Here is a 576,716-nt window from a genome sequence, read left to right as displayed (position 1 = left end):
GGTAAATAAAATATTATATTGTTAAAATATTTATTCTAATGCTTAGTGATGAAAATCCAGTGTATTTTTTTTTTTAATTGTAATCTGAAGAATGAATTTACTTAGCTTTTGGAATCACTATTTAACTCCTGAGGAGTTAGAGTAACACTGAGGATTTGTTACGTAGGTTTAGATGTAAGTTCTTGTTGGCTTTTGCCAAAGGCCTTGTTTATTTATTTCTCCTCCCTCGACAAAGCCGATTGTAAATGATATAATAAAACGTCATGACATCAAAGCTTGAAGAGATCAAATGGTGGAGCGTTTGAATATTTCTTCGCAAGATGTTGATTTTCATATGATTTCACTCAGCTATCTATCTTACTGACGTGGATAATAAATTTATTGTTATAACATAATCTTCTACTTTTTTCTATTTCTTTGTAGCCTCCATAAAAATGGGTATTTTATCCGGAATTGGATATTGTCTACGGAATTTAATTTTGATAGAAGGATTTTGAACATTCATATCCACTTGATTTATTGACTTAGATATTTGGTTGGGTTGAGCAAGGAATGAAGAGACCTCTTCAGTATCCTTAGATAAGTGAATTATGAAATCCGTGTTTCCTTGAAATGGTCTCTTGCTCCCATTCTATGTCAATATATATTCCTCATCTTTGTTTCTGGTACCCAGTCTTCCCATGGAGTTTGATTAGTGGGGTACTCGAAGTTTCCCTTAGAAACTATGTATAAAGAATTTTTCCATATAAATTTGACTTTAAATACGGTATTATACCAGTAGCTTGCAATGCCTGATGTGTCCATACAATGTTTTAATATGCATACATTCTAAGTAAATACTAAATAATGATGCACAAGATATCCAAGTTAATAAAAACTAAACTAAAAAGTGTTATTAGTAAACCACTGTTGAAATATATTAAAATTGTCAAATGTCGATATAATGTTATAATTATTTATCATTGAAGACTGATACATTTTACATCTTGTACTGAGTATGTATGTTGAGACAATTCCCTTTCATGACAATACTTGTATAATGTGAGTATCTCTTAAAAAATGTATCTAGTGAAACTGATTCAGTAATCATTTCTGTGTATTCAAAGTTTGTCTCAGAATTTCATAATTTGCAGCGTGCATCTTATAATAATTTTGGAAAATGGAATAGTAAACTTATAATAATTATCCTTTTGGTAAGGAGAGGTTCTGGGACTAAAAACTAACATTTTCATAAAATTGGCGTATATTTGGATCGATTTTATCTGTTTCTATGAAATAGTCTCATTCTATTTTTTGGCTTAACCACAGTCCAATAGCCTAGCGTCTTTTAGCTAATCTAATTTACCGTTGCCGTTCCTTGACAAGAGAAAAAGGGAAAATATCAACTTAAAGTTTTGAAGCGAGATTAATTCAGACCAATTCCAGTGTCAATAGAATATGTCTCAGTTATCCCATAAACCTAAAACAGATTCATAGCACACTTTACATTAAATGCTCAGGGACGAATCAATCAGATAGACTTATCTATGCTAGAGACATAAATTTGGAAATGGCTCCTTCATACTTATGCATTGTAAATGATCCAATGAGCCATCTGAAGACATTCGACATAACTTAGAAATACAATGTCCAACAACAGGTTGAAAAACTTGGTTATTCTATCAAAAAGTAGAATTGAACTGGGAGCATATCAACTATGAGTTACGGATGGTCACAGGAGGATTAATCTATCTAGTGATGAAAAAATTGATTAATATTATTGTAAGTGATGTAATTAGCATTTATTTATAACTTAACTAAGACATAAAATAGGCAAAATATATATATTATTCAGTTCAAAAAATCCAAAGCTACTCTTATCTTCTTTAAAAAACTTAATATTGCACTCATTAATGCCAATATTTAATACTTTTTGTTATAAGTAAATAAACAATTACTCCTCTGCGGTCCTATAAATATAGAAATACACATATATTTAATTTAGAATTTCATAGAACAGTATGGATAAAAATGTCAATGAAAGAAAGCAAATGGGAAAAAAGGATAATTAAATAAATTGAACAGATGAGTTTTCTTTAGTGTTGTCACTTAAATTAAATTGTACCCATTCTGAAACGGTAATAACTGCCTTAACTTTTAATGTATTTTCATTCGAATTGGCCGTCCTTGAATATCCCAGTTTCAAAATTTTTAATTTTTTACGAGTAATGCACATGACATAACAATATATGAAGAGATATCTAGGTTTTCAAAAAAGATATTTTGGTGAGTGTAATGCCGTGAACAAAAGTTTTACTTTCCAAGTACATATATATTAATAAAGCAAGTTTGTCCATACATAGATATTTGGGTTAGACTGTTTAAGTTTGCTGGCACCTCATACTTTCTATTTCTATCTTGAAATTGGAAACAGAGAAAGCAAAAAGTTGAAATTTAACTATTGCAACCTCCTAATAAAAAGAAATGACGTTGCTAAGTGATACTCTTCTAAACTTCTAATTACTTTAAATATAGATATATAAAGTACAAACTTTAATGATTGTTTAATCGTACAAGAAAACTTTTTCGAGCAATTGTGATCGATAAAATCAAAACAAAAACTAAGTGATACTTTATTACATTAAGTATGAATATAATTATTTCCGAGTTCCTTGATGTCCAAGATGAAAATGCCGATATAGACGGATTTGCTAAATTTGACTATTGTATAAGTTTGGGATACGTTTTTAACAACGAGCGAATCTATATGGGCGTTTTTGAGGAAATCGATATTTATTTTAAGCAATTTGTATTGTGAGACACGTCTAAAACAATGGGGCAGGGCTCGTTCATAGCAGCCACCTAGGATCAATGAGCTCACTTCCACAGTATCCACAGGCCGGGACTTTCCTCAAAAACAATAAAAGAAGATTAATGAGAGAATATCGGAACATTTTTTTCGCTAGCTGACAATATTTACGAGGGATTATATCTTTTTTCTTGCTACTGCTGCTGATGATTTGAATCATTTACCTGAGTGACCAAGCTTTTTTCTTAAGAGTTTGATATGAGAGATGAGTTTTTACAAAACCCATTTAACTTGAAACTTCATGAAGACCTATTTCATGAATGGCTTGAGATACAGATGATATTTTGATGCAAAGCTCCTTATAAAAAAAGAAAAGAAAAGGAAAGTACCTTATTATTTTTTTTTAAATGCATGTGACTTTTGATGACTTTTAGTAGGGAGCATATGCAGCTGAAGCTTACTCAGAAAGTGTCCCTGGCTTATCAAGTCATGTTGAAAAATGAAATAAAATGAGAGGATAAATATTTAGTTTTGAAAATAGTATTTCTTAGTATATGAGCTTTTGTTGTTGGCAACCTGAACAATTTTATTTTTTCATGCTTTATTTTCATTATTGAAGAGAGATCAACAAGTATTGAATAACTAGCTGTGAGTGTGCACATATAAAATTGAGAGTGCCCCTGAGGATTTGTTGCAGAGTTATCTTCTATAATAATATTAAAAAAATGGTCTGCCTGTGGACGACTTATTACTCCTGGAAATGCCATTTACTATCGCTAGAATATAATATATGTATAATAATTTCCTGAAATTGAATAAATATGTATTCCATTTCAGATTGTCTAAAAATTACTTACTGTTCATTCCATACCACATTCAACATGATGGTGCAACAAAATTTATATCCATACTTCACAATCTAAAGGTATTTCAATTTCATATAAACTCGGGAAAATAAGGGGAAGTAGGTCACTAATGTGTAGTCTTGGATCTGAGTAAAAATGTAGAATTTAGAATTCAATTTTTTGCAAATTTAAATATACATTATATATATATTATATGTCATGTGATTTCTCTTTTTTTCATTCATCAACTCTTCTTTAATACGAAAGAAGGGGATGTAGTAGCTTTTTTTCTCCTTTTGAATGATACTAGACATTTAACAAATCATTACACGAATGTTTCAAGTATTAATTATTTAAAACCAAGGAAAATTGATTTTTTTTAAAGAATATGAAAGGCAAATTCAAATAACTTTCAGAAAATGGTCGTTTTCGTTAAAAGTCGAGGTTTTTTTTAGCTCAAGAAATACTTGAATCCAACTCATCGAAAGTATGAAGAAGAATTCAGTTAAAGTTTAGAATAACATAATTAACAGCATAATGTTTATGGAAAGTAATTCCTGAAACTAATTAAAAGAACGTGCTCCGTTTTTCTAAGTTTACTTTTAATATTGTTGTTTATAATTTGTTCCAAATACTCCTGTGTACTTTAAAAAAATATATAAAATGCTATGTAATATAAATAAGTAATACCCCATTCCAAATATATTGAAAATTATGTTTAAAAAGTCGGGAATGTGATATTGTTTTTTTCTTTTTTGAGTAATTTAGCTAAGTAATCACAAATCTAAAATAAATTGTTGTACAGATATTTGGTTGTTAATTTCTAGTATTTTGTGGACATTTTAAGGACCCTTCAATTCAATTATTAACTAAATTGATGTTCTACCAATCAATAAAAGTAAAATTTAAAATAAAGAAACTACAATTGTAAATTTTTAAAATGCATAATAAAAAGAAAAAAGCCCAAAATTGTATAATAGCTGACTAATTATGCTATTACATAAATTTGATTTGTACAATAAAAGAAGAGTCATTATTATTTTTAAGAGTCTAATGTTGTGTTTCACTTGTTTTTCAATGGCAAGAGACTGGTAAGATATAAGGAAGTCGGGAGTGAGGTTTGAAATGTTCAAAATATATGTTTTAATTTCCCCTATGAACAGTTTACTACAAATAGAAGAAATGGAATAAAATTAATATAAGTGTGATAAAAACTAGTCAGTCGTCATTCGTGCAAATAAGTATGAAGAAAACTGAAAGACTTAGATCAAGGATATCATTTTTGTAGAGTAAGAGACAAAGTCAAACTGGCTTTAAAATAAATGGACTCAAGAGTTTTATTGAAAGGAGAGTACAATATATGAATGCTCAGATCCTTGCTGGATTTTCCATTATTATTTTCTTTTTTAAGGATCTCTTCAGTTCTTATAGAAGTATATGATGGTTTCATTCAAGATCTTGAGTGATTGATGTATTCTTGAGCACAGAAGCAAAGAACTACAAGATCAGAAGTAACTGACACAAATCTTGATGTTAACCAGTATCTTAAAATAAATGATTCTTTCCTTAAAGGAGAAAAGATCAACCCAGTGAGGCATACGAACCTCTTGAAAACGGAAGATATTCCTGAACATCCATTAAGTCTAGGATATTAACCAACAAAAAAAAAGAGACATTAATTAAATTAGAGTAACAGTTAACATGAAAAACACGTGGTATGAATTAAAACAAACTTACAAAGAATTAGTATTTTAAATTTTGTCTTTAAGATCTTAATTTGAACCAATTGAAAATAACTATGTTACAGTAGTTTTTTGACGTCGAACAAAAATAGTTTGATTTAGCTCTGCTTCAATACTCTATATATATATTACATTGACAATAAAGTAGACAAATCCACAGCTGACAAAAAAATAAATAGGAGTTATTTATGTTTTGACTGTGCTATAGACATTTTTAAAAGGTTGAAATGAAAAGCAAACTATTTAAAGGTTCAACGCTGTCTACCGCATCAATTTTGAAGATTACTCGAAGTTTTGTCATTTCCATAAATAAAATTAATTCAACTCAAATAACTAGAGGATAACTTGAGGAGAAGTGATATAACGTGAATCATATGTAGACAAGTTGGACTAGAGTAAATATTTTATTAGATTACATTTTATACGGGATATTTTTGAAGATGTAACATCCATATGTAAGTCGATTTATCTAAAAATAAGAAAAGACGATAATTGTAATATATATTTGCCAAGAGCAAATCTCATTCTTTTGTGCAGAAAATATGAGACATAAATCTTGAGAATTTCTTTTTTTCTTAATTTCAAGTTGAGTACATATTTTACCCATTGCTATTCTTTAATATGATATTTGTATTTTTCGACTTAGTTTTTTGCCTTCTTATTACAGGCAAATTTTTATAAGTATAAGCTTAACATGGGATACAAAAGAAAAGGGTACAAATATTTGATATTACAAATCTTACTCGTAAGAATTGTTTAACATGCGATATGTTTTTATTGTTGGCAATTTGAACAGCGTTTATTTTATTTTATCTAGCTGTTATCATTATTATTTTATTCTAGAGCAGAGAAAAAAAAATCCTTACAAAATTTAATATCTTTGAAACTGTCTCTAAAATTTTATGAAAAGTAAGATATTCTCTATATACCTACAGGGAGCGGGGATCAGATTGTCGCCTACTTTAAACCTTGATAACTTGAAGACGACATTATCAAATAAAAAACCGGTTACCAAATAGGAAAGCTATTCTCGCCAGCTGACGATACGAAGTTCAGTTAGCATCATGCCGTCATCATATGACGAGATAAAGAGCTATAATTGGAACGAGGAGCTTTCGAGGTCCGCCGTAGTCATGGTATTTGTTAATAATGGAGGTGAAATCTCCAATTCAACGATTGCTTCAACCTAAGAAGTAAATTTACGGTCTGTTCAGCGTATCCCTAAGAAGCTAGAGGACACCTGGGATGTTGATGCCACCATAAAGAGTTCATTTTTGCAAGTGAGCTCAAAAAAGCAGTGTTTAAATTTTGGGTATAGAATATATAAGCTCCCCTTCTGCACCAAAAATCGGGATCCCCGTCTTTGTTTGACCATGTTCAAAAGAGGCACCCAAGCAAAGTTTCAGCTTCTTAGGTACAACGGTGTGGGCACCATTAAAACACACACACAAAAACTCTATTTTATATATATAAACTATATAGTTTAAGACAACAGATATATAAAAATTAATTCATAAATGTCCCATATAGATTGAAAAATCTATACTGAATGAGTTAAAACACCTTGATTCTAATTATATTTTGTACAGTTAATAATAATCATGTTGAATTATTGTGAAATTCAAAAAAATTCCTAATAATTTCTACATCGTTATTGAAAAATGATTGTTAATGCACAACTACTTTGCTCATAGCTTCAAACCTTCTTTCTCTTTAAAAAAAAAAGATTTTAAGTCTAAAATCCATTTGTTAAAATTATATTCATTCATGGTAAAATTTTATAAGCTTTATGTCCTCCCGATTTTAATGTACAGATCTGATGTATGGAATCCTTCCAGAAACTATCTGATTAAATCCTCTGAAAATGTGCAAGCTAGGTTTGTGTCGTTTTTTGCTTCATTGGGAGACAACGACAAATATCATTTCAAGATCAAAAGACATGGCCTCATCACTTTGTATCATAGACGCGCTATTAAATATAGCATTACTCTTCACCGAATTTTAAACAAAAAGATAAACCTATTTCCCCTCCATAGATACTCAATAAAGGCTGACTCATCTCCGAAACGAGCCTCTCTGCTCACAACCCCATCTTTCTCCCAAAACAAAATATTGACATTTTAAAGGGTAGTTTATATTAAAGATTGACTAGTCTTTAGAATTTAATACCTTTAGGCTTTCGCCAGGGAAGTGAGGCTGACAACAAGCGATTTCTAGTTAATTCATTTTTTATGTGGCACACATATATATTTAGTGTTTATTTTATTATGCTAATTTCTGTTTTGCACTCTCACGTTTTTTTCAAATTTTAATATTTGTACGTTAAATAAATAACTTTTACTAAGAACGATAAATTTTATATTCTATAAACAAAAAATAATCGACCTTTAAAAGCTTTGATTATCACTGCTGGTCGAAATAAATATGTATAGTAAATTTAATCAATAGTACTGAGAAATTGTTGTTCTATAGTTAATTGGCTGAATGATCCATAAAATAAACACATATGAATTATAATTTTGTAACATTATTAAATGAGTTTATGTTAAGAAAATCCAAATGATTAAAATATATGAAAAACTATTTATCTACGAATATGATTTGACGTAGCAGAGTCAAAACATAGTCATGCAAGTATTAGGCTTTTGTCTCCCTTTTAATTAGTTGGAGCGAGTTGCATCAACTTTGTGGAAGTAGACATTATAATACTACAACTATACCATTAAACTTAGGAATTGTCCTTGAAGTCCACATTAGGAGCATTTTGGGAATGCTAAAAAAAGAAACCGAAAATCGACATGGTAAGCTCTGACATTTGAAGAATATTTTAGAGGAGAGTAGCTTAGCTGCCATGACGATTAATTGGATCAGCAACTAGCAGCTGTGACAAGGGAGGAAGGAGTAGGGGAAGTAAATAAAGAATGACAAGGGCAATAATTACTCCGACGTTGATCCATAATTGAGTCAAACAAAGAGTTACAATTAAAACTCCGCAACAAATCCTCAGGGTTAGGGTCTTTGATGAGCACAAATGAATGTCCAATCCAGTTTCCTATTTATCAATGATAGGTTGTATACAGTAGATAGAAAAGGAAGTTCCCTCCTCAAGAATTAAAATACAATGACAACTGCTTAAGAAAAACAAATCCCTCTTCTAATTGACAAAATTAAGAAAAAAAACTGGAAAAGGGAATAAATACTCTCATTTTTCATTACTATCCAAAAGTAATAATAATTTCCTTATCTAGGATCGAGGGACTATAAATGTAACCTACGCACATTGGATACAAACTAATAATTTCTCCCCAGTGTGTTTTATACTGAGCTACGTCCCTCCATTAAGTTTTTTTTTTCTCGAACATAAAAAAAGCAACAACCACTTTATTTCCTTAACATTGCATAATATAATTATAGCGAAATTGCGAAGAAAAAATATAAATAATTTAAATGAACTTGTCTTCTGTGTATTAGATCAAAACTAATTTGAGGGGGGTAAAAGTACTTTTTTTACGATGATCAATATATTTGTAGTAGTACATTCAGCATTTTTTTGTTTTGTTTTTATATCTTTTTATAATGGCACTAAAAGAGATGATTGGTACAATATATAACAATTAGCGAATATGTGGGATATTGGTCGGAGACATATAGGTAAAGACGTAGATTTATACCGACAACATGACCGTCTTTGTACCTATTGCCAGAAAAAGAAGCCTCAATTTTCGAATTAACGGAATTGTTGGAAGGCTTTGTAAGAAAAAGGGGATCAGAAATAAATACAAAGAAGACTGATGTGATCACTATGGGAAAGTAAACCGAATAAAAAAATTCCTAACAAGGAAACAATACTCATACTAAACTATTAGGTTAAGAGGTCAAGCGAACATGTGACCTAAATTTTGTAGGAATGGAAGGTAGAATCAAAAATATGTGCTTTCCCTTTCAAAATTACCACTTGAATTAGACTGGAAGAATACTTATTTGTAATCAAATGATCGTGTCCAAATTAGTCTCTTAATGTGCTTTGTTCCATACACGGAAGAAAAGATAAATAATTGACCAAATGAAGTTGCGTGGCACAATATCATGGACTATGAAAAAAATTATTCTGGTGGTCTTGGACTAGTGGATACAAAGAAACTTTGGTTTATGAGTAATGTCAGATGGTTTAGAAGAGTGAGTGGGAGTCAAAGACCATGGGCATGCATAATAAAGGTGGATATTAAAAGAATATATGGTTATGATCTTCATGACTAGCCTAAATATGGTAATGCTTACCATACAAAACTATTTAAAAGTAAGGGAACTTTTTATTGGGTATGAAAGGAACATGACCTCTAGTTTAAAACCCAAAAGTATTAAAGATCTTTGGAGAGCATAGTCAAAAGAAACTGACCCAAAGAAGATGTCCAGAGCGGAGGGAGATATAAAATTGGAGGATTTACAAAATGATGGTCTCATTTTGATACATGTATACGCATTTTTTTTTAAATGCCTCGTTGAAATATCCGTGCATGCATTTTTCCATTCACTAAGAAGTATGTCGAAAGGAGATGATCCAGAACCACATCACTCCACCTACCTCACCTGGTTTGAGGCTTATTGAAAAAATCGGTAAGAAATGTACCAAAGTGATTTTAAAAAGCATTCAAAGCCCTCTGATTTCCCATTACACATGGGAGGTAAATTATATACTCATTAGAAATTCGCTTCCTATAAATAAATGTGTGAATAAGAACGTTACAGTATTTTTAGGAGAAAGAAGATAATGATATTCATTTGTTCCTAAAGGGTCGTTATTCACAAAATAGAAGAATGATAATTAGACAATATTTGGGAATGGTATATGAGGGGGTTATCTACTGGTCGTACATTCTCACAAAGGGGAGTGGTTATGGCTAAAGATTGGACAGATTTTCCTTTTCTCGGTTCCGAGTTAGTTCGGATCTTTGTATATTTGAGAACTTTCGGATCCAGATCCGAAATCCAGATGATTTTGACATTTGTCTCGAATTATATTAAAATTTTAACCGACGTTTGGACCTTAATAAAATATAATATTGATTAAGGATATACTTAACCCAAATTTATTACTATTAGAACATAATTTTATTCAAGATTATAATTATTGTTATAATGACATTTGACACGTCCTTATCTTCTTTGCCTATACTGTATCCTCTCGCAACCTCTTCCCCAAAAAGAAATAGAAAAAAGGCCCAAAATCATTTAGTAAATAGCCAATTCTTCTAACTATCGAACTATTATTCACAAATTTCAAATATAACTTTAATTCCTAGTGTTAACCATTTGTAAGTAGGATGGGACAATAAAGATGCATCTCCTTCGTTGTTCTTAAGATTGTCAGGCTTCAACAAATTATATTAAAATTAGTGCAGAAAAAATCTTTATTCATCGTGGGCTCTTATTTCAGATTTATTACCAATAGCTTAGTGTAAAAAACGAATATACGTTTTTATTTATTTACTCTTACTATCTATATTAGACCGGTTTTATTTTCAGCTATTTTCGAATTTCGATTACAAGTAGTGGGGAAAAGGTTCAATGGTATGAAAGATACCAATGCAAAATTGCATTGTCCTAGGTGGTGGTGATCTTTAAGTATCACATCCCAATCAAATTATGAAAAAGAGAAAACTCTTTACACTGTTTTAGCCTATAAAAAATATAATTAAAGTTAATTCTATAAATTGTACTATGGAACAAAAAAAGAGAAAAACAGTTAGGAAAACTTAATGATCTGTGCATAACGTGCATCCTTCTTTTTTACCTTTTCAGAAATTAAGGATCAATTTTTTTTTTGTTATTCGCTCTATTTGCTTAATGGGTAGCTTTAGAAAAAAAAACTTTATTAATATTTTTTATAAGTTATAATAATGTTCATCATAATTAATGAAGGTAAAATAATTATTAATGCTGTATTTTAATCCTAATTGACAAAGTTAAGAACATTTGTCTCCTTTCAAACTTTGAACGGGATGTGTTACCTAAAGATGACAACGTAGGGCAATGAAATTTTCCATATTCTAACCATATGATAACTTTTCCGCCCTACTAGTAATCGAAATTTGTAAAAAGTTGTAAATCAAACCGGTCTAATGAATATGTTTAAGAAATTATTAAAAAAAAATACTTTTTTTTCGATTGAAAAAAAAGAAAAGGAAAAGAGAAGTGATCCATTAAGACTCTAAGTTTCTTGAAATTTCAGTAATAATCTTTTTATAAATTTTTGGAATAATTATAGAGAGCAACAACAACCCTATTCATAAATAGCTTTTTGGTATTATTATGGAATCCATGTAGCTTTGATGCAATAGCTTATTAAGCCAACAATGTTCTTATGATAAGATAGATGAAGAGGCAAGGACTAAATCGATTAGCCAATTTTTCTTACTAATTCTCCAGGACACAATGTCTTCCGGGCTCGAAACTCTAATGACGTCTTCAAACTCAGTTTTGTTATGGCCATAGATAAAATTTTATCGATGGTCTCATATTGTGCTGCCCTGATGTACATTTTCAATTGAAAAATTAAAGGAGGAACATATGCACAAATATTATCTGAAGAAGTGTACCAGTAAGAAAGTTTGAGAAGCACTGGTATAGTCATAATATCGCAGAACGTATCCAAAATTTCTTCAAGGAGATCCTCTTACCTTTGCTTCACCAAACATGGACAGTCCATTTTTCTAAATTACTGTTGAAATTAAGATTAGAATTGCTAAATATAATCATAGATCCCAAATTTGTTCATTTTGCTAATGATACGTTCAATAATGTTTCATACACTACTATTGATAAATACTGAAGTGACATATACTCGTATGCACTAATCATTGGTAGTAGTTTTGTGTCAGTCCTTATATACTTGATCAAGTCGAGTTCAATGTTAGGACCGGTCCTATCAGTTTTTCGGGACTGGTCTTAAAACTATCAGTCCTTCGAACTGTCAGTACTAGAGCTGATTTAAAAAAGGATAAATAAAGTTGAATGACGTTATCAAAGACTATGTTGATAAGTTTTAGGACTGTACTTGACCGAGACTGAACTAGACGGGACTACAGTTTTCAGTCCTAAATAAGGACTACAACATTAACCATTCGTGTTCTAGAATACTTGATATTTTTTTTTTTTTTTTTTGGGGGGGGGAAGAGAGAGATAAGCAAAACTCGGTTCAAAGGTTTAATCATGTTGAATAAACCATTATATTTTTAAAGTTGTCTAATCCTATTAATATTTAAATTAAAAGTTTTCGAAATAAGAACAGCACTTTTAATATATGAAAAAACGATAATAGTTACTGTATATTCATGAATGTTACCAATTTTACAAATTATTTTAAATTTATGAATACATCAATATATATATGATTTAATGAAAATCTTTGTAATGCTCGTGCGAGATTTTAATATGAACTCATTAGAAGGGATTTTAGTAGGTCATGTATGTATCTATTCATCAATTAATTGGATTCAACTTTAATTACACTGCACGTAAAGGTATTTTTCAGAGATGCAAAAATAAATGGAAGAAACCTTGAATTATATCGATGTGAGTTAACTAAGGTATGAGGAAATACCTTGCGGAGTGTGCATATTATGTAGGGCGTAGATAGATTTTAAAAAAACACATTATTTCTTTAGTCAATGAATACATATAGATATTTTGTGTGTGAATTAATATATCCGTTGACAAAAATGCATTTGATTCAAAACGTGGGGATAAAAAACTCTAACCCAAAATTGATTCATTTTTCAAGAAGTAATACATCATTTTATAACTGGAGAATAAAATGAATGATGCATTTCCACTGTGCGTATATGTGCAAAAAAAAAAAAAATGTTTTACTTAAGAAAAGTTGGATATCCTTTGATAGAATTGTTACTGTTTAATACGGAAATTGCATTTCTTCTAGTTCTACGAGGGTGCAAGTAAATTAATTTTACACTTGCACTTTACTACATTTAACAAGCTTTATTTCATTAACAATAAGTCATAAAACTATTATTCATGAGACATATATAATTAAATAAGTTATTGGTAATGCCCTCCAGGCGCTTAGAAAAATGCCACAAAACCGAGTTACATTACAGATCCGGGGTGTTTGTGCGGAGGTCTTGTCCACCTTGCAAAAAGATTAGGCAGTGGTCGTTACACTTAATCTTGACTGGATCCACAGCCCATATTTTTTATCAGTGAAAGTATTCCATCAATCAGCTAGAAGATACTTCATCATATTTACTCTAAAAATACTTACTTACAGTCCAACCTGTATTAACTGGTCAAGGAACAGAACTGAAAAAGCAACCACTTATTGTAAGTGTAATACCAGGTTTCCTATTATGTAGCAAATCTGAATTTGAAAACTGGATATGACCTCTTAATAGAGTGGCGCTCTTAAGAAACGTGTTTGTTAGACCAGGTTTGACGTATACTAATATTGAGACTCTGTCAGAAACCGATTTATTTTTCTTCAGTGATTTTTCTTGACTAATTTGTTACATAACGTGATTTTTTTTTAAAAGAGGTTATTATATTGGCTTTCATATCTAAAATAAAAACTCCTTGTGTTTTCGATCAAGGCCAAATTTTACTTCGAGATCGGTACATATTGAATTTCGACCATATGAGTTAGGTCTTACAAAAATAATAACAGCATCAGAGTGCTCTAGATTTTTCAAGAAGTAATTATTATTACTATATATATTTATGTATATATACGGGGGAATACTGCCAAATGCCCTTCAGAGCAGTCAATCTATAAAATTTCTAATACAGTAGTACTTTTAACTTTATTTATATTGTCAGGTGAAATGATTGTGGGTAATTTGATTATTAAACAATTCATTGTAAGAAATTTGATCATTAAGGATTTGATTTGGATACAATTTCATTGCAAGCAATTTAATAATCCAGTGCAGGGATGGCCAACCTGTGGATCGTAGGCTGCATTGCAACCCGCATAATGTTCAGATGTGGCCCACTACTCATTCTCACATTAAGTGCTATTTTTTAGCAATATTGTTGCAATATCATCAAAAAACGTAGAACGCTCAAAATATTTGACAGTATTTCGTATATTCTGAGACCCTAACAGGGTTGGCAGATTAGCTTTTTTAAACAGTTTGGTCTTTGAAAAATAGATTCGGTCTTTTTTTATATTTGGTCTAAAATTGAAATATATTTTTATTTAATAGTTTTTTTCATATAGCATTTTTTCAAGAAATTTAACTTACTAGTAATAGGTTCTGCGTCCCATTAAAATATTTCAAGTGGCAATGTTAAAAAGTAAGAAATCCGAGTTGGATGAGGGTACATCGAGGGAGATTGATGCTTCTCCCAGGAACAGGCAGGGCCCTTGTTCCTAAAAACCTCTGTAAGGGTGAATGATGTTTCTCCCTGGAACGGGTAGGGTTCTTGTGTTCCTAAAACCTCTGTAAGGGTGAATGATGTTTCTCCCTGGAACGGGTAGGGTTCTTGTGTTCCTAAAACCTCCGTACGGGTGAATTATGTTTCTCCCAGGAATGGGCAGGGTGCTCGAGTTTCTAAAAATTATGTGAGGAGTGTGGTTCTCCTTTCTCCAGTGTGCGTGCTGGGAGCACGGCACAGCTATGGAGATAAATATAATAGATAGAAGTGCCGCTCGAGGGCGTGCTTTCAAAGGATTTTCCTTGTCGTGGTGCAAGTTTGTATGGCTATATGGCGCCATTGTATATATAGGTATAAATGGTTTGTCCACGTCTGGTTATGGATGGAGCGGATCAACAGGCTTCTATTCATGGAGCAGAACCTGGTTAATCACCGGCATCATTGTCATGATTTAATATATCATGAAAGTAAAATCCTCATTATTATTCTTATAAATAGCCTTGTATTGTGTATGTTTGTCATTGTTGTATGTTGTATGAGTAGCAATGATTATGTATTAATAAGAATATAAACGTGTTTCTATTAAATTACATTGTTGCCTTATTCCTCCAAGTCTCTTCTCTCCTCATTTCTCTTGGTCTACCTGGATTTCTTTATTTATTTTAACCACGTCAAGACACATTAATAAGAATGTCTTGAATGTCTCCATTTCTTCCCTCATATTATTCCCAAGATTGTAAATGATGAGATATCCATCAGACCATTAAAAGGGGGTTTTAATGCTCAATGAAGCATTGGCTATAGCTTATGATCAACCTTTTGACCAGAAGTTCACTTGCACAACCCATGGCCTGGTGTGTATTATAGGATATTTCAAGGGTTCCTTGATACTCAGGGAAGCAGTGGCGGTGGGCTATGATCCACTTCTTGAGCTTGGAGTTCTTTTGCATGTTTTTCGCCCATGTGGACAAGCGGTTCACTAGTGTAACCTTTGAGCTAAGGTATATTTTAATATATTCGAAGGGGTCCTTGATACTCAAGATAGTGGTGGCGATTGGTTTTGATCTACCTTAGGGACCAGCTGTCCACACACACAACCTGTTGTCCGAGGTACATTTTGCAAAATAGAATTGAGTCTCTCGCGATAATTTATAATCAAATAATAGTTTGTTTTTGTGAATACATTGTAAATTTTAATGAAATAAACTAGTGTATGAAATTTATTGCAATGAAATTATATCATATTCAAATCCTTAATGATCAAATTGCTTAGCAATGATTTTTTTAATAATTAAATTACCCACAAACATTTCACTTGACTATGAAAATCAAATTTTAATTACCATTGACCACACTATTGGAAATTTTATAGATTGCCCGAGCATTTTTCACATTGTCTGCTCTGACGGTCATTTTGAAAAATGTCGGATTTTCCACATTGCCCGTAACATATATATACTAGTAGTAGTACACGACATTACTCTGAGTAATATGGCGTCGATCAACAGAGAAAATTTCCTTCAATTGTATTGAGTAATTAGGCGTATTTAAATACTTTACTTTATTTTAGTTAAAAGATAACTCACCTATAAATTCATCAGTATTACTCCCCGTTTTTCTGAATGACACTCACACATAACCACTTATTTTCTTAGATATTCTTTCATAAAGAATAATAATAACAGCTTAGACACTTTTTATTAATATCATGTTATCCGCCAAGAAGTACTTTAGTCTATAGAGCATTTACTGACTAAGCTCTACTTACACAAGCTCGTTGCTAAACCTCATCCAAACTCAGATTTATCATTTTATATTGTTTACTACGGGAAGTACTTTGCACTACCCGGAGTTATCAGACGTTGACAAACAGACAAACTTGGCTTTAATAATATAGAATATAACTTTCAAAAAATCTTCCGTGTTACTTTCCATTTTTCAAGAGCACACGCACACATACTTACTCAATATTTAAATTATCTCCTCAAGAATAAAAAAATAATAATAACAGCTTGAGAAAAAAAAAAAGTAATACAACATGATGATCCCGGAAGTGATTTAGTCTCTAGAGCGCTAACTGGCATAGCCTTAGCTACACACTCAGGGTTGTAAATCCCGTGATTTTTTTAGCTGGCCCAGTTTTGTAGAATAAGTGATTTGAAGAATGAATTTTCTTTTCCTTAGCAGTTATAATTATTATTTAATCCTTGAGTGGGAACATCTTTTTCTACTAATTCAATTATATTCAAAACCTTTTTGAACCTTCGTGTGTGCTCATAAAAGACTTAGATTATTTGCAGAAAAATAATTGTAAGTCATTGTTGGACTCAGAGGGGAATTGAGGATTGACATCTGAGTAATTATTGAAAAAGTTCTTGTTATTTTCCTTCCCCCCTTCCCTTGTCACAGCTGATGGTAGCTGATCTAATGAAACGTCATGAGTGTTATTCTTTCTTTCCTCCGAAACATTATTCATAATGTTTGGGTTACAATGTTGATTTTCCTTTTTTTTTTTCTTTCTATTTTTTTAATATGCCCATTAAACGCACAATTTTTATCACTCCACACAATACACATGTTTGTTGCTAAGCCTCATCTAAAGTCATATTTATTATTTAATGTACTTCTTTTTATTTTGATACAAACTTTATCTACTCACGCTTGAAGTCAAAAATAAGTCCTCAAAGTATATTTTATAGTATAGAGTTGTAAAAAATATGAGTTGACCTACACACTTGTGAGATTTCATTCATTTTCATACCGTTTTTGTACAATGCATTAAGTGCATACTTCTTTTTTTTATTACAATATGCACGTTCGATGCTACATGCAGCATGCCTGTGATATTTCATTTTATATGACTAACTTGTTATTTCTTAGATCAAAAATGACACTACGGATTACATACATAATTATTTCTAACTCGCGAGATGGCGCTTAAGTTGTATCATTGTTACTTTTTAAAGACTTATGTTTAATAATTACCAAGGGTTTTTTGTTGTTTTTTTTCAAAATTTCACTCATTTTAATCAAGGTATATCAACTCACTCACTACTCTAATTGTATCTCATGGTTGCATAATAAAATGCCCTAATTTCCTTAATGGAGCATCCTTATAGATTAAAGGAAGGACGCATTGATGATATCTAAATGCCCAAGAGTGTTTGTACATAAGTGTATGCAGACAAACTTTTATAATTAATATGTAAATGTACTTAACTTCACTTTTTTATTTTTTAAATAAGCTCGTGTTTACTAATGAGTCCCCTTCCGACACACAAATAGATAGACGTACAGACAAACCTTGTATTATGAATTAAGTTGTATTTTATTTTCAGATTTAAATTTAATTTTTAAGTATATAAATTATGCCTAATTATTAATGCAATGTACTGCTTTAAAGTTGTAGACCTTCAATCTATCATGTATGCAGAAATATAACATCCAAAAATATAAATATTTACTAATTTCAAACAACCTCAGCCGGATTTGAATCATTTCCTTGATCTTGTTGGAGGCAGTGGTGTAAGAGATAGTGAGAAAACTTGATTACTTAAAGTATTTTATTTAGCTTGTAGCAGTGAAAAATGAAGGGAAATGTTTTGGAAAGGTTTCTTCGTTTCTAAAAAAGTGAAATCTTTTGCAAAAAATATTTTAATTTTCTGTTTCCCGATCATTTCTATGGGTTTATCAATAGATCCATCCATGGAACTCTAGATATCTTGAATAAAGACGAAATATTTCTCATTCCAATGTGTCAATTTTTATTTTATATGTAATATCTATATTAATCAAGCAAAGTGTTTATGTCCTTCCATTTGCTTGCCTATTAGAAAAGAACTCAATTTATCAGCGAGCTTATAATTAAAAAGAAAGGAAGACTGAAGTACATATAAAAAATACTGAATGTTAAATGTAAACAGCTTTAGCTAAAGGACTCATGGGAAAGAGTAGACACACAGTAGAAGAACGTCATCTTTTTTCCTTCTCTTTGCTGATTGCTTTAAAATAGTCAGTCGACATAAGCTCTATTTTAAAGGTCTTGAAGGCAGTTTATGTACTACTTTGTGGGCTTGATTGAATTATTTGTTATAATTAGCCAATACTGATTAATTGCAATATATTTTTCACAATAATGACGTTTAGTGCAGTGTATTGTTATAATAAATCAACTTGGAGTAAAAAGTATGTAAACTTATCGCCCATGAAAATGTTTAATTTACCAAAAGACATCCATAGTGGGAAGTTTTGGAGCAATACCATAAAATGGGCGAATTAGACTCCCCAAAGACTCAAAAGTTTGTCAAGTAATATAATCAATTATTTTTTACTATGAGGGACGTAAAAATTAAATGGGTGGGTTGTTTTATTTGGAAATTTCTGCGAAAGTCTTCAAAAGAACGGTTCGTTTGGTATATAATGCAATTCGTCTTTATTCGAACATTCTAAGATTTAAAAAAAGCAAACGGACATTGTAGTCTGTTTGTTCATGTTGTTTTAGTGTTGTTATATGGACACTAGTGATTATAAAAGATTATACCTGCCAATTTTTATGCCACTGTATCAAGGAAGTCTTCAAAAATAATTACATTACAACCGAGAAGCGATTTCATAACCTTATTAAAACTCAAAAATTTATTGATTTACGAAATATGACCAAAATCCTGCAAAATTCAACTGCAAAAGAAACAACAAATATACCCGTACGAAATTGTCATAATATTAAGACAAAAGTTATTCGAAAATATTATTGCGAAATTTGTGTTAAGATTACGCAAAAATTTCTCGAAAGATACGAGCAGAGAAAGGAAGAATAAGGAGCAATGTTCAGGGTAGTAAAAGTGCAAATATACATGAAATTCTTCAACGTATGTTTAGATCATTGGTCATATTAAGTTATAATTAATTATTTAAATGTATTATTTCCGAGTAATATTATTTAAGTGTATAGTGTAAAATTCACTAAAGTATATATTATCTAACAAGTAAATTTGGTTCTTTTTTAATTTAATATTCATTCTTTTAAATTAAATTTTTAAGTCCTTGAGTCATAGCCAACAAGTATGCCTTGGTAAAGTACACCCAGTGAGCTTTCTAGAGATACGAGAGTACTTCCTGGATCATCACATCCTATTGATTTCATTTCTCAAGCTCTTACTTATTATTTTTCCTTTATTTTTGAGGTGAGCACATCTAACTATTGAGTAGCTATGCGTGAGTACCTATGAAAAAAGAATAATTACCTTTTATATTTTTCAAGTTAAATTTTTCTTTCAGTCTACAACTAATAAATCCGGGTAAAACTACGACCAACCGTTTTTAATAATGAATAAAGAATATAATTTTATAACTTTTATCAAAAAAAACTTATTACTTACCTTGATTATACACTAAGAGCTATATATGTATAAAGTTTATAAGTTTATTTAAGAAGAAAGGTGTATGACTCAAGTAGGGGGAAAGGATGACAAAGCTACAAGAAATGTTTACAAAAAAAAGAGTCAAGGAAGATTATTGTGTAATGCAGAAAGATAAGGACTGCCTCATCTTATGTCTCCAGAAGTTTACAAAAATATGAAGATAGAGTACTTAATATCGGTATTTATTCTCAATGCTCACAAAAAAGATACAACAAAATAAAGCCATAAACCAAGTAGCGAAACACGACCGTTGGCCTAAGGAGATACAATGGTGCAGCGTTTTAACATTTTTTTGCCAGATGTCAATTTTCATATGACGTCTCTTATTATTTTTCTTGCTTACGTAGACTGGGATATAAATGAAGTATGATTGATGAAGCATGCCTCACACTCTAAAATTGCTGTAGGGAAAAAAGAAATTATTATATTCCTTAATTTTTCATTTTTAGAATTTATTTTATTCTATTTTATCATTAGTAGACAATATTGGACTCTTTTTTTAGTCACAAGTCAAAACCAACCAAATAAATAAATAAATATAAACATATACTTTTATAATGTGTTTTAATCCATAACCAATTATTATGAATGCAGATGGTAGTTAACAAAAAGCCCTGAAACAATAATAATCTTCTAATTTCTTGTTTAGATTATAATATGTTTTTTGTAAAAATAAATTTCTTGCACGATTTTTTGTAATGTTTTTAAAGCAATGTGCAATATCCACATTTTCCTATCTCCTTTTTCAAATATTTACTGTGACAATTACGTCCATCACATGACTAGCTAAAACATTTTATTCATCGTGATTTAAACACCTCATATTTTGATTTATCCGGAAGTTCTTGATCCAGATCAAAAGATGTGGCTAAATCCGTATTTGTGCTATCAAAGTTAAGTGATGTGCCTTATAAAAATAAAATAAGTAGAATGAAATTTTAACAATGGTCAATGGAAAATGATTAGTTATTCCTTCTAATAAAATACTCAATGATGACGAAGAAGTATTTTTGTACAAAATGATACGTTGTGAAAGATAAAATTGATCAACTATCTTAGGTTAAATTGACAGATATTGTACGAGAAGAAGTTGACAGATAAATGAAATCGTTCTGGTTAGAAGTAGATGGATACACAAAATCGTTATCTTGAGAAGAATGAAATTAACTAATTTTGTGTTGTATAGGTTGGATTCGTTTCTTATAGACTTTAAGAAAAGCTTCTTTTTTTCCATTACATTAAACCAAAGGAACGAGATTCTTCATTTCATATTCCATTTTTTCTTCTGGTAGTTTATTTTTTGTCAAGATATATTCTCCAGGAATAGGTAATGAAAAATCAGAGTTTGGAATTCCAGGTATTAATAAATTTATAGGAATAGCTATGTAACTATCGGACCATTTTTTAATATTTATAACCACAATAAAAGCAGATGTGAGGGTAGATATGTGATAATTTTATATTCCTTTTAAAGGACTGAAATAATTGTCTAAAAATGTCTGCCAATTATTCCACTGAATTATTGGGCATCCACTCTTCTGGGATGATATCACACTAAATTTAGTAGATCCATTTTCGACTTCTTCCATTAAACCTACAACACAATCAATCATTTGATGATTGTTGTATGATTTTTAAATGACACAAAGCTGCGGTCTAGCGGGAACTTTAAATGATTTTCACCAAGAAAGTGAATAGAAATTTCATCAAATGCATCACAAAAAACCAGGTATGCCAAAAACGCCATTAGAATTTAATTTTTATTCTGGCCCCTGTAAGGGAAAATCAAATGTGGAGAATGGGGAAAAAACCTATTACAATTTTCTCACTCAAAATTATCAGATTGAGTTACAAAACACAGAATTGGACTCATACTCTGTAGTTCATAGTATATCAGAGATTCTACACAATTTGAGCCTTTCTTCCATGTTTCCTATAAATATTTTAGAATAAGATAATAAAGGTTGAGAACGTTCGAAATAAAAATGTAAATGTTCAGCCTCATCAAACATATATATATATATTGGACGCTCTTAATCCTGCATTCTCAATAGCAAAAAGAATAACTTTATCAAGAGAAATAAAATGAGTTTTTTTCAATTGTATAAGCAATTTGTTTCCCAAGTCATTTGACCTTCCGTGAGAGGCTATATAATAGCATTATAAAGGTATTTTCTACATATGGATTGCCTACTAGTCTTTTGTTTAAGAATGCTACCTTTTTCACCGCATAGGAATCCTGAAATGTTAATGATATAAAATACATTTCTCCGAGTCCCTATCATATTTCGAGAATTCTGTTAAAAATAAAAAAAGTTTTTAATGTCGTGTTCGTCGAGTACGTGGGCATATCGACTCATCACATTCATTTCAATGACGAATCACTCCCATATTGCTTCAGGAAAGTCAAGATCTGAGCTTTTGTTGGGAAGAACATTGAGGAATTGTATAGATTTAATTAATCATTTTTTTTAATATTTCAGATAAAGTTCAATTATCCCAAGAAAAGCAGAAAATTTATTATGACTCATCCTCTTCGAAAGTCTTGGATCTCAAAAGTGATGAGAAAATTTTAATGAAAAATTATTCCAATATATGGAAGACCAAGGTGGTTTCGGCCAAAGTGAAAACAAAAACAGGTCCTTTATCATATGAGTGTCGAAATAAGAATAGTACCATTCATAGAAGACATCAGGATAAATTTATACCCATAGTGAAGTAGAAATCGATATCTCCTGAATATATGATAAATAAATATGTTACAGAGTTGTTTCCTAGACGGTCATCAAGAGTTTCCATGTAGACTTCACGTGGGAATTTGAATTCTTTGATTAATTGCTAAATTGATTTTTATTTTAATTGTATTTTTGTTGATGCTGGTAATTAGAAGGGAGGAATCTTATACCGTTGATAAAATTATGTCACTCTGTATATATATATATATATGTACATATATATTTATTGTTAGCTGTATTTGACCATTCCTTTTCTCAAATATAGAATATATTAAACTACCTATCGGAGCGGACGCGTGCATTTTTTTCCTTCCTTTCTTGTCACAGCTGATTGTAACTGATCTAATGAAACGTCATGAGCATTATTCTTTCTCTCCTCCAAAACATTCTTCAAATTGTCAGGGTTACCATGTTGATTCTCGGTTTCTTGTTTTAACATGCCCATTCTACGTTGAACCTTCATCATTGCATATTATGAATGACGGAGTGTAACAATGAGGGCCTGTTCAGGAGTTTAAGTTCTCGTTAGACTCAGAGTAGAATTATTGAGGATCGACATCGGAGTAATTTCAGCTATATGTCCTTGCTATCTACAGAGTGGGATTTGTGTATATTTTTGTTTTTCTTACAGTTGCTTACAGTTGGTATAATGGAACATCATGACAGTTTAACTGTTCTCATAAAAAACATCTTCAAGTTGTTAGGACTTCCAGGTTTATCTTTTAATTCGTTAGGACATATTTATGTATCACCAGTGAAGGTAATCGGGCATTTAGGCATCTTACAAAAAGAAATTTGAAAATCAAAATGTGAGTGACATAATGATTAATAAGAAAACAGCTTAGTTGTCCTCACGCTTCATTAGATCATCTATAAGTAGCTATGACGAAGAGGGAGAATGAAATAAATGAAGACGATCCTAAATTCTACTTCAGGTCCAAAAAGGACTTACAACTCCATAACATCTACTAAATACATCTAAAATTCCTTCTCTTGAAAATATTGCCTGGAATACAGCCTGGCAAATGTTTATATATTATTAATGTATATTCAATACAAGTTTGTCTCTGTTTTTTGTTATTCCAATAATTGCAATTTAATAATTATTTATCAATATCATTAAAATATCCATCCAGATATACAATCAAGCATGAAATTCGTTTTTTTATATCTTCAACCAATGAATTAACCATAATTTCAAATTTAATTATAAACTGAATGACATCCATATCAACTTAATAGTATATCTATTTCATTTATATTTGACATCGCCTCAACACGAGCTTAATTAATTCAAAAAACAAATAAATTATGTACATTTATTATAATGTTATTCTTTTATTACTAGTTTGCTCTTAACAAATAATAACAAGATGTAATTAATTATTTACTGTAATTCGTTATCACTTTAATAAATCCATTATAACTTAATATATATACGTGTATAAACATTTATTAATCGAATCCAACAAACGTTGTCCTTTGGCTTTTCATTTCTTGGGAAATTGTTGCTGAGTGGGATCCCGTCAGTAAATTAATAAAAACTGTAAAATTCAAGTGTTTTTCTAGATACTTTAAAGAAAGCAGAAATTTCAAACTTGTCTTATCCATAATATATTCTCAATTTAACATTATTATTAATAGTGTTCAGGTTAGTTTTTTAGAGCCCATTATTCCAGTTTTTTTTTTTTTTTTTTTTTTTTTTAAATTAAGTAACCCAATCAAACCAATAACAATATTTTGCTGTAAGTATGAGGTACAAAAAACTTATTTTATGAATCAGCCCAGCGACTTTTTTTTTTTTGTTTTTTTTGCTTTCGTGTCGGTCTTATCTAACTTTTTTAGACCAATTTTTCGTGGTCTCGGAACGTGGACCGATAATTTTTGTCGCACTTTATAAACAATATTTTTTTGCTCTCTCTTTTATTAGAAGAGACTGAATTTCTTCTTTTTTAGCCCAACCATTATTGATGTCTTGTTTAAATTAAACAAAGATATTTTATAGATTATAAATATATGGATAATCTTGATAATCTAAAAAGTACAAGATATGTTCCAAGCCAAATATTACTTCCATATATAACAATTTGTAATTTAGATATTCTTTAAATTCGACAATTACTAAGGCTTATGATCATTCTTAATTAATTAAGACCAGTTTCAATGGAACTTTTGTGTTATCCAATAGTTAGAACCAAGGGAATCAAACCTTTAACTTGATCATCCATCTCAAGAGATACTCCAACTCAAAGTTCTATATTCCAGGATGGAAAACAAGATAAAAAGTCATCTAACTTATCCCTATGTTCACAACTTGAAAACACATAGATATGTTATCAAAAATTATATTTTTATAAAATCGATCTCGACCAAATTGTTCTTATGGGCCAATCTATAACGATTTTTTTTTTACCGGACCAGATGGAATTATTCTATGATACCGGTTTAGAACAAACTTTTTTTAAATAACCGAATTAGTTTGGCCAACAAAAATAGAGAGGGAGAATAAGAGTATTTTTTTGATACCAAGCAGATCAAACTGTTTTGAAGGAAAAAATAAGGTATGTCCATTACAAAACAAGGGTTTCTGCAGGGTTATATTTTCGAAGGGGGGTTGCTTTGTAGATTAAAAAAGATAATAATAATAATTTTTTTTTCAAAAAAAATTATTTTTAAAATTAAATTTTTTGGAAAAATTGTTTCAAAAATCCAGAATTGTTCACAAAACATTTTTTTAAAAGTTCAAAAAACAATAAATTTTTGGAGAAAAATTTCAAAATCCACAGCTATTGACAAAAAATTAATTTTTAATTTAAAAAAATTTCAAAAATCTGTGGCTTATAAATAATGAAATTTTTGGGGAAAAAATCAATTATAAAAATTTATTGTCAAAATCAAAAAATCCTTAATTAGGATAAGGAGCCCTCCAGCTCACCCATTGCAGACGCACTTGGAAATTGTAGTGGCTTCATGCCGATCTAGGATCTACAGACCGAACCTCCAACACTACTAAAATTATGTTATAGATGACTTTTCTGCATCATTTGCAAAGAATAATTTGTAAAAGCTTCAAACTGACATATATTTAACGTTAAATTAATTGAACTATACAATTAAATTAAGTTCATTATAACGTTTATTTATGATAAATTTTAACGTAATCCCTTTCCATGTATTTTATTAGTATTTTAATATTTAAAGCCCAACTTAAAAAAAAATTAAGCTTATACTATGAAATAATTCAATGTCGTATTTCCCCAAATCTAAGAAAAAAAACTTTTTAGATTTTAGTGTCTTCCTTATGAACAAAGTAGTTCAAAGGAAATAAATATTCTAAATACTACACAATTTCTACCTGGTTAATACTAACTTAGTATCAATAGTTTTATTAAAATCTTTTGTTTTTTTACTTAATCTAAAAGATTGAAGAACCCCAAAGCAGTTTGTGTGTTTTATGGGTTCCCATACCCTTGGTCCTAAGAGACTGAAACTTTGCAAGGGTGCGTTTTGAACATGCTCAGTCTAAAACGGGGTGCCGATTTTGGGCGGAGGGTAAAAATAAGGAATGATTATTTTATAACCAAAACTTAAAATTCCAATTTATAAAAAAAATACTCTTCCATTTATTTTTTTAAGTGCAAAAAAATGTACTCCCAATTGAATATTGTATTCGTAAATAAAATAAAGTTTCTATAAATTTGTGTGGAAATTCGTTTGCATTTAAATTAAATAAATAACAAACGATTTTTAACTAAAATATCTGTCATATTCTTAATAGAATATTTATTTTTTTTCTGTTTTTTCATCAAACGTCAATTTTCAATTAGAAATACCACCAAATGATGTATATTCAACATTAATTTTCAACCTTAGCGTTAAAAAATAGTATTTTCATTTTCCGGATTATTTTTTGATATAATATTTTCCAATATTTTCAAAAATGAACCAGTAATCAAGGATTATATATTTAACGACATTATTCTCGATGACTTTTTTTGTTTGTGCAAGTACAAAAAAATCTTGGGATTTGGATGTTCCTCTTCACAATTACAATAAATCCTACTTACTACTTTTTTTGTAAAAGTAGTGAAAAAAAGTTTTTTTGCAAATTTCGATTTGGCAATTTTTTGACGTAAATAAAAAATGGACTTCTCCTATATTTTTTTTTTCATGCATATATGTAGGTATGCTATTGGAAGTTTATAACACATTTTTTTATTCATAATAATACATATATTATATGTTTGCCCGCACCGAAGGGGTCTAAAGATTATAAAGAAATAATATTAACCTTTGTCAACGTGTTTTCCTTTTGCCTGCTCGGCCCCAGCAACGCAGGATAACCCTTTGCTAGTAATATATAAAATGGTAACCCTGACCATTTAAATAATGTTTTAGAAGAGAGCAGCTTAATTAGATAAGCTACATGCAGCTGTGACGAAGAGGGACATCAGCAAGAGTTACACCCATGTCGACTTTTAAGATGAACAAAGACTTATAGTTATAAGTCTGCAACAAACCCTCAGGGTTACTCTACGCCTATATTGAGCACATGCAAATATTTTATCCAGTTCTATAAATATCAATGATAGGTTCCACACAGTAGAAAAGGAAGTTAGCAGCTACAAAGAAGAAAATTAACTCTTCCGTTTGACAGCTCTAAAAGAATACAAAATTTAAAGTAATCTCCTGTACGTGAAATACGAAGTATAACTCCGAGGATTTGTTGAAGAGTTATAAGTTTAAGTCTTTGTTAGACTCGGAGTAGAATTGAAGATAGATATCGCTGTAACTCTTTCCTTAAGCATTGCTAGATACAAAGTGGGATTGGTATTTATTTCCTCCGGCTCATCGCTACTTGGAGCGGATCTAGTTCAACGTCATGACAGCTAAGCTTCTCTCCTTCCAAAAATTCTTCTAATTGCCAGGGTGACTGCTTAAATTTTCGTTTTTTTTTACATAACAGACTTTCATATAAATGGACTGTCTGCTCATGCGCATCATTAGACATATCTTAATTAATAAAGCAAAGTTTTCATAAAAGTTAGTATACAAATTTCCCATCCTTTTTTATCTTTTAGACACATATATATTGGCTCTGCTATAATTTGCTACTTATCTTCTGTAGGGGTTTCAGAGGCTATAATTAATTTTGTAAGTGAGGAATTTACTTCGTCTGTAATATTTTTTATTGCAGGACTACGTACTCTTTTTCTAGTACTCGTCCCATTCTTCTAAACAAAGGCATAATTAAAATTGCCTCAATTATCTTACTAATTTGGGTTTTTTGTGTGACTAACACACCAGGGCGGACCTCCCACTATAAGTCTATTATCGGAAATCATGTCTACTATTTTACGTCTTTTATCGTAAAATTGAAATTTTGTACACCAAATTCTTTTATTTCTGTTTGTACGATGAGACTCTACAATTTTCATTATTGTATCCACATTTTCGTCAATTGACCTCCCAGAGCATAGTGCATCTTTAACATCAAAATTACAATATCAGAACCATCAGCGCTATTCACATTTTCAGCCGCCTGGGAAGCGTTTAACCCTTTATCGAAGAAAAGTTATAAAATATACCGTATTTTGTCTTTGCTGGTGCCTACCTTTGACGACCCACTCAAACAATGCTGAGTCAAATAATCAAAAAACTGTCATAAAGTTTTTTTAGTGCGAAATCTTATCCTTCTAACACAATCTAGCGTAAATCCATCACATTAATACAACGCAAGATATACATTAGTGAAGCCATCTATTGGGAAAATAATGGATTTACGTTTACTATGTCCAAACTAATATTAACATTGAAAAGAAAATTTTTATTCTCTGATGAACTGGTAATTTGATCGAGACGTTGACGTTGTAGGACAATGCAATTGTGGAATGAGAATTTTCATACCATATGACAACTTTCCTGCACAAGCCGTAAGCGTGCTTCGAAAAAGTTGAAAATTAAGCCTATCTAATGTATACCATTAGTACTACTTTAAGCCTAATATATACCTACATACTTATATACACATACATTATTATTATAATAGGGTGTTACTTATCACTATCTTAGTCTATATTATTATGAGGATGTACATAACAAACATATATTCCTAGAAATCCAAAAAGGATGTCATTTTTGTTAAGAAAAAATGAGCGCAATGAGAAGTCGAGAGCAAAACTTATATGTTTCTGTGGGTAGAAAATTAATTACTGCTACGAAGAAGATCCACATTTAAAGTAGCATTATTGCAGGAAAAATATTATAATTCCCTCTGAATTCATATACATTGATTTTAGCATGCATTTTAAAACAATTTATACCAAAGATTGGCAATAGTATATGCATCAGAGGAAGAAGTTTACAGCACGACGACCGATAAAATATGATCAAAAAAGAAAAAAAAGCAGATCCGAAAACAGTTTTTCCTTTTTAATTCTGATCTTACTTTTTTCATTACAAGAAATACATCCTTTATTATGTATGTGGACTTCAAAGACCATTCCTAGGTTAAATCTAAGATAAACAGCAAGAAATCAAACAAAGACCACTCGATCAATATTTTTGCAAAGTTATGGTCGTATGTATCTCCTTTAGTCTTATGAATGTACCCTTTGAACTGAATTAACCAAAAAATAACCATCAATAATAAATGTTAGAAAAGTGTGTCAACTACTTCAAAGCTAGTTATATCATGCTTAGAAAATACCGTAATTGAATTTATGAGACGGATGTAACCATTTTTTTTTTAAATAAAAAAACTAAATTTGATGCAAAATTTCAAGCCAATATATTTGAGCGTTTAAATATTGGAGTATTTGAGTCCGGGATCTGAGTAAAAATCCCATCCTGAAAACGTACTCTCACTACAAATCCCAATAGAGTTTATAAATTCATAATACTTGAATATTATTAAGTGAGAACTTATTTACTGAACAAAAAGGTATCATATCAATAAATATTGTTTCTGATTATCCATATTCAAATGGAAGTTTTTTTATTAAACCCATTATACATTATTACAAATAACACACTTCAAGCTATCAGAAAATGTATGTTTAGTTTTGTAATATAGCACATAGAAAAAAAAAAATTATAATGGTTAGAACAAATATAAAGATCATTTTTCATTAATGTACCCAATAAAATAAAACTGAGAAAGTCAGAATACAAATGTAATTTTCTACCAATTTAGATCAAAAATATATTAATAAAAGACAAAATATAGTGCATAATAACGTACAAAACCGTCAAGAATGTATCTTGCAAAAGTGTGCCAACAACAAAAGCATTTGACTAAAGTATTATTAACGTTATATCAAACTTATAAAATACTTCTGTTAAGCAATTTATATTTCAAAAGTACAATGGACCGAAATATAAATTTGTTTTTATTATATATTTATTTTAATTTGTGATAAAATTCATTTTATTTATTATTATTTTTAATTTGTTCTCGATATTGGAAAAATCTAATACATTCCTAATTCATATCTCTCTTTAATCATGTTAGATTCAATAATTGCATTTATCTCGAACAATGAAATCTGGAAAAAAAAAATTTGCTACTGATATAATAGGTTTTCTTCTATTTTTATATTTGTGTATATGAAATATTTTTGGGTATTTTCCTATGATTTAATAAATATTTCTGTCATTTTTTAACATGTTTAAACTTTAAAACCTGTGGAGTAATTAAAAGTGTTTCCACTATCATCTGACTAAATTTCATATGCTTGAGAAAAACTATATTACCGTTAGTCACTTACGTAGGTTTTTAATATTAAAAATAATAACTAAAATAATAATTTCAACAGTCTCAGTAAATGTTTAAAACTCATATAAAATTGAATTTATGAACAATTTTTTTATATTAAATATGTATCTGTATATGACTGTACAATTTTTGAAGAAAATGAAAAGGCCAATTTATATATTTTTTTATAAAAAGTATTTTATATTAGATTTTTAAACAAAGGAGATGTTAGTTAGATAGTTTTTAATTTCCAGACGAAGGCCATAGGCCAGACAACCACTATGGATGTAGTCTTCTGTCATAGTGACCTACTGCTAGCTGACAGTAGCTTTGAGATGTTTGAATGACAGACACTGCCGCCCTTCCCCCTAACTTGCACCCAAAAGGTGTAGTCGAGGGGATTAGCATCACGGTTGTAGATGAGTCAAAAAATGTTTTAAAAGAACTCAAATGAGTGTTGCAACAGAGGAGATGGGTTTCTTTCATTTCAGGTGTCAAAATTGGCCTCTCCACCATTACAAGGCTTTTCTACGCACTTTTAGGTAGCTCTCTAGACAGTCTGGTGTGAAGCCCCAAGATCTTTTGCATGGGCCCTCTAGGACTTGAGGGGATTTACCTGGGATGTTTTCTTTAACTCCTACGGGTACAGTTTGGCCTTTTTGATAGAGTCCTTCTTCCTTTCCAACGTTACAGACTTTCTGACGGCGTAAATGGTGTTCCTGGAGACGCCCAACTACTGGGAGTGCACTAATTCGTCGATCACGTTCAAGTGTCATTTTCTGAAGCAAGCCAGAGAGTTTAGGTTTATTTTGTTTTGTAACTTATTGCTTATGGTTTAATATAACGAAATATGAATTAATTTCAATCACTCAACTTTTTTTTTTAATGATTAAATTGGTAATTTTTCTGATTTCAATGAACCACCTAGTAATACTCAAAAATTAGTTTAAATAATATTATTTAAAGATTTTTTTTGATTGGATCCAGAGTACACACTTGTTACAAGTTACAGCCAAATCATACATTGTAGGGATTTCTTCACATTCTAAAAAAGAAAAAAAATGACAAAATTACTTAATATCTATTTTACGGAAATTAAGTAAACAAACAACATTTTTTAAAGCGTTTGTCTAGTAACTAATTAAATTAATTTTTAATAACTAAATTAAACTTTTAAAGAGTTATGACAGTTACATATTGTTTGTTTTTTTCTCTTTAAATTACTTTTTTTTTTATTTATGACGTTAACTCTTTTAGAACCAACTTTTTTTTGAAAATAAAATGTCTATCAACTTTGAATCTAAAATTTAATTAACCCACTTGTAGTGAACATCCTTTTTTTAGATGTAGTCATTGAACTTGGATTCAATGTTAACTTAAATATTAAACAAATTTTATTTATTGATACACATTTGACATATAATCAAAATGACGCTAATTAATCAGCATAACAACATTACATTTGAGCTTCAACAAGATATAATTTTTGATTATTATAGTTGAAATATTAAAATTTATACTTTGATAAAAACTTGTATGACAAATTAATTACTTTTCACAAACTTTTGTTTTTAAAAACGTGCTCATTTACTTTAATGAGATTGAGCGTGATATATTGGACAACAGCGGATGTAACATTTGTAGTACTATGAATACCTTAAATGGAATCAAGGGAAATAGTCAAAACAAAAGAAAGACTTAAAAGTGAACAAATTAATCAAATTAACCACCCTTGAATATAAATTGTATAAAATATGAATATTTCCAAGGAAATGCATTTTGCATCAACAAAAAGTTGCATTTATTCTTAAAGATGTTTTAGGAGCATATTAATGCTGTTTTGAGTGAATAAGAAAGAAGGCTAATGAAGAGACGAAGAAAATTGTTCTCATCTCTTTATTCTAATTCTAGGTTGCTCCAAATGTACTGAGCTGTACAGTTTTCCTCGCTTACATCCCTCAGTTCCTTCTGCTCTGCAACAACTTGACCAATGAATGACTCCTCGAATCCTTTAAGTAATTTGCCTAACTACATCCAACCACCTCTTCTACAAATACATCCTCGCTCATACCAAAGAGTCGATTTTAAAAAAACCACCCTACTTTCCAATGCTGATTAATCGTTTCATCACTGTTATTAACATTTTTGATCAGATGTGATAGTGAATCCTTTCCTGTAACTCTCTATACTTTTGATAGAGATGTGTATAAACTTCAATTTACATTATTCATTGTTGGTAATAATAGAAAGAGAAAACGAAGATAATGTATTCCACATTTGTAACACCACATCCCTACATTAATAGGTAAAGATAACTTTATGCTCAAACCCATTCTGTACTATAAAAAAAGTATAAACTTTCAAAAAACCCTGAAATATCAATCTTGTCATTATTTCTTTTAATTAACTAAATTTTTTTGACCATTGTATTGGATAAAAATGTGTCAGAATATTCTTATTTTTTTATTATACAGTATTTTTTTGAGTGGTTTATTTGAAATAAAAATAAACTTTTTTTTTTTTTTTGTCATTGTTATTTGGGTAATTTTTATTGATCATTCTTTCTAAATATATTATGTAAATTGTAAACTACAAATTAGTGTTGGGTTTCGATCTGGAAATCCTAGACCGATGTGAGATCGTTATTTCAACACAAATATCTCGGTCTGGGCCGGTCTTCTGTAAAAATTGGGTCTAGTTCGTTAACAAAAAATTTTACAAATAAATTGGTTATAACATGACATCAGATGTTTTTTTCAAGTACAACAACGTTACGCGAAGTTTAAACAGAGATAGCTCGGATTAGTTTTGATCCTGTCGTCTCTTGTTGGTATACAGTATTTGTTCTAGAACTAATGCTATACTTTTGAGATTTTTTTTGAAAAAAATGAATGATAGTTGATTTAGAAAAAAATGGTCGCTCATAATATATGAGACCGAAAAAAATCGGTCCATAAAGTGAGACCAAATCAAAATTTATGTACAATGTGAGACGGAAAAAAAATCGGTGCAAGGTCTGAGACCGCGGTCAGGACCAAAAAATCGGTCAAAATCGGTCTAGAAAAAATCAGTTAAGACCGCACCAAAAAAAAATTCGGTGCTGGACCGAGTTTCAACACTACTATTTAAAGGTTGTTTTTTTTTACTTTTTATAGCACATGAACGATTAATAATTATTTGTTCCGAAATTTTAATTATTGTGTCTTCAATGTTCAATTTTTTGGTTATGTTAGTATCGTTATATTGCTTTTATCAAAGTACAGTTAGGGCACTACAAAATTAAGTTGAATGATGACAACTTGCAAAAAATGGAATGGTCAAATTAGAAGACTCCTGTTTTTAATAGGTAAGTAGGGAAGGCCGGTAACAGTTGCAACAGGCACCTCTTGCAAGCATGAATATAGCTACATTCACAAAGTTTACATCAGAGTTGTATAAAATCATGGTAATTATTTTGGAAAGAAATAAATAATTTTTGCCAAATTTTCCTATTTTAAGGACTGAAAGTAATTTTTTATGACGAATATTATTTTTTAATAATAGTATTAGTTTTGCCTTGATTTTACTGTCTCTTATAAATTTTGATTTTTTTTTCCTAGCTGTGTACAACTAACTTAATTCACCCATTTATCATATTCTTAACTGTTGAAATTATACTATCTGACAAGGAAGGGGTTTTTGGTACATCTAAATTTATATTTGATAATGATAAATTAATTATCCTTAAATGCGTGCTAGGTAATTTCATTTCCATTAAATTCATTCCCTGTCCTTTTGTTCCTAGTAATTTCATTCCCTGTCAGATCCATTCCCGGTTATTTCATTCCCACTTTGAAGAGGGATATTTTGTGACCTCATACGGTTTATGTTTCTACACTAGTTAGTAGTTTTTTTTTGTGTATGGCTGTAGAGGGAGGGCGAGACAGTTGGCAGTCAGCACTGGAGATGAGTGAAGATTGATGACTAGTGATGTATGGGAGACGAATATGAATGAGTTATGGTGTTTATGGATTAGAAATGACGTCATGATAAATCCTTAATAGTGAGTAGAGATGGAATCTCGATCCGGGTATGTTATTTATACATTGGGAAATAGAAGTAAATGCCGTCGTTACTCTTCTTCTTGTTCATCGTCTATCACAACTCGCTCCTGCTCCTTCCCATCCATCGACAATTATCCACTTCATTCATCATCCCCTTTTCTCTAAAATTCCAACTCTAATACATAGGTTTCAAAGCATTTAGAAGGAATCACAGAATAAAATTGCTCAAGTCCCATGCGAAGAATCATTAACATTCATATGCAGTCCCTTTTTTCATCAAAATACCATGAAGAGGATTGTACTAGAGTTATAGAACTACATCAAAATGGGAACCTCGTCCTTGAAAGACTGCATACATTTCTGAATATGATATATATATATATATATATATAATATAATATTAAATATATTTAATTACTTCATTAACTAATCACAAAAATTGATTCTGTTGGTTCGCTTCAACCCGTTCACTTGTGCTTCTCTCTCTGTGCCCCGGGAGTAAATTATCTTGCAATATCGTATGTTTATATCTTATTCATATTTTGTGATTCTATGAGTGAACCAACTCGTTTCTTTGTAGCAATTAACCATCTACCTATTACTGGGAGGATTTAGCACCCTAACGAATGAATGAAAAACATGTTTCCAAGACCCTGCCGACATAAAGCCTCCTTCTTTGTGGTTGATCAATACAGGACCCGATTGATATGTTGAGTTGTCGAGCTTTGAGGATTTAATAGGATAAGGGTATTCTCACAGTTTGAGGCTTAAAGTTGGAATGTCATTTACTAATGTAATAATAACTCTAATTAGTACTCATTTGATTCCACTTGGAGGTCAAGGCAGTGCTTATGATCTTTTAAGTGTACCAAATAATTCGTTGGGGAAGAATTTTTTTTCATTATAATGGCAATTCAGGATTATATTCAATTAGTATCACTTGAGAAATGAAACTTTTATAATTTGGTCTACTTTGGAGTTATTGATGGATTACGAAGAGTGGTGAGTCTCGCCAATTAACTTAAAACCTTAGAGTTGGAGACTGAGAGGCATCAAAGTATTTAACTTTTCTTTATTAACTTTTTCAATGACAGTAGCCAGATATTCGGTTTAAAGAAACCTATATCATTTAAACTTATTTATCGTCAAGGAGTATTCCATCAATGCCAGATAACTCCACTATAAAAATGAAACTTTTTTCTAAAAATTTAATTTTCTGTAAAAAACTATTGGTTTTTGAAAATTTGGTTTTATGTAAATCATTCGTTGCGTGCAGACGTGTTTCTGTCTGCTGCATTGATAGTATTTAGTGTTAGTGGATAGTGACTATTCTATGGGGACTTATTTATTTACGGTGAATATCGAGTGTATGTTCGGCACTGGAGAGGACTTCTTTTTGTTTTTTTAAATCAAAGTTAAGACATCTTGGAGCGTGATTTGGAATTCACCCCTCTTATCCAGATAATCAAGCCAAGGAATAATTTAATTGATATATATCACTATTTTGTTCTTCCTATTGGAAAGGCAGCGTGTGTTAGACCTCGTCTCGTTTTTTCCTTCTTTTTCTTCTTTCAATCTTACAAGTTTGAAGAAGCGCCTTCTGTACTTCATCTCTCATTTAGATGTTCGATGAACCAACAGACAAACCCCCTGATGAAAACCTTTGCTAAACTATTCATAAAGGCAACATGCCACTGTCCTTAAACGAGGAAAGATCATTTATAAAGATGCAGATACTCAAATGAATTTGAATTGCGACTTCAAGTGGGAAATTTTTGTTCTTATACATGAAGATGTTGATGGAAAGGCTTTCAAAACAGACAATGTCAAACATATTGATACATATGATATTGCTATGCAGTTTGGCTTCAAAGAGCCCGAAATTGCAGGGGACAATCCAAGATTTGGAATGGGACAGGCTTGTACGTATACAAGGTTCCCAATTGATATTAGAGGAAGACTTAAGGAGTTACAAAATACTCAAAAGTTGAAAATTAAAAATATGGGGGGGCATACTCGAGGAGTTTATCTATAAATTTAAAGGAATAGACAAGTTCTCCCACGACAAAAAGAAAAATATTGTTGTTACTCATGTCAATACGTTCAAACAGGTTGCTGAATCAAAAATTGTCTCATTCTTGCAGCAATATGGTGATGGGCCGAACAACTATCCGAAAAAGAACCCAATAGATTTAAAAAAATTAAAAAAAAGTATTTAAATTACTGAGAAATTTGAAGAGATAGCGATTATATTTGAAATAGTTGCAGATCCGTCCTCTATCTATATTATATATTATTATCTATATTAAGCAATATTGTTTTGACAAAAGCCTCATAACATTTTTTCTATTATTAATAATAATACCCTTTCCAAGGAACCTGATTGGGTACCTCAGGGGGACGGAGTGCTTGGTGTTAATAATAAGATAGGGTTCGAACGCCCTGTCACTTATCCTTAAGACAAAATCCAAGTCCCAATTAAAGATCCTAACGCTGATTCTATTAGCCCCTCTAAAGAACCATCGTCGGTCTTTGAGGAGGAGGAACTGTCTAAAAATATAGGCAATGCCCCACAAGATGGTGAGGTTGTGAATAATAACCCTTCTAGGTATCTTATCATCAATGAGAGTGATGTTAATAGTCATCAAATTGAAATTACACAGAGGGATGTCCCCATGGGTGTTAACATGTCCAAGAATAGCCTAGGCCGACAATCTGATGGAGTCCTTTCGTATGAGATATGCAAAAGGAGAATAATTTAATAATATTATAATATTTATTCCTAAAAAAAACGAACAAATCACATCTCAATTTGTCCAAGGTATTGGAACATTGCACAAGAAATAAGCCTGATACAGGTCACTCCTATATGGAGTGGAAAGCAATTAAAGGACTCTGAATCCTCACATCAGGCATCATAGTCTTAGTAACTCCTTTATTTCTAAATCTATCATTAAGAATAAAGAACTAGAACCTTTATATTCACTTAATCAAAAACAATCCAGAATCCCGGACTTTTATTTGGAACCATTATCACTTCAGATTTTTTTCAGGAAAGGAAAAAGGAAAAACGAATATATCACAACGAAATAGAAAAATTATTGAATTCTAGCTCTTTATTTACTCAAACCTTTACGGCAAATACTGTTAATTCATTTATAATAGCAGAAATAGCCGAGAAGGAGATGAATTACAAAGTTATGGATGAGAGTGATTCAAACAGAAGATATAGAAGATAAGATGTATAGAATGGGTTGTACGATGGGAAAGACGGGTATAATGATTGCATCATTCACAAAAGGAAGAATAGCTATGATTCCTAAAAAAGGAAATGGGTTGGACATCAATCACTAGAGGCCTATTACCGTATTTCAGAATGTTTGGAGTTTTGGATGTGCAAACGGACCCCATATTAAATAAAAATATTTTTTTCCAAACGCCCCTTAATAATGAATGTATCATTGAAGAAATATCCAATTTCGATATAGCTTTGAAAATAATAGTAAACCTGTAAAAAGTTAAATATTAATAAAGTCGTTAAGATGCCATTTTGTTTTTACAAATGCATTATCCGGAGTCGTCATGTAATTACAATTAAAAAGAATGTTTTTCGCAATCAACATTGGATGTGGACACAATTTAAAGTTAAGAACATACTAAAAAATGTTTTTAACTTATATATATGTAGAGTATGTATCACATAAGAGCTTTTAGTTAATAATTTTTTTAGTACTGTTCATATATTATTCCATGATTTTTATATTGAATGTGTACTTATGTATAATATTTATGCGTAAATAATTTTTATAAATTCTAGGGCAGAGAGAGGTCAAACTCCTTAATATCTTTATTTATTTGACAGGTATTTTATTTGAAGATTAGAGATCCTCAAGGTTATACGTCAATCCAAGAAAACACGCAACATAATATTGTAATTATATTTCTTAATGATATAATGAGGATTATGAATGTTGAAATTAACTAATTTGATGGATATCATTCAAACACACTTTTTATTTACATTAACGATTTAATCGATAATTTTTTGGAAGATATATTTTTATATACGGATGATAAAAAAATCATATCCTTTAATTTAAACTCTGTCGATGATGTTTATACCACATTTCGTAACAATAGTGTTACTTGGAGAATAGCTATAAATGTTTTCTGTTTTTTTTTTTTCTCAAAAAAAAGAGTTCATCCACCCAATTCTTAAAGTGATTGATGATTACTTAGACTTAGGCAAGTACATCTTCCATGTTCTGATATTGAAGAGGGGCGTACCCTATATTATAATGAAGGCCAACCAAAACTTAGGAATCAAAGCCAGAAGAGAGCGTGGATGCCGACAGGTACTGTAAACTCCTGTCTGACTAAGTGATACCTAGAATGAAAACTGAAGCTAATAGTGTCGAGTTCCTAAGTTCAAGAATCGGCTCCTCTCAAATAGCTAGTAAGACACAAAAATTTTCGAAGAAGAGAAGGGGTCATATTGGGACTCCCAGATCCGGCCCTTTAACTCTCCCGATTTGAATCCCAGGGATTAATTCGTTTTGGGGGAGTTAGAAATAAAGGCTTCTACCAATTCACACTACACCATCAACTCCTTGAAGCCCTACATTATCAAGTACTTGCACAAAGCCTCCCCAAGGAGGTGGTCAAGTCCTGCAAATGTTTCCGAACTTCTATTTGCTTCCCTTATTGATGAAGATGCAGTTAAAGATGGTCCAGATTTATCTAAACGACTCTGTATATATCATTTACATTTATGATTATTTTATTTTTTCTTTGCAATATTACGTTACTTTTAAAATTTTAATATTTTTTTATCTTAATTGTATTACTTTTACTCAGAATGATAATGTCGATATTTTATAACGTCTAACTATAGGTCGATATTTTATAAAGTCTAAATATAAGTCGATCTTTATAAGCTTTGACTATCATCGCAGGTCGAAAATAAGTTAAACAAAAATAATATGTTGAATAGCATAAGACAGGAGTTTGTTCAACTTTTGAAGAAGGATCTTAGATTATAGATATGGTATTATGATGTCTAAATGACCTTGAAGAAGCTCATTTATCTTTGCCTCAGCTAGAAGAGAAACTACATGTGTTTTTATTATATATACACAAAAAGAGGTCAAATGAAGATTTGTTTAAGTATATAATTCTTTATTTTAGATTTCATAATTACACTAGTTTTAATGGATATCTTCATGGATTCTGTGTTTGAGAACCGGAAACTATTTAGTCATTAACATAATTGTTCTATTTTTTTTATTATTATTATTGAATTCGTTCATAATATGTAACTTAACATTCCCTCAGGTTTGATTTAAGGATTATATTTTAGGGATGAGTGTTCCATAGCAACGATTTCCTATTGTTTCACAAATTTCTGCGTATTTTTTGCCTATTTACGTGAAATAATTTAATGTATAACAAGAATTTGTAAATCGGGATTTCACCCTTTTTATGTGTATAGAAATATATATACATATAACTGAATGTATTTTGTTTGTATACTACCAAGAGTTAAATATTTGTATATGTAGGACGTAGATACTTTGTTTTCACTCTCAGGATCACGAGATTTATCGGGTTAAAACACCGGGAAACATCACGGATAAATATTTATTTACTTATAAAATCCATCATTGAATTATTTTGTAATATAAGTAGCATATCAATATATAATCAACCAAAAATTAGCTTGTTTATCACATACTATTTTATTATTTTTCTTAGGTTGTGTCGAGTTATGGAATTCAAATAAGCTGGAGCCACAGGCTTTAAAAATGAGTAACATAGGAATTGATAATATATTGGTAGGACCGAAGGTTAAAAAAATATAAAATTTGAAGATCGTGCACTTTTTGTTATTGCTACATAAAAAAAAGGGTTTTTATTTACCAAACGAACAGTAATAATAAAATAATCACACGTGTGTGAAAAACGAAAAGTACATCGGACGATTTGTTTTGGAGTATTTAGTGCTAGTCCTTGTTGGTCTTGGAGTAAAATTGAGCAGTAATTTTGGCCTACATCATTGCTAGATGCAGAGTAAAATCTTGATTTTATTTCCTTTATTTTATAGCTGATTACAATTAATTCAATCAAACGTAATGACAGCTAAGCTAATCTCCTCCCAATTCAAATTGTCGATGTGGCTGTATTTTTTTAGCTGGCCCGTTTATTTCTTAGCTGGCCCGTTTTTTTTTTTGGAATTGGTAATCTGAAGAATTAATTTTCTTTTCCTTAGCAGTTGGTATTATTATTTCATTACTGAGTAGTGAACAATCTTTCCTAAATATATTCAATTATCTTGTTAAAACATACTCATAGTTAAGACGATTAAAAAATAAGGATATATTTATTCACTGTGTCTTATATTTATACAAGTATTTTAAGCATTTTAATTGATATTTACGGGTACAAATGGATAGAATAGTTAAACACAAGGATAACAAATCTTAATGACGTAAATATTATAATCACTTAACTATTTATCATGTAATTAAATATGTTTTATTTTTGTACTCAATTCAGAAAACTGTGAAATAAAAATGATGTTCTCTATAGAAGGTTTAATGGGTTCGACTCTTAAATTAATAGATGGCCACAACTTAGGATATTATTTTCTTCCAAAAAATATCAATATTCCCAGAAAAAACTTATTAAATGTACATAAAAACCATCATTTCGACACTGTCTAGGAAAAATAATTAAAAAGTTAAAAAATTTAAATAAAAGCATTACTCTCAAAACAAAAGCGTCATTCGATCAAAAATGAACCGAATTATTTATCAAAAAGGTAGTTTATTATTGACATCCCTTGTACATATTTCAAACTTCGTCTATGACTTTAATGTACATTATTTATCAAAACATTATTCCTAATGCTTGAAAGGGTTATTCTCCTATCGAAAAAACAATCTTAGAAAATATGCAAGAGCAATTAAATGTGTATAATTTCCGGCAAAAAATGACTCAATATTGGGATCCATTTATGTATAATTGTTAGAAGGAAAAAGTCATAGTATTCAAAATCTAGTTATATTTGTAAACAGTTGAGCCCTGTAATTTTGTTCTGGAAGAAGTGTTATTTAGCAATACCATTCCTTTTCCCCGTGAGAAACAACAGCAAGTTTTTACTCTAGCATTAGGTTATATAATTTAAACTGGTTACCACCTTAGCAACACAGGCACTTCATCCTTTTTTCTTCAATAATGTACTGATGGTTGAATTCTGTCATTTGAATTATAATTCTAAGTTCGTCACATAAATACTATCATCGTCTTAATCTTCTGCTTTTCTATTTTTTTCCCCTTAGAATCCTTGATTTTGTAATAAAGGAATCGGAAATTAGCCATATTCAATCCCAAACAGGTGAATCATGACGAAGGTGTGGAAAAGAGAAGACAAAACTTATCAAATACGTAAGTCCTTTATAAAAATCCAAAATTGCAAGTTTATCAAATCTGTAGAGATCATGGAGAGTAAAGATTTTGGTTAAATAGATTATAGAATATTAATGTTTTCTCAAATAACTATTATAAATACCTTTTATGAAGATTGTGGTCTTTAAAACGATGTGTAAAAAAATATTTAATCACAATATTAATATGTAAGAATGTATATATTCACTAAAAGGTATGCAAACTATAGTCTATCCTTTATCTAGATCGGTCCAATCTCCAGTTTTTTTGGGTTTTTTTCCTGAAGTAAAAAAAAAATGACTTGTCACTGTTTTGTGTCTCTGCAGGAAGTCAAAGAAAATTGGGAGAGCGTTTTTTAAAGTATGAAACAAATGTCCTTTATTGAAGGCTTTAGCAAGTGCAAAAATTGCTGGAACAAATCATTATGTCAAGAAATGCTGTTTTTATTTCATGCCTTTATTAAAATAAATAAGTCACATACTTATTGAACTTTGCTACCATCGTACATACTGTAAAATAATGATTATTTTATAGTGTAACCGTAAATACATATATTTTATGTAAAAAGCAGAATCTGAGGGCCAAAAATTAATACACTTTTTTATATATATATGAACTGCTGTACCAAAAATCCTCCAATTATGTGGTTGTGGTTCTAAGACACATCACTGAAAAGTTTTAGTCGAAAGCCACTTTGCCAAAAAATAATTAGTATATTTAATCAGGATTCAAAGTACACCACTAAGTAATTATGATTCTTATTTATTTTACTCCAATTTTATAGGATACACTATTTAATTATTTGTCCAACATACATTATTAAGTGTGTATTTATTAATTTTTTATCTATCCAATTTATTTATTCATTGTCATGATTAATTTTACATATAAATTACCTTCAAACATTTACAATCCAAATATCTATTAATAATAATGTAACGTATCATCTAAAAAAAATTGATTAAAGCATATCCTATAAAAAAACGAAAATTAAAAAGGCTAATCAATTTATGAACACTTAGCGATTACAATTCGTGACAAGTATTAAAGGTTTGATCTTTTAAAATTGGAGTCACATGAATAATTAATTACATAGAATTGCAGCATGACTCATTATCAAATTATATATTTATGATTTTTTGGTAAAATGGCAATTTGGCAAAGTATTCGTGCATGGTAATGATCATATTGATAAAGAACGATCCACATATAAACTTATTGCAGAAATTTGACCATCATTATTTTCATTTACTAAATGCAATATATATACCTATGCATATTTTAATACACTATATAATGATTAATGATATTAGAATAAATATTCTTCCAACTGTCTTAGCTTTATCAATTTATTTAAAAGCAGCAAAATATTTTTCAAGAGAGAAATAATGAGTTTTTTTTGTTGAGAAATATTTTGTTGTTATTTATATTCATTAATGATCGTTAAGGAGAACGCAGGAGCATATTATTCGAATCAAATTACCACTTAAGTAAAATCAGGAATAAACAATTACGAAATAGAAAAATAACGAGAATGGGACCTTGAAAAGATTACAGTCCAATATATAGTCTAATGAGTAAAACGGACAATGAAGGATGAAAAGTAATAGTGCTGTATTGGCCCTTATTTAGGACCGTGGTTGAGTCCAGTACGTTCCCACTCCTCAGTTACTAAAAAAGGTAAAATCAATCGCTCGTGACAGAATTGAGTTGCAATAATATATGTTCGTTATTTTAATGTAAACAGGGATATTTTTTGCAAGATATGTGCAATGCTCATAATATATATCTCATATATCTAATTTGGATCAATAAACAACCGACAATTATAAGAAAAATTATAGGGCCTTACAATTGAGAACCGTTCCCAAGGACTGAAAATCCACAGGACCGGTCCTATGACTAGACTCGGCCAAATAAATAAAAACTGACACAACACTAATAACTGGGACACGGAAAAATATTTTTATAGATTTTGATCATAAATAATATAGTTTCTTATTTAAAAAAAATAACATATTTTCTAATTTGTGTGGAGAAAATAGTAGATTTTGCCCTCAATAGGGTTTTTTTTTACATTTAATCTGTTAAAAGGAATTTTTGGCCTGTATTAGCTAAGTTTATTATGTCTAATCTACCGAGCATAACACAGCCTGCGTTTTTGTAAGATAATACTTCTTTGCCCACTAAAGGTGATGAGAGTACCATGACTTACTCTATAAAAAACTAGTCTACTTCCATAAATTTTCTCTTGTAATTGAATTCACAATAATAATTCTGAGAGGAGAGGAAAAATCCTTCGTTCTCGAAGTTTATAAATTTAATATGTGAAATAATGGGCAAAAAAAGCATATATAATATTTTCCTCCTTTTCTTCACGGGATGTATCTTAATTTATTCAGAATATATTTTTCCTTTGATGGCCCTTGGCAAAAAACTTTTATTTCTCCATTCTACCCAAAAAATTATTTGAGTAATAGTAAGATTCGAACGACATACAAAGGTGTTATATTAATGTATTTACCACTAATGAATATAATTAATAAAAATGAGTCTTAACATGCAAAACAACACACATTAATATGACAAGAAATACATATATTATATAAACTTTATATGCCCTAGAAGATCAACATTTTTTTTAATCTGATTCCAAGTAAGTTTTCGTCAAAAGATCTATTATTAGAAAAATCAAAAATAAATTTGCAGATCTGTAACTCAATCAAGTTTTGAGCTCTTTTTCATAATTCATAATGAATTTGATAAAAATCATATGAAAAATCCTTGTGTTTTGGATTTGAGTTTGTAACCCAATCATTGATGAATGGTGATCATATTTTTGACCTCAGGTATTTTATACATTACAACTCACTTTTGTAAATAAAAAATTGAAGTAGTATCACATATGCACATGTATATCAAAATATTTACTTAAACTGATAAGCATAACACTTTTAGAAACTATATACCAAAAAAAAACCTTTTATATAACTGAATTTATATGAACTAATTTAACTTTTCATATCTCCAAAGACTTGACAATACCATAAAGTCCTTTACCTCTTCCTAATATATGACTTTAAAACTTTAAATAAATATGCTCAAAGTCGACTGTACTTTTTATAACAGGATGAAGAAATATGTTAGAATATTTTGCTGCATAACTCAATAGCTATCAAATAATCAATTAAATGCATCCATCTGATGAATGGTTTATAAGCTGCAACCCAAAATATAAGGGTCTTTTATACCATTTTCTTACAAATTTATTTTGAAAAAGAGCTTGGAGCAAAATTGAGTTACAGATCTGAAATTTTATTTTTAAGTCTACAAATAAAAAATTATCTGATATACCACATTTTATTCAAATCTATTTTTAAAAAATTGAACTTTTTTTTTTCTAATTATATAACAATTAAAATTGGGTCGAAAATTTTTTCAACGAACTCTCTCCTCAAGATATATATGGACACACTCTAAATTATAATTCGATAGAGTTAAAACACAAATAAATCAATACATTTGATAAGCTGAGTATCTATTTTTTTGAACAATATTAAGATTGTTTAACTTGTTAAAGATATGTAGACCTACATATATACAAAGCCTTGATACGTCCAACAAGTCATTATATCCTTATAAATTCCAATTTCATGGTTTCAATCTTGACATAGGTAGATACAATATTAATATTGTGTACATATAGTAAAATTATACTATATAGTTTTTTTAATGAAAATATTTACTATTTATTTTCGGTCAATTCTTTCTTTATTTTTCATCAAGGAGGCATTTTTTTATACGCCAAAGTATTTACCATCAAGTGACACATGCTTTATACTTCTTGTATGTACTCTTTGTAGAAGAAGAAAGAAGGAAGGAATGAACGAACGGAAGGTAGACATTTGGTAGAGGATGTGTTTTTATTAAACATACTTATTAGTTGGATACTAGACCTTTCTTAACAAACGTCTTTTTACATCAATATACCTACTTTATTGTGAAATAAATAAATAGAATCCATTATCAAATCCATTGTTGTATAAACAACATTAAACAATATTATTCCTGAAGACGCTCATTCGAAAATATCTTGAGGCGAAGCTAAAGATACTCTTCAAGGGGAGAAATACTCTAAGAGGTAAGATTATGTCTACTCATTGAGTAATTAATTGATTGTAAATAGTCATTTACTTCTCTCCTAACATATGGGGCTTGAGCTAAAATAAATTTTACATTTGTTCATGCCATGAATACATATGATTTCATGCAGTTTTTATGAGACATTAAAATTATTTTCTAACTTATGCAACGAAACAAAAAACTTTCATCTCATGGTCTAAGAGTTCCGTAACTATGAAAATTTGACGTTTATTCTGTAAATACATTATTTATGTAACATCTTCCATAATATGAGAGTGTGAAATCTGAACATGCTAATACATATAAATTAATAAATTTCTTCATCTGACACTTTCATCATATCAAAAACATACTAATTAATATTATTAAAATTTATATATTATATGCAATATTTTAGATACAAGATGTCCAAATAAAGTTTATAAAGATTGCCCGGAGGAATAATGCCCTCTGTAGTATTGTCACCGGAAAATTGTCCGCAATTAAGCTATATATATTGTGTTTAATCTAAAAATCTGTCGAATACAAGGATCTGTAGATAGTTGAAAAAACTGTTGAACATAGATATCAGTCGTCGAAGCAACCATTATAGTAAAGTATTGGAAAACTAGGATGGGTGTTTAAGTTTTTGGAAATGGCAGTGGTGGTTTTGAATCTGCCTTGAGGCATCAAGTGTGTACTGGTCAACCCGTTGATTTGGAGCATATGCGATTTTATAGTTCTTTAAAGTCGCAGCGTTGGTTTTTAACCTATCTTGAGGTCTCACAGTTATTTTAGACAATCTCGTATGCCTGGGATGTAATTGGTGAAATTAGGAGGTTTATTTTATTGTTGTCAATCTGTAGATGGGAAAACTATGAACAAATCCTTTAATAGGTTAGACCCATCGTTAAATGTGACAGATTATTAGTAGATGAATCATTATAATATTAGTATAATTGAAGGCAATTTTCATTTGATGGCATTATTGCGGAGGGAAGTTTTCTTGCGGTCAATCCTCCGTGCACAATTAAAATACTAACAGAATAAAGAAAAAAGAAGCTGTCCTTAATGTACTAATTACGAATCTGCAGTTTCTTCCCCATATTACGTGAGATACATGGAAATTTAAATTTTTGAAAAATAAGAGCAATTACTTACTGTTGAAATGATTTGCAACTAATAAAACTGATTATTTACTTATTAGCTTCTCAAAAGTTTTTATATTTATAATGGAGGGTTTTTATGTGATGTCAGCATTGTTGATTTCGTGTGTTTTGGGACCTTAACAACTAAGTTTAATTACAAACTTAAACCTTTTTTAGTGAATATTATGGAAAATGTTAACTAATAGGTGTAAAAATGGAATCAACCAATAAAAAACTTAAACTTTAATATTTTTAATGCATAGTTTTATTATCTAACAGGCCCTAATATGTATTTAAGATATGTTATGACATCGTTATAAAACCAAATTTATATACTGTAGGCAATAAATTTACTAGTATAATGGAAATAATATTATATTTTCTTTAATTATCGACTTTTCTCGTACCTAATTGAAGAGAAAAAAAGAACAACTCTAGCCATTTTTATGGATTTTTAGTTTATATTGCATTGATTTAATTCAAATATCACTGTTTATCATAGACATGTAGTAGTATATAATAAGGGTATGAAGTTCCTTTTTATTTTAAAGTCATTTGATGCAGTTTCATTAAACCTTTGTAAGTGAACATCTTTTTTATATTGCGGTGAGTGAACTGGCTAAAAAAGAAACCCCTAGTCATTATAAAGTACTTAATTTTTTTAATTAAAGTTTTATATCGTTTTTTTAATCATTCCATCCTTTTTCCACTTGTAAATATTCATTAAAATGTTAAAAATACTTGAATGAGTAGAAAACATAAGAAAAAAATATCTTAAATTATAATAATCTTAACAACATATGTTTGGAGTATCGATTTAATATAATTTCTTATTCTTTTTGTAAACACATCATTTTATGTTTTATTTTTTTTTTTTTTTTTTTTTTTTGATAAAAATATCAAAAACTGACTAATATTTTGTGCAAATTTTAAAAATCAAATTGTTACCCTTCTTTTTTTTATGAGGTTGCGTATAATATATATATATATATATTGAACATCTTAAGCAAAATAGTTAAATTAATAAACAAAACCTCTACCAAAATTCCTAAATATACAAATAAATCCTGAAAAAGGCACTATCAAGATAAATAAGGAATTTTAGGTAATTAAATTGAATTTTTCAGGATTTTACAAAAAATATTCACCATAAAATGTAGATTCAAAGAAATAAGTTGTATTTTTTTTTAAATATCGGAGTAGTATAATATCCCAGTTCACAAACAATGGGTTTAGTTTTATTGGAAAAAATTTCTATTTCTTTGTAGTAAAAATTCCAACTATGAGCCCTCAAGATGTTCTTCTTCTCTTCAAACGTCACTGAAAATTGTTTTATACACTCTGTTTACATATTTTAAAAAATCTTATTTTTACACAAATACCCAGCAATTAATATGCCGGTAAATAATCAAGGGCTGTAATAAAATACACATTTGGCGTTATTTAAGTCCATTCTTTAAAATAGAAGACATTTTTATTGAAAAATTTCATTTCTCTATTTTAAAAAATTTAATAAGCGTTACTTATATGTTATATTGTTCTTAAGTATTTCTTAACGTGTACGCACAAATAATTTAAATCTATAAAAACACAGAGCCCTTTATGTAGTTCTTGAGTTATTTGATTAAATTTTAAATTTACATATTTTTATATTTTGTTTTCTGTTGAACTTGTTGCCTCAAAACTTTAAACAAAAACAAAAATCAACGCCATGATGTTACCTATTTTGTAATGAAATACCTACCTTTACAATGAAGGCAATTATCCTGATAATATGCCCAATTACGGTGAAACAAGGTCATATCGTGATGTTTAATGATAATGAACTTATGACCACTTTCATAAAACTACTCATATGTCTGTACACACGATGAAAAACCAATTAGTTTCAATCTCAAAATCATGAAAAAATTTTATGGATATATCCAAACAGTAAAAGACTTTGTAAAAGTGAAGAGTCCTATGGTTAAATTAATTAATAATATTAAATTTTTAAAACTGCAGATATGAGTCAACTTTATTATTTAAGATAAAAGTTATTCATCAAGATGTTACTTGATTGTATCTCCCACCATTTCCACCAAAAAGAAAATAAAATAAATACTCAAAATTAATTGTCTTCACTAGGTTAATAAACAGTACCAAAGAAAGTTTAAGCTTTGTTGTGTTCGAGTTATAATTATCGAGTTCGAGTAACTAAATATTGAGTCAAATTTTGAATCAAATTTGCGTAAAGGCATCTAGAAAAAAAAATTGACAAACTCAATAAGACAGTCAATTATTAATCAAACATTGTCGATTATTTTAGAAAATATTTATTTCTAGTAAGTTTTCTCAAAAGGTTGCATCTATACCGTAAATACAAAATATAAATGAAACTAATTAATGTTGTTAAATAATATTGGAGCTACATCATTATCAATTCTGAGAGGAGTACTTTTTTTTCTAAATATAAGATAGACGAAAAACTAAACGCCAATTAGATTTTTTTTAAATTTCATCCAAAAGTATGACTACAAATTTTATAAGGAATTACTCATTAAAAAAGCAGAAACAACTGGAGATGAGATTAATCTGTGTTCGAATATTTTGAATTTTGATCGTTTAAGTTTGAGTTCATTCCAGTTTTCAAATAATATTTTGGGCAATTTCGAGTAATTTTCAGAAAGTTGTAGACTTAAGTAAAGCCGAGTTTTTTTAAAGTTTAAGTAATACTCAAATCAAATACTAAATATGATTATTATCGAATCAGAACTATGATAAAATTATAGTTGATAAAATTTCCATTAAAATTAGTTCTAGGTAAATAAAGTGATATTCAGCTCATATATTTTTGTTTTTACAAAGTGTGAAACATTTGCCTTAAAAATGCGATTAGCTGCCAATAATTTAATATTTTTCATAAATTATCCTATATGTGCCTGACATCTCTTTAGACTTGATATCATTAACACGGTTTTATCCAACTTAGTTTTTAAAAGTTTAAAATTTAGATAGATTTGAGGGGGGAAATATTAATAGATGCTAAATTATATATGTAATAATATTGATTGTCTACTAACTAAGGCAATAGACATGAAACACATTAATGTGGTAATTTTCAAGATTACTTTTATATCTATTGGATGATGTAAAAAGTATGAAAACAATTAATTTTTTCATTATAATTATCAATGTTCTCTAGTGGATTCCAATTAGTTGAAATAGTTCATCCAATAAGTTTTATTTATTATGATCCAATTACTTTTGCAAAATACGTATGAAAGGAAAACATACGTAGGTATTAGAAGCTTCTATAAAGTAAAAAGTTCTCTCTCAATAAATATTATTGCCTATTTTTACGTAATCAATGATTTAAATAAAATTGAATGGATAGAAATATTGATAATATTATGTCCCATATTAAGGATTTGAATATATTTTAGGGGTAAACTATGTATAAATAAATATACACAATGCCTTCATAATTTCATTACAATATAACCATACTTCTTAGTATTTATTGTTCTTAAGTAAATATAAATAATTATATTCTTATTACTTACGTCTAGAATTTTTCTGTAACCCAACTAAAACGACTTTTATTTGCGTTCTTTAGACACTGAATAGATCCAATTAATTCATAGAAAGATAGTTTTTATTATTTTATTCGTATAACACGGCGCAATTCCACTGACGAATCATTGGTTGGAGCTTTTTTGGAAAAAAAATCAAATACTAAATTTTTTTAAATATAATTTCTAATATACAATTTGATAATTAAAATTTTTTCAAAAATTAACAGCTTTTCACAAAAAATTTCAAAAACCATGGCTATTCTCAAAAAAATAAATTTTTGGAAAAAAGATTTAAAATCCATAGTTGTTCTCAAACAATTTGTTTTTTTGCAAAAATATTTCAAAAATCACTTTTACTCCGGAAAAATTAAATATTTTTTTAAAAAAGATTTCGAAAATTCACAACTTTTAAAAAAAAACCTTATTTTAGAAAAAAAAAATTATATTCCTAAGTTTTTATTTTTTGGAAAAAAAAATCAAATATTTAATTTAAAAAAAATCAAATATTTAATTTATTGAAAACAAATTCAAAAATAAATCATTATTAACAGAAAATTAAATTTCAAATATTAAATTTTTTAAGAAAAATTTCAAAAATACCCAGTTATTAACGGAAAATTAAATTTTAAATATTTAACTTTCTTGTGAAAAGCAATAATCATTATTTTGTTTTTGTTTTTTTGGGGGGAGGCTATTTTTTTATAGCTTAGAAATGTAGTAAATAGTTAAACACAATTAATAAATCGCAAATTATGCATTATTTTCATGATGTCGATCCCCATTCCAGAAAAAACACCCGTTCCTCCGATTCCGATTAATCGTCACATCACTAGTTTTAAATGTAATTTCTAATTTTTCCAATACGCTTTAAATTCCTTCTGTGAGCTCATCTCCCATATAAACACAGTGGCCTCACCTAGTTTGTCTTTAGTGTTAACCTCTCCAGACAGTTTGTTTTGTTTTATTGTAAAAGATATCAATGCAAGACTTTGGGAGGGGGAATGCTTACTGTGTGAGAGGACAAAATTAGATCCAAATCCCTTGTTTTTATTTTCGGCTCCAAACTGACCTGAATGCACTGCCAACCAGTTAAGAAATGCATTTCTTAGTATGAAAATAATGCAAGAATATTAACAACTATACATATGTTCGTACAGTTGTAATGTTTGTAATTTATTTTGTAACACTTGTCTAAAGCTTTTGCTTTTTACATAGTTCAAGTTTATAATTTTGTATTGTATTGACACAAGACACTATTTCCGTTCGTACAAAACTGCAATTGTGTGTTAGAAATGAAATAATTACATAACCTCCATTGTAATATAGGGGCCTCCGCAGGATTATATATATATATTTATAGAGGGTGGCTAAAGCCAACGGCCCTGTGATACATTATTCTGTTCTCACAATGTGAAAGGGAGTACACAGAAGAGTATGATGGCCAATATTGTCATAGACAATAAGAATAGGAACATCACATATACGCCGTCTATATTTTTCCCCCGTTCATTGTTTATTTTTTTCTGTTCGTTGTTCATTTGTTCATTTTCCGTTCAATGTTCCAGCTTGCCTGTTGGTAGGAATGAAAATGTCTACATTTTTGAATTTTTGAATGGACGAAAATGTCTAATATGGGATTTTCTCTCCCTAAACAAGAAAAATTTTGAATCACAAAACCTCTTTCTTTTCACAGGAAAAATTGTTGAGATTATAATAAGAAACTAGTGTTGTGTTGGTCCTTATTTATTCGGTCTAGTCCAGTCTTAGGACCCGTCAAATTTTGGGACCGATTCAGGGAATATTTCATAAAAATATCGATGGTTTATTAAGCCAAATAAGATTGATGAAATATGCATTAAGATTATTACATATATCTTTCAAAAAATATGACAATTTTCCTTATAATACAATGAAATACGAACATATTATATTGTTACTTGGCTATATAGTTGATTATTATATAAGGGAATAATTAAAAGGAGGGAAAACACCCTCATTGACGTCACTAGGGATAGATTTTACCTTCTTTAAGGACTGACAAGTGGTATTGCACTGGACTGGATGGTACAGGACTTGACTGTACTCAGATGAAAGAGTACTAATAACAGACTTAGACTCGAATGGATACTCGGGAGAATGTAAAATCTCCGTCGAAAATCAAATTGAGTTAAGTATCTCAATTTGTTTCAATTTGTCTATTATGCTTATCTTTTATTTATTTTTTTGTGTTAGAATGGCATTGTATTCATAAAATGTAATGGCCTCAAACTGTGATTATAAAAAACCTTCTTATTATTTTTGATCAAAATCAATTGGTAATTTTTGCTGTAATCCTGCGAACTAACAAACTAAGGCAAAAAAATAACCTCCGTTTAACTTCGTTGTAGAGGTAAAAATAAGAAACACTCTTTTTGTGTTGAAAACAAATCAGACGCTAATCAATGCATAAGATTTACAACCGAAAGCCTGAATAGACCACACGCTCGGAAGAAATTATTCTCTGCAACTCAATGTAGTAGGTTCGCACCCCGATTATTCAAAGAGAAAGAAATATACTTTATCTATCTTGATTTCACACTAGATTCCTAGGTAAGATGGAGCCAATTTAGCTTTATTTATAATTAATCAGTACAACTCCATCTGACCAATTAATAGAAAATGAAAATAAAAATTTCAATATTTCATCAGTTTTGTGCTGTAGGTGAATACTAATATAATTCATTGAAATAGGTTATGAGTAAACTTAAATACATATATATATATAAATATATACTATCTGCGAGATAGTGTTAAAGTTTGTAACTAATATTTAAACTATTTTTTTTTAATGGGACATGATGAGAATAATTTGCTAGTGCCATCTATTTAAGTAAGTTCGCGCCCAGGCGATTCCTAGAAAAAGAAATAAACTTTCTGTATATGGATTTACCCAAAAGATTCCTAGTTCAGATGGAGTAAATGTAATAATATAATGTTTACTTATACTTAATCAGTGCTACTCCATCTAAACAATTAAAGGAACATTAAAAAAAAAATTAAACAAATAGTTTTTTGTTTTTGTTCGATGTTAATAAAGGAAAATCAGTCTGTATCAATGTTATATGTATGTATCCACGCTGAAAGAAAGTCCTTTTTTAGTGTAAATACTTGATCTAATAAACATCAATACCATCGAGAGTGCGCGTAACATCAAAAAAAAAAAAAAAAAAGAGTATTTGCATAGAATTGTATTAAACATGAATTAAATCTTGCAAGAGTGTAGGTCAACTCATATTAAAAAAGAAAAAAAAATAGGAAGAACATTATATAAAATAAAAAATAGTTAATATGAATTTAAATTAGGTTTAGCAATAAGCTTAAGTACTGCCTGGCTCATCATGCAATAGTAAATACTACTTTCCGTTAGCTGTTACCCTTATTCCTTTATTATAGATGAGATAATATCTAATTATTGAGTAACTGCGTGTGAGTGTACCCATGAAAAACAGGGAGTAACACAAAGAATATATCAGGGAGTTATCTTCTATATTAGTAAAGCAAAGTTTATCTTTTCGGCGACTGCCTAGAAACTCAGAGCAACGCCGGGTAATTCATGAAGTTCTATTATTTTGACACGGTACAGTGCCACTCTCTACCGAGTTGTTTACAAACTTAAATAAGTAAACAACGACCATCCCTTATTTCAAAAATTTATTCATTAGGTCCATAGAAAGTACCAAAAAAAAGGTAGCTGTTATTCATCAAAATTTTATGATTTGTTCTGCATTTGCATCAAACTAATGTACATGTGTATTTTGACTATTGATATGTAAGGATCCAGTTTTGGTTTGTCGAAATGTATATTTTTCATTCTTTTAAACCAGTATCCTGATATATAATTTTATCTAAAGAAAATATAATTCAATGTACATACATATTTTTATATTCTTTATAATATGATTTATCTTTTCATAAAAGTATAATAAAATGCAAATCCTTCCGTCTAAATATAGTATAAAATAGTTATGATTAATATTTTTTTTGTCTGTAATTAATCATTTAAATAAATCATTTTTTGTTTATTTAAGCAAAAGTTATTTTTAATTAATTCAATAGCAAATAAATGATTCCGTCTGGTGGTTATTTTTAATGAAAAACCATTATCATTTAGATCTATATCTAAAATTGGATATTAATAACAAATTATTTATCAAAATTCTAATCTTAATGTTCACCTGCAATGGTATATGACCATTAATAAAAGTATTTCCTTCTTTAATCATAATTTTTTTTATAATGGACTTCATCCATGTCTGTTCTATAACTTTTCATCAATGAAAAATTGATGCAGTTAATAATTATTATAACTATTATTCAGTGTTTGGCAATATTTTTATTTTATGATGGATGAGATAATTAATGTCTTTCATTTAGTAAAAGTTTGTATTACATTGTTATAGATAGGCTTTTAACTGTAGTATACCTAAAAAAATAATGAAGGAACATATAAAACGCTATGATGAAAGATTTAAATCTATCATGCAACTTTTGGCTTGACAATGTTACTCATAATATGCAAAAAAAAAAACACCATTTTTTTAAGAGGAGAGGGGCCGAAATGATCAATTTTCACTTACCTCTATTATTGAATTATGTTTAACAGCTGCAAATTTGATGGAAATGCAAAAAGCCGAAAAATAACTAAAAATATCACATTTAGTGTCATTTGTAAGCTTTGATATACAGGAGAAACTTGAAGTAGAATTTAATCACTATTTTATCCTTGTTATTATTAATACAAAGGTTTCATTGCTCAGCCAAACAACAGCTGAAACAGAGATATTCAATTTTTGTTTTTATCCCATATCCCTATGTGTAATCATGTCTGAGCAACAATAAAGGCAACGTGTCTGCAATCTTTCCAGGGCCTGTGTTAGTTCTGAGAAGGCAGTAAAGGAATTACGCATCTCCATACGAACTATTTATAATTTTAAGAAGTTAATTAAAGTTCTATACAGCCAAGAAGAACGAAAACTTCTAGAGCAACAACGTGACTGACTTCTGGTCTTCCTTCCTGTGGCTCTCCTCCAGCCTTCATCTGATTCCCCTGGAGTTTGCACTTTGGAGTGTCTTGGAGAAGAATTAGTGTTTGATCAGTCTGGACTGAATGAACCGGACCGACTATCCATCCGTCTAAATTGAGTGAGTCGATGGACCGCGGTCTGGACCGATATAAATTAGAAAAAGAAAACATATGACATCACAGACCTTGTTTTAGATAATATATATTAATGATGATAATTTATTTCGTTCCTATTTCCAAATAGAGCATTCCTGTGTCTCTGCAGGCCGGTTATATAATTTTAAAAGCTTCTTTCTTTTGTGGTCCACGTTTTCATTCCACAGACCTATGCAGGATCGAGTCACGTGACACGAGTTTTATTATTAGTTCATTTTTTGGACAGGCAGAGTGAGTCGATCACGTGATCGACTCAGGCCGATAATGGGCCGATCCAACACTAAGAAGAATGTCTGCCACAACTCTCATTCAAATTTAAATTCGCTAGTAGCTGCCATCATAACAACCTGGTACGCTATGGACACGTCAAAAGCTACCAATCTGTTTGTGGGCATATCGAGTTTGTTATTCCTTGTGAGGAGGATATATTGAATAATTTTGTTTCCTTGATTGTATAAAAATTTAATTTTTTTCTTAATCTATTCATGCTACTGCAAGTTTTGTGTCACCACTCTGTGGAAGGGGCCCACATTTTAATTTAAATAGGTGTAGCATTAAATACTCGATTTGTAAAAAATAACTATCTGGATTAAACGTGTCCGATCCGATTCAAACTTGTCAATAATACAGTCAATCCATTGGTGTGTAATAGATGTGAGATGCACATGCTATGATTAGAGAAAAAAAGTAGTTTTACTCCCTCTCTGCTGTAAATTATAATAAGTTGTTTGAAGGACTAAACGTTTAATTTTGACTATTTCTTTTTTAATGATATTACCAAAATATATTACTTATTTAAAGAAAAAATTTATATACTGGTAGTTGTATAAATACGCGGACTATTTGTGGCAAATAATTAAATGTGTAATAAAATGCGTATGACGTATTTTTTTGAAAATTATATAATCGAGAATTTATTCTGGTATAAAATTTAATATAATTACTGAATATAACCACCATCAGCTGCTATGACACCTTCCAAGCGCCTGCGGAAGGCCTTGCACACATTGATGATGTAATGGGCTTCCATGGCTGCCCATTGCTCATTGACACTGGCCTTCAATGAGTCCATATTCGGGTTGAGGGTAGCACAGGCCTTCTTCTCAATTTGCCACCACACACTGTAGTCAAGGGGATTCAAATCAGGTAATTGAGGTGGCCAAATGTTTTTGTGAAGGCCTCCTTCACCTCATTCACATTGATTTTCCGTGGTCTGCCTGTCCGAACACCCTCCTTCAAATCTTTTCCCTCCTTGACAAGCTTCTGGGCCTTGAACACAGTAGTACTGGATAGTCCAGTGTCCTTGATTATCTCCTTGACAGACCTACCGGCGCGGAGGAGAGTGGTAACCATATGACGTTTGGCCTCGTCATTCATCGTAAACGACTTTGTTTGATGCGAGTAAGAAAAACAAAAACAAAGCCAAAAGATTTACCGAGTTACTTGTGCGTGAATTTTTTATTTCCAGTCACAGAACCTCGAGATATAAGCGTTTAAAAATTAGTCCGCGTATTTATGCAACTACCGGTATATGGAGTATTATTGAGTAATATATAATTTAAATACTAGCGTGGTGCAGAGATTTAAATACACTAGCTATTTTTGGACAAAAAGGAATTGACCAAAAAATTATAAATATGACTTTCTAACAATACTAATTTAGGAATAAAAATTAAAATAAAATAATTAAAATCGAGCCAAGAATTATATACGGGGGCATTGATGGTTTAAATATTGAAAAGTAGCTGATTTTTATGCTAAAAATATTGAGCATGTTGACCTTATTATACAACAGTTTGTTTATTTAGATAACATTGACAACATTTATTTTAAATAATGTGGGTAAAAGGACAATGACAGTGAAAAAAAAAATATTCATGATTATATGTAGTAAAATAATTTTACTTTAGAATGATAAATGAATGTTCCATGATTCAAAGAATGTGCAAGTGCCTCCACCTAATTGGTTTTCCCAAATTGTTTTTTTAATTTCAAAACTCTTTTAACACTTTATTTGTGAACATCCTTTTTATAAGGCGGTTAGTGAAGTGGATGGCAAAGAAACCACAAAAATAAACGTAGTAAACTACACGATAAGCAGTTCATAATAATACATCATTTAAGTTTTGTTTCGTTTTTGAACAATTTGCACTCTTAAATATCAAATAAAATACTAAAAGTACATGTAGAAATACAAAACATCGCAAAGAAAAAACAAATGGTTATTCTAAAATAATCCTAGTTTTGATGAGGTTGTGTGTTCCATATAAAATAATACCCATAATATTACATTTTTGTAGCTTCTTCCTGTACGTCTTAATCCTCACATTAAAAAGAAGAGTTCGAGGAATCACAAATAAAAACAAAGGAACGACTTTTCAGCGATACATTTAGGATTATAAATATATAATCCTAAATGACGTTTCAGAAGCATACAGAAAACTATCGGCCTTAAAATGTAGATTTAAAGGAATAAGAAGTATTTTTGTATATCTTTGGGTGAATGATTATGATCATGGATTCATGCCTTTCAAAAAACACAGATTGTACAAAGTAATTTGTAATTTTAATTGTCAAAATTTATTCTGAAGGGAGCGTCATAATCTAGAACATTTGTTCTAAAAACTTTTTTGAGGTCGACCCTTAAAAGAGTGTTTTGTAAAGCAATGTGCAACCCCTGCACCTCTCATTGATTTTATTCAAATATATGACTTAAAAGCCATATATCAACTCTATATAATTCAACTACGAAGCAAATAATATAAGTCATTTGACTAAATTGTTAATTAAAAAAATTATTTTATTTTATTTTTATATGTACTACTTTGAATCATTTCTATACTATCAATTCCCCTTCTTGCGGTAAATAAAGTCAAAATTGAGACTCACAGAGAAATAATATTAAAGGCTGTGTATCTGAAAGCATGTTTTTAAACTAATCAAGGTCTTAGTATGACATTGAGCACAACTGGCCTATTCTTTTCGACAAAGCAATACGAAAATCCCTCTCCAGGTTAAACTGCGATCTGTAATTATTCGTCATGTAAGTTCATATGAAAAAAAAGTCAAACCAAATGGTATACGTAAATCCTTAGCCAGCAGTGGGTACTCATTCACAGGAATCCTAAATTCGTGAAGTGTTCTAGAATCAAAATCTTTTTAAGTGTTTTGGTGACTTGAAAGTTCGATAGGCGCATCTGACGACCAAGGATTAGCTGTGGGGCGTATCCAGTTATGTTTTTCTGGGGCACCTTTTATGGGAAATACTTTTTAAAATAATCCAGAAGAGACGTATAAAAATAAGTACATTCATCATTTTCAAGTTTTAATGCCACTCAAATTAATGAAAATTTTAAATTATATATTTTTTTTTTTTTTGGAAGGTGTCTCACAACACCTCCTTTTTCCTGCAACCCCAACTTTGGGAAACACTAAGAGACGTCTAATGAAAAGAAGATATGAAAAAACCTTTCTTAAAAGAATAAAAGATCCGGCATTCACCTAACAAAGAGTTATTATTTTAAAGCATACTTTTTTAAATCTGTATTGTAGGAGTGGGAAATTTTACAACTAGCCACACTTCTGAAATTTGTGCCACTCTACAACTGATTGGGACTTCAGAATGGAGAAAAAATAATTGTTTAAGAAATCTTTGATCTCTTAATATGTTTTGAATTTTTGAAATCTTAAAGCTAGTTTTGTGGCAGTCCTTATAAATTTGGTCTAGTCAAGTTTTAAGAACGGATAATTCTTGTGACTGGTCCTTGAGACTGTTGGTCTTTCGAACTGTCAGTACAAAACTGAAAAATTAGAAATAAAGTCAAGGACCGAACTTTATACTTTTTTCGGACTACTATGTAAGACTGAAATGTACCGAATAGAGACGCAACTAAACGGGAATAGAGTCTTCAGTCCTAAATATGGACCAACATAACAAAATGTTTGTATAATATCCCAATTTACTAACGAAAGGTTAATAAAATCCACCCAAAATGTCGAATTACATATATGAATAATGTTCTTTCCGCTAGACTTATTTGGAACCAATTAACCAAACTTTTCCCGGTGTTGTTGTATGTAATTTCATCAAACTTCATCATCAACCAACTTTTACATCTTATTTCACAAGGTTTTCATCATGGACGGAATCGCCCAAAACATGACTAGTCCCCATTAGGTACATACGTCATACCTATATGTACTCGTATAGTACGACCACAAACAATTAACAAATAATTAAGGAAAGTTATTAGTGAGATTCTTTACTGTAATTTAAGGTAAAAATTAAGGTTAAAATAATTACATAATGGTCCTTTTAAAAGAGTTAAATTACACTTATTAGAGTTCTTTAGATATGCACAATATATGAGTATACACAGTATACAGTGGGTACAATGTAGGTAAATTTAGGAAAATAGTATATATGTATTTAAGTCAATAATGACATTATCTCTTATATAATTTATGTTCATAGGAAAATAAATAATTATTGCTATTCATAACGAACGTTTTTATGTGACGTCAGCATTCTTAATGTGAGCCATTTTAGGGATCTAAGCAACAAAGTTTCATAACAATAAAAAACCTTTTTCATTAATATAGAGAAAAATAGGAAATTTTTGAATACGAAAATGAGATCAGCAAAATACAAAGACTTAAGCCGGACTGTCGATCTAAATTATCTATACTCCTATAATGGAACGGTTTTATCATATTATTAATTGTATATTATATCAAAACAGAGCTTACAAACCAAAATTGCTCATGATTGGCTGTTTCAGGACTATAAACACCATTTACGTCGAATAAAACTGTAAAATGGCCTAAATGTTATTTGTTGGTGGGCATCTTTGACGTGCACTCAAACAATACTGAGTTTAAACAATCACAAAACTGTTTCAAAAGTTATTTAGTACTAAAACTTATCTTTCTAACTCAATTTAACGTAAAATGATGGCACTCATTTAACAACACGATATAAACATTACTAATAACGGATTTTTTTTATTATCCTTATAATATTAGACACTAATTTATATTAAAAATGAACTGTTGCATCGTTCCATAACCTTATTTCCATAGTGCAGACTATTAATTATCTATTACAATGAATAAGATCAAATATTTGTCTCAAATTACCCAACGTCAAATATCTGATTATTTTCTAACTTTTTATATAGGCATTTTCAGTACCTCTATAACATTGATTTAATTCAAATGTCCCTGTTGATTGCATGTATCAAGTAGTATCCAATGCAGGTGTCAAGTTTTTTTATTAAATCTTAAAGCATTTTGATTCAGTTTCATCTGGGTTTGTTGAAAATTTGTTCCCTCTAAATATGAACAATGAGTTACCAAGATGGCGCCTCCTTCAATTTTAATTTCACTTCTGACGTCAGTAAAAACGTTTTAAAGCACATAATTACCTCATTAACAAAAAAAATCGGCTTATTTTCCCTAATCAGTGTTTTGATATTTGATTGGTTGAACTTGAATCAGCTTTTGTTAAGGTCCGAACAATTTTTAGCAATTATTGAATATTATTATTATAAATATTACATAATTGTAATTTGTAAATACTATGTATGATTATATGGCTGTAATTTAGTTTTACAGACGTACATATATTTATCCTTTCAGAATTACGTGTTATAATGATGAAATAAATCACATGTTGGTTGAAATCATTATTTGTCTATAAATTCCACATCCAATAAATATAAAATATGTAAATATAATCGTTCGGCTCTAAAAAAACTTCAATAAAAATTATAAGGAATCCACAAAAAATAACTTTTGAATATTTTTCTAACAAAGCTTCATAACTGCTTTGATGTTTATCTTTAAAATATAAGGAGAAATTTAAATTAAATTATTGATGTAAAAAAAGTTATACATACATACCTGGTGTAGAAAAAGTACTGAGACCTGTCTCTAAGTAGTCATTAAAATACTCATAATTGATCAGAATGATGTTGTACATAAAAAAATTATTTTTTAATATAACAATGCACATTAATTATGAATCTGGCCTACATCACCTTCAATGAAAGCCTCCAAACGCCTCTGGAACCCCTTACACACATTGAGAACGTAGTCCTTTTTCATGATCCTCCTCCACTGCTGGTTAACGGATGTCTTCAGGGCATCAATATTGGGGTGCTAGATTTTTTTGGCATTCTTCTCAACTTACCACAAAATGGAGTAATCCAGTGGATGTGTCCCCCTGGGCTCTGAGGGAGACAAAGGTTCTCAGATCAGAAGTTCATGTTGCTACCTATCCATTCTTGTACAATATTTGCAGTATGGGCTAGAGCTCCGTCCTACTAAGATACGAAAGTGGTCTTGTTGGACTTGTTGGAGGTCTTGGTGATATATGGGACCCCATTTTCCTTCAATACCATCAATGATTCAGCTGCAGGTAGCAACACCTCTGTACAAGTTTATCATATAATGCAAGTTTGAAAACTTGAAAAAAGGAAATACCGACGAACGAAATCAACCCATAAAATTCAGACAATATTTGTAACTATTTTAATTTTATTTCTCAACATTTTCTCCAAAAGCAATATGTTTTAATATCGCTTTAATACTTTTATTACCCAATCAAATCAGTTAATTAATTTATTAATACTAATTTTACAAAATTAAAAAAATTAAAACTATCTGGAATAAGTTAAACTACATACGTAGATTATTTTCTATACAAATGGACATCTCCACACTATTTCTTAACCTTTTTCACCCTATTTTATCGTTAACGCAGAGAGCTGTTTAGGCTACGTGAATGTAGATTACAATAATATTACGGGGGGAAATTGAATCGTTTATTATAATTTGCACAAAGATAATTAATAATTTAGATGTAAGGAGTTAAAACAACTTTATAAATGCTTCATATTCAAAATAATTGATAATTTATTGCTCATAAGCGATTCATTTTTCAAAATTTATAAAGCGTCTCAAAAGAGAAAAACCAGTACCTTGTCCAACAAAAAACATTTAAACGTGCCAAATAGATACTTGAAATAACACAAGGGTTAATAATGGACCCCGGAATTAGTAAATCGACAGTTGATTTTTTTGGGCGAAAGTACTCTTTGTCAACTTTTAATTACCCAGAAAGATACAAATTAAAAGCATAAACTATTAGTTATGGCTAGAAATAGACCGATTATAATTATCGTTGTCGATGTTTGGCATTTATATACATATTAGCATGTAAAGTGGAGAGAAAATACAAAAAGCATAATTTTATAACATTTAAAAACTTAAAAAATATATTTAACCTTAAATATATTTGTTTATTTGATTTTTTTTTTTTTTTAATTTTTATGAAGAAGTCTATCACAAAAAATAGAAAAAATAATGATAATGGTGACATCATCAGGGGCCCGTAGGATTTCAGGGGGCGGAAGGGAGGGCCTTGACAATAATATTTTTTTTAAGAGAGCGTGTTGGGGTTTTCAACCATTTGGATAGGATATTTTTGTATAAATGCCAAATTCGACAAATAAATTTCCCAAAATTATGACGCCTAAAATTTTGGAGTATACAAAAAAGAATATTCTGATAATTATAAAAATTTCTCAAAAGTAGGGCAATGGTCTCTTGTACCCTATGGCTCTGGCACCAATGCTTGTGTGTTATATGTATACAGTAAAACTGATGATTTGTTAGGGTCAAATTCTCAACTATAATTTTTTAAAAGACCACATCCAAAAAGTTCTGTATTATAATTAGACCATTACAATATGATTTTATAAGATCAATTTATTAAATTAATCATTCAAGGGGCAAAAGTAGAAGAAGAAAAAGGTAGAGAGAACAAAAAAAGCGACAGTAGAACTCAAAAAGTGTGCCAGTAAAATGTAAATATACACTCCTAATTACATTTAATATATAGAGATGTTCTCCCATCAAGAATGGAAGAAGAATCATAACTTGTGGTTTCGTCTTTATATAGGACTGAAGACTGCAGTACATATCAGTTCTAAAAACTTATAAATTTCGATCCTTGATGACGACACTCAACTTTATTTCCTCTTTGTTTAATCAGTTCTGCTACTGACAGTCCTAAGGACCAATAGTCTGAAGTAAAGGACTCAAGGGAAAGAGTGGACCCTCAGTAGAAGAAGAGCATGTTTATTCCTTCTCGACACTGATTGCCTTAAAAATGCCACCTACCATAATATATATTTCAAAGGTCTTGGAGGAGTTTCATTTACTATTTTGAGGACTTAAATAAGTTATTTGTTATAATGAGCCAATAATTGCAATATATTTTTTATAATGAATGTCAAATGTGTATTGCAATGTATTATAAAAATACATAAGCTACAGATAAAAAGTTCCATTAAAATGTTTATCTTTCCAAAAGACATAAATAGAAAAATGTCATCAAACGTGCTAATTGAAATCCAACCAAAGGCCCAAGGGCTTCTCAACTAATATAATAAGCTATTTATAATGTTTGAGGGAATCTGTCTATTCTGTGACTAAGGACTGACTCACAAAGATAACGAAGACCTAACAGTTTTTTTGAGAGAATATGAATATGTCTATTCATAAATTTCCCTTGCCACGTAGTAACGGATGATTTATTAGAATAGAGTTCTTTGTATGACAGTATTTTTATAGAGCTTTGAGGAAAGTGATATTTTTTTCTCTAAGTTAGAATTTCAAATAAATTAAACATATTCAATCACTTATGTAAATATTATAATATTAGCAAAGATTAGGTATAATGATATCGATGTAATTTTTGATTCCCACACTATGCATACAAATTCATAATTTAAGAAGATAAAGTACATCAGAAAAGTAACGATGAGGCCTTCAACAGTATTTCACAAATATTAGATTATTTTTGAGCTCAAGATTGTGAGTGACAATGAGAATTTAAATGATATCTTTAAATAATTATCAACATAATTATCCCATGTCAAAAGTACAACTAAGTGAGTGTTTGTTCATATTGTATATTCCTGAAAATCGTTATACCTATTATAATAGTTCTCGCTGAATGCGTTTTTATTTTTGTCGTTGAAATTGATTTTTTGTCTTTATGCGTTTTTTATTTTTGTCGTTGAAATTGATTTTTTGTCTTTATGCTCTTTCCCTCGAGTCCTTTAGTCTGAAGAGCCGATAGGAAAAGTTTTAAGACTGGACGGAACTGGACCAAATAAATAAGGACCGACACAACACTAATAATAACAGCTTGTAATATTTTTTTATAGTATAATGTGAGAAACCAAGGAGTACTTTACCTACAAACACTCGTTGCTAAACCACATTTAAAGTAACATTCAATATTTATTTCAATTTTCCTTTCATTGGTCAGATGGAGTTAGTTCTATTGATTAAGCATAAGTAAACATTATAGTATTACAATTACTCTATCCTACCTAGGAATAGCCTTTAAAGTCCATATACAAATAATATATTTCCTTCCATATCTTGATATAAAAACAAACTTTTGTTTAGATGATAACGATTTTTCGGGAAAATCACATGATACTGAGATAAATTTGTGAAAATAACCATTCCTAATAGGATGAATATACAAAAAATAGAATAGTTTACATGTGTATTTTATTAATAGTATTTTGCCAAAAATATGTGAATATTATGTCAATGTTAAAAAAGTTGTACAATGGACTTTTGTATCATTTATGTAGGTATCACACTTTGACAGAGAATGAGGCTTAGTAATTATTTTACTCTTTGCATGTCAATACTATTCATGAGAGAGCTAAAAGGAATTTAAAACAAAGTTCGAGCGTTTTGTATTACTATTGAAAAAATCAATTAATATTTCCTTACATAGTCAACACTTTTTTCCACATTATTTCATTTATCTTTCAGGAGCGCAAAATGCAGCATCATCGTTTTATTTTAATACTATATGTGACCATCTTCTGCCTCTTGGGTGTATCAGGATATAGACGCCGTCCTCCAAAGGGAAAGTTTTCAATGGCAAACATTGTATCAGGACTTAGAAAAGGAATAAGGGATTTCATTCCAAGCTTTCGTGAGAGTTATCGCGTACGACAAAGACTTCCTCGCAAAGCCATTCCTTACTTAGCACAAGAAAAGCCCTCTACCTCATTTAGAGCACCCAAAGAATATGTTGCAATTGACGAGCCGATATTTTCTCCCTATATTCAAAGAGATAATTCACCTATTCGGATCCAAAGGCATCCTTCACCAAAAATTCCTGCAAAAAACCCATCCTATGCACCAATTACCTCAGAGCATTTTGCAACTTTAAATGAAATTAACTCAGGTGAGTCCCACAGCTCAAAACCGCGGAATCCATTCCTTCGAAACCCAAGAAAAGAGAAGTTTATTTATCGTTCATGGAACCCTTTGGATACAGAAATTTATCCACCATCAATTTTTGCTCCTGTTGCGAGATTTTCTCCTTAAAACGTGTTACTCTAATTATTTTACTTTATTTATTCATTGTTGTATTTTTATGTATGTAAATTTACAGTGTACATCTTGCATATACAGTATACATCCCTATATTTACTTATTTATTTTTAAGAACACTTTTCAATTTGATTCTATTATACTTTCCGTCTATTTTTTTCCTTCTTTAAATCTCAATACAATAATGTATTGAAAGAGAGTTTGATTGATGTCGTACCTAAAATAAATAATGTTATTGCTATTTAATTGAAAAACACGAGATAATTATACCCTCGTGAATGATTTATTTCTTTACTTCTTTTTAGAAGTACTAAAACTAATTTATTTACTAGAAAGTGTCAATACACTAACAGTCATTCACAAACAACTTATTCAATCGGATAATTAATGGGCCTTATAAAGGTATTTAGATATATAACGCTGCTACCTTTATTAAGTGTAGATCAAAACCTTTCAACCACAAAGACAAAGAAAAAAGGGAAGCATTATGGAAATTGTCCAAAACTTAACAATTGCTAATTTAAGTTGAGCCAATCAACGTTCAGAATACTCATAAGGGAAAATAAGCATGAACGCTGACAGCAGAATACAGTGCAGATTTTTTTGTAAGTGGTATAAGTAATTTATACAGTCCAGGCGCAAAAGTCCTGATGAAGAATTGGGGGAGAAAATATACAATATGATTTTAGATAATAATACCTGGAGAGGTGAAAACCAGTGCCAATTTTCAAAATATGTGGGCCCAATCAAAGAAGGGTGTTCCAGGTCTTTTTTATGCAAATGGACTTGGTTGTATCATACATAAAATATTAAATCCCTCCCATTTTCCCCTGATTAAATTTGTACAAGGATACATAAACTTTAAGAACAAAGACAATGTAAGGGCATCCGTAGGGGGAGATAAAGCCCCCAGCCGTAACAATTTCATGGAGGAAATATTGATATTGATTGACTATTTTTATTTGAGTAAAGTGTATAGAAAAAACTACGTATAGCGATTAAAAAAGAAAAAAAAATTAATGTGTGAGTTCTTTTTTTCTTATTTTTTTTGTACATTATTTAATAAGTCATGTGTGTGTTAACATTTTTTCTTAAAGAAGAATTATTTTCTATCTTTGGGGTTAAATTGATTTAAAAATGCATACATAGTATATATGATTTTAAATAGAAATTATAGTATTTTTCGTGCACTAATGCTATTTTTAATGTAGAAAGTTCTTCTCTTAAAAGCCGTAATTTATTTTCTTCCCCAAAAATAATATAACAGGCTGTTGATATTAACAATGGTCTTTATTTGATAGAACCAACCTAATGCTCCTTACAAAAATCTCAGCTATGGGTATGAGACAACCCCGTCAGTAGTCATAGGTAGGTTGTTACGTTTAAATGGGAGTGATAGGGGAATCACTCCCATCGGGATTCGGAATCGGATTATCTCACAGTTATCCTACACAAATCCCGTGTGTCTGGGGTACAAGAAATAATAAACACTAGTGATTTCACAAATATTATGTATATGTATATATTTGTGAATAAAAATGACATTTTCATCTTTAAAAAAAATACAGATGCTAAGGAATTTCTATATACAACCCTCCATAACTTATTACATAAACAAATAATAATATTTTCTTCCATAAACTTTTTTTATTTCAAAAATGTGATGTAAGAGACATCCGTTTATGCGAGCACGTTCCTACTTATTTGAACTCTAGACATAACTTTCTAATTTAAAAAATACTATGTATAAACATACTTTTTCATAGTAATTAATCTATTCAATAATTACATAAGGGCAGAAGCTTGTAATGAGTTTAATTTAATGTGATTAAATGAAAAAGAGACAGATTATTAAAATTATCAAAGAAATAACTAGAGAAAAATGTGGTAAAAGTGAAGAAGGTTATATATATTTACGAGATTTTAATTAAAATTGAAACTTTTTTTTTTTTACCCTCGTGTAAATTTTTCTTCTTTAAATCTAAATTTGACATAAAAGATATTAACGGCTATACATTTAAAATTTAAATAATCATTTTGATTTAAATTATATCAAAACATTTATAACCATATGTATACGGCAAATTAGGTATTCATCTCCCTAAAAAGGGCTGTTTTTCAAAAAAAAAAATATTCCCTTTAAACGATATTTAGATTAATATTGATTTACTGGAAACAAAAAAAGTTTATCTTTGGAAAATCAATATTGAGAAGAAGAAAAAAAGTATCAAATGAAGGAATTATGCCGTAAATAAATAAATACTTGAATTGTACGTTGCAGGATTATTATTTTTTTCAGTTGAATAGTCAAATGATATTTGCATTCATCAGTTAAGTGATCTACGAACTAACATCTAAAACTCCAAGATGGACTGAGTTACAGATCTTAAACTGTATTTTTGATTTTCCCATTAATACGTGATCTAAAAAATAAATTTCTATATATATCTTTCTACTTCATGTGAGTAAGATCTCCTCTTCCACAAGAAAATATTATCCAGAACTGACAATGGTTAGCAACTACTTCATAAGTTAAATAAGTCCGTATGTGTTTAAGTGTCTATAGGTTCGTCATATACATTTGCTTCTTCAAAGGGATCATTAGAAGCAATTGACTGCTTGATTTTTTTCTCTTTGTAAGCAACTTTCTTCATCTGATCCATCGCATACAAATCCTTTTTTGTACGTTCCAAGATTTGTATCCATTGGTAATCCACAAAGACTCCACAGTACATTACTCTTTGATTTTTCCGTGGGCCTCGAGAAATTCCAACACATCATCAAACCGATTTTGATGATTTTGGGTTAGGGCCTTTACCCCAACAAAAAAAACCCTAATTCTAAAATTTTAAACTTATGATAGCATGAGAGCCTGTTTCGGAGTCCCTCAAAGTTTGAACCTTTTCGAAGTATACACAGATTTCAGTGGGACATAACTCCGCTCAGACTCAACTGATTTTAGAAATGTTTATTTTAAAATACTCACAATAGCAATAGCCTTAATTTAAATTTTTTTTTTTTAAATAATATTTGCGCAAAAAGTATCATTTAAGCCTTATTACAAAATATTAAACGTGGCCCCCAGCGATGTTTCAAGTTTGATTTTGCCAATTTTTGGTTAAAAGTTGAACCTACTCATAGTATTGTAAAAATTGAGCGGGATCTTAATGGAATCATCGTCATTTAGCATTATAATTGAAAAAGGTCATATTTGTCATTAAAAAAATTCCTTATTTTTCTTGACAAAATAAATAATTCCATTTTCTATTCTTCCTTCCTAACCCTTCGAACTTATAAATATACATAATCATGTCACATATGTATTTTTATCATACAACCTTCTTTCTTATTTTTTAGAGAGTACAAAAGGAAATATTTCATTATTTTATCAATATAGGACCCTATTATAAGTCTAGCTCAATATCTTCACAAGACATATTATTACAAGCAAAGTTTTTAACATATTATTTTGCAATTTTCTTTTATAGGAAACATCACCTTAAAACTTTCATTTAAATCAATTATATTACAGTTGCCCTAGGGAGATTCCTTCCGTAAGGCAGCCGAAGGCTTAGTGTTCAGCACTTTTGGAGTGATGTTTTTGGGGAGCAACTGGCTCATAATGATGAACCCGGCATTGTAAGAAAATATGAAGCTGGAGTGCATCATAACAGACTTCCTACTATTAATTTATAGGCATAAACAGGGAAGCAGCTGTACCATGCCACTCTTAGTAAACACATAGAAAATGATATTAACATGATGACATTTCTTCTTTGATACACAACGCTTGTTAGGTCGTCTCATTAATTTTATAATATTTATTTTACACACACCCTGTTGTTGTTTTTTTTAATTATTATCTCACACAGGAGTCTTTGAAGTTTTTAAAGTCATGACGTATTAATTACTATTGTGTTTCCACTTTTAGTATAGTTATAACTGTTCTATTTATTATTTTATAATTATTAATTTAAATATAATTGTTTTATATCAAGTTAAAGATGTACCTAAAGAAATGGTAGTTATAAAAACAATATATATATTACAGTTGATCGTAAAAATGGCTCTCTATACATTAGATTTTCCTTGGAAAAATAAACTTAGGTATTAAAGATACTCGTTTCGGATACTACAGACATAAATCTTATTTGATGTTCAAAGAGAACAAAACAAGCTACATTACATGGTCACTTAAGGGACTCAAATCCTCGAATTTGTATATATAGGACTCTAAATACATACAATGATATATGAACAGTGCCGTATGTCAGGAAGATTTTTCGGTCCGCTTTACAAGGGTGAACGGTTGATTTTCAGTGGTGAACGTGGAATATTTAAACAGGGCAAATGCTACAGCATAGATTAAATCTTGCAAGAATATCGTCCAATGGACTGGCTGACCATTATTTTCTTGAGGCAAACATTTGGAAAAATAAAATGAAAAGGAAAACTCTAGACGGAAAGTCAATGCCGACCTATTCATAAAGGAAGGGTATAATGGAGTATAAAATGCACGGTGCAAGAATGAGAGAAAATTTTTGAACTATACAATTAAGTCAAACAATTTAAACCTCCTTAAATATTTTTTAAATAATAACGGATGAAGATAATGAACGAGATTATAATATACCATGAAACGGTTACATCGACAGAAAATAAATTATGTTCACAAGTCTTGATGTTCTTAACTTGCATGTATACGTGGTGATGTGTCTGAAAAAAGTGCATGAGTTCTTTATCATGATTAGAAGAAGAAGTTTTTCCTCTCTTTCCTTGACGCAAAGGTGTCAATCAAACTGTCCATGTCTTCATGGAGCACCTTGTCCACCATCACATGGTGGTCCTCATGTGGTTCTTGAGCCTTCTGAGACAGGAGAATGACCGCTCCGCCTCACAGCTGCTGATGGGCATTGAGGCCAGGATAACGATCACCTTGTATAGCTCCGGCATCAGGCGGAACACTCCCGAGCTTATTAACTCCGCAGCAATTTGTGACGAAACCATGTCTTCTATGTAAATATCTGCCTAGAGAAACATAAATTTTAAACATATAATGCAAAGTGAAACATTATAATATTAACCTTGAATTGCTGGAAGATTGCATGGTCTGACTGGAGCTGCTCGAGTTCAAGTCTGTAGTGCTTGGCGACATGCTCAATGACACAGGTCTCCACTTCACTGTCATTAACGATTGCAATGAGATCCATTGGGATGTTTGTATCGTCGGTGGCAAATCTGCTCTCAAGCTCTAATACAATCTTATTGATTGCAACATCGAAATGTGTTTCACGGAAGTAGGATTCAGTTGTTCCTTTCCACCTTATTCTCCTTGGAATCTTCACCTCCTTGAATTCCAAATCAATTGAGTCCTCCTGGTCTGATTTCATCTCAGACGACTTCAACTTAGCAAGTTTCCAGATTGATTCAAAGATTTTCTCATTCTTAAGATCTTCAAGAGTCCTAATCACTAGGTTGACGTGTTTCCGGGACTTTGTTAGGTCAACCTTTCTGTCTTGAAGTTCATCTGACAAGCTAGATGTGTGTCTGAGGAGTGTCTTCAACAGTTCAATGCCGAAAACAAATTCGTGACTAAAGATGCTGTTGAAATCGACAATGTATCTTTATCTTTTCTCATTATTATGAGGGTCTTCATGATTCTGACCATCCCAAGAGATACAGCGTGTACAGCATCGTAGCCGAGACTCCAGCAGGTAGCAGACTGGTTCTTCAGGGTCATCACCTTGGCATGCTCCTCATCTTTACTTGTTATCTTCACCGACTTGTAGATTGCTGACCTCTTGGGTGACCCTTCAATAAAGTAGTATAAAATTTGTACTGTCCCCATTGTATTTCTCAACAGGGTTATATCTGAGAGAAGATCCTTGACTACAAGATTGAGGACATGGGCGTAGCAGTGGATGTAGACACACAGTGGGGCTGCTTCCTTCCACCTGGCGGCAAGACCCTTCTTGATGTCAGATATTTTGGAGGCACCGTCCGCGGCCAGGGAGACAGTGCGGGTGGGGTTAAGGCCAAGATCCTTGACAGCCTCGTGAAGCATCTCAAACAAATATTTCCCGTCAGTCTGGGTAACTTTTACAAACTTGAGGAAGCTCTCTTTCTTGATGCCTTCACTCGTCAGATATCCAAGTGACAGACTGAACTGCTCCGTGTTTGACATATCTGATGTCTCATCAACAATCACAGAGAACCAGTAGTCATAATCGCCGGCACAAGTCTTGACATCTTCAATTATATTTTCCGTCACTTTGGATGCTATAATCTCTATCAGCTCATTTTGGATGTCAGGTGAAGTCCATTTGGCAAAACCTGCCCCAGCTGAACCAAATTTTTTGACTTCGCCCTCCATTTTATCTTTGAGAATATGATTGTCGTGTGAACACAGGGACAAAAGCTCCAAGAAGTTTCCTCGATTGTTTTTATTAGATTCCGTCAACTTTTCTCTTGTTTCGGAATCGCCCCTAAAAGCCAATCCTTGCTTTGCGAGGAACCCAACAGTTTGGAAAAGATACCTCAAATAAGCTCACCACTTCACGACTTCCTCAGCATGTTGAGACTGAACATGGCCGAGAACCGAGGTATTCTTTCTCTTTGATGTGAGGAAATTGATCCACTTTTCCATCGACAGTTTGTGTTTTTTGTTGTTAGAATGAACTTTCAACGAGGAACTGTTTTTCTATGTTTTGAACTCAAATTTCCCAAGGTTGGAAATGAAAAATTTGGAACAGGCGAAACACTTGGCTGACTTTTCAACCTCGTCATATTCTAGCCACGGGAACTTACGGAACCAATCATATTGAAAGTCTCTGGAGTATTTGTCATCTATCTGAGGACTGTATGTTTGTAACTTGGGCTGTAGAGGATGATCTCTCTCGACTTAAAGCACAGTTTCCCGCTCTGTCTTCACTTTGGTTCTGGTCTGGATGTCCTTCCGCTTTGGCTCCCGCCCGGTAAGTATCGGGTCACCAGCTGGCTCGTGAAGACGACAGGGTACTCTGGGCCTCCGTCCACAAACTCCATCTCCTCAGTCTTGCTCTTCTCACCTCCCTGGACATTGTCGCTAGTCTCAGAGTCCTCTGCAGAGGGAATATTGTTGTTGTTGACTACAGAGAGCTGCTCGGGAGAGAAGATTGGTCCGATATCGAGATTAGGAAGTCTTATTCCATGAGAAATCCGTCCGCTAGGGTAATTTGATGAGTTGCCATTATTTTCTGTGTCTGCAGTAACTTTCTCTTCAGCAGAAACGGACTTTTCAGATCTTAGTTCAGGCAGTAAGGCCTCAACTGGAGCAGGGTCATTGGGACAGGAGGAGGCAGTGACTGAGGATGTAGCAGAGGAAGTTTTCTTAACAGCAAAGTTCAATGTTTTCTGCTTCTTATGATCAATTTTCACTTGATACTTGCAGCTAGGGTCATTCTTATGGAGTTTAACTTTGTGATCATTAAAGTTGTCCTTCTGTATTTCCTTCTGACAGATAGAACAAATCACCAACTCTCTGTTAAAATGCGTTTTCCGCTTCCTGTGATACATTTCTGATAATTAATAAATTACTGCAACAATCCACTCTAAAAAGTACATAACTATTATTTATGTCCTTTTTAAGCAGTAATAATTTAATTTATCTTGTATTCAATGAAACAAATTCTCACGCTCTTAAATATTTCAAGAGTACTCCATACGAAAAATGTTGTGTGCGTCTTTTTTTTTTTTTTTTTTTGGCTGTAAAGTACTTCACATTTGCAACCAGTAACGTTAAACGTAATATCTAACTCAAATATCCACTCAATGTGAAGTACTTTAAATCCATACGAAAAATGTTGTGTGCGTCTTTGTTTTTTATTTTTGGCTGTAAAGTACTCTTGAAATAATTGCAGTAATTTATTAATTATCAGAAATGTATCACGAGAAGCGGAAAACGCGTTTTATATTCAAAGGTTCAATAATTTATATTTATAAAATGACAGGCAATATTTGAAAGAGATATTACGGTAAATTACAGGATTTGAATTCAAATTTCTGCGATGAATTGAGATACCCGAGAGTGTTAACTGTAGTTTAAAACCTCCGTTTTATTTATCTGACTTAATTTGGCCCCAATATTGTCTTAGAGATATAATTTATTAATTTACTAATTCTATAAATGTGCCGGTGAATTTTGGCTACTTTAAGTACAATTTGTGGTGCCTCCAAAGGATTAATCAGAATCATTTTTTCATTTAAATGAACTATAATTCGTTGGAAAATGTATTCCATGTTCAATTTTGAGAAAAATTATCTAGCTTCCTTTTGGGTGGACGTGCTACAAATATGTAATTTTATTATAATGACTCAGTACTATTATGAGTTGGTCATAAGTTATATATATATAATAGATTTTAATAATTAATTATGACTTAATTCATCTATATTTACATACCTATATGATTGGTGAACGGTTGAGTAAGGTTGTTTTTTTTTGGTCCGCTGAAGCGGACAACGCGCAATACTGACGTACGGCCCTGTATATCAACACTGAAGGTATCTTAGCAATGAAATAGTTTTCTTTATAGTGGGAGACGAAGCAGAGTTTAACTCTCTCTGTTCTTTACTAGGTCTTTCAGTCAAGTATTCTGTCTCTTTATAAAATTCCTTACTTCATAAACAAATATACAATGATTAATATTAAAAATATTATTTTATATATATATATATTGTCAAAAATGATTTTACAGAATCATTTTTATCAAATAAAACTAATTCAAATTTAGCTCATAAGTATTTATGGATGCCATTAATTAAAATCGGTGAATTATTTCAAATTCTAATATTTATAAAACGATTTTCCAATTTATTTAATGACATAAATTGTACTATTTTATTTATAACTATGATTCTTTGATTGAAAAAAATGATTTTAGAGGAACGTTTTATTATAGGTTATATTATGAATTTTAAACTGTTTTGAATGAAAAATGTTTATCAGTATTTGGGTTACTACAATCTTTGTATTTATATGCTGAATAAAAAAGTGTGTTGAACCGTTTTAATTCAATGTATCACAAGAAAGTATATATTGTATGTCCTACTCTTACCATTCAAATGATTATGGCACAATTTCCTTCCCTCAATGATGTTCAGTTTTTTTGAAAAAAAATTATATTACATTTTTTTTTTCAAAATTTTAAAACTTAATTGGTAGTGTGGTGTCATTTGAAACCATTGGTATTAGTGACTTTTTATCCCTGTTCAAATATTTTTAGTGCGATAGACACCAGAACTGGAATATATTTTACTACAAACATTAATTAATACTACATTAAACCCTAAATATTGGTAAATTAAAAATTGTATGCAATTTATTTGCTTACATTATTAGACACCTAAAATTTTACATGAACACTGCTGACTATCTAAAAATAAGTAGCAAAAACATTATTCAAAATGGTATCCTCTTGCTCAAATTACAGCCTTGAATCTGTTAGGGAAGGATTTGAAGCAAGCACGGACAATTTCCATTGGAATGATGTCCCATTCTCGAATTAAGGAAGTTTTCATGCAATCAAATTGGGATGAGATTTCTTGCATGTCTTGTCCTCCAAAATGAATCAGATTTCAAAATCTATCAGGTTCAAATCCGGACTGAGTGGATGCCAAATGGCACCGCTACAAACCCCAGTGGATTAGTCATGTACAACCCCTGCATCATATGGGACATATAAGAAGGAGTATCAACTTGTTGGAAGTTTTAAGTCTCTTTTTGAAGTGGAAAGTTTCCCATTTAAGAAAACATTTCTCTAAGATAGTGCTTAAATACTCTATGTTGTTAATTTTAATTCCAAGGGTACAAAGACGAGGGTTGCTTCAATGGATCTGCCGATGGTTCCCAGGTCAATCACTGGCTGAGTTATTGCGTCCGATAGATCCTGTTATAGCCAAAACGTGATCCTTTTGAGAGTTCCAATTAGCCTCGACAGAAAAAACTTTCTCATCACTTAAGATAATGTTGGAAGCCATCCCCAAGATCCTCAGATTGAGAAGTTTCTTGGCTCGTTTGAGCTCTCTTTTCTTTGGTTTTGATTGAAAGGAACTGTATCTTCAGATGACAGTGAAGAAGGGCGTTAAGATGTTCCCTTACCGTTTGTTTATTTTGGTGTGGCCTATGCCTAGCTCTTTGGGCATTTTACAACTAGGACTTTGGATTAAGCCAAATTCTCTCTTGTACGGTTATGAAGTTTTTCATAGTCGACAATTTCGAGGACGTTTTTTCAATCTATTTGTCTTCTTATATCTGTCTACGTTGAGTTTATAAAAAATGTTACATTAATCTTCTTGACATTTATGGCCATAAAAATCTCTGAGTTACTCTTCCCCAAAGAGTGAAGCTAAACGACAGCAACACTTTTGAATTCCATGTGCGTAAATGAAGGATCACAAAAAATGTTTGTTACAATCTATGTTGACAATTGATCTCTTATTTACCATCGGCACGTTTTATAAATTTTTGGACGAATCGAGTAGTGTACCCAACTGCTTTAGTCAAAAAGGTGTCGTCTATTTTACAATTAAAATTCTACAAAACTTAACAACGTTTTTGTTCCTGATTAAAAGAACACGAGACTATGTTGTCGTAAGGATAGAAAATGAGAAACTGACGTGGTAATGTGACATTCGTACCGGACTTACTCTACATTAGTTATTTTTTATTATTATTATTAAACCAGTTTTATAGGGAGATGGGATGAGGTTAGAAAAAATTGCAAACGTTTAAAAGAAATACTTTTTAAGTTTGAAAATTTGTTACAGTATTTCAGATCCATTCTGTATAGTCAAACATTCCTTGAAAATCAAGTTAAAACCTATAATTATTACCTTTATTTTTTTTTTAAATTAATTTACAATTGTGAATAATAATTTTAACTTATTTATTAATCATAGGATTAATTAATTAATAAATATATAACTTATTTAAACAATTCAATTTAATAAAAATATTTGACTATACCATTCAAATTTAATTATACAATATAAAAAAACATTTTAATGCAAAAAAAAACTATAATTGAATTTAAAAGAAAAAAACATTTGATTAAAAACATAACTAATTAAAAACAATTTAAAATGCATTTCAACACTAGCTTTTAATAGGAGACCGTATTTTGTCTTTAATCAGTCTGACAGTGAGATGGTCTAAGGAATAATTATTATACTCCTCATTTTGTAGAGCTTCCTTTCATTTCACTATATCAAACTATCGTTTTACCATCTCCTCTATATAATTTTAATTATACTTTTTATTGTTGACTTTATCCTTTCTGTAATCTGTAAATAAAAAGCAAACATACTTTAATATTATACATAAGGTAGGTTTATATGCTTTTTCACCTAACAAGGATCATTTTTTGGATTCATTTAAGAAAACTCATCGCTGAACACGTCTTCTAATGTAGCAGGGTTATAAGACGAAAAAAAAAAAAAAATGTGATAATATCTTAGATAGTATTTAAATAATTTATGTGTGTATGATGCAGTGATGGGCAAGTTAATTTATATTTTTAAGTTAAAGTTAATTATTAGTTTATAATTTAATAACTAATCGAGTTAAAGTTAATTTCGATTTCTATAAAAATTAACTAGTTAAGTTAAAGTTAATTTTGAGGGTTTTTTTAACTTGTTAAGTTTAAGTTAATTATCTTTTGAGTAATTTAAGTTAAATTAAATGAATCCAATTGAATGATCAAGAAAAAAATACAGATTCAAACTCCCAACAACTTCTGTTTAGAAGCAAAAAAGTAATGCAAAAGAAGCTTGCTTTCCATGATAACTACCGGAGGATGCTAATGTGGAATGAAACACGTTCAACGACGTGTTTGCTGATTTTCACTTAACCTTAAACGTAATCAATTTAAGTTAAAGTTAAATTAACTAGTTCAGTGAAAAGTTAATTTTGATAAATAAAAAACATTTCTAAGGGTTGAATAGAGCTTGCATGAACATTATGGAAAAACTTATAACATAAATTTCCTATCCTCATTGACAAAAATGAGAAACTCTATTTTTAACTTTTCCCATTTTTGCGAGTGGCCAAGAAGATCAATATATTGGTGACAAATTTTCTTTGACTATGTCCTAAGGGAGGCTGAAGTAACATTATTAAATACCAAGGTATAGGGGAATTATGAAATTTAGCTTCTCTAAGCAAGGCTAATAAAAATTTTCAGACTTAATCCTTGACTCTTGTATAGTTAACATATCATGGATCGTTAAAATTTCTTTGGAAAGAGCCTCAATCTCAAGACTTATTAAGCTATTAAAAGGTCCAAAGAACGCATTCTTTTTTGAAAAATGACGAATAATGTTCACAGTAGAAGCTGAGCCATGCGTCGTAGAAGCTTTCCACAAGATTCTTTGGGAGGCAGCCCAGGAAGGAGATATTTCGTACAGAAGCGAATTCCTATCAAAATGTATTCATAGATTTTACAATTACAAATGACAGACCACCATTCTTTTCTGGATTACAAGATAAATCAATTATAATTTTACTGTATATCTTAGGTAGAAAATCACCTAACTGAACTATCCCTCCCCTATGTTATCTCCTTGGCATTTTTAGAGCCGGGAAATGTAGCCAATCTTCTTCAGCTTCAATCACCCAATTGGTCAATCTTGGCTATGCAGTAGCTAAATAAAGCACTGAAGGAATCAACTTTACGTTGTAAATGTCGACACGCCTCTGCAAGTTTAATCTCCTCCATTCAGCTATCTTAAGGTTTATAAACCTTTCTAAATAGTTTTTATTTGAAACAGACTCTCCATATCCTTTCCAATCCATTCCAAGAACCTTAATTATATGATTAATTGAGCATCCCTGAATTTGAGAATCCTTCTCTGGAGTCCACTCCCCCAATAAGAGCATTGCTACTTTCTTATTATCTAATTCCAAATCTGAGATTTTCTTCTACTTCTTGAAGAACAAAAATAAAATTTCAATCTACCATTCCAAACTCCCTTCCTCATGAAAAGTAATATCATCGGAGTATATATGTCTAAAAGATGTGTTTTCTGTAGAGAATTAACTCCAAATCCAGAATACTTCATATCGTGAGCAAATTCCTAGAATACTGCAATAGTCAAAGTTTTTAAATGAAAGTCGTAGTCCATGGGCATTGGCAGTGTTGAGCTCGAGAGGCTTGAGCATGCACACATAAATTAAGGAACTTTTGTCGTTATCACCGAAAATATATGGCTTTGTGGAAAAAATTTCAAAACGTACAACCTCCTCAAAAAAAAAAAAAAAAAAAAAAAACTACGGAAGCCCCTCGACTCATCTCTCACTCAACAATCCAATTTTGAGATGGCCAAAGAACTTTTTACGAGACTACTCCTGAGACACGACGACGAGTTCCTTTAAAGTAATCTATGTGCGAAATATTTTTTAACAAAAATACCAGAGGCGCCTTGACGATGTGGTGAACCAAGTTACTGTAATAATATGTTGCGAAACTGCAATTATTTCATTAGGTCTTCACATGGTCATTTTCATAAGTTATAGGTAGGTTTGTCTCTCAAATAAATAAAAAAAATTAAATTCGGTTTACATTTAATAAATACCCCCACAAACTAAACTTCAAATGGCTCACAAGGGTTCCTTATACTTAATTTCTAAAATTAACGCACTTTTTCTGCCAGAAAGCTAATACTAATAGATTCTCACAAACGCATTTCCATTTATAACCCCCTCCTTACCCTTCCAACCCCTGCCAATATCACCTCGGGCTGGAACTTTGGCTCGTTATTAAGGCTATGTCTTATCACTCAAATCTTAACTGGGATCTTTTTAGCAATGCACTATTCCAGGGAGGTGTCCACTGAATTTTTGTCAGTAGATCATATTATGTTAACTACGGGTGAGGGATTCGAGCTATTCATAGAAATACTGCAAGACTCTTTTTTATTTGTATATATACACGGGCCGAGGGATTTACTATTCCTACTATAAGCTTACGCTACTTTGAATAATAGGTTCTTTAATTTTAATCCTAATTATAGGCAGGATTTTTTTAGGGTACATCCTGTCTTGAGGGCAGATGTCCTTCTGGGGGGCCACAGTGATTACTAACCTTTTTTCAGTAATTTCTGGGATGGTGGACGAAATTGTAGTTTGAGTTTTTTTGGGGTATTTAGGGTAGATAAGGCTACTTTAAGGCGTTTCTTTGCCTTCCATTTTTAATAAACTTAAAAAATAATTAATTGGAACAAAGAACTTCCTCATATTTTTTTTTTTTTGGTTTTTACTGACGCCTCTCACACCCACTCTACTTCTTGAACAATTTCATTTGGCATTTCAATGGTTCCTCTCCATTGTCAATTTGTTTCTCTGGATCCCATCCAAAATTATATGCATTAATGGATTCGTCTTTTTTCTTATCTTGCTCAACGATATTTCCATTCAAATTTTCTACAACTTTAAAATCACTGTTTTTAAAATTAAGTTGGATTTTCTGTATTTTGATAATTTGTCAATTTTCTGTCTTTCATAATTATCTAAATTATTTTTGAGTTTTCCATTCATTATTTTCAAAGGAATATTTATGAATAATATTTTTTTTTTCATATTCATGGATCATTTTTTTTATCATTTCTATTGCCTTACACTTTCTCAGTATTACATAATTTTTCGGGTTTTTTATTTTATTTTATATTTTTAATTTCTTTATTGGTATCAATTTCGTGTATCCTTCCTTTTTCAATTGTTTTATTTCATTGAATGAATTTATTCGATCTCTCCCTTTTTATATTCAATTTCTTTGGTTTCCATTGACTCATTCAATAAATTTTGTACAAATTCTTTGTATTTAATCAGATAATAGTGAAAGTCGACTTTTTTTTCCACCATTTTTTCGTCTACTAATGATATTTCTCTCGTGCCATTTCATTTCTTCTTTCTTGTCTTTTTTTCAATACTAATTTTTTTGTTGAAATGTAAGATATTTTTTTGATCATTTTTTTTTTAGTATAAAAATACTTGTTTATTCTTCGTACTTTTTGACTTATTTTGATTTGACATAATAGTTCGTGTTGTTTTTAAATCTTCATTGATTTGTCTTTCATTTAAATTTTAAAATTATTATTTATATATTTTTTTGGTTTTTTTCTTTCTGTGACATGGATATAGATATCATTGCCCCATGACTCTGGGCCCTTCACATCTTCCTGGAAGCATTTAAAAGACTCTTCCATAGATAAAAGGTTTGATTTTAAAATATAAGTTAAAAACAAAAATAATTCTTAAAATATGTTTTTAAATCCATTTTAAAAGCATATGCTAAGTATTTCATTAAAAAATTAATTATACACAATAAATAATTAAATATTTATGAAAGCTTTGTATTCATTGTGTCAAAAAATATATAAACACAACGCAAATATGTCGATGGAAATAACATTTAATGGTGAAATATAATAAGTTTGCATAAAGAAATACTCATTAATGTATATTTACTTTTCAAATACTAAAAAACATTTGTATTTACTAGTAAAAGGTAAAGGCGTTGATGTCACTATCTACTTGGGTCGTGGTATCAAACCCCAATGTAATATTACTTATAATAACATTAAACTCTGTTTCTTGTATTCTTGGTATGTTCACCTTAATATCATTTTGACTTAAAGAATATTAAACTTTCCCTTTTTTAGGAATCCAAGAGTATCGTCCAAAAAATAAACATAATGTTTCTTGGGCCTAATAGCATTTAATCCTTTCAAGACTGGACTCGAAGACCGATGTCTCTTAGTAAGATGAGCTTCGTCTTTGCTGTCTCTTCAGCTATGTATATTATCCTCATAGGCCTTCTTGTATCAATAAATATCTTCTATAAAATGAAAACAAAAATACTAAACCAAGTTTCTAGAAGTCTGCAACAAAGTCCTACTGTCCTTCTAGGGTAAGAGACTAGCAGAGATATATGAACTTCTAGACGAATAATCGATGTCTGCAAAATGACCGTTGGTATGGTCTAGAACAGGAGTTGGTAACCTATGGCACGCATACCACTGCAAGCACGCCCAAATTATAATATATTCCCATAGTTTGTGTGTTTTTTTTTACCATTATTGTTGATAGTGGCACACTCATTGATTATAAATGTTGAAGTTGGCACTCCGTGTCTCAAATGTTGCCTACCCATGGTTTAGAAACTTATTTGATCCCTTGAATGAAATGGAATAGAGCTTACATATTAGAAATTCCTCAGAAGACTCCAAGACATTCTATCTATAACTGGATATCTTAATTCTACTGTAAAAAAAACAGTTTGATTTAATCATTTGACTCATTTATAAATTCTAACAAAACTAGAATCTATAACGTGATACTCTCACGAAGCTAGAAACAAAAAGACTAAGACGTAATTCTTATATTTGGCGGGTAAACAATAAAGGTAGAATAATAAATCTATTCATATTTTCTTAATAAAATAGTAGCATTAATACAATGGATTTAGTTCATGTCCACTGTTAGTGTTATCTTCAAGTTATATTTTAGTTTTAAATGTCGGAACTTTATTGACAATAATGTGATTGACTATAATGCTTATCTTTTTATAAGAAGTCTATGGCTGGGACAAGAGTTACATATGTCTTTAACGATAGTTTTAAACTATCATTAAAAACTAAAATTAAATTGGTACTCGAGTTTTATGAAGTAAATAAAAAAAGACATCAAAAACTCGACTCGTGAGCATACAAATCTGAGTGTTTCTTGGAACTAGTCAAAAGCTCGTAACCCGTCAAAAACTCGGAACTCGACAAAACTTGGGATTCTCTGTTTTTCTTTTTTGAGTGCATTATAACATGTAAATCTTCCTAGACTGACTTCCTTTCTCTGTTAAATTTATAATTTATGTTTTCCAAGATGCAACACTATGTTGACTTTTGTGACATGTGTACTCTTATTCCCAGTTTGTTTTAAAAGTAATCTTTGTTTGAATGTTTTAAGTCTAGCGGGAGTACTCAAAAGGGCTTTGAATTACGCAGTTTATTAAGCACACACACACAAAAGTCCTCCACAGACCAATAGACACACGACAAAATAGTATGGATTAATATAGATTAATGAAATCTTTAAATGAATAGATAGATTAATTTTTTTGATGTGTATTTGTATTCAATAAATAATAATGAATTGTAAATAAAGAATTATAATGAGGAGGCAAGTAATGGTGAATCTGATGACCTATGTGACTCCAACAGCCGTTGTATCTTTTGGAATCTCTAGTTGAACCACAAGATTGGGAAATTTTCAACCTTACATATCTTATAACAGTTATACCAGGTTTTAATTCAGATTATTGAAATCATTCCTCTCCATTTACCCAGAACTTCTCCAGTTAGAAAAAGAGACAGGCAAAAAATAACAAAGTTTAGATTTTTTTTTACTAGATCTAAGAAGGATAAAATATAGGGATTTATTGTCAATGCACCAAAAATATAAAAGTTTCTGGTGTTAACAGCACGACATCAATCAAATGCCACTTGGAAAACATCCATCAACTTGCTTTATATTATTTTATCAATAATCATACTTTACAACTATCTAACTGTGATTGTGTCCAATACACGTCATCGAAAATTGGATCGAAAGAATGGACCATTTAAAAGCCAGTTGCAGCCAACATATGAACGGGATTATTTTCTAGAAATTATTGTAAAGGATGGTTTTTTTTGGTTCATAGTAAAGTTTAGACCATAATATAATATTTTATGTGTTTTATTTCTACAATCCAAAAACCGCTCGTTTTGAATCACCCCTTATATAACTAATAACTACCTATAGCTATAAATTAAATCTATATTTATAGTCTCTAGACTCAAATGACTCAATAGTACTTATAAAGAATGTAAAATGTATTATTAAATATTTTATGTTGGAGTCGGAGACGGTGACATTCAAAATACTGGAGTTGGAGTCAGGCATTTTATCTACCGATTCCGCAGCCCTAAATACTATGCTTACATGGGATAACTTTAGCTAGTAATATAATTATTATTGATTGGTCTTGGTTTTGAACCCCTTAAGGTATGGAAATCTCATAGTCCAAGACTAGAGTAAGTAATGGTCTACTTGTTTTATAAAATATTCACTGTTTTTATTCAATCAAGAAGGAGCTTGGTAATATTAAAATAAAACAATAAAACTTAAGTTATTTATACCTCCAAGATTATTAACATATTATGTCTGTGACATTGCTCTATACTTGACAACAGAGGTATCAATCTTAAAATATGTATAAAATGTCTCTTTTTAAAAATAAATAAGCTATCGTTTTTTTGATCAATTAAATACCATGAAATTATATATTTATACAATCCTACATATCAACAGTGTCGTGACTAGTGGCTCTTTGGGGGAAAAAGTTTCTTAACCTGCTTGAAATGTAATATCTTATAATTTATAAACAAAAACATAATAAAACTTTCATTCTGAACTGTGTGTGCTTAGTAGTCCCCCAAACTTCTGATTTTAGAATCATCTCTCCCCCACAATATAATATATACAAAGGAACAAAAGACTAAAGGCGGGTTACCACATCTATCGTGGTGTTCATATTATAAAACTCTAAAAGTTTTTTGTGAGAGTCTGATTTAGAGCTACTCTTCTTCCGATATCATATGTATACACGTATATGTCTACACACACACACACGATAGATGTGGTAAAGTACCTTTAATTCGTCTTAAATTATAAATCTTTATGAAGATTCTACACTTGAATCAAATGGATCAATTCCAATATTTTTCATCAAAAAAAAAAGAACTAAAATATCATGCCCCAAATTTTCATTTCAATTCTATTTATTATATTAAAATCTGATTAATTATAAAAAGAAATGAATTAAAATTATTTTTAATATTTTCTTTTTAACTTGCTCGTCTTTAAAATGAGAGAAAATATTTGATATGCTTATAAGAAATATAAATACATTGTGAAATGAAATATGCACATCAATGATGAAGAAAGAAAACATTATTTTGTTGAATAAAAAAACCTTTAATATTAAAATTTGTGAATGTTCCATATCAATATGCTATTTCTACTCGTAATATAGTAAAAATGTTTGTATTATATATATAACTGGGGTTTTACAAATTAGGGGCAGTAGAGATAATACTGTGAGGTGCACAATTATTTATCTGAAGAGATCAGCTGGAATCAGCTGTGGCAAGGAAGTTGGGGGATAAATAAATAAATAAGGGCATTTACTAGAATTACTCCAATGCCGATCCCCAATTCTATTACAAGTCCAAAAAGGACTTGTATTTATAACTCTGCAACAAATCCTCAGGGTATTTTATGAGCACACACAAATCTTCAAACAGATTCGGAATATAATTGAATCTATTTATGAAAGGATGGTCACAAATCAGAAAATAAATAATAATGACAACTGCTCAGGCAAGGAAAATTTGTTCTTTAGATTAACAATTTTTTTTTTAAATGACTTGATTTACATCAGTAGATATACTTATGCTTACTTCCTCGTCAAACTGCACGAAGATAATTTTATGCAAAGTCATGACAGCTAAGCTTCTCCTGTCTGAAACATTCTTCAAATTGACAGGATTATCATATTAACTTTTGGTTTATTTCCTTAGGTTACCAAAAATGCTAACGATTTACAATCCCAAATATCCAACTAATAACTACCATACAATTTCAGGTATTCCTTTTTACTATTTTATATGGAAAAGTTGAAAGATATAATAAAAATTGTTATATTTTATATCAATTTATACTTAAAATTATATCAATATTGAAGCTTTAGAAAAACATAATTTATAACGCTATGGAGGGCCACAAAACAGTATTTCCTTGACGACATGTGACCCGTGGGCCGTACATTATGCACACCTCTCTTAAACGGTATGAGCGAGCTTGATGATGGTAGTTTTTTCTGATCGGCTATCAATTGTGAGATGGTGATGTTATATCCCAGATCCATGTATAGTAATCGGTCCTGACCTTTATATCGCAACAGAAATAGCAACAAAAAAAAAAATTGTGATCCGATCAATTGGTACAAAATAACTTGTGCTGTGGTTCTCGAGACTGGTCTTTGTCTTCAGTCTGTTTTTGTTTTTTTATGGTTTTGGTATTGTCTTGGTCCCGACACATCAAAGTCTTGGTCTTCATCTCGAACTCAAAATACTGGTCTTGGTCTCGGTCTTAATTTTCTTCATTTCAATTATCGTAGTGCAGTTTAGTTCATTCTTCTGAATTATAAATATATATGTGGAAAATTGGGGATTTTGCTAAATGCCCGTTAGAGCAGAAAATGTACAAAATGTCCTTCAGAGCAGGCAATCTGCAAAATGCCCGGGGAATCTATAAAATTTGTAATAGAGTGGTCAATGGTAATTTTAACCATTAAGTTAAATTTCTGAATAATGGCTATATAAAACAAAACTATTGAATACAAAATTCAATTTTAAACCAAATATAAATAAAATGCCAAATTTAGTTTTACAAGGCCAAACTGCTGCAAAATAGCTAAACTGTCAAACCTGTACGAGATAACGTCAAATATTTTCCAATGATTGTTCATATTATAAGCGTTATTTGCTTTTTCATGATATGGATAATTTTGCTAAAAAATACTACTTCAAGTGAAAATAAGTAGTGGGCCTCACCTAAACATTCTGTAGTCTGCAATGTTTCCAATTATCCAAAGTTTGAACATCCTGCACTATATTAATATTTTTGCTTACGATGAAATATTATCTTTATCAAATCTATAATGATCAAATTGCTTGCAAACTGACGGACATTTTGCACATTGCTAGTAACATAATGCATACCTTATTAATAGGTATGTTAACAATAGAGAGTGCACTTCAAATATTTTAACCTCATGAAGAGAAGGGAAGTTTTATCTATAAATTTTAAGATTAAAATGATATTAAGAATAAATTTCTATCATTTTTTAAAGTATTTCATTTTTTTAAATTTTCTCACATATTTAAATATATCATTTAAAAAAATTTCATGAACCTTCTATGGGATATTGTATGTCAAAAAATCATACTATAGAATTAAAGAAGTGGAGAAAAGGAAATAGTAATTTCGGGGAAAAATTCAAATTACTCCGTCACTATCGAATAAATATACCATATTATTAGCATCGCTGAAATCAGAAGAAAAAGTTACATCATATAACGGTTGTTATTCACTTCAAATATGATTTTTTGGAATTGTTTAACATATTTACAAATGAAGCTTCATCATTACGAATGAAATTAGCATTTAAAAACAAGAAGGCATGACAAAATCGTAGGAGGAAAAATACAGATAAATTTAAAATGAAATACATATATATGTAGGTTGTGTTGATAAGTATAAAATGTTCCGGTAATTGTTTACAATATTTCTTAATCGTGGACTATTATAGTCACCTTGTAAGATAATAAGGTTATTAGAATAATGTTAAGTAACATGAAAATCACAGGGAAAATAACGAAGATTTTTTAAATAACTTTCTCTCTCTTTCTATTTTTTTTGACATCATCGGGAACCTGGCTTCAATTAATATAATACATAAAAAGTCAAAAATGTAATTTAATAGTTGTCAAAGAAGCGGTTGCTAGACATTAGACGTATTTATCTATATTTTAGCTCATAATTATGAATTTATTAAAATTTGATTACTAAATAACTCCTTATTTAATACTCCTTGTAAACCCTTAATTTATTATTGCATTTTACAACATTATTGATAAGTAATATTATAATACTTAACACATACGTAATTAGATTAAATATTTGTTCTGTATTAATTGACTAAATTGACACTTCTCTAAGCAATATAAATTGGCATATTGTTTCAATTTTCATGAAAAAGATCGTTACTCCAATGCAGATTGATTTTTTTTTTTTTTTTCATATAATCTTTCTTTTTTTCAACTTAAATACTTCTTGCTCCAATCCTAATTAAAGATATTTTCTTTTTTGTAATTCAATGGGATTTTTGAATTCCGACGTACATTAACATACCTTAATTTGCTTCCTTTAATTTGGTCTTCGATTTGCTTTTAACATTGTATGAATTTTATTTCAACCATTTATTTTCAGATTTTAATATTCGCATTATTAGATGATATCTCGCATATGCCTTCTATTGGCTCTTTAAAACTAATCATTGCTAATATATTTTCAAATTTTTCATATTTCAATAACTTATTATATATATATATTTTTTTTTTCATAAGAATTTTATCTAATGGGTTTCACCCATTTCTTTCAATTAACTAGCCTATATTTTGATAGTCTCTGAATAATTATATGGACTGAGATTATCTCTTCTATTTAATTTCTTTCAGTATTATGTTAGTTCTTAAAGTTATACATCCATGAACCAGAAAACAGTTTACCAACTAACCCAAGAAGTCATTAGCAATAAACTTCCTAAAGCCTGATCAAAACCAAAATGACTTCTATCTGTTGGATAGTTAATAAGTTAGTGACCTTTTTCAAAGGCGAAAATTGAATTTTCTTCTCATACCTCCACAAAAGATGAAGTCACTTGTTTTATTGAATTTTGTCTTTTTTTAAGTAGATACACCATCATATAACCCTCCCCATCTCTATATGTTTATTTTACTATTTATATTCCAACGCAACTTTTCATTCAATAAAAAGGTTATAATTCAAATTATAAATATGCTGTTTTGTTGAACTTAAATATATATAATACAGCTGTTGATAACACTTTTAAATTTAAATTAAAAAAATATAACATAAAAACACCCTTCCTCATAACATGACATCACACTTTCGATTGAATGGGTTTTTTTTATTTATAGATAAAGTCATAACGTTTCTTTCTTATTTAGCTTATCAGTCATTGAGCTTAGAAAACAAAATTTCAGCAGTCCGATAATGGCTATATCAGTGGATTTAATATTATTAAATTATGCCACTTGATAGATATAAGTATAAAATTTACTGAATTCTGCCTGTAGTTTACCGGAGATGTCCGGAAGTTGCCAAAAATTTCATCTGTTTTAAAACACAAATTTAAAAGGGAAATTTTGATTGTATTAGAGCTATTTAAAATGACATTTTTCTTACACTTAGTAGTAGATGACAAAAAAATTTATTCGTACCCATAAACAAATGCATTTTCTATGTCTTGTAGCCAACAAACTGAATATGTATTAAAAAATCAAAAAAAAATTCAGTCCTACAATGTCCATTTCAGCTGACATTTATAGACAAAAGACTATAACTTTCTAGATCATACCTGTAATTTAACAGAAATGTCTGAAAGTTGACGAAAATTAAACATTTTTAAAACGCAAATCTTAAAAACTCAATTTTAGATATATTATAGTTATTTAAACAAAAACAAAAAATTACTCAAAGTTATAACTGACATAATATTATAATCGGAGCTTGATAAAAAAATCTGATTGATATCACTTGTAGCTTGCTAAATTTGGGATTACGAAAAAAATATTTTGCAAGTGCAATATTGTCTATGCCAGCTGAAAGAATTTTATAAAATTTTGCAAGTTGACTGAAAAAAATTTAAAATATACTGGATCATGACCGTATTGTACCAGAAATATCCGGAAGTTGATGAAAAAATATATATGTATTAGTGTTGGGTTTGGCTCTGTAAATCATAGACCGGTATCAGACAGATATATTCTTTGTTGGACCAAATTAGTTCGGTCCAACAAAAAGCTCGGTCTGGACAGGTGTCATATAAAAAATTCGATCTAGATTGGTCCAAAGGAAAAATTCGGTCTAGTTCGGTACTCAAAAAATCAGTCTAGAAAGATTTTTCACATAAATTGAGACCAGAAAAAAATCGGTCCATAGAGTGATACCGAATCAAAATCGGTCTACAATGTGAGACCGAAAAAAAACGGTCCTCAGTCTAAGACCACGATTTGGACCGAAAAATCGGTCCAAATCAGTCTAGAAAAAATTACTTAAGACCGAACAAAAAAAATTGGTTCTGGACTATGTGTCAACACTAATATGTATGTATTTTTTTATCAAGAAAACAAAAATTTCCCAAACATAAACAAATAATTGGTAAATAAAATATTTTTCAAAAATGCACCGTCTTCAGAAATATAGCTAATATTAATTACATCCAGCCAGTAAAATCTCTCAGGTAAAAATTAAAATTTATTTCTTTGATTTTGATTCATAATACCCTTTTTTTTATATTAATTAAAGTGAGAGTTTCTCTCTTAAGATCTCATTTTCCCGCTATATATCGGGGTTTTACATTTAAGTGAAATTCTAGCATTAAATTATTTCATAATATAAGATTCATTTCATTACATAATCCGCCAAAATTAGCTTGTTCATCCATTAGTAATTAATCACTTTTATTGCAGGACAGATATGGCTACGGAATTTCAAAAAGCTGGACCAGTACACTATTAGTGAAAATGATAAAATGAGAATCGGTAGTATATGTGTAGGACTAGCCTCAAATGTATTATTTGTCCATTAAATACTGAAATACTTGAACTCAAGAGTATTTATTATATGCCAACGGGATCCCGAAATTTAAAAATGTATTTCCTAGCTTCTCACTCAAAGACCATTTTGGAGAAATGAGAAACCCTACGTCAAATGATATAATAAATGGCTTATTCTAATATATATTTAAACTAGATTTAGAAAGAAGAAACATTGACAAGTGATAAAAAAGCACAAATGATTTATTTTAAGGAATGTAGATTCAATATATTGTTACAAGTTGAAATTCCTGAACTTTGGAAATTAAAACTACTAATAATTGTTTTGTTTTTTTGTTTTTTTTTAAATAAACTTTGATAACAAATGACTAGTACGTATGATTTTAATTGGTGGTAACAAGTATTTGTTTTAATTTGTTTTATTTTGTATATCGTTTTATGTCTTCGTCATGAAAAAAAGTTTGGTTGACGAAATGATTTCGTCTCGTCATGCTTGACGAAGTTAACACTGAAAGGTAGTTAGGATTTTTAAATAAATTTACTATTACTACCTATCCTATGATTTTACTACTCTACACTTTTTTAAAGATTTATAAGAGTTCCATCTTTAAATGATTTAAAATTACAAAAAAAAAAATCCAAGACTACTAACCTTAAAATATTTAATGTCAAAAACTAAAATTTTAGTAAACTTTACTTTTTTCATAAGAAAATTTAAAAAAATTATAACATTAATACACTCGACAGTCCAATCGTCCGTCAGCTGAATGGGGGACACGCGATTCTAAAGTGTGGTAAGACACAACAGTCGGCTGACAAGGTTATGGCATTAGTATTCTGGGATGTGGAAGTTTTAATATTTTTGGATTACCTCGACAAGGGACCAACCATCAACAGTGATTATTAAAACAAATAATTGAAAACGATGGCAAAATGGCCTGTGTTGGAATCTAAGTCTTATGCATATCTGGCCATATACTCAGCCATTGGCAACCCTGATTATATTCAACAGTTTTTTCCCTCCAAAAAGGGAGGCGGGTCTTTCTGTTCTTTTTATTATTCTATTAAATCGAAAAATAGAGCTTAAACTATACACATGTCCGTTGTTATTATTTCGTGTATTATACTTAATTAGTAATTTATTACAGTCCACTTATTAGCATTCTTGGTTATTGAGATTTCTAGATCCTCACGGTATGGATTAGGCTATTAATTGCTTCCCGATCCACCGTATTGCCCAAATCTGGTCCCAATGACTTTTTCCTATTAGTACACCTCAAAAGAATTATTGCTGGAGAAAAACTCCGCTAATGAAGAGGTTATTGCTGAAACAGAGGGATATTTTGAGACATGAACACGTTGTTACTTTTGATCGATTATGAGCTTCTGTGGAGCCCAATTTACACACAGCTTTTGCGAGTCCAAATATTCATACACAATATGTCCAACACATTTCTTTGATACCTGTAGAGTCTTACCTATGCCAATCAACTCCACTTTCGGATCATTTATTCATAATAATAAAAAATGGCATCAAAAATTGTATGACCTCTATAATCGATGTATCACCTTTGAAAGTAACTACATTAAATAAATAAATCGAATTTTGCAAAATAAATGAGTTGTACTATATTAGCATACGAACTTTTTAGCCACCCTGTTATAACTTCTAGAGAAATTTCAGTTAAGTTTTTTTTTTTTTCAATAATGTTTTCAACATTAGGCTTCAAATGATGAAATTTCACCACCTTTATTTAATAAAAATATTAGCTACAAGTTATTTATGTTCCTCAGGAATTAAGTGGATTGGATCTATTAGATAAATTACTCCTTTACTTTCGTAAGATTCCTACCTGCGTATTGTCGAGTAAAAATCTTAAACTTATCTATTTAAAGAAAAATCCAAATATTTACAAGGACACTGGATTCTAAGCACATCTTAGCCTTGAATGGCATATGCAATGAACTAAGGAAAATTTTGGGTTTTGTTTTTGGCTATAACAAATAAATAAATAAAATAATTTATTTTTAATGAGGACTGACCAATATTGTTTTTAAGTACGGAGATTGATCAATTACTTGTGTTGAAAAAACCATTTCACTCATAAACCTGTCGATTTTTATCAAATTAACTCTCCAAAAATTGATGTATTTGCTCATATGTATAATAATGAATCCATGTAGGATTTGTTAACTAGATCTATTGAACAAGATTTTTAAAAAAATATAACTTTATTGGTTGATATCTTATCAAATTTTTTTAAGATGTAGTCATTGGCATACATTTTATAAAAATTTGATCTAAAATATTTTAGATATTGGATTTTGATTATAGTTACAATGCATCTAAAAGTCAATACAAATCCAAGCTAGAATGATTTTTCTCCAAATTAAATGTAGATTTACATTTGTATTCTAAGACAAATGATCGTCAATTTCAATCAATTAATTACTCTTAATAACCCTGTGAAGGAACCACAAATTCCACTTAAATTAGCCACCACTGATCATCACAATAATAATAAAAAAGATTTTGAAATGCTCTATTTGAAAGTGTCCATATTGGGGCTGATATACGTCTCTTAAATCCAATAAAAGTTCAACACCATATGTAAAATTATTGGATATCCCAACTCAACCCGCAAATTTGAATACAAAGTCTAAAATAAACTCAAAAATGTCTATGAAATATTGGAATTTATGTATAAATGAAGTTAAAAAAATAGGATTTGCTCTTTTTCTTGACTATTGTTCAAGATTGCTTTTATGTTGTCGTACTGCAAATAAAATTTTGTCGAGATAATTGTGCATTACATTAGAAAAGTGTATTTATAGAGTGTGCATAAGTAAAACAAGAAAAAAAATTCTTGCCTTGAACTTCATCAAGATTAACAAGAAGTTCACGAGGTAGAACAATGATACTTAATTTATTTATTGAGTAATATATAGTGAATTAATTTTGACTCAATAATGGACTCGATCCTGGTCCTTACGGGTTGGCATGTTGCACCCCCTCCTTCTCAATTGCAACCTTGAGGATCATTGATATTGGCATGGGGGGTTAGCATGCCTACCTTTCAACAACGCCCCAAATGGCATTGCCAACGGGGTTAAAGTCTGGTAATGATGGAGGTCGCATTGACTGTGGGATCATCGGCGAAGCTAGCCAAGTTGGAGTTGGGCAATCCTTTTTCGTCGACGGGAAGACTCCTAGTCCATCTCCGAAAGTCTGAGCAGTACGGGCTGTTCTTCAGTTTGGCCCTCGTAGAGGATGGAAGATAATCATAGGCACTGACAAGAGGGGAAGTGTGTGTCCGCGTTAGGGACCACATCATTCAATGTGAATTTTGTTCGAAGAAGTTCCGATTCTCCAATGTGACTTCTCTCCCGTTGCGTGGGGAATGTCTACAAGTGGAGAAGGAAATGGTTTCTCCCCAGGATCATCTAGAGTTGGATGATGGTTCATCGAGAAAGGTTTTGTATCTCCCAGTGACGAGCAGGGTGCTCGTATCCCTTTAACCTCGGTATGGGTGAAATTTATATCCCTCGTGTTCCTAAAAACCTCTGTGAGGAGTAGTTTTCTCCTTTCTTCGGTGCGTGTGCTGAGAGCATCTGTCTATGGAGACAAAAAGTATTGTATATATAGGAATAAATGGTTTTCCCGCGCCTGGTTATGGATGGAGCGGATCAACAGGATTCTATTTATGAAGCATAACCTGGTTAAGCACCGGCATAGATTTGGTGCTTGGGGGTGGTGTAATGTATTCGTGTCTCCTTTCCTTCCCTCTTATTCTCATACTTTTCTAGCATTGTCGTGTATATACATATATGTGTGTATGTAAAGTACAGTCTTTACTTTTTATTAGTATAAATAGCCGTGTATTATATATATGTATATATCAGAGTAGTGTATTATGTATTAATAAGAATATACGAGTTCCTATAAAACAATCCTTGCCTTATTCCTTCACGTCTTTTCTCTCCTCATTTCTCACTGTCGTCCTGGATTCCTTTATATAAATAGTTTCTGTCTCTTCAACTCTGTCAACACACAACGTTGACCATAGCCCAAAATCAGCAAAGTTGTCTTCATACGTATTTCTGCGTATTTTTGGGCTTGTGCCAATGTGCACTGTTATGTTAGAAGACATATAATGTCCTGAGGATAGTTTGTCTTCTGGCCTGATAATACAACTGTCTCCATAACCTCCAAGTACTCGTTGTAACTAATTTTTAGTTGGAGTTGTCAATGGCAGTTATGATGTGAGCCAGGAACTCCACTGTTCTCTTCATATTGTTCCCACCACTTCCAGGCTTCCTTTCTAGGACCTGGTTCTCGTCCTGGAGCTTTATCACCTTGTAAATGAGGCCCAAGGAGCAAGAGACTAAGTTGGCTATTTCCTCATAACCCTTTCCCTCGTAAAGGAGTTTATACACCCTATTTCCTTTAGCCTCCCTCTCCGACATTGTTTTTCCAATCAAAAAACTTATCTTATGAAAATTGTTTATTTATGTTTATGAAAATTGGGCAAGGAAGCTGAATAACGAAATATTTTGTTAATAAGACTATTAGAAACCTTGAAACGTTTTCTCACGTACACTGTGGATTTAGTTATTTTTCTTTAAATTTTATGTAGTTACTGTCATAAAAATAATATTATAAAACCGGTATAGTGTACAATTGTTAACAGATAACTAATTATTCTCAAGTAGCTAGCTCGTTAATCCACAAGTCTAAATAGACTGATAAGGATATTCCTAGTTTATACTGATTTCACATTTCTACACATATATTCCCTGTTTTTCCTTTGGTTTCTTTATTTACTCAGAATTGCTTAAGTCATTTACCTTATCATTTTCCAAAGTATTTTATCAAACATATAAACTTATCAATCACAAAGTACAGGATTTGAAATTCAATATGTTTATATCTATGATCAAAAGGAAACTCTTGGTCAAATTTGGGAGGTCCTGTCAAGGGTTCCCCTTCTCTGTTGATATCCTTACAAATAATATTTTCTTATTAAGTATCAAGCAGACTAATATCGAACATATTCTATATATTTTGTGTCTTCAGCTAAACGAAATATTCATAATACACACACAAAGACGTTATTGATGTAGTGAGAACAATGTTATACTATTAACATAGGAGCACTGCATAAATTAAGCAAACATACATAGAAATAATCTATTTATTTTACCTTAAGTTATTGTTTGATATATATGAATGCAATACAATATATATTTTCAAGCTATGAAAAATATAATATGGAGGACCATACTAGGGTTTATCAATTCCCGATCTCGTTAGTAAATAATAAATACATTCAAATTTAGGTATGTGTTTATTTTTATATTTCTGAAGAAATAATAAATAAATTCTGGCTTGTCTTTTTTAGCCTGAGTTTAGCTTGTTTAGACAAGTTTTAGCCAGACGGAACTGATGTGGTTCCTCTGAAAAAAATTATTATTACTGACCAATATGAGAAACTCCGTGAGGTTGTCTACAAAAGAAAAAATTATGTGAAGGAGCGTGCACAGGATTTTTTTTTTCTTTAAATTTTTTAGAAGAAAAGAAATCTTAGGACATTGATGACAAGATTATTGTAATTACATTTGGGCTTTCATTTCATAGCTATTCTAATCTAAAACTAGCCCTTAGTGGTGGATCAATGAAGGTAAGAAAAATACTGATTTTTGTATTTTATGTATAGAATTATTCTTGGTCTAGTATACAGACAAGATTGTCCTGCTTTAGATTGATCCAACCCTGGGTGTACTGTGAACTATTACATGTATACTTTAAATCTGAATCTAATCAATTTACATGGCCTAAAACTATACTTTTATATTTATATCTCTAACATTAATAAAAATCTGCTAAACAATTAGAAAGATCAGCTAAGATTTCCAGCTATCACTTAAATGATATTTTATCCTACTACAAAATCAAAAAACAGCTAGCATGATAACTTGCTAATCTAGTGTGCAGATTGGTTTTTTAAAGCCCGTAGTTCCCAGGGTTGTTTTTTTAATTCTGAAAACCCAATCATACCCGAGATAAAAACTTAAGTATTAAGTGATGAAGGACCTAATTTTTCGATTAAAGTTGTATAATTGGAAAATAAACAACCCAATACGAGCCCTAAAAGTAAACTCGATGTATAAATATAATTAGATGATACTTATATTATCAAAAGTTAAAAGTAGGATTTCCTGGAAATTTGCCGTAGATGTAAAATCCCGGGGCAACAAGATTCCAGTAGAGAAATCCTAGTACGAATATATAAATACATAGTCAACATATTATTATGCAATGAAATTCATTAAAATAAATATTTACAAATATTATTAAGCGATAATTAATTAATTATTTATATTAATTTAAAAAAAAAAGTTACATGGCCAAATCAATGGAGTTCATGTTTTATTTTTTTGACATGTAAACGATATATTACTGGATCCATATTTGAACAAGGAAGAAGTACGTTAGACTGTTTCTAAGTTTCTAAATTGCAGTAACAATAAAATTTTATATGTAAGACAGCCTTTTCTCCTTACTTAAGTTTAAGGGGACATTCACAAATTGTGTTATCACATAGAGAAATGGGGAAGGCCTAAAACTACATCCATTCTCATTTAGGAGGGGGCTCAACTTATAACACCGTAGACTTAAATAATATGTAAGATAAGATAACATAAATGACGTCATACGGAGTAGGGTACAAAAGTTTTGTGAAAAAATAACCACGTGGTTTATGAAGGACTCCTAATGTAGATAAATAATATCCTGAGATTTAGATATTGACATAGCGAATTTGGGTTAAATATTTAGAAATTGGGAGATATGAAGACGACATTTCAGAGTCTCATTTTGTAGCAAAACTGAGTAAGTTCATATTTTCCTTTGAACAACTCTCATAAGTAGAGTTGATATTTTTGTAAAAGAAAAAACTATGTTTACAAATGAGTAAATGAAAAACGTTTTTTCCTTGTGCTCTTTATTTTTTGAGCCATTATTTAATAGGTAGCTGGGGTGTTAGCGTCTTCCTCTGATTTTAGCATTCATGCCCATCTTTGGTATATATTGTTTTAAAAATAAATACTAAAATAAATAGAATTAGCTTACTTTTTCTCCACTAATGCTATTTCGCTCTCTCCTTTTCCAAACACTCTTTTTCCTTACAAAAATGTCAACTCTATTCGTTATATAAGATGTAGGGTGTATACTGACAACTGAACTTTATGGGCATTTTTGATTTATAATTAGTTCTCTTATTCAGTTTTACAATAAAATAAGCCCTAACCTTATAGGTTATAATTAAAACATTTACATGATTTTAGGTTTAATACATTTTAATTTTTGAATCCTTAAATGTTCTCTTCATCACTCATAATTTCCCGAAATTTTTAATCCCAACACACTCCATAAATAGTATCCTACTATTAAGTAGGAGCTTAAATTGACCCAAATAAGAAAAAAAAAAATACTGTCCTAAATTTTAAATTATTTTTTGACGGAAAAATTCAATTATACCACAGTCTAAAGTACATATTAACATAATCATTAAATACAAATACATAATATTTATAAAATATTCTTGCACATGAATAAATTCATATGCTATATTATAATTAATTAACTCAAACCAATATTTTCCTTTGTAATTAATAATTATTCTCTATTAGTGTTATGTTAGTTAAGAACAAAACAAAACTAAAATTTTGAGAGGTTCAGAATATAGAAAGACTCCATGTTTTTTTGTAAAACCATATTTGAAAATGCATGAGTTGGTATACATAAGGGATTTCCAACACATCCCTTGGGATCTACTAGTAGCTCACCAAAGGGCCATGCCAAGATAATACTTTATTTTTATATCTTTTAGATATGAAGTACTTTTAATAAAAATATTTGTAGCTATATAAATAAGAGCAAGTTCAAAAATGGTGCGCCTCACATTTTGAACCTAGTGTAACGATATTTCTTACTTTTTTTATGCCATGGCCTTATAGCCTATACGATATCTTAGAAGAATAACAAAGGGATATATGTACAAATTTTGAGACTCGTAAATCCATTTTATTTTTTAATATCATTTTGATATAAAGGAGGCATTATCAATTTTTTTCTTGTTTGGACAACAATTCTCTTTTAAAAAAATTCTGGCTTACCTGTTTGCATTTTAATACTTGAGTCAGAGAAATATTTCAATAGAAAGAGTTGCTCAAATTCGAAAAAAAATGTTAAGCTTTCGGCCTTAATGGGTAACTAACAAGCGGATCAAAAAGTACCATTTTTCAACAAGAGTGGGAGACATAATTTTGTTTTACCAACGTCAGCGACAGACAACTGTGTGTGTCTGATCCGTAGGGACAGTGTGTCGGTCATTAAATAGGTGCAATGTGGAGCGAGATTTTACCAAAGTACGCGGCAACTTTTCACGGGATTTTCCTACGGTTAGCAGTCAAAGGAATGACATGATAGCGGAACTGGAGTAAGCGCTTCAACGGCAACAGGCCAATTCAGCAACCTGTGTGACATTTATGACAAAACCTTTCATGGATGTGGACATAAGTGAAATTTCAGGACAGATGAATGAACTTTCCTATGTTGATCCTGTGGACATGGAGGTCATAAACCTTCAAAATACTGTGCAGTTGAAGTCTTAGCAACATTCACAGCTCTTCTGTAGCTTGGTAGTAACAATGAAAATCTTCACCAAGCAGCCTTATTGAACTTAATTGAGCTATTTTTTTAGAAGATGCAATTATTTTCTTTATGTGGATTTCGCCATTTAGAATATATTGATTATTTAAAAGGTTGTGTTGTGTAAAGTTTTTGATTCTTGAAATAGAAATTGTAATTGTACGTGATCCATGTTAGTATTTTATTTTGAGAAATCTTGGTGTATGTCAATAGTTTTGTGAAGCGTGAGCCGTGACATATTGGACATATATGTATAACATGTATTTTTAGTAATAATAATAGCAATACTAATAATATTTTTGTAATGTTTTAATACAAAATGTGAGATGTGAACAGTAACATATTGTAAATATTCATAAAAAGAAAGCTTATTCATTTTGACGTTCATGATGTTTTGTTTTTAGTTTTGACAAATGAAGAAGAATACATAGAAAAAAAATCATATGACTCCAAGGGATGCACAACAGGACAGACCAGAGGTCCTCTAACTTATTTACAATTAAAAATTATTATTATTAAATAGCAGTAAAAAAAGGTTTCTTTTTAATTTCAGCTATCGGTTCATTTACCGCTCCACTTTCAAAAACGTTGTACGGAACCTTGAAATTCGGATAAAACATTAAACTGCATTCTTGGGCTTATTTTGAGGTACTTATGAAGGAATTGGGTGACTAAGTCCCTTTTGAGACATCGTGATTCTAAATTACCCATATTTTATTGTACTATCACGATTGATGTTTGAGTTAAAATGCGTGAGGAATAGCATATCTTGTAAGAGAGTGTGACATTGAGTAGAAATACGTGAGTATCACGCTAATTTCATGAGACTTGAGAGCCCTGTTTTAGTATAGGACATTATTTGGACTATTATTTGATAGACTGGACTATTTAGTATTTTTTTATATTACTTGAAAAGTAGCTTACTGACTTGATTTACTGATATTATTGCATGATTTATAGCGAGATGTAAGTAGATTAATGTCAAAAAAGATGCAAAATCATAAGTATCTATAACTTTTAAGAAAATATAATAATTTTTTTTTGTCCAACTCCTTTACCTTAAGGACAATCAAGCTTAGACTCGTGTTAAGAGCTACGTACATCACTAAATCCTACTGAGTACATACCCAATACAAGTAGGGAATAAGAAGTGTGGAATATATAAAAGATGATATGAAAAAGAAATACACCCTCGTAGATCTTCTTCAATTATGTACGACTAAGCTAAAATCCATTAAGATAAACTCATTTTATGATTTATTATAAAGATTATTATCTTAAAAATACTCTGCTTAAAGCAATTTATAGTAATTTGTTTTGAAATTTAAGTATTCTATGTGAATGAGGTACATTAAATGTAATATTTGCGACTTTTAATTAATAGAAAGGTCTCTGTTTGTTTTATTTTATTTGTGAAATATGTAGGCATAATATAATTAGTGTATCCTCACTGCATATTTTACGTTGATAATTGCATTTCTTTGCTAAATATGCTAATTTAAAATTACTTTATACTTTACTGTAATAAAATATAGCAAATGATTTCATGCAACTTATCTGCGAGAGGAATTTGTACTCAAAAGTTTTTAATGAGAAAGTCTACTCCGCATCTTATTTATGAGCCATACTTAAATGTCGTAGTATCGTGGGTGTAAGTTTATATATTATATAAGCTATTAACTTCAACTATCCATATATTTTTATTTAATTTGGTGTAAAGGTTTTCCAATTAGAGGTATTCTTTTTGGAATAACCCACTATTGCGGTAAATGTCACTTTTGAAGCTCTTATTTTTTTTTATTTGAAGGGTACAAACTACGCCATTAATAAAATGGAACGATACACGCTTTAACAGCGTATTGAAATTATTAAAATTGACTATAAAAATGGGGAAACCCAGGCAGAGACGGTTCGTAAAACTAAAATATTTTTGAGTTGTTGAGAAGAACCTTGTCAGACTGCAATACAGAAAATTGGTGGGAAAATGAGAACTGTTGGGACAGGTTAGTGATATGAAGAATAAAACCGATGCCCGTTGCTCAAGAACAACTGAGAATATTGCTGTTGTAGCCCAAATTGTTGAAGAAACCCCATGTTTGTCTATTCCTCGTTGTTCTATCGAATTGGGCATACCACAAACGTCATTGCGGCGAATTTTGCATAAAGGCTTGGGTCTTAAGGCTTATAAAGCTCAGTTGACACAAGAACACAAGCCAGCCGATCATAAACAACGTCGTGTATTTCCTGATTGGTTCCTTGAAATGCATGAAAATGATCCAAAATATCATCGGAAAATTATCTTGACTGATGAGGCCCATTTCCACCTCGATGGTTACGTCAACAAGCAAAACTGTCGCATCTGGGGCTCGGAAACCCCAAGATTTATTCTTGAAAAATTATTTTTTCTGAAATAAAATTTTTTGGAAAAAAATTTCAAAAATAAAATTTCATACATTCATTTTTTTTTTAAATCAAATATTTTTTCAAAAAAAAATTCAAAAATCCACAGCTATTCACAAAACAATTAAATTCTATGGATAAAATTCAAATATAAAATTTTTTGGAAACAAAATTAAAAAAACCAAAACTATACACAAAAAATTAAATGTTTTGGGAAAGAAACTCAAAAATCTACAGCTGTTCAAAAAAATAAAAAACATTTGAAAAAAATTTCAAAAATTAAATTTATAGTAAAAAGCAAAAATTCCTTTATTTTTCTTGGGGGGGGGAGCTATAGCTTATCCAGTCCACCCCCTGCGGATGCCCCTGTATTAGAGCGAATACATTCATTTATTTTCACAATACAAGTTTATCTCCCGGGCCATACCAAGCCTCCATAAGGGCGGCCGTATGTTTGACACCTCTGATTTAGATAGAACTTTTCGACAGAACAGTCCAATATATGGATCCAATGTTCCAATGAATTCATATCTTTTCAAAAAAATACTTTTGCCAATATTTTTATATATAGCACATCATCAATAAATAAGCACATTTAGGACGTTATGGAGGGATGTTTAGTGGGAGCACTGATATATTATGTATGTACATTAAACACTTAATGTAATGTATACTATATTAAAAAAACATTTATATTCTTTTTTGTAAATGTTTTATTAAGTAAACTACTTTTTGTTTTTGTAAAATACAATAAAACCCATTTATGGCTTAATTGATGATCATAATATATATATTTATCTGTATTGTATAAATATTGATAATGATTATTATACACTACAATGGAGTTTTGTGAGATAATATATCTCAGTTCAGAAATAAAGTACTATATACTTAAAGAAGGGGTATGTGTAAAGAAAAAAGGAACTTTACCGATCAGAGAAGGAAAAACGATGAATGCGTGTACTTTTTCTTTTTTTCTGTTCATAATTTAATAGCAACTTCTCCTTAAGGATTCGAGGGTTTTCAAAAACATATTTCTTCACTCCTTCAAGATTTTAATCATGGACGTCCAGAGTGAGGCTCGTCATCGGCATCTTCCAAGCCATGTTGGAAAAGTTTGTACTACTTGTAACTAGTTTCACCGTATGCCCGTCTCAACATTTCAAGTGTTTTGGAGCACTTAATTTCATTTTTTACACAAAATTTGATACAAATTCTTAGCTCACTGTTCTTCAATAGCAAAAAATCGCCAAACTCAAGTGTTTTATCTAAAGCTGTTGTTATTATTATTCTTTCATTCTTGAAGAGAGAACATCTAAGCATTGAGGAACTACGTATGAGCGTGCCAATACAAAGGGAGAGTAACACTAAGGATTTGTTGGGGAATTGTATTCCATATTATGAAATCAAAATTTGTCTTTAAGTCGACGCCCAAGGTAAATAGAAATACAAGGTTAGACCATTATGTAATCAGGCTTGCTGGAATTTTCAATTTGATGTATCGTACCAACTGCTGGAGAAGATAGACAGATTTTGACAAAACAAACAACCACTCATAGTCTATGACGTCACTATTGCTAGAATTTTCAACTTAATGTATCGTACTGATTGCTGGGCAAGAAAAACAGATTTTGAGAAAACACGGAACCAATAATACACTATGACGTCAATATTAAAAATCGTGGTGGAAGTCAAACATCAGTCTTACACACCTTATCGTATAGCCTTGTATTTTTATTAACCTTGGTCGACGATTAATTACTCAGGGCAATGCCAGGTACTACTGCTAGTTATCAATATTTTACACTATTGACTAAACAATAATTGTAGAATTTTTGACTTTTTTCAAACTTTGAACGAGATCTGCGATCGCATAATTTCCCTTTTTCTTTCCCATGGCAACTTTTCCGCACCAGCCTCAATCAAATTTGAAAAAAGAAAAAAATATTAAACCCCTCTACTCTAAAGAATAATCATACTTGCTCTGGTCTACTATACATCAAAGATCCTAAAAATACTTTTTAGATAATAAACATAGTATTTTTAAATAGTGTTGTTTCAGTCTTTATTTATACAGTCCAGCATGGTCTTGGGAATGGTCCTATCAGTCCTTGGAACGGGTTATTGGGACTGTCACTATTAAAACTGATCAATAAAAAAAAAAATAAAGTGGATTGACATCATGAAGGACTGAACATTTTAAGTTTTATGACTGATATACATGACTGAACTGGACGGGACTGCACTCTTCAGTTCTAAATAAGGGCCAACACAACACTATTTGTTCATATGAACAAATAGGTTATTCTATAATTATTTTCCTAGTCTCTTACATAAATATGTATGTAAATTGTAATTTATGGCTATTTGCAAATCATCAAATGCATATATTATGTGACTTTGATTCATTTTTGTCGTAATCAACAAGATAATGCATTTAATTAAAAATCATTTGCATTGCATTTTTATTACCTATAGCCAGTGATGAAACTAACGCGTTCCTCTAATAATACGACTACATTTTTTCAATAGTGAGTAATCTAACGCGCTACTATTTCCAAAAGCAGTAGTCAGATTAAAGTTACTTATCAGTTCATAGTGCGTCACTGTTCTTGACTTTTTCCTTCGAAGCAATCCTCTTCCGCTTAGATAGTCGAATGACTCCTAGACCATTAACCATCAAAGTGCAGCAAAACGCAAAACATTTCTTTGACATACGGTGCATACGGTGCATACACCTTATCAGTTATCACTTATCACTCTACGGCACTCAGTATTATCTGTCATGGTGGTGATGATAGCTGCGTAACTGCGGCACACTGCAATGTTCTAATTGATTAAAGTGCATTGCTACCCGCACACAAAAAAAAATCAAATTTTATTTTATGTGCAGCATAGATTTTCTTGTGCGCTGACAATGTTTGAGTTATGCACTATTAGGCAAGCGCGCACCTTGGAGGGAATATTGGCTACAATATACTATTATAGAGTGCATTTGCTTTTTTTTGCGTCTTGGGATCAGGTGTGACAAATCGTTCCCGCCTGAGGTAAATTCACGTGTACCAGACACATTTAATGGAGGCAAGAGAGAGATGCGTGTTTTTCGGTTGGAAATACAGCCACTATTTTAAATTTGTGTAAGCTAAAGATGGCAATATTAAGGTATGTTGTACACTCTGTCTTTATGACAAAGTACTATCTAGAAACAGAACGTCAAATTTCAAGACACATTTGGATTCGTAGCAATGCACTATCAAATAAGCAAGTCCCACCCAGTGCAAAGCAGAGAGTTGCTAACGCAGAAGGTCCCTCACCACCCAAACAACGAAAGCTTTACTTCGGTTCAAGACTAATAAGTGAATGTAACTAATAAAGTAATTTATAGTCTAACTTAGTTAGTTTGAAAATCAAGTAGTCAGTAAAGTAACTAAGTTACTTTTTGAATGAGTAATCAGTAATCGGATTCCTTTTTCCAAATAACTGTGGCAACTCTGTCTATACCATAATGTTATATACTTACATAAGTATGTATGTACGTAATCAAATTAATCTCAGTATCATTATAATCGACTTAATGTATCAAAAGGCAAAATATTTGATTAAGGGAAATTTAAATTGAATTAATACTTAGTTAAGGTCGGTTTAGAGAAGGGGTTCTCGACAGTTTTTGGGTGTGAAACAAAATGAGATGAAGAAATCATCTTGCTAGCCATACGAATGAAACAGAGGCTTTCATTTTAATTGAACGGTAAATAATATAAACATAATAAATGAGACAAGATATAAGAAAATGAAACAAGATGATAACGACCTTCTATTTTCGAAAAATTTACTAATATTGATAACAAATCAGTGATTTGTATCAATATTAGTAAATTTTTTGAAAATAGAAATAGATATAACTAACTTTGCGTAGTTCCAACTTAATTATTTTTGAATTTTTGCGAAGAATTTTTGCAATATAATTTAAGGGATTTATTTTTGTAATGAAAAACTTAAGTTTAGAAATTAGAAAAGGAAAAACGGTTGTTTTGCGTTTGCTTTTTCTTGTTTTTTGAAGAAAATAAAACATTTTTGGAATGCTTAATAAAATAATTTTATATACTAAATCATGGACTAAATGAATTAATTCCTCCTATAATAAAAATTCATACATTTTTCGCCAGATGTATGCAATAAATAATCGCAATGTTATTATTTCGTTTTTTAAATGTATTTTTGGGTTATCATTTACTCAAAAAATATAGCAAATACTATGATGCGTATATTTTCTAAATTTAAAAAAAAATATTAAAAAATACTAGTAATTATGAATATTTTAGAATCAGCCCTTCAAAGACGCATAATAAAAATGCTACTATTATATAAGGGAAAATTAATTCATAATATTCAGTGAAAAAGTAAAAGGTACAATATTGTACAATAAAAAAAGAATTATATTCTACAAAGTCAATCAGGTTTTGCCATTTGATTTTTAACTCTAAAATAATACACTTCCCCCTAGATGAGGTTAAATGATTAACCCTTGGTCCACTCTGTATATTCGAACAACTCATTGCTTCCGCCCTCTTAAGGGCGGACAGACAAAAATCAACAACAACGACATTAATATTAGGCGAAGAAATAAACTTCTTATCTACGCATTCAGAGAGCACTAATATAAATTATTATATACATGAAGAATGAACGATCTTCAGGAATATACAATACAAATGAAAAAGAAGTTGTATTTTTGACATAGAAAAATTATAATAATAATTATTTAAAAATTGCTATCATTTAAATTATCATTCTCAATATTAGGTTCAAAAATGGTCATATCCAATTCTAATCAAATATTTGAAGAACTATTGGAATCCTCATCATCTCTTTTCTGGTGCACTTTATCTTCATAAATTATAAACGTGTATGCATAGTGTGGAAATCAAAAATAAAGCTGATATCATTCTCCCTAACCTTAACTAATATTATAATGTTCAAACAAGTGATTGAATACATTTAAATCAACTAATTTTAGATTATCTTCAACCCATGGGTTCTAAAATAAATAATTACAATTATAACTTAATTAAAAATAAATAGGCTAAATCAATAAGTTAAAACGGATTTCAATATATAAAAATAAATTAGAAAAAGACTATCTGGATGTCATCATATATGTATTGACATTTTATAAAGAAAAAAATAATAGTCAAATTGAAACAAAGTATGAGTCAATAGTATATAATACAAAAATGCTTTATAATTAACGATAAATTATTAAAACATTGACATTTCCTTCCATAGCAAGGGATCAGAGGTCTCCGATAAACATGGCATTTATATTTTTATAAACTGCATAAAGCTAAAGTCTTGATAGATGTTCGTCTGTTGTCGTTGCTTTTAATTATGAGCTAAAAAGTAATCATTTTTTTATAAAAATTATCTTGACTTTCATGAGAAGAAATGTTGGTAACTTTTCTCAAAGCTAATAGAAATTTCTGTCGAACTTTACTTAAGTCAATAATGTTTTGCTATGTGTAAAGTACAGTCTTTTACCTCGTTTTAAGTATAAATAGTCGTGTATTTTATGTATGTAGCAGAGTAGGTCTTTGTTTAACTAATAATATAAATGTTCCTATAAACAAGCTTTGTCCTTATTCCTCCACGCCATTCCTTCTCCTCATTTCTCCGGTCGTCCTGGATCTCTCTTCCTTATAAATAATGGTACCTCCTCACCTTCGTCATGACGCAACAGGGGGAGAGGTGTACTTGGTAAGGCGATAGAATATTACAACTCTATATTCTCATTCATTCCAATTAAAATCCGGCTGCAACTTCATTAAATTGTAAAGCAAATAATAATGTAAATTCCTAAGTTAATGTATAATTCCATCATTTTTTCAACTTTAACACTTTTCCTCTTTTTCTTCATCATTTTTTTTCCAACTGCCATTTTTTCTAAGTATTTTTTAGCCTTTAAAAATATTAATGATGGATTTGGGAGATTATTCTCCCTATAATTTAATTCAGGAATCAATAATTATAAAATCTTAAGATAATTAAGATTTGTGAATATGCTCCGAACTTTGGTACCTTTAATCATCTCACGTTTACCCTCTTTCAAATGATTTATAATTTATACGCTTTTAAGAAAAAGCGTGAGATTAATTGGACTATTTATATCAGACTGTAGTCCAAATTAATTATCCTTAATTAGGATATATATCTCTTCTTTGAATAACAAACGTGTGTAGTAATGATGGGCAAATTGATGTGATGTAATGACCAATGAGATGCAAATTATGTCTTTAATTTTTTTTAAATGTGGAATCTAATAGCGGGATATTCTATAAATATTTTGATCAACTATCAATTTTATCTTGTCTGCTGTTGCAGCCTTCAAAGAATTACCCTTGCTATTCTATTTTATTTCTTTGTTTCAAACGGATATGATGTCGAAATTATGAAAATCAATTTTGATAATAGACTAATTAAGTGACGATACTTGATTTTGATGGAATAGGATGTAATGAGAAAATTCTATTTTTTTAATGCATCAGAATATTAAAGTGCTTCAACTTTTTCCATTGCATTCTTACTTTTAGTTTTCCAAATATCATTGAAGTAGGATTTCATTATCAGGATTTTTAATATCAATGACTACTTGAACTGAGTTATGTGATTTGTCATTCAGACTCCTTTATAAATTATAAGATTACCTTCGTTGAGCAATTCATAAAATGTTTAATTCCGCTATAGATATATTTAACCTAGCATTATCTATCCAACTTTGAGTTTGTTTACTTTAATTTAAGATCATCCTACGAATAGTTCTCTGGAGATAAGCAATTGAACCTTGTTTAACATTAATATGATATAAGAATAAATTGAAAGCTCTAATAATAAAAATAAATGCTAATGATACGCTTCTATTTTAAAGTAAATGTGACTCTTGAAATTAGAATCCCATAAATCATTTACTTAAAAGTAAAAATAAAAGTGCATAGTTATGGATCGTACTCAACTATATTCCATTCTCCTATCCATTTTTTTTATCCTTTCAAATTATCCTCTTGGATTCCATTGCTTTGGACCTTTCCAAGAGTATTCACGTATATTACCCTCATTCAATATACGTCAACATGATGTTGTGAACAATGACGAAGTCATTGATATTAAAAACGAAATTGCACTTGATGACCAAGCATTCGGCTACGAAGATGACGATGACTACGGTTCACGAAGTGCTATTCCACCAGGGTCTATCTTTGCAAGCCATGGAAAGAGAATCAAAGATGGAGGCCCTACAAAGAATCAGATAAAAAATCAATGGGTTGTGGAAAGCGATGGAAAACTTAGAAATGTTGGTAATATCTATATATTTATTCACTGATTTATGTTTACTTCAACTTTAATATATGGTATTTAATTATATTTGATGATGATAGTAGGTTTAGTTGTTTGCCAATTGAAAATTCCGCATCATTGAGTCTCTGACTCTATTTTGACTTGTCATTTCCTGCGAACTGAAGTACTCGTATGTTATATGTATTTATTTTATGTAGTAGATACAGTTCAATTTTCGTTCAAATTTTGAGATTACATATAATGTGAACAATATAGTCATTAATTCTGTTTTTTGTTTTTTTTTTAAATTTGTATAGACTTAACTACAATATCAAATGTCACTTGAAAAGCAAATAAATATTTATGTCTGATATTTGTATGTTTATACATTGTACTTACACATATTATTAAAATTAGAGAAGCAGATAGTTAATATTACATAAGAATGTACTCATCAATTACATAATAATTTATTCCAATAAAAATTTTAATTAACATGACTAACTAATGGTCAATTTGTTTTGTAATAACGAATGGTCATTTTGTTTTGTAATAACTAATAATTATTCATGAGAATTGTATTGGACTTAATGTACATATCGTGGAGTTAGAGAATAAGTAATTGAACAAACAATTTTCTCAATTTGAGATATGTTCATTATAAGTTTGTTAAATGTATATTAAATCTTTTATGATACAAAACAACATTAAATGAATAATGTCCCTCACAGAAAAAGTCAAAATGCGAATTATATCCCGAACTGTCACTTATGACGTTTTTACGCCGTAAATTATATTCTGGTCTTATAGTTTTTACACAGTTACGTCGATTTTGCATCTACTTTTCTATTTTCTGGGTTGTGACACGCAACTGATGCAAAATTTAAAAACTCCATTTTACATAGTATATTTTTGAGACCGTGGCAATTACATCACTTTACACTGCTAGAATCAGCCTAAAACTTAATGGTCATTAATATGTTCTGTATTTCTTATAAGTAATATAAAATAAGGTTTTGTTAGTTACGTCATTTTTGCACTAAGCCCACAATATGTATATTAAATCTACAGTTGTAGCATTTGTATTGTAGTGTGTATTTTTTCATTGACAGGAAGAAGACCTCGCCGTCATCAAAGAAGACCAAAACTTCCCAAACTTCCCTATCCGTATATCGCCGTTCCCTACCCCATACCCATAGCCATTCCTTATCCTTTAACCTTGCCTGTGAAGCAAAGAAATCCACACCACTACAGCAAATAATTTTAAATAATATCAATAATATACTAAATAAATTAGGAAGACAAGTACAATCGTTCCGAATGATTTTCAGTATGTTTAGGATGAATTAGATATAAGTGTTTTATATTCTATACAAGCGAGATAATAACAATATTACAAATGATTTAGAAATACGCAAAGTACAAAAAAAATATATGGAGAAATACACATACGACAAATACTAAGATATTTGAAAGTATATCAGAATATTTTTCAATAAAAATAGCAGAAATAGGCAGTAACAATAATTATGATGTTTTTTTAATAACTTTTTCATTTTTAATTAGTTTTGAATGAGACTAGAGAATACAAAAAGAAAGAAATGATGTAAAGTAAAGTTAAGCCCATTCAATGCCTTTGTTTTGTAAATATTTATAAAGGGTTGTGTGAGCTTCATTTTGGGTTTAAAATGACGAGACTTGAATTAATAAAATAGTTTTCCCCCAATTTCCCCCCTATATATTAGTATCATCTTTAAAAAAAATGAAGCTACGATAACACTAAAGCCCAAGTTGCTAGTCACAAATAAGTTACACATGCAACAATTAACAGTTGGATATATAAAAAAGAAAAAATAATACACACATATACATTAAAAAAAGGCCTCAACAACTCATTGACTTCTGTAGGTTTGTTCAGCAGAGTTGATATAAAAAAAATGCTCTTTAAAAAAATGTTTGTTTGTTTTTTTCTCGAAAATTTTCTTAAAAGAAATCACAGCAAATTATCACTAGACATCGTAAGATAATATGTATCTTAATATAAAAAATCCTTGTAGTTTTTCTCTAAAAGTAGTCAATAAATATGTCTAAAAAAGTCCCCTCTCCTTCCGGATTTCAATTTGCTTCCACTTTGGTGCAGTTTGAAAATCCCTTTTGGTCAAACCCAGATGTCCCTGAAAAACACAAAACATAAATAAAGAAATTGTGTCATTTACAAAGAGTGAATTGCACATACTTCAAAGTCTTTATCATTAAGATATTTTTCAAGCTTAGAGGGGTCGACCCCATCTGGTAATGGTCGTTTGCATAAATCTTCCCAAGAGTATTCACACCGACTCAAAGATGATAAAACAGACTTCAAATCCGAATTTCTGGGAAACTGAAAGTAACAAAGAATTCAAGTTATAAAAAGAATGAATCTATAAGAGCTTTCAAAACTACCGATTGATTAAGAATTTCAACGGATTCATTATGTTTCCAAAATGGGAATAAATTTTTAAATTCTGTGGACTCAAAACCCGCCCATACAAGTTCGGCTACTAATTCCGAATCTCCGTGCGAAATTTTCCACAAATCAACCGCTGTTTGCATAGCTGCTCTACGTTCTGCATGCCATCGTACTGATCCATCTTTATATCCATCAGAACCTGTTTCAGACTCTGGCCACCATCCTTGCCACAACCATAGTTTTGTTCCAACATCCAGTAGAAATAATGCTATTATATGGAGAAAATAAATGAATAATAATAATTAGACCACAAAAAATTAAAAATATCTTACCTGGTTGTTCAGAATTGTATAAGTCTGCTTGATTAAAAGGCATAGAATACAAAGTTCTAACTTCTCTATGGGGGCAAAGGACTTCATTAACTAAGAATTTACCAGAAACTGACGTCATACTATATAACCTTGGAGACATTGTAGGAATATGCTCAAGGCTATATGGTAAATTAGAAGAATATCCCAAAGCTTCAAATAAAGGACCAGAAGAAATTCCATCTTCACCATGAGCTTCTTCAGTAACATTTATTGTGTTGCCCTCAGGGAATCCTAACTCAGAAGGGGGACTGAGCTTAAATTTAGACACGAATTTCCTTGCTAATTCTCTACTAATATCTGGTGACTTATGCCCATGCCAAATGTGAATATAGGAAGAATTTGGGTTAAACAGTACAAAAGTTCCTAGGGCGCGAAGACTTTCCTTTTTACACTCAACCTCAACTAAGTGAGTCTCTGAGGAAACACAACCACGAACGACATATAAGCGATTTTCATGATCGTTCTTCTTATTTTTTTTACCAAAGTGGATCATCATTTGACCTTGCCATAAATTGAGAAAGGCTGCTTCCTCCTTACCTTGGTCAACACGAATTTGAGGACCTCTTTCTCTATCCAATTCTACTGTTTTTAAGGCCGATGCTCCTTTTTCATTTATTCCTGACTCAGAACCTTGCCAGAAGAAGAATGCAACTCTTTCACGTCCAACAGCACTGTGTTTTGAGGGATTCCCTTTCAAATCACGGCCTAGAAAATAATTACATAAGACATGAGAAACCATGTTAATGTATGTAAATAGTCATTAAGTACTGTACACAAAACGAATTATATAGCATAATGATCAATTTAGTTCTGACTAATCTTATGCTATATAATTTATGAAGCTCAAATAATAACTTGAAACGAATCAATTTTTGTAAATTTATTGAATAGGGAGGAATGTTATTCCTCCCTAATCCAAAATAAATTTTCAGGATTAATTATATTATCTCTATTTACTCATATTTATATTCAGAAATCTAAAACATTTAATATAAATTAATGATAATTACCGGTCAGGGAGACTTTATATTTCCATCTAACTACATAAGCATCTTCAAAATGAAACTGGGATTTCCAATCATCAAGATCCAAGGATGCGACATCAAATTCTTGTATATACCAAACCGCTATATCCATAGTTTCTATCTCATAGTTTCTACGTTCTAAGGAGTCATAGTAACCAGTGCCTCGGCCTAAATGACTATTTTCTAATTCCATATCGGGATCTTCAAGAGGAAAAGACGCAATCTCATGAGCATCATAGCTAACAATATCGAAAATACTCCTTTCTGTATAATCAATATCTTTGTTATGGTTATTGCTTTGAATTATACGTTTCAATCGATCGTCTTCCTTAGGTTTGATGACTCGAGATGACTCATCTAGAGGCCAATCTTGAAATTTTTCTCTAAAGAGCACAGTTTCCATATGAGAATTAACTCGACCAAAAATACACCAGTTAGGACGCTCTGATGCTTTGTGAGGTATATCCTTTCCTAAGATAGGATTTACTTTTCCATCATCGAATTCATAGCCCTCCTCTGATAGTTCTTTAATAGATTGAAGTCCAGCTTTTCTTAGTTCAAACCCTGCAGTTTTTCCACTCCATAGGTATAACTCACTTCCAAAATCTAAAACAAGAACCTTAGCTGGATCGAGAAGTGAATATCGAGGCACGGCTCCCCAGAATTCTTTTACAGGAATAAGAGTTCCATCTAATTCAGATACCTCCCATATAAGATTAAATTCGTTAACTTTAATTTCATAAAGTTCATCTTCATCTGATGGACCAGCCTCAGAGGGCTTTGCAAGTTCATCATCATCAGAATTAAGCAAAATTCTCCAAAATTTTCGATTATAAGATGGGTCCTCGATAGTAATAACTTTAGAGGATCCCTTATATCCAAGATCTCTTGATTGCTGAATATGAAGCGCAACTTCAGCTGAGCGAGATCTTTCAATTACATTTGAAAATTGACCTATCCAATTAAAAATTTCATGAGGGGTGACCAATACATAGCAATCTCCAGAATTGATTGAAGAGACCTTCGGTTCAACAAGTCTAGTTTGACATAGACGTCTTCCCTTGATTTGTAAGAGCATGAGCTCTTTGAATGGACTCATATCTTGATTGGGTACAGCAGTATTACCTGTCTTTAATTGTACAGTACTAAAGTCCTCTTTACTAGCTAAACCAGCCAATGCCTCAGCTGCAAGATGAGAATGCTTTGAACCTAGAAAATTCGAAATGTTTCGAAAATTATTTTAATAAATTTCAACACCCATTACAGGTCACTTACTTGGACTAGGTGTTTCATATGGCGTTGCAACCTTCAAATGCTCTGTATAGTTTTGTTGGATATCTTGGCGAGCTGCTAACTTTTTAATGGGATTACCGCTCGTTGGCTTTCTCTTATTTAAAGGCCCTCTGGCTTTTTTAACGGCAGTAAGAGGCTTAAATTCGCCTAAGACTTCATCTAAGTTAGTTTCACCTACAGTCGTATCATCACTAGGAGAAACGACATCATCCATCTTACTATAGAAGTTTGCCAAATCATCATCAGTTGTCGAAGGAACTTGCACAACTCTTCTGGATTCAATGGAACTCTTACTCCTTGAAACTGGTGTGGAAAGCTTTCTTGTGTGTGAATTTAAAATTTTAGAATCATCCATAATACAGGATCTTGGTCTCGGTGTTGTCAACTTAGGAGAACCAAAGGCTCTCAATTTTGGAGTATTTTTGATTCTTTCGTCGTCTCCACTATCTCCACTGCTACTATAGTTATTAATACCTAAGTGTGACATTTTACCAGCGACTGTAAATTTTTTGGCATCCTTATCCCCAACTTTGGATTGCCATGAATTTTGGGCACTTTGCAGCTGTGAAAGTCGATCAGTTAGACTGCTGGGCCGAGAAGGGATTATTTCTTTTTTGCTAGGTAAATTAACATTTTCTATAACATCCATCTTTTGAACTTTTTTCTTCCACCCTTCTTCGCCATTTTTTTTCAAGGCAGCAAGTCTGTAATTGCAAAATCTAATTATTTTATGTTGATAAAGACGTAGAAAAAGTTATCAAATTTTCTAATAAATTTATTGATTAGAATGATGATGATATGAACAGAAATGATCTTACCTGTCAGCTATTCCCCCTCCATTAATTTTAATTTCAGGCTTAGGCCTTTTAGGCACATTGTTTTCTTTTTCGAGTATTTCCCTCATTTTAGCCTCGGATTTTGAGTCTTCTTGATTATTTATGTTATGCCTTTTAGTTTGTACAAAAATTTGATAATATTCGTCCGCAGAGACGTCAGTAGTTAGAGAGCGATTATTGACTTGGTTGATTGAGGTGACTCTTGAAGACGATGATTCTCTAAATGATGCGGATTTTTTAACACTGAAAAAGATGAAATCACATAGAGGTAGTTCCGTGAACATTGGCCAGGTTGCATCAACTCGATTTAAATTTAAGTCTAACTTAAATATACTATTGAAGTCCTCAGTTCATAGTTTAGATTTAAGCCGGGGTTGATGCAACGGAGCCTAACACAGTGTTTTGAGTACAGGAAAGATGAAATACATCGAACAAAGAGGGAAGGAAACTATGATTTGGTTAAAAAATATCTAAAATGATTAAAGCATACTCGGTTGATAAAAGTAATTACAATTTACGAAACGCAGGAGGGATGAAGTATAATATCAATATCATATAACTCGTATTTAATTAAAAGCAGTGGATAAATTTGATCTCACACACACACGCACATACAAAAGAAGTGTTGTTTAAATCAATCCCTTTCCCTCTTCTCCTTTGAAACTGATTCCAAAAGTATTGTACATACATACATGCATTAACTTTAAGTATATTATTATATTATATTATTAAGTATTAATTTCCAAGCCATGAGTTGTGTAGATGAATCATAACTTTGAGCAGCCTTTATGAATAATGGATTTAATGTATGTAAATGCGTATGGGTACGTTTTTCCTCAACAACACACCTTCCTCATATCTAGGTACTGACTTCCTTCATAACGTGAAGAATCATCACCAATGGCAATGAAGGGTTGGTTGCTAGCTAGACCCCCTCCCCTCTTCACTACTTTGGTCATCATTATCTTACTTATTTAAATAAGAAGAAGAATACGGAAATGGAGTAAGAATGAAGTGTGACCTTTATTAATATGAATAAGAAGTCAACAACACACTTACTAACTTATGCATAGAACCAAGCAACAACAAAGGAGAAGGAGCGGCAGCAAGGAACGCACGTATATCGTGAGAGACGAGTTTTGTCAACTCACTGCATAACATTATATTATTCTCCTCTTATTTCATCCATCCACAATAGTAGATACCTATTATTTAACTGTGGAAGTATCATCGTCTACATATAGTAATGAATTAGTCATTCTTCTTTCAAGTCAAACCACCCCAATGTTGTGTTTTACACACTCATTGGGCACAACTGGCTCAAAGAGTACATAAACAACACTACTCATAGTAAGAAGAACTGTTAATAACATTATAGAACTCAATTATAAAAGATCAGTAGGAATACGATTACAATATATGGGAAACATGGGATATGATGACTAATACAATATTTACTATACTATAATACTCATACAATATATAAGGCGCAATACTTAAGTATATACACATGTATTGTATTATATACATACAAATCAGTTCCAAACATTGAATGAATACTACACAAGTGTAAAATTTTCGTCCATCGATATGTTTGTTAGTTGGACACGATAGTAGTATACATAATTAAATATATGTCTTATCCTTTTCGGAAGAAGGTGAGCCCCCCTGCCTACACAAGTTTCATCCGCCTATTATTATATACCATGTACATCAATATCATCATCCAGGATTATAAGCAGTTGTTTACATCATTCTTTTTTCACAATATAATAAAAAAGTGAAAATATATATATGTATTACGAATATAAGAAATAATATGATTTCTAATTCGGATGCATCTATTTTGGTCGATAAGAAGTACACACACATATTATATTAAAGATGAGAGATCGTGATTACAAACATACTCATAGGGATCAAATATTGAAGGAATCAATGTACATACATAGTCCAATGATACAATCTAATAATATTTATGATTATATTATACTAAAACGGTACATTGCCACAAAAACCCGTCAGTTGGTCGTCTGTCTACGCACACACACATATACACACATCACATAAATGAAGATTAACTTTCATTCAAAACAATTAAGAATAATACCAATACGATAATAACTGTAATGTCTTACTTAAGAAAAAGTCCTTGTTGATTGTGACATAGTCTTGAGATGTTTTGAAGAATCAAGAGGCAGGAGGAGTAAGTTTAGATGACAACTACTACCACTATTACAACAACAAGGAGGGTAAAAAATAATCAAAAAAGTCTTTGAACCCCCTTTTCTTCTATTTCCTCCTTTTCTTCCCCTTTCTACCAACCAACCAATAAATAAGTAAGTATGTCTAACAAAAAGACGACCAAGAAAGGTAATGTACTTCTGTCAGTGGAAAAGTATTCTGCAGGACGAGAAAGCCAACAAGGATGATTTTTGTTCTAGGACACGAAGCTCTTCTAACTTATTATCTTCTTTTATGCACATTGTCATGACGTTAACTCCTCGAAAACCAGAGATTATTGAATTTATACAAGTAGAACAACACACGGGTTAGCCCCTGCCCGAACAGGTCAGAGGACACGAACAAACTGTGTTATGTGTGTGTGTGTGAATTAATACATTTTTCAAAGCAGTAGATAGAAAATAATAAAAAGAGGGAGGCTGACAGTAGTACTAGTAAGTAAGTAACAACATGCTAGAGAAGAGCGCGCGTGCCTCAAGTCCCCTTTCTGGCTTAATATCCTCCGAAAATTCGTTGCTCTGCAAGGCGTTGAAATTTCTGATAACGAATTCTCACTCCTCATAGCTAACTGCTACCCAAAAAGATAACGAAAATAATAAAAACAACAATAGGCATATGCAAGCGTTGCGACAGGGGGATTCAAAAATATTGGATCAAAATGATGTAAAGTTATGAAGACTACAAAAAATGTAATGTGCAACCTTGAAATTTAACTGAACCTCCCCCAAAAAAAAATGGATAGGTAGACTACAAACTACAAAGAAAAGAGAATAAGGAAATAGTGATGGTGATGACTACATACTATCTACCTTGAAAGAAGGCCTCTTGTTGGAAACCCTTCTTAGTATAAGCATACAAGAGAGAGAGAGAGAGAGAGTCCATATGATGATGAAGAAGAAGAGTTGAGTGCAAAAATGGAAAACACTTGTGGGTAATTGTGTGAGAATAAATATCCAACATGATTGTTTATACATACGTAGAGGTAAATTGACGTTGATGACGCATCACAAGTCAATCTACAGCATGTATGTAGTGAAGGATATAATAAATACTTGATCACAAGATAAGTAATTAATTGATTCCACAAAAGTAAATACATTTTGTACATACAAAACCGCAGTTTAAACAAATAGTGTATAAGATTATTTCTTCTCGTAGAATTAGTATTGACCTTATAATTATGAATGAATTAAATGACTACTTTTATATCCTTCATTGATTATTATGTTCAATTGCGAAAAATGAAATGAAACAAAAGTAAATAGCAAACTGTAAATGATTGAAATCCCCTGAAGCTCTCGATGACCTCCTCTACTTATAGGTACATGACTTATGTATGTATAGCAAACAATAGGTTAGACATTTCAAATAAATATATTTTAATTAAAAAAAATCATATACATACTGATTCATGTAAGTATATACATATTATGTAAATAGAAAAAAGTAGAGCCATAGATCTTGCAATGCTAATACTGATATTGAATACTCCACCAGTTCACTTCATCGTTTAGTTCAGGCGAGTATAACACATCTATCAGGGAATACTCTACGTAAAATAATAACAATCTCTCAATGCAAAATCCTCAAATAAAACTTTTTTTAGTGTGTGCAATTTAATATATCTTTTGATAATGATGGTATTCGAAGAGAAAGTGAAAATGGCTCCTTCAAGAAGAGTAGGAGGAAGGAAAGGGTGGGTTTCTCGTAGGTACGAGTACATTTCAATACAGATTAATCTATAATATCAGGAAAATATAGTTATTTACGTAATTGGCACATTTGATACATTGTTATTGAACTTTTCAGAGTCATTCAAATGACCAATATACTTGTGATGGGACGATTAATCGGAATCAGAGAATCGGCATTGGGAAAATAATTTTTAATTTGTGATTCCTATTCTGATTTATTACTGGTATTGAACGCTTTATTACTTTTCTAAGTTATGAAGAGAAAAAAAGGTGACTTCCCCCCCCCCGACAAAATAAATTTTCTTTTGCTTTTTACTTGAAAATTAAACATCTAATTTAATTTTTCTTCAAAAAATTTAATTTAATTTGAATAACTATGTTTTTGAAATTTTTCTCCCAAAAAATTAATATTTGAATTTTTTTTTATTCAAAATATTTTGTATTAGAAATTTAATTTTTGATTTTTTTTTTCAAAAAAATTTATTATTTTTGATAATAGCTGGGGATTTTTTAATTTTTTTCCCAAAACATTTTATTTTTTGTGACCACCTGTAGAGTTTGGAAATATTTCTCAAAAAAATTTAATTTTTTGCGAATAGCGATGGATTTTTGAAATGTTTTTCCAAAGATTTACTTTTTTGAGAACAAATGTGGATTTTTGATTTTTTTTAAATATCAAACTGTATATATGAAATTTAATTTTTTTTTCCAAACAAAAAAAAAATATATATATAGATATATATATGGATATGGAGTTTAAAATATTAAAGAATCGGATCGGAATCGGCATCGGGATTTTTTTTTAATCGTCCCATCACTGCTATATACGTTGGTAAAGAAAGTACACTATCTACTTACATAGGTCTGATGTCTCTTATATCAGATTAATATGATCAAAAACAAGCTCAAACTAAATTAAAAAATTAATTGATATTAGGGCCATACTCAAATATATAATCAATGAAGAAATAATAATTACATGAATAGCTAAAAAGTAGAATGGATGTCATCTACATTATTTCTAAAACAGTATATAACATGTAGAGCCTCGATGTACATATGTACTACATAATTGATAAACTATTTCTTCATGGATTGATTTCATGTCCAATTAAAAGCATTGAGCTATGTATAATTATTTGCACAATCTAATTTTTAAAAAATAGTTAAGTAAAAACTAACTTAAGAATAACTAACTAAATAAAACTTAAGGAAATCAATACATGCGCTAAAATGAAATTTTTAAAATAGTAAAAACCTCTACCTGTTATGTTCTTCGATAAATGTATTATTTCTATATTTTTTTGCGATTTATCATTATTTAGAAACAATATATTATGTATATATGATTATTTTCGAGCCCAGGGCAAGCCACTGGGAAAATTGGTTAACGTTGTTCCCTCAGTTTTTGATTGAAAGTGATGAACTTGACTAGAAACAAATACATGATATATATGAACATACCTTCATTCATATCCGAACCACTTTGGGTCAATAACAATAATTATTATTATGTAATTAGTCTAAAACCAAATGTATGACTTTTTAAATTGCAAATATGCTGATAAAATAAATTGATTCAATTGTATTATTAAAACCGTAACATAAAGAAATTTCTTAGTTTTATAATAATAATTATGAAATAAAGGAAATGATTACACAAAATTATCAGTCTTACCATTTGTTAATGGGAGGTGTTTTTGCGTTAACAGGCGTCTTGTTAAAACTAGAGTCATTTTGATTAAAATCATTATAACCGTTGCTATCATCTTTTCTGCTTTGTTGATTGACTTGAAAAGTCTCCGTAAAATGCTCTTTGGATTGTTCTTCTTGAAGTTTTTGATCTCTGATAGCCTCAGCCTTAACAGCTAATTGTTGCAATTTAGAGGCAAGGTCTCCATCAGCTGATATATTAACACTGGATGGAGGAATAAGTGAATCTGCTGGGGCTTTGAAAGTACGATGAGGTTGAATGTCATCCTCGTTTTCTTTTTCAGAGTAGACATAATCCTCCTCCTCTCCTTCTATGTTGTTATTCGGAATGGGATCTATGATAACATCATTAAATGTTCTGACAATGTCTTCAGATGAGCAAGAAGACGAAGACAACTCAAGCTCATGAATAGAAAGATTCTCTTCTCCTCCGGGGTTTGATATGTGCTTCAAAATGGGTTTTAACGTTTCTTCATAGCTAGAGTCCTTTTTTAAAACACCTTTAAGCTTTTTAGAATGAGAAGAGTCATCTGTAAGGAGATGATGATGAAGATGATGACTAATACTATGATGAGATGAGCCCGAAGTTGTTGACGACTCTCCGTAATCCTGAGAGTCGTGCTTTAGAATACTCTTACGAGGAGTAGAATTGGCAGATGACTGTGCTGACTGACTAATAGACGTTATTTCTGGTGATGAATCAAAATCATACTCTTTTCGAGAGGATCGGCGCTTAAGGATACTAGAAGGTTCATCCCTACTACGACTTGAAGATCCGCAGCTCCCATTATCTAAAAATTAAAGTATGGAAATGTAATTCTTATATTAAAAAAACAAACATAATAAAAATGAACTTACTGCCGGTGTTCTCTGAGCTGAGTCGCTTTTTGGATCCTTCATTATTTGAAGCCTTACCTCCAAATACCACTGCACCTCCAAAAGAAAGACATCCTATGATGGCAACCCAAAACAAAAAGAAAATTAACGTCATCATTCTGCTGAGTTGTAAGTATTGTATCTATTAAAAAGTGTCAATGAGGGAAGGCAAATAAGTACATTATGAATGTATTTAAAAAGTCACTTTTGCGTCTCGTTTCACAGCTATGTATATAAGTTATATTATTAAATGTAATAATATAAATAATAGTAGTATAAGACGTTTGAATGTTATCACCGCAGCTATATATATAAATATGAATTCCCACTTTCAGTTTATGTATTAAAGAGTTTGTGATTACTAAGCAGCAGCACGTAGGGGAATTTCTCATTCTCTTGCGTTAATGAGTGAGAATGTGTAAGTAAGAACAAGGAGGAGGGACATTAAGAGACCTATATCAGTGTTAACACGATACCCCCAATCAAGCTAAAGATAGATACACCGTATTTCTACATAAATTATGTATTCATTGATTAATAATAATAATAATACAGCATCCTTAGAGGAATAAAATAAATCTTGTTAAATGTAAGTGATGACTCAGTCAATCGAGACGCATATAGGCATTTTTTTTTCTTTTAGGCTTTACACTACTAATAGTCAATAGAGCAGAGTGCTCCAACAGAATATATGAATGTGCGTACAAACTTTAATATGGTTAGCCAAGCGCCAACTGTTTAATATTGTACAGGATATAGGTACATGTTATGTATTGCTAAAAAAAAGAAGAAAAATACCATATTGCAAAAAGATGAGAATGGTTAGAGTTAGTTTGTTTATCTACAAGAATCTGAGTCAGTCTCTTTTTTCCTTTCTTTCGTTCATTTAAATCTAACCTCCAACATTTAAAATCTGAGTTCTCATTTGAGCTGCCATTTGAACTTCATCTATTGTAATGGGCTGAGTACGGAATCGTCGAGTTATATCCCTCTTGCTTCTTTTATTTGAAATTGGAGGAAGAAGGGTTCCTTTTTTTACTGTGTCATTAAAACTCTCGGGGTGTCCTTAAAATTAATTTGTAAAATACAAATGAAATACATAAGTAATCATGCAAATAATAAGACACATTTTTGCTTTTTTTTAAATCTTACAAAATATGAAATTAAATCATTAAGGAAGTATTCTATATAAACAAATTTTATTTACCTCTTTCAACTTTATTCAATTCATCTTCCCGATTCAGATCACATTCATTAACAGATCTCAAACTTGAGGACCGTTTTGGATTATTAGCCGCCTTTCTAGAATCGATTAATGAAACATAAACCGAGGATCTCGATGGAGATCGATCTACGCGTTCACTATCAGCCCTTCGAAGTTTATTCCACTTTTGCGAATGTGATGACTCTGTGCGAGATGAATATAATATAGATTCTTCTCTTGGAGATCCAAGTGAAGAAGGACGGGGACGAATAAGTATACTAAAATAAAAGAAGACATATTATATATATATAGAGAGAGAGATTCAATTAGTAAAAAAAAAAATAATGAAAACTCAACTTGCAATTCAGCAAATAGTTTGATTACTCTACAGTTTACTATAAAAAAACAAATTAATACCTCTTGTGTTCGATATCAGGCGAACGAGACGATCTTTCACTAAGTCGATGACTAACAGCCATAAGCAGTTCTTCCCTGGATTCTTTTCGTTTTAAAATCGGTCTAATACCCTGTCCATATTCCTCTTGATGTTCCACAGAAACTCTTCTATTATATGTATCACAGGGATCACTGATAGGACTCAAACTTTCTTCAGATTTACGACTTTTAAGAATAGATTTGGGGGTATGGCATTGACTTCTTCCAAATTCCTCATCATATTCATCATCAGTGGAGGCTCCTTTCTTCTTTAATATGGATTTGACGTCTAATAATTCATCCATACTACCTTGTTTCTTTAATATAGAAGATGGAGGTCTAAATGACTCACTCTCCTGGAGGCCTTCTATACTACTACTTCCAATCATTCCTACGGATGATGAGCGTCTTTTGAGTATACCATGAGGAGAAATATTTTCTTGAGAAGAAGATGGATCATACGTTTCATCATCAAGACTACGTTTCAAGATAGAATGAGGGGAGTTGGGATCCTCACCAACAGAACTATTTCGACTCCTAAGTATGGGCCGAATTTCTGATTCAGGAGATGGGGTACGGATTCGCACATGATCATACTCTGAAGATTTTCTCTTTAAAATTCCACATACAGCTCCGTTATCCTTGAGCAGATCCTCTGAACTTTTCTTTAAAATGGGTTTAGGATATAGATTCTCAGTTTGAGAAGTAATTGGTGGACTGCGCTTGTCGTGAATAGTGAGAGAGGAAGATCTATTTCGCATTCCTTTGGGACTAGAAGGTTCATCATTGATTACTTTTTTCTTCATTAGAGATTCTCTAGGCATAGGAACAGGTGGCGTAGACAGCCTACGCATATCATAATCCTTAATAAAATCTTCACATGTTTTAATAACTTCTTCTTCATTAAATTTAACATGACCTGGTAAATTGGACGAAGATTCTGTATCACTTTTATGGAATTCAATTTTATTAACAAATTCTTTCCTAATAATCACGGCACTTTGAGGCCGGGGAGTAGATTGAGAAGGACTCACAATCATTTCATTAGGATTAAATCCTCCACTTCTTCTTCTAAATTCTTTGACAAATTGAGGAGTACTGTTTTCATTCGAAGAGGGCTCGGCAGTACGTCGACTGAGGAAAGATTCGGACGGTTTACGTAGGGAGACCATTTTAAGGGGAGATGAGTTGTATGAGGAACCATTATTGAGCAAAGGAAAAATTGGAGGTTTAGATGCAGTTGAAGGACTAGTTGTCGGTGGAGTTTTAGGATTATTGTCTGACAATTTCTTGGTTGAATGTACCTCTTGTGTCGTCTGTTTCTTAGGTCTTCCAGGCCAGTTTTCAAGTAAAGGGTCTGAAATAAGTTCAGGTTTAGCCGTTTCAGAAGAAGTTGGAATTGGACGATGATGAGGGGAAATAGGTGGTGTAAGAGTTTTGCTCAAAGATTTGACAATATCAGGTGAGCTAAGAGTTTTGCTTGTGGCAGAAGTACCAAGAGTTGAGTGAGGAGTATGAGGTGATGAAGAAGTGGACGATACACTTACTTTAATTTCATCTAAAAATAGAGATAAAACGTATAATTATAACAATACTAGTGAGTCACTCAATATAAGGGATACGTTACCACCAAGTCCATGCAGTGAATTAACAGCTTGAATTAAAATCTCTTCACTTGAATATGATGTATTCAAGAGAGATTTTCTTTTCATGATGTGCTCTGTTTCTGTGGGAGATAAAGAGGATCTGGAGGGGCGAATTTTCAAACTTGGAGTGCTTTGATTGAATGAACTCCCATCTATGAAATAAAGAATACAAATGAATTTATACATGATAGATATATAGAAGTAACAGACATCGTAATGTCTCTGCAAAAATAATTAATGAAGACACACCTTGATAGACGGAAAATTCGGATTTTGCTCGACTTGCTCCACAAACAGATTCAATGGTATGATAAATATGCTCTGGAGAATTGTTACTAATGTGTCTGGATCGACTTGAAGAGGATCGATCCGAAGAGGATCCGTTTTTACGCTTCTTTCTGCGCCTATATCGACTATAGGACTCATGTTGAAGGACAGAGGAGTCCTCATCTGAAGAGGAGGAGGACGCAGGGCGATGAGGGGGAACAGCTCCGGGGGAAAGGAGCTTCTGTCCCAACTGTCGGCGCCGCTCTTCTTTATATTTCGTGATTCGACGTTCCGAATCGCTCTTTTCGGAGGGCATCCTTCGGGGAAACGGATCTAGAGATGATCTGTGTGATTGCTTTGAAGATGAGTGCCGGCGTCTACGGGAATATTTCGGAAGGGAAGAGGAGGGAACCACCAGGAAATCATTGGCGTGTCCGTGTTGAGCAAGACTCTTATCTGCAAAACCAAAACAAACAAGTTTGAGTTTGAGTTTCTTAACAATCTTGAGGAGAGTTTAGATCAACTTCAGAAAGTCAGGAACTGAGTGCGTGGATCATCATTCAATTTACATTATTTCATAATTAAACTATCAATTTCAAAACAATGGATTGTTCTATTATTTTATTATTACAATAATAACAAAAACAATCCACAAAGAAGTAATAAGTACAAGAAAAAAAATCCTTGAGTCTTTCTCTCTTTTTATTTATTCCTTCATTTGCTTTGGATATTTAACTGTGACGTCAGAACAAGTGTAGTCCAATGACGTATAACATAAAGAATAAACACTTGTAATATTACTATGGTGGTGGTATAATAATAGGGAAGACCAGGATAGATTTTCATATTTATTAATTTTTATATTTTCAACTAGTTTGATTGATGAATTATGATCATAAATTCACTTAATTCCGACTGAAATTGAGCCCAGTCATATTTCAACGTATTATCTATAAATTTTAATGCATAACAATAGAGGAGCCCTAATTTTAAGTTCAATTTTTTCCTAATGCGACACACATGATTATGGATAAAGTTGTAAAAAATATGACACTTTTTGGCAGTTACAACCTGAACATGATTTTTTATTTTGTAAAATTGTTAAAGCTAACATCTAATTCTATGTATTAAGTGTAACCAAAAGTGTGTGTGCTCATGAGTAATACTCATGATTAATTAAGTAGTTATAAATACTAATTAGGGATGTGAAAATTGTCGATATCCTTATGAGCATATAATTTAAAAAAATAAAAAGGTATTTGTTGGTAAACTGAGAGATACTCGTGTTCTTATTTAATTATTTCTTCTTATTTTCAAAATTCAAACGTATTAGTCAGTAAATATTTCCTCTATCAAAGTTGTCAACATTTTCTTTTCTTTTTAATTTACCCTCACGAGAATTTACACAACTTTTTAGATCGCTTGTTATAATTGCAAGTCCTAGTTGGACTCATAGTAGAATTGAGGATCAACAACGAAGTAATTCCTACCTATACTTCTTCCTAAATATGTGTTTATAATATTTGTTCTTATAGATCCTCGCAGCTAATCTAATAAAACGTCAAGATAAATAAGCTTCTCTCCTCAAACACATTCTTCAAATTGTCTGAGTTACCACATTAATTTTCAGTTACTCTTTTTTTAGCATACATGCAGACATATTTTAAACAACTATAATTATGGATGTGGTATTTGCAAACAGTGGGACAAACTGTCATCATTGAGGATACCAGGAGCGTTGCTAGCTTTAGATAGATATGAATAGGTTTATTTTTGAAATATATTTAAGATACTTTTTTTTGTAGGAGGGGGGCTTGAGTCCAAAAAAGGGGGTATCGACCCCACTGGATCCCGCCATTATTGAATCTCAATTATCAACACATAAATCCTCATATGAATGATTCTGAATTGATTTATGTTCATGCAATTATATATGAATCCATTCATCATCTTAAGATCTGAGAGAATCCCCTCCGATTGACAGTAGTCGATATAATTTCAAATGAATCGATGGCCATACTCATATTAGGTACATTGAAGTACATATTTAGAAAGTTATGATAAAAAAACAAAAAATTGAATAATTAGAAATGGTTTTGAAAAGAAAGTGATGAGTAGGTAAATTTAATTCATGCTTTGTCAAAAAAATAAAAGTGTGACAACCTGCTCCATTTGAAGCGTCACGATTGGCAAATATACGTAATGACAATTTGGCTAATTCTGAACAAAAAAGGATTCGGCGGCATAGAAAGAATATTGGCTAAGCTATGAACTTAGAAAAACATCAATGTGAATTTGTTAAACTAAAATAATATATATTCTCCCCCCAAAGGTGGTGTGATAGTAGAGGCGTCCACAGGAGGTGGGCTAGATGGGCTGTAGCTCCCCCAGCCCAATGAAGGAATTTTTGTTTTTTTCCCAAAAAATTTAATATTTTGCTGAATAGCAAACGATATTTGAAATTTGTATGAAAAAAATAATGTTAGGGTTTAAACTAAACCTTAAAAAAAATGGCGTATGCTGGGAAGATTTCCACAGCTTCCTATAGATGAGAAACATAAACCATGAATTTCCTAGCACTTCTAATTGAGAAATCCATACTTACACCAAGGTTAATAGAAATACAAGGTTAGACCATCATGTAATCGGGCTTGCTAGAATTTTCAATCTGATGTATTGTACCGACTGCTGGGCAAGAGAGGCAGATTTTGACAAAACACGCAACCACTTATAGTCTATGACGTCACTATTACTAGAATTTTCAATTTAATGGGCTCTTGGGTAAGAAAAACAGATTTTGACAAAACACGCAACCACTCATCTACTATGAATTCAATATTAAAAAGCGTGGTGGAAGTAAAACATCGTCGTACAAGCGTTATGGTATAACCTTGTATTACTATTAACCTTGACTTTCACTTATATTATTTTATAATCATTTCATCATACAGGGAGTTGAATTATTTTGTCACAAGACGGCGCCACCCTCTGTCGCTTTGTTTACACACAATTATGAGTAAACAACCTTATTTGAATACAATGTATTTTATGAATAGTATTTGTATAATGGAGGTATTAAATTTATTTTATAAAATATGTGTCCAAAGCAAGTTGAGCCACCACACCTAGGTCTCCCCTAGATATAAATTCATTTTTCATGTGATAATAGTCAAATTATTACATTTCCTTGGATAAGTATAATTAAATTAAATTATTTACAAACAGATCAAAGAAGAAAATGATAATAATTACTCTACTTCAATAATAATCATAATGAGTCGCTCTAGTCTTTATTAATTTTTTAGAATCCCACGCAATCCCTCGCATTTTATGACTCACAATTACTAATCAAAGCTAACCAGGCTTTGTATGTAATTAAAATAAAAACACATTAAATGACCGAAAACGGCCAATTGAAAGGATCACAAATACAACAATAATAGTGATAATAATATTCTTAAAAGGCGTTTTTTCTTTGAAATGAGATCAACTTGTTAGAGCGAGATGCTTCATATTTTTTGCTGAAAAAAAATATAAAATAAAATAAGAATGAGGTATCTATGCGTGGGATAGTTATTTAATGAAAAAAACCTACTATGTTTTGTTTTTTGTTGTGCTCTTAACCACCATTGTTTCTACATCATCTACAACAGCAAAAAATTAAAACAACGAACACTCCAATGGATTTAGAACGAGGACCAAGGATTAGGTGGGTATAAAAAAACAATCCCGGGCACCAGCCAAGATATTATTTAGGGTGGGAATTTCGGAGAGCGGGAGGAAAAAGTGGAAGCGATACATATGGTACTAATGTACAAAACCCCATGTAAACATCAGCTTCCTGCTATATGATTTTGGCAGAGAACATGTATTACTGCTATGAGAGGAGAACCTTTAACAATTATAGTAGCATTAGACCCGGGGAAATATTCTCAAATTATATTTAAACATATCACGTTGTTTAAATGTTATTGTATCATGCAACCTTTCATCCGAATGACAGAAGAAAAAGAGACCGAAACCAGTGTATAGTTAACCTTTTTATCCCAACTATAGAAATATTCTTTAAAAAAACCATCAACGTTCCGAACACTGATTTGGGGAAAAGAATCAGAAACATCGATAGCCGACACCAAATTACTCTACATTTCTGTGCTAGCAATGTAACACCGTAATTTACAGCAGGAAGAGCTATTAACGAATGGTAAATAAACAAAAAAGAATGATAAGACCTTTTTTTTTTCTTTTTCTCAAACTGTTATTTTTCTCTACATTTTGTCAATCCCTGGATATGATTTATGAATGAACATAGTAGTATATAGTTGTACTTAGTAATGATTGAAGGAATTAAGGTAAAACTTATAACATAAATATAATAGTTCAAGTGATTGATTACCTCAGTAAAATAGAGAGATTGGCCAAATGACGTCATGTGGGGGTTTGTAACTAGTGACGAATAGAGTGTATTTACCTCCTTGTCGACCCTTTTTTTCAATTGATTAACATTCACAAATTCAACACGTACAAGAGATAGCTGTAGTTCGTATACTGTCTATTAGATTAATCGAAGGAGCTCTATGGAGTCGTATTGAGAGATGTGAGTTGATTTTTAAAACAGTCTTACTACTCAGTTCACTAATATTTTGCTTATCTTTCATCGTATGTACTTACATCATCATTTATTTCAGGGAATAATACAACATAAACACAGAAACTTGCACACCTTATGAAAATGAGTAAATACCTACTAAAAGCTGCATCCACTACTACCTTAACAGAAATAACAATTATTATTGTTATTATGAAAATCACTATATTATTATAAGAAGGGCGGGAGCGCACACACGCATAATACAGCCGGTTAATATTGCAAACAAACGCCTTGCTTGCTAGCTAGCCAGCGATCCATGGTTCCAAAAATAGGTTTCGTGAATAAGTGGTATTAACTTATTTATAAAACGAACGTCCTCATTCGCTCCCTATTCAAAGAAGTCAGCTCTTTCAACGGATCTCTTTATCAAAAGGAAATGAAATTACCTCTATGTATTTTTACTACTAGAAAAATGGGGGGGAGGGGGTAAAGAGGGTATTGAAAGTATGTATATATTTTGACTTGATCACAGAACAAGAATAACAATAAAAGACGAAACCGGTTTGTGCTGATGACGCATCGAAATAGACTTCAACGAATACATAATATGAATTATGTATGAACGAAATTAGTGATACATTTTTTATATGAATACTATTTATGTTGTAGGATTTTTCTCTCTGGTCTAAATGATTGTTTAGTAACTACTGATGTAACAATCAAGAAGGTAAGGTTGGGTGAATCAGAATCAAAAGTTCCTTTGAATGAATATATATAAAATGACTTTTCTCAAAATTGAGTGGAGATTACATTTGAATTCTTCGACAAAATATCCTAAATTTCTATCAATATTTCTAATGAATCTTTCTTAGAGGGGCTGCAAATTGCCCAATTGATCGTTACAATAAAACAAAAGAAAAATATATATTTTTTAAACGACCAATATAAGTCTCTTAAAGCAAATGAAGGTTCTAAACTATGCTTAAAATTCTTTGGTATCATAAACAATCCTGCAAATTTGAATAATGAACCTATAATTGACTCAAATATGTTTGCAAAAAAAATAAATGAAATTTACAAATTATGAACTTACATATGTGGCCCGTCAACATAAAAGCAAGTTTGAATATTTTTTCTCAAATGGAGTGGGGATTATATATATATTGTTCGACAGATAATTATCAATTTCTATGAACTAATCATTCGTATCATGCCTTTTGGGTGCATCGCAAATTGTACTTAAAGTAGCCAAAATTGATTGTCCCAATAAAAGAATTCAAATAAAGGTTTTGTTAGTTATAATGAACATTCTTGGATATCTTAACTCATTCCATAAATTTGAATACAAAGCAAATAATTGACTGAATAGGACTATGAAATAAAAAAATAAATTGGGACTTTCTCCTACGGTGGATTTTTGTTTAAGATTGTTTTTATGTTAACACAGTACATGTGTATAGATTAGAGTCTTATTGGAAGACAATAAAATAATTTACATAGAAACATATCTTATTTCAACACCCACCAACCATTTTGTTTGGTTGTAATTATCAAAGCAGTTTATGAGTAAATTGCAATGAATCTACTGATGTTGTGGTTACCTATAGCTCTTCTTGAAGAAAAACTTTACTCCTACGTTAGCTAAGTCAACAATATAGTACATTATACACTATCCTAAAAATAGTATCTACCTATTATTTAACGAGTACTCTATTTCTTCATTAATAAAGTAAAGACTACACTACGTACATTCCAGAAGTTGTATCTGTGTATTTGTTAATTACAAGAGTGCAGTACATAAATATATGAACTGGGGTCAAATAAAAAATTTCTATCCCCCTGGAAATAAAGAAAACACTCCTACAATGTCATTACCCTTTAGACTTGAGATAAATAAGTATGTATAGTGAGGGGCGTCCGTGGGATTAGATTTTGGGGAGGGATTGGTTTTTGGATTTTTTTTTCTGAAAAGAAAATCAAAAATTAAATTTGTTGTAAAAAAATTGAAAAAATTAATTTTGTAGGAAAAAATATTATATTTACTATAAAGAACGAATTTTATTTTCCTTAGCAGTTGCCATTATTATTTAATTCCTTAGTAGTCAACATCCTTTCCTGAATAGATTCAATTATATTCAAAAATTGTTTGAACATTTGTTCATAAAAAAATTATTTTTCAAATATAATATTTTTGAAAAAAAATATTCTAAAATTAAATTTTGGGAGAAACATTTCTAAAATCCATAGCTCATCACAGAGAATTCTATTTTTTGGAAGAAAATTAAATTTATTTATTGGCAAAAACAATTCAATGAAAATTCAAAAAATAATTTTTTAAAGATTTTACATTCAACTCAGTACATAATTGACACTCCCGCATAGTCAATGACGAGTTCAGTGACTATTTGCATCCGGTTAATCATCTGAAAAAGAACATGAATGGAAAATCTCTCACCAACTCTTTTTTACTTTATAGAAAATGATAGTGATCAAAATAAATTTATTGTTGTATTGTTCCTTAATATGGGACGTCCATCCGTCCTTGTTATTGGTCCTTGAAACACGTTCTAAATTTTAGAACACCCTCTAAAAGGAATTATTTTAAATTGTAAGAAATATGACCCTAAATGAGTGCAAGACTGTTTTAGTTACTACATGTACAGGGTTTTATATTTTCCATAGCTGTTATAACTACTCATTAACTATTGAGGAGGTAACATTTAACTATAAAGTGCATGAGCTCATGGATAATGGAGAGTAACGCTGAGATTGGATGGGGATTTATAAGTGTAAGTTGTTTTAAACTAACTAAAAATATAATTGAAAATCGGCGACGCAGTAATTCCTGCCTATATCACTGTTAGATACGGAGTTGGATTTCTGTTTATTTCCTTCCTCTCAATAGCTGCTCACAACTAATTTAACGAAATTCCATGACCAGAGGTGAAACTCCAGTGTGGAATGGGCATCTTAAAAAAAGGAACCGAAAATCAAAATGGTAAACCTAACCATTTGAAGAATGTTTTGGAGGGAGAAAGAATAATGCTTATGACGTTTCATTATATCAGCTACAATCAGCTGTGACAAGAGAGAAACGAAAAAAGTATATAAACAATGACATTCGCTGGTATTACTCCGATATCGATCCCCAATACTACTCTGAGTCCAACAAGGACTTATAATTATATCTCTGCAACAAATCCTCAGGGTTACCCTCCGTCTTTTATGAGCACACACGAACGTTCAAACAGATTTTTGGTTATAATTGAATCCATTCAGGAAAGACTGTTCACAACTCAGGAATTAAATAATAATGGCAACTACTAAGGAAAATAAAATTTATCCTTTATAGTACCAATTACAAATTAACTAGCTAGCTAAAAAGACACACCAGATTTGTATGGTCATGACAGCAAAGGTGCTCTTCCTAGAAATTGTCAGGATGACCGCGTTAATGATGTTTTGTTTTTTTAAACATATTGACATATCATATTTTTGACATCTTTAAGTTTACCTCTTTGCCTCAGTTTATTTACCAATTGAAATAGATAAGTAAAGTTAAAGAATATTTTATTCACGAGAATAGTTTGCAATTATTTAACTTAATATTAAATATTAAGTTAATGATGATATCATCGCCAAATATCTATAATGACATCATTTATCAAAGAATGTTCTATAAGATGGCTTTTGCATCGGATTGGTACACATCCTTAAGAATTAAGATCGGACTGGAGGGGACGTAAAAATTAAAAATACCTATTGTTCATCTATGGTCAACAATTATATAAGTGCCGAATTAGTTATTTAATAGACCACATCACAATCTTTGTTTAAGTCAAACTGTCACCGACTTATTTTCGCTATAGTGGATGCATGTTTTTTATTGAATAACTTTTTGGAAATGTTATCCAATATAGGTATACTCGTAGATATATATAAATTTGTATTATTGCATATTTAAATCTTTTTATATTAAGATCCGGACAGAAGGTAAAAAGTGGACACGTCCGGGGGAAAAAAATAAGGTTGGTCATTAGAGTTAGGATTTTAGAGCGACTTTTTGAACAAAAAAATGAGCAATACATTTTTGAAAAATGATCACTCAAAATATCAAAATTGAGGAGTTTGTATTTAAAGAAAGATACAGTTTTATAAGGATAATTATAGTAATTATTAGTAATTTATATTGTATTATATTTATCATAATTTATTGATAAATTTTGCTACATTATATTAAGATTTTCTTCCGTTAATTTTTGCCTTCGATCAGTACAGTATCCGTATTGATCCCTCAAAAATCAGAGGTCTATTCATCACCCTAATAAAAAGACGTAAAGATTGAAATTGAAGCATCCATATATGTGCAAACAATATCTTACATATATCATTTGTTTGTTCCCCATTAGTTCATGCTTAGCTCAATATCATGAATGCTCCTTATAACAAAGTCAACCCATTTCATGATGAGTATATTAATAACCCGTTTATTACTCACTAATTTAGAAGAAGAAAAAATCAAAGCATGAATAGTTATCTTTTTTATTTTTGGAAAGAATGTGTTCTAATTTCATGGATAGGCTAAGGAATAATGCTTCTTGCTCCTGCACAATTAAGCTTTTTCATCAAGAAAAAATGTCAAAATGTTGAACTTAATGTCTACATATGTGTATATGTTTTAAATATGCCTACACTTTTCCTACCTACGAGTACATAAGTGGTTTTGTTTTCAAGAATCCATTCAAGACCCTTCAAGTTACACCAACCCTAAAAAAAAACACCCATACTTTTACTATCAAAATAAAATGCAAAATCTTTAAGGTTATATATATCTTATAAAAATATCTTCAGGGTTTTTGCAGCTTTATAAATTCTATTAATACTTTCATACATTGAGATCGTCAATCTTCTATCGCAGCAAAAGCAACAGAAATAGAAAAAAATATATATACCGGGTGATGACTCAAAAATTAGAAAATTTTAAAAGCCGTTTTCACTTCTACATATTTTTATTTTGTGTCATTATTATGGCATTCCTAAATATGAAGCGATAAACCAATAAAAATTACGATTTCTACTGTGGTACGAGTAAAAATCTTGCCTTGTACTAATCAAATATAGTTTCTTTATATACAATCAAATCCAGATAAGAGAAAAATTAGCTTTTATGACAACTTTTTCTCAGACAACATTTTTTTACTCAATAAACTACTTTGCATATAAGCAATAAGAAAAAAGTCCGAATAAGACCAACTTTTCAATGGAAAATTCTTAAAAATTCACAGATAGAAATACAGAAATATTTTTTGATTTCCCCCGGGCCTTTTTTGATTCTCTCATTTGTCTATAACATAAAATAATGTCGGAAATAGATAGTCAATCCTACTATCTATGAGGAAAAAGGGCAATGACTACGGAGGGAGGGATATGGAGACTAAAATCTTGTCGTCAAAATTGTCGGAAAGACAACGATTTTGTATGTTGTGAAAAAAATAATTATAATTTCTACAAATCTATCTTTTCTATAGAAAAAAAAGGTAAAAAAACATGTTGAAATTGTCAGAAAAAAAAATCCTATAAAAAATTGAATATAATCATAACTAACCAATCTTTTTTAACAAAAAAAAAAAAAATAAGAAAAAATAACTTAATATATAAGATGGATATGATTTGAAATTAATAGAAAAATAATTTATTTTTCATTCTACAGGTCACGGCTTTGAGCTTTTTCATGAAGCTTCTTTTTTACAATTTAAGGACTTTAAATTCGTTTTTTTTTTTTAAATTAAAGCCAATCAACTTTTATGTTTATCATTATTTATTTAATTTTGATCATACACTTAATAAGTCAGTTAACACCGGGGCTTCCGCGTAACAAATCAAGTATATTTGCTAATATAATTTAAGGAGCATAACTTAATTGATTATTTTTGCTTACAGATGAATTTTCAAGAAAACTATTACAGCCTATATTTATGTTGACAAGTCACATATATACTTCAATAATATTATTATTTTTTTTTTTTTGCTCTTCTGTTCAGATAAAAACAAAAAACAAATTTGACTGTATCTAAATCTAAAAATAGCATTTCATGATAAGAATAATGTATATTATTCTAAGATATTTCAACCCGGATTTCTGAAAATAAAACAATGTATATCAAGACATCCTAGTTTGGTCATTTAATATACAGAGTTCACAGGTAATGAATCAATAAAATATATGCATGCATACGTATAAGTTGGTACGTAACCTGTTTGAAAATAAAATAATAAAATATATTCATATATACATTCAAATTGATCCAATTTTCCAGATACTTATATATATATAAGTCAGAAATTGCATGGAAAAACTACGACCCGCCGTTCAAATGTATATATTAGTGTTGGGGTTCGATCTAAAAATCCTAGACCGGTCTGCCACCACGTTATGATTCTTAATAGACCGAACTAATTCGGTCCTTTAAAAAAGTTCAGGTCTCATTTAAAGATCGGTTCTATGGATGAATTGTTGATGACGTCATGCGTTTTTTCAAAATTATCAGAAATTTCGAAATTATAAAATATTCCAAATCATTATTTTTATTATATAACACAACCTTTCCTCTAAAAAGTCACCAAAAAAGGCCCAAAATCAGTTGGTAGTTAGGTAATTTTTCCCAACTACGTCGCTATTGTTCAATGATTGTTTACAGAAAAACTAATGATAATTCAAACAATCAACGTTCAACACACTGATTAGGAGGGAAAAAGCTGAAACATCAACAGGTCACAAAAAAAAAAAACATTCTATACAATAACATTATATGAAGCTAAAAGTGTTGCACAATTATATATGTACAAATCATAAATCAGGAGTGGGGTCCATCAGGAATTGGTCCATCGATTGAGACCGAAAAAAATGGGGCTATATGTACATATATCTGTCCTCGACTTGAACACAATTAAATTTCAGTCTGCAGTGGGAAATTGCCGTAGAAATATTGGACTAAATCGGTCTAGAAAAAACCCTTAAGACCAAACCGAAAAAAATAATAATAGCACCGAGTCCCAAAACCTAACATGTATGTAATCATTTTTGTAATAGACTTTGTAAACATTGTAATATGACCTGCCCATGCATGTGTTAAGACAATAGTATAATTTGATAAGAGTTGCAATTATTGCCTTTTTTTTATATTTTATTTTGAATAGTCATGTTCATTATTCACGTGTGTTTTGTCATTCACATTTGAATCATGGAAAATTTATACTTATCAGAGTAACATATGTTTGTACAAGGGTTTATCACCCTAGATCCCATTTTCCTGGGGTTTATCGGGGTAATAAACTTAGGAAAAATCTTGCATTTAATCCTATAAGCTTCATTTAATTATATCTAATTCATTAAAATAAACCTCAATATATATTAAATATCTGTTTACAGCTTAAATGATTTATGCTTTGCAAATTTCATAGTATTTAAGTTTTTTATTTGCGGTTCGGATCGGGTTACAGAGTTCCAAAAAGCGAGACAACCTGCGCACAATTAGTGATAATGATAAATTGAGAATATGTGTAAGGCTGGCTAAAAATGTATTCCTTCTTTTTAAAGTACATACAACAAAAAATAGTTCAATAGTACAGTTTTCATTATTTATTAATAGGATCCCGAAATTTAAGAAAAACATTATTACTATGGATCCGTCTCAGCGACGCTTTCCCGGATATTGTGAAAAACTAGTTTGCACTTTGATAAATGTTGATTCATACGAGTTAGTTACAAGTAGAAGCATATTTTGATTATCATTAATAAAGAGAATTTGCAGTTTGTGTAACAACTGCTTTTGATGCTTGATTAACCATGACTAAGTCATTATCGATGATAAGAAAATAAAATAATGTATTAACGAAAATTGTAAATTGTAATACAGTTATACGTATCAGATGGAAAAGTTAGTGGATTATTAACAAACACACATAGAAATCAATTTTTTTTAAAGTAAATGCGACAGGTGTAAGAACCAAATAAGAAATAGTTGTAATCACATCTTCACTTCCGTAAATAACATAATTTTGACGATTTAACAGGTGTTGGGAGATTTTTTCAAATTAGTTTTATAGAATTGCAATATTTCTTTAATTAATCATCGCAATGTGGGATGGAATGCAAGGGAATGCAGCTGCCAATAGAATTCGACTATTTTTATGTACATAAATAAATAAAATCATTCATTATTAATATTATCAGTAGTACTACTAAAATAGATTGAGATTTAACACCATTTCTAACGGATTTTATGACGCAATCCCCTTAATATTTATACATAAAACATTTTTTATTACAAAAACTATACAGAGGCAGTTTATTAGATGTATAATTGTTCAAAATTCATTTATTTATTTCATAAGAAAAGAAAGATCAAAATTTGATCGTATATGAGCAAGCAGATTGGACAGCGGTGACTGACAAAAATTTAGAATATTTAATGACAGGGAAAAAAATTAATGGAACAACGTAGCTCAATGGACAACGCGCTAAGGCGAAATTATTTTATAGAATTCAATGTGCCTAGGTTCGATACTCGGTTGTTCCTTAAGAAGAATTAATGTATATTTACTTCAAAGACGATTCCTAAGTCGGATGGAGTAATTGCAATGCTATAATGTTTACTTATATTGAATCTATGCATCTCAATCTTAAAGGAACATACAAATAAATAAATAAAAATTAAAAAAGGTCATCAAAATCATGTTTTTATAGAAAAAGGTCATCTAAAAATACAACCAGAATTTTTTAAATTCTTTTAATTCCCCTCCCCCCAAAAAAAGAATGAAAAATTAGTGGAACGGTCTTATCCCCAAGGTGGCGCCATTGTATTTAGACATAGCTAAAAAAACTCTGAGGAAAGAAGAGACAAGGTGACTGGAATAATAAGGAAAGGGGAAAAAAAAAAAAAAAAAAAAGCATGCATCTAAACCATGATCACGAATAGGGATGAGATTTATGTAGAATGCTAACCTAAGCTATTAAAAATATGATCTTTCTCTACAAAAATCCCATCCCTAACAATGAAGAGAGTCAAAAGATGACCATGATCCACTTAGTCAATTTTAAATCTATTAGAATTCAACGTGATAATTTTTTTTTATTATTGTGAAATAATTTAAAAATATGACCATTCATTTTTTTGACAATTTCTTATGCAATGAACGAATATGTATATAGAAATTTGATAAAGAATTATTTCTTTTATTTGAATACAAAAATTTAACTTTTCTCAAATACTAAGAATTTGACAACAGCAAACAATTTATTAACAAATGGATTAAAATTTTGACAACAACCATTGTTTTTATAATCTTTTTTTTTTAAATTTGACAGCCAAAGTTCCCTCACTTAAAAATACATGTCTCAAAGGCCTCTAAGACAAATAATGATCAGTGATACAAATCGTAAGCATTTTCTTAGTTATCTTGTTTTTTAAAGTTGGCAACTTGATCATTTGTTTTTTATTTTCCTAAGCTGTTATCATCATTATTGAATTCCCAATAAATTTTAAAATTTATTTTAAAAATTTTAGACATATACAAAACGCTAATAGTTTTCATCACTAGCAATACTATAAATTACATTGTAGATACACTTTCTTAGCAGTCCAACATTTGTTTTTTTTATTTTCTTTGTAAGGCTAGGGAATCGCTATATATATTCAGTTTATTATTTAAATCTGAAATTTTTCCAACTGCAATATATAACAGGCAATAATTTTGAGTTCAATCATTCTTGCTAAATATATTTTTTGTGAACAAATAAAACAATCAATTATCCAAATTATAGCTAAATTTTAATACTTATATTGATTATAAATAGTTGTTTTCTAGTCCTACTAATGAAATATAATTCACACTCTCTCAGAAATTGTATTTTATATGTAATTTCTAGTATTTTTTGACTTAAAAAGATAATATAAGAAATATTGAGATAAGTAGCAAAATCTACATACAAAACAAAGCATGAATATGACTAAAAATCTCCTAAGGAAAGACGCCACAAGCCTACCGATGAGGAAGGGGGGGGGGATATCACCTTGAATTCTGATAGGTTTAAAAATATTTAGTGGGCTAAGTTCATCTTTAATAATGCGTGATTGTTAATGATGGTAGCTTTAAATGATGTATTGGTCATTGAGCTTTTGACAAATCTTTAACGATTTTGACAAAATGTTTATTTTAGAAAAGCCAAATTTTACAAATAATATTTTTTAGGTGAGACAAATTTAACGGAAATTAATATTGTTCATTTCAAAATTGTAAAAAAAAAAATTGACAAAAAAACACATCCGAATAGGACACAAATCCTGTCCCAAAAACAATCTGCCTTATATGACATCATCATAGATATCAGCCAGTGAAAATTCATAAATTAATTTTTACCAATTTTTGAAAGAATAATACGTACTTTCACTAGGGATAAAGACGGAATAATACCAAACTATTCTCGTCTATAAAAGATACATAAAACCTTACCAAAAACAATAGTAAACTAATGTACTTTACTATAATATTTGTGCAAACGATGCATTTTAGAGGGGGTAATAAAATTTGGGACGTTTATCAAGGATCGATACTACGGATGGTTTGACTGGACGGAAACTAGTATTTAAAGGTGTTTTTTTTTTAAATTACAGAAGAATTTTCGCCAAACTTGACATAAATCTGCTCTGCAGTCATGATTCTTCTTTAATGTATCGAGGTTACGTGAATAGGTGAACTTAATTGAGGAACATGCTTTTTTGTTAGAATATTATTTCAAACATCTTGTCACTTTAGATTTTCTTTAAATATAACTACCGGTGTACGTATTTAAGAAAAAGTAACCGATCTATAATTTCATTAGTCAGACCCTAATTATCAGGATGTCTTCATAGTATCTACAGACATACATATGTTGAAAATAACATTTTGTTGATGTTAATCAATTGTCACACTTGGATCACAAATCAATTTATATGTAATAACAGAGTTTCTAATCTAACTACAAACTAAATACACCCTGTTGGAGAAAAAACACATCTACAAATAGCTATCATTGAGTTAAAGGGAATATTCCTAATATGTACGTGTGACTGATAGCACACACATATGTACGGATCGAATAGGAAAGTGACTGATAATTTTGTGTATAGAATACAATGGATATGTTACTTATATGTAAGACTTGTACTCCATTAAAGAATTTAATCTGTTTTTCAAAAAAGTTCATAGAGTAATTTAAAAATAATAGGTTAATTTTTAGATGTCTTTAGAAAATAAATGAAGCTGATTCTGAAGCTGAATCCCTTCTACCATGACAGGAACATCCACAGAATTATATATGTATATATATATATTTTTGGTCAGGGTGGAGGCGCTTGGTTTTTGGAATTTTTTTGAAGAAAAAAAATCAAAAATTTTAATTTTAAATTAAATTTCAAATATTAAATTATTTCGAATTTTTTTTAAAAAACTCCATAGTTATTCTGGAAAAAATACTTTTTTTGGAAGCATTTTTTAATATTCAATCTTTTGGAGAAGAATTTCAAAAATCCATAATTATACACAAATAATTAAAATTTGGAAAATTAAATTAAATTTCAATCATTAAATTTTTTGAAAAAAAAAAATAAAATCTTAAATTTCTTGTAAAAGGGAAAAAATTTTAAAAAATCACTTTCTGTTATTAAGTTTTTCGGAAAAAAAAAATCAATAGCTGTTCACAAAATATTAATTACATTGTAAAAAAATTTCAAACATTAAATTTTTTGGAGAAAATTTTCAAAAATCCATAATTATTCACAAAACATTAGATTTTTTGATAAAAAAAATCAAATATTAAGTTTCTTGTAAAAATACAAAAGTCTCTTACTTGGTAGGAGGACTAAAACCCCTCAAGCCCACCCCTGCATAAACACATCATAATAATTTATATGTATGTACTCTTGTGTTGCATTCGTTATAGGTGGGAGGATGATTTCAAAAAACTGACATTTATCGAAATACTAATTGGAAGTAGGGGTCATATTTTCATGTTTCTCTACGTAAAAGAAAAAAAGTGTGTTACCATACTAAGTTCCCACGCCGAAATTTCATCAAATAAAATAAACTGTTTAAAGCGTGTTTTTGCAATCTACAGCTTGCTTTTAAGTTGACAAGCCACATATAAAAATCATAAAAATTGTCAACAAAATACCATTTTTTATATTTTAAGCAGTATATATTTATTAAATTTTTTTTTCTTAATATGAACCAAGCACAAAAATTTCCTTCCTGGAAAACTTGGCAACATGATTGAAAATGAAGTACAATTTTGGAGTAACTTTTAATCCCAATTTCAAAAATGTTTGTTTCTTTTAATTATGCATTATCAGACTCTTTACAAGACAAAAAAAACTTTCCTGACCTTATTAAAAGCAATAATTATTAATTTTTTCCATAGTCGAAAGAAACAAAACAAAAACAGTTGGTACTTAATAATACTCATTTATACAGTAAAAATGGCTCATTAAGAACCACAATGTTCAAATGAAAAAAAAAAAAAACTGTTACAAAGGTCTAAAAAAAATCCAATAATAAACTACTTATAATAGACCCTTTCATGTTTGATCTCAAGCCAATTAATTACTTTTGATAACATACATGGCTGTTTATTTGGAAGAACTTATTTCAAAACTTGAGAACCCGATTGAATAACATTATACGATTGATGAAACGCTGTAAGGTTAAACTAACTTTAAACTTGGGAACCCTGCAATTACTGACCCTATCATAAGATCTAGCCTATGATTTTTTGACAAAACATCCCCACTTTTAAAGTTTTGAAAAAACTCCAAAACCCTCAGAAGCTTTCGAATATGAATTCAAGAGTAAACGCACTTTAGTGAAACGTCCACCTGTTCTATGAGTGTTTAAGATATTACCTGCACTAAGTAGTCTAGTGTCAGTCCTTATTTAGGACTGAAGACTGCAGTCCCGTTCACTCTTGGTCTCGTTCATTTAAGTCCTGTATATCAGTCCTAAAAACTTTTAAAGTACGGTCCTTCATGACGTCACTCAACTTTATTTCTTGTGTTTTTTTGTTTTTTTTAATCAGTTCTACTACTGACAGTCTTAAGGACTAATCCAAAGACTGGACTAGACCAAATAAATAAGGACTGACACAACACTAGTACCAGGTCTGTTCAAACAGTAAGGTAACTTTTCAAATTTCGTGGGCAACGTATATTTGGTATGCTAGATTTTTTTTATTTTTTTATGTTATTACATATTTATTGTTTAAAGCGATATAATATGTTTACTTTGTTTGTGAGAGGGATAGCGGGTTGAAGTATTTTGCCTGAATGGCGATTTTTGCTATTGAAAAACATGGATCAAAATAATTTGAATAAATTTTGTGTAAAAATGAAATTAAGTCCTCCAAAACACTTGAAATGTTAACAATAGCATACGGTGAAACTGTTCTGACAATAAAAAAAATGTTTACAAGTGGTACAAATTCTTCCAAAATGGCCGGGAAGTTGACAATGACAACCTCTGCTATGGACGCTCATGTACGTCACCAACAGATTGAGGCAGTGAAGAAAATTACTATCAGAGAAGTTGCTGAGGATATTGACATATCCGTTTGCTCGTGCAGTATTTTTTTTCCGAACGATTTGGGCATGAGAAGAGTGTCAGTGAAGTTTGTCCCGAAACTGCTTAATTTTGCCCAAAAGAACCGTTGCATGAGCATTGCTCATGAGCTGTTGACGGACGTCAATAATGATCCTGATTTGCTCGAAAGGTCATAACTGGTGAACAATCATGGGTATATGGTTCTGATATCGAAACAAATGGAAGAGTCCAATGGAGATAGCAAGAAATTGCAGAACACACAGAAGACTTCTAAAATACAAGCTATTTTTATACTATATAGCGGAAGCAGTAAATATATGTTCGTGGCAAATGTACTAAGATTAAAAAAATCAAAAAAAAAAAATTGACGTTGCCCGCGAAATTTAAAAAATCATCTTACTTTTTTGTACAAAAGAAACTTGATTCGTAAGAGGATTTCAACGTTAATTATCATTTAATCAGCTTTTGTGAGTTCTTCTTCTTATTAATATACTTTTTTAAATCTTGTCACTATATCAAAATCCTCGTGGTAACAAAATACTGAAATCTGTCTTTTTAAGCCTCTGTACACATATGTACATTTTTAAAACACATAGATAAGTAATATTGTAACATGCATGTCATTTTATTACAAAGCTAGTATGTCTGGTTCCCTCTCCCCTTGATCCACCTTCTCACCTTTATCAAAAAGTTCGTTTCATGTTGCTATTTGTTATGTACAAGTTGCGAGCTAAAAATGAAATGACAACTTTTACACAATACTTGTGACCATACAATGATTGAAAAGTTCAATATAAATAACTCCAATATAATCCTTGGGATATCAATATGATTACTTAGTATTCAATAGTACACTCGAACATTCAAAGGTAACTACTGGTAAATAGTCTAAAATAAATAAGTAATAAACCTTAGTCAAGATGATTTTACAGCATCAATGAATATTTATGGTATTATATTCAGGGCCATGTCCGGGATCTTTCCCTGAGGGCACAAAGCTTAAAATTGATGTTGCGTAAGAAATACTTTTATTTTGCTTGTGAAAGATAAATCATTATTTGTCTGTAATCAAGTATTCTTAATTTTTGACTGATATATTAATGTCTGGTTAATTTAAGCCCTGTATATTAGTCCTCAAAACTTTTAAAGTTCGGTCATTGATGACGTCACTTAACTTAATTTATTCTTTATTCAATCAGTTCTAGAATTGACAGTCTTAAAGACCGACAGTTGTAAGGATCGGTCCTCAGACTGAACTGTACTAGACCGAAAAAATAAAGACAGAGACAACACTAATTGCAAATAACTGCTCCTCTTTTTTTAAGCCTAAAAAATGTAAAACAACCGCAACATTTTGTTTAAATTTGATTCACTAAACCTTCATTACTGCAAAAAAAAAAAAAAATAATAATAAAAATCATCCAACCATATATATATATATATATAGTCGACTTTTTTTTTTCTTTGATAAAAAACAAATCCAAGGTTAGTTGAAATGATGTTTGTACACACAAACGTAACTATTTTCTTTACCTTCGTCTATGAAAGAGTTGTCGTCTTCCAAGTACTCTCTTCGGAACTCTGTTTCTTTACTTTTAAGAATGATGATGCTTTTCTTAGAGGCAGAGGAGGGGAGGATATGACGGCCTTTTTTATGGATTTCATTACTGGAACTAGAGGATGAAGTGGTGTGATTGGAGGAAATGGATATGGAGTTTGTCCGTCGACAATTAGCACTGACATTGAAGTTATCATTATTGTTGTTGATACTACTACATCTGTTGTTGTTGTTGTTGGGAGGTGTAGTGAATGGATAGTTATTTGTGCTATTGGGATGGGAGGATGAGTTCTCTGAAGGATTGGTTCCTAAATCCTGTGATCCTCCTTTGTGCCTCAAAATACTCTCACTTCTTGGGGGATAAGATGAAAATATAAAAGAATCATTCTCTTCTTCGTAATTAAGAGACTCATCCCTGGATACACGTCGTTGCTTTCTCCGATACTCTCTTTGAACTTTTTGGACATATGCTTTGGTATTAGAATATTTTGAGGGATATTTGCGTCCATATGTAACACTTGGAGGCTTTGTTTTATAAATAGTGCGGTCAAGGATGCGCCTAGTCCTTATTTCAGGTTGGACAACCCTTGTTCCAAATAATTTAGGGAGCATGGAGAACTGCTGGTGGGAAATGAGGGTTTTGGGTTCATCATCCTCATTGTCTTCCACTTCATCCTCATAGCCTTCTTCTTCGGCTCCTCTACTATAGAAAATGGCTTTGCTTCTTTGAGGATAGAGTATTTCCCCACTTTTATCGTAGATTCGAACATTGCGTGTGACTTGAAATTGAGACTCTACAGTTCGGGCTTTACGAGATGAAGAAGAAGATGTCTTTCGACTCTTCCGAATATGCATTCCGAATATATATGTTAAATGTTAAGAGTATCGACGAATACAGCAACTAATAAATCAATTGTAGCACTACACATACACACAGTCAACTAACTAACTTGTCTTTTGAACGACTGATTGCAATAAATGACGCGCGTTCCTTTCCTTCTTTTTCTTTTTGAATTGTGCTCGCCATCAAAGGTGGATAACGCGCCGAATAACTCAAAATAAAGCAACAATCTGTATGTATTATGTTGTATGTAGATAGCCGATAAATAAGGTAACCAATATGAAACATTATTCTAATTCATCATCTTAGAGATAAAAATATGTGTACAATTATACACATATTGTAGACATATGGATGAGAAAACGGATTGCTTGTGCCCTTTACTCGAGTTAAAAAAGAAAGGAAGAAAAACAGTTCATTTTTAAATGCACATTCAATCAACAATAATTGTGCACTTGAATAAACGAAACAAGAGAGACTCCACAGATGCCCATGGAGCTATGGAATAAGTGCATTTTGACTAATAAAAGATGGATTGATGTATATAGCACGTATGATATCCATATTTTATAGTTTTAACTTATATAATATTTGAGACTGCATTGGAATACAAAAATAAATTTGCCAACGACAAAGATACGACCTTGTTTATACCTACTTACATATATGACTTAAATTCACAACCACAGGGATATGCTTTAATCAACAAGAGAATAACAACAGAAGCATTACTCAAGGCAACAGCAAGGGAAGCAATTATGCATAGAATGCACCATTTGTTTAAAAGGACTAATCATAATTAGGATACCTCAGATCGTCCATCATAAGGACTAGACGGAAGAAATTATTTACAAAATATTTGGAGTAACTAACCTGGTTCATCATCAAGGTCAAATCTGATGTAACTACGGAGGTGTATTAAAAGGCGGTGCCTTACCCAAGACCATGTGTATGTCTCCCAGACAACTGGACACAAGCGTCTTTTGACTGTATAAAAGCCCGTTGATAAATTTCGACAATAAACAAATAAAAATGTTATCCAAAGCTAATCCACAGGAAAATCCTAGACATGGCCATTGATCCTCCTTGAATTTGGAGTCCCTGTTATTGGATATATACTGTAGTTAGATGAATAATTGTAAGCCTCGATCCCTAGCACAAATGCAGGGGCGTCTTCAGAGGGTGGGTTAGAGGGGCCGTAGCCCTCCCCAAATTAAGGAATTTCTGTGTTTTTCTAAAAAAAAATATTATTAAATTTTTTTGCCAAAAAAATTAATTTTTTGTCAATAGTTGTGGATTTTTGAAATTACCAAAAGTAAGGACCCCCTTCCAAACATATTTCTACTGACGCCTCTGAAAGGGGTTAAACATGTTGCTCGAACCTGTCAGTGAGGAAAAACATACGCATAAGTGTATAAAAATAGCTGTCCATCGACTTGCAATTAGTGATTGATATATTTGTCACATTTTATACATCAAATTAAGAAAAGCCACCCCTCATTTCTATGCAAAATGGTCCAAAGAAGTCAATGAACCTCAAACTTACATCATTTCCCCTACTAAAGTGTATATTGAGAGTTTGATTACTCTACACAAAATATATGTTTCACATGTTCTATGATAATTTTTTTTAAAAACCCCCAAAAATCAATAACTTATTGGCAAAAATTATTATAACTCTTGTTGTTGTTCTTTGCTATTATCTCCTCTAAAGGTCCAAGAATGGTCTATTACAAAATATTTTAGTAAATAAAACTACTTCTACCTATAATAATAGTAAGCATACATGGCTTGAGAATACGTTTTTGCTATGCGTGGGTGAACGACTCCGCTCTTATTGAGAATAATTTTTTTCTATACCCAAGAACTTTTTTAAACACACATACATATGTTCATACGCAGACCGGCCTTGCCTGACGGTTAAATATTTATTATTAATATAAATAAGAATAATAGTAATGATAATTGTTATTATTATTAGTATACTAAAGTTAACATGATATTAAGGGGCTCATAATTCATCATTTTGCTCTTCTTCATAGTTGCGAGTACATAACTTAAATTACTACCACGATGCCATAAATTGCTAGGCAAGAAATCACATTATAAATATGTAATTATTTTGAGGGGGTTATTTTTTGTGGCATATGGGAAGACCTTGTGATATTGTAGGTATGAATAAACATCAATTTGGGATCACATCATTACGGAAGTTCTTACAAATGCTAGTAGAAGAAACCCAAAAATGATGAATATTCCCCCTTAGGAATCCCATTAGTCTTAGGATTTTGTATGGAAATCCTAGAATGGTCTAAGAGTCTTTAACATTGTTGTAAGACCAAACTAATTCTATCTAAATTTGGCCTGGAAGGGTCTCGTAGTAAAATCAAATCATTCTTGATCGGTACAAAAAATATATCTTGTTTATTTTTTTTTTTGACACGGAAAAAAATTGTTATCGATGAACTATATAAAGAAAGGTGGAGGACTAAGTCAAGAAAATGGAAGCATAAAAACGAATTTTATAGTCAGTTGTCACATGTAGGATGGCTTATGTTCTATTACAACGAATTAAAATTTTAGAGAAAATAAAAAAAAGAAAGAGAAAAACCTCTTTAAAGGTTGAAAATTATTTATTTACCCATCTCTATTATACAAATTTTGAGAAGTATAAGTTCATTTTTTTACATTTTCCTAGGATCAATGTTGTAGAACTATATAATTAGCTGTCGATTGCTAAGAAAAACACTGTCCTAGTCACAACCATGAGCACACAGTAGGATAAGAAGTTGAGATAGCAGTGCTCCTCCGCGCGGAATTATTCCAGAATGCCATCTGGGAGCAGACTGGGGCCTCGAGGAAGACAATAATCAATGTGTTCAATGGATATGTATTATATATATCCTACCAGCAGTTGATGATCTAAATATACGTTACAATAGCGCCTTCAATCAGTCTATAGTTGTCTATGTTAAGAGTAGAATTAACATTTTTGAAAGGAAAAAAAGGAGCGCGAGAAGAGGGTGAGAGGGATACATGTGGTAATACTGAATTAAAACTATTAATATATCAGCTGCCTGTCAAATGATTTTGGGAGAGAGAAGGAATTACTGTAATAAAGCGGAGAACCTTCTACATAAATTTAAAATAACATCAGAGCAGGGAAAATATTGTAACTATATTCAAATTCATATATATTTATTTTGAATATTTAAAAATAATTTACATCAAAAATAGCCCATAATGCATACTCCAGAGGAAGAATTTAAAAGTATGAGGATCTATTAAAGAATAAAAATAAAGGAAGAAAGAACCCACCCAACAACCATTTTTCCTTTTCTAACTTTTAAATGTAATTTTTTATTTCATTAAAAACATCTCAACTCTAGTTATAACCCATAGCTATAAAACAAAGAGGTGAAAGGAAGGCCACGTGATCAATATTTATGCAGTTACACTTTTTTTGGGTTGAATATTACTCGATAACTCACGTTGCCGCCTCCATTAGTTAAACTTTTTAATAGAATTAACAAGATCAATTCTGCAAAAGAAAGAAAAAGTTGCATAGAGGGCGGGGGGGGGGAAATGATAAAGTGACGTCAATTGTGGTATCATATTAAATTAACTCTTGCACGGGGGAAATATATAAGAACTCGCAGGAGTCTGAATTAGCTTACAAGCGTGTTTCGCACCACTTTCTTTCAAGGCTAAAGCTATGATGTCTTTTTTTTTTTAGAAAAGGATAAGCTATCGGTTACGACCAGCGGTCCGGACATAAATATCAGAAGAAAGAACTAAAAAAAAATCCACGATAAGCCATGCATCATTACTACGGAGATATCATCAATGACTGAATAAAATTACATAATGAAAGAAAATTATTGCTCTCTGCACTCGTTAAAATAAAAAAAATAATGAATCTCCATTTAATGCATACAAAAGTCTCTGTTTGCTATGTTTTCCTTAGGTGTGCTCACTGCACAGCTTAGGATTTATGTATTTTAATTAAATTGAATAGATTGAAACGCTGCATTTGATTTTATGAGGGTTTTATAGCTTTATTCAAGAACAGGGAAAGGAGGGAGCCCTTATCATCAATTTAGTCAAGGCCATAAAAGAAAAATTACTACCGATTGTATACTAAGTATCTACATTTAGAGCCTCTTAACATTTTGTCTCTTTTGTCCAAATGAACATTTGGATATATTGCAATTCAAAAGACAAAAAATAATTCAAATCTTTGATGCTGAATTATCAAATATTCAATGAATCAAACATCAAGAGATAGACTAGGGAGTATTTGATTTACATATTTGATCACTGATATGCCTAACAATATTATATAATATATAACTATATTGGGTATTATTTTTGAAATGAAATAAATCCAAATTTTATTTTTATTTAATATAACAATCACAAATAAATACCAAATTTTGATTCCCAATGTACATATTTAATATAATACCTAAAATAGCCAGAGATGAAAAAAAAAATGCGCGCGTTTTTAAGTATTTGAACTGTACAATCTATTTATATTTATGATTCATGGGTCCTTGTACAAGCAGATTGTACAGTTGTCACAGCGTATCCTCACTAACGCAAAAGTTTACATGGTTTTTGTTGTCCGCTGTCAAAGTTTCTTTTCACCTGATCATTCTTCTGAAGGTTGATTAGTTGAGCTATAATTAGCAATTGCTAGCTGTAAACAATTCCTAACAATCATTGAACAATAGCAACATAGTTAGGAAAAATCGGCTAAACAACAAATGATTTTGGACCTTTTTTTTCTTTTCTTTTTGTATAAAAGGTTGCAAGATACAATAAAGGTAACGACGTTCTGTATCTTCACACGCTTAAGAATGCGTGCACTATCACTTTTATTAAAATAATTCATTTGCAAGGCCGTCGCTAAGATGTTTTCCTGGTGGGGCAAGGCGATTAAATATCTTTAAAATTCGTGTTTTATGACCTTTTATATTAGAAAATACATTTCAATTTCTCGCAATAATTAATTTTTTTAATTTTTCACGCTAACTGCTACCTTTTCCACAGAATGTTACACATTTATTTCGACTTATAGTTCCTTTTGCAACGGTCCTTGATTTACTAATAATAAGTTACCCACCAAAAATCCTTCACAGAGTAAGTGAGAGAGAATGAAGAAGTTATCACTCCAAAGAATGGTTTCATACATACCTAAAAATGAAGTAAAGAAATCATAATTAATTATAGGTAATTAAATATCGTAAAATGAAAAAGGTAGAAATGAAAATGTATCCTTGATATTTGTCACTCCATCTTCATTCCTCATTAAATATATGGTATATATAATGATTAAATGAGCTTAATGATACATTTAATAAAAAAATAATAACTGACTGTTATTCTTACTGTGGTGAGGATGTATAACTGAGGCCCATCCCCTTAGGAATTATCCCACTAATCGAATCATGTTCCTACTTAAATTACTTATAAATGTAAGAGCAATCAAATGAGACAATGATTTAATTAACTAACCGCATAAAAGGAAGGTTTGTCTGAAAGATTATTATTTTTCTAATAATTTGTAATAACAGGACTACTAACGGCTAAATAGAGGAAGCCAAATAGATGTATGTATGTAATACTAAAACGTATTTCCTACTTTGCAAATGCAAATATCTTTAGATTCGTTCATCTATTTTATTAGAGCAGTTTTTCAAGGGTTATTTTAAAAAAAGAAAAGAGAAGGGAGGTCAGGGGGTGTCTGCAAGTGGGTGGGTGGGGGCTGTAGCCACCTTTTTGAAAAAAATGTAAATTAAAAAAAAATCACTTCTATGGAAAAAAAAAAATCCCCCCCCCTCTTAAAAAAAAAATCAATATAAGGATTTGTTTTCAAAAAAAAGGTCATTAAGAAATTTTTTTGCCGATTTTCCTATATAAAAAAGTCATTGATGTAAAAAAAATTAAGGACATTGTTTCTCAAAAAATAAAGAAGGTTAATCGAGGAATTTTCTAAAAAAAAAAGGTATTTCGTTTAAAAAAAAATCATGTAGACGCCCGTGAAGGTAGTCTTCTGTTTGTTTGCCGACGCCTACTAACTTTGAACAATGTCATATTTTAGCAAGTATTGCACATGTTCAAAATTCAGTTGTTTATAAAAATATAAAGTAAAATAGATAAGTAATTCTTCAAAAATATAAATTGATTACTACTTTTTTAGTTACAAATGAGAGTAGTTACGTCATGGACAGACCATTGTTTTAATAGATTTATGGCATATACTGATTTCAAAAATTGTTGGGCAGTCCTAGTCAGTCTTTTGCCCTCCAACCCTATACCCACACTCTTTCAGTCTTGGGACTAACAACAGGACTAAATGCTAGCTAAATCAAATAATAATAGAGTGTTATATGGCTAGATAGATGCAAATTAATAGAAGACTTAATTATAAAAGATGTTCTAGGATCGCAGCTATTGATAAAAATTAAACTGCTGAAACGACGTAGTAACATTAATTGCAACACCATTTTAGTATTAAACAGTTATAAGTGAGTCCTCAGGGCCGTGACTCAGATTTTGATTCTTACTTTTTGATAAAAAATTTAAAATCTATTGTTTGAATGTTATTTATTATTTAATCATCTAATACAGGGGTGAACAAACTTTTTGAAAGGGCCACATTTAGGAAATTGTTATTTTTAAAGCTTATATTAAAATATTTAATATGCAAAAAAAAAAAAAAAGGCAAGATACAATATTTATATATAAGAAGAAAAAAGATTTTTTGCAAATCATGAACAACTTCTATGTTTGATTTTTTTTTTTAAGCTGTCGATTTTCTACTTTTTTTAGACCTTATTATAAGTGTTATGAACGTTGATTTCTGGAATTGGAATGAGGTTTTGTAAGCTATGAACAATTTCTTATTAATAAATGATGAATAGTACCGGCTCTACTAGGCTCTTTTAAGTATAAACTAATTGAGAATCACATTCAAAATGTCTCATAAAAGCTTTTTCGCAGGCATTTTTTTTTGTCGGTTCACATGGAACATAGTTTGCCCACCTTTGATCTAATACATCTTACAACCAAACATTTTTTAAATAATAAGGCATTGATAAGAAGATAGACTATTTCAAATCACAAGTCTATTTATTCACATCTAAGTAAATAATCTTCACTCCTAGATGGAAAATTACTCCTTTTGAACATACAAAAATATTATATGTACAGTCAACCCCGGACTAACAGTTGCCTAATTTAAGCGTATCACTGCTCTAAGGGGTCATATCCAGTTCCACACAGGAATTTTATAAACTTTCTAAACGGTATTAAGCGTGATCCTGCAATCCCTGGCCAGTGGCATTATACCTTTTTACATAGGATCATACATGAATAGTAATGAAAATCGCGTGTATTTGTGCATGTTTAAAAAATAAAAACGGAAATCAACATGGTGACCCTGACAGTTTGAAGAATGTTTCGGAGGAGAGAAGTTTAGCTGTCATGCCATTTAATTAGATCAACTACAATCAGCTGTGACAAGGAAGAAGGGGGAGAAAGAAATGAACAAGGGGGTTGGCGGGAATTACTCCGATGTCGATCCCCAATTTTACGTTGTGTCCAACAAAGACTTGTAATAATAACTCATCAACTAATCCTCAAGGTTTCTCTTCGTCTTTTATAAGCACACACTAATGTTCAATTGGATTGTTGAATATAGTTGAATGTAGTAGGAAAGGACGTTCACTTCTCAGAAATTAAATAATAATGACAACTGTTGAGGAATAGAAAATTCATTTTCAGATATCCAATTCCAAATAAAAATGGGCCAGCTAAAAAATACTCACGATTTACATCACTATAGATGCACCTGCTTTTACTGCTCACTTTTTTAAACTCACATAGACTGCTGTCTACGGAACAAAGAAGGAGTGCCCGGTTATAGCCTTATAAATAATCAACCCTTTCTTGACGAGTTAATAAATACAATATTATGCATTCATAATTCTTTTCCACAAAAATGTATATCTTTCTCTCTCTATCACAGAATGAATTAATTGTGTCCTTTAAAATACTCCTTTATCAACTTTCGAATTGTTCTAAAATACCAAACCTGGCGTAAGAGGTCATCTACACTATTCCCTGACCGTTTAATATGGGTTTGACTTTAAGTATAAGTATGGAAACTCAACATTGATGCTCCATTATGAAACTCACGATTATTAAAGGTAATGACCCCAAAATATATGCTTATTTATTTTCAATTACCTATAATTTTCATGCATTGTTCAAATAATTCAAATTATGCACCTACACTAAATTGAGAAGGAGAGAAAAAATAAAGAACCTTGATCGACGTACTAAGTAATAAGGTGAGTTGGTATGTATGTTTGTAACTCTTGCATTCTTTAAAGGTCAAAAATCTAACTAAATCGATATCATTTATGTTTGAGTAGTAGCACAAAATCCCAAATAGAGAGACAAAAAATAGAAAAATATATAATCCGCAGGATTATATTATTATTATTTTTTTGGTTTTTGAAAAAAATTTCAAAAATCCGTTGCTATTCACATAACATTTCAAATATTAAATTAATTCCAATTTTTTTTATTAAAAAATCCATAGTCATCGAGAAAAAATTAAGAAAAAACTTCAAAAAATAAATTTCTAATATTAAATTATTGAAAAAAAACAACGAAATATAACATTTTTTACAAAATTTATAGTTATTCGCGAAAAAATGAATTTTTTGGATTTTTTTTTTAAAATCTACAGCCATTCATACAAAATTAAATTTTATGGAAATATAAATCAAAAATGAAATTGAAAATATTAAATTTTTTGGAAAACAATTTCAAAACTCCAAAGCTATTTACAAAAAATTAAATTTTTTGGATTTTTTTTAAAAATCCACTGCTGTTCACAAAAAATTTGAAAAATTATATGGTTTGTATATAAGTAATTGTAGGACTAACTAGTTTTTGTAAATTTGGATGTTGAGGAGGGGCCACATCCCCTCCAGCCTACTCCCAGTGTATACCCCTGCAAAACCATTTTGTCCATCAACAAAACTATGTACAGTACTCAAAATGAAGCGGATATAGGAACGTACTAGTGTATATCCACCAATGTTTGAGTTATAAATAAATACAATAAATTAAAATTTGCACGTGCCTTTTTGAGAAAAACACCAATAAGGAAATCCACTACTCTAACTACGGCTTCATAGCCCTATCACAAATTTGAAAGCAATAAACGGCGGTTTTTGCAAAGGTATAACCAGCGTCTCCATTATAATTTTTTTCGTATATGTCATAATTATCTATTTGAGGCCGTAGTAGTGTCTTTGATTTCGAGAATGGACCACACCGTTTTGCCATCCTCTCTTTTTCAATATTTCTTATTCATTTGATTGAAGTCATCGTCCTCATACTTTACAATGTAGGGATTATTTGGTTTTTGATAACTTTTTGGTTCTCAACACGGCGTTATTTCCCTTACACAAAAAATTATAATTGATGTTTTTATTAGATTTTGATGTTTCTGATCTTCTTTTAATTTAATCAGTGTTATAGACGTTGATTATTCAAAATAAATCTTAAGTTTAGTTTTGAACAATTTCCCACAATATACTAATGAATAGTTGTGAAAAATCATCCCAGAATTGCCTAACTATCAACTAATTTTGGGCCTTCTTTCTGATTCTATTTGGAGGGAAGGTTGCATTATATAACAAAGGTAACGTGTTAAGTGATTTTTTAGAACAATCTGAAAGGATATGTTTATATAAACAAAATTGTAAACAGAAAATGTAAAATGGTGGACCCAAATATGAAGATTTTTTTTTATAAAAGAGGTAATATATAAAATTGTTTTTTTCTGTTAACAAAAATAAATTATTTTAAAACATTTTTTTTTTGTAGACCGAACTTGGAAATAATTAGTTCGATCTTAGTAGAATTATAATGGTCGCACACCGGTCTAGGATTTCCAGACCGAACACCAAAACTTGTACGGAAATTCATGAGTGTAATATTGTTCAATATATGAGTACCATGGTGGTACCAGAGTAAATCCATAATTAAAGTGGCCCTATACTAAAATAGTATTATAATCGGTACTTGCAATGAGGTTTGGGAAAAAATTGACCTGCTAATGAATTAACAAACAAAATGGTTCCTTTAATTGTAAGAACAAACAATAATTACGTTTGTATTAAAAAAAAAAGTCATTCATTTTATTTTTATAGAATGAGTTATACATTTTTACCTCCAAAATGAAGTTGAAGCTTATATTTTTGCCTCTGTTTGTTTGTTAGTCATCAGAAGTTACAGATCACTTTTGATCAAACTTGTTCAAAGATAGCATATGGTCAAAGTAAAAGCCCAATAAATTTTGAGAGGTCGAGGTCAAAGGTAAAGGTAACACTAAACTTTAATTAAAAATGCATAATCGACCATAACTTTGGAACCTATTGAGGTACAGAGTTCAAATTGGGGTCCTTATGTAGGTTTGACACTTCCCCATGGAGTATTAGAGTTGGAAAAAATTGGATGTCGGTTGAAAGTTTTTGAATGATTAATGTAGTCATTTTTAAAAACATTAACTTATAAATAAAAATGTCATTAAACTAAATATCGGTACAATTTAGGAAAGGGACACAAAAAAGCCATGACTTTTTTTTAAAAAGTCATTAAAAAACTTAAAAAAAGTTAAATTAAAAATGAAATAAATTATTTATGAAGAAAGCCCATTTGTAATTTTTGGAATAAAAAGGGCGATATCTTAGTTCGAAAAGAAAATTCCCCTCATCTTTGAGTAGGAAAAAAGGAAAAGTCAATTGAAAAAAAATGAGATGTCAGTCGGAAAATTAAAAAAATACAGTGTGCATCAGCGAATTGTGCAATAATAATTCCGGTGTAGAATTTCGCCAAGATTTTCGAGAATTGAAATGTTTCCTGGTTTATTGAGATGTTATAAGCTATAGGGCCTCGATCCTGGGGCAGAAGGCTGAGTAAGTCTTCCTCACTATGTCCTCGCTCATGTTCTCCCCTCCTTGTCTACCGCAGCCTTCAGGGACTCCACATGGGGTGAGAGGTGTAACAAGCCTTCCTCTCAATAGCACCCCACATCCCATGGTCCAGGGGATTCAGGCCCAGCGAGCTCAGGGGCCACATCTCCCACGCCCAGCTTTTTTTGTTCTTATTGGATTATAGAATAAGTTCATGTAACTTAAAATAGTTTAAAATAAGGGATATGAGCTCTAAAGTTGTTTAAATCCTACTGCATGATTCGTTGCCCCATACTGTATATTACGCACCTCTAATTACCAAAATATTATGAGCCTGGTGAGGATGTGTGATCCATTCTTTCACAGCCAGTTCCATCTTACTCAAATAGTTATGAAGAGAGCCCTTTGTTTTATCTATGGTGGGGAGAAATTGTACATATTTTGTTTTTTTATTTGCAAATGCTTCCAGCATTAAATTTCACCTTTTATTATTTCCTACTTTTGAATGGTCATGACTCCTTTATTCACATATATTTACTTATGTATGAATAATATCTATTGTTGCTCCTATCTAGATTCTTTTAATTCACAAATTATATATATACCTATGTATGTAGATAGTAATATGAAAGTTCATGTTTGCAAAGGCGAAATTTGCTTTTATTATTTCCCGTGGTGTTTTTAGTGGATACAAGTTCATAATATGAAAGATATAGTTTTGGATTGGTCAAAAAAAAAACCAAAAAAAACTGCAGTCCATTTGGTCTGGTCCTAATAAAATTTGTGAATCCTATGACCGGTCCTTATCGGTCTATTATGGTAGCTACAACAGCTGAAATGACGTAGTTACTATATGTGTTTTCAACTTAACTTCTTTCAAAGAAACGAGATACCTAATATTTAAGGTAGGAAGTGTGTGCTTAGAAATTATTTTTATACGTTCTAGCCATCATTCATTAATTTCTTCGTTTTTATATTCTTCTATCCTAGGTAGGAGAGAATATAAAAAAAAAGAAGATAGAATCGTAGGGCGGAAGGACCGACGTATAGGTCCTTTGGACCATTTAACGATAAAAAGATCAGAATGATTCAAATGAAAGACTGAAAGGGGTGGGGGTAGACTGATTAGTAGTTCTGACCAACACTAAAAAGAGCCAATCGTTTCAAACAACATAACCCTTTATAACTTTGTAATTTAACAGAATTCAAAACAGTGGCCAACCAATGTTTGCCCTTGGATTAAAATGGCTGTGCTTCAGGTTGTTTTTATCACAAGGAACATGGAAATATGGAAAATTTAAAGGCCGAAATTACTGTTTTTGTTGAAAGAGCAACATTTATTATGCTGTCAATCAGTTTTGTGTCAGACCTAATTAATTTATTCTAGTCTCAGAACCAGTTCTATCAGTCCTTGGGACTGATTCTTAATACTATAGGTCCTTCAGACTGTCAGTACTTCAACTGATAAAAAAAAGACGAAATAAAATAGAGTGACATCATCCAGGTCCGAACTTTATAAATTTCGGACTGATATACAGGACTGAACTGGACCAGTACAGATACTAAACTAGACGAGAATGTTGTTTTTAACCTGTAATAAGGACTGACACAGTACAACTATAATAAGCCTTGATAGCTTAATAAACATACAAAAAATATATTTTCATGGAACAGATCTTAAACAACTTTTAAATTATTTCTTTTTTTAAGATGTTGTTTTATTAACTATAAAGTTCTATGTCATCACTTTACGACAAAATATTATTTCTGTCATCTTGATCAAAAATAAGGAATTTGTTAGACTATGAAAGAAAATACCCATTTTTTGTCACTTTTTCGTCCTTGCAAGGTATTTTTTTACACTTCAGAAACACACATAACTAAAGCCTCATTAGAATGTGGAAACCTGTATCTACAAACTATATTTCATGCTTATTTCTATTATGTGCCATTTTTCAAGGTGAAAAATGGCACATAATTTTGTAGATGTTGGAAAAAACATATCAATAAATAAATCATAAACCCAGAAATTTTGGATTATAAAGTTAATTTTCATGTGTTTCGGTAGGTAAATACGACGAGAAAAAACTATCTTAGTCCAAGCGCAAAAAAGTAGCCTTTTTGTTAACAAGTGTAATTAAATTTAGATATAAGAGGCATCTGAAGGGGATGAACTGGAGGGGTTGTAGCCACCTCCAATGGACTATTATTTTTATAAAAACAAAAACAAAAAAATATTTCGAACATTTTTCTAAAAAATTAAATATTTAATTTTTGAGATATTTTTCTAAGAATTTAATTTTTCTGTCAATAGATGTGGATTTTAGATTTTTTTTTTATCGAAAAAATTAATCTTTGAATTAATTTCCTAAAAAATTTTTTCGGCAAATATCTATCAATTTTTCAATTTTTTTTCTAAGAAATTTAATATTTGATATATAAATTTTGATTTTTTTTTTCAAAAATTTAAATGTTTGTGAATAGCCTTGAATTTTTGAATTTTTTTCCCAATAAAATTAATATTAAAATTTCATTTACAATTTTTTTTCCAATATATATATTTTTTGAAAAAAGATATCGATTTTTGAAAATTTTTCGAAAAAATTTAATATTTGCACTTTAATTTTTTGTGAATAGCTATGGATTTTGAAATTGGAATACCAAATACCAATGTTTTTTTAGGGACGGCTCCCTAAAAAACCAAAAGAACAATAATAATAATATAACCCTACGGACGCCCATGTATATAGGTATATAGATATTTATGCTCAATTTAGCTCTCAATTTATATTCTGAGTAAATTTGTCAACTGGAATTATCAAAATTCCACAATATACGTCCATTTAGACTAGGCAAGTTATGTACTTCTTTTGTGAGCTTAAAATAAAACCCATGTCCGTTATTTGGAACTCCTTTTTCTAAATATAAATTGAGCAAATTCTCCATGAGTGACAAATCAAAACTTATTCTGTAGAAACAACACACTAATACACATAAATGCAAAGTGTTACAAAGAATCTGACATTAACAAAGAGTCATTCAACAACTGTAGGTATCTCTCCATCACTTTTGTCTGAGTGTTATCACATTACATAATACGTTGACCTGTACAAGAGACATAGAGAGAAGAGGGAATGAAGATGAGTTTACCTTAACTTAACAACGGTTTGTGTAGTTATCAAACAAGACTATGTCATTCATTTCACTCTAACTTGTAGATAAGAAGAGCTTCAATTCTAAAAATAAATCTCATAATATAAATAGATAAGAGTTGTATAAAATATGACCTGCTCGTAAGTACTAAAAATAGAAGGAACCGACAAATAACATAACAATATTAATTATGTTTAGTAAGGGAGCAGCTTCGCTCTCAAAACGTTCTAATAGTTTAGTTGCGAGTAAATAAGTAGACATCCGATGTCGATCCTCAATTCTACTCTGAGTCCAACAACAGGAGCTACCTTATCGAGTGGACTAGATGGTCTTTTTAATAGAAGATTTAATTTAATTTTTCAAAAAAGAAAAAGTTCTGTTCATAGCTATTAATTTTTGAAAATTATCCCTCCTAAAAATTTAATTTTTATAATTTTTTGTGTACAACTTAGAATTTTTGGAATTATTTTACAAAAAATTTAACATTTCAATTTTTTTTTTGAAATGTTTATCCAAAACATTTAATTTGCTGTGAATAGCTGTAGAATTTTGGATTTTTTTTTCCAAAAAAATTATTTTTTTTGTCAATATTTGAAATTTAATTTTTGAATTTTTTTTCCAAAAATATACCTTTTCAATTTTGTTTAGAAAAGTTTAAGTGTACGAATTTTTTCCAAAAAATGTTAATTTCTGGATTTTTTTTTTAAATCCAAAAACCAAGTTATAAGTAAAAATCTTTGTTCATCTTCTCAAATAGTTAAGGATCGACATCAGGGTAATTTGCTGCACATGTCCTTGAAAGATGCAGATTAGGATTTGAGTTTATTTCCTTTATCACAGCTAACCTAATGAAACGTCAAGACAGCTACACTACTCTCCTTCTGTAACATTTTCCATTGTCAGGTTTACCATGTTCATTTTCGGTTTCTTTATTATGCATACAGGTGAAATACCTTCTTCAATGCACACTACTAATAAATGGTCTTTATTGAATTAATACAAAGTGTTAAACACACAAAAACAAGAGTGAGGAAGTTGAACTTAAAAAAAATTAGCATATTTTTAAAGGAATTAAATTAATTTACAAAATGAGTAAATTATACATGTGAATCTAAAAGGAACTCACTGATTCGTTCCATATTCATGTGATTGGATTTAATCCATGAGGAAATTGCTTAGAGCGAGTAATCATTATTTTTTCCTTCTGTTATCTTTTACAAATACATACATAATATTCGATGTATCTACAATATATCCCCCGTTTTGTAAAATTCTTCCGCCTATAAATCTAATTTTATAAAAACAAATTACGAATTAGAACACATAAATCCTTTCTATCAACTTCCATGTTCGGAATGGACTTGTAATGGGTATGTATGTACCTACCTATGTATATGTACTTATATGCAGTACTAATTAAAATTTGTACGTCTCATTTAATTATAACAACAGGCATTTTAATTACCAACTAGATATAATTTCATTATAATCTATTAAAATTATTTATTTATTATCTGTTTAAATTCCTTAAATATATTCTTAGTACGTTCATTCCCTGCAAAATTCATCCCCGGACAACACATTCCCATTTTGAAGTGGGATATTAATTGTTTCTGAAATTGTAAGTAGTTTTTGTGTAATACAGTACAGTACAGCAGACGGCACTCTAGATGACCAGTGATGGGCCAGAGACGTCATCATAAATCTTTAGTGCTGAGATAGAATGGAATTCGGGAATATGACTCATATTTTGGGATATCAAATTAAATCCCGCCATTGCATTATCCCTTTTTCTTTTATCTCCCTCAATTCAAATCTACGTAAGCAATGAGGTAGTTCCTCGGGCCCCTCTCTGTAAAGCGTTACACAAAAACTACTAACTAGCTTATAAACATAAACCACTTGACGTCACGTAATATCCCTCTTCAAAATAGGAATGAAAAGTCCGAGGATGAATTTGCAGGGATTGTATTTACCTAGCACCGTTTAAGATTAATGTAACAGTATGCATTTGAACTATATAATGTCCCACAGCAGCAGCATTGTAATGTTTTTACAAGTGAGGAGGGTAAATTATAGAATGGTGACGTCATAGTCACGCAAATTGAAATTTTTATAAAATAACTATTAAACAAACCATATTCTAAAAAAGTTGGGGGCACCGGAATGTCTATGGGGTAAGGGGGGATTGTATAATGGTGACGTCATCAGAGGAGGGTAGGAAGGCTGTTGGGCTTATTTAACAATTTGGGGAGTAATTTTTTTATAAAAAAAACTGTTAAAGTTGAAATTATGGCAAGAGACTAAACTTGAACGAATTTTCCAACAAAATGATGATATTTTTGTTTGACATAATAACAACATTAACATTCTGAACATCTTATGAAATGTCAACCATTGCATCATTGTACTTATCACAAGTACTAAATATTCTTAATTTAAAACATTCCATCTTCTTTTTGGAGTACAATTTGTGCAAAACCCCAAATTGTAAATTAGTCATGAGATAATTAAAACCAAGAATATTTTCTTTATGAAATACTCGAAAATGCTCGACAATCTTTTTAACTGTCTGAATTATCTAACTCCCACATAAGACGAATGAATGTTTTAAGTAAAAAAAAAAAAAGAAGATTAATAATGTAACAACTTTGGCAGATTTCTGTACTTTACTCATGTATCTGCTTAAAAGGCTTTTGCATTTGCCAAACTTTTAAAAATAGATTTCCTCAATGATTATAATAGAAATAATAATGGCCTTTTGTTAAAAAATGCTAATTTTTTTGCATTCCTTGCGAAATATACTCATTAGACATTCATAGCTACATATGAAAGTTATATTTACATATGTATGTACAATGTATATGTGTTGAAACCCGGTCCGATCTTAAGTTTAGTTTTCAAGGCCAATATTTTCTTTTCATAAAAAAAAGGGCCGTACACCATTTTATTTATTTTCCAATTTCTAAAATTTACCCATATTTCTTTTTGTTCCCTCAAATTTGCTTAAAAAAGATTAAGCAGAACCAGATCAATACAGATTTTTTTAGAGCGTTTTTTTACTACAAAACCAGTCCACACCGAAATTTGACCGAGTGAACTAAAAATATACTGGTTTTCTCTCTCAAAGTCATTTCTTAAAACAGTGTCGCGGAATCGGACCAATATCAATTTTTTAGGACAAATTTTACTACAATACCAAACCAGACTTAAGTTGGATAAAATTAGTTATAATTACAATGGTTTCAGACTGGTCAAGGATTTCCAGACCGACGCCAAACACAAATATGTATATACATCCCTAGTTAAGTACGTGAATCTCTTCAATTAATGTCAGACCGGAAAACATGATCTAATCAAATTTGAACTCAAAATTTCATCAATAAAGGTTTTTATCACATGTATGTATATTGTTACTTCAATCCTAGCCATTTATTCCCTCTCTTTTCCTTCCTAGTAATTTCATTCCATGTAAAATTCATCCCCAGAGATTTCCTTCTCACTTTGAAGAGGGATGTTAAGTGCCCTTATACCTAGCATGATCCTGTGAATGATGATGATTGTTTTAGGATTCAATCCAGAGTGAAACTTGAAGCAGTGGAGAGTAATTGATCCTGGAGAAGGGAGTGAGGGGCCAGAGCAACTTGCTCATTGATCACGAAGATTTGAATAGAATCCGAAAAAAGGAAGGGAAGAGAAAAGGGGATGATGATGAAATTGATGATTGTCGATTGATGAGAAGAAGAAGGAGCAAGTAGTGAGAGACAATGAAGAAGAGGAGGAGTAATGAGGGGTTTTTCTTCTATTTCCCAAGGAATAAATAATATCAACGGATGGGGATCCATTCTTACTCACTATTAAAGATTTATCATGAAGTTATTTCTCATACATAGACACGATCAATCATTCATATCAGTCTGCCATTCATCACTAATTGTCACTCATCCCGAGTACTGACTACCGTATTAATTAACCGTATGACGTCACTTAACATATCCCTTCACAGCAGAAATTAAATGGCTGGCGATGAATTTACTGGGAATAAAATTACCGGTCACGATTTATATTGTAAACTATAAGAAGTTTAATAATAATATTAATAATTTTTAATTCTACCAAAAATAAAAGTAATTGCAGGAACAAAACCCAGGATTAAATAAGCCCATAGAGTTAAAATGTAGCCCACGCAATACCGTCTAGGTATTATTATGATAACTATGTAGGATTGTCTTCTTTTTTTCATGCCATTTCCTTTGCAATAATATGAAATACTATCTCTTATTATACATGTCTATATACGTCATATAGGTACATTGAACATAATATTACTTAGAATTCAATTGACGTAAACGAAACAACAGCGTATATCTTAAATAGGTAAATTGCATCGAATATTTAATGTAATGTTACATAATATGATTTTTAGCAACAAAAAAAAAGAGTTACAATTAACCAAAGAGTCCTTTTTGAGAAATTGAGAATCGTAGGGGGAGGGGTGATGAGAATGGAAAATTCTATTTTGGTAGCATGAGGGGTCATTTTGATAAACTTGATTCCTAACACTCATATATGTATACCAACATAGGTACGTGGGAGTGTAGACAGTTGGGAAATATTTGACTTGAGTTGATAATAAAATAAATATTAGTTTCAATTAATGCAAACATCGTCATTAGTAATAATACTTATCTCATCAGGAATTAATTAGCAGGTAGTTAACTATATAGATATTTTTTTTTAATAACAAAAATATAAAAATACAGTTTTTGCCATCTAAATAAAAATTGTATTCAACAAAAATCTTGCCCATAATTTTACTCCAGGTATGTACGTACACTGAGTGAGGATTACACACTATTTTTTGTTATATTATGAAACCCTCTACCATCTCTTTTTTTGGGTGAATCTCCGATGTCTTTTATAGCATAAGCTACTTCAAGCACCAGGCTATTAGTAAATCAAGTTTTGGTTCAACTTCAACTCTTCAGGTACTAATTTCATGCTAGAAGCCAAAAACTAAAAGATTTTAAAGGACTGGATGAGTTGAAATAATTTTGAGAAACTTCTTTTAATATAGGTTATTTTTGTGATCAATGTCCAGTACTATGCCCAAGAGACTCACATGTAAAAAATCAGCTGTTTTGGAGTCTATACATAGCAGATAGACTTAATTATACTCAAAATTTTATATATTTATAAGTTTATGAACTCGTAAATAAAAGCTAGTCAAATCTATTTAGTATCCATTGACTTTTACTAACCAAAGTTTCTGCCATTTTGGACGCGCAGTTGTTATATAACAGTCGTTTGAGTGATTTGATGGGAAATGTAAACTTTATTGTATAATCCAAAACAAATAGAACATTTTAGCACTGAATTAAAAATATTTTGGCTGCAACAATGTACTTTCTGATAATATATTGGTTGATATTTATAACAGGCATTATTAATTAAAATAAACTAGAATCTTGTGACTGGATTATACTAATGATGATAGCAAAATTTGAATCTCCTAGCTTCAATATTGGCGAAAATATAGTCACCCAAATATTGAAAGTTAAATATATCAGTTCAATCTTGTGTTCAGATGTAATGCTTTTGCGCTAGGTTAACGATTTATACAACTCATAAATCAGGCAGGTAGGGGAGAAAATCGGTCTATATATTAATACCAAAAAATCAGTCCGCTATTTGAAAATAATTACATTTTGATGAAGGGTCTATGATCGTGGTGTGGACCGAAATATCGGTTCGAATTGATCTAGAAAAAATCATTTAAGACCGAACAGGAAAAAAATCGGTCTTGAACTCATAAAAACACTAATAACTAAAGATTACAATTTACAAAATAAATAATCAAAGATTTAATCATCTGATTATTTTTTTAATTTAATGGTGGAGAGGCCCTTTTAATTGATTAATAGATAAGGATCGAATGATTTGGCAGTGATTCTAAGTCAATACACAGCAAATTTTGATAAATTGATTTAATAAAAAAGTAATGGAGTGTTACATATATGTATTTACGGTGATAAATTGCAATAAAATGATCAAATCAGATATAAAAACAAAGTAAACTAAAACAAATATACAGCATAAGGGACTAACCGCCCACAAAACCGCACGCTCTGAGCAAAAGAATCCCACACTCTTGAAATTAAGTATTCCATGCAGAACGATATAAAGGGATTTATTTTTGCCTATTATTTATGTATGTATATGTGTCTTATGGGAAATTGATAATTTAACATCCAGAGCCTTGCATATTTACAATTTATCATTAAAAGGTATGCCCCTAGATGAATATATTGTTCCTTTCTATATCTTGGTTATATCGAGAGGCAAGAAGAAACTTTAGGGTAACATATTTTATGTGATACTATGTACCTTTTATGTACAAATCATAAAATTCTATAAACTCTAACATCCGATGCATGTCTTGAATTGATACCCTTAATTTGCGTTTATCAATCGGTGAGAATGCATAGTACCTTATTATGCTTCTATAAAATGCAATAACGTAGACACAGCTTTAAGTACCAGTCTCCCTGGATACTTACTATTAACAGTAGAAATGACGACATTGCACACACTCAAATTATGATTTATTTCTCCATAGAGATAAAATACATAGAGTGAAGATGTGAATAACTAGTTGACGTCGTCAAAAAAGAAGAAATAGTTGACCAAGATATTCTAATTGTGATAGGTATGTTAAAAACAAAGAAGGCGCTTCAAATATTTATATTTTTTTAAGTGTATATTGTAATATAATAATTTATTACCTTAATTATACCAATTTAGATACATCAATAGGTTAATAATGTGTTTTTAAACATATCATTTTATAAAGTATATTAACATTTATTCCAACTTTTAAATTTAAATAGAACTTTATTTAATCTTTTTAAATATTAATAATGGATTTGGAATATTATTCTGAGTATAATTTAATTTAGGAATAAAAAATTATTGATTCTTAAATTAAATAAGATTCGTGAGTACTCTCTAATTTTTGATCCTTTGAATCCTCTTAATTTCCCCAATGATATAATTTGATACCTGCATAACATTTTGAAATAGATTTTATTAGTGTGAATATATGGCTTGATTAAATGATGGATCAAAAACATGATCATCAATAGATTAAAAGGCCTAATTATTTTTATTAAACCCGATATTTTTTATAAATTTTTTCTCGTCTGCTGTTGCAACGTCAAGGATTTCCCTTGCTATTACTCAATGCATTCTATGTATTTATCATATATATATATCACGCATAATTTTAAAATCAGGAACTTTTTGCCACCAAATTATCTTCAACGGCCAATGTAGGACCGGCACTGTTTATTTTCTTTCAAACTGGAGTAGAGTAGATTGTGTAGCCAATTAATTTGTTCCAAACTAAAAACTTACTATTACTATATCTACATAGGTAGTTAGGTGTTATATAACTACAGTTATAAATTTTAAGTACTTTCAGGGGCATCTGCAGGATTACATTATATAAAATTTAAAAATAAAAAATCAAAAATCCATAGTTATTCCCAAAAAATTTATTTTATTAAAAAAAAAAAAAAATCCATTACTATTCAGAAAAAATTTAATTTTTTAGAAAAAAATTCAAAAATCCAAAGCTGTTCACAAAAAATTAAATTTTTGAAAAAAAATAATCAAAAATCCATAGCTATTTATAAAAAAATTAAATTTTTCCGAAATAAATTACAAAAATCCAAAGCTGTTCATCAAAAAATTAAATTTTATGGAAAAAAGTTTCAAATATAAAATTTCTCGGAAAAAAAATTCTAAAAATAAATTTCCATTATTAAATTTTTAAGAAAAAAATTTCAAAAATCCAAAGCTATTCTCAAATGTTAAATTTTTTGAAAAAAAATGCAAAATACAGGCTGTTCACCGAAAAATTGAATTTTATGGAAAAAAAACTTAAATATAAAATGTCTGGGAAAAAAAAAATCAAAAATTAAATTTCCAATATTAAATTTTTTGGAAAAAAATTCAAAAATCCACAGCTATTCCCAAAAAAATTCAAATATTAAATTTTTTTTTTAAATTTATCCCTATTATTGCGTTAAAATTTTTCATTCTGAACAACAACAAATTCTAGAAAAAACCAAACATTCCTTTATTTTACCTTGACACCCTTGACTTTCAGTATTTAAAAACAAAAAATGACATTGTATAATTTAAAGAATGTTTGGGAGAAAGTGACTTAGTTGTCATGACGTTTAGCTACTAACAACAATGAAAGGAATACAACAGTCACAAATCCCACTATGTATCTAACAGAGTCATTATCCGGTTGTTAGTCATGAATTCTAATTTGAGTTCAACAAGGACTTACTCATATAACTTTCCCAAGAAAATTATCAGTGATACTATACTACTCGTGATTAATTCATATTTATTGAAATAAAAAATAATAATAACAGTTTTGGACAATAAACACTGCTCAGATTGTCAACTACAAAACATTTGGAACACAAGAAAATGCTTAGAATTTACAAGTCTAAGCATTCCATGACCAAGAGGGCGAATTAGCAATATATAAAGGGGCGGGAGAAGATAATTTAGATTCTCTTCTACAATCACACAGGTCTCAGTTAAAGAAATATGTATGATGGAACAATGCCACCTTTGTCCATGGGCCCGGTTCTTGGAAGAGTCATCCCTTCCAGATTATTGATTATGAACTATTATTGTGTGGCCCAAATCTTGCGACTATCAAAAGTTTGTCATAAATATAGAGATGTGAAAATTTACAAAAAAAAGTTCCTCATAAAAATTAGGCCTGAGAAAATATCATTAAAATATCATGTATGTTTTAGAGACGACATATTTGCTGACAGAAATCAATTACTATATAAATTATAGTGATCCTTGGCTGCTTCTTGCTCACTAATACGTTTACATTTTCATATTAGGGAGGAATAATTAACAAGATTACTAATGTGTTGCTGGTTACTAGTGCCGGGCTTTGGTCTAAAAATCATATACCGGTCTCAAACTGTTATAACTTTTGTTAAACCTAACTAATTCGGTATACACTCAAAAATCTTTATTGATCGGTCCAAAAAAACAAAAATGTAATGTAAGACCTTATTGGTCTACGTTTTCAGGCCACGGTCAGGACCGAAATGTCGTTCAAGATAGATCTAGAAAATGTACCTTGTGATGGAAACGGAAAAAAAAGTACGGTCTCGGACCAAGTCTTAACACTACAAGGAACCAATATCCCAAGAATATATATATGTAAGAATGTATATACTCCTTTTTTTAAATTTACGCTCACAATGATTTCGACAATTCACATCTGTAGAGATAAATTTCTTACATTGAGAGAAGTGATGATGCATCAGTTGAATCAAACTTGAAAGAAAAAAAATAAATACACTCTAAACTTGTCAATGTTCAATATCCAATGGAGTATAAATTAGTAATAATAATATTATGTACTATTTATATACATATCACGTAGGCATACTCTTGGTTCGATTGATATCACTCCATCTACAAGGTAAATTGGTTCCAAATCAATTCCGTGTACAATGTACCTATATAGAGGGACATTGTAACTTCATGTTTTGCCTTCCAACCACAGATTATAAAGTGGAATATAAATTTGAGTTAGAAGCCAGTACCTAAAAGGTATATTGTCTATCTGTACATGTTACATCTATAGGGTTATATAATAGGCTAGATTAACAAAAATAGGAACAGATAAGACTCAATTAAGTAGGGTCAGTGCCAATAGATTGTTCATACAAGTATAAGATAATGTTCAGTCATTAGAATAAAATTTGAATAAGATACAATTGATATAAATTCAGTTTACTTTCAAGTAAATCCATTCTTGAGTAGGCATTAGGGCTTCTCTCTTGAGATCCCGTTTCCCCGGGAATTTTCAAGCTGTAAAACCTACAGCAACTATCCAGGACATATTTATTTCCCGGAAAATTATTTCATCATATAAAATCTAATTAAATATAATTAATCTACAAAAAAAAACCGGATAGTTCATCACTTAAAACTTAATTGATTTTTTTTGCGGGTCGGATTGGGTTACAGTTTTCCAAAAAGAGGGACCCTTGAGCTCTAAAAAATAATATGCACATTATTAGAGACTAGCGGTTGTATCCGGGATTGTCCGTAGTTATTTGGAATCGGCTAAACAACAAATTTTGCTTAAATAATATAGAAGATAATTTCTTAAGAATTCTCAACGTTAATCTCAATTTTGCATGAGCACACTCACACGTAACTACTCAATACTTATATCAATTCATATGTGTTCTTTCCTCAAGTATCAAAGAATAATAATAAGAGGTTGCGAAAAAAAGAATATGAAGCCTGATGAGTACTTTAGTCTCCAGAGCCCTCACAAACAAACCAGAACTCCCCATGTGCTACATACAAAATCCCATTTTTACGAACCAGTGATTATATTTTATTCAAATCTTAACATATATGAAAATCAGGGGGTCCTCAGGATTTTATATATATATTATTTTTTTTGTTGGTTTTTGGAATTTTTGTGGAAAAAATCCAAAAATTTCAAAAATTCATAGCTATTCACAAAAAATTAATTTTTTTGAAAAGAAATTCAAAAATCCACAGCTGTTTAGAAAAAATTTCAAATATTTTTTTTCGAAAAAAAATTCATAGCTATTTGCTGAAAATTAATTTTTTGTAAAAAATATTGAAGAATTAACTTATTTTTTAAAAAATATTGAAGAATTAACTTATTTTTTAAAAAATACAAAGAAGTTAAATTTTTTAGAAAAACCTCTCAAAAATCCATACTATTCTGAGAAAATTATTTTTTCCCAAAAAATTAACGTTTCTATAAAAAGTTAATAAAAAAATTTTAGATATTAAATTTTATAGACAGAAAAGTCAAGAATTCATAATATTCAGAGGAAATTTAATTTTTGAAAAAAAAAAAAAAATCCACAATTAATCACCAAAAATTTCAAAATTCATAGCTATTTACACAAAAACTAAATATTTGCTCTGTTGAATAATTTGCCAGAATGATTTTTTTATAAACAAGTCATTGTTTAAAAAAAATACTCCTAAAAATTTTTCATCCTTACCAAAAATTTTTTTAGTAAAAACAAAAATTCTTTAATTTGGGGGGTTACAGCCCCTCCATCCCACCCCTGCAGACACCCCTGAAAATGCATATGAATTATGAGAGACAGAAGAGAGCAATAACAAAAACAAAAAGAAACAGAGCTTCACATTCGATGGTACAGGCTCACACCTGCAATATTTCATTAATATGACTACATTATTATTTCTTAGATAATAAAAAAATATGTATGTATATGATATTATTATATACGTCAGGAAGTATATAAATAGTTCCCCATTTATACACGTTTGATGCTATATGCTTTGATCAAAATATTTTAATGATAAACATCAGGGAGCACCATATATAGTGTACCATGTGACTGTTTTTCATATAGAGAAACTTTGCTTTATTAATGAGATAATGATAAAAATAAAGATTAAATTAATATTTAAATTCCTCAGTATTAATTACTAAATAACGGGATCCCGGTATTTCCCGGGTAATGAGAAACCCAAGTAGGCTTAAGAATGAGTTTCATTGAAATTTCTTTTCGAAGTAAAACGCATCCAACCTACGCTTTTTTCTCACAATCAAGGCTATGTCTTTTAGGTGGAAAGGAATAATTATTATTACTACTTAAAATAAAACGATGGTTATAAGGTACATTTAACAACCATTAGCTGTATTATTTGTGCATATACGTGGTATTTCTTACAAGATGCATACTCCAATAAGTTTGCATATATGTTATTACTTTTAATTACAATTCAATAAATTATTCGGCATTCAGTGAAAATATTTGAGAAACCTAATTTAATAAAAATATAATTTCCTTGACTATTTGAAAAATGTGCATTTTCGTTCAAGTCTATAAATAGACTTTGAACAAAATGAATAATAGTCTCACTCATTAAAATAAATCTAGTTAGAGTTAAATTTGGCCTAAAATTATGTTTATTATTTTAATAAACCTTATTTTCATTTACTTTAAATGATAGTTATATGCAATTACGACAGTAAAATATATTCAAGATTACTACAAAGAAATCTTTAGACTAGTAGTTCTCAAACTGTGGTAAACATGATCCCACTAGTGACACGTGGAGGCACGTCTTAAGTAGGTTAACTATCTGCTATTGTATATTCATTTTCGCAAAACATCATTTTAGAAGAGCAATAACATACATTTTGTTATTAATTTTTCTGTTTACACTCAGCTATCGGTGCCCCGGAGACAGAGCCAGCTCCTTCCTTTGTGGAGATAGAGTTGGAAGTTATACCTTTATTTTTCGTAAACGTATTTTCTGAACTGAAATATGACTTTTTAATATTTTATGTAGTAAATTGACAGAAGATCTCAAAATTTAACGGAAGCATAAGTTCAAAACTTGACCAACCTTCCTAAAAGCTCACGCTAATTATCAGGCTGAACTAAATGATATAACACGAAACCTCGTAATTAAATGTCTCCTATGACTGTGGTTCCCAAACTTTTGCACACAAGGCACATCTAAAGACAAATAAAAATTTCTTGAAACACCTACTTTAATTAAACTAATCATTTGAATTATTATAAGCTATTGCAAATAATATGGTACACTTGAACTTGCAATATAATGAACTTAATTACAATTATAAAGAGTAGTCGAATTGAAATACAACTATACAAGCAAAAAATGAGCGCCGCTTATTTTTAATTGAGTGGGGGTGCTCTCAAGATTTATCGAGTGGACTAATGCTCTGCAGTTTAGTCATATTTGTAGTACTTTTAGATCCTGATATATTATCCGGTGTACCAGAATAGAAAAAGTTTGAGAACCCCTGCTAAAGAAAATCCAATTTTGATTAATTAAAGAAAAGTTTGTCTACCTATCATATTAGGGTGATCAACTGCTCTTTATTTGTTTCTTTCCGGAGCGTCCGGAGACTTTTTTATAAATTCATAAAATGTTGAATTTGTATGAGTGAAGTCGATTTTCATATTCTACCGTCAAACATAATCTCAGTTGTTTCTAATATGTTAAGTACATTTTTCTAAATTTGTATATAGTTAGATATGTACATATATCCAATCATGAGATCAAGAAACATATCACTGACAAATCAAGATGCGTACCTTCATAAATGGGATAGTCGTGCAGTTAGATACATATATATTAGGTACACATTAGTGTACTACTTGGAACCATTGTAAATTTTAAATAATTCGGTTCAACTTCGGTCTTATAGTAAAATTTCCTTTTCCCTATTTTTAAGGGGAAAAAATGGGGATTTTTTTTTTTAGAAAAATCTTAGGGGGTTGCAAAACTCGGTCCAGATAGATCTAGAAAAAAACTATATAAGAGCAAATAAATATCGGTCTCGGACAGAGTCTCAACTCTACTACGTATATGTACATATGGACATGAGCATCACGTTAAAAATATTTTGACGTTCTTGAACCTTAACAGTTAAGGTATAATCCCCAAAAGAAATATACAGAATTGGGCGTCAGTAGATAATTTTTACATATATATGTAAATATGTACATTGTACAATGCAGTTATTTACAAGAGTGGTGGTCATAATGAATCCCACAAATAGCGAATAAACATATATAAGTATGCAAATTTGTTCCTTTATCGGTCTAGCGGTTCCGGTTATTTAACGGGAACCGACAAAGTCGAACTGAAACCGGAACCGAGACCTCAATATATTGCTTATCGGTCTTGGTTCATGTTCTTTTGTTCCTATATAGAATATATAAAGAAAATATAATATATATTAGCTGAGGCCCCCTTTATACGAAACATGTGTACTATGTACGTGTAGACTGAAAGTAATTCTCTATCTTCCTACAACCTCACCTCACGCCCATCACTTTAAGAACCATTGTCTTAAGCAATCTTAGTCTTCCGAAACCCCGCTGGATCTTGGGCACAACGCACTCCGTGTATAAGGTAGCTGCATCCCTGTTTGTATCTAATATAATTTCCTAAGCCCAATTTTTGTAGCAAGGCCTCTTGTTTTAAGTGCCTGTTACCAAAATGAGCCTGTATAAAAAAGAGCCGGGACCTAAACCGTTGAAATGGAATGAACCTGAACCGGGCACAACCTTTTAAGTATGTTGTACATATTTTACTTATATTAGCAGTAGCAATCTTAGCACTTGACAACTCACTATTCAAGCTTGATAAAGGACCAAAATAAGATGGAATATTAATTATTATTGTACATAGATATATGGATATTAAATCTTTTTATGGTAAATACATTGTGATCCCTAGGCTTTGAAATAAAAATCCACAAAAGGGACATGACATTTTAATCAAATACATATACTGAGATAAAGAATTACAAGGATTTTATGTCAAAATAAAATATATTTATAGAAAAATTATAGGTTTATACATTCCGAATAGAACATACAATCATAAAAAAATCCCTTTACTCGAGAATTAATGTATGTACGTATATCATTAAAAAGATACAAATTCAAAGTGGAATGTAGCCATGATGTGAAAGAAAATATCAATGATAATATAATTGTCTTCATTCCTTTTATAGTAAAAACAACGACGATTGCATGTATTCATTGGAGACGAGAGGCATTAGATATAACCTGTTTGATTATACTCCACAAGGCACCTCTAATCCCTCAGCATCGATGGTAACAACAAGTAAGTGTGAATAGAATAGCAACAGAAGCTTTTGAAGTATTCATGGAATACATAGATTACGGATCCAATCAAGCAACTTCGAGGTACATAAAATTGTCAACTTAAGACATTTAGTTAGTTGCGTGGATATTTACCATCATCATCACTTGATAAACAATGTCAATTGAATGTCAAATACACACAGTGATAGGTATTCGCACAGAGTGTGTAATACACACCCAATAATAATCATAATTATTCTCAAGAATAATATCAACTCTAATATGTACGTGCCCCTCAAAAATGTTCAAGTATACGAAATATTACGTAATGCTCTCAAGATTTTAAGGAATGAACAGTGCCCTTATTATTATTAAAGAACCCTACTTAAGTGACATATTATGTATTACTGTCTATAGGTATGATGACTGATAAGTTTTCTAAACCATGGGATATGTATTCTCAATCATCATTTTATGATAATTCAATGGTGTATATTACATATCAATATCCCGAAGAAGTAACCCTACCTCTAAAAGTGACTCGAAATATGTTCATTCTTCCTCTTAGATTTCTATGTTTTTTTCCCCTCTTCAGTTTTTAGAACGTTGATTAATTGAATTCGAATGAAGTCTTGTTTAATTGTGCATAATTCCAAACAATAATTACTAATTCAAAAGCTGGGAACGTCGTTATCTTTATTGTATCAAGCAACCTTTCATCCAAAAGAAACAGGAAAAAAGGCCCAAAATCATCTGGTAGCTAGCCAAATAAGTCAATCATACCAACTACCATTTATCTCTTATACACTCCCAGACTATCACTGTCACATTACTTCTTTACCATCTTTAAAAGGAATTACATAATATCACAATCTACATAGTATTTTATTCGATTAAAAGAGTAGTTATTATATTATTTTTATGAAGAAATAATAAAAATGGCCGATAAATATATTATATAAACGACGAAGGATCAACAAGAAATTATATTCCTGTTCATTTAGGAAACGGAGCATAGTATAGAATAACTTATTACTTTGTTATTACTTTATTAAAAGAATAAATTATGAAAATTAGCCATGACGTATCAAGGGAGAAGAGGGAATAAGCAGTTCACAACAAAATACATTAGGTATTTTGTTGTTAGCGAGGTAAGGCCATGTGGGAAGAATGGAGTGCTGATTTTGACCTTTTTTCTTTTCTTTTGTGGAGGAAAGGTTACGAGATTCAATAAAGGTAATGCAATAGAAATAAAATACATAGTCAATGAGAACTCATTGACATAGTACTTACGATGAGCAAAAACAAGGGACATTTTTTGAAGCCCAAAGTTAGTTGACTAAAACAGTGGCAAATATACTTCATTATTATACATTCATCACTCCAGATCTTCTATGGAATCATTTGATACGTTTATCAAAACTGATGAGTTCCATAAGGAAAAAAATATCATCATATATAAAATACAGTGAGGATCGAATGTTAAAATATTTGAAGCGTCATCTTATGTTGTTAACGTACCTATTTATTACCTACAATATGGTCATCTACAACACCGTTGACTTTTTCTTCACATCAACACTCTTTATCTTTTATCTCTATGCGTCATCATGAAAATCCATTGTAGAATGTGCATGTAAAAAAACAAAAACAACGAAAATCAATATGGCAACCCAGACAATTTGAAGAATGTTTTGGATGAAATAAATAATAATGGTTATGACGTTTGATTAGATCAGCTACAATCAGCTGTGCCAAGAGAGGAAGGAGAAAAGAATATAAACAAGGACATTTGCTAGACTGACCCCTATCTCGCTGACCGATTCTACTTATAATTATAACTCTGGAACAAATCCTCAAAGTAACTCTCCGTCTTTTATGGCACACACGAATGTTCAATCAGGGTTCCAATATAATTGAATCTATTTAGGAAAGGAGTTTCACATCTGAGGAATTGTAATAATAATGACAACTCCTAAGGAAAAGAAAACTCATTCTTCAGACTACCAATTCCAAAAAAACGGGCATGAAAAAAAATACACAGGATCTTCATCACTGTGTACCACGTTAAAAAAATTTAACACTAACAAGGGGTACAGAGTTTACAGGAGGCCAATCCCCCCTGACCTCAAAGATTTATTATATGAACATACATATTTTATAAACTTAATGAGTAAATCATTTTTTTGGGGTTCATAGTATCAATATCAAACTCAAGCGTCTTAAAAAAGAATTAGCTGAAAAAAATAACGTCTTGCTAAATGCAGTTTTCTATGTTTTTAAGAGTCTTTAGGATCTCTTACTCCCATTTCCAAATTTCCATGTACAAAAACTTCCAGTTGATACACTTTTTATATAAAAATTTTTAATTCAAATCTCTTTCCTTACGAAAATAGAATTCAAAACAAAGTCTGGTTTCATTTTATAAAATTTGAACTTGTATGTGAGAGCCATACATTGAAGATTGATTAAATCATAGTTTTAGGCTTATATTTATGATATCTATGTAATAAATCAAACTCAACATATCAATTATTATTTTATGTCATAGCATAGCTACACTTTTCATAAAATAAAACATTAATACAGTAAACTTCGTGAATGTCCACTATTATTTTGCTCTTTTAAACTCTATTTTCAGGCTAGGAGGATTATTTTATATACTTTAGCATCCAGTTAAATCAGTGTCAGTTTTAGGGGAGGAATTTTTAAATATGTTGAAATTGACTTATAATTTTTTAGAATTAAATATTGTTTGTATGTTTTATTGGTAAAAATGTTACGGATCTTTCCTTTTTGATTATGGCCTTTATTTTTATTTTTATTCGATTTTCAACTGTTTGTCCCCAAAAATAACCGAATATTTCATTAATGATTAAGACAGTCACCAAACGCTCCAGACAAAAAGTAGAAACAGGATATGTTGGGGGAAAAGAGACCAATTGGTATCCCCATATCAGATTCAACCTGTAGTGTTGGATCGGTATAAAAATCTAAAAAACTGTAGTCCTACCAGTCCGATTAAAAAAAAATTGTCATTCCTATGACCGGTCCTTATCAGTCTTTTATGGAAACTACAACAGCTTAAATTACATAATTACTACTAACCATGTCATTTGAGTCGCTGATGCTTCATTATAATTCCTAACCTCTTTCAAAGAGACAAGATTATAGAGAACTGTACAAGATATCTGAAGTTAAACGTAGGGATTAGAGCGTCTTTGTATATGTTTCTAGCTATCTTTCATTACTTTTATTAGTTCTTATATTCTTCAATCCTAGCTAGAACTTTAGGACTGAAAGACCGCTGTTTCGGTTCTTAAAATAAAGATTGAAAGGGGGTGGGGGTGTATATTATATAGAGAGTTTTCACGTGACGTCAGCATGGTTGATGTCTACCATATTAGGACTATATATATGTTTTGTTTAGTGGCTATGTTGATGATGTCACAGAGGGTTCAATTTAGTAGGAAATTCGATAAAACAATTTGTATTAGAACATAATATAGTATTTTATTTTCTCATCAGACAATACTTTCAGTGTAAATTTTTACCCCCGACGATTACAGTACTAAAATTAACCATAAAAAAAAATTATAACTTGTTTTTAATAAAAAATTGGTCTGAACAAAAAATTTCAAATAAATAGACAAAAATAGTGGACATCTGATGGATTTTTGCAGGTTGTCACAGCACAAATACGTCTAGTACCTCTAGAAGAAGACATAATGCTTGGAATAATATGAGTTAACAATTAGCACTAGTCAGTGGTACTGGTTCCGTTGTGACGTCATCAAAAAAGTTGTCAACTAACGTTAACCAGACTGCATTGCAAGTTTCTTATCGAAACACCTTATATATAGTCACCTTGTATTGGGGCTCTAAACAACCAAGTTTTATGATAATGAAAAACATTTTCCATACATATTAAGGAAACTATGTAGTAAACTATTGGATGTCAAAATTGGACCAACAAATAAAAAGATTTAAACCTTACTGTTTATAAAAATGGTATACCTATATTGCCTAGTTTTACAATATATCTGACCCTAAAGTGTATTAAAAATATGTTATTACATCGGTATACAATCTTATTTCCTAATTGTAGATAAAAATTAAATATTTGAATGAAAAAAATTAGATATATCCTCCAATTAACCTAACTTTATTGGTCCCTAATCAATAAATAAAAAAAGTAATAATAATAATGGCTTTATAGATCAAGTCATTTTTAGGAATTAGTCGGGCATATTACTTTAATTTAATTTAAATATACTTGGCATCATGTAGTATTTAAGTCTTTTTTATTCTTGAAGCCATTTGATGGAGTTTAATCAAGATTTTTTGGATATTTATCTCTTTTATATAGTAAAAATATCAACTTTGAGCCCCTAAAATGGCATCTCCTTCAATTATGTTTTAATTTATGACTTTAGAGAAAGTGTTCTATATGTTTAAACTAATTTATGATAATATTGTTTTGCAACATAATTTATTTCGGTGGATTTGTAAAATGAGCAAAACATATTAAAAGAAGAAAGAAAAAAATTGCGCAAACTGCCTTTCATTAATATCTTAATTTCTTGCATAATTATCTAACATTAAACCCTGTTTGGAAGAGAGCTATGCCATTATTCCGCTGCATTGTATTATTTTCCATGATTTATTTTCATCTAGATCTCAACAAACATCATCCTTTCCTTGCATTGATCAACATCCTCTACTTACTCAAAAATCCTTTTTGATTTAATCTCGAGCAATATTTCAAAATATAAATAACTATTAGTAAATTGTCAAGACCTTAAAATTGTATTACCATTTAAGGTTAACAATAACTTAAATCAGAAAATAAAATATAAGGTTATGAATTTAAAAGTCTACTTGCTTAAGACAAGTTATTATCTTGGGTAATCGCATCTTTAACAGGTGTTTCATGTCCCTTAATTCAATTTTGCTTTATAAAATTTACTAAACACATATCGATCCTTTTAAATATGGAATATATGTGTATAGCCAGTTCTTACATAATGAAAAGATCATAGTAGGCATTACTCACATAAGGAATACAATGGATTCGTATATTCCAAGGCACTCCTTCTCTTTTAGTATGTTTGCTTATCTATGCTTGAATACGTTGCGAATCACTCACGGAATCTATGTTAAATCTACGTAATCATCTTGTATATAAAGGTAGGATGCATCCGATATTAGAAAAAAGAGAAAACTATGTTTAAGCTCATGTTAAAGCAAAAAAATATAAAAAGCGCTGACAAGGGGATATTTTAGCATTAAATTAAATTTATTGATAATTAAATTAGAGTCTTAGCCTTTAGATTAATTAATTATATACATTTTTAGAAGTTCAAAATGACGTCTACAGAAATCAAACTCGGTGGTAAAATAAAATGCTTGATATTAAAACGCAACAAATACTATGTATATTATCACGCAACCTTACCCGGTTCTCTCATCATTACTGTTAAAAACACATTCATCAAACCTTTAAACTAATATTTGAATAATTTAACTATCAGTATCTTTCCGGGACATAGGACGAGTATCCCCTTTGTATCGGAACCAAGGTCGGGTTTTACTGTGAGCAGGACCTAGGGCAAAGATAAATGTGGTCTTTTCTTTCCTATTTTCAAAATTTAATTTAATTTCGAATTATTTCAACTTTTTTTATAATAAACATTTATTAATTTATGAAAATCTACTCTTTAATGTATAGCATAACTATTGATTAAAATCAAGCACAAAGTCGGGTAAGATGACCCTAATTCTCCCCTCAAAGATCGGCCCTGATTAGGACTTATGAACTATTAATATTAGATGCTGGATCTCTGTAGTTCCTTAACGACTGTCATTTATAATGTAAAATATTAGGATAAGGTTTATTTTATCATTAACTCCACAACGGCAACCCCTCCCATCAGGGCCAGTTTTACAGGCTCAGCACACTGTTTTTGAAAGTAGGAAGGCCAATAACTGTAATTTGAAGGACCTCTTTTAGCCTTAGCGGGACCAGAAGCAAGGAAAAAATTTGAAAATGAATAAAAAATATTTCTTTTTTAAAATTTGTATTATTTTTTGAAAAGAAATATAGAATCTACATATATTTTTTAAGAAAATAATTTCACTTAATTTCTTAGAAATTATCCTTATGGGTCCCTTCGACATTTCCCCATGTTCTGTTTTATCAGATACTTATTTTCATTTTTGAAATTACCTGTCTTTATATAAGGTCAATTATATTTCTTTATTGTCTTTTTTTTTTTTAAAACAAAAAAGCTAGAATCCTTCTCTATTTTGCAGTGTTGTGTAGGTCCTTATTAAGGACTGAAGAATGTACTCTCGGTCTGGTCCACTTCAGTCCTACATATCAATCATAAGAATGATAAAGTTTGGTACTTGATGACCTCACTCACTTTATTTCTTGAATTTTTAATCAGGTCTAGTACTGACAGTACGAAGAACCGACTGTCTTAAGTTCCGTCCCTAGGAATAGGACCAGTCCTAAGACTAAACTCGACTAGACCAAATAAATAAAGACTGAAACAACACTACTTCTCAGTATATATAGTCTTAAAATTATCCAGTGCAAATGTCTCATCTTACCGGAGTCCAAACGCTAATGTGAACCCTCCAATAGGTAGTTGAATACCTTCCTAACTAAACATCCAGGAGAAATTAACAAAGTTATAATTTGTTTATTTCCGTTTACTCTTTTTAAAATTATGTTCCTAATTATTCTTTCAACGAAAAATTTAAGTTTTGTAAATAAATATTAAGTTAAAGCTGTTTAGAAAGAAGAGGGAAAAAAAGAAGCTGAAATTAGGTGTTGTGTCGGTCCTTGTTTAGGACTGCTGACTGGATACAGTCCTGTCCATTTCAAAGTTTGTCCTTGATGACGTCACTCAACTAGATTTTAATTTTGTTGAAACAGTTCTAGTACTGATAGTGCAAGGACCGGTCCCAAGGACTAATAGGATCGATTCTAAGACTGGCTTGAACAAATAAGGACTAACACTTCACTAGCTGGAATGATAGGTTTAATTTCACTGGCATACTAACTGGAGTTCAGCCATTTATATAGTGGAAACTCAGTGAGAAGTATCCCCTATTCCAATATACAGTACTTACCTCATGAATCCGGTTACATACATACATATACATTGTGTATTATAATCAGTCTGGATTAAAGTTATATTTGAATATTTCAAAAATTGTGTATAATGATGCTCACTATAACAATGTAAATGCTCTAAATTATTAAAACAGTAATATTAATAATTGTTATAATGATTATTAAAAGAATAAAAAGTAATAATTAAATATAAAATGGGAAAGTAAGTGAAAATAATAAAAGAGAGAGAAAGAGAAATATAGATAATTTGTTGTTTGAATCAGGTACGAAATTAAGCAGAATGGATCCGAAAATGAGAGGAATCTATAGACTTTTTTTTTTTTTAGAGATTAGTAGTAGTTGGTTGTTTCATTCCTAAAGGAAAGGGAAAAAACGATCGGGTTAGTTAATCATTCTTATTGGACTATGTATGTATGTAGGTTTGAATAATTTAATGTACAAAGACTTTTAAGTAACATAACTAATTAATTATTTCTTAATTGGAGCAATTTCTTTTTTTAATAAGAATTGCAACAAACCGGAAAACTACTCATGCCGAAACAATGGACAATATTATGGATATAAGGGCAATGCAAAGTGTCACCAGTGCAGATAAATCCACACCCCATAATTGATAAACCAAAAATAATATATAGCAAACCGAAAGCATGGTCGAACCTTGGGTTGACCATAGCTCACCTTCGTTAATTGAAGAAATCTTTGACATGGAGGAGGACTCTGTTTCGCTATTGTTAAATACTGGCACTGGCTCAACAAGAGAATTTTCTTCTTCTTCCTCCTCTGGTTGATGTTGTTTGGAATCTACATCCACTTCCTTGGAGGAAGAGGCTTTTTGGCACAATTCTAAGTCTCTATCAATTGTATCAACAACATCCTGAAGCTGTTCTTGTATGTCTCGAGTATCCGCCAATACGTCATTGTTACAACTAGAACTAGAGAGGAGGTCATAGACGGTCTTACCAGACCACTCTGGCTTTCTCTCGTTCTTAAGTTGTGCAGCTTCTTGAACAGCAGGGCGAGATACATTCAATCCGGTTAGTTTTAATTTATCATACGTAACAATGTCATCATCATCACCAGCAGATGCAATGCCACTTTGTTTTTTGATTATTTCCGCAATGTCCTTGGAGAGAGCAATCATAATGGGATTATTTTTATCTGGATAAAACACATCTTCAACAGGGGCTGATTTCTGTCTTTCGAGCATTTTATGCTTCCAACAACTGTGATAAGTGATGTTAGGTTCCTTGACTATGCCTAAATGATTAGGATCGCTCAGATTGCCGTCCTTTCTTAATTTACGTATAGCAAGATCATCTAAAACAGTATCCGGATTTTGCATGGCATGAAAAGTTGATCTATATTTACCCTCAGGAACTGCATGCAAATAATCTGTGTCTGATGCACCAGATACGGGACCCACTGGAATACCAAATCTTGGTTGAGGATCTGATAGCATATTTGCATTAGCATCTCGAATATTTCTAAATGAGACGTCATCCAAAATTGTATCTGGCTCATCAGTATCAAATTTGAAGGAGTTGTTTAGTTGAGTGAGACTTCCTCTCGGAGATAGAGCTGCAACAGAGGAGAGCAAGAGATAGCTATGCTCAGATTTCCCTGTATCCGTATTGGGGAGCTTATTATTATCTCGAGCCTTTCGATACGCCATATCATCAGTCTTTTTATCTATAACTGCAGAACGTCTATATGCTGGTGTACGTACTCTTATAGGACTCAGATTCTCAAATGAACTGGAAGTATTCCAATTCATAAAATTATCCATATCAGAAAATGCAGTCTCATCAGAGGGGGTTGTTGTAGTAGACGTTGCAGACTGCTCCCTCCGTGAACGAAAAATCAGTTCCTGATGTGCTGTAGGTAAATCTCTTCTTTCTGCTCTATCCAATAGAGCTTCATCCTTTTGGATATTATCGAAAACTGCTTCAAGTTCAAAAAGAGCATCTCGAAAAAGAGATCTTCTTTGCTTAGTACTAAATCCAGGATCTTGATCACCAGATCGCGGAGGTGAAGAACATAATACTGGAGCCTCTTTATCTTCTGACCTTTCAACCAAAGCAGACAAAGGCCTGTTAGGTTTTGAACTAATTTCGGAGCACCCAGAATCTTTTGAAGAAATGGAGGAACTCGGACTTAGTTTGCCACTCTTACAAGTTCCATTATTCATAATCAAACTCTCTTGACTATTTGATGAAGTTTGTCTACCCGTATCATTCGAGGATGAATTGCTCAATTTTTTAATCAAAGAACGATTAGGAGAATCCAATCTATTTTCAGAAGGAGGATTTGAGGGAACAAACGGAAATGGTGGAGACTTCCAAAATTCATTCCCTTGTAGTTGTATTAGTTGAGATTCATTAGAAAGAAGATCCCTGCTATCAGGGACAGTCTCATTATCTTCAGTTTCAGTGTTGTTAGAATTCTGATTGTTATTTTGATCTTTTGAATAGTTACGAGGCGGAAGTGGTGGTGGAGGAGATTCAATTGGTTTCTTTTGAAGATAATGTGACGAAGATGGGCTTACATAGGCATGACTAGGTGGAGTATAAATCAAACGCTGTGGACGATTGTTCCAAACTGGAGGGAGACCTAGATCATCCGGATCTTTGACAGAAGAGGTTGTTGAAATATTCTCAAATGAATACGATATGGGTCTAGCAGAATTTAGCAAATACAATTTCCTTTTTGGATCCCTTGGAGGAGGTGGTGGAGGAGGAAGAGGCGAGTCCAAGACATTAATGTCCTCTCTGGGTCTACGCTGACTGTATTTCTCGTTCCTTGAGTGCTTGTATTTACTATTTGAAAGAGATCCAACAGATGAAGTCCTATACATACTATCATTATCTTCAATAATAATGCCATCATCTTCCTCCTCTTCACTTGATCGGTCTCCGAGATAACTACTTCTTTGAACTTCTATTTTAAATTTGGTATCCTCTATTTTTTCTTTCCAGGAAGGAATGGCAAACCTAGACTTCACTTCTGGTGAGTCGGATCTCCTTTTAAATAAGTCACCTACTTTCCATTTTTGTTTGTTTGGAGGATATGCATCAACAGAAGAGGCTCCTGAAGAGGGAAGAGAGGATTGAATCTGTGGTGCTCGCTCAATTGAATTGGCCATGCATGCATTAAATGATTGATTTGAATTATTAGAAAATTGAGCAGGAGAACGGCTAATCCCAGAGTCTTGGGATATATTATGAATATCAATTGGTGAATCAATGCATCGTAAATCTTTGTGACTTTGATTTTGTGGCATGTTCGTTGATGACTTTTTGGATCTACGCGGTGGTGCAATGGGCGGTGTGGACTCAACTACCTGCAAAGAGATAAGTAAAAGGAATGTTAAGTAATGCATGTGAATTTCATTTTATACAAAATAATAATAATAATGCTTATTAACAACAAGGCAACTATCGCCTTGCAAAATCATGATTAGTATGCTTAGTCACAGGTCGTTATTCATACTCACTCCTTCTATCCCCCAATAGATTTTGCTTTATAACATGAATAGTAAGTGCTGTTTATTATTACACAAATAGATGTAAAGTGTTAGAATAATAAAAATGATTAATACAGATACACAGAATAGAGAGCCTCACGAGGAGAATAACAAATGTACATTATGTGTACATATGCATGAAAAAGAAGCGGAACAATTATATGACAACATTGATTAAATCACTCATACATAACTTACTCATTACTGTCTCTACTATTCTTTCATCATATATATTGTACACTCATCAGTGTTGGGTAGTAACGCGTAAGTTAAAAATGTAATAAAACTACTTTTCTAGTAACTAATAGTAGTGAAACGATATTACCTTTAGATGAGTAATATGTAACTTATTATAAATTACTCCATTGAATCTGTCATTACATAAGTTATCTAATAATAAATGCTAATCCAGAGAAGTTAGTAGAAGTTAGTTTTTGAAGGGTATATTAATTTACAAATACTAACCTAATCATTATTCAATGTAAGACACTCAACAGATGGATCGTAGTATTGCTCATCTCTTCAGGATATATCAAAAAATATGTAATTTAAAGTAAAGTAATATTATTACTCTTGATTCAAACTAATAATATAACTAAATTAATTTTTTATAACTTATACCTCAACTAAGTAACAAGGTGAAACATTGATATCAATATCATACGATTAGAGTGTTTCGTATTTTAGAGTTTAAACTACGCTCGAAAAGAAATCAAAACTGGTTTCCCCGTCGCAACAAGGCCTCTCATAGGTACATCGGTATATCAAATGAATACATTACTTAACTTTTATTATTTTCCCCTACTATCCATTATGAACAACTCTTATTTTTAATTTAACTGCATCCTAATAGCATTGCATTCATAATAATAATCGTTATGGGACTCACTCTTCTCTCCTTGTTCATGACTTAACTTAAACATTTTGATTCACATCTCATAATGTATAAATAACTCCCTAATACAAAGGACGAAGCCCATGAATGGAACAATGCAAGTTTCTTATCAATTTGACCTAGTTATATCCTTGTAATATGTGCATTGTGCATGTTTCAGGCAGTAGAAAAAGAGTCGGTTGAATTGACTTGTTCTTAAAATTGAAGGAGTAGCCTGGATGTTGTCTAAACAAACAAAAACCCACTCAACCTTGTAGAGAAGGAAATGATTTTCGGAAATAATTATTTTACAAAAAATTGATTACGTAGAAAGTTGAAATTAATTATAGTTTAATACGACAAGACTAATTGTACGAAGAAAGAGATAGAACTCAGCCTAAACAATAACATCAAATGAATACTTTTCTCTCTCTATTTAATGGTACATATCCTCAACTAAATACTACTCTTCAAGAATTTTTAGAAGAAAACAGAAACAGTGAAAAGGCAACAAAATACAATTGAATACTTTGCATTCCAATACCTTTACTCTAGGTATTTATCTGTTGTCCTCCCTTCATTCCTCTTTTTCTCTGAATGGCAACAGATAAATGGAAAGAAAGAGCAACCAACAACAACAAGAACCACTGACAACCACAAAATGCTTATATATAAAAAAGAGATTTATGGCTAACCATGATCATTAACCAAGGTTTTTTCTAATTTTTAACAGAACATCTTTATTCATTTTTAAAACACAAATAGTAAATTTCCTCTGTATATGTAGTATAGACTGTATCGCACATCACATGTTGAATATGATTATATAATAACAAAAAGAATACCATGACGGAGATCCACATACTTACAAACTCATAATAAAATACTAAGAAAACTGCCAAAGAAATGAGGAAACAATGAAGGGGGTTAAAGGACAGGAGAAAATCCCGCTATGACGATCAAGGATATGACTTCATTTTCTCCAAATTACATACATATAATAAATAATACAACATCAGATCCACTTCCTCTCAAAGTAAATAGTGGAGAGGCATCCTTGATATTTAAGCTTTTAAGACAAATGAAGTCAAGTCTCTCTTTCTTCTCTCACACCCGAAGCTAAGCCAAAGGAAATGAAGAAGCTGCGGTTAGGTTTAAAAATGAGGTTAAAAGTTATACTTGATCCCAGCCATTTTCTTGCAGATTGACAGTAGGAGAAACCACAACCAGCAATCTCTGAGTAATTGTTAATTCAATGTCACTCCATGATTTTAATGCCTTATCTAGTCACACCAACTAGTTGTCGATCTCTTTCAAGCAAGTAATTAACCAAAACATCACAGACCTCACACAAAACGCTAAATAATCAATTATTTTTCTTTTTTTTTTTAGTGAGGAAGAATTTAACGCCCAAGACGGAAGCAGAAAGTGCTCTTCAACATCATGTAACGTTCTACACTTCATTCCAAAAATAATTAGGATCGATAGAAATTCAAGGGCCACTACTTCAAAGTTACAACTAAGTCTATAAAATCCAAATAAGTAATAATAGCGAACTTGACACATGATATTCATTAAAATACATCGTGAAAGAAGTGATTGGGAAGACATAATAATATTAATATATTTCTCACCTGAGTCGAAAATAATCGTTAATTTATCCTAAGGCACATAACTTTATTATCAATGTGAGTGTTATGATTAAATTTTGAGAGATGTACAACTGCGAGTCCCAAGGACCTCAAGCGACGCAGAATAAGTTCTTTTAAGCACTGCTCTTTGCGTCGTTTATATTTTTTTTACCACTATATAATAATAATAACAATATTGTGTGTGTGTACGCTTCTATTTCTGTACGTGTGCGCCAATTTTTATAACTCATCCATCCTTCTCAGTCCTCTTCCTTCCTTACCAACTCCTCTGCTCCGGCTCTCCTTATGAACTAGGTGTTTTTTTATATTTCATGTACGTACGTAAGTACATGAAATCCACCTTAAAAAGCGTGCACTCCTTTTTTTCCTCTTTCTTAACAACTAAAAAAATTGTATGAAGTGTTTCAATCATCTTTTTTTGGTCAAGGTTTGGCTTCTTCAAAAATCAAGAAAAAAAAAGAAGCTTCCTTAGGCCAAAACCATAGAACAGCAAGCCCATTTTTATTTCAATGGTTTTAAGGATTGGTATATTATGATGTGATAAGGTGAAAAGGAAAAGAAGCGTATACTTTTATGGACTCATTTTTAAATTTTCCCGCTTCGAGAAAAACTGACGTCATGGAAGTGTGCCTTGGCAAAACCATTTGGAAATATAGCCTTCTAACAATGTTGCACCAAAATCGATCTATAACTTTTTCTGAAATCCTGCTTATAAACAGACAAAGAAATAAATTGAGGCAAAAACATCACTTGAATTAGAAGTCCATAAAAATGTACAATCTCTACAGATGAGGTCATGAACATGAATTGTAACTAGAGTGTAGGTTGAAAAGTTGGCATTTCGGATCAATAGAGAATTGAATGCTCAACTTATGCGTATATACATGTGTATGTATAGTATTATAGGTAGAGTTGTGGACAATATGACATTACACAAGCCTGAAAATTATTGTTTTGTTTTCCAAAGCTGTTCTCATTATTCTTTTATTCATGAAAAGAGAAGATATACAGGCCAGTTTTTTGACACTTGATATTATTGCACATAATGACCATTGGGTAGCAGTAAATTACTGTAGCATTTCTCCAAAATATCGGATCAGTAGTTGAGAACACGTGGTGCTGATAACAATGTAGTCCAACGACTGCATGATGACGAACACAGTGAAGACCATCATGGCCATTTGGCATTTTTTTAAAGCTCACAATTCCCTGATGTGGCTGTCCAAGAACTTCGAGGACTACACCAGCCCCAACATCTGGCCTCCCAACAGCCCTAACTGCAACCCCTGTGACTTCTACCTGTGGAGCGCAGTTGAACGGGACACAACCCGAACCTCGTGCAACACGGTGGCCGAGTTAAAGCAGTGCATCATCGTAATTTTCAACAAGTTGCCCAGGGACCAGGTTGAGCGCGCCTGCAGGCTGGAGAAGGTCATGACCCCTGAGGGTGCCTACTTTAAGTAGAATTCGAGGCCAGAAGCCACATCTTTCAAATAGTTTTTGAATTTAATATATTATTAAAGATTACAAGTATTGTTTTGTAAATTTTTTGACATGTGTCAAAAATATCGCGTCGACCCTGTAAGTGTAAAGGAATCACAAATACATATAACACGAAAGGTAATCCTAAGGATTTGTTACAAAGTTGTAAGGGTAAGTTTTGTGCTCAGAGTAGGATTGAGGATCGATATCGGTGTAATTCCTGCCTCTATCATTGCTAGATCCGAAGTGGGGCTTAGTGTTTATTTTCTTCATCTTCTAGCTGCTCATAGCTAATCTAATTAAACGTCAGGACAGCTTAGGCAGAGCATCTAAGTATACGGAGAGTAAAAATGATGGTCGGGAGTTATAAGTCCTAGTTTGTTTTCGGAGAATCGAGGATTGACATCGGAATAATTCTAGTCTATATGTCCTATATATATAAGGAATGGTGTTGGTGTGTATTTCCTTCATCTTCTAGCTGCTCTCAGCCAATTTAATGCAACGTCATGACTGCTCGGCTCCTTTTCACATTGTCAGGATTACCACATTAATTTTGGGTTTCTTGTATTTTTACAATCCTGCATGTCATATTTTATGCAATTCTAATTATAAGTAAATAAGTAGATACTATCTACTTCTGTTACATTAACATGTACATATGAACCAATGCAGATAAAACAGGTCCATGAGTTGTTCTTCCTTCATCGTGGAGACTACAAATAAGTTTGTATGTATGCACATTGCACAACCTTTTTTACTGCAATATTGCTTGTGCAAAGGATGTAGGAGGTACATTGAAATTTATGAGTATCTTGTGTCTACATTGTACAAAATACTCGGAAGATCATCAAGGATCCACCAACATGATTATGTAGATATTTTTTTCTTTAATGAAGTTCCCAGAGTTGAATAATTATTCACTTACATTATAAATGTATGGATATGATATGTCTGTGTAGTATGTACAATTGAATTATGGGTGTTAAAAGGAACAATTCATCATATGATGATTGAAAAGTAATGTGTAGCTATTTTCATGTCATAAGTTGTTATACAAAAATCTTTTTTATCTACATACATATGTATGGATAGAAGCAACAAGTATACTACATAAATATATACATGCATTAGACTGCCCCCGTTTTCCAGTTAATATTCTCTCTCCCCCACTCCATGAAGATCTTATCTGCTGAAACAATCACAAAAACTGACTTTAACAAAGCTTGAGATATCTCAGGCCATTTTTAGTGTGGCACACAACATTTTATTCATTGAAGGGGGTCTAAGAGGATGTGCTCAATGTTTTGCATTTCTCTGTTCTATCAAACACTAGCGAGAGTACTCGGCATTACCCCGAGTAATTAGGCGTAGGATAAAAGACAACTTTTGCTTTAACAATATATAAGATAACAACACCCCACGAAATCATTAGTATTACTCTTCACTTTTCATGAGCACACTAACACATCACTACTCAATACTTATATCCAATCATATGACGTGTTCTATCCTCAATAATGAAAGATTAAGAATAAGAGCTTTCGAGCACTCACAAACCCAAAACAAACCAAATTTCAACATACCAGTCCTTATATTTTATTTAAATCTGTACATATATTTTAAATGTATATTAATTATTTTTTATGATATACATAGCCGCAAAGGTGAAAATACAGTGTGGAATGAGCATGTTAAAAATAAAGAAACCGAAAATGAACATGGCAACCCTAACAATTTGAAGAATGTTTTGGAGGAGAGAAAGAACAATGCTCATGACGTTTATTTAGATCAGCTACAGTCAGCTGTGACAAGAAAGGAAGGAAAAAAGGATGTAAATAAGGACATTTAGTAGACTTACCCCTTCATGTATGGCCGATTATACTTATAATTATAACTTTGGAACAAATTCTCAAAGTTACTTTCCGTCTATTAGAGCACACACGATTGTTCAATCAGGTTTTGAAAATAATTGAATCTATTTTAGGAAAGGATGTTCACTACTCAGGAATTAAATAATAATGACAACTGCTAAGAAAAAGAAAATTCCTTCTTTATACTACCAATTACAAATTAAAGGACCAACAATAGGAGATCAATAAACGAAAACTCTTTGTATATATGGGTGCGTCTGCAATATTTCATTAATGCGACTACATTATTATTTCATTGATCAAAAATATTTATAAAACTTGCATCAGTTATCATTATACACGGTGCACCCTTCGATGCTATATGCACGTCCCTGCAGTATTTAATTAAACATTGTTATTTCTTGGATCAAAATATGTCCATGATATAGATCACGAAGCACCCGGTGACTGGTTTTCATATATTCATACAAACAAACTTTGCTTTATAAAAATATACCAAAAATGGCTTGAGATGTCTCAAGCTTTGCCAAAGTCAGTTTTTGATTGTCCCCAAGAGAAAATATATCAAAAAACGGGAGAGTCTAATACACATCTCTGGATATGTAACACAGTTAACTTGTACTAGTAACTGTACAAAACGCAATGAAGAGAATTAGATCATCTTAATACCTAAAAAGAGTTACCAACCAAGATGTATAAAATGGGTGGAGTAGCTCTGAACAACGGAATCAAAATATACACAAATCTTTTTTCAATCAGTTTTTATATACATACATAATATGTATGTATATATATTTTTTGTTTTCAAGTGAACTGATTTGGAAGTTCATATGCACTTCATTTAGTACATACTAACACAGTATATTTAAGAACATGCGAGGAACTTGATTTTCTCAACGTCTCTACTATGTTCTTAAATATGTTAGTGTAATGCATAGGCAACAAACCCTCTCCTTGAACTATGAAACGTGCTTATGATTATTTGAGAATGGAATGATAAATACACACACACACATCCAAGACATTTGAGCTCATAATTTTCCTCTTATTTGAGATCCTTTTATCAATTTAATGGTGTTTCTCTTATCTAAGGTCTACGTTTGTCTCATCATTTTGTAACTCTTTTTTTTTTTTAAGAATAAGAAATGTTCTACTCTAAACATTCAAAATAAAGTAAGCCGACAGACAAACTAGGTATGTACAGAGTAAGTAATGTCTTTAAAGGACTCATAAATGTTCATTTCCTTTGAAATATAGAAGTATGTATTCGCATGAATATGTACATACATAGTTTTATGTAATTAGTCTGGGTTCTAAAGAAAATTAGAGGGAAAAAATTAAAATATAGACAAGCCAATCAATAAAAATCTGCTTCAAGACTTATAATAGGTTCAAGGTTCATTTTTTAATGTATTTTCAGATGGAACAACATTAGATTTTTACACTTTAGAAGTGGAGAGAGAATTAGATCTATATATAGTAGGTATTACATATTTACTCAATAATATGAACATATGATTATTAAATGAGGTCATGCCCCTAGGAAATGATTAATGTAATTGTATACTTTAAAGGAAGCTAAATTTCTTTGATTCAAACTATGCAGTAAATATAAAGAGTTCGTAGGTGAAAATGTTCGTTAAATAAACAAAAACGCATGCAGAGATATCCAAGGGGATATTATGGGAGGGAAAAGTGCAGGGACCGTTGAATATCCTCGGTATTTGCCTTGAAAACTTCCTACTTACTAAAGTTGTATGAGAATGCCATAACATTTATTCAATGACGATATGTTCAAATATCAGACCTGAATGGTTTACATATGTCGAATGGAAATAATATATTTCCATTCACTTTCATAACATAATATATGTACATACTAGAACTTGAAAGTATATTTATGAATTGGCAGATTCACTCTCTCACAATGAAACAAAGTCGCCAAATTCCAATAGGGGACTAACATATTATGTTTATGAACTGCCATGTAGACTAAATTGAACGTCTGTTTCGAGTTATTAATTAATTATTATCTAATTACATACAGTTGTGTATAAGGACCATAGAGAATATATAGAGTACGATATTTGTATTGATGAGATTATTATCGACTCAAGATTACGTCAGCTGTTGACGGTGTATTTTAATAGTGTTGTGCCGGTCCTTATTTAGAACTGAGGAATGCAGTCCCATCATGTTTAGCATCGGTCCGGTCCAACTCAGTCCTGCATATCACTCCTAAAACAGATAAGTTCCGGGTTATTGATGGCAACAGTTTTAGTACTGACAGTCCAAACGACTGATGGGACCGGCCTTTCGGCTGGAATGCACCGTATCAATAAGGACTAACACAACACTTTTTTTTACTATTTTTGCTATAATACTAATAATCTAGGTTTTTTTTTCTGTTTCTATTTATTCTTGATTTGCAAAGAATATTTAAGTGTAAGTAGAGTTGTGTAAGTCTTAATTTAAGCGGTCCAGTCTAGTTTTAGGACGGGTCCTTCGCACTGTCAGTACTAGAACTTATTTAAAAAAAAGGAATAAAGTTGAGTGACGTCCTCAAAGACCGAACTTTATAAGTCTAAGGACTGAGTTGGAGGACTGAACTGAACGAGACTGCAGTTTTGAGTCATAAATAAGGACGGACACGATACTAAGTATAAGTATATTATACAGCGGGGGCATACAAGAGTTGACTTGATCTTACGCGACACTAGCGCCCTCAAACAATCTATACTTATCTATGATAAGGAGAAACTTCAAATACTTAATAACTTTATGCCATATGTAATAACAGGCATAGCCGTTGCAACTCTGATACCCTGCCCCCCTCATTGGAGTATCAGAGTTAGAAAAAAATAGGATTTCCTACGGAGTTATTAATTTGTTACTTTATATAATATGAATATAAATGAGGGCCCTTTAAAAAAAAAAAAAAAATGTATTTATATATATAATCCATTTTTGGAGAAAATTTGAAGGGCCCAATCTTATTTTCTAAAAAAAAAGTCCTCTCATATTAGAGTAGGAAAAAATGAGATGCCAGTCGAAAAATTGGACAAATATTCAGGCCTCCCGCAACAATAATCAGAGCACTGGCCATGCTAACATAATTTTCTTATGGATCCTATAAAAAAAATCTATATAAAAATGATGTTGAATGAATTTTTAATTGAATTCACGTATTTATATTTCCACATAAGATATGAAGGACTCGCCCACATCAAGATTATAATTTTAGATTATAAATGAGTTGTGACTTATTATCAGGCCTATTTACTGTGTTATTTATTTTTTGTTTAAAAGAAGTGAAATGTTATTTATAGATCCCTTTGCCTATACATAGATATTTTGAGACTATAAACATATCAAATTTCATGTTCTTATATGTATACATGACGATGAAGGATTTACAAAGTTCGTTATAATTGATAAATATGTCTACAGTACATATACCTTGAGATACGAGTGCTCCAACATGCAATTTTTTTTGTTGGTACGAGATGGATTCCTAGCAAAAATTTGCATTGATAACCCTATGAGCTGGTTGAGGATTGGTGACGGGGTGTGACAGACGATTCAAGATTATTATTTTAGTTATTTCTCATAGGATACATTTCCTTGTCTTAAGAGTTTTTTTTTTTTTTTTTGCCACACGAGTTCGGTCCATTTATGAGTTAAACTCGTATGTAAAAGGACTGTTTAACGTCCGACACAACTTGTCTGTAGATGCACGGCGCTATTATAGCGGCAAAACTCAATAGGATTTGATCCGATAACTATGACTGAAAACATTATAAAATGTGAAACATCCAAGCGCAAGGCAAAGTTTATATCACAATAAAATGATGTCACAGAGTCATTTGAACTTTTTGAGAGAATTTCGACCTTTTTTCATAGATTAAAATTTTAGATCTTGTTAGGTTTTGACTGGATATAGGGCGCCCTAGTTGCTATTATTGTACATCAAACAGTCTATATTACTCTATAATATCTAAGTTTTCTCAATAGGGGGGGGATGCCCCCTGCCACTGTCTCTTACGCCTTCAATAATATGTATTCCGTATAAATATTTATATGCATGACTCTACTGAAGAAATATTTATGTGTTCAAAGGATCAATCTCCTTCTACAAAAAAAAACTATTTCTTTTTTGCAAACTTTGAATAGGGTTGAAAATGATCATGGACTCAAGAATGGCCTTGCAAAATACTTAATATGAGGTACATGTGAAGGCACGAACACATGAGACCCAATAGTGAAGGATAATTTCGGGAAGTTTGCTTAAAAAATAATTTATTTCTTATTAAGAGATGTATATGTTATTTACAAATAGTAAATATTATAAGTAGATTGTACAAGTTGCAATTAAAGAATGAAATGCAACATTTTAAAGGGATAATTTACAGTTTACTTTTGATAAATATGATTGAAATTCCTGTAATTAAAAAAAAAATACAGGAGCGTCCGCAGGGAGTGGCATGGAAGGGCTGTAACCCTCCCCCCGAAATTAAGAATTTTTGCTTTTTCAAGAAAATTTGAAATTAAATTAAATTTTTCATTTCTTTTTCAAGAAAAAAATCGATTTTGTGTAAACAGCTATGAATTTTTGAAAAATTTTTTTAATAATTGAAGCTTAATTGTTCAATTTTTTTTCAAAAAAAAAAGAGGTATAAATATAAAATCAAGCCCCCTTCCTCCAAATACCTGCGGACACCCCTAAAATATGGCATGGTGGTATGTCAAAAAAATAAACTGAAAATTAATTTAGTCACCCTGACAATTTGTAGAATTTTTTGGAAAGCAGCTAAGCTTTCATGACGTTTCATAAAATTAGCTGCGACCAGCAAAAAGATAAAGGAAATGAAGTTATTCGCATTCAAAGAATCTTGCAAATTTTAAATTATTAATTGAAAAAATCATTTTTTGAATATTAGAAATGGAAGATATTAACTGATTTGCATAAATTGCACTATTAAAAACTCAAAAGCTAAATTGCAACTAGTTTAATTTTATAACTATTCTGTCAAAACTTTTTTTGGCAATATTTATTTTACACTCATATACTCCCCAACAAATCTTGAGCAAAAAAAAAAATGAAGTAAAAATAAACTTAGTTAGGATTATCCAATTGAAATGGTTTCAAACGGTTTTCTGGCTAATCTTAAGTTCTTGGTCAATGTAATAAGTGCTCACATGCCATTCCAACACAACGATCTCTATTATTTTATCGACATTTTCGAGAGTGTGCCTCATCTTCGACGTACATATTACCAGAATGGAATCGTTGGAACCACGGCTTTGGTTTTGCACTCGATACTGTTTTGTGTTAATAAACAGCACTTTTTTTTTTGGGGGGCTTGCTCTGCCTTTTCACCTATATTGTAGTGATACTAAAGAATGTATCAAATTGTCTCTTTTTATTTCCATTTTGGAACGCTAGAACACAAAACTGCCTTAAACCAAACACAAAACTGTGAATCCACTTTTTTAAAGTGTATACTTAACTTTTAAGCATACTTAAAGGTTGTTTTTTTATACAATGCATTAATCGTAAGGTATAGCTCATTAAAAACATCTTGCAAAAAAAGTTCAGAACATATTTCACTTAAGAGAATACGGGGTTTTCTTCAAGAATAATGATAATAGTTCTATAAACAAAAAAATAAAAAACAATATTCTCGTTACAACTACTAAAAGTCTAACATTGATACAATGTCATATTTTTTACAACTATAGAAATTCCCTTCGATGGTCGATATGGTGAATGCAAGGCCGTTACTCTTTTATTTTGTGACTATTTTTGAGAAATGTAAATGTAATTACTTTTTTTATTTAGAAAAAACAAATTTGACAAATTATTTTTATTTTTATAAGATACCTTTTAAAAAAAACAAAAACAATTCCAACTACATAAGTATTATGCAACACATTTTATATATAGTGAAAAAAGAGTTCACTCATAGACAAACAATACGTGAGTAATTTTAATAGATCAAAACAAAATATTATAGCAAATTAATAAAAGTTGACAGTAAAATGACTGTTATTAAATATTACATTATGAGACGTAAAAATGAAAATTTGTACAATCAGTTTATACAAAATCTAAACACAAACAAACTTTAATATATGTATAGTCAAACCTCCATTAAGCAATTAGGCAAGGGACACTGAAAAGTGTGTGCCGTGACCAGGGATGCCCTTCCTACGGATTTATCACAAGATTTTGGGATATCGACACTACGTTAATGATGATTTTTATCCAAATATAGAATTTGTTAGGGATTTTATACCTTCAACAATTGATTGTGTCAACGATATTTTAATACTTGGTTTATCTAAAGCGTTAAGAATTTACTACTCCTTCAGTCGTTCTCAACTCCTTCTAAGTTTGTCTAACTTTAACTTGGGGCTAATAATATATTAGAAGAAAGGGTAGAACATGTTGAAACTGGTAGCCTCCTAAAACAATCAAACTTGAACAGGTGAATGGTCATCAACCCTTACAAAAAATATGTGTATCTTCGATAGACCTACCGGACTTTAGGCAAAGAGTGGACTTTGGATTTTTTAAATTTTTTTCCCAAGAGTTTAATTTTTTGTGAATAGCTATGGATTTTAAAAATTATTTTCCAAATATTTTAATAAAAACAAACAAACAACAATAGAATTCTGCGGACGCCCCTGCCTTTAAACCAAGTTCGACTGTATTTATTTATATAAACGCATATACAAACATACAAGCGACGTGAATATAGCAAATCGAAGAAGGAATCCTTAGAAGTCCCTCACATGAATAGAAAGATGAAAGAAACTAGCAAAAATAATAAAAAAAATCGCAAAATAAAGGACCCAGAAGTAAATAAGTAGAGAGTGTAATTACTTTACTACTGGGAGGCTACAACGACAGGTAACTCATACTCTCCATATCCATGTGTTTCTTGTAGCAGCCTAGAGAACCACATTCTTGAATGACTCATGAAGAGATATATTTCTTACAATATTCATTTGATGAATCAAATATTATAATTATTCCTACAAACAGAGTCTAACGTTCACACACTTTTCAATTATGGAAAAAGAGAACAAGAGAGAGAGAGAGAGAGACAGAAAAAAAAACCTGTTGCGTGATTGCAAAAAATCTTATCATCTGAAGGAATGAAGGGGGGAGCCTACAAGGTCAAGTAACGGGGATATACAAATTTATAGTTATAAATATAATTATATTTCTTGATAAAAAAAAGGAAAAAAAGGTGCAACCCCTGCTATGTACATAAGTTCTGTTCTATTTGAGGCAGACAAACAGCCCCTGGCTAAAGAAAAAAGTACAAGAGATAAGGATATACAATATACTACAGAGTGAGTCCTTCTTTTTACCTTTTAAAGAAATACGTAGGTACGTAGATGATGCCTTTTCAAAATGATATATTATCCACCTACCTAATATAAATATGCGATAACTGTTTGTATTCAATTGAAAGAAGCGTGAGCTTTTATATAATGAATAAAAATGTTCTAACAGTTTTGTAGTTATGAGTAGTTCAATCAATGGATTTCTTATTTTCTTCAGCCCCCCCCCCCTATCCCATTTGAAAAAGAATAATAATAAAATTCAATGGATTCTTTTAATAGAAAAAAAAAAAAAAAAAGATGTCAGATCAATTAATAATACTATAGGAAAATAAATGAATTAAAATAAGATATGAGTTAGAATTGAGTTTCATCTAGAAGTCCTAGACTGGGCTGAGAACGTAATAATTTTTGTAAGACCAAACTAATTATGTCTGGGCCAATTTCGTAGTAAAATTCAGTTTGGAAGGGGGGGGGAGTGACTATGTCAAGATTAAAAGACGAAAAAATACTACCACAGATAATACTATTTTGAGTCCATGCCCCTTGGGAGTACGTCCCTATAGATATTATGTTAAAATCCGGAGTAAAACAAGTCCACCTATTAAATATATGCCTGTTTCGGGAAAATACTATCCCTAAAGTATACGAAAGTCAAAAGCTGAAGGCAATTAAGTATTTTTTCCCATACCATGTCAGCTGTCAACTCATTGATATAGGAAAACTTTGGACAACGGTTTCAAGCAGAGGGCTGGAGTCCAGATCCCACGAGATTACCTAGCGAATACAGTAATGTACTGTCTAATTTTTTTCCTCCTAATCAGTGGTCTGAACACTGATTGGTTGAATTAGAATTAGCTCCTTATAAACTTTTTGAATTTATCATTTTTGGATGGGCCCTGCACTTTAAAAAATTCCTTTTTTTTTAGAATTTGAATTTGAAATTGAATTTTTTATTATACGTTTTGAAATTGAAATTTTTCCTACGAAGATATAATTTTTTGATGGCAATGACTGAAGAGACTATAAGGGAATGAGGCGTAATGTATATCTATTAAGAATGTTTTTTCTTATCTCTAATTTTGATTCGTCTAAAATTCAGTATTTGCCCTTTTTCTTAGCCCCAAAAATTAAATAACACTGTTATATGATTACTTATACAAATGCGTATATTCTATATATGTGTGGCAATAATATCAGAGCAAGCCAGGATACTTTTTCTCAATATTGCAACAGTATAATAAAAATATCCGTTGATATGAACACTATAATTTTTATTAATTTAAAAAAGTGATAAAGTCCTTAGGAGTCGCGATTTTTAAGGTTAACTGAAACCTCATAAAAATGTTTAATTTGGTAACATTGATCATAAAATATACTCAGACGTCATGAAATGAAAATTATTTTTAAAGAAGAGTGTATAAAAGTATTCACGTTGCAGGAATAACGAAAAGAATAAAGAGATTCGCTGGTTAAGAACAACCCCCACCAACTGAGATTGATGATATCAATATTTTATTTAAAGTTCAAATACCATACGATCGAATTGACTGACGTTGTAAAAAATATTTTTTTGTAAAAATTGTAACAAATATTATAATGTTAATCACTTATTAAACAGCCCTTCAGTGGTTTAATATTGTATTTGACTCATTAAAAAATCCTCTTCGGTTGTTCATTGAAGTAAAAAACTTATAATGCGTTTTTCTCTGTTTCATCAAAAAAATCCCAGCTTACTTTTATGTTAACGTCATACTAATATATGATTAAGATATGATATATATCAGAAACTAGTGACGCCACTAGTAATGACGAATAATAATCGTGTTTCTTGGGGAGAGGTCTCAAGCTCCTCCAGCCCATCCTCTGTGGGCGCACCCACACAAGTTAAGAGCAGAAGCCAATTGAACATTATTTTGAATAGCATGACCTTCTCTGTTACCACCTCTATGGTAGAGGAAAGCTTTGTTCAGCGGTTTCATTAGCGGTCTGAACTCCAGAACGGTCAGGAATAAAAATCACTTAAGACCAAATCGAAAAAAATAAAAATAAATGGGACGACGGTGCTCCATGGACAACGTACTCGGGAGATATTATTCTCTTGAACTTAATGTGCATAGGTTCGCGGCAGAGTCGTTCCTAAAGAAGGAAATATATATGTATATGGACTTCAAAGAAGATTCCTAGGTTAGATTGAGTAATTATAACAATATTTACTTATGCTTAATCAATGCAACTCCATCTGAACAATTAAAAAAACATTAAACATTAAAAAAGGAAAGAATTACTCTGGTGTTGTACCAAGTCTCAACACTGTATGTATATTAAAAGTGAATGAAGTTTTCAAAACATTTGTTTTGAAGTATGCTTTTAGTAATTAAGATATGTTATAAGATTTCTAATTACCCATATGCACACATATCAATGTATGTATGTTAATCGAACATGAAAACAAGGAAAAATATATATTTGTTTTCTCTTTGGTTACCTACATATCATAAATATATATTTATCAATGTACGTACGTACCTGTATACAAATGTAAATTATTGTATTATTTCTTTGCAGGATGAAAAATAGGAGACAGACAAAAAAAGTAAGCATATTTGAACTTATCATTATTTTGAAGGTAGGTAAGTTTGTATTTAATACATACTTCTAGCTTTAAATAATACAACGATGTCTCATTTGCGATATTATATACATTAATACTAGAGTTGGATTCGAGTATTACTCGAACTCGAAAAATACTCGAGATAAGCATACACTATTTTTTTTGTCAATTACTTGAACTTGTCCAAAATATCTTTTAAAAAATTCAACCTAGTTAAAACTTTAACCACAGAAACTCAAATAAATATATGAGTCTTGAGTAATCAAGTATCTACTTATTTCTTTTCGATGTCAAAGAATATCTGATTATTCCTGCGAAATATAAATTTATAAATAACTTTTCAAGATACAAGATACTGATGGCCCAAGGTTTATAAATATTTTAATGGTATTATTCATAATAAAGGATAGAAATGGCGCCATAACCTACAAATTATAACAATTATACAAGTTATAACTAGTTTTAAGTCCTGCCACACTCTTACAGTTTATAATTGACGGTTCTAACTGCCCATGGCAAGGACCCCGAAATATTTACCTCCGCCAATGAATTTGAAGAGAGGACATAATTTTACCACTGTTTGTTTGTTAGTAACTAGGATTACGGGATAAGTTATTGATTGATTTTGATCAAACTTGGTACGAAGATTATATATGGTCACAGTAAGAGGCCATTAAATTTTGAGAGGTCAAGGTAAAGGTAACACAAAGGGTACAGAGTGCATAACTGACTTTGGAATAAATTGAAATACATAACTCAATTTGGTTTTGCGCTCTACCGAGTGACACATCTAGTTGTATGTAATTCCTTAATAGCAAACTTGAAGCCGAGTTTAGGATCTCGAAGTACAATCTGAGTTACTCAAACTCGACTCGACTTCAATCATGGAAATCTCATACTCAACCAAACTCTAGAATTTTAACTCGAATCCAACTCTACAATATACCAACAAGATAATAATATTATGTATTTGTATGAGAAAAAAATCTCGGATTTTCCCTTCATTTCATACTTTGTATCATTATTGCAAATATATAATGTTTGTAATAATATTATTCGAAATTATATTAAAGACTTTTTTGATATATGATGTAGATTTCCTGATCAACATTGCTAAATCATCTATGGAGAGAGAGGAATGACGAGATTCATATCCAATATATAATATAAATACGCATGTTATTTTTTTTTTAATCATTGTGTGTCTCTGAGATTAATTTTCCTATTCGTTGGATGAGTCTTACTTTATGTTTACTACCATATCATACTTATATATATTGTAAATAGTAAATTAATTACTTTCAAATAAAAGCAACGGTGAAAAAATCGACTCGTCACCTTCTTAGGTAAAAACTCATGATTTTTAATCAAATCCCCCTTCATTTATTTTTTGCAAGTATTTTGAAATAGCATTTGGTAGATTAATAATTTTTTTATTAAATTATAAAAGGATCTACATAATTATATTATGCTATGTATAAATATTTTCAAATATTGCCGGATTTTTAAAGCAATTAATAATTAAATACATTTTTGATGTGACTATCACGTATTTAATTATAAATACCCTTCATTGCCTACTGAATTTATTCATAATATGTTAATGAACCCTTTTCTTTCACTCAATGTACACTAAGTATTAGTAAAGCAGTTGGATATATCATAAAATTATAATTACTCCACATAATTTTCTACTCCATCTTCAATCTACATATTTTCTCATTAATTATTTTTTTTTAAAGTCTCTTGAGTACCTATGAAAAGTGTACTTCTATTAAAAGTTGAATAGGCCAGTATCAGTTTCTAACATTTAAAAACGTATATTCACTTGTTGGGAAACAAAAATAAAAAGTCAAAAGATGATACTTTAACGGTGAAATATTAGCCTATGCAGTATCATTTTGACGGAGATTAGTTTCGGATAACATAATGGGGATGAGATTGACAATCTATCATTCTCTCTAGGGTTATTTAAAGAAAAATTCAAAGTTTTTTCAAATACCTACATACATATCATGTACTTTTCTAAGTGATGGATAAGATAATTTCCGTTTAACATTTATGTTATTTTTTCAAAACCGTTAAAAAATACAGATATTCATAAAGCACATTCCTCGACTACATTTTTATTACTAAAGCCAATAAGACCTATTTTCAAGGCATTGATGAATATAGGTAGATATTAATTCTGTAAGGCCCTACCCAAACAAGACAAAAGAATATTCTCATGGAATGTGTTATCTAGTAATTAAAGACAAGGTAATCGATTAAGTAATAGATTTAGGGCGAATTTGAGCGTGAGAAGAGTTTGGGATAAAGTTAACAATGTTTGGGGTTTTGACTATATCGATATAATGTTTTTTGATCCATTTTTTTTTCAATAAATAAGACTGAATACAAAAAATCCTCTTTTCCAAATGACCTTTTCAGTTTTGGAGAATTTTTTTGGGTAGCCTTTTTTAATAAATTGTATGCAAGTTACATCGAATGACGTTTTTTTAACAAAATAATATATATTTAGAATGCCCTTTTTTAAATATATTAGATGCATATTTCATTGAATGACCTTTTTTAAATATATTAGATGCATATTTCATTGAATGATTTTTATTTAATGATATACGCTATGATATGCCATGTTATTTTAATTTATGTTTCTCCTACGCTCTTTTTATGGAAAGTGTTATTCAATCCCAACACCTTATTGTATGTAAGTGGTTATTCACATATCATTTAATCCTACCATGATAAATGACTCTGATCACACTTCTTTGTATGATAATATCCATGGAATCTCCGATTTGTATAGACTTTCTTACCTATAATAAAAATAATATATTGTTAAAAAAGCTTATTTTAAGAGTACCTACCTATCTAATGTAGGTCAAATTATGAGTAACTTAATACACATGAAAGTATTAAATACAACACATTATACATACAATGAATAAAATCCTTTCTTCTCCTTAAAAAAAAAATATATATATATATTAAATAGCGTTAAATTCCATTGATTTTTGATTTTGTTTGATGTACAGTAGTGCTCCCGAGCAATATGTTATTGTTACTCTCTGTCTTTCACGAGCACAGGTACTAGTATTTACTTTATACTTAGACGTTCCCTTCTCAAGAATTAAATAATAATAATAAAAGTTTTAGAATTTAGAAAAGCCAGTTCAGATTGCCAAATAGACAATGAGTAATTTTCTTCAAAGAAGTCGAAAACTACACCCTTAGTATATTGACCATCCATAAAATTTTCAATTTTTGCTCCCAACATATTAATAATACTCTAAATATTTGATTTAAGTTTTTGGTTGAAGTTTGTCCAAGTTAAAAAAAGGGTACACTGGATAAATTTGCCATTACGTCATGCTTTCTCTTTTTATTTCAAAATTGGAGACAACGACAGCGGAAAGTTAAGATTTAATTATCGAAACCTTTTAATAATAAAGAAATAGCTTCGCTAAATGAAGGGACATAAAACTACATTATTAGGGTAGGAGGTGAGGCACTAGGAGTCGATCTGTGGACTAAGGATGAGGTCGGAGGAGACCACATCTCATTCTTTTAAGTACTACGATTACTTCTAGAATGTGATCTCCTCTATGGATCATCGACTCCGAGTACCTCTTCCCCCTGTATACTCCATAAGAGAGGAACTCAAACACTCCTCCTCATAATGAGCCCCTCCATCTACTTTCATGATCCTTCAAAGTCCTAATTATCCAATTATCTCAAAATAATATATTATTCGCTTGCCAAAGTTATTTCCTTAGATTTTAAAGGTCACGATAATTGAATTTCAGCTTTCCGCTGTCGCTGCCTCCAATTTTGAGATAAAAAGAGATAGCATGACGTGTGGGCAAACTTGTACAGTATACCCTTAAAAAATATACAGAATTATAATTTGTATACATATATTAAGGGTGTATCAAATAATAAACAAACCCACAGGGGCCAAAATCATCAATGAGAAACAGAAAAGAAGGAGGAATAAACGAGTTGCAAATGTGTACTATTTTGCAAAGCAAACATACGCCTGTGCTATTATGAGTGATGACATCATCTTACTTCTATTCATCCCATGAGTTGCAACTAATAATATAATATGTATCATTAAAAAAATCTTTTTCTAATGGGTCATTTCCTATTTTCTAATATACATACACTACAATACAGAGTGATGAAAATGGTGTGTATTTGGGGCATGTTAAAAACAAAAAACAAAATCAAAATTGTATCACCCACAATTTGAAGAATGCATTTGGAGGAGAGCAGCTTAGCTGTCATGACGTTTCACTTGTCACAGCTGTGACAAAGGAGAAGGATTAGAAGAAAATAAAGAAGGACATTGATCTAAATTACTCCGAAGCCGATCCTTAATTGTACTCTGATTCCAACGAGGACTTATACGTATAACTCCAACAAAAAATCCCCAAGGTTACTCTCTGTTTCTTATGAGCACACACGAATGTTGAATCAGGTTTTGAATATAATTGAATCTAGTAATTGGGAGTTAAACAATAATGACAACAGCTTAGGAGTAGAAAATTCATTCTTCCCATCATTTATTCCAAAAAAACGAGTGAGCTAGAAAAATATCCCAGATTTTCATCTATAATAATACATACATATCAATGTAATGAGTTGGTTGAGAGACATAAAGTAATATCAGCTGTACCCCCCATCACTACCAGGAGTGCTTTAAAAGAAGGAGAGATAAACGCTAATTATTATTAGTTAATGAAACTAATTTATTGTTCCCTAGTTACATAATAGGTACACACGTACAAACTAATATGGGCAATGATAATATCATACATTGTACATGTTTGGAAAAATGATTGCTACCCTTATAAATAATAAATAACATTCATTAATAAGAAAATTTATAATTATTCTTATTAGACAATACTCATTAATTAAGGATATTCGTTAAATGGGCTGATGCAAAACATTTTATTAGGCATGTTTATGCAATAAAAAGTGTGCTTTTATGGGATTTTAATTATGCATACATAAATGTTCAATTGAATTCGCTTGTGGAATATCATTTATCGATTATAATCCTATTACAACGAATATATGTACTGTGTCAACACATAAGCAATCATGAAGTATTTTTTTAAAAGGACTGTTTTACTTCATAAATATGTACTTAATTAACCTATTGTTATTTCTGTAAATTATGGGCTTCATACTATAATTTCAGGGATAGGTTCCGATACCTAAGAACATTAACCTATACTCCGAAGCCTTCATTTGATATATGATATTTTTTTAGTTGCAATATGGCCTTTTAAATATAGTTTATTTTTATTTTTTTGTTAACTGATCAAGAATTTTGTGAATATTTAAGTGGCTATTCTCGTGCCTTGGAATGATTTATGAAAAGTATAACTAATAAGTAAGACAATTAGATTCAGAATACAAATGTAATCCAGGCTCAGTTTGGAGAAAAATCTTGTTTTTTGTTGACGGAGGACATGTTATATAGTTACATAGCTTTATGACTTGGAATGCTTCACTCACAAACACGACTCTAACGCAGCCTTTTTGAACTTTTTGTTATTAGAACCCACAGCAAGAAACACAGTTTGCATTAATCCAATAGATTTTGTTCACTTCATTTTATTCACCATAAACAACTTATTTGCTTCTCTGGTTATCTTTTTTTTTTTTGGCGTGACCCACAGTTAGAAAAATAACAACACCCTGCTATACCATGGATTTATGAGGACTTGTTCCATACGCAATAAAAAAAAAAATAATGTTACCGTTTCCCTTCATCAAGTGTCAATGCCCTATATGACTTTTGTTCCCATACACAATCCATACAATTTATTAATAAGCATGGATGATTACTTATTTTCTGTATATTATAGGATCAATATGATTATAAGTAAGTTAGATGTTTAATGACAAGGCATAGATAATCATTAGTGTTGAGTTTCGGTCTAGAAATCTTAGACCAGTCTGAGACAGTTATGATTCTTAGTGGACCGAACTAATTTGGTCCTTTAGAGAAGTTATGTTTGAACCGGTATCGAAGAATAATTCGGGGTGGATTTGTCTTATGTAAAATTAGGTTAAGAGTACTGTAGTGTCAGTCCTTATGTAGGACTGAAAACTGCAGTTCCGTCCGGCTCAGTCTAGGTACAGTCCAGTTCAGTTCTAAAAACTTAAAAAATTCGGCCCTTGATGAGGTCACTCAACCTTACATATTTTCTTTTTTAAATAAGTTATAGTACTGACAGTCCGAGGGACCGACAGTCTTAAGGACCAGTCCCATGGACTGATTCGAAGGCTGGGCTGGACCGAATAAATAAGAGCTGACACAATACTAGTCTAGATCAAAGAAAATATATCAAGAACTAGAAGAGCAATGCGTCAGCTGAATGAAAGGAGCGAACGGCTGAAAAGAAGAATAAGTAGATATTTTTTAATACTTTATAATATGATCCTGGCCTGAATTTCAGGTGTTGACAGGAGTGAAGGCTGAGATTCATCTGAACAGCCTGCATCGCTCTTTTATTTCTAGTAATATATGTACTTTTGGTCCAGCCCCATTTTTTAGATGAATTCTTGATGACGTGCTTGGAAATTGTGAACAAGGCATAATAACGTCATATGAAATTCAATGTGTTGCATAAATCATATTTGTACAATATATAAATGAAGATGGGGAAGAAAATCTATCCATAGTTTGAGACAGAAAGAATCGGTCTATATATTGTGATCGAAATTTGAAAACAATTAAATTTCTATTGGAGGTCGCAGTTTCGATCAAAATATCTGTCTAGATAAAATCACTTCTGAACGAGCAGGAATTTTGTCTTTTTTCTTGAACTGGGTCTCAAAAAAATTGTAATGATTATTCAATAGTTCCTTATTCAAACCTAATATCAGTTATTTCATTTAATCTCATTTAGACTGAGTGCGTGTGGTTGTATAATTATGTATTTCATACGTGATAATGTGATCCTATGGAACTATTACGTAGTGGACTTTTTTTTATTTATTGAAAAACAATATTTTCTGCATCATTTCATTTTTTTTTTTTTGCTTTTTGCCAGTGATTATTTCGGATTTCAATATGAAACTACGTATTGATTATTATAATTATTTACTTAATATACAAGTTTAATTAGTTACAGGACAGAGCCCATAAGTCAGAGCTATTTATCACATAAGTAATAACTTAAAAAAATGTTCTTGAATGTACTTTCATGCCCCGTTGCTCGTATTTCAAAATAATCACTTTTGTTTGTCAATGTATATTTTTGCTCAGTCTCCAGTTTGTATTATTATTTTTTTAATTTTATGTCTGGGCACTCGGATCTGGAAGTATCATTGTATTTGTATATGTAATAGCATAAATTAATGTTGGATTCAAGTATTAAAAGGAGAAACTACATTATATATTATGTGGAATAAAAAAAAACACCTCAAAATCGACTCGAATCCAACACTACAGAGTATATAGGTAAATAGTACTGCTTTTTGGTATAAAGATTTAAATCAACTTTTGCAACAGCTATATGAATATAGTATCAGGAGTATTTTTTAAATTTAACTATACCTTATTATATCAACCATTATTTCTCAAAATGTCCTTCTACAGTGGACACCATGACCTCCAGTCTGGACCTGAAAGTCCTACACACCTTGATTACAACTATGACACCTAGTCATTGGACATATCCGCTCACTTCTCTCGACAGAGGCCTTCAGTGAATAAAAGTGCGGGATTTTGTAGGCCTTGCTCTCCACGTACTCCATGGTCCAGTGGCGAGAAGTCCAGTGATGAGGGGCAACAAGTTTGGAGGTCAGAAATTGTTGAAGTTTTCCTTTCACCAACTTGAGTTGTTATGACCTTATGGATAGGTGCATGAGTCTTCTTTCCAACAGTAATCCCCTTCGGGTTTGTTGGCTTCCAACTACTAAGGCTACTCAAACCTTTTTCATCACACGTTGGTACTCCTTGGCCTATATTCTGAGACAAATCAGTCACGAAGTCTTGAGGGAAATCTTGTTGTGTTCTCCATTTCCTGTCTTCCTGGAGAGGCTCTTTCCGCTATTAATGATGCTCCTGACCTTACGGACAAGCTCAGAAGAGCAATTTACAATGTTTGCAACTTATTTTAGAGAGTAATTGTCGCGGAATAATATAGCGTGTCAAAGCTGATAAATTCGGAAGAGAATTTCTATTGTATAACCTAGCATCGATTGCAAGTAGTAATGGATTTATGGAGCTCCAATTAGTGTGTTACGATTTGCTTATGCACACTGTAATATAAATGAATATTTCTAAATATTCATGCAGATATTATTTGCATGTATAGACAGATAAAAGCTACGTATGTATTTCAATAGTATTGTTCATACATAGCTTGGTTATCCCCCTTCTGGCCTCTCATATATCAAAAGTCCATATTTAATTGATTAAGCATACGGCAAAAATTACTCAGAGGGGAACTCCTTATGATTTCTTTATTATGAAGAATGTACATAATTATTCAATTATGTGTACATATGTATTGTATAATCTTTTTTGGAGGACAAATTCATTCAAAATTTGACTGAATTGAAGGAGGTTCTTCATTCATGGACTAACAATAAATCTATGTATTTGATTATAAATAGTCGGCTTCATTTATTGAGGTTAAATTTTTAAATAAATATATATAAAATTTGTTGTACAAAAATTTGTTATGTCTACTATAGAGTAAATGAACAAAACGTGAAGAATTTCAACAGTTCATGACTCTCCTACAGTATTATAAAGAAAGGATATCGAGTTTACTTTATTTTATTCAATGAGATATTATTTCCAAAAGTCTCTTATTATATAAACTGTTCGAAGACAGTGGAAAAAAAATTGGAATGAGTCTCTTTAAAAGACAATCATGTTGTATGAATTTGTAAATTCCTTTACAAACTTTGAAAGAGATGAATGTTGGAACGAATTGCTATTTGTTTGATTTCAACTTTGGAAAAACTTTGTTGAATATTCTACATACATATGCATGAAGTATATATAGAAAAAAGAGTATTGCAAAATGAAAAAGAATTACATAATTCATGTACACGCTAACTGAATGTTGTTATGCCCAAAATCAAATATTACTCTTTAGAGAATAAAAAAACAAAACAATCAGAGTGAAAAATCATACAACAACACGAGCAAGAAATGGATCCCCAGATGCTAATTAAATACATCATATAAAAACACACATATGTGCGTAGTGCGTACAATGTTAAATCCCTTTCACAAATTCCCAACTGCTCTGAAAACAATGAGACTCATTATTGAGTACATGCACATATTTCTAGACTTTTTTTGTTACACTCAATCCTCAAAACAACTCGAGGATGAAAGTTTCTGGTCGCAGATGGAACCATTAAAAATTATATCCTATAAATACAAACATCATTGACGCGACTTCCTTTTTGTTTAACAGTTGTTCACCCATTCACATACACTACAATGTTTAAAAAAACCACTTTAAATATGGTATCTATATGTGCCCGTCAACACAAAAGCAAGATAAAATGATTTGATCAAAATTGAGTGTGAAATATATTTGTATTTTCGACAAATTATCGTTCATTTCCGTAATACAGTTATTCTGATTAATCCATTGGGTATGTCGCAAATTGTACTGAAAGTACTCAAAATTGATTTTCTCAATAAAAGAATGTAAAATTGTCAGATTTTATTTAAAGGGTATTTTCTGGACCAATATTAGTCTCTTAAATCAAATGCAATTTTTAAACTATAGTTTAACTCCATGGGCATTTTAACTCTTCCCACAAATTTGAATAATAATCCTATAATTAAGTCAAATATATCTATGAAATATTATTGTAAAATAAATTTGGATTTTTGTTCAAAATTGTTTTTATGTTGACGCATCACATACGCGAAAATTATACCTTAAAAGATTTGTTTCATCTTATTCATGAACCGACTTATTTTGTGTACATAAGTACAACAGGTAGTGATAAAAAATGTACCCCATAAAAATCCATTGTTAATAAATGGACACCACAAAATAGGTTTCTTCCCCTAGTTACATCAAGGTAAGATTTTACACGGAATATGGGAGATATTTTAACGATATATTATACACACTGTTTACTACATGGTGTTTAGTGAAATATTCAGCTCAATACAATCTAAATCTTGGTCATGGGTCCTCCAACACCTCTCCAAGGACTAAGAATGTATACCACACCCAAAAAACAGGGAAGAAATAACCCTTTTCCATATCCAAGAGGGTATGAGAATCAATAAGGACACATAACTGGATTTCGTAATAACCAAAGAACTTCCAAGAGTCCAATGAGATACCTCTATCTGTCTCCAACAAGAAGTAATCGTTCAAGAATGATGTGCTTCTAATTTGGAAACGCTGTCTGAAGGACAAATAAGGACGAAGCAATAACTGCAGCTGAGGCTGTATGGAGGGATATCCTGGAGAACATACTGCATGCCAAATGTTCCAGTGCTATCAAGAGGTTTCAGACAATGATTAGAGCAAATGGCGGCCATTTCGAATTTTTTTTTAATATGTTCCACTATTAAATATATATTATAATATTACTTTTCAATTCTAAATATAGAGTTTAGCAATGTTTTATGCAAAGTTTTATGTTTCACTAATTTAGAGCATCCCTGTATAGCAAAATAAACATAAAAGGTTTGTTAATTGACTTTTTTCTTTTCAACAACTCTTCATTAAAATAAAATAAGATTTCCTGCCAATACATTAATTCACGAATACCCAAACCCTCTTTGTCCAATCTCATATACCTACGTTATTTTAATATTCTTTCAAATATGTTTCATGGATGAATGTGGTAAAAGGTTCAGTATATTTTATTTAAATATGAAACTTTAGAGAGGGAACAAAGTATGCATAGCACGCAATTTATACTTTTTTAAATATTTCACTTCTTTGTTACAAGTCTCAAGTTCTTTTCTTTATGGTGAATTGAGTATCAATAAAAATATATGGATATACATTTAAAAATCATAAGAAAAAGTCAAACAACAAAGGTTTTGTCATGATGAAATTAGGAAATATGATTGAATTGCTTTATAAAAGAGTATTCTTTTGATAAATGTATATGAATTTGAACATTTCAATTTCCTCTAGTCAATAATAATAATAATATAGGTTTTATTTAGAAACACAGATGTTAAAAAAACCGTCATGTTTTGTCTGAGGACTCCATCGTATTTGTAGGATGGTTTTATATATCCAAAGGGTTGTTTACAGATACTTCTAAAAATGGATATCTTTTTAGAAAAAAAAAGTGATTACTATTTTCTTTTTTGTTCAGGAGGATGTACAGGAAATGAATCAAGGAAGAAAGAAAATAATGGAAAGAAAAAGAAGCCATTAAAATGGTTTACTGACTAACAGGAAGGAATTTGGTTATTTTATATATTTGCTCAAGCTGACAAAACAGCTCCAATATCAAACATACATCTTATATTTATAGAACAAAGATATTTTGGAGGAGCAAATAAATAAATATAAACAAACAACCAAATTTGTTTGAAAATAATATTTTTTTTAATACATGTTCCATCATAATAAAGCAAAGTTTATCTGTGTGTATTTTTGAATGAATAACAGTCCTTTTTGATTTACGATATAACAATGGAGTCATATTAATAAAGTCTTAAAATGCATACAGCATCGAGTGTGCTTACAGGATGCACTGTAAATAGTGCTTCCTGATGTATATCATTGACATATTTTTGATCCAATAAATAATAATAACGTACCATAATAATGAAATCTCACTGGCGTTTTGGATGTAGCATCAATATTATATACAGGGTGTACCGTATATAGTGATACCTGATGTACATCACATACATATTTTTGATCTAAGAAGTAACAATTTAATCATATTAATACAAACTAGCAGATGTTTTGCATGTAGCATTGAGCGTGTGTAGCAAGGCTCTGCCAGTTATTCCTCTGGAGACAAAGTACTCCATAGCAGTACTCAGTTATAGCGCGTCTTTTTTTTCTCTCAAGCATTTATTATTACTCATCCATTTTTAAGGAGTATTTAATTGAATATTGTCAAGTATTGAGTATCTACGCTTGAGTTTGCTCATAAAAAACGATGAGTAACACTGAGGATTTCTTGACGAGTTATCTTTTCTATTATTATAACAAAATTTGTCTTTTAGTCGACGCAATGCTCAGTACTACTACTAGTATGTATATAAATAAAACAAAGTTTGTCTGTGGAGGACTCATTTTTAAGTGTGCACTTAATATCTTAGGACTGTGGAATAATAATGTAGCTACAAGTCTGTGACGCTCAGCCCTTAAAAAATATATATCATGGTCAGTTGATAGTCTAAAAGGGTTATGACAAAAAAATATTATTTAGAAATACGTACTGTGGTATTTATGTTTGTAATTTTGAATAATTCTTAAGAATCTTATAAATACAAAATTCGGAATAATTATTCATAAATATTACAAGTGATATACATTGAATGTGGGTCACAAAGATATTAAAAAACTTTTTGCTAACAATTAATAAATAACTTCAAGGATTTTCAGGTACACCCTTCTTGTATATTTTTATAAAACAAACAAATAAATCAACTGAACTAAACGCCTCCAATTTCCCTAACATTTGTCCGCCCCCTTAACCCAACAAAACATTGATTTATAAACCATTATTGTCCAATTATTATTGTAAGTAAAAACAATTAGCGATGTCCTTGAAATTCCCATGTTCAACTATTATTATTATTATTATTTTGCAATGGTCATTAAAAAACCTTAAAATGATTATGATTACCAAGTGGACCACATGTAACTGCTGTGTCCCTAATCATCATAAACCATAGAACGACCCCAAATATAATTAATTCATTTGTATACATTCACGATTATATGTACGAGTATGTTCAGAGAAAAGAAGAAGGTCGGTCGGTCAATGACGTGAATCTGTGCATTCATCCAATCCTTTTAATTGGGCAGGAATGCGCGTAATAAGAGGAAATTTATTAATTCAGGCTGTGAATAAAAATAATTAATATTTTATTTTTTTACATGATAAAGAACAATTTACAAATTAATTGGATAGGATAAAAATAAGTTCATACACACAGTATTTAGTATGTAGATATCTGGAGATCTCATTTTCCCGGGATTTCTAGGATTTTACACCTACGGAAAAATCCTGGGGAATTCCTCATTCAATTATTTCTTAATATAAGTTAAGTTTAATTATTATAACTATATATACGTACTGAGTTAACTTGTAGGCCAATGGTAGGGTTGTGTATTTCACAATTGTACAACCAAAAGGTCCAGGTAAAATTTTCTCTTTCATCAATTACTATTTAAACTATTTATTCAAGGTCGGATCAGGATACGGAATTTAAAAAAAAGTGGAATCCACAGGCTCTAAATTACCAATTTGACCAATTTTAATAATAATGACAAAATGATAATTGAGAAGACTTATATTTAGTGGTCAGACAAGAGAAACTGAAACAGTGACCACTTCAGGCAGTTGTCATCTTAAACCTGGTTTCTTATTTCGTAAGAATTCTAAGTTTTAAAACTGGATATAGCCGCTTAGTGCAGTGATAAGCTTAAAAAAGGTGGTTGGAAGACCAGTCTTAACGGTATATGGCTGAGTCCCATTAAAATTAATTGTTTTTACTAAAAATATGAAAAGAAATACATAAATTTCACTTTATTTATTATTTACTAACGGGATCCCGCTCAAAGACAATTTCCCTGGAAATGAGAAATCCTAGTATTTACTTCATAATGTATCGATACTTCCCAGGTTCTCGGTTAAAAACAATTTCCTGAGAACTTAGAAACCCCATTATGTACCGAGTGGTCCATTAAAATCTGAACAGTTTGGATTTTAAACTTCGATGATATATAATTTATTAATTCAAAATTGAACTTGAACAAAATTTATATCATATATAAATATATATCTGAGCTCTCTGAAATCATTAATGTACCCACCCTTAGCGGCATTGATGGCTTCGAGATGGCGGTGGAAGGCCTGCCACCCACTGGTCCTTTGTCATGGCGTCCCAGTGCTGGCTGAGAGTGGCTTTAAGGACCTCAGTGTTAGGATGACGGACACTTTAGGTATTCCCCTCGATATTCAAACAAAAGGTTTAGTCGAGAGGGTTGGCATTGGAGCTTTAAGGGGCCAAAAGTGTCAAAAAAAAGAGTTCAAAAGAACTCAAAAGACTCATTCAAAAGAGTCTTGTAACAAAAGAGATAGGTTTCTTTCATTGCTGGTGACGCAACCTGGACCTGGAGACGCCCAACTGCTTGTATTGCGAAAATGGAAATTCGTCTATCACGTTCAAGTCTCACTTTCTTGACTTGAACGTGAGCTAAAGAGCTCACGGTTTGTTTTGTTTTGTAACTAATTTTTATGATTTAATATATCAAAATATGAATTAATTTCAATAACTCAACCTTCATTCATTATTGAATTAGTACGTGTTCAGATTTGAATGGCCAACACGGTACTATATAGATATTACCGGGGATCCCGCTAAAAAACTTTTTCCCGGTAAAGCAGAAAACCTAAAAGATATATTACATCCTTTATAATGATGCTAGGACAAGTGTTCTCTTTGAACAATGAGTAATTCTTTGTCATAATTATGTATTTCAAATCACGTCTCTATTGCTATGTAAATGTATACTTTTCTATCAGATAATGCACATTTAATTTATGTATGCTTTGTAACCACATAAGCACTTGCTAGAATAAATACCAAATATCCTCTTGACATGTAACAGACCATACTGCGAACAAAATATCAGATAATCATGAAGATGATAACAATACAGAAATAGTTGTATGAAGATAATATGTATGAGTAAAATAATTCATCATATTAAGAAGTATTTATTTGAGCACTATTTATAAAAAATAAATAGTATAATTTTTTTACAGTTGATATTTTATGTACATACAGCGTAAATACAGCAACAGTCGGGTTATAATTGAGTCCAAAGTTATTCTGAACAGTTTGAATCATGACTGTTCAATACTGTCAGGGATACAAACTAACACTTTATTCTTTTTGCATCTATCTACTTAATGGCTATTGAAGAATTTGCCGAACGAACATATTGCCAAATCACCTCATTGTCGAAAAAAATAGATTTTATAATGATTCATACAGCAATACTATGTAATTAATCGTATAATTTCCATTCACATTACTCCTATTTTAAAAGGTAGAATGTTTATAACTATTTACCTCGAACTGCAATGATTGAGTGTTTATTAATTAATAACTATCATCTATGACTCCATAATTTTCAAGATTATTTCATTGGACGAGAAGCATACACTACACAAAGAGCACAAGACCCTTTGAAAAGCAATACGAAAAATATTTATCCAAGAAATTCAAGCATTAACAGCTGCGACAACAAAAAACACTGTATATTTTTGTATTAGCGAGGTACCACCGTGATTTATTAGGCAATTGTCATAATTTTTGTTATAATGATTCTAATAGCACCGTTCAAACCAATTGTTGAAGCATTCTCAACTTGAAAGTTAATTATTAATGATTACAATTCGTGGGCAATAATTAACTTTTAAAATTAGAGTAACGTAACATAAATTGGAATCATAATTACATAGTTTTGCAGCGTGAATTATATTTATTATTATTTTTTTCGGAAAAATGGCCATTGGGCAATATGTCCGTCTGCAAAGTTTTCGAGCAATGTATTTAATAGATTTTATCAAAATGGGGTTGTAATGAAAAAACCGTTTGTTTCTATAACAAAACCTTGACTGAACGGAATACTCATCTAAATAATATATGATGTAAAAATAAATCAATTATTTGCCCAATAAATGGCGTTAGTAATGTGTATCTCGTGTTTCATAAATACTATCTATTTACGTTAGATGGCGTTAGAAAGATAAGATTTTGCACTAAAAACTTTTTTTGACAGATTTGAGATTGTTTGACAGAGTATTGTTTGAGTGCACGTCAAAGATTGACTGGTTTCATTGGCAAGGATATACACATTAATGGAAAAAATAACATCCATTAATTATAATAAATTTTTACCACAAGATATTTTTTTGAACAGCTGTGCGTTTTGAAATTTTTGTCCTAAAATTTTTATTTTTATAAGCAGCTGTTGATTTTTAAATTTTTTGCAAAACAATTTTTTTTGATAGAAGCTGTAGATTTTTTAAATTTTTTTCTCAAAAATTTATATTTTTTAGAAATGTTATTGATTTTTGAATTTTTCAAATACTTTTATCAAAAGGATATTCTTTGTAAACAGCTGTGGGTTTTTGAAATTTTTTTCCAAAAAAATATATTTTTTAAATAGTTGCGGATTTTTAAAAAATTTTCAAAAACAATTATTTTTTTTGTGAGTAACTGTGGATTTTTATATTTTCACAGCAAAAAATTTAATATTTGAAAATTTTTTTGAACAGCTGTGGATTTTTAAAAAAAATTTCCCAAAAATTTTATTTTTTTAGAATTGTAATTGATTTTTGAATTTTTCAAATAATTTTACCAATATTATATTTTTTTAAACAGCTGTGAGTTTTTGAATTTTTTTTCCAAAAAGTTAAAGTTTTTATAAACAGCTGTGGATTTTTAAAAAAATTCCAAAATAAACTATTTTTTTTGAGATTAGTTGGGGATTTTTATTTTTCCACAGCAAAAAATTTAATATTTGAAATTTTTTTTGAACAGGTGTGGATTTTTTAAATGTTTTTTTTCAAATTTAATTTTATAGAATTGTTATTAATTTCTTGAATTTTCTATTCAAAAAATTAATAATTGATTTTTTTTCAAATTAAAAAAAAAATTGATTTTTTCCCCCTGCATACACACATAGTTATCATCATTGATTTTCTTTTTTCGAGGTGGCACATATTATATTCATATTACATTTGGAGGTCCACCACACCTTAAGGAAAATATAAACAGAAAATACAAATATCCTACGAGATATTTTGTTTTTTATTTTCGTTAATTAATTTTTATTTTAGATTCAAGAGACAGCACGAGGTCCGAAATGTTTTTGATTTTAAACTTGACATAATGTCACTTCATGTTTGTTTCAATGCATATGCCCATGTTGTTTTAATGTACCATATGTATGACAAAAGTGTATATTTTTGAATAATAATTATACATATGTCTAGGCACATACCTACAAGAAGAGAGCCCAACGCATTATAAATACATTAAATTAACCTTATGAATAGGTTATATCAATAAACAAACAACGAGCATGACTATGCAACCAAGCATTCAGCCAAAGGTCTATTCATTCAATTATAATTATCATTGTTATGTAATACATAGACTGAATCCCTCATAAAGGATTTAGGAAAATACTATTATAGTGATAATTATAATGGGATATGCTTGTGAATGTGGTAATTAATTAATAAGGAGCATTCATTCCTTTGAGTTGCAATCAATAAACTTTTGATTCGTGTAGCGTAAAAGAAAATTTAGTTTGTTCAAATATATGTATAAAGTAACCCTGGAATATAAAATTCCCACGTTTGTCAATCTCATCAATAAAAATTTTGTTCCTGCCTTTTCTCAACCTTACATTTTATTCACTTATAAGACTACCAATTTTATTTTACATCTACAATGTATATTTATATGCAAAGCATTATTGAGCGCCGCTCAAAATTATTGAGCAGGTGTGCACTTAAATTTTAAATAACGAGCGGGAGCGCGGTCATCATTTTAGAAGTGAGATAAATTTGAATTGTCGTTCATTTATATAAGTTTGTATTATTTTTTCTGTTTCTACCTCTTAAGAGATAACATCAAAATATTTGTGAGGTTAAAAATAATTTTAATGATTGAAAGAATGGACGGTCATATTTATGTCTCAAGATAACCTAAAATCTTTTTTTCCATGCTGACTCTCACACCGTATCAAGACGGGTTCAAGACTATTTTTTTATTTGTTTAAGTCTTATGTGATTTTTCTAGACCGATTTGGAGCGATATTCCAATTCAGACCGCGATCTGAGAGGGTACACTGAAACTTAATCGTTTGCAAATCGTGGAGCAATTTCTTTGGTCTCATTTTATGGACCAATATTCTAACGACTCCTGATTTATGAGTTGAACAAATATGATTTACGCAACACATTTAACTTCACATGACATTATTGTAGGTTTATATTTGCGACACACATGATGTCATCAACAATTCAAGTATAGAAGCTGTCTACACCGAATTCAAAATGAGATCGATCAATACTTTTTTTTTTGTAAAACCGATTTGGAACGAAATTCCTATTCAGACCCAACACCAACACATTATCAATATCGTACAATTAGTATATGTAGGCATCCTGATAATTAATTTGCAGGTATGTTACAAAATGCCGATTGAAGGGGCGAAAAAACTAGCAAAAGGCATGGGCTGAGGTTTAAAAGTGTTTTGGGGATCCATATCGAAATGATAGATTTTCGTTACTTAAATGGGCAACATAAATTTGTTGTCGTTAATATATAATGAAAATAAGTTCTTAATCTTTCACCCAATTATTTTTTTTTTCTTTTAAGTTTCTTTGTTTAATTGTACCATTTGCTGGAAAATAAACTACCTCAAGATAGTATTCAAATCCCAGATAGGGTGTAATATTGTAATGGATTTATTAAAAGGTAAAATGGACGGTTAATTAATTATTAAATTAGTAATTTATAAAATTTATATTACATTTGTTAATGCAAAATACATAAATTTTAATCCGACAATAGTACCTTCAATCTTTATTACTGTGCAATATGAAAGTACTATTTCTATATATATTTTTTTCAACACTACTGTATTCTGTAATTTCTGTAAATTTCATTCAATTATCAGGATGTTTAAGAAAATTGTGTTTTTTGATTGAAATGTCATATTAAATTACAGATTTTGGTGTAGGTTATAACATAAACAACTGAAAAAAAAGGGATACAAAAGATAAATTGTTCATAACTTCCTTAATATTGAAGCTAGAGACATAATTTTGGCATCAAAATGTATTTTTTTTAACCATTATCTGTACGATGATATATGTTTAATAGAAAAATATTGAATTTGAATTTTTTTGTAACATAAGAGCAGATGAATTGACAAAAGATGACATTGTAGTATAACATGTCGTTACCTTGATTATATCACGCAACCTTTTCTCCTAAAGGAAACAGAGAAAGACCACAAATACTTTGGTAGTTAGCTAATTCTTTCCAACAATGGAATTATTGTTTAATAATTGTTAGGAATTGTAAACAGCTGAACTAAAGATAATTCAAATACAACCAATCAACGTTCCGAATACTAATAGGCGCAAAAGATAAAGAAACATCGACAGCTCACTATAAAATACCATGTAGCTTTTTGAGTAGGTGAATATTTAGCTTGCTAGAGATTACAAACAGAAAAAAAAAATCCAACTTGTACACAATATCTGTTTATATACATAATCAGGAGAAATCTGCAAGAATAACAACACATGACTTTAAAAAAAAAACGGTGCTTCTCTGTGATTTTATTTTTTTAAATTACTTTTTTTCAAGTTGATTAATTTTCCTTTTCCTTTATCTTTACTCAAACGAGTACAAAAATTCTTAAAAGCGTTCAATATATGTATTACATAAATACATTAGAGATGTGCTAGACTCTCATGAAAATCTTGTATGTTTCTAACATCTGCTTACCCATATGGCAAACCGGATGCTTTCCATAACGTTGGATGTCTCTGTTCATGAGTAGTCTGTACTATTAATACCAATATGTATTAAAAAAGGAGAGACAAAATATAGTTCCACAGGATTATATTTGGGGTGGGTGATGTGTTTTTTTTTTTTTTTTTTTAAAACTCCAAAAAATATTTTGTTTTGTAAAAAATTTCAAAAATACACAGTTGTTCAAGAAAAAATATTTCTTTTTTTGTAAAAAAATTTCCAAAAGTAACAGTTGTTCATAAAAAATATCAAAATCAACAGCTGTTCACAAAAAAATTACAAACATCCACAGCTATTCCCAAAAAAATTGAAATTTTTGGAAAAAATTTCAAAAATTCACAGAAGTTCACAAAAAATTTCAAAAATCTATTGCTATCTTCAAAAATTTACATCTCTTGACAAAAAATTAAATTTCTTAAAAAAAAATTTCAAATAGTAATTTTTTTGTAGAAAAATTTCAAATATTAAATTTTTTGTAGAATCTTTTTAAAAATTCATAGTTATTCACAGAAAATTAAATTTTTGTAACATAAATTGAAAAATTCAATTTTGTATAAAAAAGCAAAAATCCTTATTTGGGCGGACAGTCCTTCCATCCCTCCCTTCTTTCCCGCGAACACCCCTGCATAAATATCATCAATTGTAATATGCAAAAAAATATGTTTATACCATATATTCAACTCAAAAAAAACCTTTTTAAGCCATCAATGCGTAAAATACATAATTTCTTAGGAAAAGAAAGTGTGTCAGTCTAATTTAAAAGCATAGTAGGAATAAGTAATACCTAACTGACTGCACGTACATTTTGAATTATGTATAATGAGTAATAAGCATGACAAAGTGTTGTTTAGTATGTTGCACATATGATTTGATGACATGCAAGCCAAACCATGCAGTGTTGCAAACATATTTGTATGTACGAGTATGTAAGTACATATATTATAATGGAGCCCAATAGTGATATACATATTTATCTAAATTAATAAAGCAAAGTTATGTATGTCAGTATGTATGAATGTATGGAAAACAGTTGTAGGGTGTATTGTATATAGTGCTCCCTGATGTACAAGGTGTTTTCAATCAGTAACTTGACTTTTCAAATTTCGCATTCAACGTTTATTTGGAATTAGTCATGTTAGATATTTGAAAAATAACATATATTTATAACCACTATAAGTATTTTCCGTGTTTGGCGGTTTATTCTGATTGAAAAACATGGATCAAAAGAATTTGCATCCAATTTTGGGCATAAATGAAATTAAGTGCTCCAAAACAATTGAAATGTTGGTGATCGGGACTGAGCCTCTAATATCATTCACCAAACGCATCAAGAGATTTTCGAACTTTGCAGAAGATACTCTTTAGACTTTCTAGACAGAACAAAAAAAAAAAAAAAAAAAAAAAAATAACGAGCTAATTGTTGGATGAAAAGTAAATTTGCTATTAATTTTCTTTTTGTATTTTATTGATTTTAGATGCTAATTTTTTTTTGTTTAGATATATGAATATTTCATGTTAGTAGGCCTTAATCTGGGAAATTTTGCACTGTAATGTTTAATTATATTTCTGTAAATGCATTTTCACCAGAAAATTTTAAGTAATTCTAATTAAAAAAAAAAAAAGTTTAATAATGGTACAAACCTTTTCAAGGTGTCCGGGAGGATGGCAATGATGAACCTTGCTCTGGACGCCCAAGCACCTGCTCATGTGCTGTTGACAATGATGATCATGATTTGATCAAAAGGGTAATAACTGGTGACGAATCATGGGTTATGGTTAAGGTATCGAAACCAAATCCCAATCGTCCCAATGGAGATAGAACAAAAATGGGCAACCACACAAAATAATTCTAACTGTTATCCCTCTCACAAACAAACTAAATATATTATATAGCTGAGACAATAAATATATGTTTGTGGCGAGTGTACAAACATAAACAAAATATACAAATCGTATATACCATACGTACGTTGCCCGCTAAATTTGAAAAGTCATCTTACTTTTTGAACACACCTAATAATACAAGGAGCACTGGAAAAATGAATTCGATCTCGAAGGCGTTTAAGTTCAACTCAGATTAAAAACAAAAAAGGAAGTACTTTGTATCAAATTAAAAAAAGAAAAAAAAGTATGTGACTTTAGATAGGATGTAGCAACAAGCTAAATTCAATTCCTGACTCTTCAAATCATATTTAAAAAAGATTTCTAAGCCTGTTGGCTGTTCTCACATCATGAATAAAAAATATACTAAGTATTGAGTGAGTATCTACGTGTGAGCGTGCTTATAAAAAACGGAGACTGGCACCAAGGATTTGTTGGTGAGTTATCTTCTATAATATTCAAGCAAAATTTGTATGTTCATCCACGCCTAATAACTCATAGATACATCATAAACATGTCATTCTAATGGATTGAAATTAAATGAGAGTATTAATTATTAGTCAGAAATTAGAATGACCAATGATATAATCATATAATATATTTTTGGACGAAGAAATACAATTTACTCATACAAGTTGCAACTTGTACACAACATATATAGATATACATAATAATCCTAGCAGTGTTATCAAGGTTCTTCTCATGTCCGTCAATTCAACCACAAAAGACATACCTTGGTGTAATTTACTAATGCATGTCTGTCTATGAATAGAATACGATAAACATGTTATATCAAAAATAACACATACATCATTGATTGATCCGGAAATAATTTTTAATTCTTTGACAAAAAATAAGATGTGTGATTAGAGTCATGGATGGAGGCAGCAAAAAGGGGTTACCGAACTCATTCAAAAATGAGTTTTATAGTGTTGTAGATTGTAGAAAAATCAATATTTGTGAACAACTGTTTTAAACAATATATTTCTGTTATTAGTAGTTGAAGTGGAGTTCAAAATAGATTAAAACCTGAGAAAACTTCCGCCACATTGCAACTTTGTTAACTGCTGTGAAAGTAATGTAATCAATAATAAATTAGGCCTTATATTAATTTAGATACATATATGGTATAAAAGTTACAATATGAAAAAAAAATTCTTCGATTTATAATATAATTTATACCTAAGGTATCCAATTTTTAGGGTGACTTGTAAATTCGATATTTTGTTGTATTTCAATAAGAAAGTTATGTTTGTAAATTTTCAGTCTTTAAAATGTGTTTTTTGACCTCTATAGTCATTTGGAAATGACTTTTTTTTAACAACATTCTCTATTTGTAAAGGGATTTAGAAGTTTGAATTTTAAAGTTATGTTGTTAAATTTCAAAAGTTTCATTAAAGTTTTTTTCTCAAGGGATACATAGATTTCTTAAAAGATACCCTTGCATCCGAAAAGTTGGGCTAAAATTTGGTTTGTTTATATCATAAATAATTCCCTCCCCCTTTGTAAGACATATTTGCATTATTCACGCTATGTATGACAATATAAATAGCGCTTCCAAATAAAAAAGCTATAATTTATTGGCTATAGGGTGGGGTGTTCGATGCTAGGATTTTTTTTATTTTGGAAGGAGAGGAGTAAATATTTTTCACAAATTTTCAGAGGGACATCCCATTCTCACAAGACGTGACTTTAATAAAAGACCCTTTTTATAAACAGTTTGGTTCATTTTTAATAGCATAACATTTCCCTCCACTAAATGCCCTTTTTTCAAAAAAGTTCAAGCCTTTTTGAGTCCCGTTTCCTAGACTGTGTCGATATATAATGACTATATATTTCGGGTTCTAGGAGGATTCGCCTTGAACATTTTTGACTTGAGACGTTTTCTCGTTGTGATTATATATTTTAGTATGATATATTTTTGTATATAACTAACAAGTCCTTTTTATTTTTTCAAAATACCTTATTCAATTATTTTTAGTCACTGCGAAAGTAATCCAAAATTGCTAAATAAATATAATATTAAATTATTTTTTAGATATATATATGTATATAATCAAGAGTACATATAATACTGTATAGAAATGGACTCAATTTCCAGTCAGATTAGTCCGTAATAATAATATAATTCTGCAAGTAATGCTTCTACAACTGTTGACGTCATTAAAAACATCATTTTTTAGACTAAGAATCCATCTATTACAATTAGATACTTCCAGAGATAATTAAGGGTATTATTCATATAATTCAAAATTGAAGAACGTTTACGCTTCCTTCAAAAAGATAAATAGATCAATTTGATGCCAAGACCTTGAAGTGAGTGGAGCTGTACATAAAATCGTAAATGTATTTAATAGAGATCTGCATTCTTAATGGATATACCCTACATATATAATTATGATTACATTCTGATATTTTACATCACAATTCTTTATTTGTAAACATAAGGCTTTGGCTTCCCTTAAGGGATGTTTTAAACTATTTTTAAAATATAAATCCTTGAATTCCGTAGGAGTATGTTACTGAGGAACACTATACTTATTATCTAATTCCTTCGTCATTCATTTTTTGGAAAAGTAAATGCCTTAAGTCCATCCAAAAAAAAATTGGTTCCTAATTGTCCAAAAAACATTTCTGGAAAGTTTCAACAGTTTATAAAACTATTTGGAGGTAGTTGAAGCTTTGAAAATTTACAATTTTAAAGAAAAAACGGAGTATTTTCTTGAATATTGTCCATAGACTTCAAAATAAAGCTTTTTTCTAAAAAACAATAAATTGATTTCACTAAATATATAATAAAATATATTTTATTTTATATTTCAACAAAAATAATATTTATATGTTCAAAATAACGTGAATTGAAGTTAATAAAATATAGTTCATGACCTTTGTTAATTTTTTGAGTATATTGCAACCCAACTGTGGGACTGATCAATATAAAAAATTTTAATTACGTTTAAATGACATTAAATTCAAGGGAAAAAATTAAATTTTTAATTACCATGCCCTTAATAATTTTTTTTGACCTTTTCACGGAAAGTGACCATTTTCATTCAATTTTAATACATAAAACAGCAATAAAAATCTTGGTCAACCTAGTCGAAGATTTTACCTACAAAAAAATATATATCATTTGTAAACAATCTTGTTTTTTTTTTCTTTAGGATATATCAAATAAATGAACAAGTACTTATTTTATTTTTATTTACATATTTAGACAGAAGATTTATTCAGTTTCAATTATTTAATTTTTTTAAGTAAATATATTTTCAAACCAGTATATCGATATTTTTTTATAATTTCATAAATATAAATATTTTCCAATTACTTATTGTAAGTTTTTGACAAATACTAATGACTTATGGTAAGTATTTTCTTATTTGTGTTGGGGTAGATCCTTCGATGGTCTTCCAGGATTTGTAGAAGACATTGAAGATGTGACTCGTCATTTGTTCTTAACCCTCTATAACCTGTGATGAGTGTCACTCCTCTTTCAGCAATATTATTGCATACGTGGAGCAAAAATACTTTTTCTGGTGCCTCCATGTAGTCTTCTCTACCATTCCAGAGCGCTGGCTCAACTTCTAGAAAACTATCAGGGAGCTCCAAAATTTCCGGATTTTTTTTGTTTTCTTCATGACAAAGTCTTCAATATTTGTATGATTAAAATCATTGGTCAAGTGTTTTGACTCCTATGCTTAACATAGGGACAGCTAAGCTTTTTTCTCTTTTTGTAGTTAAACTTATTTTATAATTGAAGAAAACGATTCCAACGAGTTCCTCAGACAAATACCATAAATTTTTGGAAAATTTGTAAGAGGCGGATTAGGAAATATGCTAATTAATTGAAGAATATTCGATTAACAACTTCATTAGACTGAGATTGTTCAATTGAGAATGGGATGCACTGTCCCAAGTTTTGATGAATAATATTATAATGAAAATACAAACGTCATGTAATCCCTGTTTTTCCAATGGAGTCAATTTGATTTATAATCCAAACATCCTAATCTTGAGACTATATATCACAATTTGAAATCCAACTGAAATGGTAAATTTCACCGGGTGAAATGAACTTAACTCGAGGCTCAGGGGCATCGCCAAGAAATATAACTAATTGTTTTAATAATTCTTTATTTTTGTCACTTGCATATTTTATAAGATTATCTTCTGCAATTTCAATGTCTCTTATGCCTTACAAAAGACTGTCCACCTCTTTATCTGCAATTCCAGGATTATAGTTAGTTTTGTTGATTGATGACCAATTTTCTTTGAATTTTTTTTATACAAAGGAACATGTGGTGACGATATGGCACCCCTACATTCTTGAAAAACTGTTCCCATAACTAATTTCATTTGATGGTGTCTTCAAGCAAATGGTAGACGTTTTTTACCTTTGTAATTTTTTAAGTAGAGCACAAGTTCCATTATTCTTGCTGGTATTTAAACTTGTACTGTCAAAACATATTGCTTTATTTACTAAATATGTGTTTACTCCTTCTGCAATTAAAAACTCGCCCATAATTTATTTGATACATCATCTAGAAAAAAGAACAAAAAATGCATCCAAATTATATGTTTTCTTTAGGTACCATCTTCGATTAGGATGACTTAGATTTTTATATCTGTTTTTATAGGTTAAAATTGAATTAAAATGGTCACTGTCCGTAAAAAGGTCATAAAAAAGGTTACTAAGGCCATGGTAATTAAAAAATTATATGTCTTCATGGAACTTAATGTGACTTAAACGTAATTATAAATTTTTGTATGTATCAGTTTAATAGTGGGATTGCGATATACTAAAGAAATAGAAAAAGATTGGCGAGCTAAATTTAAATCAACTTTAATTGACGCTATTCTGAACATATAAATATTGTTTTTGCTGAAATATTTATAATATATATTTTATTGTAAATTTAGTAAGCTCTATCTTATGGTCATCCAAAAAATCTTTGATTCGAAGTATATGGACATTATGTATTTAAGAAAACACTCTGCTTTTTTCTTTAAAAGTGTAAATTTTCAAAACTTTAGAGCAAATTTTTTTTAAAACTGTTGAAACTTTCCTTGAATGTTTTTTTGTACAATGAGGAACCATTTTTTAGCTTAAGCCATCTACTATTCTAAAAAAATTGATTGTTTTGTCAACCTATTATACATCGATGACATTCTTATGCATTCATGTATTAGCCTTATTTGTTTAAAAGGAGGGGGTTCTCGAAATTTTAGAAGCAGTGCCCCAAATTGGCTTTTGGAGTTGACGAACTTGATATGACATTTTTATTCGTATATTTATTAATTAATTATTCTTTTGATATAAAAGACAATAATTATATCATTAATACACCCAAAGTTGAAATTAATATGATGTGACCACTTGAGCAATTTGAAGAATGCTTGGGAGAAGAACAGCTTAGTTCTTTTGACGTTCCATTAAATTAACATACACCCCAATCCGTATGTATCAATGATATAGGTATGAATTACTCCGTTGTCGATCCTCAATTCTACTCCGAGTTCAATTTAAAAATATACGATTGTCAAGAATTCAGAATTGTGTAATTTTAGTACTATAAAATTTAGCGCGTCCTTAGCGTTATTGTATCTCACAGCCTCTCCTCTAAAGATAGTACTAATTGTACTTTATAACAATCAGTTACCTTATATCAGAGTCGGAAAATTGGACAAACATATGCACCCCCTCCCCCACAGATAACTCCTAACACGGGCCTCAAGGGGACCTAGCGCCCCTGTAGTTACAACACTGCTGGGGGTACATGCTGCACTCTGTATATAATTCAATAATTGTAAAGTAAAAGGTCATCAACTATCATATGCATGAACTAAAGATCCATACATAGTTTAAGAAAAGGTCGAGACTCTATCTATTTGTTTTAAGATAATGACTACATAATCACAGTTGGTCCTCCCTACCTTCATATATATGAACATAATATACTGAACAATTAATCACCCTTCTGCTCCGTTATTGTCATTAATAATTTCCCTTCCATTCCATGCAGAGAAAAACTCCTTAGTTAACATGTATTTTAAAGAGTTTTTTTTTCAAAAATAAATAATATAATAATATGTACAATAAAAACTAATTCATGCATTCGAAATAAGTTGAAGGGAAAAAATTTACCTACATTCTATAATAATACACAGTTTCTCTCGTTTCAAATGAAGTAGTCGTCATTTTTTTCCCTTCTAATAACATTTTTTTGTGTGTTTTTGCTGCTTATGATATATAACATTAATAAGTATGTATATACCTATATATTTTTCTACTACCTACCTCCATCAGGAAAACAACCAAACAAGTCAAGATCATGTGATTGCTATCACGTAGTTATTCATAAAATTATATAATACCTATCTATGTAGATACACATTTCAAGCAATGCTTTCTTTTCCTTCCATTCAATCCCTTCATTTTTCATCTGTGAGGCACTTTGAATTTTCATCAACAGTAGATATACATAAAATTGATATTTGCTAATAGATGACACTTTTAAAAGTCCCAATATATTTATAATACAGTACATAATTAATTCGATGCTCAATGGATAACGTGCTCGGAATACATTTTCTCTTGAACTCAATTTGAGTAGGTTCATAAGTGCATATATCAGGTGAGTCTGCAGTATTATATTTTTGGGAGGGTTTGGTTTTTGAAACTTAAAGGAAAAAAAAGAAATCCAATAATTAAATTTGTATAAAAATCCATAGCTATTCACAAAAAATTACATTTTCTGGGGGAAAAAAATGGTGAAAAAATTTCAAATATTGATTTATTTTATAAATCCACAGTTATTCACAAAAAAAATTTAATTTTTTAAAAAAAAAAAAAAAAAAAAAATCTACAGCTATTCACAAAAATTAAAATTTTTTGAAATAAATTAATCATATAAACTTTTTGGAGAAAAAAAATTATACTAGAAACACAAAAAAAAAATCTTGATTGGGGGGGGGTTGCAACCCCCTGCAAACACCCTTGTATACATTAGATAAATGGATTTCGAAGAATATTTCCTAGGTTAGATTGAGTAATTGTAATACTATAATGTTTACTTAATCAGTGAAACTCCATCTGACCAATTTACGGAACATTTAAAAAAATTAAAATGATATGGCGGATTTCTTTTATAGGGGACAAATTTTGTCTATCCTTGATATCCGGTCTACTGCAGGGATTCTCAACCTTTTTTTTTTTGATGTAGTACTTGTACAATATTTATTTAATCTAAGTACCCCCTCACCAGCATAAATAATTTTCAACTTATGTAGGATTATATTTTGGAGGGGGGGATTTTTGGATTTTTTTTTGAAAAAAAAAAAAAAAAAAAAAAAATCTTTCCCGGAGAGGGATGGAGGGGCTTTAGTGGATGGATTTTTTAAACCACGTTCACCATCCTACTACTTTTACACCCTGATTCGTCAAGCATTGTAAAAAAAGAAATAACGTTACTAAACCCTGTATAACTCGTAGAAATATCAAACGTCATTGAATAAAGCCAGTCTTCAAAATAACAGGGGGAAAATATAAAGGGACATCAAAATATTTTTTTTTTTTTGTGTTTGATTTTCTGTCAAAATATGAAAAAAGTACAAAAGACATAAATAAAAACTAACGTTGCCAAATTATAAAAAAGATGTAATCCATTCATTATTTATTTTTATAGAAAAATGTCATCAAGACAAATTTTACACAACATTCTCTCACAAATTGACAAATTTAGAAGTTAAATAATAATAAAAAAAGTATAAAATAAATTAGAAATGGCTCTGGAAGATACCCATTGTTGTCGGAGTTGTACTTCATTTTAACAGTGACTAGTGTCTTGTGTTTACAGAAATGAAGCTCCATTATAACATCTTTTACAATATATATTGCAATAAAATATTTAAACAAACCGTTTTATTTTATTTCCAATACTACTCCCAACACTTATATATGTCTACAGATTTTCATGACATGGCAAAAAACATCCGAATTTTGCCTGTATTATAATAAAATTTCCTCATTTACAAACAGAAAGAATTTCTATTCTTTTTGTAAACGGATATCAAATATCAGATTTGAAAAAACTTTTCTTCCCCAAACACCACCACCACCATCATTTATACACAAACTCCCATTGAGTTGACTCCAAGGCACTTACTATAGCGAATAAGGGCGTGACCATTTTTATGTATGTAGATAATTTGATATTTGATATCAAAGTCTCAAACATCTTTTAGGATCTCAGAAGGTAAGAGCATATATGTAGTATACCTTAATTGACATAAATGTCTTTTGGCTTTGTTTCAATATGCTGTAGGCACATATATATATTTTACAAAAAATCATGTTCTAATTGAAATTACCATAAGATATAAATGTCAAGATTTTAGAATCCAAGCTTAAAAAAATTAATCAGATTAAATAAATAATACTATAAATAAGCCCCTAAGGAAAATAAAATAAATATTTTAATGAGATGTTTTTTAAAAATGAAAGTACATATTATATAGAAAGAAATCTGCACATAAACATAATTATTAGAGAGTGAACTGATCCCAGAATGAAATGGAAATTATTTGGCATGATACACAAATACTATAAACAAAATAGTAGGTAGTAGGGTTGGGATTTTGATCTGGGAGTCCCAGACTGGTCTAAAATTGTAATAATTAAAATGGATTTGCTCAGAATTCCATCGGAAACGGTCTTATAGACAAATTCGGTCTACAAAAGTCGGTCTTGACACGGTCCCATATCCTTTTTTAGAGGAAAATTTTATTTGTTATACGTGCGACTTTTTTAGGGGACTAGGTAATTTCGCCTTTAAATATTTTGCCTCAGGACGAAATGCCTTAAACCATTTCGTCTTAGGACTTTTCACCTTAAAATTTAAACAAATAATGATAGAATAATCCCAAGAAATTTCAATACATACACATTATTGAAATCTCACTCTGTAATAAGTTCGAACCAGAGGCAAAATAGTTTATAAAATTAGTATATTAATGAAAATAAAAAAAAACAGGACAATAATTTGAATGGAAGAAGTGATACTTTCTTCCGTTATCAATTATCATTAGACATTATTCATTTAGGAAAATACTCATAGATTGACGAATAAATATAATATGAGGCAAACTTGCATCATTACTTCAACAGAAAACAACCAGTTAACATATTGTACAGTAATAATCTTTCCATATTTCGATAAAAAAATTCAAATAGAACATCAATTTCAACCAAAAATAAACAATAACGATGAATAAACTTCATTTATTTATATTTTAATGCGAAATATCCTTAAGGTGAACTGGTATAAAACAAATGTCTTGAGGGGAATAGTTTAAGGTCAAAGTACCGGACACTCTTTTTTAAATATTAAAAAATTTTTAGTTCCATCTTAGTGATTTTTTTTGAACGATCTGGACCGATATTCCTTACAGGGTGGAAGTAAAACTGCGGACGGGAATTTTTATTGTCGATCGAAATTTACCGTCTTTAAAAAAAACCAAAAAAACCCGTTCCTTTAATTGGTCAGATGGAGTTGAACCAATCAAATGTAAGTAAACATTGTATTGTTACAATTACTCAATTTGACCAAGGAATTGTTTTTGAATTCAAAAATAAAGTATACATAGCATTATTTTTGTCTACAAATTGTTTACTAAAAAATGACATGGTACCTTGAACTCAATGGTCGTAGGTAGGCTTAATACTTGGTCATTCCGAAGGATAAGAATGCATTTGGGCTTTAATTACAATTCTTTGGTCAAGTGGAATAATTGCAATAATGTTTACGTATACTTTATTAGTACAACTCCATCTGACCAATCAAAGGAACATCATAAAAAAAATATATTAAATTACTTTTGCAAAATCCACAAATTATATACATCTGTACATTAAAAAGACACACATTATAGAGTGACATAAATAATCTTAATGATGATTATGTATTCAAATCATATTAATGAACAAATATATACATGATATGCATATACTAGAATAGATTATAATGTACATTCAGTATCAAAAATGCAGTCTTTTTCAATCAATACTCTATCAAATTTAATAATATATCGATATACTATTTATTACTTCCCTTCTCCCTTAAATGAGGTTAACAAATCAATTTAAAATGTGTATTCTATAATAACGATTATGTATAAATAAATCTATCGTCTAAGATTATTCCACAAAAACTTATAAGAATATGATGATTGAATATTCATATTACTATTAGAATAATATGAATTCTCCGCCTTCTCAGTTCTCCATAAAGAGGATAGAAAGGTTTCTTTTATAAAAAAGTACCTTATTTGGAGATAGAAGGAAAAAAAAACAATTTTAAATATATGTAAGTACATTTCAAAGTATGTCTTATGTCTTCACTAATGATAATGCTGTTCATCAAACCCCCCCCATGATTTCAAATAAAAATTAAGGTTGCGTGAGTCAATGGTATTGAATGTTACGAATATTTTATTCATAATCAAAGATATTTATTCTCTTTGGCATAGATATATATTGTCTGCGTAAAACTTGGCTTTTATGAAGGACTTTTTACTTTTTTAAATGTTTTTAGTAATTACAGTAATGTATTACCATGATTACATCAATTTAGAGATGCCATTTTTGAACATATTATTTTTATGATGTATATTAATATATTATTACAATTTTTAAATTTAGATATAATTTTCTTTCACCTTTCAAAATATTCATAATGGATTTGGGAGATTATTCTGACTATAATTTAATTCAAGAATCAATAATTATTGATTCTTAAATTGAATGTATAAATTATATATATTTTGAGAAAATGTGAAAGTGAGAGGATTCAATGTACCAAGGTTCGAAGTTCAGAGCATACTGACTTTCAAGTTTTCCCAAATGATGTATAATTTATGCATTTTTTATATTAAAAAAAATGAGATTAATTTTTATAAACTATAACCAAAAGGAATAATCATTAGTAAGGATAATTCAAAACAGTATTAAAGATCTTCTAGATCTATGATACAAATATGCAGATCCTGATAGACAAAAATAATACATTAGCCCAAATATTAAAATAATTAAGCGAAAAAGCATGTATTTTCCTTGTTGGGACATTCCAACTCTACTTCTCAATTTCATTACCAGCTTCTTCAGTTGTTTCTTACTCGGGGTCACGATCTTCATGATTGATCTGAGAATTGCTCCTACATTTGGAGGATTTTGTAAAAGTTGTCACTCTGGAGGTACAATTATAGGCCACAAAAGATGGGATATTAACCTGTGACTATATAATATATATATATTATTTAAATAACAAACGCGTGTAGTAATAGGGTGATATGATCTAGTTAATAATGAGATGTAAATCATCCCTTTAACTTAAGAAAAAAAAATGCTGGATCTTATAGCGGGAAATACTTTGTTTTCAAATAGCAACTATCAATTTTCTCTTGTCTTCTGTCGCGGCGTCAAAGATTTTACCTTGCTATTGCTCAATATCATCACTCTATGTATTTTATCTCAATGACTATTAGACATCGTAATCTGTATTTTATAACCCAACCTTTCATTATGAAAATAAAAACACAAAATCAGTTGGTAGTCCATTTGTCCCAACAAAGAAATCAATATCCAACAATTTATAGGAATTACTCACAGCTTAAAAGGAGATCATTCTAATTGGACCAATCAACGTTCAGAAGACGGATTAGAGGAAAAGTGGCAGCCACATTGACAGCTGACCACAAAAAAAAGAGTAAATTTAAGTCTTAGTGATGTTACGCAACGTGAAATTATGTTTGAATTTTAGTTGGACGGGGTGTAGGCATATTTTTAAACAAGAAAATTAACCTAAAAAGGCCCAAAATTAGTTTGTAGTTTGCCAATTCTTCCCAATTATGAAATTATTGTTATGTTAAATTTAGGATTTGTTTGCAGCGTAACATTTCCAAATTATAATTCAAACAATCCACGTTCAGAACACTCATTAGGAGAAATAGAATAGAAAAATCCAAAGCTTACAACAAAACACACGATATAATTTTGTGTGAATTAGGTATATCAATAATCCAGGTGCCAGTAATAGATTTAAAACTTATAAAGGTGTGGACTTGAATTACATGACTCGAACTAGAGCTCAATTTAAGTGGTAAATTTTTTTACTTCATACTATACTTTCCAAAATGTTTAAATAACTTATACTTGACTTGAACTTGTTCAGAGTCCTTTGACTTGAGAAGATTTGCAAGAAAACAAATTCAAGTTGCGAAATATGTACCTATATGTAATCAATATTTATTTTAGCGTATTTACATGTATGGAAATTTGTTTATTACATCAGAAACCGTCTACATCTAATTTTTTATTAAAAATAAATATAAGTCGGCACAATTTTCTCAAAATATTTGTAAAATAGTATTTTATGGAGCCATTTTTTTTAAAGGATGAAAAACAATTGCCAAAGTAACGTCAGGAAATCCTCACTTTACCTGAACATATTTAATTGTTATTATTTCATAAAATGTATATTATTTTTTTCTGTTTTCTTACAATTTTTGGGGGTCCTTTGAAAAATTTATAAATTCGCAAAGTCCCACTTATAAACACCCCTTCTTTCTTGTACATGTTTTAAAAATAATGGACTTCTAAAATTAGGGATGAAAGATGTAGTTTGACTTTCAAAAACTTCCCATGTGAATAACTTCGTTCCTCCCGTTGAATGTATTTTGTTAAAAACTGATTTTCCTAGAGATAATATTAAGACTTTGAGAAATCGAACTTGGCCGAGATCAAACATGGTGAGTCCGGAATTTTTGGGAGGTTGAGAACAATAAACAAGTTTTTATATTTATTTAGGGGAAACTACATATGATAATGGATGAGTTGACCGACATAATCACCTACTCATATAATTACTCCTTGTAATAGAGATGCTCTTCAAAAGAGTGAACATTTGTAATAATATGCATTTTATTGCATAACTAGTCAAGACCACAGCTATAGGATAAGGTATTTTATTTCATACATTTAAGCTCATATTCTACAATATTTTATTTTATTCATCCTTAATTGAACGCCTACATCCTTGATAATAGTATTCCTTGACTAAGCCCATTGAATTAATTTCATAATTAACAGTGAGATGTAGATTAATCTCAGAGAGGAGACAAAATTATGAACATGAGTAATAGCGTCATCAAATATTGTTTTTCCTTCTTTGATATCCGAGTTGCTTTGATCTTGAAACAGAGATCATTAATTTGAGCAGGGCGTTATCTCACTAACAATAAAATGTAGAGAGTATTTTGTTGTCAGCTGTCGATTTTTTGCCTTTTTAGTCTCTAATCAGTGAATTAAATGAATTAGAATTGTCTCTTGTTAAGCTGTCAACCATACCTAACAATGATTGAATAATAGCTTTTTACTTGGGAAGAATTGGGTAACACAAATTAATTTTGTGCCTTTGTCTGTTTCTTTTCCGAGCAAGGACTGTGAGATACAATAAAGTGACATTTAAGAGGTCACAACCATGAATTGAAACAATTTGAGAACTAAGTCACTACTAGTGTTGAGACTCGGCCAGGGACCGAATTTTTGACCTGCTCAGTTTTAATGGATTTTTTTCTAGATCGACATTTTATTTCCCTACAAAAAAATCGTCACTATTATTTTGTGGGTTCGATACCACGATACCGATCCAGACCGTACCAGTTCGGTCTTGCCAAAAATATAACAGTTTCAGTCTGGGAAAAGTTTTTTATAGCGAAATCCCACACTAATGACTACCTCTGACATTAATAGTCAAAAATAGAGCTCACTCATGCAAATCAAAACAAAACTAAATTTTGTTTCATGGCTAAATGACGTACTAAATGAACTTGGTCATCAACTCCTGTCCATTGTCCAAAGGATGTCTATTAAACAAAGGAGTAATAGGACAGATCAAGTTTCTTTACCCATTTAAAGAAAAAAAAATCAAAGTAATTCGCGTAGAGATACTCAAACAAAAAATATTTATAAGCATTTCTTTTGATATATTATACATACAAATTGTTCCTACGATGCATAGAGCACCAAGTCGTTTCAACAATTTGTATTTAAGAAACATAGTATTAAATTTCCTCTCCCCCTAACAAATTAGTCATGGAATGAACTCATTCCTACAAATTGAGTGTCTCTTTGTGTATACAATTTCTTCATTCACATACTACATACACACATGGATATTCACAAGGCATTTGGGTGGAGAGGAAAGAGATTAACATACATACAAAAAGTTCCAAGATGGTGTTATCTGATGAACGATCATAAGTCACATTAGCTTAGATCTCTTTTATTTTTTTGTGTATGTACCTTGAAAACAACAATACAAAACAAAATGGGGCGAAGTTTGCGATGAGAATCACATGTATTATCATATTCCTTAGGTATATTGTCTAGAGGCCTCAGAGGAGATAAAAGATCTGATAGAATTGTGTTTTTTTCGGATAAAATGAAATGAAACTTGTTAAAAACTACTCTATTGGTCATTTATTTGTCAATAAATCTACATCTATCAGAGATTGAAAATGCATATTCAATACATGTTTTTCCTAAAAATCCATGTAAGATAATTTGGTCCAAACGTAGACATATTTTCTAGGTCTGTATATATGTATAGACCATTTTTTCGGTCTCAATCTATGAGCGATTTTCTCATCCTTCCTGATTTATGAGTTTTCCAAATATGATATGATTGTTTCAACACATTTAATATCATATGGCGTTCACTATTTTAAAAGAAAAATTATGCCATCAACAATTCATTGATAGAATTGGTATACACTAATGTAGTATCGGTCTTTATTAATTCAGGACTGCTGTCCAGTCTTAGAACCGGTCATATCGGTTGTTAAGACTACCGGTCTTTGTGATAGGTCCTTAGAATCAGTGAATCCTTGAGACTGGTCCTTAACTGTTGGTCCTTGGAATTTTCCCTAAATATGTCCATAGTTTATTAAGCCAAATAAGATCTACGATGTATTAATTATTAAGAACATTTTAAATATCTTGCCAATAATGCTTTCAATATAATTTATTATATTTCGCTTAATTATATAATCTATTTTATTATATAGCAGAATAATTATAAAAATAAGGAAAAACCCTCAAGGGATCAATTGTACCTTCTTGAAGGACCGACAAATAGGAATGTACTTCGGTCCTAAATAAATACCGATACAATACCAGTCTGGAACGAATATTAAATGAGATTGGTTATTTTTGTAAGACCGATCCAAACCAAATGTTTCTTTGAGACTAGTCCAGACCAAACTTCATTTGAGGATCGAGTTAGTTCGGTCTATAAAAATCATAACATTCTAAGACCGGTCTAAGTTTTCAGATCGAAACACATCACAAGTAGATACATACTTAATGTTTAATTTAATGGCTAACTAACTTTGTCTGACTATTTTCAAATCCAAACATTGCATTTATTAACTATAATAATTAATATCAAATTGTGACACCATACCTTCATTCTTTCAAAAATAACTCTATCTTTTCTAAAAATTTAACAAGATTTTATTCAATTTTTTATATTATTGACCCACCTCCTAAAACCCCTCGAGCAATACGAAACAATTCTGAACAAATATCAATAAAATGTCACATTAATAATTACTTCTATACTCTATCCAAAAGTACGTTAGATCCAATAGTTCATTGACATATCTCAATCAATTATGGACTTTTTACTCAACAGTTATCGAATATATTGAGATACTCATGAATATGAGCAATTATTTAAATATTAACGAAGCGGTACTTAAACTTTTTACCTCCATTACCTAATTTCATAATCTCAAAAGAGCCATTCACCTTCTCTTTTTCTAGACCTTTTAGCTTTCAAATTTAATGATATCTTCTTTTGAAAAATTAGAAACAATTTTTCATTATTTTTAATAAGTAATTTTTAATAGATGATATACAGCACAGGGCCAACAGGAAAGATGAATGTGCTTTCCTTTTTTAAATATGAATAAAATTTTGAATTTTCGTAATTTAAAAAAAAAAAAAAAAAAAATATGTTCATGTTTTATGTTCATTTTTTTGAAATGAACTTTTTTTAAAAAACATTTATTAATTTATGAAAAATTTATTATTAGCAGAGTCTTTATTTTTTATAATGCAGTGCTGGACCGAGGCAATGCCACTAAGATACCCCTTAAAACTCACCTTGGTTCTAGAGCTTTTATTTAATTATGATGACTATATTTAGCTCAGACATGGTCTTTTCAATAAAATGACAGAATTTTTATAATTTTATTAGTGCAATCAAAGGATTACTCCGAGGGATTTTTGTAGAGTAAAATTGTAATTTATATCTATTTCTCAGATAAACCTTTTTTAATTTTTATGTTTACTAATAATAAATGTATACAAGCTAGTATGAGGATGCCCGTTCCACGGAGGCAAAGGGGATGAAAATCAAAAGTGTGATGTGATCTCAATAAACTAACCTACTCCTAAGTTGCCTAAAGTGAAGATTGCTTAATACATGCACCAACTACAAAACAACTTTAAATTACTTTACCTCCAAATTAGTTAGTATCCAGCGTAATATTCAATGCTTTAATAAAATGCTTATGGGCCATAGGTACTTTAAAATATTATAAAAGTAATATGTCAAATTAGTTATACAGTGTCACTATTTGGCTTTATTGAACAGATTAAATAAGTGTGCATTTGAATTGAAGCAATCTTAGACAAATTAACTGGTTAATGCAATCTCTCCTTCATGTTACTACCTGAAGAGATTGAATTCTCATAAGTGTTCATCCAAGACGAATTCACTGGCTAATGGAATCTCCCCTTCCCTTCTAATTTTTAATAGTGGAATGAAGAATAAAAACTGTTGCTAGGCAGAAAAAACGGAGGAGGAGAAAAATTCAAAAATTTATTTATGTATATATAAGATTATTTGTTCAATTTATAAGAAAATAAGTGCTTACATCAATTTATTTGTAATATTTACATTATTTCCCAAAATGCATGGTTGGAGCATCAGCCAATGGAAATAAAATGAATACATGCTCATTTTTTATATTTTAAAAGAGGTAATACATACACTTAATCAATGAAAAATAAAATAAACCTACATATGAAGCCGATCAACATAAAAACAAGCTAGAATATTTCTTCTCAATTTATTCTTCTTTTATTTTGACACTCAATTTTGGCTACCTCAAGGGCAAGGGTGCGTCGCAAATTACCCTTATAGTAGCCAAACCGGATCGTTTGGTTTGTACAATAAAGTTTATATATCATGGATATACCTATACATTAGGGGTGTGACGATACACTAAAACAACGGTTCGGTTCTATACGTAGTACATCTTCACGGTATACGGTTCGGTATGTCATTTTTTAAAATATAATTAATGTAGTTTTCAAGTGTTTTTTTAATATTTTATTCTTTAATAATTTATTTTCTGTACAAATAAACTTAACTTGATATAAAATGTACACGGGCTATATAATACTAGTATTAACAAATGTATATTTTTTTGGCAAAAAAATGAGCTTGTCTACATTTTCCGGTAATAAACATGACCAATTAGTAGTCACAATATCGCCAGCTGTCCAAAAATTATTTTGCTTGATGCAGATGTATCTGTAGTTGTGAGGTATTGGCAAGCTAACTTAGTAACATTGCAAAATTTATGGAAACTATCCCACAACATACCTCTGGTTTTCCTCAACTGGGTTGTTTTTTATCAATTTGAAAGTCATTATCTCTTTTTGTATAAACAAATACAGGGTAGGGCAGCAAAACGGGGACTCGAGGGATGGATTTAGAAATACATCAATAATTTTATTTCTTCAATAACCGGCAAAACAATAATGTTAACAAAACATGAAGACAAGGTTCTGACAAACTCTTCTGAGAAATTTTCCCATGCAGCTTCTATCGAGAACTTTAGTGAGTTCACATTTGGGTGAGAGGTCCTGTTGGATTCCCTCTCCAAAGTCCCACTTATAGAAAAGTAAAGTGGGTTCAAATCTGGTCAGGAATTGGGACATATCTTTTTCGATCAGAATCGAGCTTTGTTATCTGCATAGAACTTTTGAAACTTTGCACACGTGTGAGAAACAGTACCGTCTTGAGTTCACACATAGTTAACTTCCGGTTAGTTGGTATTAAGCCATGGGAAGATAGTGTACCTAAGCACCTTCTATTAGACCTCATTGCCGATTTTCTGTCCAGTCTTGAAAAAGAACGAAGGCATCTTATTTTCATCAGAGTCCACAACGCCGAGGATCAGTGTTTGGGCCGGATATTCGGTGTAGTAAGCCCCTTGGACCTCTTCTTTTGTTTCCGCAAGCCAGCAGTTGTTCCGGCGGTTGTGGAATTGGTCAACTGGGAAAATCTTCTTGTCCGAGAAAATTTTCAGAGTTGACCCATTGCCTTGATCCATGTGATGATTTTATTGCACATCTCGAGCCTCCTGGCTTTCATGCCCTCTGTCAGAAGTTGACATGGTGTCCTTGTGAAAGAAACTAATCCCAAATTGTGCTTTATAGCTCTCCTGATGGTCGTAAGAGCCGCAAATAAGTCGTTGGCGAGGCAATTCATCGACTTAGTGAGATCCTCCTCCTTTGTATTCTTCTCTAAACTTAACAAAAACTTACTATCCCACTTTAAATTATGCTCTCGACTTCTTGACATCCTGAAGAAGTATTTGTCATTTTTTTTTCGTTTTCCCAACATAAAAATTAGGATCCTAGAACACTTAAAAATGTCTGTAATGTTCATCACATCAACTCCAGTATCCAGGAGATCTAAGCTTTTCAGCCTTTTTGCTTGATATTTGCACATGATGATGAAATGACTAAATGATCATTTTAGTTTGTTTATGTAAAAAGGACGGCAGAAATGTAATAGCTAAAAATTATTTCTAAACATTTTCATAGTAATGAGAAAATAAACATTAAGCAACAGTCCACGCATTGCTGCCCTACGCTGTACATAAATTATTTCTTACATAATAGGATGCTTATAAATTAAAATCTTATCTTGCTACCTAAATCTATTAATTAAAAAAAAAATAACCATAGTTACATAACATCAAAATATTTAATATGTGATAATATATTTACATACCGTTGTACTGCACCGAATCGAAACGCGGTACAACCCTGTATAGTACAAGTCCTACTTTACATAAGTATTTTATTAAACTAAAAGATAATACAGTTTAATAAAAAAGTTATTATGTACTAACTAGTACATGTAACAATTGAAGTAGACTCTCCTTATGATCATTTAGCACACCACTGCACCTTATAAAAAAGTTAAAAAACAGCCTTTAAATTCTTTGTTTTGCTTAAAAATTAATGACTTTAATCACTGATATAAAAGACATTCACTATGGATAAATGCATCAAAAATAGAATTTGCTCACATTGATATATTTGTGATTCTAGGCATTTACAGGAATATAATTTTACATTAACGATATAATAACTCAAGCTAAAATAATGTGTTTGTGCTTATATAATATGTACCTATGTACTATATTGTTGAAAAGATACTTTTTATGACTACTCCCCCCCCCCTTTCTCCGTCACAAAATTAACACATTTACAAACGTCAAATTCAATTATCCTTAGTTTGCAAGTCGAAATAACATTTGAGTGTGTCCTTGAATGAAGCAGAGAGAATACAAATAATTATCTTATTGTTGTCTGTTTAAATATACATATATATAAACTAACAGTATAGAGTGATAATTTAAAACAGCAGTTAGTTCCATTCTTCATTCATAGACTACAGGGTGAACCATTAGTATTAAAAAGTCTGTTTTGATGCATGAAAGCCTTTGAGGAGTTTCAATATTATTGCATCCTTTTGAAGGAAAAAAAAAATAATAATTGGATTGAGCTACTAAAACTTGCAATTTTGTTTGTTGTAACCTTTTTTTCTTGCCTCTACTGAGAAAATTAACAAATGTGGTGCATCAATATAAAAAAAATCTTGAAGAAAATCAAGAAAATGAAAAATCTCAATTTTACACAGGACAATTTATCGGAGACATGTTTGAGTCACATATACTTTTTGTACTCAAATTTATGTGCTGATTTAAGATAGTCAATGATATTAGCTTTAGTTTAGAACCTTTACTTGAATTAAAATACTTATATTCGCTTCGATATTGTCATGCAAATAAATTATATATATTTTGCTTACTTTAAGGGCAATTTGTGGCCCATTCAAAGAAATTAATTTGTTGATAGAAATTGAGCCTAATTCGTCACAGAATACAAATGTAATCCACACTCAATTTTTCGAAAAATAATTTGAACATGTTCTAGTGCAGGGGTCGGCAACCTATGGCACGTGCAATTTAGAACATATTCCCGTAGTTTGTGTGTGTTTTTACCATTATTGTTGATAGTGGCACACTCATTGATTATAAATGTTAAAGTTGGCACTCCATGTCCCAAGGATTGCCTACCCCTGCGTTAGTGTTAACGGGTTAAATTGGAGAAAAATTGACAAAAATGATGAGGTCATTGGCGGAGTTGAAAGCACAACAATTAAAATTCAAAAGTCATAAGGACCTTAAAATAACAAAAAAAAAAACCATCCGGATTAAAGATACAAAGAGACATACAAAATGTGCTAAACTCCAAGCATCCATTGGTGTTCATAAATCATACAAAACTGTAGAAAATAGATTGGAGGTCGTCATTGTCGCAAAGGATGGACATTGCGATATAACGCCACATGTTAGCAAACACGATCTAAAAATACTTTTCTTGATTAATCTTCTTTTTTGTCTAATCACAACTATTAGCGTTTCGTATTTAGTTTGATAAGTGTTATGATATATATGACCCAATTTTATCAAAATTGTACACCTTTTGATGATTCTAATAATATATACATATGCACATATTTAAATAAGGAGCAACGGAGGTAAACTACTCATACATTTCCTATAGACAAAACACTGATCTACTTGATTGTAACGGCATTGAACATACATAATAAATGCAAATTATCAACTGATTGAAGTACTGAGGGAATAGTGATAAATTATATCCTGAGTAAAGACAATGCATACCTTAATGAAGATGGATCATCTCAATAAGGCTTGCCAATATTGTTAGACTTGTTTAAGAGGTAGTTCGTGTATACTAGGGAGAGGATACAAAGGAAGCAGAAATAAAGTCATATTGACTTTAAATATTATATCCAAAATAGTACAATGGTATTAAAATGGCATTTTGTATGAAAGGGAACTATGATTGATAACCTTCAAATCTCGAATTAAAAGGAATTCAAAGCTATTTGGTGGGTAAAGATTAGACCCAACATTATGCATCTCTATTTTTGCACTAGGCAAGACATTTTAAATCTCTGTCTCTTCAGCCTCATGAATACATATACATTATAAATAACATGTGATACTTTTAACATTTTAAAATAAATAAACAAAGTTCGTTAGCACTTGAAAAATGTTATAAAGGAGCACAAAACAACACATAAATATATATGTATATAAAAGCTGACATCTTTGTAGGGCATACATTGCATTCAGCAACTCCCCAAGGAAAAACAACTTTACCTACTAGATAAAGGACTCAAAAAATAGAAATAAATATGGAAACAATCACAATGGGAACTCATTTTGGAGAAGTTTTCTTTGGGCGGGATACTCAGAAACGCATTTTTAAATTACGGGATCCCGTTTGTGAATAATAAATACAGTGATATGTAAGTCTTTTTTAATATATATTTTAGAAGAAATAATCAATTTTTAGCTAGTTCTACCTCAAGCTTTAAACCAAGTAGCGAAACGAGGACCCACGTGATAAATAACTGAAAATTTATTGCTGCACAGAAACTTTTTTTCTTCGCTAGAGGTACTGTTTAATCATTATTTGGAGATATAATTAGGAGTTATGATGCTATCTAATATATTTTTAGAATATGCTTATTCGCAGTCCAGAAAATGGGCTTAGCTTAACTGAAGAAGATTTTTATAATATGGAGTTTTCTTAAACCAATAATTTGTTTATTCTAGTTCAAAGATTATGATGTTTATTCTGTGTTATTTTTTCATATATATTTAAAGTAAATATACATATTATAAAATATATAAAAAAACTATGGAGTCCAAGTCAAGTCTCGAGTCCAAGTTCCCACCTCTGACAATAAATGGTCATTTTATATGAAATTATACATATATTATTATAATAAAAATCAATAAATCATAAATGGATAATTGAAAACTCCGGCCTGTTCTCTTTGGTGGGAAATTTAAAAAAGGGGAAAAAACAACAAAAAACAAGTTTAGAGTGTGAGCTAGGCGTGCTTCTTTATTACAACCCAAATAACGTCAGTAGTAAGAAAAATGACAAGTGACGTCATATGAAAAACGACATCTTGCGAAAAAATGTTAAAACGCTGCACCATTGTATCTCCTCAGGCTAACAGTCGCGTTTCGCTACTTGGTTTAAAGTTTAAGTCTTACTTAAAGTGATTGTGAGCCGACATGCATAAATATCACAAATATGTCGTTTCATTCACACAACCTCGATTAAAAGAACAACAACTAGGGAAATTTGTAAAATGTGAGGAGAAAACAAACTCCTGAACAACTACAAAAATCCTTGTTTACCTCAATGCAATATGATATTATATTCATACAATGAATGGGCACAAGTCATTTATGTCTGTTATTCAAAGTTGTTAACACATTGCAGCCTACGTTTTATTATATAGTTCAGGTTAAAATAAAGTATCTCCCCCACAAAGAATTTCCAAAGTTTTTTTAGCACGATATTTCCAGAGATTTCAAGTAATTGCAAATTAAATAACCTACTGCTTTCTCTCATTCTGCATTGTAATTATTTTGCGATTTCCCTATGTATATAAAACTTAATATGAAGGGTTAAATATACATTTTTAATTAAATTCTGAAAATAATTTTCTTTATTTCCACATGAAAAAAAAAACTGGGATTTTTTTTTGGACATACGTTTATGTTTTTGCATTTATTTAACATATAAATTAGGTTTTAAAATACCTACTTTTTATATTTTATACGGATGATTATCATATTTAATGAGCTCTCTGTTTAAATAAAAGCTGATTAATACAAACAAAAATTGCTACTATATGTACATACAATAAACGTAAATCATGAAAAAGAATACTGGGTATAAAAACCCAAATTTGAGCCCATAGTAAGTACTGGTTTTTTTGTGTGTGGGGGGCACTTGCAAGGTCCCGATGCTAACAGGAATTTCAAGTCCGAGTCCTGAATCTTGCAAATCACACACCTGGGTATATATATGTACACACGTATATTGTAATGTGTCTATCAATCTTGATGACCACTACGACAAAAAGAAGAAACAAAACTATCATACTCTGCAAAGTGGTACACATTCAAAAGTAAACTAAAAAACGATCAACAAGTATTTACATATCCCAGTTTCCTCTTAAGAAAAGGATTATATTCAGAAGATCATCCTTTATTAATGACCTCTAGTCACTTAAAATGAATTTCATAGTAGAGAACAATCGTTTGACACTCATTTGTGATGATGAAATTAGCACTAATGTGTACAAAAGGGCATGAACGTCCGAGAAGGTCTTCCACAGATTATGGTAGTCTGTTTTTCTCAGAGTTGATTTCCATTCTCGATATTGATGATTGCAATCTTAAATGTTATTTTTCTTGTGATAGGGTTACCTTCTGACATACATTTTTTTTAAACTCTAATAAGCCATAGAGGTAAGGGTGTCACACTTTCAGTGATACCAACTCCGCCCATACTAACAATAAGTCGAAGTCAGTAAAAAATAATTATACCGAACTAACTATGTAAAAAATGTTTCATTTGCCAAAAATATATGATATAATAGCAAATTTGTTATATAAAGCTAATATGTATTATGATGAAACTTTCAAAATGATTGATTGATTAATTAATTATACATTACCTTTTTTGAAATTAACTGTTTTTTGACAATTGAAATTCCAATAATATATTTGTATATTCAAAATAATGTACAAAAATACAAACATAGACTTATGTAAAAAAACAACAACATTACCTCACAGAAAATATACCAAATTTTGACGCTATGTAATTAATTTATGTAAGATTAAGTGACATAATTCTCTTTCTACATAAATTAAGGGATTGCATAATCCCATATGTCTCATTCACAAAAAGTGATCTTAAAAATGTGAAGGGACGGAGGGCGTGCGCCAAGGAAAATTGAAGTTTAAAATATTTAAAAATCAAGAAGAATTATTTATGTGTATAAACAATATGACATTCAAATCAAGGTTAACATATTATGTAGATTTTATTTGAAGGAATTAAAGAAGCCATTTGACCTGTATCTATTCATCCCATCATGTACATAATATGTTATATGATTAAATACTTTTTGTACTTAAAATGTTGATGGATACAATGAATCGTTAGGTATTTAGACTCCATTGTTTAACCGCCACGTAAAAGTAACTTTAATACCCACAAATAACAAATGGGCTGAAAAGTCCTGGCCAATACACATAAATGGCGTTATTATTTTTTAATTCATCTCATTTTCAGTTAGCACCAAAATTTTAGTCAAAATTTTATGAGAATCTATTCTTCAGTTTGCGAGTTAAATATATAGATACTTATGTTATTTAAAAAACAATGGATCAAAAATAATTTTGTGTTTTCATTTTAAAATACATCTTGATGGGGAAAAATACCGTTTAAGCAAAGCAATGGCTTGAAAAGTGTAATGGGGACTCAGCTTCATAAAGCAAATAAAGAAGAAAAAATAAATTAAATACCAATTTTGATACAAAAAAACGTGTTATATTTATTTAAGTACGGGACTTTTCAACAATTGTAGGGGTTCGGCCTGAAAATCCTTGACTGGTCTGAGAGTATTCTAATTTTAACTAATTTGGTCCAACTTTGTTCTACAAAATTTAGAAAAAAATGACGCTTATTCTTAGAAAAGGAAGTTTAGATCCACCATTTAAGTTTCGAGAAACAGATTAAATTTCGGTAGATCGTTCTAGAAAAAACCAAAACAATTAAGACCAAACTGGTGGGGGGGGTTGTACCAAGTTTTAAAATTAGTTCGTAATCCATGTAGAAAGAAAATTTAGACAGGAGCGGCCGTAGTATTATAAATATAATTTTTTTTTTGAGGGGGAGGATTGTTTGTAATTTTTTTTAAAATTTCAAATATTAAATTGTTTGAAATACAATTTTTAATATTAAATTTTTCTAGTAAAAAGCCAAAAAAATTCCGTAATTTTCCAGCTAACCCTTAGTGGACGCCGCTGATAGAGTTAGTTAGCCAGGTATGCAAAAGACTATTTTATTCCCTTCAAATGTTGACTTTCGTATGCTGAAGGGATAGTATTTAGCCAAAATAGTAATGAATTTTATTGGCCGATATTTTTCCTGCTGATTTTCATACAATATATACTAAAAGACTACATACACAAGCGGCCCGTGATATATCGATAATTTGCTTTCGGTATAAGGTGATTTCAGACTGTAAACCGAAATTTAACTATTTTCAAATTGTGGATCAATTTTTACCGTCTCAATCTATGGACTGATTTTCTCCCATATCCTTATGTATGTTGTACAAAAAATTAAATTTCATATGACAATATTGTGCAAATTAGTTGGATCTACTAAAAATTATAACGGTCTTAGACCGGTATGGAATTTTTGGACCGAAACTCAACGCTAGTAGTTAGTTTCATTCTTGTTTTAAAAGGAAATGTTTGCATCTGATGTAAGTTTTTACCTCATTTGAACTCGTTCAGCAGGAATAAATTAAGAGTACGGAAGATTTGACCAATAATTTGAGCATGCCCGAAAACACATATTTTCTTAAAATAGTCTTTCTCGTTTTAGGCTCAAAATTTTTCTCCTCCTGCACAAATATTTTTTCACCTAGAAACAGTCAAAAACTGACTTGGCAATTTTTGAGCTTTCTTAGGCCATTTTAGTTAAACAAAAATAGGGTAACCTGCAAACTATTGAACACATCTTATATTTTTTAAACAAAGGATTCTCAACCTATTTTCAGTGATGTACCTCTTCTAAAATATTCTTTCAAAATCTCAAGTAACCCCAGGTGTACCTCTAAGTACCCAAAGGGGTACGAATACACCCATTTGATAACCACTGCTTTAAATGATCAAGCAAATAAGGTTCACAATATTACATACTGATAAACCAATGTACTAAAAACTATTAAAATGTAAATTTTTTTACTCATAAGATCATATTTGGGACGGTACCGGAAACCAAAAAATAGAGCATTGTGACCCAAAAATATTTTATTTTTTTCAAACTAAAATGGCTTGTACCATGCAAAAAATGTTTGGAATGGCCGTAAACTTTGACAAATTTAGTACTTTGATTGTGCCCAGCTGAAAATGGATTTGTGTAGGAGGATAAAAATATTACCTAATCACAGGATGCAGCGTTTCACAAACTTTTTTCGCTCAAGACACCTTTCAAAAGTGCATAAAATCTCAAGGCAGTCAGTCCATTGTAAAATATTATCAAAAATGACACTCCATTGACTAGATAAAAATGTCTTGTTTATTTATATGAAACAGTAATGAACACAGAATAACAACTTTAACCCATAAAACGAAGGTTCACAAAGTACTTCAGAAACTGGTTTAGCTACCTAAGGGATACAAATACGCAAGAACCCAACAATAAGACCAAGAGAACTCAAATAAATTGCATGAAGGGTGCTGTCGATCATGTCCAGTTCTTGTGGGCTTTTCATGGTGATGTTGCCCGTTCCTTTCTCTTTGTGAATGCAAATGTATTTTCGCGGTTAAATTATAAAACAATATGATGATATTCACAGTGGGAACTTGAGACAGATTTTAAGGTTAATTTTATATATTTATTTATCTAAAGTAAATTTAAAATATATCCTCTGATATGTAAAAAAAATGTATTTATGTATTCAAATGTATTTATAAATGAAATGTCGGATTTATTTTGATTTAAAAAAAGAAAAGAATATGTCAAAATATTTATTTTTTGACGGCACCCCTGACAAGGTCTAGGAGTAGCACAGTGCGCATGAGCACCCACTTTGAGAAATGAGAATACTCATTTGCAAAATACATATATGGAACTCAGTTAAAATACTTTATTTTTTGAGGGTTTTTCCCCTTTTCTCTTTGATTATTCAATATCTACCTTAGTGATATCTCTTTTAAAAAATATTTGGTAGTCCGTTAATTAACCTTCAATGAGTCGTCCGTTACATACCTACATACTTATATAAAAATAAATCAAGTTTATTTTTTAAATATGTATAATTAAAAAAAATATATTTCCTTACATAAATATACGCACCCATATACATGTTTACATACATATGATCAAATTTGGACATTAAAAACCTAGGTGGTCATTTATCGAATTCTCGGATATGTATGCATCCATAAGATCTCCAGTCGCTACATATATTATATGTATGCATATAAATAAATTATTAGGGTTTCTTCATCTGAAGAATCATCAAATCTATTATGATGTTCTACATAAATAGTTGTAGATTGCCTCACGAGAAAGGACGCTAAAAATAGCTGACCACCCAGTATTTCCTTATATGTGAGTACTTCCTCATGAAATGAATGAAGTACAATTCGTGTAAAAGTTGCTGTAAAAGACCGTGTGGATTTCACGGTAGAGAAAGAAATATAGATGTGGCAAGGTAAGACTGTTCCATTGCCTTCAGCTTATATGCTTATAATATTTATCCCCTAATTTAAAAAAATAATTACATAATGAACTTCTGTAATGTTAATTTCTACATGGTATTTTATGGATACCGTTTAATAATATTAAATTGCAATATTTTATTAAAGGGTAGCTATACATTTGTATTTCTATATGATAGCCAAAATTTATTTATAAGATGCCCAAATATATATTTATATATACGACAAGGAATCAACAAGAGAATGTATTTCTGTCCTTTTGGCAACGGATCATAAATAGAGTATAATTTATTACTTCGTGTATTTATCAAAATTATACGTTATGAAATACCCATAATGTATCAAGTTGGACGAGAAAATCGACAGCTAACAACGAAATACAAAGGTTTCTTTGAGGTAACGCCGTGAGTATCTACTAGCAGACCAAACACAGCAGCTGTATGAAATTTCTTAATCTCCGAATATTTATTTATTTTCTGCCTGACTAAGCAAAGTGGCCAAGTAGAAATTATTGTCAGCCGTACACTATTATTAACTTAATATATATGAGTCTCAAAAAGTGGGAGGAGGGGACACACTTACCCTTGGCCCTGATGGTTTCTGCACCAACAATCAATAGCTATTCCCAGAAAATTTCCAAAAAAAGATATTTGGAAAAAAGTCAAAATTTCACAGCTTTTCACAAAAAAATTCGTAGCTATTCATAAAAATTTTTTTTTTATTGAAAAAAGCTCATAAATGAAATTTCAAATATTAAACTTTTTCAAAAAATACTTATTTAATTTTTGGATTTTAAACTTAGTTATCCTCTAAAAAATAATTTAAAAAAAAAATGTTTATATTTTTTTTTAAAAATAATTTCTAAAATTCGTAGCAATTCACAAAAATTAATTTTTGGAAAAAAAGTAAAAAAATTATATTACAAATATTACATTTGAGAGAAAAGTTTTCAAAAAGCCCATAGATATGAAAAAAATATTAAACAAAAAAATTTTCGGAATTTTTTTTCAAAAATCCATATCCATTCCCAGAAAATTCATTTTTTTTAATAATAATATTTTTATGAAATTTGGAATAAGGGAATAGGGGAGCTCCAGGCCTCCCTCTGCGGACGCCCTTGGCAATCATTGACTTATTCCTCCCCTTTATTGATCCACATATAACATAGGGGGTGCCGTTGTAGTTTTAGTAAATTAATAATATTAATTTACTTCAAATTGTCAATGAACTATTAGCTTTTACGTGTATATGTAGTGTAAATAAGTATGGGGGTTTCTCCTTTTCTTGATTTTCGTTCAATATTGTTTTTATCTTAACGTACCACATATATATTTTAGTAATCAGAGTTAAATTTCATGCCTTGAATGTATACACGTATACTATATTTTCATGTAGACTGAACACAACCTTATGTTGATATTAAAATGGACCAACTAAATGGTGGATGGAGAGACCAAACTACCACAGCACGGATTAATCCCTAATTGACATCATTTAAAAAAGGAAGACAGAAACGGGTTTGAAGTAGATAAATCTTTTATGACGAACCCTCATGGAATTTCAACTGCTAATAATTTTTATTATTATAAAAATAGATAATAACAGCATTTCTTTCTTATAAATAGGTAAGTACTGTCTATGAACAAAGTAGGATTTCAAAGTCTGATAATAATGCTTTGTGTGTCAATGTGCACCACCACGTATTTTGTTTTTCATTGAAAACACTTTCTAAATGAAGGTAAATGCCCCCTTGAGGGGGAAAAATGAAATGTTGAGATAAAAATATATATTTTTTTCTTTTTTAAAACCATTATTTTTGATGATGTTTGTTTAAAAAAAAAAAAAAACTCTCAGCGTAAATGAGACCGAAAAGGGATTGATGGTCATAGCTGTATACAATACTTAAGCGGCACATTCGTTTCTTGCAAACAGCATAAGTAGGAGTGTGAATATTTTCTAAATTGCGGTGAGCGTAGATTTAAAAAAAATAAGTATCAGTGGGTAGGATATTTATGCTTTTATTAATTAGTAGCAGTAATACACCTCATAGCCTGGAGTAATTAGGGATCGGCTAGAATAAAAATTTTGCTTTCATAATATAAAAGATAAAAATATAGAAATAAAATATATCTTCAGTGGTACTCTCTGTTTTTAGTGAGTACACTCACACGTAACTACTCCATACCTATAAAAATTCATATGACGTGGACTCTTCTCAAGAATGAAAAAATAACAATAAGAGTTTCATAGGAAAAAATTTAATAATAGGTACTTTAATCTCTAGAGCGCTCACTAAGAAAAAAACCCAGTGATCCTCATTAGATAAATACAAAAGTTCATTCTTATATTTTAATCAAGTCTTAAAATATACTGAAAATGGATCTTAATTATGAGTGATTTACATAAGATAACAATAACAAACCAAAACCGTGCTGAATATTCAATGCTATGCACACCCAATGCCTGCTATATTTCATTGCTACAACTAGATTGTATATTCAGGGCCGTCCAGCCCCCCAAAAAAAAAAAAGCAATTCGAGGAAAAAATATTTTTATGGATTTTTTTCTAAAACAAGGATAAAATTTTTTATAGAATTTTTGTTGGAAAAAAGGTATGTGTCGTTGGATAAAACCCCCCCTGCAAAAAAAAAAAACATCATGCGGAGGCCCTTTATATGATATACATAAAGGATCACTATATAAACTGCACAATGTATACCCGTTCGATTCTATATGTACAAGTTTGCAACAGTTCATTATTACAACTACGTTCTTATTTCTTAGATCAAAATATGTTAAAGATATACATAGAAGGCACTATAGACATTGTTCACTGTGACTGTTTTCCATACATTCAGATAATCATATGTTCATACAGATAACCATTGCATTATTAATATAGATTACTCCCTATAGCTATAAAACAAAGTGGCGAAATGTGTTTTTCGAATTAGAGTTTATGTGGAGTAGATTATTTAGTAGATTCTTTGTCTTATTAGTATATATAATTGTTTATGACACATCAGAGGACTACAAAAAAAAAAAATCTTGCTAAAATAACTACTTTGTATATACAATTATTGATCTTATTGTCTTTGTTTCTCCCATTGGTTTAAATCTTCGTTCCTCCCTATTTTGGAAATTCTAACGTATCAGGGAGCAAGGAGCACTATAGTTCATATTGATCTTTAGGCTTGTAAATCGTAAGCATTTTTGGAAAATTAACATGATGCTCTGAGAAATTAAGGAATGTTTTAGAGGAGAGCAGCTTAGCTATCATGACGTTGCATAAAATCAGCTACAAGCAACCGTGAGAAGAAGGAAATAAATAGGAGCAGCCCCACTCCGTATCATGCAAGGATAAAGACAGGAATTACTCCGATGTCGATCCTCACCCCCCTCTCCAACAACACATCCTCAACGTTACTTTCCGTCATTCATGAGCATATATACTCCTGGTTAGTGTTGTGTCAGTCTTTATTATTCGGTCCAGTTCAGTCTTAGGATTGGTGCTACCCGTAGTCACTGTTCAGGTTGTAACAACAACAAAACTTGCACACTTAAAAATGCTTAGGATTCCCAACCCTGTAAATGAAGTTCCATCAGGCGTAGTTTTTACACTTACCATAGTTATCACAATATTCCCATCCCTAAGCATACGTATAAAATTCAAGCTAAAACCAGGTTTGACATCTATGATGTAGTTAGTTGTAGCATTAAAAGATAACAATTCAAAATACTTATTATCAAATTACGTCATTAAAACATTTAGCCAAAGTACCTATGTATGTATGTATATTGACCAATTATTGAATCCATAGATACTACTTTATGTTAGTAGATGCATTCTTACCTGTAATAATAAAATAATAATTTTTTAAGGTATTGAATAATAATAGTATTAGCAAAAATATTATATAAAAATAACTTAAAAATGTTGGAGACAAAAAATGGGCTCTATGAGTCATATCCCTTTATAAAATAATATAATGGACAGTATCGACTCCTTTATATTGGCCTTTGTATTTTAAAAATAACCAGAAGTAAGTGATGCTGGTTGAAGAAGTACAATTTGTCATATTAGGATACAAAATATAAAAAATAAGTAGTCGAGACGAACAAAAATATTCAAATCAATGTTGACAGGAACAGAAGCTCTACAAAAAAAGGTAGGTGGGTATTAGTGTTGGGTTCTGGTCTAAAATACTAGACCGGTCTGATACGGTTATAACTCTTAGTTTACTGAACTCATTTGGTACTTTCAAGAAGTTCATTCAAGAGGAGTATTATGGAAAAAATCGATCTGGATCCGTCTCATTTAAATTTTGGCCTAGATCGATTCCATAGATGAATTGTTGATGACGTCATATGTGGTTTAAAATTGTGAACAACGACCTACAATAACGTTACATCAAGTTTAATGTATTGCATAAATCATATTTGTACAGCTTAATTTTCAGGATAAGGGGGAAAAATTTGTCCACAGACAGAGACAAAAAAAAAAATCCATCCACGTTTTGAAAACAATTAATTTCGGTCTACGTTCTGGACCGAAATATCGGTCGAAAACGGTCTCAAAGAAACCCCTTAGGACCGAACAGAAAAAAATCGGTCTCTCATTGAGTCTCAACACTAGTAGGCATACGAGGGAGCTGTATGCATGGATAATATGCTTTATTATTAATGGTCCAAAGATACGAATGGGAAAGATGAAGTAGATATGTTATTTATATATAAAAGGACGATGCCCTTCAGGCAAGATTTTTATAAAAATAAGTGGGTATTTTATTTATTTATTTTTATCAAAATAAATAAAAACTAATATGATTTGAGGTCATTATTATTAAGAAAAGCTATGGATATATTGATTGGTGAAAATAAACCTACTTGAAAAATGACTTGACAGGGGTTTCCTTTTAAAGACCCTAAAATGAGAAGATCTCAGTTGGAAAAAGGAAGAGAAAAAAAAAGAAAGAAAAAAGACCAACCACACACATTATCGTGATTTATAGATAGCTTTGAGATCAGGCGTATTTTGAGAAGGAATAAATGGGGTCATTATACATTGTATATAAGGTAATTGAAGAGCAAACAACATGTCCTAATCGTAATGGGCTTACTTTCTATTATACCTAGGTTAAGTCCTAAATATACTAGAAAAATATCTTGTTTTTTTGTCATCTTATATATGTTATAAATGAATTCGTTTGATGAACAATATGTACGTGATGGATCATAGAACTAAGGGCTTAATATTTGTGTTACATAGAATGCATCAAGGTGCATTTGAGGTTAATTATAATCTACACTTTTATATACACACATCAAGGTCGTTTATAAATGTTTTAAGTAGGTTAATATGCTTCTGTTTGTCATTTACATAAATATAGATTGCACCAAATGTCAAACTGGTTTTGAAAAGTGAAGTATAATTAATACAATAGTCACACCCCTTTTGATAATGCAACATCGTTTCATCATTAACTTAATACCTAGGTTGATTAGTCTAATCATATTTAAATATCCTATTCCTTGTACTTAAATTACTATGAGGAAAATGAATGAGCAATTTCTAAATCTCAAGTCCCAACATTATAAATTTTATTTCTATATTTCATTTTCGTCATGAATATTCAAATCCGAGTAATGGCGTTTAATATCAAGAGGGTCATGAGTTATTCTTACTCACTATGTACAATGACGTCACTGTTTACCAAATGAAGGATATCAGTATCAATGCCAAAGAGGTAATATCAATATTGGGAGTTGAATAATGGACTGCAGATATACGTAATTAATCATTAAATAACGATTCTATCTCTTTCTTAAATACACTATTACGGTTACACTAAAAAATGAACCAACATTAATTTTAGGATTAATATTGAGATAACATATACAATACTAAAAACCCTGGAGAAGCTATGAAGTATTTTAGATTCAATAAAAAAGGGTTGGAAAAATATTTTGAAAAAAACTTTTACATTTTTTACATAATGTTTTATTTTGCCAATTTTTCTAATAAATACTTTGTGACCTTTTGTTCGAAAAGACAAATCTTAAAAATGACCTATTGTTTCAAAAAGACAAATAAATATGGACAATAATGAATAATATTTATTATTAGTGTTGTGTTGGTCCTTATTTAGAACAGAAGAATGAACTTCTGTTCATTTCAGTCTGGGTTTGGTCCAGTTCAGTCCTCCATATCAGTGCTAAAACTTATAAGGACCAAACCTTATAAGTACTCACCCAAGGATTAATAGAACAGGTTCTTATACATAAGGACTAACACAACAATATTAATTTAAAATTGAATTGTAACAAAAAACCAAAAACTTTTTTAACAAGTCATTCTGAAATTTCTGTATTCGTTCAAAAGTACTCAAAAGAGCTTGGCAAGAAGGAGATGGGGTTCTTTCTTTGCTGGTGTCAAAAGTGGCCTCTCCACCCTCACAAGGATCTTTCCATCCCCTTTTGTGATAGCTCTCTGGACAATCTGGTGTAAAACCCCGATATATCTTGCATGGGCCCTCGTGGACTTGAGCGAATTGGAGTGGGCTGTTTTCTTTAACTCCCCGGGTTCAGGTTGGTCTTTTTGACAGAGCTATTCTTTTGGAATTCCTGATGGCCTAGACGGTTGTCCTGTAGACGCCCAACTACTTGAAATGTGTGTATGGAAATTAGTCGATAACGTTCAAGTGTCATTTTCAATAGCGATATTTATATCGATGTGAAGAAAATAATAAGGGTTAATAGCTATACTAAAATGTTCAATATTTTTATATGCCCCGTACTTGCAAGAAATAATCTTGTCGGGATTTAATTAGCAATTATACTGATATTTTTTAGGCACCCACACTTATAGACCGTGTTAGTTACAATTGGTAGATCAACAAAATATCATCGCAATTAAATATGTTTTTTTTTTAAATATTTACATATTACAGAGAAGATAAATAAACCTACGCAGATAGACCCCCAAGGTGATGACAAAGTTACGGAAGGATTATTTGCACAAAATAAATAAATAAAGGAATCACGGAATAAAATTATAATTATTATTAACATTAGCAAAATCTCTTCATTTAATGCGTGTCGTAAACAGAAATCCATTATAGCTTCTTTTTTTCATTAGTGTTTATCTACTTGGCAATTAAAACAATGCTTACATGACGGTCAAACACGATGATCTCAATTATTTTATGTACATTTTCGCCAATTGGCCTACCGGAGTGTGGTGCAACTATGACATCAAAATTACAGTACCGGAATCGAGGAAGCTAAAATTGTGTGTAATTGGCTGTTACAGTATCAGAACCATAAACACTAGTCCTTGCTGTTGTCCATCTTTGACGTGCGCTCAAATAATACTGAGTCAAATAATAACAAAATTGTCTGAAAAGTGTGTTATTATGAAATCTTATCTTTTACGCCATCTAACGTAAACCGATCGCACTTATACAACGCGAGATACAGTTTAATAAAGCCATCTTATGGTGGAATAATATATTTCTTAACTACAATTAATATTCATATTAATGAATAACTATATTCAATCTTAGAAAAAAAAAGAACTAGAACATATTCATTTATTCACCTAAATAATAATAAAAAACAGAAACATATTATTGAAATAATTTATGTCTTGACAACACCTTGGTGCATTTAATTTATAATCCTTACATCCATGAAAAATAGGTTGAGAAAATAAGTGGATTTTCATAGGGGATTACTCTTTGCATTTGCAGAAAAGTAATTGATTTATTTGATTTATTCCTTGGTATTTTCAAGAAAATGAATAATTTATTTCACAACCTTTCAAATAAATTAAAATATTACCTAAATTATTTACGTAAATGTATGTATGTATATAAATAAAAGAAATACAATTTCTATCCAAGTACAAAAAATTTATGGGGAAATGTCCACGTGATTAAAGATAATGTCTTACATCATCTTTGAAAAGAATATCAACCCATTATTTAATTATTATTATGGGGTTATAAATATTTCCTATTATAAGTAATACAAAATCTTGTCTGCCACTAACTATATATACTACGGTTTTACTTCTGGGATTTCACGGGGTTGTACACGGACGGGAAATTAACAGGAAATCCCGTATTTAAGTATTTCATTATGAAGCTTTATTTAATTGTATATTCAAACTGAGAGGACTTTTAGCAATTACACAACCCCAATCCTAACAAAAGTTATCTTTTTCACCACGTACTATTCAAGTTTTTTTTATTGTAGGTGGGATATGACTATGGAATTTAAAGAAGAGGATCTGCAGGCTCTAAAACTAACAAACTGAACACTAATAGTGATACTGATAGAAATGAAAAACATGATATTTGAAAATATATGGGTAAGACCAAAGAAACTTTATGGACAGATGAGATAAGACGGTTTATATAATAATGAATCAACACACCTTCGAGCAAAAAATGATTAGGGATAGGACTTTTGTAGAGTGTAAGGATATTACAACTTTAATGTATTATTTTCTTTTTACAAAAACCCCATTCTTAACAACGACACGAGTCAAAAGATGAACTTAGCGCATGTAGATCATTTTAAACCTATCTGAATTGAAGGTGATTATTTTTCGCTCATTGGTATGTTTGTTGCCGCTTTCCCTAAGCCTCTTTTCGTAAGACCATCTAAACATATATTATTTCTTCAATGGGATACAAAAATGAATACTTGAATTTAACTTTATTCATAATTTACTTACGGGATCCCGCTCAAAGACAAATTCCCTGGAAATGAGACTCTCTAATATGAAACCCAAGCTGAATGGTCAGGAACAGGTTGTGCACATACTATAAAAATAACTTACATTAGAGACATTGCACTAGTAATCAGAGTTGTGGAGTTGAAGGATTTTTCTGCGACTCCAAATCAACTTATGTGAATTATTAAAGAATCTGATACCGACTACATATTTAAAATAATTTAACTCCGACTTCAACTTTTTGAAATGAATCGACTCCAAATTATTTTCATATTCGGCGTTACCATATTTTGTGGATACGGCGGATAATTAAGTAAATGTTCTCTCATCTTATTTTTTGATCTATTGTTGGACCCTTTTTGGCTCTTCTTTTAATAGGAATATCAAAATATATATAAAAAAATTAAAACAAGTGCCCAAAAACCAGGTTTTACTATGTGATGTATAACATAATATATGGTACGTCAGCATGAAAATAATCTTACACAAAAAATCAAGAAAATTACAATTAATTGTTTTACTTCATGTATAGGCTAAGGATTTTAACTCAGGAACAAGTTTATACCTCAATATCTATCTTGGCTACCCTGACGTCGATGTTTATAAATATGTGCTCCTCAGATTTAGCTAAAAAAACTGCATGTTTTCTGAATAGAATACGATCATTATTATTGTGTGCCTCGTGTACCTCTATCACACATGCACGCCCAGGGATGCAAATAGCTCCATATAACTTATGTTAACAAATTGGGTGTCATGCTAGAATTTTAAATTGGTGCAGTTGGTCCAAATCCAGTAATTGGAAAGAGGGTTATTACGGAAAAACCAAGATTTTTAATAGCTTTTTGTTTTGGTCAAGGAAATGTGGCCTCCTAGCTAGCCAATTCTGAACTTCTTGGACTATTATGTGTGGGAAGTCTTGTAGAGAGAGTCCAATATACGTGCACGTAACACTGTTGACTCCCTACGGCCTTCCATTTTCGAGGCATTCAACATGGACGAGGAGCTCCTTATCAGGAGCTGTGATAGTTTGAATCTGTAAGCGGTTGGTTTGAGTAATTGAATTCACTATGAATCCCGTCATGTAAGAGAAAAAGATTTGTGAATTCCTGAATATATTTTCGGAAATACATAGTGGTATGCATTATCCTTAAATTTTCCAGATTTAAAATTTCCCCTCTGACTATTCGTATATTTTACCCAATAATTCATGTACATATTTGAGTCCATTATAGGTTTAGTAGTCAAATTTGGGAGATGAGTTAAATTAACTAATAATTTTAAATTATTTGATTTCAGATACTTATATAGGCCCCTTTAAAATAATATCCACCCATTTCTTCTTATTTTATTGTGACGTTTGATCTTGGCAACTTAAAGTACAATTTTGGGATAGATAAGTTTAATTTGTTCATCGAAATTGATAATAATTTGTCGAAAATACAAATATAATCAACAATCCATTTGCAGAAAAATGATTCCTTCTCCCCGTTGTGTTGACAGGCCACATATGTACCTACATACATATGATTACCAATGTCCTTGTGAGACATGTTCCAAAGTATTTTGAAAACTTCTTAACAGGTTATGTAAGAACTTTTTGTTGGCGCCAAACCCTTATTTTTATCCGTTGGAGTCATGTCTTTTATGGTCAAATTAATCTTCAATCATTGTAAAAACAGACATACGAACGACATGGGTGACCAAAAAATAAGAAAAAAATAAATATATACATTTTGCCTAGATAGATATTTTACATTTTATTTTTCAAACATCCATGGTTTTTCATCATTGACAATTTATATTTATATATTACATATATGATAGGTACATTTATTTCTGAGAAAAACTTGTTCCATCATATATGTAAGGGGATTTGATTTGCTTCAATGCCGACTGGATATGTACATACGTATTAGTGTTGAGACTCGGTACAAAACCGAATTCTCTCTCCCCCCAAATCCTTCTTAAGTGATTAATTCTAGATCGATTTGAACAAATATTTCGGTCTCAATTTATGGACCGATATTACACCCTGATGCATGAGTTGTACAAATATGATTTATGTAACATATTTAATATAATATGACGTTATTATGGATAGCTCTTCACAATTTTGAAACACAACTGACGTATTGACCACTTCATCTATAGAATCTGTCTAGACCAGGGATGTCCAAACCCTGGGACCACAGGCCACATAAAGGCTCATTTAATGTTTAAGTGCGGCCCTCTACTCATATTCACTTCAAATAATATTTTTTATGAAATTAATTTCTATAGGTTCTGTGCCCCCAAAAGTACATCAAGTGACAATTCAGACATCCTTGGTCTAGACCTATTTTTTGTAAGAGCAGTAAAGACCGAGTTTTTCTTATAAGACCAATCTTGACCGAGTTTTTATTTTGTTACGGGGCCAGACCGATGCCTAACTCTAATACATATGTTTGTAGATGCATATGGCCCATTAAATGGATGAATGAAGCACACATAAATTCAACCTTCAAGTATTTATATTAAATATAGTTTTTATATCACCTCTTTATTTAAAAATAAAAATATTTTAGTGTAATCATTGTGCATTGATTACTATAGTACCTTAAAATAAATAAAGGTTCACAGACATTAAATGACCAAATTCTACGAATTTTAATGAATATATTTATCCACCGAACTTAAACATTACTAAGAGGTCTTTGTCAGTTTATATATTTTTTTTATTGTTTGAATTGTGGTAAAATTACATAGTGTCTGGAACGTTAATTGGTTAAACTCCAAAAAAATTACTATTAAATGAAACATGATACTGACAGTTTATTTTGAACATTTTTTCTTTCTTTATAAAAAAGAAAAGTTGTGGATGCAACATGGATTACATCGTGATATTTTGATAAGGGGCATTCCACGCCAAAAACACCACAGGAGTTAATCACGTATCTCAAAATAGCCTGGTCATTTATTAACAGGATCTTGATACTACTTAAGTATAAAAATCCTGAAAATTTGATATCTATCGGATAATTAATTAACAACATCAAATATATTTTCCATAAAAAAGGGACGGAAATTTGATAACCTCTTGCTTCAACATCAATGACACGCTTATTATTTATCTAATTATAGGTTGAAAGTTCGTTTATAGATTTATTTAAGCACAGTAAATCCAATAATGTAAGCTTTATGTCTGTAAAATGAATTTTTGAAGAGTTAAAATGCCTCAAAATATAGTTGCCGTAACTTACAAAACAATTTTGTAAGGACATTCTTAGGCATGCACATTATTTAGTAAATAAAATCTATTGTTTAATGCCTTTCTAATGTAATGCATACGACTATAGTTCCAGATTTCTAATTTCCTCACATCTTCAGTAGATTTTGGGAACAATCAATTATCTGCATACACTCTAAATTTTCAAAATTGGTCAAATAATATTATTTAAGTAAAGTAATAAAAACTGGTGTGTGATGGTTCTATAATCTATAATCAGATTTATTATTATGTATTCATAGTACTTTGCATGTATTACAAACGAGTAAGTAAATATATGTAGACTCATTCTTATATATACTATCAAAGTAACAAGCCGTGTTTTATTTTACAATCTTTAAGGATTATTTAGGGCTATGTATTTGTAATTATAATTATCAACCATGGCGCAGTCACCATTGATGAACATAGAAACTTTTCTTCAATAATATTATGATAACTCCACAAAAAAAATTAAGGAGCACAAACATTCGTGATTACACTTTATTCTTAGTTCTTTTCTTCTCCAGAATAAAATAATAATAATAGCTAGATAATTATTAGCCTTGGTATGGGCGTAATTTTTTATGCATACCTGTTGTCTTGAAAGTCAAATCTACGCGAGAATCTTTATCAATATTTAACTAGGGTTATTTGTGTTTCTTGATTTTTTTTTAATAAAATAAAATATCATTTATAATAACCGAATCAAAATGACTTTTCAGACAATCTTTGTACGGAAGTCAATATGGTGATTTCATATTTAAAAAATATCAATTAGAGATTTTTGACGTTGTTTAAATTTAAAAACGGGTCAATTTGACCCCTAAGACGATGCAAGTGTAAATATGATTTGATTTACAAGGAATTTACTTTTGTATAAATTCATTTTTACATACCGTTTCTTATACAATTCTATACGAATACTCCATTTTTTTTTTTTAATATGACACGCACGCTCGATTGTATTGTCATTTCATGGATCAAGTATCTACACTCAAAAACGATTTACTTTCAACACAAGTAAATACATACAGTCTGACTTTGCTTTCTTATATAGATAGTTAAAATGAAGTCATTGTCAATGAATACATGAAAAATCACGACTCAAACGAAAAAATTTCTATAGCAATATCTTGAAATTCAAAACTTAGGATGGATAATTCTTAATTTGATATCTTTGGGATTTTTGAAATATAAGGATAGAACTGAAATGAGTATTCCAAGTATCCTTACAGTTGATATTGAAATCAGCTGAAATTTTGATATCTGCACATTCCTACTAAGTAGACACATGTAAACTAGAGTGGGATTTAATCTAAATAAAAATGATTATATATTTTTTGGAAGACATTGATCCACCATTTCAACTCTCAGTCTACAATGTCAATTTCGATCCAGGATTTCAGACCGCTGTTTGGACATAAATATCTGTTTAGATCAATCAAAAAAAAAAATTAAATACCGAACCGGACGAAATTATTTGGTCTCAGACCCATTCTCAACACTAATAAGTACCTCCTCACAGGTAGAACCTTAGTAGTTTATATAGGTACAATTTTATTTTGCGAAGGAAAAAACAATTTTAAGCGTGATACAATACTGATGTTTCTCTATTTTTTTTTATATAAAATCTTGCAACAATTCTCACAATCAATCAAATGAAATGATGTATGTACAAAGATCTGACATAGTAATTTTCCTCATGTCTCAATTTCAATTTTTTCCTTTCTCTCTCCAACTTAAAAAAAAAGAAGATATCATTGACTATTTTATTGTGTCTATATGAGTATAATTGATTATATTTGTTATGACAAATGAATTATTTAGTTGTCATTACGAAAAATTGGCTTTCTTGACTGTTTTATTTTTATTTTCAAGACAATAAAAGATTTCTTATATATTTTGCAAAATCAATTTATCTTATTTAAAAATTATATGATTCCACAAATAATGGAATAATATTTTTTGTTGATACATAAATAACTTAATTACTAATATTAAAAAAAGGCAATAACTCCAAATAAATTAATTAATATTTTGAGAAAGTGAGATAGGGAGTTTTTTTTCTGTTTTTGATATACGAGGATTGTACATCTTAACCGTCTAGGATGAAGTAGATTTCTGCCGCATGTGAACGCAAAACTTTTTGGAATTGAAGGCAATCATTAATATAATTTGATGGTGAATTTTCTTTTGATTTTAGGGATGCTAATATTTTCTATATTAATTCTACAGCGACAAAGTATTTTTAATTTTTGGACAGAAATTATGAATTTCCTTTTTCCACTTCTTTTAAGCATTATAAAGTATGATTTTTCCGGATACAGTATTACATAGATGGTTTTCAAATGATACATGAAAAGTTAAAAAAAAGATATAACACTTCAAAAAATGATAGAAATTTATGCATAATATTATTTTAATTTTGGGATTTGATTGAAATAACTTCCCTCTGAAGCGTCTTCTTTGTTGTGAACATTCATAAAAGCATCGTTTTAAAATTTTTATTGGGAAATTAGTAAATATATAAAAGACAATTTTCCAAGAAATTGAGCAAATTAGTCAAATCAGAGCTGATAATAACAATCTACTAGTGATAATTAATTATCGATCTTTTTGAGATTCTTGACAATCGATAATATCGATTGTGCTCTAAAAAATATCAGGAATTATTGGGAAAATTATCGACACAAATCTGTTTTATATTTCAGTTTTTAAGATCCTTTAAATAGACATTTATGCGTAGGAATTGCAAAGCATGAAGAGTAGTGGGCGAAGTTTAGTAGAAAATATTCCAAGACTTGAAAAACTGTATTTTGGTTCGATCGAAGTTGGTGATATAGTTACCATTTCCTCTTTTAACTGTACAAGGAATTCAATTTCATTCAAGTTTCCATATTTTGTTCATATGAAGCAAAAGCTTTTGAAACACCTTTCTTAGTGTAAAATGAATTATCATTTACTTTAGAAACAGTTTCCTTATTTAAGAACTCCTTGATTTCATGTATTCTCTTTACATGTTCACAAAGTCCCGTTGTATTTGAGCCTTTAGTAACTAAAATTCTACCACAATAATTGCATTTACCCTGCTTTTTTTTAAAATAAACTTGGGGTAAAATGGTTCCAAACTTTGATACAATGAGTATTGTGCACATCCACAAAGTCCGACATTTTGTTTAGAACTGGGTGCCAATAGAAAATAATAGAAGCTAGATTCAACTAGTGCTCTTGCATCTTACCACTATGTGCATTAGGTTATAATCAAATTGTAGAAACTTAATAGTTATTACAGATTTAGGATAACTACAATAATAGAGTCAGTAAATTAACCCGGGAATTGCCAAAAAATTTATCGAGAATCGATAAAAGAACATTTCAAAATTCCCAGGAATGATATATTCGATGATTCCCAGGAGTCAAGACCTTAATCATTGAGGAAAATAATATATTATTACGTTAACTGCCTTCTAAACGTAATAATGACATCAATATAATGTATTTTTGACATAGAACGATATATTCATACTTGGGAGTCCAATCCTAAACATCATAACGTTATTATTATGTACTATCAAAATGCAATAGGAAGTACTGCAAAACAACAATAGCATTAGTAATTGAGGCAATGCATCATTTATTCAATCTCGTGTATTAAAAATGATGAGCAAAGCAAAAATATGCGAAATGTAAAAGGGAAGTTGTTACTCAGTCAAATACATTTTCATTAGGAGAACGAATACATCAAAAAAGATAAATAGTTGTAACCCTTATTAAGTTAATGATCAACTTAAATTGGATAATTTAGTATGAAGCAAAATTTAGGACTAAAACTAGTCGGCTAAAAACCACATTATTGTTGTTTAAGTCATAAAATACGAAAATGATCGTACAAATTTTCGATTGAAGTAGTATTTAAAGCCTTTTTTTACATCACGTTTTTGGGTATAATTTCGATTCAGAGTTATATTTCGCAAGGAAATAACTATGTATATAGATGCAAATTTAAGGTAATAATAATTGATAAACAACCTTCCAGCATTCGAAAGATAAAATATTTATTAAAGTTGTCAAGAATACAGTTCCTACCAAATGTGTCTAATTAGACAAATATCAAGTAAAGTGTAGGTTCTATTTAAAAAAAACTATTTTTGCATATTTTTTTATTACATTAAACTATAGCTAAAAAAAAGAATAATCTTTGTATTACAATTTTAAAAAATTTGTTGTGAAAAAAAAAAATGTTTAATTATTTTAGTTTAACTCTTAATTTTACTCTAATTATGAATCTGAGTCACGAATAACAATCTGCTAAGAATATAAATTAATTTTTTGTGTAAAGCTTTCAAAGTGTTTTTTCAAAACACTTTGATAAAGACTAAATACAAATACACTATAAGGTCCTTAACAGAAATGTCATTATAATGAAGTGTTGAAAGAAAAAGATAAATTTGAATTTATTTAAAACAACTGACCAGGGGGTTTTTAAATTAGAATTTTTTATTTGTCAGCAGGGTTTTAGAACATACACATAAAAATAGGAGAAAAATAATGATTAATCACTAAAAAAATATATTATATTTATTTTTAAAAATAGTCATAATTAAAAGTCAAGGAAACAATTCAAATTAATTTACTATTTCATATTTTATTTGACAAATAGGTCAATTGTATTTATGAAAGAATATTTTCAATTGCACAAAGATCCTTTTTGATAATTTAAATATTAACAATTTTGAAAATAACATGCTTATTCATTTACAAAAAGTGGTAGAAAAATAAAAAGATAAACGCTACAAGTTAGGAAATAAGCTTATTATACATTTTTGCTGTTAACAAAGAGGCATGTAACAGAGAACTAGAGCAAGTAATTAAATTTATCACCTATCGCAAACTATCATACAATAAGAAACAGAAAAAAAAAAGCCCAAAATCAGTTGGTAGAATGATAATTCTTCATAACTATGAAACTATTATTTAATAATTACAGAGAATTATTCACGGGTTAACAATAGCTAATTTTAATTCAATCAATGAATGTTACGAAAACCGATTAGGGATAAGAATCTGAAACAATTACAGTTTACAACAAAAATAGACTATCCAATTAATACTCCGTATTTTTTTCTACAAAATAATGTTCACAAAAAAAATATCGGAAAAAAGTCTTAACAGTCCACTATTGGAACTATATTTTTGTTTTGGGCGTATAATGGTGTGTCCCAGTTTCATCTACAGTAATTCATCAACGCCAAAACTCGATTTATTGCGCCTAAGCTTCACCGAGAGAGCAATAATCGATTTTGTCCATTTCCACAAATACACTCACATCAACTTACTCAAACAACTGTTACATAACAACTTCACCTCAAAAATGGCCGAAATTTTGTTATGGAACTCTCAACAGATGCTAAATGAATATGACTAGCTTTTATTTACAAATGCTACTACCTTCTTCACGTTGATGTCGGAAACTTTTCCGACGACCCCCCGCCTATATTTTTTTCTCTTTGAGAAATATAGGTTCAATATTTGTGCTCTCCGGTCTTAATTGATTTTTTCTGGACTGATATATAAGTCCAGACCAAAATTTAGCCTGTTGATATAATTTTCTTTTCTAAAAAATGGTCGTATATAATGTTTTTTAATTCAAATTAATCTAAAAACAATAAAAAAACTAACCCTGATCAAGTTTTTTTTTTTGTGGATTGAATTTTACTATAGGACCGGTCTAGACCAAATTAGTGAAAACTATATCGGTCAAGTCCCTAGTTGGTTATTCCCTCCTTACAGTGCATCATCATTAAATATAGATAAAAAATATATATGTGCATCTATTGTTAACCAAATTAAATGCCTCATTACATATTTGCAGGTAATTTATAATGTATCTATTTATGTCTAAAATAGGAAAAAATTATTTAACTTCATATCCTGAATATACATATATACACATATAATGATGCAATAACTAGGTATTATTTAAGATGAGTCAAACATCCAGTTTCTACCATATTAGAAAAAGAGAGAGAAACGACACAATCATGCCTTACTTAATTTCTTTGTACATATTAAATACAGGGTGCGCAAGCTATCCATGCAACAACATTGGTGTTTTCTTTAGAGGAAACACGGGAACTTACAGAGCTGATTTTTTTTTATAGGTAGCTTGTTTAAACTTGCAACATTTTGAAAAAAATGGAATCAAGTGACGAATTCGTTTCCCAAATATTTGGAAAAGGGACAGAGCCCTCCAAGCCAGCTGCAGCAACATAAGAATGGCTTGAACTCTGGGACTCAATGAGACGTTCGTACCCAATGTTAGAAGGGAATTTGATGTCTCTAACGGATACAGATCCCTGCCACTCTTTGAAAAAAGTCTCCAATGCCTGTAAGACTATTTGACGACTTTTTCTCGCTGGACTTTGGGCTCCAATCTCGCTAGATCTGAATTCAATGGAATTTTGTTTGGGGTGTGATCGAACGACATACCAGCAGAAACCCTGCAACAGTAAGGGCAAACTTATCGGCCAGATCAAGAAAGAATTCCAGTATTAGCAAATGAACTAAATGGCGAAGGCATGCTCGCACTTTTGGACTCGTATAGAGACAGTAATTGAGGATGGATGTGATTTTATTGAATGAAATAAATTAGAATCAATCAAAATTTCAGAATCTTTTTTTATTTTGTAATCTGATAAATACTTTGGAGATACAATTACGTTAAAAAATCCTTTTAGCGGGACAGATAGCTTGTACACCCTTATATTTGGATAAAATGTGGATAATAACCCTTGAGTTACAGTTAGGAAATCCAAAACCGGTCTGAGACAATTATAGTTTTTAACTAATTCAGTCTCGAGATTAGATCTGTCTTGAACCCGGATCCAAAGTATTCGGGTACGTTAAAAAACAAATTTTTATTATTCGAAACCCAAACCAGCCTCGGATACTCCCACACTTAAACGTATAATTAAAAAGATCTTAAGAATTTTTCAGATCTTAAAAATCTTATTCTATTACTTAACGCTTAGTTATAGTTATAAAAAATAGATATGATCTAAATCAAACATACAATATTCATCTTGATTAGTAACTGAAGATATATCTACATAAACATATGCATGATCTGGTTATTTTATATGGCGTTACCTAGCTCCAAACACAAAAATATACACTGTATTTGGTTGTCAACTGTCGAAGTTTCTTGTTCATTTCCTCCATTGAGTATTTTTATCATTGATTGAATGAATACAAATTAGTTATTTTTAAGCTGTAAACATTTATTAACGATTTTTCAATAATAATTCCATAGTTTGAAAAATTGGCCAACTACCAATTGGGTTTGGCACTTCTCTTTTTCTTTTCAGATGAGAGGTTGCAAAATACAATAAAGGAGTCCAATGTTATTAGAACAATAATTCTAATAATAACTAATATTTATGTTCTCATAGTAATACCTTATGGAATGTTCATTGTTTTGGTCTCTGTAATCAGTTAAAATGTAACTTTAATCCGGATCCTCTTATATTTAAGTTGAACTTTGGGTAAATGCTTATAAAATTTGAGATCTATTTAATTTTCGGTTTCACATCTAGATCCAAAAGTTTGGGTACCCGAAATTTACTCAAATATTTACGTCTAAATATCCGAACCGACCCGTATCCGACAAAATGTCGATCCATCCTATTTTTAATTCAATTCGGTTCAACATCGCTCTGGACTGGTTTCTTTTTAGGTATATGTGCTAACCATTTTTTCCAGAAAAGGAAATTTCGATAAACAGTCTGAATTTTGGTCTAGGATTTGAATTTTGAAATATCTAAAATAATTAAACCGAATCCGAAACAAAACTCGATATCATACGGAGTATCATCACCTATACAAATAACATGTGGGTGATAAGTCCCCGCTAGTCATGATGATCCATGGGCCTTTTTATGACTTTAATTAAATATATAGGAACGGAAAAATGGGGTAATAATGTCAATTTATAAATGTATATGATTTTAATGACGAAAAAAGGAAAAAAAAAATCCTTTAAAACCCCTCTGGACACAAGGTCATGCTTTAATTTATTAGACACAATTGACTTTATTACCTATTTTAATGAGGTTCATTTTAAAAAATATATAAATATACTATAGCAATAAAGACACAGAACCAAAGCACTTTCTAAACTAATTTCCTACTATGATAAATAGTTCCCATGTCTTAAACCAAATGGTATTCATATCTGTAGATATACTTGTAATCCAAAAATGGGTATGTGTTACTTATTAAGGATGAAACAGTATGCACAATTGAAGGTACGATTAGAACACTGGTTTCAGCAATAATTATTGCTCACAGTTCGGTTTGCTACGTCTAAATAAATAGTTTTTCTTATTTTCGTCAAGTCTTAGAAGATTTTCTTAAAATACGTTTATAGTCATATTAAAGAAAATCCACGTATCTTAAGTCTCTATGACATATATTTATTGTACTAATATTGTTCGGTATACCGATAATATATATATTGGTACCGGAATACTAACGCAGTTAAAAGGATACTATTCTAAATTTATACTGAAACCGGTGCTGAAGGTACCTTTACGACATTACATAATTTGGGGCACAAATAAGTTGCAATTGTATATTAATCCGAATCCGTAAGTAACCCATTTATATCAATTGTCTATTAACATTGCTTAAAATAGGTTTCTTTTAGTTTTGGGCCCTATAAACATGCATTATTAGACCTTGATGAAATATTCTTTATCGAATTGCAATAAAAATGAAAATGAGCTGAATTATATTAGTTGCTAAAAGGTATGATCGATCTACTTCCATTAATAGTATTACCTGATGTCTAAAAAGTTAATTAACTTGCTACATATTTGCATTACATATGTAATCTGGGATTACTAAGTAGCTTAAATGTAATTTATGATATATCTACAAACAAAACAGGGCTTAGAAAATATCAAAATCCTTAGTAGCTACTCGGACAAGCACTCCTGAGGGTTTTCTTAGCCGGAAATCAAATGCCCCATTTTTAAACTGAAAAATAGCAAATGTTTTACTCTCTATCATATCTTCATCGATAAACATTGGAGTAATTCATGCCTAAGGAATTCTCCCCCTCATTACAGCTGCTTGTAGCTCATTTAATGAAACGTCATGACATCTAAACATTCTTCAAAGTGACAGAAGTTACCCTGTTGATTTTTGGTTTATTTCCTTTTTAACACACCCAAAATGAAATCTATTACCATAACTACATATAAACAACACTAGAAGATGTTCTGTCTTCTCTTATCCTCAACTATCAAATATATTTTTGGGTAACCCATCCGGCAGGGATTGTAAATTTCTTGTAAACTGACTGAAAAAGTACATAACCCCAAAGCATATGGCTAATGATTTTGCAAGGCCTGCATAGGTACATGAAAGTCCTAAATTTAAACTCGTGTTGAACCAAAAGTTCAGTGATTTAATCACGGTTTTCCTATTAGAAGACCTGGTTGGAGGTACTATGGATGAATAACCATTAATAGATGGATAAATACTACTACTGAAAAAAATATTGAGGACCCAGGCCCCTCGCCCACCAGTGATTAAGAAACTATACAATTTCGTGGTTCGATACTGAGCAGTTCAAATATATTACAAATTTGAAATCGATTTTAATTATAACAATTATCTATTTAAAATGTTTATATTTGTGTATTTGTTCTAGATAGTAAAAAAAAAAACCGCAATGTTCCGTCAACTTTAAATAACTAAGCAAAGAATGTTTATAAGTGTCAAACATCGTTTATAATATCATTACGTACATATGTACACATGTGTGTATCAAATATTTGCAAAATCTCATACATATATAACAATAGCAGATTCACAAAAAATAGGCACCTTTTGACCGTCAAATATGCTTATATTGTGTATATATATATATATATTTCCTCAATTCGTGTGTATATGTACATATTATGGTTGTACATTTCTCGGAAATAAGACTTTGATCAGATACCAGTAAATATTTTTTAAATTGCAGGATTCCATTATTAAATAATTTATGCATAAACTTTTTTTGAAGAATGAATACATTTTGTCTAGTCTTACGATGATAGTTGTCGGGGAGGACAATCTCGGGATTACTTTCAGTAGAAGTGGAGCCGGAGGAAAGTAGTAAACGTAAAGACTCCATTTTGTTGAGACAGCGGGTATCCTTATTGCATTGGGATTGTATGATCATGACAAATAATTATCTACCTGAGGGCACAGAAAGTAATCGCATCAAGGGTGAACTCATGTGTTTTGAGACGTTCAAAAATCTTTGGAAACAGCATAAAGTCCTAAGTTTCTAAATCGGGTTGAGATAAAAAACTCGCTGAGTAATTTTCAGCCAACATAATCCAAAAGAGTTGAGAGTGAATCGGGGTTATGTGTAGGAGTTAGGTCAGAAAGATATTTGAATTGCGACCCCCTGATTCTTTTAAAATAAGAAAGAACATTTACTCTTATATTTTTAATTCTCATATTTTGATTTTTTAGAGCCTGCAGATCTCTTCTTTTTAAATTATGTAACTATATCGTCCCCATAATAAGAAACTTAAACGATAAGTGATGAAAGGCCTAATTATTGGTGGAGTTGGAGGTTGTATAATTGTGAAATACACGGCCGAAAGTGCAGGCTAAAAGTCAATTCGGTAAGCATATGTAATTAAATGGATCTTAGATTATGAAATGATTAAATACAGGATTTGCTGTAGGCGTAAAACCCCCCAAAAAATTGCATGTTTCATTTTGTTTGTCTCTCTGCTTTTTTTTTGTTTAAAATATGAAAATATATGAATACCAAGTGAAGACCACAAGTAAAAAAAACCCCGAAATTCGCAAAAAAGATATCTCAGAAAATGAAAAACTTTAGTATGTACTATACAGATTTCAATCAAAATATGTTTTTTTTTTCACGCCGCAGTTCATCCTAATAAAGAATTAAGTAAACTTATACTGATGATAACAAGTCAATTTATCCAACATGTACTAATAAATATTTACGGCATAATAATAAAATAATTAACTATCAATTTGATAACGAGCTGTCAAGTATGTATGTAGACAAAATAAGCTTTAAGAAAACAAATACCCGACCTAATAATATTTATTTTATAAATATATACAGTTTTACGAGGCTCTAAATGTAATCAATCTTGTAGCAATATATTTATGACTCTAATATGTAGTACATTAAATATAGAAGATGATGACGAAATAATCACAACATTCTCGCATGGAAAACATAAGAAAACAACCCTATTCATCTAAAAAAACACACAAAAAAACCTTTTCACCAGGCTCCGCACACGGTTTACCAAAGTGGAGGGGCCAATAACTGTAAGTTTAACAAAATATTTGTTTAATGCAATATTTTGGGCAACCAACCGTGTTCATTTGCCCGGACATGTCTTATTTTACATACTGTTCAGAGAGTTCAGGATATTTTTTTATAATGTCCTGTTTTTTCTGGGTTAGATCAATTTTCAGGATGTAAAGAGGACAGTTGGTCTCTCTTATATAATATGAAATAGGGATTTTCTGTAATAATGAAATAATATAAAAAACAGGTCAATTTAAATATCAAGAAAGATCAAAATGAATAACTTTTATATTAAGATTGAGACAATAAATAAGAATTAAAACTTAATCTTAAATTTACCTAACTAAAATATTTAACATTTCCCCCTAAAACCGCCACCAATTAAGTCACAAATCCTTTTTTTCTTTGTCCCCTAACAACAATAGAAATATATTCTATAATACTTGCTTGTATATGATGATATAAATCCTAATTAATTATTGCTTATTTTTTTAGATATGTAATCAATTGAAAAACTTAGTTAGTATTTTGTATTGTGTTTAAAACCACCTGACTAAAGGCCATAACAAAACGTAGAAAAAAAAGTAATTTTGTAATTTAATTCACACAAAATTGTAAAAACCAATCTTTTGAACTTGTACATATGGTCCGTCAACAAAAAAATAAGCTAGAATATTTTTTCATAAAATTAAATCTAGATTACATCTGTATGTTTCAACAAATAAGCGTCCATTTTTATTTACAAATTATTCTTATAACCCTTCGTGAATGCGTCGCAAATTGTACTTTAAGTAGCCAAAATTGATCCTTACAAAAAAAATGTGGAGAAATTGGGTTTTATTTCATTCAGTTTAAAAATAAAGAAAGATCAAAATCAAATTTTTATTTATTAAATTTACATTTGAATAACAACGTTTATTGGGCCACATCTCTTTTGAGCAAATCATAATATAGTTTTATGATAATTGTAAGTTCTCTAAAAGTGTTGTGGCCATGGCTATTCGACGGCCCATAAATTCTATTGAAGTAATCATATCATCATTCCTTAAATGGACTATCAATTATCTATTTTTTTTTTATTTAAAAAAAGTCACTCAAGGCTTAATTCATATCGGAATTCGTCAATTAATTTCATTGAACCAAGTTGCTATATTTTTTCTCATTAAATTCCGGGATTCTGAAGTGAAAGTTTCAATGAAAGCATAATCATAAAAAAAATGTTTCAAATATATACTTTTTTTTTATAGAAAAACAAAAAAGATTGCATGTCTTTTTATGAATAAAATCTTATTATATTCAACTTTACAACTTTATTTGTCATTCTGTGAATGTAAATATATTTTATTTCCAACATATTTGGTGCATCAACATAAAATGATCATGTACAAAAAAAAAGACAAAATGCCAATTTATTTTTTTGCTTCAAATATACAATATTCATAGAGCCTAATATTGTACATATATATTTGAGTCAATTATAGGCATTCTATTCAAATTTGTGGGATGAGTGTTGTTACGCAAAAATGTTAGCTATAGTTTAAAAATTTTATTTTGGTTAAGGGACTTATATTGATCACAACATGGCTTCTTTCATATCCTTATTTATTTAATTTCTTCATATATGCATAAAGTCGAATATTTAATATACATATTTCAGTACATTATATGTCGTATTCAAATTTAGGATTAATATACCAAATAACTTTTGTTGTAGTATAGAACCTCTGTTTGATTTGAGAGACTTATATGGTTCCTTTCTAATTAAAAATATCATTTTCCCAATTTTTTATTGCACAATTTGTTGAATAGTTTTTTGATCGAATTTGATGATAATTCGTCAAAAAATACTATTCGAGGGTTGAAAGCGAAATTTTTCTTACTGAAAAATGACAAATATATGTGTTGTTGACTATTAGTCATCCTAAAATTCTGATATTCAATGTCAATATTTAGAAAAATGGATTTTCATACTGATCTTCCATCCATTTTATTCTAAAAATTTAAATATTTATTATTCAGAATGAGTTTTCAAGGTTATTTCGTGAAAAATACATTTTTGATTTACGACAGTTTATCTCTTACTCCTAGAATTGTAATACATTGGCTTTTTTTGAGAAAAATGATTCTAGCTTGCTTTTATATTGACCGGCCGTATATTATGTAAGTTTACAACAAATATATTATCTGTACATAATAGAGTTGACAAAAAGAACAATTTTTTTATCGAGGCACAGGCGAAGGAGGAGTGAAGTAAATAATAGTATTGAACCTACAAGCAGAACATGGCTCATTTCCAAAATATTGAACAATAAATTATATTTATAAAGAAGAATTCAAAACTCAAAAATGAACATTTCTAAGAAATGTAAATAAATGAATAAAAAGTCAACCTGGCTCTTTCTACATATGAACGTATCATCATTTGACAATTGTCAAGACTTGACTCCTTCCTCCCCCAAAAGTAAATCTTTTTATTTAATCAAAATATTTTTTATATAAACGTCTCTGACTAAAGAAATACAATATTTGAAATGGAAGTATTTATTTTTAAATCTTAGGAAGAGCAAATCATACTGATGTGACCCGTCACATCAAAAATAACTTACGATTATTATTTTTTTTTCTCACAATTGACTGTGAATTACATTTATATTATTTGACGAATTATTTTTAATTTATATCAACAAATTATTCATTATAACTCTTTGAGCTTGACACAAATTGCACCCAAAGTAGCCAAAATTGATCCTTACGATAAAAAAATGAGAATTTGATAGATTATATTTAAAGGATGCATATCAGGCCAAATATAAGTCATGTATAGCAAATAAATGCTCTATAATAAAGCTAAAATGCTTGGGTCTCTTAACTCTTCCCACAAATATGAAGATAAAGCCTATAAAAAAATTAAATATTTGGTTCTTTGTATATATAGGGAATTTCTCCTTCAAGATTGTTTTTATGTGACACGCCATATTTTAAGACTATAATATAATATATTTGTAATTCTGATTGTCTTTATTTTTTGAGAATCAATCAACGTATGCCCGCAAGATTATATTTGGGGGAAGGGGCTTAGTAATAATTCAAGTTTTTTGAAGAAAAAAATCACAAATTCATAGCTATTCCCAAAAAATTTTAAATACCAAACTTTTTGAAAAAAAATTCAAAAATCCATAATTATTTACGAGAAAGTAAACTTTTGGAAAAAAATTTCAAGAATCCATAGCTATTTACAGAAAATTATTATTATCTTTTTTTTAAATTTAAAAAATACACAGTTTATTCACAAAAATTTCATTTAAAAAAAAACAAATCAAATATTTAGTTTTTGTAAAAGAATTTCATAGGTTATCTAAAAAATTTGAATTGTTTGAAAAAAAAAATTCAAAAATTAAATTTTAAATATAAATTTTTTTTTTTTTAATTTCAAATTCCACAGTTATTGAGAAAAAATTTAATTTTTGAAAGAAAAATTCAAATATTAAATTTTTTTTGAAAAAAACCTCGAATATTAAACTATTTCTCTCCTGCCTAATTTACTGGAATGAGGAAAAAAAATTCTAATAATAAACAAAATTTCCTTGATTTGGACCTGAGGTAGATAAGCAAAAATTAAGAATTTCTCCCTATTTATTAACAATTTTAATAAAACTGAAGCTACAACCCCCCGTAAATGACCTTATGAAAGGTCACAGAGTCTCATCTAGTAAGTGGAACGGGTGACGAGTGATATTAGACAAATATCTTTGAAGAAACTCCAGTAATTATTTTCAAAATAATCTTTTAAAGCTATAGAATATGAAGATAAGTCCAACCATTGTTACCCTCTGTAATAATAAGATAACATTGCAATTTACTCTTGCCACTTTTTGAAAAACGGAACCTCCCCTTAACTTGGTGTATCAAATCATGCTCAAATAAATATAAAATATAAATAACCTAAAAAAAATGATACCAGAACAATTCAAAACGCTATAGGTTAACCTCAGTAAAACCCTAAAAAGCCTAAATTTATACATAAATCCCGACCTAGGAGGGAACCCTCCTGGAGAGAAGAAAGCTAATAACCTGCCCCCCCCCCTTAAAGACACTTGCTGGATATATTCCACCCCCAAATTGTTTACTAAGTCCCAAAAAGGTAGTAATAGCCTGTATAGAACAAAAAATATTATTATTAATGAACAAGAATTAGTCAGTAAAATCATTAAGCATATATTAAATAAAGATGAATAAAATATTAATTCTTTTAATATACTTTTGTGCAACCTCCCTATACATCTAACAGCTAAATTTGCTAAAAGCAAACCCCAGTAAATAGTAAATTGTAAACGAACTAATTTTTTTGGATGAAGTATGGAGTTCTGTATAGTTGTTGAAGTACAGAGTCCGACCTAGCGTTTAAAAAACAACTCGGTCATCACTAGAATTCAAAGCATAAATCGTAAAAACAAAACTGGATAATAATTAAAGAGTTAATATGTATTTAATGTTTAAATGAATGAAGCTCATATTATGACGCAATAAAATACAGGATTGACCGTGAATTTCCCGTTTGTATCAAACCCCTAGAAATCCCGGGATCCTGGGAGATGACTCCAAGTACACATCTTCCGAATAGTTCCCTAATATGACTCACAAAACGCTTGGCAATGGAAGCCACACAAACATCTTACCTGAATAGATAAAAAGAATACTATTGATAAGATCAGCCTATAAGTCATTTAGAAAGAAGAAAGGAAAAAAAAAGATATAAAATATCCAAAGAATCACCCTCAAGTCTATCTTTTTGTACTTACGCGCAGTAGTAACTGTCTGATCATAAAGAAAATGTTGAATTTAAAGCTACATGAGGCATCATTATTATAAATGACGCGTCGTTATTATGAAGTAAAATGGTTGAAGCTACTTCATCAAGAAATGCCAATCAAATAAATAATTCTAATAATAATATATATGGTCTTACCTATGTTAAGTATGTAATAACCTTTGTTTCATTTTATTAATCGAACTTTTAATTTATGATCCAAAATTTCTGTCTTCGAACTCTTATAAGAAAGAAAAAAAAACAAAGACGGAGCTTTGATGAATGTCTTTCTCCATGAGAAAGATGAACGGCGTAGATAAAGGGGTCATTCTTAAGACAATTATTATCCCCAATCTGAGTAGTTGATTACTTTTAAACATATATTTGCTTACATGTTGCTATTTATGCATCCATGCACTAAAGTAAGCCTTTAATATTAAAAAATATATATAAATTGATGAACTGCCTACATGGAAATACAATCAGGCATTATCTATATACAAATAATATGCGCCATTGAATGTATAAGAAGCCATTTGTATGAAATTTATGATTTAGTGAAGTAAAATAAATGTTTATAACCAACTACAATTAAAGTTATTAGAATTTGGCTAATGGTCAATAATAATAATAATAGCCATGGTTTACAATTTACAAGAAGTATGCAATGTACAATATTGTAAATTCCTTCTCCAGATACATAATGTACAATCTTCACTGACGTTGAAACTCATTCCGAGACCAATACTTTTACCCCAGTATATTATTTTTACTAGACCAATCTGGACCTAAAATCCAAATCTAAACCGATTTTTTTTTTAATGTAGCTCAGAACTCATTTTCACTACTTTTTTCTAAAATCCCATAACTTTCCATTAAAAAAAATGACATAGTATCAAAGGTACTGAAACTAGAGTGGCTATTGGCCCCACTTTTCCAAAAATTTTATCTTTATTGTCATTTAAAATAATCACCTTGTTTGTTTGTCTTTTACAAAAAGTGTTAACTTTTAATTTGGGATTTATAAAAATGAAACATTCTCTCAAAATTTTCAAAAAAACCAAGGCTCAGAGGTTGTACAGTACTTGTTAGGGGCCGCTGCAGTCGACTGGGAATCTTAAGCTTTAACGACAATCCGAAAAAAGTATTGAGGAAACCTTTTACTACTTAAAACAAAAATGGTTCCGGTATCGAATGGCTACATCCTCGTTCTACACTAATAAATCAGCAGTATATAATAAATAATCTGTGCCTTGGTGATTGAAAATTCAAAACGCCTCTTCCTTTTATGTCGGTCTGTTCACCAATTAGTTAACAGAGTAGAGGAGATAGTGCAGAAAAATGGAGCTACAGAATCAGGAAAGGTGATTGGCTAGTGTCAATGTCGTAAAGTCACCCAGAAAAATTCAAAGTTGAAGCCTTGATCACAAAAATACAGTGAACCATGTACGCGGCAAGGACTAAAAAAATGCAATCCCTAAAGGAATGTTGAAGATGGTCAAGAGATTAGTATCAATAATGGATAGTTTTGATGAAAATGTGTTACCGGTTCCATTTATTTGAAGAAGTAGAGTGCTGAAATTTGTGTATTTGACATTTTTTCTTTTTTGTTATAATTTTTTTAAATGTTGATCCTATTCACATTTTTATTAGTTGAAGTATTGTTGGATGATTTAAGTATTGCTTTTAATTTATGATGCGTATTTCACGTGAATCAATTAAGGTTTAGAAACATTTAAAAAAAAAAGACATAAGAAAAATCATAGTCACGGCCCTACAAAAAAACAAAATCATATGGACACTCTTGTTGACGTCAACACTATATAATTTGGGCCACACTTGCAAACACATTCTGGTTCTGTCGCACAACCCTTTTTTTTGCCACAATGCCAGCCTAATTATTTAAAATTATAACGGTCTCCCACCGACCTAGGAAATAGAAGAATACAAATTTATTTATTAAGTTAGAAAACTAGACGTAATTTTTAATTTTTGCATGTTCAAAACCTCCTTTTCAACACACAAATACATGTCCCAAGTATGAAAGTAATTGGTAGTTACTAGTGTTGAGGCTAAGTCCGAAACATAATTTTTTCCCTGGTTCGGTCTTATGTGATTTTTTTATAAACCAAATATAAACCGAAGAAAAAACTAACTTTGGAATGATTTTTTTTGTAATTACTAATTATGTACTTAGCGTGTCTTGTGACACAAAAAATTACTAAAATCTACTCACACATACCAACATAGTTGTTTCAGATATAAAAAAAAAAAAGTTGCAATTTGACACATTTTAATTAAATATTATATAAAATGTTTTTTTAATAGTTTGCATATGTGCAGCAAAACATTTAAGGGTTAAATCGTGGAAATATTTATTCGTTCTCAACCTATGTAGCGATTTTCTCCCCTATCTGGTTTTTTTAGTTGTACAAATATAATTTATTGCAACTTATAATTTTGAAACAAAGCTGACGTCATCAACAATTCACGTATAGAATTGTCTGGACCAATTTTTAAATGAGATCAATCCAGACCGATTTTTCTCTGAGATAAGTCCAAACCAAACTTCTTTAAAGGACCTAATGAGTTCAAGATTTTCATAGCAAACCCCAAACCTAGTAGTTATCTATCTCATATGCAAAACCCTTATGAGGAGATCTTCAATTCCATAAAAAGTATAGATTTGCAGCATATTTAAAACCTCCAACTTGCAACAAACTATTGCTGGCTGTCTTAATAAATCCATGCATATATATTTGATTCAATCTATACATAATTATATTGCATTTCTTTTAAAATGGTGATGGGACTATGCTTTTGTACATACTAATTAGTTTCATGCCATTGTTGTATGTTGAAAAAAAAAAAAGAGATGAATATGTATGGACAAAGTTGATTAAAAAAATAAAAGCAGAAAAGACAAGAAAATATCTCGCTACGTAATCTTTAAAAAAAAGTATTTCAGAACAATATTTTATCACCTTCTTTCATATAAAAATATGTACTTGGAAGATGCAATCGAAATGGCTTTGCTCTAAATAAATTGTTTTTGGACCATGCATTTAACTTATATGTATGAAACAACTACCTTGATTGCCTGCCAACCATATACTGGGTGCGTAGTTGAAATTTGGACACTTATAAAAGAGGAAAACACATTCTTCTATCAGCTGACAAACTGTGTGCATTGCCACAACCCTTCGGAAAAATTGAAAAAATCATTCGAGAAATGCCTTCACAATGAGACAAAAGAATCAAAAGCTGCTCTACTTCGTGAAGAACACACACACATACAAAGATCCGAAACTTGACTAAGCCACACCATTTGCAACGTCAAGAAGGCCATTAATGACGCTATTGTGGTCAAGAGTAAGAGAGAAGAGTCGGACAATATTGGAGCGTCCGTTATAAACGCAAAATGTTCGTCCGGACCAGCTCCAGAGTTGAAAAACAATTATGAATTACCTGAAGAGAACAAAGAGTATAAACTTTTTGGTCTCATTTCGACGCAAGTCCCTGCCGGATAATGGCACCGAATCTCGAAGCACTTAAGGCTACCATTGAAGAACATTATAACTCAATGAGCTCCAATTAGATGATTATCTCCTGTCAGAGATTCCGGCACCACATCAAGGCCATTATCAAAGTAGACGATGGCTACATTCAAGATTATTAATGCCCCAAACATATGCTAAAATCCGTACAAAGTTTAGTCAGTGTAGCTCCAGTAAGTTCCGAAAAATTCAAGATTCAAAGTGTGATGTTTTCAATTACGCACCGGGTAGGAGATATTAGGTGCAGACCTCAACCCATTATAATTTTTATTATTAATAATTAACTTCACTTCTTTGAATTTCACATACATAACGGAATTGTTTTCTTCTTTCCATTTGGGTTGATAAATGAGCGGACTTACATAAACTTTTACCTCTATAAGTAAGTATGTAGGTATATACGTAATTAAACTGTAAAAATGAAGAAAAAAATATTTGCATTGAGTCCCTAAATAAATAATAAGTGCTCTCAAGAGTCTCACCACCAGCTCCAAAGTAAATTGGTAATTACTTATTACGTACAGTGAGCGGTGTAATAGCAAAAAAATGATGTTTAATATATGCAATTGTATATTTTAATTCAATTTAAAATGATAAATAAGTTTTGTTCATATGTAATATACCTATGTCATTGTGTAGGTAAATTAACTATTGTTATTTTGCAGAAAATTATTTTTATTAATGATACTATTTAATGATCATTATATAAACACACACATAGTAGTATGTGGTTCAAAAGTAGTTCGAATCTTTACTGTATTAGTATTTTAGGTAAATAAATTAAATCATAAAAAAAACAAGACAGCAACTCAAATGGAAGAAGCTTTAAGCTTGAAAATAAATCAAAAAATACTTTCCAAAATTAATAATCCATCATGTTGAATGATAATTAATTGATAACAAAGAATTGATTAGCAATTCTTCCATTCGAGTTGATATCGTATTTGTTTATTATTTAAGTTACTTAAAGTACTACAAAAGTAAAGATTCGAACTACATTCAAACAAGTAATTATTTCCTATTGGACTAAAATAAACAAACGTATGTATTAAATATTATTTTCTGGCAAAATGTCTTTTCGGTAAATTGTCTTTCGGAGAAATGTTATTCAGCACAAAAGGTTTATGCTCTATTAACAGAAAATTCAATTTTTTGGTAAAAAAATTGAAAAGTTAAATTTCAAATATAAAATTTTTTGATAAAAAATCCAAATATTAAGATAGAGTTATTTTTTTGAAAAAAAAATTCAATTATTAACAGAAAATTAAATGTTTTGGAAAGCAAATTTGAAAACCCACAGCTAGATATAAAAGATAATTTTTTTTGTAGAAAAATTAAAAAAGTAATATTTAAATATTTAGCTGATTTTGGAAAAAAAAAGTCCAAAAATCACAGCTATTCTGCTAAAAGTTTCAAATATTAGATTTTTTCCAAAAAGTTTTAAATATTTGATTTCCTTCCAAAAAGTTTCAAAAATCCACTGTTATTCAGAAAAAATTAATTTTTTCCAAAAAAATTTAAAAATTCATAGTTATTAACAAAAAATTAAATTTTTGGGTAAAAAATTGAAAAATTCAAATATTAAATTTTTGAAAAAAAATTTCAAATATTAAATTTTTGAAAAAAATTCAAATATTAAATTTTTGAAAAAAAATTCAAATATTAAATTTTCTAGTAAAAAGAAAAAATCACTTAATTTAAGACAGACTACAGCCCCTCCAGCTCAAACCCTGTGGACTCCCCTGTATATACATAATATTTGTATAGATATGGATATATACGAGTACAAAATGAATGAAGCCGGAAATGCAAATGCCCCTTTCTTTAATGAGGAAATAAAGTTATACGCCATCTATTCATATATGAGAGTCACATATAACATAATCGTAATAAAGCTATATGCATATGGCTTTGTCATTTAGGTTGTAAATATGGTCTAATTACTAATGGGATTTATACGCCTTTTTGTTTCAAGGAAACAAAAAGGCAAAATAAATGAGAAAGAAATAGCTAATTGTATTTATAATGCATTGTTAGAGTTGTAAATCATAAGCCGTTTTGATGTGTAAAAAAAACAACCTACTACACACTGGCAATCTGAATGCTTTTGCAGAGGAGAACAGCTCAGATGGCATGATGTTTCAGTAGATTAGCTTCACACACTACGTAGGTCGTTTGAAAGTTGGTATAAAGTCCAAGAGATGGGACGACTTGCGCGATTCGAAGTTATGTTTAGTTAGTAGCCTCTGTTGGAAGAACACACACCAACTTTCAGGGAGATCATTCTATTTCTTTCTGTTTGGCATGCGTTTGAATCGAGGAAGGGGAGTGATTTTCAAAAAATGGACGAAAAATCATTTCGTGTGTTGATTAAGGATTACTTTATGAAAGGAAAAACGCTTCAAGGAAATAAAAAGAAGCTTGATAGACATTATGGGGACTCTGCACCTTCGATTAAAATAGTTTATAAGTGGTTTTAAAATTTTCAGAGAGGTCACATTGGCACAAGTGACGATGAACAGAAAAGTGAAGGTTGGTGAAATTGCTAGTTCTGTGAGCATCTCGAGTTAGAACCCTATTTCCATTAATTTTGCGACCACAGCTGGTGCATTGGCGTCAATTAAAAGTACTTTATTGTGGGCCAATCATGGGTGTTTTTCTTGCAGCTCAGTTTTCAAACGATCCAATAACGATAAATAATATGTACCCATAATAGTTTTAGCCTTTTCCAGATAGGGGATGAGGATTATTCCTTGCTAATCCAAAAGACAGTCACCATAATCTTTCTGACCGATTCCTCTATTCAAACCAATGCCAAACGGAAAGAATAACAGATTGTTTATTTCTGTGTGCTCTTAGAAGACAGAGAATAACAATGAAATGGGTTCCCAAGTTATAATTTTTACATCCTTAAAGGGCTCAGAATAAGACTGATGATATTCATTGGATTAATTCTTCCGGATGTCCTTGTTAATTCCCTTCTAATCCTCCCCTTGATCCCAGCGAATCTAAAGAAACGTCATGATAGCTAAACTGCTCTTTTGAAAAACATTCTTCAAATTGTCAGGGATTCCATCTTCATTTTCGTATTTTTTTTTTCACATGCCCAAAATGCTATCAATTAGCATCACTCCTTTGAACTCCCAACAAATCCTCAGCGTTTCTTTTCGTTATTCATGAGCACACACATGAGATTACACTCTATAATTAGATGTTCTCTCCTCGATAATGAAACAATAATGCTTTAGGCAACAAACACTGCTCAGGTTGTCAACAACAAAAACTTGCACGCTACAAAAATGCTTAGAATTTACAACCGCATGTTTTTTACATTACTAATAGTAGCAAAACATAATCACTCTACTAAAAATAAATATTTAATTTGTCAAAAGGGAAGTTGTGACATTATCTGCTGACCTTATTTATTCATGTACATACAATGTATGCAAATATTAGTTAGTATAGTATGACAATTTCCTATGATACATAAGTAGTTTTAGATCTTGAAATGAGGACTCTGACTTCATCTTAGTAAGTGTATTTGAAGGATAATCATAAATAACATAAGATGGAGAATCACATTCCATGCAACCTGAATACTTTTAATTGTACTATACTTATAAGTAAGATGGTGAAAAGCTTGCATTGTCTCATATATAATTTATGAGGAAAGGCCAAGAAATAACATTCTAAGACTACATGTTACTTCCTTCATATCTCCAGTTGGTTTAATTAGTTGTCATTTATAAAGTTTTATGAAGAGTTATGCGTTTATTCGGAATCCACTTATTAACTTTCAAGGAGCTCATATATTTCATCCTTATTATTCACAACAATGATACTGTCAACAAAAAAATAAATAAAATACATTTCCAACTAAAACTCTAATCATCTACCCATTACATTTTGAAGACTTTCATATAACCTCTATTTTAAAAGTTTTGAATATAACCTCCAAATATTTAATTGCATGTTCCACGATTTCTTTATTACAGCTCTTTGAGTAAATCATTTGCCAAATATCTGTAATTGTAGCGTCAATTTTCATTCTATTTTCCCCAAGAGAACATGCTTATTTTCCAATATCATAATTAGGTGTCTTAAGGGGAGAAATTGTAAAATCAATAGTTCCTTGTATTTTCGGACACTTCTTCAAAACTACCTTCTTAAAATTGTAATGGTTGCAATGTCATATATTTTTTAGAAAAATTTAAAAATCCCTATTCCCCAAAAAAATTCAATAATCAATAAAAATTGGATTTTTTCGAAAAAAAATGAAAAATTAAAATTTTTGGTGAAGAAACAATCCAAAAATGTCTAGTTATTCACAAAAAAATCCATTTTTGGAAAAAAAAACTTCAAAAATCTATAGCTGTTTTCAAAAAATTAATACTTTATTTTTTTATTTTTTGGAAAAACAAATATCTAATATTAAATTTTTTGGGAAAAATTCCAACTCTGTAGCTATTCACATAAAATTTCATTTTTTGGAATAAACGTACAGCTGTTTTCAAAAAATTAAATTTTTTAGAAAAAAAAATTAAATATTAAATTTTTTGGAAAAACAAATTTTCAATATTTAATTTTTTGGATAAAAAAATTTCAAATATAAAATTTTTTGGAAAAAACTCAAGACCCATAGCTATTCACATAAAATTCCACTTTTGGAATAAATGGACAGCTGTTTTCTAAAAATTAATTTATTTAGAAAAAAAAAATGAAATATTAAATATTTTGAAAAACAAATTTGAAATATTAAATTTCTTTGAAAAAGAAATTTCAAATATTAGATGTTTTGGAAAAACAAATTTTCAATATTAAATTTTTTGGATAAATAGATTTTATATATTAAATTTTTTGGAAAAAAAAAATCCCAAAATCTAGCCCTATTTACAAAAAAAAAAATTATTATTTATTTTTTAAGAATTCATTTTTCTGGAAATTTGGATATTTGGGGGGAAGGGTACTGCCCGGTCCATCCCACCTTCTGCGGCCCCACCTATAGCAGGTCATAGAGCTCTAAAAATTAAGATAACCACGTATTGTAAGCCCCCTTTGAGTTAACACTCAATTTGTGTTCATTGTATGTTTCCGTATAAGAAATATACATACTAATTAATAATTATTTAATAATTGAATGGCATAACTAATGTGTCATGATGCCTGGTATGGATGTAGGCTGTAAATTATTATCATGATAGTTATTATTGACACAATGATGTACATAAATATCAGGCATGAAGGCCTCACCAGCACATACTCTTATTACATATTATTTATGTATGTATGTACTTACATAATGATTACACAATTGGAGCTGAAGTCAAAATATACATATTTGTAATGGGAATGATACAGCAGGAGTTAATCATATATTATAAAGCCTTTTGATCGTAAGCATATATTGTGTGTGTATATACATGAACAGATATACACACAGAAAAATTAGATAAAGTCTAAATATTATCCCCGCCTACAGTCGACTCTTTCCTCCCCCATCTTTGCTCCTGTGACTTTAAAAGCATAAGCCCAAAAACTCAACATATGTATATAGATACGTCTCTAAGTATTTACTTGGTATTTTATGGCTATAAGTAGCAACCAAAATTATACCAGGAAGAATTTATTTAAACTAACCCGTGTACAAGTTGTATTTTGTACGGATTTCAATCGAAAAATAAAAGGAGAGGATTTTTAAATGAGTTATGTATTGATCAAAGCATATTTTATTATATATATAAAATAATGATGGAACTTTCAGTATATCACACATATCGTTGATGCGTCAACTCAAAAGTAATTTTGAACAAAAATCAACAAGATTGGAAAGAAAATCCAAATTTACTTATTGACTTTTTATATACATACAGATTAAGATACCCAAGAATGTGAGTTACTGTGTAGAACCTTTATTTGATTTAAAAGACCTATATTCAGGACCGTCTGCAGGATTTAAGGGGGGTAGGGCGATCTGAAAAAAAAAAAAAAAAAATTTTGTAGAAAAAAATTAGAAAAATTTAATTTGTTTGGAAAAAAGATTCAAAAATCCGTAGCTATTCTCAAAAAGTTTAAAAAATCGACAGCTATTTAGAAAAAATAAAATTTTGTGGAAAAAAATTATATATCATATATTAAATTTTTTTGTTAAAAAATTTCAAAAATCCATAACTGTTTGCAGAAAATTTATTTTCTTGGTAAAAAATATGAAATGTTTTATCGAGAATTTTCAAAATTCCTCAGCTATTGACAGAAAGAAAAAAATTGAAAACAAAAATCAAAAACCCGTAGCTATTCACAAAAAATAAATTTTTTTGGAAAATTTTTAGAAAATAAGTTTTTTGGAAGTTTTTCTTTTAAAGATAAGGTTAAAATTCAAATATTAAAATTTTAGAATTTATTTTTTGAATATTAAATTTTCTAGAAAAAAGAAAATAAATCCTGTATTTTTTTTGTAAAAGACTTCAGCTCTCTACGGGCGTCCTTGATATTGGGTCTGATGTGACCTTACAAATAAAAATATGGCATTTATTATAATGATGGACTTAAGTTCAATTTGCAGGACATCTAAAGAGTTATTAAGATTAATTTCTAGATAGAAATTGATGATAGTTTATCACAGAATACAAATTTAATCCATACTCAATGAAGAAAAAAAAACCAGCTTTTAGCTCGCTTTTATGTTTAGGGCCCACATTTTAAATATAATAACTCTTCTAATAAAAATTACTAATTAGTATGTATTTTATAGGACAGTATATATCTAATTAAAATATATACACTTTTATCAATTCGGATAAAAAAATTCATATCCGAATTAAATTACTGCTTCAATCTATGCTTATTTTGATAATTAAAATGAGTGGTATTCTTTAATTAAATAAGGCAGTATGATATGCACAAATTACAATGCTCTATTTAACTATAACACCAAAAATATATTCATTAGGCTCTTATATAGTTTTGATCTGTTAAAATTACTTCAATATGAACTAGTAGAAGAAACCGGCAATGCTTGGAGTTATTAGACGTTGCCAAAGAGACGGACAAAATACGTGTATCCCCTTTTCTTTTCTTTTTTAATGAAACATGCTGAGCTTTAACTACACACACTCCTTGCTACAAATTGAAGGATGAGGCCTCGAAATATAGGCAAACCTTGCTTTGTTAATATAGATTTATGAGTAATGTCACTGTGGACATTTGAACTTTATAATGCCCCACTGATTACGTATGAATTAGTAATTTTCATCAATGAGTTAAAAATTACACCATTAATATTTTAGTTACCTAACAAATATTCAATAGTTTCATTATCCTCATCACAATTACTCTAAATTCTTCCTGCAAAATTATTCATCTTATTTTTCGATTGCAACCAATACAAATGCCACATAATACAATTTTAATTATATGAATTGCATTTCCTACAAAATTGTAGTATGTACACGACATATACATATATAAATCACATTTGGAAGGGTTCATAAATTGCAAATCCGATTTGCACTTCGACTTGCATAGATAAATGAGTTGTCTAAATCTCTTGTATAATTAACAAACGACAAACAGTAATACTTGCAATTTCATAGTAATGAAGTTTGCATAATATGATGAGATGTTCACTCTTTTTTATTCTCTCTCATAAGACATAATAAAACCCTATACTCTGTTTTATTACGATAGAACTTTGTTGATGAATTTTGAATTTGCTCCATTGCAAATTTATTTTATTAGGAGACATAATTTTTATTTTGACACTCTAATGTATTTTCAACTCAACATTTCGTAGATAGCATATGCTATAAACAAATTTTTATTTATTTAGGAATACTCAAAGGTTTCTCATTTCCCCCGAAAATGATCTTTACGCGGGATACTTTTAGTAATTACAAAGTACCATGTAATTTAAGAATTATTTTTATAGTTTCAGAAGAAAGTTAAAATTTCTAGCTAGCTCTACTAATATTTTTAGGAATATCACTAATTTTTATACAGGTTGTTTATCCTGTGAGTCCCGCTTTTTCGAATTCTGTAACCCGATCCGCCCGAAAAAAATAGTAAGGGATTAACAAGCTAGCCTTTTGGTGGAGCTGTTGGTTGTATAATTGTAAAATGTAGAACCCTACCTGTGAACTCCTAGTCTTCTTGATCATCACCGGAATCCATGTAAATATTTTGTAAAATATGAGACATAAAGAATATCAGTTTCCATATATGATCTTTCATTTATTTCATTTGCGTATGATTAAACATATTTTGTAGGAAATGTATTCGATATATCTTAATAAATAATTTATCTTTTGAATGCTGGATTGGTTTTATCAATAGTTATTACTATAGGATTTGTAAGCCATTGCTCAATCGCTTAAAAAAAATGCTCACTTTGGCCTGTTTTGACAAAATAACTTTCTTTTGTGTAAAAATTTCTCATTTTCTAAACTGGTATGAAATAAAAAAGAGAAAATCTGGATTCTAGTTAGATTAAACAACAGCTTTTAATGATTCTTTGATGATATTTTTCGATAGAAAGTTCACCTGCAAAAACCTTCCTTCCTTAGGCTCTCTTTTTGGAGGTACAACTATGTTTATGATGCAATCAGATTTATGATTACATGTTCGGATATGTGAAGGAGTCTGATTATGACAACAGCAATGATAGGAAGGAGAAATTTGACGCAAAATTGACTGTTGAATAATCCCCTTTGAATCTTGCAACAAAGGATAATTTTTTTTTTCCAAATCTTGATTTGTCATTATAATCTAGCAAATAAAAAAAATGATAAATAAAAAGTGCAACACTTTGTATTTATTTATGTATTTAGTTTGTATTCATTTGTCCAAAAAAATCCTTTAAAAATCCCAAGTCTCGTTATTACTTTTAATTCTCATCTATATAGTTATTTCATTTCAAAATGTGGCTCTGTTTCAAAACTATTCTAAAATATCATGATTTAAAAAAAAAAGTGAAGGCCAAACCTACTGCTACTAAAAATTGACATGGTCATTTTCGTATTCTATGTCTTTAAATATCAATAATAAATTTGGGTTTTAGCCAACGGGGGAAAATTCTGTTGCAGAGTGTAATTAAATGCAGGATTTCCAGTAGATGTAAGGCCCCAAAAATCCTGAGAGAAAAATACCTAGAATATTATTTCAACCTAAATAAATGTTCGAAATCATTTGTCCAATAATTAATTAATTAATTTCTACTCGTAGTCTGGGTCCTATTTGTAAATACTTTCATACCTACAAACATAACATAGTAATGGTGGTTTATGATAGGACTCAAGTAATGTGGGAGAAACCTATAAATATGAATATTAGCTCATTTTCAACCCATAGCATGCCCCATGAAAAGAAAGCAAAATAAAATTTGAAGGTTTGAAAAATTCCATTGTACATGTCGTTCTTTATATGTGGCCCGTCAACAAAAAAGCAAGCCAGAAGGATTTTCACAAAATTCGATATCGATTATATTTGTATCCTTTGACAAATTATTGCCAATATCTATAAACAAGTTATTAGCCCTTTAGGCATGCTGCAAATTTCACTTAAAGTGCCCAAAACTGATTATTATAATAAAGTAATGATAAATTGATTGATTTTATACGAAAGGAGTAATATCGGTGCCAATATAAGTATCTTAAATCAAATATAGGTTTTAAACTAAAGTGAATCATCTTGGGTAATTTCAATCATCCCACAATTTTGAATAAGAAGCCTATAATTGACTTTTACAAGTCTATGAAATATTTACCTGTATGGATATACGAAGAAAACAAATAGATATGAATTTTCTCCTTTTTCTTTTATTTGTGTTCAAGATTGTTTTTATGCTGACGTACCATATATGTAGAAAGGCACTATGTGTAGTTTTTAATTTATGTAAAAAGATTGTATATAATGATTACTTTATATATATTTAAGAAATTTTGCATTAAAAGTATAACTGTATAAATAAATTTTACTTAAGGGGTGATATATTAAAAAAATATGTATGTATAGTAGGAATTGCAAGCTGTGATAACACTCTACATATTTGAAAAAGGCACATATCCCTCCTTGAAATCCGGACAACCCTCCTTGGAATCCGCACCCGGAGCGACAATATAACAATTCCTCGAACTCTGGGACTGAGTGAGACGTTCGTTCGTAAGATGAAGAGGGGATTTCAGGACTCTAAAGGGGATTTTGAGGCAATAACAATGCGGGATGAGGTCAAATAGCTCGAAGACAATTTTGACGAATTCATCTCACCGGACTTTTGACATCCAAATTTGCCAGATATTAATCCGATAGATTTTTTTTGTGCAGGGCGCGATCGAACGACAAACCAACCGAACTGCCTCCAACACCAAAAACGAACTTATCACCTTTGACAAGTGAAGTAAAAAATAATAAAACTGAACGATTGTAAGAAAATATCCCTTTAATATAATTAACTTTTCTGTCAAATGACGGGAGAATAAGTAAGTTTTATTCACTAACAACTACACCATCTATTAAGCATTAAAAGGGAGGAGAGAAAAGAGTCGACAATGTTTCTTTGAAAAGTGACGATGTCTTCACAGTATCTTACAATCTTTTTTTTTTTTTTTTTTTTTTTTTTTTTTTTTTGTGAATTCATTGGGAAATTATAGGAAAATTCATATTGTGACTATAATTGAAGACCTCTAATTGAATATTTTTGATTCTGAGTAAGATACGTATATGGGTTTTTGCATTTAGAATTATCTGTTTTTTTAATGTTCCTTTAATTGGTTAGACTTAGCACATAGACAACGAGCTCGAAAGAAATTATTCTCTTGAACTCAATGGCCGTAGGTTCACGCTCCGGTCATTCTTAGAGAAAGACATATACTTTACGTTTATGGACTTAACACTATATTCCTAGGTTAGATGGAGTAGATGTAATCTTTCTCTAAGATTTTTCAAAGGAACAAGATTTTAAATATTATTCACAAAAATGTTTTAATTAAGTTTGAATCAAAAGAATAATGTATAGGTTTACCTAAATACATGATTAAAATATTTTCATAAATAAATTAATTTATCATAATGGAGAAAGATAAAAAAAAAACCAAAAAAAACTTACTTGAATGCATCATTAATACAAGTCAAAGAAAATAACCATCAAATAATCAAGTTCCCTGGAGAAAGGGGGATAAGTAATGATGCAATACGCACTATCACGAAAATTGAATCGCCTTCAATTTTATTATAATACCATAGTTTATAAAAGTTGAAAGATGTCAATTAAGTATGATTTATAAACGGTTAAAACTGGGGAGAAAGTTACCATGAGTAGGTACTTATTATATGTGGACCGTCAACGAAAAAACAAGCTATAATAAATTTTATAAAAATGGAGAGTGGAGGACACTTGTATTCTTCGACAAATTGCCGTCAGTTTCTATCAATTAATTGACCTTATGTGTGGTGCAAGCTCCTCTTAAATTGGCCAAAACTGATCCTTACAATAAAAGAAAAATAAATTGATTGATTCTGCATAAAAGAGGCCATATTTGAGACAACATAAGTCTCTTATATCAAATAAAGGTTATAGGCTATAGTTTAAATTCTTCCGTATCTTAACTTATTCCACAAATTTGAATTCGAGGCCTATAACTAACTCAAATATATCTTCAAATATTAGGCTGTATGTATGTATATATGAAGTTAAAAAAAATAAAATTGGATTTTTATTCTTGATTTTTGTTCAAGATTATTTGAATGCTGACGCAGCACATATTGTATATAGTCATCAAATCTTGATTCCCTTATTGTCCTGGATCCCTTATCTGTAGCATCTGCTTTTCGGCTTCAATTTAAAGCTCACATAATATAATGTGGTTTTATGTAAATATTAAGGCGTCTTTTATTTTTGACACCCGCGCATGGTTCAAATATGGATCTATTTACTTGGGGTTTGCGTAAAAAATACACATTAAAATAATAATAGTATTCACTATTTATTCTTAATGAATTGTGGGAATACATTTGAAGGAAAAAAATACTGAGTCATTCCTTCATTTTCAAAAACAGCAGTGGATGTGTAGTACACAAATGTTCATTAATTCTCCAATATGAAATCAAGGAAATAATTTAAAACCCTATGCTAAAACAGTGTTGTATCGAATAGGATTCATACACCCTTTTGCATCAGCGGATTATCCTTTATTTTAGAACTACATTTTCTCATCCCTGTTGAAAAGCCCAGAGGTGGTAAAAACTATTGTAAAAGTCCTAAGGCTTGGTTACCATGTCCTTTATATATTCATCGAGGTCAGTTTTAATCCCCATTTATATATATAGAGTAGAGACCCACTTGCAGTAGCATTTAATAAGGATTTTATCTCCATTATTTTTGTTTTCGAGGTTTCATTATGCAACAAATTACAGCTAAAACAAAAATAAACAAATTTTTGATCTCAATGTGCGAGGATTCACGGCTCGGTCATTCCAAGAGAATGATATTTACATTATGTATATTGACTTTTCAAAGAAGATTCTTATGTCAGATAGAGCAAATGTTTACTTATACTTAATTTGTGAAACTTCATCTGACCATTGAAAGGGTACAATACTTAAAAAAAAAAAAGTTTTGCCTCAACAGCCTTTTTGGCTGTTGAGGCTCTCCTGCAGCCTTGACCTCAAATTTATAGACTTTGCAGTTAGATGCTCCCAGCAGCCATCATGATAGCATGGTGATCCATGGACATGCCTTTTATAGTTAAGAGCTGCAAAGATGTTTGCCGACGTGCCAAGGCTGTTATTCCTTGTGAAGGAAGAAATATTGAATAGAAAATATAGCTAACATATCACAAATGGGTTTGGGGTCCCCACTCACATAAGAGTACTAATAATCTGTAGAAATCCTAATGTGAAGTGAGAGAAGATTTTGATTTTGTTGAAGGTCAAGGAAATATCAATCCAAAAATAGGTGAGATATCACAGGAGTAGTCTAAAATGATCATAAATATAAACAGTCAAAATGTGAACCTTATGAGTAAAACTATGTCAATATGCCTGACAACTAGTTGTATGTCAGTTCTTCTATAGGACCAAGGACCACAGTGCAGTTGAGTCTAGTACTACACCACTTGTTGGCCCTTGAAGAAGGTAAAATCGATCCATGCTACGTCAATGAGGGTATTTTTCCTTTTCTTAATTTTCCGTTTCATATAATATAATAAACTATATAATAAGTAAAAATATAATTTGTTCGTATTATAATGTATCTCCCATAAGATAGTAAGCTTTCTGCAAGATATGTGCAGTAGGGCGGTTTCTTTTTTCGAATTTAGATAACAGTTCATCCGGATTTTTTTTTTGTAATATGGTATGGAAATTATCTACACAAAATTTCATTGTTCTTCGAGTTCACGAGTAGCATAGGCACATCTAGTTGAAAGTTTGAAAGAAGAGAACAATCATTTATTTCTTCCATAAATAATAAAATACATCATTAATCATTATTTATCATAAATTAATTATTATACACATAAATCTAATCTATAAATAACATTACTAATGGAGCAAAAAGAGAGAATAAGATACAAAAATTGGTATATTTCCTTTCTAGAAGTGTAAAAAGAGGATGCATGCATACGCAGATTAGCAAATTTCCATCGGTAATTATTATATTACCTATATGACATCTTTTCACAATAGCCGTAATCCAAATACGAAAAAAGTTGTAAATCAAACCCATCTCATGTGTCAAACCCTCTTAATAAACCATCGACATTTGTATGGATAATTCCAAGTACCGAGAGTTAAAGACCGATTACAAGGAGCAACAGTCTTAAGGATCGATATCAACGGTCCTAAGACTGAACTGAATAACTAAGGATCTTTTTTTCTACCTTGATGGCTGGTTAGGTCCACAAGTCTCGGTCACCCCTTCTTATGGATATTTCTAAAATGTTAGCTGAATAAAAACCAATAAATGGTCATTTCTTCGCATTTTCTTCGTGAAGGTCAAAGATAACATAAAAATATGTATTTTACTAACAAAGTGAAATCCTTCTAATTGTATTTTTTTGAAGTGAATCAATGAATTTCAGGAAGAAAAACTATTTTTTTGAGTAGGAAGATGCAACTTCCTATAAAAGGTGAATAATCAAGTCCAATGCATTATGGACAAATTCCATGCAATATGGCCATTACAAATTCTGCAGAATGAATGGGAAAATGGACAGATAATATATGTATATATATTTGGCCTGAATAAGAAAACTATTGTTATTTTTCTTATTGATAGACAACACAAAGGAGAAAAAAGGGATGTCAAACATCACTTGAACAAAAATTCCAAGATGCAATCAATTTTATATTTTTTTTGCTTTATATTTCAAGGCTTCCTTTTGTTTTTGATATTAAACTATATGTACAACAATATAATTAACAAGGTAACTAAATATCCTCAACCTCCTATCACTTGCAAACTATAAATGATGTTGAAGCAAGTAAAAGAGAGAATCATTATTATTTACAGTCATTTACATTAATTTGAAAGGATTTTTAGTCATGAAAAAGGGAGTTTGTTCGTATAAAGGTATGAAGTTTTCCTATTTTTTTCCTTAAATTTTTTACATAATTATTTAATCGTTTAGTTCCATAAATAAGGAAATTTGTCTAAGTTATTATTGCATATTTCCTTAGGGCTAAATCTTAATTAATGATTTGCTCTATGACTTCAAACACTAATATATTACTGAATACTCAGCCAATGAATTCAACTTAGTAATTAAATGAACTACAAATAATTATATTTCCTTAAATTAAAGGGTTTACAAATTCAAACTAATACTTGAGTTTCAAAAGATCATTTATGAACAAAGACCAAATTACTTTTGGAGTGTAAATTCTGAAAATGAATCACATTTTCCATATTGTATGTATGTACTCAGCACATTCAAACTTGTACTGAGCAGTTAGGCAAGATGAACTAAAAAAACGACTGCTTAGAGTAGTTGACTCTTACTAAAACCAAATTTTCTACTATGAAACAATTTTACATTTGAAAACTTCTTAAAAAAAGTGATAATTAGACCAAGTTTGACTGTTAATGGTTATTCTATAGTGCACAACACCTAAAAACTTGTTGAAAACACCAACTAATCTCCTGCACCAACTAGCCTCTTACAATCATCAATGAGAGTCACAGCCTTGCGATGCATAAAGATTTTTAGTAGAAGAACGTGTATCTATATAACTTACTTTTGATATGAACACGGAACACAAAGCAATTCTTAGTTGTTATACTTTGCATTTGATGAAATGATTTCCCCTCCCCCCTCTCGATCATCTTATATTTAATAATAATCTCTAAATATGGTCAAGCAGTTGGATTAAATTTGGCGCACATAAAATTGATGAGGAACAAATAAAAATTTAAGAAGGTCATTTGAAAAACTTGTCATGGAAATAATGCAAAGGGGAAAAAATGTTCAATGTGATACCTACCAAATATGCTTAGAATAAATATAATAAATATATAAAAGTGCCCCTGGCGTCAAGGATTAAAAGAGGCCATATTGCATTTAGCGGATACCTTGTACATACTATATATGTTTGAAACAGATGCATGTTGCATGACTAGCTGGAGGACATGGATAAATTAAGATGAATGCATACCTCAATTTATATATTATATTTTATCAACCGTCTTCTATTCAATTTTCGGGATTCATTATATCTGATAATTCAATCTGAATGAGATAAATGACGGGCATACAAATTACAACTGAGTTGTATAAGTATTTTTTTTTTAAATCTCAACTTTTTACACTGCAGTATGTCACAAACACAAAAATAATAGTTGTTGTCAACTACCAATGCTTCTGATTATTTTCACGCCTAATCAGTGATCGTTGATTTGTTTAGTTTGAATTAGATATTGGTATTTTGTTAACGCTTTTCAACAACTATTAAATATTAAAACCATAGTTGAGAAGAATTGTTAGAGAATTGGCTAAATACCAAAAGATTTTAGGCCATATTTCCGGTTTTTTTTAGTATGAAAGGCGGTGTGGTACAATAAAGTTAACGACGTGTTTAACAAATGAAATGAAATGATTGATTTAACATTGTGTCTCTACAAAAAATACGAATTTTACCATCTAGCAAAGAATAATAATTTGTACATATACACCTTCTAGCCTTGAGAGTCGATCCGAGGCCACATTTTTTTCCTGGTTCGGTCTTAACTGATATTTTTCTTGACCAATCTACAGTGTGTTTTTTGTCCAATCCACAGTTTGAAAGCCCTGGACCAAATTTTTTTTTTTTAATGGGTACCCCTGCCCAATTTTTTTGTATTGTCTAAAAAAACCTTAATTTTGTAGACCAAATTTTACTACAAGATCAGTCTTAACCGAAGTATGACCAAATTAAGTAACAAAATAATTATTGTTTGACGGGTCTATGATTTCCAGACCGAACTCCACTACTAATATACAGAATATATACTAATATACTCGTATATCAAAACAAAGTAAATAATTTAAACAAAAATTCCCAAAATGAATGAACCAGCCATTGTGAAAACTAATTTTAATAGAATATCAATTCAATTGTTTTTACTCTTGCTTTAAAATTTTAGATCAAAAATAGATTTTGATTATTTTATAGAAAAAATACATTATAAATTATTTTTAGTACTATTTAGTCTTTTTTGCATGTCAGTTTTATGCAGTATTAACTATATTTGTATATAAATAATAGTTTTGAGTTTCTGTGTGAAAATTCTAGAATAGTCTGGGACTGTTATAATTTCCACTAATTTAGTTCTACATATATGTATTTTTACAATATCTACAATATAAATTAAAGTCCATGGAGTCAACCCTGAGTAGGGACAAAATATCAGTCGAGAAAAAATCACATATGACTGAACCGAAAAAAAAAATTCGTCTCGGACAGAGTTTCAACAGTAATAACTATTATATCCTTGGACTGGTTAATTGGAAGCTAAGAAAAAACAATGATCTTTTTCATACTGACCGAATAACCTTTCATTCAATGTTTGTAGTCTTATTTTATTTTCATTGGTCTACTAAATGAAAAATATGCATATTTGTTCTATGGATAATTGACTTTAATGTGCTAAAGGTCAGGTTCACTCATATCCATGCACAGCAAATAAAATTGTAAAGTATTGTAAAGCATATGTTCTTAATATTTTCTTTTGGTTATTTTTTTTTTTTTTGCTTATATCTGATATATTCATAAACCAATTAATGCCGTTGTTAGAACCTAAAAAAAATGGAGGGAATATCTATTGGACATTTCAATGGAAAAGCATTTGCCATAAAAAAAGTAATGTAATATAAAAATCTATTAATTATCCGATAAAAGGCTTTATTTATGTGTATATCACGTTGTATAAGTGGGATTGGTTTACGCTGGATAGGGCTAGAAAGATAAAATTTTGAACTTAAATGGTCTCTTTAGACAGTTTTGTGATTGTTTGAAGGAGTATTGTTTGAGGGTACATCAAAACAGCAATGAGAAAATACGTAGTATTTTATAATTTTTCTTCGATAAAGGCAAGACGTAAGCCTAGCAGCTAAAAATGTGAATAGTGTTTATAGTTTTGATACTGTAACAGACAATCATGCATACTTTTGGTTTTATCGGTTCTGTTTTGGTAATATTGAAGCCAAAGATGCAGGGGGAATAGTAGAATATGTAAATTAAATAATGGAAATCGTCGATTTTTACCGTCATATAAGCACTGCCTTGATTGCCAAGGAGATAAATATTAATGTAATAAAAAAATATATATTTAACAAAATCGATTTATTTTTTCTACACCAATCATAATCCAAAATAAACAGTTTCTTGTTTCATCCTTATAAACTCTATATAGTTAATATAATTTAGACCATTTATTGATCATCTGTTTTTTTTCTTTCAATTAATTACTGCACATGACGAGAACCCTACTTATAGTAATTAGATAGGTAGTAATGATTGGAGATATAATTATGTATGACTATGGATGTTGAATAGAGTTTCACATTTTTTTTCTTACTAAATAAGCTCTTTCATGGTTAATACGGAACCGCAAACTAATTACAGAACTGTAACAACAGTCGTCATTATCAACGTATCATTATCCTTAACAGTGCTTCTTTGTCTCTTAAAATACATACATACATTATTTTGAAAATGATTGGAATTATTTTAAATGTTTTTTATTTATACTTGACTCATAATGAATAATTACAATTACTCTGCCCTTTAATATTTTTATTTTTTTTAAAGGCATAAAAAATCATCGGATGGTATCCTCAAAGGATGGGTCAGGTAGGGAACACATGAGAAGAATATTCAATAAACGTAGATAACTATGAGAGTAAATGGATATATCATCATCCTAAAGCCATAAATAAATTGAGGTTGATTACGAATTGTTGTATTTATTTTTTGAGAGATAAAAGAATAGCATCTACAAGAGTCAACTGTGTTGATGCATAAACTGCCAAATCTATAATGATCTACTTTAAATCTAATTTATAACCCACTTGTAAAAACGAAAATGACCATTAGAAACTCATATACGTAGAGAAAATTCTCTTTACGCAATGTTTATGAACCAAAACCCATATTTATCATAGCGAAAATATGATTGACATTCATTGCAGTGCTGCTTTTAGGGAAAAGGGGGCATTGAGTATAAGTTATCGGGTGTTTTGCGTTTAAATGTAAAAATAAAGACTATGTGTCCTTAAAAATTGTAAATTGTACCTATAAAATGTTCCCACGCACCTTTCTTTGACCGAACCCCCACATATTATATTATGAAAACAGCATCATATGTGGAGGTTATGGGAGGGCCAGGCTCCAATGATCCTCAAGATTTATTATACATATATGCCCAATATAATAAATATAAGCAAAATTACTATGATATTGAAAATTTGTGTCTACAAGGATTTCGTTTCTTTTAAAGATTATTATAAACCTTTTTTAATAAAGAAAAATAGAGAGCTTAAATCCATTTCTTTCATTATTATGAAGGGACAAATTGATATTAAAGTAACCTTTGTCTTTAAATCTATTTTTGACATTGTTCTACATATTTTGAAACTTAAACTGCCTTGTGACTCATGCAGGAAAAAAAACCCCAAAGTAAACTGATTCAACACTTGAAATTCAAGTATTTCCTTATTTACCCATACAACTAAATAAGTGCATGTTCTCTATTTAAGGATAGCTTTTTGTAGATAAAAAATAAGTGTCATCACTCAAAGATCCTAATTGCGTACCTTTAATTGCACTCAAAACCTAACGATACATTTAATGTACATGTATCATTACTGTGTGAAGATAATAAAAATTAATTTTTGAATATGACATTTTCAGTGACATAGATCTTTATTACTTTAATTGAATTCCCTTTACTCTTATGGAGAATACAAAAGCCGAAAAGATGATGGAATTAAGTCATACAAATGTAGATAGTTATTGCAACATGGGGACCTTCATTTAAACCCATTTTTTCATGAAGAGTAGACAAAGATATAGAATAATTATTCGTAATTATTTATTCATATGAATTTGGGGTCTAGTGAATGTTGAAAAGGGTATAGTATATTACATATCATGGGATTTTATGAGGAAATTTTGCATGGGTTCTTGTATGCATACCAATCACATTGGGCTGATTTATATTTTAATCTAATTAAAAATTCCACACATGGATGAATATATGTATAGATTTAATTAAAGGATCCTAATTTTATGGACTGACCAGGCGACAAAATATATACAAATATATCTATGAATATAGGGACCTAATCATCTGATTTTCAAGGATAAGTATTTGCATAAATCAAATGCCAAATAAAAGAAAAAAAGGATCAACCACCAAATAATGTCACGATTACTATGTATTATGGTTGAAGTCATAAATCTCAGATGGTAAACCTACGTAAAATCTAAGAAATAAATAAGTAATTGATTAATTCTTCCTTACATTAGAAAGGTATCCTGTCATTCAAAGTCAATGATACTTCATGTACTTCAATGATCCTACAATGGAATTACACTAAACAACACTTTCAACACAATTATAACTCATAATAAAATATATTTAAAAAAAAAACACACACATCTACGTCAATTTAACACTAATTCTCATAGAACAAACGATCACACCGAAAGAAAATTTCAGACTGTTTTCTCGAATCTCTTCTTTTCTAAAAAAAAATAAATAATAAATAATTCGGGATGGACAATATTTTTTTTATATAATGTAGTAAATGCTACTACTTCATACGAAGGAAATACCTAGAAAAAGAGAGGAGGAAGACGAACTGCGGATTTTTACGAAAAAGGCGTGCAATGTGAACGATTTGATAGTGCTTGGAGGTGCTCCGTGCGTGCATACAACTGTTCCTTCCTTCGTCCGTGTACAATATTCAAAGATACAGCATTATGCAGGCATGATTGAGCGAAGAAGGTCCATGTATTAAAATCAAATGGGTAGATAAAAATGAATCCTTGATCAAGGATGTTTTTCTGAGTGGTAAAATTGGGATTTGTTCTTAAACAGAGTATGCAAGGACTTGAATCCTGTAAATAAAAGGATCCCCTGATAAGGACAAAGAACTATCTGCCACCATAATAGTCATTGAGGGGTGTTAAAAAAGAAAAAAAAATATGATGTAACGTATATGTATGTGAGAAATATGTGTACAGGCCTAAAATCCTCAGTTTTATTATTATTTTATGAGGTAAATGCCTTGGTCCACATATACACACACATAGTATATGTTTACGTAATTGGCTGTAGTGTGCGGGGATGTGAGGCAATTTTCACGTGAGTAAATGTCAATGTATGGTCATTAGTGAACAATTAAAGGCTTCACTACTAAATCCAATGGAAATTAGAACTATATCTCCCTACAAAGAAGACCAAAATTGCATTGTCTCTTTAGATTAAATAAATTAAAATAAAGTGCTTCATTATTCTTCAGTGAATTAATTTATATGAAATCATTTATTACATTCGACAATATTATGCACTTCAAACAATGTTAACGTCTATGGAAATTATAATCAATAGAAAATTATTTTATCTTGCATTTAAGAAAATTGATGAGTTTATACAAATATTATTTAAGATATGAATATCAATCGAGAAAATATATTTTCTTTTTATGGACCTATTTTTCATACGGACTACTTTATTTGTGGCTAAAGACGACTCGTTGGAATCGAAACTTTGAATAAATTGAATGCATTATACTTATGATTCGATTTCAACGTTATCGAAAGTTATTCCAAGAATATTTTTATTCTATTTTTAATGTTACAACATGCAAAAAATGTCACATATCGCTCACTTTTTTAATCTCTGGAATTAAATATTTCATTTTGAGGTATACTAGTATAATATTGAATCGTCATTGAATTCAGGAATCTTAATCGATTTCAGTCTATTATAGGTAGTGGAAGATTAATTACAAATTGTCTTGGCCCAATTCTTATCTCATAAACTATTTAGAAAAAATGAACAAATGAGTTGGGGCAAAATTAACTTTTTTTTGAAGAATATAAAGAAATTATATTGAGATCTGAGTCTTTTTGCAAAGCTTAATACAATATGCAGTTTTTGGCTCAAATTTTATAATATATATAGGGTATTGTAATTTAGCTGTAGTATAAATTCCAATATTAGTAATTTTTTAAGACAACTCAATTTTGATCTCTTTAACTTAACCTTGATTTCAATCACTAATATCTCAGTAAATACTTAGCTGAATAACTCCATTGAAGTCTTAAATTAGCCACAAACAATTATTTAAGAGTTTAAGAATGTAAACTAATACTTTTATTGCAAAAAAAAAAATACTCCTAAGTTGTAAATTCAGAAAATGAGTCACATTTCAGGATTTGGTGAACTAATCACCATTAAAATAGTCGTAGTTGATGTAACATTAATAGAAGATTCCCTATTTCCTTTCTGTTTTTTTTTTTTTTGTGGAAAAAACATTTGGATCCATTTTGAATTTTTTATTCCGCCTGATATCCATATCAGTCAATGAAAGGAGTTTTAAACAGGTGCAAATAAGATAAAAATTTGTACTTGTTCAGTTGAAAAATAAATAATGAAATTAAGTTACCATTTTAATTACTAAACAATTCATGCAGAATAATTTGAATATGTTTTATAAGCAATATGATAGGTTTTATTTGTTCACATAACTTGTTTCCCACATATAATAATTTCAAAAGAAGTGATGCTCAGAGAATATAGTCAATTTTCAAACTAAACTATCTGAATTGTTAAATTGTTAAAGTGGTAGTTAATTTAATTATTTATAAGTTTTGTAATATTAATACAACTAATGGTTTAACTAAACCATTGGCTTTGGTTTGATATACATTCTAAAAATAACCATTTATGAACCATGAATGAATATGTCCTGTAAGTTGGTGTAAAATCTCAAAATTTGCTTAAGTTTATAACATCAAACACTTAAATGTGAAATGTGGGCGTCACTCCAAAATTTTCACAATTGGATTAATTGGACTTTTTCCAATCAGTTATTCAGATAATTTTTAATTATTTAAAACATTTACACTGCTTACCATTGATTTGAATACTATTAGTTTATTCAGTTTGAATAAATTTTGGATAGATTTAGAGATAGTGTATAAATATATTAAATGTATTCTTAAAAATCCCAGCTACATCCCTCTGCACCAAATTAATAAACTTCGTGAGTTATAACTACATTATTCCGTCATGGGTATTATGTCTTTAAATTCCTATCCTCAAAATGTTTGATATTTTTCGACTTCCAAGTCTCTTTGGTTGATTGAGAAATATTTGTATATATCTGAGGTAAACTAAAGTCTTTTATCTATTAAGTGGCAAAATCTTATCATGCTAGATTTAATTGCACTAGTCATAATTTTAATATAGAGCTATAAGTAGAAAGAAGGAGCTTTTGAGGTCCGCCGTAGTCATGGCATTGGTTAATAATGGAGGTGAAATCTCCAATTCAACGATTGTTTTAACCTTAGGAGTGAATTTACGGACTGTTCAGCGTATCCGTAAGAAGCTAGAGGACACCTAGGATGTTGATGCCACCATAGAGAGGGCACCCAAGGAGAAGGGCGTCGACAGGAAGGTCAGGGACACCGACTTTGTCGACAAGGTGAAGAAGATGGTTGAGGATGCCCCTACCAGGTCCATGAAGGCCATGGCGAGGGACCTGGACTGTGTATCTGAGGATTTAAGGTGCAGGAGCTACAAGATGCAGGTGGGCCAGATATTGACCCAGAAGGCAAAGGACAACAGGCTGATGAAGTCAACAAAATTGCTCAACAAGCTCAAGCACCCAAAGCAGCCTGGGATGCTGTGGGTTTGTTCTGATAACCCCTGCACCAGCCATGTGTGTTCATGGTGTTCGGGGGGTCAGCAGTGAAGGTCATGTTATGCCTCCACACATATTTGAAACGGGTCTAAAGCTCAATACAGAGGTCTACCTGGATGTTATGGAGAAGGTGATTCTGCCCTGGATCCAAGGGGTGGCCGTAGACAGGCCCTGGGTGTGGCAACAGGACTCAGCACCCTGCCATGTGTCCAAAATCTCCATGCAGTGGTTAACCGAGAACTCGTTATGACGTCGTAACCAAGGATTTGTTGCCTCCAAACTCTCCCGACCTTAATCCTTTGGACTATTTTGTCTTGGGCTATGTCGAGAGACATACCAACAGACATCCCCATAGCACCAAGGCCAGCCTGATGGACTCCATCAAGGAGGTATTCGGCAACATGGACAATGAGATGGTCAGAAGAGCCTGCGTCCGGTTCAGAGGCCGTATTGAGGCCGTTATTGATGCCAACGGTGATTATATCGAATGAATGGCTACTCTATACCTATATGCTCGTCATAGTTAAGAAATGTATATTTTGTGTTGTTTTTTGTAGAAAAATATTTTGGCGACAATTTGATCCCCACTCCCTGTATAAATGTACATTTTCCATAGAATGACCCACACATATACAAATATATGTATTCAAGTAGAAGAGTAAATTTGTAGACTTTAAAAAGCTCCTGATCTATGATAAGATTTAATTAAATCTAAAGAAACATTTCAAAAATAGATATCATAATTAATTTGTATACTATCAATCATATTCATAAGAAGTATTTAAAACAAGCTTTGGTTTCTCAAAGGACAGACGTATCCCTTAGGTTGAATTGAATCAATCCTCTCGTGTGTTTTGTATGTGTGTAAGACGTTATCTTGACCAGATTAAAGTATACTCTCTTAATTGTAAGCTGCAGAAGTATCAATAACCGTAACACGAACCAAATGAATATTCTTATATCTAGGGATGAGATTTTTGTAGAAAGAGATACACATTTTATTGATAGGAAAAGGAAAAATAGATTGGTGCATGTGTTTCTTCTTTTTTTTAAATTTTTTTATAGATCATCGCGGTGTTACCATTTTCTCACTGAAATAAGAATTCTTGCATGTTTTTGGTCTAAATCGTTTTGAAAATGCAAAATATAATAAGTGTATATGTATTTCAATATAACTGTAATATTTTTCCTACACTAATGCAATTGGAAATGTAGAAAGTTCTCCTCTGTATTGTAGTAGTTCATTTTCATCCCAAAATCATTTAACAGATAGCTTATGTTAACAAGAGTAATAATATGTGAAAACTTGCAGTGCCGTTTATATTGATAAAAACATATGCAAGGATGGATCTATTTTGTAGATCGTGAGAGAGAGACAGATTCTTAAAATGCTGGGTCTTTCTTACATGCGGAGAAAGAATCAGAAAAGGAATATCAAGGGTGGTAATTTATATAAAGAAAATATATCACCATTGCCTGAGAAGCCACATGACTCTATACCAAGACAATCATCGAATTTGGGGACTGTCGTCCCATTGATCAAAAATATATTCTGCCCATATCAAACTCTTTCATATACTTATACACGAATTGTAATGAATAATTCCATTCACAACAACAAATGGATCAGCATGGATGTGAATGCCAAGTAGGAGCAAATCTCTCTGATATTTTAGATCCAATTTTGGGACACTTTGGTTAAGACAAAAATAAACTCTTTGTATGCGGTATTTGTCGAATCAATGTGGAAAGTATGGACCATTTTAGTGCTCATATGCTAATTAATCACGAATAGACAGAATCCTCCACAGAAGCTCCAGTCAATGTGTATATGAACAAAGTAGTAAACCCAAATCCAAATTCCAAAAATATTTGTGAGATTTATAATATTTGTGATGTGTGTGAGGAAGTTGTTCTCAAAGAGCTAATGGATGTTCATCAGTGCTTTGTTCAAGAAGAAATTGTGTAATTATATAATAAATTATTATATTATACTCAATTGATTAGTTTTTTTGGGGTAAAAAGACTGGCTTTTAATATTTAAAAAAACCAGGGGCATAATTTAGTAATACAATAAGTCTTGCTCCCCTTTCTCATTCCGCTCTACATAGATCCCATCCCAAATTATATTTAAAAAAAGGATGTACTCTTATTTATTTACATAATTAAAACTACTTCGTCTAGGTTTTTTTTTTAAATGATGAAAAGTCACTGAATGGTTCAATAAATGTACTTACTATATTTAAGAACCTTTTCACCTCAGGTGCAACATCATTAATTGCAAAAAAAAAAAAAATAAAGAAAAGAAAAAAAGTAAATTTTATCATAAGCTTAATGATGTTTACCCATAACACGAGGGATAAAATATGTGAGTTGAATATTTAAAGAGTCGTAGTCTTACTTTTTCTTTCTAATTATTGCAGTTTATTGGCAAACACCATACAAATAAAGACGTGGAATTAATTGTTCAAAACATAATTTTTACAGACGTTTTCGTTTTCCGAAGAGCCACTAAAACCAAGGTGTGGCAGCCTATACACGTCCTTTATCAAGATATCTACATTTATATCCGTGGGGAAGAAAAATATTTATAACGTGATATAAATCTTCAAATATCATTAAAATTATTGGCAAGCGTCTTTAATAATTATATAATCATTAACAATAAAAATAAATTACCAATTCCTTCCCTACTTAGAATTCAGAGAATGATATAAAAAAATCAGGACGAATCCATTCATGATTTTTAAAAGCTATAGTATAATACGTACAATTAACGTTGATGGATCACAGATGATGAGTTTTCTAAAAATATCCTAGAAAGTTGAGTTCTAATATGATGGACGCCAACATAAATGCAAGCTAGATTTGTTTTCGTAATATTTGTATTCTTCGACCAATTAGCGTCAATTTTTATCATTCAATTATTTTTATTAATATTATGAAGGCCCTGCAAATTGCACTTAAGTAGCTGAAATTGATTGCTACTATTCAATAATAAAAGAACGAGAAATTGATAGATTTGATTTGAAAGGCCATATCGGGACCAATATAAGTCGCTTTACTCAATTAAATATTCTAAACTATAGCTACAACTCTTTGGTGTATTAACTCCTCTCATAAATTTGAATAAAAAATCATTTAATGGAATCAAATAGATCTGAAATACAGAGCTGTATGTACCGGGCAAATCGTTATTATATACTCATCTCTAATATACAAATTTTGAGAGGTTCAGAGGGAATTTTTTTATAATGTTCCTATCTGCAATGTAGCAAAACACATAATTAGCTGTCGGCTGCTAAGAAAAACATTGTCCTAGTCGCCACCATGATTACACAGTACGAAAGAGAATTGAGATTGCAGCTCTCCTCCGTGCGGGATTGTCCTAGGCAAGAAACCCTCCTTGTCCGCCAACCGCCCGAAGTTGGCCTCCAAGAAAAACCCGAATTCCTCAATTGTTGACATGACTTCGAATATGAACAAGCAATATTCTAATATTCCGCTACCCATTTAGACAGAATAGTAGAGAAAAGTCTTTTCTGATGTGAAAACCTTTATTTTTGACCCTGTTTTCAACAGGCAGAATGATCGAGTGGTGACATTTGTGGATGTAGCAGAGGAGCACCGATATGTCTACATTACCAACGACCTTGTTTCAGTGATAATTGAATTCAACAGGAAGGCCAGTAATCCCGTGTGTTTCCCTGTAAGATACAGACTGAAAGCTGATGAGTACGTCAAAATTGAGGACACCAAAGTTTCAAATAGATCAAATTCATCGTAGGTAAATATTCCTGGGAGTTCCAACAAGATTGGAGCATCTGTCAACATCCTAAAGATCATCCAAGAGTGGCTCCAAGCCAACATGAATTTCTGGGCAAAAGACTTCTGGCTGTCGTAGAGCCCGGACATCAACCCTTTAGACTATTCCATCTAGGCACACGTATAGTCCAAGTCCTGCAGGAGACGCCACAACAGCAACTGCATCCTGAAAACTTCCTTTAACAAGGCCTGGCCTTCATGATCGACGATTATATCGAGAGGGTCTGTAGCAGCTTTCGCCACCGCTTGGAGTTCACCATTAATTATTAAGGTAGATACATTGACCAAAACATGGTCTTTGAGTTTCAATTAATATTTAATAAACTTGCTTCCTAATTCACTCGGAACCTACCATGGACTTCAATACTTTGTGTGTTAAAATGGGCAAACAATAATGATTGGCCCAGTATATATAATGTAAAAAAATAATTTGAGAGTTTCTCGTTTTTTATATTTTTGTTCAAGATTGTTTTTATGTTGGCAATACCATTATAATTTGAGAGAAAGAGGGACGAAACAAGACAATGCCTTTTCTCCTCACGTGATGTGTTTAATGGGGTAATGCGATAATAAAAAGAAAGAATTCAATCTATACACATTTATAAGCATATGGAAAAAGAGCTATTACCTAGATACAACCGTATGTTTCTTTTGAATATATTTATGAAATAGGTATGCATAAGTCAATCATTATTATTGAAGGCCGGTCAATCAAGGGCTATGCACATATAAAGTTAATTGTGAATTGCTTTATGGAATTGATGAGTCATCTACAAATCAATAAATTAAATATGTCGAATAAATCGAAATAAAAAGGAGATATAAAAAGGGAAAATTACGTCGAATGACTCGGTTCTAACCACAGTAACAAAGTAAGAAATCAATCAACGATGATACACAAAGAAAGAAATTGTTGCTATATATGAGGTTCATCAGTAGAAAAGCAATCTTGTGCAAAATTTAACCAATTTAATTTTTTAACGGATTAATATTACTCTGTTTGTTAGCAGAACTACAATAAAAGTAACGGAGCTAGAGTAAGAGGCCATTAAATTTTGAGAGGTCAAGGTCACTGCCGCAGAAAATGTTACAAAAATATAATTGATAATAAATTTGGAACAATTTGATGTACAGAGCTCAAATTGGTTGTCATTATGCAAGTTTAATAAAGATGTAGCAAAAAGTTCAAGATTAAGTTTAAAGGTCCAAAAATTAATATTCATCATAACTTTTGAACAAATTCAGATACAGAGCTGAAATCCTCTCTTTTTGACAAACAATACATATACATAAATAACACATATTGAAGTATAAATTAAATTACATTTGCTCAACATTGCAATGTTTGAACTTAAACATAGAGAATAAAATAAATTTTATTTATGGTTTTTTAATTTTTTTCAAAAAAATGTAATATTTGAATCTTTTTTACAAAAAATATACTTGTTTTGCGAATATCTATGGATTTTGGATTTTTTTTTCAAAAAATTAAATTTTCTTTGAATGGTTATTGATTTTTGAACTTTTATTCTAAGAAATTAAATTTTTTGTGAATATCATTTATTGTATGTATGACAAAGTTTAATTTTACAAAAAAATTTCAAAAAATTAAATTTTCTTTGAATAGTTATGGATTTTTGAACTTTTATTCTAAAAAATTTAGTTTTTCTTGAATAGCTGTGGCTTTTTGAAATAGATACCAAAGAAGGTTTTGGATTGAAAAAAAAAAAAAAAAATCCAAATCCAACCCCCACACCCTCAAAATCCTGTGGACACCCTGTATATTATTCTAATATTGGAATTCAATCAATTTTAATTTTAAACAAATTATTGGGGACCCTCCCCTAAACCCCCAATAATCAGAACCCATCGTTGACTGTACCCCCTCCACCCTGGTTTGATTTTCAAACTCAACCTCTGTGTAGAAAAAAGCTTCTTTCATGCAAAAATAATTGGATAACATCGAGTTTCTATTTAATTTACATATGTACTAATATTGTATTGTAATAGGGCATCATTATTTCCCTCAACACAATTGGCAATAAATAAATGACAACTAATATCATATTCCATTCTGCTCGAGGATTCATTGTTTGATAATATATGTACATACATGTATATACTTATAGATAGTACATGCATAAGTATACATACATATTTGGATACTTTCCAAGACAAGCATAAGACTAAGAATAATACAAAGAATCACACTTATTTGTACATTATACCGTCAAAAATATCTTGATTTCAGTATGAGACATGAGTTCTTTTAAAAATAAAATAATTCTATAAAGTATAAATAAAAGTTTCTTTGAGAGTGGATCCTTATGGTGATGCACAAACAACTTGAAGGAGTGTCTCTTCCTCTCTCTCTATCTTTATTTCTTTGATAATTATAATCAAAACATGTTCATCAAACAACGAAGAAAATGGTACATAAAAATATGTTTTTTATACAGGGACAGACAACATAATAAAAGTTCAATTTTTGTATCCTAATGATAACTACACATTTAAATTTTAGTTTTACAAAGTTTTAAAAATCATATCATATTGATGACGTCCACCATTGTCAATACACCGAACTTTGGTATTTTAATGTGATTTAAGGTGATTTTCATCTTTTGTTTCTTTTTAAATAACTCTTCATCGAGAGTTATTTTATACAGAAAGATGTAAAATTTAATTATAATTAATTGAAATTCATAGAGTTGGATGATAAGTTGATTAAATAGTTAGCTTTTGGCGATTTTGCAAAGTCTATTTAGGTTGGGGCTTCCACAATAAATCCGATTCCAATTACCCGATTTCAACAAACTGTACTAAATTAGTATTCTTACAGAACATTAGATCGGATGATACCAACATTGGCTTGCTTGTATGGTTATCTGTGGAATAATTCGCCCTTAAATAATTTTGCATATCTCAAATGATGTAAATGAATTGAAAAAATTGATTTTTGCCTATGTGAAATTGAAGCAATTGACTGATTTTCATCCATTGCATTAATAACAACTCAAGAAATAAATTGTAATTAGTTTTAAATTTATAGCATTTTAATTTAATCCATATTTATTTACAAAGGCAAACACGCGTTCTTCCAAAACATGAAAGTGACTCACTGTTTTTCCAAAAAAAACTTTAACTATTTCTGCAATCTGATATCCACGAATGATAAATAATGAATTTATGTTGTCGCAATCTTTGAATACCACACAAAATACAAAATGAAGAAATTTTGATTGGTGAGATGCTAAATCAATTCATCAAGGCGGATTTAACCTGCATTCCAATTAAACTGTCTTCTAACGACAATAACAATGTATCCAACTAAACATTATAGGTACATACGAAGATAATGTAATATCGTTTTAAATGAAACATTACTTGACTCTATGTGGCAATTCATATCTACTCCCAATTTCCTCCTTTAAACAATGAAATGTCATAGTTAAATAATGACATGTAAAGTACTGATTTTTTATACTAATTAGTAATTGTAGTGTTTTAAATTTGCCAGTATCTTGGTACTACTATAGTTAGTACAGGTATACCGAACAAGACAAGTATATACATGCATTACATGCAACACCGGATCCATAGTAAAAGTCTTCTCATCCAAAAGTACAACCATGTCGGCTATATTTCACTTCCTTTATTTTAAGAGCTTTTTGACCCTCTCAAGCCTTTTCTTACACTGTTTTTGGTACAATCTGGGCCTTTCAACTCTTCTGAGGGATTTGCCACCTATTTTTTTTTTCCACCCCGAGATCCTTTACAATAGATGTGATGGTGTAGTTTGGGTTGGCGATTGTGGCCTCCTTGTACCTCGCTGGATTCACTTTTTATTTTCTCCCACTTCCTCTGCGTCGCTTAAAGTCCAGGCCAGCTTCCATGCGCTTTTTAACGTTGTAGACGGTCAGACTTGAGCTGTTGAGCGATTTCTTTGGTGGAGACCTGTGTATTGAAGAGAGCGTAGATCTTTTCTAGTCAACACTTAAACAACTTGTACTAACGTAATGCATAAAAAAATATTCACAATCCTCGTAACTTTTTGTAAAAATTCACAAAACCTCTTTAGTTAATCTAGAACCCGAGATATAAGGCCACAAAGTTTTGGGGAATTTTTTCTCGACGACCCGCTATATTTTGTACGACTCTAACGATGACCTCCAGAATATTGTCAAAGGAAATTGTCCTACGTAAAATTACCATCTTTGAAAATTACCTACAATTGTACTATATGTGTAGTGATTCAACTACCGATCTGTCCAACTTGTGCTAGATTTTATGGGATAGGGGAGGCTAAACCTCTGAATATCTCAGATACTAAGTTTAAAAATAAAACAACGTTGAAAACAAATTTTACAAATACCTCACTTCCAAAACGAAAAATTTGATGCTATTATGTTTTATAATGATAGTAAATATCAAATTTTTTATTTTAAACAGTATAAAAATCATATCAGATAGGTGACTTCTCGCATTATCCATAAACTGAATAAATCAAACTTTGGTATTTTTATACCGGGCAATTGTTTTATTTATGTTTAAAGAACTTTTCATCGAGAGGTTTTTAGAATAATAGTTATTTATACAAAAAATTCAAAATATAATCAGCAACATTTATTAAATAATTAATTATTGACAATTCTGCAAACATCTTTAAAAAATTGTGTTGGTTTAAAAAAACTGCATCCCAATAAAACTTATTTATGCTCAGTATTTTTGAAAAAAATCGAAAAACTGTTGAACCCAAATAGTAGCCGTCGAAGCTGCCTGTCATTGTAAAACAGTATTGGGAAATGAGGAGGGATCCTTTATGTTTCTTGAAGTAGGGGTGGTTGTTTTGAATTGCCTCGAGCGCCCAAATTTATGCTACACGTAGGTGTCAATGTCATAGTAGTACGACATCTTCAATCCTATAATTTTACACTTATGATCTTTTATTCTCTCGATCGTTTTTGGATCTCTTTTAATGGTCTCTCTCCACTTCACCCCATCAAACACAAAAGTTTTGTAGCGTGGGTTTTAATAAAAAAATAATAATAGTAGATTTGGAATAAAGTTCCCGGACTCTCGTAATACATGAAACTTCATGCAAAGGATGTGCCATTAAGAATAGAAACAAGCTCGGAGCCCAGCTAATCAAGAGGATAGAAGTGCTGTTGAATTTATTTATTGAGTTTAACAAGTATTCTAGCAGGGAGGTTGATTAAGTGGAGAGGGTTTAATCTTCAGAAGAGAATTGACGTTTATAATATTTAGGTTGTGATATCGATACTGAAACATCTACTGCATCTTTAAGGATGACTGAAAATGCCATAATGGAAGCAAAAAACAAAAAAAATGGTAACCAAGATTGCTTCATAAAAGTTATTAGGAAGCTATTGAAAGACCCAAAGCACAACTAGGTGGAGGAATTTTTCTTCTGTCCAAAATAATCACCAGAATATATATGAAAATAATTTTAAATATGAAAAACTACCCATCCTTGGAATGGAGGAGTTCAATCACAACAACGAATATTCCAGAATATTGATGGGAACAAATCTCACTAAGGCAATCATTTGTGTTATTTCTCAGGATTGGGTTGATGCACAAAGAATCATCTGAAATTGTTTATTTAGTTATATATTTTTATATTATGAAATCCATTTAGTCATATCTGCTTCTGGTTAGAAGATATCAAAAGAAGAAGACAAACTTTAAAAAAAAACCCGTATGTTTTCATAACTTAATCGTACTTGGGCCACCTCGTAAACTTTTTCATAATTGTTAATAATTCATCAGTCTTTGTTTTTTATGTAAATGAATATTTTTAGTTTACTCTAAGTGTTTAACAATTGTGAGATTTTCTTGAGAGCAAAAATACATATATATATATATATTTGGCGATTATTTGTTACTCTTTTTTTAGGATAAAAATGACTTAACTGACATGCAAACATCCAGAAAAACTTTTCCTTATTAATATAAGTATATGTAAAAATAAATAAGGATATAAAATGAAAGATCTTGCCGTGTGGAAGATCGTCAAAATGCCCACGCAAATCTTTGAATTTCATATTTCTATGTATTGTCTGCTAGGTCATGCATGTATGTATTTCTTTTTATGGTTTGCTAAATTTATCTCCACTTTTTTACATGCTTCATATGATCTATTCAGAGATTTGATTGCTACAATTTATAATATAATATGTTCCTTATAAATGATGTATAATAACTATGCAAAAATAACAAACAAGCAAAACAATTAAGTAAAGAGAGATTTTGCAATTATTCGGATTGTTATTATTAATTTACAATGTCTGCTTCCTTCGGATACCATAAGTTATTCGACCAATTAGATGATATATATAAAGACAAGACCTCACATACAATTTGGATTCTAATGAAGGATATGTTATCGATTTCTTTCTCGAGATTACGTTTTCCCAGCATTCTTCTCGATTTTACACCTATAGAAAATCCTGCATTTTATTATTTTATAATATACGATTCATTTAATCATATGTAATTCATAGTGTTGACATTTTTGTAAAGAAAAAGACGCGGAGACTCAATTGAGACCCTTGTTGATATCAGCTGCATGTTATATTATTTGGAACTAAGAACATGAATAACTGGTATAATGGGTATAATCCTTTACATTTAATAGAGCATTAGTGCTAGGGAAATATTCTTACTATATATAAATTGATATGCATTTTTTAAAAGAATTTACACCAACATAGGTGGGAATGCTTACTTTAGAGGGAGATGTTAACACATTGACGACCTATTAAATATTGAAAAAAAATGAGAAAAGAGCACACGCTACAACTGAATTTTCTTTTCAAATTTCTATATATAGTGTTTTCATAACAAACGTGTAAACTTTAATAATTCATTAAGTTAAACATTGAGTACATATGAAAATTGAATGGCCCTCGGTATAGCGTAAAATCTCCTCCTTAAACTCAAATTGATTTGCTTATCTCAATTTGTTTCAAAGTTATGTTCAATTATGGATTGTTAATCATTTGTGTTACTTTGACCTTTAATATAACCTCTCAAAATTGAAGAGCCTCTTACTATAACCAAATATCAGTTTGATCAAAATCTTTTTGGCGTAATCCAGCAAATAAAAAGAGCCAATAATATAAACTCCATTCTGCTTCGTTGGTAGAGTTAACGAATAACCACTCGTTTGTAAGTGATTACGATTTATGCTTTGCAAATAACGAGGTAGTAGTATCCTAAAGAAATGATACCCAACAAAAGAGGACCCATGTGTGCTAAATAACAGCCTGCACACTTTCGTCATTATGATAAAAATGAGAATTTAGAATACAGGGCTAAGACTAGCTTAAAATTTCTTATTTATTTTTAAAATATATTATAAAAAACTTAAATTTCACAGTATTTATTATTTACTAACAGGATTCCGATTTTTCCTGGAGCTCAGCTCAACACTAAGTACACTATCAGGGAATCCCTGGAAGTGACAAAGTTAAAGGCCTATCCACACACGTTTGAATGTTTATTGACCTTATGTGTATATCCATCAAATTAAAAAATATATATATATAATATCGGAGACTGTTACTCTTTGTTGTGAATCGATTCCTGTCAAATTAACTAGTAAATTACTTGCTAATATGTATTGCTAAAGAAACATATCACAGTGTTATCTCATCAACATACATTTTGTGTTGTCAGCTGTTGATTTGTCTACTCCTGACAAATATTAATGTTTAAAATGTTAATTTGTTGAATTTGGATATACTATTGTACAGCCTGAACAAATCCTTGCTAGTGAGTTAAAAAGAGTCCTAAGTTGGGGAGAATGCTCTAATTGGCAAGCTACTACAAAATTTTAAGCATTTTTTCTTTGCATTTAAGGTTAAGAGGTATATATATATATATATATATTTCATTGAGAGAAACGTCAAATTTCAACTATTTTCAGCCCAAATGTGTTATACATTTGGTAAATATGTACATATGTGGTTTGTCAATATACAAGGACTATTTAAAAAAAAAAGGCCTCTATTGTATTTTAACTCTTCAACGAATAATAATTCCAATAAATAAAATTATTCTAATTAATCCTTCAAAGGTGTTGCAAATAACCCTTGCAGTTCGTCTGATCGATTTTAGTTTATATTTGAAAGGGTCTATTGGATACAAATTAAGTAAAATATATCCAATGAAATGAATGCCCTACCTCTTTTCTTAAGTAAACAAACATACATTAACACTCCGTATAGTCCATATTTTGTGATAGTAGGGTTTCAATTACCTAGATAGGAAAAAAAAAAAAGTTAGTTAGTTAGTAGCGTTGACAGTTTCTCAGATATTCTTTTTTAAACAAAATAATATACGACCATCTATTTTAAGCAGCTTTCAAATTTAGAATTGTTACAAAATAGGAAACCTGCACTAAGCGGTCCCATTTCTCGTTCCACTTGCCTGAATGATTAATACTGGTTTGACTATAAATGGAAATATAAATTGAGTGAGTAGTGAGCCTCAGCTTGGGCATCTCTGTTCTAAACTATAATTCACATTGCTGACTATCCCAAACCATTCCAGATACTTGAATATAAATCCCATAATTGATGGAAATATTATGAAGCAAATTAATAAAATGTAAATTTATGAAAAAATTATTTCTGTGTTAACACACCACCTAAATAAAATTGATGTTATCACTTATCAAAAACTAAAAAATCTAATAAAATACACGCACACCCAAAAACCCATCTGTCACGGCTCGAATATATTATATGAAAACAAGATAAAGATATTCACAGAATTTATAGAGTATTGTTACATTTCTATAATCATAATAATTGAGATTTAAATCTATGAAATCCCTTCAAATCCCCTTATCTATCTATATACGTATATTTTGTTCAAATATGTGCGTAGTTTGAGCATCTTAAGAGCCCATCGGCATTTCATTATCTTTTTTTTTTTTCACATGCTAAGTACATCAAAGACTTTACTTACATTTATTATATCTCTTCATACATTTTTTTAAAAGACGGGTGTATAGCATTGGGGGATTGTGCAATCAAGAAATTTGCTCCAATTTTATTTTTTACTAATGCATAGACATGTAATTTGGTTTTTCATTTTCAGGGAAATAAATTTTTAAATTTTGGGATCCTGTTGGTAAATAATAACTACTATGAAATGTAAGGATATCTTTTTATATTTTACTAGAATTCATAAAATTTGAGTTATTATTAATCATATACTCTCAGTTTCATTTTATTCATTATTAAGGATGTAATTATTGAATTAAGAGCACGCCTTTGAGTAATTTAGAAAATTATATGCCCAAATTTTTAAAGTGCCATGTATTAATTTTTTGATTAGTAAAATATAGTTCCATTCCTAAGTATTTATTGTAACATGCACTTTTGATTCCTTCAATCTAAAAAGATATTCAATTAAATAAATTAGGGCATTTCATTATGTGATAATGAGATACCGTTTGAGTATTAAGTGAGTTGAAAAATTTTCACTTAATTAGGTGAAAAATCTGCACTTTTGCAAAAAAATCTTATTAATTGAACAGTGATGGTTTTATCGGTTTATGGGGGATGAGTACATAAGGATAATTTTATTTCAGATTCGAGTAGAACTGGATATTTACTAGTTTTGAAACAAGGTCTGAGACAAAAAAAGGAAAGAAAAAGAAGTTCTGTCTTGAGTGATTATTTCCGGACCAATGTCCAGAACATGGACTAAAATTTTACTTTTTTTTTTAAAAAAGGTTAGGGTACAATTTTTTTATCTTTTCCTAGAAAAAGGTCATTTTCTTCCTCAAAGAAGTAGTTTTTATATTTTAAAACGACATTAATCCAATAGGAAGTTGTACCGAATTAGATAAGACTATAACGGTCTCATAGCGGTCAAGGATTTACAGACTAAAATCCAAAAATAAAAACTAAGTGGGGAATAATATCCCCTAGCAATTTGTAGACAAATAGCCTTAATTACAAAGAACCTTCCGACGTATAAACATAATAATGCACTAATGTGACTAAATAATTGATGAGCATAAGCAATGGCCGTTCACTTTTTGAAAGACAATAACAATGAAAAGTTGCGTGATTGTCACCAATAAATGACGTCATTTCTTTTAAACTAACATCCCCTCTATATTTTCCATTTTTAATTGAGTTACAGAGATTATAGTGATGCCCAAGAGCTATTACAACAAAAAACTTTATTACAGCTATCCTACTGTTCCCCTAAACATGATTCAAATTGTCATGGTGTTCAAGTTATTATTCAGTTTTATTTATTTAACAATACAGAAAATCATATTTTTTTTATCTATGGTCATCACCTGAGTAAGAGTAAAACGTAAATAAATATCACAATTTTGAAATGATAAAAGGGAAAACGGTTAGTGTTATCATTTTATAATAATTTCCCTTCACTAATGTTGTTATAAATGTTGAAGGGTCTTAATTTATTAGCACCATGAGTCACGCTCCCGCCTTCTCCTTGCACTCCTAGAAATCCCGACCCCAACTAGTAAGTAATAAATAATGAGTGTAAAGAAAGAACTAACTATAAGGATGAGAAAATGGAAAAAGGTTTGCTCTTTTTTTTTATACATTATTAATAAGTCATGGTGTGTTAAAATCTCCCTCTAAAACAAAATTCTCCTTAATCTTTGGTGTAAATTGTTTTAAAACTGCATAATGAAATAAATATATGTGAATTCAAATATAATTTAAATATTTCCCCCCAATAATGATATTTTAAATGTAGAGGGCTCTCCTCTTAATAGCAGTAATGAATTTTCTTCCTCCAAAAATCACAAAACAGGCAGCTGATATTAATAAAGGTATTGATCCGGGTGTACAACCTATCTCACTCCTGCCTTCTCATCGCAGCCTTACAAAAACCTCATCTTTATTTATACAAACGTACTCATCCAAAATGGAAAAGATTCAAAATTACCCGTCGATAGTGATACATATATGTATACTACAAATTCAAACAAATACTTGTCATCAATGAAGATACGAATATTATTTTTAAATATTATAGACCAATGTACTGGTTTTTGTGGGTAATATACGAGTCTTTTTTGACATTGATATTTCAGGTTCAATTATTAACTGTACCCATACCTTTTATGTAGATATTTCAAATGAAATTTAAATAGAAAAAGAAACTGCAAACTCAAACTATAATATTTTCAAGGAGGCATTGTTTACGATATAAATATCCAAAATGGGCGTTTCAGCAGGAAATAAATAATATGTCATCAAATTAGTTCATTCAGCAAAATGTAAATCAAATAAAAAACATGATGCTTTAGGGTGTGTGTAATTTGTATTTATAGATAGCCAATAAGTCAATAATAACTTGAGACAAGACAAATTGACAAATTTCACAATTTATTTTAAGTAATCCATGCATTTATTATGTTCTTTGACCTTTTTAAAATATAAATAAATAACTTGTCAAATAAATTGTTTATGAGGGGAATTTCCTTGAAACCAATGTATGCACGAACTACATGAGACAGTATTTGCATATTATAATCAATTTCATTACCATAATATGTACACATAATATCTATTCAATTTTTGACTTTGTTGATAGGGAATTTGCATAAATTTGTCATTTTCAATTGAGGGGCGATATCAATTCAATCATCCTAGCTTAGTTATTTGTACCCTTTTATGAGAAGGGAAAGAGTTGGGGTGTCCCTTACTAGGTAATTTAAGTAATTTTTATATGCATATATGGTATGGCAACATAAAATCAATCTTGAACATAAATCAAGAAAGGGAGAAAATATATTCAGGCCAATATTTCATAGACATATTTGAGTCAGTTATAAGCTGTGGATTCAAATTAGTAAGTTAAGTTAGGATACCCAACAATTTTAACTATAGTATACAACCTTTATTTGATTTAATAAACCTTCCAAGCCAAATTTGTCAATTTTTCATTCTTTTTTTGTGTCGGTTAATTTTGGGTTCTTAAAATATAATTTGGGAGCCCCTAAAGGACCAGTAACAATAACTTGTTGATAGAAATAAACTATAATTCGTCTTTATTTTGAGAAAAATCATTCTTGCTTACTTTTGTATTGACGAGCAACATAAATACATTCATAAATTAAAATAATGCTAATAGATCATTATTATTTTCCAAAACAAATCAATAACTTTACACATTTATAATAAGGAACAAAGGCAGGCGTTGCATCATAATCACCTTAAGCATTTGACCTTAGATTTTTCGTATGCGCAAGAATAATTATTATTATTTGTTACATAAGTAAATGCCAATTCTACGAATTGGTATTTACCCCATTTTTATGAACAAACGAAATGCCAACCCCAAGAGACAATATCAATACGAATAATATGATATCATGCTCCGTGAGCCCTCAACCCATAGAAAATACCCCGTTATGACTTTTTGTCAGTCCCACACTCTAAAAGAAGAAGCTCTTTAAGAGTGAGAATTGGAATGATGTACATATGTTCACTGTATATACTATATAATGATAGCTATTAAAGTTTCTCATATACCGGGAAAATATTTTTTTAAATTTTGGGAACCCGTTACTAAATAATAAAACTGTGAAATTTAAGTATTTCTTTTTATATTTTAAGAAGATATAATCCATTGCAAATGGTAACTTTTACCCATAAATATATTCTCGATACTGATTCTCTTCATTTGATCAATTTCACTAGTTAGTGTGCAGTTAGTTTTTTAGACCCCTTTGTTCCACATAATTTATTAACTGAGAATAGTTACACTTCATATACAGCTAAATTCATTAATTTTATATAATGTATTTCTCTTTCCTGTTTTAAACACAGGTTTAATTAAAAATGATTTCAATTTCGCCATTTTTTGACATAAATAAAAGATGGAGTTCTCATCTAGATAAATTTTTTCATGTATATATGTTGAAATGTTATTTCAAGCTAATAACACGACTTTTTTTAAAAATCACGATAAAATATACATATATTATAATGGTCGCCTACACCGAATGGTTCTAAACAATAATAAAAAATAATATTGACCATTGTCAATGAGAATTCCCGCTCCCTCCTTGACTCGAGCAACACCGGGTAACCCCTCGCTAGTGTATATATATATATGATGCACACGCTCGATGCTACATGCAAAAGATATTTTATTTATATGAATACATTCTTTTTTCTTAGATTGAAAATGACTATACGGATAATATACAGATATAATTATTTATACTTCTAACAGAGGTCTTAAATTGAACCAATATTACTTTTAAAGACATTTTTACAAGAATTAGCAGGATTTTGATTTTTTTTTTTTGCAAAGAACAGTCAAATTACGAAACATTCAAACTGTATCTCATGGTTACATAATGCAATAGCCTAATTATGGAACATCATTTTAGATTTTACCTTTGCTTTATTAGTATAGGTAAAATAAGTTAAAAATACCTTATCATTTGCATAACATAATTCGTAAAAAACTTTAAATCGTTTAATTTAAATAATGCTTATATTATGAAATATTTAAGTGTGCTATTTCTCAGAAATTCCCCGTGAGTGTAAACTCCCAATAAATTTCGGGGAAACTGGAGCACAGAAGAGAACCGATAGTAGCTGTATTTATAAATAACATGTGACAAAATATGTACATTAAAACTGTGTGAGACTTTGGAATAAAGAGCATTGTCATTAATTTGATGTTACACAATATTTTGATGGCATCATTATGATTCCTATTTTTATTTCTCGTACTAATATTATAGACAAACTACGTATTATATTTATTGATACGAATCAGATAATTGATAAATGAGGACGTGTACATACATTGTAGAATACGGAGGGATGATAAAGTGAAATTATTTATAACACACATAGAAATCACTTAATGTAGTAAATACAATATGTGGCCTGTCAAAGTAAAAACAAGGTAGGGACTAATTGTATTTAAGTAAGGGGGATTGAAATTGCTAACACAAGTTGTAATAGCCTACGACCATTATGCGTGCTAATAAGAAATATTAGGGGTAAGGTAAAATATGCCAAAAAAAAACAACTTGCGTACATACTTTGTATATGCCCCATACAAGGGGCTCCCACAAAAATGAGTCTGAATTACATTTGTTTTCTTTAATGAATAATTATTGCCAATTTATAGCAAGAAATGATTATGAATAATCCATTGGACTATCCGAAAATTGACGTTAAGGTAGTAAAAATTAATCGTCTAGGTGAAAAAAATTTGAAAATTGATAGATGTTTTTTGAAAGACCATATCAGGGCCAAATTAAGTCACAAAAATCAAATTTAGTTTCTAAACTAGTAGTCACAATCTTGGGTATACCACTCATCCCAGAATTGGAATACAAAGCCTATAATTGACCAATATATATATATGTATTATGAAGTTGTAGAGACATTCCATGTCAAACCAACCAGGTCGTCTAACCCGACCATCTCAGATTTGAATGATTTTTGACATACAGGCTCAAATTTATAAGTACATTATGTCTGTGTCAAATTTCAGCAACATTTTTGAGTTATTCATCAAATTTAGATAATTGTCCTACTCCCTTTTTCAACCAAAATTTTCAGTGTTACTTTAATGTCTTATTATCGGAGATTATTGTTTCTTGTATATTTTTTTATCCAAAAAAGCTCAACTTTTGAAATGTCGGTACTTAACTATTTTGAAGTATGGAAATTCATTTCAACTGTCTTGATTTCTCTGTTATGGAATATAAGACTTCTAGGGTGATATAACGGGAATAATCTTAATATTTATCATATTTGTGTTACGACAATTTGGCACTTAACCCTCAATATGATGTACAGAAATAGGTTGGATATTTATCCTATTCCTGATCCTTGTTCAAAATTATTTTTGTGTTAATTCACCGCATATGTATCTACTATTATTTAAATCTTAAGCATTTTTTTGCGTGTGATTTTTTTTGTTCGGGGGATGATACAATAAAATTATTTATAGTATATAGAAAAATTAATGTAAATACAATTTGAAGCCATACCAAAACATAGAATGTTTTTTCTTACAATTGAGTTTGAATTATATTTGTATTCTTCAACGAATAATTATTAACAATTTATATCAACAAATGATTATGATTAATCCTTTACAGGACCTACAAAAAATCATTATTACAATTAAGGATTTAGAAATTGATAGACCATATCGAGGCCAAATTAATTTACATAAATCCAATGAAGATTTCAATCTATTCCTTAAATTTTAAAATATCTTCCCTCATCCTAAAAATTGAATAAAAAGACACATTCATCAGAATATGTCATAGACATATTCTGATGAATGTGTAAAATCTACGATACATTTTTCTTTTCTTCATTTTTGTACAAGATTGTTTCTGTGTTGACTCCGCTCTAACTATTGCAAAGTCAACGAAAATCCTCTATGAAGAAATTTTATCAGGATAACATTCTCTCACACTTGGTATTTATGTATCATTATTTATTATGGGAAGAAATACGAATATACTCTGACATTTGTATTAATTATCTGACAAACATGGTCCTTCTTGTACATACCTACCTATGTGGCGTGGCATGTACGTATAGTCTCATAGATCCTACATAGAGTAAATAAATTGATGTATATAGCATACATAATAATTGTTCTCCATTTTAAAAAGTCGTCATGTGCCTAATTTATGATTATATAGCATGTATTTTTTTCTTTTCAATTTTTGAATCATAATTCAAAAAAATAACAAATAAATAAAAACAAGGATCCGTGAGAGAAACCAAATCATGCGTAGATTTCCACTCTGTGGTTAATTCATTCTCTCTCTCTCTCTCTCCTATTGTATCCCATTATATATAAATTGTAAAAGTATTTTGTGGTGGTGAATATGCCATTGGATCATTTAAAAATACACAACAAAAGGATCATATTTCTAAATCATATAACAAGGGCGTCCCTAGGATTATATATATATTTTTGTAATTTTTTGGAAAAAATTACAAATCAACAGCTGTTCACAAAAACTTAAATTATTATTTTTTTTTTTTTCAATATTAAATTTTTTTGGGGAAAAAATTATTTAATTCATAGCTATTTTATTAAATTTCTAATATTCATAGCCATTCTTAAAAAATAAAATTTTTTTATAAAATTTCAAAATTCTTAGCTGTTAACAAGAACATTTCAAAAATCCATAGCTCTTCTCGAAAAATGATTTTTTTGGAAAAAAATTCTAAAATTAAATTTTAAATATTTTTTTTTTTAATGTAAAATATCAATTTTTTTTTGAGAATTTTTTTTTTCATTCATATCTTCTACCAGAAAATTATTTTTTTTCGAAAAAAATCTGAAAAATTAAATGGAGTTTCAAATATTTCATTTTTTTAATTTTTTTTTTAATGGGAGCTAAAATTCCTTAATTTTGGCGTAGCGTCTACAGCCCCTCCAGCCAACTCCCTGCGGACGTTCATCTATAACCTCACATCTCAATTTCTGTTTATTCTGTTTATTTACCCTTCGTTTCGGTTCTAGGTGGATTTTACAAGGAACATTTTCGCTCCCGGTAATTTTACTGGGAACATTTACACATCATCAAAACTTTGTTACAAGTCATTTTTATGCTTTTTTTAAATTATTAAATTATCCTTTTTTGTGTTGTATACCAACTATAGATCAGGAGAAGGAAAACGTTGACAAAATAAAGAAAGAAAAGTGTTGATTAGGATTAAAGATTCATGGATCTGGAATCATGAGTCTATTTTCAAAAGACTCATTGACCTGTGGCATCTTAATGATTCATAGTCGTGACCTTAGTTGAGAGTTCAAGAAACTGAAGAAAAATTCATTGATCGAACTAAAGGAATTTCAATTTTACTATTTCAACACTACAGACTTAAAGTATATTTCAAACTTAAAATATGAAAATATAAAAAGACAGTGAATATGTCTAAATCTCGTAGAGGCAAAATTACCAAATGCAAAAATTTACTAGGAAAAAACCTTAAAATAACATGTCAAACTTCTTTTTGTGTTCCATTGTATTTTTGTATTTTGAAGGACTCTCTTAACAAATTGTAATTTGTGTCAAATTATAAGCCGTCACTGCATCGATGGAAATTAGGATGGGTAGAAAACCGGTCCCCGATTTGAAAACAATTAAATTTCGGACTACGCTCTCAGATGACTGTCTAGACCAAATATTAGACTAAATTGGTCTACGGAAAATCACTTTAGATCCAACCGAGAAAAAATGATCGGTCTTGGACAGAGTATTGAATACTCAAATGTGATGTAATTTTAACAACTTTTACTCCAGTGCAAATGATTTAAATATATACTTAATCAATAATTCTAACGTAGAGAGCAAGGATTAATTTTGTATCTTTCACAGCTAATTTAATTATTATTTTTCTTAAAATATAGAATAAGTTAAATATATTTTACTGTATTATCATTTTATAGTTCATGCAAGAATTTCCTCATTTACGTTAGTCGACTATTTCTCTGAAAAAGAACCAAAAAAAACCTAGTCAAAATAGTATTGATATTTCCAGGCATTAACGCCAATAAATATTCTTTAAAACCATTTAATTAATACTTTTTAATTTAGCTTATAACAATTTGGATGTAAATAGTAGATTTTTTTTTCCAGAAAAGAACGACCTTTGGCCAAGAAAAAGGCTGTGTTGATATTATCACACTAGACAAATCTGAATACATTTTAAACAAATCTTTCATGAAATATAAATTATCAATACAAAATCTTCAAACATTCGAACAAAAATTGTAAGATATTTAACCGTCACGGTAGAAGAGTATTTCAAATAATTATAATCAGTTAATATGGTCAAAATTTGTGAATACCAATAAAGTATAGAACCAGGCATCTACTATATTTGAAATAAAAAAAGATACTCTTTGAAGAATATAAAATAAGATAGTACTTTATATTTTCAAATTATAAGGATTTATATAATCTGTCATTGATTTGAGTGTCTAGAGAATAACCGTGTTCTTAGGTTCACAATAGGCGTTAATGAGTTAAGGATTATGCCTCTTAGAGGGTACATGGTTTGAACTATTACTACTCTCAAATGATATCTACTTTCTTTTTCTACAGAAACACAAGGCCCCTTCACGCTAAAATTTAACATTAATTATATCATATTACTACAGCAATTTCTTTTACACATATACATTATTTAACAATTTATGAATAGGAAAAATGCCTGGGAAAGAAAATGCCTATGTCCTATAAGTATGCATGATTATTTATTGGAACAAATAAATATAAAAATAATGAAGTTTTATTGACCATTTAAAGATTAGTTTTCTATTTTTTTCCTTCTTTCATTTTCTCATTATTAAGGTATAATATTTGTTTTTATAATCAACTTGAATGTATTATTCTAATGTGACGTAATTTTTATGGGATTTCTTTGTAAATTACTCGTCAAAACAATATATTAACATATATGGCCCGTTAACACAAAAACAAGTTAGAATGATTTTTCTCAAAATTAAGTTTAGATTACATTTATTGACCAAAATATTAGGCTGTAAACATATATGATGTAGATTGGTAATTTTTCCTTTTCTTGAATTTTATTCAAGATTGTTTTTATGTTAAATTAGGGTTGTAATCAGGAGCATTTTTCAGCCTGTTAGTTTTTTATGTTGGCAAACTGAGCAATGTTTTTTTTCTTTTGTATTTTCTAATTCTTTTATCATTATTCTTTTATTCTTGAGGAGATATACTGTGTAACAATGAGTGTGTTTGCTCATGAATTTTCTAATGATTTGAGGGGGAGTTATAAGTATTGATGCAAATTGCCTGTATTTTTGGTATGTTAAAAAATAAGGCAAAAATTAATATGATAACCCTGATAACATGAAGATTTTTTTTAGAGGAGAGCAGCTTAACTGTCATGAAGTTTCATTAAATCAGCTACAATCAGCTGTGACGAGTGAGGAGAAGGAAATAATCAAATAAATTGGCAAGTATTAATCTGATACCGATCCTCAATTCTATACTTTGTCCAACTTACAATTATAAATCTACAACAATTCCTCAAGATTACTCTCCGTTTTATATGAGCAAACACGAATGTTCAATCAGGTTTGGAATATATTGAATTTAATAGAAAAGGAAGTTAACTACTTAGAAGTTGAATAATAATGACAACAGCTTAGGTAAAATAAATTCATTCTTCAGATTATTAATTCTAAATCAAGCTAAAAATCAGCCGATTTCATCGCTAATTATAAGGGTAAGTCCTTGTTGGACTCAGAGTGGACTTGAAACTTGACATTGGAGTAATTACCATGTATGTCCTTGGTTGATAAAAAGGGAGATATAGGTTTAATTCCTTCCCTCATTCTTGCTTGCAATTACTCTAATAAATGAAACGTCATCACTGCTAAGTTGTTCTCCTACAAACAGTCTTTAAACTATGTCATGATAACTATCGACTGTTTTTATCATACAGAAAATACTTACGATTTACAACTCTAAATATATTCATAGATCAGCATTATAATTATAACATTGAGATATTATAATCATAAAAAATATGCACATAATTATTTTAACACTTCTTTTAAATGTTAAAAAAATAGAATTAAAATTATTTTTCGTGAATTTTATTTTTTTTAGTAATTATTAACATAAAGAATAATACTAACTAGACGGATACATCAAAGTAAGGAAACGACAGATTGTTTAAAAATCTTAATTTGTAGCTAATTATTGCTCATAAATTATATCAAAAGCAACATATATTGAGTACATCTTATTTACGTAGGGTAATTTAACATGGATTTAATTGTTGTATACCTTCAATGATAAAGTATTAGAAATGTCTACATATATAATATATGACTATTCCTTATATATATATATATATAACAGTCATTAAGAAGGGAGAATTTTAAAACTAAAACTAAAGAAAAATAGGGGAAACTCGACAGAATTGTTTAAGCAATTTATTAACAAAAACAAATCTTAACCCCTCAGTAAATATATATTTTTGTTTCTTGAAAAAACAAATAGTCATCATAGGTATTCACTATCCAGACACATGTATGTATCTAAATAGTGTTTTTTCAGTACTTATTTATAGTTTTTAGGACTGAGCGGGACGAGCCGGAAACTGGACTGGAAGGGACCGTAGCGAAACTGAGCTGGACGGGACTGCAGTCTTTAGTACTAAATAAGGACTAGCAAAACACTATATCAAAGAATATTATACACTCAGAGCATTTGTAAAAAAATTTAAAATTTACTGAAGTCAGCGTTTTTGAGAAGGAACCTGCACAAAAGTTTTCCTACAGATATAATAATCTTAAAATTACAACAATAACTGCTGTCCTAGTTTTGTGATTGTATGGTTTTTCATTCCGAGATAGCTTTAATAGAATGTAGAAATAATAATATATTTATTCGTTGCACTGACCTTTCTCACTTATAATTAAAACATATAACCATCTATAAATCCTAAGGGCCCATTTAAAATAGTTATATATATAGAACCTACGTCTTAATAAACCTATTATTCAAATTACTCTTATTGACCCTTTGGGTCCCGCAAATTGTAAATTGACTGTCACAATAAAAAAAGAAATTGATTGATTTTATTTGAAAGGACATATTGCAGCCAATGTACATTTTTTAAATCAAATATAGGTTTAAAATTTTAACTAAAACTCTTAACTATGTTAACTGATCCCATAAATTTGAATACAAAGCTTATAGTTGACTCAAACATGTCTATGAAAAATTGTACAATATTTATGTATATGGAGTAAATTTTTTATGCATCAATATTGTTTTTATGTTGAAGGACCACATATGTATATAAAAATAACATCAGATAAGATCAGGTAAAAATTTTAAATGTTCGTATGTGCAACGGGCGTTCATTATTTGATAAATAAAATGTACAAAGACTTATGGCTATAGAAATACATATATGTATAAAAACACCCCTCAGTCCTGAGTAGGACTATCCTATTAGTTCAACTTATTTAACATGCAACATTTAAAGGAAAAATAATTTAAATGAAGCGTTCAGACATTTCTGAAAGTGAAGACAGGACACCTGCGAAAAGAAAACAAAAGAGATGGAAAAAATGAAGAACTGATTGCATGATGAGTAGTTATTAATTCCAGATCTTTCTTTTAATGTACATTCGTTAGAAAATATAGCCTTGCCTTTGTTACATTAGAAACAAAGATAGAGAAAAAATAATAAAAACAATTTGGTGTATAATATTTTAATACAACAAAACGTACTTCATCCTCAGTAGACTAAGTCAAAATATCTATGTATATACATACTGGTTTTTAGACTGAAAATAAACTTGGTCACCCTGACAATTTGAAGACAGGTCAGGTCAACTACAAACAGCTATGAGGAAGGGGAAGAAAGGAATACACAAGCTAGGAATTACTCCAATGTTAATCCTCAATTCTATTCTGAGTCCAAGAAGGACTTACATTTATAACTCTGCTAAAAATTCTCAGAGTTACTCTCCATAATTTATGAAGGCATAAACACATTTAACCCGTTTGTGAAGTTCACTCCTAAAGAGTTCAATAATGATGACAACAGCTTAGGAAAAGATAATTTATTGGTTAGTTAGTCACCTTAAAAAAACGGATGAGCTATCAAAGCACTCGATATTCATCACTACTCATTAGGTAACAAATTACAAATAATGTTTGTGTTATGTCCATAATACAGATGGGTATCTATTCCCATGTACTTTTTTTGCGGAACTTCAATGATAAAAAGCCCGTAAGTTAGTACAAAATATTTTTTTTACATACTGAAAATACAACTAATTACAATCCTTGTTGGACCAAGAGTAGAATCACCTTGAAAAAACATTTTTCAAATTGTCAAAGTTAACATGTCAATTTTCAGGACTTTTTTTTTGCATAAAGAAAATGCTTACGATTGACAATCCTACATCGAAATAACAAAAGCTTTTAAAATATATGATCATGTTTTCAAGACTTTTGGACAATGTATGTATGAATAAGTTAATTTCAAAAAAATAATACAACTCAAGTTACAACAGCCATGAATGCAAATACCAAAACATCATTAAATGATAAAAGAAAACTATTTCAACAATAAGAAGGTGATAAAACGTGCAAAATTCAGTTAGAAACAATGATGCAAAATTAAAGAAAATTAAAAAGAAAAGAGGGTCGATTTCATTTCAAAACGAGGTTAAATATTCTTCTTTTTTTTTTTTGCAATTTTGTTTCTTATTCTTTCCTTTCACTAAGGAAACATATGGAATTCTTATAGGATAATCTGTACATTTTTATTGGACTTGAATCCGCCCACAAGTTACATATATGTATTAAATTTTTATGGAGCTTCAAATTTTTTGTGACCCACAGTTTCAAAATAAAAATATTTTTGATAGTATATAATGAAATAAAGCAAAGCTTTCTCCATCTTTTTTTTTTTTTTTGTAAAAAGAGAGCAAATACTTTAAGTAATGACTATATATATGCTTGAAAACATCTATTTTTTTTATTTGTAGTCAATTCCAAAATGAGTTTTATTTTGACCCATTTCCTTAGCAAATGTATAGTACAATACACAATAGATATATATAATCATAATAAATTATTATTTTATATCAAAGTCAATATTTATTTCGCACATTAATATTGTCAAACGAGAAAAATAGAAAAAGCAAATAAATTTAATAATATGAAAACAAAATAAATACTGCGATTGGATGAAGCCTTTCTTTTCATCTACGAGGCAAACAATATTCCCAACATCTAATTATGTAGGAACCATATTTTTTTTTCTGCAATAAAGATCCGTCATGTAAGAAACATAAATCTTTGTATTTTTTTTTTTTTTTTTGCAAACTTTTTTTCCTCTTTCAAAGTTAACACGTTCATAAAAGTACATTTTTGAACAACGTTAGTAGTGCTATAAGTCTTTAGAATTTTTGGTATGTAAAAAAAAACCAAAAAACCTATCATGGTACAACTTGAAGAATATTAAGAGGAGAGCAGCTTAGCTGTCATGATGTTTCACTTATTAGATTAGCTGCTATGAGAGGAAGGAATCAAAACACAAGTACTACGCCGTATCAAGTAATAAAATTGGCAGAAATAACTATATTTTTGATCTTAATTTCTTCTTTAGACCCAACAAGGACTTACACTTTTAACGACTGATACTAATCGGAAGTAGTTTGGGCATGTAAAAAAAAAAAGAAACCGAACATCAACATGGTAAACTTGACAATTTGAAAAATGTTTTTGAAGGATTCTTAGCTGTCAGGATGTTTCAAAAGATCAGCTACAAGCAGTTGTTAAGTGGAGGAAAAGGAAATATACAAGGACTATACTCCGATGTTAATCCTTAATGATATTCTGAGTCCAGCAAGTTCTTACAATTATAAGTCCATAAGAAATACTCAAGGTTACTCTCTGTCTTTTATGAGTACACACAAATGTTCAATCAGGTTTTTGAATATAATTGAATGTAGTAGAAAAGGAGGTTCACTCCTCAGAAATTAAATAATAATGAAATTCACTCTTTAGTTTATCAACGCCAAAAATCGGGCGATTTTCAACGTAACTTATAGATCCCTCATCAATTATCAGCATCATTCATGAGCATACAGATTCGTGGTTGCACTGTATACTTATATCTCATCTCCTAAAGAATGAAATTACATGAAATGGAATTATTACAGCTTTAGAAAATAACATTAAAACATTTTTTCACGCGTTAAAAAATAATTAGGATTTATATTCCTAGTTAAAAAGGAGTTGTAAAGTATGGAAAAATAAAACTGACTTTCTTTTGTGCCATGAGATAATGTAACTCTTTAAAAATAAAATATTTACTTTGTCAGAAAGGACAATATGAAAATGAACAATTCCCTTTTATTCTATAAATAAAAAAACATTTATAAATAATTTATTAAGGAGGACATTTTTTGTATGTAACTTTTACATATTCACAGGGTGCGTGACAAAGAAAAAAAGGTGTTTAAGAAACTGAAATGTAATTGTAGAATGTAGGTCTAGAAATCCTAAATTGGCTTGAGACGTTGTAAATTGCTTCAAATTCGATTGTTGTCCTAGTTATACAACAACAAAATTGGTATTAATCGGTCCTACAAAAAATAAAAATGACGTGTTTTTTTTTGTTTTTTTTTGGAAAGGACATCAAAAAATTGAATTGCATCACTGGAAAAATAAAAAAAAAGACCTAAAGACGAGCGCGAAACCTGCAACCTGACCATTGTGTTTTCATTTCTTAAGCTGATATAATTATTTTGTTATGCTTGGCAGAGAATATAAAGTGTTTGTGCTCATTAATGAATGAGAGAAACCTGGGGATTGTCTAGGGGGGGGTTAAGTGAAAGTACTTTTTGGACTTAGATTGACATTGGAGTAATTTTTGCCTATGTTCTTGCTAGATACGAAGTAGACTTCGTGTTTATTTCCTTCAACTCACACTTCCTCTCAGCTAATCTAATAAAATACGATTACATCTAAGCCACTCTCCTCTCAAATAAGATTTAAATTCTAAGGGTTATCATGTTAATTTTCGGTTTCTTATTTTTTTTTTTACACAGTCACAAGTCATATTTTTTATAACTCTATTTATAACCTATTTTTAGAAAAGGAGTTTTTTGGTTTAAGACTTAGTCTCAATACTAGTATGTACAGTAAAAGCTGGATAACTTGAATTTGGACGTCTCAAATCTAAGACTTCCTGCATAGGTATCAGTAAAGAATATTCACTTATAGCTAATATTTTTATTATAACTCGAATAGATTATAAATCAATGAATTTGTATATTTTCAATTATTTAAGTCAATCAAATGGCACGGAATATTGTTTTATTACAAACACGTTTTGAAAATTTATAGATAGATTCCTTAGAAACCAGTCAGCAGTATTGGTTGGTCTTTTTATTGATCTTTCAATTTATATAATTAGTCATATCAAAAAGAAGTAGAAAATACGAAAACAAGAATAAGATTTAACAGTTTTTATTTGATTTTTCATATATTCAAAAAAATTGTTCCATCCCCTCAAGTTCGAGTTGTAGAGCATATTATATGTGCATATATACTTACAACTAATAATTAGTCATGTAACAACCTAGTGTTATTATACATACACTATGAATAGATGCAAAAATTATACTTATTAGTCGTTTTGAAGGCAATGCAAATTGGAATTAAAGCTTCAAAAAAATTTTGTTACAATAAAATAATTACAAACTGAGATATTTTATTTGAAAAAATGAAAATTAGCCTGCGAGTTGGGTTGGGTATTTAACAACTATACAAGCCTCAGCTCCACTATATATATATTTATTTTTTTCATTTCATCACTTACTATTGAAGTTTTTCTTGCGGATGGGATCAGGTTTCAAAGAACAATATAAAATGAAATACATAAATTTGAATCACAAATTCTGTTCAAGCTTTAAATTATTGTTTATTTTCATCCTACTCTGTACCTAGTAAATAATTACTCTGTTGTCGTTCCTCAATTCTACTTGCTCAATTCGATTCTCAATTCAATCCAACAAGGAGTTATAGCTCCCAGCCAAATCTTCAAGTTATTCATAAAGTTAATAGAAATACAAGGTTAGAACATTATGTAATCTGGCTTGCTAGAATTTTCAATTTGATGTACCGTACCGGGCTCTATGCAAGACTGACAGATTTTGAAGTCATAGAGAATAACAGCACTACTTCAATAGTAACAGTCAAGGAGGGGGATAATTTGCTATAACCTTGTATTTCTATTAATCTTGGGTTATTCATATGGGCATGCACTTCTGAGTTCTTTATATTAAGATTTTCTCTAAATAGAATGAAAGATTAATTATAATATCAGCTTTGAAATATCAAAAACACTCTTCATATTCCCATCTATAGAAAACTCAAACGCTAAGAAATGCTAGGTATATATATAACGAAGTATTAGAATAATTATTTTTAATAGTATGTAAATATATTATTTGTTTCATAAGCTACTCTTGAAAGTCGTATTTCCCCCCTTCCCAATTGAATTGTATTCACTTTTTATTATTACATACCATCCTTATATAACACTGAATGATTCTCCTTCCAAGAATAATAATAAAATAATAAGTACCTACTTTCACCATAGAACTCATCATAATGGTTACATACTAGTATGTATATATGTACACTTGGGTCTCTCTTTCAGGATCCCATTTCCCCGGGATTTCTCAGGGTTGTACACATACATAATATGAGATTTATTTAGTTATAAATAATACATACAAAATTAGCTTGTTTAACACAACCATTTAAGTTTTTTATTGGGGTGGGATTAAGTTACAAAATTCGTAAAAGCAAGAACCACGGGTCTTGAAAGACAATCCGCACACTATAAATGATAATTATAAAAATTGAAGAACATGATACATAATTGAGAATAGTGCTTTTTCAGTCCTTATCTATGACTGAAAACTGCAGTTTTTCCAATCAGTTCTAGTACTGACAGTCCGAAGAACCGACAGTCTTAAGGACAGTTCCAAAGAACCAATATTACTGATCCTAAGACTGGACTGGAACAAATAAATTTCCTATTTTTTATTTTTTCTTAATAGCTATAAATTTTTGAAACTTTTCTCCAAACATAATGAATATTTGCTTTTTTTTAATTAATTTTTCATATTAATTTTTTATCCAACCCCCCCCCCCAATATAATCATGCAGACGCCCCTGTATATGTAAAAATACAAAAAACCGAACATTAACGTGGTAATCCTGACGATTTCTTGATTTTTTTTTGGAGGAGAGCATCTTAGCGGTCATGATGTTCTTATTACATTAGCTCTAAACATCCTTGAGATGAAGAAAATGAACACAAATACCCCTCTATACAAAGCAAGGTAATATTGGCTTTAATTACTTCAATATTTATCCTCAATTATACTCAGAGTCTAACAGGGACTTACTGTTATAACTCCCAAGGAACACAACCTCATTGTTACTGTCCGTGTTTCATAAGTACACCTAACAGTTATTAAGATGATCTTTGTTTAAGAATTTACAACTTGGAAAATGTAAAACCCTTTGCAAGAAGTATTGCTCTTGTTCTAAATCATATTTTATACAATTCCATATATGGATAAAACTAGCTAAAAATGTATAATCCCTTCTCAAAGTTTAAAAAGAAAAACTCAAATGTTACAGTATTTCACGTTACTTAAAAAAATAATACGTCCCGGTATCCCCACAAAACAATTTCCCGGGAAATCAGAAGTCCAAATGAGTACACTTTTATTATCAAATGAAGTATGTACCTACATATGTAGGTATACATATTCAAAGTCTTTCTCCAGGGCATTATTTATCGTCTTCTCTTCTATTTTCTCTCTCTATTTATTTATGATTATTATTTCCAAAAAAATCCACACTGCAACTTCGACTCCTTCCGCCCTTAAATAACGCACATACTTGGCCTTGGATATCTATGATTATTAAATGTATAGTAAGACTACTCACAGGGCGAGTAAGGGACTATATACATAAATACATACATGGTAAGTAATAGATTATCATAGAAGAGAAAGGGGAAGGTCAGGGGTTGGCCCAGCATTGCAAAATAACATAATAGTAAGACGGACAAACAAGGAGAAAGTGGGAAAAAAAGTATTTTTTTCGCATAGATCCCCAGAGTCAAGGTCAGTAATATCCATTTATGGTCACAGAAAGTTTTTTGATTTAACCAGAGGGTATGAGGGGTCTTTTTATTATTTGCATGTACATATTATGTGAATGATATATGATTGAGAGTTGAGAAAATAAAGTGGAAGTCGGATAACTATCACTTGAAGGGACTTATGAAAAATAAAAATAAAAACTTTCAATCTTGTTATTGTTTTTATATTTTATAGCTCTTTCAATATAATTAATGTTATGAATTGGAAGAATTATTGAGAGATACTGATTTAATGATTTGAGAAGTGTTTTTCTTCAATTGGTAGCATAGAAAATCAATGATGTCCGCACATTGTAGTTTGTAGGTACACAATTAGACATTTTTACGAGCGAAAAAAGTGCGTCGTTGAATAAAACTATACAAACAATGAATTAAATATTGTTGACACATGTACCAATAAGCATTTAGATTTCTGGACCGGTTTATAATGTCTAACTGGCGACCCCTCGGGACCAATAGCCGAAAGGCTCATTTCAGAGGGGCATACTTAGTATACACCGTCAATTTTTTTTTTCTCAACAGCAAAGTATTTATTCAAAACCATTCACATAAATATACAAATAAATTTTTTTGTTAACAATCTATTCGAATAATAAGAAAAAAACCTCTAGATAAATGAAGAAAATATTTTACTATTTTAGAGAATGAGGCTGTAACCACAAGGGACAAGGAGGTCAAGTCCCAACAATATTTTTTCCGTTAGCGATTAATTAGTGTCGTAATCAGAGTTTGTTAATGGTCTGGTTGTAGGGACTATGGACTCAAAACGGCATAGGGTACTTTAAATTTAACCGATCTTAAAATGGATCCAAGGAATTTTCTGGCTCTTAAAACACTTTTAAGTATTGCTCAATAATTAATCTTAGTCATAAAAAAAAGCTATTATCTATATCAGAAGTAGCATTTCTATTTATCTTGATAAGTGTTGGAAGCCACATATACATAAACAGCTTTATCGCGTTGTTATTTCAAACGGTGTTAACTCTCTAACACAAAAATGTACACTGCATTTAGATGTAAACAGCTGTTGTTTCTTCTTATTTTTCTCTAATCTGGGTTCATAACATTGTTTGGTTGGAGACAAATTAGTTATGAATAACCTATGAACAGTTATGAACTATTATTAAATTATTATTTGATATTTGGATAAATTTGCTAACTATCAATTGGTTTTGGCCATTTTCTGTTCCTTTTCAGATGAGAGGTTGCGAGATATAATAAAGGCGCCCAATTTTATTACTACAATAATTCCAATAATAACTAATAATTATGTTTTAATAATAATAAAGTTGGGTTATTCATTGCTTTGGCATCAGTAAGCAGTAAAAATATAGCCTTAATCCGGATCATATTTTATTTAGGCCGGAATATATGATAAAATGCTTATAATACTCAGTCTTATTTTTCGTTTCAAATCCCAATACAAGAGTTTGGGTACACAAAAATTACTTGAATATTTATGTTCAACATCTGCACTGACCCGAATCCAAGAAAGTGTGGATCTTTTTCTGCAAATCTGAGAAATGAAAAACCCTAATCTATATGTCCACATAAGAAAAAATGAATTTAAAACGAACATCAAAATTAAACAATAAATGCACTATCATGCTTAAAATGCTATAAATATGTATTTAGGTTTGTAAATAAAACCAACCATTACAAGAGAAGTCGTGATATTATTATTATGATTATATTTTGCACCTCTTCATAAATCATAAATAAACCAATTAAACATTCTCTCATATAACTTTTTTGTTTTGTTTTCCGCAAACGTTACTTCTACATGTAATCTAAATGGTTCATTATACTTAATGGTTAAATTCATTTATAATATTGCAAATGCTTATAAAATATATTTTTACTTTAGAATGAAACCATGAAAATTCCCATTCAATGAATGATGCGGCTATAGCTGTAATGCATTCCATTATATATTTTCTGTTTTATCATAAATAAATAAACAGTAAAACCAACTTTAAATGTATATAATAAAAATACCTGCTATTTAATTCCTTTTCTCTTATAGAATATGATTTATTGATTAAACAAATATGATGTTTAAGCATATATAAAATTTAAATATATGCATAATTAATAGAAAATACAGTGATGGTTAAACAAAAAATAGGAATCAAATGAACGATAATCATTTAGAAATATAATACTTAATTTAGTACTGGACATAATAATAGGTAAAAATAATAAATTGAGCATAAATGTTTAATGAGCATATTTATAATTGAAGAAACGGATTTGGCTCAAATTTCGTATGTGGCTTTATTAATAGTAATCTTACTTATAAATGAATTATTGGATCCGTTGTTCAATCCAAAATTAAGTTCTGGAGTTTTAACGATGAAACAATGAACATCTTGAGGAATTTTTGATTAAAGATATATCGTAGACCAAAGCAATGATAAGGCAAGTACAATATATCATTGAAAAGCTAACTAATAGCTAAAAAAAACATATTCTATAATGTATTTATTACTTTCAATATATGAATCATTTCAAAAGTCCTACCTGTTCTCTACACCTCGTGTTCAAATAAGTCTATGATTCCTACAGGCCTCCATAAGTTGATCGGAAAAGAATTTCATCTTTTGGAGAACCCTTGTTTTGTCTACGGATGGACTCAATAATCAACCTGCTGAATAGTCCTCACTCCTGCTTAGAGATCGTAGGTTTTAGCTAGTTTTGATGTATTATCTACAACTCATCAAAGTCTTGTTTTAATTTTTGACGGATAAATTATGTTCAGTTGAGTGTTTATAAGCGATTTTTTCGTTAGGTTCAAAAATATGTCATATTATAAGTTTTGAAATAAATGATTATTAATTGTGAAAATTTTATGATAGGTGGTTTTTGATTATTTGAAATTTTAATCATCTCAAGATAAAACATTAATTACTTTTTTTGTCTAAGTTTAGGAAGGTTAAAGTGAGTGTATTAGGCTTAATAGTGTGATTTATTGAAATCTCATATCCATTTAAATAGTATTTTCGTAAATTTCTTATATTTTACCATACAAGGATATGTTCGACGAATCCGTATTTTATTTTTTGACTATATAAAAGAAGTTATTACTCTTAAAAATGATACAATTACTTATAACTAAAAGATTTTACCACTTTACAGTTTTTTTTCTTAATTTAAAACTCTTTTATCTATAAAATGGTACAAATTTCAATAAAAAAAAATGTAAAACCACCAACCTCAAATTTTATGTTTCTCGTTTATTCTTTTTTTCATTAAATGAAACATTCACAAATAACGTGTCTTTTATAATTCTACCAAAATAGTCGATGAAAATCATTAAAACGTTGATTAACTCATTTTTACCAATAAGGTTATAAGACTAAAATTTTATTTCAATAAAAACCATTAATATTTACGAGGAAAATATCCAGTTATCGTGTATATTTTAATGTGATTACACTTTAGATATTCTATAGGTTAATAGAATAGAAATGCATTTTAATTTAACTTCACATATGACCCCACCTTTATGAGACACATTTTGTATTTTAAATCTTCATGAAATATACTTTAAAAATTATGATGATCAAATTTTTCTTAGAAAGAACGTCTCTGAACTCCCCTTTTTATTTCAAAAATTAACCCTTTGCGAGAAAATGTAAATAACCTTGGTCCACCTCAATACTTTTCATATCAAATTAATCATACATTCAGTTGCGTCACAAAGATTGTTTTTTGGGGGGGAAAGGGCTTGAGCACTTTTAAAATTTTCTGAAGCCCCCAAAAAAAAAAAAAAAAAAAGTTGGATGAAGCCGGGTGCGGCAAATTTTTTTTACATTTTCAATCTAGAACTCTATCGAGATGTATTTCAGCAATCAGTTGTAATTGGGTATGTTATAAAGTAAAAATAACTTATATAATATCTTGGCTACCCTAATCATCGGTTTAGTCCCCTTTGGTAGGAATACTGGCTTCAGAAGTCATTGTGGATATAGTCCTCAGACATGGTGTCCTAGTACTGTTTGACGGTGTCCTTGAGGTTGTTGATATTTGGAAGACGGACGGCGCAGGGTTTGGAGTCAACATGCACCCAAAAAGTGAAGTCCAATGGGTTGGCATCTGGTGAGTAGGGGGACCACATTTTCTTTGGCCAGAAAGGGAAGTTGTCCTCCAACTACTTCTAGACCTTTTTTGAAGTGTGTGCTGGTACACCATCCTCCGAGAACTCCACGTTCATGTCCAGGTTCATGTTGGAGATCCCCAACTGCTTTGGAATCTGCATTGGTTTTTTGCCAGCTTCCAATAATGTGTGGACCGAAATTCGTTGGTCACGTTCAGACAGCATTTTCTCGGTTTCTAATACACTTAGAAAGATGTAGTTTTTTTTGTTTCTTATTTGTATTTCACCAGAACAATTTTTTAGGCCTCCAAAGTCATATATGACCTTTTGCTACATAAATAAAACCTCCTCTTTCTTCCCTCACATCTATCTTTCTACATCTGGCTCCCTTCTATTACCTTCATTCTTTGTTTCTATTCCCCCTGCAACGCGAGCACCTCCTGCTAGTATATATAAAATCTCCTGTTCGCCCTTGCTTACATTTATACCACGCATAAATAGAAAATATACATTAAGACTGTCCAGTTTTCAGGGGAATATTTTTTTTTCACCTGTATAAAGACTTTTTCTGCTGAGACAATAAAAACTAACTTTCAGCACATTGTAACATTTAATAAAATGATATTTTTGGGGTGTATTTGTTCATTTTAAAGCCACTTGTACCGTACAAATATGATGCTAAGAATTAAAAATTGTATTTATTACAGTTTCTTTGTAAAAATTAAAAAAAAAATACAATATTGCAAAGTTTAACACTAATTGAAGTTATGGTTGTTGAACAAAATGAGAAACATTATTTTTGATAAAACTGTGAAATCACAAATCATTGAGCATATTGAGTACCCATTAAATTATTAAAAGCTAGGTGCAAAATATTTTTGACTGATAAACCAAATAATAAGAAATATCAAACTACAAACTGGACTATTTTATGGTCATCTTCTTAATTGGATCAGTTAAAAACTACATAAAAACAATCTTGTCCAAAAAAAAAAAGAGAAAATCATAATTTATTTTTTACTTCATATATAATATTGTAGATATATTTGATTCATTTATAGCCTTTTTATTTAAATTTGTGGGGCAAGATAAGATACAGAAGAATTTTAACTCTCGTTTATAACCTACATTTAATTTAAGATATTTCTATTGCCCCCGATATGGTTTTTCAAATAAAATCTGTCAAATTCTCATTCTGTTATCGATAAGATCAATTTTGGAAATTTAAGTGCAATTTGCATTGTCTCAAAAGGTGAATAATGGTAATTTGTAGCTTTACATCGACAATAATCCATTAAAGAATACAAATGTAATCCACAGTGACATTGTTTTTCAAGCCAGCTAAATTATTTAGACTCATCAACTTCTTTCCTTTAGCTGATGATACATTTCTATACCTAACGATAAAATAATTTCTGGGGAAGTATCTTCCATATTAATAAAGCAAAGTTCGTCTATTAGGCAACTCCTAATAACTCCGAGTAATACCTTTATAATATAAGCTTAAAAAAATTGAGAAAAATATTCTAGCTTACTTATTATGTTGACGGATCACATCTATAGAAAATCCTTACTCTTAGAGCACAATTTTTAGCAATATAAAATTTTCCACAGCACATAGCGAATACTTATGTATAATGTACATACATACGTCATAATATTGTGTGTAATTTTATAACATGACAACATACATTCCATGTGAGTTTTTGTCTATCGAGCTATTAATTGTATTACGAGGGGATAATCAATCAATGCATTGCTTTTCATTGATCAGTTTTACTTTTTTTAAAGTTTAAATAGAGGGGAAGATTAGAAAACAATGTAAAAATGAAACACGGAAATGACGTCAATCCTGATGACGTTTTCTATGGCCTAAATGTACTATATATTATGTAGGGTATATATACTCCCTTTATCCATTGTGAACAAAATAAAGACAGCGTGCATCATATTCAATGATGAATGGTATTAAACTTATTGTGTTTGACAGATATATTCTTAGCAACATTAATTGACGTAATTGATTAGGCAAATGAGTTTTGAGTAAGATAATGAAATGAAGTAAAATATAACTGTTTATTTGAGATGAATACTTTTTCTCTCAAAAAAATTGCATTTGAAGAAATAGTTTTTTTTTGGGTATATAGATACAAATGTAAAACTAGTCAGTCAAGATGAACGAAGCTTGATATTTGCAAACGTACAATTACTAGAACTGCGTAGGTACGTACTTGATGATAAATTGGCAACCAAAATCAAGTACAAATTTTAAAAAATCAAGGCTTAAAATGTGATGTAACTTAATCAAAAGATTTGTAGAGTGTGCAAGGTAAAATTGTGGACTTTTTGATAACTAACAAATGCGGTAAACTTTTCAAAGATTGAAAAGGAGTACAACATTGAAGCTAGACTTGTTTATTGATATATCTTTCTATTTTTCAAAAATGATTTTTTTGCCTGCTACCTCGGCATCCAACCGGAGCTTAAAGGCACTGTATCGGTGAGGGGTATCACAGGGGAACGGCGACGGCGACGGATGACAACAGTTGACCCATTTTATGCTTCGACCAAGTCAACAATTTCTGGCCTCTCTTACCTGATTGCCCTTCATTGCAGTTGAAAGCAGTTGCCAATCTCGTCTTCATAAGAGGCCCTCTCCAAATCCTTCACATACCTCCTCACAGTCCAATCACTGACATTGAGAGCCTAGACATAATACTCATCGACATGTGAAGACTTTTACTGATCACTGTACCCACGTCCTCCAAGATACGGATTTTCCTGAAGCAACCTATTAATTTTGTAATTAAGACTACGAGATCACCCTACAACCGTCATGATCTCCATGATCTCCCTTGGGAGTGGAGCAAATCAGAGACCCTTTGCCTTAGTAGCCTCTTTGCTGATAACTGTTGATTTTTGAAAGTTTTTATTTATTGTTTATTCACCAAATTAGTCTTTACTTTTAATAACGTGACATAGTATTTTCAAATAATCATTTTAAAGAAACTGAGATTTGCTATAAATGACTGCTTTGTTAACTTGATGGACAATATGAATATGAAAGATCTTTTGTTCTTTCCGAAAAGGAAATTAAGTTCCCTTTACCTACGTATCATTTTACACACAAATAAATCAGACAGGCAGGGATGTTTTTGATGTTTAAATTGTCCATAAATATGGATGAAAGAAGCAAAAATGAAAATTTGTATTTAAGTAGGAAGGTTCAAGCGTTTCTGAATCAATATATTATGTATGCCTACTAATTACACTAGTGACTCAAGAAGAAATATTAAGGGGTCAAGCGTTAGTCCACGTATGCCCCTGAAAAAACATAGAAATGCATATTTTGATAAAATATGTAAAGGAACTAATATAACGAATAAGTGCGACATTGATGAATTTCCTACTACGCATCTCCGCCTGATACTCATCACTGTTGCACCTTTCTCCTTCACTACTCACATTTTCATAACATTTTGAATACTTAAAGAGAACGAACTGTATAGGATTAAGAAAATTCAGCTTTGCATATTAATGTTTTATATGTTTGCAAGTTGTAACTTGTATTAGCAAATTGTACAAGTTTCAATTTCTTCGTTTTAAAAGGCATTATTGAATTACACCTTTATTCATTGTAATTAACAACTATTAATTGATAATATCATTTCATTTTTATCTATTAAAAGGACATGGTTATTATATATTTATAAATAATATAACTAGTATTGGGGTTCGGTCTGGAAATCCTTGACTGGTCTGAGACCCTTATATTTTGGTTGGTCCAAATTAGTTTGGACCAACAAAAAAAGCTCGGTCTGGACCGGTCTCATATAAAAATTCGGTCTAGATCGGTCCCAAAAAAAACCCGGTCTCACCCGATTTTACAGATAAATTGTTTATAACATGACAACATATATTTTTTCAAGTACAATGACGTTATATGAAGTTTAAACAGAGATATCTTGGATTAATTTTTATCCCGCCGTCTCTTATATGTGATCAGTATTTGTTCTAGAACTTATCGTGTACTTTAATTTTTTTTTGAAAAAAATGCATGACAGTTGATTTAGAAAGAAAAGTATCCCATAATATATGAGACTGAAAAAATCGGTCCATAAATTAAGACCGAAAAAAAAATCGGTCCATAAAGTGAAACCGAGTCAAAATCGGGCCGCAAAGTGAGACCGAAAAAAATTAGTCCACGGTCTGGAGCGAAATATTGGTCCAAATCGCTCTAGAAAAAATTGCTTAAGACCCAAAAACCGAAAAAAAAAAATTCGGTGCTGGACCGAGACTTAATACTAAATATAACTGTGGACATTTAAACTATATAATGTGCCACATAATACTTATATTTTGGTAATATCTATGAGAATATTAAAAAAATACACCATTAATATCTGGATCATCAATGGCATACTTAATTATTGCATTATCCTCATTTCAAGTAATTTAAATCCTTCATTTAAATTTATTTATATCTTGGTTGCAGCTTGTACAATTTGCTTAAACAGGTTATAACCTGTACAAAATGGTAACTTTTACACAAGATATATATAAAATATAATATAGTAGTAATTTATGTCTAATGCTCCGCATACACAAGGCATGTACCGACATGGGGTGACTCTCCCTATGGAAATGCCAGTCGGAAAAATGAGATATCAGTTACAAAAAAAAAAAAAAAAAAAAAAAAAAAAAAAAAAAAAAAGATCACATCACTTTTTATTTATAAAAATGTTCATCCAAAAATTGGATTATAAATTTTTAATTTTAATCCAACTTCCCTCCAATATAAGTCCTAGGCATGAGAAGCTGGTTCACCCCCCTCCCAATGAATATTTAAATAGGGGAAAATAGAATGTCTGGGATATCCCAAAACATGGCTTTTCTATTCAAAAAAGAGTCTTTAATAAATAAAAAAAGTCATTCAAAAAAATGTTTTAAAAATAAATTAAAAATAAAATTGTGGAATTTTTTTTAAACTAAAAAAAAAAAACCTTCCTAGAACGGGTTTGGTTAGGACAATATCCATACCTTATCTTTAGAATCCGGTTCATTACACCCCAAGTCCTCCCACAAATTCATTTTTTCTACAAAGGATCGTCTCCAACTCCTATTTTCTGGATCTTCATCCATCCTTTTACACTAATATATCTTACACAAATAAAAAATGTCACATTTCAATCATCACTGTACATATTATAATATTAATATGTTTGTTTTTATCAATTTACACTAAGCTTGAATAATCACCGAGAGGACAGAGCTGTTTGGAAATATTATATATCTACATATATGTACATTATACAATTTGTAAAAAAACACTACTAAGTTAGTACTCCTCCTTCTACCGAACAAACTTTTCACTAACGCACAACTTAATAATATTTCCCCAAATGCTTCTGTACATACAACAAGAGCAAGGTGGGGGAAAAGAAAGAGAGTTGTTAAAAAGTGTTTTTTTGTCATCAAATTCTATTAAATTTAAAGAAACAAAAATATTTCTTCTCTAAGCATCTAATCCTCCTTCATTCGCCTCTCTCCCTCCCTGAATATTGTATAACTTAGCATGCTGACCTTCGATAGAGTATGGAAATAAGGAAATCATGCAGAGAAATCAAAACTAAATTATCAAAATATCAAGTCTAATAATTTCTATTACATTAAATAATTATTATAAAATACTGGGACGACATCCAAGCATTTGCAATTCCTTTGCCAGAAAAAAATAAGACTATTTATAGATATATAAATATGTATTTATATATTATTTAGAAAGAAATACAATTACCCACCATTTTCCAATTTAATTATAATTATTCGTGATTGGCCCTTAGAAATTAGATTACCATAATATTGTTATGTTTCAGCCAATAGATTGATGATAGGTTCCGTGATTGTACCTTTTATTTGGATTCCGAAAGATGATTTTATAACTTTTCCAATTATAACTTGAACTTTTTTATGATTAACACAACCTTTGAACACGTGTAAGTATAAAATTTTGAATTCCATTTATTTATGAGAAGGAGGTGAGTGGAAATACCTTTGATTCATTTGGGGGGAGATAGGGGGGCGGGGATGTGGATGTATCTTTCATGCAAAGAATTTGGATATATATAGATTAACATCCACCTATGTTTTCCGTCCTATGAGTTAATATTTTTCATCTGGATATCCAATACACACACCTACTAATCTTCTCTTCAACTTCTTATTCTCTTGATTGTGACTTGCCTGTTTGTGCCTCAGTAAGTGGATGTCATCTCCTTTAATGGAGGGATCGTTCATTGTGCACATGTCCTTGATATCAATGTATATGAGTTTCACTTCTATACTCGTGAATCATTTTATCCATGCTCACGAATACATACATTGCCCCAGATCTTCTACGGAACCATCGTATACTTCTATAAGAACTAACAAGGTACATAAAAAGAATTAATAATCGATTGAAAGCCTCGTTGTGGAACAAGGAGAGATCTAATTTTCCAAACATAGCTCATTTATTGAAATTCTCAAGTTTATTCCTTCATATATTCCTATCCATCTCTTCTTTGTTTTCTACTCTAAGAAAATTATTTCATTAATAAGAGTCCTTCAGTATCCTTGATGTAAATAAGTAAAACCAAGAAATTTCTTATCTTTATCATAATGACATCAATTCCATTTATAAGGGGGACTTTGTCAAGTACGGTACATAAGTATAATTATATAACCTGGATACTTTAAGCTAACCCCTGTTTCTTTTTATGACTTGTCAGTTTCTTTTGTCATTTGAAAACAAGTTGAAGATGAATCTAACTCTTAGTGATAACGTCCCTCACTTTCTTGATAGTTTTGTCTGCAAGGCATATTATAATCTGCTATTAGGAACTGTTAAGTGATTATGTGTTACTTGTTGAGTCGGAAATCCTTTTTTAAACAACAAAATTGCTTGTCACTATATTGAAATATGACTTTCGCAAAGATCTAGGATATCTGTTTAAATATTTTAATTACAGATCATTACTAAATATTTCCAATAAATGCTATCTATAAAATATTTTATTCAAGATAATAGTTAAAAGGTAACAAAATAATATTTTGATTTTTTTATGTATTAACTGGACAAATAGTTAAAAATAAAATGAAAATAAATGATATTTTTAAAGTTTAAACTCCTTATACATACATAAGTTCTAAGTTATTTTATTTTTCTAGAGGTGTTACAACCCCTTAAATAAATATAAAAGTACGGATCCTTTAGAAAATTTGATTTCTCAAGTATCATTTAAATATTTACTAAAATATATATCTTTCTATAGAGAAAAAGCTAAACTCACATGGCCAAAGATAATACTTTAAGTCATCGTAGTCCATTTTTTTGTAATATAATTACATTGAAATCCTTATTTTATTATTTTAAAGATAAATATTAGATTAAAATCTTATGTTTAATACATAATATCCATCTATGCTTAATATATTATTGATTTCTGATTATAATTATGATTTTTTTAATTAAAAAAATATAACTAATGATTAAAGTATATTGAAATATACTAATATATGACTTAGATGTAGTAATTCAAAGTTATAAGGTCCATGGATGGTCAATATATATAAAAATTATCTTATCTTGACTAATTGATAAAAAATTACCAATTGATTAGACATATTCTGTGGCAAAAGTCCACAATATATGAACTGTAAATACATAATTGATGCTATTATTCATTTTATTTTGATTTATTAAAATCACACATTTAATAATAGTTTGTAATTAAAATTATTGGTATGATCAAACTTAATAAGATGTAGACTTGTAACTTGTACAATCTGTTTATACAAGCTAAAAAAATTGCAGAAATTGCAATATGTACACAAAATATATATGTACTGTGCACTGACGATGTTATTAGCAATTTTGCACAAACAAAAATGTCGTCCCATTACTTATTAAATCAAAAACACAAGAAAGCAAGCTGATTATTTTACTAAATTAGGAATTATGAACCTTTTTTCAGTGGTAAGTACTTCATCTATTCAAATCGTTGCCGTGTTCAGTATTTGGGTTTTTTCTAATTATACTAATTTTATTACCTATTTTGTCTCTTGCTCTAATTAATTACATATTGAGTTTTGTTGGTATATGCATTTCCTTTTAGGGCATTTTCATAAAGAAAAAAACCATTTAATTAATTTTATAGAACTAAACTTTGCATATTTTGTTTAAAAAATTTAAAGAGAACATTAATTTTACCCAAACATAAACATTAACAACTTATAAATCTCATTAATTTCTTTTTCTTTTTCTCCAACCTAGAAAATTTCCGCCTGTTTTTTTAACTAAATATATCTTGTTCATTATTGGTCACATCGGATCATACGATAAAGCGTTGTAAAGCTGTGAGTGTATTCTACGAACAGTATTACGCTTTGTCTTCTACTGTGAACAAATCGACAACTCAGGAGCTCGAATGGGAAGTTCTTATGCATCCACATTACAGTCTGAACCTGGCACCAAGTGACTACAAACTGCACTTGGGGTTATTAATTTGGTCTCAATAGAGGGATGTGAAAATTGGTTATCCGAGTTTTTTGCTAATAGGGACAAGGGCTTCTACAAAAAGGATATTATGAGGTTGGATTCTCATTGGCATACTTTTTTTTAAATGTTCCTTTAATTGGTTAGATGGAGTTGCACTGATTAAATATAAGTAAACATTATAGTATTACATTTACTCAATGTATACTAGAAATCCTTTGGTGAGATCCGTATACATAGAGTATATTTCTTTCTCGAGGAATCACCAGAGCGCGAACAAAGACACATTGAATTGAAGAGAATAACTTATCCCAACAAGGTATACTTTGCTTAAATAGGTTTGATTGTAATACTTCTTATAAAGAATTAAAATAATGCAGAAAATTAGAAATTAACTTTTCCCTAACCATTATCTTGCCTCAAAATAGTCTAAGGCAAAAGTACGTAGCGCCCCCTGGAGTGCCTCCAAATACTCCAAAGATCATGCATACCCCCATTTGAGAACCACTGTACTTGACCACGTTTAGAAAGCAATAGACTGTTGTTTTTTTTGTGTATATAAGTTTCCTTCATTTTCTTCGACGTAATCTTTAAAATAAAAATATAAATCTAGTGTACATGTAGCAATTGCAATTTCTACGTCTCACTCCTGTTTATTACATTGCAACATCAGGAATTGCAATTACCAACAATTTATTGATGTTATCCTTTCATATCGATTTATTAAAATTACGCGTAGATTTTGTATTCAGGAGTAGTATAACTGTGAGCATTTGATCTTTATAATGGGCTCCAGAATCATCTATTAATTTTTATTTAATACAAATTATTTGATATATACATAATACAATTTGTGTTTGTGTGTCTTTTATTGGTGCCCATGCCGGATTTCCTGTGGAATATTGGACTCCTAGATGAAATAAGGTTTCAGAAAATTGGCCTGGGAATTCATTTGCATTGTAAATTTGACACATGAAAATTGATGTTTAACTGAAATATCTGTCATTTTCTAAATATTCTTTTTATTTTTCTTTCATAAAACGTCAATTTTCAATTTTTAAGAAAAAATATAACAAAACAATGCATTTTTGAGAAAAAAACTTTAAATTTGTAAACCCTAATAGAAAGTTATACTATAATCAATTTCCGGAACTTATTCTATGATAAATTTGGCAATATTTGCACAAATGAATAAATTTTTTGGTTTTCCAAAATAAGAAAATATTATTGATCGTTTAGTGTTCCTCATGACAAAAATTGTAAACGTATTTACTACTTTTCTTTGACAAATTAGTACAAAACAGTTTTTTGCAAATTTTGATTTCCCATATTTTTGACAAGAAATAAACGATGGATATCTCATCTAAACAAAAAATTTCATACATATATGGTAGTATGATTTTTGTAGTTTATAACCACATTTTTAAAAAATTCATAATAATACATTTTATATTAGATACAGGCTCTATATTATAATACTCACCCACACCAAAGGGCTCTAAACATTTTAAAATATGCCAATGTTGTCAATGTTATTTCCCGCTCCCTCCTTGGCCCGACCAACGCCAGGTAACCCATTGGTAGTCTTATATATACATATTACATAATACAATTTGTATGTGTGTCTTTTATGTTTGAAACTTTGCATGCGGGCTCTTTTCAACTTGGTCAGGCTGAGACGTGGATGCTGAATGTTTTTTTTTGTTTTTTGGGGAGAGGGGGAAGTATAAGAGGCTTATTGTAAACCCAAATGACAAAAATGATTTTTTGAAGATCAAGGAGACTAGATAGGGCGTTGAATTATTCATCAAATGCGACTGGCTTCTCAAAAAACAACTACACGAATAACAATGTTATCTAAATTTATTCAAAATCAAAAAAAGTTATGGGCAGAATAAGAAATTGGTGGAAATTGAATTTTTTTTTTTTTTTTTTTTTTTTTTATTAAGGTCTTAATTTTACAATATATAATATTAAAAAAATAAAAATAATATACATCATAATAAATTGGGAAATTACATTTAGTAAAAATATAAATAAACATTGTAGTTTAAAATTAGTTCCCAAAAACAAAGACCACTTTAGTTACACTAAAAATCTATACAATAAATAAGATTAACAAAAAATCCCAACAACAAATAAAATTTGTTTTTTTCAGCTGCAAAAACAATGCAAGTACGATGAAGTGTTATACGCCTAAACATTATTATACAAAAGTATTTTAAATTTCTGGAATATTTTATTGGATAATTTTTGAAATATTTGCAAAAAATGACCAATTATCGAGGGTTATTTTATCGACGACATTATTTTTCATAACTTCTTAGGTTTTGCAAATACTAAAAAAATCTGGGTGGATTTTTATTCTTCTTTACAATGCGATAAATGGTACACTTATGGTGTTTTTTTTTTTTTGCAAAATTAGTCCAAAACAGTACTTTGCAAAAATAAAAATAAATTTTTGATTTGACAATTTTTGAAGATAAAATAAAAAAAAACAACTTCCCAACTAAAGTTTTTAACAGTTTCTTTTAAAATTCATAATAATGCGTTTCATATAATATACAGGTGCTATATTATAGTTCCTGTAAGAATACCCTAACGCTTTAAGGGATTAATATTTAACCTATTCTGGGATATTTTATTTCAAATGTTCCTGATGATAATGATTCTTATCTAAATATAAACTTGAATAGATCAATAAAAACGTTGTTGTCACAATATTGAAGTCAAATTTACTTGACTTATTTGAAGGACATTGCATACAATGAGAGCATAAATGATTAAACAACAGAACTTAATACGAAGTTAAATTGCTCTTACATGTGTATCTATGTCATTGTTGCCTAATATAATATAATTGAAACGCAGTAGGATGATTTTATTAAACATAAACAACTCAAAAGTTCTTTGAATTATTATAAATTATAGTAAAAGTGAATAATACAAAAAAATTTAATTACTACTTTTAAAAAAGTGATAGTTTCTTACCTTTTATATCCATTGTTATGAAGTCCTGATTTTTTTAATGTTCCAATCACATGATAATAATGATCCATTCTGATCCTTTCTTATGTCTCAAACTCTCTCTATTAAATTGTTCACTATTTTTCTTATGCTTAATAAATGCATTGCTTAATTTCTTAATGAAAACAGATGCGTCCGTAAGATTATATATATATATTTTTTTTTTTGTGGGGGGTGATTGGCTTTTGGACTTGCTAAAAATAATTCCAAAAATTAATTTTTTGAAAAAAAAATTGAAAAATTGAAATAAATTTCCAACATAATTTTTTTTGAAAAAAATTTCAAATGTTAAATTTTCTTAAAACAAGCAAAAATTTCTTTACAGAAGGGGGATACAGCCTTTTAGCTTATCCAAAGAGGACCCCCCTAGAAGGGGGTTTAAGTATAGTTGATCTTGAATATCAAGGACCTTAAGTTACCGGCGTCGGAATGTGTTTTCAAGGGGGAGGGGAATTATATTAACACGACATCATACAAAGAATTTTTTTTTAACAATATTGACTGAACAAATTTTTGCTTTTTCAAAAAATTTCCTAATTTAACAAATCGTTTTTTAGAAGACATAAAAAACTTTTTTTTTTAAATTATAATGAAAAAAATTGCTTAAAAGACTAAATTTGAACGAATTATAATTTTTTTTAAATAGGGTAATTGATTTTTTTCGAAAATTATGACATTAAAATTCATTGGAGTATATAAATTTTTATATTGTAATAACTATGAAAATTCTTCAAAAATAGGGGGCAATTGCTCCTATGTTTCTAGCGCTGCTGTTTCAAGCCCTAATATCGAAAGAATATTCACAACTCTTTTGCTAATTATGGCATTAATTTATTATTCTCCTAATAATTAATGGTTCTACGTTAATGAATCAGGTGCGTCCCAAACTCCTTCCCCCCCTTTTAAATGAATTAATTTTTGTCTTGATGAAGGAAAAAATAGTTGTTTGTATGCAAATATTCAATGGGTAAAAAGTAATCCCATTTTTTAAGGATTTCTCTTTTTAAAAAAGTCAAATTCAGAACGCAGAGAAACATTTTAATTTTTGAAATTTTTTTCAAAAAATAAGCCTCCCCTCACCCCTCCAAAAAAATAAAAAACAAAAGACATATATAATCCTGTGGACGCCCCTGTATGTAGTTAACTTTTACTACAATAGATAATTCTACACTATAAGTGATGACTAGGTATTTGGAAGTGACTTTTTTGTTACTTACTACTCAATATACTTACCCTTTAGAATGACATTCAAAGGCCTCTCTAAACAATAAAATAAAATAAGTTGGCAGAGTAGTAGTTTTGTAATGCACAAGTCACAAAATGAGATTGATAAAGTTTTGGTTCTAATAATCACGGATCTGTAATTGAATTCTGACTCATTTAACTGTATAATAATAAGAATATTAATGTTTGTAATATAATAAATAATGTAACCGAATATTTGCTGTGATTCGGCGTGCGTGTGCAAACTTAACTGAAGAAAAAGTGCGCCAAAGAGAAGTAAGGATTGAAGGAGGAGAACTGTGAAGAGAAGAAACAGTGTGTTGTGCAGTCGTGGAAGTGCTCTATTTGATGAATGAAATCGACTTTTTCACTTTTCTTTACATTAATAATAACAATAAAAAAAATGTTACATTAAAAAAAAAGGAGGATTATAAAGGGTGCCATTTTTAAATTTAAGAGCTTAATAACAATGGTGTTCCCCTATGTAAAATACTATTAAACTTTATGAATCATCATCATTCATCGTACAGGTTTGCATATAAGTGCATTTGAGAGGAAGGGGGGAGAGAGAGAAATGCCAAGGTTAAAAAACTATAGGACATGAAAAAAAAATTACCCTTCATTGATACTTAAATGACCTTCCCATTAAGTGTAATGTTTGTAAGATTTATTTACATACAATTTTCAATGGGAAGTATTTTGAATAACCTGAAAAATAGTGGAGAGATATCTCCTACTAAAATTTTTCTTTACTTCCCCTTCCTCCCCCCTCAACAAACATTTTTAGGCAACACAAATTTATCAATGAATTTTTTTTAAAAGAATTTCTTATTTCGGGAATAAATTCTAAACTTTGACCGAAAAACCAAATACCCCTCTTGCCCGTGGTCAGGCCTTTCGAAAGTTCAGTTAAACATACCGAATACACATTTGACTAAAAATTTGAAACCTGTATAATGTATATGGACTATTATTCTTGGAAAAAATGAGATGTCAGTTGAAAAAAATTGGATTATTTATGTAATGATTGTAAAAATAAATTCCGAAACAAATGTTATTTTATTTTTAAATTGCAAAGAAATAAAGATGGTCTTTAAATAAAATAAAATTGAAATATTTAAAAATAAGTGGAAAAAATTATCAAATAGACAAAAAAAAAAAACTATTCGATAAATATTACTCAAAATAATTTTATTAGTAAAGGCTAAAATAGAGAATGTTTTTTTTCAATGTCACCCATTCACAAAGAAAAATCTTAGTCCCGCCCTACATGCATGTAACTACCATTAAATGTTTCAATTTTCGATGCCATATACATTTTAGATGAATTCATCCATTTCTTATCAAATTATATACATTTAGTATTCTCAGCTTAACTGATTTCAACATAAAAACAGTAGAAGATTAACCCTCTTAGTGAACTTGCTAAAGTTGTTTATACTAGATCCAAGAAATAAATGTGAAAAATATTTACAATTCCTTCAAAAACTCTTTATCAGTATATCTATATTAATAGAGCAAAGTTTATCTGCCTGTAGACGCCCCTTTTTGAGTGATTGTTAATATCTTAGATCTGTGTGACTACTTCATATCATAAGTAACAATCTAGCAACAAGCGCATTATTTAAAAAAAATGGTAGTACATATTATTAAAACAATGTTTGACAATATTATTGTCTGCTTGGGGATGCCTAATATATCCGAGATATGCCGAGTAGTCCGGCTAGTTTTACATAAACAAAAAAACTACACCAGTGTTTTGCTGTAGGAATAACTATAGATAATTGAAGAAGGGATCTATGTAAAGCTACCAGTATAAATTAGAAAAGGAAAAACGGTTGTTAAATGTGCTATTTCTTCTTTTCTGTTCATTATTTAATGGGTCGTAGTCGTGCCAACTTATCCCTCTGATGTAAGCATTTTCACCTATCTTTGATGTAAATTGTTTTAAAAATGAATAATCAAATACACATTTATGTATTTTAAATATAATTATAACATTTTGTATACAATGTAGAATGTTTGTCTTCTCTATTGCAGCAATTCATTTTCTCTCTCCCCCCCCAAGTCATATAACAAGCAGCTGATATTAACAAGGGTTTTAATTTAGTAATACCCTATCTCGAGATCCAACCTTCTCCTTGCGCTCTTACGGTAATCTAATCCCTATGGATGACTCACTATCAACACTACTTCTAAAAAATTATTGGGTACTCAGGTCCTCTAACTCGCTGGTGATTACGACTCGAGTTGTATAAAAATTTTGGAAATACAGTATCAAAAGAACGTCAAAAGCTTTTCAAAAAATAGTTCTTAATCTCTGAAAAGAACAGTTTTGGCTAGATTTTTTTGTATACAAGTATCAAAGGTAATACAGCTGTATAGAGATTGAATCATCCATTGCATGCCACTTAATGCCATACTCCAATTAAGCAAACTAGCTAAGAGAAAAAATCAGTAAATTTGAGCCATTTGGTTCTTTACCCATGTTTCTTGAAAATACATTAAGATAGGTCGTTGTTTGTTAATTATATTTAAAAAGTTATCACAATTGTATTGAGCAAAATATTAAAGATAGTATTCGCTGTTTCTTTTGATTACAGCATCATTTTCTATAATTTTATGACATCATTGACTAAATATAATTTTAATTTAGAATTATACATATTTGGAATGATTTTTTTTAATTGTAATGATTCATAATAGTCTTAAGAGGTTTTATAATTCACTTCAAGACATTAAAAATATTAATAATACACGTTGGTTGGATATAAACTAAGATCCATGAATGTATGTCGATCAAAAACCGTGAATGTTCCCTGTTCATAGACATACATTCATTGATCCAATTTAAGTCCCTCTTATTTCCTTATCAAGAATATAAGTAGTTTTTTGAATCAGTGTGAGTGATGGACTGACTTTTCAGAAAAATTACATAAAAATTTGGACGGAAGAGGCTGGCTTTAAAAATATTCTGACTAAGAAAAGGAATGGTTATCCTTTTGAAAGATCAGATTATATACATAGATAGAATTAAAGGCAAAAAAGAGGTTTGGCAATATCAGTGATTTGCAAATACAAATAAAATCAAAAGTCTTTGATCGCAAGGGTAATTAAAACCTTCTTGTTTTAATTTTACACTTCTTTTTCATTTGAAAAAAATACCGTTCAAACTTGTTATGGGAACTCAGATCCATAAAGAGAGTTTTTTGATTTTAAATCCTGTGACTTTTCATCCTATGTGTTATATTTACACAAATAAATTGCTTAATAGATTAAGGACATTTAAGCTCATCAGTCGAATTTAATAAATACTTGTAATTGTTTTACAAAAATGGATACTTTGTTGAAAAAGTCGTACGTAGAGAAATATGAACTACTTCTAAAATAGTTCCAAAAAATGAAAATTATAAAGAATTTCAGAGTCAGAAATTATATTACTTTACTATTAGAAACGGATATTTCGAGAATTCAATTACTTTTCTTCAAAGATTTCTCAAAAAAAAAAGGGTTCTAATCTAAGACGAGTTTAAAATCTTCAACAATTTGAGTCACAAGTCATCAAATAAACGACATGTTATCCAATGTATTTTTAATTGTATAAACTGTTTACTTGCAAGAAGTAAGTTTAGGGAAATTTGTGATTTATAAAGAAATTTAAATTATGTGGGCGGAAAATATTTACATACAACATTAAACTTGTTCAAAAAACCTTTTTATTATTGATATTGTTATGTTTCTGTACATTTTTGTATGCTTTTGGATGTCAAGTGTGTGAATTTCGATATTCTTTTTTTTTCGGGGAAGGGGGATAGGGGGTGTTGAAACAGTGTCCTTTCGACCTTAAAAATGTGAAAAATGCCTAATTCTGAAGTTATTTAATAGATTTTCATATAATCATTTTGAACTGACATGATTATATTTTATAATAGAGCTAAAATTGAAACTTGAACTCATCTGAATAATAGTGGTTTTGTTCTGTAAATATAAAATTTAGTATTTTTCCATTTTCTGTGTTTTTTTCAAAACAAGTGAAAGTAAATTATTTATCTTAGTTTCTTTCATAATAAATTTAAATCCCCTGAATATTATTGGTTCTCTTGTGACTTTGAATGTAGTTTAGTAAATACAGGTATAGACAAAAAATATATCTATAAAAAATCTTAAACCTTGTTCAAACTATCAAAGCGTCTCCTTAGACTGAAGATAATACCTGCCTTGAATATTTTAGCATAATTGCGTATTATTTTAGCAGCCTTCTCTAAAAACAATGACATTCGCTGCCCGAATATTATTTGCATAATAATGGACATTTATAAAATTTTCATCCGTGACCGTGATGCGACTAGTTCGAAAAGGTAATGAGTCTCAATATTTAGGATCTCAAAAGGTAGATGTGCCTCTGGAGAAATGAGTTGATCTAGATAAGTTTTTGATGACATTTTAAGAAAAACTGGCCTAACTCATCTAATTTATCTAGTTTTTAGTGAATTCAAGTTAATATAACAAGGTGACGATTGTGCATTATCAATCATTATAAAAATGAACAAGTAAAAATCGTTGGGAATATATGGAACATATTTTCCGGAAAAGAAAGTGAAATTATTATTAATAATTTAAAAAAAAAAAACAGAATACCTGTAGGCTAATTTTCAGCTTTTCTTATTTGACAATGAGATTTGATTATTTCCCCCGCTAAACGCTTGGACAAATTTCATTATTTTTCGATCTTATCAATTTCCAGTTGTTGATATTTAACCATTTACTTGAAATCTTCATCAATTAATCCTTGTATATGTGAATTGTCATATTTTTTTAATCTTGGAGTAGGAATAGACAGTTAATTCTTTGAAATGCCGCACAATTGAGATTATTGTTAGTAAATGAAGCGTAGAACAACTTGTCCCTTAAATTTCGGCTCTTCAAATGGTATTTAGATTGCCAATTCTATGCTTTGTTTCTTTAGTTCGAGGCAATAAATCTAATTAGCCGTAGATGTAGATGGTCCTCTTGGTGTCGAAGGAGTCGATATATAGCTTGGTAAGATGAAGTAAATTGAAGGAACAGCTTCTTCTTTTAACGGAAGCTTTTCGACTGTCCCATCTTCGATTTCCTTTTTCTTTCTACATGGATTTGAATCAATGGACTCATATGCGAAAGTTTTGGGTCAAAAATGAAGGAGTATATAACTCTAAGTCTTTATTATCTTCTTGATAATCTTAGTTGTCAATAATTCGTCAGTAGATTGTTGGTTGAAATGTGGGGCTAATATTTTCTTCCTTGGTTGATTCACAACACAATTAGGGGAAACACAGGCGTTTACCATTGTTAACGAATCACCTTATTCACTTCAATAACCTATATTTCAAAAGTTTTTATTCAAACAATCAAAATTGATGCCCACAAATTTAATTCGTGTCGTAGTCAACTATAGAAGAAAAGAAGGAATATTGCGCTTATTAACTCTACTACACTGGTAGACTCAAGAAGAAGAATATTGGTAATTACAAATATATCGCCTTCCTTGATAATTTTGTTCCTGTTTGCACAGGCCATTTGAAAAACTCAGTCTTCTTATTTGAGTAATGTATATATGTAGGCACATATTTCTATTACTATCTACCCTCTTCCTTAATTCGTAGACATTTGAAGTACGTACAAACTTAACTCAGATCAAAGAAATTATAACATAATATTGGCCAATTATGTTAAAAATATAGGAGAAGTAATCTATTTTTTTAGATGCACCTAAAACAGGTAAAACTTTCTTTTTATCGTATTTTCTTTCTGATAACTCTATTGGCATGGCAGCAGCAGCATCATGAGCATTATTCTTTTTCTCCTAAAATGACAATGCCACTCCTTTGGGAGTATGGCCAACTCTATGTCGGATGCTCACATCTTATACTCGTAAGTTCCAAAAATTTACTCATTTATTCACCTCAAATAGGTTATATCAAAATAATGAATGTGAAGATATTTTAAAAGATTAATATGGGTTGTAAAATCATTTTTTTTTTTTAAAGTTTACTAATTAAATGTAACGAATATAACTAAAAACTGCCTAATAACGTTGTCTTTAGACAAATTTGACAACAAGTTGGGGGGGGGGGTTGTACTCCTTTGCACAACACCTTGTAGTCAAAACATGTATTGAACTACTATCTTATACTTATTTTATATTCCAAGTGAGAGTGTGAATTCAGTTTCTCCATTTTGAAAGCTCAGTACAAAACCAATAAATCTTGGTTTTAAGAAAATATTCGATTTGTTCTTAATGCCTTCATCATTTGGCCCCGAATAGACCTGGTTGCGTATCTTAATATCCAGTGTGTGATGAGGGAAATACGACTTGACAATTATGTTAAAATCACCTTCGGTCTTGATTAATATATAATATAAAATTTAACATTTATAAATTGTCTTGTTTTGTTCTATAAAATATAGGACAAGATTATCTATAAATATCATTTTTTGCATACTACATCAATCATATTATCCATTTTCTTATTATTCTGTAGGACAAATCTCTTTCGACCTTCAGAATACAAATTTTGTGACATTTGTAAACCTTAGAAGTGTATTTTTTAAAATGAAATTAAAAAAAATAATCAAAAAAGGAAAATAAAAAATTACATCATTAACATCATAAATACGTAGATTAGGTTTACATCAATTCATTTTGTATTACCATGAGTTGAAGGCCATAGTATCCACATGTCTGAATTTGCCAAGATTATCCAACAGGTTTTTAACAAACTCCATATTTGTAAGTAATAGTGAAAAAAATTGATTTGTTTCCAAAATATAGTGTTTTAACGTGACGTCAGTATGATTGATGTAGGACATTTTTGGGGCTTCAGCTGAACGGTCTTATTCTCCCCCCCCCTACCCCTTTCAAAAAATAAATAAATATGGGAACCCCTGATGACATCACTACTACATAATTTGACCCTCTAACTAACCAATACATTCCAGGGTTGGTGGCATTAATGACCAAGTATTATAACCACACATGTAAATCCAGTGTTTTTTAGCTTGCCCGTATATTTGTAATTGCTAGTATAAGGAAGGAATTTTATTTTCTTCAGGAGTTGTCATTATAATTTAATTCTGTGTAGTGAACATCCCTTCCCTAAATATATTCAATTATATTCAAAACCTGTTTGAACGTTTGTGTGTGCTCATAATAGACGGATCGTAACCCTGAAAATTTATTGCGGAGTTCTAATTGAGTCCTTGTTAGACTCAGAGTAGACTTGGGGATCGACATTGGATTAATTCTTGCAAATGTCTTTATTTATTTCCTTTTCTCCTTCCTTTCTTGTCACAGCTGATTGTAGCTGATCTAATGACGTCATGAGCATGATTATTTCTCTCCTTCAAAACATTCTCCAAATTGTCAGGGTTACCATGTTGATTTTCAGTTTTTTTTTTGTAAGATGGTGATTCTACACTGAATTTTCATCAGGAACCATATGTATCTCTCCGTTTTCTCCTTGCCTTCTTTCTCTTCTAACAAACATCTCAGCTCTGGTATGTTCCAAATTGTCATGGTTAGCATGTTTACTTTCGGTTTCCTTTTTTAACTGCCCATTCTACAATGGGTTTTGTTTATATCGATGTATAGTCATATTAAGGATAATAGTAAGCATTGGATTTTAATATGGGGTCAACAAATAGCCATCAAAAATGTACCCCTCTACTTCCTAGTTTTATTAAATATTCAACCCTAATATTTATTTATAGTATGCATCATTATACAGTCTTATTTCTATACTATAGATAAAAATTAAATATTAGAGTTGAATGGAAGATATTTTTTCCTAATCACCCTACTTTTTTTGTCCCCAATCAACTAAGAAAAAACCTTATAAATTTTATCATTTCATAGAGATTTTTAGTACATATTACTTTGATTTAAATAAAATATCAATGTTTATCATTGGCATCAAGTAGTATTCAATGCAAATGTTGAGTCTTTTTTTATTCATTATACAATTTAAATAAGCTTTCTCAAGATTTATTAGAAATTTGTCCACTTGATATAATCAAAATATAAACTTTGAGCTCCCAAGATGGCGTCTCCTTTAATTATGATGCTATTTATGACGTCAGTTAAACGTTCTATGTATAGGACTAGAATCAGTCAGAGACAGGGAGTAGAAAAAAGTAAATATTTAATTAATTTTAACTCAAAACTAGTACTTGATTTATTGCATTTAGGATTTATCTTAATTTTAAATAAATAACAAAAATATTTACATGATTATATCATGATGAAAAATGACTTGGGCGTTGCATTTTTTGTGTATAAAAATGTTTATCTTTATATAAATATGCTTGTAGCTATTTTAAGGATGCACTAATGCTTATCATCAAGCATTTGACATCAAATCATGATTTTTCTAAGTAGATATTATAAATGTATATACATTTTTTGGATAGCTTCAAAATGTATATACCAAGGCAGGTTTTAGGGGTAACTTTTTCTATGTTTCGAACTAAATATGATTCCTTTAAAATTAAATATATACAAAGAAAATAAATTTATTAAAAGGAGTATAAAAATAATAAGGATTTACTTTTTCAAAAAAAAAAAAGTAATTAAAAACAGTAAATATAAGTTCTTTAAAGCAATTCAATGGCATGTCATTTTATTAAATAAGTGTGTTTGATCACATATTATCTTACAAAAAGGGATCTCACATTTATTTTTACTCCAGGCTTCGCTCACGCTAAATTTATCCTTCCAAGGTAATGTTTTAAATAGAAATTCCTTTAATCCCTGCAAATATTTACAGTTCAGTGGTTTTAACATGAAATGAGATTACAGTATCAGGAGTATTTAAACACATACTTCCAGTTACATAATTTACTACATATTAATATGTTTATTTTAAAATTTCCATAACGATTCATTACACATTTAAATAAAATTTGAACTTTTTTTCTCATTTCCAGGTTGAAATGGCCATTACCTCCGCCAACAAAGTTTTCGACAAGATTGTTTGTTTATTTGTAAACAGGATTATGGGAAAAATTACAAAAATATTTTATATGACATTGTAGAAAGATAATTATATATGCTTATAGTAAGAGGCCAATAAATTTTGAGATGTCAGGCTCAGAGGTCAAGGTCATACAAAACGTTACAAACGCAAAATCAACCATAACTTTGAAAGGAATTGAGATACATTAATCAAATGAAATTTCAAGAGATCAAGGTACATCAATAGAAAATGATTTTAGGGGGAAATGGAGGCTCTATTCTAGTTTTAGTATTTGTATTTATGTAGTATACCATAAAAATCCAATTTTTTGTGTTTGTGGATTGCGTTCTCCCGAGTTCCAATTCTAGATAATATTTATTTCTTCTAGGTAGTGATTAGTATTGGAGTTCGGTCTGGGAATCGTAGACTGGTCTGAGACTGTTATATTTTTTGTTGTACCGAATTTGTTCGGTCCAACAAAAGAGCTCGGTCTGTACCGGTTTCATATCAAAAACTCGGGCAACATCCGTCTAAAGGAAAAATTCGTTCTAGTTCGGTCCCAAAAAAATCGGTTTTGACCGATTTTGCAGATAAACTGTTTATAACATAGCATCATATGTTTATTCTGGTGCAATAACGTTATACGAAGTTTAAACAGCGATAGATTGGATCAATTTTGATCCTGCGTTCTCTTATATGTACATACAGTATTTGTTCTAGAGCATATCGTGTACTTTTGAGATTTTTTCGGAAAAAAAATGAAGAATGACAGTTGATCTTGAAAAAAAGGTATCTCATAATATATGAGACCGAGAAAAATCGGTTCATAAATTGAGAACGAAAAAAATCGGTCGATGAAGTAAGACCTCATCAAAATCGGTCCACGGTCCGGACTGAAAAATGGGTCCAAATCGATCTAGAAAAAATAACTTCAGACCGAATCGAAAAAAAAATTCGGTGCTGGACCTAGTCGCAACACTAGTTGTTATTTACATTTATAAACTATAAATTTAATTTTTTATATATTTTTTAAACATGATAATTAACTTTTTGCATTGGATTATTAAACTTCTTAGTCTGCAATACTTCGGCTATTAAGAAAATTAAGTCCTTAATTGTTTATGCTTGACTTGAAGAAAAAAAATTATTAAATTTACTAATATAATGATCAAATCTAGAGTTCTATCAAACATTACCTGTCAGTATGTGAAAATAAAAGAAACCTTCACAATTTGAAGAATTTTTTGAGGAAAAGTAAGCTGTCATGTCCCTTAACTAAATTAACTGCGATCAGCTATGAGAGCAAGTAAATAAAAATTAATGTTACTCCTTATTTAACAAGGACAAAGGGAGAAAATAACACACATGTCGATCATCAATTATACTTTGAGCCCTAAAGCCATCGCCTACTCCAGGACACGAAAGAAAAGTTCGAGTGTTTGCATTTATTAAGTAAACGGCACGTTGTATTATTTAATAAAACTTCGTACCGTTTGTTAAATAAATACACGCACTCGAATTTTTCTTTCATGGACATGAAATATATAGAAGTATTTCTGTTGTGTAACAGCTTGGTTCTCTAATTTTAAGTATCTCCAAGTAATTTAGTAAAACGTGTTTCAACTTTCTTCTATCCACCCTATTCTATATAAAGTGATGATTTTGAGTGTATTTTTCAGAATTGATAAATCATATTAGTATTCCAATAAGTCCAAGTACATTTTGAAGACAGTGACGTTTGACATATTATGTTTTAAATTTCAAATTAGAGAAATGTTGTGACCTTGATTGATTTTAACGTCAAAGGCAATTACAGACTAAGAGCTACAAGATAATATAAATTATTTATGCATTTTTTTTCTGATTTATATATAAACAAGTTCAAACTAATCTCACATGAAATAAAAACCCGAAAGCTTGGGATAGAAAATTACTGCCTCCTTTGAATAACTGGAAGAGGAAAGAAGAAGGTTTTTCGTTGTCATTATAAATGGAAATAAAGAACAAATTATTGCAATACCAGGGTTGGATAATTCAATAGGAAAAGAAGACTCACGAGCTGTTTGGAAAACAATCCTAGACTAGAAACTCAAATAAAATGAGGAAACTTTGATAAAGCAATTAAAATTAGATATCGTACACCGAGCTCTTTGGATGGCCAGATCAATATACTCTATGAAAATTCCCTTATGAAGTTCCCAGCTTAAAATAAATAAAGACGATAAAATAGCGTTATCAGATTTAATTCAATGTCAAAAGCTGCCTTAAGAAAATTTTGACAGCATCATCGAAGAAAGAAAGGGCAGCAGCTTCATCAGGCTAATACCATAAATGCTGACTATCAAGAAATTAAAGAAACTAGGGTCGTAAATTTGACTTATGAAAATATCTATGCCCATGGCAAAAGATACGTTGCATAGAATGGAGCATTTGCTGGTTCTTTGTTTGGTACGATAATGTTTTAAAATCTATTGATAACTTAATTCATTATTTCATTATAGCTCGTCCATCAGTATATGAAATTTGATTTCAGATAAAAAAAATTGTGACTTCATATCGGTCAAAAGCATTGTACTGTTTTCCGTTTCAATTTAAAAACTTATACAGTTCGCGGTACTTGATGACGTCGCTCGACTTTTTTTAGTAAGTTATAATTGTCGTAAGACTATATTGGATTGGACTGATGGACTGTTTTTATGTCGACGTACCAAATAAGTACATGAATTATAAATAAAGTGCAAAGTAACTACTGATTTTTTGCCTTTTTTATGATTCTTTTTCAAAGAAAGGTTGTATGATAAAATAAAAGTAACGGCGTGATCTATATGATTAAAGCAAAGTTTGTCTATACATCGACATTTAATAACTCTGAACAATACGTACCAGGTACTTCCACTAGTTATATGTTATATTGGTAAAAGCATTGAATTATTACATGTATTCTCCCTTGTGGTAGTACTCAGGCAAGGTATATCAATGCAAAGATTTGCTTCTTCTGTGGGAAAAATATACAGACATCTTATCACTTTTTATTTGAGTATAAAAAAATGTGTAATATATAGGACCACATTTTTCGAAATTCAACTTGATTTTAAGACAAAAGATTTCAATTTATTTATATTGGTCTTGAGTCAGAGAGAATGAATGTAATTATCACCAAAATTCGGGATATTTAAATAAATTAAAAAGTACAAGAATGTCTCCCTGTTTAATATCAAGTATGTTTAAAATAGTTAAAGTTTATAATGAATAAATATTATAATTCAGGGTTGTCTACAGGAATTTTTGTTTATTACTAGAAAATTGAATAATTGAAATGAAGTTTAATGTTTGAAATTGGTTTCCAAAAATTTTAATTTCTGAAATTATTTAAAAAAAAATCATATTCAAGTAAATATCTGTGAATTTTTGAAACTTTTTTCGAAAAAAAAATAACTTTTTGAAAATAGATTTGTGAAATTTTTTTCAAAAAAATTTAATTTTTGCATTTTTTTTCGAAAAATTTAAAATTTGAAAATTAATTTTTGGAATATATGAAATATATTTTTTTTTAAGTTATTTTTTCATTAAAAGCTTTAGATTTTTGAAATTTGATTCCTAAAAATTAAATAATTGAAAAACTTCACTTTTAGGTAATATCTATAGATTTTGGAAATTTTTTGTAAATAGTTGTAGGTTCTTGAAATTTAAAAAAAACTATTCTATTATATTTTAACCCAAAAAATATTGATATCTGAATTTTTTTATTACAAAAACCAAAGCCCCTACCCAAAATATATATATATATATATCCTGCAGACGCCCCATAATTATATTGCAATAAAGTTGTGTTGTTTTACAAAAAAATTAACAACTTGATCTATTTAATTAAAGCAAAGTTTGTTTATAATATAAATTTGAGCAATGCCAGGTACTCCCACTAATTATACATAAATGACAAAGAAAGTAGTGGAACAACTCCTTACTCATCCTTTTGTCATGAAAAATATTCCTTTTAGATGAGAATCATTGATAAAAATAGGTCAAATTTCTTGACTTTTTATGGAAATGAATATTTTTAAACAATCTTATACCAACATTGACTATCTGTAAATCAACTAATCAACAATCTCCAAAAATGGACAATATGTATTGTTACATCATTATGACATCAAAAGAAAAAATTAAGACAGTATTTTGTTTCAGTACGACTAACAAAAATTTGTTAATAATGGAATGGAGATCTGCAATCTCTAAATCGCGGTTAATACTCACTCTCTCTCTCATGGGTTGCTGTTCAAAGGATTTTATGGTATGCTAAACCTATAAATGATTTGACAACAACGGTGTATATGTATAATTCGGCAGAATTCATCGCAGAGAGTTTTTTTCCAAAAAACTTGAAAATGTCAAAATTTTTTAGATTGTAGCAATGCAGCGTAATATTCTTACGGTGCATGCATGCCCTCCATCAAACTCAAACTCAATATTAAACCAAGGAAAGATCTATTTTCCCCTAAAGAGATCTGAAAGAAAACATCAACATCCCAGCCCTTGGCACCTGAAAATGAAGAGTTCATTATCATATAGAAATGAGGCATCCGAAGTGTGAAAAAAATTTGTGAGAACGTTAAAACTACCAGACACTTAGTTGATAAGAATTAAGGGCTCCCTGCATTGAGTAGTGGAAGGAAATAAATTTACTTCACAATTCCAGATATCCACAAATTGCCTTTTTTTTCAATAGTTCATGTAAGGACTGCGGGAAGCTCTTATTGAATAGTATTCAGTATTCTTTTGTTGATTGTCCTATTGTGGGAATACTGAAAGAGTTCTTATCATTAAACATAGAAATGACAAACCACAACATGGGGGAAATTAAAGATTTAATTTTTTTCGGTCGTTATTCGAGAAAATCGTAACACGAAAGGCAAGCAATGCATTTTGTTTTGTTAAGTGCCAAAGCTCTCATTGCACCAAAACTATGTAGTTATTCATAAAAATATTTGCAGTCAAGATTTAAGGTCCTGCCACTGCGGGATATTCTGCTTTTTATCTCAAAATCCCAAACATGGATGGTAACTTCTGGGTATACGCCCTCAAAGTGATTCGGTATCGTATTTCTGATTCCTTCCGATACTATTCGACGTTGAAGAGGATCTTTCGACGGTCATGAACTTTTTATGTGGAGTTCAACGAAATATAAATTCAGGAATTTTCACCAGTTTACATTATTTTATCTTTTTTATTATTAATTAGTTAGTCAATATTGGTATTGTTATAAGGACTTGGTTAGGTAGTCTAATTTTAAGCTATAGTGCTGATTTATGTTTTTTTAGTTACGCAATTCTTCCTAACATTTGTGTTTTAATTCTGTATGTACATACATTATGAGCAATATAAATAAAAACCGTATTACAAAAATATAAATAATAAAATATAGTTTTCATCTCTTAAATATAAATTAAAATCGTTACAAATATCACAAATGATAAATTAGTTTATTTGACAAAAATAATTGAGTGATAATTTTTAAAATATGAAGTTTTGCTTTAAGAAGACATTTTTCTTTGTTAAATTGCTTTCTATAATGCATTTACCTAAAATAAGTGAATGATTTATTAAGGATAAATAAGCACCATTACGAAGGAAAAACCAAGGCCCAGGTTTAATTTAAAGACTCCAAACTTTTGAAACAGTTTAATACTCTCCATTGTCTGTTTAATATACAATAGTCAGTTTTTCCTAATCTGTGTGGGAAAAATACTTAAGCTTTAATATTGAGTTTTTAAAAGTTTCCAAAAACTTTAATATTTATAATTTTTTGACTTTTTTAACTCTAATATTTATAATTTTTTGATTTATTTGAAATAAAATTCCAAACCCCATGCACCCTCTCCCCCCTTCCCACCAAAAAAAAAAAATATATATATATATAATCCTGCGGGACGCCCCTGATACTATAGTGTCATGTTGGTACTTATTTAGGACCGAGGACCATGGTCCAGTCAATTCCATTTGTCGGTCTTTAAGGGAGGTAAAATTGATCCCTCGTGACGTTATTATGGGTGGGTTCCTTTTTTATTTATTATTCTGTTTAATTATAAACAGCATATTTTTTATATTTAAGCAAAATTAATATATGTTCGTATGATTATGAAAATAGCAATTTTTTTTCAAGATATGTGCAATGCTCTTGATGCATATCTCATACATCTTATTTGGTTAAATAAAACACTGACATCCCAAAGCCAATAGGACCAGTTTTAATACTGGACTGACTGAACAAAATATATAAGAACCACCGACACAACACCACTATACTTAATTTATAAGTGGCCGGTACTTGAAGCGTCATTAAGTCAATAAACAATTATCCCGCTATATAACGCTATGTGAGCTATAAAATAGTATTTTATAGCTCAAATCAAGGGTGAAAATGTTCTTTTACGACAACATCAAATGTCTGATCTAGTCACTTCCACCACCACGATAACTCCTTTATGTCTATGTTAATTGCCCATGACGGTATTTTTGTTGGATATTTTTTGTCAAAAAAGTATAAAAATGTCAATACTAATTTTGGTGTCGAAAATGATACAAAAATAAAGCGTGATCACACTATGTTATACTATCTAATGATAAAATGATAAGGTATCCTTGAAAAAATTATATTTTAAAAGTTCAATTATAATTTTTTAATAAATATAAAATATTAAAATTTTGAATATTATGATATTATTAAAAGTCAATTTTTAATGTTTTGTTGAATGGATACACGTTTTTTTCTCATAAAACTAAATCTCTATATCAAAAATTATTATTAACGTTCATTTAATAAAAAAATTCTAAACAAGAAAATCACATAAAGTCAGCAAATGTTAAGTGACTTCAAAAAAAATTATACATACGCAAATAAGTTAAAAATACTCTTAGCTGCTTAAAGGATCATATTTTTGATATTTTGCGCCCTTATTTTCTTCAATGAACCATAATTCACCATATGGTGCATATTAAAAAATCTAAGATGTTTGAGACCGTTCCTTTAAAGTTTGCTGTAATCATTGAGAAAAAAAAAATTATACATACATTACGTGTATGGACTAAAAACACAATCCCTACACGTCGAGTAGTTTTATCTGCTCTCCACTTCGACTGCCAGAAGGAGAAAAAAATGAAGGAAAAAAACATATGGTATTTTAGAAACATCAATTTTTTTTCTTGTTGCCAACTGTTATTTTATTATTTAGAGAATAGTTATTAATTATTACATAGACTAAATCGATAATCCTATGAATGACTGAGTGTGAAACGACACGAATTCAATACGAAGGTCTTTGATTTATATAAATTAATATAGAAATACAAATTTCATGTAAAAACCTTTTTGAAAACAATGAAACAACTGAAAGGAAAGAAACAAAAACATCTTTGTTTATGTCAAAAAGCTGATTGTGTTAGGTCAAATGGAGTAATTGTAATTGTAAGCAGTTATACTTAATCCGTGCAGCCCCATCTGACCTATTAAAGGAACATTAAAAAAAGTTTACCTTGTTCATCTAATCGCGGAGAGAACAATTGTTTTAAGTATTAGGTATTTTTTTAAGAATTTAAAACAATTTAATTCTTAGGTATATTGATTATCTTTGTAAAGATGAATGACTGGTGGTGCTCTTAGGGACTGCGGTCCTCAGTCCTAAATCAGGACGAACACAAGACTATTAATGACTGTACCCTCCCCCCTCTTGCACAGCATATAAAAAGATACAAAAGGCCACTCAGTTTAGTCTTTTAGAAATACCAAGACCATCGCTATCTTTTTCTAGTCATTTAAATTAGTGTTCCATCAAATCTTTTAGTTATATATTTTTATTAGTAGTTGACTCATACAAACATAATTATATAGTAAATCTTTTAAAAATAGATCAACTTTTTAGCGCAGATGTCTGATGAAGTTACTTCCCAGAGTGAATTGACGAATATTTTTATATTGCCTACATTATACATCAAATTGTTAAATGCTTATCAGATTTTTAGTTTTGAATTAGGACATTTCAAATTTATAACATTTAAAGTGCGACTTAATAATTATAATCGAATCAATATCAAGAGCAATTATACATATGAAAATAAATTAAGTTTAATAAACATTGTTTAAAAAAAAATCATAAATTGGAACATGAATCGATGTTGATTTGTGACAAGCTTGATTGAAATGTAGAGCATTTTCGTAACAAAAAATAAAAACGGGATACTTTTGAATAGAACAATTTTTCCATAAACATTATAGTGCTGTCACGATACTAATATTTTTGTACCAATTTGTATCAATATTTCAATAATTTTTGATTTAGAAACATGAAATCAAATTGTTAGGGAGAATAAAGATATACTTAAATATACCTTCGATTTTGGTTTTGGAGTTGAATAGCTTAGAAATTTCATATGGTTTTTTTAGAGAGCAATTTTATATTTTGTACCTTACAAACCAATTTTTGATATTGGTTAAACTCCACTTTTTTTATTAATATTAAAGAAACTATTGAATGTCAACATGGGACCACCAAATAAAATGAGTTAAATCTTCCTGTTTATGTCATTTTACAAGAAGTGTTACGATCATCCGAGTTAACCAAAGTATCCCCTGTTCTTTTCCATAACTTGTAGCCAACAAAAATCCAACTTCTTTGTGCCCTTCTGGTAGAAATCCTTGTCCCTATTGGCAAAAAAACTCGCACAACCAATGTTCACAGGCCACACCTGAAGCCAAATTTGTACCCCAAAGGGCTTAGGCCATAGATAGCAGCAAGTGGTGGTCACTTGGTGGTAAGTCCAGATTGTAATGTGGATGCATAGGAACTTCCCATCCGAGCTACCAGAGCTTCAGGCGTGCCACCAAAGATGTGTACAGCCTGGCGTTGTCGTGTTGTCTCTTTTAACCAAAGCTGACCTTTCTGTTCGATTGTCATCTTAAAATGGTCAATTTCTTCACAGTAAAAGGCAGAATTGAGCAAAAAAAACGAACAAAAAAATACTCGAACCACTATTGTGCTACACGAACACAAAGATTATCGGCTCCGTATAAATAGCGAATTTTCTTTGTCGCTTTTGACTCGTTTTTCCCTTTCAGGTTGTAAAAATTTAAATATGACGATTTTCTTCCTTAGATACCTCCATACTCGACGCTTGATAATTTACAACTAAGCCGGCCAAGCGCAATACTGTTCGAAAAGTGTTTGTAGTATACACCAACACCTTTACAGTGCATCATTGTATGCTCCAATACGATCAATAATGCAGGCAATAATATACTTTGTTAAAAAGAAGGGGGCGATAAATAAAAAATTTATTTTTCAATAATATTATCAATAAAAATGAGAAATCAATTAGAGATTTACTCTTTTACCTAAACTAAAATACGTATATCATACATCACCATACCATAATCTAGCAATTTGTAAATGGTAAGCTGTAAAACATTTTATAAAAAAATATTGAATATACTCAGTAACTAATAACAATTAATACCCCTTAATTCCTTTTCTAGAAATCCTCAAAGATAATAATAATTCTACCTATAATTAATTGTAGAAATCCTTTCGAAAAATAGCTTTAAAACGAGCAATTCATTTTTTGAATAAAGAGCGTAAATGTCGCTCATTTTTCCACTCAATCTACATGCATGGAATCTGGTCCATTTTGAAGGACAGAGCCTCAAATAAATCCACTATAAATTTAGATACACTGCAAAACCTTCCTAATTAGAAAATAGAAGATAATTATCAAGTAGGTGATCTTTATTAGCTACAATGGTCTCCTTAAATGTCTCAAGGCTTTAATTTCTATCTTGAATGATGTCATTTTGAATAAAATAAGTATCATGCAAAATTTTAAGTTTCTAATTATACAAATATGTACAAAGTTATAAATGATTATTCATCTTCCAGTACTCCTATTTCAGAATCGAGAATATTGGTAGTCTAAATAGTATTTACTTCAATGTCAGATTGTTATTCAATAAACATTCTGTTAAACTCTTCTCTCATTCTGTTACAAATTGTTTTGTATACACTGCATATGAGAATACTAATTATTATCACTATTAAGAAGATAAACATTTTATTATAGAAATAGGAGAAAACTGTATTATTAACTTTTACGTTTTTTTTTTTTTTTGTATGATAACATGTTAATTCAATCACTTTCAGTAGCTAATATTTAAAAAATGATGGGGAAGACCATTATATCTTCCCACTACCACTGCATCATGGCAATATTATTGTAAGAAACTATAGTCAACGATTCTTGATTCGTTGATATAAAGTTAGAAACAATGAGGCTAAAAAGGGGGAAAAGCCTCTTCTTGCAAAATTATAAGTATATCGCGTTTCTCCCGATAAAATTGATAAAAAAGTGTAAAGACAGAGAACAAGATAAAATGCGGCATCATTGACGATTAATTAATTATATCATCCTTATCTTCTTCCTTTTATATATATAGAGTGGTCCAGAATTAAAGAACCATGAGTATTAAGGTAATAAAATTATAGTGTTATGTCTATAGATTTCGTTACCCAAGTCAGAAAAATTACAGACGTAGGAGGGGCTCTGGTCCACAGAACTAATTAAGTACAAGTATAGTGCAAGGTCAATTTTTTTAAAAAATTTTCGACAAAATTTTTTCCACCTCTCTTCAACTTATTTTAAATCATTTAACCTTGCAATGTAGACCATACCAGAGCTGAGATATTTGTTAGAAAAAAATGAGGTCAAGGAGAAAACAGAGCGATACATATGGTTAATGATGAAAATTCAGTGTAGAATCCCCATCTTAAAAAAAAGAAACCGAAAATCAACATGGTAACCCTGACAATTTGAAAAATGTTTTGGAGGAGAGGAAGAATAATGCTCATGACGTTTCATTAGATGAACTACAATCAGATATGACAAGAGAGGAAGGAAAAAAGGAAATAAATAAAGACATTTGCAAGAATTACTCCAATGTCGATCCCCAATTCTACTCTGAGTCCAACAAGGACTCAATTAGAACTCCGCAATAAATTATCAGGGTTACGATCCGTCTTTTATGAGCACACACAAACGTTCAAACAGGTTTTGAATATAATTGAATCTATTTAGGAAAGGATGTTCAATACTCAGGAATTAAGTTATCACGACAACTGCTGAGGAAAATATATTGGAAGTTCAAGTGTTTGTTGTCACGATTCGTGACAACCATACATTGTTTGCAATACCTTATAATAATAAGAAAAATTAGATTAATTAAAATAGGGGTGTCAAGCAATGTTTATATGTCATTGGGTGTGCCTTAGGGAAAAAAAGTTTAGGAACCACTGCATTAGGGGAGTTGAATTTACGAGGTTTTGTGCAATATCATTCAGTTAAGGCTGATAATTAGCTATTTTGAGATCTTATGTCAATTTAATACATAAACATATAAAAAAATTATTTATTTCAGTTGGGATACTTTGTTCAAAAAAAAGTAACGATTTATCTTCCAACGTATCTCCACATAGGGGGTGTCTCTGAGGGAACTGACATCTGAGTCTTCTGAGAGTGACCACCTGCATGAAACGCAAAATCTCAATCGAAAGAGAGTCACAAATACAGCATAGAAAAAAAAATTCTAGCTTATCTTGAGACGTCTATTCTTTCAATCTTTAAAATTATTTTTCATCTCACAAATTTTTTGATGTTATCGCATAAAAGATAGAAATAGTTATACAAACTTATGTAAATTAGCGAAAATTTGAGCAATTTTACCACTCTTCTAAAGTGATGAGCGTGCTCACGCTCAATAATTTTTAGCGCAACTCAGTAATACTTTGGTTATAATAAATTAAGGCCTTTATTAATGATTTTAAATGATTTTTTAGGGGAGAAAAGGAATTACTGTTTTAAAGAAGATAATCTTTCAGATTTAAAATAGTATTTGTGCAGGGAAAATATTGAAAATAAATTTATATTTATTTTATATAGCATTTTTCAAATACTAAAGATAGGGGGACTCCTTATTCTAGTGCAGGGGACAACAAACTACGACTGGCATGCCAGATCAGCCACGTGTCGTCAATTAATCCGGTCCGCCGACTGTACTTGAATTTGCTGCATAAAATGTATGAAACACGAAACTTCGGGATAAAATTTTAATTTGAATATTTTGTTTAGAACACTTTGTAACAGATTATGATCGCTTTGTCTTTTAAATTTACTATGATTGTAGTATATTTTATGTGTATTATCTTGTGAATAAGTATAGAGTACTTTTGTCTTGTTCCGTACATTTAGAGAAATATGTAGATGTAGCACCTGGCGTTCATGTTCTTTCATTTTTAAAACCCGTTTTACTCACCCTTTATTATGGCTACTAAAATAGACAACATGACACCGAGCGTTGCGTTTTCAATGAAAAGTGGGGAGTAAAGTCTTTCTTTGTGGAAATAAAGCACCAGTAAAATATGCAGCGAAAGTGGTGCAACTTTGAAAAAGGTACAATCTTCGCTGCCACTATGAAACGAAACATCAATCAACATGTTAACATTTTCCAGGAAAGTTATGCTCTGAGAAATATGAGTCAATGAAATGTGGTGTAGAAACTCAAAGGAACTTATTCACAATAAAGTTTGCTAAACCCGAATATGCCACTCTTACAAGTCACAAAATAATGTATAACATGCCAGAACGAGGCAAACCGTGGTCTGATGGCAACTTCATCTAAGAATGTATCATGGAAGCAGGAAACGATTTGTGTCCTCAGAAAAACCGATTTATTTGGAATTATCAGCCTATTGGCAAGTTCAGTTGTGCGGAGAGCAGAATAATTTGAAGAAAACATGGTTCTGCAAATGTACGAAAAAGCTAGGAACTTTTTCTGGTATTCTCTGGCGCTCAATGAGTCTACTGATCATTTGTGTACTTCACAACTTATCGTGTTCATTCTTGGTGTCAATTTGGAATTTCAGATAGGTCAAGAGTTGTTCCCCGCTTGCAGCATGCATGGAACAACAACTGGAAAATACATATTCGTGGAGGTGCGAAAAACTTTGCAAAACTATAAACTTGAGTGGAAGCAGCTTCGAGGTGTTACAGTTGATGGATGAAAAAATATAACTGGAGTGTGGAAAGGGTCTGGCGGGGCATATCAGGACTCAGTTGGAAGATTTCCAAATTTTGGCTACTTTGTTCATACACTGCATCATTATACATCGGCAAGCACTCTGTGGGAAACAACTACATACATTTTGAGTACTGAAACTACTCGTTTCGGCTGTGAACTTCATTGAGGGACAAGCACTCAATCACAATCAGTTCCAAGCTGTTTTTGAAAAAAATATGATGGGGAGGAACTTATATTATAAACATGTATAGAAATTTGTTTCTGATACAAATTAAATTAAAATAGGAGCTTAAAATAGAAGCATATGTTTTTATTCTTAGTTTCAGTGACTTTTACTTTGTGATATATTTCATTTCGTAAGAAATATAGACTAACATATTTTGACGTTTCAACACATTACAAAATTTAATCAAACATTACATTTTTTTTTCTAAACTTTTGCACACAAAAGATAACTTTCATCAAATCTAATTTTCTTTGTAAAAATATTATTTATTAAAATTTAAAAATGGCTCCGTTTATTTTAGAATTTCATAAGCTAATGGGATGAAGGCATTAATATTATCCTGATATATGAATAAAAACGTGGAAGGAATTAAGCTATCGTTTACGTACTACATAGGATTACTTGCATGAATCAATGGCAATTCTTATAAAGGGTTCAACAATAGTGGAAATCCGGCAGTAGAAGTACTAGAGGTGTGGTTTTTTTTCTTCTTCTAAAGTTTTCTTGAAAATACAGTCAGTTGTATAATCCGTTGGAGTAGTAAGAAACGTGAGTTTGCCGTCGAAGATAACTATTACCAAAAAATTGTTTCACAAAATATTTTATAAAATTAAAATAATTGAAATTTAGTTCCTGAGTTTATATTAGTACCGTTTAGGAAAGTCAGTTCATTGCTTCAATTTCTTACAACAACAAAAAAAAAACATCTAATTCATTTTTAAGATTTGAAATTTACAAAAAAAATTTAAGCGCAAATAACTTGAAAAATGTTTGATTGCATAAGATAATAATATTAGATTTGGTGTCAAGAAAAAAAAAAAAAAAATCTCCAAATCAGCTAATTGGAAGCGGTTTTATTCCGGAAAACTTCAATTGTTTAAGACCTTTATAGAGTTCTAAATTGCTAATTATTAAATAAAATATCAACAGCAATAAAACAAAATATGTTTTTGATTGAATTTTGCATTTGCTAATAAAATAATTACCCCTCCAAAACTTCTTATTAAAACGTTATTTAACCCATTTAAAATTGTAAATGAAAATATATTTTTTAAATTATTGAAACATGAATATTAGGCTGGGTATAGCTCATATTTGTATTTTTTTTTCGACAGTCCAGAAAAATTAATATTTATCAAAGTAAAAATATTCCGTTACTTGTGCATATTAGACTAAAAAAGTCCCACCGATAAAAACTGTTGTATTTGTCTTAATCTCAACTTATAATGCACTTTAGTGACATAATTGGATACATAGTACATAATTGTTTCCTAATACTTAGCGTTAGTAAAGAATGATCTGAATTTATTGAGGTCGAATGTACGTACATAAGAAAATAATAATTATAGTAAATGCATTTTTTTTCTTGTAAATAAGTAACAATTAATTTTTTGAATGAGTCATGAAATTTAATGTAAATTGTAGATATATTTCATGGCCAATAACAATATTATTGATTATTTGATCACTTATTTGATGACAATCATGTGTAATACATTCTGACTGGATGTCCAATAGCTACTCATCCTCAAAATTTTCAATTCTTAATGTCCTGTTTGAAACTACATAATGAATATTTAAGCTAATTATATATTTTTAAGTATTTATATAATTATATAGTATCGAATGGAGTTATTCAACCTTTTTTAATAATACAGTGTGGGTAAGCTAATCGTACTGCACTAGTTAGAGCTCCATAAAGCCATTTTTCCTTTTAATTGATGTTAGATTATAAAAAAATAAATGATGATAAGACAACGGATTGCAGATATTCTCCGTCCCCATCACTCTGTAATGGAAGTCGCAGACATTGTAAATTACTCTGTTGAGCTTGTCCGTAAGGTTGGGAGGTTCATTAACAGCAACGACATACTCTCCAGGAAGACAAGAAGAGGAGAACACAACAAAATTATCACTGAAGACTTCTTGACCGCTGCGCCCATTGAAATTGGGTGCCAAAGAGTACCAGGAGTTCATGAAAGAGGTTGTGAAGCCCTGGCGGGATGCCAACTAGCTGGTAGGGAATTACTGTTACTAACAAGACTCATCACCTAGCCATGAGGCCATAACAACTCAACCTTGGTGCATAGAAAACCTGGCTGATTTCTGGTCTCCAAACTTGTAGAAACCCTCTCATCAATGGTTTATGGAATATGGGGCTTCGTAGAGAGCCAGTTCTGCAATGTCTCCACCCCAATGTTGATTCCCTGATGGCTTCTGTTGAGAACAAATGGGCTGATATCTCCTATGACTACGTAACAAAGCTGTGAAAGGTCTTTAGGCCCAGAATGTTGACCATGTTGGCTGCAGAAGGAGAACATTTTGAGAAATAATTGTTTGTTATAAGGTCTAATTATAATAAAAATACTTCTAATACTATGTAAATTAGGGTGGAGGTTATTTTTTAAATGTTCGGAACATGAAGTCTTTCAGGTGTCAAATTTTTGTTTTAGTCTATAGATATCATTGTCTATCTTTAAACTTCTTGAAAAACATTAAGAGGTAACTCAACTGGCCAAAGTTTTGAAATTTTAAATTTTTCTAGAAAATACATATGTTTTTGTTTTGATATCATCTATTTAGTACACATTTTAGCTTTATGTGTTAAATAAGCAAAATTTATGAGAAGTATATATCTACGTTTACAAAAGAAAGTCAAGTCTAGGTATAGGAATGGAAGCATTCCGTCTATGTGTCTGTTCTTTAGCGTATATAACATAGCCAGAAAGTTCTACTGATAAATATCAAAATTTGCAAGTACACAATTATTTTACTTAGATATTGGATGACGTTTAACTGGGTGACCTTTTGAGTTGCTATATTTAAAGAAAAATATATGTAGAACTAAATTTTATAAAATAAATCAGTCTTTTTTGTAAAATAAAAAAGCTTTACAAAATAAATTTAGTAGGAGTTCTTTTTATGTTAATATGACCTCCGTGATCAGTTGAAGCCGAGATGAGTACGAGGTAAAAACAATTCATATCATTTAATTATTGCAAACTACCCAAATACAGCCGAGATCTATACAAAATATTTATATTAGACTTCTTCTTAACTATTGATCTGCATATTTCAAAGGATATTTAGGGGGGATATCTTTAGATATAAAGAGCAAACTTTGACTAATGATGATTTCTGTATGTCAAGGCTCAAGAAGTATTATAATTATCAAATAAGTTTTGTTGAAATGCAATGTTTATAAAATATTTTTTTTAATTAGTATATGTTATATTTTCGTACACAGCCTTAATGAGCATTGTTTTATCGACCGTTGTAACTTGTATATCATCACTTTGTTTTTTCTGTTTTTATCATCATAATGAGTTGTTTTGATAATTATTTTTATTTTTAATGCTTGTGCAATCCTTGAACTAAATAGTTTTGTTTCATTGAAGTAAAACTAGAGCGGCAATTACATGCATATGTATATTAACAAATGGATGCACGTACGTCTATTATGTGCAATTAGAAAGGGAAATATATAATTAATTAAGCTTCAATTGCCATAATTCCTTTTCCCCATGTATTAAACAATTTTTGTAAATATATACTGGAAAGTAGATACTACATATAACTAAATAACGTAAAAGTTTTCAAAATTGATATACGAAAATTGATTGATAAATGACTAAATTGAATAAAAGTATAAATCCTAACTCCATTTTAAGCTTGTTAATAGTAATATAGTTTCAGAAAGTTCATTTAACAACTAGGCATAATTATTATGATGGAAGAAAAAAATATCGTAACAAAATTAACTCCAAGTCTCGGAACCTCTCCTTTGTTAATCCTTCTATCGTGAATAGCTGTTAGCCGCTTGAGATATTAATTACTTATTTGCAATTTGCAAATAGAAAAGGTAGGTTTGGCTAATTTTCGTGAGTCTTCTCAAGGCTAATTGACTAATTTTCTTGACCATTACACAATATCTAATTCGACCTATTTTCACCGGTAAGCTAACACTAATCAATCTGTAAAAGATGGTAGACAATTGGTGGCAAACTGTCTTAGATGGGAGGGATGTTTTTCTAGCTAAAAGTTCCAGGCCGGAAAACAAGTAATTCCTTACTTGGTCTTGAGAAGGATGCTCTTATAAGACGACTTGACGGAGTTAACAGCGTTAACAATTCATCAAAAAATATTTTATTCTTTGATTAACGTAGTAACAGAAAGAAACTAGTGACTAAGATATGAAGTTTTCTTAACTAGTTTATCTTGAAGTAAGTAAGAAAATCAGCTGCTCTGGCATATAAATAAAAATTATAGGCTGCAAATTACCAATCCACTATTCTGGGCATTGTTATTGCGAAAACATATACTACCACAACTTTATCTATCTATCTCAAAGTATCAATGGCCATTTGAGCCTGTTTGCACATGTTGAGGGGGTAATTTACCTTAGCACAATCAATATAGATAAATTGAAGTAGTGCTGTTTCGGTCCTTATTTAGAACTTACTCGTCCAGATCAGTCTCGGTATGGTCCACTTCAGTACTGAATATCAGTCCTAATAACTTATAAAGTTCGGTCCTTGATGACGTCAATCAACTTATTTTCTTCTTTTTTAATCAGTTCTAATACTGATGGTCTGAAAGACTGATAGGACCAATTCTAAGACTGAACGGGACTGGACTGCATAAAAAAAACTACATTAAACTCTATCAATGCCCTTCCCCCCTGTCCTCCACTTGGGTCATAGATAATGATGGGATGTGTGCAAAGAAAAAAGTAATTATAATGATTAGAAAAGCAAAAATGCGTGCGCTTTTTCTTCTGTTATTCTCATTATATACTGGCCATGCTCTGCATGCTAGGTCTTGCCGGCCGTGGCATTTTACTTGGCTAAAATAATAATTACATAGAATATAATTAGAAATATGTTCCTCCTTCAATCACCACCACAATGAAAATACATTCTAAGACTAACCTGTTTAACTTCTATTTCCGTTTGAGTAATTTATCTAACTACATTTTTTATTCAAATCTAAAATATACTCTCCCCTTTTTCAGTTGCTCGCAATAATTCGTTTTTTGGATTTTTTTAAAATTCATTTTGAGATCTAAAACTCATTCACTAAGAAACTTTGAGATACGGGGGATTGATCTTGTTTTATGAAAAAAATCAACATATTAGCGATAAAACAAACTTGCCCTCCAGATTCCAGGAATCTGGTCTGATCATAATAATTTTAGCCTTTACTGCGTAAATTTGAATTATAAACAACTTTTATTTTATCTTTAAAGTATGAATCTGACTTGTTTTTTTTTAAATTTGGACGTTATCAAGGTTAATAGAAATATAAGGTTAGACCGTCATATAATCGGGCTTCCTAAAATTTTCAATCTGATGTATTGTACCGACTACTGGGCAAGACAGGAAGATTTTGAGAAAATACGCAACCACTCATAGTCTTTGACGTCACTATTGCTAGAATTTTCAATTTAATGTATCATACCGACTGCTGGGCAAGAAAAACAGATTTTTACACTACACGCAACCACTCATCTAATATGATGTTAATATTAAAAGTGTGGTGGAGGTCAAACATCAGTCTTACACGCATTATGGTATAACCTTGTATTTCTATTAACCTTGGGACGTTTGGACCTTGGGAAGTTTAAGTGCACGAATTTTCATTATGCAAGAGACTAGCTGGGATCCATCAGTTAGGCCCTGTGTGCCGGCCTTTTACTTGGCTTCTCCAAGTTTAAGATACTATACCGATGCTTAATAAAACTTGTCGACAGACAATATTTGAAGTTATTTCTTCATAATTAGATTGATATGAAATATGTTCATCCTTCATCTATAATGAAAATACATTCTAAGATTAACTATTTAACCTACAACTTCCTATAGAGTCCTTTACCTTAATTCTTTTTATTTATTCGTATATGTATTAAAATATATACTATTCCTAAAGTTATAGAATGGCCGAGTCAAAGTCCAGACTTGAATCCTATGGAGAAACTGTGGTGAAATTGGAAGACAAGAGTGATATCTAGGATACCGAACAACCTAAATCAGCTTGAGGACTTTTCCGAAAAAGAGTGGGCAAATATTCCACATATATACACATGCACGAATCATGTGAGTATAAACCATATAGGGGGGGGATAGGGTATAAATAATTATGAAGATAGTGTTTTTTAGTTATCCATCAATAAAATACGAATGAAATCAAAAGTTCCTTGAATTGTGTTTTAGTTATCTTAGTATTAATTGACTCTGGATCAAAATGGATTGAAGCCGGAGTAATGAAGGACACGTCGACCATAGGAAGACCCCCTGTCATTCATTTGCTTCTAAGTCACATATAATTTATAGAAATAAAAAAACATGACAAAAATGCATTAGTTTCATCACAAAAATTAACAAAGGTATGAATAATTTTTAGGGCAAGTGTACATACACTTACAGTTCTATGTGTATACATGCTATTTAAATATACTTTTCGGTGATAATTGTTTGAAAATAAACATTCAACAATATTCATAGCATGTAATTAGTTTTTGTGTAACACTTTTATAAAAAAAAATAATTATTCAGATTAAAATTTAAATAGTTAAAAGAACAATCCTTCCTGAAATTTGTATATAATGACATTTTGAAAATGTAAACATAAAATCATATTTATTAATCTTCAAATAAAATAAAAATGGACTCATATGAGAAAAGGAAAAATGCCCTCCTTATTCCATATATTTAGGTTTCCATGCTTTATGTAACTAGGTACAATTTATTAAGGTGTTATTATAGTATAGATAAGACAGTTTTGTTATTGAAAGGAAATTAGAGTTTTCAAGATTTCTATAACGAGTAAACTAGTTATATATGTATCCAACAGAACACAAAAACAAAAAACAGAATGAATTATTTTCCTTTATAGTTTTTTTCTTCTTCATTCCAATGGTTAATAAAGAAGGAAACGTACTTGAGTCAATTATTATTCATAGTTTTATGGTTTTAAAATTCAAGTTGCATTATTAAATAATATATATATGTATAATATTTAAACATTCCTAATTACAATGAAGACTTTCTTCGTTAACCAGAATAACTTTCGCTTTCCTTGTAGAATTGTAGTTTTTAACCATGAAATAAATTTAAAGAAGCAAAATATTATATTCTACTTTGTATGTATGTGTATTTGAATGTATCATGTAATAATTTGATATTTTAATGGCATAACAATACTTGCTCACATATTATTATTTAGTACGAGGTTCTATGAAGGAACTATTATTTTCATACTGCAACGAGCATTTCGACAAAAATGACTCCATGACCTTCAAGTAGGAGTGTATTAAAGAATCCAAAAAGGCCAGTAAATAATATTAAATACCAAGAACATGAAAGGGAAAACGTAGAGTAATATACTGTCAACCTTTGCTAATTTTTCAGTATGATCCAATTCCTCAATTTCTTCCTTCCTTTTAGTTTGCTCGGATACTTTGTAGAAATAACAGCTTGGAGCGTGTACAAAAGCCAAGTCGTTTCTTTTCTTTATGAGACAATTTTTCTTCTTCATCTATGGAATAAATCAATTAGTGATTAACAAGTAATTATATTAGAAACTACTTACCAAAAGAACATATAAAATGGCTGCGTATCCCAAAAGTGCTCCAAACACGAAAAACATGCAAGCAATCATCCATGAACTAATGGCTGTCATGCCCTCTACGTTTGGTGAAACGTTCGTGATGGTGTTAAAGATGTTGATAAGGACAAGGAATAAAGTCACAAGGAGTGCCATGCGTCCAGGAACTACATCTGGTGGGATAAGAAAACTAACCCAAGAGACACCCACAAATAGTCCACTGGGAAGGTAGTAGATATACAAATACCTGAATATGGTTAGATAATGATAAATATGCAATTGCGAAATAAAGACTATTAATTACTTTGCCATGTTCCTGGTCAATGTCATTTCAAATCCAGTGAGGGAGTAATTCCCCGTTTCTCCGTAATTGATTATTCGATCCGCCGTTTTAAGGGGTTTAATTTGAATTCGATAATCTAAAATGGTGTTTCCACTTAAGGGATCATAGGAGAGAGTGTTGTAGTCAAATAGCATTCGAGTCATATCATAGTTCGTACTTCCAACAAGAAATTTACAGGAATGTTGATCCAAGGGGAACTTATTGAATCTCATGGGACACATAAAAGTAACGTGAGTTGCCTATGAGAATGATTTTTGCCACTAGTATACTCATAAGGGGCGTCCACAGGATTATATTATTATTATTTTTTTGGGTTGGCTTGGTTTTAGAATTTTTTTGAAAAAAAAAATTCTAAAAATTAAATTTCAAATATCAAATTTAAAAAAAAAAAAAAAAAAAAATTATCAAAAAGTTCAAAAATCTGTGGCTATTTACAAATAATTAAATTTTTTTGTGAAAAAAATCAAAATCCAAAGTTATTTTCAAATATCAATTTTTTGGAGAAAAATATCAAATATTTTAAAATTTTTTGGAGAAAAATTATTTATGAAAAAAAAAAAAATTAAATTTTTCATACAAAAATTTTGAAAATCTATGGCTGCTCACAAATAATTAAATTTTTAGGAAAAAACATTCAAAAAATCATCGTTATTGTCAAATATTAATTTTTTGTAGAAACATTTCAAATATTAAATTTTTTGGTTAAACATTTCAAATATCCATTTTTTTGGAGAAAAAAGAAAGGATTCCAAAATCTATGCTATTCGCAGAAAATTAAAATTTTGTAATAAAAATTTGAAAAATTAAATTACATTTGAACTTTTATATTTTTTGTTAAATTTTCTAGTAAAGAGGAAAAGTTCTTTAATTTGAGGGTTGCCTACAACCCCTCCACCCCACCCCCTGTGGACGCCCTGCTCATTATAGTAATTTATGTTAAAATTATTTATACTTGATTATAAAATAAATCCTTTCCCTCAGCCACCCAGAGACCTGCCAGCTTTTTCAAGCAATCCAAGGCGTGAAAAGAGACTAAATTGTACACAAAAACATTTGGAACCCAAAGATAATTCATAAAGTCCATGTCAATAGGGATCCAGGATGACTTTCCAGGCGTCATTTTTGTGAGTCTATTCTCTGTCCATCTTACTCCAAAGTACATGTTCAAAGTAACTGAGAATTTCTTATCATCCACTCGGAGAACATCTAGAACCTATTTAGTGCAGAGTTATAAATAGAAAACAAATGAGGATTTATTATTATCGTGATCATTTTTATTATTATTGGGTATATAATTATTGGCATGTGCAAGAAAAAAAAATCATAATTTGAAATATTGTTATAATAACGAAATACAACTTGACTTATTATATTTTTGCAAAATATGGCTGGAAGCTATAAATTAATAGGTATTTATTAATCAAAAATTAAAATAAAGGCATTCCTTTGTTTAATTTTTACGCTTGTGTAATTAATTTGTGAGTGTAAGGCTCTAAGATGCACCAGTCACGTCAAAAGAAACTTCAAAGTTATAATTATTTATATATTTTTTTTACTCTCAACTATTAAGTGGATGGATGCATCTTACAAAAATTCCCTCTAAATAATAAAAGTCTGATTGAACCTTTTCATCAGAAAATGGCCCACCATTCATTCCCCATATTTTATGGAGTCAATAAAGATTAAAAACTTCATAGATTGTTTCAACAAGAAATCTTGACTCCATGCGAGATTCAATCTCTTAAGAAATATAAGTAAATACATTCTCACTATACATGAATTAATTAGTGTTGTGTCGGTCATAATTTATTAAGTCTAGTTCAGTTCAGTCTTCGCAACGGTTATGTCGGTATTATGGACCTATCTATAACACTGTTGGTCCTTAGGAACGTCAGTACTAGAACGGATTAAACTAAGAATAAATAAAGTTGGTGACGTATTCCATGACTAAACTTGATAAGTTTTCAGGGCTGATATGCAGGACTTAACGGGACAGTACTGAGACTGAACTGGAAGGGACCGCAGTCTTCAAGACACAACACTAGAATTTATAAAAATAAAATCAAAATACAGAGCTGTGGTAGAGCGGGGCTAGCTGGCGCACGAGGTAAGATGGCACTCTACAATTTAAAGTAATTTATACGCGTTGTGTTCCAGTACTTTTATAGAGTAAACCCCTTAAATGATCCATTATCTACGTCTCTATGGGGGTAGTGAGTACATTAAATTATCAACTGTGACTCACTAACAACCTCCATGTAATTTTTCTTAAAAAAAGGTAATGTGAACAAATTATGCAGCAGGGAAAAAAAATGAAATATTCTATTATTTCCCCGGAAAAATTTAATTTTTTCTAAATAACCATGGATTTTTAAATTTTTTTCAGACAAATTTATCATTCGATGTTCAACTTTTGAAACTTTTTCACAAAAATACTTTTTTTGAAAATAGCCGTTGATTTTTGAATTTTTTTTCGAAAAAATGTTATATTTGAAATTTTTTTCAAAAATTTAATTTTCTATCAATAGCTATGATTATTTGAATTTTCTCCTCAAAAAATGTAATAGGTACTATTTAATTTTCGATAATTTATTCCTAAAAACAATACTTTGTTGTAAATAGCAGTGGATTTTTGAATTTTTTTTTCCAAAATTTAATATTTAAAATTTCATTTTTGAACTTTTTTTCCAAAAGATTTAATTTTCTATGAATAGCCATATGGTATACTATATATAGTATATTTGCTTTTTTTTTTTAAAGTTTTATATTTGCAATTTTATTTTATTTTTAAATATTTCGTCAATAGCTCATCAAAAAAATGTAAGTTTAAAATTTTTCTGAAATTACAAAACCCCCAAAGAAATATAAAATATCTATATATATTTATAATCCTGCGGACGCCCCTGTTATATTAATATGTAGTCCCCAAATAACTCCGAGTAATGCCGGTTACTCCCGTTAGTAAACATGTGTTTATAATATTATTTGAAATACTTATGTTTGGTTAAATTATATTGTTTTTCAATTAAATCCATAAATAATATTACTTGCCGATAAGCAAAACTGTGTGAACTTGCATAATCCAAAAATTTATTAACATTAAAAAAATATATTTCTGTGTTTAAAAAAAATTGATCTTACATAATTTTGATGATTTTCCTCTAAAATTTGCCAAAGTTTTTTTATGAATATGTTGAAACAAGTAATATTATTGTATTTAATCATGTTTGTTCTATTAAAAAAAAAAGTCAACCATTCATCGAAAAGTGTACATTTTTAGATACACTGTGAAAACAGATATTTATTCATTTATTCGCTTTAATTACCATATTTTTTGAACAATTTATTGATCATTTAAAGAACATACACATTATTCAAATCCAAGGTATAGTTTGAATTTTAAGTCTCAAGACTTATAATCTAATTTAATATTCTTCATGGTCTATATTCTATTCTCTATGATGGTCAACTATTTTTAATCCACTTTTTTTGACAAAATCCTTTTAGTCGTATTTTTTTTTTACGATCATAAAAGTTCATCAAGTTATAAAAAAAAACATACTGTTTTTAGAAAATATAGATTTATATTTCAAATAAACTTTTGAGTGAAGCCATAAACAATGGAAAGATTTCCTCAATATTCCCAAAAGTTCAAATAAAAAAGAACAACATTCCTTCAGATCTCTAAATATGTAATGTATATTACCAATCGCTTATAAAAAAATAGTACAGCAATTAAACATTTAAGTTTAAAATTAACTTATAGGGTATGTACAAGTTTGCAAATAAATCATCATACTCTAAAATTAAATTTATTCAGATTGATCAAAAATACTATTTTTTACTGTAGAACTAAATAAAATTGTATATTTATATGGCAATTTGGTGATAATAAATAAACAAAAATGAAGTGGGTGTTGGAAATTTTGGAACTATATTTTTAATTATTCTATTTTACATTTATAGCCCATAAATGTATATTTGTTAAGGAAAATAGTGAACAATTCATTTTTTTTTTTGCATATATACGCGGTATATCACTTACATTCTAGAAAGTTTATTTCCATTTTGAAGAAGATTTTTTTTTTGGAACAGCTTAGAAGACATTTACGTTAGACATTACTTTAATTAAAGTTAATAAATAAAATTTACAAGTCACCTTTTTTATTTATTTTTTAAAAACCTTACTTTTTGACAACCATCTTCCTTTTTTTTCCTCTGGAGAGTCATTAAATTTCTTGTCAAAGGTTTAATTTTTTTTTTTTTTTCAATGGGACTTTGAATCTACATAGTTAAGATCTATATATCTCATATTTTTTAAATAAAAAATCGAAAGTTCCTTCTTTATTATCTTAATTACCCCTTAATTTTTTTTGGCGCATTTGCAAAAAAAACCTTATTTTCTCAAAAACTGTAAATTAAAAAAGGTGCCCATCGCGGAAGCAAAAATTTAATTTAGACTATGAGGTGTATTCAACTAAAATATTTTTTTTAAAGAAGAAATTGGTTTAATTTATCATATATATATATATATACAGGGTACGCAGAAAGTTCTGTTTAATGTTTAGTAAAGTACTAATCATTTTAATAATTACAAAATTTGCATATATTTATATACATAGGCCCACACAGTTAACAAAAATATGTGACATAACTTTCATTCGATATCGTCACCCTTATTCTTGACCATAACTTAAAATATCCCTGGAAAGCACTTGTATGCTGCACGCACCATGCCCACGGGGATGGAGTCCCAGGCAGCCACCAGTTTGGCTTTCATGTAATCAAAATTGTTACTGGGGATCACACAGGGTCTCAAGAATGGACTATGTGGAGTAATCCATTACATTTAAGTGGGGGCTGGATTGGGATCAGACCATCTTGTCTTCGAAGCCATTCAGATTGCCCTCACACCACCGCTGCGTTTCTCTGGATGTGTGGGAGGGAGCACTTAGCCTCTTGGAAAGGTATATGGCTAATTTTGGAAGTGATGTTGGGCCCAGGGAACAAGGCCTTCCTCCAGGCTGGTGCTTATGTACTCCATGGTATTGATCTTTCCTCGGTCGGTACAAACAGCAAGGGGGACTTCCTTGTCTCAGTCAGGGGCACCCAAACCATCACAGACTCTAGTTTCTACACATTGTTGACTCCATGGTCACCCAGCTCACCTTTTTTACCAGAATCCGATCATTTTGAGGGTTAAATTGTTGTATAGTTAAAATCTTCTCATCACTGAACACAACGTTGGAAGTCGTGCCAATTCTGAGCTGCTGATGGTTGACATTGCTTCTCTCAAGTCTTTAAGCCTTAACCTTGCTTGACAGGTACGGTGGCCTCTTCAATTTGTAGGGATACGTCCAAGGTCATCTCGGATAAGATATCTCATCGTTGTTGCACCCATATTGAAATCCTTGCCCATCTTGGTGAGGTTCCTCCGGGGTTTCTTGCAATTCTTACTTTGACTGCCTTGACGACTCTGGTGCCATTTTTGACATGGGTCTGTCCTTGATAGATTGAGTCTCCTCATACCTCTCAATGGTTCTCTTGATGAGCATGGGGTTGACCTGTAGGCTCTTCAGGTTCCTCAAGATGGCTGATCGAGATTTGCCCTTCAGGTACCCCTTGATTATAGCCTCTCTCTTGGCTTCCATTGTGGTTAACAAAACTTTTATTTTATTCAAAACTGTATATTTTGATCTAGTTTTGACCCACCTAGAGTTTAAACATAATATCTCCCAACCTTACATATAATTATACATTATAAAGTTAATTTAACGGGACTTTCCGTGGACCATGTATACACTTTTTTTGAGAACTACCAATAAGATTTTACGAAAGAAAATGTTAAAAAGATCAATTAATATTTAAGAAAATTATGACGTGTCAAAAGATAATATTTTTTCTTTGAATATTTATTTTTACTTTTAAAAATTAGTCAAAGGTAGTATTTTCAACACCATATCTTTTTTCTTATAAAATATATCCTCGTATTTTTATTCTTAATTTCAAAGGTTAGATTATATAGTTTATATTGTCAGTATATGAATTGGATCAAAGGAATGCTTATGTCCATGTTTGGATCCACTGTGTACCACAAGCATATTAAGAAGAAATTTATTAAAGATTAGTGTCATATTAAAGATAGTTTTGAAATATACTTATACATTAACATGTACTTCTTTTTTCTTTCATGTTAGGCGCACATTCTAAAAATAAACATTTTAAATCTAAATAAATATGAAAATAGCCACTAATTTGATTCAAATAAATAGGATCGAAGTTTAATCAGGCAAATATCAGAACAATAGAATTATCAAACTGTATCCCACGTCATAATAGATAATAACAATTTTACATTTATCAAATATTTTATTCAACCCAATGATAAAATAAAATGTATCCTGCAGATTTCATCAAAAATTGATACATATATGAGTTTTTTTTTTTTTTACTAAGGATTCTAGTTTATCCCTTAGTTTGTATGTTTAAGGATGATATATATTTTTTAGTCCCAAAAAGTATATTGAGACTAATCTAAATATTTTTTAAGTGATTCATCATTAAACAATTTTCCAAATATTTACCTGAATCTACACAGAGAGTTACGATTTATCATGCAGGAATAGATTATCTTCTTCTAGATTCACTCACCTCAAGATGCATTGTGATTCGAGTTACTTCTTTATTACCCGATGGTAACTCCAGAGAGTTATAATCCCCACCAAGGCAGAATCCACTCACACAAGTGGCAGAGTTATTCTTTAATCCAGAGTTTGTTTTCATACTCAAGGAGGACTCGAGGATGAGTGTAAGTAATATTGGAAAGAGTCTCCTCATCCTTGGACATAGATCCTTTGAATGAGGATGATATAGAAATGATAAGTAGGAGAAAGGAAAAGAAGAGAGGTTGAGATTCTTTATCCCCAAGGGGTGTGTGATTTTGGTGATTGGGTGCCCCACTTCGTCTTCTTCATTTAATGAGACAATCTTTAAGATAATTTTTCTTTTTTTTTCCTTTTCTTACAAAAAGTAGATAATCTTATGGAGAATATATTATGAAGGCTGTCATCCTTCTCCTCGTGGGTTCCCAAGCCACCTACAACACTTAATTACACATTATGTCTTGTACTTTTTGTGGTAGAAGTTTTTGTGTGTAGTCTCTCATGAGTGTCTTTCACACAAATGTATGTAATGAGTGTATGTAAGTGTTTCATCCCAAAATGCATCAAATAGATAAGTGGTACGTAGTTAATAAATACAAATCGTATATGTACAAAGGAGAGAGAGAGAGGAAGTACCAAAGTTGTATCACTATATATATTTATTTATTGTTACCATCCTCTTCTGACGAAAGCTTTTTACACATTTTATGTACATATCAAAAGTACTTAGTACTACATATTGTCCGAATCAATTAGACAGCTCTCCACTTTGTTACTTTCTCTTAATCTCTTGCTCACTTCTGTAGTATATACATGCATGCATGTACTTGTTTTTATCTACTACTTTGAGGGTCATGCACAAAAAAAATGTAAAGGCATTTGAGCTCTTGATTTGAAAAAAGAAGAAAAATCCACGTTGTAATTAAGCCATTAAATGTAAGAGTCATTAATGGTAAAGCATAAGCTCCATTTTGAAAAAGAAAACATTTTGAGAGGAGGTCAAGAGTTTTTCAGCGTTTTATTGACAGTTACAACTGTGAATGAATGCCTACATAAAAAACATAATTTTAAAGCAAAATACTAATATAATTTATACGTACATCATTTCCAATTAAGGCTGTTGCTATGGGTGACTTTCTTATGGATTATTAGAGTAGAAAAAGAGGGTCAATGTGTGAAAGTTTTAGTTATTTATGGAATAATTTGAAAACAATTTAAATGTCATTTTTTAAAACAAAACAAATTTGGATGGCCCTTTAAAGAATTAAATATACTTTTAAAATTAGGAAAATATATTATTATATAGTAAAACGACTTTAAATTATATATTGTCACAGTTCATTAAACGGACCCTAAAAAGTCTTGAAAGGTCATTCAATAAATAAACCATTTTTTTCATACAAAAACATCATTCAATAATTTTATTAAGGAACCGTCTTATTTATTCATATACTATTATTATTATTAAACTACACAAGCCAATACATTTTTCCTTAAATATACAAATTACATATAATCTTATAAATTATACTGTGTACGCATATCATTGAATGAGGGATCTTTTTGTTTTTAGGGTCATTCAAACAAATTTGTCTTTATAGATATGTACGAGTCAATGGGTATGTTTTATTTGTTAGTTGATGTAACATATTAAAAAAGAGGGATATTTGATAGGAAAAATTATTTCTAATTTAAATTTACAAAAAAAAAACAGTAACCACGTATTTTTAAATCAAGTATACACACGTAAAAAAGATTTCAGATTAGATGTGTCATTTTCCATTCGCACAGTTACTCAAACGATAAGCGTTCCATTCACATCGAATCTCTCCAGCCCTCCATGAGATCATATAAAGAGTCGGTCCATACCAATAGTTATACAAGAGTCGTTACTTGTTGTTCTGTAAAGAATAAATAGGACTCGAAGAATAATATCATTATGTCGTTTTCCATTCACCCGGTTACTCAAACGATAAGCATTCCATTCACATGGAACTTTTCTAGTGGGATTTTATTGCTTGGTAGATGTAGTGATTCATCTAAGAATCTGTAGAAAGCTTTCCCATCTGTAAATCTATTATATATTTAGGTGACCCAAAGGGAAGAGCTGAAAATTTCTTCTTGTACCATGATTGTGTCATAAATATACATATTTAAGTTTAACATTTTTCATAAAATTAGTAACTTGATGGAACATAGTTAGCAGCCGTCGAGGCTGCAATTGTAAAAAAAATATTGGGGACTAGGAAGGGTCCTTTATGGTCTTTGAAACAGTAGTGGTGTTTTTTTTAATCTTGCTCGAGACCCCGAGGTTATACTTTTCAACCCGTTGACCTGGAGCACTTGTGATTATATAGAGAGTTCTTTGAAAGTTCCGGCAATAGTTTGTTAACCTGTTTAGAGGTCCCTCAGTTATCTTTCACAGTTATGTGGGCATAAAGTGCAAATCGGAACACTAGGAGGCTTATTTTATTGTCTCCCATCTGCAGACGGAAAAACTTCAACAGATCCTTAGATGAGTCAGATCCATTGGTAACTTGACAGATGGGTAGACAAATTATTATAAATATAGTTTAATCGTGAACAATTTTCTGATGATGACAATATTATGTATACGCACGATTCAGTACATCACTGATATACTGATATATATATGCACATTTTCCCATAGAGTAAAGTTTCCATTAGGCATTTATTTATCAACCCTGTTCTACTGTAATAATTTGATTTGTTGAAGGTCAATGAAAGATTATTAGCAGGCTTGAATATAATACTATTCCAAATATGATGAGTTTCTTAAAATCAATTTTGGTCTAGTTACCAATTTTTGAAAGTTTTGTCTTTGTATAGGTATCAAAACCATTTGACTCTGTTTCGAGATTGGGACAAAAACAACAGAATGATTATTTTCCTGTTCCAAAATTCAAAATAAGAACAATTGGTTTCTTCAAATGTCTCCTTACGGCGTTAATTTGCCAACACAAAAACATAGAGTGTATTTTGTTGTCAACTGTTGATGTTTCAGTTTATTTTGCTCTACTTAGTCTTCTGAACGTTGATTGGATGAATTACAATTATCTTCCAACACTTCTCAATAACTATAAAACAATAATTCCATAGTCGGAAGAAAGAATTCCCCCCAATTGGCTAACTATCAACTGATTTTAAGATTTTTTTTTCTATTTCCCGCCTGTATGAAAGGCTGTGTGATACATTAAAGGTAACAAAACAATAAGTTTTTGATCTTGGACTCAGAATTATTGTCCAAAACACAAAAGAATAAGTGACACAATTAGATTACATTAGATGGTGTGCCAAAGATAAGACTTTGTAGTAAAAAGACTTATCAGACAGGTCGGTGATTGGTTGACTCAATATTGTAGGAGAATGCGTCAAAGGTGAACACCAGCTAAGAGAAAATACGCCATATTTTACAGTTTTTCTTCGATAAAGAGTAAAATACAAACCAGGCGGCATAAAAACTGAATAGTGTTGATGGTCTTGATAGTTTAACAGCAAATAATGCGATATTTTAGTTTCAACGATTTCGTTCCGGTAATTTTGATATCAAAGATGCACCAAGCTCTGGAAGGTCGATTGTCAAAATGTAGATAAAATACTGAAAATTGTCGAGTCCGACCGTCATGTAAGCTTTTGATTACCAAGGACATACACCTTCTTGGATTTTAATTTTCTTTTAAATACATAAAAAATAATAGATTTATTTTTACAACATCTTATACTTTAGTTTATATGAAGGCAGAATATGACGATGTATTTTCATTAACGATAAAGTCTTACTACTTTGACTTCTACAATGATGCAGCTTATGTGTACAAGTTAGTAGACCAACCACCTCTAAGGACAATGAACGAAACTAACTGATTTTTATTAATCGCACAAATAAAAACTGTGGATCTAAATTAAAATTAGTTTAATTGGATAAAATATCATGTGATTTTTTTTTTTTTTTGCCAATATATATATTCAACGGTAAACGTACGTTCCTCACTATTGAAAGGCATAATAGCGACTAACTCCAAGAAAACTTCAGTATCTCACCTCTAGAAGGAAATCATGCACATCCGCTAAACTTCAATAGCCTGATTTCTACAAATGATAAAAATGGACGTTTTAAACTCGTACCCTACTAATGCATTTATTATGTGTGTTTTGTAGTATACATGTTACAATTTGTACGTCACATTACCTCTTATTTAATTATAACACCCGCCATTTTAATTTCAAACTATACGTTGATACTATCATTTCACTTTTATCTGTTAACTTTACTTGTTTTTTGTTTATCAGAGTGAATATTGATATAGTCAGTCCCAGATCGTAAATATTACATTATTGAAAATTCAAATGAAAATATGGATAAATAGTTATAACAAATTAGAGATATGATCACAGTATTTTAAAAATGATTAAAAAGAATAATTGAAGAAGTGATTTTTCTTTCCTCTCCAGTAGACTCCTTCTTTTTCCTCCAAAATATCATTCCGTATGAAATATGTCGTAGTATCGATCAACTCTCTCTTGACATCACGACGCCGGAATTTGTTTTCTTTATTTAATTCAATTTTAACAAAGAAGAGTCGTCTCGAATTTCTCTGGTCTAGAGAATTCCCTGGTCAGTCGGTAAGCTTTATACGAACTCAGCAAGAACCCTCCTCCTTTAAAGTATCTGATATGGAAATTTACATCCTTATGAGTTTATACAGCCCCATGGTCTAGTCAAAATTGCAAGATGTGGCCGTGTAGAGAACTAATAAAACTTTAATTATAACAGCTTCTCGTTTAAAGTAGTTTTTATGACTGGAAGAAGAAATTACGAGCCATTCATCCAATGAGATTGGGACCCCATACGCTTTTAGTAGCAATTCGAAGGCTTAAAGCTACAATATGGGATACTCCTGGACAATCATTAAATAGATTCCTCTGGGTGTCTATTCCTGCCCTGCAAAAGGAGTAAATCCTCATCTCTTCATCCTCCACGGATTTAAAAAATACTTGTTCACCATTTTTACATTCATATACAAATGATGAAACAGTTGACACTTAAGTTATATATTAGAATGCAACAACATTTTTGTCCCCGGTAAAAAAATCACATTAATTATGTTACTTAAGCCATAGAACATGAAAATTACTATTAAGACTTTTAGACACAATGGATTCGGGATACAACAGACACTTAGCGAAAGACAACATTCCCGAACGGACAGTTTTCCGAATGACCACTTTGACGAAAAGAATAATCAATTCATTTGATGATGATTCATGCTGCAATATTATGTAATTAGTATGCATGTGACTCTTATTTTAAAAGATAAAATACTTAATTATTTGCCATGAATTACATGATTAATTGTTCGTTAATTAATTATTGTCTATGACTCCATAATTATTCAGATCGTTATGTCATTGGACAAGAAATTTACACTAAACAAGGAGCACAAGTACTTGCAAAAAGTAAAAATATTCACCGAATAAATCCAAAAAATCGACAATGGACAGTAAATATACTATATATTTTTTTTGTAGCAAAGTAATGTCATGATTTATTGGGTGACTATCATGGATTATTTTATAATGGTTCTAGTAGCAGTTCCATCATCATCATAATGAAATGAATCAATTGATTATCAATGATATAACATTTTGTGGTTACAATATGAGGAAAATAATGAAACATTTCACCTCATAAAATAAGAGAATATGAATGGAAATCATAATTACATAAAATTGCAGCATGAATCATCATCAACCATATATAATAAATTTGTTTGAAAAAGCGAATTTTGGCAAAAAAGTTTTCTGTAAACTGTCTGCACACGTTTAGAAAGATAGCCTCCAAAAAAAATTCGATTTGATTTATTTTTCAGTTCAACTTTTAATTTTCATTTTGATTATTTAATAAATAAGTCTTGTAAGGTTGTAGGAAAAAATTATACATTATACAATTATTTGACTAATATTTTAGAGACAATGAGATTCACCTCAATATAAATATGTTTCATATTTAAGGTATTTGAACATAAGTATTTGTAACATATGAATCCATCTAATCCACTCCTTTATATTTAATTTTGAACTTTTCACGCAACCTCTTAGTTTGCTTATTTATTTCAAGTAGTGTGGATATGTAGAAGTACCTTGACCATTCATAATAACTTTGTATTTATGTATATAAGAAGGCATATCCGCTCAAAAAAAAATATATTTCCTTCATGATAAGATAGTAAGCACATTATGAAGTATTCGAGCATTGTTACATATAGTTTAATATACCATTCCTATAATAGGAATTTGAAGAAATCCAAGATGGTCTCTCCCGATAAATAAAAGGAAGGTAAAAAATACAATAAAAGTGAGTAAATATGTACATCCTCATGGGAAGATACTGGAACCATTATCTACCCTCTGGCCCACTCTTCTTGAAATGATACGTTAATTCATATTTTTCCACAAAGGATCCTTGACTTTATTAAACGAATGTCCCTCTCTCTCTATATATATGGTATGTATAGCTATACTTCAATTATACCCTTTAAAGCATTTTTTGAGACACCTATACAAAACCATATATACAATACATATACTGTTTAATACATGTCAATCATCAGAGACGTCTGCAGGATATTTCTTCTTCTTTTTTTTAGTTTTTTTAGTTTCACAAAACCATAATAGCTATTTCAAATATTAAAAAAAAAAAATTATTCAAAATTAAATACAAAACCATATTATAAAATGTTTTGATTCTTTTTATGATTAAAGTAAAAAGAAGGAGTCCTAAATTAGAGGAAGGGCCACATCCCTATTGACCACACACTGCGGACGTCCCTGATTATATATTGCACCAATCTATGGAATGAAATAAACCCTCATACTTACTAAGAAGTTTCAGCATGGAGGGGCACTGGGGTGCTGCAGCCAGCCCCTTTACCCCCAAAGTACGAAATTTATATTGTTATATAAAATCTTTGCCCTGTCTAAATTTTTTTAAATTTAAATGTCACCATTTTCAATTTTTCCTTTATTAAACAGTTTATTCGTTCCAAAAAAAGATTATTTTTTCGAAAAAAAAAAAAAAATAAAGAAGAGTTTTATTTTTATTTCTACTAAAAAATAAGTTTATTTGTTTCATTTCATCAAACACAATTTTTATTATTATTCATTCTATTACCAAATTATTTACTTACAATTTTCTAGACATAATTATACAAAGGTTATTGAAACTGAAAGGATTGAAAAATTCGTGAAACAGATAAATTCCGGTATTTTCGATGCTGAAATGCATCAATATTTATCCCTAAACACATATTAGCACCATAATTCTTGCGGGGTATCCTTTTATATATTTTTTTTGATGATAGAGGCTATTTTCTGAAGTGTTGTTCCTAAACAACGTTATCAGGGAAAGAGTTAAAGGTAGAACGTTCTTCTATTTATAACAGTAATTCCTTTTCTCCCAACCCTAATAAAATCATTTACCAAACACCTGATATCGACAAGGGTCGTAACTCAGTACGATCATATGTGTCGCCCCTGCCTTCTCTTATGGCTCTTTTTTTATTGCAAAAATGTCAACTGTAATGATTACTTGTTAGATACGGATTTTAAATCAATTTCTCCTTTTAAGAATGAATATTAAAGAATTAAATGTTAACCGTTGAAAACCGTTTAACCGTTTTTTTTCTATAGTCATTATTCATTAATATGCATTCATATTAATAAGCCAAATTAATCAGTTTCACATTTTTTATAACCCAACTATAGTAAAAGATTATTGTGTTGATTATATTAATTGTTGATTTACACTCATGATCACAATTCAAATAACTAAAATGAACAGGACTTTTTCTTGTATCTACCGTAAACCATCGCAGTATAATTACAAGATGAATGTAAAATGTAACATGGAGATGAAATTTTATTTCATCAAATCCATTAACACATAAAACGGAAAATTATTATAAACATACATAAATAGAAATATACAGGAAACACTCCAATGATTGTCTAATCCAACATGGAAACTTTTTCGTGCAATTGTGAGCGGTTGAGTTGAGATCCAATAATATATTCTTCGTTTTGCGAAGCGTCACTGTGTTGCACTTAGAGAAGTTATTTTTTATTAATAAAAGGTTGCGATGACTGAGCTTCAACTATCTGCAGCTGTTGTCTCTAATTTTGAGAAAAAAAATTAATTATGACACTACAATGTTTTATTATATTTCTGTTAATGCATCTTTACCAGAAAATTTTAGATAATTCTATTTTTTTAAATTATTTGCTGTTTAAATAAATAGGACTAAAGGACTCTAGGGGAAAGAGCGATTAAGGGGAAAATAAAAAATTGAATCAAAAGGCAAGGAAGACTATGTTCCTAACACAGATCTATAATATCGTGACGTAGTACCCGTTATTCTTCTCTATTCAATTATTCAATAGGGGGGGACGGCTTGTTCATTCTGGCTGCTTACCTGGAGGAACATGTAGCAGGTTCTCATTTTAAGCTAATCAAAATTGAGAAATACTAAATCCTACCTTCCTTGCCTTGAGTGTCCACTCCTTGTCTAGAGTCTTTTAGGCAGTACTAGTAAATGATAGCTTCTTATAAATATAATTAGAAACACTTATACCACAATTTTTGTTATTTACGTATGAGATCCCGATATTTCTGGGGATCCAACTCAAGGATAATTTTCCAGGAAGTAAAAACTCTCATTCCTACCTGCCACCAAATGATAAAGTTATAACAATTTAAAGGAATAAAAGGAGTTTAGCTATTGTGAGATTTTTTAAAAGGTATGATAAATATCATTCATGTCTTTGGTAAGGATGATCCTATTTTGTTCTATTTTTTTTTTTTTTCCATTTATATTTGAATATTATTATTATTTTTATAATAAAACCTTTTGAGTGGTATCAAGCCTGTCATATCAATGTTAATTCTTTCACTAACATTCTGTATTAGATGGTGATAGTTTTTGGAAGAAAAAAAAACTTTTTAAAAGTGATATGAATGAATCTTTTCTTTTATATATTGCAAAAAAAAAAAAATTAAATATTTTTTTCTTTTTATGATACAATGAATTAATAAGAGACAGAAAATCCAACTGTAAATACTATTTGAAAATATATTTTGTCAAATATTACATGTGTATCTATAAATATATATTTACATATTTGAGATTCTAAGGATTAAAAGCTAAAAAAAATGTAGGATACTATAATAATTGAATGTGGGAGAGTCTCGTATTTGTTAATATAATTAATAGCTAATAGCATAATTTTGTCAAGTACTTTGTTATTACTTATACAGATTTTATGAACCGTCTCCCTAATGGCTCTGCAAGATTAAAGACGGAGGTGGGGACTTCAACTCGATACTTGTGACCAAGGTTGTACATTTATCAGTTCAAGCAGTTCCGTTACTTGAAACACTAAAACCGGAACCGACAAAGTCGAACTGAAACTGCAATCTGTTGTTTATAGGTTTCGGTTCGCTTTTGCTCCTATATGGAATATATAAAGAAAATAGAATATATACCTATAATAAAAAATAAATTAGCTTAAATGAATAAGTCAATTTTCTGAGTTTTTTTTAATTTTTTTGTTCAATTTAAAAAGTGTTAAAAGAATGGCATACCTAATGGCTCAAAACTAGTAAAAAATGTAGAACCTTAAGAAATGTCCTAGTTTCAAATATTAACAGGCCTCAACTGACTTTATGGAACTTGCTATTTGATCATCTTTCACGGAAAAGTATCTTACAAGGGACATGCAAGAGGAACGAGCACTAAGGTACATAACAATAATTTGTATAATTCAGTGACCTTGGAGCTTAAGGCATTTTTTAATTATAATTAATTACATTTGGTAGGAAGTTTCTAATTTTTGATATACAGACATAGATCTTCTACACCATTCAAATTTGGTCACTCCTCGTACGCTCAACATATCCACAATGTACATATGTAGCGTGTCAACATAGGAACAATCTTCAACAAGAATCAGGAAATGGAAAAAAATTCTTAATTTATTTTTTTACTATTTTGATGAAAACTACTATAAGATAATGCATATTCTGCGGCAAATGTAATCTATTATGTGAACTGTAAATACATAATAAATGCAGGACTTGAATAGCATCAATTCATTATACTATGCAACAAAAATTCTGTGCTTGGAATGCCCCCTGACGTAAACACACATATACTATTGTTTTATAAGGCATAGAACTCAAAAGTGATCTGAAAAAAATTTAATTGCTGTAGATTTTTAGTTTTTTTTTATTAAATCACCTTTTTATGGTATAATTTCGATTCAGAGCTCTATTTTTAAATAAAATAACTATGTAGATGGAAATTAAAAGAAATAACAATTTATATTTGAAAATAAAATAAACTATTTACTCAGTTATTTTGAATACATTTCCTATAAAATGGGTCTTATCACACAAAATTAAGACGAAATGGTCTTATTTAGAAGCTAATATTTTTTTTAAATGGATAATATTATAGCTAAAATTAAAGAATTTACCTCATACAGGTGTGCGCGTATCAAACTGAACACTCCTTTAAATTTTAGGCGGGTTTCCTTGTCTACAGGCTTGAGGGCTTGACAAGGGGTTCTCTTGTAAGGGCAAGATCTTTCTTAACTAGCCGGTCCATGGTCCTTCTGTTGACGTTGAACTCTTTGGAGAGGCCACTGACAATGACCTTGCCTACCTTGTCCTCGACATACTTTTTCACGGCAGCAACCATTTCGTCCGACTATTGCATAGTGTAACTTGTAATTAAAATGACTGATATTTTATAATTTAATAATACGTAGAATTTTAAATACAAATTACAACTTGTACGGAAATTACGATTATGTATGCAAATATTTAAATATAAATATGTTTTGTCATTTAATTTTTTTTTTCAGCTATTTAATATATTCTTTCTTGAACTGAGTTATTTATATTTTCTTCCCCCTTTCTCCCTTTTTCTGCCTTACCTTTTTTCTAAATAACATAATTAATTTATTCTCTGTACATTAATTTCATATATCCATACATTTTTGAAAATACCTAACAAATTCATTACAAAATAATATAAATTAATCAACTTAACACTAGTGAAAATCATTTGTCGTTCATCGTTCAAACAAACAAAAAAAAAACTAGTACGGGTAAATAAAAAAAGATAAAAACATCTTAACGAAAATCTGCTAAACAATAAAACTGAAAAACAAAACTATAATACAATTCCATTCTTATCAAACCTCTCCAGGGCTTTGTGGGATCTTAAGAGGTGTCTGCCCAGACTAGTAGGTACGCCAGAGTTTTTACTTCTTTCAGCGTAGAGAAAAAATAGTACCTTTGTTATTAAGCATTCTATTTTGAAGTGAAATCTATGTCTAGTTGGTGACATTACCAGCCAATCCCCAATCTCTTTTTCTGAATTGTAGTACTTCCTCAAGAACTCAGTGGTCATGTGCACAATGTTAACCACACTTGGGCAATCCCAAAACTAATGTTTTCATTGAATGACAAATAGTGATATCCCCATATTATTTTTGTAGTTTTCAAAAATTGTAAGATGTTCCAGAAACTTACCATTCTCGGAGAAAAGCAAACAAACAATCATTATTCTTTCCTCTTTTCTTCAATGTACATTGAATGATAGTTACGAAAGGTATATAATAAAAATAAAACTTAATATGATGAAGAACAGACAAAATGAGTACTGTACAGTCATTATCATATTACCTGTAAAAACGTACTACATAATTAATTTCATTGGATCAAAATGAAAAAATAACACCAAATAATTTTGGTAATTAAAATTTATTTTTAAACAAAATAAGACATTTTATGACAAAGAAATTCAACTTTTACAATATGCTAGTACAAGTTATAACTTGTACACAATATACATTATGCATTAGGGTGGCTTGTTTTTAAACTTTTGTCGAATTGTCGAATGGCATGTGATAAGAATTTAAACTATACAAAATTTCGTAACGTAAGGAATTACTCATGATCTGAGTATGGCGTGTATCCATGATTAAAAAATAGATTATTTTCTCTGTTTGCTCCTTAAGGTGACTTTAAACATCACTTTTTTAATATTTTTTACAGGTTTGAAAAGTATCCATCAAAATAGTTTGTTCCAAAATTAAGAAAAATGCTGGATTTTAATTTTCATTGATGAAATAAATAATTTTTCCTCTTTTCAAGCTTTGACAGAGATGGACGGCAAAAGATGAGATTGTAGCATCTCAAAATTTTATATAGGTTATTTTATATCCACATGCCAACTTTTCCCTTTTATTTGTTATCAAAATTTGAAAAACAAACCGGCCTAATTTAGCTAAATGCACTTCCATAGCTTCTCATTCTATGCAAATATATACACTAATTATCCCATGCTATGTCTTTTAATTATAAATAGAAAGAGAGAGAGTTCATTTGAATTCTACAGCAAACAGTCCTTGCACAAATAAATAAAGATTTGAGATCACATTTTTTTAATATTCTCTCCCTCTCTTATCAAATGCAAATTCTAATCGGTTTTAATAGTGTAAAATGTACATATTATTAAAAGTAATTAATGTAAAATTTTGTAGTTTTTTTGGCTATATATTACGTATTAATACCGTACCTATAAAAATAAATATATTTGAATACATCCTCTACATTCTTTTGAACTTTCTCCTTGATTCTTATCAATTTATTAATATTTTTTGTAGCTATTCAAAAATGACGTCATGTTTTTTATGTGATTTTATGGAAAGATCTTGTAAGCTCCTGTTACACAATATATAATACCAAATCCAGATCACAATTTTTCTAAAGTATTTCTTTGGCTTATATATAATTAATACTTTTATTATTAAAACATCAATTTCAATAGATACATTAGGAAAATTATATATAATTTTCCAATTTATGAAACTATATATACATTTATGCTATTAATAAAGCAAAGTTTATCTGTTTGAAAAAAAGTCAGAGGGTGCACTCTATCAACTGTTTTTTGGTGTATATTCTAAACATATTCTGATATAAGACATACTTGTTAAATATTTCAGGCGTCTGCGTATAGTATCGACATTAATACAGGGTGCACTGTACATAGTGCACTCTGATGTATGTCATATTCATGTTTTTGATGTGAGAAATAATAATTTAGTCGAATGAATGAAATATTGCAGGTATGTGCATGTAGAACAAGAGCACTGCGTCTGGTTTTTTTTGTTATAGGTCTAAAACATATATATCATAATTAAGGAAGGGATCGGTGTAAAGAAAAAACTAATTTTAGAGATTAGAAGAGAAAATAAAACGGTTGACGCTTCTACCTTTTTTTCTTTTGGTTCATTATTTAATAGATCATAGTGCTGTAAATTATCCCTCTGAAGTAAGCATTTTCTTTTAAATCTTTGCTGTAAATTGTTTTCGAAATGCATAAAACGATCAATATATTTGTGATTTTAAATATGATTATAGTATTTTCTATGCACTAACGCTATTTTAAATGATGAAGGCTCTCCTCTTTATAGCAATTATTCATTTTCTCCCCCTCCCATCCCCCCTCCTCCCAAAAAAAAAACCCATATAGCAAGTAGCTAATATTAAAAGGGGTATTAACTCAGTAATACCATATGTCTTGCTCCTGCCTTCTCCTCGCACTCTTACACAAATCTCATCCTTAGTTATGAGTCATCCCATCCTATTAAATATTTTTTCTCAAGATCTTAATAATTATTGAATCCAATTTTGTCTTTTAGCCGAGTTTAATTACTCTGGGCAATGCCGGTTACTACTACTTGTGTATACCTATTTCCATAATGCTTCCCTTAAAGTCAATTTGGGGGTAAGTGTTGAGAGCCCCAAGCAGAAAAATTCTTCTTTACACAATTAGTTTTTTCTCATTAAAAAATATACAAAAAAAAAAAGAATCGAACAAGAATTTATTTAAAAATTCCAAATATTTGTGCAAAAAGATTTACTCTGTCTCATAAAAGCTTCATTTCCAACGCCTATGTCTACATAAAACTATCGAAAAAGTTTTAAAAAACCAACTATTATCTTACGTTATTATAGGATTATGTTATAAGAATGATAATTGTGATATAAATAAAATAATATATACACCATTTTATATAATGTACGTCATATCAAAGTAGGTAACAAAGTTATTAATATCTTCATTTGGAAAACTTTAATGGTCGATAATATTGCTCTTGATAAACTTTAATTCCAGACCCAAGATAGGTATATCTCAATTATATTTTACATGTGCAAGCCCCAAAAATGAGATGAATCATTATGTTAAACTAACAGGAATTTCATTCATTGTAAGAAGTCAATAAGGGGTCGATGAACTATGTTATCATAATATAGATCCTACTTCCCCTTATGTTTTTCTTTAAATTTATTATTTAATTCTAATGAGTTTAATGGATTTATTTAAATTTCATTCGAACTTTAATATATGAAAAAAAAAACAATATATATATTTGATTTAAAGACACATAAAACAATTCCTGCCATTTTAACAGATAAATTTTCTAATGGTGGCATCAATTTATAGCTGATAAGGATTTTATAACTTGTATTCATTACTCAATCAAAATTAATCCAATTTTACATAACAAAGTATACTTTTTTTTAAATTAAAAATATATTTTTCAGTTTTCTAATACTTGAGTTCATGCATTGCTTTGATGTAGCCCGTCAACACAACAGCAAGAAAAGTATTTTATATCAAAATGGAGTGTTGATTACTTTTTGTAATCTTCAATGAATATTCATACATTTTTAGCAAGAAATTATTGTTATATATCCTTTTGAGGGGCCCCAAATTGTACTTTTAAAGTAGCCAACATAGATTCTTATAATGATGAATTGATATATTTTATTTGTAAGACCATATCGTGGCCAATATAAATTTCTAAAGCTATACAATGTTTTCATACTACTGCTAACAGTCTTGGGTATCTCAACTCATACCACAATTTTGAATACTATGCTTATAAGTGACTTAAATGCGTTTGATTTTTTATAGGTAAATCAAACAAAACCTCCTTTTCCTTTTCTCTTTTGTATATCTACCCCTCTTCTCTTATCCTTTATATATTCCTATAAAAATTTGAGCTGTAAAAGGGTTATTTTCTTGATTTCTATTTCAAAATGTTTTTATGTTGAAAAAATATTTTCTTGATTTCTGTTCAAAATTATTTTTATGTTGACATATCCCATATACCGATATGCTGTTATGCAGCAAAGAAGAAGGGCAAAAAAAATATATTATTGCACTGTTCATTTCAAGGAAACAAATATGCACATATAAATGAAAATACATTTTGTTTTTGTCAAAATATTAAAAAAAAAAAAATGTCATTTCCTTGATGGTTAGAATAATATGATGAGTTTCTTTTATGGGAAAGAGTTGGATGACACCTTTCCCTGGATTTGACCATGCGTACGCGTGTACTCATATTTCATCTTACTCAAATGCATTAGCATATAAATGAATAATTTTATATTTTTAATGAAACAAGTTTTTTTTTTAATTTTTGCAATATTGCCGGAATGATTAATTATAATTTATTTATTTTTTAACCTTCAACTTGAAAGTTAATAAATGAATAACGATAATTCAAAGCTTAAAGAACAAATCAATCAAAAAAATACCAACTAGGATAAATATTTGATATATTGTAGGGCACTCAATGACAATTTCCCGGGAAATTGTCATTGAGTGCGATCCCTTGAGTAAATGTTAAATACTGGGAAATATATACTTATTTCTTTATATGCTTAAAGAAGAAAGAATATATTTTAAGTGTTAATAGTGCATGGATTGGTTAATTTAGAATCTGAGGGTCCTGTTTTCTGTAATTCCGTAAATCGATGTACCTACTAAAAAAACTCTAATAGATAAGTGTGGTAATTTCTTTATAAAGCTTGGGGTTGAGAAATTGTAAAATACACAACCTAAAATTATAACATTTGTTAGTCACCAGGATTTCACCTATAATTACAAATTGGTTTTGATCAAACCTGGTATGACGATTATATATGGTCACAGTAATAGACCATTTAATTTTGAGAGTTCAAGATAAAGGTAACACAAAGTTTACAAAACATTGAAACAAATTGAGATAAATAACTCAATTTGATTTTAGGAGGAGGTTTTGCGTTTGATTTTTTTGGACTTTCGAGGTTATTATGAGGCTGTTTTTAATCAAACAAAACCTCCTTTTCCTTTTCTCTTTCTGTATATCTACCCCTCTTCTCTTATCCTTTATATATTCCTATATTCCTCTCTCGTTTCTTCTACCTTTATTCTTTGTTTCCATTCCCCTCTCTATTTGAGCTGTAACGCAGGTACCCCCTGCTAGTTATTTATAATTAAATGAAGCTTCTATTAACAACTAATTCAATGTAGGATTTCCTGTAGATGTAAAAAAACCCAAGAAATGGGAAGGGAGAAACCCTTGTGCCTACATAAATATACAAGGTGTGTTCAAAAAGTAAGATTACTTTTCAAATATGGCGGGCAAGGTACATTTGTTAGGCTCATTCTTTTTATTTTTTTACGTTAGTACACTCGCTAGGAACATATATTTACTGTTTCAGCTAAATAGTATGTTTAGTTTGTTTGTGAGAGGCATAACGGTTAGAAGTATTTTGTGTGTTTGGGGATTTTTTGCTATTGAAAAAACATGGATCAAAGAATTAGTTCCAAATTTTGTGTAAAAATGACAGTAAGTGCTCCAAAAACCTTGGAACGTTGAGAATGGCATAAAGTAAACCTGTTCTGAGAGAAAAAAAAATGTTAACAAGAGAAAAAAACTCTTCCAAGATAGCTGGAAAGAGGCTCACGTCGAGCCTCACTCTGGATGTCCAAGTACGTCAACAACAGACGAAAACTTTGTTGCAGGGAAGAAAATTGTTTTAGGAAACAGTCTTGAAAATGCTTAATTTTGGCACAAAGAATGGTGCATTTTCTGGCCAAAAACAACACCATAATCATAACACAGCTACCATATTCACCGGATTTAGCCAAATGTGACTTTTTCTTGTTCCAAGAAACGAAGAGATCCATGAAAAGATGGAGATTTTCAACGATTGAGGAGATAAAGACTGCATCGCTGGAAGAGCTCCGTACTATATCGAAAGGAGCTAATGAGAAGTTTTTGGAGGTTTTGAAATAACGTTAGCACAAGTTTATTGTATCTGAGGGGGATTCCTTTGAAGGGAACAACATGAATATTGATGAATATATAAATATTTATTCCTACAAAAATATAATTTCCCTTACTTTTTGAACACACCTTGTCTGTGTATTCATGCTCAAGTGTTTTTCGAGATTTTAGCATGATAAATGATTATACAAAAGGAGAAAATATCGTCGTCCCTTTTCCTCATTCTATTTTGCATGATCATCCTAACTTCAAAAGGAGAGGTTGATTTCCAATATTTTAATTTATCGATAATTGTAATATATGTATATATATTGTAGGTACATATATACCTATATAAGTAGGCACCTTTCTTAAATTATGAGACGAGACTTTTTCAATGCACTTCTTTCCGTGTGCAACTTCAAGGATTTCATCCCGTTCATAATTGCATTTGTCTACTGCCTTAGAGCATAATTATAAGCAATATATCAATATTTTTAAGGTCTATATATATAAATGAATGTAATTTTTTTATAACATACACTAAAACGTAGTAAAATGTATTTGTATGTTCCTCTTATTTATAAATAAATACATCAAAGCCTTAAATTCAATGCCCCTCCTACTCCTCAACTGCAGATGAAAAATCATGTCCTGACAAACATCAAGGCTACAATTTCCTACTCCTTTCATTACTAGTCGTCTTGATAATACCTAGTAATAATTACTTTTGTCCAATGCATTCTAAGACTGGTCCTAAAATAATATTTTTAGTATGGAAGAAACACCTCAATGACGTCATGAGGGCTTTTTTGAAGAACTACAAAGATGGACTATACTAGACCAGACTGTACTGTTGACTGGGCCACGGTCCTCTTTTCTAAATAAGGACTGACACACCATTGTAGTTGGGGTTCCGTTTGGAAGTTCTAGACCCGTCAAATACAGTTATAATTTTTATAAGGTCGAAATAATTCAGTCCAAGTTCGGTCTGAACCGTTGTCGTAGTGAAATTAAGTGTAAACAAATTTTTTTTTGTCTTGATCCTTGTTACAAAAAAAAAAAAAAAGTTTATTTAATTGATTTTTAACGAGTCTGCGGTTTCTATTTCAGTGCACTCTTGTTTCCGTGGTCTGGACCGAAATTTTTATTCAAATATCCCTAGAGATATTACTTAAGACAGAAGCGAGGAAAAGTTTGGTATCATGTACAGTGTCATTGCGATTAGTTACAACCTTTTGGAGCTTCCTCTTTAGCTATGTGTAGTGCTGTGTCATTCCTCATTTAAGAATAAAGACTGCAATTCCATCAGTTCAATCTCAGTCCTGCATATAAGTACTAAAAACTTATAAATTTCGGTACTTGATGACGTTACTCGACTATTCTTCTTTTTTTAATCAGTTCCAGTGTTGAGAGTCTGAGGAACTGTCACCAAGGACTGATCAGACCAGTTTTTAAAATAGACCGAACCAAATACAGAAGAATTGACAATACACATGCTTGATGTACTTCACGCGATATGTTTTCAATTTGAGGAAAATGATATTCTATTTTATATTATTACAATTCACAATGCCTTATATAATATTATACTAATATATTTATCATTGTTTATTTTTGGAATTGAGCCAAGAGACGACTATTTATTTATAAATCGGCTATTTGGAGTTCTATGAATAGATTATGATTTGAATGATTGTATCTCTGTATAGAGTCAGTACACAAAAATGACCTGTTTGATAACCTAACTTTATATTCAATAGGCGTATCAGAAGGAAATTTGAAAAAAAAACAATAAAAGTGATATAGAGTTAAATCCAGGTTTTAGAAATTTGGATATAATAAAAATACACTTATAGTCTACGTGAGGGATTCTCAAACATTTTTTTAGTGATGTACTACATGTAAAATATTCATTTAAACCAAGTTACCCCTTACCAGCACTTTTAGTTTAAGGCAGGGACTTTCTCAAGATTATATTTTGGAGGGAGAGAGGGGGCTTAGTTTTTAAAAATTTATCCAAAAAAAAAATTCAAAAAATTAAATTTGTTCGGATTACAAAAAAATTTATATGCATATATTTGTTTATGGAATTTTATGACACAATGTTTTTTTAATTCATAATAATGCATTTCAAATAACATAAATGCTTTATATTATAATGACTGTATGAATACACTAATGCTCACTCAAGCAACGCTGAGTAACCCTTTGTTAGTTGAATATAATACACAAAACCTTACCATAGACTGATGAGTACAAAATTTGCTTAATATTTCACTAAAAAATTTATAATATTTTTTATTTTATGTCTTTACTATAACAAAAAAAAATGTTGAAATCCCAAGCTCACGTTATTAGTATTAAATTAGAAATCTTTTTTTTTTTTTTCAATTTCTTATATTCATACAAGTATTTTTAGCACTTTAATTGCTATTTACGAGCTCCCAATGGATAGAATGGTTAAAAAGTATAACAAAATTCCAATGATTTAATTATTACGGAATAGTCCATTTCAATTTGAACACTTTGAATTTTAAAATTCAACAATATATAATTTAAAATTAACAATAAAATTTTAACAAAATTAATATTATAAATCGATGTGTGTCTTATCTCTATTAGTCATGTATGTACTGGCCATAGGGTAATTATGGCTTCCGGGTGGCGGTGAAAGGACTGGCAGCCGCTGCTGAAGTAGTCCTCTGTCATGGTGTCTCAGTGCTAACTGACAGTGGCTTTTAGGGCCTTGTTGTCAGGATGAAGAACACTGCTGGCCTTCCGCTCAACACAAACACAAAACGTATAGTTAGCAGGGTCTACATGAGGGATGTAGTGGGACCAAAAGTGTCAAAAAATAAGTTCAAAAGACTCATGGAAAAGAGTTTTGCAACTGAGGAGATGGATTTCTTTCATTGATGGTGTCAAAATTGGCCTCTCCACCCTCACATGGCACTTTCCATCTACTTTTTGATATTTATCTGGACAGTCTTGTTTGAAAACCCCAAGATCTCTTGCATGGGCCCACATGAACTTGAGAGGATTGGTTTGGGTTCTTTTCTGTAACTCCTCTAGATATAGTTTGGCTTTTTTACAGAGCCAAGTTTAGAACTTGCTCAGGGTGTAAACAGTGGTCCTAGAGAGACCCTACAGCTTAAAGTGCACGAATGAAAATTATTCCATCACGTTCAAGTGTCATATTCCGAATTTTTACGTAAGCTTTAGATTTCAAATGTGTTTTGGTTTGAATTAATTTTTTATGCTTAAATCGAAATATGAATGAATTTCAATCCTTCATTAATTATTAAGTTAATAAGTGTTCAGATTTCAATTGAGCACCCGGTTTAATGGTTTGACTGTTTATTTTATAATTATATACCTTACATATTTGGTGTTTCTTTTTTACCTGGTTCACTAACCGCCTTGTAAAATGGATGTTCCCTAACAGACAAATAAGTATGAGCAGAAAATGAACAAATTAGTGATCATTTATTTACTATTTAGGAAATTTCTAAGGCTATGCCATTTTAAATAAAATGTTTATATATATCCTATACCAACATTGACTCTAGGCATAAATCTTGTACGAGTGTTAATAACAAAATTCTCAGGATATTTGATCCACTTTTGCCTTTCCTTGGAACCTTTCAGTTCCTAATCAAGTATGCATGTTATAATCGCAAAACAGCCCAACTATCCAATTCAACAACCTTGGAAGCCTGCTTTTGATCCAAATACGCGTCAAGAATATCATGGATTCTATTTTTTGTTTTTTAGTCATTTTTTCGTCAGATTTTAATCAAACTTTTGAAAATGAGCCTTTATTTTTTTTTAATAAATATTTTTTTTGTTGTTAAATATCAAACAATTTAATGGGACATTTTTGTATAATGTACACATGAAAACCCTATCTAAAGTACAAATCTTTTTCAAGAAATATATAAGAATAACAGTTACTATACTTTTTTAGAATGCAACCACACTCTTTAATTTTTTTTTTTTACATTAGATTGGACGACAAGTGATATTTGGGAGCCAAAAAATATTAATAAATAGTCATTGTGGCTTGTTCATACCTTCATTCCAAAAGGAAGAAAAAAAGACTAAGGTCATTCCATGGAATCATTCCCATCAGAGGATTCGTTGTCCATATTGTAAAATAATCATTTCATAGTTCAAAGAATAGGTCATAAGAGCGATAAATACCCTTCCATATTGACACTGAGTGACAATATTACTTATCCATAAACCCATGTAAGGCCATTAATACATTTTGCGAATGATTTCATATATGCAATTAATTCAGAGCTTAAGAACTACATATTATTAAATTATTAGTGTTGAAATTCAATTGAGGACCGAATTTTTTGGTCTCAATATATAAATTGATTTTTTCAGTCTCAATCTATAGGCCGATTTTCTCCCATATCCTGTTTATGACATGTACAAATATGATTTGTAAAATATATTTAACTACATATGACGTTCATTATCCCTATGTTCACAGTTTTAAAACATACATGATGCCATCAACAATTTACTTAGATAATCGGGTGGGAAAATTTTTTAAATGGGACCAATTCAGACAAAATGTTTCTTTGTGACAAATCACGACTGAACTTTTGTTTGTACAAACCCATTTCTCTAAAGAACAGAAATAGTTCCGTCCACTATAAATCAGAACAGAGCCATGGAGGTTCGAGGGGGGTGGGCTAGTGCAAATAATTTTTCTTTAAATTAATTTTCTGTTAGTATCTGTAGATTTTTGAGTTTTTCTCTAAAAAATCTAAAATGCGAAATAAAATTTCAAAAATTTTTTTAACTGAAATTTAATTTTTGTAATTTTTTCCGAAAAATTCAATTTTTTATAAATAGGTAAGAAATTTTAATATTAAAAAATAAACATATTTTTTGAAAATAGCAAGGGATTTTTTAAATTTTTTTTGCAAAAAATTTACTTTAATTAAAAAAAGACGAAAAATCAAATAACTTACTAATTGTTTTTACTAATACATATATATTAAAAGAAATGAGTTTTTTCATATGACAACTCTAAAATAAAATTTATAATGTTTCAAATAGCCACTGATTTTAGTTATTTTTCGATGAAGCAAAACGTTCCTTTTGTTTAATTTTTCCATTTTTTTTTACACTATGCAAAGAATGTAGGTTTTAAACCTAAATTATGTTAATTATTAGACTAATTGTTATATGTAACGAATATTTTACAAAGAGGAAAAGATCAGAAATTAAACATATTTACATACATGTATGTCGATTAGATGACTTAATCTCTAATAAATACTAATCAAATAGATTGGATATGAATAATATTTAAATTGGGATTCATCTACAGATATTAAATAATCGACTAAATTAAATTAAATTTCGAAAAAAAAATGATGCTACCTTTAATTGTTTTTTTATTAAACATAATGCAAGAAAATTGATAATTAAACCAAAGAAAATCCAAATATTTTGAAGTTGTAGTTTTAGGTTTATTCTTTTGTTTCAGCTGGAGTAAAAGTAACTAAAAAAATATTAGACTATATATACGATCCTTCATTTTACTGGATTTTGTATGATTATGCCCATTTTGTAGGAACTGTATTTAGAATAACTTGACAAATAATTTATTTTTTGAATACTAGAATGTTTTTTATCAATTTTTTTATCTTAAACTTTCATATATATAATTATTTCATTTCCAATATGACTTTGAATCGATATTATACTTTAAAAATGTGTTAAAAAAAGTTATTAAGAATAAAACTACAGCACCTAAAAATTCTCCAGATAATTTCCGAATTTTCTGCCTTAAATAACAGTATTAAATCTGGGATTTAGGCTGCAAACATTCTAATACCTGAATTTTGTTGCATATTGAAATGAATTAATCCTATCCTTCGCTTTATTTTGATCTATTAAAAGCTTTTAATGTCAAACCTACTGCAATTGAAAATTTTAATCGTCATTTTCGGGGTTTAAATATAAATGTGGATTTGAGCACCCCGTGGAAATTCTCATGCATTGTGGTATATATTGTCACCATTGCATCCCTACAGCTTTTGAGCCAGAAAACAGTCAAACTGATCAAATTGAGGATTTCAAAACGGATGTATCAAAAATAAATGTCCCATAGGTTTAAAAGGGATTATGACGTCACAGACCAGAATATCTTTATTTCTACAAATGTTTAAACCATGGCTATGAGGATGAAAATAGGATAAATAGCCATTAACTGCCTTTGTAGATCCATGAAGAGAGGAATGTCACATACACACGAAATGGACTGAAGGACAAAAATAAATGTACTACGTTAAAATAAATATTTATTTAAAACGTGAGCATTAAGTTATTATTATTTTTATTATGATCATGGGTAAATAGAGTTGTGTAATGTCAAAGTTGGAGAATCTAATATCAGCAGCAGCAGCAGCAGCTTATATAAATGACTACTTAACATTGTATGAGTTAGAATGATGACCCAACGCACATACTCTTCTGTTTTATATAAATACTATTTTTGTAGTTAGGAATGTTAATAATAAAAATAATCATATTTATTTTAATACGAAGGAAAATAAATATAATTGAGGAACAAGTTTTTAAGAATTTATTTTCTTCATATGTTTTATTGGTCAACAAATATGTCCTATTTCATTTTAATAAATGGCTGTAGATTCTACATTTCTACATACATATTGTGTATAGGTAGGTAAATGATTATGTTGTATCAGTCCTTATTTAGGACTGAACAAGGGAGTCCTGTCCAGTTCACTCTAGGTGTCCGGTCTAGGTCAGTCCTGCATATCCGTCTTAAAAACTTATAGAGTTTCGTCCTTGATGACGTCACTCAACTTTATTTCTTCTTTTTTTTAATCAGTTCTTGGCCTGAAAGTCCAAAGAACCGATCTCAAGGACTGATAGGGCCAGTCCTTAGACTCGACTTAATAAATAAGAACTGCCACAACACTAATAAAGGGACTGAAAGGAAAGAGGCGGCAAAAATGTTAATTTAAAAAAAATATATCAGCTTAAATTATCATAGGTTTAAAATTACCTCTGTACCCTATGTGCATCCTTTAAATCGCTTCATTGTTATGGCTAGGAGAAACATTACGAATTTATTTTCTCCAAGGACAAAAGTCCCAAGACCTTGCCTATTACTACGATTTATCTTAGGCGGAAGGGGGGGGGGTGTAAAATTTACAAAATTTATCAATTGTAACAGAATATGAATATTTTTTTAGAGGCGTATTTTCGGAAATACATTTTTAGAGAGACAAATTTAAAAAATATATATAGTAGTTAATATTATTATTTCCAAACTGTGACAAAAAAACATGTTGTTTTTTATCAAATTTGATTTTACCATATTTAGTAAGGGAGTGGCAGAGAAGTTGCCTATCCCTTCGTCATTTCTTGATCAAGAACAAAGTTTCTATACACGTCTTTTTTTTTGTTTTATGATTATTTTAGGAGTCTTGTTTTTAGGTAGGAAATAGGGGGTTTCTCCCCGTTATTCTGTTTTCTAGGAATTTTCTCTGGGTGTTAAACATACTGGCAAATTTCGCATTTAAAAATGTAAGTTCTATTTGATTATATATAATCAACCAAAAATTTGCTTTTTATCACATACTATTTCATTAGTTTTATAGCAGGTCGGATCGGAATAGGGAATTCCATAAAGTTGAGCCCGCAGGCCCTAAGGAAACAACCTCCACACTATTTGTGATAATGATAAAAAAATGGAGAACATGAGAATTTAAATTTAAAACTAGCTTCAAAAGTATTATTTCTTCTTAAAATATAAAAATAAATATATAAACGAGATGTCGATATTATCTGGGATTCTTTAATAATCCAAATATGTATATCCATGGATCCAGCTCAAATACTGTTTATGGAAAAATGAAAAACCTAGTAGGTAGGGTAAAAAATTTCCCATTACAGTATTAGTAAAATATGTACATGCTTTTTGGCCTATGAAATTAATAAATCAAGATTTGGTAAATTGTTATTATTGCTTACAACATTTATTCTGAACTTGGTTTCCACAATGTATTGTCTTGGCACCCACAAGGTCATCTATAAATGTTTTGTTTTTTTTAAATCATCGAAAAAAGCTTCGAAAAAAGTAATAGACAAATAAGTCTAGGTGCTCCACTGAGATGAAAAGGTTGGGAGTTATATACTAAACGGTACACCAAACTCCAACTTATTTTCTACCCTTCATATATATTTTATAATGTTTATATGTTTCAGAACAGTTAAAGGATTTGTGACTTTACCTCTATTAATTGATTATCTAACTACTTATATATATATAATTTTTTTTAAGTGTTGTTACTCTACAGACATGTCATGTATCTACCTACGTATGTAAAAGTAATGATAATATATTGGCCATCAATTGTGAAATAGAGTAATAAAAAAACAGTTAGTCTACAAATGAAATAAATGTCCAAGAAGCACAATGATTTACTATTATGTAATATCCATGGAATGTAGACACTTAAATTAGTGGGCTCATAAAAAATGAAGTTTTAGTAAGTTGTATTGTTGATCTGTTAATTAAGAGCTCATAGTTTATACAGCTCGAGTTATACGTTATAGCTAGAGTTATTGAATATTTGACCTTTCCGTATGCAAAAAAACATAGCAAAAACTATGAAAATAGATTTGTGTTCATGTCTGGTAATATAGGTGTAAGTTTTTGTTGAGCTCAGAGTATAATTTAGAATCGACATCAGTGTAATTCCTGCCTATATCCTGTTAAGATACGAAGTTGGATAGGTCTTTAGTTTGTTCATCTTCTGGCTGTTTGCAGCTAATCTAATATAATGCTATGATAGCTTAGCTCTTTTTTCATCGTTTTACAAATTGCCAGGGTTTTTTTACATACTACAATTCTACTTAAAGCATTAATTTTGTTTTCTTTTAAAAAGGCCTTATTAGCATAGCATTAGTTAAAAAACCCAAGTTAACCTCAAACATAATTATCATATAAGTAGACGCATAGATATACTTTTTCAAATCCTCTACGTTGATTGTTGTTAATGTCCCATGGTTATGGATGGTGTATCCACACTCCTGTCAAAATATATTGTATTTACGGATTTCTTTTTCTCTTCTAATAAGTAGGTATGTAGAGTATATATATACAATATATTTATGTATAACACATACATAACTGTTTATTGAATACATAGATGGTGGTTGTATAAAAATTAGGGATTGTATATGACGTATATATATAATTAATAATTTGTTTTTGTTTTTAGAAACCAAATAAAACAGTTGTTTCAAAGGAAGAGTCCTTGATTTTTAAAAGTGGATTTAACCTCTCTTTACAACCAATAATAAAACAGTTCTCGATGAAATCATTGAATACAATTTACTATACATATTTTATATGTATAATATGATGTATCTGGTAGTTCATTACACCTAATCCATGGTCTCCACCATGGGTACAGAAAGGATTTTAAACTTGGGAGAGGGAACATTTAAGAGTGTCACAACTAGGGATTTTTTGTTAAACTATATTTTATAGGAAGGACAAATTTTAAAAAAAAAGTAAACGATCAAATTGTGACAAAAAGAAGTGTAGACTTTGACTACATACTTTAATTTTTTCCCTTATTCCAAAATTTGACATCAAAATTTTTGGCTGAAGGGGGTGGAAGTTTGAGGATACAAGGGGCACCTTCCCCACCTATGGTCTCTGTATTAGAAAGAGATTCTCAATTCTCACGCCATTGTCATGATACTAAAGCATATATAATCAATCTCACGCTCTCACGTCACAAATTGTATTTCTCACGCATCATCAATCAAAACTGTCCAAAATATAGTCTGATTTAGAAACCCAATCTTTCAAATAGAATTCACTAGAGATACAAATATTACTATGTGGAAGGAATATATCCATACCTATCATAAATGTCTCAAAACAAGTCACAAGTGCTGATTATGTATAATCTAAGTCAGTAATTTTTATTATTTTTATCAGACTTAATTCACAAAAATATAAAATGTATTTTGTTGTCAACTGTTGATGTGTTTACTTCTTTTCTCATAATCAATGTTCTTAAAGATGATCATTTAAATTATAATTATCTTCTTTTAAGCTGTGCACAACTCTCAACAAATATTAAATAATCCTATCCTCGTTGAGAAAAATTAACTAACACTAATTGATTTTGGACCCTTTTTCCCCGTTTCATTTCGGAGGAAAGGTTACAATATACAATAAAGGGAAGAAATTAAAAAGTTATTGAAATGACATCAACTCACTAATGAAGTCACGTAGTCATAAAACAAATTTCATGCCGAACTGACTTCAAAAATTGAGAGAGCCCTTTTATTCATTTAGTGCTTAATAAAATATATTACATTATTTATATAATTTATTTTATTGTATACTTAAATTAAAAATAAAATATTCTTACATACCCAGGAGGTGGATTTGTGTGTTTTTCTAAAGGGAACATGAATATGTAGGTCAACAAGTAGTATGGCTAGGGTTGTAAATACTAAGCATTTTTAGCGTGCCACTTTTGTTGTTCTTTACAACAAAACAGTTTTTTATTTTTTTTATTTTCTTAAGCTGATTTCATTATTCTTTTACTCCTGAGGAAACAACATCTAAGTATAAAATGAAAAATGAAGTGTGTATGCTCGGGGATGATGGAGAGTAAAACAGAGAAGCTGTTGGGGTGCTATAAGCAGTAATGCTAATTGGGAGGATTTTGGACATGATATAAAAAAGTAACCGAAAAATAACATGGTAACCCTGACAGTTTGCGAAATATTTCGGTAGAAAGCAGCTAATCTGTCATGACGTTTCATTAGATCAGCTACAAGTACCTATGATTAAGGGGGAAATGAGATGGAAATAAACAAGGACATTTGCTAGAACTACTCCGATGTCGATCCTAAATTATACTTTGAGTCCAACAATGATGTACAATCATATTTCTGCAACACATCCTCGGGGCTACACTCCGTGTTATATGAGAACACAGAAATGTTAATCCGTTATTGTATATATTAATGACATTTTGTATGTTGTATGTAGTACTGGGTGCGGCAAACATATTTTGACACTTCGTTTTTGCTACATAAATCAAGTTTTTTGTGAATGCAGTAAAATTGTTCCGGTAAAATACTAAAAATAAAGAAACGATGAAATAAACAAAATAACCTTTATCTTCCTATGTGTCTTAGAAGCCGAGAAAATGCCATCTGAACATGACCAATGAATTTCAATCAGCACACTTTTGGACGCTTACAAGAAGCAGTGGAGGATCTCCAACATAAACCCTGACATGAACGTGGTGTTACAGAATGATGCTGCGCCTGCACACACGTCAAAATAGGTCCAAAAGTTTTTGGAGGAGAACTTGCCTTTCTGGTACCCTACTCACCACATGCCAACCCATTGGACTTCACTTTTTGGGTGCAAGTTGAGTCCAAGGCCTGCTTCGTACGTCACCCAAATACCCCAAGGACACTGTCAACAAGCACTGGGATGTCATGTCTGAGGACTACATCCACAATGGGTGCAATGCCTTCTGTGGCCACATGGAAGCCGTCAATGCTGCCTAGGGGGGCTACATCGATGATTAGGGTAGCAAGATATCATATTAGTTATTTTTACTTTATTGACATACCCTATTACAACTGGTTGCTTAAATACATCTTGATAAATTTATAGATTGAAAGTGTAAAGTTTTTTCGGGTGCAACTGATAGAAAAGAAAGTTAACTCCTCAAAGATTAAATATTTATGAAAACAGACTAGGGAAAGAAAATTGAATCCTCAGTTTTCCAACTCCAAAAAAAACGGGCGAGATACAAAATACCATCAATTTTCATCCCTAAATATAATCAACTGATGAACTCAGAGTATAATTGATAATGTCTTCTTATGTCCGATCTTGATACAGAGTGGAGCTTGAGTTTATTAATCTAATGAAACGTCATGACAGCTAAGGTGCTCTCCTCCAGAATATTTGTTAAATGATCAGCTTTTTTTGGTTTTTTTCTACATACCAAAAATATTTATGATTTACAGCCCTTACATTGGTAGTTAATAACTGAGTTATTTTTACATATATGTATATTCTTTATTTTAAATTATTATTTCTACATTCTTTGCCAAAGATACTGGCAAGGATTTGAACATATATACACGTATGTACATACAGTGGTTTTAGAGATAAGATACCTTTCTTGAAGGCATTGTTGATTTGTTTATTCCTAGTTCTTATTCGAGGATGTATGTACATTTGTAATAGATATCAGTGTAATTTTTACAGACTTACTGCGTGTTCAAATGATATCTTTCTTTTTTCCCTTCTTTTCTTAGGCCTGGGGGAGATCATCATCCTTTTGTTGAGGCATGTTTTTGGTTCTACATATGTAGGTAATGCGATTAAAAGTCCATTCTTACAAACATACACACATGAATGATGAAATAATAATGATGGTATTTAATGATTTTGCACCACCATTATGCACGCATGTATGTTTCTAAGTGGGGAATCTATATACTATAAATAGTACCTACATCAGACGGGTTGGAGTCTCCCTCTTAATAGATAGGTAGATGGAGCTATTCATCTAGGAAGAAGGTCTGACTAGTCATTAATTGCTAAATATGTACCTAAGATTGTAAGTAATAAACATTTTTCTTATATATAAAAAAAAAACCATCAAATAACGTGGTAACCCTGAAGTAGCTATGAGAGGAAGAAAAATAAACATTAATCAACTCCATGACGGTGAAGGTTGTAGGGATTAACTCCGATGTTAATCAACGATTCGACTCTGAGTTCAGGAAAGACTTATATTGATAACAACCCAATCAAATCTTCAGTGTTACTCTTCATCATGCATTACTACAAGTACTTTATACTTGGATGTTCTCTCCTCAAAAATGAAAGAACATCATTAGAAAATTTAAAAAACACTCTTCCGGTTGCCAACAGCAATTAAAAATACTTAACATTTACAATCCTATCTGCACCAGTGGAGCTGTTGTCCCTACTTTTTTAAACTAAGTTTGATATTTATATTAGGCTGTGAAACAGTAATTTCGTATTTCCCATTTCTTTTTGTTAAGTTAGTATATCTTGTTCATTATTCTTCACATCGGATGATACGATAAGGTGTTGTAAAGGTGTGAGTGTATACTACATACGCTTTTTGGACCGTATTACACTTGACCAGTTCATTTGTGAATGATCGTGCGTCGTTTGTGTAGGTTCCAAAGGAAGATATTTGCCTTATTTTACCTTTTTATTACCTAAAAGGGAAAAACGCGTCCAAAGCGACCAAGAATTTGAGATGTATTCGCACCGATGCTCATTCGGTTCGTGCTGCATAATAGTGGTTTGATCGATTTTTCCCACTCAATTCTGCCCTCTACTGTGAACAACTCAACTGTTTGAAGCTGCCGATCGAACAGAAGCTGCCAGTATTGATAAATAGGAGATTAATCGTGTTTCATGAAACAACGTCAGGCCCACGCCTCTTTGATGACGTGCCAGAAGTTACGGGAGCTTGGATGGGAAGTTTTTAAACATCCCCCCTAGATTCTACATCTGGAACCAAGTTACTGTCAACTTTTTTGGTATATGGCCAGAGCACTTCTGGGTACAAATTTGGTCTGTGAAAATTTATTGTCCGAGCTTTTTTGCCAATAGGGACAAGGTCTTCTACGAGAAGGAGATAAAGAAGTTGGATTCTCGTTGGCAATTAATTGTTAAACAGAACAGGGGATACTTGCCCCAATTCGAATGATTGTCACAATACTTATAAAGCATTGAAATAAAGGGAAACATACGAAATTACTTTGTCTCCAATTATTAGAAGAAAAAGAAAAAAGAAGTAAGATTGCGTGATTATGACGTCATCATAATAAAATTTGCCTTATTCCCCCACCCCACTTGCAAATACATTCTGATGCTACTGGTATATATAATACATTAATATGACAATATGTCACATATTCCTTAAACATTATAGAGAGGATAAAGTGAAGTAGATACATATGTATATATTACATATGTACTAGGTAAGCGATAATTGTTCCATAAATAGGATATTTATCCATTGTGAAATCGAAAACAAGGGCATTGGGAAAGAGGGAAGGAGAAAAACAAAGAGAGGCACAGTATGTGGTGAATGGAGGCTCAATACCTCGTTTCCTCGTAACTAGTGTTGAGACTCGGTAGAGCACCGAATTTTTTTTTCGGTTGGGTCTTAAGAGATTTTTTTCTAGACTGATGTAGACCAATCTTTCGGTCGAGACCGTGTACCAATTTTTCACCCTCAATTTGTAGACCGATTTTGTTTCGTTCACTTTATGGACCGAGTTTTTTCGGTCTCATATATTTTGAGGGACCATTTTTTTTTCCCCCTAAATTAAGTGTTATTCATTTATTTCAAAACAAAATCCAAAAGTACATGATAAGTTCTTGAATAAATACTGTATACATATAAGAGACAGCGGTATGAAAATTAATTCAAGCTATCTCTGTTTAAAATCGTAGAACGTCATTGAGCTTGAAAAAACATATGATTTCATGTTATAAATAATTTTTCTGTAAAATCGGTCTAGACTGATTTTTTTTTGACCGAACTAGATTGAATTTTTCCTTTAGATCGATCTTGACATAATTTTTATATGAGACCGGTCCGGACCAAGCTTTTTTGTTAGACTGAAAAAATTAGGTGGAACAAAAAATATAACGGTTCAGACCGGTCTAGGATTTCCAAACCGAAACACAACACTACTCGTAACCTTTTATCCAAAAATAGACATAAAGAGAAAAAAAAAAAGGCTCAAAGCCTTTGGTAGCACTTATTCACTTCTCCATCACAGTTAGAAAATGATTATTATTTAAGAATAATTGTTGGGAATCGTTCAGAGTATTCTAACAACAAGAGCTATCAGGCTCTGGGTACTACTTTTGAAAGTAGAGTGGCCAGAAAGTGTAATTGTTATTTATCAAAAATTGCTCCTATCTGTAGGGTAAACAACTGCCCTCATTTGCTCTGACATGTCCTCTTTTTACATCCTAAGGGAGGACTTTTTTATTTCAATTTCATGAGGTGTTTACATCCTAAAAATTTACTTGTCACGCACAAATGTGAACATGTTGTACAAAAGTAAACGGTTGGTTACCTTTATATGCTATTCATTAGATTTTCTCTAATAATAGAAAAGTAATAAATAAAAGTCAATATAGAATTAGAAAAGACCAAAATCCATTTTTTAATCAAACTTAAGATAATAAGCAAGAATCAAAATTTAATTTACAGTTTTACTCATTTCAAAATATGAATCCCTCGCCCCCTAATTCTGACACCAATAGGATATGGACAAACTAATATAAATATATGATCAAGATGATCATCCACGGAGTTGCATTATTTACCGCAAGAGGCCGCCACTAAAGAGGCATTTGTTTACGAATGCATATAAATAAACAAAGATTATGCCGCATTAGATCACATTAAAGGAGTCTTGGCAAAGAGTGAACACTCAAGGCAAGGAAGGTAGGGTTTAGTATTTCTCAATTCTGATTAGCTTAAAATTAGAAGCTGCTATATGTTCCTCCAGCTAGGTGCACTTGCCAGTGGAGGGGTGAGTCTACCCCTAGTGAAAAGAGAAGAATAAGGATGACTACGTTAGGATATGTTCCTAACGTAGTCTTCCTTGTATGTAGATTGAATTGTTTATCTTTCCCTAGAACGCTCATTCCCTAGAGGCTTTTAGGGGACATGTTCTCTTGTTAGGAGGGAAAGTGGGATGGCTATTACCCCCGTCAACAGTTGTCCTGCTCCTATAGAATACTATTTTAACCAATCGTCGACGTTCATAACACAGATTAGAGGGAGGAGGTAAAAACAGATAAATTGACACCTGACACCAAAAGGGTTTACAGCAACGCGATTCAGGACGTTTTGTCGTTATTACATATTATATTAAGTATTATTATACATGTAAACCAATAATTTATAAGATTTTACAGTCCTGTAATAGAAAAAAAAAAGAGAGAAGAAATTTGCGTTTAACTGCTGCACCGGCAGGAGTCATCACTATCTAGAAATACATATACATATGTATACTCACTACACTATGTGTGTGTGTGTGTTAAGTCAGGTATTACGACATCACCTTTTACATTTTCATTTTATACACATACTTATCACATATATATATTATGTATATATGTGAATGACTTCGTAGAAGGCGCTATGGGGAATGGAGCGTTTTCATGTGACGTCAGTATTTTTAATAATCACCATTTTGGGGCCCTAAATAACCAAATTTTATAAGAATACATACTAAAGAAAATTGTCAACTATGGGATTGCAAAATGGGACCCACAAATAAAAAGGACATAAACCTGACTGTTTATCAAAAAATTATCCCTCAATTCCTTAGTTTTATTATACATAAGACCCCAATTTGCTTTTATTTATTTGTTTGGTTTCGACTAGTGGCTAAAAAAAAACATGGTTTTACATTGTCATACAATCTTAATTACATAGTGCCGATAATTAATTAATTATAACAATGATAAGAATCAGATATTTTTCTCTAATTATCCACATTTTAATGCTTGTTACTTTGTTGTATTCTCCATTAATATCACTGGCATCAATTAGTATTCAAAGCAGGTTTTTTTGTTCTTGAAGCTATTTGATGAAGTTTCATCAGGATTGATTAGAAATGTGTCCATTCTATGTTGTAAAAATATAAACTATGAAAGCTTTCCATGAGTAGGGATGGGATTTTTGTAGAGAAAACACAGTTTAACGGTTTTAAAAGGAAACCCCTTTGGTATGCCTTCTTTTTTTCATTCTTTAACATATCTTTGCCCGGTGTTTACATCTCCACCTGACGTATGTATTCTCCCCTATCTTTAGTGCAAATTGTTTTAAAAAATGCATAATTGAGTAAGTTTATACGTACTTTCAAATAGTTTTCTAATATTTTCTCTACACTAAAGCTATTTGAAATATAAAAGGATCTCCTTGTTATAGTAATAGCTCATTTATTCCCCTCAAAATAATATAAAAATGAGCTGATGTGAACAAGGGTCTTAACTAATGTTGCATTGGTCCATATTTATTCGGTCAAGTAATGTTTTAGGACCAGTCCTTATCACCGGTCCTTGAATATCTATCCTTGTAATTTTAACTAAGAATGTCGATGGCCGAATAATATTTAGGTAATATGTATTAGAGCCTTGCACAATGCACATACATGACGAAAAATATCCATTTTTCGCTATAATGTAGTATAAAACGAAAAAATTATATTTTAACTTAATTGATTATATTAATGAATTTAAAGAAGGTGAAATCGATCATTAGTGACGTCATTGAGTGTAAGTTCCCTTCTATTAATTATTCTGTCATCAATAAAATCAATAATATCTTTAAGAAAATTTATAATATATTGAAACCCACTCTCAAAGAGTCAAACGTCATGAAGGGTGGATTTTACTTTCTTTAAAGACAGACAAGTGGAACTGTACTGTACCGCAGTCCTAAATAAGGACCGACACAACAGTCTTAATAAAGTATTACTCTAAGTCGAAGTCGTCCAGTGGATAATTTATATAATTATTTTTTTGGGGGTAGGCCTTGGTTTTGATTTTTTTATGGAAAAAAATCTAAAAATTAAAATTTGAAAAATCCATAGCTATTCACAGAGAATTTGAGAAATTAAATTTCTAATATCAAATTTCAAAAGAAAAATTTTCAAGTATTATTTCAAAAATCCAAAGCTATTTACATTTTTTGAAAAGAAAATTGAAAAATTAAATTTTGAAAAAAAATTTCAAAATATAACTTTTTGGGAAAAACATTTCAAATATTAAAGTCCAAGGAACAAAATTTCAAAAATCTATAATTACTCACAAAAAATTAATTTTTTTTTGAAAAAAGGTCATAAATTAAATTTTAAATATGTAATTTTTTTTTATTTCAAAAATCTATAGTTTCTCACAGAAAATTATATTTTTTTGGAAAAAAAATCAAAAAACCACACCCATTTACAAAAATTTAAACTTTTAGGAAAAAAAATTAGAAAACCCATAACTATTAACAAAAAAAATACATATTTAAGAATTTTTAATTTGTTCTGCTGAATAATTTGTCCAAATGAGGGGAAAAAATCTATTAAAAAGCAAAAATATCTTAATTATGAATTAGCTACATCCCCGTTAGACTACTTCCTTTGAACGCCCCAGAAGTCTCACTCATGTTTTGTTTTTTTGTGCTCTCCATAAATCCCATCCTATCCTATACGCCCATGCTTCTTCACTAACTGCACAATCTAACGGGCTAAACCCTTGAAGCATATTGTTGCCTCCAATATTAATAATCAGCATAATTTTTTGTTAAAACAACCTCTTACTAAATAATAGGAATATTACATTGATATATATATATATAAATATATATTATTAGGACAACAATTGACGAGATAACATAACAAAATACATGGAGTCATGATAGAAAATCTATGTCAAGATATATGATATGTACAAAAAAATATAAATTTGCTTTATCTATATTATAACTAATAATAATATTAAAAAAAAATTTATTATAACAATAAGAAGTGCGCCCAAGATTATTATAAAAAAAAAAGAAGAAAAAAAAACAAACCAAAAAACATTATGGTGTACATAGTAAAGTCATAATGATAAAAATTAATAATAATATGTAATTATAATTTATGCTATTTCAAATAAGAATTAATATCATAGGAACATATTGAGCATTGGGAATGTATATAGGTATGTGTGTAGGGTAATGTGGCATGTTTTGAAGAAAAATAAATGTTGTAGTAAATAAAAGTGAAACGTGTAGAAAATAATTAGCTAAATATGATACATAAATATAAATAAATAAATAAGTAACTATCTCTATAGATGTACATAAATTATGTGTATACATATACAGTCACACAACCTCACTCCTGAACACACGTAGTAGCCGTGAGTGTCACATTTGTCTGAAGGAAAGGACCCTTCTTCAAGGAGGAGTCCGTAAGTAGTATATATATATATATATCATAAAAACGAGATAGATATTTTCAAGGTCTTTTAGAGAAAACATCCATAAGAGCTATTAAATATATATATATATATATCTCTTCTGATTTAATGATGAAGAATCAATTTATATTTTTCTTTTACAAGTTGTCGTAGTGGTGGTTGTTGGTTGGAGGTAATTGGTAGCTTGTATTCATCAAAAGGATTTTTATGTATATGTTATATAAATGCAGTTCATCATCAAAGGAACATCATCATTGATTAAGTTGTGTGAGTTTTGCGTCTACTTTTGTTTGTTTTTTCAAGAAAATATATGTTATATATGTAATAATTTTTTAACTACTAAAAAATGTCATGTTAATGAAGTTATATTAAAAAAATAAGAAACAAAACAAAAACGTACTATTAATCAACTATTTAAATAATTATAAAGACTATAATAATTATGAGTGGACCTACTAGGGCAAATGTTAGGGCGGGAAGAGTGTAAACTCAATTCTTATTTTGAATAATAAGGATATTTAGAGATGATGTGAATGAGTTTCTTTGATAAGAAAGATTTTTGTAAATTACAAGTAAAAGAAAATGAGACGAAGAACACCTTTGTGTGTAATTTTAGTTATTAAAAATGATACTACCTCACCACACGATTTACACACATATATATATACATAGTATAGGTATAGTTATTTTAATTATAATAATTATATGCTTGTTGTGTGTTTATTCAAAATTAATGGCAAGGGAAAAGCTAGCTATCATTCTAGCTATTGATCTAACTTTATAGTAGCTCTCTGTCTATTCTATTCCAAAATGATAGACGGATGAGACACTGTGCACAAGTAAGTATACATGTAATGCAGAAATAACAGTAACGATACTAATGTGTTTTTTATAGTTAAAAAGAATTTTGAGCATCTTTACACACATCCATAAGTAAATAAAAAAGAAACAAAATTTAATATTGTGGATTCGTTGTCAGGAAACTCAGCTTACAGGCGTAGGAGCTTGGCTTGCCATGGTCACTTGGCAGGATTCGCATTTAAATGAAATTATACTTTTTATATTGTTATTATTATTCATAGATTCCGAAGAGGACGAGGAGGATGACGACGACGACAAAGAAGACGAGGAGGACATTGAATTGCTGCTGCTGCTGCTGCTACTACTATTATTATTAGTGTTACTCATTTTTGATTTTTCTGGTTCCTCCAAAGAGGAAATAGGACTTATATCCGGAGAGGACAAGAGGATTGACTCTTCGTTGTCGTGCTCATGGTCGTCGACGTTACTACATTCCGATACCGTTCCACCATCACTATTTAGAACCTTTTTATCTTCACTTTCAGCTGGAAAAATGGAAAAGAAGATATATTATAACAAAAAATATTATGAAGATCAAGGATTATTATAAAACAAATGGTGAAGATGGGATGACGTGATCATTTTTTCATATAAACTAAATTGGCTAAGAGAATATTTTTTTCTCCGCTAGGGAGTTGAGAGTAATATAAATATGACTCCACAACTAACTGCTCAGCCTCCATGAATTAACAAGGTAAATTCTTCAAGGGAAGGAAAAAAGATAATGTAACGTCTTTTGTACTGATATGTCAAAAGTGATATTTGGCAGGGGAAAAAGTTTTCACGGGGCCAAAGGAAATTTCCTTAAGCTACCAGATACTTTTGCCCACTTTTTCGTATCTCTTTGGATGTTACTATGTAAAAGGCAAATAAGTTATAATAAAAAAAAAGTTTAAACCATGTGGCGAATCGAAGACCCCGTGATCAAATATAGTTGACTACGAAAATAAGTTTTAGTACATCAGGGAGCGTTTAGAGTGTCATTAATATTATTTTATAACTAACTGAGGAACCATCCTTTTAATTGAATTAACAAGTTTCATACCCTAAAGGTAAAAAAAGAATGCATTCGTCATGAGAAAAAATAATAAAGTATCGTCATCTGTAGTATATCATAAGTAAAGTCTTACAGGGCTAAAAGTTTTCACGTAGCAATGGAAATATTTGTTTTATAGCTATTGAGTTAAATCTGCATATATGTATCTAAAAGACAAGAGGTCTTACATTTTTGTTTTTGACTTGTTTTCTGACGAGAAGAACAGGAGGATTTAGATGATTTACATGATGACGAGGATTTTCGATTATTCATCATCACTGGGAGGTTAATGGTTGTTGTTGTGGTAGAGCACGAGGGCATGGGAGGCGCTCCCATTAGACTCGTGGTTACGTCCGCTTTCAATGAACCTGGATGACCTAATAAGGATAACCTTAGAGGAGGAGGCTCTAAAGCAGATGGTGGAAGTAGCGGCGCCTGCGGCAATGAATGAGAGCATGATGACGAACTGGAAGACGAAGATGAAACATCCTCACTTTCATTCCCTCCTTCCAATGAGGAGAACTCGGATATCAAGGCTTTGCTAGGATGTAATCCTCGACGATAACAACGAACCTTGTGCTTTTGACCTACAAATATAAAAAGTAATTAGTCAATTAACAATTGTATAAAGAAAAACATGGCTTTAAATATTAATAAAAGACACACATGTACTACTCTGTCTGTAGGTATTGCTTTGGTTCATGTGTGTGTGTGTAGCACGGAAATTCATTATTTTTACTTCACACACTCAAAATGGATTTTCAAGGACAAACACAGGTTATATTATATTTCTTGTTATTTTCTTAAAGAAATGAATACAAACACAAAATGCAGCCTAGGAGGTGTTGAAACTCAGATCACAACTACTTACTGTACAAAGTGAAAAACAATACTCTTAATAAAATATATACTAGAGCAAACACGATGAGGCATATTGTGTATGGCGGCTCAAAAACACCTTGACACGTGTATGTAAAAAGTGGGTTTTAGGGATGGTGTATCTTGTTGCGCCATTCAATTCAGCACATTAAGAAGGGCGAAAGTTCTCAGCTCTAAAACAATGAGATATGATTTTTGAAAGGAACGGCTACGACGGAGTTTCTCTTTATAATTACAATACAAATACTACTATTATGAAATTAAGTAAGTAAAATTAAATAAAAAAAGCCAGATACCATCAATTTTGTTTATAAATTGTACGACTACAAACACATAGGTATATTTATGTAAATATTTGGAGCATTGCATTGCATATTATCATGCTCCTTTGACAATAATATGTAATATCCACCAATGTAGGTGTGTAGTGCACCCCTCTCTCTCTCTCTTGTCCTGACTTGACCATAGAGGATGCATGTTATGTGCTTATAACAAAGAGAGAGAACTGACTGCACTTTCATTCATTCAAGCCATGACAAGCTACATACACAACTATCAAAGATAACCTCGTCAAAAACATGAATAATAACATCTCTTTATTATTTTTGCCTTCAAGATAAAAACAAGTAACTACGAGCAGCACTTCATAAAAATAAAATATATGTATAACATCACCAATTGATTAAGAGGATCATTAGACTATTTTTCCTTCTATGTTCAGTTCCGGTATCTAATGTAGGTATTATACATATATATATTTATCTTTAAAAATAAAAGATCTTTAAAAAAAGTGAAGAAAAAAATGGACGAAATATCCTTAAGAAATATATAAATGCATAAATAACCTATAAAATAACCCCTGCCAACGAACTTGAAACCTATTATAAATCATTACTCAGGAAAATAAATTGAAGAGAGGGGAGAATGTGGATATAATATTAATTACACATAAATTTACGTGTGTGTATAGGTGTACAACAAGGGTACACCTATACAATACAATATTTACCCATATAATACGTTCATAGTAGTGATGTGTCGTTTGCGAACATTACGACTCTATGAGCCGGCTCTTTGAAGTGAACAACAGGAGCCGGCTCCACACCAATTAGGAGCTGGATCATATTATCTTGTATCTCCCCCCATGAAGGTTTTTCGATCGAATGACAAAATTTGAAACAAAAATACGGGGATTTTTATTTTATTTTTAAAGACTTCTATTCTATAAAAAAGGTGATTCGGACAAATTATACTGCAAATGTTTTCTTCCGAAATATAATCCTGCAGCAGGGGTGTCCTCAGAATTATATATATATATATATTTTTTTTTTTTGGAGGGGGGTTGGAATTTTTAGTAAAAACAATCAAAAATCAAAATATTTTGCAAAAAAAAAAATTAAAAATTAAATTTTTCAGAATTTTTTCAAAAATTCACAGCTGTTCGCAAAAATGAAACTTTTGGAATAAACTTTCAAAAATTATATTGCAAATAATAAGATTTCAAAAATTAAATTTTAAGGAAAAAAATTTCAAAAATTAAATATTATGATTAAAAAATTTCAAAAATCCATTGCTATTCACAAAAAAATTATATTTAAATAAAAATCTGTTTGAAGAATTAAATTTTTTCGAAATTTGGAGAGGGGGGTTATAGCCCCTCCATCCCACCCCGTTCGGACGCCTGCCTAGTTGTCATATATTTATTAAAGAAGGGAAAAAAATCATCTGAAGAGCCGTTTGGGAGCAAAAAGAGCCGGCTCTTTTTATTGAGCCGATCCATAAGAGCCGGTTCTCTATAAAAAGCTGTAATTCCCATCACTAATTCATAATGTCTTGACATGACTCAAGAGAGGATCCGAATGAATGAAAACAAACAATATGTATTAAGGATGTAGAGCACTTTGAAAATTGACGTAAGAACAAACTAACAATATACACCTAATAATACTCATCACAATGATGCAATTCCAAAAGTCTAACTTCGTGTGGGTGAATTAATATATTCATAGATATATATATATATTTAGACGTACAATGTACATCATGAATATTTCCTGCAAAAAAGCTAGAGGACGAAGGCTGAGAAATTCTATGGTTGTTTGTAAATAAACAACCGTAGCAATTATCTATAGTTCATTATTAGAGTCACTTATACTAGAGGAAAGATCGAAGATCCAGAGACCCAAAAATGTATCAACACTCTCATCGGGCAGTCGTAGAATGAATACAAAAGAAGCAATCACTCATTTAATTAGTAGCAATATATGTATGTTAGTACAAACATATATATATATATATATATTGAATGGAAGGCAAGGAAAAAAAATCAAAAATTCAAGGTCTATAAAATATTAAATGATAATAGTAATACTATATAAGTCGAATACTTATTATTTTCCTTCCCGCACATACATAAGAAAACAATTTCCGGCTAACTTGACTCGTTCAATGACGTTTTGATTCATGAAACAAGGATCTACATAGAGCATACATACATATATCTCTCTACGCATGAAAATTTAAATACTTTTTTTCAGGTTATATCCCTTAAGCAATTTCTTTTTGCTATGAGATTAAATCTTAAAGTCAATTAAAGTTAATTTAAGACAGGAAAAAAAACAGAGAATATTTTTCGCGTAGGGAAAATACTCGTAAATCTTGTGTTATTTTTCGGAATAGAAAAAGAGTTCTAATTGATTATGATGAAGAAAAAAAAACGTATAATTAAAGTTATTATAAAATGAATATATTTATGATTCAGCTGCTCCCATCATCATTATTTTACATGAAATGGTATCTACCTATTGGACAATGATTCAATGAGAGCCTACATAGGTTACACGTGTGCGGATTTTCAATCTTTACCTAATGGATAACCTTCTTTCTTGAAGGGGTTTTGTGACATTTATTTCAAAATTCTGAAATACAATGGATTCTTCTATGAATTAGCTGCAGAGTTTATTTTTTGCATTTTTCTCTCCAGTTTAAGGTGAGCACAGAAAGAGACACCCAGTTAAGATTTCGGCTCTCCATCGTGCAAGATTACTTGCCAATTGGGCGTATTCAGAGACACTGTGTAGGATGAAGGACGACAATAGCATGGAGCCAGGAGTTGGCAGGAAGAAAACTCTTTTGAGGGTAGACGCAACCAAATTTATGAGAGCTCATGCAATAGACCTGGTTGTAGGTTCATCCCATCGGCGAACCCAACATTTCTAGATGAAAATCTGGTGCTACAAAAGGACAATGCCCCTGCACTCGCGGCAAAAGTGGTCAAAAATTTTCAAAAGAATAACATGGACTTCTTTTGCAAGAAAATGTGGCCCACAAACAGACCAGACCTGAACCTGTTGGACTTTGCTTTCTAGCTGCACATTGAGTCCAAAGCCTATAAAATGTGTCACCTGAATATCGACGCCTTGAGGGCCTCCACTGACTATTGCTGGGGGACCATCGACGTAAACTTCATAAAGAAATACTGCCATTCTTTCGGGAAGAGGTTAACGGCTGTTATCGCGGCTGAGACAATTTAAATTGAGTAACTTAAGTTATTTCAATATATGAGTATAATATTTAAAAAAATAGTTGTATTAAATTTTGGAAATGTTGTCACAGAAATACAACTGGTGGAACTTATGCCATTCATTTGTAAAGACTGAAAATCCTCACCAGGTATACTTTTTATGAACTAAAGTCCTGAGTATTGTTGTACTAACAGATGATCATAATTGTAATCGAAGGAACCCGAGGTAAATGAGGCCTTCTTATGCGCTTTATGTAAAATTATGGGTAAATCTTCACATAGATCAAAAGAAGAGAGGCTTCAGTGGGGAAACCATTGGGACTTGATGATATACATACATAAAAATGTACTCCTGGCTCTCATGTAGGTATTATTTAAAGGAAAATGTAGCCAAGTCATGATCATAATTTAATAATATCAATATACAAATAGAATATGCACATATACATATATAATAATAATCATAATCGTAAATTAGAAACAAAGAGAAAATCAGCCAACAAAAAACATAACAATAAAATATTCATCCTACGGACGGAACAACCATCATTGCAATCACTCCTACAGATTATATTTTTCCATCCAATAAAAAAATGTATATGCGTTTTATGGATTTCAAAGATAGATAGAATGAGGAATAATAAGGAAAAATCCAGAGATAAATAAATGATTTCAAAATTTGAATGACACCATCTGTTTATTACAGGGAATGGTTAGTCATAGATAACAATTCCTTGCAATTTTCTTCATGAAAGGAGACAAGACAGTCATTGATAACATTTAAATCCCTCTTAGGCCCGGTGACATAAAATCAACTTAAATTTACCCTAAAATTTATAACATCATCATATTTAAGCTGACTTAAATTCAAGCTGTTTTTGACACAATCAAGTACCATGTAATTTAGGGTCTTATACATGATTAGTGTGTAATTTCGGTCTGAAAATCCTAGACCGGTTTGAGATCGTAATACTTTTTGTAAGACCTAAGTAATTTAGATTATAGATTTCATCAGCTATGACTAAACGAAATGCATTCGTCAGCGAAGGTTTTTTACTTGAAGATGAAGAGACGAAGCAAAACAGTTTTTTTAATGTTTCGTCCGACAAAAAAAAAATATTTTTTTTTTGGTAAAATAAAGGTTAAATGTAATCAAATGAAACTGGACAAAACTAGCATTGGTCAATTGCTTGTAGTTGATTCTGAACCAAAAGTTTAGTCAACACAAAACAAAATCAGTCTTGATCGGTCTAACAGAATAAAAATTACCTTGTTTCAGAAAAGGCTTTTTCTTAGACCTTCGCTCTAGAAAAAACTCCTTATGGCCAGGCCGGTCTGAGAATTCAAATCACAGACTGAGTCTCAACACTAATAGATATCCGAGTAAAGATACAGTGCTAAATTACGTAGGTTTATATTCTCGTAGCCATTATTATTACTATAATTATTGTACAAATTGCACAAATAATACGTAATTTATCATAACTAAAAAGAGGGGATAAGTATTTAATATGTACATTTTTCTCATTAATATATTTTTCCTTCTAAAATAGGATGTATTTTAATTAATTGATGAAATCATTTTAATACCCGGATTAGGATGAAGGGGAAAAACTAGAACTTGAAATAAATAAATACTTATTTAAGCCTTCAAATCCCCTGAAGGCAAGACCTCCCAGTTATTATGTAAGGTGGGTCAAAAATAGTTTTTTTTGTTAACTTTTTACAATGTCCCCAAGAATAGACTGAGTGTCCCCTTTATATATATTTGTAGTTAAAATATTCTCCCAGGAGAGAAAGAAAGAGAAGAGGAAAAAGGTCGTCCAGTATTTCTTTTAAAGAAAATAAGGTCAGCGGGTTTTTCTTCCCTCCCATAGAATGACAGGCTTTATAAATAAATAAATATATATGTATAGATAGATATATATATATTAATAATGTTGTTTTTAATGCAAAAATAACAAGAGAAAGAGAGAAAGGGAAGCTGTTATTCATACCTGCAAGATGTGCTTGAAGTTGATGGGAAGAGTTGACTGAGACTTTACATACTTCACAAGATATTTCTTCATCATTCTGTCTAAATTCAGCACCAGCATCCTGAAGTTCCCGGAAAACCTCTCTCGACTTCACCTTACGATTATGCCGAGAGCCTTTTAAATGATTTTCGAGCACGGTTTTTGAAGGAAATGCAATTTGACAAACTTCACATGTCAATCCTTTACCCACTAACTTATGAAGTGTTTTGAGCAATGACTCCTTGGCTGCCTCTTCCTCCGCAAACTTTTTCGCGGCTTGATTCTTTTTCAAGTTCCGATTGGACTTGTGATGATGCGCATTCCCCTTTTTATTTCCATTATTTTTGACGGATGGGGAAGATAGGATCGGTCCCGGATTAGAATTGAACGAGGCTGCACTCAAAATGGAACTCGTTTCCGTGGATTTACAGTCTGCTCCCGAGCCACTAAATCCAGAAGTAAGGCTCGGACTCATTACTCCGTGATTGGAATTATTAGTGATACTGCTATAGCTGTGCTGATGGGAAGTGAGGGGCTGTTGCTGTTGGATGGGTGGAGCAATCGTGACAATGGATTGGGGTGGCGAGGGATGAGACAGAACAACAGGCGGAGGCACAGTCGCATGGTAATCATAATATCCTGACTGTTGCACAATGGCTGGTGGCGGCGAGTAATAATAAGAGCCGGAGGGTTCATAGGAAGGCAGCACGTAAGGTTCATAATGGTAGTAGGGCACGGTATACTCTGGTGCTGCGTTCTCATTCGGTGGAGAATCTGAGGGACTTTCTTCGCCTATGAAATAATAAAGATTATGTAGGATAGATCATCACTCTGTCAAGTAGATTATATCTAACTTACATTCCAAGGCGTATTTTAGGTAAATGAGACGCTTCTCATGTCTTTTTCCATTCACATGAATCCGCGTCTGTTTACATGAATTCAATTGGGTATTACACACATGGCAATAATGATCCAGGGAAGCATCGGATCCATTTCTATAAGAGATGGAACGGGTAAGAGAGGGGGAAGAAAAGAAAATAAAGATAAAAAAAAAATCAGATATTATTAAATGAGAAATAAGAAGAAGAATTGTAATTTGTACACACATATATATATATATATATGTGTGTTAGTAGTGTGTATAGTTATATATATTTCTCAAAAAGTGAATGAAAATGAGTCTGACCACTCTCTAAATCAAACAGGTTTGAGCTTTTTCCCCTTTCCATTTATCCATGGATTACTACTCTGAGGTTTTTCTTTTTTATTTCTTCTTTTTTTAAAACCACTCACACACATTTATACTCATAAAAATAAATATAACCATACAAGATTAATACATGATGATTTGCTCTCTTACCTCCAAGATGAAGACCCTTTGGGTACAGGATCCAATTGAATATGACATTGGCAGCCTTTCTCGGTTGAACTCAATAGAGACATATTTTATTTATTTATATAGTGGTTACAAAAGGCAAAAAGGTGAAGTAGAAAAGAAGTAACAGAAGAAGTTGAGAGGAAAAAAAAAGAGAAATTTTTTTCCCTTTAACAAATAAAATCTATATATTTATTTCTTTTAATAGTTTCTTTTTTCTCAAAATATGATCATCTATCTTTCAAGTCCATCACTGTCGATAAACATGGAATCAACTGTCTCTTCATACTACATTTCCAATTGAAAAGTACACTCACTCGATGTTCACTCAGATGAAGCCACAAAACACTAAAATAAAAAATAGAAAAATCGGCGAAAAAAAGAGGGGCCTTGGAACTCGTCTTAGTCTCTCTCTCCCTCCTTCTTTCTCTTTCTCGTATGTACGAGTCGTCGATTATGTATGTATGTATGTAGTGGTGGTGGTGAAGTCGTAGGTAAGTATTTTATCCTAACACAGGTGCAATTCAAACTGCACAAATCTCTATCTGTCAACCTTACATGAACAAAAAATAATAAAAATGGAAAAACTCTCACTCGCTCAAGCTGCTACGCACTTGTACGCCTTGCTCTTATTAGAAAACCGATAAATTAAAGGCCAGCTTTAAAAAAAACCAAGGAGATCCAAAAAAATAGAAAATTCCTTATAGTACATATATATATTCATATATTAAGTATTGGCCTAAGGAAAAGGCGAGCGGTATATCCTCAGGAACAAAATATTACCTGTAAAATAATAACAATCATAATAATAATATACAGTGCGATTCTTTGGAAATGACGATTTTAAAGAACATGGGATCATGACTACTTTTTTCTTACCCATATAATGTTTTTCTCTCTCCTTTTTTTCCTTTTTTCCCCATTTTTTTACGATACTGTTGTGTTCGAACGTTCATACTTCTCCTCTAAGTTGTACCTTGTGTAACTACTACTAGTAGTAGAATAGTAGAAATGAGATAGAAAGGGAAAGAGGGAGAACTCAAGTTTGTTGACTATTACTAGCATAGCATAACTAAGTAAGAGTACGTCTCTACATACATAAGTAGACTTGAACGCATCCCTTCTTCTTTCTATCATTAATGAGTCTTTGAGTTCACTTACCTATTGAGTTGTTTTGAGAAGAAAGTTGGAGGAGTGAGGAGACGACTTTTGGAGCGTTAGTGTCCAAGTTCGTGTAGTCATAATTCATGTGTCTGTGCAACAATTTACAATCCCATGCTTCAAAATAAATAAATAGTCATAGCTACAACATGAAGGCGCAAGGGGGCCAGATGAAAAGTTTTTGGCTTCAAACGGCTTGATTGTTTATTTTCTTCTTTTTATACAAAACATGTGTACATACAAATATAAGAGGATAGCCTAAGGACATGGCTAATCATCCGGGATAATTTGATTAATAAATAATGGAAATAACTTGGGTTCTTCTTACATCAAGGATATCATGTAGTAATCAGCATGTTATTCAAACATACTCAATGTTATATTTGTACTTTAAGGAATCAATTATCCTCTAATTAAATGCTTGCCATTTCTCTTTTATACACATTATAGCAATGTGGACCCATAAAGTAGTATGTTCATAGTAGTCTGTTCACCTTACCTATATTTTTGTTCCGGATCCGGTTTTCAAATTGCTGTTGGGGTTTACATACTTTTTTGACCCACATTATACATAAAAATGTCATTAAGAACGATTCACATGATCTTGCAAATACGTCTTTAGGATTTTTGATGAGGTCATAAATTTTAAAGGGGTACAACATGAAAGAGTACCCACTACAAAACAAATTTAGCATAGTATCATTATGAATATGTGAGGACCCCTTTACTACTGGTTCCACGTAGTGTTTTTGAAAGTGGAGGCAGTCGAAAGCTGATATAAAAAGACACCTTTTTTTTAGTGATATATGATAAATTTTAACTTTCAAAGAATAAACAGCCACGGTACCAATTTAGAACGAGTCTACAAAGCAACGCTTATTCTTGAACAGTTGTTCTAAAATTACTTCCCCCCAAAAAAAAAAAAAAATATATATATATATTAAATTGGTGAAGAAACCCATCATATACTAACTTGTGTTTACAATTGTATTTATTTGCTCTAACTTTACTCGCTTTTTTCTATATGCTCAATCATGGAACCCTATATATCTTGAATAAAGACTGCATTTTTTCTATCCATATGAGATAAAAATGTGTTTATTTATAAAAAAATTTCTAACAAAAAATGTATCTAAATAAAAAATTATACCCTTAACGTATAAAGCAGAGGTCAAGAACCAATGGCAACCAAGCCAGATATTTTGATGACTGCATATGGCTTGCAGACAAATTTGTAATAAAAAATGATTACACATTTATAATTTTCGAGGTTAAAAAAATTATATAAAAGATATTCGGTAAAATTATGTAGTATAGGAAATTTTTAATTTGTAATCAAATAATTATTTTACTCTAAAGTGTCGCATTTATATTAAATGCACGCATTTACTTGCATTTAATTTTAAGCATGTTGTATGTCTCTCACAGAATTACATTTTCAAATATGTGTCGTTCATAAAAGGTTTTCGCAAACCCTGCTATAAATCATACCATATATGAGAAGAAGGATCTATAACACAACCCCCCTCGAAGGAGGAAAAAAGAACATAAATAGAATTTCCTGTTTCTTGAATTGCGTGGATCAATTTTAATCTCATCAAGTTATCTGTTGATTTATGTTCTGAGATTTTGTATTTGTTTCCTTAAATCGATATAATCTACTCCCAAATTGATATTTATAGAGCGTTTTCACTAACGTCATAAATTACATCATAATTGAAGGCGACGACTCCATCTTGGGGGGCTCATAGTTGGTATTTTTACTACATAAATGGACAAACTTACAATAAATCTTGATGAAATTTCATCAAACGGCATAAAAGTAAAAACACCTACATTTAATACTACTTCTTGTCAATGATAAACTGTGATTTTTTTTGACATTGTATTAAACCAAAGTAATATATTCTAAAGTCCTTATGATATGACTAGATTTTGTATAATTTTATTTTAATTGGTTAGGGATGAAAAAAGTAGGAGAATTAGAGAAAAATATCCTACTTTGTCCGTCTAGTAGTCAATTTATTGTCTTCACTATAGAAGTACGTAAGATTGTATAAAGGTTTAATAACATAATTTTAATACTTATTAGGGTCAGATTTATAATAAAACTAGACATAAGAGCAGGGATACTCAACAGGCGGCCTGTGAGTCAAGCCCGGCTCGTAGGTGTATTTCATTAAAATTATTCAATAACAGTTATAAAAATAAAAAAATGAATAAAAGTGTTTTTACATTTCCTTAAAGTAATATAGATGATGTTATTATAATTAGCCTAAATTGTGTATGTATGGCAAAACTGACGTGTAATATCCTTTGGATGGGGGTGAATCAATTGCCAGTAATTGTTTCTACCGGTACTTAGTATTAACCTTATTTTTTCAAATAGGTATCCTCTTTCAATTTCCAACTCTTAGCAAATATCGAAGTGATGAAAACCTATAAGTAGGTACTCTGAATGACCAAATCGATTTTATCGAAGATTTGATTTGAGAATTTGATCAAAGATAGCAAAACTTGGATACTTGTGATATTGTATTTAAACTAGTTAATTAACAATTATTATCAAAGTCCAGTACTGTATGGAATGGACAAGTTGATCAATTTGTAAAAAAACAAAACAAGAGTTGATTGATTTGAAATCAAATAATGAATTGAAAAACGTGTGCAAGGCATAATCTTTTACTGATAAATTATCTATTGAATTTCACCAGGGTTTTAGCTTCTAAAGCAATTGTCTTCCTGATTCAGGAATGTTCGGATTAACATGATTATTTTATTATTCTGTTTTCCCTCAGATAAATGTGGTAAAAAATATATATCGTTCTCATGTGAGCACTTAGATCTGATAATAAGGATTTCTACAAATAGTCTGGATACGAACTTTTTAGGCGAGCAAATTATAGTCCTTAAAGTTACAATAACATCTGTATAAATAAAATTATTCAAATGTCAAGGATTTTTATCATATTCTTATTATTTATCATACAATAAAAATTAAAGCCAATGTTTCATTAATGTGACCTACGAGAAGATTTCTTCATCTCATTTTGGCTAACACTCAAAAACTTTTGTTAGGAACCTCTGCATTAGAAATGTACATTTTTGATAGACAGTAAAGTGTAGGTCCTTTTATTTGTTGGTCCCGTTTTGATATAATATATGTATATATGTATAACTGTTTTCTTAATATTAATGAAAATAAGAGTTTTAGTTTTATAAAAACTTTGATATTTTGAACTATTCCATTTTGAGTTCGAAATGCTATAGTCTTACTCACTTTTTCATAATTATCATTTTCTTTATTCTTGTCATTTTCACTAATAGTACACGGGTAGTTTTTAGAGTCCATAAATCCAGCTTTAAGGAATTCCGTCACTCGATCCCATCTCCCACAAAAAAAGCTTAAATAGTGGAAAAGAAAGTAAAAAAAAAAGCTTTATCCCTCGAAAAAATGTGGTCCTTTGTTAGACAATATTTATTATTGACGAATAAATCGTATCATTTGTCAAGCATAAAATAACTCATTAATTCAAACTGAGCTATACTTCAATGCGTAGGATTTATCTTATAGTTTAATCAGCTGGGTGTTAAGATCAAATTTTCAAAAGTATTTATATTTTCACTGAAGCCACATTTTTCAGGCAATTTACTTGAAAATTAGCTTGAATTGTAGATATGAAAATTGAAAAAGAGTTAACTTGAGATATCCAACTCCAGCATCAGTCACAGCCTGGATCCAGGCCTAGATGAGTTAGTTCCTAGGCATATTCGTCATTGTCTCTTTGATAGAAACAATAAGACGGTCCATGATGGGATGAGATCTTCGGGTGGTCTTAGATTTAACACACGCCCCGACAAAATAATACATGGAATTAAGATCCGGACTAGGAGGGATATCTCTTTCCTAATGAAGCTATAACAGTGATCATTCAGACACTTGAGTGGCCTGTCTCAGACATGACAAGGTGGTGAGTCTTGTTTTCAGACCCAAGGCTGATTTTCAGTTACATTTAAGACCTTCCCAATTAAAATTTTTATTTTGTTGTGGGCAGAAATCATCTTCACATTACATGTCTCTGACGATGTCTGTAAAGTCAACGTTCTTTATACTGGAGCAGATGTCGACATGATGCCCAAAACTTCACAAAAGTTTTCTCATACAACAACGTTTCTGCTAACACCGGAAACGTGACGCCATCATAGACCTGCGTCATAAAAAAATAGCCGCCGCACACAAGCCAATTTTTGTCTTAACGCCCTGCGTACCGAGTTAAATAAAATTATACTCTGAATTAATTTTCGAATATTTCTCGTAGGTGTAAACACCACAGACATACCGGTAAAATGGGATCCCGAGAGAGAACCCCTTGTTGTTTTTTGCAAATTTAAAACATTAACTGTAATCTTTAGTTCATTTATACATAAATAGTGACTTGATATGTAAGTATGTAATTATTTTTTTGAGTCCTACCCATTTCTTTTCTCCTTATCACAAAGTTATTAATTTTCTCATAATTAATGATAATTTTTTGCATTTATTGATTCAATTAAAAAAAGGCTTTAATTATCCTAAATGAGGATTTTGAAAATATATGGGAAAAAATAAATTATAGAAAAGTCATGTGGGATTGAGAAAGTCTCTATGTACTTCTTTCATGTGATTAAAAAAAATGATGTATGCATCATAAGTATGGATATGCTTTAATGTCACCTACAAGTAAACAAAATAATATTTTTTCAGCCATTTAATTAATGGCCAGATTATTACTCACATACTGCAATTTCAAAGTGTTTTTTTTTGTCATGAAATCAAATACATCCTTGAATAAACAATTAATAATTCTTTACATTACAAAACGTACTTTTGGCTTTTAATTCTTCTTCATTTCTGTAAACATTTTATTATTATTTTGTTCTCTGGTCAAGTATAAATTTAAATATGTCGTAATTTCTTCTTACATATGGTACTTATTTTTATTTTTTTAAATGTAGATTAAATAATTATTATTATTTCTTCAATGAAGGATTTTATAATAACTAATTATAATCTATTGTGGTTAAAAAACCATATGGAATGAATATATTTTCCTATACTTTTTTTGTTTTTCTTCTTCTTTCAAGAACTTTACTTTTCTTAAACATTGTACTAAATAGTATTATTATGTGTATTATATATAAAAAAATACCTATTCAAGACTAAAAACTCCTTAATCTAAATACAATTTTGTCATTAAGAGATTTATTAAAACTTCAAGGATTGTAATGTCATCTTTTGGAAATGAGTGTGGTATTCGTTCTTATTTAGGACTGAAAACGGCAGTCCCGTCCCTTAAATTATTGGTTCTCTGCAGTTCAGTTCTGCATATTGGATAAAAAACTTATTAAGTTAGGTCCTCAGGGCTTTACATTAACACTTTTATGACCGCCTGGGAGAGGCAAATTGTTCTGCATGACAAGTTAATTCAGTGTATTCCATTTTTGTTTTGTTTAAATGAAACCCCTCACAAACAACAAACATTTATGTATAGTTTAAGAATAGTTATATTATCAAGTTTTAAAAGTAAAAATAAAGGTTAGTATAAATCTGTAATTTTCAAATACAAGGTGGTCTATATAAAATGAGAAAATCTGTATTTGAAAGCTACATTTAATGACATTCAATTATTTTATGATAACCTTGGCCATACAGCCCTAGAAGATTTGGAAGGCCCAGGCGACCTTGTGTGCTTTGCCATTGTAATGGCTCTGGTTTTTAACATTTAATTTACATTCCCTTGAAGGATGGATTAGCCAAAGAAGAAATATCCACTTCCAACAAGACAGTGTACCATTCCAAACGGTTAAAAAATTGAAGGATGACCTCACTTTGAAATCCAGATATTTGTCCTGCAAACAGTGGGGAAATGATCCCTTGCGATTTCTATCTGTGAAGAAATCTCAAGTAAGAGACTTATGACAAGTATAATACGTCTGTGGAGGCCCTTAAGAAGTCATTTCTTGTACAACCGCAGAGATGTACTCGCAAAAGGTCGCGCGGGCCTGCCAAACCTTCTGACGTCATGTGGCCGAGGTAATCAAGAAAAGTTGATTTCATTATAATTCCTTAAATTTCATGGAAAATAGCTTTCAATTAATAAAAAAATTATGGTTCTAACCCTCATCTAGTTCGTTCGTTCTAAACATTAAAGAGTTTCCCAATTTATCTGTACATCCCTGTATATTCCTAAATACGTGTATTTAGCTTATTTTTATAATTTAAATCAAATAATAGAGATAAATGTTCTTTACTTACAAAGATTATGTTATTCAAATTTCATTTTACCTAAGAACTTCAAATTTTAAAAAAAGTTCTGATTTTGAACTTCATGCAGTTCTTCCATAAGTTTAAAAGGTGATTAAACTAGTTTTGCTTGAACTGAGGATTCTATGTAGTTATATCAAGTTAATAATATGAAATAATTAAATACACGATTTCCCAAGAATTTGCCATATGATTAAAACCCAGAAAATCTCGGGGGGAAATGATACCAATGGAGAAACCCTAAAATACATATAAGTAAAATTTGCAATACTTTGTAGAAAAAACAGCATGTACCGTAAAAATTTAGAATATTTATTAACTGATAAAAAAAGGAAATATTTTATATAAAAAATTTCAACACAAACTGTCAAAGCTTTTAGCCACCATCCTCCTCCAAAGAAAAACGGCGAGCATCAAATCAAGGCTTTGAGAAATTGAGATCAAGACCTTAAAAAAATGGTTGTCTAACCTAAGGTATGGAATACTTTTATTTAAAGACATGAAAATTGACAAGGAGGCTTCAAACTAAACTGACATTATGAACTCAGGAATTATCCATTGGATATTAAATACTTTTTTTAAGACAAAATTATTTTACAATACATAAACAGATATGAAATAATTATTATATCTTTATTACATACATTAAAAATGAAGCAATGGTTTTATTATTATTATTTTTGCATCAATTAACCAAGTACTTATCTATTTTGAAATAATATATAATAATGAATTTAACCAACAGACTCTAAAACACACTGTAGAACTAGCTGGCTTGTACTTTTTTACATCATCTGAGCACAAGATATGTGAATGTGTTTTTGCAATGATTTCACGTCTTTTTAAGTTTGGAGCCCTCATGTCTGACTCGACGTCTCGAATGTCTGAGGTCACTGCAATAAAAAAACATAATTATTTTTATATACGCATGCAAGTATATTATATGTTTTGTATGTAGGTATTATGCAGTGATACGTAGTCCTGCATCTACTATGAATGAGTCCTTTAAAAACTTTGCTCCATTTTTTTGTCTTCCCTTTGGCATTTTTTGCTAAACCCCTATTAACTTAAATAAATATGTTTTTAAACTAATATTTCAGATTGAAAAGGGAATAAAGGTATCATATGTCGATACCCTTTTCTGAGTGGTTCTTTTGAAGGAGAAACATACTTGCTAATTAATTTTGTAAATGAAAGAGCTTTCTTTATAAAAAAATTTCTCTCAAGTTTTGTGTCAACTCGACTTGAGTTGATTATTTCCTACTCGACTCAAATGGCGCATCTGTTTAATTATTTAAAAAAATCGGAGTCAGATTTACATTGATTGAGTTGCTCAATTTTGATCACGTAACATAGTCAAAAATTGATTATCTTTAGTGTGTAGTAGTAGACTCCAAAGATGGACTACTCTCACAGGAGAAGCGTTATAAAAACCACAATGTGTATAAATTTGAAGCACACTTACAATACTACAGATACTCCCTGGTGCTCTGTATTTTAAATATATAGCATAATCCGTTCCACAACTTATCAGTATTGCTTGCTTGTCACATAGAACGGAAAAGATATTTGAGGAATGTTAAGGAGCACACCAGAAAATCTACGTGACGCACAGTTTCAGAAACACTGTAGTACATTTTGAGGGCCAAAGAGGAGGGGATCCTCTCCTCCTGCAAACTCTGCTTACTCTCCTCTACAATATTTTTTTCAAATCAAATAATCCTGGATTTTAGTTGTACGAGAGTCGCCCTTCATCTTTAACTTTATGACACATTTTCTTAAGTAAGTAGGTACATGAAATAGGTTTACATCCAATAACCAATAAAAGTATTTTATGCATATGAAGAATGTTCATATAAATTAATATCATTTGTCATTGAATTTATGTCAGATAAAGATAAAAAATGTATTAATGTATTTTTATACTATGTATTTGAGTAATAAATTATATACGTACATGAGATAGGGCAGCATTAATTGTGAACAACGCCTCGTCTGTAAAGGGAATATTACTCATCATTATAATATACATATGTATATCATCCTCTACTTTGATGTGAGAAAATATGGCATAGATGGATAATACTTGATATATGCATTAGGAAACATTGAGCTCAAGTCCTATCCTAGGATTTGTCGTTCTCCCAAAATAATAGAAGACCTTTCTTAATAATTAATAGGGTAAATTTTTAATCAAATGGCATTTATAGAAGGTCATGTGCTTCATTTACATGGACCCCACACGACCTTCTGACCGAGGGCATGAAAATTAGGAGGCTTGATACGTCAAATAAGTGTCCTCACATGGATAAAAGATAATATACAAATTATTAAAATTTTATAGGACAAGAAGATTTTCACAATTCACCATTTCTACAAACGCCTAAATTACTGCTGTCTTGTAGGAACAAAGGAAAAGAACACTTAACTATGTTCGTAATCTTCATCAAATAAATTCCACCATCTAGGAGAACTGAGATGCACTGCCTTTCTGCTTGTTGCTCGCTCATGATAATGAAATGACTAAATGATTAGTATTGTTTGTTTATGTAAAACGGTAAGCAGAAATAGAATATTTAACAATAATCACTAAACATTTTCATAGTAATGAGAAAATAAACATTAATTTACAGTCTGCTTTTTGCTGCCTTACCCCGTATATATTGAAATAGTAAATTTTGAAAGCTAGTGTTTTAAAAAGTTTAATTTGTTTAAATTGGGTAATTGAAAATGGATTTATTCTGGAAAACCAACATTTTTAAGATCTATTATGATTTGCCAAATAACTAACTATTTATAAAATATGATATGTGTCAAATTAAATGTGCATCCTTTCACAAAACTAACTCTCCCTCTAAAACATTTCAATGAAAAGTAATTGAAAGTAGTACAAAAAATGAAAAAAAATATTTTGCTTTAAAATATTAAAGTTCGGTTAATTCAACAATGGGGGACTTTCCTTTCGGATATGATTTTCAAAACTGTTTAAAACAAAAGTTTACATGTGTTCTATTATTATCAAACAAAATAAAACTTATCTGAATTAAAATACTGATTTTATATCCTTAAGGGAAAAGGAAGTTTTTGTCGTTCCCTTTAAATAGACAGAAAAAAGAAAGCTAATTGTAATTTGTGATATGATGATACAAAAAAAAAAAAACATCATGCCACTAGTTTGGGGTAACTTTTAATTTTGCTACAAGTTCTTTTGGGTAACACTACAAAAAATATTTAAGGTTTGTTAATCGTAAGCATTTTCGGTATGTAAAAAAAGAAAAAATAAATAAACTAAAAAGAGTACTTTCAGCTTTTAACAGAAGAATGCAATGTTTTAACGCAACATTATGGATAATACCTAAGGTATCATAACTCATATTTCCATAATATCCCAGTTTTGCTAACCCTTGGTCTGTTGTTAGAACTACAAAAATCAAAAGTAGATATAAATCATATACTAGGCAACAAACAAGAAGCCCACTAAATTCAATACTTGACGTATTGATTACAAATCTGTAATTATTTTTTGCCTATCAAATCTGGTTTTTTAATTTGATTCTTTTTAACCTTTTCTATAGCTTTAACCCAACATTTGAGTCTACATGAAATTTAGTTTATTTATTCCAAAAATTTAGTGGTAATAAAAGATATATACTTAAGTTTAATACATGATCATCCAATTCTGAGATAATTCAGTTTAAAGGTTATAAACCATCCTATTTTAATGGTTTTGTGGGATTCATGTTTTTAAAAAACCTAATGAGTTTATTTTAAACGAAAATATTAAAGGTTTTAATATAAAAAAGAGTATTTTATTCCAAATGGTCTTGGTCAATTAAACTATTGGTTTGATTATATATTTTTAAATCTCAAAAATGTCTTCAAAATATGGCCAAAATACTTTGGCCATATTTACTTTTTTAGTCGACTTTTTTCTAGTGTTACTTGACATTTATTTTAAGCATAGTTCAGTATTCTCTATCAAAATTAATCAATTATCATCAATCCGTTAAAAACTGAAAATACTAGCTAAGAGAACCAACTTTATAAAAAGTTCCGGAATACGCATTAATTGGATGAATATCATGATGTTTTCCCATAATATTTCACATTTTCTTGAGTCAAAAAGAAACATTTCATTTTTTAATTTTATGTATTAATTTTTTTATTTATTGTTATCACAATAAAAAAAAATACTCTTAAAAAAAAAATTGAATATCATAGTTTTCTAGAAAAAAATCAATTTCCTATGTAACAAAGAAACAAAAAAAACCCATTTTTTATTCGAAAAACCATTCGCCTCCTATCCCTCCTCCAAAAAAAAAAGTTGACCCCGCATCTCGGCCCCCATTTGAAAATTCGTCCCGAACCTTAAAATGAAATATTTACTTGTTTTTCTCTCCTTTAATTTCTTGGGGTATTACAACTATGATAAAATTCCGGGAAATCCTGTCTTTAAATATTATTTCATAATATAAGCTGTTTCATCTAATTCAAACAATGGATTGTTTAATAAATATTGATATTTATTATGGTAACTCTGACAATTTGAAGAATGTTTGGAAAAAGAGTATTCTAGCTGTCATAAGCTGCTTCAACAGCTATAAGAGGAAGGAAATAACTATAAATCCCTTACATTGTATCTAGCAAGAACGTAGAAAGGAATTACTCTGTGTTCGATCTTCAATTCTAGTCTGAATCCAACAGGGATTTATACATATATCTCCGCAACAAATCCTCAGGGTTACTCTTCGTCATTCATGAGCAGATTTTTGTGAATAAATTTAATTATAAAATACTATTAATGGGTCACAATATCCAAGACTGTGTGCATTTGATCAAATAAATTAGTCTTTTGAGATTAGTAAAGGAAAACGGTTGGTTTTTCTTCTTTCTTCTTTTTATTTATTATTTATTAATCATTGTTGTACAACATCTCCCTCTAATAAAGACCATAGGTTTCTGCTTACGTAAGTGCAATATTGAATATAATTAATTTTATTAGGCAAATGCCTTAAATTAGCTCCCCGTCAATTTGATTGCAATTTATTGGATCTACATCCATCTATTTTCCCTAGGAGTTCATTGGGATATCCTATGGATCTTGTCTCTGTGTGCCTTACTCGGTGGATCTCATCTTCTTTAATAGAGGATCGTTCATTTTCTAGATGTCCCTTCCCATCTAGGTCTGTAATAGTGACTTCTGACATCATTCATCATTTCCTCGATACTCAAAATTGCAATAATTCCTCCAAATAATCCAAAATAATCGTATACTCCCATAAGAACTAAGGATTTCCATAAAAATACAGAATAATCCACTAAAAGCCCAAGTGCGGATAAGAAAGAGTGATCATTCTCCATCCACTATTCCTTTATTGAAATCCTAAAGTCATTTTCTTCTTAAGTCAACTCTGTTTTGTCTGTTAACCTAAGAAAAATATTCAATTTCCTTTATGTATATAACGCATAAATCCCTTATGTCAATCCCAATTCCATTTGTAAGGTGTAGTTTGTGATGTACAACCTATATGGACAATTATATAACCGGGACTCTTGATTTCTTTATTATTTAAATGTCCCTTTTTTCATCGGAAAAGGACTCCTGTAGATAATGTGCGTCTCTTTTCACGATAGTTTTGCCTGGATTGCCAATACATATTCTATTCTACTAATAGGTATATTTATTTTTTTATAAATAAATAATGTTCAATATTTCAATTTAACGATAAAGACGTAATACTTCGTAATAAATAATAATAATGAATATTTCTATTTAATACAGGGATTCGTACAAATTCAAAAACAGAAAATACTAATCATATTTGAAATATTAAATTTCCTACTCATCGTGAATGGATCACTTCAATGATGCAATCTTGGGATCTACATTGCAAGGAAGGAGTCGAATCTGCTCTATTGAGATGGATAATCAAGTTATAATTATCTTTCTTCAATTTCCTCTATCTTACCTTGTTCTTATCACTTGGAGAACCTATCTGAAGAGTCTTCGTATTTTTCGTCTCATTAAAAATACAAACCCAGATTAGATTTTCTCAGTTGTAAGTTAAGTTGTATCTGGATTTACGAACAACTGCCCCGAATGGTCTCAAAAGGGGCCTTAGCTTCAAATGGTATACAAAGTGTTTATCTAAAATCTGCTTCTTTTTTGGGTTAACACTCAATTATGCTCCATGGATTTTTAGTGTATTTGGAGTATGATAGGATGAAGACGGATTTTATTTATTATTAATAATTAGTATATTTATTTCTGAGTAAAAATGCCTCATAATATTTTGTATATATATAATTTGTAATCTGTAATATTAATAACTTTTATGTTGTGTCATTTGTCTTTTATTAATTTGTTTAATTTTCTATGTATAACTTCTATGAATATTTTTGTAATATTTGATCCTTATGTCAGTTTTTACCTATACTTTTTAAATTTTGTATCACAAATATACGTTATAATACTTTAACTTATCAATTTACTAGTAAACTACTTCCACGGCTAAAGTGTTAGCCATTAGTTTCTGATTACTCATTGTGTAACATATCATATCAGCAACTTTAAGGGAAGGAATTTAAGAGATCAATGTTAACAGATGTATAAAATAGAAATATGAAAGTTCTTTTCGTGAGTTTCACGAAGTAAATCAAGTATTTCTGAGTTTGAAAATTTCGACTACTTTTTAAATTAACTGTTTATACTGTTATAACCTTAATAGAGTGTGAGGATAAGATGTTACATGAACTTGTTTAAGCATTTTGTATAATGGTACATGATTTTGTGTATTTTTATTTGTTTCAAAAGTGACAGAGACTAGGAAAATTCGCCGAATGAAAATAGACCGAGGCGGAATATTGTCACCAAAAAGCTAAATTTTTAGTTAGCTTTGAAAATACAAAGTTACTTATAACTAAAACTATGAGAATCTTGAAATTGCCTGAAATCAACGAAGTTTTTTTTTAAGGCCATTGAGTTTTTTGAAAATATTTATTTACTTGATTTACTTTTATTATTAAAAGGCTCAATTTATAATATTTAGCTTCTAATTGCATTATTATTATTTTTGTACTTGTGAATAGCGTTTGATTGAAAATAAAGGAGTGTACTTAAAATTCATATTTATCCATAACCTTTGACAAAAAAAAATTCAGATTTATTTTAATTCTTAAAAAAAAGTGAGTAGAATGAAAAAAAAACAACTAAGTTGAATATACCTAGGTCTCAATTATTATTTTCTTCCAAAGGTATCTTTTGATAAAATTTTCGGTGTTCCACCTCAAGCAATTTTACCAAAATATAAGAGTATGTTACTCACATAGAGGATGCTGTGAGATAATTATCAGCATGTGGTTGTTTTTTTTAAACAACTAGTTTAAATAAGAAGCTACAGACTGTCTCATTCTATGTGTTTCCCCAGTTTTTCATAGTCTATTGCATTCCCGCTGCAGGCTTAAAGATGTGCAAATTGTCAGATCTCCAGTAATGATGAATGATATTTTGACATATTGTATGGATTCGATGTAGAACTCTAAGCCTACAAGCCCGTACCTACTACCAACAACCTTTGATGATGACCATATTACCATATGTTATTTATAACTTTCTTCCTTCATATCCTTATTAGTTGGATGTACTTTATCATTAAAGACAGATGAAGAAATCCTTTTATATTTATGTATACAGTATATCTTATATGTATAAGTTATTTCTTTATTGTCAGCGCGCCAAAAACGGACATTTGATTGTAATTCAACGAATCATTTTTCATATTATTATACAAACATATATTTCATTACTTTCTTCTTCCTCAATCCTTCCCAAAGTAAATAAAATTAGGTGTAATTTCCTTTTTCAAACGGAAAAAGAAAATATATATATACATTTTTATAGCTTTGTGTATAAAATACCTACATCTACCTTTGCTAAAAATCCTTTCATTATGAAAGTTTGACCTGGATCAAAGAAGGTCAATGTTTGACTTCCTTCAATGAGTTCTCATTAAGAAGAATTATTTAATAGCATGACTTTTTGCGAATTAAACTTCTAAAAAAATACATAAATATCAATAATTTGCAGTGTATTGTCCGTCCTGATTAAGGACTGAATACTGCAGTCCCTTCCAGTTTAGTCTCTGTCCAGTCCTAAAACTAATAAAGTCCCGTCCTTGATAACGTGACTCAACCATATTTTTTCATTCTTTAATCAGTTCTAGTACTGACAGTAATAAGGACCAACACTCGTAAAGTCCACTCCTAAAATTGGATTGGACTGGACCGATTAAATAAGGACAATCACAACACAATAATTTGTATTATAGGACCTTTTTCTCTTCTATTTTCCTTCTTTTCAATGTCAGCTAGGGAGTTAATTTGTACGAATAATATAAAAGAGCCTCTTAGAAAATATCAAGTTATGTTCGTTTTTATTTTGGCCATACCACTCGGACAAACTTGTTTTTTATGTTATGTCAATATGAGTAATTCTATTCATTATGCATCTATTATTTTATAAAGAAAGGAAGGAGTTCAATTAATTGTGATAACAATTCATGAAGACATTTAAAAAAAAAATCAGTTACCGATACTTAAAATTCTATTAGGATATATGTTTTCCATATTTAGTAGGTAGGTACAAGGTACAGATGTAAGGAGTACATAGCTAGAAAACAATAATGCACATACAAGTAAGCCTTTCATTTACTAATCAATATACAGGGTCGACTATATAATTATAGAGAATTTTATACACGTATCTAAAACAATATGTAGAGAAAATAGCGCAAAAAAATATAATTAATAATTCCCATACTTCCCATCTTGTCTAAATTGGTATTCAGATAATTCAGACATGTTGAGGAAAAAGGAAATGTGGCCTCCTAGCTCGCCGGATCCGAACCCCTTGGACGACTATGTGTGGGAAATCATGGAGAGAGAGTCCAACAAACGTGCATGTAACACTGTTGACTCCTTGTGGGATTCCATTCTCGAAATAGTGGCCAACATGGACAAGGAGTTCCTCATCAAGGCTTGTGCCAGGTTCAGGGCTATGTTGGAGGCTGTGGTTGAAGCTGAAGGTGGTTGGTTGGTTGGAGTGATTGACTTCACAATGTAACAACTTTATAGCTTAAATTTTTCAGATTGAAAATCTACATCATGTAGACCTAAAACTATAAAGTTGTTACATTTGATCACCTTTTGCAAGTAATCATTCCCTTGATACGAGGTCAGAAAGAGTAATAAAAATGTTCTACAAACATACATCCTCTCAAAATATAACAGCCCTATGGGATTACTATTACTTCCAAGGACAACCAGGGTCATAATGAAGTTTGGGAACTTTTTTTCAACATGTAAGAATAATCACCCTCAATTTCAGCTGTTCAGTGATAACTCTGTATATCTTATCATGGTCCAGTTCTTTCCATCGCTGAAGAAAATTATTCTTTCCTTGTGTTGGATTGGTCCAAGGACTGCTTCATAATCCGTCTATTTTTCCAAACCAGTCCGATCTTTTTCATCATTAGTCAGTCCTAAAGACCGATAAGTAGGTCGTTTTATCTTAGCTACATATATTTTTCTTCACACCTAGCTAGGAATAAAGAAAATAAAACTTATGATGTTGCTGGTAACGTCATTTCAGCTGTTGTAGATTCCATAAAAGACCAGTCCTACGACTGACAAAATTAATCAGGACCAGACGGATAGGACTGCACTCTTTTTTAAGTAGATTGTAGTTTTTTTAGTAGACCTATTCAATATTATTCTTTATAAATGGAAATTAATTTTTGGAAGAATGTTTTATCATTGGTGACCCTCGTAATTTATATATATTAAATTATAAAGATGTGGTGTTTGTGAGGCTTCATCTTCAAGTTCAAATTAATGTCTTTGAGGAGAGTTGAATGGATCTAGGACCCGTTTTTGACGAGAGTACTAATAGGACTCTAGGGTTTGATATGATGGATCGTTTTACGTCAGCAACAAAGTTGTCACACTTTGGCTTCGGGACTTTTGTAACACCCTTATCATCCTTTCCAATAATTGTTGATATCATAGGCTGTACACTTGAAGTAACAGGACAAGTTCTAGGTTGCACTAGCACAGTAAGCTACGTGAGCTAATTCTACCATTTTGTATTTGTGCTTATTACTATTTATTTATTTCTACAAACAGAATTCACACCATTTGTATGACTTAGTATAATATATATGTTACTATTTCAGTTGGACTCTATGTGTGTTACTATGTCTAAAGACAATCTTTGCAGGTATATTCTTCTCCAACCTTGGTGTGACTTCTATAAGTATTTAAAATAAAAATTTCCCTGTGTATTTAAGTCGATAAGATTATTTTTCATCCTAATTAGAACTCCTTTGGGGTGATACTTGATGAGGGAATTAATCATCTCCTGGACATTGAAATGATATCACACAGATCCTTCAGAACATTTAACCTCTCTTGGGATTTTCTTCTTTCAGCTACTATGTTGCAAATCCAATTATATGTGTCGTATAATGAAACTCTCTGATCAAATATGTTCAAATCAACTATCAATAATTTCTCAGAGTATCTGTGGCTTTCATAGTGGCATTGAAAGACTTCTCTATTAACAAAATTAACATCCATGAAGAGTGTAAGAAAACATGCTGTTCCTTTGGACTAAAAACTTCGTGACAGGGATGGAGCATACTTCTAATATTTTCTTTACATACCATATGTGTGCTTGGTTTTTCATCTTTACACAGATTGGTCATTTTTTATGAGAAAACAAATATATTTTCAAAGGTTTAAAATTGTTCAGATTTATATAATCGACCCTTTATACTCGTATAATAAGATTGATTGAAGGATTTTTTCTTTTTATGAAATGTCATACTGTTTCAAAATACATCTTCTGTCGTCTTCAAAAGAATACGACTATCATGTATATGCTCAATGTCCCAAATATGTACCTACATAATATTATGTACCTGTGAATGAAATTTTACAAATGTCAATCACGTTTCTTACGGAAGCAAAGACAAAGATTAAATGTGTATTGTGTACCTTTATGTAAGATATTAACTTACCTATTTGTCTAAAGATTCCCCCCAAAAAGGTCAAAACTCTCCCTTCATTTCTCAAAATTCCGTAAATTCTTTAAATTGAATTACATTTTTAAAATAGAATACAGTTGGTGAAAATATATATATACAAGGTGCGACCTATATTTAATAACCAACACGAATTTTATAAAAACAAATGCCAAATGAGAGCTGAATAAAAAAATAATTTTTATCGAATATCATCGAATTTCGCGTTAATAACGGACTTTACTACACCTCAGAAACTAGAGAACGAAAGTGGGCAGTCTTCTTTTCAGATTCTGGAATTCCTCCCAGATCCAAGACATCAGGTCGTATTTTGTGGAGTAGGAAAATCTGTTGGGTTGTCTTTCAACTGCATCCCTCGTAAAGAAGTCCAATTGGTTGATGCCCGTTGAGCTGTGAGCCCTAACACTGTATTCAACAAAGTCAAAAAATTTGATGACCCTGATGATCCTTTTTTTAATGTTGAAATCCCTGGCAAGGGTCATCATCAACTTGAATAGCTCATCTTTTGCTATGAAATCCTGATCCCTTTGGCAGTTTGACCTCATCTTGTGATCAGTATGCTTTGTTATTGATTCATAATCACCTCCAGATTCTTTCAGTTCCTTCCTGATTCTCAACACAAAGGGCGTAGCTGTCCGAGTTTAATTTTGAATTTACAACATTTTCAACAGATAACAACAAGAAAACAATGCTTTTCAATGATTTTGGAATAAATACTTACTTTATTGATCGATGACAAAAAAAAAAAAATAATAATAACTGACTTCAAACACTTCTGGGTAGCCGCTAAAACAGCAAAAACGTTCGTTGCTCAACTAAGGCCCGACGCTGTATACTCTGCAACTATAGTAAATTGGATTTGCATTTGAATGTACAGAAATGAAAAAAGTTCGGAAATTGGTAATGTAGGACTTATTTTATTTTGGATATTATTCATTTTAATAAGAAAATAGTCTTCAATTGTCCGAAAAAAGCCTTTTATGGACAAATTTTCATATAAAAATCCGTAAAATATTGAAAAAATGATTATTTCAATATTTTAATTCACAAACTCGAGTTGAATCGAGATAAAGGATGTTTATAAAATTAAGTATTGTTAAAGAGCAATTTAAAAATGATCTATTTTTAAGAATTTATTAATTATAATAAGCTTGTTTTCATATGTAATAAATGAACTCTGGATGTATACTTAATAATAATATATTAGGTAGTTATTATTAAAAAACGAGAGTTGAGTAGTAAACATGAAGAAATAAATCAAAATATTTGTGTGAAATACACATTTCCAAAAGTATATACTAATTTACTTGCGGTATTTTAAGAACTAATATAGGTACACAAAGTGTGAGACAAATTAGCGCAATGTTGTTCAAATATTGTCCAAAAATACTCTTATAACCTATAACACTTAAATTAATAAAATGTCTTATTATATTCTACTCGATAATTAATAAGTAACAAGATGATAAAATCATTTTGTTCAATATTTTAAATATTCAATTCAAAATGCATTCATGACAGACTTTTTTGCGGACAATTGTTACTTATTTTTTTGTTTACATGAATAAAATGCATAATAAAAAATAACCTGAGATACCCGATTCCAAATAAAGGTCATTTTGGTACAGTTCTGTTATAACCGGACAGTCCCTGTCCTGTTATAATTGGTCTTAGATAAACGTTCCGAATTTATAAGTGAACTCTACAATTTAGCAATAAAAGTTTACATTGACGTCATAAATTGCATCATAATTGACAAAGTTGTCATCATAAATCTCAAACTTTATATTTTTACTACATAAAATGCACAAATTTCGAATAAATCTTCACAAAACTTTATTAAATGACACAAGAATAAATAAAAATTTAACACCTACATTGAATACTACTTAATTTCAATGATAAAGAGTGATCTTTGAATTAAATATTATAAATAAAAAAATGTCTAAATTTGTATCTTTTTTATGTTGATTATTTAGGACGAAAAAAGGAGGAAAATAAAAAACATAAAAACTTATTATTTCAATAGTTATACTTATTTTTATCGACAATATCGAAATAAGATTGTATAACGATAACATATTTTTATTTCATTTTTAGGGTCATATACATAATAAAGCCAAGGAAAGGAGGGATTCATTTTTGATAGGCAGTATGGTGTAAGATTTTATATTTGTTAGTCCCATTTTGACATCCACTAGTTCAGTATTCTTTAATTTTAATGATAGAAGATATTCAATCTTATAAAATTTGTTATAAAATACTGACATATAGAAACGCTAAATTGAGTTTGTTCAACACAACTTTAAGCATCTATCGTGGGAGCTTGGTTTTTGGAATTTTTTTGAAAAAAAAATTTAAAGTTATTGAAAAAATTTCAAAAATCCTTAACTATTTAAAAAAAAATTAATTTTTTTTGGAAAAACATTTCAAATATAAAACTTTTGGTAAAAAAATGTCATATATCAAAAGCCATTTACAGAAAATATAATTGTTTTGGAAAAAATTTCGTACAGTAAATTTTTTCGAAAAAAGTTATTACAAATTATTATTATTAGTTATTTACAAAAAATAAAATGTTTTTGGAAAAAAAAATCTAAAATTCATTTTTTTTGGAAAAAAACGAAGAAATGCTTAATTTAAGGGGGTCTACAGCCCTTCCAGCCATCCTCCTGCGGACTTATCTGCAATCTTCAACATTGAATGAGTTTTCTTCCAATATAACGGAAATAGATTACGTCATTTTATAAGGATTGCTTTATGGGACATTAATCAAAGAAATAATATAGAATACTGATTTTTCTAAACATATTTAGTTCGATCCCTGGATATGAAATTCGGTATCTTGAATAATCAAATAAATAAAAAAGTAATAATAAAAACCTTTTTCTACAAAGGTCATATGAAAAAAAAAATGTGTTTTTATTAAATTTACTTTTGAATAGATCATCATCCAATTTATCCACTCAATGAACCTAAATTACAAGTGTAATTACCGGAATTCCAAAGCAATTTATTCTTATGTATGTATATAATTATTCATTCCGTGATGACGTTTTCATGAGATAATCAACTAACTAAATTGATTGACTTTTATTACTCTTTGACCTATTTATAGCAGGTAGTAAATACATAGAAAATCTTAAATTTTTCCTATGAAAAGAAAATAATTTGTTTGTCTTTGTATATCGATACTCAATCAAGATATGTTCTAAAATTCTGATCAAGGAAATATTTGGTCCGGAGCAAAAAAAAAAAAAAAAAAAACCAGGCTCAGAAATCCCTCATTTCCAAATTCTACTTGTGTTGAGTCTATGACTGATTTTTTTTTTCAATGTTGACAAAAATTGAAATCCTTAGCCAAAAACCTTTTGCTATTAAAGGAAAAATATGGTGTGGGACTGGATCTGAACCATTATTATTCTTTATTTATTTTTAGATGGATTTTTACTAACAAGATGGTTCAAGACAGTAGTATTGGATTCTAAAATTTTAAGCTTTACACAGTGACTAAGGACTTTTTACTCAGTCTTTCAGTCCTCAAGCTATCTCTTTATTTTCTTCACTTCTAGCTAAGGTTGAATAATATAAAAACAAAGTATATACTGAATTATAGCTAAAACGTATAATACTTGAGTATTATAGGATCTAGGCACACACATCCTACTTCAGGTATCTTGTCAGCTGAAGTTATTATAAAATACCCTTAATCGGTCCGATCGTTGGACGGACAAATTTTATGAGCATTCGACTAAGAGGACTGCAGTTTTTTTTAGTTTTTTAGACCAATTTATTCACCGTCAAAAGCGAAGTTAAACCAAATTTTAATGGTCTGAGACAAATCTGGGTATTCAAACTGAAGACCAACACCAAGTTCTACCAATATTTAAGGGCTATTATAAACAGAATAATCTGAAAATTTGAAATTTTCATCACATTTAAATACTATTTGGATACGATTTAATTAGTTGAGGCATTCTTTGACTTGTGAGTCGTACAACCAGATTTGTGGAATCGAAGTCGTGGGGTCGGATTTATGAATCAGAAAGTTTGTACCGACTCTGGTTACAAATATTATTAAAATTTTTGTAAATTATATTCATTTATATACTAAGGATTAGATTGAGTGTTCGTAAAGTTTTTTTCTAAATGATCATAAATTGTAGGCATACTTAGCCTTGTGAATAGTCAGTGCCATAGGTGTAAAGTGTAACTCTCCATTGAGATGACAAGTATATTGTTGTTCCTCGGTTACGAGTACATTAATTATGTTCAGAAACTTATGAATGTATTAGAATAGATAGTTTTTGATCCATTTCATTCGTTGTTCATCTTGATAAATATCTTATATTCCCAATATTTTCTTAATACCTGGCATAATTATTTGCTACATATGTATAACTAATAACTACCTATAGTTTTAAATTAAATCTATATTGATAGGCTCCCGACTAGAATGACTCAATTGTACTTATATAGGCTATAGAATATATTGATAAAAATTTGTGTGTTGGATTCGGAGTCGTTCATTTAGATACCAACTCTGCAGCCCTGCGTGCAAGTGCCAATGTGTTCAAGTACTTCATTTCCTAATAGTATTATAGAATGGATTAAATCTCACTCGAATTATCCATATTTTGTATACAAACTCCAATATAAATAAATACTCATGGACAATTAAATCATTAGATAGTTGAAATGAAGCTATTTTACTCATTCATAATTTTTTGATTACATTTGTTGTCTAACATGATCAAAATTTTTGTTTTAATTCTACGTAAGATCTGCATTACAACATCTAACCGTTTCAGATAAACAAAAAAAAATAGTATTTTTGTAAATACCTATATATTTTTTTTGTTTCAAATTATTACTTTATTAAGTAATAATGAGGAAAAATAATCTGTATGTACATTTATCTTTTTCTCTTCATATATTTATATACTCCAAAAGTGAATGTCGTGGGAAAGTTTAATAATTGAGTTTTCATGAAAAAAAAAAAAAAAAACTTCATGCACCTAGGCACAAAAATCGAATATAAATGAACATTTCCTTGGGGTAATAATGTAATTGTTGAAGTACATATTTTGAAAGTCGTTATATAAAACGACATCTAAATTCGTATAAATGTACATTCTATATACCTAAATGCAATGTTGGGATTCGGTTTGGAAATCCATGACAGACATAAGATTGCTAATATTTTTTTTGGACAAAAATCATTCATAGAAAAAAAAATCGATCTCATTTAAAATATGATCTTGACCTATTTTGAGTGTACTTTATTAATGACTTCATCCGTTTCAATTCATAGAGTTGACAAGGTGCACGAATGATTGAGCAAAAACATCAGCTGAAATCAAATTTGTTTGCTTTCTTACATTTATAATTCGTGTTATCAACTAGAGAAAGAATATTCAACTCTGATTGACTCAGATGGCGTAATAAAAAGTTAAACAATCAACTACCTTACTGTAGCTGACGTTGTAATGATAATATATCTTATATGGAAGAAAACTTATTAAAAACTAGACAAGCAATGTTGGAAGTCCAACTAAATTGACAGCCTTCTTTAAACAGCTGAAATCCTGTTCAACAACGGAATATAAATATTAACGAATATCTACCTTTATCGTGTGTTTATTGTATGTAGTATTGAGGAAAAAGTGATTTCCTATTTTTTGCTTTATATATTTCATTGTTTTATAAAAAGTGTTACAATCAACCGATTTAAGCCAAGTACTTATCACTTGATGCTTATCTGGACTGCAAGGTTGAAAGTATAAGAACTTTTCCTCTAATCTCGTGGAGCTTCTGGGGGGGCCATCAAAAATGTATGTAGCCTGGCGTTGTCTTGATGAAACACAATTCCACTCCTATTAACCCGTTTTTGTTCAATTGTAGCTTCAAACGGTAGAATTGATCACAGTAGAGGACAGAATTGAACGTTTGCCCACAGTAGCTCATAATAGACAATTCCCTTTTAATCCCACCAAACACACCCTACACTTTCCTGAGTGAATCAATCCAGGCTTTTAATTGGCTTTAAAAAAAAAACGATCTCTATGGCTTGACATTGACGTAAACGATCCATTTTCCCTCGAAAGTCACAATCTGCATCATATATGATGCGTTTTTTCCTTTCAGCTAGTGAATAGGTAAAATAGCACAATTTTCTTCCTTTGATACCTCCATACTCGACAAACAATAATTCACAAATGAACCGTCTAATGCTGTCAAAAAAGTGTTTGTAGTATACACTCACAACTTTACAATGTTTAATTGTACGATCCAATGTGTACAATAATGAACAAGATATCAATCTCAAATGGGAAAACTTACAAATATGACTTTTTCAAGAAGATTAACTTAATTATGAAGGAAATGTATATTTTCAAGTGAAAGATAATTTTTCTGATTTTACCGTAATTTTACATTATAATGTTAGACCCTAATTGCGATACCCAAACAAATATAAATTGGAAGAATGTCTTATCACCCAACAAGAGTATTTAACCATGAATAACTTTTAAACTATTAATTGATTGATGATAGAGCACTAATCACAAAATGAATCTCCAAGTTGCTGACGTTACTGACCTTATTATTGAAGATGATTGATTAATCAGAAAATAGATTGCAATTTTCTAGAATACCTGAACAATTTACCAATTAAATATCCCTAATTGTTATTAAGTCTTAAATTAAATATGTTATTATAATCCTAGGCTCATTGTAGTTAAATAAATAATTTATACAAATTTAAACTAAGATGAGTTTAAAACACAAGGTTTTTATATATATTTTCGCAATATGGTCCGTGAACATTGTGAATTATATATTCACCAATGCCCAATACAAAATCCACAGTGAAGAGAGTACACAGTGTTTAGTAAAATATCGCAGAAAAATGACCTATCCCATTATTATTAATGAACAATTTTGTGTGTGCATTTTCCAATTTAGAGCAGTATATCGAAATCCCGTGTAGCTTCACATTTAGCTGCCAATATACATCTCAGATAAAAAAGTTATTGAACTCTAATTTTCCCAAAGAATAAGTTCTTTAAAGGTAAATTATCAATCATACATTCTTCATCTGACATCTCAAGTATGAAGAAATTTATATTATGGCATTATATCATTTAAAGAATGGAACCAAAGCAACAGGGGGGTGGAAGGGGGTCCAACTTTCAACTCTCTGAACCTACAGATCTATGTTGTTATCACTTTGAGGTTCAGAACTCCCAGGACGTAGCCAATTTACCTTGAAGATGATGTAATTCCATTGAATTTCAAAGGAATTCCAAAACTTGTGCAGAAAGAAATCATGCAAAAGAGCTCTCACAACGTTTTACACCAAAATGAAGGTGATTTTTATTGCTTGCAAAAAGAGTGGAGCACTTGGGAGGAAAAAAAGCCAAGAATTTATAATAATGGAAAATTGTCAATTCTACTGAGGTTAAAATTTAATATTATTAATCGAAACTTCAAGGTCCTCAACATTTAGTTATTTTTGTATTTTAAGAAGTAATTGATAACTTAAAAGAGCTGAGAAAATTATGTCAGAATTCAATAAAACTGCATTTCTAGATCTACTTTTCCGTTGAAGTAAAACAATCAATTTCTCAATCAACATAGTAGAAAAGCTTATTTTCCAGAAATACGTCAATTTGCCAAATTCTTGCTATGCATAGCATGAACGCCTATAAGTATGTACGGAAAACTCTAATGTTGGATAAAATGGCAGTTAAAAAGAACATAGGGTTTGAGGGTACGAAATATCATGGGTATGTGGACTTTGGCTCGAGTACAAATTTCGAATATTTATATTCGATTGCTCAAATGCCGTTGTTTATTTTGTAACCAATATCAACAGCAGGTTCAAATTGACACTAGGATATTTTCTCATCAATAGTACATCTGGAGGCGAAAAGGCTAACTTGATTATTTAACGCATCCAAAAACTTCATTATGTAGGAATCATAGTCACAGCTTTGATATATGATGGGCTTTTCGAACACTTCTCTATAATTTTAATATTAAGTATAAGTTTATATTTAGATAATCTACAACTATGGTCCTCGAATCCAGTCATTCCGGATAAAATAACTTATGTGATTCTGGATTTTGTTAGTTAGGAACTGTTTGATTGAATCATTAATGAATATAAAATTAAATGAAGATTCATAGAAAAACTATAAGATGAAAAAGGGTTTTTATGTAAAAACAAACTGACTTAAAGGTACCTAAACTTTCACAGGATGCAAATGAAGGTTTCTAATATCACACATACTCTAAGTTTATCAGTAGTCAATGCAATGGAGTCTTTTACTAAGGATTATGATTTTCTAAGAATCTAAACCTCAGTTAAGTTTGTAATATTCATGATTCGTTTATTTAATTGTTCTAATAGCAGGAATCGTTTCCGAAGAGGCTTTAAAGCACTGTTAAAATGATCCCATGAAGAGTTTTGGAAGCCATTTGTTGAAGATAACTATTTCTAAATTAAGAATTTAAGAAATGATTATTCGACATTTTTATGCAAATCGAGGAAGAAGACTGGTTTCATTTGTTTTTGTATGGTCCATATAGGTTATTTTTATTACTTACTGATGACCAAAAACATCTTTTTAATTCACAAGATGTGCCAAGATCACCTCGAACTATTTTTTATGCATTACGTTACAGATTGTGAAAAATAACAATCCAAGAGTGTGTCAATTTACAGTAAAGTTATATTATTTGTTAAATTTAAAATGTTTACTTTTTACACAAAAATTTCTTAATCATTTCAGGCAAGTTATGAAAGGCTCCTTTGTAAATCAGGAAGTCAATTAAGGATATTGAAATTGTTAGATAGTCCTCCAATTAAAGAGTGAAATGATCATTTTGTGACTTCACCTACATTTTAGAAAGCAGTGATCACCTATATTACTAGATGTGTTACACCAATATTGCAAAAGTGTCTGTTTTGCATCTCTTGCAAATCAGCTTTAACAGATTCATCCAAAGTGGATCATAACAATTTATTACTGATTAAAAGGAAAGTCTTAAGAGTCCCATCTACCTTCCATATTATGCAATTTCAGTCTGTCAAGAAGCTGAAAGAGACTTTTTTAATTGATTTGAATGCACAAAACTACTCTTTTTGTAAAAAAAAATAATTTGGTTTTTAATTTCTAGACAAGTATTACAAAGAATTTGGGAATAACAGAATCATATTTTGAGTCTCTTAATGAACATAAGTTTGACAGAAATCCAACAACCAATCAAATTTTTGCATTGATCAAAGGTTTTGCATCATGTTATTTAAGGATTCTACTTTTTCATCAAAGGAGAATCGATAATCTAAAATTTTCACTCTGAATATTTGAAGAAAACAAATTGCAAAGCAGTTTTATTCTGAGGACAATAACTATAATAAATTCATAAAATGCACTAAAAATTTGAATTTTGTTCACAGAAAATAAATACATAAACATTTAATAAGAATATCATACATAACTTGAACCAATCATTTATATTTCAATTCATAAAAATGTTTATAGTAGCACTATTTAAAAAAAATATAACAAAAAAAAAGTTTTGTATATTAATTTCAAACTTAACTATTGCATTAGGATAGATTTTCTTTTTCTGTTGCTCACTTTTTTCACTAGGCAGATGATTTGCTCTTCCAGTTCTTTATCAATTTTATTTGTTTTATACCCAGAAATAAAAAAATATAAAGCAATTCCTTACTTCAGAGTTCCTTAGTCAAAGAAATTTATACCATAAGAAATAATTTAAAAAAAATAAGCTTGAAGTGTTTCTCGGCCACCTCAAATTATTTTACTCTAGAAGGTCTTTCCTATAAATATAGTTTCAAATGAAACGGAACGCTGGACTTGTGTGGATACAAGCAAAAAATGAATAAATAGGTTGTGGTTTTGTTAGAAAACGTTGCTGTGTGAACGGGGCCTTAGTTATGGGTAGGTTGCCAGGATTGATATAATAAATAAACAATTTGGTCCCTCGTATGAGGCCGAATATAATTGGTCCAGGATTTCGAAAGTATTAAGTTTCGATTCACTGTTAGATATAGAACGGATCTTGGAGCAGGATCCGAAGTACCTGTGTACGGTTTATGTCGATAGATGTTATTCAAAAAGTTCCAAGATCCGAACAAGATTCATAAAAAAGATCTAATGGATTTAACAGATCTTTAAAAGCTTTGCTTCATACTTAATCCTAGCTATAAAAAAATATATCATGTATGAAACGTAGCTTCACTATTTATTTTGATTATTGTTCTTATTAAGCTGTAAAAATAATCAACTTTTGCATAGTTATGGAAGAATTAGCTAACTACCAACTGGTTTTGGGGTTTTTTTTCGGAGTAGAGATTGGGTGATATAACATGCCAAATGAGTAGTTCAAATAATTATGGAGTAGTTGTAAAAACATTAGGTTATTCATTGTTTTGGCATCCGTAAAAAAGTGATCTAAATTTGGATACTATTTTGTTTAGGTCTGAACTTCGCATAAAATACTCATTTTATTGGAGACAAGTATCGGGCGAAATAAAAATTAGAGATCTTGATTGAAAATGTACTCAAATAATTACGTCTAAAGCTCCGACCCCACCCGGATTTCAAAAAATGTGGATAAGTTCTATCTTATTCTAAATATATGCCCAAATCTGTTCGGAAATATAAATAACTATTGATGGAACCAGGGGAAATCGGTTTTGAATTAAGTCTCAACCATAACAAATATATATTATAAATATTACCTTCGCAAAATTTGAATTCTTCTTCGTAGGTAGTATAAAATATCTTTGAGAATTTCTTAATAAATAATATATTATTTATGTACATCCAAAAATCTACAAATCAATCAAAAAATTTGATATGCCATGAAGTTACTTGAGTTACCCATGATTATTATTATCATTATTTGCAAGAGAGAGAAAGAGAGACGGATTGATGATTTGAATTGGGAGGATTTATTTGTCTATGATTGCCAAGAAACAATGCAGTGTGGGAAGGAGAGGAGTCGAGAAATTTATTGTCCAAAACTAAGGTCAAACAGCATAAGCAATAGTCTATATATATATATATATACATACAGTGTATGCACTTAAATTTGAAAGAACAGCCTTATTAAAAGCCACATTCAAGGACTTCAAATGACATTCATGAATAAATTATACTTTTTGCATTTATGTGCATTTTTCAATGGTTACCTATGTTATTTATTTTTATAACTCGGTGTTTGTGTGAATAGTAGAAGAAGGGGTGAGCCTTAGACTTTTCAAGAGGATGCATCATCAAAAGAAAAAAAATGCAGCACCCATTAAAAAAAAGAAAAAAAACTCAAATGAAATGGGAGGTTCAATTCTAATAAATACAAAACTACATATTATTTTGACGGAACGAATGAATTGTTGAGGATGTATGTAACTTGATTTGTGAGTCAAACTCCCATTACTTACATAACATAATATTGCTTTGAAATTATACATCATTCAATTTGATTAATACAAAATGAAATTGGGAAAAGATTCATTTCATCATTTGAAAGAACAAATTATTTGATTAATAACATAATATAATTAAGTGTATAACTGTGAAATTAATTACTGTTTTCTTTCTTTCATTTTTATAGTGTTGGATACAAGGTATAATTAGCGAGTCCAATCGAGTTCGAATAGTAGAATATTGAGTCGAATTCAAGTTTTTGAAAATTTAGTTTAGTCGAAATTGAATTAAGACATCTAAGAAAAAAAAAAAAAAATCACAGAATTATTGATATCAATGTTCAATAGTACAGCCATTTTTACTGCTTCCATAAAAGTCAATTATTAATTCAATAATGTCGATAATTTAGTAAAATATTTATTTGGATCGAAGAAAAGTTATTTCAAATCCTGAAAATTTAAGGATAATGTATATTACAAGTTATTTCCCGAAATTAATTCAGCAATTCACAAATCTTTTACATGTAGGGGCCCATAGCAAAGTTAGTCCCTCAAACTAACCACCTCCAGCTTCAACCACATCCTTTAACGTGGATAAGGAACTTCCTTGTCCATGTTGGCCACTCTCTAAGTAGTCCAAGGGTTTTAGATCCGACGAGCTAGGAGGCCACATTTATTTATCCAAAAAAATCCAAATAATAAAATATTTATTTCCAGAATAAATCCGGTTTCAATTACCATATTTAGACAAAATAGTACCAATTTAGAATTATAGGATGACACCGAATGTCAGCATCAATTTAAACTCTATTTAGGCAAAATAGTGAAAGGCGAGAGTACAAGGCACCGCGGTGAACATCTCAACGATTTTTTATTTTTCTTATAATGTTTTGTCAGCTACACCTGATGCGCATACTTTCATCAACATAGACCTCAGGGTTACTCCTAAAAATGTATCTCATCAGGCTGCATTCCTTTAAGCAACAAGCTACAAACTGTCACACCACCTTGCGGCTATTTTTGTAAACATTGCTCATATACACTATTTGATTTCTTTTTTTCAATATAATTCCCTTATCAGTAGAAAATATACTCACTTGCTCACTGGAGTTTAGATTAATAAATGCTTACTCGAACATTTTGAGTTTTGAGTTTAGTCAAGTTAATCAAATAATATTTAGGGGAAGTTCGAACAATTTCCAGCAAATTGTCGACTTTAGTAAAGCTGAGTTTAATTTCGAGTTAGCGTGATCCTCGAATCTAACACTACAGTTATAATTGAAGTTCATTGTTATGAACCAAGTAATTTAATTAATTGACACATTGAGAGTTGATGAAGCAGAGGGTGTAATGACAGTTTTAGGTAGACAAAAGTACAATTATAATAATAACTTTCTGTTTTTTTTAACTTGGATTTACATCAAGAGATCTAAATAAGAATATAGAAATGTGAGAAATTGAGTTTTGTTTCATTGTTTGAGAGTGATGCATTGCAATGAAATATAAATGTCGTTAGCACTCTATGAAATAAGACACAATATACTTGGGAACAAAAGGATAGTTTATAAGCATGCAAAAACTATCCTAATAATGATTTAATTGTGTTTTTTTTTTTTTGTGTTTTTTTCATAATTCCTCGATAAAACTCTATGAATATCCAACATTTGTTTAATTGGATTAGCAAATTTCATTCTAATATTGTTCAGGGATTCCATATATTTAAATGAGTACATAATTATGTAAAAATAGACCTGTATAAAATATGACATAGAACGCGTGCGATGTTTTTTCTTGTTGGCAATCTGATTTTTTTTTTTTTTTAATTTTTCAAACTAAGTATCATCATTTTTAAAATCTTGAAGAGAGAACATCTAAATTTAAGGTAATAACAAGTGTGTGTGATGATGAATAACGTAAAGTAACGTCGACTTGTTTTCTTTTTTTTTTTCGGTTGGGGGGGGCGGGTCATTTAAAAGTGTCCTTGTTGGACTCATAGTAGAATTGAGGATATAAATCGGAGAAATAAATGACCCCAAATAGGATTTTCGTGTATTTCTTTCCTCTCACAGCTTCTTGCTACATTTTGGTAGCTGAGCTACTCTCTGTTAAAATATTTTCTAAACTGTCATGATTTACATGTCATTTTTTGGTTTCTTTTTATTTACATACCAATACTTTTTTTAACACAAGAAAGAATATATTATTTTTAAACTGAAAGTAGGTTTTTGTTTGTTCAATAATTCAGCAAAACTTTCATTCTCCATTATTTTCATTTTTCAATCAAACATTATGTTATTTTATTTTTTCTTTATATAAAATCATAAACTCCATCGTAACTCTGAGGTAGCCAATCTTTAGATATATAGTTTCATAGTATAAGCAAGGGATGAAAAGTTTTTCTTCAATTTCTAATATTATCTGCAAAAGACAGATTTTTCGTCAACCTTTCAGTAATTTGTTAAAAAATAAATTATGTGGTCGAAATGTTTCATATTGAACATCAAGCTTCAAAAATTGTTTTTGTCCAAATTCGAAAAAAAAGCAACATTTATATGATAAATGTCAAAAAGTGAAATTAATATTGTCTAATTAATTTTTTTTGTTAAAAAAAAGGGATTTCTTAAGAAAGTAATGCAACAAAATTTTGTCAAAATAAAAATGGCAGCCTTCACTTCTCCTTCCCCCCCCAAAAAAAAAAAAAAAAACCAGTCATGGCCCTTTGGTATAAAGATCAGTTAACTGATTGTAGCCAAATTTTTCATTTTTATCTTCTGCAACTTTTATTTGATAGCTTTTTTATTATCTATTTGTATTTATTACTAACATAAAAGATGTAACTAGAGAAAAAATCTGCTTTAATCAGTCAAAACTAAAAAAACAGTGACGAAGTTAATTTGATACTTTGAAGATTTCATTCACTTAATGGCAGTTTTGTTTGATCATATATGACGTCACTTTATCCTTTTTCCTTGTGCCGCATGAATTTTGTATTCTTTTTGCGGATTTCACCTTGTGAATTCAATTAAAAGAGTATATTTATGGAGGTTACGTTGATATTTATTCATGTGAATAGATTTTTAGAGAAAAAAACAAACATTTTACAAATAAGAAAAGGAAAAACGGTTGTAGCATGTGTTTTTTCTTCTTTTTTGTTAATTGTTTAATAGATCGTAGAGGGGTTAACATTAATCTCTCGCTCTCTCTCTCTGAAAGAAGAATTTCCACTTACCTATTATTAATGCATAATTTAGTTATAATATTTTCCAATTACTAAAGCTAATTTATCTCTAGAATATTTCGTTTTTATATTAGTAATTCATTTACTCTCCCCTCTCCCAAATCTTTAAAATCAAACAGGCAGCTGATGTTAACAATGTCCATAATTGTAGAAGTTATGTCTCAAAAATTGTTTATTCTGTATCTGTGGCTCTCTGCTGGGTTCAGTTGAAGTGTTTGCCTGTCATGAATGTAGATGGCTACTCCAAGAAGACTCAGACAACAGTCCCCTTAGAGAAACCTCCCAAACTTTTGTGTGTGGAGATTACGTTGCAATATAAATCCATCTTTACTGTAAACAAATTTTCACAAATACAATATAATTTTTTTTTTAATTTTATGTAGTAAATTGACATATGATCTCAAAATCTCATGCAAGCATATTTAAAAAAAATTGACAACTCTGTGTTCAAGCTCAAGCTAATTCTCAGGCTTAACTAGATGCTAGTGCAAGAAACCTTGTAATAATACGTCCCCCAAGACAGTGGTTCCCAAAATTTTTGGGCCCAAGGCACACCAAAAGACAAATAAAAATTTCTTAACACACCTATATTAATTAAACAGATTACTTTGACTATTATAAGTATTACAAATAATATATGGTTGTTACGAATGGTACAGCACACTAGAACTTGCCTAAAGACACACTGTTTGGGAACCACTGCCATTTATCACTTAATATTATCTTATTTGCATGTGGTACTCTGAATGATATCAATATATATATACATTTAAATATTTGGCAAAATTGCTGTTTGAACTAACAAAGTACTAATGTTACCTTCTGATTTATACGCTGCTATCCTCCGCTACCGATGAGAGCGTATTTTCTAAAGGTGCTCAATTATTTAAATATAGATACCAAAATTTAAAAGATAAAAACTTTGAAAAAAAATTACTTTGATCAATGAATAAAATATTGAATTTTTAAAACATTGGATGACTCATTTTCTGAATTTTTTTTATTTTTAATATATGTAATTTTAGATCTTAAAGCTTCAATTATTCTTTTACCTTATTTCTCTTTATTTTTTGGAATAATTAATAAATATAATTTTTAGGATATTAATTGTTATCATAAAGAGTTGTCAAATTCAAATACTTCTATACAAACGAAAAAATGAGCACTGCTCCTTTGTAATTGAGTGTGAGAGCTCTCATTGCGTCAAAAACGTAGCGAGAGCACGCTCAAAAAATTAGTAAATGAGCAGGAGGGCACACAGGTTTTCTTAATCTTATCCCTGGTTATAGAGTATTTAAATTATTATTTTATCAAACTTGACTAAATATTTATTAAAATGGATCGTGTGTTCTTCATTTCTCCACTTAGTTGTAACTCTTTTTCATCGATGAGCCGACCTCAACATTATGTACTACAATTATAATAATACAGTTTCACAATTTGTAGTTCAAACAAATTACTTTGAATTTCCATAATCTCCACATACATTACAACCAAATGATATTTCCTTGCTATATGTAGAGAATCACGGTACAATAAAAACAGTTATGATAGAAACATTCGAGTGTCAGGTTCTATAAAAATAAGTTTCAGGAAAAGTATTTTTACGTCGATTTAATAGAAAAGGCGTATTGACTCTAATACAATTTAATTTTGCTAACTTCATCCATGTCAATCCATCTTCCTTTATCATTGGATTAACGGATATAATTCTAAGCAAAGCTTTATTCCTTGTTGACCAAAGTCTTAAGGATATTTTAAGGAATTATAATAAACCATTGCTCATTCATGTTTGCTAGCTTTATGTGGATATTTCTTCTTCTTTTTTTAAATGTCATCATTCATACGTGGAGTGTGTCACTTTTCTCCAACCTTCAAAAATGTGAAATCAATTCTGGTATGTGTTTATTTGATTATTCTTCAAATAAACATTCCTTAAAATATCAGACATGGCAAGTGATATTTGCTTCTATTTGTCAAACTCTTTTTCCATGAGCGGTATCCTCTCCTTTTCTGTTTGTGTATTTATCTATGTATGTACCTAGCAAATGACCTTTGAAGTCTGGTTTGTTTATTCAAATACATATAATATCCCCCTTCTTACTCCTATACTTATATACAGGGTGTGTATTTGAAATCCGGACAATTTTAGGATAACAAATATTGTAATTTATTTTCCAAAATTAATTCACCAACTCACAAATCTTTTACTTTTCATAGTCTTATGTACTGGTATCCGGAAAAAATCCTCCTAGATGGCGAATTCCATCTATATTAATAAACAAATTTCATATAAAAAGACCAAAAGATACAATAAGTCGACTTTTTTGCATATCTATTTTCTATTAACATTTCACGATTCTCATAATCATTTAAAATAGTCACAATATGTTGGTTACAATCACGATATCGTCTTGTTTGAACAGGCGAAGGATGACCTGCAAGCTGTTAAATTATTTCTTTGCGATTAATATAGGTATTGCCGGTTTTACTGGCAAGTTGCTTCATGCAATCCAATTCTCTAGAAGTTTCTCGAACTTTTGAAGGATGAAGAAAACTTGATACACTTAGAGATCATTCCACAACTTGCAGGTCATCCTCCGACTGTTCAAAGAAGACGATATCCTGATTGTAACCTACATATTGTGACAATTTTAAATGATTATGAGAATCATGAAAATTTTGATTATTTAAGAAATATTGCTCATAATATTGTATTTTGAATATTTATTTCTTTTAAAATTGATATATGCTTATGTTTTTCTATATCCTCATGTTTGTATTTTCTGTTAATTTAGAAAATATATAGAAAATAAAATAAAAAATAGTTATGCAAAAGAATCGACTTACTTTATTTATTTATTATTTGAAATTGGTTTATTAATATAGGTTGGTATTCACCATAGGGGAATTCACCAGGTGGGAACTAACTGGAGGGGAAATCTCCAGGGATAATTTTCCGGGAATCCCTCCAACTATATCCTCCAACCTGGCCTTGATCCTGGTATAGGCCTTGATGAGAAACACTTTGTGTTGGCCCCTGCTTCGAGAATGGAACCTGCAATGAGTGAACAGTGTTATGTGTACGTTTTTGGACTCTCTCTCTCCAAAACGCCCCAGACATAATAATCCAAGGGATTCAGATCTGGCCGTCAAGGAGGCCACATTTTTTGCCCAAAACATTTACAAAAAGTCTTACAAAAGTTGATCTTTCCGGTATTAATCTGGCTCCAATTATCAGATTTGAACAAACTGCTATAATCTAAAATTTTAGTATAACACAGAATCTGTTAACATCAGTTTGAGCTTTCTAGCATAACTATGGAATTATTTTCTTCCAACGTGCTTGGAAGCAGACAATAATGGGCACACGGAGTTCGTTTTCGGAGGATATCCCAGTGATTTTTTATTTATTCAAATATAGTTTTGTCAGCTGAATAAGATGAGAACACTATCAAAAAAAAAATAGATTTTAGGTTTGCTAAGATATTGAAGTCTAAGTTTGATCCGGATTTATAACCCCCAGCCTGTATATTAAGTATGTTAGTGCTCTTGCAAAATGCATATGAGACGATTTACTATATAGGTAAGTAAGACAAAATTGCATTTTATTTCATTAGATCTTTTTTAATTTTAAATAGAAGGATTAAGATCAAAACATTTTCTTTCGCTTGAAGATGTTCCTTCTTTCATGTAGGTAGGTAGACGTATGTAATATACCTTCGTGTCATGAGCTCTTATTCATTTTCCAACTTTTCTTCCCCAAGGTTTTTGTTAGAAAAATAGAAATTATTGTGTGTACTTTTTCTAACAAACCACAAAGATAAAACCCCTAAGTAGCGGCTGCCTCCAAGTGTCATAAGGGTAAAAAATTAATATATTTCTATTTTGAAATTATATTTGTGAAAATATGTACACATATTAATATTTTACTACACATGTATGGTATTGAATATTATTATTCCCTTGTGCATACACCAAATCCTTCTAAATATAACGGATTCAAGGGAACTTAGACATTACCTCTTCATATAGCAAAGTATATATTTTTTTAAACTCTTTTGTCTATAAGTATGTAAAATAGCTCTAGAGTAACTAGACCCCAAAACATTTTCCCGTAAATAATTAAACTGCATACATTTCATCTTCAAACTTTTTGGTTCAAATATTCTTAAATTTAGATCAATGGAGTTGCTTACATTTCTTTAAGCCTCAACTAAGATCCTGACTATGAGTAAGGTGCTCCAAGTCAATGAGTTCTTTTCAGATAGACTCATAATCCCGAATTCTTATCCTTCGCCAATTATAATCACTTTTGATCTCCAGCAAAGAAGATGTTTTTGACTCTGTATATTTCTTAGTTTGTTTGTCTTTTCGTCACCAAGATTAGACAAAAGTTACGAATTGATTTTTGATTTTTTAGGTTAAGTCTAGTTCAAGGTAGCTCAAAACGTTAAAATACATAATCGACCATAACTTTAGAACGCATTAAGGTGCAGAGGTAAAATTTGTTTTTTACATTTTTTTAACAATGATGCTTCATTTAGCACAATATACAATTGAGGAAAAGACAGAGGTTTGCTCTCGGTCGGGTGCTCATTTTATTCTTTATTTTGTTCCTCACTTTTTTCTTCTTCCATTGATCTATAGCTGAGATCCAATGGTAAAGACTAAAAGTAACGTTAGAACCTTTAATATAAAAACATGAAAAGGTTACAAATATGTCATGCGGGCAAAATCTCTAGAAGGCGAAATCTTGTCCAACAAAATTACTGATCACGATGTAAAATATATGACACAAGAATATTTCTTGAATAAAACATGTTAGAGGTACAGAAAATTAATTTTGAGAAAGTTGAAAGTACACAACGAAACATTTTACTTATTTTTATGTCTTATTAACTGGGTTCACAAAGAGCTGGTTCATAGGCCGCCGATTAAAAATCAATCGTACACATACATTAATGTATAGAGTTATAAATTCTAAATAGTTACAGGGGTGTAACCTATTTGTAATTGTGTTACATATTTTTTTGAGTTGTAATTTTTTTGTAGAGTAGTTTATTTATTTCATTCATCTAAATGTTTATTGTATAATAAATTCTTAATCCTCCATTAGTGGACATTCTTTTTTAACAACGTAAGTAAAAAAGTTATAAAAATACACAAAATTATAGAAATATCGACTTAAACTCAAATTTAAACAATTTTTATTATTATTAAAGTATAATAACTATTTTTTCAACATATCCAACTAAAAATTAATATTTTAAAGTACAATAAAGGAAATTTATAAAAAAACAGCGTTTCTCAAGTTATTTAAAAAAACATTAAAACATTAAGGATTTAATAGTTATTAAAAACTGAGGTAGAAGTCCCCTTTATATAAAATGTGGAACAGTTTAAAAGTCTATTGAGTTCATGTATCTCATGATTGTTTTGTTCAGATCTGTAGAAAGAGGAGTTCTTTTTGATCTGCAAGCATTAATTATCGTGAGAGTCTTTGCTATTATAGCCTCCACTTTAAAGTCATTTTCTCCTCTAATTGTAAGAGCATTGAGCCAATCTGATGACTTGAGACTATTGCCATAACTATCGGCAATAATACTCTCCACCATCGACAACAGAGGTCTCACTCTAAATGGAACGAAGATTCTACTGGTTTTTTTTTGCTGAAAAAAAAATCCACAGTCCATTTAATTATATTTGCTGGTGTATGACGAGGATGTCACCAACCTGCACCAAAACTTTTTCTTCCATACTAAGGTTCTTCCAGCGATTTGCCATTTGGTGTTGATTATTTTTTTCCTTTTTCTCATGATTTTTGGTTTCTTTTTTTCTTTCTCACTGAACCAATTCAGATTGGCAGGTTTTGTTGTAGGAAATTAGAAGCACAAGTTATAAAATTGATGCCTAAATTTTTATATAAGGCCAAATCTTCTTATTGTATTTTTTAATAATTTTTGTTCCTACTTCAATGAATGACTTTTTTACACTATAATTTTTTTTTTTTTTTCTTCAATTAAGTACATACAAAGGAAATTGGAATTGCGTGTCCCATTGCAACCGTAGTAGTTACAGTGGTATTGGAATCACTGAAAATTAGGAGTTATATCTGTAAGTTCATGTTAGAATTTGAGTAGGAAGGATTGAGAATCGACAGCGAAGTATTTCTAGTCTATGTCCTTACCAGATACGGAATGGGGGTTAATTTGCTCTCTTCCAGAACACTTCAAATTATTAGGGTTATCATGTCATTTATAGAATGTTTTTAAATTAAAAACCGGTAATGAGGGGCGTGGCTACAGAGAAGGAATGGTAACACTAACCCCTGAAATGTTAGAGTGGGGAAAAAATGGAATGTCAGTCGGATAATTTGGAGCTTATTTATATAATGATTGGAAAGAAGTTTAATTTAATTCGTAACAAAAAAAGTTATTTCATATTTGAGTTGGAAAAAATGAATATGTTCTTTTGAAAAAATAAATCGATATTTTTTCAATAAAAAAGAAAATTTGAAAAGTAGAAATATATATTACATGTTAAAACAATTCTGTCATTAAATAAAATAGGGACACAATTGATTAAAAAAGATAAAAATAGGCTTGGCAATGCTCAAAAAATCGTCATTCATGAAAAAAATAATACTCTCTTCTCTAAAACCAAACAGAAATATTACTTAAAATTATATTAAGAAAGGATAAAATATTTTTTTTTCAAAAAAAAAGAAGTTATTTCATATTAGAATCGGGGGAAATGAGATGTCAGTAGGGATCTATGAAGACAAAAAATATTTACCCTGCCAATAAATATCCAAGCGACGGTCCTTCCTGCAGTGCTTACAATGAAGTACTATATAAAGTCTATGTGAAGTAGGGTTTCCTTAGAAGTGTACTCTTTTTAGATTATGTCGGGTTTTCGTAGACTTTTTCATAAATTCATGAAATAGACCATATTTAAAATAGCCCGTAAATAGAACATATATTTGATATTTAATATAAGACAATTATCCGAAATATATTCTTTAAAAATCAAAAAAAGTAGAGTATAAAATACCTTTTGAAAAACAAAACAAAATAAGATTTATAGTTTTTTCACTGAAGTTTTTTACCTAAAAAAACATGAATTAATTGTACGTAATTGGAAGTATTAACCTTATTCCCAACCAAGGAACGATATTCTTCTTTTGAAATTTAAAATATAGGGTTATCTTTATAGTAAAAAGGACAAAAATATTGTTTTTGTGCTGACACAATACCATATCAAATTTGAATATTTAATTATGAAATATAATGAAAGATTCAACACTTTTGAATTGTTGTGTTTTGTCCATCAACTATGCCAATAAACGCATCCCAACGAGTTTAGAAAATACATAAAATATAGAACCACTACTGACACGCACACTTACTATGTACCATGCTTAGACTTGTATAAAATATGACCTCCTAGTATGGAAAAATAAAAGATACCGAGAATTAATGAAGTAATTCTGACCATGTGAAGAATCTCAAATGCACGACGTTTTATTAGATTAGCTGCGAGCAACTGTGAAAGGAAGTGAATAAACAAAAATCCCACTCCATACCGGTTTGATCTTATCAAGTGGTACACATTTTATTATTTTCAATCCGGAATGACATTGGTGCAAAATCACAGAAGAGAACAACAAAGCAAGCCGCGAAGGTTTAAAAGAGAAACAAAGACTCTAAATTTTCTTAAGGCCAACAAAAATTCGAGCAAAGTTTTTCTCTTTTCTGATGGAAAATTTTTCACCGTTGATACCCCCGTGAATAAGCAGAAAATTCGCTACATCATAACCAAACATCCAGACAATGTCTCAGTTTCATTGAAACATGTCTTCAGAACAAAAAATCCAGCCAAAACCATGTTCTTGGGGGTTGAAGAGTCTGCCCTCCCATTTTTGTGGAGAGAAAGAAGCGGCTCCATACAGATGCTTACATCGAACTTATGGATAAGAAAGTGCTACCTTGAGCTATAAAAAAGTTCGGGGACAACATTGTTTTCACACAAGACAGAGCTCAGTGTCATCACGCCGCCAAGGCACAGGCCTTCCTGAGTTACAACTTTTGGAACCTCAACATGTATTCACAAATGAATGCAGACTTTTATGGACGAGATTCCCATCTTTATCTAGTTCTATAACTCTAATACAATCCTCTTCATGGCCTTTTGATGAAGAAAGGGACTGCATATGAATGTCAATTATTCTTGCAACGGACCGTAGCAATAGTATTCCCTGATGCCTTCCAAATGCTTTGAAACCTACATATTAGAGTTTGAGCATTTGTGATTGGATGAGAAGGGGATGAAGGATAACTTCTAAAGATCTTTTACAAGTTCCAGCATGATCCTATGCCCAATGATAATGATTGTTGTAGGATTCAATCCAGAGCTGAACTTGAAGCAGGGGAGAGTAAGTGATCCTGGAGAAGGGAGTGAGGGGCCCGAGAAAACTTATTTATTGTTTACATAGATTTTAATTTTGAAAAGAGGAAGGGAAGATGATGAAATTGATGATTGTCAATGGATGAGCAGGAGCAAGTAGTAATAGGTGATGAACAAGAAGAAGAGTAATGACGGGATTTACTTCTATTTCCCAAGGTATCAATAATATCCACGGAAGAGGGACTCCATCCCTACTCACTATTAAAGATTTATCACTACGTTATTTCTAGGCAATAAACACCATAACTCATTCATATCTGTCTCCTATCCATCACTAGCCATCACTCCTCTCCAGTGCCGACTGCCCACTGTTGAGCCTTCCGTCTACAGCCCTACACAAAAACTACTAACTAGTGTAGAAACATTAACCGTATGACGTCACTATCCCTCTTCAAAGTGGGAATGAAATGTCTGAGAATGCATTTTACAGGGAATGAATTTTCTGGTAATGAAAAGAAAGGGAATGAATTTACTGGGAATGAAATTACCGGTCACGATAACAAGGAAGTATAGACTGGAAATACTCCGATTATAATCCTTAATTTTACTCTTTCTCTAACAAGGACTTGAGGTAATCCTCATTGTTACTCCTCGTTTTTCATAAACATGCTCCTAGATATTATTTTATTTTTTTATGTATCCTTCTACAGAATTATTTAATTAATATTAAATCATGTTCAGGTAGCAATTAAAAAAGTATCGTGCTCGTTCTTGGTCATATTTTATACAACTCTAATTATAAGGATAATAATTTCTTTATTATTTTGCAAGTTTCATGCTTCGAACTCTTTTTCTTCCTTCAATAGGATCGCTGACTATCCTGATTGTTGCACAATATGATAGTAATTTACCTTGAATTAAATCTCCAATTAAGCATCACAACTAGTTTACCATTACTCATGTAAGTTTTATAAATATATGAAGGTACGTACATGCTATGTGTTTCTTTCACCTTAAGAAGGTTCAGGTAATTTGTCTTTACCTGAAAGAAAAATACACGAACTAGTGTTGAGACGCAATCCAAGACTGATTTTCCCCCCGGTTCAGTTTTAAGGGATTTTTCTACACAGATTTTGACCGATAATATCCGTCAAGACTGAATTTTTTGTAAGATGGATCCAGATCATATGTACCTTTGTGACCAATGGATAAATATTTTTTTGAGAGCGGTCCGGACAGAACTCTATATGGTACTCAAATAATTGGGCCCTATAAATATCCCAATGCTAACAGATCAGTCTTAGACTTTCGGAGTGAACCCCAACACTAGTAAGAGGATATACATCGACAGATAGATGCATGTAACTGTACGTTCCTTAAAAAAAATCATTTCATATTACACACATAATATTCAAAGAAAACGAACCAAATTAGTTGCTCATAATTTTTTATACCTACATATCGTTCTTATCTGATTATATGTAAGCTAATATTTTATGCTATAAGTAAACGACATTATCCATGCATAATATAAACTTCATAGTCAAAAGAAAAAGGGTTTGATTTTGAAATAAATTTTGTATGTATACATACTTTCAATATATATGGGTTTCATAATTCCAGAGAAATTGTCTTTGAAAGTTGTCCCTAAAAACAAATTGTCAAAAGAACCCGGTATTTACAGGTATCCCGTTAGTAAATAATAAATACTTTAATTATTTTTTAACCTAGTATACAAATATGCATAAACCCGACCTGGAGGCTAAAAGTCAATACGTGTATCACTAGAATCCACGATACTCTATTTGTAAAAGTATGTCACATATTATATTGCTTCAAAATACATATTATAAAGAGTGCAGCAGCGAAAATTCCTTTTTTATTATGTGTGGCAATCAGACTGTAAAACTAGTATCGGGGTGTGCTTAGTTTCGTTCTTTGTTCTTTAAGAAGATTCTAACGTTGTTTTTTTATTTTTTTTTTTTTTTTTGGAAAGAAAGTCAATTGTTATCATGCGTTGGAGTTGTGAGGAACGTTTGTTTGCCGTCAAACATAATAGTTTATAATTTAAAACTAATAACAATTTAGCCCTTGAGTTTTTATTATTACAATTTATAAAAATCAGTCAATTTTTTCAGTTTCTAATATACAAAAATCGATTTTTTCAACTCATTTTCTTAATTTGAAATTTGTAAAATTCTTTGAACGTGAATAACTACACAGATAAATATGCTAGAGAGCTAAAGTTTGTGCTATTAAATATGCTGTCATACAAGAACTCTGAGTTAGTGCTGTTGGGCCAAATTTGTAATTAAAATCGGATTTTTACTATTTAATTTTAACATTTAACTAGCAGGAACACGCTAACCTAAAGATAGCCATTAATCAATTAAAAATATTTTATTTATGTTAAAATTCTAAACTAAAACGATTTGCTGTAAACTTTAATTATACATTAGGTAAATTTCTATAGTAAAACTTCCTAGTATATAACATTTTTTATTGTTCCTGTCCAATTGATGTAACTATAATCCAACCGGAACCCCCCTTTCGACACTCCTCAAAATACAACATATGATTGACAATGTGAAAATACTAATTTTGGTAAATATTAAGGAATTTTTTCAAATTTTTTACCCTGTGATGTATTTACTGTCATTGCCATTGCTAACCTGCAATTTTCCTTCATTAACCATAATGAAAAATGAAGATACATAGTAAGAAAAACTCGCCTATCCTTTTTTGAATTCACCTATTTAATTCGTTTTTAATATACATTCACCCCTTTTCTGTTTGTACGATAATTCGTTTTTTGGATTTTTAATTTTTTTGATGCATTTTCGAATCAACAACCCTTACCTTTAAAACACTTTGAGACACGTGGCATCGCTTTGTTTTATAGGAAAAAATTAACTTATTGGCGCAAAATCAAACTTACCCTTCAGAGTTCAGAACTATGATCTGATTAGAATTAAACATACCTACGTAACTCAAAATTCTCAACAACTTTTATTTTATGTAGAAAGTCATATTTGTCTCCGTTTTTGAAGTAAACATAAATACACTTAAAACTTTGTTGGATAACTTACAATTACATAATAAAGTATGTTGCTTATACAATTTGGTATCTTTTCATATAAATAACTATCACTCTAAAGCCTCTCCATGAAAAGTTATTTAAAGAAAAATAAAAAATAACTTCGTACTAAAGTACCAAAGTTTGGTTTATTCAGTGCATGGACAATGGGAAAAGTACTCTATTTTGTATGATTTTTAAAACTGTGTAAAACAAAACTAGAAATGTGTACAATTATTATTAAACAAAATTATAACTTTGTTGATTTATAAAACTTGTTTGATAGCCTTTTCTAAAAAGGACTTTAAGTTGTCACACACTGTATTTCAAATATGGAACGTTATCCCGCTGTGGAAATGATAACATATCATTTACTGATAGAAAAATAATGTGTGAGTTTTTAAGGGTGATTCCTTGTCCTTCTTCTTATTGGAATAAGCTTATTGAAATTATGATCATATGCATAGCTATGTTACTATAGAATACATATTCAATTACTGGAATAAATTTGATGTTTTTTGGTTGGTTCTTGCATTAAATAGTCTTTATTCATAGAGGCTGCAAGGATGGCATGTCCGTTTTAAATCAATTATATTTGCATGTGCGAGAAGTTTTTAAATTTTTCTTAATATCTGGAAGTGTCAAATTATTACCATTTAATTTCGTTTTGTTTCGTCACATTTATTCTTACTATACCTTGTCTCGTCTTTGTCAAAATAAGTCTTGTTTCTAATTCGTCAATAAAAGAAAAGATTTGCTTTAGTCAGATGAAAACATCAAAAAAAAATTATTTTGTTATGTCTTCTTCTTTTATTGTCGAATAAAAAAGTTTTATTACGAATAACTTTTCCTCCGAATACCTATTTGATCATAGCTGACGAAATGAATACTGCTTTTGGTAAAAAAATATACAAATTTGACATTTTTTAAGAATAAAAATGTGTTTTTGTTCTTAAATCATCCAAATGCTGTACATTACAGCATTTGGATTAAAATAACAAATTTAGTATTATCAAATTACTATCAATAATATTTTATACATTTTTATAAGCATTTTGTATTAATCTGTCAAAAATAACGATAATTGTTATTAAATTAATTGTTGCCTTCCGCCTATAAGGCAATTTGTTAGCGTAGTACTGAAAAACAATTTGAATGACATATATATAAAACTTGAAACTATGTATATTTTTAGATTGATAAACAAAAACTACAAATTTGGATCTATAAGATAATTAGGACTGACTTAATAATCTAACTCATGACTAGAGTGGACACAGGACATGTTTGTAATGAAAAAACTACATATACAAATTGGAAAAGGAATATATGTGTAAACGAAAAACTATGTTTAGAAATGAGAAAAGAAAAAAAACCGGTTGTGCTCTTTCTTTTTTTTTTTTTTTTTTTTTTAATAAGTCGTTGTGCTGTTAGTTTATTTCTCTGAAGTAAGCATATTGTTTAACTTTGGTGTAAATTGTTTTAAAAATGCAATAAAAAATTAATATACTTGTAATTAAGTATATTTTCCCTCCATTAATGCTAATTCAAATGTAGAAAGTTCTCCTCTTTATAACAGTAATTCATTTTGAACCCCCAAAATTATATCACAGGCAGCTAATATTAGTAAAGTTCTTAGTTTAGTAGTAGTTTAGTTTCGCTCCCGCCTCAAGCTCTTTTTTTTTTTACTTACAAAAATAAAAACTCTACTCATGACTATATTTGATAATATCACCAAAATTAGTTTGACGTCATTTAGTTTTGTAATTATTAATGTAGTTTCACTCCAATATCTTCTTAATTACTTTCGTGGCTTAGATGGTTTGAAAATTCCTGGGCCGGTCATGTCAAAAGAAATTTGGGATAAAAAGGCATGAAGCGGAAAAAGAGGGGCAGAGAAGATAGATTGTATTGAGATAATAACCTTTTTAATGAAATTTGAAAAAAAAAATGTACCATTGAAAGGACTGCCAGTATATTTTAAAATTTGATTTATACCAAAGATTTTCTTTTTTAATGATATTCTTTAGGCGTGCTATTTTTAATAGCAAACATGTGTTTTATGTTATAATAAAGTGACAACTTTAGAGGCCCTTTCGACATGCATACGTCATATATTTGAGTATATTCTACAACATTAGAAATAAAGTAATTTAATTGGTTGAATTATTGGTCCTTTACTTCTTTTTGTCATTAACATTTTAGTATATAGTTACGTCTCTATAAAAAGAATATATCCATGAAACAATTATGATATTTGAGAGACATAATGATAAATCAATTTACCTGAGTAAAATATTACCAAGTCATCGAATTTGTAGAAATCAATCAATAAGATGTCTTCAAATGTACTGCATTTAAATTGAATATGAAATAAATCATAAAAATGATGAGTCAACTAAAAATCATTAGAAAAAACAAAAAACTAAATATGCGAAACTTATTCATTTTGAAATTTTCGAAAATTAGAAGCCAATCAACGCAGAAACTTTAAACCTTTATCCGAAAAAAAAGAGATAATATCTTATTAGATCTTCAGCATAGGTCCATGAAGTTAACCAATCTTTGGAATCTTGATAAAAAAGGATGAATATCTTGCTGCAGCAGCAATCATTATTGTCTTATGTTTTTTAATTTTGATGGTTTCTACATTATTTTATTATTATATTAATATAAATACTATACATATTTCCCATCCCCCTCCAAAACGAAGGATAGAACAAAAAACGGAGAGAGAGTTGATGATTGAGCTCTCATCCCTCACTTTTTGGTAAATTCCAACTGATCGTAGAGATACTATGTAAACATAGGAAAATAACAAAACTGTAATTTTGAAATCAACAATTACTTTAAACTAGAAAATTTAGAATAAATACAATGATTATTATTTTATATATATTTCAATTTACTTCTTTCATGATGGAGGTTTGAATGTTTTGCTTTATTCCCTATTTTATTGTGTTTATCATGTAAACTGATAATGTACATGCATAATTTTATGTACATTATGCATAAATAATCATATTTAGTTTATGTTTCTATCAAATATATGTAAACCATTTTTTTTTGCCTTCAATCCAATCGGAAATATTGCGGTTCAAACGTATAAGTAGGCTATATTGATTAAGTTATAGTATTTGCAGGTGATACTAATCTTTATTTTACTAATTACTTACAATATGCTTGGAATTCTAGATATCTGGAATAAAGACGGCATTTTGCTCCTTTTCCTGTTTGAGTCAATTTTTCTTTTATGTGTACAGAGTGGAGACTTAAAACTTTCAGTAGCATGAATATTGAATAAATTACAAAAACATGATCTTAATAGGAAAAAAAAAAATAGAACTTGAGACCAAATATATGTATATATATTTCAGTAGTATATTTACCTATATTATTTATTTAATATGTCCTCCTTCACTAGCAATAAAGGCCTCGAGACGCAAGCAATCAGATTGACAGGTTTTTATTATAAAAGCCGTGTCCATGATGTACCACGCTGTCATGATAGAAGTTCAGTGCGAATCCAAATTTGGATGAGAGTTGCGGCAGAAATTATTTTTCAAGACGTCCCAAACAACAAAGCCCAGGGATTGAAGTCAGACCTGGAGGGCCCCCATTGGGGCTGAAATGGACTTCTTAACGTTGTGAACAGTCGGGATGGATATGCCAACAGTGTCTACAGATTTTTTGGCATTGACACCTGCGCTGAGGAGATCCCACACGTGTAACCTTTATTAGTATTGCTAAGAGATTTTTACAGTTAGAGACATGGACTAAAAACAAAACTATTTTTAGTTTTGACGAGTAACTCTAATCATCACCTTAATAATTACTTGCAATATTTCCAAAATGAGTGATTTTTTTTTTCATATGTACAATGATAAATAACAGTAAAATAAAAGTTGAATATTTTAATGTGTTGTAACATTTCTAAAATGTCAATATAATAATTTGAGGAACTATTGATTTTCCAAATTTTTGTGTGTTACATATTTTAAATCTGAACAATTATTTTTGGCAAAAACTTCATTGAATGTGTTTATTTACAAAAGAATTACGGTCAAAAATATATCTAAAAACAAATTAAACACTAAATACTATAAAGTGCATAAGAGAAAAAGAGTCTTTTACTCAAATGAGGAAAACGACATAATATACTTGTATGTATCTAGAATTCCATGCAAATGTATAAACCAGATCTGATGCCTGGAAAAAAAAAACATTTCTTATTTTTCCATGATGAAGGATCTGACGAAACTTTGAGTTTCTTTACAAAGTTCTTTTATTTTATTAACCAGGATACAATTTAAATTGTTATGTATCAATAAAGTCATTTTTATTATACCAGGTAAAAAAAAAAAAACTGCAAGTTCATAATAATCATTTTTCTTATAACATCAAGTGTAAAAAATAAATAAATTAGATATTATTAGGCATGGTAATAAAGACTCCTATGCCTTTTAAAGAGCCTTTGGATAATTTTATTCCTCTTAAGTAAGTGTAATGTATATATACAATATACATATTTATAAATTATGAATGTATTCTACGGATATGCCCTATATTGTTTAACAAAATGCCTCTAACCGGAGTCAGTTTATTTAAAAAAATAATAATGTTATTAAAGGCCTTCTTGTGGTTTAAAACACTAATTCGTGCTAAGTAATTGTGTGCAAAATAATTGAATCTAAAGGTTTTTTTTTTTTAAATAATTAGTATTACCAAAAACAGTCTATTAAATATTGGCAATAATATTTATAAATTTTTAACATAAAGGATTAATTAAAAAAAGGTATCAAATCATAACTTGATGAAAGTTTATGCAATGTAGTCTTCTTCGTTAATATATAATTCATGGGACAGACATTATTATAAACGGATGGTGTTTTTTCTTTTTTCATTTCAAGGACGGGCAGACGACTTAGTTCCAAATGGGACAGTATTTTTTTAAGTAACATCTTTTTTTTAAGTTTTATTTTACAAGAGTATTTATATCATTGAACTAAGTCGTCAATTTTGCCTGTTTGTATTTGCAATTACATTTAATTTGCCAAAGTGTATTTTTTTTTTAAATTGGGAAAATAATATTCCATAAGTACGATATTGTAAGTAAGTACATGATGTGACTCTTTAATCAAGTGTTCCCCTCCTTACCCTTACAGAGTGTCATAGTCTCATAGTCGTCGATCAGTCATAATACTCTTTCCATATCCGCCCATCCCCCTTTCAGTCTTTTTTTTTTTAAATTGGTGAGATTTTTTCCACCATTCAACGGTACTTAGGACCGATAAGTCTGTCCTTCAGTGCTATGGTTCTAGCTATCTTTTTATTTTCTTCTTCCCCCCTCCTATTTGGGGAATGTTAAAAAAACAATAACTGAAAATCAACATGGTAACCCTGAATATTTCGAAAATGTTTTTGAGTTATGACTTTTCATTAGATCAACTACAATCAGCTCTGACGAGGGAGGAAAGACAGAAAGAAATAAATAAGGACCTTGGCAAGAATTATTCCGATGTCGATTTTGAATTCTACTCTGAGTCCAACAAGGCTTACAGTTATAACTCTCCAACTAATCTTTGAGGTCTTTTATGAGGGCACACGAATGTTCAATCAAGTTTTGAATATAATTGAATGCAGTAGGAAAGGAAGTTGATTACTCAGGAGTTAAATAATAATGACAACAACTCAGGTAAAGAAAATTCTTTCTTCAGATTATCAATTCCAAAAAAACAGACCTCCTAACAAAAAAATCACTATTTACCTGACCATTTAGAGAATATTCTCAAGAAAGAAATTAGATTTCATGATGTTTCATTAGATCAACTGCAAGCAACCGTAAGAGGAAGGAAATATACCCAAATTCAACTACTCATAAAGCAAGAATACATAGACGAGAGTTGTTCAATGTCCAAAAAGGACTTGTACAATACACATGTTAAATTAATCACTGTTACCATCCCTAATTCATTAGCTTACGCATTAGTGAATATTTCATATTTAGACGTTATTTAAAAAAAAATGAAATAATGGTAAGAACAGCATTGAAAAACAAAGAATCACTAGGGATTATTAGCTAGAAAATTTATTCTAGCGTTTCAGTTATATTTTAAACAAATGACCAATTAATTAGGTGAGAACCAGATGAGTCTATGCACTTGTGCATCCTTTGGATCATAGACCATTCATTTTTTATCATAATATTTTTGTTTTAAAATAGAAGATTTTTGAGTTTATTCTTTAATCGAGATTTTTCAGTTTTTTGGTTCGAAATTAAAAACTTTTTATGTAAAGTAAGTGTGTCGATGTTTATACAAAGTGAGAACCCAAAACGTGACTAAATTAAGAAAAAAAAGTTATTTTTAGGAATCAAGAAAAGTCAACTCAAGACCAATTTGTGAAATGTTTGAATAACATATTTAGCTATATTTTTTATTTAATATGTCCTCGTTCACAAGCAATAATAGTCACAATACGCCGGAGAACAGATTGGCAACTCTTGACGATTAAGGCTGTGTCTATGGCGTACCACATTTCCATGAAGGATGAACACTTTTCCTGGACTTAAGAATTATTTGAAAATTTGTATTTTTATTGTAAAAAAATATAGCACGTACGGAGTTATTGGATTAAAGGCACTTTAACGATTATCGTCTAAGTGGAAGAGTATTCTATAAAATGACACATTATACAAATGTCTACATAAATTTTACGATTTGCAATATCATTAAAAATACCTAATTTGAAGGAGTTGAATGTTAGATCATATCGTATAGTTAAAAAATAAAAAAACACTTAGGTTCTATGACTTTTTTTTTCTTTTAAATGTTTATCGTCATTCCATTAAAATATCAGTTTGTCTATGATTTGACTCTTGATCTTGAATATTAGCATTTCCGCTATGCAATTGTCTAATAAATAGCAATTTGCATATTGTCATTACATACCTCAAGAGCATCTAAATAATTGTTTTTGTATTCATATTTACTTTTGTTATTTCAGTTCCAAGGACAGTTGTTATCGGAATAATAACAGTTGTTAGCCTTTCAGTACACATGGCTATGTACATAATAAATTTATTGCTTAATTCATTTATTTCTATTTGTAATAAAAACAGCAGTGTAATTTTGAGTCGTTTGACCTTCAAGGCGGAATGATGGCTACGATTATGTATTTAGCTCAAATTTTCTACGAGGTTTTGTGGGTATGTCTGTTGTAGTTATATTTATATTCATATTATTATAAGCCAGTGTATGTATGTAATCAATTTTATTGACATTCATTAGAACTCATGGAAATGACGTCACTAACATTAATCGAAAATAGTAAAATTCCTTGACATTTTCATCTAAGATGAAAGTTTCTACACTCGGAATATATGTTATGTATGTTTGATAATTATTATTTGGATAGGACTTAAGAATTTCTTTGAATAAACAAAAAGTTCAAAAGTAGTGGATAGAAAAGGATCCCATCACAGGATTTTTGGACTTAAAAAAGGTATGAAAAGTTGTAAGGGAAGGGGGAGGGGGGGAGTTGTTTAAAAGACGAATTAGGTTTGTACATAGTATGAATGTGTGTATTTGTACTTTGCCTCAGGTAAATGAATGAAATATTATGTAGTGGTCATTTAATGGTATTCCTTCCTACCTAAAAAATGAAATGGATGTATTTACATGTGTTTATCTATCGGGATCCCGTTTTTCGGAATTTCTTGATACTTTTAGACCTACGGGAAATCCTACATTTGATTAAAGTCAATCATATATTAAGCGGTCAGGCAAGAGAAACTGAAAAAGCAGCCTCTTGGTGCAAGTATCCTCTTACACCAGGTTTCCTATTTTGTAGTAACCATTCTAAACTTGAAAACTGGATATGGCCGCTCAGTGAGGTGAAACCCTTAAAACAGGTGGTCGTTAATACAGGTTTAATTTCATTTCGTAATATAAGTTTCATTTAATATTATCTTATCCAACAGAAAATTAGCTAGTTTATCATATACTATTAAAGTTTTATTTTGTTATATGGAATTAAAAAAAAAAAACCCAAGAACCACAGGCTCTAAAAAACAAGTTGTGCCCTATTGAGTGGATTTAGATATATTTAATAGGAATTGTTCTCTGGGGATTTCTTGATATTTTTAGAACAACGGGAAATTTCTGGCCATTTAATTACTGTCACCCCTGTATTAAGCGGTCAGTAAGGGACACTGATAATGTTACCTTTTAGTGCAGTGGACCTTTTAAACCAGGTTTCCTATTTTGCAGAAAAAAATATCTATTTGAAAACTGGATATGGTAACTCAGTGTGGTGAACCGCTTAGGTGGCCGAAGACTATATATTTCATAATATAAGTTTCATTATATATACCCCACCAAAAGTTAGGGGCGAGGGGGATCGGTTAGAGGTATGAAAACAAATCAACCTGTTCACTTTTGAGGGGCCTTGGATGCATTTACTAATCTTTCACTTTCGGGATCCATTTTTTTGGTTTAGGCCTACAGGAAATAACAGGAAATCCTACGTTTAGTTATAGACAAACTTTTATTAAGAGGTGGTGCAAGAGAAACTGACAAAGCGACCTATTAGTATATGTGATCAGTACAACCAGGATTCCTATTTTTAAAGAAACATTGTAGTTTTGCAAACTGACAACGGCCCTTTAGTGCGGTGACACACTTATAGCAGGTGACTGAGGGACATGGTTAAGATAAATTTCTGAAAATAAGCATTACTTACTTTAAAAGTTATTTTTTTGTTACGGGTCAGATAGAGCTATGTAATAAAAAAAAACAAGACCCACCGATTCTAAAATACAACCTGCACACTATTAGTGATAATTGTAAAAATGAAGAACATGAGAATTCAGAATTATATACCTATCTGTAGAACTAGCCTAAAATTGATTATTTGTTTTTAAAATATCATAAGAAATACTTAAATTTCAGGGTATTTATTATTTACTGAAGGGATCCCAATATTTCCAAGGATCCTATGATTTAACAATTTATTTTCCTGGAAATGAGAGACCCTTGTTTTCACATGTTACAACAGCATTTTCCAAAAAAAAAAATTACTTTATAATGTTAGTAAATACTGGCTACGAATTTTCAATCTTTACATAAATTTAACATACCGTCTTGAGGTGATTCGTGACATTTATTTCAAAAAAGCCCCAACTATAAAAGAATCCCTGATAAATCAGGTGCAGTGTTTATTCCTGGCATTTTTATCTCCAGTCCAAGGTAGACATGGGAAGAGACAACAGAATTAAGATCTCGGCTCTCCTTCGTGCAGGGATGAGTGTGGCAGAAACTGCTTGCCATGTAGATGTATCCAGATCCATTTTGTACCCAGTACAGAGGAGGATGGATGAGCCTCTGTTGACGAGTGATGGGCACAAATACGTAAACGTAATCAAGAAGTACACCCATTCCTTCAGGAAGAGGGTAACGACCGTCATCGAGGATGATTATATATTTCAGTGTATACAAATAATATTTAATAAAAAAATTATTTAATTGGTACATATTTTCTCAGAAATACATCTGGTTTAATTTATTGCATTCAGTTCTATGGATTGAAAAACCTTACTCGACAGTTCTTTTTTATAAAAAAGAAAAGAGGGATTCCTTGGAGTAAACGACTCATTTATGTATCGATAGAAATGCAGAGATAGATGATGGGATGCTTATTATTTGTACATATGTAGTATATATTTAGCAACGTGTGTAAGAATTTTGAAATCTGGTTTTATATATATATATATGTGGTATCTATGAGGATAAATTCAGGGTCAAATTCCATCAAATATTTTCTCCTTTCTTGAAAAAAAAAGAAAAGAAGAAGAAGGAAATAAGATGTAAATTACATAAATATATTTTTATGAGTATTTTTGTAAATTAAATTTGGGGGTTTAACAAAATTTATCCAGGAATTCGGATCATAAGTATAGTTGTAAAAAATATGTTCTGCCGGTACGTTAAAAAAAGGACCTGAAATATTGTATTCAATTATTATTGCATAATTTAAGGTTTTTTATGTAATTCAACCAATGAATTGTAGAATACAAATTGAAATTACACTTGATTTATGCTACAGTGCAAATTATTTGTATCTCCCCATAAAAAGTGATTATAATTTAAGATCTACAGGTAAGGCTGTAAATTGTAAGCATTATTAATATGTAAAAACCATGAAAATTAACCTGGTAACTCTGACAATTTGAAGAATATTAGGGAGAAGATTAGCTTAGCTGTCATAATGTTAAATTATATTAGTTTTGAGGAGCAATGAAAGGAAGTAAATGGACATTAATCCCATAATATATCTACAGAGTGTCCACGATAAATTGGAACTATCTTAAAATTTAACCTTCTTGATAAAAATGGAATTTGGAGTGTATTTGTTAATATAAAAAAGGTAGACATGATATTAAACAATAAATTTATTCAACATGTCCTCCCCCAGCAGCCACCATCTTCTCCATCCTGCCCCTAAAGGATTTGCATGCCCTGATGACTTCCGCGGAATCGACAGCATTCCACTCCCTCGTAATGGAGCCCGGAAACTTTGTGGTGAAGACCGCAGGGACCTCTTCTCTCTCCTTAGCAGGCCAACTGTCATTCTTGACGTTGTAGCTTCTATCGACAGTCCAGTTCTTCTCGTCGGAGAAGAAGATGATTCTTCCTCCATGGCTCTTCAGGTCATTGAGGAGACGCTTACCGATGGTGAGCCTGGTGGCCTTCATTGATGCCGTGAGGATGTGTTGTTTGGCCATTCGGTATGACCTGTACCCGAGGTCCTCATTCACAGATTTGGAGACCAGCTACTTGCTCACTCCACGATTCTTGGCCAACCTGAATAAGGAAGTGCCCGGCGAAGCCTTGATGGACTTCCGGAGGCCTCAAAGGGAGATGGGAGTACGGATTCGGTCACTTCTCATGCTGTGAGCCTTGCGGCAGACCATCCCCTCAACCTCCCAGGTATTGAAGACCCGGTACACCGTGGTCCTGGGGTAGTTAAGAAGCTTTTAGATAGCAGAGGGCTTGTATCCTGCACGAGCCAATTCGAGGATGGCGTCTCTCCTTGCTTGTTCCATAATGACTATTGTTTGTTGTCAAAACAATTGTGGTGGAAGTTATAGTGTATTGTCCACGCAACCTTTTATATTAGTATGATTTAACCCCGAATATCCACATTATGGATCTGGATGAAGTTTAAAGTAGTTCCAATTTATTGTGGACACCCTGTAACATGGACATAGACTAGAATTATATGTGTCCTTACGCCAACTTACTCCTTAATCTTTAATACTCGTGAATACATTGTATACTTAGATGTTCTCTCCTCAAGAATGAAAGGATAATGACAACAACTTTGGGAAATAAAAATACTGTTGAGGTTGCCAACCACAACATCAAACAGGAAGACAGGGAAACAATATCCGGGAGTTATTGTGCGATTCTTAATACTACTCCAAGTCCAACAAGGACTTATGCTTGCATTTCTGCAAGAAATCATCAATGTTACAAATCGTTCTTCACATACTAGTGAGTGTACTATACTCATATCTACTCTCTTCAAGAATAATCATAGCAGCTTGGGAAAATATGAAAACACTGTTCAGGTTGCAACTCAAAAAAGTATTGCACTTTTCCAATGTCATCATTTTATAAATATAATCATGAGTAGGATTGTAAATCGTGAGCATTTTAAGGTATGTAAAAAGAAAAAGAAACGGAAAATGAACATTGTAACCCTTACAATTTGAAGAATGTTTGAGAGGAGTTAAGTTTAGCTGCCATGAGGTTTAATTAAATTAGTTTTTCTCTCTATCAAGCACAGACAAATGCAGGAATTACTCAGTTGTAGCTATTGTTGTTTCAGTCCTTAATTGGAGTTTTAGGACCAGTTCTATTAGTCCTTGGAACCGTACTTTGAGTGCTTTTTGACTCTAGGTACTACAACTGATTGAAATTAGAAGAAATAGATTTGAGTGACGTTATCAAGGACCAAACTTTAGACTGAACTGGAGGGGACTACAGTCTTCATTCCTAAATAAGAATTGACACAAAACCAATTGTACCCTTAGTCTAACAGGGACTTACTCTTGAAAATCCCCCTACAAATCCTTTAAATTACTCTCCGTCTTTCATGATCGCACAGACTCGTGATTACACTGTATGCTTTAATTTTTAGATTGGCGCCAACAAAAAAAACTCGCACGCTTAAAAATAGTCAGGATTCACAACTTTTATACTAGGCATCCTCATAGCAAAGGGACACTACATACATACTTATAAAAAGTTATCTTGCAAAGGAAAGATAGATTCATTTTTTTGCAAGGTATTCATCTTCTTCTTATTGTTATTCTTCATAAGAGAAAAGGAATTGAAGTGGAGCTTAAAGCAATGTATACATGATTTATTACTATATATTCTTAAGTAAACATGCTGTCAAGTTTTTAATTTATTTCTAAAAAATTTCATAAATTTTGCAAAATGTTGATTATTTTACTAAAATTAATTATATTGCTATTTGATAACAACGAAGGATTTTCCCTCCTATTTGGTTATTCATGTATATCAAAATGATAATTATTAAAAATTTAATAAAATGTCAAAAAAAGAAAATATGTTTTCTTGATTTTATTTTATATTATATAACAATTTTAAAGAATTGTCGAAAAACCTAGATTTTTGCTCAAGTTCTAAGTATTTTGTCATCAATTGTCGGAGAGTATATTTAAAATAAAGATAAAATGTCTTCTAAAATTTCTTCCAGTAAAGATATACCTCAATTTAACAAGTAAAAAAAAAAGTGCTGATCAGTAGTGTGGGGACCCAAAACTTGCAGTAACATTTAATTACGCTTTTATCTCCGTTATTTTGAATTACAAAGTTTCCTTACGTCACCAAACAACAGCTAAAACAAGTTGTATATATATCCCAAGTATAAATGTCAGATTAACAACAAAAAAGACAACGCGTGTGCAATCTCTGTGGGCAGAATTATACAGAAATTTTTCTGATTTTGTAAAATCTTGTGAGTTTATCTTGGTCAGCTCTAACTTCACCTCAAAGTACATTCTAATGACAACAACTTTTGTTTTTTTTACTCTAAATCTGATCCGACAACGGGGTTTTTCTATTCGTCATGTGGTTCATTCAAAGACGAAATCCGGACTAGCTACTTCCTGGTTAGGATCAAGAGGTCCATCAAAATAAATCCTGGCATCTATAAGGTTGTTCATACTCGGTGAAGGTCTATTAGTAGGATGAAGGTGGGCAGGACCATCAAAGACGATCTTGGCATGAAGTCCTACACTAAGGGAAGGTGTTACTTTCTTAACACGAATATGGAAGATGTCAGGTTGTAAAGAAAGCAAAAACTCCTTCAAATTTGTTTTTAAAATCCAGGCATCAAAAAGTTATTCAGTGTTGAGTCAAACTTCACATTGGACGCTGCTTACAACCCAAAGAATGGCCACTGGCCAGCAGAACACCGAGGTAATGTTCCTCCTGTGATGAGACCAAGTTCTCACTCAAGATAATGTTATTTGGCTTCATCAACAGTGACAGAAATGTCATGCATCTCACATTTTCGACAACAGTCCTAAGTACACCTCCTCATTGTACTTGGACCTTCCTAAGGATATTGTGATGCTATAGATGGAAGCTGCATACCCAGCAAATACAAAGTGTATGTTGATTCAAGCCTCAGCGCCTTGCCATATTGCCAAATTGTAATATATTACCTCGACAGCCAGTTCCACGTCGTTATAAAAGCTGATGTGTAGCCTTCTTACAGCTCTAACCTTAGCCCATGTACTTTTTATTTGTATGGGGAGCTCAGAAGGAAGGTAAGCAAACACCCCATAGATCCTTGAGATACTTCAAGCTCTCGGTTAATATGAATGTGTTTACCTTCGACAAGAATGATGTAATAAAACCCTGCTCAGCCTTTGTGTCCCATTTACAGTTAGTGATCAATTCCAAGGGTGATCATATTGAATTATACAACAGCTATTAAATTTAAATTTTATAATAAAAATAAATTTTGTCTTAAAATGCCATCTACTATTATTTAAACTTACTTTAAAATATTTGAGTTCTGCCCCACCAAAGAGAAGAAAAAGAATGATTACTACCGTTCGTTTTGATTCCTTACCATTTAATTATATCATCAATAGACCTAAAATACATGTATCGTTGACAAGTGATTTAAAAAAATATATATTTTTATTCATAACAATAGATACATAATTTTATATAAATGAGACTCTGGAATCCATTAAAAAACAAAAGAGAAAAAACATCACGGTCCGTTGAAGTTATTTTTATGCCTTGTTAGATTGTACGTACAGTTAATGAATTTATTTATTAGGAAACATTTTATATGTTTAGTGGATACACATTATGTATTTACATGCTTAAGTATCTTTGGAAGGAAGAAAATCAATCGATCCTTAATTAGTATACAATTGAGGTTTTCAATATGCTGTTATGATGTGGTAATGTTACTTTGAACTTAAGTATTTTGTATTGAAGGATAGTAAATGTAAAAATAAAAGATACAAATTAATACATCATTAGGATCTATGTATCTGATACATTATCAAAATATATTTATTCATTTAAATTGTCAAAGGGAGTATTTCTATAGTTGTATAAAATATGACCTAATACGGGCGATATATTTTTTTACTTGCCATGTGTGTTTTTAATTATTTTTTTTTTTTCTCAACAGCAAGGTCTTTATTCATAATTATTTATATAAATATACACATGAAAAAAATGAATACATAAAAGGAAAATTGCGTTTGTAAAAACATAATTTAACATTATAGTTAAAAATTAATTTCTTTTTATAGACCTAAAAGTCAAAAAACAATCATATTCACACATACAATATTAGAAAATAAAAACCGTCTAAGAAATGTATACGCAAACTTTTTCTAAAAAAAGGAATAAGACATGAAAAAATGAAACGAAAATAAACAATCATTCACCAATCAGTATCATACACTTGGATATAAATTTTAATTTGAATGTTTTCTAAACCGTCTTATGATAAAATTGAAAGTTTTTAACTGTCTTGCAGAGATTGATGGATAAAATTTCACTTAATTTGCTGCAAAATCCCAGTTTGTTCCGACAACTGTCGAATTCTGATGGAAAACATTGAATAATTTTCTGCTGCTCAAATCATAATTCCTCGAATATCGTATGGCTCGATAAGTTTTTTTTCCGTTAATTTATGTACAACATAAAATTTGACGCTACTGATGGTGGCAATCCCTGCCTTTTCTTTCTCAATATTATTTAACAGATTAGAAGTAAGGCCGAATAACATTGTAGCTTTTAAATCATTGGATTATATTTCCTTCAAATTCAACCCTAACAACTCATTGACCATCCACAAGGAAGGACAGTCAACAAAGGCGTGCCGTGTATTATTAAAAATTTCCCCACAGTCTTTGCATGGCTTAATATAACTTATGATATCATTCGATATCTGTAACTGAAAGGTAAATTTCCTCCTCTCATCAATTCCTTTCATTGAACAAAGTATTTTCTTCTCCCAAGAGCCTGGCAGATCTAACAATGATAAATACATTTTACAAATGGTTCCGGGTTCCGCAGACTTCACAACCCCATAATGAAATTTCATATAGCATGGCACCAGAGGTAGGTGTTTCTTTTAGCTCTCTGAAGAGCAAAAAGAAATCTTCCACTATTAAAATGAAAATCAAGATTTAGATCGTGAACTGTGAGGTGTTTTTTTTTTTTTTTTTTCAACAAGACCAATGCTCTCAAGCTCCTTAGTTCCATGAAGGTTTTTAAAGAAGTAGCGTCTATGTCGGTTTGGTTGGATGATGTCAATCGTAAAAATATTGACAAATCTCGGAGTTCTGCACTATTTTCCGAAGGTGTGCTTGAAGAGAGAGTATATTCTATAAATGGTACTCAAAAGTGTTTCCTGTCAAAAATGACAGAGATTTGTAAGGGAGTTATAAGTATTTAGACTTTGTTGCACTCGGAGTAGAATTAATGGTTGACATCGGAGTAGTCTCTGCCTATTTCCTGGCTAGTTACGAAGTGGAATTTGCGTGTATTTGCTTTCTCTTGGAGTGACTTACAGTTGATCTAATAAAATGTCATGGCAGCTAGGCTGTTCTTCTTTCAAACATACTTTCAATTATCAGGATTATCATGTTAATTCTCGATTTCTTTTATTTACCATTCAGGCAGGCCGTATTTTATATGATCCCAAGTATGTTCATGGATCATCATTTATCAAATGAGCAATTCAAATTGAAAATAAAATAAAATTAGAAATTTTCATTAGTATAGAAAAATATATGATAATCTTTATGTGTCAAAGAGTCCGACAAAATACGTGAGTAATATTTCTTTTCTCTCAATTGTATATGAATATATTATGTCGCGATCATCATAGAATCATTTTAAAAATCAAACTACTCCTCTAATCTGAGGGTAAATAAATGGTTGTGAAATTGTCTTTAGAAATCCCCCTCAAATTGAATGGACACATTTTGATAAAAAATTATGATTTGATAGTTTTGAAAATCTGAAAACGTATTAATTTTTACAGTACCCAGGTAGTTATTTTTGGTTTATATCAAGCACCATCATATCCACAATTGGGGAAAGTAATTTTAAATGAAGGAAAGTCTTGGCTAGAAAAGCTTTTTCACTGTAGACATTCCCTGCTCTCAAACGACAGAAGAAATACTTAGGAGGTGGAATAGTTTTGTTGGAAGAAGTTGTGCCAAAAATGTATACATCTTTTGAGGAAAATATTAATTGCAGTATTCTTTTAATAGGTAAAGTCAAAGCTACATCCCTCTCCAGTAACGGAATTTGATTGTCCCATCCACTAGCCGCAACCCCCATATAAAAATATATTCTTTGATCTCCCAAAAAGTCAAGACACTGAAGAAAATCCTTTTCAAAAGGAGGCCTTAAGTGGATTTTATTTGTTACAACTTTATCAAACGATCATATTAGTGGTCTATCAGCATCATTGACTATAGCAGGAAGAATTCTGTAGAGATGTTCTCCAGTTCTCGAGTTCCAGAGTGTCCAAAAAAATAGCAATTTACTATGGAAATTAGTGTATTGCAAAAAAAAAAAAAAAAGATTGAGAGAGCCGATCAGTTTAAAAGATTTTAAAGACATTTTAATAGATGCCACATCAAGATACGGTGATTTTATTATCAAAATACCGAGAGTCTATGGACATTTATGGGACTTTGCCACTAACATAGTGAGGTTTTTACCCTTTGAATCAGAAAGCCACCAGAAAAATTAAAATACATATTGTTTGTAAATTTAGAAAGCATTATCATGCTTCAGATAGGTTATAGCAGAGGAAATTTTTGTTACAGTAATTTTTATTATAACTTTTTGTTATTATTTGTGTCCATTTTTTAAATATTTGTTATTTTCTTTAATGTTTATTATGGATTATTTCCATTTTTTTAATTTTTATTTTCAATATTGTTAAATCAAAACTCTATACTTTTATAGAATTTTAGAAAATGAGACAGAAAAAAAAAAAAAAAAAAAAAATTAATCCATCTCTGAAGTTCCAATTTTAAACTAAAATGCAATTCCCCAAGTTTTTTATTTAATTATTAATTATAGTGCAAAAATGTGATAGTTAAAAAAAAAGACCACATCTTAAATAAATAAAATTAAAAATCCCACTTAAATGCAGACTGTTCCAGGATTTTTAAATATATAGGTAATACATGCACGCTCGTCGACTAACTTATAATATGTTCTTGAGAGTGTTTATCACAATTTATATCGGACGTTTCATAAAGATGTCTTCAATTTTATTAAGTTAAATATAAGTAGTGTTAAAAAAATATATATAAACTGTCCAGATCTCGTTGATCTCATACTTGGCTACAGCTCTGCATGTTGCTTCTGTTTGTACAGACAATGGGTAAAAGATACGATCCAGACTAAGAGATGGCTATTGTTATTTTAAAAAAAATCTATAAAGCATATGTTTCAAGCTTGAAGACTCCATTTGTTTTTGTATTTGTTTAGCAGTCATCAATAGTGAAGTTTGCCAGTGAATTTGTGAGAATGGAGAAAATTGGTCATCATTATGGGATAAAATAATTTGATTTGAGAGGCATCATCTTAACCAAAACAAAGGGTGAACTACATTATAATCTTTGTGAGTCTGTTCCTCCGTTTACAGAAGTAAAACTTTAACTAGCTGAATTTAAACAAAGCCTTACAGTATGGCAGTGATCGACCAAATGTGGGGATTCAACATTAGAAATGTTAAATATAATCCTCAATGATGTAGTGGTGGATCGTTGACTAAAAGTACTTGAGCTAGGAGACATTATTGGTATTTCAAAAAATACGGTAGCTCACATATTATTTAAAAATTTGGATATGACGAAGCCGTATGTCAGGTGAGAACCATGTTTGCTCACGCCCGAACAAAATATTGTTATGAAGAAGTTTTATTTGAGTTTTAGCTAAGTTTTAACGCCTACAATAATATTGCACCGTTTCATGACAATGGATGAAAACATGGGGGACCACATCACACCAGAGACTCAAAAAACGTTTTTTCCATGTACTTGGGATAATTCTCATGAACAATCTAGAAAAAGGAAAAACTACCAACGACGAGTATTATGTTAATTAATGCAACGTTCAAGCATACACGGGCGCATTTTGTCATGAAGAAATTGTTGTTCCATCAAATTAATATACTTGTTCACAAATTGTTATATTGTCCTTAATATTTCTGGATTTAAAATTCCACCCTGTAGTTTCATCAAACACATTCCTGACTTGTTGTACATATAAGCCATGGAAACAATTCAGACGAGACAGATTTTAATCATCTATTTATTATTCAATCGGTGTACAATATTATGTGGTGCATGGAAGGAGATGATATAACATAGATGGAAAGGTAGGTAATATCCCCCAAGCAAGTCTCTGAGTGGATATATCAATATAGGTATGTAAGGACTGGGAGAAGACGTTTGCTTGCTCTCAACAGGATGTTGTTAAGTTTTGATTAACTCACCATCATTAGGGTGGTGCTCCAGAAATCTGGTCTTATTGTTATTATTATTAATGGTCACTTTTGATTGTGTCACATGAAAAAAAGAAGAAAAGAAATTGTTTAACCTTGAAGTGGGTTCTACTCTGTGTATGTCCTTTTTAAATATATATATATAGGTATATATTGATTAAATGATATTGTACATCTTGTATACATACAACGTATGTAGTTTTTTTGTATGAACAAAGGCCCACGTACAGGAATATCTTGAGTTACGAGCTTTTTAAGATACAGGGTTGATTTGGTGGGAAAATTTGCAATGACTAACAAATTTTTATATGTATGAGCTGCCAGAGAGTTGGCGACGGGACACGAGAGTTGCTTCAAGTGCAATTTTTGAAAAATTAATACTTATTTGTAGAGAAGTGAAAATACTATCTTCTTAACAGGTTAGATTAAATTCGAACAGTAACTTTTGCCGTAATAACAGAATAACAGACGAACAGGGGCAAAAAGTAATCTCCGGTCAACTTGGATGGCGGAGGTGATTATGATATTTTTGATGCACTGATGACAACATAAATGTAGAAAGTTCCCCTCGTTAAAGTACTAATTCATCCCCCCCCCTTCCCCCTAATCATAGAATAGACAGCTAATATAAACAAAGTCTTATTTCAATAGTGTCATATGTCTCGCCCCCGCCTTCTCCTTGTACTTATTTTTTCATTACAAAAATGTCAACTCTACTTATCAAAGAAGCAGACAAGTAAAAATGCACGCTTTTAACTATACCCTCTCCATTTGTAAAATTGTTTTATCATCGCACGCTTATGACTTGCTGATGTATATCGAGAAAGTCGTCAGCCTGTACCAAAACCACTTCTGTGACCATGTTGTAAAGGTGTTGGAGTGTATTATTCTGGGATGGATTGCTTCTTCCATCCATTTTAAGTTTCTTCCAGCGTTTTGCCATCAACTGGTTATGATTTTATTTCTATTTCGGTCATGATTTTTTTTTCCTTTCCAATGAACCAATTCCTATAAGGAAGGCGAATGGCGGGCCTAGTTGTAGGAAATTAGCAGCACAAGTCATTGAAGGGATCTCAGATTGAAGAATTTAGTTTGCAATATTGTCTGAAAATCTTTTCAACTCGCCTCTTGAAGTTAGGGTATGTTCTTTATAGTACTGATCGACAGTTCTTATATAAAGCATCTTTATTAAGGCTAAATAAAAATGAACATGGATGTTTTTTCTGTAATGAAGTGGTAGAATCTTCGTTCCCCCTATTTCATTTCTGTGATGGAGTGAGACCTCTATTGTTGATGGTGGAGAATATAATTACCGATAGGTTTAACATAACTGTAAAGACGTCAGACTGGCTCATTGCTTTTAAATTGAGAGGAAAGAATGATTTTAAACTCGAAGTAATAGTTCAAAGACACTCACGATTATTGACGCTTGTAAAACAAAAATGGAGTCCTCTTCCTGCAGGTCTGAACAAAACAATCGCAAGATATATTGCAACAATGGAGTGAATGGATTGCTACCCCATCCCTCTAATAACTTTGGAATCTTTAATACTATTTTAAATAACTTGAAAAAACTATGTTTTTTATTGATTTGTTTTTATAATCTAAATTATTGATCTTTAGTGGGAATTTTGTACATCTGAAAGGATAAAAAAAAGATGCTCTATCCGGCAAAAAACCAAGGTCCAAATTAAAGGCTATACACACAAGGTCCAAATGCACTCCTCTTGATCAAATTGAGATAAAGAGCTGAAATCATCTCTTTGTGGTACGTAGTACATACGTTATAACTAGTGATTCAAATCAAGTGTATTTGTTAGCTCGCCGGTTATTTTGGAATCGGTAATCTGAAGAAGGAGTTGTCTTTTCCTATGCTGTTTTCATTATTAATTAACTCCTGAGTAGTGAATTTCCTTTTCGACTTCATTCAATTATTTTCAATACCTTATTAAACATAGGTCGTTGCTCATACGAGACCTTGATGATTTGTACTACAATGAACGGAAGTTTCCGCTCTACCGAGTGCACGTCTGTGATTATTTTTAAATTATGATTTTATGTTTTACTAATTAATTGTTGTTAAAAATGATTAGAATTTCAACAAGGGTGAACTATTCTAAATTATATCTTTTTTATTTTGAATAAATAATTCATGTTCATTTATTATGATAATGGGTGAAATAAATTCATTTCTATTTTTTATGAATATGCTATCAACATAATATTTCTAACAGATACACCGGCAAACGTGCGGAAATTATAAGTAAATACTATCTTTATCATGGTTAATTGGCGACCATTCATTAATTTATATGTTTAAATAATCTTTTTCTTTTAAATATATTTTAAGGTTTGTTATTTGAATTTTTTTTGAGCAGGATCCTGTTAGTTAATAATAAATACTTTTAAATTTTAGTCTTTCTTTTTATATTTGAGGAAGAAATAACAAATTTTGAGCTAGTCTAACCTATATATTCTCCATTCTCAGTTTATTACTAACAGTGCACCGATTGTTTATGATAGAGCTGCATAAATCTGAAATAATTAATCCGACCCACGGGCTAAAAGTCCACTCGCGCATATCACTAAATATATGAATGTAACCCATTTTATAAAATATTAAACACCTTAGAATTCCAAATCTCATAAACATACTTCAAAAACACCTATTATTGCCCAAATACGTAACTTTTGTGCGGGTATGGAACAATATTAATGAACTATCCAAAAAACTTGCATTCTCATTTAATTATAATCTAATCCTCAATTTTTTTAATTACCATATTTTATTACTCAACTAAAGTATCATTTTTATCTCAGGTCTCTAAGTATAAAATTTTTGGATCAACCAAAAGAAAAAAGCAACGCATTTAAGACCTCCTGTAGCCGGTATCATTACAAAAAAGTCTGTAAAACCCGTTCGAATCTACATCCAGACTCCCTGCAACATTAATAAGTCGTTCACAGCCTCATACATCCAAGAAACCCAAAATTTCTGCAGCAACAACATAACTGACTTCTGGCCTGGCTCAATGTGCTCCTCCTATAGCCCTGGCTCCATTTGTTCCTCCTACAGCACTGACATCAATCCCTTTGATTGCTGTCTGACATGTCTTGGAGATAAATGTCTGCTCAACCCTTGTCACAAATTTTGTTTCTCTCTGAGCTGCCATAATGACAGCGTGATACCCCATGGGCACAGCCTTCATTATCAAGAACTATCAGTCTGTTTGTCAGCTTACTGAGACTGGTATTGCCCTTAAATGAAGATATATTGAATAAAAAAAACAGCTTAATATAGTATTTAAACATATCAGAAATTTGTTTTGTGTGTTCGATCCTTGATTTAAAAAAGTCACTTTTTTGTAATTTAATCATGTTAGTCTGCACTCTGTATATAATTTAATAAAATAATGAAAGGCAGGATTTCACGTAGGTATAAAACTCCGATAAATCCCGAGAAAGTGAGATCCTATTATACTCGTGTATAATAAAGTAACCTCGTAGTTGTAGAGTAGATTATATTTTCTTGTTCGGTTTGAAAAATAGAATTATACACATGTTATTTATATTAAGGCCACAAAAATGAAATGAAAATACCAAAGTATACATAGATTATCACAAAAATCCCAAACTATCTGGTTTGGGTAATGCTCAATAAATCATTAATAAGTATAAATTACAAATCAGCAAGAATGGTTCAAGTGTACGCCAGGTGAACTCAAGATGATTATATCTATGAAGACCTTGGGAAATACACTTTATATTTATAAAGGCATATACCTATATATAAGATATTATTAAATCTGGAGTAAAATATTTTTCTAAGGTGATTTGAAATAGAAGTATTCCCTTTGTAAAAAAAGAAAGAAAATCCGTTTAATTATTATTTTTTCATTTAAAAGATTAACTTTGGAATGTCATGTGCTATATCTATGTACAATCATACATATATGTGTAGCACAAATTGTTTATAATTTTCATTTTTTGCAAATATCTAGAAGGTACGTAAGGTACGTAGATACAAGAAAATATTGAAGCAATTAACAAAAACTTGGTATGAGTGCAAAATTTTTGCAAAAAAAAAAAAATTATATACTTACATAAGAAGGAATACATTCAACATAACAGGTTGGTAGTTGAATTTCCATTCTTTTTAAAGGTTATTCCAGTACAGTTTGCAAAAAAAAGAAGGGAGTGAGTGAAAGGGCAAGAGGGAATAAAAGGTACTCAATAAGGGCTTAATATATTCCATATACGCTCCCTTGCGCTTCAGGAGATTTCCTAGGCTATAAGAACACTTTTCCATGATATTGTTTTTGATATACCACAGAGGACGTTACTTTTATCATTTTTCCTCATGATGTATATAATTTGCTCTTCCTTTCGTAGATTTCACCTTGTTCTCTTAATTAAAGGGGAGACGTCACAAAGGTTGCATACTTAGTTATAAATAAAGAAGGGATCTATGTAAAGAAAAAACTAAGTTTAGCGACTAAAAAAGAAAAAACGGTTGATCAATATGTGCTTCATTTTTTTCATAATTTAAAAGGACCTTGTGATCTTAAAATCTATTTCTCAAGTAAGTATTCTCTCCTATCTTTGGTTAAATTGTTTTTTTAAATATATAATAAAATAAACATTTGCAAATATTTAAATGGTTAGAAGGTTCTCTTCTTTATAACAGTAATTCTTCCCCCTACAAATCAAATAACAGCAGCTGATATTAACAAGGGTCTTAATTCAGTAGTACTGTATTTGTCACTTCCGCTTTCTCATCGCACTTTTACACAAATCCCAATTCTAATTATTAAATAATATTCATATCAATCTCAATTTCCCTTGCGTATTCAACTTAATGTGGATAAATATTAATTACATGTTCTTCATTTCACCGGTTTGTGGCTTTGGATCTGGTGAGCTTAGACATATGTCATTCGTTATTCTACTGTGAGGCATTTGTACAAAGTGCGTATCCAGGTAGGAAGGATTTGCGAAATTGCACCTAACATAAGCATTTACTCTTTATTTTTATTTTTTTCGCGATCGATTTTTCTACTATCCATATCTTAATTATTAGTCCTATAAAGATTGATTGGTGGAGTTCAAATCAGCTGTTTTAATTCAATTCCCTACTATAATTGAAGAATACTCCTGCAGTTTAGAAGAACTGGCTGGAAACCATCTGATATCGGGTCTATAATTATTTTTCTTTATGGAAGAAAGGTCCAGAGATATACAAAAGAATACATTTTGATGTATGAACTAGATTAGAGTGTTGATATTGTCTCAAAATAATTTTTACTTTCGTTGTTGTAATTAGTGTAATTTACGGTTCTAGGAAGATTGCCCTTCAGGAAGACTGTTGTTATTGGAAAATTGCAAGCAATTATACTCTATATTTGGTGATTCATCTACTGAGCTGTCCTATGTACGATAGTTTTCCCATCTGCAGTAAAATTATTGAACATAAATGGCGGATGTTGAAGCTGCAATTTATAAAAAGTATTCAGAAATTATAAGGGATCCTGTATGGTTTTTGAAGCAACGGTGATGGTTTTTAATCAGCCACGAGGCCCCAAGTTTTTACTACTGGAACTTATTTATTAAATGATGATAAATATTGAGCTGCAAGGGTAGAATTTTTTTCCTTTTAAACTAAAGAAATTCTAGAGAATAATTTGAACAGTTTTAAAATATATTAAGAGATAGCTCACGGGTCCAAAGCTTTGTAATTTTACAATTTTTTCAATATCATCTAAAAACTGCATGTTAAAAAAAACCTTATAATAAAAAAAATTTAAATAAATATATTGCTATCGAAAATATGGGATAGTTTTTCCACTAACGTTTTGTGCTAATTGGTAAAAAAGAAAAAAGACTACCATAACTTACATTCTTTGCTGTATGTCATCTGATACTCGTTAAAAGAAATGATATCCATAATAACAATTGATGTGTCCCAATTTATTAACAATGACTAATTAATTACGTAAAATTGAGAAATCAGGTTAAGTTAGGATAAATTTGACCTTTCCTGACCTTTTACTGACTTTATAAGCTAAATCCATTTAAAAATTTGTAATTGAGTCTTAAGAAATACTCAGCGGAAAGATGTTGAACTTTTTCTGGTCTTTATTTGAGCCAAAAAGTATTAATTAAGGAGATGAAATTTATGAGCACCATTATTTAGTTCAAATTTTCTATGACAGAAAAATATATGATCAAATTCAAGGCATAATCATTGACATAACTAATTCAAATACGGAAAGGACTGTTAGGTCTTGTGTTCTTCTTCAGAAAAAAAAAACACTAGGGGAAAACCTTTTACATCTCGGATTTAGAAACCACATTATGGAATTAATTACAACATTCCAGTCATGTTTTGGACCTAAGTCTACTCCTGATGGTTCAATGTTCAAAAGATTGGTATATTCCTTGATAATGTGCATTCACTAGGTTTAAAATTTATGTCACTTGGTTGCTATAAGCCACCCCCGATAGCTATCAAAAGTTTTATACTGCTTAAAAATTTGGATGTTTCGATCTCAATTCAAATTGATAGACATATAAGAGCAAGGACTGTGCAATATTTGTGTTCTTAAAGTGTGAGTGTACCTTCGAGACTGGATGTCTTTTCCTCAAGCCTTAAGTGTACCTAATAATGACGTGGATTCAATAAAATCCATCCTTAAATATTCCCCCATTAATTCAGACATATTGAATATGGACATTAAAAAATTATTCATGAACTTACGGTACTTGTCCAGGGAACTTGCTAGATTAGCTCTATTTGACAGTGCATTAAGATCAGAATAAAGACAATAAAAAAATTGGGTAATGAAACTCATGAAAGGCCTTTGTTTACTCTCAAATGAATTGAAATACAAAAAAATCAAAGAAACTGTTTCAAAGTCTGCACCTCCAAGATAAATTTATTGAGACGATGCTGACTTATTGAATGGTTGAGATGACTATCTACAATTATTTATAATTTCTTAAGTGCATGATTTGTGACAACAAATATGCAAATCCAAATGTTAATAAATATTACTGATTATGCCATAAACCCTGATCCAATCATCAATTTTAATATAAATCAGTCTTGATCATTAAAAAGGCATCCATTGAGTCGCCTTGAAATAAAATATTTCCTTCAATTTATGTTGCAAATTTGAGTAGAAGCTCCTTTTCTCTTTAACAAGGAATATAATTCAATTGATGGCTTTCAATTCAAGGTAAATGTCGGCACTAAAGAGGAAGCCGATAAAAATAAAGAAGGACTCACAACTAAAAGAAGAGAGTGGTTTTTAAATTTTTAAATAAACATAGCTTAAAGGTTACATAATAATAATTCGTATATTAAGGGGTGTTGTTTGACTTTGACAATATTTTATTTTATGTTTCATTGCACAATTGTTCATGCATACGCCGATAGAATGTTAACATAAAAGCTCAGTTACTTAAACCCAAAACGTGTACCTATTTAATTTATAAATAACATTATTTTATATACATACAAAGAATACGAAAAAGACACAGGAATATTCCTTTCATTTCGTATTCAATATCTCCTGAGTTTCAGATACACATGGGCAGATATCAAAATATTTAACTAATGCTTATATGATGTGTTGTGTCGGTCATTAATAAGGACTGCAGTCCCGTCCACTTCAACCCTAGATATACCTCAGTCTTAAAACTTATACAGTTTGGTCCTTGATGACGACACTCAACTTTTTTTTTTTTTCTTTTTATGAAATAAGTTTTCTGTCTTAAACCTATATGACCTAAATCATGTTAGAATTAAATTTTTCTCGCATATATGAAGTATATTATGTTTAACAGAACCATATTTAACATAATAATAAAATATTTTGATATAAACGAGTATTTAATTGATATGTCCCAAATTTTGTACATCAGGCCTGCAGACATGTATAACTATATGGTGAAATATGTTACATTCGGCATACATATGTAAAATGTCACCATATGTATTCATTAGTCGATAATACATCAAATAATGATTACATGAGCACAAAGATCATAGCACAACATTGTTAGAGCGGGTGAAGAGCAATCAAAACATATGCAAATGTATTAATTTTTAGATGTAACTGAAATGCCACGCGTTTTTTTTTTTTTTTTTTTTGCACAATACATAGTGTCACTGTTGTTCCAAACGTGTACTTTATCGGTCTGATAAGTTTCATTTCTAACAGATGCACTTCACAGTTATTTGATTTGTAATAAATTTTCCAAATGTGTCAAATTTGGTCATGAAGGGTTAAGGATCGGTGCTAAGACTGGACTTAACTTTATGTACATGTATCCCTGATAGTATTATAATAAAAATATAAAAAAATAAAACCCAAAAATAAAACGCATTCAACTACATGATAAATAGTTGAACTATTTGAATCATCTTTTTTTTTTAAACTTTTTCATCCATTTTGTACTCGTGAATATCTTTTAAAATATTTAAAAATTCATGAAAATAAATTTTTATTCTCAAATCATCATAAGAACATAATTTTGGGATTTACAAAGGGTACAATTTATACTCCATATATTAAAATATTAATTTTTTGAAAAACAAATGGCTAGGAAATATTCATGACTTTATGTAAATTTTGGAATTCAAATAAGTACACATCAGCTTTAGTAAGGTTGCGTATTGCAATATTACATTTTCCAAATTAAAAAGAAAAAGAATCCAAGAAATAAAAAGAAAAAACAAGGGAACGACTTTTAAAGAAAACATTTAACCAAACTCACTAAACCTCGATTAAAAATGGATTTATATCAGAATAAATCCTTACAAAAAAAGCATTATCATGATGAATAAAAATTTATTCGGATTTAATGTTTTAGAAAATACAAAAAAGTATTGGTATTAATATTTGGATTCAAAAGTATAAGCAGCATTTTTATAAATTTTGGGGTGTTTAATATCCCAGTTCGCTAATAGAGGTTCAAAAAATCAAAATCAAATAATTAATAGCCGCTTTGAAGTGACATGATATCTGTAGCTGACTCGTAAAAGACTAATTTATTTGAATGAAAATCATTCGAGTTATAATGTAAGAATACATTAATTTATCCTCAATTTAGTAATGTTGGACAGTATAAAAAAATAATAATTTTTATGGAAGACAAACTTAACAAGCCTTAGTTATGAATAAATCTTATTTTGGATATTTTAACTAATGCAATTTTTATGTTGCACTCTTTTTAAGAAGACAAACATACAAATTTCGAAGAATTTTTAGCCGATAACGATACGATACAGATATTAGATATTTTGTCTGATATATCGGTTTTCTGATTTCGATACAATATATCAGCCCACGTCTAGCTACGACATCCCATTCATGGAATGGCATTGAAAATTATTACAGATGCAGGGCTGTCAATAAGATTCTTCTTTGCGGGTCGACTAGTTTGAAATTACATTTTTATTTTGTCTTGAATTTGCTTAATAACCCTTTTATATTCATGTTGGACACAGAGCATAATTGAAGATCGGTATCTAGGTCATTCCTACATATATCTCCTTTGAAAATACGGAAATTAGTTGGTGCATATTTTCTTTTTCTTATATTTACTTTAATTACACGCAAAGACAGCTAATTGACTGTCTTCTCTAAAACAATTCTTCAAATTGTAAGGATTACCGTGTTATTTTACAAGTTTTTTTGGTCTGTGAAGTTTATATACAGAAGGGATATTTCTCTCTCTAGGAGCGACCGTGACTTCAATTCCTTCGAGCGTGTTCTCAACTGAGCTACATCATTCGTTTCTCAGTTTCTTTTTAATTTATAAAAAAATGCTTACGATTTACATCCTTTCTTATAAAAATCCAAATTCAGATACGACACGGTCCTGAAAACTTATAATAAAAAACAGGCACGATGCCTGTAAATCAATATTTGATTTAAATTATTATTATTTAAAAGTGATTTTTATCTTAATATATGATTTAATTTTAATATTGAGTATGATTGTGAAAAATTGAAGCCTGGACTCGCTCGCACTCAAGTTGCACTTATGTTTCATTTCACTACATTCTCAGATTATTCAAAGACTCTAAATTGTTTAGAGTATAGTTGTACTTAAATTTTAATGTGAAAAAAAAACAATATAGGATTGAATTAGAAAATTTAAGTTGATAGTTTATACGTACTGTTGAAAAGCAGCTTGGCAAATTTTAGCTCTGAAAAATAATTTCTTAATCTGCCGACACTCAATTGAATTTTCTTATGTTATAATTTTGCTAAAACACTTTTCTTTACTACATATATCTGAAAATATTTGATACAAAAAGATTCCTTAAATTTTTTTAGATTATTGTTAATCATATTCATCTATAAATTCCTTTAAAATATTATTTACTTAAGTAAAATATAGGGGTTTTTTTCCAATTATATCCGAAACAAATATTTTTCTGACTTCATAAGGCAATACCTGTTATTAGTTTGACAAGCAGAATTTTAATATTTTTTAACAATAGTTAATATAGCCAGTGCTGTTTTTAAGAGAAAGGATTGGGGCACTTTCCATAGGCTTTGCGTTTTTACGAAAAATATAAAAGCTCCACATTTTATCTTTATTTTTGGGCCGTTTCAGGGTCAAACCCACCCGATTTATTGCTCTTTTTCAAGCAAATTAATCAAAGTAAACTTATTATTCGTACCCTTTTGCAACATGAAGAATAGCAATATCTTCTAAGTGTAAGTGACACTTTAATCTGAGATTTATTAAATTTTAATAGTATATACATCTATTCACATCATATATTTCTCATATAACAAATCTTAGATATACGATATTCTTTTTGGAAAAGATATACTTTTACAAAACTTTTTCCTCAATACAAAAAAAACAAAAAAACATAACTTATTGAAAAGTATAGTCATTTTTGGATTCAAACTAAGATATACGCCCCCCTTGATGCAAGTTTTGCAATTATATCCCTCTTCACATTGTTGTAATATTTTGATTTTGTCACATTTTTAACGACTCTTTCAAAAGTATAAGGTCGCAATGGATATTTTTCTGGAATGATCAGCTCTTCATTTTTGATATTCTAATCAATATGTATATTTGATAAAAATTTATCTCACATTTACTTTGCCCTAGTCAATAACTTCGTAATACTCAATAGAATTAAGATGTAACCTAGGTATTTTAAACAATCGAGTGTACGATTGTGAAGAAATAGCTTGTGATGATCGAGTTCTCTCCTATGCTATTTGTCAAATCTCAAGTCCTATCCTCACAAATACAACTGATAAGAACAGTGGATTTTTTTTGCAAAACTAGCTAAATAATTTTTTTAACTCCATCTTCTGTCTCTTTAATCAACTTTATAGCTTGAAATATATGCCTTGCGTACCATCTTTTATATATGAATTCTTCTTTACGATGAGCCACATGGGGGTATAGATAAACATTACAAAAAATTGCAGAAAAAAATATTGATATTGGAAACATAGAGATATAAAGTTCTATTGGTAGTAGTAAGCCATCTTGCATGACGTATATTTCTTTGACTCTTAAAAGAAATATCATCCGAAACATGACACTCTGATATAGCATGATGCATTTGTTATAAATATATCTATTCAATTCTTAAATGTATATTTATTTTTAGTTTCATCCAAAACTTAGAATATATATATTTTTACACGTCTTAGCATATAAATAGACTATTATAATATAACAAATGTCTTTTAAAATAACATAACAAAATTGAATAAATTACATCAAAATTGTCTCATTTCCACTATATGTACATACTTATTGTTAGGGATATAAAAATATCTAAAACCATGTTTAGTGATTCTCAAGGGGTAAGCAAAATTTACAAATATACATATTTATATATTTTAATTTACCGAGTTAAAACTTGCAATTGAAACAGTTTATAGTGTTACAAAATTGCTGCATATTTCTTTTAATTTTCAAAATACTAAAAAATATTTTAGAACAAATCATTTAATAGAAAACCTGGTATATATTTATTAAATTCTGCTACCATCAGCTGTGACTACGGGCAGTATTCCTCTTACGGAAAGTAACCCAAGTTTTACGTATGTTGCCCTGATTCATTTTAATCCATTTATGCTTAATTTACATCCACTTTAATAGTCTCCACACTCCAATGTCGTTTCTTACATTCTTTCATCTCAACTAGCCACCATAATGAAAAGTAAAGGGGCTTCATATCTGAGCTATAGGATGGTCATTTTGTTTTCTCCCAGAAATTGATTTTTCTTGGTCAAGAATGATTGTGAAATTTTGATCATGGGTGTAGGAGCTCCATCCTCTGGAAGACACACAATACCTACGAGGAATTTTTTTCCTACTCTAAGAGACAATTAGTTTCGGAGGATGTCAATGTAATCATAAAGATGCTCCAGTCTCATTTGATTCCATAAAGCCCTAATCCATTGGTGAAGCAAGCTTCTTTTTTTTGTGGTGAAGATGATCTAAATTATTTTTCTCCCTAAAACTTTGAAAGACGTCATGAAGACATTTATAAACTTGGTTTACATCAAATATTTTTTCCTCTGAAAAAAAATATTACTTCCACAACTGGTGCAGATTTAATGATGAGTCTGATGCTGTTTGTAGGAATAAAACTCTCCAACATTAGCAAAGACTTGTTGCCAAGTTTTGGAACTGTTTTATTAACTACAGTGTAAGAAACTCTAAGATCCTTAGCATAATTTTGTATTGTCTTAGTTGGGTTTCCCTAAATGGAGTTTTTAAGGATTTTACCTTTATAATAGGTTGGCTATCAGAATCATTCTTCTTTTGAATGCTCTCATCACATTCCAGCTTATTTTTCCCATTGTAGACAGTCTTGCTGGAGACTTCAATAAACCTTGACATTATGATTGGAGTGTGATCCTCACGAATTAAAGTTGAGACCTAAAGCCTTGTTTCCCACTCTGATGACATTTTAAACAACTGATATTTCGTCAAATTAATAAATATTGAACTTTTTGAATTCCTTCACTTAAAATCCTCATAATTTTGAATAATTTGAATCCGTAAATTTTTAGTATCCACACGGTTCTACCAATAATATATTGCACTGAGTAAGGAGTACGTGGCTGAAAACATATTTTGAAGGGACTTTGACAATGAAAAAGGATAGAAAACAGCAGATCTATACTTTTTAAATTATTGCTATCAAAATAATAATTTTACTATCACTATTTAATTTGGATTTTTTGAGTTACCATGCTAAAAAAGAGGTGTAATAAAATAATATTAGTCATTCATAATTCAATCCCGTGACAGCAGCTAAAAACATTTGTTTATCCATCTGAAACTTACTATGTATGCTTATTTTTTGTACCATATTTGATTTTCCAACTTTTGGGTTTTCTATTTTCCCTAATACACAGTCTTGGTATCATCTGCTATCAACACATTCTGTTACATTGTAGATAAGTCAATTGAATCCTGACTTTTTCTATGTACATATATAGTTGTTTTAATAGACATAATAATAAGTATATAATGTCCCCTAATGACACATAATTTATGGCAAATCAAGGTGCACGTTGTACATATATGTATATAATATCATATTATGTGCAGGCACAATACCATTCAAACATAGTGTGATAAAAGAAAATTGGCACGCTTTCAAATCTTTTATATATACATACATATATTGTATTTCATTTCTATCGTGAAAGAACTCTTTGACGAAAGTTATACATACAAATCCACATAAGTAGTGTTCTGTCAGTCCAGTTCACTATTCCTCAGTCCTAAAAACTTATACAGTTCGGTTCTTGATGAAGTGACTTAATTTTTTTTTTTAATCAGTTCAAGTACTGACAGTCTGAAAGACAAACGATCTTAAGGACTGGTACTAAGAATGGACTAGACTAGACAGAATGAATAAGGACTGACACACAACACTACACATAATACCTGGAGTATTTATAGTTGTGCCCGTCTACACAGAATCAAGCTCGAATAATTTTGCTCAAAATTGAGTTTGAATTATATTTGTATTCTTCTACGAATATTCGTCAATTTCTATGAACAAGCTAGCCTTGTTAACCCCTTACAGGTGTTCCAAAACTGACTGGAACGATAAATGAATGAGAAATTCATAAATTTCAATGGTAAGGAGCAATTCTAAGGCCAATTGTAAGTCTTTTATTAAAAAAAAGGTCTTAAGATTCTGGAGTATGTTAAATCATACTAGAAATAGGAGAACAAAGTCTATAATTGACTTACATATACCTATGAAATATTTGGCTGTATGTACTCAACTTTTTTTTTACAAAAGGCAATACAACAAGTTATATTAATCAGAAAAGAACACATGCAAAGATCTTCAAAATGTTGGTTTTCCCTTCATAATTCCGGTTGAAATTGAACAGTTTGAACAAATTGCACTAATTAAATTAATTTTTTATGGCATCAAATCTGACGGCGTCAATTTAGATCCCTTGCATGATTATATGTGGAATTATTCGCAGTCTAATAATTTTTGAAATTTCAAATCACGAAAATGAGTTGAATTTATATATATATATATAAGAAATTGAAGCAATGGACGGATTTTCATAAGTAGCACTGAAAAACTCAAAAGGTAAATAATTTAACTTTACAAAAAATCATGTCAATCTATTTTTATTTTAAATATAAGATGTGAGGAAAGGCAGAATTTTAATGGGACAACCATTATCATCTTGTCTGTTGTACGTCCGGTCCACAGTCCAGTTTTTCCTTCATTATAGCAAGAGGGTCTTCCTTACGTCAGCGAGTTCGACAATTGTTTACTTTCTTCATTGCTACATCGTTACTTACTGCTTGACCACATTCAAAATGGACTCAATCTAAATATAATAACATAACCTCTCAAATCGTACATTAAAATTATATATACATGCTCGCTTTATTGATGTGGATGCAGTTTAAGTCAGTCCCAATTTATCTGCAGGACCCTTCATGAAGATAAAACATTATTTGTGATTTTCTCCCTTTCTTGATTTTTGCTGAAGATGGTTTTATGCTGACAAATCACAATTATCTGTGGATAAATACATTTATTTCCCTATTAAATGATGGATAAAACCTTTTTTAAACACAAGATAAATTTGTTCTTCCTTGCATGACTTTTAAACCGAATATGACTTCTTCTTTTTTTCCCTCGTAAATTTATGTCCATTTAAATATTTGAGTTCCAAGTTATAATAAGCACAATACGTATTTTTACATGCATTACGACATACAGTTATGTCAATAATCACTTTACACACTAAAAAATGTACATATAGTTTGATTTGTTCCGTGAAGAATTCATTTGTTTTTTGTGTTATATTTTGCATTGGGAAATTTTTCTTTATTCTTACATTATTTCATTATAATCTTTTTTTTTTTCCTATTTTATAGACTTTTGCAAATTGTACGATTTATTCTTAAGAAAACTTGCAAAAGAAAGAAGGGAAAAATAGATTATCTTCTAATACAGTTTCATAGATTTGCAAATAAACAGATTAAGGTATATTATAAGAACGAAAAAGAGAGAGAATTATTACTCTGGATCTCGGAAATCCTGATTTGTTTAATTACCAATTCCTTCAAAGTCCTTACTTAAAAAAGAAATGACATTGAGTTCAATTTTTACGAGTAATTGATGCAGATTTTTTTTTATGAGAGAATGGATTATAAGTATGTAATATTATCAAAGGAAAAAATGCATTGTCAATATTTTTAGTACCCATAATATACTTTATTTACTTACTTATTTCACATTCACTGAAGAGACCCCTCTTTCTTCTTCATCGTCTTCTTGAGGAACCCAAAAAGAGCCTGTGTGTACTTTTAATAGGGTAGTCAAGGTTAATCAAGAATTGTCATAGTATGTGTGTGTTTTTGCGATTGAATTGAGTCGAAGAACTTGTTTTGTATTTGTTATTCGAGGTTTTTTATAAAGATAGATTTAAACATACGCATGTATACTCAAGATCCGGTCAGAATTTATCACATCTTTGACTTAAAAGTAGCTCCATTTCTCAATTGAGTTGAGTGCATATGTAGATTCTTTTCTCCTTTCTTCTTCTGTTCCAGCATCATTCATTCATCCAAATGAATTAACCTTCAGAAGGATTCTCCCTTCCAATTCTTCTCTCGTAAGTAAGGCAGTAAAAGTGTTTGATGGAAGCAAATCCTTCTTAAGTGTAGGGGGTATAAAATGATTCACTACATAAAGTTTCATTCATTTGATACAAACAGCTGAAAATTAGGAACGAATTAGTGTTGGATTAGTCTAAAAATAACAACTAAACAGATGTAGTTGCTCTCTGTTGAAGGTTTATATCGTTTCTTTCAAAGAGATGAGATGCCTCAAGTTTAAATAGGAGTAATGTGGCTCGAACGTATCATTTTTATAACTAAAATATCATTTTTTTAATTCAAAGTGTCATATATATTATTATCAAATATACTTTAGTTGTTCATTTATGACAAAAAAAGACACCCCTTTTACCTGTTTATAATTTTATACTAAAAAAACTCTCTATTAAACCCTTAGAAATACGACCTTTTGATATTTTTCATTTATTTTGAATATTTAATTCCTTTTTTTTCGATAACCTTTCGAAAAAGAAACTATGAATAAAAAATTGTTTTTAATTATTTATTTATTTAATTAAAAGAGACAATCAAACTCAATTTTGATCTTGCTCTGATATATATTCGTTCGTTTTTCTTGTCGCAAATTAGAGCTGAAGCCTAGGTTACTTATTGTATTGAACGTTCACAACTTTGTTTGTAGTATGGCATTTTTAGAAGTCGAAGCGGTGAAGAGACACAACTAATCAGTTGACTTTGAGGAATGGCTACTGTGATAAAAGGTCAAGTGGATTTTTCCAATCTTGGACATTAATAATTGAATTAGCATCCCCATTGAGATTAATTGAACAGTATGGCAGTACATTGATATCCCCCAAATCACTTCAATCTCTCATGTCTCTTATTTTTGATATCCGGAGTTATCTATCTTCTTGCTAAGAGCTTGATAATAATATCGATAGTATAACATGCTAAGAGTGAGCATGCCACAAACCTTTCTCCACAAAATTCATGCCGATACTTTTTACTTTTTTTTAAAGTGGATCATTTTTTTTTCTTATTAAGAATTAATGGTATTTGATTGAACGTATTTAAATTAACTTTAACTTCGAACCAAATACGGAAGTAAAGATTTACGATGAACTTGACGATAACGCACACATTTTTATTTCATGTCCAGCAAACCCATTCTTTATGTAGATATAGAGTCATACGGAACGACTTGCAAATATGAGCCATATTGAATATGAAACAATAACGATTTTCATTTTAAGAATTTATTCCTCTGTACTTCCTAAGATAGTTATTTTGGTAATGCAATAACCATAAAATTAATCATTAGACAAATCATCATCGACACTTTCAGACATTTTAAGCAGTGGGAAATTTATACTTATTTTCTGTATTTAAAATTAAATTTGAAGTCGTGAACGTTACCACAAATAATTTCCCTAAGTTTCCCTGTTAATAATAAAGAAGCACATAATAAAGTTGATATATATTTTTCATATTATCTAGGACACTCAAAACGAGTTAGCTTAGTTATTTGGACCACCGAGCTCAGTATTTTACGTGACATAGTGGTAATTTATTGATATAAAGTTTACAAACTATTCGAACTAGTTTATAGACCAAAAGTTTCTCTATTAGTTGTACTCTGAGCATGTTCAACTATCTTTACTATCCTGCTCTAAACATAAATATAGATAATTAGGGATATCAAAAATAAGAGACAAAAGAGATGGGCGTGATGTGGGAGATATCAGTGTGCGAACATACTGTTCACCTAATCTCAATCGGGATGATAAATTATTTATTAATATCAAGGATTGGAACAACGCTACTGGACCTTTAATCACAGTAGTCATTTCTTAAAAGTCAACTTTTAAGAAATTAAATCTTCATAATGAATGAAAAATATCAAACTTATAAAACATAAGAATAAAAATGTTATTAAATAAAAAATAAGCCTTAGGAATTAAGGAATAATGAATAAAAGTTAATATTTTTAAGAGTTGAATTGATAATTTTCGTAGTCCTAAATTATAAATTGGTAAAATTGGTTGACATATTTGGCATAAATGAACAACCAAAGTATATTGAGTAATAATATATTTCAGATTTGGTATCAAAAAATGTGATTTGATTAATAACAATGAATAGAAACATCAAAATACATGCGCATTATACGCTGTACCACTAAATAATATTTATTTATTGGAAGTATGTTTGAACCTGAAATACTCATACCATTAGGCAGGCAAGTTAGAGAATGATTGTTAAGATATTGTTGCAAAATATATGTTTCATCTACAATACTTAACAAGGTAAAAATCCTCTAGCTAGATTCAAATCGATAATTTTCAAGAAGCAAGATAAAATTTTCCTTTTTGAAGACATTTTACAAATTTTCAAATAAACGCGTCCATGAAGAACCATTTTTTTGACGTTTAAAGATTATACTCATGTTCAGAGGAATAAAATACAAAATATCCGGCGATACCAAATTCCTCACTTTTTTCATTAAGACATCAGAGGCGTCCGCAGGATTATATCTATTGTTTTTGAATATATATTTATTTGTTTGGTAAACAATTTCAAAAATTCATAGCTATACCCAAAAAAATTGACTGTTTTGGAAAAAAAATGTAATATTAATTTTAAAATATTAACTTTTTGAAAAAAAAAATTCAAAAATTTATAGTTATTTACAAAACAATTCAAAAATTCATTTTAAAATATTAATTATTTGAAAAAAATTTCAAAAATCTAGTTATTTATAAAAAATTACATTTTGTGAAAAAAAAGTTTATGTCTTTATTTTTATTTTTAAATCAATTTTAAAAAGAAAATCTTTTGAAAAAAGTTTGAAAAGTCCACAGTTATTCAGAAAAAAATTACACATAAATTTTTTTTTTTTTTTTTAACCAAAGCTATTCACAGGAAATTAAATTTTTTGGAAAAAGCAAAAATTCCTTAATTTAGAGGGGCCACAGCCCCTCTAGCCCACTCATTACGGACGCTTCTGTACATAAAATGAAAAGTATTAAGTTATACACAGAGTAAATCATTTACTTAATTCTAATTACTGATTATTTCTTTAATAAGAAAATAAATAAAAACCTCATATAATAAAATAAAGGTTGTCAAATCATCAAAGAATTTAAACCTATTTTTAATTGCAGGCAATGATAATAAATCCATAACAATAATAATGGAAGTAATATTATTTTAGAGGTGGTTATAGGAATACTTAATACTCATACATGGAGGTGCATTAGATATTTTATGACATTGTAGGCGTCAATAAAGTGTAAAAGACAGTTAATGAAATAATAATAATAGGTACTAAACATGATAAAACATTCCCATTTGCATCTTGTTATTCGACGTTTATTTACATCGAACCTCTTGCAATAAAACTTAACATCCATTCTTACAACATATTTATACCTACTTAAACTGCTAAATTACTACAACTTCTATTTTTCTTTTTGAATGAAACTTTCCTGTTTTAAAAGTGTATTTTGTCATAAATATGTAAAATAATTTATCGACTAATATAAACTAATTAAAGAAAATTAATTCAAAAGATCATTTAGTTGATTTGTGTAAAATATGTCCTCCGGGTATGTAAAGAAAAAAAAACTCGTAATCCTGACATTTTGAAGAATGTTTTTGAGGAGAACAGCTACGTGTTATGACGTTTTTTTAGATCAGCTATAAGTAGCTGTGAGAGGAAGGGTATAAACACAAATCCCACTCCGTTTGTTGTAAGGCAGGGGCGAACGGAGGATATTTTTTTTTGGGTGGGGGCGTAATTTTTTAGCAAAGAAAAAATAAATTGTGCAATCCTGCTTTAGCAATACTTAATCAACCAACAAACTCAAAGACTCCATTTTCTCTCTGAAAGAAAAGGAGAATAGAAAAAAACAGTCATTTACATACTTTTTAATACAAATTTATTAAAGTTTTTTGTCAAGGCTAGAAAAAAGTATCTTAGCCTGCTTCTGAACAGGCTTATCCACAACTTCTTTCTTTTCTATCTTAATAATTTTATTAAAGTTTATGAGGGCAAGTGCGGTCAGTCTGAAGTCCTTTATAGTCGATCTCGGCACAATCTTGATCCTCCTATGATCTGCTTCTTTCTACGTCACAGGCTGTAAATGGTAGGATACAGGCAATTATCAGTATTGTGCAAATATTGGGAAGGTCATCCCTATCACACTTGTTCAGAGAAGATAATAGATAAATTGGCTTATGAATTGAATTCCCCTAATCTATTTTCCAGATATGAAGCTCCACTTCCGATCTTCTTTGGATGAGATGTGGAAATTCAATGTTGTTCCTTTTGGTGACAAGGTTGGGCAATAGTTCAAAAAGACTCATTATAACATCATTTGATGTATTGGAGAACATGGTCATTTCTAAAATAAAACTATCCAAAAACAAAATAAAATGATCCTTTTGGCGTATTCTTTTAGACTGGAAGCAGGAGTGTTGGTCCTATATTTCTGTAATTAAGTCCTTCTTGGTACACATGTCCGACTAATTATGAAAACATAACCTATTTTGTGGTCTAAAAGTCAACTCGCGCATCATTTGATGTTTCCCCGTGCATAATTAATTATCTACGCATCCTTTGCAAAGCAAAAACTTAATTACTTTAATCCGATTTATTTTTCAATATGTAGGCTTTAATTAATTATAATAATTGTAAATCCCCGAGAAATCCCGAAAAAATGGGATCTCGGGAGAGAACCCCTAAAAGGTATTACTATAATTTTAATTCATTTTGATATGCTTATTTTTAGTACCCAAAAAAATAAAAATAGAGGAACCTCCCACCTCCTCTGTCTACATATATAAATTAAAGTTTTATTCACTCACCAAAGAGCCAAAATTATTTATATCAGATATTTCACTCATTATACTTCATAGGAATACAAGGATGTTGTACTCATGGTGTCATGACATCATCTAATTCGATCATTAAAGAACTGCGAATGACCAGCATTTATAATATTTTTTTAGTAAAAAACAATTTATAGGTATAATACTAAGTTTTTTATTGTCATGATAAGGAATACGTCGTCAAATGAAGATCCATTTGTGGATGACACTTTAAAGACTCTCAAATGTAAAAGGTATTTAAAAAAATTCTTTGAACTGTCTGAAAGGAATATTTTATTCGTGTAATCAAGTATAATATGCAGAGCTGCGAAGCGTACAAGATTTTTTGAATCTGTATCCGTACCTCCAAAACCATTTTTTTAGATTATGCTTCCGTACCACGTATATTCGTACCTCCGTATGGTACCAAATTTTTATTACGAATCAAAGATATCCTAGTATTAAAAATTCAAAAAGGACCTCAAATAGCAACTTTAATATTAATAAATGCGAATGTCTGTGTGTGTGTTTGTCCAGGAATCAAGGGCAAACTAATTTATGGATTTTGTTGATATTTTTTATGTACCATGTTGAGGATTCCAAAATGGTTTTGGGCAAAAAATTTTGCCCTTCAAGGCTATGATCCCCTTTAAATAGTATTTTTCTTAAAACCAATTTTTTGGCAAACAAATGACTATTTCAAATCAAGCAAAAAATAAAAACCGTAGAATTTTCAGAATTATTCTCGCTCGATGCAGGTATTATCTTTTTACGATTTTTATTTAAAATTGAGATAATAAGATTTTGAGTAGAAAAAAGGTGAGATATAAAGGATTTTTGACATTGACAATAGTATGAAAGATGAGCGAAGGTCAGTTCAACTTGAATATTTTTTTCTTCTCTAAACTAATAGTCTCCTTTAAAAAAACAACAACATAAAAGTTCAGTATTAATTTTAATTTCTTAATGTCCCGGACAACACCGGGCAAACCTAGTGTATCTCCTCACGAATATACATACCAACCTCAAAATGCAGTGATAATCTTTCTTAAAATTTTACTGTCATTATTTTTAAAATTATATTTTGCAGAATATTTCTAAATTTATTTTACTTTCTACATAACTCGGGCATTGTCGGGCAAACCTATTCTAGTAATAATAACAAATACAATTTTATTTCTTGCATTATCTTCTAATAAATAAAATTATAAATGGATAATAATAGTAACGTCAAGACATTTTTTTCTTCAGATTTTATACTTTTTTTCCGAAAAAAATTAATTTTTGTGAAATGCTGTGGATTTTGTTTTGTTATTTACTGTCCTTTCGTGATATAAAGTCAAGCGGAACCTTAGGATTTGATTTATCTGTATTTTCTTATAACTTGGTTTAATTTGGGAGTAAATCCTTCCAGAATTTTAAGTTAAAACAACACAATTTCTTGATTTCTCAATTTAAGTCATTACAACGTGAATACAATAATTTTTATATTTATTCCCCATAATAATTCAAGTTTAAGAAATACATCGGAATAAGTGGATGTACCTAGATTCTCATAGCATTAAAAATGCCAAGAATGCATTACTTTATAAAAGTTACAGAAAATTAATTTTTTCCCATCTAGAAATAAATAAATAAATTGTAAAAAAGAAAAAGGAATCGAAATCATGATGAAGGAATACGGATTTGCCCTTGAATGCTAATCATCATTATTATGTCAAATTGTTAGTAAATAATACATTCGACCCCCGATACCATCATCCATCCAACCATTCTATTTACTACATACATAATTTTCCTTAGTCTCTTTATAATTTGTACAATTCTGCGGCGCCGGAATGATTTGACAAGTTTACAAATTATAGCCACACAAACTTACAATCATTTTTATTATAGAAATAGGAGGGATGGCTCATAAATTGACAGCTAAATGTCAAATAAAACTTTGCTTTAAATTTCATCGGGTTAGATCTACATTAAAGCTTTAAACCAAGTAGCGAAATGCGACAAATTAGCCTGAGGATATACAATGGTGTAATTTTTTAACACTTTTTCGCAAGATGTCGCTTTTCCTATAACGTCACTTTGTCATTTTTCTTACTAGCGACGTAGGCTGGGATCATTGCCTTTGGGATGCAATAAAGAGTAATTTATGAACGCCCACCTTACTCTAAAATTGCTTTGAAAGAAGAAATTATTTAATTCTTTGATTTTTCCTTTTTTGAATTTCCCATTATTTTGAAGAGGCCAGAGTTTTCTGTTATACATTTACGATTAATTTTTTTATTATAATAATAAATGTTAATTTATGATACAAAGGTCAATTTAATGTCAGAGGTGAGAAATTGGACTTGAGACTTGACTTGGACTCCATAGTTGAATATCAAATATATATTTTTACATTAATTAAATTTTTGAAAAAATAACGCTGAATAAACATTTTAATCTTTGAGCTAGAATAAACAAATTATTGAGTTAACAAAACTCCATATTATAAAAATCTTCTCTATTTAAGATAAGTCTGTCATCCAGTCTTCGAATGAGCATATTCTAAAAAGTAAAATATATTGGATAACATCCTAACTCCTAATTATGTCTCGGAATAATAACTATACAGTACCTCTAACAAACAAAAAAAGCTGCAGTGCACCAATACATTTGTCAGATATTGACCAATTGGGTCATAGTTTTTCAACTTGGCTTAAAGCTCCATTCTACAGTATCCAAGGCTTACCAGAAAGGAATTTATCTAAATCATCGGTGGAATGGGTACAATTTCGCCGAGGAACATACTTAAAAATACCCTTCTACCATTTTTCAACTCAGAAGTCCTGTTGAATCCGAAAAATCGTGCTTTCCAAGACGCCGAGGACCTCCTTCAATCAAGTATTTTTTGTCTTTGATGTTGTTGTTGGGCATCTTTAGATCTCCTACAGAGTGTAACATCTTTATAGAAAGCTCTAGAAAAGATACTTTAATGGGCAGCAATTTTTTTTATGTGTGACCATTAGATAATCTATAATTAAGGCTAAAAATTTATTGTCATTTTATGAGCCGTGTACTGTATAAATCATAGTCTGAAAAGGGGGAGAGGTCTGTGGTTCTGCGCCACTGTTGTACCCATAAGTCTTAGGTCACCAAATTCAACTTAATATTTCTCTTAGATGGTTTTATATTGCTTAGTTCTGTTTTTTGCATATGATTAATTCAATCTCCATCTGTGTTTATTTTTTACCATTTTTTTAAAGCCTGTCCTTGAGCCTCTAATAAGGGCATCATAAAATCGAAGTGAAAAGCAATTCTATTTCTTGGAGAGGAAGAGCTTTAGTCCCATTTCAAGACACTGAACGACCTCAATGCGTCAAAATCGTTTGTCTACTACATGATCAAGCGGTAAAAGGAGACCGAGAGTGTCGATGACAGGCTCTATTTCCATTGGCTCTCACCCCCATGGAAATGTATCTTTTTTTAATTTGTGCTTTTGGTCTTGTCTTTCTGGAACCAACAATGTCTTCCAAGATTAAGCATATTTGCTGATTGTTGCAGATACATTTCAAGAGCCTCGATTTAGTCTTCCTTTTTCATGATGCCATCAATTTTTCGAAGTTCTCCAGTTACATTAGCAGCAAAATAGCCAAAAACATGATGCCTCCACCACCGAGTTTCACTGTTAGAATAGCGTTTTTGGGGTTGAAGGTTTTGCCCTTCTTTCGCCAAATGTGCCGATGCTAGTTGTGGTTAAAGAACTCCTCATCTGTCTCATCTGCCCACAGCACAGTGCGGCAGGAGTTGAGTTTATCATCTTTGTGGTCATTGGCTTACTTCAGCCTGGCCTTTATGTGCCTACTCTTGAGGCGTTGAGTCTTTCTTGGGACTCAATACCGGAACCCATTCTTTTGCAAAATCCTCTGGACAGTTGATCGTCCAACCAAAGACCCTGGTGGATGGATTTGAGAGTTATTGTTGTATTCTTGGCAATCTCTGGTACTGCAGATCTCACATGTGTTGAGCTCAGCTCAGACTTCTTACAATGTCGAGGAAGATTTTTGAGATGGCCAGTACTTTTGTTGGTGATGATGCTTTGGATAGAGGATTTTGGGATGGAAAACTTGATGGAAATGTCTTTGTAGCTGTCACTTTGAATATGGCAATTGACTACAAGCTGGTGAATGTCCTCTCTGTACTCCTTGATCTTGGTCATCTTGAGTGTTGATTTAGCCTGAAGTAAGAAATTGGCTCATCACACATTTAACCTCAGAAGATAGTTCAAGGAATTTCTGGATCTCTCAAGTAGAAGTCTCTTAATCTTTCCATACTTCACCATGATAAAAAAAACTAGAAAAAGTGTTTGTTATTTTCACCTTTTTGGAGGTGTATAAATACTTTTGAAAGAACCAAAAATTATTTTCGAAGTATAATGAAATATTTTATAAAAGAAATGCATATTTTTAGTCAATAAATAGTAATTATTATCAAAAATATTCCAAACATTGACAGGGTTTGAATACTTATGGGTTCAATTGTATGTGTCCTGTTCAAACAAGGAATACTATTTAATTCTAATCATATTTCTTCTTGAACTCAATTGTGTCCCTTTTCTTAAATAATTGGATTGGATTAGGGTTATTTTGTCCCCTAGCCCCTCGTGACTTATTTCATGGCAAGGTTTAAAGTAGTTATATTCAGAGTAATAATTGCACTCTCTGAATATTTTTCGTTGTCTTCACGTTTATCCCATCCCCTTGTGTGATTTGTCTACCCAGTAACATCTGCTGGGCCTCCAAGCATTTAACCCTTGTAGCTTAATTTATATAAATAAACTAGGTCCAATATCTTTGTCCACCTTTTTTTGCTTGGACACTTCTAAGTTGCCCTCTTTTCTTATGTAATTATTTATTATTTGCGCAGCTTGTGGGTAAGGTTGAGGGGATGCTGACAATGCCTGTCCATGGTGGTACATTAAATACGATGATTCTTAAATGACATAACTGCCCCAATAGAAATGGGTTTGTCACCCTTGTATGAAAGATGAGGACTAGAACTGAGCTGCTAATAGTAAGATATTTTTATACCCCTCCGTTTCTGTTCACAGTTGGGTTATTTCTAGTTTTCTCTCTTAAATTTAAAACTGCAATGCTTACATATGATCTAATTTGACATTTTAATACGTAATATAAAAGTAGTGAATAAAAGAATAGCAATAAGTAAAAATTATAGCATACATATTTTGTATACATACATCAATCTCAAATTAAAACTGGCGTTCTTCAATTTGAGCATTTTATTAAGGTTATTTACTTTCATTCTTGTCCTTGTTTTTTAAAAAGGATATTATGACTTTTTCTGACCAGCTGGGGCCAGAAAAATTTCATTTCAATTTTCAATTTTTCAATTTCAATTTTATGATTATGTTGATTTTAAATACGTTGGGTTTTTGTCAATTTCTTCTTCATGATCACAATGAAAAGCTTTGAAATGTTTTTCCAAACAATGACAAAATTTCAAAAACTTACACAAGGGGATCGTAAGCCCTTCCTTAGAGATCAATTCAAATCAAAGGCTACAAGTTTCTTTATAAAATCCGAAGTCAAATGTGTTTTTCCCTAGATTTAGATAGAAGTCTTAAAATTTTTTGCCAAAAATCCTGCAATATAAGCCAGACCCTGATCTCAACAATCATTGAAAACTTTAGATTATTCTTCGATATTTGTTGTAAATACTTTTTCGGCTTCAAGAGCTTCAAGAAGTCAAGAAACTTCTAAACTTTCCTATGATTCAATTGCATCCTCTTCACGCTCATTTTCTTACATGTTTGACGAAAAAAGTGACTCGTTATTGATTTCGTAACAATTTCACCATCATCCTCATCATTAAAATCCTCTTCAACAGCTAAATTTCTTAAAACAAGCTCATAAGACAAGAAATGCTAAAATATTGGGCATCCCATAGATTGGGACAGTAAGCCATGATGGCATAAACACACTTTGAACCTCGAAATGATCCAACTTTTCCAAAACAGATCCAAATTAGTGAACTTCACTTCAATGAAATTATCGGAACTGCAACAACAATGACGTCACTACGTCAGATGAGTTAGCTAACGCCTACCATACTCCCTTATAAGATCTTTGTTACCTCAGTTTTATATATAGTCACCTTTAAATTAGGGTTGTGCGGCAGATGATCCACCATTTCGATGTTTTGGCTAGCCAAAAAACTCTTTGTTTGAGCCGAAGTGTGAGCATTAGCATTGTCACAATGAAGAATGATTCGTCTCTACTTTTTTTGTTTCTTCGGATTTTTGTGGAAGACTTCCGTCAGACAAATGTTTCTGTGCCATTCAGAATATACTGTTCTACGTTACTCTAATGCCACTGAAGCTACTTGATGGGTCAATGCGGAAAAAAAAACAGGAAACCAGTTACTTTAAAGTTCCACGTACAACTTTTGTTGGACTTTGCTCATCTTGAAAGACCCATACAGCCAATTTTTAATTTGTTTTAGGGTCATTTGCATAAATCTATGTTTGTCACCTGGTAAATATTATAAACAGCTTTTATTGCACCTCTAATAAATTTTTTCAGCATTTACCATTTGCTTGTACAAGTTACAGCTTATATATATTAACTTGTACAATCAAAATGTATAATTACATTCTAGCATCTCATAAAATATTCACATCTTCTTTATTAATCAAGCAAAATTTGTCCATTTATCTTTATGTTTATCGATGGCTCATTTTTTAGTGTGCACGTTATATCACAGAACTACCTAACTACTTGATCAAATAATTAACACATAAAGGAATGTGTGACACACTCTGTGCGTGATAAATTTTTCTTAAATAGAGAAGAAGATTCCCTAGTGATTGTGGAAAGTAATGTTATTCCACAAAGGAACTTTAAGAGAAGGTTAGGCTCTTTTAGCTCTGACCTACAACGATATTAGATGGTTCCAAGAAAGATACATTTTAGGACCATAAGTATATGATAAAATCAGTGAAGATATTTGGAGTAAAATACGTGAACCCTTAATACAATATCAATCTGTTTACCTGATTATAAACACAAATGACGCTGTACACTATCTAACCAACAAATTCGTTTCAGCCATATCGGGTAGTTTTGTGTCGTTATTCGGTCCATTCCCGTCGTAGGACCAGTCCTATAGGTCATCGGACCCAATCTTTAGAACTTCTGCAATAGAACAGATTAAAAAATAATATATAAAGTTGAGTGACGCTATCAAGAACAGAAGTTTTTAGGACTGATATGCAGGACTGAAGTGGACCGGATCGAGACTAAACTGGACAGGACGACAGTCTTCAGTGGATATTTTGAACCTACACAAAACTAATACTTGGTACTCCCGCTAGTTTCTAATAATATGAAGGTATCTCAGTTTTCCTCTTTTCCTTTCTAAGGATTGATGAAAGGTTGCCGGAATAAATACATATTATATGTTTGTTAAAGTTGCGATATATTAATGTAACAATTCCACTTGATTGTGTCTATCGCCAAATAGCTACATGGGTACTATATATAATGATTAATTTATACCCTTGCTTACTTAGTTATGTATGTACAAAACTAATTGGAGCAGTCGTACAATGTACCTATGTATTTCCTCTAGTAGGTAATTGTAACTTTTAATCCTGTGTGAAATAATTGACCCGAAAAGGAAGTTGCTCAATATTTTCCTTATTCTTGTTCTTATTTTTACTATTAGATATACTTATGATATATTATTATGTTTCATTTCTTGTTATCATGGAACTGATGGTTCCAAATGAAAATTCAAAAGAGGAGAAAAATGAGATATAAATAAGTTGTTTGAAAAGTTCTTGCAAAGTGCAAGAGATGGCACTTTTGGCGTATATCGAGGGTAAGTTTAGTTGATAGCATCTTTTGGAAAATATAAACCAACTTTCAGACAGATCCTTCTATTTCTTTCGTTTGGCATTCGTTTAAATTGAGGAAGTGGAGTGATTTTCAAAAAATGGACGAAAAAGAATTCCCTGTGTTGATTAAACACTAATTTATGAAGGAAAAAACACCTCTGGAGTTTTTTTCCGGATAGTCAAGGAGGATTATTCTTTGCAGATCCAAAAGACAGGGCAATAATCTTTCTCGGTAGATTCCTTGATTTAAACGAATGTCAAACAGAAAGAAATAAAGTAATCTGGATGGAAGTTGGTATGTGTTCTGGTTGAGATGCTGCTAACTAAACGACTTTGCACGGACTTTTCAAACGACCCTCGTACAAGGAACATAAAAGTTCACATTTAATATTTTGTTTTACACATTTTCGAAATATAGGTGACGTCCCCTATTGTCCATAAGCTAAATATACCTAATTTCCTCAATTTTTTTCCACGTTAAATAATGTTTCATTAAGAGGTTTCAGACGGTTAATTATATCATACAAAAAATGCAAAATATCTTGTTCTATATTTTGCAGTTGATTAAATAATTAGTTATTGGCGAATACGGAAAGATCTTAAAGAAAAATTCCACAATAAATCCGGTTCCAATTACCTATTTTGAACAAACCGAACCAATTCCAAAACTTTTGCGTAATACCGGATTTGACGAAGCAAAATTTTGTTCTCTAGCATAGTTATTCTTGAAGTTATTCCCGTTCAAAGTATGAAAATGAATTGAAAAATTATTTTTGTATATTATTAATTAAAATAATTAAATTATTTTCATAAATTACAATAATAAAACTAAATTAAAAAAAATTCCGTAAAATAAAATACTTTGTCAAATCATTTTTGGCACATATATTTTCGACGGTAAACGCTCGTTTCTCACACTTTAGCACATGATAGCGACTGACTTTCTTTCCCAAAAAACTTTAGAATCCCCCCTCTAGAATGAAACCAGTCCCACTCTGCTATTACTTCTACAATTTTATTGCAGCGTATTTAAAAAAAGGACTTTTCTTGCCGTACTCTGTATATTGAGATTAATTTAGTTATTTATTTTTGACCCTAGAAACAAATTATTGTCTGAATATTAATGGGAGTACTTAATCATAGAGGGGCATTAATATATTATCCCCAAGGTAGTTTAACAGTATGTGGGTTGGTGGTGTAACATAAATAAATTAATTACAGCTTTCTTTTCTAATTTATTTTTTTATATGTTAGAATTTGAATTTAAGACATAGTTTTTCTTTCCAATCTCAACCTCGACTGTCAAAGGGAAAGGAACAATTAAAAAGAACACAAAGTTCCTTGCCTACTGTATTTTTCTTATTGCCAACTGTTTATTATTATTTGGAGAATAGTTATTAATTATTGTATATATACATTGAATTGATAATCTTATCAATGACTGCTGAATATGGAATGTTCAGGTAAGCCCTTGATTGATATACTTAAATATAAAAATCAAAATCTTATGTTTTACCTTTTTTGATTTCAAAATAAATAGAGTCAGCTGCTCTAAATTGCCATAATAGGAATGAAATTATAAACCAATATTTACTGAGCTCTTCAAAAAAAAATAAGAACCAGAGATGAAAGACGGAAGCAATAGGAATTTTATTCCAAAATTTAGTTTTGGAAAGAGGTATAGATATTTTTTTAATTGTATACAATACCGCAACTATTTGGGCCTTTCCCCCAAAATGAAACATATATGTATGAATAATTTAAATTATAATACTTTTAAAACTGCGGAATGGTAACCTTTTTCTAAATTCTTGTACTTAACAATAATTTAATTTTATATGTCCGTTTCTAAACATAATCAAATTTGATAATATAAATGTTATCCCAAAGTAGTCAACCCACAAAGAAATAAAAATCTAAATCATTGTTCTTACTCCTTTTAGAACTTGGAATCTACTTCTTTGCACATAGATCGTATTCTATGGCTCGATCATCAGTTTATTGTCCCAAAAAATACCAAATCGAAATAAATTAGTTATACATATTGTCTTATGATGTATGTAGTGCTCGAGATCGTTCTTGGTTGGAACACTGAAGGTATAGATCTTGTCATTATCTCAACCTTTTAAAGTCTTGGAATTTTTTGTCTAGACCAATGTCAAATCAAATCAAATATAATACATTTTTTGTTTTCTAATAGAAATAAATATCATTTTTTTTTTTTTTTGTCTCAATGCTACAATAGTTCAACTTAGACCGGAACAATAAATATGTTCTTATGTATAAACGATGTAGGATTCTTTTTAGGATCTCCACTCATCAAAATGAGACATTTATGGGACAAAGTGTTGCTTATCTTAGTCATACGATTGTTTGAGACAAGACATATTTTTAATAAACCTAAAATATTTAATTTTAAATAGTAAGAATATATCTTAGGGCAATATCAACATTCTTATTATTGTTTTAATACATAATTAATTAACTTTTATTATTGATTTAAAAAATTTAACATTAAAGTTGTAATATTAGGTTGCTTTAAATACGGCAAGCAACAAACTGGAAAGAGCTTTTAATTAAGGACTAATGCATACAGTGTCCACTCATAAACCGATTAATTTATTTGACCCAGAGGAATATGTACAATATGTAGGTACTATTCAAACAATAAAATATACGTATTATCACTAAATGGAACATTGGTTAGTACAACCATGAAGAATTGTAATTTCACAGAGTTCGTAAAATATAGGACAATTTCCGGAACAAAGAATTTGATTCCTCCCTTTATTTACAATAAGATTTCCGTCTGAAAAATGATTTTTTATTTCTTCGCAATGCTCTTAAAATATTCATCACGCAACCTTTTACAATTATATATTAAAAATATCTATAATTGTTAGAAGTCAATATTTCAGCAAGGTTATTTGGTAAATAAGAAATAAAGGATCTTTATTTTATGCTAACTTAAATATTTATTTTATAAAAAGCATACATGCCAGATGAGTAATCATACTTACTAACAAAAATATAGTAAATTATCTACTTGAAGAACAAAATTACATATTATGTATATCTAAATCACTAAGGTACCTTTCATATAAAAATTATTTTTTAAGTTGTTTCGTTGACTGAAGATATTCAGTTTATAGAATTAGATCGGTCTATAAAAAGGTTACAAAACTGCAGTCCTATCAGTGGTTTAATAAAATTTAGTATTCAGCTGCTCAGTTAATCTATAAGATACATCTTATCATATCTGAATGTGCTATAACCAGATGCAACACATTGTAGGACTACAGAACTCCGTTATGAAATAATTTGGAAACAACACTGTTATAATGTAAAGAAATAAATATGAAATATAAAAATTAAATTAAAACTAAAGTAAAAAAATCAATGTATAATTTCGTCAATAAATATTAATTAGTCTAATTTACTCAATGTTTAATTGAGACCTTCTTTTGTTTAGGTGTTGCAATCGTGTTCAACAGTTGTTTTAACTCCCCAGTATATGGTGAGAGTTGCGATCTTGAACGATTCGCATTCAAATGTGGAAAAACTAATGAATAATGACTGATAGGATCTCTAAATAGATTTAAAAAGTAGCAAATATTTAACTTTTCCTCAAGCAAGATGTAGCTTTTTAAGACACTATTTATAGCTTTATCATTTTTTATCGTTTTCTCTTATACTCTATATAACATCCTCCTTTAGTCACATTAAACCTGGATAGTTATTTAACACTCCTATTGGAAAAACACAAAAATCCCTTCAACCACTTCTTTGTACAAGTTTTGATCACGTGATCTTCGTGTCGGTACTTTGCGTTAAACTTGTAAGTCGAACCAACTTTGTATAATTAAGCCCAAAACAAATTTGGTATAATTGTTCGTCTATCCGATAGTTATGCTAATTTTTTAATTAAAGGAGCTAATAAAAGATTTGAGTATTCTCTAAAGGTATAAAGTTTTTGTTTGTGCGAGGGGCGTCCGCAAGCGTGGGATGTATGGGCTGTAGCCCTCTACAAATTTGTAAAAAAAATCGTAGAATTTTTTTGTGAATAGCTATCGATTTTTGAAATATAAATTTCATTGTAGTTTTTGATTTTTTTTCCAAAAAAACAAAATAAATAACGTTAATATTTGATTTTTTCAATACATTTAACTTTCAATTTTTTTTCAAAAACAAAGGCCTCCCTCCCCCCACCTAAAAAATAAAAAGAAAATAATTATAATCCTGAGGACTCCCCTGTTTTCTTATAGTTCCTAAAGTATACATTTTCTCAACTAGTGAACGATCATCAATGATTTTCCAAAAACTCGGGCTGGCACATAGTTAAAAATAATAATTTCATCTTAAGAAGTAATTCTAAGGTCATAAAAAAAGTTTGATGTAGGCTTTTAATCTGTAAATAGTCTGCTGTTTGTAAATTAATTTTCTATTTATATTATCTTAGGGGTTAACCTTGGAGAACTTGAAAAAACATAAACAGAACCGTTTGAGTAAAATATGCCAATAAGAGGGGAAAATCCCTACTCACTATGAAGATTCTAATCTCATAGCCAAATTAAAGAATCTTCTTTTAGACCCATCTTTATTACAAAAATTCAAATTATTTTCTCATAACGTCATTTTATATCATTTGGAACAATTTCTTCCTTTATATAAAAATTATGTTTTACTTTAAACTGAATTCCCCTACGAAAAAAATTAACCTATTTAAACTATTAATAAAATTTTACGTAAATGAAATTGATTTAAAGTTAATTTAGAATGCTGAAATATTCAGCAACATGTATTTTTTTAATTTTTCGAGTACTGTCTTGCTGAGAAAAAAAGCTAAGGTATACCTTTAATTAAACATTGAGGGATTTTTGGAATTCATTTAATTGACTCTTCGTTAGTAAATATCCTTTTCGTACGTATTTAGTGAAATGGGACGTATTGATTACCTAAATATTAAGCCATAAACATTTGACATTAACTCAAAATTTAGTTATTTAAACTTATAATATTTTCCCAATTATTTCATTTATTTTGCATATAAAAATATTGCTTGAAATGCTAAAAATACCTGCTTGAGTTCAAACAAGGAGAAAAAATAAATTACTCCTTTAAATTAATATTCACAATATTAGTTCCGCCTATCAACAAGATATGATTTGTGAATATTATAGTTAAAATAATATAATTTCATATTTGTTAAAACTTCTATTAAATATTAATTACTTTTAACGAGTTTTAGGTATGAAAAATGATAATAAGGTTGAATGTCATATAAAGAATAACAGGTGATATTACATTAAATGCAACACGTATCCCTTAAATTGAACAAAGAAAAATAGAAAAATAACTACTTCAAATGAAAGAAATTAATTAAACTCACCAAACCTTTGTTAAAAATTGTCAAATTTACGAATAATTCCATGAAAATACAATTTTACAATAAAAAAGTGTATTGATTCTTAAGTATGTTTTATGGACATTGAGTAATAAAGTTTATTTTAAGAAGAAGAGAAGCCATTTGTTCCATTTTTAATTCTAGTTCACGAGCAAAGGTTTTTTTTTTTTGTTGTTTATTCGCGAATGTGCTTTTATTACATGGCATTTATGAGTGAAAATACACAGGACAGTTGAACACACCTTCCCTTTAGTTCAGAGAAGAATGAATAGACTGGACCTTGAAATAGACATGAAAAAAGTAAACCCATTATTAATTTTGAACAAGCCCTTCAGCGATTCTCACAAGAAGTGGCTTAGAAATGGGGTTTTGCAACGTCATCACTTTTTCCGAATAAATCGAGAGCGAGTCTAGAGGATAGAACGTGTTCAATCTGTAGGAAGAAGTTGGAGACATCATTTGAGGTATTTTACTTTTGCCAAATGATTGTACCTATGTTGAGAGTGGTGGAGGACATAGTATTGCAGCACTTCAGAGTGACACTCGGCCAGCTAGACTGCCTTGTCGTCACGTCACCTTCATATGATGAGTGTCTCAAAATAAAGATCATTACTTCCAAGGTCCAGGAAATGCTTTACGCGGCAATGCACACAAACGGGATTATTCCACCCGGGATCCAATGTTGCATGTCCGCCTTGATTAAAATCATGGACTCCTTCTCATGTGGAGGCACACCACTAGCCAGATAATAATTTTTAAGATAATGTTTACGCATAACATTCACTCGAGGAGTGTTGTTTATTAATCTTGACCTGCTTCTACATCTCAGACAATTTTTAATGGGAGCATTTGTAAGTGTGGGAGGAAAGGGGGGGGGGGTTTGGTCTCTTTTAGTTATAGTTAATCATATAAATATTATTAATTCTATATTATAGATATGCTCATAAACCATTTCTTTCACGGATATTGATGTATCAATTTAACTATAATTGATAAATTACATGTACTTGATGTTTGTGTAAAGGTGATGTTGATTTAAAGAATCGGTATATACTTATATATGTATATAAAATAAAAGAAATATAGTAATTAAAAAAATTAACAGCAAAAACACGAATATACATAGTATATATGAACAATTTCCTTGTATACATATATCACTATTCAGTAATAAATACACACATATACACCAACATTAGTATAATATTGATATACAATGACGAAAATCCAGTGTAGAATGAGCAAGTTAAAAAAAAAAAATCAAAAATCGACATGGTAACCCTGACAATTTGAGGAACGTTTTGGAGGAGAGAAAGAATAATGCTCATGACGTTTTATAGATCAGCTAAAATCCCTTATGACAAGGAAGGAAAGAGAAAAGGATAAAAAAAGAACGTGATTTGATGGAATTACTCCGATGTGGAGCCATAATTAATTCTTCTCTTAGTCCAAAAAGGACTTGCAATTATAATGCCGCAACAAATCCTCAGGGTTACACTCCGTCTTTTATGAGCACACACGAACATTCAAACAAGTTTTGAATATAATTGAATCTATTTAGGAGTACTCAGGAATGAAATAATAATGATAACTGCTAAGGAAAAGAAAATTCTTCCTTCGTACTACTAATTAGTAATTACAAATTAACAGGCCAGATGTAAAACACGACGGATTTCCATAATTGTTAATATACATCAACATTCCTCCCACTGTAAGAAAAAGGATGGATAAAAAGGTGGGAGCGTCGATGAGCGAGCGCTTATCACTCACAAAGGACTTTTATTGGAATTGAAGTTACATATTCAAATGTAATTTTATCATACTAGAAAAATACACATACAAATTCCTTGCAAGAATTAACTCATAACTTGGATTGAGATTCATTGAATAACAGATATATAACTTATTACCACATCGTCCATTTGATTGAATCACTGTGATGTTTTGTTTGTTATTCAATTTATTTAAAGTACTGGAATGCTAAAATATTCGAACTACATGCTACTGTGTTGTGTTCATATATATATAATGAACAATAATGCATATACCTAATTAATAAAAAAATATTTTCTGGACAAGAACACTAATTAACTATATGAAATATATAGCATATGAACAATAACAATCGGGCAATTTATCATACAATCTTTTTTAATTGAATCAAGATATGCAATCCCATATATCAATAGAGTATTTATTAAATGTTATATTTTGGCCAAAGGTTACAAATAAACCTTCGGCGAAATGTATGTTCGGCAAATTGTTCTTCGGCAAAATGAACTTCGGCAAAAATATTTTCGCCCAATTGTCCTAGAACCAAATAAGACATCTCCCTTTTCATACTCATATAAGGAAAATGGATATTTTCCTTAATGTATAGCTTATCTTCAATTAAGGATTCTAATATTCATTTTAATAATAAAGATAATTTTTTAAAGCTTATTTTTTTGGTGAAGAAACCCTTGGAAAAAATTATTGTCAATTTAATTAGTACGAATAAATTAAAAATTAATTAACGACAATTACCAGGTAATAGTAGTAATTGTAATGCTCTAGTCTTACTCCATGTAATCAAATATAGCAACATTTAAAAAAATAATGGTTATAATTATTGTTAATTTTTCAATATGAATAAGTTATTTCATTTAACTTACTTATATTTGTGTCCTGAGTTACATACGGGGACCATTCAGATAACGTCATAGGAAAGGAGTATGGTTAATTCAATCGTAAAGAAGCAAAACAGGAGGTTCAAGGTAGCTCCCTCAAAAAGAACAAAGGGATTCAAAAACAATGAAAAGGTGCAATTTCTCATTCAATATCAAAAAGAATTCATCAACCATTTGCCTTATGGTTTCTACAAAATTTAACATAACACATTTCCAAGTCAATTTGGAACAGTGACGAGAATCTCCGAGTCAACCAAAGATTTAAATATCCTTACAAAGGGAAAAAATTAAGGGAGTAATCCCTCAACATCCAAAAAAAGAAAAAACAAAAACAATTGGAACACGTAATTCAAAAATAGTTTCACTTTTAACAACAAAAGATTTAAAAAATCCAAATTCCAACTCCTTCAACGTCCGAAGACATCCAATATCCTCAAACTTTGAAATTGCTACCCCTTCTACGCCCTTAAGTGGAAAAAAGGTGAAAATGCCCTATGCCCAAGGCCAAGCTCGCGTTTCCATTCAAAATCTATCGCAAAACAAGTTAGTACACCCAATTCTAAAAATGGATCACTAATCCCTTCAGTTGCAATTAAAGTTGAATCACTGTTAACTGCGTAAAGGGTAAATACCCCAACTTCGAAAAGTAATTTTAATACACAAAACGCTAAAGAAGGAGGAATCCCTTCTTCTACTCCTGGATCTGCCAAGAAGATAACGTTACGAAAAAATCACAGATCACGCCTTCTCTTACGACTCCTTAAGTAAAAGTTGATTCACCGTCCACTTTTAAAAAGGCCAACACTACAACCCCTGAAAAAAAAACGACTTATTTATGTTAAACTGGTTTGATCCCACGTTAGAAATAGTAATTTTTCTGGTGACCAAATCTAAATAGCAAAAATCATTAGGGTTCATAAAAATGTATGATTTCCTTAACTGCAGGAGTCTATATAAACAGTTCAATCTAATTTTTTCCTCAGGGTTTCACAAATTAAAATTAATGTGATTTTTGAAATGAGATCATAGTTCCACTTTAAAAAAATAAAGAAATGCAACTATCGACTGACTTCAGCCTCTTTATGTGTAAATGTATATTCATCAATAGAACAAGTAAATATCCATATAATATTTCGAAGTATCGAGCCAAGCTCATGAGAATAACCACATGACTTGAATCTTAGTACTAAAAGTAGTAAAATATTAATAAATACTCAATTTTACATATGTAATCAACCAATACAAGTGTGCTCCTACAAAAGACGTCAGCTCTTCACATGATCTTTTTTTTTTTTGACAAGAAATAAAGTTAATGATAAATAATTTTAAGGATGTTATCAAAGACCTTACTCTGAGTTTGTTTGTTATATTGAAGAGTCTTAAATATGGTGATTACTTTTTTAATATTCACGTGTTATTGAATAACAGAAAAATACTTTGTATAAAGTCTCCACAAACTTATAATCAGGGCCGTTACTTGATCTTTTCTTTTTTTATGAGTGGGGGGATAACTACATTTGTCTAATTTTTTTCCATATTTGTTCCGACTGACTTCTCATTTTTGTACGTACATACACTATATTTATGTGTCGTTATCTACATTTGGGAAGGATCGAGGGCTTTACTCATCTTACAAAAAACTAACACCAGTTTGGATATCTGGATCCTTATTTTTGATTTTTTTTTTAAAAGAGCTTTCATAGGTTAAATCTGAATAAAATTCAAATTTCAATCGAAAGTAGCTCATTTTAGATTACCTTACTTTTTATGTATAATCGCATTACAATTTTATTATAAAGAAAGCTTAAAAGTTTATTTTAAGTTGTAGTAGGACATTTAATTTGGATTTCTAAAGGGTTTGAGTAAAATGCTCAAAAAAATTAAAACGAAAATCGACACGGTAACCCTAAATATTGGAAGAATGTTTTGGAGGAGAGAAAGAATAATGCTCTTGACGTTTTATAGATCAGCTAAAATCACTTGTGACAGGGAAGGGAAGAGAAAGGGATATAAAGAACGTGATTTGCTGGAATTACTCTGGTGTGGATCCATAACTAATTCTACCCTGAGTGTAAAAAGGACTATTCAAAAAACAAAAAAAAATACCAATACCGATTCTGATGCGAAACTAGAAGAATTAACAATGCCGATTCCAATTCTTAAATATTTAAAATAATAGTTAAAAATACAATTTGGCTATCAGGGTCGTTCACTGGATTATATTTTAGGGGAGGGGCTTGGTTTTTGGATTTGTTTTAAATAAAATTGAAAAATTAAATTTCAAATATTAAATTTTTTGAAGAATAATTTAAATTATACAATTTTATATTTTAATTTTTTTCAAAAATCTACAACTATTGACAAAAATTAATTTTTTTGAAAAAGATTTTAAAAAAACCATTAGCTATTCTCCAAAAGTTAAATCTCTTGTAGAAAAATTTCCTAAATTCACAATTCTTCACAAAAGAAAATAATTTATTGCAACAAAGTTTCAAATATTAATTTTTTTTATCCAAAATCTCCAGCTGTCCTTAAAAAAAAATTGGAAAAAAATTTCAAAAATTAAATTTCTAATATAAATTATTTCAAAAAAAAGATTCAATTTAACAGTTGTTCACAAGAAACTAATTTTTTCTGAAAAATATTTAAAAATTTGATTATATTTCAAATATAAAATTTTCTTGTAAAAATCAGAAATAATTAATTAATTTTGGAGGTGGCTATTTTTTTTTTTTTTTTTTTTCATATTTTTCGGAATTTTTTGGAATTGTAAATTAAACATTAATAGTATTATTTTTGTTTTTAAATGACATTCAATTTCTTTGAAAAAAGTGTGATGATAAGGAATGTCTAAAATGAGTAATGGTAGTAAAAAAAAGTTTAAGAACCACTGATATAATGTATCCATAAAGATGGAGAATCCATCATCAACAACCAATTTTTTGTGTACTCAAAGACATGAAACGATCGCTCATGAAAGACGTTTGCAGGACCGTGGCCCCAAACTAAAATCTTTTTGTCAAATTTGTCAGGGAAAAAAACGTTATTTTGTCAAAAATGAATATATTTGTCAAAAGTTTGTATTTTGGTGTATATTAGTGTAGGTTTTTTTTTGGTATGGTAAAGTTTAGGAACCCTTGTATTAAGAAATATTATAGTTATCATATTATAAGGTCCCTACATACTTAGGAGTGGAACTGGATCCATAATCTACCCCCACCCCTTTGTTCTTTTATTTACACTGTCTCGTGCCTAAAACCACAGATCCAGATCCCTAAGAAGCCTTTATCAAGTTGGAACTCAGATACAACTATATCACCCTGCTGACGTAGAAAAAAAACACACTTGAAAACGCTGTAATCGCACAAAAAAAAAACTCAGTAATTTGACTTAGTGACGTAATCTAATTTATTTTTTATAATATATATAGTATTTTCTTTATATATTTTATTAAAGAACACAAGCACAAGAACCGAGACTGATAAGCAATACATTGCGGTCTCGGTTCGGTTTTGAGCTAGCAGTTCAAGAACCGGAACTGCTTGAACCGCTAGACAGATAAAAGCAGAACCTTGGAATTAAGAATTGACATCTGAGTAATTCCAGCCTATATATCTTTGCTGAATATGGATTGTTTAGTCTTTTTGTTTTCCCTTCCTCTCTGGAATGCTTACAGCTGATCTAATCAAATGTCATGACAACTAAGCTGCTCTCCTATCAAACATACTTTACTTGACAAGATTACCACGTTCATTTTTACATACCGGTGGGGCATGTAATATGTACCACTGGTTATTATAATAGGTATTTAAAAGACGTCTAGTCCTTTGTTTGCAATGGGTTCTGGTCAACAGGCAAGACCAGAATATGTGTATTACTTTTTAAATGACCTTGTAATGTCGGTCGTACAGGAAGTGTTGATGATATTTGAAGGATTTTGCTAAGAAGAATTGCAAAATGTAACATCAAATTATTTAATTTATATTCAAGTATCCAGTTTTTGATTTTAGATGTATATGTAGATATATATAATACGTTTATAAAAGGGACGCTACTATTCTGAAGTAGTCATCGTCATACTAGACAGCCAGTGTAGTAGCCGCATTCTTGATAGATTAAAAGACCATCAACCAAAGATGTCATATCCATTATTCAAATGAAAAATGAACCCTTTTATAGTCATCATTTTCTCCTCTTCAACTAATAGATTAATGATGGCTATTGTGCCTACAATAATGATCATTAATAACACAAAACGAAGAATAGGCACAATACATGATATGTAACTGATATGATCTCAATAAGAGCGCTTAGAGTCTAGGGAATGAACCTACGCCCTTTACTATAGGATATCAACCCAACCTTCCACGACTAACCTTACATATAATATATATACAAACATATTTTCTCTTCCTCTTTCATCAAGGCCCATAAAAATATGTCTTACATAGTGTTCTCTAAAGGATTCAACAACAACACACAACAAACGGTGAGACTCCCGACTCCTGAGGCCCCCTAAAGTCAAAAAGAAGAGAAAAAGATTTTTGATGTGAACAAGTGTATAAAAGAAATTTCAAGGTTGATTTAATAATCAAAGATAATGGATCTCTACATCAATATGGACAGACGGTGCATACAACATAGAAATAAAAATATTTAAAATATGTTCATATAGAGAGGGGGAAGCATGGAAAAGGAGAGAGAGAGAGAGAGAAGTTAAGAAGAAGAAGAAGGTAATAATTTGGGCCACAAGGCTAGCAAGGTTTAATTTTATATTTTGTATACATACATAGATCCACACGCATGAAGACAGCTAATTTGATTGTGAGAATGTGATACCCACCATTAAATAAACAAAACATGACTTTAAATTAAATTCTAATAGACTTAACATATAATATGTTGTCTTTGATTACTAATCAATCATTCTTTCAAATATTTCCTTCTTTTTATATACTAAAAATAATCCCCTCGTCAATGAATAACATATTTAAACCGGACAAATTTAAAAAAGTTTATCAATTATAAAAAGTTGTAAATATGCCAAGGGGTTCAATCGGAGGGCAACTATTGGGGTGAGAGCCAAATTCTCGTAACTTAAATTTTGATCTTTAAAATGAATCATGGAAATTCCATTCTTCCATTATGGATAATGATATTTTCCTAGAATTTAACAATAAAACGTATCTGAAAAATTCATTTTAATTGTCAAAATAACTTTTTCTAATATTAACATTAAATATTATGTTTTTAGGAATAACATTCATATTTTTAATTTTTGAGTTACGACAATTTGGTCCTCAACCTTCCAAGTGTTCAGTGACAATTACTGATAATTTGGTTTAGTTTTCATATTAAACAAATAGAACTGATGAATTATTTTCTTCAATTAAGCTCATATGGGGAAGGGGGAATGGTAACACACCCCCAGACTAAATTTTGTTTGTCAAACAGACCATGTTTTAGTAATAAGTTTTTATTTTTATTTTGAACGAGAAATATTAATTTTCTCAAAAAAAAAAATCTGGAAAAAATATTTTTTTTCCAAATTCTGCATATGCAAAAAAAATATAGATAGAATGATGATTAATTGTCTTTTTAAAAATTGGGCCAATTTGCAAATGTTAGTATTTGGAAAAATTATTTTCATTTGTAAAATAACTATTTGATATTTGTTAAAAGTTTTTTTTTTTAATTATGGTGAAACTGTGTATGATCCATTAAAAAAATATAGCTTTAATTTTGTCTTCCAAAAAAAAGCATGAAAATAACAATACATCAAAATTTTCAAAGATTTAATAAAAAAAATACTTGTTTAACAAAGAAAAGTTCTAGCAATGGCCCTACCTTCAATACAGAAAGAAAAACTAAATCATGGGATAATTCGTCAATTACGTCATTTTCCATACCCTTTAATTAATTATTCTTTATTTACTAGTATAGATGTGGTAACTTCCTAAAATATTTTTCTTCGAGTTCATAGAATCTGCTTTTAAAACACTAATAACTAACGGACATTTTCATGTGACGTTATCAATGTTTATTGGCCATTTCGGAGCCTAAACAAGCTAATCTTAAAGGGATCATTAACTTTTTTTTTTTTTTAAATGAAGGGAAATGCATCTAATCTGCTTTTAAAACACTAATAACTAACGGACATTTCCATGTGACGCTATGAATGTTTATATTGTCCATTTTGGAACCTAAACAAGCTAATCTTATAGGAATAATTAGTCCTTTTTTTTTTTTAAATGAAGGGAAATGGTGGCCTACTACCGTGTATTTGGATATCAAAATGGGATAATCAAATAAAAGGACCTAAACGTTTACTATTTATGAGAAATCTATATCTTAAACGCCTAACTTCATTACGTCCGCCAACAAAGTTAAATGGAGCTGATGTTTTTCTCCTCTGTTTGTTTGTCTTTTTGTCACCTGGACTAACATCAACGGTTACAGATCGATATTACGTGGTACGAAAACTACATATAAATGGTCCTTGTAAGAAGTCATTAAATTTTGAGAGTTTAAAGGCAAGGTAGCATAAAACATTCAAAATACAGAATTAACAATAACTGTAGAGCATATTGAGATTCATAATTCAAATTGGTGTCATTATTTAGGCTTAATGAAGATACTTTATATAATAGAAACTTCAAAGTCAAAAACAAATATAATCGTTCATCACTTTTGAACAAATTGAGATATTTAGCTGAAATCATCCCTTTACATAATACATATTAATGCATGAATACAATAGCTATTCAATTTCATTACATTAAACATTTCACATATTTTATGTTTAGATGGAGAAAAAATGATATTTCATTCAGGAAAGGAAAAATTACTATAGGGGGAGGATTGCGCTCGGACAGAATGCCCATTCTAGTTACACATATATCAGATTCTGATAAGTATTAATGGTAGGTTTGACTTGTATTATTTCTACATATTAATGATATAAAGATGCAAGTCTATGTATTTATGTATCATAACATAAACTCTTATTTTCTTAAATATAAAAGGATATTCCTTTAAACAAATTAGGGCATTATATTATGTGACCATGAGATATAATTTGAGTATTCAGGGAGTTGGTAAAATTTGACTGAATTTGCTCTCTTCTTTTGCAAAAAACTTGCAAATTGTCGTCAAAAAAGTATTTAAACAGTAACATAAATTCAACTTAAGAGCCATGAAAAGACGTCACTGGGTGCATTTATATTGTGACTATAAATAAGGTTTAGTCATATTTTATTTTTCTGAATCTGTTATCATTATATTTTTTATTCCTGAGGAGAGAATATCTAAGTATTGATTGTGTAGCTACGTGTGAGTGTGTTTATGAAAAAAGAATTGTTACTTCAAGGATTTGTATGTTTATCGACGCCTAATAACTCCGGACAATGGCGGGGCCTACCGCAAATATATTTTTATTTATATTGTATCAATCAGTGGCTCTCAAACGGGCGTTCCTCTTGGTGTACTTGAAGGCACTCCAGAGGTACTTGATATTTTGAAAGAATATTTTACAAGTGGTAAATAACTAAGGGGCGTCCCTAGGACTTGTGCTGGAGGGGCTGTTCCCTCCAAATTAATGATTTTTTGTTTTTTACTAGAAAATGTAATTTATGATTTTTTTTCTAAATCTAATATTTGAAACTTTATTTATTTTTCTGTGAAAAAAAATGATTTTGAATTTTTCTCAAGGAAATTTGAAATTGTTTTTTTAAAAATTTTACTATTGATTTTTTTTTTCAAAAATTTCATTTTTAGTGAACAACTGTGGATTTTGAATTTTTTTTCCAAAAAAAAAATTTAATTTGTGTAAATAGCTAAGGATTTTTGATTTTTTTTAAATCCAAAAACCAAGCCTTCCCTCAAAAACCTATTCTTGCCAACTTCCCTTTCAATAAAGCGAAAAATGCTTTGAGCTGGTAAGGGGGTATTTGAGTTAAATAAATATTTTACAAGTGGTACATCACTAAAAAAGGTAAAAATCCCTGGTATGGATGATAAGCTATATTAAACATTTAATATTTTTCTCTAATTATCCTTCTTTTATCTTACACAATCGATAATAAAGATGTATTAAACTAGACATTTAATAGGCATATTTGATTTCATTTTAAATAGCTAAACTGTTTTCTTTGGCCTCAAGTAATATTTCAGTATTTTTTTAAATGACATTTAATAAAGATTCTGCAAGATTTATTGAAAACTTGTCCATTTTTTTTAATAAATGCATTTCCCAATTTAGAAAATAAAGTCAACTAATGTATTTTATTTCATAAGATCTACTTCATTTCTATACATACAATTAGTAATAGTAAAAAGATACACTTGAATAAATTTAGTTATATAGGTATGTTTCCTTCAATACAGGTTGGGAATAGATCATTCAAGTCAAGATGATATAAATTTGCACTTTTTGTTTACTTAAATAAAAAGAACATCAAATCGTAGTATACAGGGATATGCAGGCAAGTTATTAAAAGACATTTATTAAAGCTTTATAACTTACAAAATTTCAATTTTACAAGTTTTTTTTTTTTTACAATAAATAGGAGGTTGGGTGTTTAGTTTAAGCAAAAAAAGTTTCGTTCAAATAGGTAAGCAAACAATCATGGAACAAGGGAAAAGGTCAGCAGTTGTTGAAATGATTCATGCGGTACAGAAGCCTCCCGCGATCGCCAAGACACTATCTTATCCTAGGTCGACGGCCTACAGAATATACGGCAAGTGAAAGCTAACTGACCAGTCCGAGTGGAAGTTGCACAAGGCAGGAAGGGACAAGAAGAGGAATCCCATATTTCTGGGGGGCCTAAAAACGATTGATTGAGGCGAACCTACAAAAAAACGGCGGAGTCAGAACGCAGATAGTCCAGAGGGTGGTAAAGACCAACAGAAGTACTGGGCCAAGGTAAATCCTGCATCAATTTGTCTCGGCCTGCTCCTCCTTCCGGACCCACCTTTACAACTTCATCGCTGCCAACGGCGGACACATCGAATAATCCTTTTCTCCATCGATGGATGAACGACATTTTTAGATAAAAAAAATTCTGTAATACGTAGTACATAGATGCTATTAAAACAAAAAACCATTAATTTTTTAAATTGTGTAAATTTTCAAGTCTTTAAGACCGTTGATCTCCCTGTCAATATTTTTTTTAAAACAGTTCACAATTAGTAAAATATATATTTAGACCAAAAGGAGCATTTTGAGACTTTCAAGGAGATATTATCAACAGGTGGCTAGCAGGCTAAGTCCTGACTGCGATTACATTTAATACAACTGCAAAATTATTTGATCACAATAAAAAAAACTAGAATAGGCACTTGATAAAGCGCAAAACCTTCCCCTAAAATAAAATTGAGTTATGAGTCCAAATTTGTTTCAAAGTTATGGTCAATTGTGTATTTTCACGTTTTGTGTTACCTCGACCTCTCAAAATTTATGGTCCTCTTACTATGACCATATTTAATCTTCGTACTATGTTTAATCAAAATCGATCTGTAACTTTTGCAGTAATTCAAGTGACTAACAAACAAACAGAAGCAAAAATATAACCTCCGTTTAACTTTGTTGGCAAAAGTAATTAAAGTAAATGCATTTAACATTGGTTTAATTAGCATAAATTGTGCAAAACTGACATGAACTATTCTATAATCTGAGGAAGGGGAGATCCATTGCTGTCAATTGTTTACAATGTAGGTGCTAGGTTATATCCTCCATTTTTCATCATACGTCTTTACAACAACCAAAATTACCTCCACCCTTAGGATAACAGAAATACAAAGTTATACCATAACGCGTTTCTGACTGATGTTTGACTTCCACCAGACTTTTTAGCAGTGACGTCGAAGAGTATAACTTTTATCAAGAGTAGCTATATCCCTTGAATTTTCTGGCAAGCCAGATTAAAAGATAAGATAACCTTGTACGTCTATTAACCTTGCCTCCCTGCTAAGTAATATACAAGTAAAATTGATCCAATGACCGATTTCCGTGTTCCCTGGTTTGATCCTACATATATTTATATTTATTAAAGATGCAAGTTTGTTTTCTTTGATATGATTATGGTGAAAATCTATATCATACCAAACTTACTCTGTACACATATAACAATTAAATAAGACAATAAGGGTTCACGCAACCAGTCTGAATGCTAACTTTAAATAAATAGCTCAGAATTCCCAAGTAAATTATAGTCAAACACATAGCTATAATATGTAATAATACAAATATTCAAAAGTCAATTACTTTTATCTTGTTAATATTATTTAATGTTCAACAATAATTAATTTTTCATATGTGTAGCCCACAAGATGATCTTTTTATCTCCTTTTGGATGACACCCAATAACTGTATAGATTTCAAAAAATTTAAGGATTGAAAAAAAAGTAAATAAGAAAGCTGGTAATTATTTTGGACAAAATATAGAAACAATAAAACATGTATTTGCACTAATCAATAACTTATTATTTTTCATTAAACACTAACCATTTCTAAAATTATTTACTAGGTGGCAGTTCCTTTATGTTCATCATCTACTTGGAGATACAGGGGTGACCATAAGTTTTAAACTTTTTTAAATTTTATAATTTGATTCCTAAATTGATCAAAGAGAAAAACACATTAACTAAATTTTTTAGAAAATTTATTAAATTTTATTCCATATTTTATAAATTATTCAAAAAAACTACCTCCTTTATCGACTACCTCCCTTAGAAGTAATTGAAATGCTTCACATGCTGCATGTGCCATAGATTGGGGATTTTTCACCCAATCTGAATATGCATGAACATAAAAAAAAATTGAAAAAAAATCAATAACATGAGAAACTCCCAATTTATTTTGTTACATTATTCATACCCACTGCACAGTATTTCATAGACATATTTGAGGCGACCATAACTTGAATTCAAGTTTGTGGCCCTGATATGCCCTTTCAAATGAAGTATGTCAACTTTTCATTATTTTATTAAAACGATCAATATTGCCTACTTGAAAGGCAATTTTTTTGGTCTCCCAAAAGGTTAATAAAAATAATTTGTAGAGAGAAATTGACAAATATTCGTGGAAGTATATAAATGTAATCCATACGAAAAATCGTTCCAAATTTCTTTTTGTGGTGACGGGCCACACATGTCCTCAGTTTGGAAATCAAAATATGCTTTCCCTAATTTATTTCCAAATAAATGTACAAGTTACAATTTTAACAGAGTATAACTATTCAACCATAAAAATTTTTGACAAACTCATAATACGCATTCCTGAAGAAATGTTCTTATGCAAATATTTCCTACAATGTTTGCACAAATTTAATGCAATTATAATAGATAGATAATGCTAAAATACAATTGAACAACCGTTCAGCCCATCCATTTTGTTATATTTATCCATTTTGTGATGGAATATTGTTACATTCTATAATAATTTTGCATGTTGATTCACCGTCAAATTCGGTTCCTTTATAGTATAAATCCTTAACATGATTTATGGAATTTAGGAAATGAATAGAAATAAGCTATAGAACTACTTAAGAGGAAGCAAAAACACTTTATATTTTTGTAATGATCAATTTTGAAGGTTTCATTCATTATCATATAAGAAAACTAATAATATAGTGCATTATACTTATTTAAAAATATACTTTTTTTTTTCCATTTTCCCCGCTGCCTTAAAATGTGAGAACCTCAAAAATCATTTTTGAGGGATTTAAGTATGTCTTACAACCTGCTTCATCGGCCTTTTTGATAATTTTTTTTAGTTTTTGGACAAAAAGTATATATAAAACACAGGATTGAATGCAAAAAAAAAACCATTAAACTAAAATATATCCATTTTTGAAAAGTACTTTTTATATACTTTAATATCTAATTAAGAGGAATCCCCAAAACAATGAAAGTAAAGAGAAACATCTAGGTGCCCGGATGGATTGTATCTATCTATCAATGTTTCTTTCTATTATATTAACCCATTTTTTTGGGAAAGTATAAAAATATTTTCGATAGATTATATACATCCCTCAATTTCTTATTTAAGAATATTTTTTCTAATACCAATTTGAAAATCAGACAATATACTTTTTCAACTATTTTAAATATTTTCTGAGACTAATATTACTAAAATCGTAAAAATTATTACAAGAATTTAATTGATTAGGTTATTAATAAACTAGTTTAGCAATTTGTTTGTAATTATTAAAGAATTAAGATTAAACAAATTTTGCACACACACACAATTTCTAATAGAAATTTTTTTGAAGAAAAATTCAAATATTTCTATGAATAGCTATGAACTTTTTTAATGGATCTCCTGAAAATTTGAAAAACTCATAGTTTTAACATAAACAAGTTTTTTTTAATTTTTGGACCAACATTTGAAAAATTCAATTAAATTTTATATATTACATTTTTTTTAAGAAATTTCAATTTTTTTTTTTTTAGTAAGAAGAAAAACTTTCTTAATTTGGGGGAGAGGGGAGGCTACAACTGCTTCAGCCATCCCATTAAGGCGCCCTTGAAGAATGACTCCATATTCATTCTCAATTCTACACTAAGTCAAACAGCATCATTTATGAGCAGACTATTTTATTATATAAAAAACTTTCTTCAGGTTACCAACAACAACATCAAAAATTCCATCCTAAAAAATGCTGAAAAGAAACTGGGCTCACTCTGGGTCGGTACATTGGGGGTATGTACAGGGATGTATAAAGCATACCCTGCCGGTATGTATATATAAAAGAAAACAGAAAATGAATGAGGTAATCCTCAAAATTTTAAAATGTTTAAGAGGAGAGCAACTTAGCTGCTATGACGTTTCATTTGATCAGCTGCGAGCAGCTGTAAGAGGTTAGAAACAAACTCATATCCTACTCTATATATACAGGGCGAGGACTCAAAAATTAAAAATGAATAAAAGCCTTGTTCGCTTTTCCTTATTTTTATTTTGTGCCATTTTTATGGCAAACTTTTGAAGCAAAAGTTGGTCATTCAACCATTTCTACACTTTTTATTCAATATATCCCTACCCATTCTGAATGATTGCTTCAATACGGAGACGAACAGAAGTATAACTGGCCTTGCTAAAGTCTGAGGACAAGTTGTTCCCCTCCTCTATGAGCACAGCCTTCAGGCCATCGACATTCGGGAGAGACAGTCTTGTTTGTCTGCCTTCAAGACGCTCCAAACAGCAAAGTCCAGAGGGTTCACTCGGGCGAGGACGAAGGCCAGAAGTCTGCCACCCAGAAGGCAGCCATGTTCTCTCTACAGAAATGCTGCACCTTTTTGGACGTGTGTACCGGGGCGCCGCCGTGAGTAAACACATAGTTGTCCCTGGGGAACATGCTCTTCAACCATGGGAAGAAATGGTACGTGAGAACCTTGTACGTAATAGACGTCCGTGTTCACTTTCTCGTTGGCTTTGAAGAAGTAGAAGGTATCATACTGCCGTCGGCCGCTACGACACTGAGGACCATATCCTGAGCTAAATGTTTGGTCCTGAAGGGTCCCACGGCCTCAGCTCTTGATTCAGGTCGAGGGTCCCTTCAAGACCAAATATTCAGCTCAGGACATGGTCCTCGGTGTCGTGGCGGCCGACAGCAGCAAGATAGGCGATCTCCTCCGCACACTCTCTGCCATTTTTCTAGTTGCTCGGACATTTTTGATGCAGAAAAACAAAACAAACATCAAATTGTAGCTTTTCGTCATTTTTTTCGAATGGCGCCAAGTAAAAAATTTTCAGACTGTTAGAACTGAGGCTAGACTGTCTTGAAGAGGATTCTAATTTTTTAGTGCTCAATCATTAGAGTGAACATACGGATTGGAATTACTCCCATGGAGCTCATCAGTTCTAGTACGAGTCCAACAAGGATTTACAGTTATTTCTCCTGAGGAAACTCTCATTGTTAATCTTCGTCTTTCTTGAGCACACGCATTAGTTATTACTTAGATGTTCTGTCTTCAAGAATTAAATAATAATGACAAAAGCTTTGGAAAATAATACATACTGTTGAGATTACTAACTACAATAAGCCCCTATCGCTTTCTAGCACACATTTTATACGCCTCTGGGTATGTGACATCCTTCATAGATTATAAGAGTTGAAAGTTAGTAGGAAATTTTTTATTATTTATGTTATGACTTGGGAAAAAAAATCAATTAGTAAGTGAATCGGAAAAAAAGGGATATTGTTTTCGAAAAATAAAGTTTACTTAAATAAAAAAAAAGAAGGTAATTCCAGAAATATACAAACACTTTACTTTCTAAAATATGATATTAAATGGAATATTGACACAATTTATTAAAAAGAACATAAAAAGATCATTCAATTTAAGGAATAAATAATTTAAAAAAACAGTTTAAATATTGTGAATACTTTTATTGATAAATGATATAAAATAATTCATTTCATATAAGTATCGGGGAAAATGAGATGTCAGTCCCCCCCGAAAGTCAAATCAGAGCACTGGCACTAAATACATACATATATATGCATATATTTTGTATATTTTAGAATGCATATTATTATAATTGATCCAAGGTTCTTTTCACACGTTCAAAATTACATTCATATGTTTATACCAAAGTTGATTGATATGTAGAGATCTATGGATAAAGACTGTCCTTGGATACGCACAAGAAAATTATTTTAATATACCTACACTTATGTTCATCTACATACATCTTCTTCAACGTCAATATCCTCCCTTTTCAAGTAATATATACAAAACTACAGCGACTGTAATTGTGTAGTAGAATGTTTAAATATCGAGATACGTCCTCTACTATAAAATTCCCATTCGAATTCATCTTTATTATTACACCTCATGAACTATCCTCGTAGTAGAAATAAAAAGAGGACCCAAAATCAACTGATAGTTGGTTAATTATTCCAAACTGGATACACCGTGTTACCTATTTAATACAAAAATTGGGGGGGGGGTGTTTATGTATGTCTAGTGTCAAGAATCCCCTCAGTCCCTTGTCTTTTGATTTTAATTTAACTGCTGCGTGTTTAGTGATTTTAATTGCATTTTTGTTTACAAATAAGTGATTATAAGTGTACTAAGTAGGTTTTTATCAAAAGGTTTAGATCATCAATGATATCCTTAACCTTTTTTTCGTCAGAATCTATTCTTGAGGATTTTGACTATCATAGAGACATCATTTTGTTTTCTTTTTATCACACTATATTCTCTTATCCCTTTTGCAGTGATGTAAATCTGGTGTACTTTTTAGCTTGTTTTTGTAAGCTGTAAATTAGACTTAGCGGTAGTCGTTATTATTTAGTTCCTGACTAGTAAACATCCTTTCCTAAATTGATTCATATATATTCAAAACCTGATTAAACATTCGTCTTGGCTCATAAAATACAAAGAGTAACCTTGAGGATGTGTTGCCGAGTTATAATTGTAAATCCTTGTTGGACACTGAATTGAATTGAGGATTGACATCAGAGTAATGCTAAAAAATGTCCTTGTTTATATCGTTTTCTCTTTCCACCCCTTTCACAGCTGATTGTAGCTGATCTCATAAAACGTAATGAACATCAATATTTTTCTCCACCAAAACATTTTTCAAATTGTCAGGGTTATCATGTTAATTTTCGTTGTTTTTTTTTAACATGCCATTCTACAATGGATTTTCATCACTGTCCTTTTGGGTTCTTCCTCTTGCTTACCCTGCAAGAGTGTGTTTCGCTCTCTGCTCCTTTGAGATCTCTTCTATAGAGGAAAACATCACTTATTATACCCAAGATGATCTTGCTAGGAAATTGTATTTTCATGTCACTGCAAGAAGTGGTAACTATAATCTTAAAGTTAATGAAAGTATTTTTATGAATGGGCACTTTTTTTATTTTTATTGAGGACAAGGAAAAGTTTTTCGTCAATATAGATTGCAAATATTGGCATATAAGTTAGCTTTATTCTTTGGGTTTTAAAGAACACAAACCTGCGGCTACTAACCCAAGGTTTGGTGAAGAACAGGCTTGTTTTTATTCAATTTTCCCAATTGATGTGGGAGACAGAATAGAAGATTTGAAGAAAGGGAACAAATTGATGTTTGAAAGTGGTGATGGATTCAAGGAAGAGGTGTCTTAAAAATGGAAGGACATTGATAAATTATCTGTTAATAGGGGAAAAAAACTGTAGTTAATACGTTTAAGCGTGTTGAAAACCTTAAATTTGTGTATTGGTCAAAAGAATTCGGAGAAATAGTTAATCACTATCCGAAGAAGATCCCGAGAATAAGAGAGCTGGTGAATTATTTCCTCAGTACAAAAGTATTAGATGGAATAGTTATTATATATTGGATATGGTTGGTGATAACTCTTTCCCTTTCCAAAATTATATAATTTCGAGGAAATCTTGTCAGATTAAAGTTTACCTGCGGGAGGTAAAATGCAGTGCCAGAATTGGTTTCATTTTGCCCATTTAAAACATTATTGTAGTCAAAATAGGCTAAGAATCCTTAGCTATGAAAGAAAACTGAAGATTTTTATCCCAGCGAGAAAAAATGGAAAAAAGGAAAATAAAGACAATTATAAATGACCAAAAGGAAACACCGTCAAATGTAAAGGTGATTCCTTTGGATGATGATGGTGGAAAGAAAAGTTCAACGATAACTAAACAAAGTACTGATGGAGTTGAAGTAATTCCTTTGGAAGATAATGGTGGAGGGAAAATTTCTAAAATAACAAAAAAAGTATTACTGATTGAGGTTTTACCGGACGTACAATTAGAGGTCGAGAGTTCTAAAGATTGCACTTCTAAGGATAAGAAAACTTATTACGGTGTTTGAGCAGGGAATAAGCCTGATTACTCTGATCACTGAAATCATGGAATTGTAAGTAACATGGTACTTGATAGATCACTGAAACCCCATATAAATATCCAGAAAATTTTATTTATTGGAGCAAAATCCCAATTTGCTGGAAAGAGAGTTTTGCATCGGGTAATTCTCCCGAAAGGAAAAAACATCATTAACGCTACTTAACCATTATTAATATTTCTTCAAAATTGAAAACTTATTTAGAAAAAAAAAAATTTTTAGTAATGCCATTCATTTGAAAACCAATGACTTTTTTACCTATATGATATTAAGAAAAATATGAACATTAAGAAATTGATATCATAAAATGTTCGTGGTGGCAAGGAGCGTTAGTCTCTTCACCCTCTCATAAATCGTTTAATATCAATGAAACCCGATATAATATGTCTAAAGTACGTCAAACCCGCTTTCACAAAAGGTCTAACTTTTCCTGTCCTATGTGTCTCCCTATAAGCATAAAAGGTTATTTTAATGGCTCAGATAAAAAAAGGGGTGTGTTGACATTAGTGTGAAAAAGATTGAATGAGTCTTCTCTTGTAAAGTAAGTTTCTCAGAAAGATTCTGAAATTCCAAGATGTTTGGTTAAGAAAAGAATCAAGGTACTTGGAATTGATTGGAAAGGATATGGAGAGTTTGTTTCAAATAAAAACTATTTAGAAAGGTTTATAAGCCTTAAGATAGCTGAATGGAGGAGATTGAACTTTGCAGAGGCATATCGATATTTAAAACGTAAGGTTGATTCCTTCAGTGCTTTATACAGGTACTGCGTTGCCAAGATTGGCCAATTGGATAATCGAAGCTGAAGAATATTGGCTACTCCGATTTCCAAAGTTATAAACAGGCTCTAAAAATGCCAAGGAGTCGACTTAGGGGAGGGCTAGTTCAGTTAGGTTATTTTCTACTTAAAATATACAGGAAAATTATAATTGATTTATCCTATAATCCAGAAAAAGAATAGCGTTTTGTCATTTCTAATAGTAAAATCTATGAATACATTATGAAAGGAACATATTTATTTAATTCTCTTCTGTAATATATCTCCCTCCTGGGCTACCTCCCAAAGAATCTTCTGGAAAGCTTCTACAACGTAATAATGGAGTCCCTCACTTTTGTCAAGAAGGATAAAAAAATTTAAGGGCTCAGTTCCCAATTTCGACAGGCTGTATTTACTTCAACTCGCCCTGCGAGGACTGAGGGAAGATATATTTTTAACTCAATCATCCATGCATTTGCAAGATGACTAACAAAATACTTCTTCCAGTTAAATATTGAATATTGATTGATAATTTGAATGGATACTTTCCCAGTACTCATTTGTCTACATTATTTTTGGAATGCCCAAAAGGAAGGAAAATCCTACCCCAGTAACTAGGGCTGTCTGATTTGCTTTAGTTAGTGCTAAAGCATAAAATGCCACACTTTGGAGTATCCAATAAGCTTCACTATTTGAAGAAAATTATCATTGCTTCTGCAGCAATCCCCGTTATGAGGATAGAAAATGGAACTACACTGCAGACATTGTTGAGCTTTTCCCACTATGACCAAGTAAGTTAACCCTTAAATGTTTAGTAATTTTATCATTTCCATATTTTATAGACCCATATTTTGTAGTGGTAGACTTTAGTATATTTTTATACAGTCAGTACAAAACATAAGTTGTTAATGTTGAAGGGTTGGTCTTTGATCTAAGGGAAACATTTTAAATTATAGTGTTAATTTATGATTAATGTTATTGCAATTTTTCTTGATTTATTATTTTAATGTTTATTTTTGTTCAATCTATTATATTGATAATTTTAATACAGCCCCCCAAAAAATGTCAAATGTCATAATTATAGTTGTAAAATATATGATTTGATGGTATGCTTAAAAAAAAAAGAAACTGAAAATCAACATGGTATTGGGGAAAATTGAAATAATGTTTTGAAAAAGAGCAGCATAGGTCTCAAAATGTTTCTGCAAGCAGGTAGAAGAATAAGGAAATAAACAAAAATCCCACTCTGTACCTAGGAAGTAACAATGATATAGGGAGGAATTACTACGTGTCGATCCTCAATCATACTTCGAGCTCCAACAACGACTTACACTTATAAACAAAGATACTTTTGGGTACTATTTTTGGGATGTTAAAATAAAAGAAACGGAAAATCAAGTAATTTTCATGATGTTTCATTAGATCATCTATAAGAAGGTTGGAGGACAGGAAATAAACCAAAACATAAGCAGAAATTACCCTGATATCGATCCTCAATTTTACTTCGAGTCCAACAAGGTCTTACACTTAAAACTCCCGAATATATCATCATTGTTACTCATTGTCTTTCATGCAGTAGTGATTATTATTATTTTTTAAAGCCTAATAGGCATACCTTTATTTATAATTATGACAAACATAAACGAACAAACTTTCTAACTAAATATAACACAATCCTTACACATAACTGATATGGGTTAGAGAAAAAAACAATAATAACAAAAACGACAAAAGAAATCACAGCTTTTTTCCTTTTCTTTTCTTCTATACAAGTACCACAAAGTCCAAATTAACGACCAATTTCGGAAAAGTTAGATAAAACATCGAGTTCTTTCTCTATTAAACCTTCCAAATTTGTTGGTATGGGTTTCTTATAACATCTGCAAGAATATATTATAACCTGCACTTTACTGATGATGGCCTCCACCTTCAAAGCCCTGGGAAGATTCGGATCGGTGTCTTCTACCCAATCAGTGTCTGACGTCGAGACTTGTAGTTTTTCTTTAAATTTTACTTCACACATTCTTATCTAGGAACTATACTAATTACACTCGTATAAGATATGTGTTGACGTTTCTATTTTCTTGCTACAGAATATGCACCAACACTAGTGATTAATTCATACTTGGATGTTCTCTCTTAAAGAATAAAATTACAATGATTACACCTTTGGAAAGTTAAAAAAACAAACACTATTTAAGTTGCTACTACAAAAAGTATGACGCTTATATCCTATCTGATGTTATGGATTAAAATGATATTCCCGGAATAAAAATTGAATTGTTTATGAGGTTTTAATTAATAATATATACTAATATAATTAATAATTTGGATGTAAGGGGATTAAAACAAGTTTATTCATGCTTCATAATCAAAATAATTGATAGATATAAAACTCATAAGCCATTCAATTCTTTTTTCCCCGGAAGATTATTTATTTTAAGGTATATTCTATAACTTCAGTTAGGGTATAAAGCACTTGAAGAAAAAATAATAAATATATTAACTTCCCAGTCAAGTCCTTCATTTTACTCAATGGGTAAAATGGGATGGGTAAAATGTTTTCAGCCTAAGTTGCAAAGAAGCAAAATAGTCATGTTTTTTAACAAGTGTATGGAATATTATTTGGTAATGTATGTATTTATAAACATTTATATATCATAATAAATTAAATGATTATACATACAAATAGAATCAAATAAATTTGATGACTATACTATCGTGGTTGAGTTTGATATTCAATTGTGGAGTAAGAAAAAAAAACTACAACCTTAATTGAGGTAATATGAATAAAGGAATGAGATGATAATTTCTTTGAAGGTCAACTTAAGTTTTACCTAAATATTAATATTTTTTCTACCATTTCTACTTCGCAAAATTAACTGATTAAGAGAAAGTAAACCTCTTTGCCTAAAAGAATATCATAAAAACTCACTTGTTTGTAAGATTCATCATAAATAAAACAAATGATGGGTTCTCAAGTTGATTTTGTTCTTTCAGGGACTGCACAACAAGGGGTTAGGGGGGTATGCCCACCCCACTTTTTGAGAATATACAATTATTATAAATCCAGTGTGTCTATCACAGAGTAACTATTTATTAGGTATATAATGCTTTTTTTAGGATTTATTCGTAAATTTAGCCATTTTAATCGAGGTTTGGTGAATTTAATTAATTGATTTACTTAAAAGTCGTTCCTTTGTTGTTTCGCCTTATTATTTCTTGGATTCTTCTTTTTTACAAGTGTAAAACTGTAATTATTATTCTGTATATGTACATATAACCTCGTCAAAATGGATGGGCACTAATTTGATCCCCAAACTTCGCATAGATCCATGAATATTTCAAAGAAATATTCATAATAAAATCAAAAACTTAATGTTTTACTATAAGTATAACATTAAATAGATAGATTTAAAAATACAAATTAATTTTTTCGTTATGTATTAAGTATTGTTTGCTTTTTAATTAATATTTACGTGTACAAAATTGATGATGTAGTTTAAAAAATGATACAAAATGTTTGGAATGGTTTAAAAAATTATATAAAATTTAAATCTCGTAATTATTATGATCGTTTAACTGTACTATCATATATTTCGGTATTAATTTTTTATTAAAACTAATATTTTACATAAAGTATCAACCTATCGGAGAATCAAAGCTACTCCAGGGTCGTCCACAGAATTTGGACTGAAGGGACTGTAGCCCCCCATTAAAGAATTTGGCTTTGTTTCAAAAAAAATAATTAAATTAAATTTGTTTTTAAATTCATTTCCAAAAAACTGCAATTTCTCAATTTTTTTATAAAAAATGTAATATTTAAAATTTTATTTCAAAAAATATATTAGTCGAAATTTAATTTTTCAAATTTTTTCCAATAAATTTCATTCTCTGTGTAAAGCTATAGACTTTTGAAATGTTTCTCCAAAAAATTTAATATTTAAAACTTTTTTTTTGAACAATTTAGTATGTGGAATTTAATTTTCGTAATTTTTCCCAAAAAATTAATTTGTTGTGAACAGTTGGGGAACCAAGCCCTCCCCAAAATATAATCCTGCAGACACCATTGCACACATGGGATTTTATACATGCAAAAATAATTGATTATATTAATTATATATTACATAACTGTATCTTCAAACTTTGTTTATCTAAAATGTTAAGAGTTTTCAACTCGTTTACTCGTTAACAACTCGTTCAGAACATTACTGAGCTAGTAAAGATCAAATTTGTCATCCAAAATATATCCATGGCCGATCCTTGGTGACAAGATGGCCAATGTTATGCAAATACAAATATCCTTAATTTAGAAATAAAATAATGAACCTTCAAATGAATCCAGGCAGGTCTCTCTATGACCAAAACTATGGTAATTTTGGTCATTTTTTAGTATGACTACCAACAATAATAAGACCAAAGTATTGGCCAACCATGCAGTCATCAAGGCCATACATGATCACCAAGTATATCGGGTAACACGTGAAGATCAAGAGGACCCTCAAGTCCAATGGCTGCAAAAACGATTGTAAGATAGATGGGCGAGGCCCTCAACCAAGGAGATAAATCAACATTTAGGTACAATATCAGCAGGAACTGGGGGGCTGGCCGCATACGGAGAACACCTCATGTCGTTCTCAGTAATAAAAAAATGCTTTATTTTTTTTTCTATTTTTGAAAGATAAACCATTTTTGAAAACGAAAGACTCTGTTCTTTTCAATGATGTTAAGTAAAGTTTAAGCAAATCAAAAATAAAAGAGCTAAAAGTCTCTAATGTGATATTGAAATTATGACGGTCCCTTTGGTTGAAACATTTCTATATCAAGGTTAAATCATTTTTGTATAAAAAAATATTATATATTTTGAAAATAGCTAAGAATATGAAATGTTATTTATTTTTATATGATATTTGTTTTATATTTATTCCAAGTAGGAATTTGCAATATCTTTGTACACACATTGATTCATATAGGTACAGTATATAATATTTATACCTACATATACATAGGTATATATTACATACTTTAAAACATATTTTATTTCTCTACTCAATAATAACCAAGGGGAATTTTAATCTTTTTTTTTAATGACTCCACAACTTCTTTTTTCAACTATTTTTGTCTACTTATTCTATTTAAATTGAGATGAATTACGATATGTGACTAAGGTCGTTACTAAGTATGTACGTACGTTTATTCTACAGTATACAGGACAATGAAGCACTAAATTATTTCCCAAAGAATCTCATATATTTCATGGATTCCTTTCATGAGGTGATCCAATTGAAGAAGTTCGACATGCATATAATTGATATTGAGGAAGCCCTCATTGTTGTCCTTGAGGAAGGAGTCGTTAATATGTGAGTTAATATTCATAGTGTCTTGAGGGAAAAAAATACATTTCTTGCGGTTTGAAATCTTTATGTTATAAACATTAATAATTGTCTTGTAATCATTATTTAATTAAGATAGTCAAGGAATCTTTGATTTGGGGCTTCTTACCTAGAAGCAACAAAGTCATTGCCTTTGTTTCCGATCAAACAACGATTTCCAAGGATAAGACACAGTTTAAGGAAGTACTTTTCATACATTTACTTATTATTTTAATATATTTAAGTAACTAATTAATCGACTCAAACTGTAAATAACTATCGTTATTGTCCTTGAAATGACTTAGAGACAATATAAAGGTGTGACATGCAAAAAAAGTGCATAGTCCATTCATTATAATGTTCAAAGAATTCAGAGATTTTGAAGGATAAAATATTCAACTATGCACATCTCTTAAGGTGTCTTATAGATTTTTTCGAGGTTTTACTCCTTCGGAGTTAATCATTTCATTAAATAATCTTCCTTTATGCAATTCATTCAATAACAATTTATGTATCTATATATATAAGATTCACTAAAGACTTTTAGTTTTTAGCGGCTAATTTGCATCGACGAAAATGCATGCATAACAAAGCAACCAATCAATATTTAAATATAACTTCACCTTTTTTCGTAGGAAACATAACTTAACTATTGACCCTACTTGATTAGTTTAAAATGTATTGTCATTCCGGAATTTCCCGGGAAATGAGAAACCTTTATTGATTTATGTAATGTTATGTCAGTCCTTGTTTATTTAACCATTCCAGTCTTAGAACTACTCTTAAACTAGAAATGATAAAAAAAAAATAGAAGAAATATTGTAGAGTGATTTCATCTAGGACCGAAACTTTTATCAATTTTAGGAACATTAAGCAGGACTGACCTGGACCGGACCAATACTTAACTGCAGTCTTTAGTGCTTTATAATGATAGTCACATCACTATTTATATAAATCTGTATAATATTTTCCTAAAATAAGCCAATAAAATTTAAAACGGTTATTTTTTTTTAAATGTCAAATCGGTCGTAAAAAACTCTAAATAACGATTTTTTACCCTCAATAAAAAAATAATGCACAAATGTAATTTAACAATGAATGTGTAACAAAGAAAAAATAGTAGGTACATACCTTTCTGAATAACTTAAGAGCCATAAAAGTATCAAATAATAGATAATGAACTCTAAGGAGTATCATGGGAAAAATATTTAGTGGGCAATAATTCCTTAAGTATTAAGGGTAGCTGATATCCACCGAGTGATTCAGGTAAAAATAACCCATTTGTATAAATAAAAAGTTCTTACACAAATATGGTGTGTAAAGTGTTTTACAGCCATTTTAAATACTTAAATGTGAAGATATTTTGAACATGTTTCCCAGTTTTAACTATGAAAAATTTTATAATAGTCAAATAGCGTGTATACATAAATTTTCCCAAGTTTAATATTTCAATAGGTGCTCGAAGATAAAATATATCATGTTTGGTTTATTCTCATAATGCAGTTTTGAATACATAGATGAACAAACTAAGAATTCCAAACAAAGGCTATTTTTTAATCATTTATCATGGGTGTTAATTCGAGGCATATAAAAGTTGATTTGTGTAAAATATACCTAAGAAATCATGAAATCTATTTCAGAAATCGCATGAATCTTTGCAGAATATAATAAATAATGTTTCCATTTTCATCAGTAGTAAATAAAGCTATATTTTCCTCAAAATTAGAAGGATAGACAGCTATCGGATAGGAATTACACATTTTCATTGACAGAATATTTATTTATAGTCTGTTTTTGTTTTTGATTTGTTAACAAATCGTTATCACTTAAATAAAATATAGTAGGTATAAATGCATACGATATAAAGATATTTTTGTAGGTTATATTTCTATCTATAAATAATAGTGATAATTATTATTTCCATTATGTATGAATGTATTTAAAATGACAAAATAAATATAGAGACTACTTACTTTTTCTTAAACATATATTTTATTTGGTTGGCTCACACTTTGTTACTAAGTTTATATACAACTGTCAATATGGTTATTAGACATCTATGTTTGTATATAAATAATTGGAAAACTCAACACAAGCCCACACTCTTTAAACAGAGACTTTAGTCAATCCCTAAAGTCAAGACAACTCTAAATGGCTCTTGGAAAATAAAACTATCATATAAAGGAACAAATTAATCACCAAATTAAAACCAAGTAAGAACCATAGAAGAAATGTTTTTATAGAGTTGTCTTAATATTTGGATAAAAAATGCCTCCGTCTCACTAAATTTGAATGGGGTTCGCTGCTGTCAACATGTAAGTTATATTGTTTCTGTTTTTGCTGAAGTTCGTTCTTTTTGTAGTAGTGTTTTTTGTCAGACAAACTGATATTAGCAGTCCGCTCAACAGCAAAGACTCCAACGATGGGTTCATGATCAGAGAGACTGATTTTATAACCATGAGAACTAACAGTATAAAAATTAGGGACATGATAGTCGAATGTTTTCATTTTAATTTTAGGAGAATTGGCATACATGAGGTAATCAATCCGTTCAGGTACAAAGTCTCTCGTATAGGTATTTTTCTTATTGCCGAATGTAGAATAGTATGGACTAAAGGAAGCCCTTGGAAATTTATCTATAAGAGAATCAGTCAGAACTGTTGAAAGAATTCCATAAGGCTCACGTGAGTCCGTTATGGGTAGTGTGTTTAAATCTCCGCCGAAGAGTTTGATATCAGCATCTGAGTTGCGAATATGTCTCACTGTCTCAAGAGCCTGCATATATCTAAACTTGGCATTGTCTTGATTAGGATGGTTAGTATAGGATATAAGATGTGTAGTGAAGACGTCCACTGTGAATCCATTCCAGAGAATGCGAGCCTTCGCTACACCTTTCCCCACAAAAACCTCTCCATCGAAGTTCCAAAAAGTACCCTTAAACTGAAAGGGATACATTTTGGCATCTTGCATGGGATGCTTACTCAGAATGGTCAGGCCTGAGCAACCCAAAGGGAGAAATGTTCCAAAACAATTCCCATTGAGTGTTTGATAATAAGTCACATAGGGAAGAGCAGGACGAAGCACATCATAGTCCTTCCGAAGCCACACTTCTTGAAGGAGAACAATGTCGTAATTTCCGTTTACTATCTCATCTCGAAGTGCAATAAATCGGTGCTCACGATCTTTTGACCAAGGCCAACTAAGGCCCCAAGTGTTTAAATTCAAGACCTTGAGATATGATGCATCTATAAAATCATAGTAAAAAAAATTAAAATCAACCTTCTATTCAATTAATCCTCAATAATGAGTATTATTACGTACTTTCTGAGAAAATGTTTTCAGACTTAGGTGTAACTTTGGTAATGAAGCAACAAAATAAGAGTATCAAGCGCATTTTATTCTATCCAATGCACTTTATCTTCCATGCCAGTCTTTTTATCCTCCTCATTCAATATAAGAAAGTATCATTCCTAAACTATCCATTTTGAATAAAGGTGTGATGGGTCAACAATCTAAAGAAGTAGAGCAAAAAAGAACAACTTAAGGCAAATAGTATATGTAAGTCATGAGCATAAATAATTTTAAATCTATGGGATAAACGGTGAAAAAATAGTTCAAAGAACTTCTATAGATACATGTAGTAGTCATAAAAAAGTAGTTTATGTGACATATTTATTTACAATTTAGTGTGGGATTGATAGATCATATAAGACAGATAAGCAAACCGTATCATACTACATAGATATGATTCACACATATGAAAAAATAAAATCATCTTGGCAGTAAAAAAAGAAAAGATTTCTTATTTATAAATCCGAAGGATTTTTAATTCTAGTATATATAAAAACCTCTGTATGTTTGCAAAATAACAACCTTGAATAGGTCAAGAAACACATACTATATATTTATTTTTTACAATTATCACGTCAATTAATAAAAGATAAAGTGTTAAGAAATGATAGAACAATTAAATAAAATTATACGACTATAGACATTGTTTTACTGGGATGGAGGAATACATATTTCAATTCGCAATTTTTGAGGATAAATACTCTTATATGTATAGAAAGGAGTCTAGAGAGAGCGAGAGTTGAAGGGTTTATCCCGTACTAACGGAATGAAAATATAGCCATTACTTAAAAAGAATCTTTGCAGCATTGTTTCTATGAATATATCTCATTTTATGAATAGTCGCGGTAATCTAATAGAAAATGAACTTCAAAAGAGTTAGGATTACATATAAAGTAGTTGGCCTTACTATATCAAGGTTATAAACTAGGTTTTAAACAATTTGTTAGAAATTGTGTCACTCAAAAACAAACCGTCGTATAATTTGAGAGTAGGGTTTTTGATGATTAGAAGGAGTATTTTATCATCATAACAAGGTCAATTGGTCAGTGTTTTCATGGGTAGTCACCCTAATTAAAAGAAAAGATAATTAATTATACTGTATTTTTTATTTATATTATGTGTAAAATGTATAAAATGACATTTGAATTATTCTCTCTTTTGAGATCCATGTTATTTGTAGAATACAGTCTACAACATCCAAAGTGGCTGTGTGTACTATAGTAATCGTACTCTCTTCGTCATCCTTCATAATTTTACTAAAGAAAACTTGTTTTGTTTTTTCATAATTTTTTATATATCTTTGGCCTAACCCCTTGGATGTATTTGTGTGTAAATCTCGTTTCAATTATTTTGTGTACAACATCATCCACTTATATTTTGTATTTTCTTTTAACATATTATTAAAAGAATAACACAGATATTCTAAAATATTGGGTATTAGTGCATCAAGAAAGAGCAAAAGTAGGATTGTAAATCCGAAGCATTTTTTAGCGTGATTGTTTTTTGTTGCTGGCAAGATATACATATTTTTTTTCTTTGCATTTAGATTAGAACGCGATTATCATTATTCTTTTATTCTTAAGGAGAGAACATCCTCGTATAAAGTGTAATCAAGAATGTTTGTGCTCATGAATGACGAAAAGTAACGCTGATGAATAGTTGGGAAGTTATAACATACGAGTAAGTCCCTCTAGGACTCAGAGTAAAATTGAGGATCGAATAACGAAATTGCTTCCTATTTACAACTCGTAACATTAATATGCCACAGATAAAAAAACCCCGTTAGACAATATAGGACTCGAATATTGCTACTACGACTACTAATAATGATAATATACATGTAAAATATTAAAGAAATGCATTCCGACCCTGAATTTTTCTTGAAAATACGTACATATAACAAAAAAAAGATCCATTAATAAAATATACATACAATATTATTAAGAAATACTAAATACACCCATTTTTTAAAAGGTATATACATATGTGCATACATAGAGGGCTGTCAATGAATCCCTTTTCCCTTCCTCCTTAGCTAGTAGCTCTCTTCGTAACATAAAATAATAACAAATAAGTAATGCCCAATAACGTAAACAGAGAGAAACAAACAGTATAATCACAGTCATTTAATAATCGTTGCTATATCTTAAGGGGGTTGCTCAGGTGGTAAGGGAAGAACAAATCTGTTCCCAAGAGTCTTTAAGGCATCCCCTTTTTTTTTTCAAGGCTATAGACGGTCGTTTTAAAGGGGTCAACATCATTTGTATGATAATTATATATTCTCACATGCTTCTAAATTTATATAGGAGAATAATAAGATATAACTGCAGCTGATTGGACTATTTAAAAACTCAAAATAGGCGGGAAAAAACTTAAACTTTTTAATAATCCGTATAAGTATGTACCTATATTATGTCAATATTCTTATGTAATATATATATAGAATTTTAAGTTCTATGTACATACATGACTACTGTACTTTGAAGTGAAATTGAAAATGAATAAAAACACATTAGCGGAGACAGACTCTTACTGATTTCGTAACGCACCTGTTATTATCCGTTCCTCTTCTCTTCTATATTTTTAGTACGTAAAGACTCCGTATGATGTACAATGATGGTTGTGAATCATGTAGGTTAATGTTTGGAGAAGTTTTTGTTGCTGTTGTAACCTTAAGTTATTCTCTTATGAAATTCAAACACCCAATTCAATCTTGACCCAACAAACACTGATCACAACCTTATAAGGACGACAACTGGGTTCTATAATCCATATTTTTTCTTTCAACTTCGCAGACACGTTCATCGAGGGAGGAGGGAGTATTTTTTTTCCTTCCTAATCTCGCCACCGTGAACCACCAAAAAGGCGTAGTCGAAGTACGTGTACGATTCCTCTCTTTATCGCAGAAGTACAGTACATACATGTTAATACTTAAGTTGTGTATTCTAGTACTTACGAACTCCCGCGGTTTATCAAACTACACAGGGTTTTAAATTTAAAAACAAGGTAGGTAAACTAAGTAAGTACGTAAGTAACATTTTTACTTTTTTTTATAATATAAAGTTGTTGTACCTTTCTTGCAGAAAGGTACAAATATATTATTATGTGATTTCCGTGGTCTGGAATGCAAAATAAATTCAGCCTTCTTACAAAACGACATGTTGTACCATATGAAGCTATAAAAAAGGTCAAATTACCTTCCATTTAACTAAGGGACAGAGGATACATCCATGCATACCTATGTGAGCATCAACTACAGATATAGAATGTGTCTGACCATTCGCATTGTTATACGAGTTGCATATAATCCCAGCTGCAATTTCACTTATTTATATCAAAAGCCACAAATTATTGACCACTTGCTATGTGTATATATAATATCTGCGTATGGTGTGATTGATACGCCATTTTGAACTTTTTTTTCTTCTTCAAAAAGGTCCACACTCTTGGAACACATCATAAACAGAATAAGAAAAGACTTGGCTCACTTAGAAGAGAGCGCCTTTATGAATGGAAATTGAAGTGAAACTCTTACTGGGGATATACAAATTGAGTTTAAAATCCATTTTTACACAAGACAATAGTATTGATCATAAATAACTCCTAATGCTATCATAAGTAAGATTGAATTTGCTTATAATCATCCAATGATTCAGTGTATTAACGCTCTTTGTAATTGGAAGTTTTCACTTTTCATAATGTGTACCTACGTACGTATGTATACACTGATAGGTACTTATATTGATGTATTTTCTTATATATTAGTATTTTTATGCCATTATCATAGAATTTGGTTTTTAATTCAGCATTAAACAAAAAAAAAAAGAGTATCGTCGTTTCTTTTATAATATCACACAACCTCTCATTCGAAACCAAACAGAAAAAAGGCTCCTAAAATCAGTTTGTAGTTATTACCCAACTCTTTCAAACAATGGAATTGTTATTCAATCATTGTTAGGAAACTGACCAAAAAATGCACCGTATATAAATTATCATTTCAGGAGGTTATTTCATTTGTTACATATCGAGTGATCAAAGTGACCAAGAACATCATTTAGTTAAGTGTACGATTATAAGTCAGTTGTCAATTAACATATCCGAAAAAAACCAATAGACGCTTTAACAGAATGATGATGAATAAAAAAAAAAATTAAGTAAAGATCCAAGGTCCTAAAATAATCTTAATCTTTATCATTTTTTTTATTTAAAGTAATCAAAATTGATCGAGACTAATGAAATATGACGAAAAATGAACACTCCCTCAAAAAGCATATAACTTTTTAGTGTTATAAGGAAACAATCCAATTTGTATCTTTTATTGAATTTTTTTTTGAGGAGTTGGGAAATTGGGCGGATTTTCCAAGCATGGTACTGTGGCACTGTACTAATCATAGATTGGAACTTGCTGTGGAACTGTCACTGGATATTACAAGAAGAACCAAAGTATTTATTGACCTCCTTTATACTTTATATAGCCAGTCACCAAAAAACTTGCAAGAGCTGAGAGAATCTTGCTAAAAATCTAGAAGTTTTCCACTAAAGGATTGAGCAGAGATTCACTCTTCAGTGCATACAGAGTAGTCTCATCGTTCAGAGACTGCACACAAACTCTATATTCTGGAATTACTTTCTAGCCTTAGTCAAACATTTCCTTCGAGCATCAAAAAATGTTACGAGGGATACCAGAAGGCAGAAGGATGGTCAAATTCAGAGGTATGTTCTCCATGCTGTGCTCCATCTGCTCCCTGTAAAGTTTAGCAATAATTACTACTGTTCTGACTGATTTAAATTATTTTTTTAAAAATTATTAAGTACAGAAAAATCGCCAACGCAAAATCACTAGTATTACAAAAGTTTATGTAAAACAAGGGCATGCAAAGTTGCCCAGAAAAACAGGTAGGCTGAGATATGTAATTCAAGGGAGAGCAGGTAACTGTTAGCAAAGGCCTCATAATTAATTCTGCTTAGATATTTCAAGCAGTTGTAGACAACGTGAAGGTTAGACTATTCACAACCACTGCAAGAAAAAAAAAGCTCAAGAATTTGTAACAGAACACCGAAAGACTAATAATTATCTTATAAATTAATAAACCTAAAACATAGAGCCAAGAAAATTTAGAGAATATTGGCTGAGAGATTTGTAGATTTTCTACTTGAGAGGAAATAAGAAGCCACCTTGGTTTCACAGAATACTGTGCAAGCGGTGGAAGAATAATTCAGTTTTGTGAAGGTTTGTAATTGTCATAGGATTATACGATATCTGGTGTATGATTAGAGTGTTCCATTTTTCCGTGATTGTGGGTTTATATGATTATGATATTTATAGGAGTCTGGACCACATAACAATATCTTTACCCTCTTTGTTTCGGCCGATTAAGCGTTAAAGACAGTTCCGTCAAGAATTTCAAATTACTTTGGCTCTTGTATAGTACGTATTTGTTCTTTATGTATTAAACATAAAGTGCTAAGCTTCATATCTCAATAGTATATTATTGATACAGGTACTACACTAAGCTTTTCAAGGCTCTATAATATGATAATTATAATATTTCTTAAGACAGGGTTTCCCAAACTTCCCCCTACACTTATACATTTTAAACTTATATTAGTTTTCAGGGGAACTGTTGGAACTTAGGGGTACTACGCACTCTGCGTATAAGGTAGCTGCAGCCCTGTTTGAATAGAATATCATTCACTGGGCCCGAATTTTCTAGAGAGGCCCCTTGTTTAGAGTGCATGTTATCAAACTGATCATGTATTTAAAAGAACCGAGACCGATAAAGATTAACCGAGACCGAAGTTGAAATGAAAAAACCGAGATCAGGACCGATAGAACTGTTGAATTTGAACCGGGCACAATCTTGATAATAAACATAATTTAAAAAAAGTTAATTTTGAACGAAATAAGCGTGGTTTCTTTGTTGAGCCCGGAACTTTTTCAGGCCATGTATTATATGTTACGTACAAATTATAACTTGTATAAGCAAACGGTATAAGTTGCAATTTCTTCGTCTTCAAGTGCATTATTTAATTCCAACATTTATCATTCCGATTAACAACTATACATTGACACTGTAATTTCATTTTGATCTATTAAAATTACATGGTTATTTTTTATTTTAGGTTAATATAATTTTGGGGTTTTGGACTTTACAATGCCCCACAGAATACTAATAATCTAGTAATTTTTATTAAAATAGTCAAAAATTAGATCACTAATATGTGGATCATCTATGAAATAATCAATTATTACATTATCTCCATCCAAAGTAATGTAAATCCTTCTTTTAAAATTATTCATCCCATTTTTTGGTTGCAACTTGTAAAATTTGATAATTCTAGTTACAACTCGCACAAAATCTCAACTTAAACTCAACATATACGTATGAGTAAATCGAAACCTTATTATATAATTACATTTATATGAACCAAGTAACCTTCTCATATCTTCCCAGCCCTTAGACCTACCACTATGACTCCTATAAATATCATAATCATATAAACCCACAATCACGGAAAAATGGAACACTCTAATCATACACCAGATATCGTATAATCCTATGACAATTACAAACCTTCACAAAACTGAACTATTCTTCCACCGCTTGCACAGTATTCTCTGAAACCAAGGTGGCTTCTTATTTCCTCTCAAGTAGAAAATCTACAAATCTCTCAGCCAATATTCTCTAAATTTTCATGGCTCTATGTTTTAGGTTTATTAATTTATAAGATAATTATTAGTCTTTCGGTGTTCTGTTACAAATTCTTGAGCTTTTTTTTTTCTTGCAGTGGTTGTGAATAGTCTAACCTTCACGTTGTCTACAACTGCTTGAAATATCTAAGCAGAATTAATTATGAGGCCTTTGCTAACAGTTAACTGCTCTCCCTTGAATTACATATCTCAGCCTGCCTGTTTTTCTGGGCAACTTTGCATGCCCTTGTTTTACATAAACTTTTGTAATACTAGTGATTTTGCGTTGGCGATTTTTCTGTACTTAATAATTTTTAATAAATTATTTAAACCAGTCAGAACAGTAGTAATTATTGCTAAACTTTACAGGGAGCAGATGGAGCACAGCATGGAGAACATACCTCTGAATTTGACCATCCTTCTGCCTTCTGGTATCCCTCGTAACATTTTTTGATGCTCGAAGGAAATGTTTGACTAAGGCTAGAAAGTAATTCCAGAATATAGAGTTTGTGTGCAGTCTCTGAACGATGAGACTACTCTGTATGCACTGAAGAGTGAATCTCTGCTCAATCCTTTAGTGGAAAACTTCTAGATTTTTAGCAAGATTCTCTCAGTTCTTGCAAGTTTCTTGGTGACTGGCTATATAAAGTATAAAGGAGGTCAGTAAATACTTTGGTTCTTCTTGTAATATCCAGTGACAGTCCCAATTATTACATGAATAAAATTTGATAAGATCAAATGACCACTATGACCTTCTTTTTTATTAAGTAATATATCTATAAAATCTTGTTCTGATTAATTTCTTATCAAAATCAGAGGATATGATAATTGAGGTAATTAAAGTAAAAAGTACGATCAAAATCTGCCAGACTTTGTTGTAACAGAATATATATATGTAGTATTTTGTTATAAAACTCAATAGCTATCAAATAATGTATTATATGCATTCATCAGATGAGAGGTTTAAGAACTATAATCTGAAACGTAAGGGTCTTCAAGAGAATTTTGGATCAAATTCAGCATGAAAGGAGCTCATAAATCAGAGTTGAATTGAGTTTCTGATCTGAAATTTCATTTTTCCGTTCCCCATTAATAGGTTATTCGACATATTGAATTTTTTATTCAAACCGGATGAAAAATGAAGGAAAAAAGTGTAAATTTTCCGTAGAATGACCCATACATATATATAAATGGAAATTATATACCTTTAATCTAATTTTGCAAACACTTGAAATCATTCAGGTTTCTATTCCACGACAATTTATAGCAAAAATGCATCTCTCCTTGTTTTAAAGGTATATCTTTAATGAATACCTTATTTGACAATAGTTTGCAGTATACTCGTATCTACAAAATGTGGTCTAAGACTGTCATTGTTAATTCATGGTGACAGTATGGCATTTATTCCATTTATATAATTGCCTTATCAAATTTATCATCAAAGGTCGATTGCTTACTTTCATGGAGTTAAATCACATGCGATCATGATCTCTTTGTTCTTCTAAACCGGTTAAAGATGGATATTTTTTTGAAAATAAAGATTTAATAAATTTTTCTTTTTTTTTATCCTAAAGTCATGAACAGAACCTTCTACTTAGTTTTATTTATTTCAAAAATGGTCACTGAATTTTTTTGGCTTCTTCCATACTTACAATATAATAAAGACTGCTAATGATGTTATTTAAAAATGCAGACTAAATGTGTAGATCTATATATACGGAGTGGGGATTTTAAATCAAGAACGAGTTTAGACCTCAATATCTGGAAACCCCTGAGATTTATGTTTAAGAAAGTACGCTCATCTGATTCAACTGACAAAATCTTTGAGATTTCTTGGAATTATGAACATCGTGTGGGCATTATTGTGTGTCCCTAAGCCGGGATCACGCCCAAAGATATTATTGAGTTTACAAAGGAGCCCAAATTTTCTGTTTACGATGTAGCCATAGCTTTTAAGGAGCCTGATGAGGGAAAATTCGTGATCGTTTTGGGCTAATAACTGATAATAAGTTAATAGAATACACAATTAAAAGGAATGGGCATGTGGCCTGCTAGCACACTATATCTAAATCCTTAGACTACTATCTTTAAGGCGCCTGGGAAAGAGAGTCCAATAAACGTACACATAACACAGTAGCTTCCATTCTTGAGGCAGTAGCCTACATGGAAAATAAGTTCCTCGTTAAGGCCTGTGACAGATTTGAGGCTCTGGTTGAAGCTGGAGGTGGTTGGTTTGAGTGATTGGCTTCACTATGGACCCTGTCATGTAACAGTAAAAGATTGGTGAAATAATGTTGGGGGAAAAAAATGATTCTAAAATTATAGTTAAATTTTTGGGAGTTAAAATCCTCACCCTGTAAATATATATTTATACTTTGAACCTCTGGTCTTTCCGAAGAACAGCAACGATAAATTACAAACGGCTATTTTTTAAAGTTTCAGATCAAATATCTGTTTTAATGCTCATTTAGTTTTTAACAACTATCCCATACTATTATAAAAATAATTAATCTATATTGGCTTTCAATGCATTTTCGGAAATAAAAACTCAATAATATTTGTGTGACTCTGCTTAGGAGACAGCATTAAATCTATTAATAAAAGTCAAAATCTAAATATATTTTCCATGATAAATAAAATAAAAAGGTATGTGTTTATTTATAGCCATTTTGTCCAGTTTGAAGATAATTTTATGAGCCTACAAAGTAACTTCCTCATTCTAAATCAAAACTGAAATAAGAGATATCAAAGCCACTTTTTCTTTTGTAAAGGGCCTTGTGTTTCTAAAGTCTCAATTACTATTCAAATGGTTAATTAATTATAACTAGAAAGAACAGTTTATGAAAGAATAGGTGGTCCAACATTGTCTGTATCTTCCTTGTTCAAAATTTTAATTTTCTCTCAAACTAAAAGAACTAGGAACTCGGATCTGTAATCAAGATTTGAAACACAGCCAGAACGTGTTGTAAAAGAAATTGTTTTATAACATTTAGTACATCAGAACCCAAAATTGGACCAATAACTATTCTAACTTTTCAAAAACAATTTACTTTAATAAAATGAAGCAAATTGTTGATTTGAGGACTTAAAACATAAAAATTTAACATTCTTAATTATAGAGTTCTTTAGAGTAGTGATGAATTTATAACTTTAATCACAAACAAAAGTCTTTTTAACCCTCAGAGGTCCTTTGTAAAATAATTAAAATATAGTAATACAATATCACTTTTGTAACAAAAAAATTAGTCCTCATTCAGTTTTAAATATATGTTATTTAATTATTATGATACAAATATGTCTTTCAATAATATTTTTAGTGAATTAAAGATGGCAAACACAACGAAAACGTTCAATATGGACAAAGGATCGACAAGCTACATCATGATTGAAACCATCAGGGCAAGATGAATACATTTTAAATTAATATACATTAAACAAAAATATTCCAGAGGGATGTCTCTAAATTAGATCATATTAATAGAAATTTATTTTTTCTAAATATGAATTATAACTATGAGTTGAAGAATTAGAAATTGTTGCTCGGATGATCTATTATTTATTAATTTCATAAACTCTTCGCCTAATTAAATTAAATAGGTTTTGTAATATTTTTTATATATAATTACTAAAAATATTAAATATAAAGTATTTCAAAATATTACGGAAATTGATAACATTCATGTTCTTTCCTGTTATATTTTGTAATTGTTATAGGTATATATTAATAACTTTCACATTAGCATAATATTAAGTTATTTAATCCGGATGAACAAGAAAACCCTATTTAAGAATAGTACGTACTTTGTTACATTGATATATTAGGTTATAAATGTATTATTTTATTTTATATCTGAAAAATTAGGAAAAGGACACTAATATTTTTTTGAGTGAGTCGGAAGACTCTTTCAAACAATGTGTAAAAACAACCATTAATTCTTCCAATACATCCACGGAACCCCCCTAATACCAAAAAGCAGTTTAAGCCCACGGTTTACATAGGCTACTTGGGGCTACCCCTGGATCCTTAAAAACCACGGCCAATGCATCCAAGGAACCCCTCATTTTTTCTGTGTTTTTAAGCGCCATTAAACTCTTTTTTCCTATGGATGCTACGTTACATGCAAATAAAATTATTGGTATTTAATTAGTCATATTAATAATTGTTTTTTCTTTCATTGTATACTGGGTACACTCAATTTTAGATTACTTTTTGGTTTTTGGAAAGGGTAAAGTATCAAACGGATTTCTGTTGGAAATAATTTATTTAATCCTAGAATTAAATGGTAAATAAAATATAATTTTATTTAAACAAGTATCTATATTTTATAAATCCCTGCATAAATAATACAATAAATTTCTTATAATAATTTTTAAAGACATAAAATAAATGCAAATGATATTATGAATCTTTTAAATATAAAGTTTCATGGGGGAAATTTTCTTTACTGGAGAATTTTCCAGTAAGCATGGCAACTTGCTTAAAGACAATATCTTCCACTTGCAATTTTCTTTCTGGGGAGTTTTCAGTACACAGTTCAGGACATACTGCCTTATCTTCTGAGTCCAGTCAATTGTGTTAAGGGCATTCCGTCTCTTCTACGGAATCTCGTAGCTTATGTTTAGGACTTAATGTCGCATCTTCTGAGGAGTCGAGCTATTAATGTTCTGGAAATTATGTATCTTCATCTGATTCTGTTTGCTCATGTTCAGGAGATACTTCTCAACCTTCGTTGTTGGGTTTTTTATGTACCAGACATTCTGTATACTCTTCCGATTTCCGTGTTTCAGGCTCTGAATATGCTGCTTCATCATTATCAGATTTTTTGGAAGGAAGCAAGCACATTGAATCATTCAACTCATGTTGATCCAACATTAGGATGTTCAAGTTGAGAACAAATAGTGAGGTATCACTCGTTTATAAATTACTTATAATATACAAATAAACCTTAAAACTTAAATTATCAAGATTTAATTCTACTGCTCAAGAGATTATTGTTGTAATTTACAAAAGTATTTGTAAGAATTATATAAATTGTTGGCATGGATTTTTTTTAATATATGTTATCATGTTGACGTTGTAAGGTATTAACTGTAGAATAAAGGAAGTATTCTGAAGTATCGTCATAATTCCAGAATAAA

General features: G+C 30.4%; 5 protein-coding genes and 8 long non-coding RNA genes across 29 annotated transcripts; 5 read left to right on the top strand and 8 right to left on the bottom strand.

Annotated features, from left to right (window-relative positions):
• The first annotated feature begins 46,109 nt into the window (after window positions 1-46,109).
• Window positions 46,110-66,901, top strand: LOC121122142 (uncharacterized). Its single transcript, XR_011781104.1, has 2 exons — window positions 46,110-46,306; window positions 66,078-66,901. It is a non-coding gene; the product is annotated as an uncharacterized lncRNA (long non-coding RNA).
• A 36,129-nt stretch (window positions 66,902-103,030) lies between these two features.
• Window positions 103,031-104,979, bottom strand: LOC139906058 (uncharacterized). Its single transcript, XR_011781258.1, has 2 exons — window positions 104,731-104,979; window positions 103,031-104,403 (listed from the first exon to the last, which is right to left on the bottom strand). It is a non-coding gene; the product is annotated as an uncharacterized lncRNA (long non-coding RNA).
• A 3,201-nt stretch (window positions 104,980-108,180) lies between these two features.
• On the top strand, window positions 108,181-110,898 carry LOC121122219 (uncharacterized). The gene is made up of 2 exons (XM_040717216.2): window positions 108,181-109,607; window positions 110,700-110,898. Exons 1-2 carry the CDS (start codon window positions 109,250-109,252, stop codon window positions 110,846-110,848), a joined length of 507 nt encoding a protein of 168 aa, XP_040573150.1. The 5' UTR covers window positions 108,181-109,249; the 3' UTR covers window positions 110,849-110,898.
• A 24-nt stretch (window positions 110,899-110,922) lies between these two features.
• LOC121122218 (uncharacterized) lies at window positions 110,923-354,944 on the bottom strand. 8 transcript variants are annotated; one of them, XM_071889868.1, is made up of 17 exons: window positions 353,531-354,944; window positions 204,419-204,494; window positions 182,982-185,643; window positions 125,623-126,096; window positions 125,355-125,525; window positions 123,710-125,285; window positions 123,296-123,570; window positions 122,986-123,153; window positions 122,071-122,163; window positions 121,178-122,003; window positions 115,544-115,804; window positions 114,708-115,429; window positions 113,418-114,641; window positions 112,369-113,112; window positions 112,030-112,304; window positions 111,824-111,967; window positions 110,923-111,761 (listed from the first exon to the last, which is right to left on the bottom strand). In XM_071889868.1, exons 2-17 carry the CDS (start codon window positions 204,419-204,421, stop codon window positions 111,675-111,677), a joined length of 9,705 nt encoding a protein of 3,234 aa, XP_071745969.1. In that variant the 5' UTR covers window positions 204,422-204,494; window positions 353,531-354,944; the 3' UTR covers window positions 110,923-111,674. The 8 variants fall into 8 exon arrangements, with proteins under 8 accessions (XP_071745969.1, XP_040573145.1, XP_071745970.1 ...); XM_040717211.2 differs by lacking the exon at window positions 353,531-354,944 and adding an exon at window positions 302,868-303,170; XM_071889869.1 differs by lacking the exon at window positions 204,419-204,494 and having other exon boundaries at window positions 353,531-354,463.
• On the top strand, window positions 187,709-188,295 carry LOC121122221 (uncharacterized). Its single transcript, XR_005865749.2, has 3 exons — window positions 187,709-187,847; window positions 187,904-188,021; window positions 188,093-188,295. It is a non-coding gene; the product is annotated as an uncharacterized lncRNA (long non-coding RNA).
• LOC121122222 (uncharacterized) lies at window positions 198,379-198,733 on the bottom strand. The gene is made up of 2 exons (XR_005865750.2): window positions 198,595-198,733; window positions 198,379-198,525 (listed from the first exon to the last, which is right to left on the bottom strand). It is a non-coding gene; the product is annotated as an uncharacterized lncRNA (long non-coding RNA).
• Window positions 354,945-384,261: 29,317 nt separating the features above from the next.
• Window positions 384,262-392,256, bottom strand: LOC121122259 (glycine receptor subunit alpha-4). Its single transcript, XM_040717245.2, has 5 exons — window positions 391,726-392,256; window positions 386,027-386,287; window positions 385,036-385,313; window positions 384,717-384,978; window positions 384,262-384,662 (listed from the first exon to the last, which is right to left on the bottom strand). Exons 1-5 carry the CDS (start codon window positions 391,909-391,911, stop codon window positions 384,438-384,440), a joined length of 1,212 nt encoding a protein of 403 aa, XP_040573179.1. The 5' UTR covers window positions 391,912-392,256; the 3' UTR covers window positions 384,262-384,437.
• Window positions 392,257-417,662: 25,406 nt separating this feature from the next.
• Window positions 417,663-420,657, top strand: LOC121122178 (uncharacterized). 6 transcript variants are annotated; one of them, XR_011781217.1, is made up of 4 exons: window positions 417,663-417,734; window positions 417,953-418,082; window positions 418,223-420,103; window positions 420,171-420,657. It is a non-coding gene; the product is annotated as an uncharacterized lncRNA (long non-coding RNA). The 6 variants fall into 6 exon arrangements; XR_011781216.1 differs by having other exon boundaries at window positions 417,669-417,760; XR_011781215.1 differs by having other exon boundaries at window positions 417,680-417,760; window positions 417,950-418,082.
• Window positions 420,658-428,626: 7,969 nt separating this feature from the next.
• LOC121121583 (uncharacterized) lies at window positions 428,627-438,711 on the bottom strand. The gene is made up of 6 exons (XM_040716547.2): window positions 438,600-438,711; window positions 437,706-438,503; window positions 437,204-437,340; window positions 436,328-437,137; window positions 430,117-430,515; window positions 428,627-429,377 (listed from the first exon to the last, which is right to left on the bottom strand). Exons 2-6 carry the CDS (start codon window positions 437,786-437,788, stop codon window positions 429,016-429,018), a joined length of 1,791 nt encoding a protein of 596 aa, XP_040572481.1. The 5' UTR covers window positions 437,789-438,503; window positions 438,600-438,711; the 3' UTR covers window positions 428,627-429,015.
• Window positions 438,712-516,241: 77,530 nt separating this feature from the next.
• LOC121121910 (uncharacterized) lies at window positions 516,242-518,011 on the bottom strand. Its single transcript, XR_005865619.2, has 3 exons — window positions 517,372-518,011; window positions 516,514-517,054; window positions 516,242-516,463 (listed from the first exon to the last, which is right to left on the bottom strand). It is a non-coding gene; the product is annotated as an uncharacterized lncRNA (long non-coding RNA).
• Window positions 518,012-525,130: 7,119 nt separating this feature from the next.
• LOC121121861 (uncharacterized) lies at window positions 525,131-527,074 on the top strand. The gene is made up of 2 exons (XR_011781127.1): window positions 525,131-525,479; window positions 525,890-527,074. It is a non-coding gene; the product is annotated as an uncharacterized lncRNA (long non-coding RNA).
• A 30,680-nt stretch (window positions 527,075-557,754) lies between these two features.
• Window positions 557,755-558,301, bottom strand: LOC139905920 (uncharacterized). Its single transcript, XR_011781062.1, has 2 exons — window positions 558,091-558,301; window positions 557,755-558,043 (listed from the first exon to the last, which is right to left on the bottom strand). It is a non-coding gene; the product is annotated as an uncharacterized lncRNA (long non-coding RNA).
• A 5,096-nt stretch (window positions 558,302-563,397) lies between these two features.
• On the bottom strand, window positions 563,398-567,788 carry LOC121121408 (putative neutral sphingomyelinase). Of its 5 annotated transcripts, XM_071889873.1 has the most exons (5): window positions 567,436-567,574; window positions 565,858-565,953; window positions 564,857-565,047; window positions 564,069-564,780; window positions 563,398-563,999 (listed from the first exon to the last, which is right to left on the bottom strand). In XM_071889873.1, the coding sequence occupies exons 3-5, from the start codon at window positions 564,927-564,929 to the stop codon at window positions 563,786-563,788; spliced, it is 999 nt and encodes a 332-aa protein (XP_071745974.1). In that variant the 5' UTR covers window positions 564,930-565,047; window positions 565,858-565,953; window positions 567,436-567,574; the 3' UTR covers window positions 563,398-563,785. The 5 variants fall into 5 exon arrangements, with proteins under 5 accessions (XP_071745974.1, XP_040572259.1, XP_040572257.1 ...); XM_040716325.2 differs by lacking the exon at window positions 565,858-565,953 and having other exon boundaries at window positions 567,436-567,652; XM_040716323.2 differs by having other exon boundaries at window positions 563,509-564,780; window positions 567,436-567,650.
• Between the last annotated feature and the right edge of the window lie 8,928 nt (window positions 567,789-576,716).

The sequence above is a fragment of the Lepeophtheirus salmonis genome, chromosome 7, assembly GCF_016086655.4.
Source record: "Lepeophtheirus salmonis chromosome 7, UVic_Lsal_1.4, whole genome shotgun sequence".
In the NCBI taxonomy this organism is placed as follows: Eukaryota; Metazoa; Arthropoda; class Copepoda; order Siphonostomatoida; family Caligidae; genus Lepeophtheirus; species Lepeophtheirus salmonis.
The sequence above is the reverse complement of the archived record's forward strand: the minus strand, read 5'-3'. Positions and strand labels throughout refer to the sequence as shown.

What these genes read in the sequence shown, in the direction of transcription:
- LOC121122219 (XM_040717216.2), top strand. Translation starts at nt 109,250, where the DNA reads ATGGATCGTACTCAACTATATTCCATTCTCCTATCCATTTTTTTTATC. An exon ending in TGGAAAACTTAGAAATGTTG is followed by an intron (nt 109,608 to 110,699) that starts GTAATATCTATA and finishes TTTCATTGACAG; the next exon opens with GAAGAAGACCTCGCCGTCAT.
- LOC121122218 (XM_071889866.1), bottom strand. Translation starts at nt 347,145, where the DNA reads ATGGATGAAGATCCAGAAAATAGGAGTTGGAGACGATCCTTTGTAGAA. An exon ending in ATTGAATAAAGTTGAAAGAG is followed by an intron (nt 123,154 to 123,295) that starts GTAAATAAAATT and finishes ATTAATTTTAAG; the next exon opens with GACACCCCGAGAGTTTTAAT. An exon ending in GGAGGGGGAATAGCTGACAG is followed by an intron (nt 115,430 to 115,543) that starts GTAAGATCATTT and finishes TTGCAATTACAG; the next exon opens with ACTTGCTGCCTTGAAAAAAA.
- LOC121122259 (XM_040717245.2), bottom strand. Translation starts at nt 391,911, where the DNA reads ATGAGGAGACTCTTTCCAATATTACTTACACTCATCCTCGAGTCCTCC. An exon ending in AGGATTTATTTTATAATCAA is followed by an intron (nt 385,314 to 386,026) that starts GTATAAATAATT and finishes TCATTCTCATAG; the next exon opens with GCAACTCACGTTACTTTTAT. An exon ending in CCATTTTATATGTTCTTTTG is followed by an intron (nt 384,663 to 384,716) that starts GTAAGTAGTTTC and finishes TTTATTCCATAG; the next exon opens with ATGAAGAAGAAAAATTGTCT.
- LOC121121583 (XM_040716547.2), bottom strand. Translation starts at nt 437,788, where the DNA reads ATGTCTCTATTGAGTTCAACCGAGAAAGGCTGCCAATGTCATATTCAA. An exon ending in AAAGGGTCTTCATCTTGGAG is followed by an intron (nt 437,341 to 437,705) that starts GTAAGAGAGCAA and finishes CATCTCTTATAG; the next exon opens with AAATGGATCCGATGCTTCCC. An exon ending in AACAAGTCAAAAACAAAAAT is followed by an intron (nt 429,378 to 430,116) that starts GTAAGACCTCTT and finishes CCATTTTTCCAG; the next exon opens with CTGAAAGTGAAGATAAAAAG.
- LOC121121408 (XM_040716322.2), bottom strand. Translation starts at nt 564,929, where the DNA reads ATGCGCTTGATACTCTTATTTTGTTGCTTCATTACCAAAGTTACACCT. An exon ending in TGAAAACATTTTCTCAGAAA is followed by an intron (nt 564,781 to 564,856) that starts GTACGTAATAAT and finishes ATGATTTTATAG; the next exon opens with ATGCATCATATCTCAAGGTC.